Genomic DNA, 576,716 nt, shown 5'->3' with positions numbered 1-576,716 from the left:
TTGCATCTTTGAAGTTCTTGATGGTGGCATTAATCTCTGAAATCCCTTGAGGAACATGATATTGCCTTTGGTTTACTATTTTCCTAGGTAGATGCCATTCTGGTGGCTTCCACTTGGCCTTTCCTACCATAAAAGCCCTCAGTCCACAAGTGAGAGGACCAATATTAAAGATTCTGCTAGCTACTGAGTATATCTATTCCAATTATGCATTCTGACACTGGCGAAATAACCACCACATGGGTTCATGCAACCCACTGTGAAATGGACCTCAATTAAAACTCCATTGATCACCAGACCTCTGTAAGCCCCTACTCTGACTGGTAGGCCACATTATGTTTTGGGTCTCCTAGAAGTAGTGTCAGTTCAGAACCAGTACCGGTTCAGAACCAGAGTCCAGTAGGCCCCCAAATTCTGATTATTTCCTTTTCCCCAATATAAAGTTACCCTGGTAAAAGGCTGCAGGTCCCTTTAGGGAAGGCTGGGAGCAAAATTAATAGTATAAATTTTTGGTAGTGTACTGGGGTTCTTCCTTGAGGCAATCCAACATCCCCTTCATTAAAAAAGTACTGGGTCTATAAACTGGCTCAAGTCTGGAAATTGATTGAGGTGCTATGACTTTCTATTTTTATGATTTGAGTTAGGCTTTTGTTCCCTTGTCCTAGAAATTTTCTGCTTATAACAGATCAAGTAGATTTCCTGTCTATTTCACTTCTAGGAAATGAAGCTTCATGACTAACTAACCAATGCCATAGGTCTGCATGAGTCAGACTATCTTGATTGCTGCTTTGACTCTGCTGTCCATTATGATAACTATGCTCACCTTGCCTCTGGTTGAGCACTCAGCACTTGGTTGAGTGCTGCCACTTGGTCTTTTCCACTCCATGATCCAATTACTCCCATTGCATTTAGGTTTACCAATTCAGTAACTGCAATTCCCAGTGTGAGGTTTGGTCTACAGAGAAGAGAGAATACAGAGCACTTCAAGGATCCTGGAGTTGCCCTCATACATTTATTTCTCATGGTATTGGCAATAGGTATGTCTTCTGAACCCTCCCAGTGTGGATGAGTAGATCCTAAATGACAAATCCACTCTAATGTTCCAATCTCCTTAAGCATTTGAATCTGTTCCTCTGCATTAAACCAAGGCATATTCAGCATTTCTAATTTGCCCAGTGTGGGCCACCTTTTGGCCCACGCATCAGCCAACCAATAAAACAAACTTTTAGAGCCCTTTCTGATTCCCCAAGCTGTAACATTAAATGCAGAATCTGTGCTTAGTGAACCTGTATCAATAAATTCAGCCTGATTCAACTTTATATTCCTTCCACCATTACCCCAATGCCTTACAATCCATTTCCATACATGCTTCTTGGATTTCTGTCTGTATAAATTAGAAAACTCTAGTAGTTCTTTTGTAATGTAGTGGACCTGCTCATGGGTCACACATTGTATCTCACTTTTAGGGAACTTCTGAGACTTGAGTCTAGTTATAGGTCTAGAAGCAAAGAAGGGTGGTGGGGGTGGGTCCTGGGCAGGCTCAGCATGGTCTTTTATGGCAACTGCTTCAGGGGAGGGCTTAACAATGTCTTAAGGCAATGCAGGGTTAATCCTCTCAGAGGAAGGTGGTAAGACCAAGACTACTATCGGTGGAGAGGCTGACAGCACCAAGGATATGGATGCAGCTGCCACTCGCAGGGGGAGGCCACTTACACTAAAGTTAGGGAGACCACTTTTGGTTGGGGTGAGGTATTCTCTTCCACAGGCAAAGAAGACTCAGAATTTAGGAGCTCACTTTCCCCAGCTTCTTCGGGGTCTTCCTACACATCTCCATTCTGATTTACAAGATCCCATTCTTTCCCAATTGATGTCCTCCCTTTAACAGGAGACACCCTGCAAGGTTGAGAGTTTAACTTGTACTGTAATCCAGCCAATCACAGGATGAGGTTCTGTGTTTGATTTGCAGCAATTTTAGCCCTACCACTAGAGGAGACAGAGGACTCCTTCAGGACACACATAGAAGCTCTTAGGTCATTTATGCAGCACTTGAGCTTGGAATTTGAATCCCTGAGCTCATCCTTTTCTTTCATCAATTTGTCCAGCAACAGTAGGAGTAACCAACCATTGTCTTTATATTTCCTAGTTTTAAAGAATTTTGAAAAGGATTATATACAGAGTCACTCTGCTCCTTGCTTCTTACAAGTGGTTGATTAAATCGGAGTATCCAATGCAGATATTTTGCATATCTCTATGAACAGTTCATGCTATGTTATGCTATGCTATGCACTATCTGTACTCTCTTTACTACTTGAAAGAGAGTCATTAGTATCTTTAATTCTAACTATATGTTCCATGAAAGGGCCATATGTGCAAAGTGACCCTCAAATCCGGAAGGAGCCAAGATGAGGCAGACAAATCCAGTTTGTCAGTACAGGGTGATGTATTAGCGGAATTTATAGACAGAGTATGGTCTTGGGTGGCTGCAAGATAGATCTCTGCACCGCAATCCTCCAGACCCAGGGCTTATATCTCGGGGGAAATGTATAAATGCTGTGGAAGAAATGTGTAGGTGGCTACAGGTGTCACAGCCTATGATATATGCAATTATCCTTCATAAAATAAGAAGACATTAAGACATTCTTGGCCAGGCGCGGTGGTTCACACCTGTAATCCCAGCACTTTGGGAGGCTGAGGCAGGCGGATTACCTGAGGTCAGGAGTTCAAGACCAGCCTGACCAACGTGGAGAAACCCCATCTCTACGAAAAAATACAAAATTAGCTGGGCATGGTGGTGCATGCCTGTAATCCCAGCTACTAGGGAGGCTGAGGCAGGAGAATCACTTGGATCCGGGTGGTGGAGGTTGTGGTGAGCGGAGATCGTGCTATTGCACTCTAGCCTGGGCAACAAGAGCAAAACTCCATCTAAAAAAAAAAAAAAAAAAGACATTCTTAGATGAATAAAAACAAACAAATACTTCATCCCTAGCAGAATTGCCCTCCAAGTATTATTAAAGGGAGTCCTTCAGGCTGAAATAAAAGGACACTAGACACTAGACAGGACACTCGAATCCACATGAAGAAATAAAGAGCACCAGTAAAGGTAGCTACATAAAAGACAGTATGGATGTATTTTTTGTTTGTAACTTGTTTGTTCTCCTGTCTGATTTAAAAGACAACTGCATAAAGCAATAATTATTTCCATGTTCATGGGCATACAATGTATAAGGATGTAAAGCATAAAGGAAGGGAGAAGAAATGGAGTTTTATGGGAACAACATATTTGTGTGCTATTGAAATTAAGTTGATATTAATTCAGACTGGATTGTTATAAATTAGGGTGCTAATTATAATCACCAGGGCAATCACTGAGACTATAGCTTCACGTCATTATGCCAAGCAAACAATGCTGGATTTCTCTCTTTACCCTGCTGTCCACCTGTGGCGTGGTTTACTCTCTCCTTTACGCAGTTCCTTGTGTTTTCCTACAGTGCGGCAAAGTTAGAGCGTTTACAGGGCTGGGGGTGTGGAGTGAGGGAAATGATGTTTAATTTTTCTTATGCACATCTAAGGTAAAGGAACTCATTATGCTCAATCCTGTATTAGTCACAGGCTATCTTCATCAGAAGTGAATTGAAGTAACAAGATAATTCTTTTGTAGAATTATCTTTGATTGGCAAGGCACTTCCAGCTGAAGGAGTCACCTTCCGGGCCCTTCTTCCCACCTTGGTCAGGCTGGCCACACGCAAGACACCTGCAAACTATGAGTCTATCATTTATATACAAAGTTTATAGCACATCTGTGAACGTAAGCATTCACTTGAAGGAGCCTGGGGTTAAAGAGGGATTTTTCAGAAACAGCATCTGTGTAAGGTATCCACTGAGTCACAGTACAGCTTAGGAGGACAAAATGAGTTGATGAAAAGATAGGAATCAAGATTTTTCACACCAGCTTCTTCACACACCTTAGTTGATTTGTGCCTACAACGTTTGTTAATTTCTCCCCATTCTATGTTTTTCCCCCTTACTTTCCTGTGCCCTCTCCTCAAAATGCTGTGATAGGCCAGGCACAGTGGCTCAAGCCCGTAATCGCAGCATTTGGGGAGGCCAAGGCAGGCGGATTGCTTGAGTCCAGGAGTTCAAGACTGGCCTGGACAACATGGCGAAACTGTCTCTGCAAAAACAAAAATTAGCTGGGCATGGTGGTGTGCGCCTGCAGTCCCAGCTACTTGGCTGGCTGAGGTAGGAAGATCACTCAAGCCAAGGAAGTCCAGGCTGCAGGGAACTGTGATAGCACCACTGCACTCCAGCCTGGGCTACAAAGGAAGACCCTGTCTTGAAAAAACAAACAAACAAACAACAACACGCACACACAAAAACTGGGTTAGTGATTTTGGAGATTTGTTCCTCCTAAAATTAAATGCACTTTCTACCCTAAGTCTGCAGTATTTACATGCTGCCCTACAGTTTGAAGGGAAAGGGAAAAAAATTGTGTTCCTTCCCTCTCATCTCTCCCTGTCATCCTTCCTTTCTTTTCAAACTTGTGAGATTGTCTCAGCCTTTAGAAAAACAGGGTGTAGCTCAAATTTAGGTAGTCTGGCACCTTTCCAGGGATATGAGGGTCTGAGGAGCACCAGGAAGAAATCACACCGGGATCAGATAGGGCCAGAGACAACTAGGCAGCAGGTAATACTTGTAAGTGTTTGATGTGAAGATGTCTCCTTTTCTTTAATTCAGATCTGGTGCAAAGACCAGAACAGCAGCACAAGTGTAATAATAATTGGCAGTCAGTGTGGGTAAAGGGATGGTCAGTACGTGTACCCAAAGAAATGGGAGGCAACATCAAATAGGTGGGTAAATGTTGCAACGACAAATCTGGTTAGATATGTGAGAAATCAAGGTAGGCTGACAGTAGGAATCTGTTAACAGGTATCAAAGTCTGGAGGTGAATAAGATTTCAGTTCCTAGGAGGGGAGCCAGCAAGGCTAGTGTTGTGAGATCAGAACCAGGCACAAGGAAGGGCTGGACTTTGGGATACAGTGTGTGAAGAGTGATAAAGAACACAGCTTTGCAACCGTTCATTCACCCTGAACTTTCACAATATGCCTGGAGCAGGCATTGGGCTAGGTGCTGGATATAAAATGTGGTATAGTTTAGATGTTTGTCCCCTCCAAATCTCATGTTGAAATGTAATTGCCAGTGTTGGAGATGGAGCCTACTGGGGGGTGTTTGGGCCATGGGGTGTATCCTTCATGAATGGCTTGATGCTATTCTCACGATAATGAGTGGGTTCTGACTCTTAGTTCACATGAAATCTGGTTGTTTAAAAGAATGTGGCACCTCCTCCCCCTTCTGGCTCCCTCTCTCACCATGTAACCTGCCTGCTCCTGCTTCACCTTCCACAGTGAGTAAAAGCTCCCTGAGGCCTCATCAGAAGCCAAGCAGATGCCAACACCATGATTCCTATACAGCCTGCAGAACCAGGAGCCAATTAAACTTCTTTTCTTTATAAATTACCCAGTCTCGGGTAGTTCTTTATAGCGAAACAAAAATACACAAATACACAATGAAACTTAACACCGGATGATCCCAGCATTTGCAAAATTTGGGAATAAAAGTGGCTGCAGCACTACTGCTAGCTGTGTGACTTTCAGCAAGTTGCTCAACCACCCTGTGACTCCATTTTCTCAACTGTAAAATTTTTTATTTCTTATTTTGTTTTAGATTTGGGGGCACATGTGCAGGTTTGTTACATGGGTATATTGTGTGATGCTAAAGTTTGAGCTTCTAATGATCACATCGCCCAAGAAGTGGACAGAGCACTCAATAGGTAGTTTTTCAACCCCTGCCTCCTCCTTCCTTCCTCCCTTTTGTAATCACTGGTGTTTATTGTTCCCATTTCTGTGTCATTGTGTAATCAATGCTTAGCTTCTGCTTATAAGTGAGAACATGGTATTTCATTTGGTTTCTACACTGACTTGCTTAGGATAATGGTCTCCAGCTGCATCCACGCTGCTGCAAAGAACTTAGTTTCCTTCATTTTTATGGCTGCTTAGTATTTCATGGTGTATATGTACCACATTTTCTTTATCCAGTCTTCCATTTATGGGCACCTAGGCTGATTGCATGTATTTGCTATTGTGAATAGTGCTTCAATAAACATATGAGTACTGGTATCTTTTTGGTAGAATGATTTATTTTTCTTTGGGCATATACCTAGTAATGGTTCAGATGGTAATTCTATTTTTAGTTTTTTGAGAAATCTCCAAACTGTTTTCCACAGGGGGTGAACTAAATTCCATTCCAACCAAGTGTGTATAAGCATTCCCTTTTCTCTACAACCTCACCAACATCTGTTATTTTTTGACTTTTTAATCATCACCATTCTGACTGGTGTGAGACGGTATCTTATTGTGGATTTCATTTGCATTTCTCTGATGATTAGTGATATCGAGCATTTTTCATATGCTTGTTGGCCACTTGTATGTCTTCTTTTGAGAAGTATCTGCTCATGTCCTTTGCCCACTTTTAGGGCTATTTATTTTATCTTGTTGATTTGTTTCAGTTTCTTTGAGATTCCGGATATTAGTCCTTTGGTGGGTGCAGTTTGGAAATATTTTCTCCCATTCTGTAGGTTGCATGATTTCCAGGTTGATAATTTCTTTCGCTGTGCAGGAGCTTCTAGTTTAATTAGGTCCCAATTGTCAATTTTTGTTTTTATGCATTTGCTTTTGAAGACTTAGTCATAAATTCTTTGCCTAGGCTAATGTTTAGAAGAGTATTTCCTAGATTTTCTTCTAGGATTTTTATAGTTTCAGTTCTTACATTTAAGTCTTTAATCCATGTTGAGTTAAATTTTGTATGTGGTGAGAGATACGGGTCCAGTTTCATTCTTCTGCATATTTTCTCAACACCATTTATTGAATAGGGTATTCTTTCCCCATTATTTATTTTTGTAAACTTTGTCAAAAATCAGTTGGTTGTAAATGTGTGGTTTTATTTCAGGAGTCTCCATTCTGTCCCATTGATCTATGTTTCTATTTTTGTACCAATAGCGTGCTATTTTGGTTACTGTAGCCTTGTAGCATAGACTGAAGTTGGGTATTGTGATGCCTCCAGCTTTGTTCTTATTGCTTAGGATTGCTTTGGGTATTTGGGCTCTTTTTGGGTTCCATATGAATTTTAGAATAATTTTTCTAATTCTGTGAAAAATGGCATTGATAATTTGATAGGAATAGTGTTGAATCTGTAGATTGCTTTGGGCAGTATGGACATTTTAATATTGTTTCTTCCAATCCATGAGCATGGAATGTTTCTCTATTTGTTTGCATCATCTATGATTTCTTTCAGCAGTGCTTTTTAGTTCTCCTTGTAGAGCTCTTTGACCTCCTTAGTTAGATGTATTCCTAGGTATTTTATTCTTTGTGGCTATTGTAAATGGGATTTCATTCTTGATTTGGTTCTTAGCTTGAACGTTATTGGTGTATAGAAACACTACTGATGTTTGTACATCAATTTTGTATCCTGAGACTTTGCTGAAGTTGTTTATCAGGTCTAGGAGTCTTTTGGCAGAATATTTAGGGCTTTTTAGGTATAGAATTATGTCACCAGCAAAAGACAGGTAATTTGACTTCCTAAGTGGACACCTTTTATTTCTTTCTCTTGCGTGATTGCTCTGGCTAGGACTTCCAGTATTATGTTGAATAAGAGTGGTGAAAGTGGACATCCTTGTCCTCTTCCAGTTCTTAGTGGAAATGCTTCCAGTTTTTGCCCATTCAGTATGATGTTGGCTGTGGGTTTGTCATAGATGGCTCTTATTATTTTGAGGTATGGTCCTTAATGCCTACATTGTTGAGGGTTTTTTTATTTCATGAAGGGATGTTGGATTTTATAAGATGCTTTTTCTGCATCTATTGAGATGATTGTATGGTTTTTGTTTTTAATTCTGTTTATATGGTGAATCATATTTATTGATTTGTGTATGTTTAACTATCCTTACATCCCAGGAATAAAGCCCACTTGATTGTGGTGAATTAACTTTTTGATGTGCTGCTGGATTCGACTTGCTAGTATTTTGTTGAGGATTTTTGCTGAGGATCCAAGATATTGGCCTGTAGTTTTCTTTTCTTGTTGTGTCTTTGCTAGATTTTGATATTAGGGTGATACTGGTTTTATAAAATGAGTTAGAGAGGAGACCCTCCTTGAATTTTTTGAGTGGTTTTAGGAGCTAGCTAGTAGGATTGATACTAGTTCTTCTTATATCTGATAGAATTGGGCTGTGAATCCATCTGACTGAGGGTTTTTGTTGTTGTTGTTGTTGTTGTTTTGTTTTGTTTTTGTTTTTGCCTGGTAGGTTGTTTTTTTTTTTTTCCAACTACTGATTCAATTTTATTACTTGTTATTGATCTATTCAGGGTTTCTTTTTTTTTTTTTTTTTGTGGTTCAATCTTGGGAGGTTGTGTGTTTCCAGGAATATATCAATTTCCTCTGGATTTTCTAGTTTATGTGTTCAGAGATGTTCATAGTAGTCTCCAAAGATCTTTTGCACTTCTGTGGGATTGATTGTGACGTTACCTTTGTCATTTCTGATTGTGTGTCATTGAATCTTCCCTCTTTTTCTTTGTTAATCTACTTAATGGATTGTCAATCTTGTTTATCCTCTCAAATAATCAATTTTTAATTTCTTTTGTTTTTGAAAAATGAAATGTATGGTTTTTTGTGTCTCAGTTTCATTTAGTTCTGCTCTTATTTTTGTTATTTCTTTTCTTCTGCTAACTTTGAGTTTAGTTTGTTCTTGTTTTTCTAGTTTCATTAGGTACAAGGTTAGGTTGTTAGTTGGAGATCTTTCTATCTTCTCAGTGTAGGCATTTAGCACTATAAAGTTTCCTCTCAACACTGCTTTTGCTATATTCCAGAAGTTTTTGTATTTTGTGTTTCCATTTCCATTTGTTTCAAATACTTTTTAAATTTCTGCCTTAATTTTGTTGTTTACCCAAAAGTCATTCTAGAGCAAGTTGTTAGGTTTCCATATATTTCTGTGGTTTTGAGAGTTCCTCTTGGTATTGATTTGTTTTTATTCCACTGTAGTCTGAGAAGATGCTTGGTATGATTTCAGTTTTTAAAATGTATTAGAGACTAGCTTTGTGTTCAAGCATGTGGTCAATCTTACAGTATGTTCTGTGTGAAGATGAGAAGAATGTATATTCTATGGCTGTTGGGTGGAATATTCTGTAGATGTCTGTTAGGTCTAATTGGTCAAGTGTTGAATTTAAGTCTAGAATTTCTTTGTGAGTTTTCTGCCTTGATGATCTGTCTAATGCTATCAATGGGGTGTTGAAGTCCTTTAGTATCATTGTGTGATAGTAGAGGCTGTGAAAGTCTTTTCTTAACTCTAAGAAGTAATCGTTTTATGAATCTGGGTGCTCCAATGTTGGATGCATATATATTTAGGATAGTTAAATTTTCTTAGTGAATTGAACACTTTATCATTATATACTGCACTGCTTTGTTCTTTTTTACTGTTGCTGGTTTAAAGACTATTTTATCTGATATTAGAATAGCGACCCCTGCTCTTTTTTGTTTTCCATTTGCATGATAGATCTTTCTCCATCCCTTTAATTTGAGCTTATGGGCATCATTATATGTGACATAGGTCTCTTGAAGACAGCAGGAGGATGGGTCTGTTTTTCTTTTTTTCTTTTCTTTTATTATTATACTTTAAGTTCTAGGGTACATGTACACAACGGGCAGATTTGTTACATATGTATACAAGTGCCATGTTAGTGTGCTGCACCTGTTAACTTATGATTTACATTAGGTATATCTCCAAATGCTATCCCTCCCCCTACCCCCGACCCCACGACAGGCCGCGGTGTGTGATGTTCCCCACCCCATGTCCAAGTGTTCATATTGTTCAATTCCCATCTATGAGTGAGAACATGCGGTGTGTTTGGTTTTCTGTTCTTGTGATGGTTTGCTAAGAATGATGGTTTATAGCTTCATCTATGTCCCTACAAAAGACATGAACTCATCTATTTTTATGGCTGCATACTATTCCATGGTGTATATGTGCCACATTTTCTTAATCCAATCTATCATTGATGGACATTTGGGTTGGTTCCAAGTCTTTGCTATTGTGAATAGTGCCGCAATAAACATATGTGTGCATGTGTCTTTATAGCAGCATGATTTATAATCCTTTGGGTATCTGCCCAGTAATGGGATGGCTGGGTCAAATGGTATTTCTAGTTCTAGATCCTTGAGGAATCGCCACACTGTCTTCCACAATGGTTGAACTAGTTTACAGTCCCACCAACAGTGTAAGAGTGTTCCTATTTCTCCACATCCTCTCCAGCACCAGTTGTTTCCTGACTTTTTAATGATCACCATTCTAACTGGTGTGAGATGGTATCTCATTGCGGTTTTCTTTCTTTCTTTCTTTTTTTTTTTTTTGAGACGGAGTCTCGCTCTGTCGCCCAGGCTGGAGTGCAGTGGCCGGATCTCAGCTCACTGCAAGCTCCGCCTCCCTGGTTTACGCCATTCTCCTGCCTCAGCCTCCTGAGCAGCTGGGACTACAGGCGCCCGCTACCTCGCCCAGCTAGTTTTTTGTATTTTTTAGTAGAGACGGGGTTTCACCATGTTAGCCAGGATGGTCTCGATCACCTGACCTCGTGATCCACCCGTCTTGGCCTCCCAAAGTGCTGGGATTACAGGCTTGAGCCACCACGCCCGGCCGCATCACATTTTTTTAAAAAATCATTTCTCAGGCTCTAGAGCAGTTATCCCAGGGACAGTTATGTCCCTAAAACCCAGTATTTTATGTTCTCAAATACTCTAAGTTTCCTGAGTAAGAAGTAGAAAAAGGAAACCTTCTTTGTTTTAATGTCTCTAAAACACAAGAAGGTCAATGTCAAGCTTCCAGAATCCTCTTAACAATGCATGCTGTGAGCCAAAGCCGAGCAGGGAGAAATCTCCAAGAGAAACTATTATGACCTTGTGTATCTACCATATCTTGGAGGAATATCCACCTATACATCCGTTCTCCTTTCCAACAGAATATTATTTGAGGCCTGGCATGGTGGCTCATGCCTGTAAACCGAACAATTTGGTAGGCCGAGGTGGGCAGATAATGAGGTCAAGAGATTGAGACCATCCTGGTCAATGTGGTGAAACACTGTCTCTAATAAAAATACGAAAATTAGCTGGACACAGGTCACACACGGGTCACAGAGGGGTCAGTCATGGGTCAGTCATGGGTCACACACAGCTCACACATGTCACTCACGTGTCAGTCATGTGCCACACACATGCCAGCCAAGTGTCACCCACGTATCAGTCATGTGTCAGTCACTTGTCAGTCACGTGTCACACACGTGTCAATCATGTCAGTCATCTGTCACGCATGTCAGTCACATGTAAAGCATGTGTCAGTCATGTCACATAGGTATCACTTGCCACACACCTGCCAAACAAGTGCCACACATGTGTCACACATGGGCCAGTCATGTGTCACACATGTGTCACACGTGTCAGTCACATGTCAGTCACAGCCAAACACGTGTCAGTCACCTGTCAGTAATGTGCCACACACACGTGTCAGTCACAGGCCAGTCACGTGTCAGTCACACACCACATACATGTCATTCACACGCCACACACATGCCACACACATGTGCCACACACCACACACGTGTCAGTCATGTGTCAGACACCTGTCAGTCACAGCCAAACATGTGTCAGTCACCTGTCATTCACCTGTCACACATGAGTGACATGTGTGTGACCCGTGTCTGACAAGTGACTGGCACGTGTGTGACATGTGACTGACACATCACTAACACGTTTCTGACACGTGTGATATGGGTGTGACACGTGGATGATGTGCATGACATGTGACTGACACATGTCTGACATGTGTGGCACATGAGTTACACATGACTGACACGTGTGTGACATGTCTGTGACACTTAAGTGACAAGATGACACGTGTGTGACATGTCTGACTCATAACTGATGTTTTTTGCACATGACTGACATGTGACTGATGTGTGTGACTCATGACTGACACCTGTGTGACATGTGTCCCACACGTGTGTGACATGACTTTTTTGACAAGCTCTTTTTCTGTCTCTCAGGCTGGAGTGCAATGGTGCTCAAACCTCACTGCAGCCTCAATCTCCCAGGCTAAATCTATCCTCCCACCTCAGCCTCCCTAGTAGGTGGGAGTACAGGCATGTGCTACCACACCTGGGTAAGTTTTTTAAAACTTACTTTTAGTAGAAACAAGGTCTTGCTATTTTGCCCTGGCTGGTCCCCAACTCCTGGGTTCAATTGATTCTCCTGTTCTGGCCTCCCAAAGTGCTGGGATGACAGGCGTGAGCCACGGTGCCTGACCTGAGGCATGCTTTTTAAAATAGTGATGAATATCTCCACAAAACACAGACATGTGAGAAAATCGCAAAAATTAGATAAATTTTAAGGAAAAGCAAAGTATGTTCAGAGATATTTATCTTTTCAAATCTGATTTGAACTATACCTGTAACTAGTCTGCCAATAAGAGTCCTTTTCTTAGGGTAGTTTGGAGGAAATTTTTGAGAAGCATTGGGTGAACGGGAAGTACTCAAGAGGTAACCTGATAGGAATGTTCTAAAGAGGATTTCTATACTGAGAGGAGAGGGAATGATGAGCTCTGAGCTCCCTTTCGGGTCTAAGGTTTTCCAAAGGCCTTTATGAAGGCAGAGCCTTTATAAAAAAGCAGGGAGGAATCTTAGATTTCTAGTTTGGAGGTGGTTCTACTTCAAGAGAGGTTGTTTGTGTTAACTAGCATTTATTTATACAGCAACTTTCTCTCCTTCTGTACAAGATCAGATCATAAATTGAATGATGCTTTTCAAGGGCAAAATACCCCTTCTCGAATTGCTACAAGAAATTCACCGGCCAGGTGTAGTGGCTCACGCCTGTAATCCCAGCACTTTGGGAGGCTGAGGTGGGCAGATCACCAGGTCAGGAGATCGAGACCATTCTGGCTAACACGGTGAAACTCCGTCTCTACTGAAAAAAAAAAAGACAATAAATTAGCCGGGCGTGGTGGTGGGCACCTGTAGTCCCAGCTACTCAGGAGGCTGAAGCAGGAGAATGGCATGAACCCAGGAGGTGGAGCTTGCAGTGAGCCGCGATTGCGCCACTGCACTCCAGCCTGGGCAACAGAGCGAGACTCCGTCTCAAAAAAAAAAAAAAAGAAAGAAAGAAAGAAAGAAATTCACCATGTTTCCCCACTTGTCCAAGACATAGATCAGCTCTCTAGTTGGTGATTATGGAGTTCAAACTTTATAGTTAAATTTCATATTTTTAGCTCAATTTTTGTTTGTTTTCTGGCCATGACCCATCTATTTATATTCCCAGCACACAGAAAAGCAAAAGTGCTTGTGTCAGTGGATTCCCCTGGTCTGCTCCTGGTTCCACGATCCCCTGGAGGGACTCACAGGACTCAATGTATAGTCCTACTCACAGCGATTATTTATTACAGTGAAAGGATTCCGATAAAAATCAGCAAAGGGAACAGGTGCATGTCCAGGGTAAGGTGCAAATTTCCAGGGGTCCTTTCCTAATGTCACAGAGGACACTCTTAAATTTCCCAGCAATGAATTGTGACAACACGTGTGAAATGTTGCTCATCATGAAAGCCCATTAGAGACTCAGTGCCCAGGTTTTTTATTGGGGCCTGAGGGTATGCCCTCTCTACCTGCCTCTGCCTGGCATGTACCCAAATTCCAGACTCACAGAAGGAAAGCAGGTGTTCAGCATAAACCATATTTGCACAGTTTAGGTACAGTGAGTCATTCTTGCCGGTGAATGGTGAGAATCTTCTGAAATCTAAGTTTCCAGATGCCAGCCCAAAGGCCAACCTTGTAAGCAGGGCTTTCTAAGAATAGCAGTTTTCAAGTCTGCTATGTTAACTCTTTTCTGAACTGTGATAGATGTTTTCTGAAAAAGGGATCTAGTCTTGCCAGAAGAGGAAGGGCCTCTGACTCTTCTCTTGTAGATTTTGGAGAGATCCTAACCACTGAACAAACCTCCCTCCCTTTTAACGACAGAAAGAATAGGAATAATTATAGAGGGAGAATCAGTAGGAAAAAAAAATTTTTTTAATACTTCAAATGAGACCAAATAAGTAGAGGCTTGTCTGCATGGGCATAACAACTTGGCCCAAGTAAATAGCCACAAAAGAGATCCCTTACCACAACCCAGTGTCTGCCTTAAGTATGTGTTGGAGCAGGAAAATATATATATGCAAGAGCCCCAGTAAGTACTTAGAGGCATCCTGCTGGCTTACCGACAGGGGCTAACTGCTGACTTCAGGTTTAGTACACAGTCATCACATTAAACAATGTTTACTTGCCAGGATCCTATTGTGTCTGGCTGTTACAGCTCCTTGATGTTTTTCTACTCTCCTTGCCTGGACGTACTATCTAGCACATCATCTGTCAGCCCTTTTAATTGCCTTCTTGATAGCCCTAGGTTCCCTGTGTGTCTCCTAAGGTGCCACCATTGCAGAATCAAGAGAGTTGCCAGTCTCCTTCCTTGCTTACTTACTAGTGTCTCTTGGTAAAATATCACTCTCCTGGTTATCCAGTAAAGGAATGGTGGTAGGAGGAAGAAGAGTTAATGGGGCATCATCTCTGAAAAGTTGAGTGGATTGGACTAGACAAAGAATGGCAAATATGTGGCCAATCCCCTTACTCCAGCCTCCTGGGCCTATGGTGCACAGACAGCATGGTGTTATTTCTTGTTGTGTCCAACACAGTCTTTATTCTGGGCAGCCATTGTCAATTCCTCAAAATTGGCAAAAAAATTGAAGCCTACTGATTCCTGGCATAGATTGCTTTTAAAGTCCTTTTAATTTATAAGTTAAGTGATTACTTTATTCTTGTGAAATGCATATAAGTAAAAACAAGCTAAGCAAATGTGGCTCAGTACCATGTACTGTGGAGTATGTAATATTTTTACTAATTACTGTGGAATATCTGATATTTTTAGGTGAAATATGGACAAACATTTAACAGTTGTAAACTTATTTTAATGTGAATAAGGAGAATTAGTGAACACATCAAACTTACTTGTGAAAATGAAATGAAGTTTAGATTTATTAATATATTTATTTAAAGGGAAAGGAGCCAAATTAAAGGCTATTTAGTAAATAATAGTACAGGTATGGCAAAAACCACATAAGTAGATTCAAATCCTTGCTTCAAAATGTCCTGACGATGTGAATTTGAGACAGGTACTTAATCTCTATGGGCTTCAGCCCTTTCATTGGTTGAAGGAAGAAAGTACTGCCCGCTTCCAGTGTTGTAAAGATTAGAAGTAATGATACGGAAGGGGGGAAGGGAAGTGCTGGGAAGGGAAGGGCATGGTCCCTGGCGAGGGCTCCACCCTTGGCCTATGCCCACTGACCTAGGTGAGGACAGACACTCCTGCCTTCCCGCCCTAATGTTGCATTTCCCAAGACCACCCTGGCCTACCACGCCCCCATCCTGTGCCTATAAAACCCCCCGAGGCCCTAGCAGGCAGACACGCAAGCGGCTGGAAGTTGAGAGAAATACATCGGTGGAAGAAGACACGAATGGCTGGACATTGAGAGGACACTGAGGGGAGCATACCGGGGAAGGAACATATGACAGATGCTGGCAGGCCGGCAGGCCATCGACAGGTGGAACAAGGCAACAGTTGGAGGAGAGCCTAGGCCACCAAGCGGCCCAACTCCAGGGGAAAACCCTCTCTCTTCTGGCTCCCCCATCTGCTGAGAGCTACTTCCACTCAATAAAACCTTGCACTCATTCTCCAAGCCCACAAGTTATCTGATTCTTCTGGTACACCAAGGCAAGAACTCTGGGATACAGAAAGCCCTCTGTCCTTGTGATAAGGCAGGGGTCTAATTGCGCTAACACAAGCTGCCTACAGATGGCTAAACTAAAAGAGCACCCTGTAACACACGCCCACTGGGACTTCAGCTGTAAACATTCAACCCTAGACACTGCTGTGGGGTCAGAGCCCCACAGCCTGCCCATCTGCATGTTCTCCCTAGAGGTTTGAGCAGCAGGGCACTGAAGAAGCGAGCCACTCCTCCACTGCACGTTCTGTGAGGAGGACAAAGGAACTTTTCCCATTTCAGTAATATATGTCAAGTTTGTAGCATTGTGGTTGACATATAGCAGACACTCAATAATAATCAGAATTAACTAAATGCTTACTATGTGACAAGGTTGTTCCGGAGCTTTATCTATATCAATCTAACCCTCCAAAAAACCTTTATGAGATAGGTACTATTATTGGCACCTTTTTTTGCCAGGGAAGAAACTAAGACATGGAGAGGTTAGGGTGATATAATTTCCCAAGTCACAGTTAGTAAGTGTAGAAGGGAGATCGAACTAGGTGGCCTGACTCTAGACCCTCCAGTTAACTATATTCTAACACCTAACATTTTAAGTACTATCTGCCATCATGTACTAAACGCTACCATTTAGAGGCCTTTCTCCAGGACCCTTTAGGTGTTCCCAGACATGTGCTAACAGGGGCACCGAGGGGCACTCAGCTTGGATGGGAGTGGATGGGACATATGGGGGACTGATGAAGGGACATGCTGGGGACTGTTAATGACAGAGCAAGAGGCTCAGATTGTTTTTGATAGGTAATAAGAACCAACTATAGGTATTGGTATGCTGATGAAAGTCAGGTACTTTTTAAGGTACTGGACATAAAAAATGACATGATCCAACCCTCAAGGCCTGCTAGTCTAGAGGTGAAGCAGCTGGCTAACAATTCACTGCAGTAAAGAGGAAAAGATGGTATGAGATGAGTCTACATGAAGCACAGCAGAGACACAAGGGGGAGAGGGTCAATTCTGCTCTGACAGGCAGGGGGCAAGGAAGGCTTCATAAGGAGATGACATATGCTGGTTTTACAGGGTCCTTGGAAGGTTTTGAGCAGAATGTCATTGCCAGAAATGTGCATTTCATTAAATAACCTATTTCTCATCCAACAACTCAGGAAAAGGAGGGCCTGACCCTGGGTGGCAGCACTGAGAAAGGGAAAGAGGAACACAGAGGCAGGCTTGAGGTAAGATTATCAGGGGATGATGATTACATATGGGGCCCAATGGGAGTACTGATCTGAAGTCCAGGGACTGGGGTGCCCCTCTTAGGGACAGTTTATGGAAGGAGAGACTGCATTTACTTCCATCTGAAGCACCAACGAGACCTAAAGGTGTAGATAGAAGACAACAGGAAAGATATGCTAGGTTTTGGGAACAGCTTTCTCTCCAGAAGGACTCTATGAAAAGGCATGTCATTGATAAGGAAAGAAAGGGGTCACTCTTGACTTTTACCCATCATCTCAGGCTAGTTTATTGTCACTGAAGGCCCCAAGAATATAGGAGATAAGATGTGATTTCCAGAGGTGGGGAGTGGGGAGCCACCTGAAACTTCAGCTCTGCATCAGCAGGACATACACCGTCTCTTGTTCACTTGCAAGAGAAGATGTGGGGAGAGTGGGCCACTTGAGTCTCAGTCTCACAGTAGCCTACAGCAGGGCATTGGGTATTGTTCTGGGTATACATAGAAGAGTCTGGTTTCCCTGTCCCTCCTTGGCTAGGCAGTGGCTACAGTTGTGTCAGCCCAAACTCAGGCTGAGGGTAGGATACAGCTCAGCATTAAACTCTCAAATGACACCTTAGGCCTGTGACCAAGGAGGGCAGGGTATTGCCCAGGCAAGCAGCATGGGCAAAGAGCTGTTGGGAGTGTGGTTCACTCGCATCTCAGTCTCACAGCAGCCTGTTGCAGAGCTGTGGGTATTGTTCCAGATATTCATAGGATAAGCTGTAGCATAGGATATTCATAGGATGAAAAATTAATTTTTTAATTTGGTGAATATGGCCAGTACTGACAAATGTGTGCAGCATATTAAGATGAAACACCAAAGTTGTTGCTTTAGAACAATTCTGGAGTCCCTGAAGGACCCATACTCCTGCCAGCGAGAGGAATCCCAAGCTATAGCATAGGATATTCATAGGATGACCTAGTCTCCCTATCCCTCCTTGCCCAGGCAGCAGCTACAGCTGCATCAGCCTGAACTCAGGCCTTAACTGTAAAATGTTTTGAGGCAGTGGCAGCTTCTGAATTTCTTGCCTGGTTGGAAGGAGCAGAAGTGTGGTGGGATAAGGAACTTGTCTTGAAGATGCTTTCACATAGCAAATAGTTTGTGTTTTTCTGTAACATTTTATTAGAAAAACTTTCAAATACATAAAAAGTTGAAAGACGTGTATAGCAAACACCATACACCCATCACCTAGATTCTACAGTGGTTAATATCTTTCTGTATTTGCTTTGTGACATATCTATTCGTCCCTCCATCCATCAATCAAACTAAGTTGCAGACATCAGTCACTTCACCCCTAAACACTTCAGCCTGCATAGTGTTAAATAGAACTCAATATTTATTTATGGAGCTTTCTCTTTTTGAGATAAACATACATACAGTGACATGCATAAACTTGTGTACTATTAGATAAGTTGAGACAAATGCATACATTCATATAACTCAAACCCCTATCAAGATATAGAATATTTCCTTTACCCCAGAAAGTTCTGTAATGCTCCTTCTCAGCCATCCCTAACCCACCCATCCTGTGTTAGTTTCCTAGGGCTACAGTAACTAATTACCACAAACTGGGGTCTTAAAACAACAGAAATTTATTCTCTCACAGTTTTGAAGGCTAGAAGCCCCAAATCAAAGTGTCATCATGGCCATGCTGTCTCTGAAGGCTCCAGGGAAGAATATGTTCCATGCCTTTCTCTTAGCTTCTGGTGTTGCTGGCAATCTCTGGTGCTCCTTGGGTTGCAGACACACCATTCCAAGCTGTCTCTGTCATCAATGGCATTCTTCTCGTATGTGCCTTTCTCTGTGTCTCTTCCCTTCTTACAAGGACTTCAGTCATATTGAATTAGGGCCCACCCTAATGACATCCTCTAAACTTGATTACATGTACAAAGATCCTATTTGCAAATAGGGTCACATTCACAGATACTGAGGGTTAAGGCTTCAACGTATCTTTAGAGGGGACATAATTCAACCCATAACACACCCCTAGATGCAGCTGCTGTTCTGATTTTTTTCCACCACTTATGTTTGCATGTCCTAGAATTTTATGTAAATAGAATAATGTTGTTTACTTTTACTTACGTATTTATTTTTGAGGCAAGATCTTACTCAGTTGCCCAGGCTGGAGTGCAGTGGTGCAGTCATGGCTCACTGCAGCCTCAAACTCCTGGGCTCAAGTGATCCTCCTGCCTAAGCCTTCCTAAAGACTACAGGCATGCACCACCACACCTGGCTAATTTGATTTTTATTTTTGTAGAGACAGAGTCTTGCTGTGTTTCCCAGACTGGTCTTGAACTCCTAGCCTCCAGTGATCCTCCTGCCTTGGCCTTCAAATGTGCTGGGATTACAGGCGTGAGCCACAGCACCTGGCCTATCATAGAGTCTATACCGTTTTGTGTCTAGCTTCTCTCACTTAGCATGTTTTGAGATTCATTTATGTTGTTGCATGTATCCATTCTTATTTACCTTTTTATATTCTTTTTTTTTTTTTTGAGACAGAGTCTCGCTCTGTTGCCCAGGCTGGAGTGCAGTGGTGCGATCTCAGCTCACTGCAAGCTCCACCTCCTGGGTTCACGCCAGCTAGTTTTTTGTATTTTTTAGTAGAGATGGGGTTTCACTGTGTTAGCCAGCATGGTCTCGATCTCCTGATCTTGTGATCTGCCCGCCTTGGCCTCCCAAAGTGCTGGGATTACAGGCTGAGCCACTGCGCCTGGCCCCTTTTAAAATTCTTTAAGGCTAGTCAAGTGAAGCGGTTGGAGTAGAAAAGGAACAAAGAGATTGTAACTGGTTGTGATTATTTCCTGTTAGTTGCTGACAAGTATTCCATTGTATGATGTACCACAGGTTGTTTATCCAATCTTCTGTTGATTGATACTTGGACTGTTTCTAGGTTTTAGCTATTACAAATAAAGCGGCTATGAACATTGATATACAAGTCTTTTTATGAAGATATTTCTCTTGGGTAAAAACCTGGGAGTTAAATTGCTGGGTGATGGGGAGGAAGAAAAGGAGGGAGAGAGAGAGAGAGGAGTTCCTTTTAAAAAACTGGGCCACAAGGATAGGACTTGTAACAAGTTGATGTTGAGTCTTAGAGTGTTGGAATGGAGTTTCTTAAAATTCTGTTGACAAAGTTGTGTCTGAGACTAGCACTGAGCTTGCAATTGAGATCAAATTGTTGTCTCAGCTGTGGGTAGAGAGGAGACCTACAGAGACTGGAATCAGGCCCTTGTAAATTATTTTAGAGCCAAGTTAAAAATTGGGCTTCATTTGTCTCAGGCTGTACCTATTCTATCAGCCCTCTCCTAATTTTTATGGATACTGCCTGTAGTGACTGGAGTCCATGTGTTTCAGTTTTTAAAAACAAAACAAAACAAAATACTATTACTGTTTCTGTGTCATACATTTTTTTAACCCAAGGTCCTTGGGGCTTAAAATAAGTCATATTCTGATTTCCAGATTTCATATTAGTGGCCCTATTGTGGCCATATTCTTACAGAAGAAAAAAGCAGATAAAATTAAGCAGAATTAGAGAGCCCAGTTCTCCAGCAATCACTTCTTGGTACTGTCTGGCCACACTGGAGTTGAGTGATCTCTATAGATGATTTGGATGGCTGGCCTATGCAACTGGCTGGGATCCAGTTGTTTGGCTGCAGCCAGCCCTTGCTGCAGACCATGTTTAGTTCATCCATATGTCTGGGTAGCATTCCTCTGACTCTATTCCTGGATTTATTCTGAGCGGGCATCTCTCTTGTTCTTAATGAGTTCCAGGAAAAGATATTCCACAGCCTCCTTTGACAGTTTATATTACAGTGCTTTATGATATTTTCAAGAAATGCCTTTCCATTTCTACTACAACTCATTCCCTCTTTCTCTGAATTAGTGAAAATAGAGGTGAGGCTGCCACTGCCTTTTCCCATGTCCTATGAAGGCAGTTTAGTGTATTATCTTTCAAACTTCTTTCTAGAAAGAGTAGATAATATATCTTATCATGCTCCTAATCTGAGGCACCACTAAGGATGAGTGAATCAACTCCCTTGAGGGCTGAAATGACTCTTCTGGGTACTTGTCCCAACTGAACTGTTATCACACAAATAACTTTTTTCTTCCCTTTGTTCACATTCAATTAACACTTTTGCACAAAACTGAGGAGGGCAGCTAATTTATTTCTCTGATGACTGGTTAAAGCACATTGTTTTGACACTAATCTGTCTGTTCCTGCTTAATCCAGTTCTCTGGACCCATGTCCGATCCCTAATTCTGAAACCCTGCCTGCTGTCTACAGTATAGTCACCTCAATGTCTGTGGCTTATACTGTCAATGGCTTTTACTTTGTCTTTCATTTTTCTGTGAAAGGATCTTTTAGATTATTAGAAGAGAAGGACCATGATCAGCCTCCAAGGCTAGACTATGACAAGAACTAATATGTTGTTGGCCATGAAGGAAAAACATATTTGGTTTAGACTACAGCTAGGTCTTTTCAGTTTGGAAAGACAGTGTAGCATAATGGTTAAGAATATTGATTCTAGCACCGCACAGACCTGGATTTGAGCCAGTGCTATCACTTACTTGCCCGTGATTTCAAACAAGTAAGTTAACTTTTCCCCATATTTCACTTTTTCTTATTTGTAAAATGAGTGTGACTATAGTATTACCTGTCTGAATGGATAAACAAATTGTGGTATCAATGGAATACTATATATCAATAAAGAGGAAGGGACTAGAATAGCAAATTTTATGTTATATACATTTTACTGCAATTCAAAAAAATGTAATATATCAAAAACCTTTGAATTGTACATTTTAAATGGGTGAATGCCATGGTATGTGAGTTATCTCTTAATGAAGGTATTTTAAAAATGGACTGTTCATACGTGCAACCACTCGGATGAATCCCAAAATAATTATGCTGAGTGAAATAAGCCAGGCAAAAAAGAATATATACCATATGATTCCATTTATATAAAACTCTAGAAAGTGCATACTAATCTATAGTGACAGTAGGCAGATCAGTGGTTGCTTTGAGAGGCAGTGTTGGAAGGGGTAGCATGGGAAGGGTCAGGAATGAGGGGTTGCAAAGAGGGGCAAGGAAACTTTTAGGGACGATGGACATGTTAATTATCTTGAATGTGGTGAAAACGTGCTTACATATGTCAAAGATCATCAAATTTACACTTTAAATATGTCTGGTTTATTATATGTCAATGATATCTTTCAAATGTTGTTTGAAAATAGTATTTTTTTCAAATGGTTGGTAAGAGCCATTTGAAACAATGAATGAAAAATGCTCTGTTATATGGTAAATGCTTAATAAATTGTAACTTAAAAACACAATTGGCAGGGAAGAGTTGCAAGGAGTAAAGTTATCTGAAAATCATTCAGGCACTCATCCAGGTTTTTCTGAATAATGATTTATCTGGCACTTGCTTTCCCCATTTCCCAGAGGGAGAACTACACCTAAGCTCAGTTACCCACCAGATTGATGAAGTTCTTCCCCCATCAGGGAAAACTGCACCTTCTCATGATTCTCAAGGTCACAGGCTCATGTTAGCTGGCTTTCTCAGACCAGTACCCTAAACTGGTGCCACACCAATTCTAGGCAACCTAGTGCCAAGTAGCCCTGTATGTTCCCCACAGACAAGGCCTATCCTAAAAATGAAGGAGATATAAATAGGAAGGGGTTTGTCTTAGTCCATTTTGTGCTGCTATTACAGAATACCTGAGACTGGATACTTTATAAAGAACAGAAATTGATTCCTCACAGTTCTGGAGGCTTTAAAGTCCAAGATTGGCTGGGCACAGTGGCCCACACCTGTAATCCCTGCACTTTGGGAGGCCAAGGCAGGCGTATCATGAGGTCAGGAGATGGAGACCATCCTGGCTAACACGGTGAAACCCCGTCTCTACTAAAAATACAAAAAATTAGCTGGGCCTGGTGGCGGGTGCCTGTAGTCCCAGCTACTCGGGAGGCTGAGGCAGGAGAATGGCGTGAACCCGGGAGGCAGAGCTTGCAGTGAGCCGAGATCGCGCCACAGCACTCCAGCCTGGGTGACAGAGCGAGACTCTGACTCAAAATAAATAAATAAATTAATTAATTAAAAAAAAAAAAGTCCAAGATCAGGGTACCGGTGGGTTTGGTGTCTGATGAGGGCAGCTTTCTGCTTCCAAGACAGAGCCTTTTTGCTGTATTCTCCAGAGGTGCGGAAACATTGCTACTTACATGGCAGAAGAGAGGAAGAACCAAGAGAGAGAACTCACTCCTGAAAGCTCCTTTTAAAAGGCATTAACCACACCCATGAAAGCAGAGCTTCCATAGTATAATCACATCTTAAAAGTTCCAACTTTTACTACTGTTAAAATGGTAATTACATTTCAACAGGAGTTTTGGATGGCAAACATTCAAACCATAGCAGGGTTTCACTATAGGAATTCAGCCCTACATTGACCCAATGAAAACCTGAATTCATCATTCTTGTATTTGTTTTCTGTGTTGCATAGATTCACAAACTTAATGGCTTAAAACAATACCCATTTATTATTTCATCATTTACATTTGTCAAAAGACAGCACAGCTTACCTTTATTCTCTGCTTGAGGTCTCACAAAGCTGACACCAAGGTGCTGACTAGATAGCATTCTCATTTTGAGGCTTGAGAAAGGGAAAGATCACTTCTAATCTCCCTGGAGTTGTTGAAAACATTAATTTCTTTGTGCCTCCACTCCTAGGGACTACCCTTTCCATAGGCAATTCACAGTATGCTACAATATGCTATTTGCTTCTTTGAGATAGGTAATTAAGTGCTTTTCTTCCTTTTCTATTTCAATTTTATTTATTTATTTATTTATTTGTTTGTTTATTTTTAGTGAGACAATGTCTTGCTATTTTGCCCAGGCTGGTCTCAAACTTCTGGGCTCAAGTGATCCTGTCACCTCGGCCTCCCAAAGGGCTGGGATTATAGATATGAACCACCATACCCAGCCATTAAGTGCTTTTCACCTCAGGTAGAGTCCATGCCATCTGATTAAGTCAGGCCCACTCTCAAATTACCTTTTTGATTAACTGAAAAATCAACTGATTTGGGACATTAATTACATTTGAAAATCCCCTCACCTTTTCCCTGTAACATACCTAATCACTGAAGCAACACTGCATTGCAATTACAGCCTTTCACCTATACACAAATGGAGGTTGTAAAACAAGAGGCAGGCATCTCAGAGGCCATCTTAAAAGTAGGCCTAGTTCAATGCTTTTCTGTGGTAGAATGGGCAGATTGGGAGCACTCATGCCTTCTTTCTCTTGCTGTCTTTTGACTTATGTGTCTCCTTTCTGCAATAGACCTACTTATTAATCTATTCATTGTGAAATTCAAACAGGATCCTGATAGAGAACCATGTGGGCCCCATATTGTATGGTAAATTGACACCTTGCCCAACTAGGAGGTTCATAGAATCTTCTCACTTTGTTTCAAGAGGGGTATGTACTAACAAAAATAATGTTTACAATATTTTTCTCAACTGCATCTGCCTTATAGATAGGAGAGATTAAAGTATAGCAATATAGATTGTAAGGAAAACTAATTAGATAGGCAAATGGCCAAAGCACATGAAAAGATGCTAAACATTATTAGCTATCAGAGAATGCTAATCAAAATCACAAATGAGATACCACTTCACACCCACTAGGATGGTTATAATGAAAAACAACAAATAGTAACAAGTGTTGACCAGGGTGTTGACAAATTGGAACCTTTGTCCATTGCTGGTGGGGATATAAAATGGTGCAGGCAGTCTAGAAAACAAGTGGTTTCTCAAAAAGTTAAACATAGAGTTAACATACAATCCAGCAATTCCACTCCTAGCTATATACTTCAAAGAATTAAAAAACATACATCTATCAAAAAACGTATACAGAAATGTTCGTAGTAGGATTATTCCTAATGGCCAAATGTAGAAACAACTCAATGTCCATCACCTAATGAATGGATAAACAAATTGTATATATCTATACAATGAAATATAATTGGCCATAAAAAGGAAGGAAGTACTGATACATGCTGCAATATAGGTGAACCTTGAAAGCTTTATGTGATGTGAAAGAAGCCAGTCACAAAAGACTACATGTTAAACAGTTATATCCTTAGGGACAGAAAACTGATTGGTGGTTGCTGAGAGCTGGAGGGCTTAGGGGGAAATGGGAAGTGACTAGTAACGAGTATTAGATTTCTTTTTGGAATAATGAATATGTTCTAAAATTAGAGAGTGGTGATGGTTGCACAAATTTGAATATACTAAAAACCACTGGATTGTATACTTTAAAAGGGTGAATTTTATGGTATATTAATTATATTTTAGTATATCTGTTATTTTAAGGAATCAGCCAACAAGTGTTTATTATCCTCTCTGTGTTTGATATGGGGTTAGCATTCCTAAAGTCAGTATCTAATATGCAGCAATGTGAATGAAGAATATTTCCACCTAGAAGGAATACTTTTCATTTTTGTTGAAATTGTTGGAATTATGAATGAAAAAAGTAGAGTCAAAAACATATTTGTTATAAAAATTTCTTGCAGAATAAAGTTTCTTATAGTTTAAAGCCTTGCTACTCAAATTGTGGTCCAGTAGCATTAGCACCACTTGGGATCTTGTTGCAAATGCAGAATCACAGGTCTCATTGAGACTTACTGAATCAGAATGGGCATTTTAATAAGATTCACAGGTGTTTGGCATGCACATTGCAGTCTGAGAAGCACTAGCCTGAAGGTTAGCAGTATGACTTCATGACACTTTAATTTGCCCTTTAATCAGTCTGAGAGTGAGGTGGTGGCAGCATATTTAATATTGTATTATGTTGACTGTTCTCTATATAGACTCATCATAGATGTAATCACAATCCTAAAAAGTGAAAGTCAGTCCATTTTAATATAATTTCTTCCCTTACTTATAATCTATTACTTTCCATAGCCCTTTGTAAAATCCTATGATACATGTCTTTTCAGTGATATTTTAATGTTAATTTGCATTATTATGAACAGTTTTATATATTTCAAGGAGACAAACCTGCTTAGTGCACTTTTTTAAAAGTATTGAAGTTTTAATTAAAAGTATGGGTACAAAGATAACTTGTAATTTTTAAGTTAAATTCAGTAGTAAGGAAAACTATTTAGTGTATTATTTGATTAATGTGCCAAGTGGGTAAGTTATGCTACTTAGTTAAAAGCTGTTTGTTTTCAAAGGATTGTTATGTCCTTGTTAGAATGCTAAATTACATTTTCAATTTTATGGAACTGCTCTTTCATTTATGTAAAAATTAAGATAACACAACACACCAGTTTCATAAAACAAAACTGTTATGTACATTAATTTCAGCAATATTTAATAATTGTATATTGCATGTATTTTGGGATTATCGTATGATAAACTTTGAAAGCATTTTGTGGAAATAATTATATATATGAATTTAGTAAAACCCAAATAACTCTATTCTTGCCTTTCTAAAGTAATATTATGTCCTTCGAATATCCATTTTGATGATAAAATGGTTTTCTTGATCTTCCTATATAGCTAGGGATTTTATTTTGCAGTTCAGTTTCAGATTCTCTCAAGTATGGGTTTCTGGCCATTAATAATCACCAAGTTAGCCAGAACCCGTGTTCATTTTCTTCCTAAGTCATTGTGGCATAAGTAAAATGTAGTTTATTTGTGGTTTATTTAGGCATCCTTCATTAACATGACTTGATAGTATATATGGTTCCATTTCTTCTTCCTGCCTTTTTTTCTCTTCTGGCCTATCACTTTTCAAATGAAATAATTTAAAAAACCGGACGACTTACTCTTTATAAATTTTTATAAATTACTCATACTCAGGAATAGAGAAAGCAATCTCATTTACCATAGCTACCAAAACCACAAAATACCTAGGAATAAATTGAACCAAGGAGGTGAAAGATCTCTACAGTGAAAATTGCAAAATGCAGATGAAGGAAATTGAAGAGACCATTAAAAAATGGAAAGGCATTCCATCCTCATGGACCACAGGATTTAATATTGTTAAAATGACCATACTAACTAAACCAATCTAGATTCAACACAATCCCTATCAAAATACCAATGACACTCTTCACAAAAATAGAAAAAAAAAAAAAAAAAAAAAAAAAAGGCCAGGTGCGGTGGCTCACGCCTGTAATCCCAGCACTTTGGGAGGCCCAGGTGGGCGGATCACGAGGTCAGGCGATCGAGGCCATCCTGGCTAACACAGTGAAACCCCGTCTCTACTAAAAATACAAAAAAATTAGCCGGTCGTGGTGGCGGGCACCTGTAGTCCCAGCTACTGGGAGGCTGAGGCAGGAGAGTGGCATGAACCCAGGGGTGGAGCTTGCAGTGAGCGGAGATCGCCCCACTGCACTCCAGCCTGGGTGACAGAGTGAGACTCTGTCTCAAAAAAAAAAAAAAAAGAAAAAAAGAAAAAAAGAAAAATGTGTATGGAACCAAAAAGGACCCTGAAGAGTCAAAGCAATACTGAGCAAAAAGAACAAAGTTGGAGGTACCACACTACCTGGCTTCAAAATATACTACAAAGCTATATAGTAACTGAAATAGCATGTTATTGGCATATAAACAGACATGTAGACCAATGGAACAGAATAAAGAACCCAGAAATAAATCCATGTATTTACAGATAACCAGTTTTCAACAAAAGCACCAAGAACATATATTGGAGAAAGAACAGTATCCTCAGTGAATGGTGCCCGGAAAAGTGAATATCCATATGCAGAAAAATGAAGCTAGATTCCCTATCTGTCACTGCATACGAAAATTAACTCATGCAGATAACATGATTATATATTTAGAAAACCCCATTGTCTCAGCCCAAAAAGTCCTTAAGCTGATAAGCAACTTCAGCAAAGTCTCAGGATACACAATCAATGTGCAAAAATCACAAGCATTCCTATGCACCAATAATAGACAAGCAGAGAACCAAATCATAAGTTAACTCCCATTCACAATTGCTACAGAGAATAAAATATCTAGAAATACAACTTACAAGGGATGTGAAGAACCTCTTCACAAAGAATTGCAAACCACTGCTCAAGGAAATAAGAGAGGACACAAACAAATGGGAAAAAAATTCATGCTCATGGATAGGAAGAATCAATATAGTGAAAATGGCTATACTGCCCAAAGTAATTTATAGATTCAATGCTATTCCCATCAAGCTACCATTGACTTTCTTTGCAGAATTAAAAAAAAACAAAAACAAACAAAAAAACTAAATTTCACGTGGAACCATAAAAGAGCCTGTATAGCCAAAACAATCCTAAGCAAAAAGCACAAAGCTGGAGACATCATGCTGCCTGATTTCAAACTATACTATAAGGCTACAGTAACCAAAACAGCATGGTACTTGTATGAAAACAGATATATAGACCAATGGAACAGAACAGAGACCTCAGAAATAACATCATACATCTACAACCATCTGATCTTCGGCAAACGTGACAAAAACAAGCAATGGGGAAAGGATTCCCTATATAATAAATGGTGCTGGGAAAACTGGCTAGCCATATGCAGAAAACAGAAACTGGACCCCTTCCTTACACCTTATACAAAAATTAACTCAAGATGGATTAAAGACTAAAATGTAAAACCCAAAGCCGTAAAAACCCTGGAAGAAAACCTAGGCAATACCATTCAGGACATAGGCATGGGCAAAGACTTCATGACTAAAACACCAAAAGCAACTGCAACAAAAGCCAAAATTGACAAATGGGATCTAATCAAACTAAAGAGCTTCTGCACAGCAAAAGAAACTATCGTCAGAGTGAACAAGCAACCTACAGAATGGGAGAAAATTTTTGCAATCTACCCATCTGACAAAGGTCTAATATCCGGAATCTACAAGGAACTTAAACAAATTTACAAGGAAAAAAAAAGAATCCCATCAAAAAGTGGGTGAAGGATATGAACAGACACTTCTCAAAAGAAGATATTTATGCAGCCAACAAAAATATGAAAAAAAAAAAAGGCTCATCATCACTGGTCATTAGAGAAATGCAAATGAAAACCACAATGAGATACCATCTCATGCCAGTTAGAATGGCGATCGTTAAAAAGTCAGGAAACAACAGATGCTGGCGAGGCTGTGGAGAAATAGGAACGCTTTTACACTGTTGGTGGGAGTGTAAATTAGTTCAACCATTGTGGAAGACAGTGTAGCAATTCCTCAAGGATCTAGAATCAGAAATATCATTTGACCCAGCAATCCCATTACTGGGTATATACCTAAAGGAATTTAATCATTCTACTATAAAGACACATGTACATGTATGTTTATTGCAGCACTATTTACAATACTGAAGACTTGGAACCAACCCAAATGCCTATCGATGATAGACTGGAATAAGGAAATGTGGCACATATGCACCATAGAATACTATGCAGCCATAAAAAATAATGAGTTCATGTCCTTTGCAGGGACATGGATGAAGCTGGAAGCCATCATTCTCAGCAAACTAACACAGGAACAGAAAACCAAACACCACATGTTCTCACTAATAAGTGGGAGTTGAACAATGAGAACACATGGACACAGGGAGGGGAACATCACACCAAGGCCTGTCAGGGGGTGGAGGGCAAGAGGAGGGAGAGCATTAAGGACAAATACCTAATGCATGTGGGGCTTAAAACCTAGATGACGGGTTGATAGGTGCAGCAAACCACCATGGCACATGTATATCTATGCAAAAAACCTACACGTTCTGCACATATATCCCAGAACTTAAAGTAAAATTAATAATAATAATAATAAAAGAACTGCTCAGTTTGGGCCTTAATAAGATCAATTAAACTTTCATGGAAAAGGCAGAACTTAACCTTGTCTTCATCTATGAGTAAAATTTGTAGGCAAAGTATAAAGAAAGGGGAGGTATTTTTCGATATAAGATTGAGGGTAGAATGAGCAAGTGTGTCGTGATGCCCATGAAACCTTTCTAGCCATAAGAGAAGTTCTATCTTGGAGAGTTGAGGAGAAGACTTTGGATAAATAGGATGAGATTTCTGTGCAAGGGCCTGAATTCTAGGTTTAGAATATAAAATTTATTCATCATGCATGAAAATCTCCAGAGGTTTATGAGAAGGAAGTACATAGAAAACCATCGGATTTTTTTTTTTTTTGAGATGGAGTCTCGCTCTGTTGCCCAGGCTGGAGTGTAGTGGTGCCATCTCAGCTCACTACAACCTCCACCTCCTGGGTTCAAGCAATTCTCTGTCTCAGTCTACCGAGTAGCTGAGATTATAGGTGCCCGCCACCATGCCTGGCTAATTTTTGTATTTTTACTGGAGACAGGGTTTCACCATGTTGGCCAGGCTGGTCTTGAACTCCTGACCTCGTGATCCACCTGCCTCAGCCTCCCAAAGTGCTGGGATTACAGGCGCGAGCCACCGCACCCGGTCAACCATTAGAAATTTTCAAGTAGGAGGTAAACTGAGTTTAAAGATCAGTTCAAAATATCAAAGACTACACTTTCTAAAATAAACTATTTGTAGCGTATATTGGGTTGTCTCAGTTTAAATAAAGACCAATTACATTTTCAAACCAATATTTCAAGCAATTTTACAACACACACACATATTTAGAATTAAAAGTATTATGTACAAGAGGGTAAACTCTTTTCTGGTAAGAATTGATACAAATTAGTTTAGTTTTTAACTATCGCTTTTGAACTGAAAAAGACAATTCCAACAGCTGTTAGTCCATTTTCAGACTGAACCTCTATGATGACTGCTTAGTCACTCAGAAAAAAAAAAAAAGAAGTATTTTGTGTGCTTATATGCACAGCATACACACATATAACAATGTTTATACTTGATTCTACATTTTGATGGAACTTATGCCACTGTTGTCAATTATCATGTCTTGCAGAGACTGCATAAGCATAATTATATTTTAAAATAAACTCTTGAATTATCTGGCTAGAAACACAAATAGCAGTCGTGAAATATATTGGTGAAGGTTTGAAGTCAAAAAATACCTGTGGATCAGAAAGCACAAAACAGAATAATTTAACCACTGAGTTTCTAAGTGATATGCATAGGCTTAATTAAGTAACTTCTATTAAGATAAATGGGAGCCATGCAGCTAAAGCTAGTTTAGAGAGAAAAAGAGAGGGAGAGAAACAGGGGGTGCTGGGGGAGAGTGGGAGGAAGGGGCTCTCTTTGATCAGAAAGAAACCAAACCAGTATTGAAACCTTATAGTGACTTGGGAGGTCAAAAATCATTATAAAGTTACTCTTTCTTGCAACTATTCATTGATTCCCTATTGTTAACATGGAGTGTTATTTGTGTTTGTGATATTTTAAGAATATGGTAAAATCTAGCTATAAAGAAACTCATTTGTACATACAGTGGGGAAATGACAAGCCTAATCACAATTCCTTTAATATAATTTTCTATGACAGAACTTGTTATACAGATATTTATTCTGTCAACAACATAATAAAAGGATTCAAATTTAAAAATAATTAACTCAAATTGTATTAAAGACCTAAGTGTAAGACCTAAAACTATAAAACTGCTAGGAATAAACATAGGGGAAACTGCTCCAGAACATTGGTCAAGGAAAAAGTTTTATGGGCAAGACTTCAAAAACACAGGCAACAAAAACAAAAAGAGACAAGTGGGACTATATCAAACTTAAAAGCTCTGCACAGCAAAGGAAGTAACATAGTGAAGCAATAACCTGCAGAATGGGAGAAAATATTTGCAAACTCATCTGACAAGGGACTAGTATTTTCAGAATATACACGGAACACAACTCAACAGCAAAATACTACTACTACTACTAATAATAATTCAATTAAAAGATGGGCAAAGGATCCGAATAGACATTTCTCAGAAGAAGACATACAAATGGCCAACAAGTATATGAAAAAATGTTCAACAACACTAATAATCAGGGAAACGCGAATCAAAATCACAATTAGATATCATCTCACCCCAGTTAGAACAGCTATTATCAAAAAGACAAAAGATAACAAACGCTGGTGAGGATGCAGAGAAAAAGGAACTCTTATACACCGTCAGTGGAAATGTAAATTAGTGCAGCCATTATGAAAAACAGTATGGAGGATTCTCAAAACACTAAAAATAGAATTAACATAGGATCTAACAATCCCACTTCTGGGTATCTATCTAAAGGAAAGGAAATTGGTATGTTGAAGAGATACCTGCACCCCCATGTTTACTGCAGCACTATTCACAAGAGCCAAGATATGGAAGCAGCCTATATGTCCATCAGTAGATGAATGAATAAAGAAAATGTATATATACACAATGGAATACTATTCAGCCCATAAAAAGAATAAATTCCTGTCATTTGTAGTGACATGGATGATCCTGGAGGACACTGTGTTGTTTAAAATAAGTCAAGCACGGAAAGATAAATAACCACCTTCTCACTCATCTGTGGGAGCTAAGAAAAGCTGAGCTCATAAAGGTAAAGAGTAGACTTGTGGGGCCGGGCGTGCTGGCTCACACCTGTAATCCCAGCACCTTGGGAGGCTGAGGTGGGCGGATCACAAGGTCAGGAGATGGAGACCATCCTGGCTAACACAGTGAAACCCGTCTCTACTAAAAAAATACAAAAAATTTAGCTGAGCGTCGTGACGGGCGCCTGTAGTCCCAGCTACTCGGGAGGCAGAGGCCAGAGAATGGCGTGATCCCGGGAGGCGGAGCTTACAGTGAGCCGAGATCGTGCCACTGCGCTCCAGCCTGGGCGACACAGCGAGACTCCGTCTCAAAAAAAATAAATAAATAAAAAGAGTACACTTGTGATCATTAGAGATGAGGAACAGAACAGGGAGGAGAAAATAAGGAGAGATTGGCTAATGCACACAAAATAACAGCTAGATAGGAGGAATAATTTCTAGTGTTCTCTAACACTGTAGAGTGAATGTATTTAACAATGATTTATTGCATACGTTCAAAAAGCTAGAAGAGGGGATTTTGAATGCTCCCAACACAAAGAAATGATAAATATTTGATGTGATGGATATGCTAATTGCCCTGATTTGATCATCACACACTGTATACATGTATCAAAATATCACTCTGGGCTGGTCGTAGTGGCTCACGCCTATAATCCCAGCACATTGGGAGGCTGAGGTGGGTGGATAACCTGAGGTCAGGAGTTCGAGACCAGCCTGGCAAACATGGTGAAACCCCGTTCCTACTAAAAATACAAAAATTAGCCAAGACTGGCGGTGGGCGCCTGTAATCCCAGCTATTTGTGAGGCTGAGGCAGGAGAATTGCTTGAACCTGGGAGGCAGAGGTTGCAGTGAGCCAAGATCATGCCATTGCACTCTAGCCCATGACAAGAGCAAAACTCCATCTCAAAAAACCAAAACAAAACAAAACAAAAATAAAAAAAAAAACACTGTGTATCCCATATATATGCACAATTATTACATGTCAACTAAAAATTTAAACACGGAATTATGGCCATGAGTGGTGGCTCATGCCTGTAATCCCAGCACTTTGGGAGGCTGAGGTGGGCGGATAACAAGGTCAGGAGATCGAGACCATCCTGGCTAACATGGTGAAACTTCGTCTCTACTAAAAATACAAAAAATTAGCTGGGCGTGGTGGTGGGTGCCTGTAGTCCCAGCTACTGGGGAGGCTGAGGCAGGAGAATGATGTGAACCCAGGAGGTGGAGCTTGCAGTGAGCCAAGATTGCGCCGCTGCACTCCAGCCTGGGTGACAGAGTGAGACTCCGTCTCAAAATAAATAAATAAATAAAATAAAAAAATAAAGACGGAATTACTCTGTTGGGGTAATCTATGGAGATTGTGAGGTAAGAGTTCAAGTGTGAAAGAGAATGGCCATCCCAGCCGAAGCAAAATTAGAGTTATCCACTAGTGTTTGATTGTTGTAAACATTTCTCTGCATTGGGAAGACCAAAATTCTTAATATGCCCTACAAAGCCCTGCATCATGTGGTCCCTTCCTAACTCATTGTACTTCTAGCCACATTGGCCTATTTTTATTCAAGTACCTTTCCACCTTAAGCTGTTTGCATGTGCTATCCCCTCTAAATGGAAAACTCATTCCCATCTTTTAAACTGATCAACTCCAAGTCATCCTTCAAACCTACCTTAAATGTCGCCTTCTTAGGAAAATCTTCCTTCCTTTGAAACTAAGTTAGACTCACCTATTATGTCATCTCATAGTAAAGAAAAACTTGTGTTTTCCTTTTATAGCATTCATCACAATTCTAATGCATTTTTATATAATAATTTGAAGGGAAGGACCATATTTGCCCTTTTCACTGCTGTTCCTCAAGTTCCTAGCATTGAGTTTAGTACATAGTCATTAGCAAATATTCATTAAATGATTGGAGGGATAAATAGGATTCTTAGAAAAATGGTGAAAGCTGCATGTTCAAAAGACTGCATAACAAGTGAAATAATAACCTACATGCCTCTAAATATTTGAATGCTCAGGTATATAGAGGGAAACACCCATATTTCAGGTCAGGGAGATGGGTCTTCCCTTGCCCTTCTATTCACAACATAGGCTATGGTCTACTCTGCCTCTGATGGGCCTTACAGCTCACTGCATGGTTATTTCACCTCACTCAGCAGAAATCCACATCACTCCTGCCTTCCTGGGACCTCTATTCTTTTGTGAACAAACTTCCCTTAATAATGAATGTTTTCCTGGAGTCTTCACTGTCATAACTAAAATCTGGCCTTCTCTTGCAACTCTCAAAATAGAAACCACTTTTTCTCTCGCCTCTAAACTCAGAGTAAGGATTTGGGGTTGACTTCCTTTTTACTCTCATTTGGCATGTTTTCCACTGTCTCTCATGAGCCCTTCCTCTTTTGAAGTCCACACTATCCACTTATACCTTACTCTTCCCATTTTGTAGCTGTTATCTATAATCCCCTGGGATACACTGATTAATGACATTAGCACAGAATCCTAATTTTCTTTTTCACTGCATACCTTGTCCTTGGGGATTTTAACATTTAACACAGCTAACTCTTAAAACAGGATGGGCTCACAGTTACTTGTTCTCCTCTTGATGATCTTTATTTCCTACTCACTATATTTACTCATACACTATACTTCATGCCCGGTTCTGGCCATCTCTCTAAAGTTTTTCCACCTTCGCCAGGCACGGTGGCTTATGCCTGTAATTCCAGCACTTTGGGAGGCCATAGCAAGAGGATCACTTTAACCCAGGAGTTTGAGACCAGCCTGGGCAACAAAGTGAGACCCCCATCTCTATTTAAAAATTTTTTTTTAATTAGCCAGGCGTGGTGATGTGCACCTGTGGCCCCAGCTACTCAGGAGGCTGAGGCGAGAGGATTGCTTGAGCCTGGGACGTCGAGGATGCAGTGAGCCGAGATTGCACCACCACACTCCAGCCTGGGCGACAGAGCAAGACCTTGTCTCAAAAAAAGAGCTTTTCCATCTTTAAGATCTCACATTTTTACTAGAACCCCTTACCCTTTAACCTCTTTCATTCCCTTACTTCTATTCTTCTTCCTTACCATGACTTCTATTATACTTGGGAGGAAATATAATTTTTTTCCCTTAAACTGGAATACTTTTGAAGGCGAGAGGCAGATTATATTAACAATTACACTAAGAAAATAAAATAAACTGGGACTATATTAGGAATATCAGAATGTATGTTCGCTTTACTTTTAGTCTCTCAACTCTTCCTGTTTTGACTGTCAGCACTTTCTGGTCCTACTTGCTTCCCTCCCCAAGCAATTTTTAATAAAACTTTAACCCTGTTATATGATTTTTAATTATTTTATATACACACAAGATACAAAAGAGTATGTAGCATGCATATATTCAATTTATGTTGTATTTATACATAATACAACAATACATGTTGTATAAACACAAAAATAAAACAATAATGTACTATACATTAACATGTAATGTTATTAACATGTAATTAACATGTATATGTTTAATTTTTAAACTAATAAAGAGAATAATTGTGTACCCATCATTTTGCATGTTCTATGCAGATAATCGTATCTTTTTAATACGTATCTTTTAAAAATTCTTGAGACAGAGTCTCGCTCTGTCACCCAGGCTGGAGTACAATGGCGTAATCATGATTCATTGCAGCCTAAACTTCCCTTGGCTCAGGTGATCCTCCCTCCCCAGCCTCCTGAGTACCTGGGACTACAGGTGTGCACCACCATGCCTGGCTAATATGTTTTGTATTTTTGTAGAGTTAGGGTTTTGCCTAGGCTGGTCTCCAACTCCTAGGCTCAAGTGATCCACCCACCTCGGCCTCCCAAAGTGTTATGTTTACAGGCGTAAGCCACTGTGCCTGGCCAATAATCACATCTTTGAATAATGACAATTTTATTTATTTCTTTCTAATCCTTATAACTTAAATTTCTGAAATTACTGTGCTAGCTAGGACCTTCAGTACATGTTGAGAAAAACTGTTAACAGTTTTTTTCCCCGTGATGATTTTAAAGGGAATGCTTCTAAAACTTTCCCATTAGGAATATTGTTGCAGGTGTTTTGTAGTTACCCTTTCCCACATTAAGGAAGTTCCATTATTGACATAATCATGTTTTTCTCATCTAATCTGTTAATGTGGTGAATGATATTTATAGATTTTTCTAATGTTGAACTAAACTTGCATTTCTGGGATAAACACATTTAGTCATAGCATATTCTTCTACACTGTCTTAGTCCATTTCTGCTGCTATAACAAAATACCTTAGACTGGGTAATTTATAAGCAGAAATTTCTTGCTCACAATCCTGGAAGCTGGGAAGTCCAGGATCAAGGTATGGGCAGAATTAGTGTCTAGTGAAAGCTATTCTCTGCTTACAAGATGGTACCTTCTTGCTGCATTCTCCTATGCGGAAGGGCAAAAGGGATGAATGCTGTGTCTTGACATGGCAGAAGAAATGGAAGGTCCAGGCAGCTCTCTAATGCTTCTTTTGATAAGAACATTAATCTCATTCATGAGAGTGGAGGCCTATGGCCTAATCACTTCCCAAAGACCCCAGTTCTTAATACCACCATGTTGGGGTTTAAGTTCCAACAACTGGATTTTGGAGAGACACATACCTTCAAATCATTGCATGCACTTTTACTGATTTTCTTTCTGCTTGTCTTATCAGTTGAAACAAGTATGTTAAAATATTTCATTATTTTGTTGAATGTATAAATTCCTCGCCATAGTTTTATAATTTTTGCTGAATTTGTAAACTCCTCCTTTTCATTCTGTAATTTTTGCTTTATGTAGCTTGAGGTCACTGTTTTATGTGCATGCAAGTTAGGAAAGTTATATCTTCCTGGTGAATTAAACATTTTCTTGTTATATAAAGACTCTAAGGATGCTTTTTGTCTTAAAGTATATTTTAATAGTAATTCACTGCTTCTTAGCTGGTATATCCTTTTCCATCCTTTTACTTTCAACTCTTTGGTCTCTTGTAAATAGCATATAGCTAGCTTTTGTTTATAAATCCTCCCTGCCAATCTTTTAGATAGTTTAGTTTATTTATATTTACTGTGATAATACTTTGCATTTGTCTCTTCTATCTTACATATAATTTCTGCTCATCTCACTTTCTCTGTGTGTCTTTTTTATTGTAAGCTTTTGGATTGTTGTTCTTTGGGTTTTATTTCCTATTTCCTGTTTTTCTATCTGTGGGTTTAGAATTTATACAGATTACCCTTGAAATTTTACTATGCATATTAATCTTATGTGAATAAGTATAATGTTTTTTCTAAACAGTACAAGGGCTTTAGAGTGCTTTAAATACAATCACCCTTTTTTTTTGACTTGCATACTATTTTTGCCCCATATTTTAGTTCTGTCCTTTTTGTAACCCCACAAATTAGACATCATTATTTTTATTTTATACAACCAGTATTTATTTATGTTTACATGTGATTGCCATTTTATATACTTATCACTTCTTGCATCTCAGAAAGACCATTAAAGCACCTATTCTAATAAGTTTTTATTTAGTTATTTATTTTTGTAGAGACAGGGTCTCTCTATGTTGCCCAGGCTGGTGTCGAATCCTGAGTTTTGTGTGTGTTTTTTTAAAATTTAGCTTTCATTTTAAGAAATTCTATTTTTCCAAAATCTACCTGTTTATTCCTAGTAGCACCTTATTGCTTGTTCAGCTTCATTATCATCCTTTGTTCTATAATCTGTATCTAACAATTTCAGTATCTTTTTTCTTAGGTAGCTAGAACTCTTTTGTATTTCCTTGTTCCTAGTTGACCCTCCCTTATAATGTCTTACCTTCTTGTGTAATTTTAATTGTGAGCTCATTGATTGATCTTAAACTGTGGGGGTCCAATGGATTTAAATTTGGAAAAGTTTTCTCTGGAGTGGATATGATTATCCTTCTGCATGTGGTCATTGGGCACTATTCTCCCAGAACAATTCAGCCCATTGGATCTCAGCTCAGTTAAAGAATTTCAGGCTCAAACTTTTCTACTTGCGCTGGCCAAGGCTTAGTATCCTAATCACAGTTCTGCTGTAGCTATCTTCTCTACCAGGAATGCCATAAATCCTGGATGTCCATCACTCAGGTCCAAGTTCCCAGTTCCTTTGAATAATCTATTGGCTAATCTACCAATTATGTTTAGTTTTGATTCTATTGTGTTTTTCATTTCTATGTGCTTCTTTTTCAAATCTGTTTATTTCCTTTCTTTTTTTTTTTTTTTTTTTTTTTTTTTTTTTTTTTTTTTTTTGAGACGGAGTCTCGCTCTGTCGCCCAGGCTGGAGTGCAGTGGCCGGATCTCAGCTCACTGCAAGCTCCGCCTCCCGGGTTTACACCATTCTCCTGCCTCAGTCTCCCGAGTAGCTGGGACTACAGGCGCCCGCCACCTCACCCGGCTAATTTTTTGTATTTTTTAGTAGAGACGGGGTTTCACCGTGTTAGCCAGGATGGTCTCAATCTCCTGACCTCGTGATCCGCCCGTCTCGGCCTCCCAAAGTGCTGGGATTACAGGCTTGAGCCACCCACGCCTGGCCCCTGTTTATTTCCTTTCAAACTTCTCTTTTTAAAAATAAATAAAACATTTTCAATTGTCCCCCTTTTCCTTTCTTTCCCCAGGTCCCTCACATTTATTATGACAGTTTTTTAAACCAGTCTCCCTATTTATATGTTCAAGGAATGACTAATGGAAAATAAGTTAGGTAAGATAAGTTGTGGTTAGATGTTTTAGGAAGTTTTAGAAATATCATAATAAGTTTATTTTGCTTTGTCTATGTCTAAAGTCTAAAAGAACTCTTTCAATAAATATAGAATAAAAATTCTGAGTGAATAGAAAGCATTGAGTTGCTGTTTAATTGGCAATCTTTATCTTTTCTTGTGTTACATAAAGTAGCAATGTGTCTTATAATCATGGATGTCTTAGATTATCTGAAATTTAGTACTTGCTATTCTTGTATACACCTCAGTGAATTTTCCATGCAATTGCCCTTGCCTGGAACCCTGATTCCCTTTCTATACATACTAAAACCTTTCTTATCTTTCAAGCTCTAGAAGTACTATCACCTTCTTCATGAAGCCTCTCCTAATATCAACAGCTAAAAATAATATTCTGTTTTTTATTTTCCATATCATTTAATCCCATTCATGGTACTTATTTTCATCATTTTATTATAGTTGTTTGCATACATGGCTTACCTTTTTTAAGTCTGTAATTTTTACTCGTATTTATATCTATCACAATGCTTTGAATTTAGTAATTAAATACATTTTTAGATATTAATAGACACATGACAGATACTGTCTCTTTTCTTCTCTTCCATTTCCAAACTGGCCTGTCGTTTTCCAGCCCTGAGATTGAACTGGATCAAAATATCTATTCTCATCTATTTATTTCTTTGGGTTAAAATTTGCCACCCCTACCTGACTTCTCTCTCTAAGTTCTCGTACCAAGGAAGTTCAGTGTAAGCGAGTTTCTAAGATCTTTCTCATAATGACTGGAGGTTCTAATAAGCATGGAGATCAGTGGAGGAGGAGATGTCAAAGTGGGAAAAGAAAACCAAGAAGGAAATGGAAGCTTTGGTGATGATGAGAGGCAGGCATGTTGAAAGCCAGCTTTGCCCAGGGCTTTACAGAACTGTTGGTTTAGCCTGAAATCTAATTTTTTTAAAGTGGAGACAAGGTTTTACCATTTTGACCAGGCTTGTCTCGAACTCCTAACCTCAAGTGATCTGCCCACGTCGGCCTCCAAAAGTGCTGGGATTACAGGTGTGAGCCACCGCACTGAGCCCTGAGAATTTGATTTTATTCTTAGAGCACACATACTTCTCAGAAATTTCTCAGTTGTCTTTGGATTGTAACCCTTTGATTTTAAAATTTATTGTAAATACTGTAAAAGATTAAAGTCAATTTTAGAAAGGAAAGTAATGACTCTTCATTCTCCTGCCTAAATATGACAGTTTTCATCTCTTCAAGTTCCATTCCAGGATTAGTATACCAGAATTTTATATGATTACAGATTATATTATGATTACTATATATCATAATATAAAATATAATATATATATATCCTCTTGTCATTATATATATATTTTTATTATTACTCTTAATAGTTACATCATAATCCATGGAATGTTGATTTACATAACATACTTTAAAAATATTTCTCAGTATTTGTGCATTTAAGTTTTTACAATGTTTATTGTTATAGGTAATAAAATTATTCATATAATGCAGAGATAAAGTAAAAATTGATGCATGTAGCATTACTTCATTTGAATCTGTTCCTTAGGATAAATTCTCAGAGGGTAATTACTAGGTTAAAGGCTCTTGATAGGTATATCCAAATTGCTTTCTGCAGTGGACATATCTCCCAAGCAGCCTGTATTAGTCCATTTTCACCCTGTTAATAAAGATATACCCGAGACTGGGTAATTTATAAAGGAAAGAAGTTTAATGGACTCACAGTTCCACATGGCTGGGGAGGCCTCACAATCATGGCAGAAGGCAAATAAGGAGCAAAGTCACATCTTACATGGTGGCAGGCAAGAGAATGAGAGCCAAGTGAAAGGGGGAAACCCCTTATAAAACTATCAGATCTTGTGAGACTTATTCACTACCACGAGAATAGTATGGCAGAAACTGCCCCCCCATGATTTAATTATCTTCTCCCACCGTGTCCCTCCTACAACATGTGGGAATTATGGGAGTTACAATTCAAGATGAGATTTAGATGGGGACACAGCCAAACCATATCACAGCCATTTGATGGGTGGAATTGATTCCACCACTGCCACCTCCAATCATGAGCCCTCATTAGTCTTAGCAAATCTGGGCAGTCTATTCCTTTGCCATAGTATTTGGTTGAGGTAACCCAGGCTTAAGCTGTTCAGCATATAGTATTCCCCTGGTCAAAGAAATTTGTTTAGTGGTGGCCTAATCAGTGTGGAGCCCAGAGCTTCTTTCCTGGTTTTAGAAGGCAGCATAATCTTTTCCCCAGGATGTTCAAGAGGAAGAGAAAAGTTGCTTTAGCAGCCCTTTTGCAACAATGAGGGTGGCAATGTGAGGATGAAGGGAACACAAAGAGGCAGGCAGAGCTGAAGGAGTTACAAGGAAACAGAGCTAGAACCAGGATTAAATTGTGCCTTGAATCCTCCTTACTCAAATCCCTTAGTTATATGATTCAATAAATCCCCTTTGTTTGAGTCAATTTAAATTGGACATCCTGTTACTTCTAAGCAGAAGCATACTGACATATTTTTTAAAGAATTCTATGAATTTATATTGCTATTAGTTGAATTGAAACTTCTTCATTAAGTATTTTAAATTGCTAATTCAATAAATACCTTATTATTGCCTTAATCTTGTTTTAGTTGAATACTTGCCCATATGTTTGCTTCCTATTTTTATTTTCTCATATGAATTGACTGTTCATGTCCTTTATCCATTTATATGCTCATTTATTTGTTCATTTATTCATTGAACAAATTTTTCTTGAATGTCTACTATGAGCCTAGTCTTGATGACATTTTAAAAATAAATTCAAATAAACTCTTTATACAGACTAGCCATTAAAACTTTGCCTATCATAGTTGATGCAATTTTTTTGTAGGGCAGAGTTTCCCACTTATTTCAGCCTTTTTGTTCATTCATTAACTTAGCAAATATCTATTGAGCTCATGCCAGGTTTAGTTTCAGGTCCCAGGCATATAGCAATAAAAAAAAAATGCCCTGCCTTTATTGTGCTTAAATTCTAGTAAGGTCAACATATAAAAAATAAATAAACAAGTAAATTTATGGTAGGTTAGATGATGATAGATGCTATAGTTCAAGAAAAATAGTTGTCAAAATGAGGTCAGGGAGTACTGGGTAGAGGTGTTGCTATTGCAAATAGGCTGGTAAGGAACATTTGAGCATGTAGCTACCTGGATGAAGAGCATTTGGGGCAGAGGAAAATAGCAAGTGCAAAGGCCCAGAAGAAAGAGCTTGCATGATATGTTGAAGGAACAGCAAGGAGGCCAGCATGGTTGCAGCAGAGTGAGTAGAGAAAGACAAGGTCAGAGGAACCAGGAAACCAAATTATACAGATCTTTGTAGGCCATTACAGGATTTTAGATTTTATTATACAGAGGTTTGCTTATGTCAATAGTGTAATTTAGAATAGCTAATCAGCCTAGGTGTGGTGGCTCATGCCTGTGATCCCAGCTACTTGGCGAGGCTAAGGCAGGAAGATTGCTTGAGCCCAGGAGCTAAAGACAAGCCTGGGCAACAGAGTAATACCCTGTATCTTTAAAAAAAAAAAAAAAAAGATAACAGTTAATCATGTCCTTTGAAATTTCTTTTCCTGGGCTGGGTGCAATGGATCATACCTGTAATTCCAGCACTTTGTGAGGCCAAGGTGGGAGGATTGCTTGAGCCTAGGATTTAGAGACTAACCTCGGCAACATAGTGACACTCAATCTCTACCAAAAAAAAAAAAAAAAGCCACAAAAACTAGCTGGGCATGGTGGCATGCACCTGTGGTCCTAGCTACTCAGGAGGCTGAGGTGGGAGGATAGCCTGAGCCTAGCAGGTCGAGGCTGCAGTGAGCTATGATGGTGCCACTGCACTCCAGCCTGGGGGACACAGCATTTAACTAAATACATTTCCCTGATATACATCACCTTTTCAAAGACATAATGCACATGTATTCTCTTTGTTTCCGTCTTTTAATTTTCAATTTTTTTTGAAACAAAGTTTCGCTCTTGTTAATCAGGCTGGAGTGTAATGGCACAATCTTGGCTCACTGCAACCTCCACCTCCTGGGTTAAAGGGATTCTTCTACCTCAGCCTCCTAAGTAGCTGGGACTATTGGTGTGTGCCACCGTGCCTGGCTAATTTTTGTGTTTTTAGTAGAGCCAGGGTTTCACCATGTTGGCCAGGCTGGTCTCAAACTCCTGACCTCAGGTGGTGAGCCCACCTCTGCCTCCCAAAGTGCTGGGATTACAGGCATGAGCCACCATGCCCAGATGAATTCTCAATTTTATATTTATTTATTTATTTATTTGAAATGGAGTTTCACTCTTGTTGCCCGGGCTGGAGTGCAATGGTGTAATCTCAGCTCACTGCAACCTCTACCTCCTGGGTTCAAGTGATTCTCTTGCCTCAGACTCCCAAGTAGCTGGGATTACTGGCGCCTGCCACCATGCCTGGCTAATTTTTTTGTATTTTTAGTAGAGACAGGGTTTCAACACGTTGACCAGGATGGTCTTGGACTCCTGACCTCAGATGATCTGCCCGCCTCGGCCTCCCAAAGTGCTGGGATTACAGGCGTGAGCCACCGTGCCTGGCCAGAAAGAACATTTTATTTTAATTTCTGTGTTAGTTAGTGGCAGGGGAAGATGTAGCACCCCAAAGTGTAAAATTGAGGAGGCTGTCATTCTTTCACTCAACAAATATTTGTTGAATGCCTCCTATGTGTGCTAGGTCCTAGGAGCACAACAGTGAACAAAACAGACAAAAATCCTTGCTATCTTGAAACTCATAGTCTAATAATGTTCATAAGATGCAGCAGATTTTACTGAAAAATGCTAGATGATTGCTTGTCCATAATTTAGTGTGCTTTCTGCTTCTTTTATTTGGATCTTATTCTGAAGTTTTGCCAATGATGGCTGGGAATGACTTGTAATGATACTGGGTAGTATTCAGAATGTAATGTGAACATGGAAGTGTCATTGAAATATGCAGCCCCTGTACCTGTATTGCAGCTGTACCCATGAATCTATTTTGAGAGGAATGGGTATCTTGTTTGGCCTTAGAAGAATTTGTGATCTCATGCTCATTGACCTAGGCAATATTGCGAAGGTTGTATTAAGTTTATGGAACTTGTTTAACCTGAACTGCTTGATATATATTTTCCCTAACTGTTTTTGATATTTGATTTAGTTCTTTAGTCTGAAAGTCTTGACTGGCTATTTTTAACTGCTTAGGGACTTGGGGGTAGTTGAAAACAAAGGACAAAATCTGAAGGCAAATATTAGAAGTCTTTATGGAAGGGATTTGAAGAACAGATGGCATCCTTATGTAGTGATAGCTGGTATGAGGACATAGGAAGGTTGGGAGAAGACAGCAAAGAAGTATAAAGTAAGATAAATGAAGATTTCCTAAACCTCCAGATCACTGATGAAGTTAGACCCAGTCTAGAAATTAATTAGGGCATACTCAGTGGTCTGAAAGAATTCCTTTTGGCATGAGTCTAGTCTGAACAGTTTGAATTTCTCAAAAACAACAGTTGTGGTAGAACAGCTGTTATTTTACATCTGAAAATCTCTGCAGCACACACCCTGTGCCCTGGATTTGGCTATTTTTCATTAATAAAGCTGGAGCTCCTGGAAAAGAAAGCAATCTTGGATCTTGGGATGGGGAAAAGCACTGAGACGACACTCTGGTGCTTTAATAGCAGCTTGCAAAAGGGCATTTTGCAGGGAGGGGAAGTTTGAAGAGGCTATAAGAAGAGTCAAAGAAGAAGGAAAGGAGGGAGGGAATCAGCAGTGAAACGGCCTGTGACAAAAGGACAAGTAATCAAATCAGTGCAGGAAAGAATGAAAGAAGCAACCATAGGATTTCTGGTAGGGGAGGCTGGGTTTGACGAGTAATTATTGTTAACAGTGTATCTACCATCTAATACATATTATCTTATTTAATCTTCACAGCAACTCTATGATATAGTTTCTATTATTACCTCATTTTACAAATAAGAAAGCCAAGGTATAGTGAACCTGAAGTAATTTATCCAGTTACCCAGTTAGTTAAGTGGCAGAGCCCATACTCAAGTCCTTGCTCTCAACCATTACATTACATAGTCTTTTACAAGCCACGTAAAAAGAGCTAAAGCAGGATTTTGACATCATCCCAAGGCTAAAATTTTTCTTTTGTTGTAGTTCTTATTATTCCGCGTTTAGTGTATGGGGATTTATTTTGTAGTATGAAGTGCTTTAAACCGTTTGGGGCTCCTCCATGAGTGAGGGCTAATTTTGCTCTTTTTTTCAGGTTATCCAGTGGAGAATGGTTGAATCTATATATTCCTGAGCCAATTCCAGGATTAAATCCATGATCACTCAGCTAGCCCATGCTTTTAATGCTCTGTGTTTTATTTGTGAACCCCCTCCAATCTCGCAGAAGCCCAGCCTGTGTGGGGGGAATGACTGTCTTGGGGTGATTTAGTCAGTTTCAGTGACCTCCATCAGCAAAAAAAAAAAAAAAAAAAAAAAAAAAAAAAAAAAAGACAGGCTTATAAAGCAAATAAAAAGGGTAGGAATATTAAAAGTGATTAGAAAAAGGAGAAAATTCATCCTGAGAAGAGAAAGCCTTGAGAAAAGATGGAGAAAGCAGACTCAAAACTTACCAAGGCCTTTGGATTACATTCTTGTCTCTTAAGGAAAAGGGAGTTGAGATATGAGTGACGGGGCCTAACTGAGCCAAGTACAAGGATCTTGCTATATTCTGATGAGCTCTGGCAGGATGTTATCAGGGGAGAAACTAGAGCCTTGCAACTCTCTATGTTTTGGGCAGAGTTTAGAGGAGACAGCATCCCTACTGTACTTTGAAGTGTCCCTTTTAAGAATGTCAAGTAAAATATACAATATTAATAATAATAGACTGGGTAAAGAAAATGTGGCACATATAAACCATGGAATACTATGCAGCCATAAAAAAGGATGACTTCATATCCTTTGCAGGGACATGAATGAAGCTGGAAACCATCATTCTCAGCAAACTATCACAAGAACAGAAAACCAAACACCACATGTTCTCATGCATAAGTGGGACTTAAACAATGAGAACACATGGACATAGGGAGGGGAACATCACACACTGGGGTCTGTTGGGGGCTGGGGGGCTAGGGGAGGGATAGCATTAGAAGAAACACCTAATGTAGATGACAGGTTGGTGGGTGCAGCAAACCACCATGGCACATGTATACCTATGTAACAAAACTGCACGTTCTGCACAGGTACCCCAGAACTTAAAGTATAATAAAAAAAATTACCTAAGGATTTTCTTTTCATAAGTAACCTAGATTTTCTGCCTCTCTGGAGTTATTTTTACCCTGGGATATGGTGCTGAAAAAAATGATAAATTGACTCAAGGAAAATTGATATCTTTAATATTTAGCATTCCATCTATGAACATGGCATGAATTTTATTTATTGAATGTGTCTTTTATATCTCCTGAAAGGAAAACTTCTACCTTTGGTAAGTAAATTACATCTAGAACCCTTAACTCCTGTCCCCTAGAATTTTCTCCCCCTGGGGTCTCTTGGAGTCGCTAGTGGTTAAGAACACGGAGTTCGGAGTTGAACAGAGCTGCATTTCTACTCAACTTCTGCCATTTTCCTTGCTGTGTAATGTTGGATAAACCAGTACACCTCTTTTAGCTTCAAGTTTCTCACTTGTAAGTGGAGGTGAGAAATAAAAGTGCCTACCTCACCAGGTTGTTGAGAGGGTTGAATGAGATAATGTGTGTAAAGCAATGCTGTGCCTGGCTCAGGCACTCAATTATTAATAATTACTGACAACCCCACTTATGCCTACCAGTGAAGAAAGAGGTCTCACCCTCCCTTCAGCACTTTGGCCTAAATGTAGACACAGTAACCTTTCCTGAGTACCTTTTAGTATAGTTGAGGTAAGACTGGAACATTGGACAATATTGTTCTAGAGACTAGGGAATAACAGTAAATAAATAAACACAGAAAAATATGAAACCAGAAAACTGCTTTATAATGTAAGTCTTGCTTTTCGGAACCCCATCTTATCTAGGTCTCTACTTATTTCCACCAGGTGGATATCATCTTAGCGACCCACCACCACCCAGGAGCCTAAGGTGAGAATTTATGAATCCCCCGATGTCTGAATCCAAGACAGCTAGACTTAGAGAAAGACAAGCAATTCATTTCTTGCCAACTTAAGATCCTGTCTTTTTTGTTCAAAATGATTGATAATCTGGAATAATTATGTTTTCCAGGGAAACTCCATCCATGCTTCACCCACATACGTGTGGCCTTTCCCTACAGTTATAATTTGACAAGGATTTCAGAAAATCACACACTATATCAATAGTTACACAAAACACACATATATGGGTGAGAGTGGAGGCTTTTTGTTACATCTTCCAATAGTTTTGTAGTTTTCTTTATATGGATACCATACCTCTATTGACACATTCATTCTTAAATTTTTTTTGTATTTTCCGTGGTAACTTATTTAATACTTATATCTTATTTCTTTTTCATATCTTATTGAATTGACCAGAAGTTCAAAATGATATTAAAAATGATAGAAGATGCCTATTTTGCTTCCTTTTTTAAAGAAAGAAATGTTTTTCTTTCTTTCTTTTTTCTTTCCTTCTTTCCTTCTTTCTTTCTTTCTTTTTTTTTTTTTTTTGTTGAGATGGAGTCTCACTCTGTCACCTAGGCTGGAGTGCAGTGGTGCAATCTCGGCTCACTGCAACCTCCACTTCCGGGGTTCAAGCGATTCTCCTGCCTCAGCCTCCTGAGTAGCTGGGGTTACAGGCACACACCACCACGCCTGGCTAATTTTTGTATTTTTAGTAGAGACGGGGTTTCACTATGTTGGTCAGGCTGGTCTTGAACTCCTGACCTCGTGATCCGCCCACCTCGGCCTCCCAAAGTGCTGGGATTAGAGGCATGAGCCACCGCGCCTAGCCTTTCTTCTTTCCTTTTCTTTTCTCTTCTTTCTTTCTTTTTTTGATACAGGGTCTCACTCTGTTGCCCAGGCTGGAGTGCAATGGTGGGAACATTGCTCACTGCAGCCTTGATCTGGGCTCAGGCGATCCTCCCACCTCAGCCTCCTGGGCACACTGAGTGCCCTCTCACTGACCCAGCTATTCCCTGGGACACACTCCCAGAATCCACCAACTAAAGTGATAACACCTAGCACAGCAGGAGACCATCAGGACCCTGGGACTTCAGGCATGCACCACCATGCCCAGCTAATTTTTTTTTTTTTTTTTTTTTTGAGAGATGAGGTTTCACCATGTTGCCCATGCTTGTCTTGAACTCCTGAGTTCAGGTGATCCTCCTACCTTGGCCTCCAAAAATGCTAGGATTACATGTGTGAGCCACCAAGCCTGGTCATTAATATTTCTTTAGTTACATAGAATTTTGCCTTGTGTTTTAAATCAATGTTCTTAATCATGTTATCCTTATTATTTTCATGGATATCCTTATCATGCTTATCCTTCCATCCCTAATTTTACAGAGTGTATATTCAATGTTATGATTTGCTCTTTTGGATATCTCTTGGAAATGATTCTTGATACATCGGGCAAACATTTATTAAGCTTCTACAGTGTGTCAGATACTGCGTGAGAGTGCTGGAGAGATGAGGATGAATAGTGTCACAGGCTAGTCAAAAGAAGGACAAGATGGCAACCATGACAATACAGCATGACAAATGCTAAAACAGACAGAATGCAGTTTAACCAAGAGCTTCCTAACTGATCCCACTGACAGATTGAGTCGGGGTTGCAGGCATTGCTGATATTCAGCAGGTACACACCAGAACAGCTACACCCTTAAAATACTGAAATACTTCCATAGTAAATCACTATTGCCCTGAGCGTGCCCTCTCACTGACCCAGCTATTCCCTGGGACACACTCCCAGAATCCACCAGCTAAAGTGATAACACCTGGCACTGCAGGAGACCATCAGGACCCTGATGTAATGCTGCTGCCCAGCGTCTTTGGTCCATCCCTGTGCTTTGCCACTTGGTAAACACTGTGAATAGCATACCTGGTTATAGATCTGCCAATATATCCATCCCCTCAACTATTAGGGTGGCCAGTGGGCTTGGGACAGCCAGAAACCCTTCTTTCCACCTCCAGCTAAGAACAGCCTCGTTTTCATACCTCAGTGGCCCTTACAAATATTTTTATTTTATTTCTTTCTTTTTTTTTTTCCTCTTGAGGCAGGATCTCGATCTGTCTCCCAGGCTGGAGTGCAATGGCAGAGTCATGGCTCACTGCAGCCTTGACCTCCTGGGCTTAAGTGATCCTCCCACCTTAGTGCCCCTGAGTAGCTAGGACGATGGGCACAAGCCACTACTCTCAGCTAATTTGTATATTTTTTGCAGAGACAGGGTTTCACCATGTCGCCCAGGCTGGTATCAAACACCTGGACTCAAGCCATCTGCCCGTCTCGGCCTTCCTAATTGCTGGGGATTGCAGGCGTGTGCCACCGAACCCAGTCTCATTTTCTATGTATGCCACAAAAATGTTGAGAAGGACTGATTTAACCTATGGTTAGCATTATACTAGTAGACTGCTTTAGGCTGAACCATTGTTGCTTTCCGAGGATTAATTCTTTTTGATTGTGATGTTTTGCTCTATTCAAGCTTTGCTAAACTATGTTTGCTTGTATTTAGGCTAAATTTTTTGGACCTGTCAACTATAATATAGTCTACATTTGGTCTCCAGTTTTCATGTTTTATGTTTATCAGGTTTGGGGATCAGAACCATATTTGTTTCGTGGGATGAAAGGCACATGCTTAACTTTTTCTATGTTTTCTCCTTTGAAGGTTTAAAACTACTTATCATTAGGTTTAGGAACTTTGTGTGACAGTTTCTGAATTTATTCTTCAGTTATTAATTTATCAGCTTTTCTACTTGTGGTATGAATTTTAGTATTTTACATTTTTGTAGACAAAAAGGATCTATTGCACTATATTTTAAAAATTTATTAGCATACAATTGTGCATAGCATTTTCTTACAATTAAAAAATATTGTTTATACTGGTTGTTATATCCCCTTTCTCATTTCTAATTTTATGTGTTTTTCTTACATAGATTTGCCAGAGTTTTATCTACTTTATTAGCCCTTTCAAGCAGCCAGCTCTTGAATTTATTTATTAATTCTATTGTTTTTACAACCTCTAATTTATTTATTTTTGCTTTTATCTTTATTATTTCCTTCCTCCTATTTTCCTGCGCGACTTTTTGCCATTTTTGGAAAAGGTTAAGCTCAATGTTTAGTTTATTTTATTGGCCTTAAATTTTAATAAGGAGAGGTAAAGACCACGTCGTTGTATGTGTGTCAAAAGCCTCTTTCTCTGAGCTTGATAGATGCTGGAGGAAAAAGGGAATGAGAACTGCCAGGAGTCCAAAGTCGAAAGAGTATGGCAGTGACTGCTCCTCCACAAGTCGCTCATGTCAACATTTTCCCAAAGCATTTCTCCACAGTGGGGCAGTAGGGAGTAAGAAGTGTTGCAACTAGCTTTCCAGAGAGGCAAAGGTATTCTGCGGTGCTCTGAAACCTGTGCGTATGTTACGTTGGGAGTCCTCCACCCAGCCTGTCTGCTGCGGGTGCCGATGCGTGCTTGTAATTCTTGTTCTCTGGTATTGGCTTTTTCTGAGTCTTGTTTTCCTTTCTGTTTGTCACAGTAGTTAGGTAGCTCAGCTCTCCAGACTGCTTGTATTAACTAAGCCAAAATCGCCTGACTCCCTTCAGGGGTCAGACAGAAGAAGCCTTTGAGCTTTGAGCTCAAGCTGGGACGACATGGCTGCTGCCACTATCACCACGGCTCCCTCCTCTTATCTGGCTCAAAGGTTTTGGCGTTAGAGGCTTAAGGCATAGATTGGCTGTCTCATGGTCCCAGGAGGAGTTGATGGGAAATGGCCTGTGTGCTTAAATTGTTTTAGAGATGTGGGGGTTGGGGAGGAAGAAAAGGAGGAGGAGGAGAAGGGGGAGGAGGAAAAAGAAGAAGGGTTTAAAAAAAAAAAAAAAAAAGGGAGTAGCCTACAAAGGAAGGGATTCCCAGGGGAAGAGGAAGCAGGTGCAAGAAAGGCCCATGCTTTTCTTCCCAAAGCTCAGGCATCCTGCCTCTGAGTCTCCCCCTTCAAAAACATATTTCTCCCACCCTGGCTCTTGTTATGAATCAATAGGGGGCAGCAGTCCCAGTTTTAAGTGTAATTATAATAGGAGGTACCCATGTCCTACAAGGCCCTGTAAGATCTGATACCTCCCATAGGCCCCTTCACTTCCTATGCCCCACCTACATTCGTCTTCTTTTTGATCCTTAAGCCTGCCAAACCCTTTCCCACCTTTGTACTTTCTAGTACCTCTGCTTGAAACTTGCTTCCTCTGACTTTCTCATGGTTGGTTGTTTCTCATAGTTTAAGTCTCAGCTCAAATGAATTGTCACCTACTTGCAGAAGCCTTCCCTGAGCACCTTAGCCTAACAAAGCACTGCCCCCAACCCCAAGCTACTCTCAATCCCATTCTTTTTGCTTTTTTTTCTTCATAGAAATTCTTGTTTTCTTCTCTCTTTTTTTAGCAACCAGGTCTTGCTCTGTCACCCAGGTTGGAGTGCAATGCCACAATCGTGGCTCACCACAGCCTTTAACTCCGAGACTCAAGCAATCCTCCTACCTCAACTTCCCAAGTAGCTGAGACCACAGGTGTGAGCCACCGCACCTGGCTAATTTTTGTACTTTTTGTAGAGACAGGGTTTCACCATGCTCCCAAGGCTGGTCTGGAACTCCTGACTGCAAGCAATCACCCCATCTCGGCCTCCCAAAGTGTTAGGATTATAGGCATGAGCTACTGCACCTGGCCTTGTCTGTCTCTTTCACCTAGTTGTAAGCTTTACTAGGCCAGGGAATCTTAACTGCCTTGTTCACTGCTGTATGCCCAGGTGCTCACAACCAGTGGTTAGCACATGGTATACATTGGATAAATCTGTTTTGAAGGGATGAATGAATCAATGTGCCAAGCATTAGGCTAGGTGCTGGTGGCACAAACCCAAAAGGAGTTCATAGAACAGCGGGACAGAAATATATATAAGTGAATAATTGTTAAATAATGGGAGGCATGTATACTGTACCAATATAGGCTTCACCTCTGTATTCAGACCTGACTGGTTTAAATCCTGGCTCTACTATTTACTAGTCACATGACCGTGGGTGATTGCTCAATCTCTCTGTGGCTCACTTTCCTTATTTATAAAATGAAAATAATAATACCCCATGGAATTGTTAGGAACATTATATGAGATGATATAAAGGGTCAATACAGTGTTTGATAAATGGGAGTTACTGTTACTGAATCCCTAGAGTGGTATACATAGAGTATATTGAGATTCTTTTTTTTTTTTTTTTTTTTTGCTTCTGCCTATCTTTGGTTCCGGCTTCTCTAATGGAGAGCAGTCCAGATCTAGAGCTGGAAAGTGCTACTCTGAGAGGGAATGGTGCCTCCTACTTTCCGTTCCATCTTACAAAGACAGTCCAGTGTAGGGAAATTAATTCAGGCCTTTAAAAACTGATAAATGAAGAGGCACCTACTGCTAATATTTCAATCAAGTGTCAAGATTGAACTGATTAAAAGAGGATTCAAAAGCTTCTAGTTGATGGAAAGTGTATTCCTTTACTATTGTCATGTAAGACATCATATTTTTTTGTTTGTTTGACCCCAGCTAGTCCACATTGCTAATACTTTAAGGGAAAAAAGTCCTATATTGTACACAGTTATTATGCATTAATTTCAGAGAAATGTATTTCAATGCACTTGGCATCCTTTTGACTCTCCTTCATAATTATGGGACTAATTAAACATATACTTGTAAGCAATCAGTGTTGGGGCTGAAAAGGGATTATAGGGATTATTCAGGTGGATCCTTCATTTTTTAGAGGAGAAACAGGCCCAGCATCTCGCTTGAAGACATATGGCTTGAAGAAAGCAGTGTTTTAGAAAGTTTAGTCTGGTAGCACAGCAGAAAACCTCCATTGGCCTGCTACCAATTGAGCCTCCTCTTTTCTGTGCTGGCCCTGCTCCTTCTGTTCCTGTTTCATAATTCAGCAAAGTAATTGAGTGCCTAGTGGTTGCCACATCCTCTGCTAGGTACTGGATATGAGCAGTATATAAATATGGCTGCAGTTGTTGTTCAGCCAGCAGTTGAGGAGAAAGACAGATAAATAAATAAGCAATAGGGGACATACAGGATACTGGGGGGAGCACCTAGAAAGCTTACTTAAACAGTTCTAGGTGGGGTGGGGATGGGAGAAGGTGATCATCAAAGGCTTCCAGGAGGAAGTCTTGTCATTCCATCTAAACTACAGGGCTGAAGTTTGAATGAGACTTAATCATGTGAGTAGGGGGTGGAGAAAAGGGATGGATTACTGACAGAAGGATTCCCTGTACAAAGGCTGGGCGATGAAAGAGAAGTGGTGCGGCCATAAAAAGGATGAAGCACTGATCCATGCTACAACATGGATAAACCTTGAAAACATTATGCCAAGTGAAGGGAAGTCAGACACAAAAGACCACATATTGTATGATTCCAGGTATATGAAAAGTCCAGAATAGGCAAATCCTTGGAGACAGAAAGTAGATTAATGGTTGCCTAAGGCTAAGGGGTGTGAGGCTTCTTTTTGGGGTAATGAAAATGTTCTAAAATTGATTGTGGTGATGAATGCACAATTCTGTAAATATACTAAAAGCCATTGAATTTTACAGTTAAATAAGAGAATATGGCATGCTGTAGAAATTTAAAAAAAAAACATATTATGTGGCTAGAGAAGGGGGGGACAGAGAGAGAGAAGCAAGAGATAAAGTTAAAGAGAGAATACTACTACTAAAAGCTAATATTGGCAGGGCGCCGTGGCTCAGACCTGTAATCTCAACACTTTGGGAGGCCGGGGTGGGTGGACCACTTGAGGTCAGGAGTTCAAGACCAGCCTGGCCAACATGGTGAAACCCTGACTCTACTGAAAATACAAAAATTAGCCAGGCATAGTGGTGGGTGCTTGTAATCCCAGCTATGTGGGAGGCTAAGGCAGGAGAATCGCGTGAACCTGGTAGGCGGAGGTTGCAGTGAGTCAAGAGTGAGTCACTGCACTGCAGCCTGGGTGACAGAGTGAGACTCTATAAAGAAAAAAAACAAAAACAAACAAAAAACAACAACCCCGGAAGGTAGGCATTGTAATTACTTCATTTTATAGATCAGAAAACTCAAGTACAGGGAGGTTAACTTGCTCAAAGATACACAGCTACTAAAAGCGTTAAAGCTGAGATTTGAACCCAGCCAGTCTTGCTCAAGTCTAATCATTACACAGAACTGTCAAAGCAAGATCTGATTATGAAGGGCCTTGAAAACCATGTTAAAGAGTTTAATTTTTTTCTTGAAGGACTTTGAAGTGTTTTAAACAAAGGTGATAAGATCAGATCTGTGTGGAAAAAAATCAATGGCATTCTTTTGCAATGTGACCAATTGAATTGGAGATGAGAGAGGGTGGCAAGATTAGAGGCAGGGAGTTCAGTAAGTTGGTCTGAACTTGGGGGCCTGAAGTGAGAATGGCATTTGCAATGAGGATGGAGAGCAGTGAATGGATTTTAAAAATTTTTAGGAGAATTAATTGGCAGGACTTGATGACTGACTGAATGTGAAGTGGGAGAAAGAAGGAATAGAGGTTGACTCCCAGAATTTTCACTTGGGCAGCTGGGTTGATGATGGTGATATCTTCTGAGATCAAAGAAGGAGGATGAGTTCAGCTTCAGGCATGTTGGTACCCATGGGACATTCAAGTCTAGATGTTGAATAGAAAGTTGGATATAGTGATCTGAAAAAGAGAAAAGGCCATGCTATAAATACAGATTTTGGGGAGTTATCAGTCTATACATGGCATTTAGAAACTGTGGAAGTAGATGACAGTGTTCAGGATGATGTGTCAGGTGAGAAGAGATTGGGGCCTAGGACATAGACCCAGTGAACACCCCAGTGAACACCTTAAGGATTGGCAGATATGAGGAGACAGAGCTAGAGGAGCCAGAGAAGTAAGACAAAAAACAGGAGGGTATGGTCTTATTGAAGCCCAATGAGAGAGTTTTTCAAGAATGAGGAAGGGGGCCGGACACGGTGGCTCACACCTGTAATTTCAGAACTTTGGGAGGCCGAGGCGGGTGGATCACCTGAGGTCAGGAGTTAAAAACCAGCCTGGCCAACATGGTGAAACCCCGTCTCTAAAAATACAAAAATTAGCCGGGTGTGGTGGTGGGTGCCTGTAATCCTAGCTGCTTGGGAGGCTGAGCCAGGAGAATTGCTTGAACCCGGGAGGTGGAGGTTGCAGTGAGCCAAGATCACACCATTGCACTCCAGCCTGGGCAACAAAAAGAGAACAGTGCATCAGATACATCTGAGAGCTAAGGACTGAAAAAATGCCCATTGGGTTTTGCAATAAGGAGTCCATTGGTGAGTGCAATTTCAGTGGAGTGTGGGAAGAAAAAGACTGATTATAGTCATTGAAAGGATGATTCATAAGAAGCTTGATTTTTTCCTTTTCTCATAGATCCCACTACCTGATTTTTCTCCTTGAGTTTCTCTTTGCCTGAGCCCATCTCTCAAGTCTTTTACCCAACCCCAATTTTAGTACCTCCCTCAGGGCACTCAAGCTCTTTGCCCTTAAAGCTCTATTTTGTTTTAAAGATTTTGCTGGCAATGACTAAAAGGAAGTAGGCAAAAGGAAAGTAATTTCTAAAAAAAAAAAAAAAAAAAAAAAAAAAAAAAAAAAAAAAAAATTCTGGGGAAGTGATTTCAAGCTTTTAGAAATCTGATAACATTCTCATCATGGTTATGTCCTAGACTAGTATTTTCTAAAATATTTACAGCAGGTATTATATGATAACAGGGTTCCGTAATTAAACTAGTTTCTTTACTATCTGACATCCCAGAGCCTTTAATATGCTAATATACACTGCAAATCTTTGTGTGCACTGAGTGTGGAGTTAATCATGCAGTGTTTCTCAAACTTACTTGACCACAGAACCCTTTTATTGAAAAGTATTTGTAGGATTAGCTTTCCACAGAAAACACTGGGAAAGTCTACTCATGTTTTATCACTTCTAATATACTTTTAAAGATGGTTCTAGACATTTTAAGACCTCTCACTATTACTCTTCCACTCCTGTGGGTGGAGCTCATGCCCCTTCACCACCTTTTCAAAGTCTATATCCCCTTACTCTTCCTACTACCCAGGTAAAGCTTGATAGGAGGGTGCATACAGGATTGGAGAGACTGGGGGATGGAATCTAAGCAAGGAAGCCGCTATAGATGTTCACCAATGCATTCATTTATTCATCCATCCATTCATTAAGAGATTTACTGAATGCCTGCTACGTGTCATACATGACGAAAAGTACTGGAAATATATTAATGAATTTAACAGTCAAAAATAAAAAAACCCAAACCAAAAAAAAAAAAAAATCTGTTCTCATGGAGCTTACATTTATAATATGGGTGACAGACAGTAAACAAGTAGACAAAAATATAGAGACTGATTTTAGCCCTAAAGGGGTGAACATCTAAGCCAGGTAAAGTAGGGGAAATAAGAATAGAGTAGCTAAACCTCAGAAGTGGGTTTAGGAAATAGGAAGATAAATTTAAGTTTTGCAAAGCTGAATGAGAAACCCAGTTCAGAGCTTGGCTTCACCAGCCCTTTTTTGCTTATCTTTTTTTTTTTTTTTTTTTTTTTTTTTGAGCTCTTGATCTGTCGCCTAGGCTGGAGTGCAATGGTGTGATCTCAGCTCACTGCAACCTTCACCTCCTGGGTTCAAGCGATTCTCCTGCCTCAGCCTCCCAAGTAGCTGGGATTGCAGGCGCCCACCACCACACCCAGCTAATTTTTGTATTGTTAGTAGAAACGGGGTTTCACCATGTTGACCAGGCTGGTCTCGAACTCCTGACCTCAGGTGATCTGCCCACCTCAGCCTCCCAAAGTGCTGGGATTACAGACATGAGCCACCGCACCCGGCCTGCCTGTTCTTTTGTTTTGTTTTACTCAGAGAAGCTTTGGGCAGCTGTTTCTCTGCCTATGTATAAGACCAGTTCAATTGCTTCACATCTGTTGTCTGGGCAAGGGTATCAGGGAGTGCATAGAACACTCTGAAAGGCATCAGAGAGGTAGTTTTAGACTCCTTTAATGACACAAGTTGAATAATAATAACTGGTCAAATGTTTTGTAGTTTTCAAAATGCTTTCTCACCCAGGGCATGATTTCTTGCCCCCATTATATAGAACAGAAAATTGAGGTCTAGAGGCTGACTTGCCTAAGATTGCGTAGCCCTTCAATGGTGGAGCTGAGATTTGAATTCAGGTCTTTAGCTGGCACAACATCCACACATCGGTCACATTATCGCTTGATTTTCAATTCTCATGCTCAAGGGCATGATGATTCTTGCATGTGTGTGCTGGGGGGAGGGGAGAGCACAGAGTAGGAGGTTGGAGTAATGATTAACTCTCCTTAGGGAAAAAAGTGGTCCCTGTTAATGTTTTTGGATTGAATGAAAGAGTTTTCAGGGCAAGGGCCAAGTAGCGATTAGATCTTTTTCCCTCCAAGTAATCCCCATTCAAGGCTGCATAAATTGGAATCCTGAGGGGAGGAACTGTGAAGCAACAAGCCCGTTAGTCTCTCTCCAAACTAGTCAGTCCCATTCGAATTAGAGGATTTGGATGGCTTTTGTGTGAAGGTTTGGGTTTTCAGCTTAAAGGCAGATGTAGCGAAGTTGAAGAAGGCTCAAAGGAGATGATAAAAGGATAGAATAATATAACTTGCATTCAACAAAGGTAGAAGGGGGGCAAGCACAGTGGCTCACACCTGTAATCCCAGCACTTTGGGAGGCTGAGGTGAGGTAGGTGGATCACCTGAGGTCACAAGTTCAAGACCAGCCTGGCCAACATGGTAAAACCCGTCTCTACCAAAAATACAAAAATTAGCCAGGTGTGGTGGCAGGCACCTATAATCCCAGCTACTCGGGAAGCTGAGGCAGGAGAATTGCTTGAACCCAGGAGGCAGAGGTTGCAATGAGCCGAGATTGCGCCACTGCACCCCAACCTGGGTGACAGAGGGTTAGACTCTGTCTCAAAAAAAAAAAAAAAAAAAAAAAAAAAAGAAGAAGGAAAAGAAAAAAAAGAAAAAAAAGTTTGAAGTGGTTGGAATTGTTCAGTTTGGGACCTGCCTACCTCTCATATGATTTCTCATCACTTCCTGCTTTGCACTTTGTTCCAGCAATACCAAAATGTTTGTAACATTTTACATTCCTTCCAATCTTTCTATGGTATTTCTCACATCATGCCTGTGTATCATGGTATCACTCTACTCATAGCACCTCTTTCCCCACATATCCATCCTTTACTAAGAGTTGGAACTTCCTGAGCTCTTACTTGCTATCCAGCACCACGCTAAATATCTTAAATCCAGTAGTTCATTTAATGCTCATAACAACCTTCTAAGGTGGATGCCATTACCCTCATTTTACATATGAGTGAACTGAGGCTTAGAGAAGTATGGTAACTTGCTTAAGGCTGCACAGCTAATAAGGGGAACCAGGATTTAAATTCTGATGTTTCTGATTTCAGATTCTAACCTCTAATGTTAGTTTGGGTCCTCTGAGAAGCAGAAAGCAAAAAGGAATTAAATGTTCAAGGATTTCAGTAAAGGAAATATCAGTATGAGAGCAAATGGTTGGGGGAGCCAGAGAAGGCGGAGACAGCCATCAGACTGATGTAAGTCTGACCCTTGGTGAAGGAGGAAGAAAGAAATGGTGGGTGGGGGCATCCTAGCCTGTCATGCAGTCAAAGAAAGGTTTGGTAAGGTTAAGTCCTTAAGCTAAACTCTGCATCTCCCCACAATAGTACTGCCTTAGTGTCCCTGCTGTGCTCAGTCCCTTGGCTAGAAATAGCCCATGGAAATTGTGGCATTGTACAAAAACGGTGATGAATTTCAGATCACAGCAGTTGGGGCTCTTGATCAATGATGATCCTGTAATTTAGTGGTTCTCAACCAGCTGATTTTGTCCCCCCAGGGGACAGTTGGCAACAGCCAGAGACACTTTTGCTTGTCCCAAGTAGGGAGAGGATGGCACCTGGCATCCAATGAGTAGAGGCCAGGGATACCGCTCAGTATCCTACAATGCACAGGCCAGCTCCCCACATCAAAGAATAATCAAGAATAATCTGGTCCAAAGTGTCAATAGTGACAAGGTTGAGAAACCCTGCCATAGTTGGAGGCTTGCATGGTGTTCTCAGGGCCACTGTAGTTCTCCACCTCTCTGTCATATTGCTCCTACCAGTAAGCTTTCCCTTCCTTTCTCCTTTACACTCATTCCATTAGATGTCCTTCCTCTCTTGTCTTCATAGCACTGTACATACATCCACCATAACACTTGTCAAACTGCATTATTGCATATTGACTTGTCTGTCTCCCTCTGTGGATTGTGAGAACCTTAAAGGCAGGAGCTTTGTCTTACTTTGTATCCCTTGCACCCAGCCTAGGCGCTGGCACCTAGTAAATGCTTATTAAATGAATGAAAGCGAGAGAAGGCTCTGAAGCAGTTTAATACCTTTCTACCCTACTGGCTCCAATGACCCTCTGCTTAATCCCCACGAGTAGAGAAAATTCCCTACTGACATTTTCACTCGAAAGTCCCATAGTAGCTCAAACTCACCATGTTCCTTACAAAATATGTGGTTCTCCTCAAATCTGTGGAGACTTGTCATGTTCTCTTTATCTGTGAATGGTCCCATAATTTATGCTATTATTGATACTAGAGGCCAGGCACAGTGGCTCATGTCTATAATCCCAGCACTTTGGGAGGCTGAGGTGGGAGGGTCACTCAAGCTCAGGCATTCAAGACCAGCCTGGCCAACATAGTGAGACCCCAAGTTTTTTCAAAAAAATGTTAAATAAATTAGCTGGGGTAGTAGTGCACACTTGCGGTCCTAGCTACTCAGGAGGTTGAGGTGGGAGGATTGCTTGAGCCCAGGAGTTCAAGGCTGCAGGGAGCCATGATTACACTTTTGCACTCCAGCCTGGGTGACAGAGTGACACCCTGTCTCAAAAAAAAAAAAAAAAAAAAAAAGAGAGAGAGAAAAGAAAAAGAGGCTGGGCATGGTGGCTCATGCCTGTAATCCCAGCACTTTGGAAGGCCAAGGCGGGTGGATCACCTGAGGTCAGGAGTTTGAAACCAGACTGGCCAACATGGTGAAACCCCATCTCTACTAAAAATACAAAAAAAAAAAAAAAAAAAAAATAGCTGGGCATGGTGGTGCATGCCTGTAGTTCCAGTTGCTTGGGAGGCTGAGACAGGAGAATTGCTTGAACCCAGGAGGTGGAGGTTGCAGTGAGCCAAGATCGCACCACTGCACGCCAGCCTGGGCAACAAAAGCGAAACTCCATCAAAAAAAAAAAATAAAGAAAGGAAGGAAGAAAGGAAGGAAGGAAGGAAGGAAGGAAGGAAAGAAGGAAGGAAGAAAGGAAGAAATTACAAATCTGAGAGTCACACTTTTTTCCTTATTCCCTAACATCCTTAAATCACTAACTCCTAAGCATTTGGCTTTTCCTAATATCTCTTAAACCTTCTTCCTTTGCTCCATTCCCACTGCTATTGCCTTAACACTGCCTCTCATCTTCTTTTATAGATGATTCCAAGAGTCTCCTAACTCAGCACCCTGTTTCTAGTCTTGCCACACAACCCCTTCAAACTTATACTCTATACTGCTGCTAGAGTGATATTCCTAACACACATCTGAGTACATTATCCTCTTGTTTGAAATCCTTCAAGGGGGCCTTGTGATCTTTAGGATAAAGTCCAAAATTCTTATCACAGCACACATGACTCCCATGACCTGGACCCTGACTGGCTTTCCAACCTTGTTTTTCATCACTTTCTCACACATACCTTTGGCTCTATTTCTCAACTGGGGGCAATTTTGTCTCCTAGAGAACATCTCGCAATGCTGGTGATATTTTTGGTTGTCACAACTCAGAGAAGTAAGGTGCTACTGACATTTAGTGGGTAGAATTCAGGGATACTGCTGGTAAACATGCTACAATACACAGCCTCCCACAACAAAGAATTATCCAGCCCCAAATATCAGCAATAAACTGTATTAACTACTTTGGAAGCATCATGCTGGTTTTACTTGTATGCATCCAAAATGTGTTTGGAATGCCTTTCTCCCCCTTTTTCATCAGACTCATACCCACTTGCCCTTCAAAACACCATTAAATTCTCACCTCTTTTGGGAAGCATTCCCTGACCTCCCAGTGTAAATTAGATGTCCCTCCTCTGTCTCTCATGGTCCTCAGTGCCTGCCCTCTCATAATAATTATTAGATAGCATTGTAATTATTTTATTGTCTGTTCCCTGGAGAGACTGAATTCCTTGACAGCAGATATCAGTTTATTCACCATTGTATCCCCCGTATGTGGCACATGGTACGTGTTTCAATAAATGTTTTTTAAATGAATGGCCACAGAACCCATACAAATTACTGTTTAGATCCCAAAGAGTAGAATTTGTTGCTTGTCATCACCGTCACCACTGGTCTTCCTTTAAGATGGTGCCTCAATAGCAAAGACTTGGAACCAACCCAAATGTCCATCAGTGATAGACTGGATTAAGAAAATGTAGCACATATATACCATGGAATACTATGCAGCCATAAAAACGGATAAGTTCATGTCCTTTGCAGGGACATGGTTGAAGCTGGAAACCATCATTCTCAGCAAACTATCACAAGGACAGAAAACCAAACACCGCATGTTCTCACTCATAAGTGGGAATTGAACAATAAGATCACTTGGACACAGGGCAGAGAACATCACACACCCAGGTCTGCTGGGGGCTGGGGGGCTGGGGGAGGGCTAGCATTAGGAGAAATACCTAATGTAAATGATGAGTTGATGGGTGCAGCAAACCAACATGGCACATGTATACCTGTGTATCAAACCTGCACATTGTGCACATGTACCCTAGAACTTGAAGTATATTAAAAAAAAAAAAAAAAAAGATGGTGCCTAAAATATTTACTGTGTTGCTGGGTGTGGTGGCTCATGCCACCAGCACTTTGGGAGGCTGAGACAGGCAGACTGCTTAAGGTCAGGAGCTGGGGCAACAGTGGAATAATGAAAAGCTCACTAGTGCGAAACAGTTAATGTTCACAGAAACAGTTAACATTAACTTTGGCACTGTGTGTCAAGCGAGGCCTAGGCCTGTTATCTCGTTCCCAAGAATCTTTCAAACTCAACTGTAACACTAAGATATCCAAATGCAAAGAGGTAAATCTCTACATTTTAAAAAGTGTTCTGTTTTATTTTATTTTTATTTTTCGGAGTTTCACTCTTGTTGCCTAGGCTAGAGTGCAATGGCCTGATCTCGGCTCACTGCAATCTCTGTCCCTCAGGTTCAAGAGATTCTCCTGCCTCAGCCTGCCAAGTAGCTGGGATTACAGGCACCCACCACCAAGCCTGGCTAATTTTTGTACTTTTAGTAGAGCTGGGGTTTCACCATATTGACCAGGCTGGTCTCGAACTCCAGTCCTCAGGTGATCCACCTGCCTCAGCTTCCCAAAGTGCTGGGATTACAGGCGTGAGCCACTGCGCCTGGCCAAAAGTGTTCTAAAGATATTTATTCTACCTAACTGAATAGCTTTAGTCTGAACCCATGCTAGGAAAAGACTCATTTCAACTACGATTGGAAAAAATGCTAGGAGAAAGATAAACTTCTAAACTCCAGTATGAGAGACAATGGAAGGACAGTATCCTCTGGAGGCCCAGAGAAATATCCAATTGAGATAACATCAGGAGGCCAGGCACAGTGGCTCACGCCTGTAATCCCAACACTTTGGGAGGTCGAGGCGGGTGGATTATCTGAGGTCAGGAGTTTGAGACCAGCCTGGCCAACATGGTGAAGCCCTGCCTCTACTAAAAATACAAAAATTAGCCAGGCGTGGTGGCACGTGCCTGTAATCCCAGCTACTCAGGAGGCTGAGGCAGGAGAATCGCTTGAACCCGGGAGGTGGAGGTTGCAGTGAGCCAAGATCGCACCACTGCACTCCAACCTGGACAACTGAGTGAGATTCCATATCAAAAAAAAAAAAAAAAAAAAGAGAGAGATAACATCAGGAGTTTTTACGGAGTCTCTGGGCAGCAGAGGAGACCTCCCACTTCATTGATCTATTCATTTAACAAGTATTTATTGAGCACCAACTAAACACCAAGCACCTGGGTACTAGAAATGCAGTACCGGAGATGAGAGGAGCAGACAAAAATCTCTAATCTAATGGAGATTACATACTGTTAGGTACGCATTTGGTGAACAAAGGTAAACTGCTCTGCATATGTGTGGGAGTGCCTACTCTGCTTATGTTCAGCTCCCCAAGGAAGGTCTGGCAAGTAGAGACGCTGGGTTCCTTCCAGATTCTGTAATTTTTGTGGGGAGCTGTGCTAGATGGATATATCAAATCACTGATGAAACGGCTTTGACCCTTAGGAGCAGTTTGAGTTTTCCCCCAAACACCTACCTTGCCTTTCAGGACTTAATGGCTGTAAATGGAATCATTCTAGTTCTCAGGAACCATAATTAAGCTCCTCTGGTTGCATGTTCAAATCTTGAGGGTGCCCCTTGGGCATTTGGAGAGCATTTAGCACACTCAGCAGCCTCTGCAACAGAAGCCAAAGTGGCAGCAGGAGGGCGTTCCATAAAAGCAGCTCTCTTCCTACAGCCCATTATTAGAATGTGTTAACTACATCCTCTTTGCATCTGGTACATGGCAATTCAAGGGTGACAGAGGCAGAATGGAAATGGGACCCATAAAAATGTTCTGCTATCTGTTAAGTTAAGAAGTTGGTCTTTATTCTCACTTCACCCCTGGAAATCAGGTTTTTTCCTGCCTGAGTATTAGACACTTGAGGAAGCCACACTATTCTCAGAGTGAGGCATTATATGCAAAACACTTACTACAGTTTCTGGCGAATCATAAGAATTCAACAGATGACAGCTATCATCATCATCATCAGCCTTATACTAGCACTTCACCACCTTACAGAGAATAAGGCACTATAGGAGAAAACACTTTGGATTGAGATTTAGAAGTTCAGATCTGTAATCTGGTTTTGTGAGTAATTAGTCATGGGATCTATGGGGAGCTCACTTAATTTTAAGACTGGGATGACTCATGTGGCATGATAACAAGCTGAGTCTTTGGCAGTATGAGTTAAGGAGGAGGGGGGAAGTAGAAAGAATCATGAGTGGGGCAGATTGGGGCTAGGAAGTAAATCATCCCATTGCATAGTGTTACTGGATATTCAGAACCACTCTTCAGCCTGCCCTGTGCCACTGCAGGCTGACCTGTATGGATTACATTAATGGGCTCCCTTGCTTTCTGCCCCCTGATTATGTTTGGCACCAAATGGAGATTGGTAGGTAGGAAGAGAATGCAGTTGGACTGTTTATTCCCCAGGCTCTTTCTTGATGGCCAAGTATTGGCAGTGGCTGTGTCCCTCTACTGAAGACCACAGCTCTTATAAAGCCACTCTCTTCATACTGTTCCCTCTTCTTGGCCCTTCAGGCCTAGAGGGGTAATGGCTCCCTGCTGTTACTATCTCTAGGGTGCGACCCCATCTCTTGTTCCTATACTCTACCCACACTTTTCTAAATAGGCTCTTTATGAAATGCTCCCCAGATTACTCAGTTTGAGTGTGCCATCTGTTTCCCGTCCAGACCTTGATGGATAAACCTTGGTGTTTTTAAACTATATCCTAAGCCCCTAGCGCAGAGATTGGAACATTCTAGGTACCCAGTAAAGGTTAGTTAGATCAATACATTAATGAACTTTGATTAGGATAGTGGAGTGGTCCAAAGGACATAGGTAACTCAGGTATAAGTCTGAGTATCATTAGTTCTAGGAGGACCAGTCTGGTAGATGGAACACCCTAGGGCAATGGGGTAGGATTTTGGGAGAACAGGATTCAGCTTTCAGAAAAGAGCTGGCAAAAACTGAGTAAGGATAGTATTTAAGATCCTAGTCACAGACTAGGGTTCAAGCAGGGCCCAATTATGTGTATTTAAGGCCAGAAAAAGCAGCAACCCAGAGTTCAACTTAACCATTGGGGTTTTGAGGGGGAAAGAGTATCCTGACTGGTCAACTTAATGTCTGGGATCTATGGTGAAGGGATGAAGGAGTCTAATTCACTAGGCTAGCATAGTTTGAGGACTCTAAAGTATTCATTCATGTATGATATTTATTGAGCTCTTTGTTCTGATTTTGGCACTCATTAAGCAATCTTCAGGATCTCACTCAGTTTCCATCATCTTCCTTCTTGGGGAAAGAATACACAAAGTAGCCAACAGCTCTGTTTTTCAGTATAAAGCAATGAGGGGCTGTGAGTGTGGGTGTTAAGGACACTGGTATTAGAATCAGACATACTTTATATAAGAATCCCAACTTGACCAGCTTGGGCAAGTCATAACCTTTCAGAGCCTCTGTTTATTTAAAAAATGAAGGTGATGATACTACTTTACTCACAGTGTTGCCATGAATGTCAGATAATTCATGTAAAGTACTTAGAATGTCTCTTGGCATATAGTAAATATATAGTAAATCATTTTTAGTTTGTTTGTTTGTTTATTTATTTATTTATTTATTTATTTAAGACAAGGTCTTGCTCTGTCACCCAGGCTGGAGTGCAGTGGTGCCATCACGGTTCACTGCAGCCTCGACCTCCCGGGCTCAAGCGATCTTCCCGCCTCAGCCTTTCAGGTAGCTGAACTACAGGTGTGTGCCACCAGGCCTCACTAATTTTTGTGTTTTTGGTAGAGACGGGGTTTCAGTATGTTGCTTTGACTGGTCTCAAACTTCTGGGCTCAAGTGATCTGCCTGTCTCTGCCTCCCAAAGTGCTGGGATTACAGGCATGAGCCATGGCACCCAGCCCCTAGTTTATCATTTATATGAACGTATATCTTTTTGATTTATCATGGGTCAATCCCTTGGAGTCTGATTAGTCCTACAGCAACACATAAAATTAAGTTTCTAAACGTGCAGAACTGAGAAGGAGCCCCACGACCTGTGGCAGCATCTTCATGGTGCTACCGCAGTCTTTCCTTGCCACATTTCTGGGCCAATCACTAGCACTGGCCAGTGGAGAACAGTTATCTATCCCCTGGGCTTCCCCAGCCTTTGTGTCTGTAACAGTGCTTATCACTTTTTACGTGTCTGTTTTCCCTACTGGACAGTGAATTATGTGGAGGCAGGGCTAGGCATAAGAGTAAGGGCTCAGAAATACTTGATAGTTTTTTAAAATAAAATTTCATTTGCACACATCTTCCTAGGACCTCAGCTTCTTATGAAGAATAAGCTGGGCACTTCATTCAGGATGTTGGGGCACCTGCTTTTCTCCTCTTATTCCAGTCTCTATTTCTTCCATTCCCAGACACCTGCCCCCTGCTCTGAACAAGTGTTGGAAAGCAAATATGGCAGAAATAAATACCATTCAAGCAGTGCCTACACTGCAGGGAGCCCATAAAAGGAGAAGTCCCCTCTAAACTGGAGATCTGTTTATTCTGCAATTAGCAAAAGGTCAGTAGGCCTGGTATAGAATCCAAGTGTTACTCTGCTGTGTTAGCAAGAATTGTGGGGTTGAGACGTTATTGCTGGGGATTTGGAACTTTTATTATGAATTCCAGGAAACCAGAGGTTTCTGGGTAATACGTGAATCACAGGAAAGTACTCTGCCATCCTTTGACCAAAAGTTAGCTCCTTTTTGGCGATATAACAAGGTCAAGAGGTCATGGGAGCTCTACTGGGTTACCTTAAAATGACCTCTTTTGAGGATGTAACAGATTATTAATCGGGAGCCATATCAAGGAGCTATGGCTAGGGTGGGGCAAGCCTTCAACCTTTGATTTAGGAGCTGGGAATTTACAGTTCTCTTTTGTCTGCAGAGCCCTAAATTTGCTTAACATAACTCTAATAGGAACATTTGTTTAGCTGTTGCTCTTTTTATCATAAGGAATCATGGGATATCATCCATTCCAGAAAGTTTATTGAACACCTACTATGTACCAGGTATTGAGCTAGGGTGCATACACACAAATAAACAAGACTCTGTCCTCAAGGTACTTAAAGTCTAGTGGGGCACACAGACATGAAAACAAAAAGATACAATCAATTGTCACAGGTGACATGATGGAGTATGTTTGGGGCATAGTGAGACCTAAAGATAGGAGTAGCCCACTGTAGCCAGGTAAAGAGTGAGGAACAGGAAAGGCTTCATAAAGGAGGTGGCCCATTTCAACTGTACAAATAAAAAGAACCATTTCAATAAGAAAAGTGCCTCCCTAAGATTCACTCACACTTGTTTTGGCCACAGCATCTTTGATTCTGCATTTATTTGAGCCCTCTTCTACTGACTTAGATCTATCTACTTGTACTTTGAAAATTTGTTTTGAAGTCTTAGTTGTAAGATTGTGCATCTCAAATTCATTGAATTTGCCTTTGAAGCTAAAATGCTGATGCTCTTCTATTCCTCAGTTAATGCACATATTTGGTTGCTTGACAACGGAACATTTCTGTACTACCTGTGTCATCCCAGACCGGAAACTTCTTGGAAGAGGAATCCCTTTGTTTTTACAAACTGCCTGATAAGCTTTGAAAGCTTATTTCAAGAGATGCATGCTGGGAGGTGAGGGATGAGAAAGTATTTGGGCTGCAAAGCCCAGTTCAGAATATCTTCCTCCTAGCACCAAACTGCCTCAGACTCTCAGTTGCATTTCTTACCTGCTGCAAGCCAGGGAAGTTCATATTACCATAGCCTTGACATTCCCTCTCTATTGATGAGAATGAAAACCAGAGCTGCATCTCTGTTTCTATTTTTATTCCTGGGTCTCTCAAAATGTTTTCTCAACAGCAAGTCACAATTCCTGTGATGAAGAAAGCAAATGCAACTGTCTGTCTATCTATCTATCTATCTATCTATCTATCTATCTATCTATCTATCTATCTGTCTTTCCATCTGAAGTCAAAGACCTTTTATAGTTTCTGAACCTAGCTTGATATCTTCCTTAGAAACTAACCATTCCACACAAGCTGGAACCCTCGGTGTGATGGACTTCTACAGGCCTTTACAGCTGAAGCGCTCTTTGTCTGATTTGAAAAACTAGATTATCATTTAAATATTCTCTTTACACATGTCCCTCAAATAGATCATAGCTATATTTTCTTTAGCATGTGGCTTATAGCTTGATGATCTTGGAAAATATTCAAAAGTAGCACATAACAGGTATTGCAACCGAGGGATGTTTCCAAGAGAGTGACTGGCCAGAGCATCTTCTAGGATACTTCCTTTTTAAAAAAAGTTTTAGAAAAAAACTTAATTGACAAATAAAAAAAAATGTATGTATTCAAGGTGTACAACGTGAGGATTTGATATACATTTACATTGTGTACTGATTACTGCAGTCAAATTAACACATCCATCACTACCTGTAATTGCCATTCTGTGTGGGGAGGTAGGGTGAGGACACTTAAAATCTGCCCTTTTACCAAATTTCAAGTAAACAATCCAGTGTATTATTAACTATAGGTACCAGGCTGTACATTAGATTCCCAGAGCTTGTTCATTTTATAACTGAAGGTTTGTACCCTTTGAACAACATCTCCCCATTTCCCCAACCCCCAACCTCTGGCAATCATTGTTCTATTCTCTGCTTCCATGAGTTCAACTGTTTTAGATTCCACATATAAATGCCATCATATAATATTTGTCTTTCTGTGTCTGGCTTATTTCACTTGACATAATGTTCTCCAGGTTCATCCATGCCGTGGCAAATGGCAGGATCTCCTTTTTTAAGGCTGAATAATATTTCATTGTGTGTGTGTGTGTGTGTGTGTGTATGTATATATATATACACACACATATATATGTATACAATCTCATATATATATGACATTTTCTTTATCCATTCATCCTTCAATGCATGCTTAGGTTGTTTTCGCTGTTGTGTATAATGCTGCACAAACATGGGTGTGCTGATATCTCTTTGAGATACTGATTTCATTTCTAGGATCCTTCTAAGCCATCCCACTGATGAATATTTGTGCTTCCTGTACATGTTGAATGTAAGCTAATTTAATTTTACATTAGCCTAATAATGACTTTCGTGATAACAAAAGAGAGTCAGTGTAAGGAAAACAAAGCCGTTGAGCACTAAGCAAGAAAGTCAGCGTCCATTCTTGTTGTAATCTAACTTTGTAGTGAGTAACAAGGTAAATAATAAATCGAGAGAAATTGTCACCGATTGATCCTAATAGTAAGATGTCAAGTGATATGTTTCAGAGAGAGAGAGAGAGAGAGAGAGAGAGAGAGAGAGAGAGAGAGGCAGAGAGAGAAAGAGATCCCCTCTTTGTGTTTACCATTTGCAAACTACTTGAAAATCTGCCTCAGCAAAATCTCATCTATTTGGACTAATGGGGGTGGGGGCAGGCAGACCAATCTGAATTAGTGACAGGTTGGAATTCTGGAATGTTTTAAAACATGCCCTTTTATTAGTTGAAGTCTATGTGTACCATAACTCAAACTAACTGCTCACAGTGGTTCCCAAGAGAGATACTCAGAGACTTGCTTTCATGAATAGATAAGACCCATTTGTTATTAGCAGTATTCACTGACTCATAAACAACGTGCTAAAGTCCTTAGAAACAGTTTGTTCCTTTAAGATGAAAAGACATTTGTGATGTGATTTAAAGAATCCTGCCCAGCAAACTTTACCCTCATGGAGAATGCAAAGATCTTTCTCTCTAGAATCTCACACACACAGTTGGTGGCACCTGAGGGACTGAGGTATGACTACTGATGGGGTAAGGTAAAGGCGGTTCACCCTGATGTCTCTATTAAGAGATGCATAGAATGTAAAGTTGGGAGAAACATCCTATCCCCACCCCAGCCTCTACTGGTGTACTTCTGGCAGCAGGAATGGAGACCACTACCTCTGGAGGCTTGTCAGTACTAATATTTGGAAATGGTTTTCCTTGACTCTCCATTACTTAATGGGCAGACAGCTCCTCTAAGTCTGTGAGTGTGGACTTGCTACATCAATATGTGTTGTCTCCCCAGCCTCCTCTACTTGGGTGTGAAAGGGGGAAGTTGATCTTTGTTACCCACCCATCTCCTTTCTTCTCCCACTGCTTCCTCTCTCATCTTGGACCCCCATAATAAAAAAAAAAATGCGAGGCTAACTGTTAGCTAGAAAACAATCTTGTCTGTTTCTGGGTTCTTTGTCTATTCATAAGGAATTGCGGAAGTTCCTAATCCTTAAAGAACCAAAAGAAAGAGCTAAAATTTCAGAACATATGACAAGCAATGGAGTTGATATATTTTTGAGAAATGAATCACCAACAATATTTAGTCAAATCACACCGTGTGGACAGCCTGCCCTCCGTCTATCCCAAAATGCACTCACCTTTGCTCTGTTGGGTAATGTAAATATTCAGCTGCCTCTCCATATCTAGGCTGAATGTTTGTCTTCTCTTGTCTGTATGGCCTTGACATGCCTGGCCACATCATGAAGGGTCTGTATTACAATGTAAACTCCAGCAAAGGGTTCGCGTTTGTTAATCTTTGTACAATTCTCGAAAAAAGAGAATGTTTAATAAGTGGCTTTAAAAATTTTCTAATTGTGGCAAAATACACATAACATAAAATGTATCATCACAACCATTTCTAAGTATACGGTTTAGTAATGATAAGTATATTCACATTATTGTGCAACCAATGTCCAAAACTGTTTCATCTTGCAAAACTGAAACTATACTCATTACACAGTAACTCCCCATTCCTCCCTCCCCTCAGTCCTTGGCAACCCCCATTCTACTTTCTATCTCTATGAATTTGACTACTCTAGATAACTCATACAAGTGGAGTCATATAGAATTTGTCTTTCTGTGACTGGCTTATTTCACTTAGCGTAATGTTCTCCAGGTTCATCCATGTTGTAGCATGTGTCAGAATTTCCTTCCTTTTCAAGGCTGGATAATATTTCATTGTATGTATATACCATATTTTGTTTCTCCATTCATCTGTTGATGGACACTTGGGTTGCTTCCACCTCCTGGCTACTGTGGTTAATGCTGCTATGAACATTGACATACAAATATCTATCTGTTTGAGTTTTTGCTTTCAATTCTTTTGGTAATATACCTATGAGTGAAATGGCTGGATTATATGTTAATTCTGTTTTTATTTTTGTTAGAGACGAGGTCTTGCTATGTTGCCCAGACTGGTCTTGAACTCATGGGCTCATAACTCTATTTTTTAATTATTTGAGGATAATGATGTTTTTCAATGAGACTGAGAAGGAGAAACATAAACTGTATGCATTATTATATTACAGTGTCTCCCATTTCCTCACGTATCTATTGAGTACCTATCATGTACTTAGTGCTGTTTCTAGCAGGACTTGGGACCCTACGGTTCCTTCTTTTCTGTCACTAGACTCTGACCTCCATGGGGGTAGATTTATTTCTATTTATTTCTTCTTTACTGTTGCCTGTCCAGGACCTAGGATAGTGCCCAGCATTCAGTCATTCCTTTGTTCAGCAAATAATTACTGAGTATCTAGTATGTACCACATACAAAGTGATCATGAAAGTGATTATGAAAGTCAATTAAGAAACCAATGTTTCTTTTCTGCTTGGCTAATGGGCAGAGTTGATGAAAGGAGGCAACAAGGTCTTTTCTGATCACTTTGTGCCCCATCAGCTAAATGTTAACAACCCCTTTACTTGCAAAGGAGGATGGGGGTAAATTTAGGACTGGAAGAGAGCAACTCAGCTAGAAGAGAAGATCAATGGAGGCAGAAGCCTTTTCCAACTGATCCTGGATGGACAATTGCTTATTCACCAATACTGAAGACATTTTTTAATTTGGAGGAGAGCAGAAAGTAGCGCCTGGTTATTCACATCAACTGTTTATTTTAACAGGCCACAATCAACTCCTGCCTGAATTTTTTCTTTTTTTTTTTTTTTTTTGCTTTTTCACTTTTGCCTCAAATTTGGGTGCAAAGGTGGGGAACCACTATTGTCTAAGCAGCAACTTCAAATTAGAAGACTGAACAAACTCACCCAAATGTTACCTGGTACCCAGTTAATCCCACTTAGTTCAATAAGGTGGTATTTACAGAATACTCTCAGGACTCTCTGGAGTTCACAAAATGGTGCATTCAGTTAACAATGTCCATTTAAGTCTCCTCCTTTAAACTGGCATGAGATATGCTATTGGAGAAATTCAGCAGGTTAAGGGGCTGGCAGGAACTATCTAGGATTCCTTCCAGTTAAGCCCTCAAAGGCATTTTGCAGTCCCACGCTGGCCCCCAATATGCCAGTGTGGGACTGCATGCTGTGAACATATGACAAGCCCTTCTGTGAGCCCCAGAGATTGTTTTTTTCTCCCTTCTCCCTTCTGAGCCCCAGAGATTGTTCATGTCTATCTTTCTACTTTAAAACCACTGCCACTTACCATTTCTTAGGGTCCTTTTCATCTCCAGACTGGCCTATGTGGTAGGATGTAATCTTGCCAGCTATCCTCTTCTTGCTGTCCTCCCAAATAACACTGATACGATGGAGATAATAAAGTTACAAATATGGGAAATAGTTATACACACTTGAGACATTTCACAAAAGTTCCTGTAATCAATGTCTGTGCTTCTTTTGATTGAAGGTACTCTGAAGCTGGAGTAGTCTGCTCTCTTTTATCAGTCTTCTAAGGAGAGTGGTGCTTCTTATTGCTTATAGGCTAAGGCTACACTAATTAGCCTAGCATTCAAGGCCCTCTACAAGCAGACTATGGTCTACCATTCCATTATTATCTCCTACTCATCTTCCAGTCCACACAAACTGTCTGCTCCCATCAAATGGTCTACTAATTATTTTCCCCCAAACTATTTTCATTCCTATTTCCTGGTCTTTGTTCACATTAATTCCCTCAAGCTCTCTACCCTTTCTTTGGGGCCTGGAGCCCTACCTTTTGTGACCACCCCAGCCCTTGGAACAGAATGGCTCCCTCCTTGGAATTCCAATAATCCTTCTAGTCTGCACCACTTCTCTAGATTTAACACATGGGAGTATATGTGTGTGCATGTGAGCCTAAAAGCAGGCACAGTTTTATATATCTAGGGCTAACACGTGCCACACACTGAGTAGGGACTCAGTAAACATTTATTTTTTAATGATAATGTCATGTTCTTGAGGCCTGTTCTTTCTTTTCCTAGGTAATGTTTACTAACGTGAATGAAATGCTGCTGAGACTTGCTCATGTTTTTTAAAAAGATGAAGATGGTGATGACTCAGTGGCAAGACCTTTTGGCAGAAAATTCATCTTGAAAATACTTGTACTATCCTAGCAACACACGTGTAACAAGGGGAAACTGCCAGAACAGTCCTAATATAAAATCAGGGCAGATTGTAGGATTTTAATAGGCAGGATTCTCTTTTCTCCTTTCTCTCTCTTTCTTTCTTTCTTTCTTTCTTTCTTTCTTTCTTTCTTTCTTTCTTTCTTTCTTTCTTTCTTTCTTTCTTTTTTTCTTTCTTTCTTTCTTTCTCTTTCTTTCTTTCTTTCTTTCTTTCTTTCTTTCTTTCTTTCTTTCTTTCTTTCTTTCTTTTGTTCTTCTTTCCTCTCTTTTTCTTTTTCTTTCCTTCCTTCTTTTCCATCCTCCCCCCTTCCCTCCCTCCTTTCCTTCCATTCTTCCTTCCTTCTTCCCTTCCTTCCTCCCTTCCTTCTGTCAAAGTAATTAAACACTGGAATGAGCTACAGAGGGAGATTATTGAGAAAATTTGAACAATTTACTCATTCATTCGAAAGAAAACTGGGAGGCAAAGTAAAGGAAGGGGGAAAAGTTTAAGTATGAGGGATTTGGCATTTATCCATAGAAAACAAAGGAAGGCAGATAAAACCTTCCTTCTTTCCTTTCTACCTTCCTTCCTTCCATACGTTTTGGTCTCAACTCTGTGTGGCTTCCCCAGCAGGATGAAGAACCTTGTGGTAGGTGGGGCTCCTTCTTCATTGTGTTGTGGAGCTGTCAAGCAGGCCAATAAAAATTTAAAAAGGCACAGATGTTTTTCTCTGTGAAGAAGTGGTTGAAATAGTTACTGAGTAACTGTTTCTCTTAATGTGGATATACCTTCAGTCCCCAATAGACCCAAACAGGCCAACAAATTTAGCTCTTAAATACTTTACCCAAAGGAGTGCTGGGGTGACCGGTGGGAAAAGACCTGCTATTGCCTCAGGAGTTGGAAAAAGACAGACTCACACAAGTGGCAGGACAAGACATAACAGAACAACCAAAAAAAAAAAAAAAAAGCATAAAAAGTTACTGAAGGGAAAACAAGGAAACAAAAATTGAAATAGTAAAGAAACACTAACTACAGAGGAAGCAAGTATGGAAATTTGTCTGTGATTACGTTCTTGGAGAAAAGTATAGAAAATGTGGTATAAAATACTTTAGTCCCAGAAACACCTATTCTAGAGCTATTCACTTATAAAATAATTTTAGGTGTTTAAGACTAGAAATCTGGGCTGGGCGTGGTGGCTCACACCTGTGATCCCAGCACTGTTGGGGTGCCGAGGTGGGTAGATCACGAGGTCAGGAGTTCGAGACCAGTCTGGCCAACATGGTGAAACCCCATCTGTTCTAAAAAAACACAAAAATTAGCCTGGCATGGTGACAGGCGCCTGTAATCCCAGCTACTTGGGAGGCTGAGGCAGGAGAATCACTTGAACCCAGGAGGGTGGAGTTTGCAGTGAGCCGAGACTCTGCCATTGCACTCCAGCCTGGGTGAAAGGGCAAGACACTGTCTCAACAACAACAAAAAGACTAGAATTTTTTTTTTTTTTTTTTTAGACTGTGGCCCAGGCTGGAGTGCAGTGGTGCTATCTCTGCTCACTGCAAGTTCTGCCTCCCGGGTTCACGCCATTCTCCTGCCTCAGCCTCCCAATGTAGCTGGGACTACAGGCACCCGCCACCACGCCTGGCTAATTTTTTGTATTTTTAGTAGGGGCGGGGTTTTACCATGTTAGCCAGGATGGTCTTGATCTCTTGACCTCGTGATCCACCCACCTCGGCCTCCCAAAGTGCTTGGATTACAGGCGTGAGCCACCGTGCCCAGCCAGAAATCTGTATTTTTTTAAAAAATAGAGACAGGGTTTCATGTTGTCCAGGCTGGTCTCAACTACTGGCCTTAAGCAATCCTCCCACCTCAGCCTCCCAAAGTGCTAGGATTACAGGCGTGAGCCACCGCACCCAATTGAAATTTGTATTTTTAGTAAGTGCTTCTGCTGATTCTTAAGATCTAGTAAGTTTGGGAAACACTAGCCTGTAACATAGTAGAAGGAGTTTCATTAAAGTGCAGAAACAGCAGCAAATAATTTGCTTGAAAGGCAATTCATGCAACAGGAAAAATAAGAGGGGAGATAAAGATTGAACATTTGAAATAGGAGAATAAATAATTATATTCTCTTTTGCACCTCTTGCTCCTGAAATAATTTAAGGCAGCAATGTTATAATATTAATAATGAACATATCTTGAGTGCTTACTGTTGGCTTGACACTACACGTGTATTTTCTCATTTAACCCTCACAACAACCCCATGACTACTATTGTTTTCTCCATTTTACAGATGAGGAAAATGAAAGGTTAAGATAGGAAAGGGTAGAGCAGGAAGCCAAGCGTTAAGTATATTAGTCCCCAGAGTCTCTGCTCTTGCTTCACTATATTGCTTCCAAACATCAAAACAAACCAGAAAACCAGAAAGCCCAGAAACAACATGAAAGCCAAAAAGCACAACTAAGTGTAGAAATTTGGATGATGGAAAAATAAAGGAAGACAAACAGGTGAAGCTGGGGTGAGGTCCTGTGCATTGATTAGAAGGGAGGGGACACGCATTTGGCTGTGGGCTTTCCAACAGCCAAAGCAAAAAAGGAAGCGTGTCTTGATTCAGGGTATCTGCAAGATAAAAGCAAACCCGCTTTTTAGAAGAAACATAGGAATTTCTGGCAGAATTTTCTGGGAGAAATGACCCTTGTAGTACTTCAAAAAGAGGAGAAATGATTCTATTGAAAGGATTTGAAAGGATTTTTTTTCAAAGAACTTTACTGTTCATTAATTTTTTTAAAAATTGGGCAAGCAAATGTTTTGAAAAGGAAATCATTTAAATATGGATGATAATATTATTCCCTTGTAAATATGTTTTACAGTTCACACTTTTATAATAAAATAACTGCATGTGGAGTTTTTGTCCTTGGAGATCTTAAAGAAAAGAGTGGCTATTCCTCTGGCTTAGATGCCTGAAGGCAAGGACGGGCTTAAGGGGGCCCCTTCCAACTCCGGGGCTGCGATTCTATACTTCTGTAGCTGTGCAAACACTTCTACCTGGGGCAGCTTAACTAGTCTTAAACCTAAAGACTCAGCCACAGCGATGGCAATGAATGCTTCCATTGTGGAAATCCTTTCTGATAAAATAAATGTTTAAAAAACACACACACAGACAATAAAACAAAACCTCCTCAACACTTGGGATTAAGACACACCCAAGTAAGACATTCGCAGAAACAAAAGTTGTACTTAGTAAATGCTTGTCACTGGGGATGGAGAGTCAGCACTTAGGCACCACTCATTTAACTCTGAGCGCGTTTGCTGAAGTCCTTTGTGTCTTAGATGTCAAAGAAATCTTTTCTAAGGGCGCCATCAGCACCACCTCAGGGGTGATGTTTTAAGCCTAATGTGAAAAAGAGAACTTCGCTAAAACTTCTTATATGATTAACACGGCTGAATGCCCTTTATGACAAAGCATGAGGAGTGCAAATAAAATTCTCTTCAGGAGGAGACCTTCTCCCCCACTTTTTTTTTTTTTTTTTTCTGAAATCATTTCTTAGTAATGTAGCACAAGAAAAGAACGTTCACATTTAGGGTTGGGGGAGGAATCCCAGGGAGGTATAACTGTGCAGTTGAAACTGACCAAACTCATTACCAATTGGGTCAAATGGCTCAGAGGAAGCTCCCTTGCTGAATGTTGTCAGACTGCAACCCATAAAAGGTGAGAATCAAGTTAACATCATTGTGTGCATTAGGAAATGTGGTGCGGCAATAGGTAATACAAGCACATTGGTCCTTTATAGACTCTGTTGGGATCTTTGGCCTTCTGGCTAGCATAGGGCGTCCAGGAAGAAGGCATACAGGCGGCTTCTCTAAAAAAGAACTGGCCGGGTGTGGTGGCTCACACCTGTAACCCCAGCACTTTGGGAGGATGACCTGGGTGGATCACCTGAGGACAGGAGTTCAAGACCACCTTGGCCAACATGGTGAAACCTCGTCTCTACTAAAAATACAAAAATCAGCCAGGCATGATGTTGGGTGCCTGTAATCCCAGCCACTCAGGAGGCTGAGGCAGGAGAATCACTTGAACCCGGGAGGCAGAGGTTTCAGTGAGCCGAGATCCTGCCACTGCACTCCATTCTAGGTAACAGAGCGAGACCCTGTCTTAAAAAAAAAAAAAAAGTAAAACAATTAAAAGAAAAAAGAACCGAGGTGCTTGCCTCTGCAAAGAGGGGCATGGTTATGTCACTGTCAAGTGAAAGACTTCATCCTTGCCACAGAAGGCGTCACCCTCTAGAGGGCTTGATGGACTGCTACCCGACCAGGTTTCCCCTTTATAAACAGAGTCCAGCCTTGGCCTTATCTCCTTGATTCTAAAATAGCTCGTCAATTTAATAGCATTCAGGTTGTTTATGCACACACAAGACCCTTTGAAAATAACCCTTTTCATGTCGCCAAACAGGCATTTTGAAATCAACTAATTGGATGGTTGTCTGAATTCAACTCGTTGTTTTAAAAATAACCAGTTGTTCCACTGAATTACATTTTTTTACCCCCAAGCCAATTGGTGTGTGTAGACAGAGTTTGAGTCAATCCAGATGGCTGGCTGCATTTTTGACTTGAACTGACTGACTGGATGTTTTGTGGTCAGATATATACAGCTCTTGATAGCCACTGGGGAAATGGAGTAGAAGGGAAGGAAGGTGTAGGAAAGTTAGGAGAAATTATATCAACAAAAGTTTCCATCTTGAGTGCTGTGGATCAAGACATTTTCTGCAATCAATCCTCCCCCCTCCTCAAAACACACGCACGCGCACGCACACACACACACATGCACGCACACACACACACATAGTTAAGAAAACAGAAATAAAGTAATAACATCCCTCCCAGCTGGCTCTGCTCACGGCTGTGGGTCTTTTCTTTCTTTCTCTCCATGAATTTCTTCGCTGCTTGGGTGGCCTGTGGAGGGATTCTGGCAACTCAGCTTCATGGATTTCGCTCCCTCTTAGGCTGACTTTTCCTTCCTGTGGGGAGCTCTCCTTTGAGGGGCTCAGTGTTCCTCTCAGTCTGCTAAAGGCAAAGCAGGAATGAGGGCTTCGGTCAGACCTGTACTCCATAATTCCAAGCATAAGGCCTGACGCTCACCCATGTAACCACTTTTCCTAAGGGAAGCTGGGAGTTTCCCATTATGTGTGTCACCAGTTCTCTCTACACAGACAATTACTGGTACATTTTGAGAAATTCAGAGTTTTGTACTATCTATAGTTCTCATAATTAGCTGTCAAATTCCACTGGCCTGAGGAAGTGCAATTCAGATGCTTTCAAAGGCTACTTCTTTCAGACTTACATTTTGATTTCTTCATTTACCTTACTGATAACATGATGAAAGTAGAACAGAGACAGACTTTCCTTAAATGACTTATCCTCAGGTTTTTCACTTGTGAGCAAGAAAAGATTCCCTGAACATTTAAAATTGAACTGTAAGGGTGATCTTGAAAATGTCTTCCACTTTTATTTTCACAAATTCTGAATGAACCGTATGACACAAACTCATTTTTCTGCTGCCCACATTGTACCTTTTCTATCTGTGCAAAGGTCACTGTTTGCAGTGAAGAGAAGAGCACAAGAAATATTCCGAAGTTTGGCCTGTTTATATTGTTCTCAACTTTTCTCTCTCATCCAGTAAATCTCAAATTGGCATGTTTTTCATAACGTGTCATTTTTCCTGCCTAGCTTTTTAAGGTGAGTATTGATTCCCATGAGCCTTCCATAGACATCTGGATAACATTCAAAGTTTTTGCCTATGACATTTACGTTTTAAAGCACTGCCACATGGCTTGTTGGGATTTTTTCTTTTCTTTTAGATTTGGGGCATGGTCCTGTCTTCATTGCTGACCTGCTATGCGACCTTGGGATCATCACTTCATCTCTCTCAATCTCAGAGGCTTTCCCATCAATATTATGGGGGTAATAATACTTGCTTGCCTGGTCTATCTGATAGGGCTGTTGGAAAGAACAATCTGATAAGGTATGAGGAAGTCCTCTGTGAGAAATAGGAAGTTTTAAACAAATACAAGAGGTTCTGAAAGGAGACAATTTAACTGGGATTATTAGGTAGTCCTGGAAATTTGGTTCTTCCTTCTCAGATTAAGAGGTTTGTTATCAGGTCCCCAGATTTGACTATGTGTACTCATTACTGTAATCCCTGTTTGCTGAATTGAAACACCCCAAAAGATCAAATTCTAAGGAAAAAATGGTATGAGTAGATATACTGCCTAAGATTTGAGAATCAATAATATTAATATAGGGATAAGGACACTTGGCAGGCTTGATTTTTTTAGAGTTAGGGATACTATGAATATGTTAAAGTGCATCAGTATAATGCATTCTATTTGCAGCAAAACTAGGGTGAGAAATAGAGATCTCTGGATTTTAGAATTATGGCTGCTTCAGGTGTGAATACAATACTGCTCATAGGCTGGGTGAGGTGGCTCACACCTGTAATCCTAGAACTTTTGGAGTCCGAGGTGGTCGGATCACTTGAGGTCAGAGTTCGAAACCAGCCTGACCAACATGGTGAAACCTGGTCTCTGCTAAAAAAAAAAAAAAAAAAAACAACAACATAAAAAAAAATTAAAAATATTGCTGGGCATGGTGGCAGGTGCCTGTAATCCCAGCAATCCCAGCCACTCAGGAGGCTGAGGCAGGAGAATCGCTTGAATCCAGGAGGTGGAGGTTGCAGTGAACTGAGGTCACGCCATTGCACTCTGACCTGGGCAACAAGAGCAAACTCTGTCTCAAAAAACAAACAAACAAACAAAAACAAAACAAAACAAAACTGAACTGCTCATAGAACGATATTCTGATCTTTTTATCTTAATGAGAACTAAACCTTTTTTTGTGTGAAAATACACAGAAGAACAGTAGGTGATTCCATCCTTCATTCTTTGATGTTTCTCTTTAACTGACTCATCCTTGAGTGGTGTAGGGCATTTGATAAACCCCAGATGGTTTAGAAGCACACAGATAATATATTTGCTTTATATTATCATCTTGTCTAGCTGCTTGCATGTGACTAAATGACCTCTTTGCCATAGGAGAAGTTACACCAAGGAAGATGAACTTTCCCTTCCATATGCGAGATAATTGTTTTCCCTCCACGCCATAGAGTATTAGCTGAGAGACTGACATTGTTTCTTTTTACTGGGAAATCATTAGCCTTTTGCCTCTGAAGAAGAGTCACTTCATTACCTAGTACCAAGCAGAAGAAAAGAAAGTAAATATGGCATGATATTTCCGTAAGGTGGTAAATTAGAAAAGGTATGAATATATGAGTTTGATGGTAAAGTTGAAAACTGGGGTAGATCTGGCTGTAAGCTCAAGTTTGAAAACGTTTTTTCAGAGGTGAATTTGAGCCCCTGTAGTTACGTCCAGGAAATATGAGCCATTACTAAGATCTGGGAATTGAGGGTAAGGCCAAAAGAAAAAAAAAAGTCTGGAAATGTAATTGTAATTGGGGAGGCCAAATGACAGAGGTTAAGCCCTGGGAAATGGAAAGGCAAATTGGTGTCTGAGAATTCCTGGGCCCGTGGCAGGTCTCTTGCTGGACCCAGGCCATCACTGAACACTGCTTAGCTCCCGTAATCTCCACATGGACCTGTTTTAAGGAGAAGCTGGAGGAAGACTAAGCAGGAGTCAAGAGTGTGAAGTTAAAGGAGACCCTTTGAGGGCGTATGCCTGCCTTCAGACTTACAACTCTGCAAACCTTTGGTAATCTGGAACTCCCAAAAGCTGGCATTGTGGCAAACCTGGCAATGAACTCACAACTAAAACCTCAAGATCTCAGTCATGTCTGATCACTCTGGAGGTTAAAATCAAACTTGGCTAAGGACCATGAGGAGGAGAATTTTGCCCTCATCACTGTATCACCAGTGCTTAGAACACAGTGACTGCTGAGTAAATGTTAGTAATAAATGACAAAGAAAGAAACAAGTAAATAATGTTTGTTAAAACAAACAAAAACCAAACCTGGCTTTGACGGCCTTTAAAAGAAGTAGCCTTAAGGTTCACACAATAATGTGAATACCTGCAATGTGCCAGACACTTTACCTATATGATCTCTAGTTCCCTCAAAGATGTTGCAAAGTTGTATTTTTCTTAGCATACAGAGAAGCTGTACAATGCATTGTAATATATGTGTATTATCACATGGATATATATATATATATATCCATCCATTCATTGACCAAGATTAAGTTTAAAAAAATTGTGGTAGGAACACTTAACATGAGATCCCCCCTCTTAACAAAATTTAAGCATATTATACACTATTGTTAACTATGGGTACAATGTTGTACAGCAGATTTCTAGAGCCTATTCATCTTGCTTGACTGATACTTTATGTCCTATTCTTCCTTACCCCCAGTCCTTGGTAAACACTATTCTACTCTATGTATCTATGTATTTGACCATTTTAGATACTTTATATAAGTGGAATTGTGCAGTATTTGTCCTTCTGTGCCTGGCTTTTTTCACTTAGCATAATGTCCTCCAGGTTCATCCATGTTGTCACAAATGGCAAGATTTCTTTTCTTTTGAAGGCCAAATAGTATTCCATTGCATGTATATATCTCATTGTCTTTTTTTTTTACAACTTCTATCATAACTTCAGGGTTACATGTGCAGGATGTGCAGGTTTGTTACATAGGTAAACGTGTGCCATGGGGGGTTGTTGTACAGATGATTTCATCCTGTAGGTATGAAGCCTAGTATCCATTAGTTATTTTTCCTGATCCTCTCCCCCCTCCCATCTTTCATCCTCCAATAGGCCCCAGTGTGTGTTGTTCCCCTCTATGTGTCCGTGTGTTCTCATCATTTAGCTCCCACTTACAAGTGAGAACATGAGGTATTTGGTTTTCTGTCACATTGTCTTTATTCATCTGTCCATTGTCATTTAGGTTGTTTTCACATGTTGGCTATTGCGAAGAACTGCAGCAATGAACAGGGGGGTGTTAGTATCTGTTTAGGATCCCGATTTCAATTCTTTTAATGAATACCCAGAAGTGGGATTGCTGGATCATATGACAGTTCCATTTTTAATTTTTTGAAGAGCCTCCATACTGTTTTCCATAGCAGCTGCACCATTTTATATTCCCACCAACAGTATGCAAGGTTTCCAATTTCCACATCCTCACTAATACTTGTGGTCTTTTTGAAGGTTAAGTTTTTAATCCTCATTTTCTAAGTGAAGGCTTAGACCGATAAGGCTGCTTGCCCAAGGTTATCTAGCTGGTAAGTAATAGAGTTGGAATTTGGACCCAGGACTATCTGACTGTGGAACTTATGTCCATTCCACAACACTGTGCTGGCTCTTGTGATCACTGTGTTGCAACATAAGTTAAAGCAAGTCAACTGGAGAGTGAGTTGAAATAGCTGTTATTGAAAATGATTGCTGTTTAACTGAGGTTAAACCAAAGGATCGACCTAGGAAGGGCTACTTTGGCCTTTGATTCCAGAATTACAGTTTTTAAAAAGCAGATTAATGCAGGAGAGCATGCATCTGTATATGCTGAATCATACATTAAAGAGGAAGAGAAAACTCATTTCAGAGGATTTGTTGTTATTTTTTAAAAATCAAATTTCATGATGTATAGTAGGCCCAATACAGACTCAGCTCATTGTCTCACCATTTTTGTATATTTACAACATTGCACAAAAATTGAATATGATAAAACAGAGCATCAAGGATAGGTTATATTAGATTTCATATGTATGCTTTGTTTACTAAGGCAGAGAAATAGGCAATACATTTCAGAAGGCTTTCCATAGAAGGGATTGACACAGGTTTTCCAATAGGAAAAAGTTAATAATAAATCTTCCTAAAACATTACTATAATCATTTCCAAACAATAAAATAATCAATTAGACCCCTCATACAGTGAGATTTAGATAAATATAGTATCTTACCTTTAGTATTTTATAATCTTAAAAAATCAATATCAAAGCCTTGGTTATTTAAAAATGTTAATGAATTAATTTTAAAAATATTTGACTTAGATTTCTAGAGATAAATAAAATATGATAGAGGTATGTCTGTTTATATCTCCACTCTTGCAAAACTGCTCACAACAAAATTACTATCTTGCTTATTAGGAGAAAATTTATTTATTTATTTATTTATTTATTTATTTATTTATTTATTTTGAGATGTCTTGCTCTGTCGCCCAGGCTGGAGTGCAGTGGCATGATCTTGGCTCACTGCAACCTCCTCCTCTTGGGTTCAAGCGATTCTTGGGCCTAAGCCTCCTAAGTAGCTGGGATTACAGGCACACGCCACCATGCCCAGATAATTTTTGTATTTTTGTAGATACGGGACTTCACCATGTTGGCCAGGTTGGTCTCGAACTCCTGACCTCAAGTAATCCACCCGCCTCAGCCTCCCAAAGTGCTGGGATTACAGGCATGAGCCACCACGCCCAACCAGGAGAAAAATTAAAATTTTAATGTTATTATACGGTACTTTGATTAAGAAGAGCACTGATCAACAACTAATATTTCTTGAGCATCTCCTATGGAGCCATTACTGGGGTCTGTGTCATGAGGAATACATTTTGTCATGTCTTCAACAATGTGTACTGGGGGCCTACTGCATTCTAGGCAAGGTTCTGGAGGCTATATACAGAAATGGAAGATTCCTTCCCTCAAGGAATTCACTAACATAGAAACACAGATGGTCAAAGGTAGAAGGAATTTTAGAAAGCATGTAGTCCACCGTTCTCAATTTATAGTTAAGGAGGCTGTAGTTCAGAAATGTTAAGTTACTGATTTAGAGTCGCAATGCTCAGAGTGGCAAAACAAGAACTAGAAATGAGCTCTTTGACTGCTGGTCTGCCGTTCTTTTCATTATTCCAATCTACTTGGGAAGATGGGATACTCCCACATGAAACAACTGCTAACTTCAAAACAATACCAGACAAAAAACTGCTAACAAAACATATGGTATTAACCATACGTTTAACAGGAGTTAGGGAAGAACTGGAGACATCCAAGAGAGCGTAAATCTTCTGAGTAATGACATGCAATTTATTTACGGCAGGGGAGACTTGCTATGCTTCTGACATGTTGTAAGGATGAATGAGATGAAGGCATTCCAAGGAAGCAGTACTTCCCTCTGGATCTTATCATCTTGCTCTTAAAAAGATATGTTTTGGTACTCAGGCTAGTATCTCTTTCATTTACAACAGAAAACATGATATAAATTAGGAAGGAAATAATTGATAAAATAAAATACAAAGGTTATGGAGTTCAACCTCTGTTTGTAATTTATACTAAGATCTTCTGAGATGCACAACCTCATGTAAGCCACATTTACTCTCTTCTGAGTGTTTCTTGAATAAAAGTGAGCTGAAGAAGAAAAGCATTCTTATGTGATAATTTTTATAGCAGGAATATTTTAGCTAGAAATTTATCTTTAAATAAGTCACTTATTATTGGAAAGTTTTTATATGTTATGATCTTAATAGGAACTCTCCATGAATCGGGATGTGTGGACTTATTTTTGTAAAGAAAAGCATCACAGGGCTTCACTGAAAAACATTTACTAAGGGACTACTATGGACCAAAGTACTGTGCATATACTAGGGCGATGCTTCTCAAACCATCTGTAGTAAAATCAGCTTATTTTATATTATTTTTATTTTCTGACATGGACAAATACTTTGGGAAAACATCATGAAAATGATTTACTGGAAAAACTGAAAAAGAAATACAAAATATAAGGCCATTTTAAAACAATTATTTGACTCAACAGTGTGACCAACTCTTCATGTGCTTACAAGTGGCAGCAATATAAAAATGCTATAAAAGTTTCTAGGGGCCAGGTGCAGTAGTTCATGCCTGTAATCTCAGAAATTTGGGAGGCTGAGGTGGAAGGATCCCTTGAGTTCAGGAGTTCGAGATCAGCCTGGGCAACATTGTGAGACCCTCATCTCTGCACAAAATTAAAAAAAAATTAGCCAGGCATGGTGGTACGTGTCTGTGGTCCCAGCTAGTTTGGGAAGGGTGCTGAGGTGGAAGGATAGCTTGAGTTCAGGAGGTCAAGGCTGCAGCAAGCCAGGATCATACCACTCCAGTACAGTCTGGGCAAGACCCTGTCTCAAAAAAAAAAAAAAAAAAAAAAAAAGTTTCTAAATGTTTACTTGGTAGCAGTCACAGATTCACAGACTGGTAGGAAACAGGGCACTGACCAGCACAGGTACACGGACTGCACTCTGAATAGCACTGTACTACAGGGAGTACAGAAAAGAAGCATATGAATCCCTACTCTTTTAAAGCTCTCAAGTTATTGTGGAGATACATAGGAAAACATACATTTGCTGCACAATTTGGCAAGTGTAGTGGTCACCCCAATGTTGGTACCGCAAGTCAGGCAGCCCCTGGGCCTGGTTGGTAGGGTATGGAATGGCTTGGACCTGCTCTCTCCCTCTCCTTTAACTGCAGGTCTCAACCATACTGCCTCTCAAGAACACAGTTCTTGCCAGGCGCAGTGGCTCACGCCTGTAATTCCAGCACTCTGGGAGGCTGAGGTGGGCGGATCATAAGGTCAGGAGTTCGAGACCAGCCTGACCAACATGGTGAAACCCATCTCTACTAAAAATACAAAAATTTGCCAGGCGTGGCGGTGTGCACCTGTAATCCCAGCTACTCAAGAGGCTGTGGCAGGAGAATCACTTGAACCTGGGAGGTGGAGGTGGCAGTGAGCCGAGATCGTGCTACTGCACTCCAGCCTGGGCGACAAAGCGAGACTCTGTCTCAAAACAAACAAACAAACAAAACAAAACAAAACAAAACACACAGTTCCTAAGGGATAATCTTTATGGTGACTATAGAGTTACAGGTGGTGCTGGGGATGGGGTTTTCTTATGATATGCTACTTTTGAAATTCCACAAGACTTAGGAGTGTGGATAGGGTTTGAGAAGGGGAAGGGAGAAGTTATCAAAAATATGAGTTGTTATCTGTGATGGTGGCTGTTGATTTCCCATGATAAGTTGCTTGAAATTCATGGAGCTCTGGTGAGAGGAAAGGACCTTAATGGAAGCAAACACGTGAGATGTCAACTGTTGAATGCCAGTTGGCTTACTGGGGACCCAGGCTCCAGAGCATAAAGACCCAGAAAAAATCTTAGTGAAATTATTAGAGGTTCTACACATCGTACATCAAAACAGATATATTACATTACCTGAACCACTGTGTTTTTTGGTCCAAAATGATTCAAAGCAAAACAAAGTACGTGTGAATTGCCATGTGGCACATAAAGCCATGCCTCAGGCATCACCAGCATTTGGATTTAAAGCTACTGTGCTCTCAATCACCAAACTAAAACCCCTTAAATTTTTATAGAAAACCAAATATCCTATGCAAGAGACACAAAATGTTAGATTTACATACAGTGCATCTGCCCAATCAAAAAGAAAATCAATGGACTGGGATATGAAGAAATATGTTAGAAATCTAGGTCAATATCCCTTATACAAATAAACACAGAATAGAATAATTTTTTATTTGTGGTAATCAACATGATGGTACAAATAAAATTTTCAGTAGTTTTTTTCAAGACTTGGACTCTGACTTACAAGAAGCTCAGTATATTTTGTGGATTTAGTGAGGGCAAAGCATAGTCCCTGGTCTGAGGAGAGGCTATCCACCCACAACTCACAATGCAAGCATCTCAGCAGGGTCTATTAATTTTCCATACACATGGAGCCAAATTCTGCTTGGGATTATTATGCAATTTTCAAAATGGCTCTAAGTCTTTCAACTTACAAAGTTACCATTTACATTGCACTGGCCTGCTGGCTGGGATGGATGAATGAACACTCTTTCCCAAAGGACCATAATTCATTCTCTGATCATAGCTTATACATTTGGGAGCATTGGGATCAGTGTGCCTGGCGCCTCCCCTCCCCTCTGCCCCACAAAGGAGTCATACACTGCAAGAGAAGGGGAGACAAAGTGGCTGTGTGCCATAGAGTGCAGAGGTGTGGCCAGGGAGGTGTTGACTGTGAGCAGCACCAGTCTAACATATAAGTAACTGTCTACATGATGTGATTTCAGGTGCACCAAAAAAGGCCTCATTGCCCCTCAGTTTAAACACTCCCTTCCCACTGGCGGATGCCTGGAATTCCACTGTTTTTAGAGCTCTGTTCCTTTGGTTTAAAGCTTTGATCCTGTTAAAATACTTGTACCCCTGGGTGGGCAGGCCCATTATAACCTATCAACCATATACACTGTAAACGGATGAGTTTTAAAGTTTCTTTTCTGAAAGCAGGTTTTGAGAGTGGAGTTCAGGGCAGAAGATACTGTGTACCTGAGGGATATGGGGAAAGGAGAACATCACCTGGGGGGCAAAGGAAACTGGGCCCAAGACAAACAATGTGTGCGTGTGTGGCCGCATGCACGGCTGTGTATGAGCTCCTCCCATGGCGGCAGCTGTTGAACACCCTTTCTTAACCCTCTCCCAGAAAACTTGATTTATGCTGCTTTTGGAGCCATGGAACCAGACTCTCCTCCCAGCTACAGCAAGATAATAGCTGCTGGCTACAGCTGGGAATTCTCGAATTCTTTCAAACTGGAGACTAGGAGCGAAAGGTGAAGAAAAGTTCTTCTGGGCCTGCTGTGCTAGGTAGCCTTCCTCTGGGGTCCAAAGAGAAAGATGGGGCCCAACGATGTTATCTAAATGCTTCCAACTGGGCCTGAAAGCACAGAATCATGAATTGTCAAAAGTGAACACTGGCTCAATCAGCACATCCTTTTGTGTTTCTAGACTGATTGTTTCTCTTTGTCTCTACTAGCTGAAGAGTAAGGATGAATCACTGGCTTTACTTCTAACACAAGGAAGGGAACCTTGAAAGATAAGACAGTTGTTTATGTAAAAGAGGAAAAGACAACCCAGTCTTAATTCACAGTCGCCCATTTGGGCAGTATATAGTATGTGATGTAACAGATTGTATGCTTTGGTTAAGGAACTGGATTTTCATCAGTAAAATTCCAAGTTACTGGGTAGGCAGGGCGGACAGCTGCTCATAGCTTTCCTGCAAGCTTTCCTCCATGTCAGTTTCAGTGCCTGAAATTCTGCTATTAGAGTCATCGCTTAGGGAGTAGAAGGTTAGAAAGTCTTTGAGAGGCACTTATAAAAATGGAACCACTCCTTAAACCTAGCAAGTTTTATTAACTCTTACCTTAGGTTGGCTAAAAGCTCTGAAGTAGCCACTTGGAGGGGCAGCAGAAGCTTTTAGGCCAAAGAAATATTTTCCAAAACCTCAGGGCCAGCTTGCCTATGACAGCCCAAAGCCTAGTCATTCACATATCACCCCACACATTTTGTTATATCTTCATATTCCCATTACAATTAAATATTTTTCTTCAAACCAGTTCACATTTTTATTGAAATAAATGTATCATGGCACCAGCTACTTAGTTTTGTTCTAACAAAATCATGGGTTGGATGTACTAGTTACATATATTTTTTCTAATCCACCATTAAAATAAATATTTATTAAAATGAAAAGCAAAAACTTCATTGGTCCACTTCAGTTAACCCAGGGATTCACACACTTCACTTTGGAAAGCACTGACCTAGCTCATATAAAGTATATTAAATATAAAGGCATGTATTAAAAATAAGTCACATTCCCCTTTTTCCAGGTACTCAATACCCAGTAGTTGAAAACAACTGTTGCCTTTGTAGTTAGTTGCATGAGCTCTGGAAGATCATGAATTTATGGGAGGTCATGTCTTCCTCTGCAAGGTCATGAAATTCAATCAATGCTTGCCTTCCAATCTGCCCTTTGGTCACAGGGCTCCACAGGTGGAACATATCAAACTCACCAGCCAAATTATGACTCTTAATTGGTGTTTCTTTTAAAGTGGATATGTCATTTGTCAAATGTTCAATGCAGGCGCAGGCCTAGCCCCAGGCAAAATTATGAAGTAGGAGAAGAATGCCAGATACATTGGCCGCACTCAAATGTTTGTTGAAAAAAGAGTGAATGGGCCCTCCGTCCTTGACTCCTTCTCTCCCATCCCCCATATCCACTAGGTCATTATACCCTTTTAACGCTATATGCTAAATATCTCCAGTAATTTTTTTCCATTTCCAAATCTTCTCTGCTACAGGACTTTATCATTTCTTGTCTGAATTATTTTCACAGCCTCTGAACTGGTCTCCTTGCTTCCAATCTTTTTCCTTCTCCAAGCCATTCTCCACAGTGCTGCTGGAGAGATCTTTTAATCAGGCAAATGTGATCATGGCGCCCCCCTCCCCCACCGTGCTGAAAATTTCCTTAAGTGGTTCCCCAGGCTCCTCCACATGGCTTCAAGACTGCATAATCTGGCCCTTGCTTACCTCTCTCACCTTAGCTCTTCCAACTCCCCAACATGAAATCATTACTTGCACCTCCCACCTTCCAAATGGGCCATGCCAAGCCCTCTCCCCTCAGTGTCTTTGTTTACACTGCTTTCTTTGCCTCAGCACCCTTCTCCCCATCTGCTTGTCTCACCTAAACTCCTACTGGTCTGAGTTTAGGTCATCATCTCCCGCACGCTTTCTCCGATTCCCCCTCTTAGTAACCCTTAGAACTTTCTTATCTTAGCATTCACACAGTGGGTTAACATTCGACTTGGTTGTTTTCCCCATTAGTTTGCAGTTCTTTGAGGTCAGGTACCACGGGTTGGTTAATCTTTGTATCCTCATTGTCTGTTTGTAATCTACAGTGCCTGGAACACAGTAGGAGTTCAAATATTTGTTACCGAATGAATAAATGGATAAATGAACTTCCACCGTGACCTTCCTCTCTCTTTGTCTCCCTTCTCAGCCCATGGGTCCTGGAACACAACCTCCTCTCCCCTGACCTTGCACACCCCAGACAATTTCCTGGTGCTGAGGTTATCCCTCAAAACCTACTTTCACCTAGGTCGGAAACAAAACCTCAGATGACAAACTAATTCATGCAGAGGTGTTAAGTAATTTCATCATACAAATACTTATTGAGTTCTCTAGTGGAGTAGGGTGTGGAGGATCATGAAAAGAATCCATGCTAAAGATCCCTCCTTACCAGCATATAGGTAATGACCAAAATGTATTCCTCCTTGGCGAGATATTTGATTCTCAAAGAACTGGATTTCTAATGGTGAAATCTAAGCAGGAGAGGTGGGATTTGGGTGTAGAAGATCTTTCAAATAGCCTTCTACTCCATCTATGAAATAGGCTAGCTTTGGCTCAATAAATTTGCTGTGTAATGATTTTCTAATGAGTTAGGCTAGCTTTAAGCCCCTGGTTATTTCGTTGTAACTAGTTAGGCTTTGCCTCTTGAAGGGCCACCTGGGACTCTCGTGCAGTAGATTTTCTTTTAACGCCCCAGAATCAGGTGCTTTCTCTGACTTTGTGTGGCTCTATTGAATCAAATCTAGCAAGCCACAGGGGCTTTCAGACTTTTAAGCTACAGTATTCAAAGGTGAGGCAGGCTGTGAAAAGCCCAGTGGTCCCTGGCTGTCCCTGAACGTGACTATTTGCGGGTTGGCTTTGAGAACCTGGTCAGAGCTGCGTTAGGAAAACTGTTCGCGGGAAGCTCCTCAGAGAGTAGAATGAGGAGGTGGATTTTGTGTGAAGGAATACCTTGTGTGGCTCTGGTGGCCAGGAAAGAGCTGGCACAGGCTGAAAGAAGGCCTGTGGCGAAGCGGAGGGTCACCTAAGCCAGGGACCCCCACCTGCCCCCAGGAAGGATGAAAAGGAGGCAAAAATCCTAAAGGGAAAAGCCCTCCAGGCTGTAGGCCAATGAGCGGCGGGAAGGAGGAGTGAGGCTGGGGAACTTCTCCCAGAGCCAGTCAGAGGGGACGGCTGCTGGGAAGCCAATCAGCGCGCTCGAGCCTGCAGCCCCTCTGCAGTAGTTATGCCAGAGCGCCCTGTGTAGAGCGGCGGCGAACGAGCAGCTTGGCTCGGCTGCCGGGAGCCACCGCGCGCGCTCCGCACCCTCCTCTCGCACTGCCTCCGCCCGGTCCCCGCACGCGGTGCCCTAGTGGCCCCCGCCGCCCTCCACGCCGCGCCCCCGCACCCCGCAGGCTACCGGCTGCACAACCGCCGCCGCCCCCTGGCCGCGCGGCTCGCCTCGCCCCGCCCCGTCTCTCCTCGCTCCGCCCCACCCCAGTCAGCCCCGCCCTGCCCCGCGCCGCCAAGCGGTTCCCGCCCTCGCCCAGCGCCCAGGTAGCTGCGAGGAAACTTTTGCAGCGGCTGGGTAGCAGCACGTCTCTTGCTCCACAGGGCCACTGCCAGGCTTGCCGAGTCCTGGGACTGCTCTCGCTCCGGCTGCCACTCTCCCGCGCTCTCCTAGCTCCCTGCGAAGCAGGATGGCCGGGACCGTGCGCACCGCGTGCTTGGTGGTGGCGATGCTGCTCAGCTTGGACTTCCCGGGACAGGCGCAGCCCCCGCCGCCGCCGCCGGACGCCACCTGTCACCAAGTCCGCTCCTTCTTCCAGAGACTGCAGCCCGGACTCAAGTGGGTGCCCGAAACTCCCGTGCCAGGTGAGGAGGGGTCCCTTGAGCGTTCCCCGCACTCAGCGGGGAGCAAGGGGCGCGTGGTGGCCCCGCCGGGCTGTAGTCGTGCGCCCTGCAGCTGGGCACTTGGGAGTGGTCGGTGTGCCTGGGGCCTGGCTGGATCTACTGAGGGAGGGAGAGAGGGTGTGTGTGGACGGAGCCCACATACCCCAGTTTCACGCTGCTGTCAGGGAAGGTGTGAGCGGGAGGAACCGTGGGGATCGCCCTCTCGTGAGCGCCTGTTTTTTTGGAAGGGCGAGAAGGTGGGAGCTATTTTCCCGGGTCTTTGCGAACTGGCGCCCCGCAGCCGAGCTGGTGCCTCGGGAATTTGCCATCCTTGCTCGCACATACGTGTCAGAATTTCAGCCTTAGCTGGACCACAGCTCCAGCTGTCCCTTCCCCAGCGTGCCCCCCATGCCCTCCTTTACCCAGCCTGGGTTTCCTAAGCCTGGGCCCAAGTGCAAGCAAAGTTGAGGACAGATTTCTGAATTTGCAGTGGCGGGTGAAGACACACCGGGGCAAACTTTTGAATAAGAGGGTCCCCAAAATGAGGAGGACTGAACCTTTTCCTTCAAAACAGCATCCCTTATATAGGTTAGCGAAATCGCTTTAAAACCGGTGCTGCTGGCCCAGGGAGCCGGAGTCCAAAGAAATTTAACTCCTCCCCCTCCCAAATTCATCTGCCTTCTTGACAGGCTGGATCCTAAAGGGGAGATGATTTTAGGTGGAGGAAAGTTTCTGAACGCCTGCCTTTTGTTCTGCACAATCAGATCGTGCCGTAACGACGTATTTTAACATTAGCGGAGGGCTGCCGCTGTCAACAGATGAATATTAATGGCCCTGCGTGATTGACTGTCCAGCGGTTGGGCTCCTAACGCCCGCCTTAGAATCCAATTAGACCAAGTTGCTACACTGACAATGCGGACAAGAAGAGTCGGTTTCAAACAGGTTAATTTGTCAGGGGTGCACTGAGAAGAAACGGCCAGTTGTATTCCGTAACCGTGAGACGTTTGTGGCCTCCGGGGTCTCTTCTCAACTCAGGCATCCAGTGAGGCGCGCGTCCCGCGCTTCCGAGGGATCGGGGAGCAGCCCTAGCCAAAACTTGGCTGGTGGCTCTCAACAAGTCATGGAGGCGGGCCCGATGGTTGGACCAAGTTGTGAATGCGGATGCGCGCCCCGTGGGCGCTACCAGCCAGCGTTCACTGGTAGGAGGTTACCTAGGCAGCCAGCGCGCCCTCAGCCTTTTCTTTAGGTTGATGAAAAGAGCCGAGTGAGCCTGCTGTTTAGTTGCAAAGGTAATTGGTCACCCTTTTTGGTGACTGAAATGCATTTGCGCATATGTTAAATATTGCATTGCAGGATTTCGCTCTAAGGGAGGGTCGAACTACCTCATCCACTGTTAAGTGTTAATAATGTACCACGTGGGCATGTGCAGGAGCTGTAAGGGGCAACCTATGAATCAGTTCCACAGAACTGAAACAACTGGCGAATCTCTCTCCCCTGGAAGTGCCATGGTAATTAGATTGTTAAGGCTAGAGAACATGCTTTTGTTGGTAATGTAAAAATTGGTCCTCACAGGCTGAGCCCCCACAAGACGAATGGGTCCAGGGTTGGGGTTGGGGCCACATTTGGCTGATTCAAAGCCAGGAGGTAAAGATGGTGCCCAAAAGAAGAAAAAGGCCAGAGGAAAGCACAGATAGTCATTTAGCAACCCCCCTCTCCACACACACTCCTGCAGGCAATCGCCCTCCCTCGCTCTCCCCCAGCTCTCTGGCTGCCTGCCTCTTTGCAGCATCTGTATAAAAGTATTGGGAGGGCCCACACACTGTGTGTATGAGATTTGGCCTGGGCTCCTTCCCTCCCTTTAGGCCTAGGGATAGCCATACACTTATAGAGAAGAGGGATTTGTAATAAAGGTTTTTCATTTTCCTCTGCTATTTCACAAACTCTATAGGAGAAATCACTTTTCAAGGGTTTTCATCATATAAACCCAACATTCCCTGCTTCAGTTCTATTTAACAAACACAAACACTGTTGAGCACCTTCTACATGGCAGGCACTGTCCTGACTTGCACTGGCCAAGCCAAACTTCAAATATGGTGATACCCATACAGCTACCATTATATATCCTGGATTTTCCAGGGGCAGTGCAGGTTTCTAATACTCTGCCCTGGCATGAAACCATGTGTCCTGAATTTTAGTGGGACAAATATGGTCACTGTAGATATGGAAAATGTGAAAATCCTAATGTTCGTGTGTGGAAAGAGCGCATCAGTATTTTAGGGAAGAGACAATAATGGCAGACTAAATACAATGGTAAGTGCATAATTTTGAAGTGAATGAATGTATAATTTGCTGCTGTCGTTCAGTGGTTGGAAATTGAAAGAGAGCTGAAAATTATTTGATAATTATGAACCATCACGATGACCGCTTGACTTTCCCCCTCCACATCCATATTTTAAGCCACGTTCAGTTTGCCTGCTGTACTATATTAACTGCATTAAAAGCTTTCTTTGTCCCAGATCAAATGAGATTCAGTCACAGTAAGGAGAAATCCTCAAGAATGTCCTGTTTCACTTAGGGGGAGCATTTGGGATTGACGGCTAACTTTGGCCATTAGCAGAATTGGGTTAGCCTGAATAAGGTACATTTCTTGTGTGGATATGGATGAGACTAAATGGCATTTGAGACAAGCCAGCCTAAAAAATAAATCACTGGTGCTGAAGGACTACACTAGACTTCCACAAAGCTGATCTAAAGCCTTAAAATCTCATGTTCCCATTTCTTTTGGAGTGTTCAAGTCACAGGATAGCAGTTCTAAATAGCATGTCCCCAAAATCCATAGATCTCTTCATACCCCACTTATTTTTTTAAGGATTTGTAACTTGGAAAGCACCACAGATGGAAACCAGGCGCACAGAGTTAGCATTTGGCAGAAAAATCCATATAACTGACTTTCAGTACAGCTCTTTTGCCCTTATTTAATTTAGAAAAATTCAGAAAAAAGCCAATGAGCTCATAAGTCTAGATGTTTATTTTGTTTTGCTTAACCTACCCACAGGCGCAATCAAGAATGGATACAATTTTAGGCAAGGAAAGTGAGCTAGTAATCAGACAATGATGTTTCCAATTGTCTCAAGGGAATGTTACAGAAGTCTAGAAAAAAATTCCTCTAAACAAAAATCAAGTGTAATTCACTTTATGAATGCCATACACCACTTTTGTCAGGGGAGGGGGGTAGCGTAAGGGATGGATGGAAATGAGAAAATCAAACAAACCGTGGTAGTGTTGCAACTCCCAAAAGATTGAGGGATCTTGCCTTGGAAGGCCTTGGAAAGTGCGAGAACCAATCCAGAAGGCCAAATGCCTGTATGGGTAAAAGGCAGTCTTGAACAGCCAAAATTGACTTGCAGTTTCTTGAAATAGATGAAACAACATAAAAATAAAAAGCAACGTGCTTGAAACAAAGAGAGAGTTTGGTATTTGTTGTTGTTGTTTTTACTGTGAGAACTAGCCTCCGTATCTGGGTTGCCAGCTGCGGTTCCCCAATTAGTTTGAAGCAGTTAGCGGTCCTAATATCGAGAGAGAATAATAAGTGAGGTGTGGAAAGGTTTTCTCTCTTCTGAGATTGCACTAGACATTTGGGTGACCAGGTGATTTGTTAAAACTTTGAACAATACAAAAAACTTTGTATTGTGTGCTAACTTGGAACAGTTAGAGAATTCTTTCAAATGTGGTCTGAATAGTACGCGAATCCTGATACTGATACCAAGCTGTGCTTAGAGGGAGCCATCAATCTGATGGAGGACATGGCTGATGATTGGTGGGGCACCTTGGGCTGAAAGGAGTCTAACACTGCCAACTCCTTGGCAGCCTCTGTAATAGGTGCTGGGGGTGCAGAGAGGAGTGAGACACAATCCCTTTTGTCAAGGAGCTCACAGTCTAGTGGGGGAGCATACAAGTAAACAGGCTTCCCAGGAAACTTGTAGGATTAAAAAGGGTGAAAAGGGCTAGAAAATACCTCCAGGAAATTGGCTGAAATGGTCACAATAGCCAGCCTGGGCAAGGGAAAAGAACTGAAGAGATGAAGTGGGAGATAGGGAGAAGTCTCTTAATAGGGCCGCCATCTTAAAGAGTTTCTTAATTCTTGGAGCAAATTCCATTTTGGAAGCATTAGGAAATACAGACATAAGAATTTTGATGGATGCTAAATGACACAGATGGTGTCAGTTTTGCAATGTGTTTTTTCCTTATAGACTGGTAGGTTGTATCCAATATTTTGATGCAATATTTTTGAGCATTCTGCTACTTCCATCTTTAGAGTTGCAATGTTTGCTGTTCACTGTAGCCTAGAAAAAGGCGGCTTATTACCGATCTGGGATAAAAGAGTCCTGGATTTGTCTGGTATGAGAAAAGACAGAAAATATGTTTTCTCCCTAAATGACAGCTATCAATGACCACGCCAACTTCAGTGTTTGATGCATATACAAAAGCATGGGTCTTAAGAGGTATCTTATTACTCATTTCTAAGAAAATTGAAGATAATCACTTATAACTTGTGCACACGATACATCATTTGGAAAGAATTTCACTGGGGATCATGTTGCTCAACTGAAAAGTTCTGGCATGCTGAATTTGTACATTTTTTTGTGAATGCTTCCTTTTACTCTGATCTCTAGCTTTTTTTCTGCATATGGTTATTTGTATGTTTTAGATTATAAGCCTCTTAAAGGGAAAGCACTACATTTGAGCAGTGTTGAGCACAAGGCCATACAGCATTTAGTAAATAATTGACAAAAATAGAGTTTCTAGATCATTATGTATTCCCTATAAACTCTCACATACTTTCCTAAGCCATATGTCATCTTACATATTTTAAAAGTCTAAGCCCAAATTGTTACGATACATTATTGGGGCATGTGGACAAACTTTTCAGCCTACATATATTTTGGCTGGAGACAGATGCAGGCTTACCTCAGTTAGCTGGCAACTTTTACCATCAGCGGGGCTTATTAAATTGTTGAGCACCCAAATAACAAATTGAAATTAGCAGAATTGTTATGACTGGCTTAGTATCATTAACGATCAACAATTATTACAGCACATAAATTGTAGGACATCTCTTAAATCAAGCCCTCTTTGATTTAATGTCAGCTAGACCTTTCTTGCTAAGGTTGATATTACCATATTTGGGAGTTGAGCTATATAACACATGCATGGACCTGTTGAAGTATCTCACAGGTTTTTGTAACCTGGAATCAGAATTCATGTGCAGGCTCAATTCAAGAGCCAGGAGCCAATATCTATTCAGTCCTAGCCAATCTTGTAAATGGGTTAGATGTTTTTGGTAATCTAGGATCTAATGGAAAGTGTGGGCAGAAAAATCTCCCACTCATCTGCCCATATTTAGCAAATTGTCTGGCTTGAAACAGGATCCCTGGCACTCCATTAGGAAATGAGCGTCAGAAAATAGAATCCAAGTTACAGGCCCCAGACTGGCTTTAGAGACAGCATAAAGTAATGGGAATTTACCTTCTGAGACATAATGACAGGGAGAATGCTGTTCAAAAATCAAGGTAAAGGTGGGTATATTAGCAGAGAAAGTGTGTGTTTTGAAATGCTATGTGTATGGGGGTGGGGGTGGTGAGAATGCTCATTGGAACATTGTAGCCTTACTTGAATATCTTGTTGAATATACAAAGTAAAGAAGATTTAGTTCTGTACTTCTAATTAGGGCAATTCAAGATCAATTAACCAAGTGTTAATTATTAGAAATACTTGTTTGCAATTAAAAAAAATGAATCAAGATTGATTACTAGGAGAGGCATTTTCACTTTTCCCTCTTTTTGTGTGTAGCTGGACAAAGCCTAATTTGAGGGTTTGTATTCTTCCTCATGAATAAAAGGAAGTCAATGTTATGACCAAAATGCATTGCTAGTGTTCCGAACAGTTAATTACTTCTAGTAGCTGAAATTGTATTTATATGCTAGATTAGTAAATCTACTAAGCTCTTTGAAGCGTACTTAATAGGCTTATATTGATAAATAATTGATAGGAAGGGAGATAAAATACAAGTGGGAGTGGCAATAAGAAGAGAAGTCAAAAGCTATTATAAAAGAAACTTCCACCGTCCGGCCACCTGAAAGCTGAAAAATGTACATGTCTCAGTAGAAGTGATGTTTTTGAAAATATTCTGTATTTTTCAAAATTTCCACAGTGAAACATGTATTTATTCCTTATAAATCCAGAAGAAAGCACAACTTTAGAGTAAAATTTTAAATGGCCTTTTTGTCTGCCTTTTGCAACTAAATTTATTACTGGAAAATTAGAAGTCCCCGATTATGGCAACTTTGAAGTTCATGTTTCTAATGATGTCTTCCCTACTAGACTGTGATCATCTTGAGGTTAGGGGCTACATCTTATTCATCCTTGTATCCCAGTGTCTAGCACAGCACAGGGTACAAATAATAGGTAGTAAATATATATTTATAGACTGAATGGAGTTAGAAATGTATTACAAACATAAAATTTCCATAAAGCCAATATTTAAGTAGTTGATTTATTTTTACCAATATACTAAGCCTTCTAAAAAAGTAACCAGTTTTTTTTTTAGGTCAAAAATCCATTTGTTTTCTATAGGTAAATGATAAAGGATATTAGTTTAATTCATTTGGCTATACTATAACTCTCTGGAAGAAATAGACTAGTCAAATCTTATAAGAGGTAAGTACTTTGTGCTTGTTTATAAGGATATTATAAGTAATTTCAAGATAAATTGAAGATATATTATACATGTATATATAAATGCATATGTTTATCTTCACCTTACAGATCTGTGGTATTTAGGTTTGTGAAAATAATGCAACTTGGTGCCAGTTATGGAAACATACACTGAATGTATGTAAGTTTTTCCTCAGTGTTTGGTGTTTCTTACCTAAGGTATCAAGCTTCATAAATGTACATTTAAAAGGACATAATCCAGACTGGCCATGGTGTCTCACACCTGTAATCCCAACACTTTTGTAGGCCAAGGCAGGTGGATTGCTTGAGGCCAGGAGTTCCAGATCAGCCTGGCCAACATGGCAAAACCCCATCTCTACTAAAAAATACAAAAATTAGCTGGACATGATGGTACATACCTGTAATCCTAACTATTCAGGAGGCTGAGGCAGGAGAATCGCTTGAACCCGGGAGGCAGAGGTTGCAGTGAGCTGAGATCATACCACTGCACTCCAGCCTGGGCGATAGAGGAAGACTCTGTCAAATAAATAAATAAATAAATAAATAAATAAAATTTAAAAAAGAACATAATACAGAGTGGATTTTCAGCCGTGGAAATTTCATTTGGGTAGGATAAAGGGCCTCATTAGAGTTCTCTTAATTTCTGTCTGCATTAGGCCAAACTTTCAATTAGTTGCCTAGGTAAACTAATTGAAAGTTGATGGGAAGTTCTTTCAAATATTCAAATAGAGGCCCAAGTAGGAAAAAGGATAAAAAACAAAGGGATGATGTTCATTTGAAAACAAAAATCAGAATTCTATTTGCATATTCTTCTTAATCTCAGCTCACTGCAACCTCTGCCTCCCAGGTTCAAGAGATTCTACTGCCTCAGCTACCCGAGTAGCTGGGATTACAGGTGCCCACCACCACACCTGGCTAATTTTTGTATTTTTAGTAAAGATGGCATTTCACCACATTGGCCAGACTGGTTTTGAACTCCTGACCTCAGATGATCCACCTGCCTCGGCCTCCCAAAGTGCTGGGATTTCAAGTGTGAGCCAATTTTGTTCCTGGCGAGTTGCCCCTCTTTTAAAACTTAAGATTGAAGAGGAGGTGACAAGTAAAGAAATATTTTTTAGCTATAGCTTTACCTAAGTGTAGTGTTTGGATATGTTTTATATATTTGTATTCATAGATTTTATGTATGTATAGAATGATTTCCGTTATTTAGACAGCAATAATTAATAAATATTTCTGTTACTTAAACTGTTTGAAAGTTAATTGTTACTCTAAGCAGTAGGTGGTCTTTCACAGTCATACCTTACATTTGTCTCATGAAAGCCTTGCTTTCATATTATCTCATGTACACACAAGGCAACCACTCATAAAGTATCTGTCACTTCCGACTTCCAACAACTTGCCTGGTTCCAGCACTCATACACACACATATTTGTACACTCATACATACACACATATAATATGCCTAATTTATGCTGGGGGAGATCTAATGGGTATAGCTTTCAGACATTGAGTAAACCCTTTTCAGTTGGATTGGCCTGAAATTGTAGCAGAGCTAATCGTCACTGATATCATAGAGGTACCACTCTTAAAATCAAGTTCCATCATTTCCCCAAGTACACAGATGTTATCCTTGTTAAGCAGTGACAGTCACCAATAATATGAGTTTGGCCCACTTTGGAGAACTACTTCTAGCACTGGCAGCTTTGCATGTTGAGCACCATAGAAATGAGAATATGACTCAAGAAGCAGTTTCCAGGTTAGGTTTCATGGAGTGATTGCACCGAGGACCACAGTTATCTGATTTGGAAAACAGATGGAAATTTGCAGAATAGGAACTCACTTAATAATGAACTTTATATGCCATTTCTGCATAAATATTTAAAAGTTTAAAATGTATTCTTTACTTCAACCAACATTTATTGAGCACTGATACTATGCCAGGTACTGAGCTAGGAGCTGATGAACAAGATAAAATCACTGCCAGCAAGGAACTCGCTGCCTAGCAAGGGATCCAGGCAAGGAAAAACATAGATGTCAAGGCAGCATGACTATGGCCTGCCATTGAGCTGGGCACCATGTGGAGGCCTGAGGGCTCTTGAGCTATGGAGGAAGTTGCCTAGTTGTCTTAAGAGGGCTGAGTTCAAGGCTGCATTGAGCTACCATCATACCACTGCACTCCAGCCTGGGTGGCAGAGAGAGACCTTGTCTCAATAAAAAAGTGGGGGGGTGGGGTAGGTGGCTATCATATAAGGCATGTACAAAGGTACAAAGTTAAGAGACAAAATGACACATTTGTTGGACTGGAGTAGTTGGGATTTCTTGGAGCACAGATGAAGAAGATGAATTAGAAAAAAAGGAAATGATGAGGAGTTTGGGTTATATCCAAGGACGATGAGGAGCCTTAAAAACATTTTAAGAAGGGAAACATTATTCAGTTGGAAGATGACTGGAGAGTGAGCAGTGGCAGGGAGTTTTAGTAACACAGGTGATAGGGCAGGGGACCATAAATAGGAGAATAAAATCTAAACTTGAGAGAATAGAGGGAATAGAATAGACATGACTTAGTGACTGGATATGAGGACAGAAGGGAGAATCTAGAACTTTTGGTTTTTCTGGGTGGTGGTGCTGTGGCACATAATAGGTGCCTGGTAAATATTTGTTGAACAAATGAGTGTGCTTGAAATATAGGAGGAACATGTTTTTAAGGGCTGAAATAGTCAGTTTGGTTTCAAACAGATTGAGTTTGAAAGGTCCTTTGATGATGGAGGTAGAAAATGTCTGCTAAGTAGTTCAAGTTGCGTTTTGGATTACAAAAGAGGGAGAAATCAGGGATGGAGATGTATACTTGGAAATTATCAGCATATAGATGGTAATTGAAGCCTTGGGAACAGATGAGATCACTGGGAAAGAGTGTATATATTCTTCTGGAGTTAAGGAGAAGCACATAGTTGGGACTCATCAGCATATAGGCTTAAGTTGGAAGTCATGAGTGTGGATGATATTTTCCAGGCTTTTGCATGTGACATGTATTAAAATGTATTTTGCCAACATCTGATGATTAAAAAAAAAAAAAAACCTGCCAAAGACTTCAAGAACCCTCTTGATTAAGAGAAAGTATGAGTATATGTTGTCATTATCCAAGAGTCTGCAAATGAAATAATGTACTACCAAACACATACACGTGCATGTGCACATGTGCATACACATACATCTCCATGTAGAGGAATATATTAGAATCAAAGAGTCAGACTTCTATTATTCTTAAAGTAATAATGAATAATTATGCATGTTATTTAAACAGAAAGGCTGGACATGGTGGCTCACACCTGTAATCCCAGCGCTTTTGAAGGCTAAGGTTGGAGAACTGCTTGAGCCCAAGAGTTCAAGACCAGCCTGGGCAACATAGTGAAACCCTACCTCTACAAAAAAATACAAAAATCACCCAGGCATGGTGGCATGTACCTGTAGTCTCTGTGACTCAGGAGGCTGAGGTTGGAGGATTGCCTGAGCCCAGGAGGCAGAGGTTGCAGTGAGCTGAGATCACGCCACCATACTCCAGCCTGGGTGACAGAGCGAGACTCTGTCTCAAAAAAAGAAAAAAAACACACACACAAAACAAAGAAAAACAAAAACAAAACAAAACAAAACAAAACAAAAAATCCCTCACAGTTGTTAGCTGTTACTCTTAGCAGTAGGTGGTCTTTCACAATCGCACATTACATTTGTCTTGTGAAAGCCTTGTCCTCATATATCTCATGTGCACACAATGCAACTACTCATAAAGTGTCTGTAGCTTCTGAGTTCTAGCAACTTTAGTGCTTCCAACATGGTGGCTCCTCTGTCCCTTCCCCAGGGGAGTACTCTCCCAATGTAAAGAATGAAAACTGTAACAATGTGTAGCTTTTGGAGCTGTAGTCTGTATTCTGTTTCAGACTTGGCCCTGATGGCTGGTCTCTGAAACATGTGGTTCCAAGTAAACGCTAGGAATACTTGTGTAATTGGGCTGATCTTTCATAAGTGTCTATGGAGATGTATTATTTTTTGGTTTGGGGGTTGGAGAGGGTTGTATAATTTTCTGTTCCTCTGGCATAAATGGTTTCTTTAATTTGTCCATTGTTTACGAGATTGCCTTCATCAGTGTTTCTTTCCACATAAGCTTGAAACTCCTTGTATTCCAGTCGATTTTTTGACACCACTTTCAGGTTGGTGGAATAGTTTAGAAGGACCATGAGGGAAGATTATGGAAAATAACCTTTACTGAGTGCCTACTATATGTCAATTACTTTATATGTAACCTCTCATTTAATCAACACAGGAAACCTGAAAGGTAGGTGGTATCAACTCCATTTTACAGATGAAGAAACTGAGGCTCAGAAAAGTTTACTTTCCCAAAGGTTGTGTAAGTGGTGGAGCCGGAATTTTCACCCAGGTTTGTCTTACTCCATAGCTCATGCTGTTTCCAGAATACCTACTGGAATATGAGAGGAAGGGATATAGTCTGGATATAAAGTATTTGACTTAAATTCTCATACTCTATCAACTTCTGTGACACTGTGTACTCTGGGTTCCCTTCCTACTCACTTCAATCTTTGCTTGTTTGCCCTCTTCCTCCTACATTTTAGATGTAAGTGTCCCAGTAGTGTTTGTCTTTTGCCCTTTCTGTTCTCTCTTTGCTTATTCCCAAATCCATTCCCATGACTTCATTATCTTTGCTCTTTGAATGATTCCCATATCTCTTTTCAACCTGACCTCTTCCTTGCTCTTCAGTTCAGTATTTCCCAGTTGTCTGCTGGACATGTCCATCTGGAAGTCCTGCCAGTGTTTCATTTTCAGCCGAGCCAAAAATTAGTCCATTATCTTCTTTTCCCATCCACACAAACCTGCCTCTCCTTAACGTTCTATATTTCTGGTGATGGTATCTCTGCCTGGCACAACTCGAAACCTTGAAATTGTCTTTGATTTCTCTTTTTACACATCCCACACCCAAATTAAGTGACTAAATCTTGCAAGTCTACCTCTGTCTATTATGTCTCTCACTCTTATGGCCTTGGCATGCATGGCCTCTATTTAAGCATAACAGACTGAGCCAATGAATGAGAATGTGATATTGAATGGGCTAGGGAGAGCCAGTAGGATCTCTACTCAGTGGCTAATAATTTGTAACTAGTTGGAAAGTACTGCCTTTGCTGCCTTAGATGGGTAGAACGTCTAGTCTTGGTCTTGGCTTAATTTAGTGTGGCCAGAGGCAGCTATCTCCTGAGATCATTTGGCTCTTCCCATAGGGAACCAATGGTTTCCCACTTTTTCTTTTGCTGGCATTCTCGGGTATATCTTACTTGGCCATCTCCAGAAGTCAGAGTGGAACTGTTGAAGAGTTTCAAAGAGCTGTAGAAGAACTACGCTCAGTGTTTCCCATAGTCCTTTCTGTTTCAGAAACAGGTTTTCTGCTTTGTTTTCAAACTTCAAAGTTTATTTCTGAAATAAAGGTTTATTTTCTCCATGGTATTCTGAAGGTATTATACAAGTGTTAATTTCTAAAACCTAAGTCATTTCTTGGCTTTAAAACTTCAGTGCTCTGGGTCAATTTAAGAACGTTGCCTGAAGGGTTTTTTGGCCTTCAAAAGCTGTCAGATTGCTTTTTCTTTGTTCTTTGAGAGTGTAAGGTTGCCTCATTTAGGAAGCTTGAAGGAGATGTTGGAACCAGCATTTATTCAGTCATTCAGAGTCTTTTCCCAACAATATCCAGTTTTATCTTCAAATTAGATCCTAGTGGCAATGAAATTTACTACCAACTAATAATTCTAGGTAAAATGGGTAAGATTCTTGAAAAGCCCCTCAACATTTCATAGAGTAGTGATAAGAAGTAGCCTAGGTTACTCTAACACCCACAGTTAAGGGGAACAATGGATGTTCTGTGCGTTCTCATCACAGCCCTCCTGGGGCTCAGTATACCTCTGAAGCTACTGAGGGCCCTCCTTCATCTGTCTGTTTGACTGTTCTCCACATCTTCCCTTTTCCCCTTCCTCCTACCCTCACGCCCTCTCTCAACTGGTTATAATTTAGAACAGAAGGTGCTTTATGGTTTATTTATTAAATGGTTTTGTGTTTCTTGTTCTCTCTTAAAAAAAAAAAAGATGAGTGAAATGTTTTATATTTTCCTCTGCATTTTAGTTTGAAGCTGTGTTTCCTTTCCCTGTAGCTTCTAATCCATCTCTCCTCTCTCTTCCTCCGTTTTCCTCTGCCTCCTCGGCTTCTGTCTGTCCTCACTGGAGAGAAAACAGGCTTTCCATTTCTGCCCACGTATTTTGTTTGGGTACCTGGTTTACTTATCTTGGGATATTGTAAAATTCCATTCTTTAGTTTGAAAATGAAGAGCTCTAAAAAAATACACCAATGAATTTACATTCCATTTTCTAAGAACTGAGTATTTAAAAAGCTTTCTATACAGATAAAGACTAGATGACCTGACTTGTGTACCTCAGATCATTGCTATGTAGTTTACATTCTCTCTCACCTTGTCATAACTCTAAATACATGAAAATTGCATCTTTGTTCTTAGAAATCTCTTTTCTTACATTTAATGCTTTCCTTTTTTCTAAAGATAAGGGAGTCCCTTTGAAACAGCGCTAGTGTGGGTTAGAACTGACACCTACCTTGTAAGCTAACCAAATTATAACCTGCTGTTCCCTGATGAAGTTATCACACTTCAGGGACATTGTTTTGCTTGTGGGGTCTTATTGTCCCAGTTTCAATTTTGACTGCAGGTTAGAGATTGTATTCCAATTGGACTATTCCTTGGTATTTTTTCTCTTTGTCTTTATACTTATGGGGCTCTGTTGTTTGTCCTGTATCTATTATCTCTTCCAAGCTTGGCCAAGGTTGTTAGGTTATGCACTTATGTATAAATATTTAACAAGATAAGTTAGACAAAATGTGCTTAAAGACATTTTAGCCCTGCCCCCGACCTTTCCACACCCCCCAACCCCAGCTCATTTTTTTGCATAGAGTCGCAGATGGTTGCTTTATCTCAGATGTTTAGATTTGGAGGACATTCCTTTGCACTTTGCTTGATGGACACAATTAAATGGAAGTCTTTGAGTCAATCTTGACTACCAAAATAGTAGCACCACGTAACAGATAACATTAGGTTCTTCTTCCCGTTTTTTTTTTTCTAACTGGTTATCCAAACTCCCTTAAGCCAGAGAGTTTTAGGTATGAGATTGTGTGTTTTTTAAGAAAATATTATGGATAAAGACTAATGTTCTCAAGTCAGGAATAACAATTAGTACCATTCATTAATCAGGGGGCATGTTTTGACTTTGGGTCCTGGCTAGGAAATATAAACTGTGAAAGTCACACATATATATGAACCTCAAGCAAATTTATGACTTGTCAGCCTTTTAAGGTTAAATTCTTAACCCCAAATCGGAGCTGGCTTTATATGTGGAGCCTGGCACATTCCTTTGGGCCACTGAGCACGCCCCTCCCCAGCCCTTTGCTTAACAGCAGCTAGTGGCCTAATGAGCAAGAAGGATTTCTGTCTCTTATCAGCTGCCTAAACAGCAACAGGAAGGCTGATATACGGAGTACAGGTCAAAACCTGAGTTCTTGAACCAAAAAGCTACAAGGTCAGTTTAAAACTCTAGATATGTGGTATCGCTATAGTCATTGATACCTGTCGGTAAAGGAGTTAGACACTTGAGTTCAAACAAATAGTAATAGTTGTCAAAAGTATGAATCGTCTAATTAATTTTGTTAATAGTTCTTTCCTTCTTTGTTTAGTTCTTCTATAAATAGCCTTCATATACTCTTTTAATGAGCTTTTAGTTTGTGCCTGGAGGTTGTTATGGTCATGTAGGAGTGTTTGATTGTCATCTAGTGATGATGATGGAGGTGAGGATATTTATATTTTGGCCCAGATTTTGGAAGGGGCTGCCAAATTAAGGTAAATAGATATCTACTACTATTTTTATTTCTTTTTAAACTGAGGTTTTTTTTGCATATGCATTCAACTTGCCATGGAGTCAGAGAAACCTTTGTGCCTCCTCATATTGCACTCAGATGTTTTTTTAAAGGAGAAATCCTCGTTGCCTGTTTCTTAGATCCACTTGGAATCCAGGCTCAGATTCACGTAGAATAAATATTTTAGGGTATTCAGTGCCCATCATAGTGAAAGCCCCTTGACTTTCATCTTCTGCATTTGCATGTTTTCAGAGACAATAATGAAAACATTTTTTTCAGATTCCGTTGTGTTATTGAAAATCCTATTTACATAAACAGGCATTGTTGTGGCTTAGGGAAGAATGTGGGGTCCCATTCTTTAGCTCCTTGTATGTCTTTGCTAAGGCTCTTCTAAATAGAAGTAATGACGCTTTAGTCTAAGCAGCTTTTCTCATTTAGGTAGGCAGGGTGGTTTGAAATTTCAGTTTACTAGATAATTGAGCCTCTTCTTCTTAATTATGTCAGGCATGCAGGTTGCTCTCTTTATAGTAAAGACCCTAAAAATCTAGTAATCTCCTCAGACATCCATTTGGTAATAAAGTCCTGTGCATTTTCAGGGGTTAATTTTCATGACAATTGTGTGTTGCCTCTCCACCCCCACCCCTGAAGAAATTCTGCTGTTTTAGAGCGTTGGTCTCCTCACATTTGCAGAAACACACTTAAAAATATATTAGGATGTTGCTGGAATTACTGGCTCTAGAGGACATTTAAATGTATTCAGATTCATGCTCATTATACAACTTTAATTTAGGATTTTTAATAGCCTTGTCATATTTCTTGGAAAATCATGTGCCTGACTTTGCCGGACTTGGTTTTCTGCCCTGAATGAAAAATGGGTATCAGTGCAAAAGTGTAGCCTAAGTATCCCCTATTCTATCCGTTTTCTATTTCAAAAAAAAAAAAAAAATTCACAGAGGTCATCTGGTGCAGTGAGTGCAGTGAGGAGGGAAAAACTAAAAAGCAAAAAAAAACAAAAAAACAAACAAAAAAAAACCCAGGTCGACTTCACATCTGCTAGTCATTCCCACTAGTGTGACTTCAATTCAGCAAGTTTTTATTGAGCACCTGTGGTGGGGGCGGTGCTAATAATCGTTAACATTTATTGAGCCAGGCGCTGTGCTAAGCCCTTTATGGGCAACATCCCACTTAATCCTCACAACAGCACTACCAGGTGGGTAGCATTATTTTCCCCATTTTACAGATGAGGAAACTGATGCTTAGAGAGGTTTAATGACTTGTTCAAGGTCAAATAGCTATGAAATTAATCAAGCCCAGTTAGTCTGGTTCCAGAGCCATGTTCCTAATGATTACTCTTGTGATGGGTTCAGCATTTGTAGGAATTACTCGTTAAATCAGTTTTGAGAACCCAGTATGTGTGAGATGCTAGGGATTCAAATTCAAATACTCCCCTCTCCCTGCTCTTGGTGGGAGAAGCAGACATGTAGACAGACGATGGCCATTTATGGAGTGGTCCCCACGGTGGTTGAGGGGGAAAGAGGAAGAAATGGGAAGACCAGTACAGTGGCTTGAACCTGTGGGAATGCTACATCACGAAGGCAGCCCAGCAGCCAGGGGTTACAGGTATTTCTTTTCCTGTTTGGTGAAGGTCATCCTTTGAATTGAATTGTCTCAATGATTGTATTGACCTGTTTCCATCATTGCCTCAACCCAGTGTAGCATCAGCTACCTTGAACCCAGCACTCCTAAGACATGCACGGTCAGCACAGTTTGGGGCAATTGGCCTCATAGTGTCACCATTTCCCTTTCAGTTTTCCCTTAAAAAAAAAAAAAAAAAAGTAAAACGTAGGCTGGACACAGTGGTTCACCCCACGCAGTACTTTGGGAGGCTGAAGTGGGCAGATGGCTTGAGCTCAGGAGTTCAAGACCAGCCTGGGAAACATGGCAAAATCCCCCATCTCTACAAAAAAAAATTAGCTGGGCAGGGTGCTGTGCACCTGTAATCCCAGTTACTTGGGAGGCTGAGGTGAGGATCGCTTGAGCCTGAGAGGTGGAGGTTGTAGTGAGCCAAGATTGCACCATTGCACTCCAGCCTGGGCAATGGGAGTAAAACCCTGTCTCAAAAAAAAAAAAAAAAAAAGTAAAAAATAAATGAGGCATATTCCTGAACCAAACTGCTGTCCTCTCAAGAGCTGGTGGTTTTCTGAAGACAAGTTATATAAGACTGGCAAGCCACAGGGAGACTCTGGATCCAGGCTTGCTTCATTCAGCTTGATCTAGAGCCCTCCTGGTGCTACCTCTTGGAGCCCACACTGGGATCTGGAGATCTCTGTATCTGGGTCACCCACGATTTGATGGGAGAATGAAGTTACTCTTACCGTTTTTGAGTTTTTCAGTATAACTATAGGAATGGAAGGGAAATCTCCAAATCACCTGTTTGGATAATTTGTGTTTTTCATAGTTCCTAAAGAAAGCAAGAAGTAAAAAAGTTATTACTGAGCATCACTTAAAAGTCTTTTATGTGTTACATTCATAACCTAAGATTTCCCTCAATTTTAGGAAACATTTGGTTCAGAGAAAAGTGAATTCACTAATGTACGTGTGGGTGTTTTTGAAACAATATCCTCTAGCTTCCAGCGTCAGCTTTCCAAGAACTCTTGTGTCTCCAAGTTTCTTATAGTTGCTCTGCAGTGCTTTGCTTGCCAACTCCCCTCCTGTGCACTTTCTCCTCCATTAAATCTCTTCCATAGAAAAGGGTTGCCACCAAGTCTAGACTTTAGTAACATGCAGAAGGAGGGCGAATTAGTGAGGATTCGCATTACATGAGGGTAGGAGGAGGAGGAGGAAAATCTGTCCTTCCCAGTCCTTCAGATACTCAAGTTATAACACAACAGTATGTTGAAGATGTGTAAAATTACTGGAGCATTTACACAGCTATTCCCCAAGATGGCATAAATGCCACAGCACTAGAGCACGTTCGTGTAGACACTCAGATAAGCTGAAGAATGGGAAAAAGGAGAAGATCAATAACAGCGCTTCTCACTTGGGGATCAAGAGTGAGTGATTTTCTTTTGGTTGCATTTTGCTCAGGTGCAGTGTGTATGTTGTACTAACAAGGCAACTGACTCCTTTTTCCACAGGTTCCTATCATAGGGAAAGGGGAGAGATATAATAGAGGGCACGGATTATTTACAGTGGCTGAGAATGTAATTACAAGGTGCAATGGCTTGAAACTGAAATTTAAGTTAGCCATTAGAGCTAGGAGAAGCATCTTAACAGTAAGGGCAATTGGGCATCGGAAAGATTTGCCTGGGAGCTTGTTAAACAACATCTCCAGGAATGCTGAAGACCAGGACGGGGGAATGTGAAGAGAAGCTCATACCAAATTCAGAGTTGTGCTGGAGGCCCAGACTGATCTTCATCTTTCATTATTGCCTAGCTCCCTTTGTGATTATTCAATTGCTAATAGCTTGAAACAGTTTTTTTTCATGTATTCAAAATATGCCTAATTTGGTAAGCGTAACAAAAGAAATGCCTTTGAGCAGTGAGAATGAGGCTTTTAGATTGGCCTGAGCATTCTTCTAACAGACTTTCTGGAATATGGGCCAACGAAGACAATATTATTAGTATTTTTTGCTTCTACAAGACTTTTTCCTTCTTATTATATGGGACTATGGCTGTTAAAGTAATATTCGGCCTCTGTTAATATTACTTCCTCAGAGCTGACCTTACAGAAAATTTGGTTTTGGCCCCTGTTTATCTTTTTCTTGATCTTTCCCTCCTTTTTAATACTTCGCCAGTACTATCCAGGTGTTCTGGATTGCCTCTCCGGCCCGCCGCCCCACCCCCTCCTTCTGTCCTGTGCTAGAGGAAGATTCCTAGTAAAGTCTTTAGCCTGAGGTATGAGGGCATTACTCACCGAGTATAATACATGAAGACAACACCTGACGAAATGGCTTAACCAAAGTAGTAACTCAGCAATGATGAAACATTTAGGTTGGGTAGAGGAAGAAAGAGAGTGTATTAATTTCCTAGGGTTGCCATATCAAATTACCTCAAATTGGGTGGCTTAAAACAACTGAAATTTATTCTCTCACAGCTCTCGTGGTCAGAAGTCCAAAATCAAGGGGTCAGCAGGGCTGTGCTCTCTCCACAGATTCTCAGAATCATTCCTCGCCTCTTCCAGCTTCTGGTGGCTCCGGGCATTTTTTGGTTTCTGGTTGTATCATTCCAATCTCTGCCTCCATCCTCACATGGCCTTTTACTCTTCCTGTATCTCTCCTATGTGTGTCTCTTATAAGGGCACTTGTCTTTGGATTTAGGATCCACCTAGATAATCCAGGAGGATTGACACCTCTCCAGCCCAGTCCTATCCAGGTGTTCTGGGTTGCCTCCCTCCCCTCTACTCCTTCTGTCCTGTGCTGGAGGAAGATCTCTAGCCTGATCCTTAATTACATCTGCAAAGACCGCTTTTTCCAAATAAGGTCACATTTACAGGTTCCAGGGATTAGGACATGGACATATATTGGGGGAGCAGGGGTGGGGTGGACACCATTCAACCCACCATATAGAGAAGAGCTTTCTGGGGCTTTCTGAATCATACCAGTTTACCAGAACTCTCTACTGTAAGGAGGAACTTGTTTGAAGAAATCTTAAAGTTAGTTGTAAAGTGTCAAAAATGTCAGTGTGCTTCCTGAGGGGGATGTGGGTGGCAACTACTGTTAACTCATTTTTTAAATGGTTAAATTGAGGACCTGGGAAATAAAATGACTTACCCAAGTCACTGGATCAGAAGAAGAGTTCTGAGACAGAAGAGTTCTGAACAAGATCAGAAGAAGAGGTCTGAAACAATGACTCTTACCCAAGTCCCTGGATCAGAAGAAGAGGTCTGAAACAAGACAACTTTACTTCTGGCCACCAGAGCTGTGAGAGAATAAATTTCAGTTGTTTTAAGCCACCCAATTTGAGGTAATTTGATATGGAAGCCCTAGGAAACTAATACACTCTTTCCCCCTCTACCTGACCTAAATGTTTCTGCCTATTAATGTCTAAATATGTCATCATTGGTGAGTTACTACTTTGGTTAAGCCATTTCACCATGGGCTTTAGGTCTTACCTCATCATTCTTGTTGGACTTTTTTTCTGAAAAAATATAATATTTTTTCTAAGCACTTTTGCCATGGGAAGGCAATTGTTGCTTATTATGCACCTGAAAAATCTTTTTGCGGGATCTGTAGGATCAAGGCGGTGGTGCACTTGCAATCTACTGCAGCTTTTCACCTGGTCTTTGTGGTTTGCTGAAATATCAGCTACAGGGAATTTTAGAAGTCAGAAACATCTGTGAGGCAAAAGTCTTTTTAGATTCAGGAATACTGAGTTTTAGGTACAACTTGCATGTAAAGTGGTAAATATAGAGTTTTCACAGATGAAATATTCTCTGAAGAAATGCTGTCACACTTGTTTATGACCAAAAGACCAGTTCTAACATTTATGGCTGTGGGGCATCTCTCTTCCGATTCATTATCAGAGCATACCAGTGACAACTGTGGTGTGTCAAGAGATTAGTGAGTTAGAGTGTGGCCTTCAGGGAAACAGAGAGAAAGGAACCCTGGGGGTCATCAGATTCAGCCTCCTACCTAGTGTAGGAGTCCATTCTGTGGTATATGATATTGCTACCCAAATTATGCCTGAAAGCCTCAAGAGACAGGGAGATTACTATGTATAGGAAGTAGGCTGTCATTGTTGACTAATATTTGTTCATTAATTTAACAACCATTTATTGAGTGTGTACTATGTACTGAACCACTATGCCATGTCAGGGAATACAGAGATGGCCAAAATATAGCTCTTGCCCACAGAAACTTACAACTTAATAGTAGGGATAAGAAAGGTACACCAATGACTACAAAACCTAGATTGCAAAACACATTTTTAGAGAAGTACAAAGTGTACTGAAAATTCTGAGAGATAGCAGCTCAAAGAGTTCGTTTGGAAGGGAGGGGGAAAAAACGTGAAAAACACTTGAGAGAGACCTTACGGATGAGAAGATTTTAATAGCTGAAGCTAGGGAAAGAGCACTCCAGAGACAGGAAAAGCATGAGCAAAACGGGGAAGCAGGAAATGGAGGCATGTGTTTGGAAAACATTAAATAAGAGTTTAATTTAATTCTCACAACCACCTTGAGAGTAGGTGTTATTGTCTCCATTTCATAGGTAAGGAAGCTGAGGCTCAGAGATTAAGTAACTTGCCTAAGATCACACGGCTAAGTGGGTGGCCAAGTTGAGGTTCACATTCTGGTCTGATTTCAGAGTTTTTCCCTTTGCCACTGCATGCCATCCATCAGGAGGATATCTGCCATTGGTTGGCCTCTGGAGATACAGGGGCATATATACAAAAGGACATGTGGTTATTACTCGGGATACAGTGCTATAAAGGCCATCTTGTTGGTCTTTGCCTTAGCCCCACATCCGTATTCATGTGTATTCAAGTGATATTGACAAAACCTTCCTAAAAGGGCAAAAGCAAGTCCTTTGCTTCTTTTGTGTCCTCCCAATGCCCAGTTGAGAATGGGCTCAGTGAATATTGATTACCCTACAGTTGGGAAACTTAGACTTGCTAGTCCAATCCCTTTGAGGAAAACAGGCCCAGATTTGGGAACACACTTGATTAAGTCACACAGCTGATTTGGTAGCAGAGCAGATAATAACATTTTAGCTTTGATAGGGAAGAGCTCTTTTCTCTCTGATGTGATTTCATACATGGCGGGGAGGGACCTTGCACTTAGATTGGACCTAAGGTGTTGAAATTCTCAACTATGCCTCAGGTCTGCATATTTAAAGATTGTATCTGAAAAATAAAAATTATACATCTTCTGAAAGACAGGATCTCAGCTACTTATCTGAGTAGAATAACAATTAGTGAAGAAGTGACTAGGGGAGGCAGGAAAATTGCCTTAGCTTAGTCCCTCTGGCAGAATTCTAAACTAAAAGATTCTGCATCCCAACTCCAGCATAGCTGGCATTGTTCTCCAACCCAGTTTTCTTTTTATTAGGGTGTTTCCCCTCATCTAAATAATCAATGATGTGTGTGTATGTGTGTGAATACTTTCGCTTTTCTAAAAGTTGCTCTAGTAGCATCAATTAATCTGATCCAGCTCCTTTTAAACTGAACTCTCTTGAAGTTGTGACATTACCTCCAAGTGAAAGGAGAGAACATCAAGCCCAAATTACAATGGGCCCCTTGAGATTCAAAGATGAATCAGTCAAGGGTCCTTCCCTCAAGGAACTTAAATCTAGTGGAAATAAGGCATGCATATATAACTTCGTTGCAATTTACAGAGTGTGAGAAGTGTCTTTATAAAGACTGGAGAGTTCCATGGGAATTCAATGGATAGAAAGTTTTTGGAGTTCATCTCCTTCTGCTCCCATAAACATTCTTTCCCGTGGGAATCCAATCCAAAGATAACAAGTAGTCATCTTGTAGCAGGGTTCACATAGCTCCTTGTCATCTGGCTTCTGCCACTCTCCATCACTTCAGTTTTCCCTCTAGCCTTGCCAGGTTTCTTGGCAGTGCCTGAAGATGCCACCCACTTTCACACCCCTGTGCCCTTACTCCATTTTCTTGGAGGTTTTAAAAGAAATAGAATGACATAATCAGATATGTACTTTAGAAATATCTCTCTGGGAGTTGGGTGGAGGAGGGTATAGAGGCAGGCAGGCCAGTTTGGAGGCTGTTGTTAGTTGTCCAAGTGAAAGAAGGTGAGGTGATGAGGCAGCAATGGAAAGGAGGGGAATGATGACATTTAGAAAGCAAAATCAGTAGCATTTGGTGACATTTGGCTATAGCAGATGAGGGTGTGAGTGAGGTATCCAGAATGAGTGAAAGGTTTCTAGTTAATTTGAGAGTCCATTTTCTACACCAATTCATGAACTCTGGGGCAGGGACCATGTCCTGTTCATTATTATATTCCTTGGGCTGGGCGTAGTCCTTGGCACAAAGTAGGCATTCAGTAAATGTTGGATGAATGAATTGTTCACCACTTTGGCAAGCTGGATATAATCAGTGAATTTGTATTCTCAGAGCACATGTTGACCACTGGTTGGGAATGTGGTCCAGAAAGAACCTCTTTATGGGAGAGTGTAGTGATCTGGGGATTCAACCTTTACTGGGCATGAAATGATAGGCAGTTAATTGACAGTTGGCAGTAGAGATAAAGGTAATTCATTCTTTAATTCTCGGGCTTTAGAGAATGGCTTATCTCCAGGGCTGCTTTAAACTCCCAGTACTCCAGTGTGGTAGCGACATTTTGGCCTGCCTTTTACAGAGGCAGAGTCCATAGTGGCCCCAGGCATGATCTTTGATTTAAAGTCTGAGCTCCTGATACCCAGGTGCACCTTCTGCAAGGTCATGTTCTTTCAGGCTAAATAACAGAAGGGTAACCTTCAGCTGGGTTCCCTAAGATGATTTCTTTCACCAGCAATCATCACTTTCCCCACCGGTTTTTAATGCAACCATTTCTTTCATCTGTATTCCTATTTGATTAGTGAGAAATTAAATGAGCGTGTAAGATTTGATTTAGATAATGATTAATTAGGGGAAAAGACGTCATTCTAATAGCATGTCACTATTATATGCTAAGGAAATTAGTTCATATTTTTGGATGGCAAATTGACTTGTCCTGCGTTTAAAAAAATACCTTTTAAAAAATGCCTGTTATGGCTTTTTTTGGTTCATTAGTAGAGCAATCTGCACTTAATCCTTTGAATGATTTTATTAGGCATCTATTATTTTCCCTATAAGTCATGAAGCAACCAGTTTGGGATATCATTAATTCCTTTGTTTAATATTAATTTAATGATAACATTGCATTATTATTTTCAGCACAAAGTACCTTTGTTAGCAAATAATATAATCTGCCATTCGTAAAGCAGACCTTGGCAATGAAATGTGTCAAATCATCATATATATATAGAAAAGATTTCAATTTTCATTGTTACTGAGCCCTGACGATTCATTCTCTTCTGTTGCTGTTTGAATATGCTTTATCTGCTCTTAGAAAAGTGTAAGGATCAAGGTCTACATTAATATTTCTTCTGTTCTTTAATGTGATTTTTGACAATTTGTAGTCATTAACTAAAATTGCAGTCTAGTAAAATAACCAACATATAGAACATAATAAAGGTAATTAGAGAATCAGAGACCTGGAAGTGACCTTGAGGGATTATTTAGTCCATTTCCCAATTTCAAGCTATATGACTAATCTTCCTAAACAGCACTCTTCATCATATTATGTCTCTGCTTGAGAACCTCCAGTGGTCCATTACTGCCTAGGAGTCAAGCCCACAGGCCTCTGCCTGCATTCAAGGCCCTTCAAATTTGAGCCTGTCTTACCTGATAAGCTATTACGCCCTAGGGTCTAGCCTGTCTCCAGTTATGTTAGCTTTGCCCCATTATTCCACTGTTTCCAAACACATTTCACCCACTGGCCTTTCCACATATTTTCCATTCTTTGTGGTCTACCTCAAGCCTCACCTTCTCCTGGAAGTCTTCTTTGACCCCTAGAGCCTCTGGTAAGCATTCCCTTATCCGCAAATGTTGTCTATATCACGTATTTTAAAAGTCAACTTTATTGAGATATAATTTACAAACAATAACATGCACTCATTTTAAGTGAAGAGTTCAATGAGTTTTGACAAATGTGTACACCCATGTAACCACTAACCTAATTAGAATGTAGACTATTTCTTCTACCTCAGAACATATACTGCATATTTTGTCACATAACCATATACCAACTTTTACTGTTCTCTAGCTATTATTTTGTGTGAAAGTCTAGTCTCTCAGCATGAATTTATCTTTGGTTTACTTTTAATACATATCGAATATTTACTTTGTATCAAAAAGACAAAGAGCTTCACATGCATAATCTCACTTTTTGTAATAACTCTATAAGGTTAAGTACTATTGATGATCCCATGTTATAGATAAGGGTAAAAAGTCAGGTAGAGGTTGAATAACCTACCCTTGCTTGTGCAGCTAGCAAGTGATAGGGCTAGGATTAAATTGTAAACAACTTGACCTGAGGAGTCATAAGTGTTTTGTTATTTGCTGCCTACTAGTGCCTGTGATGATGCTAACCTTGGAGCCATTAATGCTGACTTGGAATAAAATCCAATAGAACTGACACATTTAAACAGCCCCATACACACTGTTGGCTTTCCTCTTCCAAGTATGGATGGGGATTAAGCCTGGAATGGGGTCTACAAGTGAATGTGGTAAGCATAGGACTTCATGGCAAAGAGCAGCTGAAGTCCCACTCCTGGGGGAGGTGGCTAAAGAAAACCAGGAGCAGTCTAAAAGGTCAGATATTTAAATGGAGCCAACAAAGAGCAAGAAGTAGGCCCAAAGGAAAGAGCCTGTGATGGAGGTCAAGAAGGCCAAGCCACAGGTAGTCAGGCTTGAAAAGATCTTCTGTCACAAGAGTATGCCTCAGGAGAGAGCCTTCTGTGGACCATCTGTGGTTGGCCTCTAGGAGTGGAGTAATCCCCCAGAGAAAAAGCTTCCATAGCTCAAATATCTCCTTTTACTTATATGACCCAAAACTGGACCCAATGTGTGTGAGAAGTTGTCTTAAAATAATTAGTAATAAATTACATCATAGTTCATTCAAGTGAAACATCTATTTATTGTATCTTCAAGATGTTCGGATTTTTTTTTTTTTTTGAGACAAAGTCTCACTCTGTCTCCCAGGCTGGAGTACAGTGGCTTGATCTTGGCTCACTGCAACCTCCGCCTCTTGGGTTCAAGCAATTCTCGTGCCTCAGCCTCCCGAGTAGCTGGGATTACAGGCGCATGCCACCATGCCTGGCTAATTTTTTTTTTTTTTTTTTTTTTTTTAGTAGAGATGGGGTTTTGCCATGTTGGCCAGGCTATTGGTAGTTTACTTTTTTGGTATTTTAAAATATTTTTCCAAGATTGAAGTTAAGTGTACAGGTGCCTCCACTTGATATTTTTTCTTTTTTTTCTTTTCTTTTTTTCTTTTTTTTTTTTTTTTTGAGACTGGGTCTTAACTCTGTTGCCCAGGCTGGAGTGCAGTGGTGCCATCATGGCTTACTACAGTGTCGACCTCTGAGCTCAAGTGATCCTCCCTCCTCAGCCTCCCGAATAACTGTGACCACAGGCATGCACTACCGTGCCTGGCTACATTTAAAAACTATATATTTTATAGAGATGGAGTCTCACTGTGTTGCCCAGGCTGGTCTCAAACTCCTGGGCTCAAGGGGTCCTCCCACTTCAGCCTCCCAAAGTGCTGGGATTACAGGTGTGAGCCACCACACCCAGCCTCTACTCGCTCTTCTTAGATACAGACAGACACAAAGTTCTTTGTTAGTATTCTCAATCTGCAGCCCTCATTAATTCAACACTGTGTGCACAGGGCTGAATGGGAGCGAAGGAGTATCCCAAAGGAGATGGGAGTCATTCTCTGCTCTTCAGGAACTTACAGTCTAGGAGAGGAGATTATAGTATGAAGGTACTTTTTAATCCTTCAATGTAAATGGGAACTGGCAGCCATGTAATGACTTCAGTTAATTTTTTTTAGCGTCTGGGAATGCAAGTTATTAAGCCCTAAAGAGCTGAACATTTCTGGCTCATTTGAATAGTCAATTGCTAAGTCTTCTCCTTATCTCCATCCCAGGCTATATTGCTTGCCTCTATTCCCTTTTCCCAGCTGAATTCCATTTTTACAATAATAATAATAATAATAATCATCATCATCATCATCATCATAGAACCCCTCTTTGATAGCTGGGCTCCACGATTACTTGTCCCTTATATCTAATAAAGGGGTTATTTTCTTTTAACTTTCCTTTGTCCCTCGTATATTTAAAGAGTGCTTTTGTATTTAGTATGTCTTTTGTAGGTGGCATCTTATTTCTTGAATTTACCTTTCTGCTTTTACTCATGCAAGTACGTACCAGTTCTTGGCTTATCTCCTTAGTCATCTGCTTTTGGTTTTACTTTTTTTCATTCCATTTGGGATTCAGTTCTCAGGCTAATTCTTTGTTTACTTGATGAGGATTCCCTCTAAATTCTTTTTCTGTTTCTTTCTGTTTTCTGTGTTCTTTCTGTTTTATTTCTTTCATGCACATGTCCATACATTGAAATAGTTATATTTCATTATTGTCATTTCGTTTAGGCATGTCTAGCTCGCCTAGGCTTCTTTGTTCCTCATGCTGTCTTGCGATGGGGCTTTTCTTAAAAGCTGGGCTGTGAAATTTACTGAAATTTATATGAAATTTACTTAATACAAAATATCTTTTCCTTTGGCATGTATTTCTCTTCTTCCTGGTTTGGAAATTCTGAATTCTTAATCAGTTTATGGGTGTTTTATTTCCTTAAATATATGGCTGACTTTTAGCCCATAGATCAATTGTACCAGTTCACTGATTAACCAAGCAGTAATAACTGGGAAGGAGGGTAAATATTGCAACATATCCACTTATATTTGGATATAACATATACCTTTCTTCATGACATCTGACATGTTTTCCCAAAAGTTCTCATTTGAAGTTTTATTCTTTTAAAGATTTTTGACTTAACTGATTCTTCAGGTGGTGGGAGTTTATAAAATGATGAGACTTGCCCAACTCAGGGAAGAGACATACTATATGCAAGCTCTAAATTACTATATGAATTATCATATCAAAGGCAAACCAAACTGGTGTCATGGTAATTCAAAGAGTCATTCCCCGACCCATGTAGGTACATCAAGCAACAACTTGTTACCTTCTAAAATCTGAACCACTCATAGCACTTCACTGAGAAAAGAGCTGAGCCCTTTTATTTGACCTAGAACTGGTGGAAATAGGACCAGTACTAACAGTTACCCTGCCAAATAAACTCAACCATTCCTGAAAACTGGAAGTCATTGTCAATGCAGATTTAGAAACACAAAGGATTTTATCTATAACAATTAATTTTATGAACTTATTTAAATATGATATTTTGCACATGTACTACTTAGGCATTGGTTTACCAAGAAAGTAAATAAAGCCCTGCTAGATGAACAGGAACTTTGTATGTGAAAGTACCTGCCGCATAGGATTTTTCATTCTACATATTTGTCCCAACCAGCATTGTTTAAATTTAGATTAGCCACTCTTACACAAGGGGACTCTTTCCCTTCTTGGTCCAGTAAACCGTATCAGTTCCTGTTCCTAGAATAGCATTACATTTTGTAACTTCATGTAGTAAGAACACAGTGAGCAAGAACTAGCTGTTTCTGTACTTTTTCTGAAGATAATCATAAAGTTTTAAGCTTAGACCGTATTGAAAATCAGTCTAAGGCTTGTATATGAGATTGACATTTATAGGAGATAAATCTGAACTCTATGTCTCCAGACCCCAAATTGTATTTTGACATTAAATATCACCTTTCCATCTAGTACTATAAATTACAGTGCTGTGTTCGGTTTGGTGATATGTATTATCTGTGATCTCCTTTACTGCTTTTGTTAGCAGATCCCTTGAGAAGGGTGAAGTGGAGAGCTTGGAGTCAATACCCTAGACCCCAGCAGTGATGTCATGTGAGGCAAAACTTGATGAATTTTGTTCCTAAATTAAGAAAATCTGGACACATAAATTAAGGACATGATCAACTGAAATTCCTAGGGAAATAAGATGTTGTAATAAAAATAAATTTTCTGGTGACTTAGGGCTAACTAGTCTCCCCTCCTTTTTTAAAGAAATAAAACCTCCAGTTATTGAAAAGCTGTCTAAAATGTCTGAATATGTTTTCTAGTATGACTTCAGTAAGATTTATTGAAACTTGCTTTTCTGAGAACCTTGTAAAACTTTAGGGGAGTCATCCTTATATCCCATATACAGATTTTTTTTTTTTCATTCTACCTTGTTAGTTTGCTTTATTGCACTCATTTACTATGTACTAGCTATTTATCTCTGCTAGTCCCTTTAGACAGTGAGCTTCTTTGGAGAAGGGATTAAATTTCTCTTGTTCAAAGTTGTACCTCCAGCATGTAGCACAGTGCCTGGCATATAGAAGGTATGTTAGATTGGGTACTCTGAGAAGCAGATGCCAGTTGGATTCATATCTAATCCAATATGGAATAGATGTGCAAGGGATTTATCGGGGTAAAACACTTATGAAGGAAAATGAGGAGGGAGCTGAAGGAGGCCAGAAAAGCCATCAGACCATGGTGCAGGTCTGACCCTTGTGGAAGAGAGAGGAAAGAACGGAAGTTTGAGTAGGAGGAATCTTAGACTGCAGTGCTGTTTTAAGAAAGTTTGGCAGGGTCAACAGGGAGTCTTTAAGTCAAAGTTCCCTGTGAGCAAAGTCCTGTGTTACGTGACTTTGTCATGCTCAGTATCTTTGCCATGCTCAGTCATTGGCTGGGAGCAGCCCCCAGGGAATGTGGCTTAGGCACAATGTGGTGGTGAATTCAAAGGGCAGCAGCTGGGACCCTTAGTCAATTACATTCCCCACAGTAGAAGATCTGAGATGCCCATATTCACAGCCACCACAGAAGGAGATCAACAAATGCTAATTGGAGAAAGAGTTTGGCAGTGGCTCATGCCTGTAATCCCAGCACTTGGGAGGCCGAGGTGGGTGGATCACCTGAGGGCAGGAGTTTGAGACCAGCCTGCCCAACATGGTGAAACCCCATCTCTACTAAAAGTACAAAAAATTAGCCGTGCGTGGTGGCAGACACCTGTAATCCCAGCTACTCGGGAGGCTGAGCAGGATAATTGCTTGAACCCAGGAGGTGGAGGTTGCAGTGAGCGGCGATAGCACCACTGCACTCCAGCCTGGGCGACAAGAGCGAAACTCCATCTGAAAGAAAGAGAGAAAGAGAGAAAGAGAGAAAGAGAGAAAGAAAGAGTTTGAATAAGACAGGAGTTGAAGAGAGGAAGGAGATTGGTCTTAATATTCACCGAGCCCTAATATTTGCTAGTATTGGTGGAGGATATAAAATCGTGGGATTCACACTCACCTCCCTCATCTCTCCTCAAACGTTACCTTATGGAAGAAGCCTTCCCTGACTACCATATACAAAACAGAATAGTCTCCGCAATCATTGCATTCTGTGTCTCCCTTACTTTACTTTTTAAAAATTAAAAACAAGCCAGGAGAATCGCTTGAACCCAGGAGGCAGAGGTTGCAGTGAGCTGAGATCGTGCCACTGCACTCCAGCCTGGGCAACAAGAGTGAGACTCCATCTCAAGAAAAATAAAAAATAAAAATAAATAAATAAATAAATAAAACAATTGACACCTTTATTGAGGCATAATGGATATATAATAAGCCGTACATATTTTGAGGGTACAAGTTGATAATTTTGACACGCATATACACCCATGAAACCATTACCACAATCAAAATAATGAACATATCTATCACTCCCTGGAGTTTCCCCACTACTCTTTATAAACCCTTTCTCCTACCCCTCCTGCCCACCATCCCCCCTTAACAACCACTGAACTGCTTTCTGTCACTCTAGATTAGTTTCCATTTTTTAGACTTTTATATAAATGGAACCATAGAGTGTGTGCTGCTTTTTGATCTGGCTTCTTTCACATAGCATATTGTTTTTGAGTTTTGTCCCTAAAGTAGTATGCATTAATGGTTCATTCCTTTTTATGGCTAAATAGAATTCCATTTTATAGATATACCACAGTTCGTTTTCCTTTCCTTACTTTGTTTTACTTTCTCTATAGTATTTGTCACCTTTTGACATTATGTTTCTATTTTTGTTTGTTTGCTGTCTCCCAGAATGTAAGTTCCATGAGGGCAGGGACTTTGCTTTGTATACTGTTACAACCACAGTGCTTGGCATATAGTAGGCACCTAATAAATATTTGTTGAACACCTGTATCTTACTTCAGACCTTTAGTTAACACAGCAACAACACAGCTTTGATATGATATTGATGTTTTGATCATTTATCCTGAAAAGCAGTATTGGGTTGGAAATCATAACTGGAATTTTGAAAATTGTTTCTTGGTTGTCTTCTCATTCATATATTATAATGAGGAAAAATAAATTATAGGAGTGAAGATTGATCTTTTAAAAGACAAATTAAATATCGGTGTTCAATGATGTGTTTTTGGTGCTATAAATTAGTTTATGCAGAATTTATGAGTCAAACCTAGGCAATTCTGATGGTTATTCAAAAAGAGTCAGCCATAAGGACAATTGGGAGAAAGCAGGGATTAGTTAAGATGAAATACAATTTTGAATAATCAAAATTTTACTGTGTCTCAAAAGAAATGCATTGTTTGCCCTGTTTGCCATGTGTGAGTGTGTGTGTGTGTGTGTGTGTGTGTGTGTATGGCGGGGGGTGGTGTGGGTGTGGGTGTGAGAGAGATCCTGCTTACTGAAACATGAAAACCTTGTTTGTTTCAGGATCAGATTTGCAAGTATGTCTCCCTAAGGGCCCAACATGCTGCTCAAGAAAGATGGAAGAAAAATACCAACTAACAGCACGATTGAACATGGAACAGCTGCTTCAGTCTGCAAGTATGGAGCTCAAGTTCTTAATTATTCAGAATGCTGCAGTTTTCCAAGGTGAGTTCTGGGGATTATTTTAGATGTGCTGCTCAATGGCATCATTATTTGGGCACTGGGCTTTCAAATGCTAAGTATAATTTATAAATTACCATTCCAGCATTAATGCTTGATATTAAAAACCTCCTAGTGAGAAATTCTGGTTTAAAAAATCACATTTTCAGAGAAGCTTCATTTCAATCTTTGGAAAGGTGAGTATTGTCAAAAAATCATTGTTCAAGGACATTCTATTTATCTGTATATAAAGGTTATAAATCTCTACAGAAAGAATAAATAATATTTTATCTCAGCTGGGTTCAAAAGCAAAAAAGTTTCCTTAAATACTGAGCCTGATTTTCTCCAGGAATGAGTCAGATGCTTGTGGGACACATGTGAACTCCTTCTGACCACTAGGACCATTTCCATTTAAGAGGCAGACACTGGCTTATTGGCCCAGCATTTTCCCATGTGTGTGAGTGGTGACCTCTCCTCTCTTTGTGATTCTCACTTCTTACCATGCCTGTGAATGATTGCGAAAGAAGCTGTTGTGGCATTGCCAGAATGGGTAGGAAATGACACTTCTCCTTGCTAACTTGTAGGACTATCATAGCAGGATGGGGAGTACCTCCCTCAATTCTAACACCCAGCTAGGAAGATGATGATGATGATGGAGGTGGTGGTGGTGGTGATGATAGCAAACACTTATATGGCACCATGTACTAGGTACTCTTTTAAGTGGTTTACATGTATTCATTCTTTTAATCCTCACAATGTAATTATGAGTACATATTAGTATCCTTATTTTGTCGATGGAAATCTAAGGCACAGAATGATTAAGTAACTTGCTCAAGGCCCCAAAATTAATAAATAAATGGCAAAGGCAGGATTTGAACCCAGGTGGCATGGCTCTTAGAGTCTATTCTTTTAACTATCCCCATAGGCTGTCTCCTGTGACTGGGAAAATTAATTATGGATATCCACAATTAATTAGTAATTAATTAATTATCGAGCTTTCTTCTATCGTTCTTCAAGCAGAGGAAATCAGCCACCTTTTTCTTGCCTCACCAAGAGAGTATCGAGGTCAGATAGAAAAATAACACTCTGACTGCCTGACATAGCAAAGCTTGAGATTTATGACACTGTTACAAGAATTAACCTCTTTGAATTATAAGGTGGGTTGATTATAGCTTATTTTTGTATTAGAATGAAATCTTTAGAATTAGCTAAGAAAATTGTTTAGATTAGTGAATAAAGCCTACATTCACAACAGTTTCTTGGGTCAAAGCCTCAGGGGATGTTAGGTTGATTATATGAAATATATAAGCTTGAAGTATTTGTTAACCTATTTATGCAGTCAAACTCTTGTGAAGAGTTCGTTGAGACTAACAATTTGGTGATAGAATGAATAATTTAGGCAGATTTTAAAAATACATGTAGCATTCATGAACTTCTTAGATTGGTTTTGGAGTTGATCTGTTGGATGAAAGTGGGGTGAGAAGAAATGATGTGACATGAGAATTGAGTTGAAGCAGAGAGCTGAGTCTTACTCTTTGGGGAATCAAGGTCCCTTTTTAGAACAGAGTATTAGTGATTTGTTTAATTCCCAGAATATCCAAGCTCACAGATGTTACCTTATAATCCTTGTCTGATTGGAGCGGAGTGGTAGAGTGATCATACTGGTATTTTAACATGCATAGTAGCTGACATGGTTATCTATCTGAGGGCCTGGGCTGTCAGTATTTACACCTCTGTCCAGTTCTGCACTTTGCATACTGTGTTTTCTAGATCTGCAAAAATGTGAGACTAGGAGAGAAAAGAAGTTCTGACAAGATTTTAGTTGGATTAGCTTCCAGATAAGCCTGCTGTAGCTTGGAGGCTGAATACTAGTACTGCGAACAGAGGGTAGAAAATGGAGCAGCATCTACTAATTGTATCTCTCTCTCCCTTTCTCTCTGTCTCTCTTTCACTTACACACACATACACTTTCTTGAATTGTGGGGATAGACAGAAGGACAACCCTAGCAAAGGAACTTGGAGACAATGAAATGATGTCTGAGCTCATTATTGCTAGTGCCCTTTACCTTGTCACCATCTGTACTCATTCTTTATCTTGTTTCACTCCCTCTTCTCATTCTTTTCCTGCCTCACTTTTAGAAAAAATAAACCTCACAAAGATAAATAAACCATGATCCCAGACCTCAAGGCACTTGTACAGTGTTGCAGAAGACATTGCACCTAAATCCTTTTGTAACAAACATTTGTAGAGACAGGACTTCAAACTGGGGACCACTACAAGATAATGTATTATTAATTGCTAAGAAAAAGAGAGCATCCACTTTTTTCTTTCTTATGACCGTTTATTATTCCAATGAATTGAAATTAAGAGACACAATTGTTTTTCCCCTAAAATACATCCCCTCCCCAATATTCTGGTAGACCAAATTAGTGAGAAAACCATCCCAGTACTTCACTCATATGAAATTTGATATGACAGCTTTTGCTAGCTATTTTCTTCATCACATGAAGTTGAAGAAAGCTCATCTTGATCTTGGCCTAGATCCACAATCTCTTTAGTATTCCTTCACTAGTCCACATTGAGGGTATTTAAGCAGTGAGTGCTTTCTGCAAATATGTGCACAGTTGCACGAGCAGTCCTTACTGCCTCGATTTGGATTTGATGTCTTCATTTGCAGGAAGCCTTTGCCCTTATAAATGTGCCTGGGGCCCTTTGCTACAGTGGTTGGAGTGCTCTATTGCTAATGTTGTTTTGATAATGATTGAAGCATTTTAAAAAGTTGTTCTTTATTTTCAATCTTTGCATTGCCTCGTTTCCTAAATTTAATTTACTTAGATGTGCTTAGTAAAATGAGGCAGCACAATCACTTTTTGTTTCTGCTTAATTAATTCTTTCTGAAAAACTCCACTAAAAGTAGATTTTCCTTTCTCTTTTTCTTTTTCTTCTCCCCACCTTATAATAATGATGATGATAATAATAGTGAAGATTTATTAAGTGCCTACTATATGATGCTTACTTTTACATAATTATCTCATTTAATTTTACCAGTAGCCCTACGAGGTCTGTACTGTAATTATCTCCATTTTACAGACGAGGAAACTCATTGATGCCACAGCTTCTTCTGAGCCATCATATGACATGGCTTTGCTTGTTCTGAATGTACTTGAGGTAAAACAAAATTGAGAAGTTGAATTTGTGGTTCTTGTGAAGAAAAATGGAATAGAATTCTGAATTTTTCATCATCTCACTACCACCTCTATACCTTCAAACCTTGAGTTCTATTTTCTTTGTAGAATTTTATTATGATTTTCAGCCTTGTACTATCAAGAAATATTTGGGGTATATCCAGGTCTTTTCCAGATGTTGGATAATTCTAGTCTTCCCCAAGGTACCACTGACTTTGAGTGATAATAGACTCTTTTATATGCAGCAATACCTTGCTTTTTTTGGAAGTTGCCTATCCCACAACTTGAACTCTCTTCATCAGAAAGGAAAAATAGTGGTTAAGCAGGAAATCACCTCATCTGAAAGGTTTTTGGGTCCTTGCTTAGAGCCTACTACTGTTCCATGTTTATGTGTAGTCTTCACACACTTGATTTTCTGGCTTTCTAGTGGGGGATCCAAGAACTCACTAAATGTGGCACTTGGGGACATTTAATAGAGGACCATACTCCTGCAGGCCACAGTGGCTCTTGTATTACATTAGGTCCAATGTTCACAGTGTGGTTACAAGTAAATAAGGAAAGTTCAACTTACATTCACTGTCCTTTTCTTAATATTTCCATTTTAAATGGCTAAAATGAATTTCCTCAGTGCTTAAGATCAGTGAAAGAAACACTGGACTTGGAGTCAGAAAATCTAAATTCAAATTCTAGATCTGCATTTATGAGCTTTATGATTTGGGGCAGTTATTTAGATTCCAATAGCCTCAGTTTTCTTATCTGCAAAATGGACATAAAAATTGCAGTCCTGCTTACTTTTGTAAAGTAGAAATAATGAATGTGAAAGTATCTTGAAAACTGTAAAACACTATATGCATGCATTATCTAGACAGCTCATTTATGTGGACCGCTTCACCCCAGGTGGTGCCAAATAAATGATGCATTATCATTACAGACATTAACCTCGACAAGGCTGGAGTTCATGATGTACTTCAACAACTTTTGCCACTTATAGATGATATATATGCAAACAGCTCCAGTGTACAGACGAAAGAGTACTTAGGCAAAACACTCTTTGAGAAAAGGGTTTATTTTATGCACTCTTGGATGTGAAGCTGTACTGTTTGAAGTGTCAATACTGCCAGGAGTAATCCTTTTTTCAGCTTCCTGAAGCTTCTCTTCTGGCTAGTATCTGGTGTATTTCATATACGAATAAGCGGCTAGATCAGGAAGGGTTTGTCGGTTCAGGCCATATTTTAATTGCATTTTTTGGTCCACACTGTTATGGCAGAGAGGAGGAAAAGGTTGGTATAAGTCTGGAGATCTTCAGTTGATCCTCACTCAGTATTGGCAAGCTTGCTTTCTTCTACCTGCTTTCTGTGGAGATGAAAAAGACATCTCTGAATGCGGGGGAGGGCAATGTTTCTGTGCTGCTTCTGTTGTTTCTCTCCCTTATTTTCTGTTTCCATCAGCTCTTGGCAGTTTTTAGACTCTCTTCTGTCAGATTCCTGTCTCTCCCACTCCCCCTAAATAAAATTGACCTTGGTTAGAATACCCTTTTCTGTCAGCTCATAGCAATTTCTCCAGTCATTTCTGCTTGAAATAACTGTTTAGGGACATTATTCAAGCAAAGCTTTTTTCTTTCATAGTTAATATGTGACTCAATAATTGCTTGAATGTTGATAAACATGTTTTTGAGATTCAATCATTTGCTAATTTAGTTTTTATTATGTAGTGGGGATTTTAAGTGAGTACTGAGCCGTTTTTCTCCATTTCACAATTCTTTCCCCCTGACTAGCCTGACAGTTCTGCCCACACTCCAGCTCTGTGCAGGCTGAGCCCCATTGCATCCCCAACTCTAACTGCCCGCCAGTCTGTCACAACCCTTTCTTGGTTAAAAATAATGTATGGGAGAGAATAATTACATTGATGTCTAATCAAAACTTAATTCATTTGCCGGAGCTAAATATAATAGCATTAAACTAAATAGAATAATTTTAGGAACTCAAACCACGGCCATGAGTGAAGTTATATATCCTCAAAAATGTAAATTATTAATCAAACCGCTCATCTGTACAGCAAAGCTCTAGTAATCCCGTTATAAAAGAGTGAATTTCTCATCAGAGCCCAGAAGATGCTGGCTTTAATTAGTGGACTTTTATGGCACCAACTCAAAGGCATATTTTGGTTACAAAGTTTTTAAAAATGCAATTCTTTAATTATTAGGGTTATTGGAAAACCAACTGGAAACTGAGTGTTTAAAGCCATTTCAGTTTTAAAGTAAAAACTTTTGGATTAAATTCGGTCTCAAAATTCTGTGGCTTTAGTAGAGCCAGAGGCTGGGGGAGTTATAAACCTTTCCTGGGCCCTCTATTGATTTAGAAGTCAGTCATTAGGCTGAAAACTGTTTAATGAAAAGAGCTTAGAAAAACGACTCAATGTGCAGCCGGAGACCATTGGAGACCATTCTGGGGCCAACCATGAGGTGAGGAGATTATGCAGATGAACTCTTTTACCCCAGCCCATCGCCCTTGATTGAACAAGGTCCTGAACTCATGCCCTTGATTTAACAGGGCTCTGAACTCACCTCCTCTTGCTGTCATCATCACTGCCCACCTTTCTCACTAGTGGGATCAACAAAGCACATTAAAGGACAGTGTCCCTGCCCTCTAGAAGCTTCCAGGAAAAACACCACTTTTGCCTAGAGTGCTTACTCTCTACCTCCCCACCAGCCCCCAAAGTGGGATTTGTTTGCTTTCTGAAAACATATGTTCCTCCTCTTCTTTCTGTCTCACTGAGTTGAAGTACCTGATATTGGAGTAATGAAGCATATGTTTGAGAGATTTGAATTCTCTTGTCAGTAGAGTGGAGGTAGAAACAATTTCCCTCTAAGCTGGAAGTGGTAACATAGAAATTAAAAGCCTCTTTCCTTCTATTGACTTGAGATGCTTCCAGGGGCTGAGGCACCTGTATTGCTCCTTTTCCTTCATTGTACTTTTTAGTCACCAGGTCTCATTTCTTCCTGCATCCTTCCCACGTCATTTTCCTACATTCCAACTGAGACCCCCTATGGGTCTCAGTTATCTCATTTATCATATGCAGATGCCTTTTGACTTTAGTTCCTCTCTGATTTCAGTTCCAGGCTCCATCAGCTAACATCTAGACTACCAGCAAATGTATACCTGGGTTACATGCCTTTAGCCTCCCTTGCTTCCCAGTTCAGCAATGGAGTGTAATGATTAAGAATGCAGGCTCTAGGGGGCATTTTGACAGGGTTTGAATGAGTCTGGGTGGGGGTAGGCAGGCTGGTATGGAGAGAAGAAAGCTGAGGGCTTGGGTGAGGATTAGAAACCTCCTTTCTGGGTCCAGGCGCGGTGGCTCAAGCCTGTAATCCCAGCACTTTGGGAGGCCGAGACGGGCAGATCACGAGGTCAGGAGATCGAGACCATCCTGGCTAACATGGTGAAACCCCGTCTCCACTAAAAAAAACTAGCCGGGCGAGGTGGCGGCGCCTGTAGTCCCAGCTACTCGGGAGGCTGAGGCAGGAGAATGGCGTAAACCCGGGAGGCGGAGCTTGCAGTGAGCTGAGATCCGGCCACTGCACTCCAGCCTGGGCGAGACTCCGTCTCAAAAAAAAAAAAAAAAAAAAAAAAGAAACCTCCTTTCTGAACATGTACTGTATTGGAGAGAGATGAATGAGAAGTTTTCTGTTCTCAAGTGTTTTACTTATCTCATTTAAACCTCACAACAACCCTAGGAGGTGGGTACTTTCATTAGTCTCATTTTATCACTGACAAAATGGAGGCTTAAAGAGATTAGGTGACTTGTTTAAAGTAGCACCCAGTAGATGGCAGAGACAAGAACTGAATGCAGGAAGTACAACTCCATAGCCTGTGCCCTTAAAACAGTGCTGTATGTGTTATACAGCCTCTGTGTATTTTATCTCATGGTCATAAGCAGTCTCCTCAATTCTAGCTGTCCTCCTTGCAAGGGAACTCTATTGTATTTAATTAAAAAAACATTGGCTGAGCATGTCTAAAGGCAGGTACCGTGGGGGATTCAAAGAGAAAACTACCTCATGCCTATCTTCAAGTAGATCAAAATTCAGAAACCCAGACATTTGTATACAAATAACTTGGGTACAAGACATCCTAAGAGAAATGTAAGAGAAAACCTTAGCAGTTTTCTAAGGGGAGTACAGGTGGATCCAGGTTTTGTAGTGCTCAAAACTTATATAATTGGGGGACCTTCTTTAAGAAAAAGAAGACAATAAAAAATACAAAATGCTCATGGCTCTTCTGTGACAGACTGTACAAGTTCAGGGTCCCTATAGCTGAAGTTTCATTGTTTAACAGAAAAGTAACTTTTTTTTTTCTTTTTTTTCTTTTTTTTTTTTTTGAGACGGAGTCTCGCTCTGTCACCCAGGCTGGAGTACAATGGCCTGATCTCAGCTCACTGCAACCTCCGCCTCCTGGGTTCAAGCGATTCTCCTGCTTCAGCCTCCTGAGTAGCTGGGAGTACAGGCGCCCGCTATCACACCTGGCTAATTTTTGTATGAAAATTCACATAAAGATGGTAGTGTGGGGTTGGAAGACATTAACTCCAACCAGAGGGTAGAGGTTCTTGGAGGAGACTGGCTGTATGAATTCTCCAGATAGACATGCTGTTGATCAAGGAGAAGAATGGAGGAGGGAGTTGGGTAAATCAGTGCACATCTTTTTCTCAATTAAACTCAAACTCAAATTATTATTATTATTATTATTATTATTATTATTAGAGACAGGTTCTCTCTCTGTTGCCCAGGCTGGAGTGCCGTGGCACTATCTTGACTCACTGCAACCTTCGCCTCCCGGGCTCAAGGGATCCTCCCACCTCAGCCTCCTGAATAGCTAGGACTACAGGAACGTGCCATCACACAGGGCTAATTTTTGCATTTTTTTGTAGAGATGGGGTTTCGCCATGTTGCCCTGACTGGTCTCAAACTTCTGGGCTCAAGCAATCTGCCCGCCTCGGCCTCCCAAAGTGTTAAAATTACAGGTGTGAGCCACCATGCCTGGCTGGCCAAATTCAAATTATTAATTGCCTATTAGATACCAGCCTTTCTGGACTCCTTGTCTACACCTGTAGTCTCTCACTTAGACTTCTCTCTTGAAAGGGCCAAACACCTAGGAGGCAGCAAGGGGCATAGTGTGATGGCCATGTGATCTGGCTTCAGGCAGGCTGGTGTCTAAGTCCCAACTCTGCCCTTTCCTCTCTTTGTGACCAAGGGCAGGCCACTTCTCTCTGAGCCATTCATTAAAGAAAATTAAATCAGATGAGTGCTGTGAAGAACTCAGCTCTATGCTGGCCCATAGGAATCAAACGCATGGTAGCCATTGTTTTTATTATTCCCTCTTGTGTATTTATAAGCATACTTATGTATGAAATATAATATCTTTTTTTTTTTTTGAGACGGAGTCTCGCTTTGTCGCCCAGGCTGGAGTGCAGTGGCCGGATCTCAGCTCACTGCTGCAAGCTCCACCTCCCGGGTTTACGCCATTCTCCTGCCTCAGCCTCCCGAGTAGCTGGGACTCAGGCGCCCGCCACCTCGCCGGGCTAGTTTTTTGTATTTTTTTAGTAGAGACGGAGTTTCACCGGGTTAGCCAGGATGGTCTCGATCTCCTGACCTCGTGATCTGCCCGTCTCGGCCTCCCAAAGTGCTGGGATTACAGGCTTGAGCCACTGCGCCCGGCGAAATATAATATCTTTGCTTTACAGTAATGAATGTCACATATCTGGCATATATACATTTTAAAATAATTTTTTATGTTTTATTATAATTAATGTCAAAATGTGCTAAATACCCACTCATGATCCTATCATTCAGAGATAACCACTTGTAACATTTTTGTGTGTTTTCTTTTCTCTCTCTGTGTGCATGTGTATATTTAAAACCGTACAGTATACAGTTTCTAAATGGTCCCCTAGTGGTCTGAATGAGTTAATGTAGCCTTTAGATCTAACCAGCAAAGGGAGACTGATTCCACTGGATTACATCAAGAGAGGAAGGAGAACAAAAATGTTGAAAGGAAATTGTTATGCTTATGACACTCCTCTCCTTTGGTAAAAGTTCTTTAGCATATAGTTCTGAACCCAATTAACTGAAATGTCATTATTGGATTGCATTTCTTCCCTCTCCTGGGAACCTGTGCTTTTCCTTTCTAGCACTCATCAGGTTGCAGTGGTACATGAGCATGTATGCTTATTTGATTAACATGGGTATCCTTTACTAAAGAATGAGCTTTCTGTGGATAGGCCTTGTGTCTATTCTACCATATCCCTCTGTTCCCAGGTGAGACAGTAAACTCTCAGTAAATGTTTGAATGAACACATATATATATATACATACACTCTCACACAAAATTAGAATAAGTAGTATTGATAGAAATAGATTCCTAACTGTTCCCCTTCCCCTGCAACAACTGCCAGTATGACCAAACAGAGAAGAAAAGATAGGTCCTGTTGCCTGCAGCATTTACTTCTAGGTTTTAAAAGCTGCTCATACATAAGATCTTAAAAGTCTGGATAATGGGGGTTTTCTTGCCCATTGAGATGGAACATCTGTTTCTCTAAGCCTCTGCCTCAGCTTCTGGCCTCATAACTCCGAGGCTTGCTGGTTGTCTTTTCTTCCAGCATGACCTAGGCTCTTCCCAGAACACTGTGAACAAGATTCAGTGCCACAGATTTGCACCTTGTGAATAAGAACCTGTCAGCTTGTCCAAATACATTCTTGTGTGTCCTACCACCCTTTCACAAGAACCTGAAGGGAAGAGAAGCTCGCTTTTCTTGAAAGCCTTGTAGCAAGCAGACATACTTGTATTTACTTGGATCTTGACAGCTTCCCTTCAAAAAGGTGGTATTAATCCCATAAGGAAACTAAAACTAAGAGAGTTTAGTAATGTAGGCAACTTAACCCAATGCTAAATAGTTGAGTTGCTAGATCCAAGACTGCTGAAATTAAATTGTGCTATTCTCCTATAGTGCTATGTGTTCTCTCTCAATATTGTTGCTAGTGCATCAAATTTGGAGACTAGTCACATAACCTTACCTTTCCTTAGAGTTTTATATTTGATATTTTAGTGGAAGGCACAATGTCAGAATAGATAGTCTTTTGAGTCAAATAGTCCTGTATTCAAATACTCTTGTTACTCACTAGTTATGTAACCCCCTTTTACAAAATGAGGATAATAATTACAACCTTACAGCACTGCTGTGAAAGTGAGCTATAAATTGTGTCAAACATTTACCATATTGCTTGGTATAGAATAGGTGCTTAATAAATGGCAACTATTGCTACTCTTCAAAGTTAAAAGTTAAGGTACTCATTCTTATATCTGTTTATAGTTGTTCTTCCTTTATCGACTCTAATAAATTGGGATTTGACATGGGTGTAGGAATTTGATCAGACACAGGTGGGACTAAGGTTGACTCAAGTTTAAAAAAGGACTTGTCAAATCAATGAATAGTTTAAACAAAATTGTAGAGAGGAGTCATTAACCAATTTAAAAGAATAAGTTTTTAAATAAAATTTTTAGTGTGCATTAAAAAAATCAATAATCATAGGTTCATTAGAAAGTATTGTTATCTATTTGTTAAGGCAGGTTTCTAGAGACCAATGGATTGTTTATTTATTCCTGATTATGTGAGACCTTGAAAGTAATACAGCAGTATTTATTTCAGGATAATCTTTTTTTAAAATAAGTTTTTACTACACAAATAAGTATTTCTTTTTTAATTAGAGAAAATGAAGAAACCACAAAGAAATAAAAAAAGTGGAAAATAAAATGACCCTGATTCTACCCACTAGAGGATAACTACTGTTAACATTTTGACATATCATCTTGCATACTTTTTATTCATACATATGTGTACGTATAGTTTTTAAAAAATTGACTATACTGCTTTTTCATGTAGCCATCTTTCCATGTCAATAATATGCTTCTGTAACACAATATAAATATAGTATCTAGGGGCTACCCTTTACTTAGTACTGTGGATATTTCATATGTTATTAATCTAACCCTCTCTATTGTTGGAAATGTAGGTTGCTTTCCGTAAGCCACAGTGAACTAAATAATGTCCATGTAATTAAATATTTATGCACATCCTTAATGATTTCCTCAGGATAAATTCCTGGAAGTGGAATCACTGGGTCAGAGGCTATGCAGTTTTTAAGATTTCTCACATTTATTGCCTATTTGATTTCCATAAAGTTTGTATGTGCTTTCACTTTACTTCTTTTTAAAAACTTTTTAAGTTTTAATTTTTGTGGGTACATTAGTAGGTGTAAATATTCATGGGGTACGTTACATGTTTTGATACAGGCATACAATGTGAAATGGAGATTAGCAGTGTAAGAATGTCCATTTTCCTATTTGCCCCTTGCCATTTTATCATAATCCCAGTTTGGGTGAAAAAAATAGTACTCTTTGGTTGCCAGTGAGATTTGTTGATCATTTGTACCTTTTATTTTGTGATTTTTCTCACTAATATTCTTTCATTTGGAAAAATTTAAGTATACCGTGTCCCTTACTAGTTGTCCTTTTCTTACTGATTTGTAACAAACAGTTCTTTGTATATTCAGAATGCTAGCCCATTTTGTATAAGTTGCTTTAACTGATTTGTTAATTCAAGTTTTTGGTTTTTTGTGGGGTTTTAAAAATACTTTCAGTCAAATGTATCAATATCTTAATTTGGTTTCCAATATATTCTTTGATTCTTTACTAATTGATATTGGCCTTAGCATGAGTCAAAGATGTGTTCTATTTCCTATTCTGACACCAGCTGTGTGGAAATAGGTAGGTAATTCAGTCTCTAAGTTTGTTTTCTTATATGCAAGATGGTAACACCTGACCTGCCAACCTGCTGGAGTTCTTGAGGATCAAAAGAGGTAATATATATGAAAATACTTTGAAAGTTTTAATGACTATTGTAGTTGTTATTCAGTTGTCCCTTGAGACTTATCAGTCTGTACTATATCAGCATTGCCTTTCTTCCTCTGGATCTGAAACCTTTCTGGCCTTTTAGTAGGAAGTAATTTGGTCTAGAAATGCACTGGAGCCTGTGCCCTGGTAGCTGGAAAAGTGCTCTAGAGGGTGGTGAAATGTAGCCTGCCACCAGTCTCTTTGCCTGGAGTGTGGATTCTGGGCATCCTTCCCAGCTGGGGAAATGGGCCCTGGAACTATTCTTTGATGTAATGTGTGTGTTTACTCCTACATGCCCCAGTCCTTGAAGGGTAGCTTAAGAAACCCAGTCAGTGAGGCCAAAGTGCTTGTTCTACCAACAGAGTAGTAGGTGGGGGAAAACCCCAAAGATTGCTATCCACGCTCCTCTTCTTTGGTGCCTGGAAAAACAGTACTCTTTCTAGCAATTAACATTTGAAACAGATATACTGGCCTGTCAGATAAATCAGTGGCTTAGCATTGTTTTGTGGTACAATTTCTGGAAAGAGTTGTTTATTAGGAAAATCTTTTTAAAAATTGTGAGATGACCATAGTTCTCCCTCTCTAAATGCCAGATTAAAAAAAAAAAAAACAGAGAGACAGGAAAAACAATTAAAGTATCTCATGCATCAAAGTAATCATTAGTGGAAAACAAAGTATGTTCTTTCTGGCAATCTCTGCCAGATGGTTGAGATGGCTTATAGTGGAAGAAGAGGCTTAAATGACGCACATATTATTTCAAATATAACCTTGAGGTTTTTTGTTTTTGTTTTGATGGGAGAAGATAGTGTAAACTTGCAAAAAATTAAGCCTTCTTGAAGGTCAGAGACCTCTGGAAGTTTGGTGAGGTTAGACATTTTAACTTACCCGGATTACTTCAGTGAAGGAGAAATAAAGTTAACTAATCTTACTAAAAGTGTACTATGTGCTAGACTTGAGTAATCTTTGTAATGGTAATAACACAATTAGGTATTATTATCCCCATTTTACAGATGTGGAAACTGGGGTTAAGAGCTATTAAGCGGCCGGGCGCGGTGGCTCAAGCCTGTAATCCCAGCACTTTGGGAGGCCGAGACGGGCGGATCACTAGGTCAGGAGATTGAGACCATCCTGGCTAACACAGCGAAACCCCGTCTCTACTAAAAACACAAAAAATTAGCCGCGCGAGGTGGCGGCGCCTGTGGTCCCAGCTACTCGGGAGGCTGAGGCAGGAGAATGGCGGGAACCCGGGAGGCGGAGCTTGCAGTGAGCTGAGATCTGGCCACTGCACTCCAGCCTGGGTGACAGAGCGAGACTCCGTCTCAAAAAAAAAAAAAAAAAAAAAAAAAAGAGCTATTAAGCAATTTGTCCAAGGCCCATGTAACCAGCAAGTGGCAGCATTAAGTTTCTAACTTCAAAGTCATTGCCCTTTTCATTGAGCCACATGGTCTCCCTTGGAGTTAGAAGATAAAAATAAGCTTTAAAACTCCTTAAAATGATCATAGATGGTTTTGAAAAATAGAAAGTGCTGTTAGGAATCTGTACAGTAATGGAGAAATAAACAAAACACCCCAAGAATGGCCCCAAACTTTTATTTGGCAGAAGGCTTCAAATTCCATTGATATGAAACAATTCTCTGTAGGGACATACTAGGGTGAGTTAATTGTACCCTGAGTATTCTATGGCAGGGTGGCAGCCTTTCCTATTGCCTCATAAAGAATCGCACACACACCCTTCAGAGTTCATTTTAGTACTTTTCAGCCTGACATCTAAAGGGGCTGCTACCCTGACAAACACAATCTGGCCAGATGTTATTATTTTGCACTACATTTAATTTCTTCCTGCCAAAGATTTAGGCTTCTTTTCCCTGATAAAGATCAGGGGAAATTGTCTGGTATTTACAAAATCCCATCCAGGCGTATCTGTTACAATGTTCACTTAGCAAAGTTTATTAGATTATTAGGGCTTTAAACCCTTGGGCTCTTTCATTATTGAAATTAAAAAAAGAAAAACCCAAACATCTTCAACAAATTTAAGTGGTATAATTAGACCCTGGACTTGTCTTACAGGCATTTTAGAATTATGAAAATGATTTAAATAGTATTTGCTTCCTGAGAAACTTGCAGCATTCGACAGGGATGAAAGGAAAGCAGTTATGCTCCTTTGGTCTCCTGAGTTAATGGGGAAAGTGATATCTGGAACTGAAATAAATTTACTATAGTCGTATGGAGAAATTACTCCCATAAGTAGTTAGCCATACCACACAGGGCCTCTCTTTCTTGGCCTAGTTAAAATGTAGCCACTGTAATGTTAGAGGAACATGTGGGTCTGTCATTTCCTTGCTCATGAAGTCTACTTAGAGTAAACACTGAACTAGACTCCTGAAGCTCTAATTTTTGCTTATATACACTATACTAGACATGTAAAGAAGACAGTAATAGAAATATTCAATATTTTCAAGGTATAATCAATTATAATTTATATACACTGCAGTTTTCCTTAAAGGATTTCAATGTGCCTCGCATGCAATAATTGTATTTTCAATCATTTCCAGTTGAAAATTGGTGGCACGATTGTTATTTTCTCTACTGTCTGAATGTAGACATGGAAGAATTTAGACAGTGACCTGACCTAATCAACATAAGGAGCCAGTAGCTGGTCTGGAACTTGAGCTAGTAGGATGTACATGAGAGAGGTGACCTAGTAGAAAGCAATGTAATTATGCTTATTTGTTTTGGGGAGTGAGGTGGGGGTAGCTACTAATTCAGGCACCCAAATCCTGTAACATTAAACTTTGCTTAAGAAAGGAGAATTATTTAAGAAAATTGAATGGAAGTTTTTGTTACATACGCCAACTTGAGTATTTTCCTCTATTGTACATTTACTTGGTGCCAGACGAGATTTTCAACAAATTGTGAAAGCCCAGATCTTTAGAGACTATGTTAGAAATGTCTCACAATTAAGCAGGACCATAGTTGGGCTTTTTCTTCTTCTTTTGAAGGCGGTCAGAAGTCTTTTATGTGAAAACTGTAACAATGCAAACATATGTTTGTACATTAACTATACAGGCAATAAATGCTGAAATGGCAGAAGTGAACTCAAGGCAGGAGGTAAATATTTTGTAAAAATTAATGATCTAGAGTGAACTCTCATTAACTTGGGCTCTGTTAATTTGAATATTGTGATAGTTTGACTTGGGCTGAAGTTTACTTTCATCCCATTTATGAAGAAAGAATCTGCTAACAATAGTGTATATAAGATTGCAGGAAGTCATGTTTAACTTGCTTGAAGGACTTGAGCAAGCCCATTAATTGAGGCTGCTAATTACAATGAGCTTTGCTTATTAAAGCAAACCTGATAGAACCTCTACTTGCAAACACTTTATTAGCAGTGAGTTTAAGTTACTCTAGGTATGGAAAAATAATAAAAGGCAGTGTAGTGTTTAAGAGAACAGATTCTGGAATAAATTGACTTGGGTCTGAATCTTGTTACCTGGGGGAGTCTACCAAACCTCTCTAACTCCCAATTTGTTCATCTCTAAAACAATAATAGGACCTAACCTTACATGGTTTTTTTGTGAGGAATAAATGATATGATGCATATAAAACTGAATTTAGGGTGGTGCCTAGTATATAGTGAGTGCTCAATGAATGTTAGCTTGTATTTGTTATTTTTGGAAAGTAGTTATAAATCCCACTTCACCATCCTTCCCTTCATCAATTTGGCTTAGTGAAGATCCAGGAAAACATCCTGTTTGTTGAGCTAGTTGTTCCTGAATTTGAATGAGCAGCCATCTGGGGACAGTAACTTCATAAAATGGTCTACCTGTTCTGTGGGCCAAATATGCACATGGAAAGAGATGATCGTTGGGTCTATAAGTCTTTTCAGTTTCCCAGGAGGGAAATTTGTATTGGACATGTTTTATGTTATAAGCTTAGTTGACCATGAGTTGATATTGTGAAGTTATTATAGAGCCTGAAAAATACCAAGAGTTTATATGTCTAAATATTTTATTACAACATTTCTAATATTGTTCCTCTTCTGCTGTCCTGCTGATAAGGACACTTTACTACATAAATAATAGGTGTTTGTTTTAGAAGAGAAGTTACTAAGTTCTGATAAATATAAAATAGAACATAAAAATCACCCAGAATCCTAACATCCAGAGATCACTATGGTGAGCGTAGGCTTTCTCATTTTTTTCCTGCATATTTCATACATGTAGGTTTTTTTTTACAACAATAAAATTGTACTGTACACATTCAAAGCAATGCTGATGATAAACCAAAGAGTGTGTGCATACTCTCTACAGTTATTTTCAGATGTGGTTTAAAATAGGGGTATTAATTTGTAATCACAAGATGGACTTGAAGTTGAAAAAATGCATATAATTTTCTATCTGAGAGTCTGCCTCAAATCTATTTCTATTGACACCAATAGAAATTTAGCCCAGAGAATATAGCTTCAATTATCTTTGTAGGTTTATTATAATTAAGAATGGATGCGTGTGTGTGTGTCTTTGTGTGTGCACATGTGCTGTGTGTGTCAGGTGGAGACTTTTCCCTGTTGTGGGGTCTGGTGACAAGAATATTAGACTGGGAGTAAGAGGACATGGATTGTGGCTCCGATGCCATCATGACTCACTGGATGACCTTGGACAATCAATTTCATTTCTCTGAGCTTTGGTTTTCCCATATATAAGATGTGGGGTTAGACCAGATAATTTCTACAGCCCCTTGCAGCTCAAAGAGTCTGAGTGTTTAAAAAAAAAAAAATCAAACCTGTCTGTCTGTCTGCCTGGAAGAACCCGAGGCTCTGTGGATATCTTCCTAAAGAGAGGAGGGGTGATGAATTTCAGCAGTTTCTTTGGCGCCAGATAGACCAAAGGCTGTAATTTTTAGCCTATCAGGCGTTTGACTTTTGAAAGTACTAAATTCTCCATTAGGAGTAAATGTGGAAGCTCCAGGTTATTTATTGTTATTTACACTTTCCATTCATAACTGTCAGTGTCAGAGGCTCTGTCAACATCACTGCGTCAATCAGGTTAGCTTTAATCAGTTTAGTGGTGGCTAAGTCACAAATATATCAAATAGCCAATCAAAATGCAGGAGCCCTCTAAAGCCCGACTGAATTATTTATTTTGTTATGATGAAAATGTCTGGGCTTTATTGGGTTTTCTTTGAAGAACTTGATTCAGCTTGAAGTCTAGAAGATAAAAGATCAGTGATTGTCTCTCAGATTTTTATTCTGCCTTCCTTCAAGGCTTTTCATTTTTCACAAGCCGTTGTTAGTACTTTTAAGTCAAGGTGAGAGAGCTGTGATATTTTTTATCCTAGGGGTTTAGGCACGTGTGGAAAACTTTTACCTTTGATTTCTTGTCCTGTTTATGTCATGTGCAAGGTGTGTGACCTTGAGCTAACCACTTAACCTGTCTGGGCCTCATTTTCTTCATCTATAAAATGGAGATAATTCTAATCTTACCTAAATCTCAAATTGTTATGAGACTCAGGCCAGGCATGATGGCTCATGCCTGTAATCCCAGCATTTTCTGAGGCTGACGCAGGCGGACTGCTTGAGCTCAGAAGTTCAAGAACAGCCTGGGCAACATGGTGAAATGCCATCTCTACCAATAATAATAATAATTAGCTGAGCACGGTGGCATATTCCTGTAGTCCCAGCTACTTGGGAGACTGAGGTGGGAGGATCACTTCAATCTGGGAGGCAGAGGTTGCAGTGAGTCGAGATCATGCCCCTGTACTCCAGCCTGGGTGACAGAGCGAGACCCCATCTCGAAAAAAAATTGTTATGAAACTCAAATAAGATAATGCTTTAGTTGTCATATAAACATGAGGTTTTATTATTATCATTAGCACTGTTATTTAGGCCTTCTGTAGGTAGGTCTGACATAGTATAACATATATAGTCCTGAAAAGTTACTTGGAAGTCAATTTTGTAAATCAAAACTCTTCTGTGCCTTACATGATACTCTCATATATTATCACAGAAAATTACATCCTGCAGACGTCATGAAAAATTAAAGCATTCAACAAACTTTAAAAAATCATATTGAACTGAAAACCGAATGATTTTCAAATATAATGTGAGCACTGCAAATCATTAAATACAATGCTTTAAAAAATAGCTCTAGAGACTCTGAAAAGGGAAATAATTCATCTTGCTTCCAAAATGCTCAGGGCCTTTTGGGGGGTAGAATGGATGGGGGAGTGGGCGGTTGGCAGTGGGAGGTCAGAGAGAGAAGAAGACAGAAGAAAAAGACATTTAAAATATAGCTGTCCTGCACAATTCTTTCTGTGTCAGTCCAAGTAGCTGTTTCCAACCCCCACCACACACTTATTATTCCTTTCCCAGACATCTTTAATACAGATGGTGAAACTGTAGTAGAAATGTGCCTTTGTACTTACAAGAAAGTTGTATGCCCCCTCTAAGAATCACTTTTGTTTTCTTTATTCTGCCGAGCCATTCAGAGGCCCTGATTACCAGCATAGCAGGAAAGAAAAGAGATAAATACCTAGCTCCAAAGCAAAACACAAAGGAAGCAAGATTAGAAAATTGAGAAGTGTGGAGGGGGAACATGTGAGTATAGTAACATGATCACTAGTAGGAAGGAAGTGTTTCAGATTTACCTACTGAATTATCTCATGTTTAAGTTGAGTCGTGGCTAATTAACTTTCATGTGCTAAAGCAAATTTGTACGTACTGAGCATGTTCTGAGAGTGACTTTTATTAAAAATGGAAGAGCTAGACATTTTCTATATTCCTGATGTGATTGAAGCTGTCTCCAGGAGTGATTTTTCAGCCCTGTCTAGTTGCAAGGCTGTATTAGGTCATTCTTGCATTACTATAAAGAAATACCTGAGACTGGATAGTTTATAAAGAAGGCCAGGCATGATGGCCCATGCCTGTAATCCCAGCACTTTGGGAGGCTGAGGAGGAGGATCACTTGAACCCAGGAGTTCGAAGACCAGCCTGGGAAATGTGGTGAAACCCCGTCTCTATTAAAAAAAAAAATTAGCTGGGTGTGGTGGCACACGCCTAAAGTCCCAGCTACTGGAGAGGCTGAGGTAGGAGGATCTCCTGAGCCTGGGAGGTCAAGACTGCAGTGAGCTGTGATCGCCCCACTGCACTCTAGCCTGGGCAACAAAGTGAAATCCTGTCTCAAAAAATGTATGTGTGTGTGTGTGTGTGTGTGTGTGTGTGTGTGTGTGTGTGTGTATATATATATATATATATATATATATATATATATATATATATAAAGTTTGGCTGGGCTCGGTGGCTCACACCTGTAATCCCAGCACTTTGGGAGGCTGAGGCGGGTAGATCACCTGAGGCCAGGAGTTCGAGACCAGCCTGACCAACATGATGAAACCCCATCTCTACTAAAAATACAACATTAACCAGGTGTGGTGGTGCATGCCTGTAATCCCAGCTACTTGGGAAGCTGAGGCAGGAGAATCGCTTGAACCCAGGAGGCAGAGGTTGCAGTGAGCCAAGCTTGCACCACTGCACTCCAGCCTTGGCAACAAGAGTGAAACTCCATCTGAAAAAAGAACAATAATAATAATAATAAATAAAAATAAAATTTATAAAGAAAATAGGTTTATGCTGGGTGCAGTGGCTCACGCCTGTAATCTCAGCACTTTGGGAGGCCAAGGTGGGTGTATCAGGAGTTCAAGACCAGCCTGGCCAAGGTGGTAAAACCCCATCTCTGCTAAAAAGAAAAAAATACAAAAATTTAGCTGGGCATGGCGGCACATACCTGTAATCCCAGCTACTCAGAAGGCTGAGGCAGGAGAACTTCTTGAACCCGGGAGGTGGAGGTTGCAGTGAGCTGAGATCTCATCAGTGCACTACAGCCTGGGCAACAGAGTGAGACTCCATCTAAAAAAAAAAAAAAGAAGAGGTTTAATTGGCTCACAGTTCTGCAGACTGTACAGGAAGCATAGTACTGACATCAGTTTCTGGGGAGGCCTCAGGAAGCTTTTACTCATGGTGGAAGGTGAAGCAGGAGCTTGCAACATCACGTGGCGAAAGCAGGAGCAGGAGAGAGAGAGTGAGCGGGAGAGGGGCCACACACTTTTAAGTTATCAGATCTCCAGAGAACTCGCTATTGTGAAGATAGCACAAAGCCACGAGGGATCTGCCCTCAAGATCCAAACACCTCCCACCAGGCCCCACCTCCAGCATTGAGGATTACAGTTCAACATGAGATTTGGTCCGGGACAAATATCCAAACTATAGCAAAGGCCTTTGGGAAGCTCAGCCCATAGAGAAGTCTTAGAATACTTAGATTCCGGTTCCTAGTTGGTCATTTTCAGGCTCTGGGTCCTGCAACAAGCTATCTGAACACCTTGGGGATCCTCTTCTAAACCCGCAGGTGAGGCTAGGTCTCCTTGCCACCCTGCCTAGTCCCCATCCCACCTGCCCCACACCATGTTCCCTTGCTCTATGTTGGCATCTCTAGGTTTCTAGTAACCTAGAAATGATGTGATTTGGATGGGGTGGAGAATGTCTGTCCCCTTCACAGGACTGAAAGCAACTCAAGGGTCTGTTTTGAGTTCATCTCTGTATCTCCGCCCCCTTACTCAGTGTTGGTAGGTAGATATATATAGTAGATTTTCTAAATGTTTGTTGAGCTTTAATTTCCCAAAACCTTGGATTTCTAACCTATAAAATGGAGTTATTACATGTCTAGTCCATATTCTTATATTAGTTATAAGAATATGAAGATGTATATGTAAAATTGCATATTAAACCAAATAGTGCTATATGCACACTTGTATAAGGGGCTCTTATTAATTAGGGTTATTATGCATAATTCACATTTTAAAATATAAGGCTGTTTTCCAACAGGAAATCAGGCAAATTAATTTTCTTTGTCTGTCCAGCACATTGGTTCTTAACTTGGGTCCATTAATAGGTTACAGTGGTTCTTTGAAGCCCCTGAAATTTTATGTAAAATTTTTTTGTATATGTGACTTTTTTCCTGGAGAGAAAGCACATAGTTTCATTCAGATTCATAAAGGGGTCTATGCCTCCCAAACAGTTAAGAACCACAGGGCTAGCTAATCTCTAAAACTCCATTCTACTCTAATTTGGTTTTATGAAAAATCCCAGTCTGAACAAATAGATTCAAATTATTATTATTTAATGGACTCAAATAAGCAGTCTCAGTTATTTTAACAGCAGTAAACTCAGGATTCTTAGATTTAATAATATCCATTTGGGTACTGATTGCTGGCATATTCTGCTACCATTCAGATTTCTACTTGGCTTAAGGGAAGAACTGTTATTTTACATGTTGCCTCCCATGTTCTTTCTCAAGCATAGTTATTTTGACCTCACCTATGTTGCTTTTAAGAGGGGCTGGTTTGGGGCCTGCAGAATTAGAAGCTTTACCCTTGTGTTTGTCAACTGAGTATAATAAACATCTTTTAAAGAAACCCAACAACAATAGCAAAGGTATAGCCCAGTGGAGGCATTAAGGGAGTTGCACCATTTAGAAATCCAGCTGTGTTTGTTCTGATTATAATCAGGCTACTGTCTACCATTTAGTTCTCTTGGGAAGTGATACAGTTAAAATACCAGCATCTGTAGAAATAGCAAGTTTATTCACTCAGTTATGTACACTGAGCTTTCTGTTTTAATAAAGAGAGGTGGGGTACAATGATCAGATTAAGGAATATGGGCAATTTTTACATTGAGCAGAAGGAAGCAGTCCTCCAGTGTGTTTTAGAATCCTATTCATTGCTGACACTGGGAGAAGACTGCTGACAATATGGGTAAGCTAACCTTGATCTTTTGGAGGGGAGCCTCTTCCAACCATTTAGAACAGTACGGTGGGAGGAAAACAAAACAAAACAAAAAAACATACCACAGAGTAGGAGGTGGAAAATAGAGTTTATATTCCCGGCTCTGCTATGAAGCCAATAGTGTGACACCAGGCATGTCTTCTCCTGATGCTGAGCCTTGTGGGCTAGCTGTCGTTTAGGGCTTAGTCCTTAGTCCTTAGTCCTTCCAGGGCTATTGTAATTGTTGTTAATAATTAGGAATAATAGTGAGAGTTTCCATATATTGTCTACTATGTGCCACTATGCTAGAGGGTTTTAATACATTTATTTAATCCCTGCGGTAATCCTGTTAAATAGGTAACATTGTCTTCATTTGATGTATGAGGGAAATGGAAGCTCAGAGAGGGTGAGCAACTTGTTCATGTCCTATCTTCTGCCCGCTCCTTCCTGGGTCCTTCTACTCCCATAGCCAGTGGTCACCAAGTCCTGTTGGTTATCACTGCCCTGGTTTCAGCCCTCAGCTCTATCCTGAGGATTTAATTGCTTACTAACCAGCCTCCCTGCCTCAAGTTTTATACCCTTCCTTTAACATCTGTCAGGTTTTAAGACGTAACTGAAGTACAACGTTCTCCAGGACACCTTCCCTGACTACCCCATTCACTGGATTAGGTTACCCTCCTTTGTGTCTCATAATACCTTGTATATCTCTTGTGTGCTTCATTAAAAATAACAATAGCAAATATTTAATGAGTATGTACTATGTACTGAGTATCATTAGAAGCTCATTATATGCATTAACACATCGAATCCTCACAACAACCCTATATAGTAGGTACTGTTAGTACCATGTTTTACAGATGTTCAGTAACTTGCCATGAGTTGAACCCCAGACACTCTTATTTGAGTACCTGGTCTCTCAGTCTCTGCTTGATACTATCTGTTGCCTCAAGTACTGCTTTCACCAGGAAGATGTCTATGGTTCATTTCTAAATTACTTTAAAAAATAATTTGTGGTCGGGCACCGTGGCTCATGCCTGTAATGCCAGCACTTTGGGAGGCTGAGGCAGGTGGATCATGAGGTCAGGAGATCAAGACCATCCTGGCCAACATAGTGAAACCCCGTCTCTACTAAAAATACACAAAAATTAGCCAGGCGTGGTGGCATGCACCTATAGTCCCAGCTACTTGGGAGGCTGAGGCAGGAGAATCGCTTGAACCCAGGAGGTGGAGGTTGCAGTAAGCCGAGATCGCACCACTGCACTCCAGCCTGGTGACACAGCGAGACTCCATCTCAAAAAAGAAAGAGAAAATTGTATTTGTAAAACTCTACATTAAAGTTTGAAGCTGAAAATGATCAGTTCTCAGGCATTTCTTATAGACTTGAAGTACTAAAAAATAATGGTAAGATCAGATCATTCCACACTTACATAAAACTAAATATTTTAAAACATTTCTGCTTCCATGAGACACATAGTCCCTATTTTCCAAGTAGGAAAACCAAGGATAGAAGATGAGAAGTGATTTGTCTAAAGCGGGGTTTTCCAGTATTGGCATTATGAACATTTGAACATTTGGGACAAGGTAATTCTTTGTCATGGAGGTTGTCCTGTGCATTGTAGAATGTTTAGCAGCATCCCTGGCCTTGACCCACAAGATGCCAGGAGTATCTCCCTCCAGTTGTGACAACCAAAAATGTCACCAGACAGTGTGGCATTCGAGGCAAACAGTCTCTGGGGCTGGGGCAGTTGGGGGGGTGCTGAAATTCATCTTCCATTGAGAACCACCAGCATAAAATCTTGTGTTGGCAAGTCACAGTTTGAAAACTGGCCTTCTAGCTCTAAATCTAATTCTCTTTAATTTTTCTGAGTTGGTTCACATTCTAATTCTGATGGGGAAAACTGTGGTCCATGAGGCATGTTTGTACATGAACCTTTTTTTCATGGAATGCTCTTTGTAAAGTGTGGAAATTATTTGGTGACTAACCAAAGAGGAGTTCAGAAGTGGTTTATAGGAGTATTTTGTTGATTGAATCTAGTTATTCAGTGTTGCCCAATTTTGTTTTCCTAAACAACTTTCATGTGTGCATGGTATCTGAATGGATTTGATAGAAAAGAACATGTGTGTCAAGGTTTTTATTGTCTTTACGCTTATGTGAATCACCACTTTTATTTTACTAAGTTTCTGTTTGCCTCGAATGCCATATTTTCTCCATCAGAAGTATTTGGCACATAGATTGTATAATTTTACCAGTGGGCACTGCTGCTGTTTCTTATGAGAAGGCTTTGAAAAGGTTGTTGCTTCTCCCATAGTTTTGAACTTCCGAGAGAATTGCTTATTAAGAAATTTTCTCTCCATTTAGGGCAGTGTACTACCCTAAGAACTAGTCTCCTTGCAACCTGTGACCACCTGCCACCAAAAAGAAAGAGTAGGAATGTCTTAGATGGAGCAAGGAAAGCAGGGAAGCTAAGCAGGCCTGGCTGGACTCCTTCACCAAGTCCCTCTGTGGATTCCCAGAAGGCTGGGTGAAAGGGTAGGGGTTTCTTCTTTTTCCATTTTTGATATTTTTTCAAATTACAAAGGTAATTTTCTAAGATGGAGAAATGCATACAGTGTTTAGACATGCTTAATGAAAAAAAAGAAACAATACAGAACTATATGGAAACCCAGTGGAACAGAATCGAAAACCCAGAAATGAACCCAAACATATATGGTCAACTAATTTTCCACAAGGGCACCAAAAAAGACACAATGGAGAAAGAATAGTCTTTTCAATAAATGGTGCTGAGAGAACAGGATTTCCACATGCAAAAGAATTAAATTGGACCCTTATCTTATACTGTACATAAAAATCAACTTAAAATGGATGAAGACCTAAAAGTAAGACCTGAAACCACAAACCTTTTAGAAGAAAACACAGAGGAAAAGCTCCTTGGCATTGACCTTGGCAATGATTTTATGGATATCACACCAGAAGCTCAGGCTACAAAAGCAAAAATAAGTAAATGGGACTACATCAAACTAAAAAGCTTCTGCACAGCAAAGGAAACAATCAGCAAAATGAAAAGGCAACCTACAGATTGGGAAAATGGTTGCAAATATTTGCAAACCTTATATCTGATAAGGGGTTAATATCCAAGATTTATAAAGAACTCATACAACTCAATAGCAAGAAAACATATAACTTGGTTTAAAATGGGCAAAGGACTTGAATAGGCATTTCTCCAAAGATGACATAAAAATAGCCAACAGGTACATGAAAAAAATGCTCAAAATCACTAATCATCAGGGAAATACAAATCAAAACCACCATGAGATATCACCTCACACCTGTTAAGATAGCTATTATCAAAAAGACAAGAGATAACAAGTGTTGACAAGGGTGTAGGGAAAAGGGAACCCTTGCACACTGTTGATGGAAATGTAGATTGGTGCAACCATTATGGAAAACAGTATGGAGGTTCCTAAGGAAATTAAAATTAAAACTACCATATGACCCATATGACCTAGCAATCCCAGCAACTTTTAGCAGGTACGTACCCCTCAAAATGAAATCAGTCTGTCTAAGAGATAACTGCACTCCCAATGTTCATTGCTGCATAATAGCCAAGATATGGAAACAACCTGGTTGTCCATTAATGGATGAATTGGTAAAGAAAATGTTTCATGAATAGAAACATGAATAGAAAATGTTTCATGAAACATTATTAAGCCTTTAAGAAAAGGAGGAGATCCTTCCTTTTGCCACAACATGGATGGACCTGGAGGACATTAAAGGGGAAAAAGGTCAAATATACAGAGATATACAGAGATATAGAATAAAACAGTGGTTACCAAGATTGGGGCAGGGGAAAGGAAATGGGGAGATACAGGTCAGAGGATACAAAATAGCAGATATTTAGGTTAAACAAGTCCAACTAATATATAATACATGAATATGTGAGGACTATAGTTGATAATAGTATATTATATGCAGGATTTTTGCTAAATGAGTAGATTATAGCTGTTCTTGCCACAAGGAAAGTGGGGAATGTGTACGTGAGATGATGGAGATGTTCATTTGTTCCACTATAGTAAATATATATATATATACACGCACACACACACACACACATATATATACACACATATATATATTCATTACATCATATTGTATACCTTAAATATACACAGTAAAATTTATTTTATAAAAGAAATATAGAGAGTAAAAAGTAAAAGTAACCAGGCATGGTGGCTCACACCTGTAATCCCAGCACTTTGGGAGGCTGTGGCAGATGAATCGCTTGAGGTCAGAAGTTCGAGACCAGCCTGGGCAACATGGCGAGACCCTGTCTCTACAAAAAATACAAAAATTAGCCATGTTTGGTGGTGCACACCTGTAGTCCCAGCTACTTGGGAGGCTGAAGCAGGAGGATTATGTGAGCCCAGGGAGGGTGAGGCTGCAGTGAGCCATGATTGCACCAAGGCACTCCAGCCTGGGTGACAGAGGGAGACTGTCTAGAAAAAAAAAGTGAAAGTCCCCCCTTTATCCCTCACTCTATCTTATTGATATTGTCAGCTGGATACACTGTAAAGAGTTTGATGTGTGTATCCTTCTGAACTTTTCCCCATGTATTTGTGTATATGTATGCACACACTCACTACTCACACAGTTTTTTTCCCTACATAAATGAGGTCATGCCATATATACTGCTTGGTAACATACCTTTTCACTTTATATATCTCTGGCATCTTTTGAAGCAAGTACTTAAATACTTTGTACTTAAAAAAAAATCTGCTGCATAATATTCCCATCTATCTGCTTCCCTACTGGCAAACATTTAGATATGTTCTTTATTTTTTCTTTTCTCTTACAATGCCAAAGGGAATATTTAATTCCTATGTTTCATGTACTAGAGCTGAACCCCTTAGGGTTTCCAGGGACAACGGGCCAGAATTATACTCTCTGCTGCCTCCCAATGTGCAGAAAGAGCCAGTCCTTTCCATAGTTCACTAGGGAAGTGAGTGTAATTGGTGGTTCCAGAGGAGTGACCCTGAGCAGTCTGCCTAGGAAATTGTGTTCTCCCTTTCATCGTTCCAGAGGCCAAGGAACACCAAGCTCCAGGCCCAGTCTAGTTAAGCTACCTCGAACAAAAGACCTGAATCCTGCTGTCGTATTGCAGGCTTGAATTTGCCGCGGCAGTGGGTTGCGGGGGGGTGTATTTTTGGTTAGATGCCTCAAACACTTTAATTTTTCTGTTACTGTCAGCCAACTATTTAGTGAACACTTACTGTGTGTCAGGCACTGCTGGGTAGTTTCAGACATGCACATGGTAGTCTATTCAGCTAAATTCCTCAAACATTTAGGTTAGTCTGTTATGGACATGATATCCATGTTATTTTTATATCTCAAATAAGGGCTCATAGAGGAAATGCTTTGCTTTAGATTCTGTTTCAATTATATTTCACAAATAATCCACATTTGGAGTGTGGTTTAGTTCGTTGTTTTGTTTTTGTCTCTATCCATATAAATCACTCTATAGAAAAACATCAGATTCTGTTTTCACAGAAGTCAGGGAAATAAGTTGTTTACACATCACCATTTGACTCCCTTCACCCATGTCCTCATTACAAACATCTCAGCCACCCAGTGAAGTTTATTTAAACTCCCAAGCCATCCATGCAAATAAGACCCCCACAGCTACGGAGTTTGGAGGAAGAAAGGACTAGGATTGTCTGTCACTTCCTTATTCTATCTACTGGGTTCAGAACATTTCTTTTCATGAGTTAATTTACTACCCAGAGGCTTGGCTTTAGTTGTGTGTCGTTTTTCAGTTTTGTAAATTAGGAAGGTGGTTCCATAGAATCATAGCATATCAGAGTTGTCAGGGAGCTTTAGAAACACCATCAAATGCAACCCTCCTACCTCTGTGTGACTCTTCTGTACAACATATTTTGGGTGAGTGGTCATTTGGTTTTGGAATAAAAACCTCTTCTGAGCAAGAACTCCCTCCCCTAAGAGGCAGCCATTTAATTTTTGGTTAGCTTTAGTTGCTAGTTCTTACGTTTGTTGGCGCACAATCCATCTCCATGTAACTCTTTTACCGTATCAGTTGCTCTCATGTGGCTTCTACTCAAGTAGGTTTCTACTTGGTTATTATCCTTCTAAATTGTGGTATTCAGAATTGCCCAGTGTGATGCACAGGGTAGCAATTACCTCCTATTATCTATATAGTGTTACTTTTATTGAGGCAGCCAATTTAACAGTCACTCATGGTTGAGTCAGCAAGTGTTGTATTTATAATCAAGCAACATTCTCCAAACTTTTGTCACTGGCCTTCATCTCACCTTTGGGGATTTGGTCCTGTATTGATATGACATCTTACTAAATTTGAGCCCAGATTTTAGGGTTTCAAAATTAGTTAACGGTTCTTCCAGCTTTAGTAATTTGTAAATATGATCAGTGCATCATTTATGCCATCACACCAGTCATTGATTAAAAATACTGAGCAGAGAAGATACCTTAGGATCCTGATTAGAGACTTCCTTTTCAATTGACATTAATCTATTAACTAGTACCTTTAGTACTGCCATTAAATTAATGAGGGAACCAACCAGTGGTATCCTTTGCAGTCCAGAGCAGTCTCTCTTGGACATTACTGTTCACTTTGTCCAAGGCCCTCTTGAAATCCAGAATCAGTATATCCACTGGATTTCTCTGGTTTTCAGCCCAGTACCCCCATCATAAAAGGAAATGAGGTTACTCTGGCATGACTTGTTCTTATAAAACTGTGCCAGTTTCTTTTGAATGTCTCTTCCTTCTTGAAATGCTCACACATCTTCTGCTTGATGACATGTTCTGAAATCCTGTTTGGGATTGATGTTAGACTGGTGGGATTATTATTTGTGACAGCCACCTTCTTTCTCTTTGAGACAGGGTCTCACTCTGTCACCCAGGCTGGAGTGCAGTGGTGCAATCCTGGCTCATTGCAACCTCTGCCTGCTGGGCTCAAATGATGACAGCCACATTCTTTTCCTCTTTAAGGAATATGGAAACTAGATGGGCTTTGTTTTCAGTCACCTTACCCACCTCTTCTAAACCTCTGTTTCCACGAATACTTTTTTCTTTGTCACCTTTCCCAGAACTGGACTGACTCTCTCCTCCTTCTCATTCACTCAGAACACTGCCCTCAGTTTTCCTAGGTGAGAGCTACTTAGTGTGGTAATAGGTCCTAATGGGCTAACGTGTTTTTGACAATGAGTTTCTTTTTCCTATTCACTTTTTGAGCAGGGCCTAAGTCCCAATGTGTGATTAGAATGGTGGTAATTTGGGACACCATGGCAGGTTATTAATGTAGTGTGGGTGGTGAAAACGTTTCTCTCAAATAGGTGGCTGCCCATTTCGATTTCATGTATGGCTTTCTGCCAATTGTGTTGGGGGCGATTTCAAGTCAAATTGATTGGCTAATTGCTTGTGATCATCTGGCTTTTTAGCTGCTTGTGTAGCATCCCTGGAGGTAATTAGCACTTCCAGAATTGGGGGTGAATTGGAGTTATTCATGGTCACTGCTTTTGGAGTGTGAGCAGGGGCTGCACTCGCTTCTAGTTATGAGTGAATCATTTTTACTTTAAAATGATTACTGAGGATTGATGAGTTTCTTTAACAATTTAAAAAATCCATTATGGAGGAGTTTGATATACAATTGCCTTCTATAGTCATTTAAAGTGGCCAGTTGGGTTCTATATATTGTGCGATAAACTCATTGGTAGGAAATAGCTTCAAAAGTGTTGAGCATTTTCTAAAAGCGATTGGAATTTCAATTGCAGCCCTGTACCAGCAAACATAGTGGAATATTTTTCAGCCAAGTGTTAATGTTAAAGAATATATAATACATTTTTCATTTAAACATTTCTTCATATGTAAATATTGTGTAAAAGCCACTGGTATCTGATAGTGATTCCCAAATTTACAATCATCAGAATGTCAAGGTGATTTCTCCCTTTTAAAAACAATGTCCCTGGGCGATTTATAGGACAGAGAACAACCAAGCAGAACATCTCAGGACTCTGCCATTTCCTCACGTACCTGGAATTTGTCAGTGTCAATCAGCACTGAAATTCAACCTGTGGCAGTAAAGCAAGGCTGAGAGTCATCTGCTTATTTTGACTTTTCCTTTTTCATAGTTAAATGGGAGCTGATGTTATCATCTTTGGAAGATCCAGCTTGAGGGTGACTTGCTTTTGCAATGCAAATAAACAGTAGGCCTGGGCCACTGCCGAGCCTAGGGCTGAGAAGCCTCGGCCCAACCAGCTGTTGTATTCCAGTTGTTCCCGTGCTGTTCAGGGTGGTCCTCCAATCCTTTGACCTGCTGGCTGGGTTGTACAGCCCTCATCTTAGAGGTTCTTCCAGTTTTCCCTCTTTCTGTGTTAGGTTCTCAGCCTTGACTAATGACTGGAATTTATGGAAGGCTAGAAGGGAAAGGCAATAATTTCTCTCCTCTGTCTTCCCAGTGATCAGGCAAGATCTACCCTCCAGTTCAGGATGGGGGTGGGGTGGGGATTTAGAGAGGACATGTTTTAGATTATTCTCTCTTGAATTCTTGCTTTAGGGCATCTCATAAATGAGGGAGCAGTGTCTGAGACCTACCACGTCCTATCTGTCTGATCAGAGCTTCCAGCCTGCCTCCTCCACTTCCTGTGTTTAGCAAGTTTGGTTTTTACTTTCACTTGCTTTTCTCTTCTCAGCCTGTCTCCTCTCCCTGACTAAATGGGTCAGATTTTGTTTCCTAAAAGGAGATTAAATTGCTCTTTGCTGGAAAAGAGAAACAAACAGTCGCTTGGGATGCTGTGTGTGTGTGTACACGCGTGTATCTGTTGGTAAAGTGTGCTCAGATGGGGAATGTAAGGCTTCTTGTCAGAAATCTGTTTTCAATCCTAATGGCTCTTTTCATCCTAAAACTGGGTTCAAATTCTGGCTCTGCCTTTATGTGACCTTGTGCAAGAGCCTTATCCTCTTAGACCGTTATGTTCCCCATCTTTAAAATGGGGCTAATAGAAGACTCTACCTCATATAGTTGTAGTCAGGATCAAGTAAATAAGTTGGAAAAAGGTGGGATGGAGGAGATGGTGGCTGTGGTACCTTTATTGTCACCCCCTATCATCCTCACCAGCAGACAGAACTGAGGAAAGTTGTTGTTTTTTTTTTTTTTTTCTCTCCTGAGGATCCAGTATTTGATCCAGAGGAGGTTGCACAACCTATCTAACTCCAAACTGGTTCTGTCCCTGGAGACCAAGCTAGATCTTCTGGGGGCAAGGGGCAAGGGGGCAGTTGGTGGTGAATCAATCAAAGAGCTGTCTTCAGCAGTGGGAAGTGTCATGAGAATAAACAGCTGCTCCTTCCACCCTGCACCCGCTCCTGCTGCTAAATGACTCTAGGGAAGAGGAAACCAGTCATCAAAGACTTCTGCCACCTGTGCACAGCTGGTAGTTCCTGAGGTCACCCCTATAGTGGCTAGAGGAGTTTAGAAAGTATCCACTGGGTCAAGACACTGATATATCCATTTCCCAAAGGCCCAAGGACTTGCTGCCCCCTCTGTCCTCCATTCTCAGAGCTGCAAAGCTCCTTTGTAAGCTGGGACCACAACTAGTACAAACACACTTTGTAAGTGTGACACACAAGGTCTTCCACAGTGCCATTTTGGGAACAGCATCCCTTGAGAGATTCTCAGTGGGAAAGGCGTAGGACCAGGCTTTCTTCCTCCTTTCTGTCTAGCCTTCTCTTAAAAAGGAAGAAGAGAAAGTCATTATTCTTGAGCTACTTGCTGCCAAGTGTCATTCTCCCAGGGGATCCAGGCTGTTTCAGCCGGACTTCCCTTTTCCTGGCTTTAAGGTTACCACGCCAAGTGGATGGAAGTGCACAGAGCCCAAATGTAAAGTTCCTGTTCCAGATGGGGCAGAGTAGCTGGTGACTGCTAGAGGGCAGCAGAGGGCCAGGAGCAGGTCTAGAACTGCTTAATGGCCAGGTGACAACCAGACTGCTGCCAGAGCAAAGGACATCAGAGGTCCCTCATTGTTGTGGGGAGAAAGAAGTAGGATGGTCTCTAACTAGGAGAGACAGGCACATCCAGGAAATGTTAACAGAACATGGCGGAGACATATCACAGAGCAGGCAACTGGGTTGGTATACAGTGCAACATATCAGGGTAGGCAGGGCCAATGTTTTTGTAGAAGAAGAAAGAAAGCATATTTGCCATAAAGATCAAGTCAGAACCAGTGCTATGGTCAGTGTTCAATTCAAGGTTGGAAAAATCAAGGCTCAAAAGCTAGAATTGGACTGATTCAGCTCAGTTATTTATTGAGTATATTTCAAGAAAGGCACAATAATGGAATAGTTAAAGATCATAGACTTTGGAATCACATAGGAACTGGGGTTTGAATCACTGCTCTGCCATCTATTAGCTAAATGACTTTTTGTCAAGTTACTCAGCCTGTCTGCACCACTTTGAAATCATATGTACAGATGCTAAAGAAATGTTTGTTGAGCAAATCACTTTTATCCAGAGGTGTTTCTAGAAGGATTGGGGTTACTGATTGTAGCTTCCCACCTCAAAATTCTATTCCATTTGGTTTAGTACTCATTTTTGTCCCTTGTTTAAGATGAGTGGAGCGGCTACCGGTGCTGCCTTGGTTCCCAGCCAGCAAAGACCTGATTGGTAGTGGGGCATGAATAGAGCTAAGAGGGGCTCAGAGACCAGAGGAGAGAAACAATACCAAAGTTTCTGGGAAGAATTCTGAGATCAGTTAATTCGTGTGCAAATCAGGAAAACAGAATATTCTGACTTATTCTAAAATGGTGTTTTCTCTATATTTTCATAACCTTGTAATAGAAAAGCTAAGCTAAAAGAAAACCTGATTAAATGAAATGGCATTTTATGAGTCTTGAGTGAGGCAAAAATTTGGATTATCTTGTTAAACTTAAGTGAGCAAGTAAATGCAATGTGGTATTCTGAATTAGAGCCTGGGACAGATAAAGGACATTAGTGGAAAATCTGGGGAAATCCAAATAAAGGTGGTGTTTAGTTAATCATATTATACCCATGTTGATTTTTAAATTTTGACAAATAGTCCTTGGTTATGTAAGGTGTTAATATTAGGGAGAGCTGGATGAAACTAATTTTGCAACCCTTCTGTAAATTTAAAATTATTTTAAAATTTAAAGTTTTAAAAATTAAGTGGCTGAATTTCTTACTATCAACATTGACGAGCTCTGTTTTGGTTTTTATTTAATTGCACTGTGTCTGAAGACGTTTCAAAAATACATAGGATTGGGATAGGAATTAGCATATTTCTACTATATACTCAGTTTTGAACTCTGCCCTTTTCCCTCTTAACAATATGTGTATTTTCATATTCCAATAAAAGCTCACCTAAATGTGATTGTTAATATGTATAATGTATTTAACCAGCCCCTTATTGATATATGCGTAGGTTGTTCCCAATTTTATGCTAGTGTAAATAATGCTGCAGTTACTACCTGTGTACACATACTTTTATGCTCATTTCTAATGTTTCCTTGAGGGTAAAGACCTAAAAGTAAAATAATTGTGGAATATGAACTTTTAAAAAGATTTTGATGCTTAATGTTAAATCATCCTCCAGAAGAATTTGACCAATTTATATACCTGTGAGCAGTGTGTGGTGACTGTGCCACTACCTCTTTTTCCTAATTGAGTCTATTAGGAAAAGGCATCTTTTTGCTTCATGTACTTACTTTTAACTTAGTTCCCTTCTGGGAATCTCAGTCTCTCTCTCTCTCTCTCTTTTTTTTTTTTTTTTTTTTTTTTTTTTGAGACAGGATCTTACTCTGTTGCCCAGACTGGGGTGTAGTGGTGTGATCAAGCTCATTGCAACCTCGATCTCCTGAGCTCAAGTGATCCCCCTGATTCAGTGTCCTAAGTATCTGGGACTACAGGCATGTGCCACCATGTCTGGCTAATTTTTTTTTTTTTTTAATTTTTAGTAGAGATGAGGTTTTGCTGTGTTGCTCAGGCTGGTCTCGAACTCCTGAGCTCAAGCAGTCCTCCCACCTCAGCTTCCAAAAGTGCTGAGATTACAGGTGTGAGCCACTGTACCTGGCAGAATCTCAGTTTCAACTCAGATTTTTTTCTTTTTTCTTTTTTCTTTTTTTTTTTTTTGAGACAGGATCTTGCTCTGTCGTTCTGGCTGAAATGCAGTGGCGTGAACACACACATCGAGGTCGAGGCTCACTGCAGTCTCGACCTCTTGAGCTCAAACAGTCCTCCTGCATCAACCTCCTGAGTAGCTGGGACCACAGGGGCAAGCCACCTATGCTTGGCTAATATTTTTTTTTTTTTTTTTTTTTGAGACAGAGTCTCGCTCTGTCGCCCAGGCTGGAGTGCAGTGGTGCGATCTCGGCTCACTGCAACCTCTACCTACCGGGTTCACGCCATTCTTCTGCCTCAGCCTCCTGAGGAGCTGGGACTACAGGCGCCCGCCACCAGGCCCAGCTAATTTTTTGTATTTTTAGTAGAGACAGGGTTTCACCGTGTTAACCAGGATGGTCTCCATCTCCTGACCTCGTGATCCACCCGCCTTGGCCTCCCAAAGTGCTGGGATTATAGGTGTGAGCCACCGTGCCCAGCCACTTGGCTAATATTTTTAAAAAATTTTTATAGAGATGGGATCTCCCTGTGTTACCCCAGGCTGGTCTTGAACTCCTTGGCTCAGGCAATCCTCCCACCTCAACCTCGCAAAGTCCTGGGATTACAGGTGTGAACCACCATGTCTGGCCAACCCAGACTCAGTCCTCTCTTCCTTTAACCTTTTACCATTTTTATCTGTAGTTCCTTAACGTGGTAGTTGTGTGGGATATTATCTTTTTAAAGACTATAGCTTACTGACATGTAACAGGAGATTCTCTTTGTCTTTTACATTATTTCTGGTAATATTATGAAATTCACAGACAATGTTTTTGTATTTACATACACACACTTTAATGTCACCGAAGGCAAGGGGTTGTGCAAACAAGTGAAAGTTGAAGTTTAGGGAACCACTACCTACTGGAGTTGGAGAGCACTAACTTGGCATGACTTGGATTTACTAAATGTACCATTGCCTAGCACTGTGTGCTACTCACAGGTAGTAAGTACCTTCTCAATAAACAGGATGAACAACTGAAATCTGCCGTGGTGTAATGGAGGCAAAAGGGTCTAGAATGTTCTTGGTGGTGGGAATGCCGTTTCTGCTCCTAGTTCACTGTGTTGGGTCTCATTTGAATTCAGGGACCTCGCTTAGCACCTGTGCTTCTGGAGGAGAGTATTCTAGCCGGGATGCTGGCCTCTTCTGCAGCAGGGGCTGCTCTGTCAGAAAATGAGCTGCCACCACAAGGGAGGTGGTTCCTTCCACTTCTGTTGCCCTTCACAGTCTCAGCTCCTCTCGTATTTATAAGACTGCTTTAATAGTCTTGTCTTGTAATTACATCTGGAGACAGGAGACAGCATCTTTTGATAGTTCAAGTCCTAACACATTTAAATTGCCCTCCTAATGCTATAAAAGAGTCAAATTATATATTCTGGTTTGCACTAGACAGCAATAAATGTCAAGGTGCCATCCGCTCTGGTATTTAACTCCTTGCTGCCATCTGTTTTGGTGCTCCTCACATGGACCATACACTAGTGTTTTCCTGTCTCCTGGCACGAATGGATCAAGTTGGGAGATAAATCTCACTATTCAAAATATATTAAAAGGCAGAGGCAGTTTGTAAACATTGCTTTGGAAAGCTAGGCGTAGCAATAAAGTCAAGGACAGGAACCTGATTTAGTAAAGGAAACATTTCACTAGATTGTCATCTACTTTATTTTTAAAGCTGCAATAAGATGTAACGATAAAAAGGCCAATGATGCATTTCAGCCCAGTGATACGAACTCTTGCTAAACCAATTAAACTGTCAGTATACTATGGTTTCACAGTTTCTATAACATACTAGGTCACCTTAGAACACTTAGTCAAGTATGACTTTTTACCATTGATGCAAAATCAATTTGGCAATTTATAATCTTACATTTCATTATGAAAGTATATTATTCTGCAGGAATGCTGCTGGAAAAATGAGATATTTCTGAAGCCCATTCACTCCTCTCCTGCTTAAGTAGTCATAAAAGAATAAAACCAATCATGTTATCTGATGTTTTGAGACTTCTAGGTAGTTTTTTATTTATATGATTTATAAAAAAAAGATGTATGAAGTATACAGTTTCTAACCCTGGATACAATTTTGAATGTTGGATAAAATTATGGACATTAAAAAGTAAAAATTTTGATTAAAGAGCTCACTTTTTCATCTACCTTTTTAAATTTTGTAGTTTGTGGACAGAAAGAAAACTTTGCTTAAGTATGCCGGAGGATAGGCTTTTTTAGTGTCCTATATTTGAGGTTTTGAGCTCCAGCTCTCCTCAAAGAGATAAAGCAGATGGTTATTCATATTTAATACCATCACATTTTTCAATTTGGTGTTTGGAAATTGTGTGTTATAGAATGATGAACCAGCAGTATTGGAGAGGTGGTGGGGAAACAGAAAAAGGAAGAGTTGGAGACTTTTACTGTGATTACTGTAACTTTTTTAAAAAATATCTTCCCTTTTTCTCTCTAGGACAAATATAACACTGCTTTTTGAAAAACCAATGACAGTCATAAAATACACATGACAGATCCTTAGTTTTCAGTGCTTATTAGTACAGTAGGAGACAGATCTGTTCTTATACTCTCATATAGCAAACAAGAACATAACTAACATTGACTGTATAGCCCTTTACTTCTGTTACGAACTCAATGAGGATTTTCTTTAACCCTCCCTTATGACTATTAATCATATTTGCAAATACATTTCCCACCAAAGCTTAAATCAGATCTGTGCCTCTGGCAAGCATGGCTGCATTAACACTGGACTATTTAAACTTGAGGTTTTCTTCTTTTTTGGTTTAAGTCATGGTTACAGAATTGGTAAGGTATCTACTATATTAATTTAGATTCAGTTTGGGATCAAGCATGTCTAATTTACATATGGTACAAGGACTGTGGGCCACTCAGGCATTTGCCTGCCTCCATTGTCTCAGGTAATTCCACTCTCATTGGTATATCTCCTATTTGTATATTCTTTCTCAGACTCCAGTCCGAACACATTGAACAAAAAGAGAAACACAGAGCAGGAATTGACTAATTAAAATGAGACTCATTTCACACTTACTTTCTTCCTGAGAAAGCAATAGAATGACTTTCCATGTGTTAAGTATGGAGATAGGCAGTTGCACCTGCACTGTCTCATTTAAACTCACAACAACCCTGTAGGGTAGGTAATATTATTCTCTACTTTAGAGATGAGGACTGAGGCTCAGGGAGATTAAAGAATTTGCCATAGACATAATGCTAGGAAATGGTAGAATTTAGTTTCCAATTCAGGACTTTCACTCTAATTTCAGTGTTCTATTGGCTCCATTGGGGTTATTTATTATTATTATTATCATTATCATCATCATCATTGAGACAGGATCTCACTTTGTCACCCAGGTTGGAGTACAGTGGTGTGACCACTGCTTATTGCAGCTTTGATTTCCTGGGCTCAAGTGATCCTCCTACCTCAGCCTCCTGAGTAGCTGGGACTACAGGCATGTGCCACCACACCTGGCTATTTTATTATTTGTAGAAATTGGGTCTTCCTGTGTTACCCAGGCTGGTCTTGAACTTCTGGGCTCCAATGATCTCCCTGCTTTTGCCTCCCAAAGTCCTGGGATTATGGATGTGAGCAACCATGCCCAGTCTATTTATTATTCTTGATACAATGAAGTCTTGATAAGCCAGACTACTTAGGGAATGGTAATATACCCTATGCGGAGAGGTTAGACAGTGGGAAAATTAACAATGTTGGCTGTTTTTTAAAAAATTAATAATGTATTGGTATAATACCTGTTAACTTTAGAAAATTGAAAAACACAGATACGAAAATTATTCATCCATAATACTAAGACCTAGAGATAACTACTCTTGACAGCTTAGTTAACAGACTTTTTAATAGAAAAAAGTGTATATATACTTTTTAAAAAGGCTTGTAGTATACATACCATTTTATACCCTGCTTTGTAAACAACCTAACAATATATTGTGAAAATTTTTCCATATTATGTTGATGCCAATGCCATTGTAATGGCTATGCAATATTGTTTGAGTGTACTGTAAAAACAATCCTTGTTTTTTTTTTTGTTTTTGTTTTTTTTTTTGAGACAGAGTCTCACTTTGCCACCCAGGCTGGGGTACAATGGTGTGATCTTGGCTTACTGCAACCTTCACCTCCCAGGTTCAATCGATTCTCCTGCCTCAGCCTCCCAAGTAGCTGGGATTACAGGTGCATGCTACCACGCTGGCAGTTTTTTTGTGTTTTTAGTAGAGATGGGGTTTCACTGTGTTGGCTAGGCTGGTCTTGAACTCCTGGCCTCAAGTGATCCACCCACCTTGACCTCCCAAAGTGCTGGAATTACAGGCTTGAGCCACTATGCCTGGTCAACTAATCCATCTTAGCCATCTTAATGAGAATCTGTCTGCTGGCTTGAGAGTATCCCTCTGATGTCACAATGTCTGGCAAAGTAGTGGCTTCTTAAAATGTTCAGAATATGCATTTCATTATTAGGTAGCTATGATTGAATGTACATAATGTTGCAGACTTCTTTTTCAAGATGGTGGTTTCCTAGGACATGACCCAAAAGCCTAACTTCTGAAACTTTTGCTTAGACATCCACAGGTAACACTAAGCCAGAAACCTCTGACAGAGGGAGTTAAATGCATGATGACCAAACATGATGTATGTATTAGGGGAAACAGAAACACTTTTTTCTCTTGAATTTTCATTGGAAGTGTCCTCTGGGTTGAAGTACTAAAGATTCAGGTTAAAAGACAAGTATGACCAGGCACCGTGGCTCATGCCTGTAATCCCAGCACTTTGGGAGGCTGAGGTGGGTAGATCGCCTGAGGTCAGGAGTTTAAGACCAGCCTGGCCAACATAGTGAAACCCCGTCTCTACTAAAAATATAAAAAATTAGCCGGGTGTGGTGGTGGGTGCCTGTAATCCTAGCTACTTGGGAGGCTGAGGCAGGAGAATTGCTTGAACCCAGGAGGCGGAGGTTGCAGTGAGCTGAGATTGTGCCATTGCACTCCAGCCTGGGCAACAAGAGTGAAACTCCATCTCAAAAAAAAAAAAAAAAAAGACAATTATTTTTGTTAAATTGGTGTAATGACTATTAATCAATTATGGTACATCCATACAATGGAATATTATTATGCTGTTAACAATTATGCTTTCAAAGAACACTTTATGATAAGAAAAATAATCTTTTATGAGCCAGATGATGATACTTGTTAAAATTTTATAAAGAATACAAAATTATATATATGTTATATGTATTTATATTTCCAGTTTGATGAAAGAAACGCATGCTGCAGTATCTGGTTGTGTTTTTTTGGACATGGTGGACTAAGAGTTAATTTTTGTTTCTCTTTATTATTTTCTGAACTTTTCAAAAAATTACAGTGATATATATCTTTTGCTATAAAAAAGATAATCATATTTGAGTGAGGGAAATATGGAATCATTAATGCTAAAACATTTAAAAAGTAACATTTTTGATTGTTAACTAAGTGCTAACTATACTGTACTAGCATATTAGTCTTTACAACACCTCGAGGAAGGTACCATTATTATCCATTTGAGGAAGTCATTTGCCCAAGACCACACAAATTGGATGGGGCAGAGTCAGGATTTCAACTTGGGTCTGTTTATTTCCAAAGACTGTGTGAGATAAAATATAGTGGGGTCAAGAGACAGGAGGCTTATTTTTTCTTAACCAGTTGCAGACCAAGCAGTCTAAGCAGTACTGGGACAAGAAAGTACAAATTGAGAGCCAGGGTATAGGTATAGGGCATTTATGCTGGTGAAACCTGGGAGGTCCTTTGGCGCCAGAGGTTAGCCCAGGGGCTCTGAATCCCTGGGGCTGATAATATCTAGCCTCATAGCTCTATTGTGAGGATTAAATGAGACAATTCATTTAAAGGGCACATGGTACAGGCTTGCTCAATAAATAGTAGCTAGTATTATTATTTCTCTTATTTAGGACCTTGCTTGTTATAGGGATTAGAGGCTCCCAGAAGCCTGAGGCAAGACATGTTTACCCTAGTGAATCCTGTCACATCTTAATAGTCCTCAAACATTCCTCACCATTGAAATGCCTTTTATTTGAACCTTTCAAATAAACAAGCCCTAATCAGCTTTGTGGGCCCTACCAGCTTTTTTAGAAAACCTCTCTGCTTTTGGGGTGGGGTGGTATTTATTTACTCACTGAAAATAGGGACTTTGTGTAATACAAGGGAAGCAGGAGGTGATTGGTTTGGAGTTAATAGGCAAGTTTTTTTTTTTTTTTTTTTTTTTCCTTTAACTTGAGGAGGCTTGATTGGGTTATGCTCCCTAAAGACTCTTGGAGAGTCTGGGAATTTTGAGAACAAAGGCTCTGCAGGGAGGCCACCAAAGAGAGCAGGCTCTCCACCAATCTTTGTATGTTCTTAAATTTTTCATTCTATTTCTTTCTTCTCTTCAGTCCCTAGAATAGAGTGGCATTATCTTGAAGCCATGGAGATTTACGAAACAACCAAAGTTGGCCTCCCTTTGTTGAGCTTATGAAAGCCATATTTAGATTGAGGAGGAATGTGTTTTTCCCTTGGGAGGCCCCTCTATACCTGCAGTCATCAGAAATTCCATATTAAAATCCCACATTTAAGTCTTTACAGCTAAAGTCTGTTCTTGCATGTCTGGACCAGGTCCAGCTGTCAGACTGAGATATTACTGACTTTTTCTTCTCGAGTGGTTTACATCTGTTGGCTCCATTTCTTTACCACTAATTCTGAAACACCTTGTAATCTGACTTCTGCCACTGCCTCTCTGCTAAAATTGTGCCCTTGCAGGTTACCAGCAACTGACTTTTTGCTAAATTCATTGGGACTTATTTTTCCTCATCCCTTTCTTCTCCATGGATGTTTCTCTTCCCTTGGTTCCAGACACTACATGAATTTAACTCTCCTCCTACCTTTCTGAGTATTCCTTCTCTCCTTTGTGATGGAAAGTCTTCTTCCTCTGCCTCTCCTATGCAAGTGTGATTGTTCCCCAAAGGGGTGCAGTGCTCCCTTGTCCCTCTACTCTGCATTCATTCCCAGAGCTTCAACTGCTACCTCAATGCAGTTAACTCTCCAGTTCTGACTTCTTACCCATGCCTAGTCCAATTTTTTTTGTTTGTTTTTTTGAGATGGAGTCTCCCTCTGTTGCCCAGGCTGGAGTGCAGTGGCATGATCTTGGCTTATTGCAACCTCTACCTCCAGGGTTCAAGCGATTCTCCTGCCTCAGACTCCTGAGTAGCTGGGACTACAGGCATGCACCAACACGCCCGGCCTAGTCCTGTATTTCTTACGGCCTAATAGTAATTAAAAGTATCTTTTATAAGCCAGACGTTGTGCTATGTGCTTTATATACATTGTCTGTAATCCTCACAACAGTCTTCAAAGCAGATAGTCTTAAGTCCATGTTACAGACAAGGCAGCCAGTTCAAATAAGTTATATATGCTTTTATTTTTCCATTTCAGTCTCCTGACATTAATTGAAACTCAGCAAGTCCAAAAGAGAATTCCTCCCTCTGTGGGTCCTAACTAGCTGTCCTTCTCACTTTAAGGCAGTGTCATTCTCCCACCTTCTGTTGTGTCACTCACAGGCTGAGAGGATTGAAAATCAGTCAGGCGATTGCTTTGGAATAACACGCACCCCCCACCAAAACAAAAACAAAAACAAAAAAAAAACCAATTCCTTCAAAATCCCCCAAGCCCAATACATTGCAACCCCAAATCTTGAAAATTAAAGTTTAAGCTATCATACAGATGAGCAATCCTCAACCATTATGAGAGCTAAATCTGATAGCTTTCATAAACTGCATACTCTGGGCTGCCTAGGGTTAAGCATAATTCTCAGGATTTAGCTGTGCTTTCTTTAATTCTCAGGACTTGCTCTTCCCAAGCAGGACCTTCCCATAGGCAGGACTGCCCTAGATTCTGTGTAGTTCCCCTTGCACAGGCAGTAATCCCACCCCTCCTGTGTAGAAGCTAGAAAGCCTATTGGAATGTGAGTGATTTAGCAATGGTATTTCTATATATAGGTGTGACTTTCAATTCACTTTTTTTCTTGTAAAGAAAATTACTTACAAATGATGGTAGTTAGTATTCATAATAGCTGATGCAGAATACATATTCACAGCTGATCTGGACATACCAATGTGTTGAGACAATGATTTTGAAAACCACTTTCACAGATTATTAGGGAAGGCCCAAATGCCCATCATTGAGGGTCAGCTTTCATTTCTGTGTGGTATATTTGCCTAATGCTACAAAATTTTAAACTCGATACTACTCAAGAATCAGAGAATTGAGAAACTGAACATTTTTTTGAAGACTATGACAGGATCACCAGGTGACAACATCTCATTGAGATGTTGCACATGCCAAACCAAATGCTTTACTTGGGCTGTTTTTACTCCACTAACATTTCTGTGACTACTTCATTTTTTAAAGCGGAAATCTACCATAGCTGCCATCATTTTCAATGGGAGGAGTACAGAAGGTCAAAAGTTCAGTTATATACTGTTCTTGTGAAGTCAAGCTACAAGGAAGTATAGCCCCATTGAGAAATTTTGGTTATCTATTTGGTATGTCAGTTTCTTCTATTAGTAAGGTATCCGTGCCCCAAATTGTAGTGACACTACTATTTAATTAGACTTGACTTGGATGGCAGCATGGAGTTGAAAGAGAAACTCAGATTAGCCTTTGGTGACTTGTCTTCTTAATAAGGAAATTAGAACATACCTTTTTAAGAAAATCTGAGTGCCTGGATATTTAATCACTGTCATGAAAGGAAGATAAAAGGCTGATGTGTTTCCCAGGATGTTAACCTGTATCTAGTTGAACAAATGTGTAAATTCGTCCTATATGTACTGCATATAGATGTGATTTGTTCACAACTAGCACAGTGCCTAACATGTATTTGAGGCTCAATGAAAATATATAGAATATAAATTTGTAACTTTAGCAAAACAAAGATTAAAAAGTACTGAATTATTAAGAAATGGCTCCCATAGTAGTTAGCATAAATAAAAGTTTGATCAGAGCAAAATCTAATTTGCAAAGAAGATCACAGAAATGCTTAGGTTTTAAGGAAAGCTTTATGCTAAAATGTAAAATATTAACAATATCTTACAACAGGCCACTTTTTTTCTTCCTGAACATAGTACAGAGAGTGTTTTCACATTTAGCACGTACCAATTGGATGAAAGACAGTGGGGAGGAGGTGAGGTTGAACACAGGGTTGCTTGGAAGCATGACTTCATCTGGACACAGATCATGGAGGACCCTGCATCAGATTCATTTGGGGACTCAATATTCTCTTGGACTGTTCCTGAAATTCTTGTCCTTCAAGCAAAGAGTTAGGCCTGATGCTAGTTAGAATCTGATCAGCAACCAGGGTTACATGTGATGTTCTACGCTTCTCAGAGAGAAGTAATTGAATAGAAGCCTACTAACAACTAGCTTTCCCCATAAATTGGTAGTCAGTGCAATTGACAAATGATTGTAAGTGCCTACTTTGTGCTTAGATTGTGTGATGCCTTCTGTGAAAGTTTGAGATGCGGTCCTTGTCGCAGAGATGCTTAAAGGCAAGATACTCACAAATGAAATAGTTAAATGACAGTACAAGGTAGTGTGAAAATCATAGTTTGAGAAGGAACTATGAAGATCATTTAGTCCAAAATTTCCATTTTCAAAAAGGTTAAGCTCAGATTAGGAAGTAGAATTTCCCAAGGTCTGGAAGACAACTGGTAGAAGTTGGAACTAGCACTCAAGTCTGCCCCCCCCCTTTTTTTTCCATTCTGTTATATAGGTGGTTATATGATGTTTTCACATGCTTATATTGATCCACCATTTTGATGCTGGGAACTTTCTGATGAGACTGTTTTGATATGGGGGTGCTTCTACAACAGCTGCAAAACAAACCAATAAAACATTCCACTATTTTTTTTTATTACCAAGTAATGTGCAAAACAGACAGATATGCCCCATCCCTCAGTTTCACCTCATCCCCCAGCCATGAGGATGGAGATCAGGGATAAGGTGGGAGTAGGGGTCAAAAATGGAATGGGTGTCATGGATGGGGTGAATCTCAGAGAAGAGATGAGGGATGGAGTAGGAGGTCAGGCACCATCTGGCAAGCAAAGCACACATCTCCTGGAGCCATATGTTTCCCACACTTGCTCATCTTTGAAAGGCCATTAATCATTTTGGGCATAGTATCTGCTCATTCTCTGAGAATTCTCTTATTTCTTGAATAGTCTGTGTCTTAAAATTTCTGATTCCAAACCTTCAAGAGACAAGAGTCTAGAGTAGGGGAGAATGTTTGCGTCATAATATGGTCTCATAGACTCAGATCCAGGCTTTACTGGGAGTCCTTGAGTCAATGTCTGTCAGTTCTATCATTAATATTCCTTGTAAAATCCCATGAAAAAGTAATATGCATCTGCTATTTTTAAAATCATAAAACTTAGATTTTCTGATGGTTTGAGGGAATAGGTTTATTAGGCTCTTTAGAGGTTTATCTTTTTTTTCAATACCAAACAAACTTAAAAATACATCGGTTTCCTGATTATACATATATGAATTTTTCACTTTCTCAAGGCAGTTTTTCATACGAAATTATTCTTTAAAGTTTACTTCTGAAATATGGAGAATCTAAAGGCAAAAAGGAATGTGTAATCCAAAAAGTTCATATTGAAAGTAAAAAGTGAGAGTTCCCCATAATTTGGATAAGGGTTGAGGAAAAAATGTCAGATAAATGATAAACAGCTCCTAGTAGTCTGTTTTTGTCATGGCTGCATCATGATGGCTGAATCAGAACAACCATGCCAGAATGTCAAATATAAATATAAGATGTCTTGATTTTAGCAGAACATTTGAGAGTCTTCTGTAATATCCTTATGCATAAATTGTGAAATTTGACTGCATAACTAGTAATTAGGCAGATTCACAGCTGGTTGATCAGTGGATTCAATGTCAACCTGGAAGATGTTTTTAATGAAGGGCCACAGGAACTGTTTTTTTGGCTCTGTCCAAGTATTCGTTTATTTAACAAATACCAGACACCTACTATATAGAGGGCACCCTACTAAGCACTGTGAGGAATACACAGCTGTCCAGATCAGGGCCCCTGCCCTAAAGAAGCAGATTGTTGGTCATAATTGATCACAAAGACAGCCTTTTTGCATTGCAGATAACACAAAGCTGGGTGGTGTAGTTTAATATATAGGATGACAGACTCCAGATTTAAAATGATCTCAACTTGTAGGAACTCTAGGTCAAAACTTACAAGACAAAAGTTAACAGTGATAGATGTAAAGTCTTGAATTTAGGTTAAGAAAATTGCATATGTACAGGATATGAGAGATGTGACTTGGCAGCAGTTTATGTAAAAAGTTCTTGGGGATTTAGTTGATCACAAGTTTAATATGAGCCAACAATGTGGTGTAGCTTATTTTTTTTAAGCAAAAACAATTTTAGGCTGTATTAGAAGCATGTGTGCTGCTCAGACCACATCTGGAGTATTATGTTCAAGTATAGTCACCACATTTTACGAACATTGACAAAGTTGAATGTATCCTGAAGACAGTGACCAGGACGGGTCTGAAAATCATGTCATATGAGAAATGGTTGAAAGAAATAACTGGGGATAATTAGCTTTTACTTTAAGCCTTGGTTTAGACCCTTCAAGTCTTGGTTAGGTTCCCTTGCTATGTGTTCCACAGTCCTCTGAACAAGCCTCGTGCCTTCCCCACTAGACCGGGGACTTTATTAAAGCAGGGTAGGGGCTCTGTGTTCACTATGATATCCATAGGACCTAGCATGGGACAGGATGTGTCCTCAGCAATGTTCAGAGAATGAGTGAGTGAAATTTCCAATTGTGAGGGCCTTATGTAAAAATGATGTAAAAATGATAAAGAACAGTAGTGCCTGGCATCTATAGTCATTAAATTAAAAAACGAACAAGGAACTTAAAGGAGTTCCTAAAAGTTTTTGAATGGTGCTTTTGTTTTTCTTTTTAAAGGCCTCTCTGACTTTCTTTTGACCTTTGATAGTACTTGATACTAGACTTGCATGTCTGGTTTGACAGGAATCTTAAAAAGTCATCTCTCCAAAAGGAGCATTTTTTAAAATGGGAGAAAGTTCTGGCACTAGTATCAAGGAGATGCAAAAACAATGGGATACCATTTTTTACAAGAAAATTAGCAAAGGAATATATATGTATGTATAAATTACATATATAAATATATAAGTATCTGCTATCAGTAAGGATTTAGTCAAATGGACACATTTGTACATTTCTGGTACAATCCTTTTGGAACAGCAATTTGGCAATATGTGTTATCAAGGGCCTAAAAATATTCATTGGTTGATCCAAGAATTTTACTTCTGGGACCTTCTCCTAAGAAAAGTCATCCTGAAAACAGGGAGGAAAAAGGCTTTATGAACAGAGGTGTTTTATGACAACAGAAAATTGGAAACAATCAAAATGTTCCATAGTAGAGGAGTGAACGGTTATATAAACTATGATATGTCCATTTGATAGAATGTTATAAAGCTTTGCCGTTTATAGTTTCGGAAGCGTATAAAGCTGTGTATATAGTATGATACAATGGGTGAAAACAAACAAACTGAAATCTGTACATAGACAAAAATCTGTGAAGTCTTATACCACAATGTGAATAGAAGCTATTTTTTAGTGGTGAGATGATCAATTAGTTTTGCTTTTTTTTTTCTATTTTCTAAATTTTTCATATAAAAGATTTTATATTGAAGACAAATTTTATAGTGTGCTCTATTGTGGCTAGAAATGAACTTTTGAATTTCTAGTTCAGGTCTTCAACATCCCTGTATATTTCCAGTTTATATCAAGGGCCTTATGAAATTGTGAGAAAAAAACAAACCCAAACATCTTCAGAGCAAAATTGATTTTAATTCTAAAGTTAATTGAAATTAATTTTAATTCACTTTAATTTAAAACATATATGTAAACATATGTTATGAACACTTTTAGATCAGGGGTATATTAAGGAATCTCACAAATAAGATACAACTTTTTTTTTTTTTTTTTTTTTTTTTGAGATGGAGTCTCACTCTGTCGCCCAGGCTGGAGTGCTGTGGCACGATCTTGGCTCACTGCAAGCTCCACCTCCCGGGTTCAAGAGATTCTCCTGACTCAGCCTCCTGAGTAGCTGGAACTACAGGCGCCCGCCACCACACCCGGCTAATTTTTTTGTATTTTTAGTAGAGACGGGGTTTCACCGTGTGTTAGCCAGGATGGTCTCGATCTCCTGACCTCGTGATCTGCCCGCCTTGGCCTCCCAAAGTGCTGGGATTACAGGCGTCAGCCGCCGCACCCGGCCAACTTTTAAAAATAAAAAATTAATCATCCCAGCTTCTAGAGAGCCAGGCACCTTCTGCAGATGGAAATGAAAAAGTGTCTTGCAGGTAGCAGGCACTTAATACAGTTTTGAATGGCTAACTCCTGAAGGTGAGTAGGGAAGAATGAGAGCTTGATTGTAAATGGATACAACTGAGTGGCTGGATGTATACTGGAAGAATCTGGAAATCAGGTGTTACCTTATTACATCAAATCTGTTTTAATGGATATTTATATATTGCTCAGATGTATCAAAGTTCTAGCTGTCAGACCTCTGTAGACTGTGAAAATGCATCCATTACAAGTAATTTGCGCTAACCTGTGACTCTGGACATTCAATTGAGTTCAGTTGACCTCTTATCAAAATTACTAGTTGCCCTTTCAATATTTACATTTTAATTTAATACACAGTTTATCTCCTACATGTAGAAGGCATGTTCACAGGCACATTTGATGCAAACTTAATTTCTTATGTTTTTAAGTCAATTTTGGGCTGCATATTAATGCAGCCTGTCCTCCCTCCTTTCCCTAATAATGGCAGAGATGTCTTGGTTCTTGAGTCACTTGCATTTTTTTTTCTTCTTTACCACTTAGAAAAAGAACACTGCAGACTTTAGGAAATGGAATGGTTTTGAGTTTTGTCCGTAATGTTGTGGGTATCAGCATTCTAGTAGGGATACGGCCAGAATAGATCTGGTTTCATTAAGAATGTGTGAGGTCCATCTAGGTTTGAAGAATGTAGAGTTTTTATACATGTTCTTATTGCATGTCCCTGGTCTTTGTGACTTGCAGTTCTGCTTAGCATGTAGCTCTATCTCTACGAAATTAATTTTCTCCTCTGTTTTCATGTTTATGACATATTAAGGTTATTGCGGACAGTACTATTAAGAAGATGAATTTAACAAGAACGATTTCTGTTTCTTACCTACTTTTTGCCTTTTTTCTCTCCTCCTCCTTGTCCACCCTCCATTTTGTTTTAAATATATTCATTCATCTTTTCTTGTATCACCTTGTTTCTGTCTCAACAGGAAGCAAACTATTCTTCAGAACTGGTCAAGTCCTTTTTTTTTTTTTTTTTTTAACCCCAAATCCCCACTAAATGAAACGTTTCATACCGTATTAGATTGACATTTCAACAAAGCCAAAGAAAGGAGAATCTTTGGGAACAGATTTGACATCTATTTTCTTTTAAGATGTCCTGGACTAGCGTTCTGCAGATTCAATTGACTGAGAGATTTTTCCATATGATAACCTGAAGGTGTGATCTCCCGGGGATGGGTATTCTTAAATGGGGGATCTGGACAACTTGAAAGAAAGCTGTGAACTTCAAAGCTCCTTACACCTCAACCACAGTTAACTTTATAGTGTCACTGGTCTGGCAAGTGTTAATAGCTTCATCATTTGCCTGCAGATAACTCCATTGGAAATTGTAGAGTATTTCAGTGGGGAATAGCCAGTGGGTCTTTGATCTCCATATAGATAGAGATAGAATAATTCAGAAAGAATTCTTTTGGAGTGATTTATGGCAGAGCCAGCACAATTTTATGAATGTTTCCCTCCAGTATGTCCAAAATATCTTGGCAAATATCAGTACAAGATGTACGCTTTCCACGGTTTCAACTTCTCTTATGAAATGGGGGTCTTGATTATATGGTTTTCCAACCTCTCTTTTTTCTTTAATACAATGATTTTAAGAATAAGTACTGACAGTTAAACATGTAAACTGTTGGTGCTTGGTGAGGGGAGACTTACTTTGAAAAGAGCAGATGGTATCCTGTGGGGTGGAGATGATGTGGTACATTTGCTTCCTTTGCTGTGTGCATAGGTCATGTACAAATGGCCAGAAAGCAAATGAAGGTACCCTTAAAGCCGTTTGCACTTAGATGTCAACTTTCTTTCAGGAAAGACTATTTTTCTTTATTTTTGCTTTTATATAGGTCTAGGCCTCAATGTTGTTTGTTGGTTTCTCTTTTTTATTGCTACTTATTTAGTGCTGCCTCATCAATGACTTAGGTTTCTCTTTGAAGTGGCTGAGTCCCACCACTATAATTCAGTTTCTTAAAGACTCCAGTGATAAACTAGGCTTGAACCAGTAACCTAGTCAGCATATTTTTCCTAAATGCCTTCTCATCAACAGTTTAATCTGTGAGAGGACACATGCTAGAATGACTATTGATGGGGATGTATTTTCTCCTAAGTGGCTTTGTTGGTTTTGGGAATCTTTCCCGTCTCTCTGGGTAACTAAAGGCTACCCATCTTCACAACTAAGTCCTACCTCCTCTTCTCCATTTCAAACTGGCCTCAGTCCCATTTCTGACCTCTCAGAGCACTTGCCAGCCTGATAATAGTTTTAGCACTCCACTTTATTATTCTTTGGTTCTTTCTGGCGTTTTCCTTTTTACTTCCCAATTTGTTTGCAGGGCTCTGAAGGGAGAGACCATGTTTCACAGAATTATTCCTTTATTAACAAGAGGTATATGGTCCAGTGACCACTTTGTTGTCACACAGTTTGTGACCAGAGGAAGAAATGATGTAAGAAACACAGGGCTTCCAGATTTCAAAGAAAAATAATGGTGAGAGAGTGAAGGGGTTGGCACTAAGCTCTCTCATTACATATGAATTAAAATCATGTCAGATATATCAAAACATCAACTGGATATTGATGAGAATGTTAATATACACTGAGTTATTTGAAACATTTCAGCTATCCTTCTACACTGTCCTCTAGATTGCACTGAGGATCTGTACCTCGGTACTGGCACAGATGTTGCTCAGGGCTCAGCAACTACCTGGATGAAGCTCCTGTGGCCCCATTGCTACCTTGAGCCAGGGTACCTGTGGGCCAGGTATTTGGTGACTTTCCTGCTCCTCCAGTCACAGTCTTGTGTGCCTTTGCCCGTCTCCTCAGCTATTTCTGCTCAGTACATCACGGTCAGGGTCGATCAGAAACCAGAACCAGATTTAGGTCAGTAAGGGAGAGGAAGACTGAGTGCCATAAAGGCAAGCAAGAAAGGGGAGGAGTGGGAATGATACAAGTCAAGTCCTACTTGGCTCCTAACAGTATTCCCCATTCCTTCTCTGCCAGTGGCTTGCTGCAAAGGAAATACAAGTCTCTGTTCAGTCATAGAGATGTACATAAAAATGTATTTATTTATTTACATTTTTTTAATTTATTTATTTTCAGACAGAGTTTCGCTCTTGTCGCCCAGGCTGGAGTGCAGTGACAGGTCTTGCTGACTGCCACTTCTGCCTCCCGGGTTCAAGCAATTCTCCTACCTCAGCCTCCTGAGTAGCTGGGACTACAGGTGCACGTCACTGTGCCTGGCTAATTTTTGCATTTTTTTTTTTTTTTTTTTTTTTTTTTTAGTAGAGACAGAGTCTCACCATGTTGGCCAGGCTGATCTCAAACTCCCAGCCTCAGGTGATCCAGGTACCTCGGCCTCCCAAATTGCTGGGATTACAGGCATGAACCACCACGCTCGGCTGTAAAATCATATTTATAAGGGGGTTAACTGCAGCATTGTTTATGCAGTAAGAGCAAACAATTGGAAAACAATCTAAATGTCTGAACATAGAGGAATGGTTGTGTAGAGGACACTATGATAAAGCCATTAAAATGGGGGATTTTTTTTTTTTTTTTGAGACAGAGTCTCACTCTGTTGCCCAGGCTGGACTGCAGTGGCACAATCTCGGCTCACTGCAACCTCCATCTCCCGGGTTCAAGCGATTCTCCGGCCAGGTTGGTCTAGAACTCCTGACCTCAAGTGATCTGCTCGCCTCGGCCTCCCAAAGTGCTGGGATTACAGGCATGGGCTCCTACACCCGGCCTAAAGTGGTGTTTTTAAAGACTTTTAATGACAGTGGAAAATATTCACAAAATAATACATGGGAAGAAGCAAACCATCAGGCAATATAATGAATCTCAGTTGACTATAGTATGCAGGTAGAAAATGCTGTGAGGAAATATGCTAGAATATTAATGGAGATTGTTTTTGTGTGGTGGAATCATGGATAGTTTCTTTTTTGTTTTACATATCTTAAAATTTCTTTTTTTCTTTTTCTTTTTGAGACAGGATCTTGCTCTGTCACCCAGATTGGGGTGCAGTGGTGCAATCTCGGCTCACTGCAACCTCTGCCTCCGTGGTTCAAGTGATTCTTGTGCCTTAGCCTCCCAAGTAGCTGGGATTACAGGTGTGTGCCCCCATGCCTGGCTAGTTTTTGTATTTTTAGTAGAGACGAGGTTTCGCCATATCGACCAGGCTAATGTCAAAATCCTGGCCTCAAGTGATTCCCGCACCTTGGCCTCCCAAAGTTCTGGAATTACAGGTGTACATCCTAAAATTTCTATAATGCAGAATTTTAAAATTCTATGATTTTTATAATCAGAAAAATGAGAAGAAAATGTTCTTTGCCATAATCTTCAGCCTCCAACCCAAGCCATCTCACATGCCTAGATGTAGAGAATTATTTTTTCTGAGAACAAAAGTAATATATTTGAATTATTAAAACTTTTTTAAAATATACAAAAATATGAAGGAAAAATAGCAATGAATTGTCTTAAAGTGTCCTTCTTTAAATAAAACTGATTTCTTTTTCAGAAAAGCTTATTTGAAGTATCACCGTACTTTCTGTTACCTAATAAAATAGCAAAGGCTCAAATATTTGGTTAATACAAAATATTTTAAAGCAGATTCTTTTATTTAGATGGCATCTTCATCCATGACTTTTAGAAATGGAAAGGACATTATATATCATCTGGCCCAACCCCTGGGTAAAGTTCAAGAGTAGGTTTTGACGGTATTCTATGTCAGGCACTGTTCTAACGTCCCTTAGACTCAGCGAGTCTAAGTGACCTGCTTCAGGTCACACAGCCAGCTCTAGAAATCTGGAGATAGTCAGTACTTTGCTCCATCAGTTGTAATTCCAACGGGGAAAGATGTTTTTGACATTCTGTAAATGGTAGCATTCTTAAAAACACAAACCTCAAACCTCTTTTCTGAAATAAGAAATTACCTTTTCCACCCTCTTCAGGTATATAACTTTAACTCAGAAATATCCAGAGGTTGCCAGGTGCAGTGGCTCACACTTGTAATCCCAGCACTTTGGGAGGCCGAGGCGGGCAGATCGCAAAGTCAAGAGATTGAGACCATCCTGGTCAACGTGGTGAAACCCCATCTCTACTAAAAATATAAAAATTTACTGGGTGTGGTGGCACGGGCCTGTAGTCCCAGCTACTCGGGAGGCTAAAACAGGAGAATCACTTGAACCCGGGAGGCGGAGGTTGCAGTGAGCCGAGACCACGCCACTGACACCTGGTGTCAGACTGAGATTCCCTCTCAAAAATAAATGAAATGAAATGAAATGAAATGAAATGAAATGAAATGAAATAAAATAAAATAAAATAAAATAAAATAAAAATCCAGAGACAAGTTAAAAAGAAATATGTGTCTGTGTATATGTACGTGATATGAAATGAGAAAAGTTTTCGCTTTCATGAAAAAAAGGTACTTGTGTTTGAGAATGTTTTCAAATTAAAGAAAATGTTTGTTTGTTTGTTTATTTTGGGATGGAGTCTCGCTCTGTCTCCCAGGCTGGGGTGCAATGGCGCGATCTCGGCTCACTGCAACCTCTGCCTCCCAGGTTCAAGCCATTCCTGCCTCAGCCTTCCGAGTAGCTGGGATTACAGGCGCCGCCACCATGCCCAGCTAATTTTTTTTGTATTTTTAGTAGAGATGGGGTTTCACTATGTTGGCCAGGCTGGTCTTGAACTCCTGACCTTGTGATCTGCCCTCCTCGGCCTCCCAAAGTGCTGGGATTACAGGCGTGAGCCATCATGCCCGGCAAGAAAAAGTTTAATATTAAGTAAATATTTGGTATAAAAATTCACCTCAGTTAATGTCTTTTAAGCTTTTTTGGTCTACCCTCTTGCAAAGAAATAATATTTGATTTACAGTTAACTTCTGAATCAAATGTTAACATTTCAGATGCCATTAAGTATGTCTATTATAGAAATGGTTCTTTTGATAAACTTTTATAGTGGCATGTTGTCGTATTAACCAGAAATACAACATTATTTTTATTATATCTGCTTCAGAAACAGAAGTAGTTAGATTCAAGCAGAAATTCCTGGAAAACCCATGTGGTTTTCTTTATGAACAATTTAAGGACACATTCTTCCAAAGAGAGAGAGATGGACAATATAAAACCTAATCCACTTCTAAAAATAAATACTACTTTGTGAAAAAGTTCCCTCTGGGTGGTGCTCAGTAAACCCTTTGGTATCGGTAGTCTGTCAGCTCTGGCACAATTGGAGTTTGTGTGGGAAGCCATTTCATTCAGTGGTGGTTGCTCTGCCACCACCAAGAAGCCAGAGAACATGGGCTGTAACTGAGGAGAAGGATAACCATGAGAGAAGTTTTCAGCAAAGTAATAAGCAGACCTTAGAAAATCTTTGAAATGGTCCTAGGTAAGATCTCTTATCCTGTAATCAGATTCCCCTTCCTCCTTATTTTGTTGGAGGAACGTTTGAGAAAGAAATTGATTTTCAGTTGACTAGGAAAATATAAATGGATTTTTTTTAAAAAGTTAAAGAAGATGAACCCTTGTATTGCTGTTTTGTTTAATCCTCAAATCTTCCACATGGAGTAAGAAATAAGTACCTGGTATTTTCTCAGGGACCATGGCTATTCAGTCTGGATGAGCTCTGACTTAAGATAAAAAGTGTGCAGAGTTGCTGCTATGTTCTTGCTACCACCACTTGATTGTACTTCTTTATTGAAAACATCCATTTTCTCATGGACTTTTTGCACAGGGCCGTCTATGTGCCAGGTAATCAATAAATATTTGATTGATTGTTATCTTCTAAATGCAAATTCAACATTTAACATTCAAATATTGAAGTTTCCCGATGCCGAAAAACAAGGGGATCTCTGCTAGGGGGATGCCTACTTGAATACTTTGGGCCTGCTCCTATAGGCCAGTTGTCATGTGTGTGTTCTCCTTCTGTGCTTTAGTTTAAGTTGAATTTAAAAACCGTTAGACCAGCCGGGCGTGGTGGCTCATGCCTGTAATCCTAGCACTTTGGGAGGCTGAGGCGGGTGGATCACCTAAGCTCAGAAGTTCGAGACCAACCGGACCAACATGGTGAATCCCCGTCTCTACTAAAAGACAAAAATTAGCCAGGTGTGGTGGCGGGCGCCTGTAATCCCAGCTACTCAGGAGGCTGAGGCAGGAGAATCGCTTGAACCCAGGAGGTGGAGGTTGCAGTGAGCCCAGATCATGCCACTGCACTCCAGACTGGGTGACAGAGTGAGACTCTTGTCTCAAAAAACAAACAAACAAACAAACAAATAAATACATAAATAAAATAAAAATAAAAACAACTAGACCATTGGTCAAATCACTTACCAATCACCTAGAGATTCAGAATTTTCCAGTAGCTGGTAGGAAATTTGGAATCCTGGAATTCAGTTAAACTGTATATTGAGCATTCCTTGAACTGTAGGCTTCTGGGTTGGGCGGTGGTGGAGTGTGGGAGGCAGGGTTTACATACAATAATGATTCAGACTTAGTCCCTGTTCTCTGGGATCTTACAGTCTAGTAGAATGGGATTCATCGAAGAAGATTGATGATATGCAGTTTGAGGAACAGACACTTTGACCACCTGAAGAAATGTGTACTGGAATTTGTTGGTAATGGCTGTGAATTCAGGATCCTGTGATGCTAGAACAAGGTAGATGTGTGAGTGGAGGGAGTACCAATAAATGGTGGAGCAATAAATGAAAGGAGATGTCTGGAGGAAGGTAAATGTGGCCTCTCAGAGAAGCAGGGCTCTGTTCTGTAGTATGTGCCAATGTTGGTCAGGGATATCATGATGTAAATATACACCCAGCTCTGTGTCCCACACCATATGAGACTGATGTTCCTTATAATGAACCAGAGCCATTAAATGGTTATGTTTCATATACCGTACTTCATTTACAGAGACAAACAAATGAAAGAAATATCCATACAGTAATGTGAAGTATTTTAAAAGTTACTTTTTATCCAGATCTCAATCTGCAAATACTTAACAAGGTCAGACATCATGGGGGATATTTAAAAAACATGTGTGTACCTTTGCGCGGTTTACTTAGTTGAGACGAGGCATATACAAATGGGAAGTTGACTCTCAGTACCAGGCAGTACAGGCCCATTGCTTATAGACAGTAACTGCTGTGGACTTCAGGGATGGCCAGCTTCCTGGGATCTTAGGTAGTCCAGAAATCTTTTCAGGTTCTTGAGCTGGCCTAAGTGGTTGAACAGGATTTAGGTGGGCTCAACATAATGTGGGATCTGCAGAAACATTGTCTTTTGCCCTCTGGGAAGTTGCAGTGTCTGACCTGCTCTCATAAACTCCTCCCTAAAACAGGCTTGTGCACTTAGCAGTAATAGATTGAACCATCAGCTCCTTAAAGCACACCTGGTTGATAATTAGCTCAATCACATTGTGTTTCGGTCATTACCCTTGGATTTCCCAAGGATGAGTTTAATTCATCTCCCACATTAAAGTGAGTGCCTGCATGACCAAAAGTCAACAGAATAGAATTTCTGTCTCTATTATGTCAGTTTAATGCTGTGGTAATTTTATTGCAAAATAGGTATCGGTTTACAATTTGCCACCCAAATATCTGCACAGAAATTGTTAGTGTATGCTGTAAAAAGATCTTTGATGGCAAAAGGCTCCCATTTTTCCTAAACAGTACTTCATCTGAAGGAAGACAGAGGAAATGAGCTGAAACTCTGATTTGAGGAATTTGGGGTTGATAAGATCTAATATTGCTTATTCAGAGATGACTTACTCTGGTTTTATAGCTTATAAATGTATTGATGATAGATACGACCCCTTGCTTCCAAGATTTTACAGAGTTTATTTGTGTTTTAACCACACTCCCTTTGCCTCTGACCTGCTGCTGGATGTGAAGGGATAAACTGGTGGTGCATATGCTATATTACCAAAGTGGGAAGAGAGAGGGGCACCTTTATTATATCAGATTACTGCCAGATGCCTGGAATGCTCAAATCTACTCACTGGTTGCTGTTTAAAAGGGAAAAATACAAATCTAACCACTTCTAGGAATGGTGCCAGATGTCTGTACTAAGGCAACCCAACTCCAGAAGGCTATAAAAATAGCCCCCAAGTAGTAGGTTCTGATTTCCCACTGAGCTGACCAATAAATCCAACAACCAGTTAATTAAAAATGCTGGGAGGGAATGTTCATCCTCCATTACCCACCTGTCCTTGTGAATACTCATCGGTTACAAATGGGAGGCTACCACTTAGTGTTTCAGTGTCTGGATTAGGAAACTCTGTCCTTCTTTCTCACAGCAACACAGAGATATAAATGGCCTATGTGGATTGCCTGATACCCCTACTTGGGTGTCAAGGTTTATTTGAGGCTAAAGTGATTTGAGGCTTTCAAAGAAGCACCCAGTTATTTTACTTGCCTAGGGGCTTCCTGGCACCATCCACATGAGCATGTTTGGAGAGACTACCACATCTCTCCCATTTTCAGGCTTTGAGTTTTATTACAGTCTGCCGAAATCTGATAGAAAAGAAAACATCTTGCTGCCCTGACTGCTGATATAGGCAGAATAGTACGGTATCCTTATATACAAGGGGGTTGCTTGAAGTTGGATCTTTTGTTCCTTTTAACAAGAAATTTCAACTTGATGAAACTAAAAAGAAAAAAAAATCAGTTTGTGATGCAAGCAAAAACGTGGATAGAATATACCGTCAATATCATCCTCATTGTTAAAGTCATTAAAAGGTGCACAAAGAGGCTGGGCTTGGTGGCTCATGCCTATAATTCCAGCACTTTGCGAGGCCAAGGTGGGTGGACAGCTTGAGCCCAGGAGTTCAAGACCAGCCTGGGCAACATAGTGAGACCCTGTCTCTATTTGGAAAAAAAAAAAGCCCGGGCGTGGTGGCTCACGCCTGTAATCCCAGCACTTTGGGAGGCCGAGGCAGGCAGATCACCAGGTCAGGAGATCGAGACCATCCTGGCTAACACGGTGAAACCCTGTCTCTACTAAAAATACAAAAAATTAGCCGGACGTGGTTGTGGGTGCCTGTAGTCCAGCTGCTTGGGAGGCTGAGGCAGGAGAATGGCATGAACCCGGGAGGTGGAGCTTGCAGTGAGCCAAGATTGCGCCACTGCACTCCAGCCTGGGCGACAGAGCGAGACTCCGTTCCCCCCCCCCCCAAAAAAAAAAAAGAGCTCAAAGGCAAGGGAGGCCCAAATTCACTGAGTACAAATTTGATTACCAGGAACCTATTTTCCCAAGATACCACTACTAATGAATTATATTTCTCTTGATGCTTTTTGCTGACTTTTAAAAGAGAACTTGGAGAGATTTTGATGGAGAACAAAGAAAAGAGATGGAACTTGAGTTTTAGTTGGGTCTGCCACCTAAAATGGACGTTTTGTTTCTTTTTCTTTTTCTTTTTTCTTGAGACAGTCTGCCACTCTGTTGCCTAGGCTGGAGTGCGATGGCACGATCTTGGCTCACTGCAACCTCCACCTCCCGAGTTCAAGCAATTCTCCTGCCTCAGCCTCCCAAGTAGCTGGGATTACAGGCATGTGCCACCATGCCTGGCTAATTTTTTGTATTTTTAGTAGACAGAGTTTCACTGTGTTGGCCAGCCTGGTCTCGAACTCCTGACCTCTGGTGATCCACCCACCTCGGCCTCCCAAAGTGCTGGGATTACAGGAGTGAGCCACCATGCCCAGCCTTGACATTTCCTTTCTAGGGCCGTTTCCTCTATCCAATAAAAACTGGACTAGAGAAGCACTGTGATTCTTTGCCAACACCCTAAATTCATGGGGACAGTTGGATTTTGAGTCTGTATTAATTGGGAATGAAAGTTTTTATGTAGAGTGAAAAGTTTGGGGAGAGGCTGCTGAGTCCAAGGATGGAAAAGCTTAGCAAAGACAGAAACTTTTCTTGCCAGCGAGGGAACTCTCTTCAGTAATCAGAGGGCCTTCAGTAATCATGATTGATTGGGCTGGATATATAGATTGCTTTTATTCATGCTTTTGAGATGTGTGTGTGCCTGTGTCTGTGTGTGTGTGCGCGCATGGTTTAAAGACTTTTCTAAAGCTGAAGCTCTTACATGATTTGCTGTGCATTAGCAGGATATGAATTATTAATTCTGCTTATACTTGGTAATGAAGGCCACAAACTGGGACCCTGTTATCTGAGGACCTAATGCATTCCTTTTTCTTCATCAAAATAGGTTTGTAAATTGTCATCAGGGCCCTGCTACCAGCCCCCTAAATAACTGCTCTATCTGCTGCTACCTGTGATTTCTTTAATAAGGAATGGCAGGGATACTCAGAATCGCATTCTATGAGGAAACGTTGATGGAACTGAATCTCTTTAATTTGGGGCGGGGGGTGGAGATTCGGGGTACGTTGGTGGCTGTTATCAAAAACATGAAGGGCTCTCAAGTCAAAGTAACAATAAACTAGTTTTGGTGGCTTTGGGGTGGGAGGAGGCAGACTCGGATCAGTAGAGGAGAGATATAGGAAGACATCTTTTTCTCAGTCCAGGCAATAACTTTCCAACAACATAAGCTGACCAAAGAGAGAATAGGCTACCCCAAGGAGGCAGTGAAATTCTCATCATCAGTCCCCATTCACAGTTGTAGCTGGAGTGAAAAATTAGTCTATTTGAATGGAATCTGGACTCACTTTCCTGGAATAGACCTATAGGGATCCAGTGGTCTGGTGATCCCTTCACTATACTATGAACACTTCTAGCAAACTATATCTTATTTGTATCCTTAACACTTAGCATACAGCCTGATCATAGTAGGATCTCAGAAAATGTTTGTTGATAGACCAATTAGCTAAAAATGCACTTGAAAGTAAACAAATAGATGCTTTTGGTCCCAAGATCAAGTGTATTAAATTGGCTTCCATGTAACTGCAGTGTCCCACTTTTTCTTCATGTGTTTCTTTTTTCTTTTTTTGAGGTAGAGTCTTGATCTGTGGCCCAGGCTGGAGTGCTGTGGTGCAATCTGGGTTCACTGCAACCTCCACCTCCTGGATTCAAGCAGTTCCCTGCCTCAGCCTCCCAAGTAGCTGGGATTACAGGCACGCACCACAATGCCTGGCTAATTTTTGTATTTTTAGTAGAGATGGGGTTTCACCATGTTGGCCAGGCTGGTTTCAAACTCCTGACCTCAAGTGATGTGCCTGCCTTGGCCTCCCAAAGTGCTGGGATTACAGGCATGAGCCACCACGCCTGGCCTCTTCGGGTGTTTCTGTGCATCTTCAGTCACACCAAACTGCTCATTAACAGTGACCTTGTCATTGTTAGAGAACTTAAACAGTTCTGTTACCAAAAGACCCGGGAAGGGGAACATCACACACCGGGGCCTATCATGGGGAGGGGGGAGGGGGGAAGGATTGCATTGGGAGTTATACCTGATGTAAATGACGAGTTGATGGGTGCTGACGAGTTGATGGGTGCAGCACACCAACATGGCACAAGTATACATATGTAACAAACCTGCACGTTATGCACATGTACCCTAGAACTTAAAGTATAATAATAATAATAATAAAAGACCCTTCCATATTAATATATATAGAGAAAACATGATTTTAATATTGGATAAGCATTATCAGAGTTACATGCGTGTAAAGTAGCACAAAAACAACTACAAAATCTGGAAATAATTTCACACACATTCATACAAAAAAAAGTAGAAGAGAGAACAATTTAAAACTTCTCATTTTCTTGAGATACGAGAGGATGCACATTGTGCCTGTCTCGCTTATACCTTAGGAGAGACCCCTGAGCGAATTCTAGAGGTAAGTATTTGCAGTTCCAAGAGTCAGAGGCCCATGAACTTGCATTGTAAAATCAAAAGGTCAAGACATTTGATCAGGCTGGGCACGGTGGCTCACTCCTGTAATCCCAGGACTTTGGTAGGCCGAGGTGGGCACACCACCTGAGTTCAGGAGTTCGAGACCAGCCTGGCCAACATGGTGAAACCCTGTCTCTACTAAAAATACAAAAATTAGCCAGGCGTGGTGGCGGGCGCCTATAATCTCAGCTACTTGGGAGGCTGAAGCACTTGAACCTGGGAGGCAGAGAGGTTGCAGTGAGCCGAGATTGTATCACTGCACTCCAGTCTGGGCAACAGAGTAAGACCCTGTCTCAAAAAAGAAAAAAAGGAAAGAAAGAAAAAGAGAAAACTTTTGATCAGGCATATTATGTTCTGGAAACATGCTAAAGAAGGGAGGATGAGTAGGCAGGGGCTTCCCTCCCCGTCAAAAATTTAATCATTGCACATTTACATCATCTGACATGATTAGATTAGATGGTGTGTGTCCTTCACAGGATCCTTAAGCTTCCTGAGGGTTAGTTCGTTTGTACAGTGAAACATCTTCCCTATAAGAATTCTACTACCTAGGAGCTGGAAACCTTCATATCATCACTTTATTGGTTGACTCTACCATTATTATTTTTTTAAATGAAACACTTTGAATGAGGCCTTATTAAAAACAGAATTAAGTATTAGTAAATCATAAATATAATTATGTAAGTTAAATTTTAACAAAATAAAGAATAAATAAAAGACAAAAATTTAAAAATAAAAAAATAAAAATAAAGTGAAGATGCTGTCAAAGGATGAAATAGGCTAAACCTAATGGGAAAATTGAATCTCTTTCCCCAAATACCTCACAGCGCAATGGCTTTAGAAACCATTGAGAAAGGATAGGCACTTCAACAATATAACTTCACTGAGAGCTTATTTATTTATTTATTTATTTTGAAACGGAGTTTTGCTCTTGTTGCCCAAGCTGGAGTACAGTGGTGTGATCTTAGCTCACTGCAACCTCTGCCTCCCAGGTTCAAGCGATTCTCCTGTCTCAGCCTCCTGAGTAGCCGGGATTACAGGTGCCCGCCACTACGCCCGGCTAATATTTTGTATTTTTAGTAGAGACAGCGCTTCACCATGTTGGCCAGGCTGGTCTCGAACTCCTGACCTCAGGTGATCCACCCGCCTTGGCCTCCCAAAGTTCTGGGATTACAAGCATGAGCCACCGTGCCCAGCCCGACTGAGAGCTTAAAAAGGTGCAATGACTGTCCGAAAGACTGAGGCTCTGAGAGATATTTAGGCTAGTACCTAATAAAGTAATTCAAGATGCATACAAATCTCTGGTTTCTTCCAATTGGTGTCTATGATTGTGGCTTTTACTTAACGTAACCTGCACCCTGATTGCAAAGGTTTTCCTGACTAACTGGTTGTGTGGACACTGCCTGTTCACCTTCCTTTAGTCCTCTCCAAGGTATGTAAAGTTCCTCACAGGAACTTCCGAAGTATATCTCCCCCCTTCCAGCTTGACCTTCTTTCCCTTTTGGTGTGGGGTGGCTTGAGGGTGTCACCATAGGAATATTGTTTTTGAGCCACCCTGATCACTATTTAGTTTAAAAAAAAAAAAAAAGTCCGAGCATCCTGTTTGGACAGGTTGTAAGCTGTGACATTAGACCTTCCTGGTATGCAGAATGGCTTTCATCACTCTCCCACCCCATTCAGCAAGGTTAAAGGTCTCAGGAAGGTATTTGACTTGTGGCTGTAACTTGCCCTGACTGCTGAGCAATGATGGGTCTTTTGCTTGAACCACTTAGGAGGTGCCCATGGGAGCAGCATACCAGAAAGGAGTAGTGAAGGAGCAAAACTGAGCTCATTACAGCATTTGAAACGAAGAGGTCACCAAGAGGAAAGTAGAATGTACAATGAAGGGTTTGTCGATAGTTTTGGTTTTTTGAAAGCTCTGCTCCAGAAATAAAATGGTTTTCATGGTGTTTTATTCAAAGACAGCAGAAGGAAGCTGGAAAAAAATGTAGCATGTCTTAGATGAGAAGACCCTCAGAGGCAAGGACTACATCTGATGCAGCTCTTAAGAAGGGCTTTGTGCACAGAGACACTGGGCTAGGAAATACTCTGCATGCATTTGTTTATCTAACACTTATGGAGTTTCTATGTGTCAGGCACTTGTAATTATACAATCTCATTTAATTCTCATAACCTGATGAAGTGGGGGCCCATTTTCCAGGTGAAAAATCTAAAGTGCCTAATGTTCAAAGTCCCTACACAGATTCCCTTCTTAAAGGAAAATCTTTAAAATTAATTTAAAAATTAATTTTAGTTTACTTAAAAAATTTTTTTTACTTCAAAAGCTTAAAATTTTTAGCATGCCTCAGAATTTTTTTTTTTTTTTTTTTTTTTTTTTTTTTTTTTGAGATAGGGTCTTAGCTCTGTCGCCTAGGCTGGAGTGTAGTGGCATTATCACGGCTCACTGCAGCCTCCACCTCCTGAACTTAGGCAATCTTCCCCCTTGGCCTCCCAAGCAGCTAGAACTGCAGGCATGCGTGACTATGCCTGACTATTCTTTTTTTTTTTTTTTTTTTTTTAACTTTTTGTAGAAACAGGGTCTCTCTAAGTTGCCCAGGCTGGTCTTGAACTCCTGGCTCAGGCAGTCCTCCTGCCTTGACCTTCCAAAGTGTTGAGATTATAGGTGTAAGCTCCCATGCCTGGCCCAGAATTTTTTAAATGACAACTTTTATTGAGATATAATTCACATACTACAAAATTCACCCTTTTAAAATGTATATACTATTCAATGGTTGTTAGGATATTCACAAAATTTTGTAGCTATCACCACAGTCAGTTTTGGGATATTTTTATTACCTCAAAAAGAAACTATACACTTTAGCTAATCACCCTCATATCCCCCTATCTCCTTCAACCCTAGCCCTGAGCAACCATTTATCAAGCTGCGGTCTCTATATATTTCTGTATTCTAGACATCTCATGTAAATGGAATCATACAACATGGAGGCCTTTTGTGTCTAGCTTCTTTTACTTAGCATAATGTTTTCAAGGTGCTCCCATGTTGTAGCATGTATCAGAACTTCTTTCCTTTTTATGGCTATATAATATTTCATTGTATGGATACCTGTATATACATTTTATTTATTTTTCTTTATTATTTTTTTAAGAGACGAGGTCTCTCTGTGTCACCAAGATTGGACTGCAGTGGTGCCATCATGGCTCACTGTAACCTTGAGCTCTTGGGCTCAAGTGATCCTCCCATCTCAGCCTCCCAAGTGACTGGAACTACACGTGCTGGTAACCACGCCCAACTAATTTTTTTTTTTTTTTTTAGATAGAGTTTCGCTGTTGTTGTCCAGGCTGGAGTGCAGTGGGATGATCTCGGCTCACTGCAACCTTCGTCTCCTGGGTTCGAGCAATTATCCTACCTCAGCCTCCTGAGTACCTGGGACTATAGGTGTGTGCTACTACATCCAGTTAATTTTTTTGTATTTTTAGTAGATACAGGGTTTCACCATTTTGGGCAGTCTGGTCTCAAACTCCTGACCTCAGGTGATCCACCTGCCTCGGCCTCCCAAAGTGCTAGGATTACAGGAATAAGCCACCACACCCGACCCTTTTTTTGTTGTTGTTATTTTTATTTTTGATAGAGACAGAGTCTCTCTATGTTGCCCAGGCTGGTCTTGAGGTCCTAGGCTGCCTTGGTCTCCCAAAGTGCTGTGATTACAGGTGTGAGCCACCATGCCTGGCCTATATATTTTATTTATTTATTCATCAACTGATGGACATTTGGGTTGTTTGCATTTTTTTGCACACCCAGGAATTTATCCTGAGGAAATAATCAAGATGATATATAAAGAATGGATTATAAGGATCTTTATTGTGCTATCAAGAAAGTGAAAAACTAGAAATAACCAACAATCTCCAACATTAAGAGATTAGTTTCATTATGGGACACCTATATGATAGAATACTGTACAGCTCTTAAAATAGTATTACGAAATAATTCATAATGACATTGAAAAATGCTGACAACTTATTATTAAGTGATGAAACAGTACATAAAGTGTGATTCCATTTTTATGAAAATGTATTTATATACATTAAAGGAAGGTTAGAGGCCAGGTGCATTGGCTCATGCCTGTAATCCCAGCACTTTGGGAGACCAAGGCAGGTGGATCAGAAGGTCAGGAGATCGAGACCATCCTGGCTAACATGATGAAACCCCATCTCTCCTAAAAACACACAAAAAATTAGCCAGGCATGGTGGCTGGCACCTGTAGTCCCCGCTACTCAGGAGGCTGAGGCAGGAGAATAGTGTGAACCCGGGAGGCGGAGCTTGTAGTGAGCCGAGATTGCACCATTGCACTCTAGCCTGGGTGACAGAGTGAGACTCTGTCTCAAAAAAAAAAAAAAAAAAAAAAAGAAGAAGAAGAAGAAGAAGAAGAAGAAGAAAACGAACGAAGGCTAGAATCATAGGTAATAGGAAACCGTGGTCCTCTCTAGATGGTGGAGTTATGGGGGGAGGGGTTATTTTATTCTTTTTTATCTATATTTTCTAATTTCTCTAGAAAGTATTCCATAATTACTTACTGAGCACATAGTATATGCCAGACATTGTTTAGAATATATGTATTGTGTAGTAAAAAATATAGAAAAAATAATGTTATTGTTAAAACAATCCAAAAATGGAATGTATGGAATTATGTATTGTATACACACGTACACATGCACCAACTTCTGAGGATGTAACAGGATCTTGCAAGCAGCACTGGGGTGTTATGTTTTAACTCCAAATAGGTTAAGATTTACAGATGACATATTTATCGGATAAGAAAGACATTGAATCACTTTTTTGGAGTGATTCTGTGCATTTCTCCCTTCTCAATGGAATGTCTAGCTATTCTTTCCCTGCAGTAAGTGATTGGAAGTGTAATGCAGAGTTTATTTCCACTTACATGGTCTGACATTTTGACATTTCCTAAACTGCAGGATGTTTGAGAGCAAACAACTTGGCTTTTACTGAAAAATTAATTATACTGCCACTTTCACATAGTGATGGGCCTTTGTAAGAGGACAAAGCTATTCAAGTGGGGAAAAATGAGATGCTTAACAGGATGACAGTAACATAAAGGTCTTGAGTCTGGAGAAAAGGACCTCATTAAGCATTGATTATCAGCATGGTGTAAACTCTTTCAGAAAGTGTTACTACATTCCATGCCTTTATTGTGTGGGGGAAATTTAAATCTGTGTTCCATTTACATCATAAGTGAGATTTGTGTATTCTAATAATAGGCTAGCCTTGCCTTCGGCTACATCAGTACACACAAATTCAGTTCATTGCTTTCACTGGCTTGTCACATCAGGCCATCCAGCCAGTCACCAAAAGTCAGTCACGAAGAGTGAAACTAGTTTGTGTGTTGACATACAGCCATTCTGACTGCCTGTTTGGAGATCAAGTCAGCTTGGCCCAACATGAGCATGTATAGTTCCTTATGAACATACTTGAGTTACTTTTGGGGCTGGATATAGTGTTGGATTGAAGCTAAGAATTCTGTCTGGAGATATTTATGCAGCCAACAGACATATAAAAAAATGCTCATCATCACTGGTCATTAGAGAAATGCAAATCAAAACCACAATGAGATACCGTCTCACGCCAGTTAGAATGGCAATCATTAAAAAGTCAAGAAACAACAGATGCTGGAGAGATTGTGGAAAAATAGGAACACTTTTACATTGTTGATGGGAGTGTAAATTAGTTCAATCATTGTGGAAGACAGTGTGGTGATTCTTCAAGGATCTAGAACTGGAAATACAATTTGACAAAGCAATCCCATTACTGGGCATATACCCAAAGGATTATAAATCATTCTATGATAGACACATGCACATATATGTTTATTGTGGCACTATTCACAATAGCAAAGACTTAGAACCAACTCAAATGTCCATCAATGATAGACTGGATAAAGAAAATGTGGCACATATACACCATGGAATACTATGCAGCCATAAAAAAGGATGAGTTCATGTCCTTTGCAGGGACATGGATGAAGCTAGAAACCATCATTCTCAGCAAAGTATCACAAGATCAGAAAACCAAACACCATATGTTCTCACTAATAAGTGGGAGTTGAACAATGAGAACACATGGACACAGGGAGGGGAATATCACATGCTGGGGCCTGTCAGGGGGTGGGGGGCTAGGGGAGGGATAACATGAGGAGAAATGCCTACTGTAGATGACAGGTTGATGGGTGCAGCAAACCACCAGAGCATGTGTATACCTATGTAACAAAACTGCATGTTCTGCACATGTAACCCAGAACTTAAAGTATTAAAAAAAACAAAACAAAAAGAATTCTGTCTGGAGAAAAAGTATATGACATCGGTCTGGGCAATGAGTGTTTGGATTTGACCTCAAAAGCTCAGGCAACAAAAACGAAAACAGACAAATAAAATTAAATCAAACTGAAAAGCTTTTGCAGAAAGAGGAACCAATCAACAAAGTGAAAAAGCAGCCTACAGATTGAGAGAAAATATTTGCAAGTTACACATCTGGTAAGAGGTTAACCTATATATTTGCCAGAGGTCACAAATTTTTTTCTGTGAAAAATCAGACCCTGGCGATGACCTTGAACAGTAGGATATAAATAACTCCCACAAGCTCAGTGTTACAATAATGGAACACTAGGCATAAATGGGTTTTAATATTCAGAGTATATGAGGAACTCAAACAACTCAATAACAAGAAAGCAGATTGTCCAATTAATTCATAAATGGGCAAAGAACCTGAATAGATCTTTCTCCAAAAAGACATACAAATGGCCAACAGGTATATGAAAAAAATGCTCAACATCACTAATCATTAGGGAAACACAAATTAGAATCACAATGAGATTTCACCTCACATCTGTCAGAATGGCTGTTATCAAAAAGATGAAAGATTAGTGTTCGTGAGGATGTAGAGGAAATAGAACTTTTATATACTGTTGGTGGGAATATAAATTAGTATAGCCATTATGGAGAACACTATGGAGATTCCTCAAAAAACTGAAAATAAGCCTGGGCAACATGGTAAAACCCTGTTCCTACAAAAAATACACAAATTAGCCAGGACTGGTGGCAGGCACCTGTAGTCCCATCTGCTCAGGAGGCTGAGATGGGAGAATCATCTGAGCCTGGGAGGTAGAGGCTACAGTGAGCCATGGTTGTACCACTGCACTCCAGCCTGGGTAACAGAACTGAGATCCTGTTTCAAAAAGAAACAAAACAAAACAAACCTGAAGGTAAAATTACCATATGATCCACCAATCCCACTTCTGAGTATATATTCAAAATATTTGATATTAGTATGTTGAAGAGATATCTGTACCCACATGTCCACTGCAGCATTATTCACAAAAGCCAGGATATGGAATCGACCTAAATATCCATCAGCAGATTAACAGATTAAGAAAATGTGGAACATATAGAAAATGAAATAATATGCTGCCACACAAAAGAGGGAAATTATATCATTTGCAACAACATGGATGAAACCGAAGGTCATTATGCTAAGTGAAATAAGTCAGATACAGCAAGACAAAAATACCACATGATCTCACTTATATATGGAATCGGAACTCATAGAAGGAGAGAGCAGAATGCTGGTTACCAGACGCTGCGGGGTGGGACTCGGAATGGGGAGATGATAATCAAAGGGTACAATGTTTCAGTTAGACAGGAGGAATAAATGATAAGTATTTGAGGTGATGGATATGTTAATTAGCTTGACTCAATCATTCTACAGTATATGCATATATCATAACATGCTTTGTACCCCATAAATATATGCAATTATAATTTGTGAATATCTAATGAATTTTTTAAAAAAGAATTCTACCTTGTGTCAGACCAACCTGAGTTCTTTCCTACCCCTCCCCCACCTTTAGAGACAGGAGTCTCACTATGTTGCCCAGGCTGGTCTTGAACTCCTGGCCTCAAGCAGCCTTCCCACCTCGGCTTCCCAAATTGCTGGGATTACAAGTGTGAGCTGCTACACCCAGCCCCCAATCTGAGTTCTAATCTCTGATTAGATTGAGACTGTCTGAACCTCAATTTTCTATCAATAAAATGGGGATGATAATATCTATCTCACAGAGTTGATTGAATGAAGTAATACTTCAATTAGATGATTGAATGAAGACTGAAAAAAGTAATCCTTTCCATATGCTTAGCATATTTCATGGTATATTGTAAGAGCTGAATAAAATTTGGTGCTTTTAATGGGTATGCAAGGGAATTTAAAGGGGAAAATGGAGACAATTTCTATTCTTTTTTCTTCTCTTCAGTACATTTCAAATTTCCTTGCCCTGATTTTTTGTCTAAAATGCATTGTTAAAATTGCTAAAACTCGAAATTTTAAATCTAGACTTTAAGGATATTTTATATTACAATAATGAAATACTGACATAGGAGCTACTGGTGTGTGACAAAATAAAATGCACAAATGCAACATTTAAACCCAACGAATCCTGTAGCAATCATGAAACCATACCTACTTATGGTCATCTGATTTTTCTGTTTTTTCTTCCCAGCCTTTGGACTTTTATAATGATAAACACATATCTAGATCTTAATATATTTGGCCTCTTCAAATATAAGGCATTTGTGGCTTTTTCTGTAATTCTTATCAGAATACTGTAAGTCTATTAATAACACCCCACTCTCCCTCTAACTTGCTGCTTTTAATCTGTTGGGGGCTTGAAAACTAGTTTACAAAATTTGTTTGAATTCTATTGGTAATACAAAAGTATTCAGTTATGAATAAGGCGTTGAGCTGGGGGGAGAGAGGTCCCCGTTTTTGCTGCTGAGATACCTTTTCCTTTATTATATTCTGATTGTTCTGTACATTCTGGACACTTGAGGATCATGTATAAGAGAAATCCAAATAATATTTTAAAGTTTAAATGTGTGACCCTGATAGCATATGAAAAGAATGTTCTTTTACTCATTAAAAGGAACTAGCCAGTAAACTACATGTAATAATCCTATGACAAGTAACCCAGTGCTGCAGTAAATTGTTTCATTGGGTTAGGCATTACCAAAATCACCAGAAACTAGCTGACCAATAGTGATAGATAGGTGATATGGAGTCAAATGTCTTGGAGAGGGGTATCTTTTCAAATTAGGTTAAATGACATGTGTTTGCATGAGCAAAATATTTAGTGCCATGGTCACAATGTCATCCTGATAGACAAAGGAGAAATATTTCTGTCTAAAATGTCTAGTTAATATTTGACAATAGAACCAATGTGCAATAGTCAAGAGTGGTGGACTAATGTTTTGAGAGTAAACAAAAAATACCAGAGATTAATCAATGTAGGTTTGAACAAGGTTTTGACCTTGTGATTAGTCGTGTGACTTTCCTAATTTGACATGATCAATGAATAGTTCATATCTGGTAGACTTTCTGGTGAATTTTCTGGTAGTATGTTTTATGTTGAACATTGATTGGACTGTCAAGTGAATGCCAGATGCTAACTTTGACATTTGTATGTTTAAATACAGATAACATCATTTTCATTCAGGAAAATTCTGGTCTATTAATATTCCTGAAGTTCTCTCTACAGATACACAGTTACAACATTGAAACTAGGGCCCTACAGCTTGTGATTTGGGGCAAGTTACTTAATCTCAATGTCCTAATTTCCTAGTATGTATAGTAGAAGGAGTAATAACTATCTCAAAGGGTTGCTATGAGTATTAAATAAGATTAATATGTGCAAAGCTTCTAGTATACTGCTTGTCCATCATATTAATTCAATGACAGGTTAATATTACCACCTAAAGCTAGACCTGGCTTTGATGACTGGGTAAGGAGACATCCAGTATTTGAGCTAGCTATCTTTTTCTTGCAATTTGATAAATCTCTTGAAGGCCCAGGGGCTTGTTGCAGTCTGTGGGAATGAGACTCTGGAAGTAGAGACAACTTGCTCACAGAAAACTGATAGATAATCATAACGGATAATTCTTGACTCACCAAAGTGAAAACTTCTTAGGGCAATTGGTAAATGCAGTTAAGTGGCTGCACATCTTTTGCTCATGAAACTTTGAAATTTGGTTCTCTTTGTCTCTGTCTCATCCTTTAAATGAGCACCCTTAGAAACTTCTCTTGACTCTGGGATCTCAATGAGATCTGGACTATAGACTTAATAAACTTCATCTATGAATGAGCCATCATAACCATTATAAAAGCTCACTAATTACTGTTGAAAGCCACATGTTAATCATTGCATAAGGATTATATAATATAATTTCAGGACTAAATAATTAAAGAAATTTAAAAGACCATTTAACATATCTTTGACAACAATGAGCCAGAAAAAAAAGACAGCTTTACTTTAATAGTTTAAAGGGATTTAACAATTCATGCAACACATATCTAAAGCAGTTAGTATATTATGGTTGCAGTGTTGAAGAATAACATTTCTTCTGGACAAATGGAATTCAGTAATGAAAGCTAAAAAAGAACACAAATAAAAGAAGGGTAGAGTGCTGGGGAGAAAATATCAGTAATGAGTACTTTATAGTAGACTTGATAGTATTCAGAATTTGAGGGTCTAGATTCTAGAACATATCCTGGTCTGCTTTTAATTTCTACCCCAATAGACTTGCTTAAAGGATTTCTTCAGCTTAATTGCCTTCTTTCATGCTGTTATCCTGCAACTTAAGTTCCCATATTCTATAAAACTTGACTTTAAATTACCCTACTTTATTCTGTGTCCTTCAGTACATATGCATTCAGTATATATTGCAAATAAAATTCTATTTAATGGCAGGATGGCAAAAATGACTATGTTGTATTAAGAATCTTATTTAAATAAATGTCTACCACAAAGCCTACAGAATTTTGGTTTGGCCATGCTAAGCTGGAAACTGTAAATGCTCATGGAAAAGGTATAGAAAAGATTGTACAAAGGGGGTTATTTTGCTGATTCCAGAGCAGTGGTGTTTCTGAGTAAATACCTCTGTAACCTTCTGCTGTACTTGTATTGGAAAGCAATAGAAGCAGAATCTGTAAGTATTGAAAGGCCCAGAATAAAGGCATAGTAAGAATAAAGGTATTTTTAACCTTTTGCAGGTTTTTAAATTTGTTAAAAAGGTGGTTAGGGAAAAGCTCTATATACACATATAAGCATTCACACACACAGACACACACAAATATATTTCTAAATTTAGAGTGAAGGATTGTGAAGGCATTTTGGGCAAATTTCAGAATCTATCTTTAAGTAAATGATGCTCAGTTTGAAGTATGTTGCTGGGGTTGCAGGACCTATTTGAGCACAAGATGGATATGATCTTAGGCCATCTGGGGAAGAGAAAGTGGGAGCAGCTGTGGGCCAATTTATTTGGAATTCTCTGACCTACTGAGAGTCAGATTGGAAATAAGATTCTCAAGGGATCGGATAGATCTTCCTCCACCGTGCCTCCTGCCTCTGACCAGGATATCTTTCCATTTTGAACCCTGTTCTCTGCATCGTTCCCTTCCTGTTTGCAGAAGTTGTTCAAAGTCACAGGACAAGTTAATGGCAGAGCCAGATTTTAAATTGCCTGTAGGCATAGAGTTGGTCAGTAACTTTTCTCTTGATTTGGGGCACAGTTGCAAGGGCATGCTTCAGGTTTCCAGTAAACTCTCTGCGACTGGCACCACAAGGGCAATTCCTTGTTAATTCAACCTACAGTTAAGCCACAAAAAAACTGTAGAAAATATCTGGTGACCATTTAAATAGAAATCAAGCCAAAATTATGTGTTTTTCATGCTAGGGGGAAAGAACGATGATATATCTAAACAGTTGTTTCTAAAGAGCTTATCCATGGTCCAGTGTCTTTCAGAAGCAAAAGTAGGCAAATTCAAGCAGGACCTAAGGGCCATTTTGCTCAGCAGCACCTAGAAACAATTTTGGTCAGGGTCCAGATTTAAAGAGTTTCATATTCAGGTCAAGCTAGAGATTAGGAAAGGTGGCAGATGAAAATCAACTCAGGGTCTGACACCGGTTACAAAAGGAAGCAGGTCACTGGGTTGTGTTTATAGAGGAAAGAGAATGGATTGCAAGATTGTTATCGCTGGAATCATTGTGGGGGAGGGGAAGACCCTCATTTGAAGCCTTGGTCCTCAGACTAAAGGAGCCCAGAGTGCTTTAAGGACTTACACATAATTAGCCATACATTCCACAGGAAGAAGTTCTGCCTCTGGCTACATCCCTCTGCCTTGAAGCAACGGAAAAGGAGGAGGGATAAGGGTGGGAGCAGGAGGCACCGTGGGAAGGGCCCTTCTGGCCTTCCGTGAAGACCTTTCTAAAGCAACTCCAGATTTTCTAGCCTGTTTCAGCCTTTATATTGAAAACCAGCAGATGTTTAGAAGCCTCAGCTAGCAACTTGGGGAAGAGGTTTTTACTAGTATATTAGTAAACAGTGGCATATGAAGTTTGTGTAGTCCTGGTTTGTTGGAGCTGGGTGATCTCCTTGCTCTTTGACAAAAATATTTTGTTCTGCTTTATAGTTTGCAGCAGATATTGTCCCTGACCCTAGAAGGAGGGGAAAAAAAGGACTTAGTTCTTCACTTCACCCTTTAAGAATTCAGGTAACAGAGTGACAAATAAAAAGCATGGTTTCACCAACCAAAAGTGTGGGGTGTAGTTCACCCAGTTGAAACATACATGATGATCAACATGAAAACAAACTGCTAAGTAGTTTTCATTAGTATCCAATTAGTAGGTGATTTGGTTGCTAAATGCATTTGCTAATTCATTAACAATTAGGTAAATTAAATTTAACGAAAATGATTTAAATTTGAACATAAAACGCCACATGTATTAATTTTTACTTTATAAATTGAAATCCATTTTCTGCCTCCCCCCACACCCCTTCAAATTGTGTACAGTGCGCAGTCAATTAGAGCACGCAGGGTAGATTGTTTTTCTCATTTAAAGTATCTCTCCTCTCTGGAAATCGGTCTTCCAGTGGAGCATGTCTGTCTGTGTCTCTAGATGAGTGTCAGCGACAAATGGTGCATGTGCACATAATACTGATGGGGATTGTGGGTACTCAGTGAGAGCAGGAAAAGCCCTTTGCAATACCATAAGGGATTCAGGAAGGTATTTTAGAATTTGGAGGGGTTTAAGGCTTCATTCCGCTGCTGATATTGAATTGCAGCATGACCAAATGATTAACAAACTTGGCCTTCTGGAAATATCTCAGGGCAGAGAGGTTCTCAAATGATTGCAAATTGGTTAATTACTTTAAGAAGCATGTTACTTGCTGTAAACAAGTAACTTTGCTGGGTTTTTCTAAACAACTGGCTATGTTTAGAAGATAGCAATATAGACCAAGTAAAGAGATACAGAGCTGGAAAGCTGATATTATTATTATTATTTGGTAAATATTAGAATAAGCTTTGTAGTTTAGGATGATGTTTTGAAGACTACTCCCTCATCTTATTTTAAATAACATCATTTCAGCATTATGGTCAATGATTTTAAAAGCTGAAACACATTCCTGTTGTTACAATTTGTGTTATTTTTATTGTCTTTCTTTTTTCCTAATCTTTGGATAAATCTCATTCACAATTTCCTGGAGAAGCAACCAGTCTTTTACATTGGTGGATCACATTATATGATTTTTCCTTGTGATCAAATAGAAGATTGAATGAGCAAAGCTAAATAGGTGGGCAAGACAAACATCAATGTGGAATGGTCTTTTTGAAAATCAGTATTCAAATAGGCAAGGTGGTTGTTGTAATCTCTTCAGTGTATGCAGCTGAAAGCAGTAAGATGCTGCCTCTAGATCTTTGATCTTTACTATGAAACGGTGGGAGAGAATATGTGGCCCATTGTGTTTGGTAACTTGCCAGGGTAGGTTCACATTTCTGAGGAAGTAGCTGCGGTCATATAGCAACATCAGTTTTTCGCTTTCAACTCATATTAATAGGTTGATGAAAGTTCAAGTGAATGTTGTTGAGGTTGAGTGAGTGAAAAATTATTTAATAGCATCTGTTAAGTATAAGACATCATTCATTGCTGGCTTCCTTCAGGATATCTAATTTCTCCACGAGGACCTGACCTGATTTTTTATCACATGAGGGTTGGATTACCGTTTACCTCAAAGTCAGCTACTGTGCTCATAAAAGTTGTGTTTATTTTTTCTCTCTCAGATAGGTGGTCATAAACACTGGGATACAAGAATCATTGGATTTTTGTCTTCCTTTTACAGTGCTGTCTCCTAGTGGACTTCTGTTTTCTGCCTTCCCATTATATTCAGTTTTAGGGAGTTGTATAGAAAAATCCTCTTAAAAGGAAATGGTTGATGATGTCTTTTAAACAGTTTAAACTATGTAAAAAGAAAAAGCCTTTCAGTGAAGCAAGGTAGCAATAGCTGTTTCAAAAACTAATAAGGGTTTTAATAAGAATTGCATCTTTTTTTTTTTTTTGAGATGGAGCCTTACTGTGTTGCCCAGGCTGTAGTGCAGTGGCACAATCTTAGCTCACTGCAGCCTCCACCTCCCGGGTTCAAACGATTCTCCTGCCTCAGCCTCCTGAGTAGCTGGGATTACAGGCACCCACCACCACGCCTGGCTAATTTTTGTACTTTTAGTAGAGATGGGGTTTCACCATGTTGGCCAAGGCTGGTCTTGAACTCCTGACCTCAAGTGATCTACCTGCCTCAGCCTTCTTAAGTGCTGGGATTACAGGTGTGAGCCACCATGCCCAGCCAAGGATTGCATTCTTGGTTTTTTGTATATATTGATTGGATTGTCCCTATCATTTCCATTCATCAACTTTCTCAGTTGAGCATTTGACAGACACACCTCTTAATATCACTAGTTTTAGAATTTGCATTTAGATGTTACAGAGTTAGTCACCGAGTTGTTTGAGTTTTGCACTTGGAGTATGTTAGGTAACATCAAGCACCCTAACTGTGCTCTGTGGAAACCTGGTCTCTATACATAGAATGAAACCTTAAAAGCTTAGGATGGAAATTTGGGTAAATTTTGTTATCTCCCAGGTTACGGAGGTGGTGGGGAGGTAAGGGAATTAATCCTATGTAAATAATTTACTGATGTACCCTGGTTTCCTCAGTTTTAAAAATCCCTCCCTGGATGTACTATGATACTTTCTCTCTGAGGCTGATGTAGTCCAACAAAGCCACAGTAATCCAGCAAACACATTTTTAAATTCTGTGTTTTATATCTCGCTTCCCTGTATTTGTCATATATGCCACCATGTTCCTGTATTTTCCCAAGCAGACATTCGACTTGTACAGTTTTCCAGCATTACTCTCTTCTTTAGTAGTTTATAAATTCCAAGCTTGTTTGATGAACTGGAAGCCTTGCCAAGGATGAGAGATAGATACATGCACTGCATCCTCATTTATTATACTTACTAAACAGATGCTTTGTGACTTGACCATGTCTTCCTGGCTTTTCTTTTAGCCCTTATTTGACTCCCAAGACAACGGGACATTTTAGCTGTGTATCTAACTGGGCAGAGTAGTGGCACATCGTTTCTCACCTTTTAAAACCAAGATGTGGTTCAGCTGAAATAGCTAAGAAGTTTGCAGCAGGCTCTGACCCCTACTATCAGTTACTGAAGTGTATGTAAAAAAACAAAAAAGAAGAAAACAGCAGAAGCAGGTTTTGGGTGTGGAAAAGTCAATTAAGGCCAAAAGAATTGAACTAATTCAGCACAGTTCTTTTCAGAAACACATTTTTTGGTCTTTGCTCCACACTTGGATTATTTAATTTTTGTCTAGTGACAGTGAGGATTTCGACCTCTTTAACAAAGATAGTATGAGTTTTTTTTTTTTTCAAGACGTAGTCTTACTCTTGTCGCCCAGGCTGGAGTGCAATGGCGTGATCTCAGCTCACTGCAACTTCTGCCTCCCAGGTTCAAGCGATTCTCCTGCCTCAGCCTCCCGAGTAGCTGTGATTACAGGCGTCTTCAACCATGTCTGGCTAATTTATGTATTTACGTAGAGACGAGGTTTCACCATGTTGGCCAGGCTGGTCTCGAACTCCTGACCTCAGGTGATCCACCTGCCTCAGCCTCCCAAAGTGCTGGGATTACAGGCGTGAGCCACCACGCCTGGTCTCAAAGATAGTATGATTTTAACTCTCATAATATTATCTTAGCGTTTACAAATACACATTTCCAGATATCTCATATAATTTTCAAAATAGAGTTAGAGAAAAAAAAGTTAATTAAAATTCTTTTTTTCTGATTATAAATTCAATATATGCTTTAAAAGAAAATTTGAAAATGCAGAATATTAAAAAAAACATAGAAGTCACTTATAATTCTCCCCAAAGATAACAGTGGTTCAATGGTTAATATGTTGGTGTATTTCTCTCCAGTCTTTTTTTCTGTGTATGTGTGTGTGTGTGTGTGTATTATAGTTTGCATTATGTAATATGTACTGCCTTGAAACTCGCTTTTCCCACTATTTACTGTCAACACTATTTATTGTGAACATTGTAGTTCAATAAATTTTTTATAAAACCTATTTTTTATGGCTGTATACCCTTCATTATATGAATATAGAGTAATTTGTTTTGAGTTAATCATCTTAGATTGTTTCTGACTTTTGCAATTAGAGCTCATGCTATAATTAGCATTCTGGTGCATAAATATTTGGGTGCATTTCTGATTCTTTTATTAGAATAAATTCTTAGAATTTCAGCACTACTAGGCCAAAGAAACATTTATAAAGATGTAAAAATTCTTTGATGCATTTCCAAATTGCACTTTGAGAAGTGTTTCTGTTTAGTCCCAATAGCAGGGTGTAAGTAGAGAACGGTTGGCATTATCCTTGTTTTATAGATGCAAAGGTTCAGGTCTAGAGAGATTTAGGACTTATCTAAGGTCACATAATGGTATTACTTATCCTCTGGTTTTCTGAGCCAGTTCTGTATTCTTTCCACTCTACCACTGTTGTAGTGAAACTTGGTGACAGATCTACAGTGATATAACTGTGAGGGAAAACTTAATGCAACCATGGCCTTAAAATAAATTTACTTCTATTATTATTATTACAAACTCTAATGTGTAGAATGTGATATATAGTGAGGACTCACTTCCCAAAGGCATTCTTTTATATCTTCAATATGTTTTCTGACTCACATCTAAAATATCCACTATAGAGGTTATGTTTAACTGAGAAATAATAGCCTAAAGTGATTTTGTTGTAACTTTTTGGTCACCAAATCTGGTTTAAAGTATTATTCCTTATTAAGTAATAGTCTTTCCAGTACAGCATCAAGACCTTGAAAAGATTAGTTCTATCAGGATTAAATTGCTCTCAAACCATCATAAGTAACCCTTAATGTCTACAAAATGGACTGAAACTTTTGTTGATTCTCATTTTTTGGAAGAAGATGAAGGTAAAAATATAATTTTAATGTCAAGACTCCAGAATGAGATGGGATATAACAATTATGGATGATTTCATCCAATAAAACATAATCAAACCAAGTGTGGGAAGTAAAGCAAACATCTACCCCATTCCCTCAAATAAAAACAAAACAATACTGTCAAAAGGACTAACCACATTAGTAGTTTTCATTTCTTTCACGTAGCACTTACTTAATTCTTAGAATAACTAGGCATCTTGGCCTTTTTTGTTTGAGAATAGCCCATTCACAACTTCCAGGTCACCAGGGAGCCCTGTCTGGACTCTGCTAAAGGTCTCTTGCTCTTTGCCTTAGAGAATAAATGTGATAACATTGTTTTGCTCTTGATTCCCAGGTAGATAGGACATAAATTGGAATTAAAACATTCAGATTCTGAAAGCCAAGATAACACTTTATCTTATTTGAAGCTGTGTTTTCTTTAGTATCACCTTACCCTGGGAGCCCTCCTAAGTGTTTAATAGGTACCATTACTTCTGGGGTTAGAAGTGCATTGCTGGAAGGCTTCTTATTGTATCCTGATATGCCTTTGGGAAAAACAAAGCCCTTCAAGTGTTAACAGGGTCTGTATTCTGTTTTAGGCCAATGCCATTGTTATTTCAAATCACATTATCTTAATGAAATAGGAGTCTATGTAATATGAATTTTGTTGTGTTTTGACAAAAAATTAAAGCTGCCTAAGAAATATGATCATGTTACAATAATTGCCTAAACTGTGGTGTTAAAGTTCCTCACTTCAATTGTTTTGTGTTGATTGAACCACCTTTGGGGTAGATGATAAATCTCAATGGCTTTAGTAATAAAGATCTAAATAGCCTAATAATATTTCTAAATGAATCAGTTTTTCAGTGTTTCAGGAAATGACAATTTTTTTAATCAAGGTACTTATACTGAAATCAAATACTGATAATAGTGTAAGTTCTTATTGCTTAACTGTTTTCAGACAGCAGGGACTGTATTTTGAATGAGTGCATCTGCTGAAGTTAGAGTCTCAAGAATGTTCATGCTATGGTAGGCATCTTGAAACAGATGATTGATGGGTTCAGTCAATCCACAAGTATTTATTGAGCATCTACAAAGTACCATGCACTATGTTAGGTACTGTAGGGCTAATATATAAGATCTAATTTTTACTCACAAGAGAGTGTATAGACTGAGTAACAAAGAGACCATGAACATACTATCCCTTTTTGAGCTGATCCTTGATGGTGGGGAGGCTATTGATAAAAGAATATGAGAGACTGGGATATCCATTGTGAGTAGATATAATAGCCTAAGCAAAATCTTAAAGACAGGAAAAATGAACTTGGTGAATGCCAAAAAACTATTTAAGCTTGAATAAAAAGATTCCTTAAAGGAAATAGTGTAGTGGAAGAGAAAGTTGAAAAGGCAGGCGGGGCATACAATACTCTCATTTCCATTTGCCAGCTGTGTTCTAGGGCTGTCTGCCTAGAACTAAATAAATATTAATAAATTTAAAAATGTGTCCAATTTAAAGCAACACCCAAAGAACAAAATCTCAAATTAATTTGTACAACATGTGGCATTGTAAAATAATCCTTCAGGGTGTCCAATTTAAACCACCTCCTCTTTCGTCTCTGTGTATATCATGTGGGCCACCCAGTGATGCCAGTTGGAAATGAGACACTAGGATTAGAAAATTTTGCCAGAGTGATTCAGATCTTGTTGGATCAAGCTAACCAGCTTTGTGATTTCAAACTCACTACTCTCTAGTTAAATGATGTAGTGTGCATTTCTAGATGTTTGGAAGTAAAAGTCGTTGATCAAATGATCTCATGTATGAGCCCTTCATATGAGACACTCCACCAGCCAGTGAGAGCCCAGAATCTGTCCTTGACGCATTATCTTGTTTTCTCTTGTTCTGTCTTGGCCACCACCTTCATCTGTCATGTTCTTTTAAAAGCAAGACCCTAAAATTTTACCTTCTAAATCAATATTCTAAGGTGAATTTTATGATGCTTTGAATTAATGGCAGAGAACCAGAAGTATAGGCAATTGCAAATGGAAGATGATGAATAACTCATTTATATGTGAGTTGGAAAACCTGTTTATATTTACATTTGACTATGGGTGAGTCTGTTTTTCAGCAATTCATTTTCAAACTAAATAATGAAGTCATACGTAAAGGTCTGACTTGAGCTGCTGAGAGGCTGGCCCAATTTCCTGCAACTTGCTGCATGCTGGGGAGAAAGTAAAAACATCGTCTGTTGTCCAACCTATTACTGACATAGCATCATCCTAAGTACTACTGACATGTGTAACTGAAATATTTTATTCTGTGGCTTACAGCTGTTTCTTCTTAGCTTGTCCTCAATAAATATGGAAGGGATAATCATGGTCAAAGGACTTAAAAAGGAAAAGTAGAATGGTTGTGTACAGGAAACTATAACAAAAAATATATATATGTGCATAAAATGGAAGGATTGGGGTTCAGTGACATAGACAAATCTTTAAAGATTACATGAAATAAATGAGTTGAAGTAAAACCAAGATAACATCACAATTAATGCTAAAGAAATTTTTGATCAAACCAAACAGAAAAGTTCACACAAAATGAAAAAAATACTTTATCTGAGATGAAGAAATGAGATGGTTTATGCATTTCAAAAATGGAACTGCAAAATGTTTGGGAGACCAGGTGGCTAAAGAACACGGAATGGGAGAATTGTAAAGTTAAAGCAGGTGAGAATAATCTTGTTCCTTAACTGACTTAGACTTACAAGGAGGAAGATAGGATTTGGTGATTTTTTTTTTTTTTTTTTGGTGCAAATTGGATCCCAGATAAACCTTGGGAGCTCTTGGGAGCTCTTCGTGGGTGCCAAATTAGAACTGTGTTGTTTCTGTGATTTTCAGTAATCTACTCTTGAAGAGCAGAGTATGGTTTGAAATTGTTCTCATTCAATAAGCCATCGTGGATTTAAATCTTATCAACATATTGAACCCTGTTTTGGTGAAACTATGTATTTTCAACTATTAGCACCTCTTGTTTTGAGTAATATAGAGTTCCATATATTTAAACCAGCTGTTTCCCATATCACTACCCATTTTAATCTGTTTTAAGCTTATCTTTGTTTAGTTTTAAGAAGTCCTTATCTTTACTGTATTAGGATTTGGTGAATAAATTCAGTTCACCCTGCCAATATCCATTCTTGTTCAACAAACTGATTGCATCCCTTTTCAAACTTCCTCTGTTTAACCTGGAGTGCCTGACATCTATAATATGCCCTTATATAGCAGTATTTCCACCCCCAACAGTTGACTTTTTCAAGCTTTGTTCTCTCACCCATGGGGCCTAGAATAGTATGTTGTAACCCAGGAGGAAAAGCACCTTGCTTAAACTCCTGGACACCACTTTGTTTATTTTAATAATTTGTGGATTATTTACATCTCAGCAACATTCTTGGGGTTTGGAGGATGTGGAATATATATATATTGGGACTGGCATAGTACTCTGCATTTTTTGTTGGCTGGCCTGCCTGGGAGCCTGCAGAGTTGTCTGTGATAATCGTTCATTGGCAATAGAATGCCAAAGGATAGTGTTTGTGCCTGGCACCATTTTTAATTCATTTGCCTTGTATTTAACTTTTGTAGTAAACTTTTGGAATGGCAGCCTTCTAGGGCCCATTAACCAGAGTTTAGAAGACTGTATGGTAGAGGTCCTAGCCGTCTGTTACCTGTACAGTTCCTGCCAGTTAGATGACTTTCACTAGGGCTACTTTATGAGGGTATAAAAGCTTCTTAGTAAATTCAGCCTTTTATTAGGCACTGCACAGCCCCTATTTCAGGAAAACAGTCTGTACCAGGAAATATAAGGGAAAGGAAAGACTTTTAAGCTTTCTTTGTAGGTGCCTTTTAAACATGTTAGTCATCTTGGCACTTGCCACTAAGTGAGGGAGGCAGCCATCATTCAGAAGAGATGGTTTTAACATCTGTGGTTTGGGGACACAAAATGAGACAGCATAGTAATAAATGTCCTAACCCCAGGGCATTTGGGTCAGGCATGTTTCTTCTAGCATTGGTGCTGGTCCTGCCTGAGATTGCAGAAATCAGTGGCATCAGGAGCTTCTTCAGCCCCTACAGAAAAATACAACTAAAGGGAAAAAAAGAGGCAGACTTTGAAGCCAGTAGACAAATGTTCAGTCTAAGTAATTGTGAAAACAGAAACAATATCTGTACGTTCCTTCCTTCCTCCTTTCCTTTTATTTCTGTTTTCCCTCCATCCCCATTCCTCTCAAGGTTCCACCAAAGGCCCAAAGCAATACAGGAGTGAGAAAAAGATGGTCGGGTGGAAGAAAAAATCATTTTATTATTTGAGTTGCTTTCTCCCTTACCCAGACTCCAGCACTGTTTATTGCATGAACAGTTTGAGCTCCACAGGACTGTAGGTTACACTTACAAAAACAGGAATGTGTCTTTAAATAATATTAAATGTTTTAGTGACATCAAGATGCTTACAGGGCTAGTCAGACAGGTAATCATATAACTAGCTTTCTTCTACAAGAAGTTATATTTGCATCTTTTAACATCCCCTTGACATTTATATACCAAGGTAGAAAGCCCGAACCTCAGAGAAAAAAAAAATACATGGGGTTTATGGGTACTTGAAATAAAAAATTGCACTTTTTCTTCCTGTCATGTTCTTTAAAAGCCTTTGAGGAAAAATGTTGTTATGATGTGCCCAAAGACATTTAACATAAAAGGTAAATGGTGCTAAGTATGATGGTGCGTGCCTATAGTCCTAGCTACTTGGGAGGCTGAGGTGGGAGGATCAGTTGAGCCCAGGAGTTCAAGGCTGCAGTGAGCTAAGATTGTGCCACTCCACTCCAGCTTGAGTGACAGAGGGAAACCCTATCTCTTAAAAAGGTGGGGAAGGTGGCCGTGGTTACCTGCCATCATCTTTAAGTTTCTTGGGTATTAAGCAAGCTGGAAACCAGTTTAATAGCTATCCTTATGTCTTATGTCTTACTTTGCATCCTTGTGGATCCCTTTGGAAGGAACAAAATGTGTTGGCACCATTTTCACTATCATATAGTTTTCTTTCTGAATGTGAGGTGGTAGGATTCTACTTATCATGTACTATACGGTTGCACTACTTGAGGATGATGAACTGCCACTATATTGTCACCTAATCACTTCTTCCATCCTACTTTGTATGTGGTTTAAAGTGTATAATCTCTTGCCTGGTATTTTTAAATAATGGCTTTTACATTTTTAAAGGGAAATTCTTTTGGGGGTACTAGTTTGTAGTGATGGTTGATAATATCTGTCTAGCATCATTTGTAGGAAAAGGATAGTATAATGAACAAATATTTATTGTGCACCTGCTATGTGAGATACATTATGTAAAGCACTGAGCACGATGTCTCACATAGAAGGTAAGGCATGAAGATCTTAACTAGGGCTATAGCAGTGGAGATAGGGAAAAGCTGGAGGTGGATGTAAGAAACATTGAGGAAAAGAGAACTGATAGAATTTGTGACTATATGGATGAGGGTGAGCAAGAGGAAGGAGGGAAATAGTTTTTACTTTCAGAGCTGTTAGTAACTGGGAAGGAGCAGAGTGATGTCAGGAGTAGAAATAAGAAAGTTGGTTGAAGCAATAAGGATTGTGGGATGATCAAGAGGCAAAATGAATTGGATTTTGGTCATGTTGAGTTTGTAATACAAGTGACCTGCTTACAGGGAGCTGTCCAAGAGGGAGTCAGAAATATAGGCCTGTAGCTCTGGAGAGAAATTGAGACTTACAGTGAAATACAGTGTTATCCACATAACACATCACAATGGAAATCATGAAAGTAGGAAAATTTGCCGAAGAAGATATTTTAGAAAAAATATCCAGCAAAGAAATAGAGCATGAGAATGAAAGCCTTGAGGGTATGTTAGTGTATAAGACAGAGAGATTGAAGAAGAAGCAGTGTAAAATACTCCATAGGGGTGGAAAAGGATGGAGGTTAGAAGTGACCATCACATTTAGCAACTCTGAAGTCATTGGTGACATTTGAGTACCAAATTTCATTAGAGTGATGGGCATGAAAGTCACATTGATTGGAGTTGAGGAAGGGAATGTTGATTCCTCTTTTAATATATTTGGGGGTAGAGTGGAGAAGAGTGTGGTAATTTGAGACAGGAGGGAAGGAGAGATCAGGTGAAGAGAAAGAGGCAGGACATCGTAGGAAATCATGTTTAATATCTTCATTTTATCAGAGAAATAATCATTTGCTAAGAGTGAAAAGGATAGGATTGGGTTTAGGACTTGGGAAATGTGGGACAAATGGAAAGTGGGAAAGGTTTAGATTGGCTGCCCTGGGAAATGACAAGTAGTCAGCAAAGTGTAAATAAAAAGTCTTGTTAAACATTAACCAGGGCTCAGCTAAAGTTAAGCTATACTGTAAGTTTATACCATCAAAATGGCAAAATTACATTACTTTCTCCAGTAACACTTGGCACTTACTAAAGAAAAAAGTCATGAAATTGGGAATGGGAGCCGAGAAAGTACATGATTTGGTATTTGTCATATTGAGAATGAAGTCACACAGTGAGGAACTTTAGGAGACTAATGAGAGCATTGAATATTTGGAATAAGAAAAGTGATAATTTAAATCATCAATTTTTTGACCGTTCATTCCCTTTGCGGCAAATAAGCTCAGTTATCCTTCCAAATGTGTCTTGATTAACAACAGCAACAAAAGATTCGCTCCACCCCCTATCTTATTGCTGTTCGAGTGATGATTGGTATATCATCACTAAAAAATCAGAGTTGAATTCTTGTGTGTGAGAATTCATTGAAGCCATATGAAACATAAAGTGGTGATTTCTGTAGTTGCCCAGTACTTTTTTTTTTTTTTTTTTTTTGAGACGAGACTGGGCTAGAGTGCAGTGGTGTGATCTTGGCTCACTGCAAGCTCTGCCTCCCGGGTGATCTTGGCTCACTGCAAGCTCTGCCTCCCGGGTTCATGCCATTCTCCTGCCTCAGCCTCTTGAGTAGCTGGGTGCCTGCCACCACACCCGGCTAATTTTTTTTGTATTTTTATTAGAGATGTGGTTTCACCGTGTTAGCCAGGATGGTCTCGGTCTCCATCTCCTGACCTCATGATCCACCCACCTCAGCCTCCCAAAGTGCTGGGATTACAGGCATGAGCCACTGCACCTGGCCGCCCAGTACTCTTAGAAGCAAAATAAAAAAAGTTACCCTCCTTTCCCATCCTTGGAAATTTCATATTACTATTCTGTACTCATTGTTAAAGCAGGCTATGCCACTCAAGCTTGAAATGTGTTTGTGTTGCCATGGTTTGTGTCAATAGTCCTTCCTCATCATGCCTATAGTTGCTTGTGCTCACTGAACCCCAACAGGTTTGTAACTTAATGTAGATGCTAAAGAAAGATACAGGAAAATATCTGTTAGCACTAGATTCTGGGTGCGCTTTCGGTGAAATTATACTTGTGATATTTGCTATTACTTACTAGGGTTGATTTTGCAAGTATTATGTCCAAAAACACTGTGTTCTTCCTAGGCACGATGTATCTGATCTAAGATGACTCTTTTTTTGTGAGCAACATAAGAAGATATTAAATGTAGCCTGTATTTTCTGAAGTGTAGAGTACTGTCATGTTTACCTCTAGAGACACCCAATTTCCTACGGTGACTTTTCCTCTACAAGTTTTAAGTGCAGAAAGAAAAGGAGGGGAACAAGGAAAGAAAGAAAAGTAGGTACTGCTGAATATTGGAGGAAGACTTGAGCTCAGAGAAAGAAACTAGGAAAATCAGGCCTAACTTCATCTTCATTCCACTGAAAATCTGTGAAAACTATTTCTAGAGACTTTTTCAGTTTCTTACCACTTTTCTCTGTGTGTTATTAAACCTTGTCTGTTCCCCTTTAGTTATTAGCCCTAAAACCCCTTACAAAACCTCAAAAGGGTTTCTGGGCTTAAGTAGATACAGATGGGGAGGAGGGGAAACTATATAGCTGTGTTCTACTTGGCAGTGGCCCAAGAGAAAGCAGAGTCAAAGAGTAAGTGTTGTCAGCAGAGAAGGGGAGGGAGGAGGCCTGCCCATTGAGGAGAAAGTGAGGGTTGACTTGAGGGATTCTGGAAAGGGCCCAGGGGAGGATGCCTTTTTCAAATGGCACATTATCATGAGGTCTTATCCTTTTCCTCTGGCTAGAAGTCATCCTCCCTTGCTCTGGACTTTACCTGTACCCCTTTAAAAAAAAGCCTATTATTTAGTATTATCTTGTATTTGTTGTTGTTATCTTGTATTTTAGCAGCTAATTGCAAACATGCCTTATCTCCCCAAGTAGACTGTGAGCTCCTTGAGGGGAGATATCCTCTGTCCTGCAGCTTTTGTTCCAGTGCCTTGCCCATAGTAATGACTTATTTCATTTTAACTGAAAGAACAAGTGAATGTAGCCTATGGTCTACCATTTTCTGCATTGATTCCACAAGTATTATTTGAGCTCTGCTGATGAAACGGAAGAGTTCCCTGATCCCCCTCACGGGACCTGCGACAGTGGTTTGGCTCACCACTGCTCTAACCCCTGACAGGAGGGGGAACATACAGACGGGAAGGAGCAGGAGCTGGGGTGAGTGCTTTGGGCTCTGGCCCCGTGGTAGTGTCTAGGGGTGGGTGCCTGCAGCCTCAGTGTTACAGTGTTCTTTTAACCTTGCCATCCATAGATGGCTTAAGTGTTAACCAGCTCAGTGGACCTTCTGCATTTTCACAGACAGAGGGCCAGTGTGACAGCTTTTTGTATCCAAGCTTTTGCCTAGCATCCCGGAAGAATTGGGTCACACATGGGCTTGAAGGATGAATATGGGGTTTTATTGAGTGGTGGAGGTGCCTCTCAGTGGGATGGATGGGGAGCTGGAAAGGGGATGGGGTGGGAAGATGATCTTCCCTGGGAGTTTGACTGTCCAGCAGCCAAACTACCCTCCCACTGCCCCTAGTTGAACACTTCTCGGCGTTTAGATGTTCCTTCCCTTCTCTCTTTCTCTGCTGCACCATTCTGCCATTCATCTGCTTGTCTACTCATCTCATCTCCTCATCTGTTGTCTGCTCCTGGAACCTGGGGTTCAGGATTTGTATGGGTACAAGATGGGGGCATGGTGGGCCAAAAGGCAACTTTTTGGGCACAAAAGCAGGAATGCCTGTCCCCATTCAGGGCCATGTGTCTTCAGGCTTGAAGATGGGGCCTTTGCCAGGGAACCGGCCTCTCCAACCTAGTATTTCCCTGTCTTCTGTCTGCATCAATATTATGGGGATAGAGAGGATTTTTGAGATTGAAGCCTGCCCTCCAGCAGCTGCATATCTAGGTGGGATGCATAGATGCCAAAGACTGCTCTGCTTGTGATTCCATAGGTCCCACTGGATTCCGCTAGCGGATGATTTGTTCGCATATCTTTCTCATTTCCCCGGTTGCAATTTTAGCAAATACTCTCTTTGCTCTGAAAATTGTTATCAATTCTTCAGCCATTTATTTTCTGGGACTAGTAACCCAATAATTCAATATTCAGTTCAGTGAAGAGTCACTGCTAGACCTGATAGTGATGGTAACGAACTTCTTCCTGGGAGCCACTGAGCCATTTCAAGGCACAAGGAAATCTTAGAATAAACAATTTTTTTTTTTTTTTTTTTTTTGAGACAGAGTCTGGCGCTATCACCCAGGCTGGAATGCAGTGGCATGATCTCAGCTCACTGCAACCTCTACCTCCTGAGTTCAAGTGATTCTCCTGCCTCAGCCTCCTAAGTAGCTGGGATTACAGGCATGCACCACCATGCCCAGCTAATTTTTGTATTTTTAATAGAGACAGGGTTTCACCATGTTGGTCAGACTGGTCTCGAACTCCTGGCCTCAAATGACCCACCTGCCTCAGCCTCCCAAAGTGCTGGGATTACAGGTGTGAGCCATTGCACTTGGCTGTAAATGATCTTATTCAGGGGCTAAATGGTGGGCTAGGAGCCTGAGAGAGAATAATTGGTTCTTTTCTCGGTATGGTTGGTCCCATAGGGCCACTTCCATCTCTTATTTACCTATGTCTTTTTCTAGTCTTGATGATTGACTGGAGAAGTTTTGGGGCCATTGCTTGATCTCCAAAAATAAAAAAAAGAAAGAAGCCAGAAGTTTTTTGAAAATGACTTTAGTTTTTTCTTAAAGAAGCATAAAATATTAGGTTAGTTGGGATAGTTTCTAAGCAGGGAAGCTATATTTCCTGTATTTGCTGAGAATATTATGAATGAGTTAACATGTTACTGTAGGTTAAGATAATCTAGAAATGTATCTGGAAAATCTATTTCAATTACCTTCTGGGTGCTTTTAGCAAAAATAATAAATTTCAAAGAATTAAGAGAGTCATAAAAAGAAGTGTTATGAGGGGAGTATGCCTCATTTTTCACCTTCAAAATTAAATATTCACTGTGGAATTATGTACTGCCAGGGTCACTGCATTGCTTATAGGCATTAATAGCTGCCATAGGTAACTGCTGAAGGAGGTGAAGGGAACCATTTCCCATAACACAGAGATTAAAGCATGCAATTTACTGAAAATCCCCTAAATAAATAGCAACCTAATGCTCAGTTGTGCACTAAAAGGGATGCTGCTTCATATTTACAATTTGCATGTGGATACCCTGTTGAAACTTGCATTTGCATATATAAGGTATTGATTTTGGCTAATGGAACATGAGGTCATTTCTCTTTAGTTTCCCTCAGTTTAAGTATCATTTTCTTTCTCTCCTTATTGCTCACATAGAGGAAGGCAGAAAAATAGCTTCAGATGATTGTGTCTGGAAATACTAGATATTGTGGTTATTTTTATTTCAATTTTTTCGTATTAAAATTGTCTGTATACCTTAGTAATGTCAGTAGCTGGCTACTGCTTAAAACTAGAAATTTGCATGACAAGTAATAGTTACTTTAAAGAGCTACTTAAGCTGTTGGAAAATGCCTCCAGATATCGCTGTAGCATTGTCTACTAAAACCAGTGAGGCCCAGCATTCTTGGTCGACATGAAGTGACTTGGTTGAACTTGTTGGTATACAATACAGTGAATTGCCTGACCCTCCTAATTGTGCTTCAGATTTAATGCCAAAATGGTGCATTAATTGGATGTGGGCTTCAGGTTTTTGTTAACTATCAGCTTCGTTGCTGACCGATTACCACATGTAGGAAAAGATTAGAAAGCACTCTATTTTACTGAGACAACAACATCAACTGATTTACATCTACCCATACATTTTAAAGTAAGCAAACTTTGTATAGATTTTTGTTGCAGCAACCAAAATCCAGGCAGATTTCCCCTCCTAACTGTGTATTTTCCTGTGTGAAATGTTTCTTGTCATTATTTTCCTCCCATTTCATTTAATAAGAACATACATAGCTCATTATGAAGTAGGTACCCTATGGAGAAGATTGCCTGTGACATTCCAATATGAAATCACAATATTTTGTTTGCATCTATTTTATAAAAATTGCAAAAGTAATATATTTGGCAAAATACCACCTGCAATAATGTAATCTTAATTAAATTGTTTTGTTGCTTATATGTAAAGAAAGGACTCTTGTTGCTTCCCAGTACCAAAATCACACAATGTAACAGTTATTCCCTTTTAGAAACTATGGTTGCAATGATAGGTTTGAATTTTTAATGACGGAGAAAACATAAATATTAAAATATCTTTATTTTTTGTGTGGGATACAAATAAAAGAACATCCCACAGATAACTGTAATTGCATTTTATTGAAGGAAGAGAACTTGTAAATAGGGCAACAGCTGGACACACTAAATTTAAAGACAACAATATCACATTTAAAGTACAAGTGTCTAAGAGGAAGTTTATACTGCATGCCTCACATTTTAAATTCAGCAAGAAAGAACAGGGACATCCTTTTTCTTACTGGCAAGTTGTAATCTGTGTAAAACATTAGGTATGTTTCCATAAGCTATTTAAATGCAAGCGACATTCAGAAAGAAGATCCAGAATGAACACTTGTCATATGAGTTTCATTTTATTTACACTTTGAGAATTGTGTTTCACACTCATATTTGAATAAGAAACCTCCTTGCATCATGAATAAAATGTTTTCAACAACAAAAAAGTCAAATGTTGGTAAATTGTAACACATTTTTCCGTAAATTTTCACCACAACTTTAGAATTGTACTCCCAAGAAAAAATACTGTTAAATCGGGAAACACAGTCAATCTGTCACTTACACTTGAGTTCAGGACAGACAAGGCTGCTGGGACATGTGAGCATTGGGTATTCATAGAGATTAGGCATGGGGCTGAACAGTGATGGGGCCAGGTGGAAAGGAGAGGTGATGGGAGTTGCAGCTGTTTGTTTCTACCCACCATCATGATATGCCAACAGCTGGAGAACCAATTTGGTATAAATTCCCAGGACCTTACTGTCAGTTAATGTGAGCCTTCCAGGAACACATACCAAATAATAGCTTACTTTCCTAATTCTATGATGGGAAATTTCTTCAGAGTCAATCCCTGTGAAATGGGATCAGGAACGGTTTTAGTCAAAACCGTGAAGTGTGCAAAGTTTGGGTTTCATGCCCTTTAACCTTCCCTTCATCTGTCATCCTTTCTTCCTCTTCCCAAGGTGCTCAGTATCCTATGCCTTTAAAATATTATCCCAACTGTTCTTATTGCTTCCTATCCCCTCTCTTCCCCCATGCCACCACCTTCCTGCACCCTTTCCAGAAAATACCCTGTGAGCAAGGTTTTGAATCTACTACTTGACCCGCTTCTTCCTCTATGTAAAGTTAACTGAGTATTCTTATTTTTCTAGACACTATCTATGGGAAGGGAAATTTGCCAGTAATCAAAAAGGCTTAATGTGTTATCTCTCTCAGGAATATTTTTATGTTAACTAGGGGTGTGTGTGTGTGTGTGTGTGTGTGTGTGTGTGTGTGTGTTGATGGTGGTGGTGGTTGCATAGTGCCCTTAATACAAAGGAATGAAACATAAATGATAGCATTTATTAGTTCTGTGGCCTTCTCAGCACTCTTCAAATCCCATCACTTGGGTCCCCCTTTCTCTGCCTGCTGAGACTATCTCTGAATAGGTGATGTTTACATCCATTTATTTACTGCCTGCCGAAACCACAATTTAAAAATGTTCCTGTTGCCCAGTGAAGCCAAGAAGAAACTTTCAAGATTATCAAAATGTTCATTCTTAGAGAGAGATGACATCGTTCTTCAAAATGTTTCTGTTACTATGCTTAAAGAAAATATTTTTTTCCTTAGAGAATTAGTTGGAGTATTGAGACTCAGATTTATGGCTATTCTATTGACAAGGGGTTATTGCACAGATGTTTTATTTGCTGTTTCTAGGGGCTTATCAAAAATAATTGACTAGCTGTCATTTTCTACATGAGACCAATTACTATTGACCCAGCTTTGCTTATTGTTTTCATTAATGTCTAACAAAGAATGAAAATGTTGTTGAATGTTCTTAGAACTGACAAGAGAAAAGTAGTGCTAAGAAGTGAGTATGTATCTCTTGGCTTTCCTAGTGCTGCTAAGCAGAGCCAAAGCTGGATGCCAAGATGTTGTATGAGCAAAGGCGTCTACAGTATGCAAACTCAAAACTACCCTATGTGATGTTTGGGAGAATGGAGGATATGGAGAGGTAGTAGCCTGCTATGTGTAGTTGTGCAGGTTGTGCTCTGCACGTTCACATTGTGGTTCTTGTGAAAGGTATTCTCTAGAGTTGTGCAAGGTGCAACCATATGTGGAAGCCTGGGAGGCAGTAGGATAACTTCTGTGTCTTCTGTGATAAATGTAATCAGTATTATTATTATTATTATTTTGAGATGGAGTCTTGCTCTGTCACCCAGGCTGGAGTGCAGTGGCGCAATCTCAGCTCACTGCAACCTCCGCCTCTTAGGTTCAAGTGATTCTCCCTTCTCAGCCTCCCGAATAGCTGGGACTATAGGCACCCACCACCACGCCCAGCTGATTTTTTTTTTTTTTTTTTTTTTTTTTGTAGAGATGGGGTTTCACCGTATTGGCCAGGCTGGTCTCAAACTCCTGACCTTGTTATCCACCCACCTCGGCCTCCCAAAGTGCTGGGATTACAGGCGTGAGGCACCACGCCTGGCTACTATTTTTTTTTTTTTTAAAGGAAGCAATACAGCCATGAGATGGCTGACGTTTATGACTTGGCACCTTATAAAGGTAAAGGTGGCCTGTTTTACCTTTGTTATGTGGTCTATTGACCGCATTAACCACATATTTATGTATCTTTGTGTTGGCATGTATAAATGATTGCATTTCTGTAGTGGGAAGAGTCTGGTAAATGATTTTTTTTTTGGCATATGCGGATTAGACAGGAAGACAGGTATGACTTAGTAAATGTGTTCCATTCTTCAAGAGTAGAGTTGAAAGTAACATTCCTCAATTATTGAGTTGCCAAAAAAAAATCCCTTTTTCTAAAATACCAAGATCGTACTCCTCAGTAAAGAGGAAATGGAAATGCAAGCACCATAATCACATGCAAAACTAATTTATGATTTTGGTTTAAGGAGCTTATATTAGGCTGTTCTTGCATTGCTATAAAGAAATACTCGAGACTGGGTAATTTATAAGAAAAGAGGTTTGTTTGGCTCATAGTTCTGCAGGCTGTACAGGAAGCATTGTGCTAGCATCTGCTTCTGGGGAGGCCTCAGGAAGTTTACGATCATGGTGGAAGGTGAAGAGGGAGCAGGCACATCACATGATCACATGGCTGGAGCAGGAGCAAGAGAGAGGGAGAGGAGGTGCCACACACTTTTAAACAGCCAGATCTTGTGAGAACTCAGTATCAACTAGGACAGCACCAAGCCATTGAGGGATCTGCCCTCATAACCCAAACACCTCCCACCAGGCTCCACTTCCAGCACTAGGGATTACATTTCAACAGGAGATTTGGGTAGGCACAAATATCCAAACTATATCAGAGCTAAAAACTCCCTGTATGAATTTGGGCTTTCCAAACCCTTCAGTTTCTTGAAGCATCTCCAAATATATTTAGTATCATTTATGATCCAGTCCCCATTTAAACTAACACAGAAGAGGTAACCAAATTCTAGTTCATCAAACTTTAGGATTGTTAATCTTGGGGAAACAATAACCCAAAGTTGAAACTTTACATAAAATATGGCCAGATTCTAGCTCCTAGAATCTAAATTCCAGATACTGCTGAGTCAGTTTCATTCTTGTGACTTAAATGGTCCCTGCCATAGCTCCTCTCCTTTTGAGAGCCCAGCAGCCCCAAGTTACCATAAATTAAGAGTAACCAAACTAGATGCAGATAGATCATTTACTGGGATGAGATTATCTATAAGTAAAATTTTAAGCCTGTGCAGTTTTATATGTATGCTGATAATACCCCTTCCCAATTGGGTTAAAATGGATATTCAATTCAATCAATTTTTTTTTGAGACAGGATCTCACTTCGTCACCCAGGCTGGAGTGCAGTGGCGTGACCACTGCAGATTCAACCTCCCAGGCTCAAGCAATCCTTTCGCCTCAGCCTCCCAAGTGGCTGGAACTACAGGCACATATCACAATACCTGGCTAATTTTTCTATTTTTTGTAGAGACAGAGTTTTGCCATGTTGTCCAGGCTGGTCTCAGGCGATCCACCTGCCTCAGCCTCTGAAAGTGCTAGGATTACAGGCATGAGCCACCGTGCCTGGCCAATCAATTTTTAAATGATGACTTACCATATATGCTAGAATATGATGATGGTTAAGATATTCCTCACCATTGATTCCATAGGACCTTCTACAGTGAACTTTGTAATTAACAACAGATCTACTGTCAAAGAGATTTGAGTTAGAATCCCAGCTCCACTCTCTCCTAGCTGACCAACTCTAGAGTATTCAGTTCATCTGTCTCAGGCTTAGTTTATTCATTTTTAGAATGAGAATAATGATAGAGTCTTCCTCATAGAAATGTTGTTAGGATTAAATAATGTAATGCGTTCAAAGCACTTAGCACAGAGCCTGGACATAAGCACTCATTAAATGCTAACTGTTAACAAATTTTTAGTGGTCATAGTTTATCATTCGGTGTTCCCCGAGTGCTGTTCAGTTGCTGTTCTCCCTCAAGAGGGCTGTGAATACTTTGAGGAAAGGATTTTTTTTTTTAATTTTTCTGCCTGGTTCCCCTTTGTATTCTTACCTTAGCCCAGTGAGTGTTACAAAGTGGGAATACTGAGCCTCAGTTTCAAAATCTTGGTGGGAAAAAACAGTACTAATAATGGCACTTAACCGCACAGGGTTGTTATGAGGATTTAAAGTATTTGCTATGATAACACATGAATGAAAGCCTCAGTGGTTCACATATCCTACGATGCAGTGGTTTGGATATGATTTGTTTGGTGCCTGCCAAGTCTCATGTTGAAATCTGATCCCCAGTGTTAGAGTTGGGCCTGGTGGGAGGTGTTTGGGCCATGGGGAAGGATCCCTCATGAACAGGCTTGGTGCTGTCCTCAAGATAATGAGTGAGTTTCATTCTGTTAGTTTCCAGAACTGATTGCTAAAAAGAGCCTGGCACCACCCTCCTCCTCTCTTGATTCTGCTCTTGCCATGTGATCTCTCCTCCCCTTCACCTTCCACTGTGGCTGGAAGCAGCCCAAGTCCCCCTCCAGAAGCAGATACTGATACCATGCTTCTTGTACAGCCTGCAGAACCACTATCCAAGTAAACCTCTTTTCTTTACAAATTACCCAGCCTTTATAATAGTACAAAAGGACTAACACACATAAGTGTTTACTTCCCTTTCTTAATTCACAGAATTGCCAAGGATCCAATGAGATGACACTGATGATGCTTCGCAAACTCAAACTCCTGACATAGATTTGTGTGATGAGTGAGGAGAGTATCTGTAAATGTCTCTCAAAATTTTCTTTGTCAGAAACCTGAAACCTGCCCAGACTCGCGCTGTCTCTTCTCTCCCAAGCCCCAGTCCTTATTTGTTTACGTCATTCACCACCATCTATAGTGGCTGGAACTTTCCCCTTCATCTCTCCCTACTCACACACGCCCAAAGTGGGCCCTGGGGTCCCTGCAGAGCAGATTTCCTTGGCAATAGTGCCCCCACCCTCCGCCCCAGGTACACACATGGGCCTTCTGAGGGAATTCCCAGGGAGACCCCAAGCCTGGGAATTTTAGTCTGGAATTGCTGCACTCCAGGAATTCTTCCCTCAGGTCCTAATAGCTCTGCCTTGGGAAGTCCTCTCCAGGAAGACTGGCTCAGCACCCCTGTATGGTAGGGAAAGTTCCTAGAAATGGAGCCTTGAATAGAGGATGAGGGCTTCTGGGTAGGATTCCATGGTTAATACATTTGGGAACTGGTGGGTCAGACAGCCTTAATTCACTACTGTGTGATTCTAATCTCTGAGAGAGATAATATATAGGGTTTGCTAAACTTATTGGATGAAAGGACTGTTATTTTTCTAAGAAGTATTCATAGGACAAAATGCTACATGGAACTTGCTTTTGAAAATATGATTCCCACCCCCCAACCCAAACCAAATGAGACTAATTCTGGTTTCTGTCTTCTAAAATGATATCCTTTTCATTAAGATGAATCTGGTCCCAATCCAAACTGCAATGATAACTGACAGTAGTGTCTAGTATAATTGGAGCAGTGATGGAGGTGGGGCAGGTAAATGCAAGAGTGGCAGAAATTAATCTGCAGTCAGAAATTAATCTGACCCCAGACTAATGCTGGGGCAGGAGAGAGGGATATATGAGAGTGCCAGAATATGGTAGATATGGTAGGTGCCATGGCAGGGTGAAGGCATCCAGGTGGGAGCTGAAATCCAGCCAGGATACTGCTAGACAAGCTGTTTTTCTAATTACTCCAGCCACAGAAAGTACCTTTGACAAGCCCTCTCTCTCTTTTCTAGCTGGATGGCCCGGAGTGGGTACCTTTTAGCGCCAGAGAGGACACTTTTCCTAGTTTGCACAGTAGTGCCCTATGTTTTAGTAGTGACCTCAAGGGTGGTTACAGGAGATGGTGCAAAGACAAGAGTGTCTATTTGGTATAGGCGTAGGGAAGATTAGTGATAGTTGGGAAATTTCTCCAGATAATGGCAAGGCACTTCTGTAGCAGCCCCCCTTTCCTGAGTTTCCCATTGTTCCACTTATTAAACTCTGACGTATGTCATGTCCTGTGTACCCGGATATCCATTCATCCTGATCACAACCTGATTTCCCACTCACCACACCATCTCAGAAAACTGTCTGGAAGATTAAAATATCTCCCCAGCTCTGCTAACCCACTCTTATAACATGACTAGCTCCTCCTTCCTCTTTTTAATCCCTTTATCTATAAGTACTTTTTAAAACAAGGGCTGACAGCTTTATTGTTCAGGAATAATTGTCAAAAGGCTTAGTGGACTGTACTTGCCAGTGAAAGGTTATTTGCTGGCTTGGGATGTGTGCCCCTCAGCTGTCCTGTGTCATTCCAATTATATTGTCATATGGTGAGATTTGTGCCTGATGTCATTGTAGGCGAGGATATAGTAGAGGCAGCTCATTTGTTTGATGGTGCTTCCCAGTTCTCCATTTGTTGAGATACTTTTATCATTCAGACCTTTGAGACAATTCAACCTGCTTCCTTCATCTTAAAGGTGAGGAAATGGGTCCAGAAAGGGAATGTGATTTACCCCAAATCATACTATGTGTTGGTGATGGGGCCAAGATGAAACCCAGCTCCCGAGGACTCTGACCAGGACTCCTGAACTCATAGCTTTGGGCACTGACCTCATGGGGTGAAAGGGAAGATTATATTTCTATTTGAGTGTTTTCTAACACATGAAATTTATATAGATAGCTATACCTAGCAGGAGCCAAAGAACAATAATTTAAAAATAGTTCTATAAACGTCATATCCAAGTTAATTAAAAAACTTTTATTGATTTAAGAGAAACTGGTTAATCAAGTTCATGATTCATTAATAATCAATTTAAGTTGATATGAAAATATTTGTGGTTTGAGCAAGAGATGGAGAAAAAAGGATCCAGAGAACAAGAAGAATAGGGCAGGAGAAGGGGGATTTAGAGAGAAGTGTTACTTATGTGTTGGAGAGGGGTAGATAGAAATTTGGGAGTCGTCTGTAGAGAGATGATAGTTGAAGAAATGAGAATGGGTGAAATTGCTGGGGATAATCTAAACAGAAACATTACATGGTAGATAATTAAAATATCCATTACCACTTGCTGTATATCTTTCTTTCCTGAGTTCAAAGCCTTTCACCAATGCTATCACATTTACCATCACAGTATCCGTTAGAAGCACGCACTAATTATTGATTCCCTAAAGCACACACGAGTTAAGTGACCTGACCCAAACCATAAGTAGTGGAGATAGGACCTAAAAGTATTGCAAAGCTCTGTGGCAGTACAACAGACTCATTTAAATAATATATGCTTGTTCACGTTAGTCTTTGATAATTCATGTGATTGTCCAGTTTTTCTTAATCAAGTTTTAGTTTGTAGCTATAAAGTTAGCACATATCACTCTACAAAATTGTAAAAATATGGAAACCATAACATAAAACTCATACCATCATCCTGCTATTTGAGGAAAATTGCTATTAACATTTTAGTGTAGATTCCTTTTTCTATGCATTTTAATACCTTTTTATAATTAGAAAGATATACAGTATTGTAGCAGAGAATGTGGAAAATCCAAAAATATATTAAAAAGAACAGTAAAATCACCTGCAATTTTGATTACAGGTGATTTTGATTACATCTGGATGCTTAATGTTAGTACATTCACCTGTAATTTTACTATTCTTTTAAGTGTTTTTATTTTTTTTTTAATTTTGGTCAACAGGTATATGAAAGGTACTCAACATCACTAATCATTAGGGGAATGCAAATAAAAGTCACTGTGAGATACCACCTCATACCTGGTTAGGGTAACTATGATAAAAAAGACAAGAGATAATAAGTGTTGTCAAGGGTATAGAGGAAGAGAAACTATTGTATACTGTTGGTGGGAATGTAAATTAGTACAGCCATTATGGAAAACAGTATGGAGATTCCACAAAAAACTGAAGATAGAATTACCATATGACTCAGCAGTTGCTCTTCTGGGTATATGCCCAAAGGAAATGAAATCAGGAGGTTGAAGAGATATCTGTACTCTCATGTTCATTGAAACATTATTCACAATAGCCAAGATATGGAAATATTGACAGACAAATGGATAAAGAAAATGTGCTGTGTTTGTGTGTGTATGATGGAATACTATTAATATTCAGCCTTAAGAAAGGAAGAGATCCTGCCATTTGCCACAGTATGGATGGACCTGGAGGACATTACATGAAGTGCAATAAGCCAGGCACAGAAAGCCAAACATTTTATGATCCTATTTATATGTGGAATCTAAAGTCTAAAGGTAGAATATATAGAGATAGAGAATAAAACAGTGGTTACCAGAATTGGAGTAGTGGGGAGAAAATGGGGAGATGTAGGTCAGAGGATACAAAGTAGCAAACCTGTAGGATGAAAAAGTCAAAAGATCCAATGTACAACATAAGGACTATAGTTAATAATAGTGTATTGTACTTAGGACTTTTGCTGAATGAGTAGATTATAACTGTTCTTGCCACAGAGAAAGAAGGTAACTATGTGAGATGATAAAGATGTTAATTTTTTCCACTATAGGAACCATTTTACCATATATATATATATATCTTGTAGCAGCATGTTGCATAACTTACATATACACGATATTACTTATTTTAAAAAAGGAAAATCTGGCTGGATACGGTGGCTCATGCCTGTAATCTCAGCACTTTGGGAGGCTGAGGTGGACAGATCGCTTGAGCTCAGGAGTGCAAGAGCAGCCTGGACAACATGTAAGACTTCGTCTCTGCAAAAAATAATTTTAAAAATTAGTCGGGTGTAGGAACGCACACTTGTAGTCCCAGCTATTCAGGAAGCTGAAACAAGAGGATCACTTCAGCCCGGAAAGTTGAGGCTGCAGTGAGCCATGATCGTGCCTCTGCTCTCCAGCCTGGGTGACAGAACTGGACCCTGTCTCAAAAAAGAAAAGAAAAGAAAGGAAAAGGACATCTGAAATATCCACCAAAATTAAAAGGAAAAGTAAAACTACCTATAGCTACTCCATCAAGTAATAATTACTGTTAACATTCTGGTATATTTCCTTTTAGTATATTTTCCTATGTATTCACAAAGAAAAATGTTTTATTAAAATGTGATTATGCTGTATATATAGTTTGATACTTGCTATTTTCACTTAATATTGCATCATGAGTATTTCACCATATCATTATATATAGTTAAAAACATTATCTTGAATGGTTGCCTAGAATTCACTTGTGTGAATATACCATAATTTCTTATGGATGCACTATAGTTTATTTTTTATTTTCACTAACAGTATATAAGAGGACCTGTGTCACTACATTCTCATTATCATTGCATTTTAACTTCTTCTGTCTCTGCCAGTTTGCTAGAAGAATGATGAAATCTCATCCTTTGAACTTTCATTTCTTTGCTAATGAGATTGAACTTTTTTTTGGAACAACTCGGTTTTTGACATGTGGCTTTCAACGCCTACTGAATGCACAACTTCTAGTCAAAACCACATATACATGTTTAGGACTCATGGCTCCAGTTGTGACAGAACAATGATTGCCTTGCTAATATGTTTTATATAGCACTGGGCTCAGTGCCACAGCCGCTAAATAAATCATAAGCTCCTTGACAACTAGGCCCATATCTGAATCATTTCTGCATCCCCCATAACCCCCAGCCTATTGCCTAACACAGAGTAAGCTTTAATAAATGTTTGTTAAATGGATATGGAGGTGGAGCTTTTGTGAGGGTCAATGTTAAGTTACTGAAATAGCTTTTGAAATCTCTTCATGTGAAAAAATAATCCCTGGAGTCAAAATTTAAAACCATTGCTCAGGCCTCAACCTATCATCTCATGTGACCAGGAACAATGAAGAAACAGATTTTTCCATAAAAGGGGACTTCTTTTTGCCAAAGGATCCTTTTTCTAGCCATGGTATCAAATCCACAAACACAGCACCATTATGATAGAGGAGAGTCAAAAGTAAAGCTACTAGAAATGAGCAAATGGCTACAAAGGAAAATAAATGGATGAGAAGAAATAAGGGGGAAAAAAAGAAAATATATGCAATTTAGAGCTGTTTTTCCTTCACTTTTCTACTTGGTAAATAGAGCATGAAAGCTGCAAAGACTAGTGGAAACTTTTTGCATAAGGAAACTGAGGCTTAAAGAGGTGAACTGACTTGTCTAAGGTGATGTAGCTTCTATAAGAGCATAGCTAAGACTGAGAGGAGTGTCTTTCAATGAGATCCTACTCCTATCCTCCACACCTCACAGCAGTGCATCAAAGCAGTTTATATTTCTCCATTCTCCTTGTCAGCTCTATACTTTAAATAGCTATCTCTTCTTGCACTTCTTATACTCTCTTCTTGCACTTCTTATACTCTACTACAATTGTTTGTTTTTATTTTTGCCTCCCTCAGTAGATTCTGTTCTTCAAGGGCAGGAACTGAGTCCTGATCTCTGTAACTTCAATATCTAACATAACGCTTGATTCATCTGGATGCTTAATGTTAGTTCATGAAAGATATCATGTTAATTACCAAATCTGTGTTGTTATGTTTTGGCATTCAAACCCTGAGTGTCTGGAAAGCTTTCTAGTTGAATAAATTTGCCAAGTATATAATAACTCCCAATAATTTCTGTTAATTATTAGGGTTTTTCCATAAGTAAGGCTGTACTTGGAGAGGAGAGAAATGACTATTGTAGAGAAATGACGACAGGCTAGGGAAGGGGAATATGAGGGAAACAGAGCAGATAGGGAAAACTGAGTAGACTAGAGGAGGGAGATACTGGATAGAAGAAGAAGATCTTATGGGAAATTAGCCATTAGTGTTAACCATGTGCTTTTGTGGTACGTGTTCTCATATGCATACATACCTCACAGTAATTCTTTGTGTAGTGTCACACCCACTTGACAGATGGGACAACTGAGACATGTTAACTGACTTTCCCAGAGTCACGCAGCTAGGAAGTGGCAGAGATGAAATCTAAATTCATGTCTGTCTAATTTCTTTTTTTTTTTAATTATTATTATTGTACTTTAAGTTCTAGGGTACATGTGCATAACGTGCAGGTTTGTTACATATGTATACTTGTGCCATGTTGGTGTGCTGCACCCATCAACTCGTCAGCACCTATCAACTCGTCATTTACATCAGGTGTAACTCCCAGTGCAATCCCTCCCTCCTCCCCCCTCCCCATGATAGGCCCCGGTGTGTGATGTTCCCCTTCCCGAGTCCAAGTGATCTCATTGTTCAGTTCCCACCTATGAGTGAGAACATGCGGTGTTTGGTTTTCTGTTCTTGTGATAGTTTGCTAAGAATGATGGTTTCCAGCTGCATCCATGTCCCTACAAAGTACAAAAACTCATCCTTTTTTATGGCTGCATAGTATTCCATGGTGTATATGTGCCACATTTTCTTAATCCAGTCTGTCACTGATGGACATTTGGGTTGATTCCAAGTCTTTGCTATTGTAAATAGTGCCACAATAAACATACATGTTCATGTGTCTTTATAGCAGCATGATTTATAATCCTCTGGGTATATACCCAGTAATGGGATGGCTGGGTCATATCATCACTGGCCATCAGAGAAATGCAAATCAAAACCACAATGAGATACCATCTCACACCAGTTAGAATGGCGATCATTAAAAAGTCAGGAAACAACAGGTGCTGGAGAGGATGTGGAGAAATAGGAACACTTTTACACTGTTGGTAGGATTGTAAACTAGTTCAACCATTATGGAAAACAGTATGGCGATTCCTCAAAGATCTAGAACTAGATGTACCATATGTCTAATTTCAAAACCTGTATTTTTCCTTGTATCTTTCTAATACTCCATGCTGCCTCTTACTGGCATTGAAAGGAATAAAACAAAAGAAAGCTTTTTTTTTTTAATTTAAAAATTGCATATCAAATTAACCAAATATTAATGATATACCATGTCTTCTTTTGAGACTTTCCCCTAAACTTCCCTAACAGTTCTTTAGCCTACTTTATTTATATAACATTACCTGTGAAGTACTCTACAAGATAGAGTCAAGGAGAAGTTATTGGTGGCAATGGTGCTAATGAAAGAGAACAGCAGTCTTTGAAAGCACCAAAATTATACATACATCATCTTGCCTCATCATTGAGGGGATAAAATGCCAGCTTGTGTGCTGCTGTTGGAAGCCTGGCCACCTTCAGTTCACCTCCTGCACTTTTGCCACTCTCTTGGCTTTATTGAACTTCCCACAAGCTCCATGATTCCTACTTCAGCATGCTGCTTATCTTGTGATTGGCAAAATTCCTATTGTTTAGTTTCCCACAAGCAATTGGCAGCTCATTAGAAGTGATTAGTTGCTTTCCAGGATTTTAAAAGTTTAGAATGTGTTAAGTTCTCCAAGAAAGAGGAAATCTTGACTGGATCCTCAAAGAAACCCATTTTAGCTGCGTGTTCTCAAAAGTAAAGTTAATATCCAAGCAGTTGATTGCACCTAGTTGTCTAAACAATGCTCCAGATCCAATAAAGATTTTCTAATTATTCTCATCCTCCTTTCTGGAGGCAGCCTGGCACCAGCTTTGAGAGAAGGCAGGAAGATGGGTCTGTCTCACCGCTCTACCCCTCAAAGGCCTTATGAAGTTACAAATTCCACCTGTTCTGGAGAGGAACTCAGACTGAATAAAATATTAGGTCATTTGGTAGAATATCTTGACTTGGTTTTGCCTTAATGCATTTTATCATTATTCTACAAGAATCTAAAGCTTTCTTAGAAAAGTTTGTGAAATACTGTTAGGTTGACCATGTGAGATCTAAGACCTGGAAGGGATATACATAAGCCGTTTAATTCATCCCTCTGCTTAGGTACATCAATACCCAAATCATAAATGAGTGATAGTTTTTATTCTTTTGAAAATATTTCTCAATGTAGGTATTTTGTGTCTTTTTAGTCAGTAGTATGTTCTGGTGTTTAAGTCTCTGGCATGGTCAAGAAGTTCTCCCTAATGTTTGAATTCTTTTCTAGCTGTGCTTTTATGCCCAATTGATATAAGCAATTTAGAAGTCCTAGGGAAATGCATGACATTGAAATTTGCTGAAAAGTACTCAGAGTTGGATTACAGTAGAAACAATGAAGAATCGTGCCAGCCTGCAGAGATGTAAGGAGAATAGGAAAATGTATAACTGATTTCATCATGAATTTGCATGCAAATAAGGATGAAGCAGTCTATGGGAGGGGGAAAAGAACAGGTAGAGAAAGTAGAACTTATACTAATGCCATTGGAAATGAATCAGTAGAGGAGAAAAATTTTAGGGCAATAATGTGAAATAATTGGAAGAGATAGGGCCCACTTCAGAGAGATTTGAGGGGATAGATTTTAAATTGAGAGAACAAGATTGATTGTATAACCCATGCAATCTACACTATAATGAGTATACTGGGAAGTAGGGAAGGGAAATAGATATAGGAAAATACTGACTGGTTTATCAGGAGGGTAAGATGGTGGTATAATATTTAGAGAGCTAAGTAATCCACTGATTTTGAAGCACAAGTAAAGAACAACTCTGGTGATAGTGTAATTGGAACGATGTGCCTTTATAAGGCCTTGGCACAATGAGAAGTTACATTTGAGAAGTATCCATTTTGAATGGGTATTCATGTAGGCCAGGATAAAGATTTTCCTAGAGAACACCTGAATATAAATGAGTAAATCTTTGAGGAGTAAATTTTGGAACAGTTCATTTAGACAAATGAAAGTTCATGTTTTTTATTATTATTATTATTATTATTTGTTTGTTTGTTTGTTTGTTTTGGAGACGGAGTCTTGCTCTGTCACCCAGGCTGGAATGCAGTGGCACGATCTCAGCTCACTGTACCTCCAACTCCCAGGTTTAAGTGATTTTCCTACCTCAGCCTCCCGAGTAGCTGGGACGATAGGCACCCACCACCACGCCCATCTAATTTTTTTTTTTTTGGTATTTTTAATAGAGACGGGGTTTCATCGTGGTAGCCAGGATGATCTCCATCTCCTGACCTCGTGATCCACCCGCCTCGGCCTCCCAAAGTGCTGGGATTACAGGCGTGAGCCACCGGAAAGTTCATGTTTAATCCTGAATATGATCACTGTTTCACTTCTAATTGGAGATTCTGCCTAAGGAAAGAGGAAGTTAGAGTAGGTAAAGACTATTGTCACCCAGAGTACATTCTTGGGACCCTAAACGGAGAAGTTGCCATTAATGAGGAAGGATGAACTCACCAAATAGATATGCCTTGTACATACTTAAAATTGAATGATCATTCTGATAGTTATGAAATGGAGCTTGCATGATTCCGAGCCCACTGCCTCAGCTAGCATTCCTTTGTACTGGTGTTGGAAGTACAAGGCTGACAGCTGTTGTAGCAAGGATTACCAAGTAAACACTATTTCTGTGTTTGGTAGTGATATTAGCTATTGATCTTCACCTCCCTCAGAAATTTGGCAGTAGTGATCTCTTCTCATTCATCATGATACTTCCCAGGCTTCAGAGATTCTGATAATTGTGTGACGTTCTGAACCTTTACTCTTCAAAATATTTTACCAGTGACTGTGGAGAAGCTAATGAGAAACCTGTGAATTTGCTGGGTTTGAACAGTAAAGTTGGAATTTTTCTTTTTCATCTTAAACTGTAAGGAAGAGCTCAGCTAGCTTTATTTACAAAACAAACAAACAAACAAACAGCCCACAAAGTCAGATCATAAAGATGAACATATCTAATGAACAGAATTGTAGTATCTTGGGCCTTAAAGTTATAATCTCATGGTTTAAAGTGAAGGTTATTGATTTCATCCATCATAATATTTTGCATAATAATCCAGACTTTAAATGAAAGAAATAGAGAATTAGGTAAGTTCTGATCAGTGAACTACTGATAAGGTAATAGTTTCTTTAAACCCAGAAGATGACTGTAGTTCAACTCATTAAGCATTAGCACTCAGGCAGTTTCCTTGGAGTCAAAGGGATCCAGAGATGAGTCAGCCATGATCTCTGCCCTCAAGGGACTTCTTGTCTGATAGGAAGGAGAAGCCCAATAATAATCTAAAGTGGAATATGTTGAAGGTGGTTAAGAGGGGTAAAGACAGCACTCTGGAATTTAGGCTTGGTAAAGATTACAGTTGAGTTGGGGTAGGGAGATCAGGTAAGGACTGGACCAAAGGATCAGGTGACAGTTAAGTGGGTCCTGTCTCCAGCAGGATCAGGCAGGCTGGGCACAGGAAATGAGATTTTTCTGTTACTTTTTTACCAGATGGAAAAGATTTGAAAGTGGTTGAAGGGAAGCTTACCAAAAAAAAAAAAAAAAAAAGGAGGCTGATGAAATAGAAATGGTTACCTCTTCAGCTGAATACTGATATTATGGTGAATTATGGACATATTATTGTTATATCTTGACAGGTCAGTACAGGGGTACCTCCATAGTCTATAAAATTTGCATTTGAATTTCAGAGTTCTTACTAGAATTGATCAGGAAGTTATTATAGCATTATGGAACTTCAGTGAACTCATTTAATCTGTTGTCCAGCCTCGTTTATTATGGTTAGGTGAGAATAAGTTTTATTTTTAAAACGTCTTTAGTTAATTAGCCGGGCGTGTTGGCAGGCGCCTGTAGTCCCAGCTACTTGGGAGGCTGAGGCAGGAGAGTGGCCTGAACGTGGGAGGCAGAGCTTGCAGTGAGCTGAGGTAGCACCACTGCACTCCTGCCTGGGGGACAGAGCAACACTCCGTCTCAAAACAAACAAACAAACAAAAAACATATTTAGTTTTCCTTAGTAATCTGTTCAAGCATTTGCTGTCTGTTTAACCAAACTCTTGTGAAGGGTATTTTATCTTGTTCTGTCTTCAGTGCAGATGGAGATCAGCTATGTGTATAATATCCTGCAAGACTTATTAAATGTTTTTCCCATTTTATCTAGGCTTACATAATCCCACTGTTATTGCCTGTACTCACAACCCCTTACTCTCCATTGCTTTGATGATCTTTCTTTTTCTCTAAGCCTCTATGTTCTATGCATCTTTCCTTCCTCCCTTCCTCCCAGACATATTTAGAGAGTGAGTGAGCCACAGTGCTTAGTGCTGCAACATTATCAGCCCTCCTTCTCTCACAACACTGATTTGTACCTTGCTGGTACTGTGCTCATGTGACTGCATGGCCCTTATAGAGACTATATAACATAAACGAAGGATGTGCCTTTGAACCTCATGCTTTTAATGACTTTCATGAAAAAAAATTCATCAGTGTCACTAGAAATGCTAGATTCATTGTCTATTTCCAATTGATTTCAGTTTCCTATGGGAATGTGACCAGCATTGATATTCTTGCAGTCTATCAGCTTGCATGCTTCAATGCTGCTTTTGTTTGGTATGGCCACTTCAGTTGGTTTATGTGAAGATTGTGTATCTCTTAGTTCATCTTCCAGTCCATTACCCTTCTCTATCTTTGTGCTCTATGGGATGAATACCATAGAATGTTTTAGGAAGCAGGGCTATGATGGATTTATTTTAAGGTAAAAAATTATTTCTCTGTTTTTTCCTTGAACCGCTTCCCCCACTCCAATCTCTTTTCTCAATCCCATTCTATATTTCTTTACCCCCCAAAACAAGCATAGAGTCAGTAACCATAAAGTGTCATTAGTCTCTGATTTAGGTTTGAGTCTGAACTAATTTTGAATTCTTGGCTCTAATGGATGCTTTCATAATAATTATTGGCAGCACCTCTTTCCACCTTAGTTTTTATTAATACTGACTGACCTTGTATAAGAAATATGAAAAATATTTCCCTTTCCTCTATCACCTCATGTATTTGAAATGACATCCCTTCTCTCTTCCTTCCTTGAAGTGGCAGCATTGATTTTCTTTTGTTAATCTCTGCTTCTGTTTTCAGAAACAACAGTCAGACACACATCCCTGCAAATAGCTGTTCTTTTGTCTCTTCTAAATAGTGTTTTTAATAGAAATTTATTTTCTTATGGTCAACTTCTCTTGTACATTAATAGAAGCAGGCACCAGTTCTCTTGTACATTGTTAGAAGCAGGAACCAGAGAAATAACTCAAAATATTAGTCATGGTTCTGATTCCCACCCAACAAGTCAGGCACTCTGCATTGCACTTATTTTCTGTAAGTAGGCAAAACCCTGAAGATTAACTAGTTCTAGTTTGGAAAACAGTTCATTCATATATTTGAGCATGACTTATGAAAAATTTCCTGTTTGTAGATATGTGCATGTGCTCACTGTTATAAAAGACCTTTCTTTCAAATTTGAAAGCCCTGAGCTGGAGAGCTGTCATGGAAAACAGGCAATGGAAAAGTCTCCTAAAATTGTTCCAATTTAAGCCAACTTGCTCCATTTATAAAACTTTTATATAGGCAGTCAGATGTCTTCTTTCAGCAAGTGAATGCGCAGTGGGACCTGAAATTGAGAGCATGTGAAATCCACAATTCATATGATAAGATATTCTTCCTAAAAAATGAAAATTGCGGTAGGGAAACAAACCTTCAAGCAAGAATCAGCTTCTTAAGCATTTGTTTTTTTTAAAAAAGATATCTGTGCCCATTATGAAGTACCTTTTGGCAAGAGAAATAAAAATACTCCTTACTCCATGGTGTATATGTGCCACATTTTCTTAATCCAATCTGTCACTGATGGACATTTGGGTTGATTCCAAGTCTTTGCTATTGTGAATAGTGCCGCAATAAACATACGTGTGCATGTGTCTTTATAGCAGCATAATTTATAATCCTTTGGGTATATACCCAGTAATGGGATGGCTGGGTCATATGGTACATCTAGTTCTAGATCCTTGAGGAATCGCCATACTGTTTTCCATAATGGTTGAACTAGTTTACAATCCCACCAACAGTGTAAAAGCGTTCCTATTTCTCCACATCCTCTCCAGCACCTGTTGTTTCCTGACTTTTTAATGCTCGCCATTCTAACTGGTGTGAGATGGTATCTCATTGTGGTTTTGATTTGCATTTCTCTGATGGCCAGTGATGATGAGCATTTTTTCATGTGTCTGTTGGCTGTATGAATGTCTTCTTTTGAGAAATGTCTGTTCATATCCTTTGCCCACTTTTTGATGGGGTTGTTTGTTTTTTTCTTGTAAATTTGTTTGAGTTCTTTGTAGGTTCTGGATATTAGCCCTTTGTCAGATGAGTAGATTGCAAAAATTTTCTCCCATTCTGTAGGTTGCCTGTTCACTCTGATGGTAGTTTCTTTTGCTGTGCAGAAGCTCTTTAGTTTAATGAGATCCCATTTGTCAATTTTGGACATTCATACAGCCAACAGACACATGAAAAAATGCTCATCATCACTGGCCATCAGAGAAATGCAAATCAAAACCACAATGAGATACCATCTCACACCAGTTAGAATGGCGATCATTAAAAAGTCAGGAAACAACAGGTGCTGGAGAGGATGTGGAGAAATAGGAACGCTTTTACACTGTTGGTGGGATTGTAAACTAGTTCAACCATTATGGAAAACAGTATGGCGATTCCTCAAGGATCTAGAACTAGATGTACCATATGACCCAGCCATCCCATTACTGGGTATATACCCAAAGGATTATAAATTATGCTGCTATAAAGACACATGCACACGTATGTTTATTGCAGCACTATTCACAATAGCAAAGACTTGGAATCAACCCAAATGTCCATCAGTGACAGATTGGATTAAGAAAATGTGGCACATATACACCATGGAATACTATGCAGCCATAAAAAAGGATGAGTTTGTGTCCTTTGTAGGGACATGGATGCAGCTGGAAACCATCATTCTTAGCAAACTATCACAAGAACAGAAAACCAAACACCGCATGTTCTCACTCATAGGTGGGAACTGAACAATGAGATCACTTGGACTCAGGAAGGGGAACATCACACACCGGGGCCTATCATGGGGAGGGGGGAGGGGGGAGGGATTGCACTGGGAGTTACACCTGATGTAAATGACGAGTTGATGGGTGCAGCACAGCAACATGGCACAAGTATACATATGTAACAAACCTGCACGTTATACACATGTACCCTACAACTTAAAGTATAATAATAATAAATAAATTAAAAAATAATAATAAAATAAAATAAAGAAAGAGTTAAACTCTAGATTATTTTAATACCATTTAGTAAGTTTAAAAGCTGTGATGCATTAAATAGCAAACCTACCTCTGAAAACTTCCAATAAAGATCACTCATTGACAAATTTTGCATAATGCTTTGCTATATTTACGTATATATAAAACTGTTCCTGCTAAGATTCTCTCACCTAACTAGACTGCTTAGATAACAACTGATGGCTGAAAGCATAACCCATAATTAATTTTCCTTAAACAAACAAACAAACAAACTATTGTGAGGATCTTTATGTGGTTTAATTTGCTAAAGGAATAAATTGGTTTTCTGGCAAAAAAATAAAAATAAAAAAAAATACTCCTTACTACAGATGGCAAACTGTAGACAAATGCCCTGTATGTGGTATCACGTGTAATTATATCATTTCATCTTGAAACATTTTATGGGTTTGCCTTGCTGGATGTCTGTTGTCTTTATCTTGTCTCATATGCGTATACTCAGTTATATGTATGTATACATATAATTTGATTGGATAAATCCACCTAAATTAACTACTCTTGGCTTTTTCTTTACCATGTGGCTAGAGGGGTCACATATTTGAGATTTCGAAATAAAGAACATTTAAGGTATCAGTGGAAAAAACTTAGGAAAAAAATCTGTTATCTGTTAGTTCTTATAAGGAGAAGTTCAGGTAATGGAAGAATTCAGAATGAATTCTACGAGCAAAGCTGGTTTAGGTGATGAAGTTTCAATTGATATAACTATATCAAAGCTTGTGGTAGCAAATCTTAGAATTCTTCATCTATAACTTACAGGCACAAAGACAATATAGTATGCATTTATTAGTACTGATTAAACTACAAATATAAGCTATTCTGGTGGCAATTAGAAAGCACAACGTGTAAAGAAAATAAAAGAAACTACTTTTTTTTTTTTCAGGATTTCAGAAGAAAGGCAGTTTTACAGAACTGAGTGAATTCTGCCTTTTCATGTTGGATATCGTTCTGGTTCTCATCCAGACTAGTTCACAAGTTCAGTATAATAAATTTATGATGACTGCGAAACCAAACTATTTCTTCAGGTCTTTGGAGAGAAATATGGAAAGAGTAGTGGGGAATACTAATATGTACTTTCATTAGCTATGTCATGTATAAAGGAGGTAAATATTAGAGTATTTGTCTTTCACTTCAGAAGGATGCCATTAGAAAATGAAACTGGCAAGAAGTCTTCAGCAGCTCCCAAAAGAAAAGTTATGTTTTCGAGGTCCAGTGTATCATTGGAGTGGGAGGAGGATTATTTCCATATGTGTCAGGGTTAGTTTGTATTTGAAGTTATTTAAAAAGAAAGCAGTTGAACCTCATTAATTCAGTATTCTGTTAATTTGTAAACAAGATTGCCTGAGGGAGCTTTTAAACTGCTTAAAAGAGCAAACTTTTCAAACACTTTAGAGGTAGTGCCTGGTATACTAATTTCAAACAGTTATTTGCATGTGAGGCAAACATCCTTGCTGGGCAACATTTTGTTCATTTCACTCTTGCTATGGTATGCACAGTAATCCTTTCCTAAGCCTGAATTCCCTTAATCAAAATTATATCCTAGGCAGACTTGCATCTATGTACTTCTTTCCCACCATCATCTCAAGAATTTTGGATAGAGATTTAAACAAATATCCATTCACTCCAAGTTTTGAATTTGGGAGCATTATCAAGGTACCCCAAATCAAACACCTGGATGGAGGATTGGTCAATGAAAAAATGTTTCTTAATATTTTATTTGTAACATGGAAAAGTGAACTTACAAGGATCTCATTAAAACTGTGAGAGAGGAAGACCCTGGAAAGTTTGTAATCAGCAGATTAAGTGAAAAGTTAATTGTACAGCATCCTTTAGTGCTCATTTACCCAACAATTGATATTCTTTTTACTTAATGTGCTGTTTCTGTTGTTTTATTTTGATGAGCATTAACAAATATTTCTAAGAGTTCTCTTAGGGTCACTTGTAACCACAGTCTCCTAAACTCTAGGGAATGTGGCATTGTTCAGCTCAAGAGAGAATTCTGAGGGAGCCCAAGGCCTTAGGTACTTATGTTTAGCTACTGGGACTCACTTTGATCCCAGAACACTGAGACCTTTTTCTGAGTGTCTGAGAAGTAGACTTTCTCTTTCTAGTTGTATTCTATTATTCTTGCTCGAAGGCTAAATTTTTCCTAAACTCCCCTCATCTTTGATGAAAGAAAAGCTTTCACTCAAACCCCCATTTTCTATCCTCAGCCAGCCACATTGTTACCTCAAGCCTAATTCTCATTATTTTGAGTCAGCAGGACTCAACTAGTTTGCAGCTACACACTCTCCATACTTTATTTTACACTTTTGTCTGATTCCTCACAGTTTTCACTCCTTTCAGGCCAGACTTCCCCTTTCATTTCATCTGATCTATTTTAAGTGTCATTTTTGCTACTCCTGACCAACACCTTATCTATTCCAAATTAGCATATACAAGAAAGTTGTTTGTCTAAACTTTGAAGGTGGCTTCCTACTCCCACCAAGGAGGCTGTGAGGGGAGTGCAAAAAGGGAAGTTTGTATTTCTGTTCCTTCCGCTGTTACCTACAACATCCCTGTCTTCTGAACTAGGACCCTCAAGCTTTCGCCCTCGATTAGGTATTTTTTCTACAGCTCCCACCAGCTGAGGACCACTGAGTTATTTACTCTTTATCTACAGTGAAGATATTTTTGAACTAAACATGGTAGGGGCATGTGGTCTAAAACTGGGACCAAATATTAAAAATCAGAATTTTTCCTTATATGCTGTTATTCTTGTAACTCAACTATATCTTTACTCCACTTTCTAGAATCTCCACTGTAGGTAACAGCAGAGGGTGAGGGGATGTGTGAAGAGTGAGAGTGTTTTGTGAAACAAGGTCTTGCCTCCCTTAGAATGTGAAGAATAAGTCCTGGTTTATTCTTTTCTTTTCTTTACCTTTCTTCTTTTTTCTGGAAAGCAAAATGGATTTACCAAATAAGGTTTCACAAATAACTATACTCAGTCTCCCATTGATCTAGGGCCCCTATACAAACAGCCCTGGAGTTGTATGGCTGGTGACCTCCTCATGCTTTTTCTTACGAAGAATAAGTACAATCTACCTCACTAGGGAGTGTCCAGTCATGTGTTTCCAGCTTTGTTAAAGTGTGACTGAATGTATATGTTTAAAGTGTACAGTGTGATCATTTGATATACATTGTGAAATGATGATCACAATCATGCTAATTAACACAACAATCACCTCACCTAGTTACTGTTTGTGTGTGTGTAGTGGGAACACTTAAGATCCACTCTCTTAGCAAATTTCAAGTATACAGTTTTATTAACTTAGTTTCCATGCTGTACATTAGATCCCCAGAACTTATTCATCTTATAACTACAAGTTTGTACCCTTTGACTAGCTATTCCTCATTCCTCCTGTCTCACACCTCCCTTTCTCCTTTCACGGAGTCATTTTGTGAAGGCTCTACTGGCCGTGGTTAACTTGTCTTTCTTCACAGGTATATTTTGCTAGCCATATTCTGTCTTTCAGAAGACATGTTGATTACTCTTTTCGCTTTCTGGTGATGATTGTCTTCTGTGAGATCTATTATGTAAGACTTTATCTCTTGCTAAAAGGATGTATAAGCTAAGGAAAGATTCCTGGCAACAGCTATGTAATAAAGGACAGGGAAAAACTACAATGAAATGTGTTAAAAATGACTTTGTGGAAGACATTTTTTTGTATCAGGAAATACATAGTTACATAGTTGCCACAGAAACTTTCCAGATTTTTAAATTATTGTCTAGATTCATGAGAGGTAGCCATTTGTATGGTTATCTATTGCTGCATAACACATCACCCCAAAACTCATTGCTTAAAACAACAATAATAATTTATTATCTCTCATGATCTCTGTGGGTTATGAATTTGGGAATGGCTAGGTTGGATGATTCCTGCTGGAGGTCTCTAATGGGCTCGTGCATTAGGCCATTCTTGCATTGCTATAAAGAAATATCTAAGACTGGGAAATTTATAAAGAAAAGAGGTTTGATTGGCCCATGGTTCCACTGGCTGTACAGGAAGTGTGGTTCTGGGATCTGCTTCTGGTGAGGGCCTCAGGATGCTTCCAATCATGGCAGAAGGTGAAGGGGGAACAATTGCATCACATGGCAAAAGTGGGAGCGAGAGAGGTAGAGGTGTCAGGCTCTTTTAAACATCCATATCTCATCGGAACTGAGTGGGAACTCACTTATAACCAAGGAGATGGTGCTAAACCATTCATGAGGGATCTGTCCCCATGACCCAATCACCTCCTACCAGGCCCCACTCCAACATTGGGAATCAAATTTCAACATGAGATTTGGAGGGGACACACTTCCAAACCATATCAGCTTGCAATCTAATGTTGGCTGGGGCTGCAGTCATCTGAAGGCTTGTCTGGGGCGGGAAGACCTGTTTCCGAGTGACTCAATAACATGGCTGGCAAGTTGGAACTGACTGTAGGTGATGAGTCTCAGTTCCTCTCCTTGTGGGCTTCTACATAGGTCTTCTGTAATATCCTTATAACCTGGCAACTGATTTTTCCCAGAACAAGTAATCCAAGAGACCAAGATGGAAGCTACAATGCCTTTTTTGGCCTATACTTGGAAGTCACACATCATCACTACTGCTGTGTTCTATTGGTCATGCAGGGCCAAGCCTGATTCATTGTGGGAGGAGACTATCCAAGGTCAAGAATACCAGAAGGTGTGCATCATTGGGGAACATCTTGGAAGCTGGTTATCATGCCATCCATATGAATGAAGAAAAAACCTTCTGAGTATCTAATAATAATAACAACAACAACAACAACAACAACAATAACAGAAGCTCCTACTTTTCTGTCTTAATAATTTCTGTATAGAAACTCCTAGTGTAATTTCTGGGCTGGCATGCACTCCTGGTTCTCTTCTTTCCTCCTTGCCTTTGTTTTGTCTATCACTTTCATGGAACTCTTTCTTCAGTCTCCCCTTTTAACATGTTTCCTTAGGGGCTTATTCTCACTGTACATGCTTTACCTGGGTGACATCAAGGGTGCTGTATTAGTCAGGGTTCTCTTAGAGGGACAGAACTAACATGTATGTAATATATGTATTACTGTATACATATATAATATACATATAACCTGTATACAGTAATACATATATTACATACATGTTATACAAAATATATACATATGTATATACATTATCTATACATAGAGGAATTTTTAAAAATTAAAAAAATTTTTTTTAAAATTTAATTATTATTATTATTATTTTTTTGAGACAGAGTCTCACTCTGTGGCCCAGGCTGGAGTGCAATGGCACAATCTCGGCTCACTGCAACCTCTGCTTCCCGGGTTCAAGCGATTCTCCTTGCCTCAGCCTCCCGAGTAGCTGGGACTACAGGTGCCTGTCACCACGCCCAGCTAATTTTTGTATTTTTAGTAGAGATGGGGTTTCGCCATGTTGTCCAGGCTGTTCCTGAACTCCTAACCTCAGGTGATCTGCCCACCTCTGCCTCCCAAAGTGCTGAGATTACAGGTGTGAGCCACCTGCCCAGCAGGGAGTTTATTAAGTAATAATGTAGAATAGAACACAGCAGTAGTGATGATGTACATGGTCACAGGTTCCCACAATAGGCTGTCTGCAAGCTTGAAGAGCAAGGAGAGCCAGTCTGAGTCCCAAAACTGAAGAACTTGGAGTCTGATGTTTGAGGACAAGAAGCATCCAGCAGGGGAGAAAGATGTAGGCTGAGAGGCTAGGCCCATCTCTCTTTTCGCGCTTCTCTGCCTGCTTTATATTAGCTGGAAGCTGATTAGATTGTGCCCACCAATTAAAGGTGGATCTGCCTTCCCCAGCCCACTGATTCAAATGTTAATCTCTTTTGGCAACACCCACACAGACACACCTAAGATTAATATTTTGTATCCCTCAATCCATTCAAGTTGGCACTCAGTATTAACCATCACAGGTGCCCACTACTGAGGTCTCACGTTCATATTTTCTGCCTAAACTTCTTTTATTTCAGGTTCCTATCTCTAAAATAATTGCAAATTGACCATTTTCAAATTCTAACTGATCACTTTTCTCTCTAAGCCTACTCTTCCTGTACCCTCTTTCTGGTATCTGACATGAAGTTGACATTGGAGTGTTTACTGAATGAATATATTTATGCATCATGACATCTCTAATTGTAGGCATCTTTATGCTTTTCAGTGTGGGCAAATATCACACTGGCAAAAATAAATTATTAGACAACTTTAGGGCTGGGCATGGTGGCTCACACCTGTAATCCTAGCACTTTGGGAGGCTGAGGCAGGAGAATTGCTTGATCCAAGGAGTTCGAGACCAAGCCTGGGCAACGTAGGGAGACCCCATCTCTACAAAAAAATTAAAAGATTAGCCAGGCATGGTGGTGCTATTAGGTCCCAGCTACTCAAGACACTGCTGTGGGAATATTGCTTGGGCCTGGGAGGTTGAGCATGCAGTGAGCCACTGTGCTCCAGACTAGGTGACAGAACAAGATGCTTTCTCAAAAAAGAAAAAATAAAACTTTGATAGAATAATTTTTTTAAAATATAGGCAATTCATTAGGGATAAATGGGTAAAAGTAAACATACACATAGATATAATATTTATGGTTCATTTCAAACATTTATGAACCAGAAAAGATGTCTGAGAGTCATTGTCAACTATTACTTGAAGTCTCAATACCCAATACTGCCATAAGGGATTCATAATCCTAGGTATCATCAGGATGGAAACAAAGCTCTACCTTTTCAAAAATTCTTTGATTGGGTGTTCTTCAAATGTGGCCTTTTACAACCACCTCTTGCCCCAACCCCAGCATAACTTCAGCTTTCTCCTTTGACCTACTCTGTCTATATAATGCACTGGTTCTGAGAAGCTTAGACTAAAACTTGTCAAAGGACAGGAAAAGAGACTGGTGATGATGGTGATGATGATGATGATGATGATGATGATGATGATGAAGAGGAGAATGATGATAGTTAACATATAGGAATTTTCTTGTATGTACCAAATGATGTGCTAAGTGGTCTGTATGCATTATCTCATTTAACCATCACAACAACCCCACAGGATAGCTACTACTATCTTTAACCCCATTTTAGAGATGAAGCAACTGAACCTCCCAAGATCACACAGTGAATAAGAGATGCATTCAGGTTGAGAATGACACCTGTCTTACTCAAAATATCTTTGTAATCCCTTCCAAACCCCCTCCCCTAACCTCAATCACCTTAATAGGTGCTGTATACCTTCTTAAAGGATATAATACTGCCTAAAGTCACGGAGTTAGAGGAAACTCCAAAGGTCATATATATAGCCTATAAACCTCCATATGTGAAATATAAGACACTATAGCTTCTGCTGTTACTTTAGTGTCCTCTCTAAGTTGAAACTCTCAATGGCTCAGTGAAGTATCTATAAAGGATATTATCACCACTTAGGGGATATGTGACTTGCCAAAAATCACCCAGTAAGCTTGTGATAGAGCTGGAACTAGAATCTAGGCCTCCTCATACCTAGTTCCTTTTTTCTTCTATTTTAGTGTTCAAGGGTATGAGTGTGGAGCCACATTTCTGATTATCATTAGCCAGAAGATACACATGACTGTTCTGAGATTTTTTTTTTTAAATGGAGTCTTGCTCTATTGCCCAGGCGGGAGTGCAGTGACATGATCTCGGCTCACTGCAAGCTCCGCCTCCCGGGTTCATGCCATTCTCCTGCCTCAACCTCCTGAGTAGCTGGGACTACAGGCACCTGCCACCACGCCTGGCTAATTTTTTTGTATTTTTAGAGAGACGGGGTTTCACCATGTTAGCCAGGATGGTCTTGATCTCCTGACCTTGTGATCCGCCCGCCTCTGCCTCCCAAAGTGCTGGGATTACAGGCATAAGCCACTGCAGCAGGCCTGTTCTGAGATATCTTAAATGATATAGATTTTTATAATTGGGGAGAACAAAGGACCAATACCAGTCATGTGCTTGAGAATTACTGTATCAGTGTTGATGACTCATTTGGTTTCACCCAAGCGCCCTCTTGAGTCCTTTAAACATGTTTCCCTTCAGCTTTATTGAGGTATAATTGACCCCAAAAATTGTATATATTTAACATATACAGCATGGTGATTTGATATATGTATACACTGTGAAATTATTACTACAATCAAGCTAATGAACACACCCAACTTGTTTAAAATAAGTCTATTATCCCAGGATTCCCACACCCCCCTGATAAAAGTCCTGCGTCTTCCTGCAAGGCATGCTTTAATACAGCTTCTTCCCACAAGGGGGAGCCAAAAATGCTTTGGGGGCTAGGAGATGAAAAACACTAAGAGGTTCTGAAAATCCTGCTTCCTTTCTGGTTTCTTTTGCCGGTAAGGCCCTCCCAGCAGTCTCCAGAAAGGAAAAGTAGATGGTGTTGATGCTGATGGTAGTGTTTTTGTATATGGGCATGGGATGGGGGTAGGGGACTTTCATCTGAAGAAACTTGATCCTGAGAGATAAAGTTCTTCTGAGCAACCAGTCAGCACTGTGTTCTCATCACCTATTTCTTTCTCCTCCTGGAACTTTGTCCTGCAAAGCTGCATTCTTTTGCCACTGTCGGGGGGAATTGGATCAGCTGCCTGTTGAAGTCTGCTCCCTTAACACTGGGTCAGTAATCTTGCCCCATCAGCCCATTGGAGCTGCTTCTGCCACTTCCCACTAAGGGTGTTAAAGAGGACCTGGTAAAAAGACTTCTACTGCTTTCTTTGCAGAAGGTGGGTAGATATTGGGGGAGAAAATCCCATGTGATTACGGCCTTTAGCACTGCTTTAACTTTGGTAGTACCAATATTTCAGTTAAGCCAGGAGCAAAAAGGGTTGCTCTGGCTTTGACAGATAAAGCAAATTTCTGAATCCACATTTGAAGAAGAAATTTGGCCCCAAACCAGGAGTACGTATAAAGGATGGAGAAATTCAGGCTTATTCAGAATGTAAAAATTAATTAAACTGTTGTTTCCATTGATACCCTGCAGATCTTTTTTTCTATCAGAAATATTTAAGAAATTTACATGTGATAATAACTTTCAAACACGATATTTCCAAATGTCAAGTTAATGTGTTCAGGGACCAAAAAGACTCAAGTACCCAGTATGAAGCTCACATCACATCTGTTTCCGCAAGTACTTTTGGGACCCTTTGAGGCAAAGACAGTGGGGGACCTTGACTTATTTTTAAGACATGGAAGTGAACATGGGAACATCCCTTTCATCTCCTTTCATCTTTAAAAAGGGAGATGAGGATTGGTTGGCATAGTCTAGTATTTCAGGAAAAAAATAAATTACAAGTGATTTTAATTGCAGAAATAACAATATTCATAAGTGAAAAATGGGGTTACTTTTTAGGATAGAGAGAAGTAGGCTATTAAAATGACATATTTTGAAAATATAACTTCCCAGCAAGATGTAATTGCTGATTTTTTAAAAGAGTAAAGCAATAATCTAGTAATTCTAAAATTCCATTCAGTTTTCTGTAGACATTTAAGAATTACTGTTTGTTTTTTGGAGTGGAAGTAACATCTTTTGCAGTTAGTTTTTGGAACATGGCCACTGCTGAATAAAGAATTCCAGTCGTGCATTATATTCCTTTTGTATAATTGCACTAAGAGAATACGTTGGCATATTGTATGGTTTATAATGAGCTGCAAATAAAAATGAAAAAGGTACCACAAACCCTCAACAATGAATTAGTTATTCTGAATATTTTATTTTATTTATTTTTATTTATTTATTTATTTTTTTTTTTTGAGACGGAGTCTCGCTCTGTGGCCCAGGCTGGAGTGCAGTGGCCGGATCTCAGCTCACTGCAAGCTCCGCCTCCCGGGTTCACGCCATTCTCCTGCCTCAGCCTCCCGAGTAGCTGGGACTACAGGCGCCCGCCACCTCGCCCGGCTAGTTTTTTTGTATTTTTGTAGTAGAGATGGGGTTTCACCGTGTTAGCCAGGATGGTCTCAATCTCCTGACCTCGTGATCCGCCCGTCTCGGCCTCCCAAAGTGCTGGGATTACAGGCTTGAGCCACCGCACCCGGCCGAATATTTTATTTTTGTAACAGTGATGCTGTGTAAATTGAACAAAATGTCAAAAATACTTCTTGGTATTTGGTGTGAGAGTTAAACTAAAGTGAGGTATAGAACCGATCAGTGACTAGATTTCTTGGTTCTTCTAAGGAGTTCCTTCACAGGGCAGTTTAGTTTCTGTCTAAACCTGCCTTTGAAGACATGTTGGGTTAGGTCTAAACCTGTTCTTTTATCACTGTTACTCCAAATCAGGCACTGAGGAGGTTCTGTGACCCTGAGGCCCCAGTTACAATTAAAGTACTTAATAATAATTGTCAAAAACATATGCAGTTATTATATAAGAATGATTATCTTGAGCTACTAGCAATCCTTTAACCTTTAGGCTGTAGGTTCCTTACTTTCTTTCTAATTCCTCCCACATATTTCATGAGAGTCCAGTCAGAAACTATAGACTGTTAAAAACTGTGAAGCCTCTGGGATTTTTTTACCTTACTTGCAAGCCAGCAAGTTAGCTAAGACAGTTTCTTAGTTGCTGGCAGGAGGCACAAGACTCTTGTATCAGAGATGAAGAACATTTTATTACTCACAACAGTAGCAGTAGCCAAAGTCTCAGCATTTTCTCTGAGCCCTGGTACCCACAAGATGGTGTGAAGAGGGCCACATGATGTCTGCTGACTCAGTGGGTTGCATTACAGAAGAGAACCCCAAGCTTAGGGGACTCAAATATTTTATAACAGGCAGTAAGCATGCCAGCCCTTTGCTCCAGAGAGTGACATTATATTTATTATACTGCACTGTAGTCATCTGTATCTTCAAGGGCTGTAAGCAAATCTGCTGTTTTTCCCCCCAGAGTAAGACACTATCTCTCTCTAAACAGTCTTGAAAAGATTATTCCAGAACAAAGGCACTCAGTGCATCTGCTCACAAGATGTGCAAAAACACAAGAGATCCACTGGGAATTGTCTCCCAACACAGACTAGGGCCAAGATGGCCTCTGAAGAACTGTTGGCCTAGTCCATCCTTGGGAGTTCTGCTGACAGGACAAAGCACCATAGTCATCACCATCATTACTATTACTCTTGCCTGGAAGAATTTTGTCTTCATCTTCCTGAAACAGGAAGTCTGTACTCTGTACCTGACTCTGGTTTAGCCAGGAGATTTGGGAGGATGTAACTTGGTCACCATAATTTGACTTGTGACTTGAGATTGGGGGCCAGTAGTTAAAAAGTTAACATGCTAATTTGGTTTACTCCTATCCCTCACTTATAAAAAAAATAACTAACTTGATTGAAGCTTTATGTAGCTTCAGCCCAGTGGTTCAAAGCTTTGAAGGGAAAAACCATTCTGTTGGAAGGAAAGATGTGGAATTTGGACGCTCAGGCCAACTCCCAGTCCCTGAAGAAAAATAGGTCTCCTGACATAGCCTTTAATAAGCTTCTGGGCAAAGGGGCCACAAAGCCAGCCAAAAGATCTCTGTTTATCTGCCACATTTTCTTCACATAGGTAGAAATATTATGTTTAAATCAGCAAGCTGTACAATCTGAAATTAACAAAAAATATTGAATTATAGAGCTGTGTTGTCATGAAAATCCAAAAATTATTGTCTTCAAAATTTTGCCTTAAAAAATCCTTTTGTTTTCTTGCCTGATTCTAGGAAGTTCAACATGAGAGAAGGCTGTATTGCCGGATTGTATTTCATAGACTCTTAAAGTTGCAAGGAACCTTAGAGCTCTGCAGGCCAGCCTGGCCCCCAGGGCTAAGTCCGTACTGTAACTTCTTGACAGAGGATCATTAATTCCTCTCAGAGAGGTAGCTGGACTAGGCAAAGCTCTGGATCTGTTCTAGACTCCGCCACTGATGGGCTGTGAGACTTTGTGGGTATCACTTGTCTTCTCCAGCCTAGGTGTACTCAGACCTAAAGAAGAGAGAAGCCAGATGATCTTTTAGTGTTCTACTAGCTCTGACATACCTCTGGTGGTCTCTAAATTCTGGAATGTGTGAATATTTGAACATTTTGAAAGGATGATTTTTTTTCCTGATAATAGAAGTAACATGTTTATTTTAGAAAAATAAGAAATTATAGATTTTAAAAGTAATTTCTAATCTTATTACCAATTTCAGTGCATATTTTAGACTATTTTGCGTGCGTAATAAAATTGGAGTCATATTGTTCTGTAATTTGCCCCTTTTACTTATCAAAATAGTATGTGCATCTTACTATAGCAATTGTACTGCATCCTGAAGGAAGTAGGGAGCCAGTGAAGGGTTTTAAGTAATTTTCCCTGTAAGTCATCCCTCTCCAGGTCAGTGGTAGAGAAGGGAGAAGATAATTTTTATGCAATTTTGGGATTAATTCATTCCATTGTTTATTGCTTCCCGTGCAGAGAAAGGATAGCTCATGGTTCTCTTCATTGAATATGGGGGTTATAGATTATTTTAGAAGTTTAGACATCATAAGATGCTATATTATTGGCACTGTCTGTGTACATTTGTCTGCTGTGAAAACAAATTAGAATGGCACATTTCAAGACACTCATGATATGGAGACTATTTAATTATACCAAAATCAAAACTATCAACTATGAATATCAAATCTCACAGCTCCCAAGGCAGATACAACCATCAAGCCAATTTTTAGTAGCATGTGGGCCAATTGTTACAAAACAGCTTTTAGTGACCACATTTATTTAAGATTCTTTCATTCCTTACACATTCAAAAGAGTCAGAGGTACTGTACGAAATTAAACATTGTAAAATATAGGGCCTTTACATTTTAAAAACCAAGGATACCAACTAAGGAACCAAAAAGCATGGATGTCATGAAGTATCTAGATATGTCAATCCAAGTCTGTTTCCTAGCAGCAAAAGTAAACAGGAAAATATATTGGCTTGCATGTTTTTATTGTTGCAGCGGAAAAATATGTATTCTTTTCCCCAGACAAATTTTATCCTGATATTTATTATATGGTCCCTCATGTGAAAGATAATAGGTAATAGTAGACACCTTCAACTATAGTTTTGCAATGGAACAATAACCCTGTTAAAATGGATAATTCCTGTATTGACCTTCTACATAAGGGGTGAGTGTGTAATATTAAATTGTAATTCAGTTTAGACATTTCTTTGGAGGCTGAAATAATACAGTCCTGATACATGGCTTTCTGATTATTTAAAATATGGAAATAGAACTTGGAGAATGTGGTTGATCATCTAGCTATCATGCCCACTTTATTCTTTCTTTCTCAAGGGTCAGATGCCTCAAGGGGACCATTGCCTGACTATAGCTTGCATAGGAATCATGTTGGAAATCTTGGTCAGGTAACTCTAGGACCCAGGGTCTAGGTTTATCCATACACTTTGAGTAGGTGTTCAATAAAATTTTGTTGAATGAATAACTTACCAAGGTCCACAGCCTGGACAGACACTTTTCTCCCACTTAGTACTCTCTCTCTACTAGGGAACACCTTACGTGAATCTGCTTTTTTCTCCATGTACTGTCTGACTACTCTCTTAATTCATTTCTCAGTGATCTCCTCTTCTTCCTTCTCTTTTTCACCATTTCCACCCTTGTGCAGTCTGCATCTGCCATGTTTTGGACAACAGCTGCCACAAATACAATTTGGATACAAATACAATTACATTTCAAAAATTACTCCTACCATATTGAAAAAACTAGAAAACAACAATCAAGAAAAGACTGGTTAAATTATGAAACAGCAATATGATGGAATACTATGCAGCCATTGAAAAGATGTTGAAAAGATTTAATGACATGAATAAATATCCATGATATATATTTAAGTGGAAAAACTGTGTGTGAATATACATGAATTTCTTTTGATACCTATTTTTCTACCCACCTATCATTTATTGAGAGAGTGAGACATAGAGACACAAAGACACACACGCCCAGAGACAGACAGACAGACACAGATACACACAGAGAATGTACAGCTTTAGGTGGTAAAATTAAAGGTGATTGCATTTCTTTGCATTTTGCTTCTTTGTACTTTAAAAATTTTCTATAGTAAACATGGATTATTTGTGGTTAAACAAATAATATAAAGCTCCTTAGCATGACATGCAAAGCCTTTTAATAGGTGGTCACTGCATATTCCTCTAGCTTCTGTTTTGATAGTCCCCCATCCTTTGTTATATGTGTTACAAACTCCAGTCACATGGGTCCACTTGAATTTCCCCCAGATGCTCTGGGATCTCCCATATTAGATTGCGGGCTCCTAGTAGCAGTTGGTAGCTGGGTTATGGCCCTATGTATATCTTTTCCACTTAGTGCAGTGCCTGGCGCTTAGCAAGTGCTCAGCGTCGGTTTGTTGAATGAATAGCCAATGTATCATATACTTGTCTCTCGATTTTAATCAGACCCTCTCTCCTCTTTCCTTGTCACTGATGCACTTCTGCTGTTCAGTTATCAAATTATGGACCTTATATGGTATGTTAACATGGGTTTGGATAGTCAGTGAACATGTCCAGAGTTGTTTAACTATGAACCTTATATATATGTTCCTGCCCTTATACATCTTTAGCCTCTAATCAAGCTCATTCCCTATCTATTTCATGAAAGCACACCTTCATTTTAGGACTTATTTTGAACACATAAAAATAGATGATCCTAAGACATCCTAACTATAAAAACCTGCAGGATCCATTTCCCTCCTGAAAAAACATATCTGGCTCTGTTTTCTTCTAAAAGTAAAATTAGACCTTGCAGAGACAGTACAATTTAAACAGCACCTCCCAATTAATTTTTCTGGCCAATTTTATTTTTAAAACAATAATTAAACATGGTCTTCTGTAACATCTTTCTTTTCCCCAAGGAGAGATTTTGTATTATTTTCCTTTTGTCTTTGCTCAGCACTTTGGAGTGTGTGAGTTTTCATTAACTATTCTGAATGCAGGCAAAGGCAATGTGGTAGGAACAAACACAAATCAAGACCACATAAATTAATAATCTTTTTAGTACCATTGTCCTGCATGCCTTTAGAAATTAATTTTAATACCAGCAAACAAGTTCAAAAATTCCTCCTTCTTTAGCTACTGTAAGAAACTCAAACTTCCTTTGGCAATTTTGTGAATGATAAAAGCTCACTTTTGCCTATATTTTTGTAGCAAGTATCATATGGATTTATGCAAGGGGAACAAAAAATGAGTGGAGAGAGACCAGTCACCTGTGTTAATCAGTACAGTATGTAGGAAAGTGTGTTATAAATTATGACATGTGGACCTTTCACTTTCTCTTTTTGTCTCTTTCTGACTAATCGGGTATGTGAATTTATCTTCCTGAATTGTAAGGGATTTCTCCATAAAATATCAGTTAATAAGTACCTCAGGTAGGTTCATTCATGGGTACAGTGTCTTCTAAAGATCTAGTAGCCATAGAATAGAGTGCAGTGTAGTTTCATGGTTAACAGCAGAGATTGATGTTAGACTGAAGCTAACTTTAACCCCAGCCTCACTGGTAGAAGCTCTGTCATTTTATTTTATTATTTATTTATTTATTTATTTATTTATTTATTTATTTATGAGACGGAGGCTCACTCCATCACCCAGGCTGGAGTGCAGTGGTGCGATCTCAGCTCACTTCAACGTCTGCCTCCCAGGTTCAAATGATTCTCCTGCTTCAGCCTCCTGAGTAGCTGGGACCACAGGCACGTACTACTACACCTGGCTAATTTTTGTATTTTTAGTAGAAATGGGGTTTTGCCATGTTGGCCAGGCTGGTCTTGAACTGACTTCAGGTGATCCACCTGCCTCGGCCTCCCAAAGTGCTGGGATTATAGGCGTGAGCCTCCCTGCCCAGCCAGCTCTGTCATTTTAGATAAATTGCTTAACCTCAGTGTATATCACTTGTGTGTAAAAAGGGGAAAATGGTGGTATTTACTTCATAAGATTATTGTGAAAATTAAATGAGTTAATAGATGTTTAATTTGTACTCCCCTAATGGCTAGTGATGTTGAACATCTTCTCAAGTGTGTTGGCCATCTGTATATCCTCTTTGGCAAAGTGTCAGTTCAAATCTTTTGCCCAGTTTTAAATTGGATTGTTTATTTTTTTACAGTTGAGTTTTTTTTTTGTGTGTGTGTGTGTGTTTTTTTTTTTTTTTTTTTTTGAGACGGAGAACAATGACGTGATCTCAGCTCACCGCAACCTCTGCCTCCTGGGTCCAAGCAATTCTCCTGCCTCAGCCTCCCGAGTAGCTGGGATTACAGGCATGCACCACCACACCCGGTTAATTTTGTATTTTTAGTAGAGATGGAGTTTCTCCATGTTGGTCAGGCTGATCTTGAACTCCCAACCTCAGGTGATTCACCTGCCTCGGCCTCCCAAAGTGCTGGGATTACAGGTGTGAGCTACCACACCCAGCCTACAGTTGAGTTTTTAAATATAACTTTTTATTTTGAAATAGTTTGTGACTCACAAGAAATTGCAAAAATAGTGCTGAGAATTCTCAAGTGTCCTTTGCCTAGCTTCCCCCAGTGATAATATCTCACAAAGCCATATATATTGTTAAAACCAGGAAATTGACATTGGCACAATACTACTAAATCAGGTAAAGACCTAGATTTTACATGCACTTTAAAAATGTATTTTGTAAGTACACATCATGATAATCAGGATATAGAACTGTTTCATCACCACAAATAAACTCCCTCATGTTACCCCTTAACAGTCACACTATTCTGTATCACTATAATCTTTTTTAACTTTGAGAACATTGTATAAATGGAATTATACAGTAACCTTTAGAGATTGCCTTTTTTTTCACTCAGTATGCCCTTGGAGATCCATCACATGATACTTCTTTATATATTATGGATATAAGTCCTTTGTGGAATGTATGATTTGCAAATATTTTCTTCCAGTCTGTAGCTTATCTTTTCATTGTCCTATAAATGTCTTTCTCAGAGCAAAAGTTTTTAATTGTGATGAAGTCTTCCAAATTATAATTGTTGTTATGGATTGTGTTCTTGGTGTCATGTAAAATCACTCTTTGCCTAACTCCAGGTCAAAAAACGTCTCCTATGTTTTCTTTCAAAAACTGTATAGTTTCTTTTTGAGATGGAGTCTCGCTCTTGTTGCCCAGGCTAGAATGTAGTGGCACAGTCTCAGCTCACTGTAACTTCCGTCTCCCAGGTTCAAGTGATTCTCCTGCCTCAGCCTCCTGAGTAGCTGGGATTACAGGCATGTGCCACCATGCCCAACTAATTTTTGTACTTTTAGTAGAGATGGAGTTTCACATGTTGGCCAGGCTGGTCTGGAACTCCTGACCGAAGGTGATCTGCCCGCCTCAGCCTCCTAAAATGCTGGGATTACAGGTGTGAGCCACCACGCCCAGCCCCCAAAATTGTAGTTTTACATTTTACATTTGAGTTAATTTCTGAAAAAGGTTTGATTTTAGGGAGAGATTTATTATTTTTTCACAAGTAATTTTTCAACACTATTGTCAAATCTTTGCTCCATTGAATTGCCTTTAAGCCTTTATTAAACTCATTTTCCCTTATTTATGTGGGTATATTTCTGGACTCTCAGTTGTATTTTGGGGATGTATATATCTATCCCTTTAGCAATACTATTCTGTCTAATCTTTACAGTACTGGAGCTTTCCAGTAAGACTTAAAATTGTGCAATAGGATTCCTCCAATTTTATTCTTCTTTTTCAAAATTGTTTTGGTTATTCTGGGTCTTTCAGATTACCATAGGAATTTGAGGATCAGTTTTCTGTATATGCAAAAATATCTTGCAGGGATTTTGATAGGAATTGTGTTAATTAGATCAGTTGTGTTAATGTAGATCAATTTGGGGAGATTACATCTTTACTATGTAAACTCTATATGAATTTTGAAGCTCTGTTGTTAGGTGCATACACATTTAGGATTGCTTTACTTTCTTTGTGGATTGACTCTTTTGTCATTATGTAATGTCCTTCTCTATCCTTGATAATTCTTTTTGCTCTGTAGTCTACTTTGTCTGATTTTAATATAGCTAGCCCAGCTTTCTTTTGATTAGTATTTGCATAGTGTATTATTTTTTCTTTTTGCTTTTAATTTCCATGTTTGTGATTTTATTAAATTCCCTTGTGTTATTGATTTCTAATCTCATTTTACCATAGTTAGAAAACATCTTGTGTGTCATTTTAATCCTTTAAAATTTATTTAAAATTGTTTTGTGGCCTGACTTTTGGTCTGTCATGGGGAATGCTTGATGTTCACTTGAGAATATGCGTTCTGCTCTTGTTGAAAGAAGTGTTCTATAGATTTTTGCTAGGTCTGTTTGGTTTATAGTGTTGTTCAAGTTTTCTGTTTCCTTGCTGATCTTTGTCTGGTTATACTGTGTGTTATTGAAAGTGAAGTGTTGAAGTCTCTAACTATTACTGTTGAATTGTCTATTTCTTGCTTCAATTCTGTCAACTTTTGCTTCATGTATTTTGGGGCTCTGTTATCAAATTCATATATGCTTATAATTGTTCTGTCTTTTTGATGGAATAACTCTTTACCATTATAAATTTTTTTTTTTGTCTCTAGTAACATTTTGGTCTGATATTAGTATAGCCACTTTAGCTCTCCTTTTGGTTACTGTTTTCATGGTATATCTGTATGTTTTCTTCCAACCTTTTATTTTCAACCTATTTGTGTCTTTGAATCTAAAGTGTGTCTCTTGTTGACAGCAGATAGTTAGATCATTTTAGTTGGACATGGGTTTTTATTGTTGTTGTTTCCCTATCCAATTTAATTCAGTTACTTTATTTATTTGTATTTTTAATTGACAAATGTATATATTTATGGAATACAACATAATGTTTCAATATATGTACACATTGTGGAATGATTAAATGAAGCCAATTAACATATCTATCACCTCGTCTGCTTATGTAATTTTTTTTTCTGATAAGAACATTTAAAATCTATTCTTAAAGCAATTTTGAAAAATACAATACTTAATTATTAACTGTAGACACCATGCTGTGCAATAGATCTCAAAAACTTATTTCTCCTATCTAACTGAATCTTTATACGCTTTGACAGACATCTCCCTTTTCCCCACTCCCCCACCCCAGGCTCTCATAACTGTCACTTGATTTCACTTCTATGAGTTCATCCTTTTCAGATTCCACATATAAGTAAGATTAATTGGAGGCTTTAATAAATTCCCATTTAATGTAATTACTGATAAAGTAGGATTTCCATCTGCCATTTTTGGTTTGTTTTCTATATGTTTTATGTTTTTTCTTGTTCCACTACTCCTGCATTGTTCATTTTAAAAAAGATCGTATCAGGCCAGGCGCAGTGGCTCACACCTATAATCCCAACACTTTGGGAGGCCGAGGCAGGTGGATTACCTGAGGTCAGGAGTTCAAGATCAGCCTGGTCAACATGGTGAAACCCCATCTCTACTAAAAATACAAAAATTAGCTGGGTGTGGTGGCGCTCGCCTGTAGTCCCAGCTACTCTGGAGGCTGAGGCAGAAGAATCGCGTGAACCCAGGAGGTGGAGGTTGCAGTGAGCCTAGATTGCGCCACTGTACTCCAGACTGAGCAACAGAGTGAGACTCTATTTTGAAACAAAATTTAAAAAATAAATAAATAAATAAAAATTAAAAATAAATAGATAATTTCTACTGTGCCATTTTAATTTTCTTGTCATCATTTTTAACTATATATTTTTATGTTATTTTTTAATGCTTGCTGTCAGCACTATAATTAAGTTCTCAGCTTATGACAATTTAGTTCAGGTTAATACCAAGTAAATTTAAATAAATATAAAAACTTTGGTTCTTTTATTTATTTATTTATTTAGACAAAGTTTTGCTCTTGTTGCCCAGGCTGGAGTGCAGTGGCACGATCTCGGCTCACTGCAACCTCCGCCTCCCGGGTTCAAGGGATCCTCCCTTTTCAACATCCCAAGTAGCTGGGATTACAGGTATGCACCACCATGCCCAGATAATTTTTTTTTTTTTTCCCGGGATGGAGTCTCACTCTGTTGCCTAGGCTGGAGTGCAGTGGATTGATCTCAGCTAACTGCAACCTCCGCTTCCCAGGTTTAAGTAATTCTCCTGCCTCAGCCTCCTGAGTATCTGGGACAACAGTTGTGTGCCACCATGCCCAGCTAATTTTTGTATTTTTGGTAGAGACAGGGTTTCACCAGGTTGGCCAGGCTGTTCTCGAGCTCCTGACCTTAAGTGATCCGTCTGCCTTGGCCTCCCAAAGTGCTGGGAATACAGGTGTGAGCCACCATGCCCGGCCTAAAAACTTTGGTTCTATATAGCACTGTTACTCCCTCTCCTTTATGCTGTTATTGTCACAAATTACATCTGTATATAACGTGTGCCCATAAACACAGATTTATAAATTTTGCTGTATGTAATTGTTTTTAAATCAGGAGAAAGAAAAAAGGGGTTACATGCAAAAACTACATTTATATTGTCTTTTATATTTACCTATATAAGACTGTTACCTGTGTTCTTTATTTCTTCATGTGAATTAGAGTCACTATCTAATATCCTTATATTTCAGCCTGAAGGGCTTCCTTTAATTTTTCTTGTAGCGCAAGTCAGCTAGTAACAAATTCTCTCAGTTTTTGTTTATCTGGGAATGTCTTGATTTTCCCTTCATCTTTTTACCCAGGTGAAATTCATATGCAATAAAACCCATTTTAAAGTGAACAATTCGGTGACATTTAGTACATTCACAGTGTTGTTCAACCACCCCCTCTATCTACTCCCAAAACATTTTCATCACCCCAAGATGAAATCTTGTATCCATAAAGCAGTTATTCTACATTTCCCCTTCATTAGAGGCATAGTTTTGATAGATATAGACTCTTTGTTTAACAGGTATTCTCAGAAATTTGAACATACTAATCCACCATCTTCTGGACTTCATGGTTTCTGATAAGAAATCAGCTGTTAATTTTATTGAGGATTCCTGGTGCATGAATCAGTTCTTTCTTGCTGCTTTCAAGGTTTTCTGTTTGTCTTTGTTTTTCAAAGGTTTCATTATGATGTGTCTAGGTGTGGATATCTTTGAGTTTTTCCCAAGAATTTGTTGAGTTTCTTGGATGTGTAGATTGATTTTTTTTTTTTAATCAAATTTGGGACGTTTTTGGCCATTATTTCTTCAGATATTCTTTCTGCCCGCTTTTCTCTCTCTTCTTCTGGGACAACAATTATGTTTTTGTTGGTATGCTTGATGATATTCTACAGGTCTCTGAAGCTGTTTGTTTTTCTTCATTCTTTTTTCTTTCCTTTCCCCAACCAAATGATCTCAATTGATGTATCTTCAAATTCAGTGATTCTTTATTCTACCTTCTCAAATCTGCTCTTGAGCCCCTCTAGGGAATTTTTACATTCTAGTTATTTCACTTTTAAGCTCCAGAATTTCTATTTAGTTTTTCTTTTAAAAAATTGTATTGCTTTATATTTTTGACATGCTGAAACATTATTCTGATACTTACCTTTATTTAGTTCTTTAGATGTGGTTTTCTTTAGCTCTTTGAATATATTTAAAATAGCTGATTCAGTCTTTATCCAGTATGTCTAATGTCTGTGCATACTCAGGAACAGTTTCTATTGATTACTTTTCCCTTCTGTGTATGGGCTGTACTTTCTTGTTTCTTTGCATGTCTTTTGTGGGTTTTTGGTTAAAACTTGGGCATTTTAAATAATATAATATGGTAACTCTGGAAATCAGATTCTTTCCCTTCCCCAGTGTTTGTTGCTGCTGTTGCTACTTGTTTTAATTGTATTTATTTGTTTAGTGAGTTTTCTGAGTGAACTCTGTAATCTCTGTGTGTGGCCACTGAAGTCTGGTTAGCTTAGTGGTCAGCGAATGATTGGACAGAGATTTTCCTCAAATGCTTGGAATGAACAAATTTTCCAATGTTTGCTGAGGGGCTCTGTGTGTATATTGGGGCATCTTTTCAACAGTTAGGCAGTTGACAACTCTGCCTTAGCCATCACTTCTTACTTGTGCAGAGTCTCAAGGTCAACCATAAGTAAGACCTTAGTGCCTTCTCAGGTCTTTCCCGAGGATGAGCACAGCCCTACATGTGTACATGACCTTCTGTATTTCCATGAATATGTCCAAGATTTCCAAAGCCCCTGTGGATATCTTCTTTCCCAGTTTTTCCTGTTAAGCTTTTTGTTTATTCTTTGCCCCAGCTGTATCCACCACCTCAGACAGTCACGGAGCCTTGTCAGTAATACTCTTTGACTAATTCCCCACCCTCCCTCCTCCCTGAGAAAATGCTTTTTATAGTGGATACATTCCAAATCAGGTCAAATGCAAACAGCCTTTTAAGTTGAATCTTCCAGATAACCTCCCAATGGGTAACATAATGACAATTATTTGAGAATGACACTTTGTGAGAGCTCCACTTCCATTTTGCTCCTTAAGGTGGCTGTCAGGCTGCACCAGGAATGTAGGCTGTTATTTTTCAAGGCTACTACAGAGCTGGAGAGCAGGAGATGGACCTAGAGCAAGTTAAAATTTCACAAAATTCACTATTCTTACAAATATTCATTCATTTTACTTGAATAACTGTTCCCTGAGTTGCTCCAAGCCTTCCATTAATTTTCAGAATTCATAAAAATGTAATTTTTGCCCAGCACAGTGGCTCATGCCTGTAATCCCAACACTTTGGGAGGCTGAGGCGGTCAGATCATGAGGTCAGGAGATCAAGACCATCCTGGCTAACACGGTGAAACCCCGTCTCTACTGAAAATACAAAAAAAGTAGCTGGGCATGGTGGCACGCATCTAAGTCCCAGCTACTTGGGAGGCTGAGGCAGGAGAATCACTTTAACCTAGCAGGCAGAGGTTGCAGTGAGCCGAGATCGCGCCACTGCACCCCAGCCCGGGCGACAGAGTGAGATTCCGCCTCAAAAAAAAAAAAAAAAAAAAAAAAAAGAATAAAACAAAAGTAATTCTTGCAATTTTTTGCCAGTATTTCATTGCTTGCTTTTATGGAGAGAAATTTTTTGGTATTAACTTGTTTTTTTTAATTTTAAATTTTTGTGAACACATACTAGGTGTATAGAGCAATTTTTAAAATTGATGCATTATAATTATACATATTTATGGGGTACAATTTAATGTTTCACTACAGATATATGTTATGTAGTGATCAAACCAGGCTATTTAGCATAGCCATCACATCATGCACTTACTATTTCTTTGTGGTAAGAACATTCAAAAGCTGTCTTTTAGCTGTTTTGTAATACACCATATCTTACTGTTAACCATCATCATCCTGCTGTGCAATAGAACATTGGAATTTATTCCTCCTATGTAATCATAACTTTATACCTGTTGATTAACCTCTCCCACTTTGTCTCCTCCCTTTTCCCGTCCTCAGTGTCTGGTAACAACTATTCTGCTCTCTGCTTCTATGATTTCAATTCTTTACTCTGCCAGTTTCACTGATGTCATTCTATATCTTTGTGTTTTAAACATACCTATATCAGTACATAGGAAATAGATCTCTTATAGACACCCTGTAGTTTATAATATCTATCTTTTAATTGGATTGTTAGACCATTTACATTTAATGTCATTATTGATATGTTTGGATCTAAATCTATCATTTTATGATTTGTTTTCTGTTTTTTCCCTTCTGTTTCTCTTTTTCTCCTTTCCTGTTTTCCTTTGGGTTATTTGAACATTTTTTATTATTCCATTTTATTTTTTTGGCTGTATCTCTTTGTTTTTTTTTTTGTTTGTTTGTTTTTTAGTGTTTTTGGTTTTTAGTGCTCTACGGGATTACCATATACACACTTTACTTTTTACAGTCTTCTTACAATTTTTTTTTTTTTTGAGATGGAATCTCATTCTGTCACCCAGGCTGGAGTGCAGTGGCATGATCTTGGCTCACTACAACCTCTGCCTCCCAGGTTCCAGCAATTCTCCTGTCTCAGCCTCCCAAGTAACTGGGATTACAGGCATGTGCCACCATGCCTGGCTAATTTTTTTGTATTTTTTTAGTACAGATGGGGTGTCACTATGTTGGCCAGGCTGCTCTTGAGCTCCTGACCTCATGAGATCTGCCCGCCTCATTCTCCCAAAGTGCTGAGGTTACAGGTGTGAGCCACTCTGCCCGGACAGTCTTCTTACAATTTGTATTTAACCTGAATGCAGAAATCTTCTATTATGTAAGTCCCCTTTCCATCCCCCTTTTGTATTGTATAATGGTTGTTTTATATGAATATATTGCAAAATCACATCAGAAATTATTGTGTTTGTATTTAATGTTAAAACATTTTAAAGACCTCAAGACCATAAGTATAGACTATTATATTTATTTGGATATTTATCTTTTCTGTTGCTCTTTCTTTAGTTCTTATTTTCAGATTTTCCTTCTGATATCATTTTCCTACTACATGACGAACTTCCTTTAGAGCATTTCAGTGGCTATCAATTCTCTTAGTTTTCGATTATATGGGAATATTTTTCTTTTTAATTTCATTTTCATTTCTGAAAGATATTTCACTGGATACAGAATTCTGGGTTAATAGTTTTTTGTCATACTTTAAAAATGTGCCACTTCTTTCTTGCCTCTGTGGTTTCTTATGAAAAATCCACAGTCGTTCAAATTGTTATTCTCCTATAAGCAATATGACATTTTTCCAGCCAGTTTTTTTTTTTTTTTTTTTTTTTTTTTTTTTTTTTTTTGGAGACGGAGTCTTGCTCTGTCACCCAGGCTGGAGTGCAGTGGCATGATCTTGGCTCATTGCAACCTCTGCCTCCTGAGTTCAAGCGAATCTCCTGCCTCAGCCTCCTGAGTAGCTGAGATTACAGGCGCCCGCCACCACACCTGGCTAATTTTTGTATTTTTAGTAGAGACGGGGTTTCACCATGTCAGCCAGGCTGATCTCGAACTCCTGGCCTCAGGTGATCTGCCTGCCTCAGCCTCCCAAAGTGCTGGGATTATAGACATGAGCCACCGTGCCAGGCCATTTAGTTCCTTTTATGCCAAGTAATTTTATATGTGTTCTGGACATTTTGTACATTATGTTATGAGGCTCTGGGTCTTGTTTCTAGTCTGTGGTAATTAGTTTAATTTCATCTTTTAAACATGTATAAATGTTTGGCATATGATATAGTAGTCCCTCCTTATTCATGGGCATGCATTCAAGACCCCTAGTGGATGCCTGAAATCTCAAGTCTTAGTTCAGTCAAATAGTACTGAACCCTGTATATACTACATTTTTCCTATACATGCACATCTATGGTCAGTTTTAATTTATATGCAGGGCACAGTAAGAGATTATCAACAACAATCTAATAATAAAATAGAATACAATGATATACTTTTTAGTTTCACAGATAGATTTGTCCTTACCATAGATCTTAGCAACCTCAGCATATGATTTTTTCTCTTTCCTTATTAAGAACTTTCACCTTTTCACTTAAAGGAAGCACCTTCTGACTCTTCTTTGGCATATGTGAATTGCCAGCACCTCTACTCTTGCACTTTAGAGCCATTGGTAAGTAAAATAAGGGTTACATGAATACAAGGCACTGTGATACTATGACAGTAGATCTGATAACTGAGAGACTAAGTGATTAACGGGTGAGCAGTATATACAGTGTGGATATGCTAGGCAAAAGAATAATTCATATCCCAGGTGGGATGCAGCAAGACAGTGTGAGATTTCATCATGTTACTCAGAACAGTGTGCAATTTAAAACTTATGAATTGTTTATTTCTGGAATTTTTTGTTTAATATTTTCAGATTGTGGTTGACCACAGGAAACAGACCACAGATAGCAAAACTGCACATAAGGGGGGGACTACTGTATTTATGCATGGCCTTTAGAACAAACCACAGATAGCAAAACTACACATAAGGAGGGGACTACTGTATTTATGCATGCCCTTTAGAAAGGTAAAAATGCATAGACTCTGTAGTATACCATTATCTATTTTCTGGGTCAAGTGATGCCAATTCAAAGATGACTCTTCAATCAGGCCAAAGCAATCTATTTCAACAAAATGATTTTGACTGTGAGTGACAATTATAGGATTATTAATACTTTATTTGTAATATGTTTCCCTAGCAATGCAAAATTCCAGGGTCAAAAATACTATATTTTCCTGAAAGTCTTATCACCAAGCAACAAATGTTTCTTTGGCATCTGCTCACTATTTGTCTACCACGATTTTCAGGCCCATGATGAATATAAAGGTGAATAACGCCTACACTAGGTATTATTACCTTTTGTTATGTTGATGAGGGAGTTGAGGCCCAGTCAGACATTTCTCACCTAGTAAGTGGTAGAACCAGGCCTCCATTTCAAGTGTTCTGACTATATATGTATCTCTATGGCCCCAGCTTACCTCTATCAAGTACATAATCTGAGACAAAAGGAAATAAGTATTTCAAGTTTGAACAGAACTATTAGTGTGCTAGTAGTATTCCCAAACGATAGATAAAATTGACTGTGTAAAGATTGTGACACTGTTGCTCCTTACTTTTATGGACCACTTAAGAATGTGCCAGGATTATACAGAAAGTCAAAGTATTAATAATTGGCTATAGTATTTACCAAAGTTCTTGTTCCTTCTGATGGCATCCAAAAGCTTATTAGTCACTAGAGCGCATATGTCATTGGCTGGTGACTTTTGTAATAATTAGTGTACATTTATGCTTCCAAAATAAGCTATTTTGAGGTTACCTTTGATCATTAATTTATCTTCATTGTTCATTCACCAGGTGTTGAAAATAATGATTCTGTTGAAAATGTTGCTATACAGGTGTGTGGCTAGAAAGATCACTTTGTATACACTTGAAGACTTTCATCCTTTGGCTTTTCAGCACAACCTCTTTTGTGGGACTTTAAGAAAGGCCTGGAGCTCTTGCTATGTGCCGGCCATTGGACTAAATTTCTGGCATATGTTTCCTCAGTCATACCTTTGAACACAGTCAGTTTGAGATCCTAGTACTAGATGGCCAAATCACATTCTTGTACTATCTTCCATCTACCAGCTAGTTGCTCCTCTGACTTTTTTGCTTATCACTTTTCAGGCTGCCCAGCACCTTTGAGAGCCCTTGCTAGCCAGACATCATTACTCTTTTGCTGCTAGCTTAGGATAGTTAGTGTATTCTTTCTGTGAGAGAAAGTATGTGAGAGTATCAGGTTCAAGCTAGGTGCCCTGATTCATAATTTTTGTATGGACTTCCTCCCATTTGTTCTATCCAAACTTATGACCCAACTGGCTGCCCTGATTTGTGGTTTTTGTATATTTCTTTATCTCAGTCTTACCTCTTCAGCTTCCTGAGCTCCTAATTGTGCTAACTGTAACTACTAGGACGGTCTTACCAAACCTCCTAGTCCCCAAATCATCTGGTAACTCAAATTTTACTGCCACTCAAAGTCCCAGCATGACATTTTCTTGAAAACAAAGCATCCCATTTCTGATTGCTCCACACCATGCTGAACTGCCTCCTTCTGTTGCCCACAGCTAAACTGCATCATCTAATGTTATGATCAGTAATATTGCACTAATTTGCAAGAAAAAATGCATTAGCAGCACTAGTAGAAAAATCAAGTCAAAATTGACTATATAAGATAATACGTCTTATGCTGCCCTTTGCATTCTTGTTACAACTTTCATTCTTGTCCTTAGGGTTGGAACATTTATTTCTCTTCAGTTACATAAATTATCATGGTGACACTGTTAACAAACGTGGCATGAAAAAGTGAGGTTTCCATGTTTGGTTTCTAAGCATTTCCTGACCAGGCATCTAAGTTGTTATTGGCTTCCTCTTTGTCAATGGGATTATACAGTTCTGTTATGGTTAGCTATGTGGCCCAAACTTTATTTCTTAGTGACCAGAGAGACAATGAAGACAATAGCTCAGGCTTAGGTTAAACTGAAAGGACTGTAGTGTAATGGAGTAATGGTAAGAATAGATTTTGGAACCATATAGATTATGGTTTGAATCTAGATTCTACCATTAACCATGTATAACCTTGAGCAAGTTTACTTAAACTCACTGAACCTCAGTTTCATTATCTTTAAAATGGAGATAACAAACTCACAGGGTTGTTGTCAGGATCAAATGTGATATTGTTTATAGCACACTTGTCACTTAGCCTGCTATTGATTTACAGAGAGGCTAAGTAACTTGCCCAAGGTTATATTGCTGGTAAATGGCAGAGTTCAGTCTGAAATCCAAGTGTGCTTGATTTCAAAGATGCATGTTTATTCTACTGTGTTTTGTTTTGTTTTCCCATTTATAGGGCATTTGATGTGTTATTACTTAGAAATATAGATGCTTAGTACTGGAAGGAACTCAAATGTCATCTATTATACCACTGATCCAGTTGCCTTCACAGCATATCTCACAAAGCCCTGCCAAGATTCAAGCTATTCTTGAACACCTTAGTTTGTCTATACTTTGCATAATTTTTGCTGATATTGTACTCTATGTCAAATATTGCTGTCATTTATAGTGTCTAACCATGTTTATGTTATGTTGGAGAGGACACCAATAGAAGGGAAGGGACTGTCAGGAAGTATGCAAATAGAATGGGAGTCTAGTTTAATGAGAAGCCCCTGATGCCAGAAGTGTTGGTAGCAGGTTAAAAGAAAAAAAAAAAAAAAAAAAACAGTCAATAGAGAAAAATCACCAAAAGGGTCTCCAGTCTAGGATTCTCCTGAACTGATTTCATCCCAACTTTCCATGTTATGATAAACATGGTGGATGGTTTGTGGTCATGGCATACCAGTTTCAGAAAGAACTGCTTTGACCTGCACCCACTTTTATTTTTACTGTAATAGGGAATCTTCTCAGATTCCCACAGGGACTGGGCAGCCGTTCATTGCCATAGTGCAGATAGTTATAACTTTACAACTTGCTCAGAGTTTATATGGTCTACCACCCTATTGGGCTTGTTAAACTGTTTGAGTAATTTGCTTTTTAGCTTATTATAACACATATTCTATTCTAGGGGGCAACCAATCTATTACACTCTTCATTACCTGTTGTTCAATAACAACACCTAAGGAATTCAGGGTGTTTGGTGCTGGAGTCCTGGTTTAAATCCTTATCATTTGGATTACACAGCTGATCAGTGCTCTGACTTCTAATAGTTAGACTAACTCTGGAAACACCTAGCTGCTTTTAGACCAAGGTGCAAGGGTGGGTGGCTCTCCATTCTCAGCTCATTTCAATTCCTTATCTCAGGGAGAGGGCCATGCAGTCTTGTTGGATGTCATAATTTTAAACCACTTGGAATAATATTCTCCTTTACCTTAATGTTATACATCCCTGTGCATGTTCTTCAGTAATTGAAAGGGATATCGGGCAAATTTGATCTGTCTAGCTTTGACTTATGCTGTCCTTATCTTGGCCTTTGTGTCATTAAGAAAAAAATTGGTATTGATCTTGGACCATACCACTACATTGTGCTGCAATTTTTCTTCCTTGCTAGTGGAATATAAATCGATAAAAGGCAGCTGCTTTAGACAAAGGCCAGATATGGTGCTGTCATTTATATATTGTAAATCCAATGATAGCTGATCAAATCAGTGCCTCTTCTGTTCCAAACTTGACATGATTGAATTGTCAATAAAAAAGATTTTACAGTAAGAGAAGGAAAGCTGACAGTGTAAATGTCTGAAAACCCAATGAAGCTCAATATAAAATAAAACAATGAGCTAGGATATCATTTTATAATTTCCAATGGGAAAAAAAGTGTTTAGTGAATCACAGCTGAAATTGGGGGTGATCACAGGGAGGGGGAAGCAGGAATGAAAAGCCTGCTAACTTGCATTATAATTTTTGAGAAATCTGAAATGCAAATTTGCAGATGCAAATTTTGGGAATTATGCATCGTAGTCACTGAGTTGTTTATTTACAGAAATGGTTCAAATACTCTCCACCTCTTTCCTCCTCCACACACATATTTTTTAGTGATAATACCCAGTTGCTGAGGAGAAATAAGCATCTTTCCCCAGGAGTCCTGCTGCCTTCTAATAAGTGGCTTGGGAACAGATCTTGTAGAACTTATCCTTGCATTCTTAAAGTTGATCTGCAGAGCACTAGTTTCACTTAAAAGATCCCTAGAAGGAGTCAGGTTTGTTTTTGTTTTGTTTTGTTTTGAAAGGAAAAGCTATAAATAAGAAGCTGCAGAACTTTCTCAGATATATACATCTGGCTTCACACGTGGCCAACCAAACTTCCCTTAGGAAAACTAAAAAACTAAAAAAGCTGTACCCCTTAAAACTTGAAGAACTCCTGCCAGTTTTTCACGAGACCTGATTTGTCTGGCATCATTGTAATACAAAGAGGGTTAGCAAGCAAGGATGCTGGCTAAAAGCAACCTCAAAAGTCTACACACTAGAAGAAAAGGTCGCAAGAGAAGGTGGTGAAAAAAGTAAGAAGAGAGGAGGGATACATCCTAGAGGCAATGGTCATGTACTAGATATATGGGGAAAATAGGATGGCTTGGAGGAGAATAATGGTATTACACTAGCAAAAAGTGGGTGGAGGTGAGATCAGTAACCAGTTTGCAGTGAGGTGACACAAAAAGAGATGTTACATGAGGTTTTAGACATGTTAACTTTTGGGGTACAATGGAAACTGTGCAATGGAAAACTGAAGGCACGAGCCTGAAGATATACCTTTGTTTTGTTTATGGGTCCCTAATTAAACCTGTGAACTCATTCCCCAGAAAATGTATACATGTAGATGCATGAAATTTTGCATCACATTTCAGAGGGTCAATGATGCCCCAAACCCACCCACAGCACCTCTAGTACAGTGCATGTGCAATAAGCTGAGGATGGAGATATACAGATTGGAGAGTGTAATTCATGGTGGGTGTCACATGAACTTCTCTTGACTTCCAGGATCTTGCTCTTCCTGGTTCCCCTCCTTCCTCTCTGTTCACTGCTTTTCCATTTCTTTTGTTGGCTCCTACTCTTTTCCCTGTCCAGTAAAATTGGGTGTTAACCAAGAATCTAGAGTGTTCTTTGGCCCTGTTTCTCTTCTCTCTGATTTTTGTAGAGATTCTGTGAGCATTAAATGAAATAATAGATGTAATTTGAACAGCACAGTCTTTGGCTTGTAAAAAGCACTTAGTAAAGGGCAGTCATGATAATAAATTGAGAGCAACTGATTGAACTTTATAAGAACTCCACTGTCAGAACAAGAGATTAAAGAAGTGGTTGAATGAGACAAAGAACAAGCCATCAAGAACAATTTTGAGAAGCTTCAAAAAAAGAGTAATATTAGGTCAGGTTCAGTTGCTCACACCTGTCACCTCAGCACTTTGGGAGGCCAAGGCAGGAAGATCCCTTGAGGCCAGGAGTTTGAGACCAGCCTGGGTGACAAAGTGAGACCTGGTCTCTATAAAAAAGTTTTTTTCATTAACTAGGCATGGTGGCATGTTCAGCTGTAGTCCCAGCTATTTGGAAGGCTGAGGTGGGAGAACTGCTTGAGCCCAAGAGGTAAAGGCTGCAGTGAGCTATGATTGCACCAATGCCCTGCAGCCTGGGTGACAGAAGGAGATCCCATTTCAAAAAATAAATATAATAAAAAGTGCAATATTGGAGAAGTTTCCTGGGAGAAGAGCACATCACAGAAGGAGAGAGAGGATGGTCAGTGGTGTAATGTGCCACCTCCAGAAGGAGGAGAATAATGCTGAATTTCATTTATATTTAAAGATGTCTCCAAAAATATGCTCCAACAACCTCAGCATATAATTTTCAAGATGAAAACTCAGAAACCAAGCATCTCTCAGAAGCTAATTCTCCCTTAATCAGGTCCCATGCATTTAGAGCAACTACTGAGGCAAGAATATCATGCAAACAAGGCTCTGTCTGCTTTTAAATGAAACAGCATTCTCTTATCAGTTCACAACCTGGTCTCTCCCTATGGGATGTCATATGCTTCTCAACATACAAATAAGTACCATGCTCTTATATTTGCAAACAGACAAATCAGGTCTCTTGAAAAATTGGCAGGAGTTCTTCAAGTTTTAAGGGGTACAGCTTTTTTAGTTTTTTAGTTTTCCTAAGGGAAGTTTGGTTGGCCACGTGTGAAGCCAGATGTATATATCTGAGAAAGTTCTGCAGCTTCTTATTTATAGCTTTTCCTTTCAAAACAAAACAAAACAAAAACAAACCTGACTCCTTCTAGGGATCTTTTAAGTGAAACTAGTGCTCTGCAGATCAACTTTAAGAATGCAAGGATAAGTTCTACAAGATCTGTTCCCAAGCCACTTATTAGAAGTCAACAGGACTCCTGGGGAAAGATGCTCATTTCTCCCCAGCAACTAGGTATTATCACTAAAAAATATGTGTGTGGAGGAGGAAAGAGGTGGAGAGTATTTGAACCATTTCTGTAAATAAACAACTCAGTGACTACGACGCATAATTCCCAAAATTTGCATCTGCAAATTTGCATTTCAGATTTCTCAAAAATTATAATGCAAGTTAGCAGGCTTTTCATTCCTGCTTCCCCCTCCCTGTGATCACCCCCAATTTCAGCTGTGATTCACTAAACACTTTTTTTCCCATTGGAAATTATAAAATGATATCCTAGCTCATTGTTTTATTTTATATTGAGCTTCATTGGGTTTTCAGACATTTACACTGTCAGCTTTCCTTTTCTTACTGTAAAATCTTTTTTATTGACAATTCAATCATGTCAAATTTGGAACAGAAGAGGCACTGATTTGGTCAGCTATCATTGGATTTACAATATATAATGCCACAAGAGTGGGCCAGGCGTGGTGGCTTATGCCTGTAATCCCAGCACTTTGGGAGGCTGAGGCAGGTGGATCACCTGAGGTCAGGAGTTCAAGACCAGCCTGACCAACATGGTGAAACCCCATCTGTATTAAAAATACAAAAATTAGCTGGGCGTGGTGGTGTATGTCTGTAATCCCAGCTACTTGGGAGGCTGAGGCAGGAAAATCGCTTAGTCCTGGGAGGTGGAGGTTGCAGTGAGCCAAGATCGCACTATTGCACTCCAGCCTAGGCAATTGAGTAAGACTCCATCTCAGTAATAATAATAATAATAACAATAGTAAAGCGTGAACTCTCTAAGTCCCTTCCAACACTGACATCCTAGTATTTTGATCTCTGATTTTGACAAAATGTAGTGTCTCAAACAAGGCTTACAAGGGTTACGTGCTGTCCTTAATTGAAACTGTTTGTCTCTCCTAGCGACAGACAAGCCTCAGTTTTCGGAAACCACATCAGCAGATTTCATTCCAGGGTGGGGAACTATTTCTGACAAGGAGCCCCGCAAAGTATGTGTGCTTCAGAAAAAAGGCAAAACTGAGTAAACAAATACTCCCTTTGCTGAAGGAGGATGTGGGTTAAAATCATATTATAGAGGAGTATCCTGGAGTGTCCTGGATAACTAGCCAAAAATTTGATCTGGTTTCTCTTAGCATGGGGTAACTCACCATGCCAACTGACATATTTCTCCAGTGACCTCGACATCCGAAAATGTTCCCTGAAAGCACAGCTGTCTGTTCTCCATGCTTCAAACCTCACTGTTTGCCCTAATAGCCTGCAAGATGCCATTCTGCAGATGTTTCTTCAGCATTTCTTAACACAAGGGCATATTAGGCTCCTTTACATTTCTGACATTTGTATGATTGAATCCCCTCCTGGAAATCCGGGATTGCTTTTGTATGACGCAGGCCATCCATGCTTGAGAAGTCGGGGCCTTGCGGAGCAGCATCTTAATGCCGTTCACCCACCATTTCCATCAACTGCCCAAATCTGGGTCGACATTAAGTTGCAATTTTCTTTCTCAGGATATTGTAGTGAGCAGAGTGGAAAGAAGAAACATTGGCATGTCCTCCAGAATTTTAACTAACCAGAGGGCTCTCTGCTGATGGGTGCTCCATGCACCACTAGCTCCAAACCTTTACTAATTATGCAAACTCATTGGGAGTGTCACCTGATGTTCTATTTAATGAGTGGCTGTGCACCACATTTCTTTCATTCTGCATCAGAATTACTGACATGATACTGACATTCAAGGGCAGGCTGGTTTCCTAATGCTTGCCAGAGAATCAAAGTTTTTTTATTTCCTAACTTTACCTATCCTTTCAGAAAACCTGAGAATGTCATTAATACTTAATGCTGCATATAGTGTTTCCACCAATAATACTTTCCCCAGAGGTTAGTCTTCGGAGTACATAGGACAGGGTAATTAGGTCTATTGATCTTTGCTACAGCCAGTGTTATCGGAATGGTGATCAACTTTATAAGTAAGATGTGGATATTCATTTTAGCTAAGGAGCTACGACAGCTCTTGTTTCTTGGACATTCTTTGCCCTAACAGAAGCATAGCTAAGCAGCTACCAGGACATCCTGAAGAGCTGAAAGCCCTCTTTTGTAGGCCTAGTATTAGGGGCCAGAATAAGTAGGCACTTGCTGTGCCAAGAAGGGGAAAACCTTAAACTTAAATAGATTTGGCCCATGGGGCAAGATTTGTAAAGTCAAAAACTCTGTCAGGAGCTCCCACCCCTGCCATTTAAATTGCCAAGTGAATTCTCTAAAAGAGAGTTTCTCAGGTAAAATGTTCAGTATAGAACCCTCTCAGGAGGCTTTTCTTTCACTTCACCAAGGTGTAGAGTAGGGCAAGTAATAGCTTGCAGCTGGAGAAAAGCCTTAAACAGGTAGCATCAACAATTGTACTGGAACCTAGATGGACATCTACCTAGACCTAGAGAGTCTGGGGCACTGGGAAGGATTGTTTTCTGGACTGTCTGGTATATAATTCCTAGAGTCAAAGGATTTGAGCTTTGCTGAGCCAGAGAGAGGCTCACAGGGAGCCAGGACACCTTGTGTTTATCACATTTAGTAGCCACCCTGAGCTCTTTCCTATTTGGGTTCCCAAAGAGGGCTCCTTTTAAGAAAACTGAGGCTCACATATTCAAACTTCATAGATTTAGTTCTTTGGCTGGCCGGAATAGGGTGGGTGGAGGGGTTGGAGATTAAACTCTCAGGCAGGCATACAGCCAAGGAAGCAAGAGTCCAGTTACAAGAGAAACCTGAGTAAGGCCCTAGGCAGAAAGATCAATTCACAGTGAAGCCAGGAAGATCTGGACTGAGGTCTCCTTATTCCTCCTCACCTGTTCTCCTTCCCAGTTTTCTATAGGGCTTATGGAAATCATGGCTACTGCTTTCAGAACACATCTGTATATCTGTATACATAGCCTGAGTCAACTACAGTGACATCCAAACACATTCGAGTTTAAATATTAACGGCAATTTGTTTCTCATGTGGCTTTGGAATTTTAAAAGTAGATCCTTCTGACTAGAATGGTAAATGGTTTTGAGATTAGATCTGTCTGTCAGGCACCTCTTCACCAGAGTATTTAAATATTTTTATATGATGAAGTCCTTTAGACCCATTTATATCAGTCTCCAGCTTGAAAAATAATTAAAGCACTTAGGTTTTGATAACGGTTCAATAAAATTTTGTCCAAATAATAAGAATGTTTATTGAAGTTTGGGACTACTTTATTAGGTTTAAATACGGCCTTGGGTCTTCACAATAGTTTGCTGTAGCCTTTATCAGTCCCAGAAAAAGAGGATATCAATTTTGCATCACTGTTTGCAACAAAATCTCCTTTCCTTATTTGGTTTTTAACTAATACTTTTTGTAGGACTTCTATATTTTAACTAGGTCTAAATACTTGTCTAAGAATTTCTTTTAAGTACCCCCAAGTTAAAGAAGTTATTTAAGCCTGAGATTTTCAAGACAAGTTTAAACTAGCACCCTAAATTCTGTGATTAGTCTGGTGGGAATTGTCTGTGGAGACGTGAGGGCAGATTTTGACCTACATGAGCAGCTTTGTTTATGTAGCTTTAAAATGGCTAGTTTTCAGAATTAGACATTTTTCTCTCAGTTTAATTTATGCAAGTTGACCTACTGTGTGCAAATGATGTTTGATGACAAAAGAGAGTGAGTCACACTTAGGCAGCAACATCAATGCCCATTAAGCAGAATATAAATAACTGTCTCTAGATATGCAACAGAGATTTAAAATGGTCCCATGGGAGCTGAATTACATAGGAGAGTTTCCTGTGCAATTATTCTGAAACAAACAGAAAACAAGGGGAAAAAAAAGAAAACCAAAAACGAAAAACCAAAAAACAAAACAAAACAAAACAAAAAGACAAAAAACAACCCCCACCAATTTCAGTTGGGATAGTCCTTATATCTCTTTAGCCAAACAGTTAAATCTCAACTGTGCGCTCCCCTACTCAACCTTGTTTCTTATTTCACTGTTTGTACAGTTCCTTCCTCCCACCTTCCCTCCTCCTTTTCTTCCTTCCTTAAGGAAGGAAGCTCTGTAATTTTAAGTATGTTAGCTAGAGAGATGTAATTAACTAGAGCTGTATACCAAAGTACAAAACTTACATTTAGAAATGACTCACAGATAGAGTGACAATAAAAATTATTGTCCAAACAAGGACACTTTTGAGAGTGAAAGGAAGTGCTAAAAATAACTAACAGGTTAGTTGCTCTACAAGGTATAAACCAAGCCTGTAGCAGGCTAATCAGGATATATGGTCACCCTCTTCACACAGATGATTAGGATGCTAAGGTGGAAGAGGCTTTAGAAAGCATCTAGTGTTCCCTCCTTTGGAAGAGGAAACGGAGACTGAACCAGTAATGCCTGGTTCTGATTTAGGTCTTCTATCTTCTAGGCCAGGCCCCTTCCTTCCTTCCTTCCTTCCTTCCTTCCTTCCTTCCTTCCTCCCTCCCTCCCTCCCTCCCTCCCTCCCTCCCTTCTTCCCTCTCTCCCTCCCTCCCTCCCTCCCTTCCTTCCTCAGAGTCTTGCTCTGTCACCCAGGCTGGGGTACAGTGGCATGATCTCGGCTCACTGCAAGCTCCACCTCCCGGGTTCATGCCATTCTCCTGCCTCAGCATCCCGAGTAGCTGGGACTACAGGTGCCCACTACTACACCCAGCTAATTTTTTGTATTTTTAGTAGAGATGGGGTTTCACTGTGTTAGCCAGGATGGTCTCGATCTCCTGACCTCGTGATCCGCCCACCTTGGCCTCCCAAAGTGCTGGGATTACAGGCGTGAGCCACTGCACCCAGCTGCCAGGACTCTTTCAACTACTTCCCGTGCCTCATTTCTCTACCCAGATGGAAGTACATATAGCGTAGACTAGCTTCATTTTTGTAGTTTATTCCTCACTCTCCAATGAATAGCTTTTAGACATGAAACATTTCGGATGTCAGAATCCCAGACTCCTCTTCCCTCCAAATCAGTGCTTCACAATTAAGCAACTACACTGATACTTGCTGAACTCTCACTGCTAACTCACTTTTGGTCTTTCCCCCACTTTTCGGTAATTTAGGAAGGATGATGAATTCACAAAACCCAAGCCAATTAGATATTATAGAAAGATTCAGATAATTTGGATTCAAAAATATTTTTCCTTTTAAAATTCAAAACCAGTGAATCCTTAATTGATTTCAAGGCAGACTTTTCAGACTAGCCATACTTATGTGGTCATCTGCTAACCAACAAGGTTACACAATGGAGTAAAGTTTCTCCTTTGATAATGAACTTGAGCTTGTACTTCTGGGTGAGAGATGAGAATGAGTAAAACTCTCAGCTGTGACTGACTTATGTTTTGAAACTGAACAGAATGTAGCTGAAATAAAATGGGCCAGAAACTGGGATTAAGTTTATAAATATGATGCTCACTGTCTCATATTTTTATTATCCTGTATGTCTTCTTTCATCTCTGTTCACACACTAGGTTTGCTTGCCCTGGTGGTAGACAGGCAGCATGATGATTCCCTCATTAATGAAAAGGATGGGTTCTGAAAACACACTTTGTTGTTACAAACTTTATTACCAGTAGTAGAGATGACAGAGAAAACATACAGATGAGTTTTAGGACACAGGAAAACAAGGACTCATAGAATAAAAATCCTGTCAGATCCTAATGGAAATATGGATGTGACTAATACAGGGCCCTTAATGTTGAGGTCAATATCTCACTCCCCTTTTATGTATAGCTCAATAATCATTTGTTGACTGAATAGCATTGCTGGATGCCGCCATTGATTCTGCAGGCCAATGTGAGTTCTTCCTTTCATTTGTCTAATGACTCCAGAGTAGGAGGATGTTCTGTGGCCAGCAGTAACACTGTTGGTAGTTGTTTTACCAGAGACTGGAAATTGGATTACAAGGATCAACTAGGAGTCTGGGAAGCTGCAACAAGGTTCAACTAGGAGTCTGGGAAGGATGAGAGGTGGAAGTGTCTCTAGCTCTTTCTCACTGTCCTCCCTGCTTTTCTTCTTCCTAGTGGGTCCTTATAGTGAATTGATCACCCTGATACTTTTCCCCTTCCCTCCAAATAAACCTGGATGTCTAGGCAAACTAGACATTTGGCTTAACAAGTTATAAATTTTAACAAATGATTTAAAAGGAACACCAACATGACTAACTTCATTGTAAGTGAACCTCCTAGAAAGTTTATTAACTTCCTAGAAAGAAGGCATATAAAATTGCATAAATATAGCTGTGGGTTGGTCAATTATTTTTTTCCCTGAGTCATTTCTTTCTGCACTCCTCATATTCCTCTTGCACACTTTGTATAGTTGATGTTTTACTATTTGGCCCTTATTTTGGTTCACTTCTTCTCCTTATTCACATATGCTTAACAGTTTTTCTCCATTGTCTGTCTCTTCTCCACACCATTGACCTTGTAACAAGGATATGAATAGGAAAAAGAGAATAACTTGAAAGATGGATTAAAAACAACTTTTCTAATGCATTTGGAACGTGGCTATATCTATATATGTGTCTTGTCTTTGTATTTGAGAATACCTGAAGCCAAAACTGTCTTTTTATTATGTATGAAATTTCATTTTGTGCATTATGCATTTTTCGTTGGGGAGGATGTACAAGAAACTGTACGTAGTGGGATTATACATTTTCAAAGTTAGAACAGGTATTTGTTTTCTGGTTTTTTTTTTTTAATACTCATGTCCTGGGTACTTTAAATACATTATCTCATTTAATTCTCACAAAAATCTCATGAAGATGTGGCATCTTGCTCATAGTCTCACAGCTAGTAAGTAATGGAAGTGGAATTGGAATGCAGATTTGTCTGGCTCCAAAACTCCAGACTTTTTCCATGATGCCATACTGCTTCAAAATGTGAATAATTCTGGGTCTTCCTACTTCCTGATATTATAGCATATATGGACCAGGCATATTTCCCCACTGAGCTTAGTGTTCTTATATTGAATTTCTTTATATCCCAAAGTCTGTTGAGTAGTTTTTCTATTTACAAAGCGTTCTAAGCTTTGAGTTGTATTTTGGGATGGGATAACCCCCCATTTTCTTTCCCCAAGACATATGGAGTTCTTTGAAAAAATCAAACTGTCATTTGAGACTAAGAAGGAAAGGAAAGCCAGAGTGTGTTAAATTTCCCTTTGTCTCAAGGGCATGGTTTTCATTAAGTTCTTTGCCTTTTTTTGTGGGGAGCAACCCTGTGGGCCTGGGCGTATGGTTAATGTTTGCTTTTATGCGGACATGGTCTTCTTCCTATTCTCAGGGTCCTGTCATGATTGCTTCATAATAGTGTACCCAAGTCGTGGTGGTGTCATTGTAGTGCCTTAGCCTTTGGCATTTGGCCAGTAGTGTTAACAGAGTTGTCTTATGTTTATTCTGATGTTGCTTTGGTCCAGCAGAAATGCATGGGAGGCAGGGAAGCTGGAGATGACAGTGCACTAGAACAGTGGTTCTTCAACTTGATCTTCCTTCCGAATCCTCTGGAAGGCTTGGTAAAACACAGATTTCTAAGGCCTACCCCATATTTTCTGATTTGGTAGGTCTAGGCTGAGGCTGAGCAATGTACATTTCTAACAGGCTTCCAGGTGATGCTGATGCTGCTGATCCGGAGACTGCTCTTTGAGGATCATGGCAGTAGAGAATGAAGGGAAATTAGCTTTACCGCTTGATATTATTTTTTGCAGATTTGTACATCTCTTGAACACAGTCCCTGGCCACGTAATAAGTGCTCAATGCATGTCAATGCTGCTTATTTTGGTGTGTATACAGTGATACTTACTCACTGTACTTTTCCCTTTGCCAGCCTTTTCTAGTCTAGAAAAAGTTACCTGTGCAAGAGCACTTAACAGCACTTGCCTCGTTTGGCAAACTCACCCTCTAGAGACTCATATTTCTTTCTTTGTCTTATGCCTGTGAGTCAGGCAGCTGTGTCAGGTTCATACCATTTTGTTCCCCCTGGAGTCTTAGTCCATTTGTGTTACTATAAAGGAATACCTGAGACTGAGTAATTTATAAAGAAAAGAAGTTTGTTGGGCTCGTCATTCTGCGGGTTATACAAGAAACATGGTGCCAGCATCTGCTTCTGGTGAGGGCCTCAGGAAGCTTCCACTGGTGGAAGGTGAAGGAGAACAGGCATCATATGGTGAGAGGGGAAGGAAGAGAAGGCAGAGGGTGGTGCCAGGCTCTTTTCAACAATCAGCTTTCTCAGAAATGAATAGAGTGAGAACTCACTCATTACTGTGAGGATGGGATCAAGCCATTCATGAGAGATCTACCCCCCATGACTCAAACACCTCCCACCAGGCCCCACCTCTAACACTGGGGATCCAATTTCAACATGAGATTTAGAGGGGATAAATATCCAAACTGTATCACCTGATCTTGGTGATCCGAGAACATGCAGTAGGATGCTTTTTTCACTCATTTATCCTTTCCTGTAAGTGAACCCTCAGAATTCCTTTAAAATAGGTGATCTCAATTTCAACAAATTGCCTATGATCTTGTTTTTCTAAATCTGCATAATTTACTGACATATAAACAAAAGCATAGATCAGGATGCTAAATCAAGACCACTTTTTTCTTCAGGCTTGTGCAGCATACAACTTTCTAACTTAATTTGAAGGCTGACTTAGAGTAACACATCAAATGAAGAGTGTTCTGCTCTGGTCACTGTTCTGTTAGCTTGGCTTTATCTTCACTCCCAAGATAGGCCCAAAGAATTCTAACTTAGAGATAAAATTTTAAGTTTTTTTGTGATCTTATCACTTCCAATTATATCTGACAATAGTCTCTGTGTCTCTTTTCTGTTTGTGTCTTATTGCAAAAGCAGAGAGGGAAATGACATTATTATGGGTCTTGGTTTAACCACAAAAATAACAATGAAAACAAAGTAGAAAATCTTGTACATTCTGCTCTTGTTTCATATAACATAGAGCACCATAGGTATTTTGCTAAGTTGTACTAAGTGCCAGATAATTGCTCTTCAATGGCATGAAGTAATTTACTTTCCTTGATTCCAGAGGATCAGGTTTTGTATTTTCCACATGTAACTGGCTACTAAATATAGTGTACTCTTTCCCTGGGATATACTTCTTAAAATATTAGGTTGCACCACATAAAATTGTTAATTTTCCTTTTTTCATCAGTAAAAATGGCTATTTGTTATGGTTCGATCAAATACTTTTTTAAATTATTATTATACTTTAAGTTCTAGGGTACATGTGCACAACGTGCAGGTTTGTTACATATGGATACTTGTGCCATGTTGGTGTGCTGCACCCATCAACTCGTCAGCACCCATCAACTCATCATTTACATCAGGTATAACTCCCAATGCCATCCCTTCCCCCTCCCCCTTCCCCATAATAGGTCCCGGTGTGTGATGTTCCCCTTCCAGAGTCCGAGTGATCTCATTGTTCAATTCCCACCTATGAGTGAGAACATGCAGTGTTTGATTTTCTGTTCTTGTGATAGTTTGCTGAGAATGATGGTTTCCAGCTGCGTCCATGTCCCTACAAAGGACACGAACTCATCCTTTTTTATGGCTGCATAGTATTCCATGGTGTATATGTGCCACATTTTCTTAATCCAGTCTGTCACTGATGGACATTTGGGTTGATTCCAAGTCTTTGCTATTGTAAATAGTGCCACAATAAACATACGTGTGCATGTGTCTTTATAGCAGCATGATTTATAATCCTCTGGGTATATACCCAGTAATGGGATGGCTGGGTCATATGGTATTTCTAGTTCTAGATCCTTGAGGAATCGCCATACTGTTTTCCACAAAATACTTTTAAATAATACAGTTTTAAAATGGAAATATAAACTGATTCTTTAAGGTACTTGATGATAATGATGATAATCATGATCATGATAAGGATAATAGCTAGCATTTATACAGGGCCTACTATGTGCCATGTACTTTATATGTGATCCCTCATGAACTCATCTCAACAACCTTAGGAGGTAGGTACTGTCAATACTATTCATAGCCTTTCTTTATAAAGGAAAACACTGAATCTCAGAGAGGTTAAGGAACTTGGTCAAAGTCATACACATTAATCAGCAAAGCTGAGATTCTAACCTAAGTCTAGCTGATTCCAAAGCTTGGGCTTTTTTCAACTGTATTACCATCGTTATGTTGTAATTGAGTATAGGGAATTGTGTATGATAAGACATAGGAGGCAGCATTCACTGGTGACCACATTCAAAGGTAAGCTCCCTTCCATTCAGCTCTAACTTTGGCATAGAACTTGACCTTATATTCCACAGTCCTCCAGTCCTAGGCTGCCCCTGCTCCCTTTTACTGGTTCAGTTCCTTTTCCGAGGCATTCTGGGAGAGGGAGTTCCAGGACACAACCTTTGTTTTCTACCTAGTGTGAGATGAAGAGGAGGATAATTAGAGGGGTGGGGAGTGGGCTAGTATAAATCCCTGTAGATGGTCCAGTTTGTGGCATTGTCATAACTTTGTTTGATTTTTGCCCACTTTATGTATTTCTTTTTTATTTGCAAGACAAAATAATCAGATAATTAAACAAAGTCTACTGCTTCACTTCTGTTCTCATCTACTCAACACAACTCCAGGACCATTTTTGACCCAGATATGCCTGCTTCTGTGTAACCTTGTGAATAAGAAGTTTCTCTGAAAAACTGATGGTGGAATTTGCCTCTCATAGTACCACTGATGCTTTAATCAGGACCTATTTTAAATGGATGCCATATAGTATCTAATGGTAGTATTCCATCTCTGCATAGAGATAATATAGTATACCTATTAGATTTTTGTAAATAGAGCACGTATTTGCTAGGGCTCATTACTTTTATTTTTATTTATTTTTACTATTTTTTTTTACCTCCACCACCACAACCTAGGATTCATTACTTATAAAAAACATATGTAGTGTGAAGAAAAATGGCAAATGCAGAGTGGTTAAGTTTTATAACACATTTTTGGGTCAATTTTTGGAAATTATTTTTAAAAGAAGAGGCATAAGGCAGGGATGTTAGAATTCTAGTTCATGGAAATGCAAGGGATCTTGACATGCCTCTTTTTGAAATATTGTGTTAAGAAAATCAACTTGAAATTTACACTTAAAGAAGGAACAGGTTGGAGAGTAAAAGAGATGAATTTAGTGTTTTGGCCTTCGTATATTTGAGATCCTTCTGAGACACCCTATGGGCTTGTCTGGAGCTCAAAAAAAAAAAAAAAAAAAAAAAAAAAAAAAAAAAAGGTCAGGGCTGGGGAGAGATTGAGGAATCTTCAGAAGAGAGCAGAGATGATACCCTAGGATGGGATGACTTAGTACAGATGTTTTGAAACGGTTAAAAATACAGATTCCTTGGGTCCTGCCTTTGGAGATTCTGATTCAGCACATCTGGAATGGGGCTCATTCCCCCCCCACCCCCACTTCCTTAACAAGCTCCCCAGGCCATTCCGATTTGCAGCCAGGTTAGCGCATTGGCTCATCTATCACCTCAGGTCTTGGCTGTTGCTTTGTTGCCTCTAAGGGGGATCATAAAATGTGAAAGATTCTTCTCCTGTTCTTTCAAAAGAGGGTAGTTTCCAAAACAAAGCAAGTTTGAGAGATATAGTTTGAGGAAATATTTGTGAAAACACCAGAAATAGTGGAGCCACTTGCATTTCAACCCTCTGGATTTGGTTTGTTTAAAAAAAAGGGGGGGGGGGAATTTTGTGTGTGTGTGTGTGTGTATGTGTGTGTGTGTGTGTGTGTGTGTATTTATTCCAGACACTGAATGAGTCATTTTTACATATTTTCCAAAGTCACATAAATAATAATAATTTTAAAAATTCAGAGTGCTGAAGCTAATTTTACTACATATATAGAATATACTTAGCAGCTATTAGTGGCTTCTACACTGAAATAGAACCCTGCAGATATGAAAATCATACTTGAAATTTGAGAAAAGTTGTTTTTGCACAGTAATATAGGGTAAATGATAACTCTGGTAGAAATAACCTAAATGAAGTTCAATAAATGCTGGGTACTATTTGAGGTTGACTTTTGGATTTTCTTGTAAGGGTTATCTCCAGATCTAAGTGTAAATTCAGATCACTCCAGGCTTCCTGAATCAGACCTATTTTTCATTTGAGACAGATGGAACCATCAAGAATTTTTCCCCTTTGACAATGTTTTGGAAGAACAGGATGCCATTCTTTTCAGGTACATTTAAACCCAATCCAAGTAGTCAAATTGAAGAATGGAGAGAGCAGTGGCTATTATAGATCTCAAAGAGTCCGAATCCTTTGCAATGGCCATGAACCAGTCTTGCCTTTTCAGATGATCTATAAGCCTGGAATAGGACAGTTTTGGACCATGGTGGGGAACTTGGAAATGTTAGTTGGTCTAAATTCCTGATTATGGAATTAAAACAAACTGTATCTACTTTGGTTATACTACTTGATACAGTATTTTTGTTTTGGCTTAATCCTATTAGTGTCACATTTTACTTTTAGAATATCTTCCACTGATGCTGGACGCAGTGGCTCACGCCTGTAATCCCAGCACTTTAGGAGGCTGAGGTGGGTGGATCACGAGGTCAGGAGTTCAAGACCATCCTGGCCAACATGGTGAAACCCCGTCTCTACTAAAAATACAAAAATTAGCTGGGTGTGGTGGCGCGTGCCTGTAATCCCAGCTACTCAGGAGGCTGAGGCAGGAGAACTGCTTGAACTGGGACCTGGGAGGCGGAGGTTGCAGTGAGCTGAGATCACACCATTGCACTCCAGCCTGGGCAACAAGAGTGAAACTCTGTCTCAAAAATAATAATAATAATAATATCTTCCACTGTAACCTTGTATTTTATACACATCTCCAAGTCTTTTACTCATTCTCTCATTCTCTCTGCTGATGTAGACAGATATTTCTATATCTGGAGCTGGACACAGTCCCTATTTTCTAGGCAAGAATTCTCATTAGATGGGAAAACTGGGAAGACTTTGGAATGATCAGTCACTAGTGTCTGATGTATAGATTGTTTATATTGATAAAATGTTATTTAGCATCATTTAGGGGGAAGTTCTCAGAACAGTTTTATATGTGTTATTCACTTCTAACTATAGCCCTGTGAGATAGGGAGGATAGGGCTGGCTTAATACCACCATTTTATAGATAAGACATCTGTGCTTGGAATGATCTCAGTCCAGGGTCCTTGACATTCAGCCTTCCTGTGGAATCAGGAAGAGGAGGAGTGATGGACAAGACAATATGTGTATATGGCTATGAAACAGTTTTGCAAATCTGCAGGCAGGTGATCATCATTATGAGTTTTCCCATAGGGGCAAAAATATTAAGCACAGTCTTGAGAACCACACAGTTTATACAAAACAGTTTGCAGACTGGACTGAGTCACAGAATTAGCTCTTAATATGTTGTTGTTTTTTTAAATATAATATCTCCTCCTAAAATGCTATTATTTTTTATGAACTGATGGGGGAGTGTGTGTGAATGTGTATACAAATTGCAGTTCCTTGACTTTTCTCTCATGATAGAGGGCTTTTGCACTTAATACTGTGCTCATTTTATGTACGATGTGTAAGATTAGAGTACGTGATCCCATGAAATGATGCTTATGTCTAGACCTTCAAAAAGGTTAATTATTAATCTGCATGTTCTATTTGTATTGACTCTGATGTTGGGGAAGGAGTTATAAGGCTTGGAATTTATGATTAAGACTGTTAGAGATTGTAATTAAGTGTGTTGGGAATGGCAAACAGAAATGAAGAGGGCAGTAAGGTTTTTTTTTTTTTCTTCCTCAGGCCCATTTTCTGTTTCTCAGTTGCATTTTCTCACTGTCTTTAAACACACACACGTGTGCATGTGCACACACACACACCACTAGATGGTTAGTTCATTCATGTGCAGTTAAACTTAGAATGCAGACTTCGTGGAGACAACACATAAAAAAACAAAAGCTTAAGAGACCTATTAGTGAAGTTCATTTGAGTGCCTGAGGTATAAAGAATCTTTATAGCCTTGACAAAATGTATCTCTAAGTGTTCTTTGTTTAACTGAGATGTGCTAATACATGTCGTGTTGTATTTTAGTGTTCTTGACCTTTTAATTAAAATCCCTTGAAATGAAACCTTCAAGAGATGACATAGATTTAGTTGAATTTACCAAAGATTGGCATTTGTTAAGGGTAATGGCAGTTAGATTAACAGTTTTTTAAAAACACACTTGCTATTTCTTTCCATAGAAGAAGGGGAAGAAGTGATTTTTTCCTGCATGATTTTATAAAATGCGTTAGACTACATAAGGCCTTATTGGATTCATATACAGGAAGATGCATGTATAAACACATGTTAGCAAGCATATCCTAATGAAAAATAGGACTGTGAACCTCCATTTACCAAGGTAGGGAAGGAAGGAAGCAACAGCGCCATTGCTTAAAATACTTTCCACTGAACCTGACCAAAAGTAGAAATGTATTTCAAAGAGCATCTCTGGCTGAGACCACCTGTCTCTCTAATTTCTATGGCTGTTTCAGATGGAAAGTTATTGGTGGTAGACATTTCTCATTGCCTTTGTGAACTGTGTTGCCACGATTAATTTTCTTATAAGGTGTTCCTTACCAGATTCAGAATTCATAGATCAATCCTGTGTTTCCTACTAACTGATTACTAGTGCTTGGATATCCTAGTTCATTTACTGGGGGTGGGATTTCTGTTTATTCTGTTAGTTGCTTGTGAAGGAAGATGTCTTACATGAGTAGACTTCAAATCAAAGCAGCAGAGATAGTATCATTGCAGCTTAGAGTATTTGAAATGGACTAGATGTGCTTGAGCAAAAGACTTGCCTGTCTCATTAAATGGCTGTTTGATACTTTCTCTGGTGAAAGAGGTGGACCTCAATTTGATTGGTAGTCTTCCTCACAGACATTGGTGGTCTTCTTCCATGATGCATTTCAATCTAGTTGAACTCCAAACAGACTACTGGCACTGTTTTTTCCTCAAATTGGACTTTCCTACTGTACGCAGCTCTAATGGCTCTCTCTAAACAGTCTTTCCAGAATGTACTTAGGAACTTTTCTATTTTTGCTTTTTGAATTTGTAGCCTGCTGTATTACTTGTAAAGCCATTCACATGTGCTTTGTTTCTTTCGTTCTTTTAAAAATGACAACCAAAAGTGATTTCAGAAAAAAATGAGCCCAAACAGACTAGATTGACAGTACTCATCAAGTTACTACCTGTCTCCTGACACCATAATAACCATATTTCAGAGTTGTGCATGCTTGAGCATTACAACACAGTAGATGAAATCAGATTTAGAGTGGGGCTTGGAATTCTCTGCTCAAGTCCACAGAAATCTGAAAGCCCTGATTTGTAATCTCCAATATCTGGTCTAGTCTGGAATTCATAAAATATTGCTTGTTCTCTGTTGAAGAAATGGACATTTCTGTGATACATTTAGTAAAGCCCTTTGGCTCTGGGGAATAAGTGGATGGTGGAGGAGGTCAGGTAAAGCCAAAATAGTCTTCCAATCACATGACAACATAATCATTTTTATCTGATCCAAATGCTGAATTTGGCTATTTGGGCATGTTTTAGTTATTGGTTTTTGCACCGTGTCAGTTTCCCCAAAGGAATCAATCTTTGGGAAGCCAAAGAAAGAATGGATTGAAGGCAGCACAGATCAAATAAAGTGCAAGGTTAATCAGCCATCTCTGTTCAAAAGGGTGCTGTAACTTTAGGTAACTTTTTATATCAGTCAGAAAGCAGGGGCTTCCTTCCAAAGTCATTCATGTTCCTTTTTGTTGACACATTGACTCATTAGGACACCTGGAAAGGTGTAGAGCTTATCCTTCTAGACAGGTGGCTAAATGAAGGTCTAGAAGAGAATTCTGTCTTTCCATCTGTAGTCTCAGACTTTGACCTTTTAGACTCCAGAGAGGTTACAGCTATCTGGAGCCCCTCTTGAGTATACCATATATTCCCAAGCAAGAAGAATGAGAGTCACAATCTTATTAGAGAGAACTATGCTGGGCTTGTATGTGAGTGAGGAAAGAAGTATCAAGGAGAGCTTCTGGGACAAGGAATGCCTAAACTGTAGCTTTAAGGGTCAACAAAAATTTGGCATATAAAAAACAGGCAGGGAGTGCAAAAAAGGGGAAATTTCAGGCACAGAGAATAAACAGCACATAGAAAAGCTATGTAGCACTGTATACCAGACTTAGAAAGATGAATATGATACAAGCTCTGCCCTTGTAGAGCTCACAGTCAATAGGCTACCTATTCTGACTTCCTTTCCCAGTAATTAAGATGGCTTTGTCCTGATGGTGGATTCAACTTCAAGCCTTAGGCCCAGAGGTAGCTTCAGGACTTTTTTTGAGACAGGGTCTGACTCTGTCACCCAGCCTGGAGTGCTGTGGTACAATAATGGCTCACTGCAACCTCTGCCTCCTGGGCTCAGAGGATTCTCCCATCTCAGCCTCCCAAGTAACTGGGACTACAGGCATGCATTACCACTTCCAGCTAATTTTTGTATTTTTTATAGAGACAATGTTTCACCATGTTGCCCAGGCTGGTTTCAAACACATGGCCTCAAGTGATCCTGCTGCCTTGGCTTCCCAAAGTGCTGGGATTACAGGTGTGAGCCACCGTGCCCAGCCCAACTTCAGGATCGTGCAACCTGTGCAGTCACACAAAGCCCTGCACTCAGAAGGGCCCAGTGCTTGGTTTAACATTCTGCCATTGCCATCTTTTAAAATTCTAAATATTTTTTGAATAAGGGGACCACATTTTTATTTTGTACAGGACCCTACAAGTAATGAAGGTGGTCCTGCTGGTGTCCCATGCTACTTTAATGTGCTGACATGAGGCAAAACACAAATGTCCACTGCCCTTTCTAGTACCCTTTTGTCTTCTACATACCACCCCAGCTGTTTCCCAGTGAGCGAAACTTCAGATAGACTTACTCCTACCCAAGTTTACAGGACTTAATAGCTTTCCCTTCCAAGGACTATTTGCCTTCTAAAAGAAGACAGCAGGCAAAGGGTGTAGTGCTCAAAGGAATGCATTTAAGGGTGGATATTGAAAAACATAAAGTGTTTATCACAATTATAGCAGCAACAGCAGCAACAACATTTGAACTGAGTGCTTGCAAAGCTGCTTCTCATATATTATTCCATTGACAAAGCACAAGCAGTCTGATGGTTTACGTGTTGTATTCATAAAAGGTAAATCAACAAGTTAGATGGATGGGGTAAGCTCCCTAAAACAAGCACATTTATCCTGTGACCCATGGGAGACAAATGCTTGTACTCAATATCTAGCAGTGTCGGTATCTAGCGGTGTTGGCAGTGGCTGTACCCTATTCCCTCTTTCCTTGCTAGCATCAATTCAGGGGAACATTTTGAGTACTAAAGCATAAAAAGAAGGGGAGATTATGTCAGGCTGAGGGGTCCCATTCATCATGTGGGAATTTACTACATGGACCCATCTAAGACAGTTGACAGGGTCTGTCTCTCATGAACACCATCATCACACCATCTGCCTGACCAGGTCCTCTTTTAATTATTTACCCTCTGATCTTTTGGGGGAAGGAAAACTGGTTTGCTCTTTTATTTTAGACAGATAAGCTTAAAATGAAACATAAAATCTTAATGTGTTACTGAGCCCTAGTTGAATTTAAAATTGACCTTTTTTTTCACGTGTGTTAAAGAAGCATTATAAGAAGCAATGTCTTGAAGTTTTGACAAACGTGCACTATTGAGAAAAGAGTTATCAACTTGAGACTTCAGGAAACTTATTATAATTTTTCTTCAGAAAGAGATTTTTTTTTCTTAACAGCTTTGGGGGGATATTGAAAGAAGACTGAAGAGAAAGAGAAGAAATTAGATTTAACAATCATTTATGCATTTTATTTTTTATTTTCTAATTTTTTTGAGACAGAATCTCACCCTGTCACTCAGTCTGGAGTGCAGTGGCACGATCTTGGCTCATTGCAGCTTTTGCCTCCTGGGTTCAAGTGATTCTCCTGCCTTAGCCTCCCAAGTAGCTGGGACTACAGGCATGTACCACCATGCTCAGCTAATTTTTTGTATTTTTAGTACAGACGGAGTTTCAACATGTTGGCCAGGCTGGTCTCAAACTCCTGGCCTCAAGTGATCTGCCTGCCTTGGCCTTCCAAATTGCTGCAATTACCAGTGGAGCCACCGCACTTGGCCCATTTATGCACTTTAGAACAAAACCTAATAATACACTTGTCCCCTAGTCTTTAAGGAATCTCAGGGGGGTAGAGCTGGTGATCAGGGAGAATTCCAGAGGTGGATAATGGGAAGAAGTTTTAGTTTTGTGGGCACAACACCATGTTCAAGCAAGCATGGCAGCATGTGATAAATATGGCAGAAGTCTAGTCATCCAGTCACCTCTAGTCTTTCTATATACTGGGCATTGTGTTCTGTTCTATAGAATAAAGATGAATAAAATAAGATCTTTGCTCTTGAGTTCAAAGTCTAGGTGGGGAGATAGACATGTACCCAGTCAGTATGTCTGATTGCGGCTGAGACCACCAGACTGTGGTTAAGAGCCTGGATTCCTAATCCAAGGTTTGGGGGTAGGACTCTTAACAGCAGCAGCAAGGCAGTCCACAAGAGCCAGGGTTCTGGCCAAGAAACCAAGACAGGGACTCAGGCGAGATATAGTATCAAGCCAGAGGCAGAACTGCTGGAACTGACTAAAGTATATAAATCACAAGGAATTACCAAAGGCCCAGTTATTGCAACTGGGTAAAATGTCAGAGCAGGACTGGAAGACTTGATGCTGAGGGGTGACTTGATGTTGAGCACTGTGTGTCTTAGGAGCTTCCTCAGGTTGGGAGATCACTGTGAGCCTAGGTAGCGCTGGCGTACTATGGGGAGCAATAAGTAGGCTTCATCTGTAGTCATTCAAGAAAATAGTGGCAGTGAAGTTGAGTTAGTTTAACTGTAAAGGCAAAGCTAAAAAGTTCTATGATTTCTAGGAGACTAAAAAAAAAAAGGTTATTTCTGACACTTTATAAATTGCACCACTTAAGCTGTTGGTTAGTTTGGACCAATGTGTCCTCTAAAATCCTTATTTGAGTGGTGAGTCTCCAAGTAATTGAGGCAGAGGATGCTACAGAAACCTCATCTGAATAAGCACAGAGCTGATCTATGGGAGCAGAGAATGTTCCAGACTTAGAGAAGGCTGCCTTTTAAATAGTTTCTGTTTTGAGTCTCAGATAAGGTATACCCAATTTCTAATTACTGCGCTTTAACTGAAAGCCATTTGTCTTCTCCCAGTTCCTCCTTTCTTAGTGTTGCTGTAGCCAAGGTCTAACTTGTCAGTACATTTCTCTTCAGGCACATTTAGGGATTTGTCATACATGGTAGAAAGTCATATTTTTCAACTGTGGTACTTTTAACTGTATCAGCATAGGGTTGATTTTGTACTTATACTTCAGCATACAGAAATGAAATTCGTTGATGTGTGTTGAAAATGGCTCTTATAGCCTTTTAAATTTAAAAAAGAAACATCTAAATTAGTAAAATATTAAACTGTGAAAAATGACCGTAGTCACTGCCCATGAGGACTTTTGCTCCATGGAATATACTATATTGATGATGATTGTTTACTTGGAGACTCTTATGAGAGGGCCAGTCCACCATTTTTCATATTGTAGCAGTTCAGGGAAATAGAGAGGATTCTGGTACGTAATATGCTTTTCAAAAGCCTCAAGATAATTTATATTACTTGTAACATAACCTTTAAAAAACAGATTTTGAGTCCATAGGTATTTAGATACATACACAAGATAGTAAAGTTGTTTTACTGGTTTTTTTTTTCTTTTGAAGATTTCAATGAAAAATTACACTTCACTGGGTGGTTTTCATGACAATCTATCTTATCGGACCTAAGCCAGGTTGTTGAGAATAGAAGCTGGAAATTTTCTCTTGTCTCACCCCACCTTGACCAGGCACTGCAACATGAATTTGGAATTGGGACCATGTGTGACCCTTATCCATTTATTTAATATCTAATCCTAGCAAAGCATAAGCAGACTCTCTGCATTTGTAGTTTTTCATGGCTATGACCACTTTATGTGAATTACCACAAGGGGAGGACATGGTCCCTGACAGGCAGATAAAGGATAGTCTTTCCAAAAGACATTGTTCCTGAAAAATAGAACGGCTTTTTAAATGTTCCTTGTTTCTTTCGATTATATCAGTTGTTTCTGGTTGGAATAGCCATCTGTGTCTTAGCAATTTAGTTTCCAAAAACATTCCATGATCCACACATCAGATTCTTTTCAGTTGGCGTATCTTAGGCTGAGACCACCATTTTTGTTGATTGTTGTTACATAGCTTGGTTCTGTCAAACAAATGCTTCTAAAGAGCCCCTTCTGTGTCACGCTCTAAGGTAAATACAGAGACAGAAAGATGAGAAAGACACAGTCCCAACCCTCTAGTGGTTCGCAGACCAGTGGGGAAGACAAATGGACAGGTATTTTCAATATATTTTGATAGACTCAAATAGAAGCATACAGAATGTGCCATTGGAGCCAATACAAAAACATGGTCTATGACTCATAGAATCTGTTTTTCCCCTTGCTACTTACTAAATAGATTTTTAAAAAATTCTCCCTTCAACTAGCATAGGAAGCCACTGACATCTTCAGCCACTTAGTAGCCGACCTGTTATCATAAGGAAGTGCATTTACAGGGGGGATTCTGTTGAGATCACGTGAGGCGGTTGTGAAGGCACATTTACAACCCCAATTGATGGTACTTACTTTTGGTCTTTCTCTTCCTCCCCATGGGGAAGAAACAGACAATGAGTGGAGACCAGAGGAAGAAAAAGAAGCACTGCAAAAAAGGAATAGAGAACCTAAAAAGGCACAGATGATGCCCCCCGACCCAAAGCCAAATGTGTGCCTTTGAGGCTAAAAAGGTGACTGACCCTGGTGTTAACGTTGTATATTTTCAATAAGCTATATTCAGCTGTCTACTCCTTGAATTTCTTCTTAGCAACTTAAACACAAACGAGGCCTCCTTTGTGCTCAGGGACATTCTCAAGCACTTACGTTTTTTCCCTGGAATTCACAGGCCCTGCTCTGTTCTGTGTTTTATTGCTCTCAGCTTATTTCCTGTTCTCTTGATTAAAAACTAAAGCCTCTGTAGACATGATAAGTTAAAAATGGAACAGACACCAAGCATTGCTTACTGGTGTCCACACCCTGGACCAGGTGAAGTGAATCCAGGGCAATTGGGATAAAAACACTATATGGGATCAGCCTTTTACACGCCTTGTTCAAAGGAAAAAGAAGTGCTTTAAAAATCTTGCTTTTTCGAATTCTCTGTGGAATTATTTCGATAAGTTTGGAGCTGTTTATTTTTTCTTTCATTCTGTTGTCTCTTGTGCAGATGGAAGAGAAGCCTCCTATATTAGCTTGGTTTAAGTGATGCTAAAAGGGATACATTTGCCAGCACTATCATGGGGCCCAACTGAAAATGATCACCTCTGACAGCACAAGATGGACCAGCTCTTTCTTTTCACCTCCTGAGGGTTTAAACACTCTCAACTTTTTTATTAACAGGAACTTGCAGGGACAAGCCTGCTAAGCTTATCTCATTCCAAATGAACACTTTAATTCATCAAAAGCTTACAGTGAGGCTATGCAGGTTTATAGAAGAAATACCATACAAAAGGCTCTCAGAGGTCCAAGGCAGTGATCTGGTTCTGAAGCTAGAGATTGTTGGTTTTACACACAAATATATAGGCTATTTGAATTGTGAGCAGCCGTGCAGTTGTGGCTTGAGGGGTTGTGTACAAGATTGGAGTTCATAAAAGGATGTCACCCAGGGTGCAGAGTTAGGATATTTCTGGGTTTGGTGACTTAGGAAAAAATATGAGGAAAATCTGTTTTGTTTTAAGGGTTGGAGTACACTTACTAAGAGCATCAGACCATTTATTTCACAAGGGGGTATTGTCAAACTTAAATGCATACATCACAGTAGCCAAAACCTATGCCATCACAATAAAAATTCATATTAAATGTTTTTGGATATTCATTAAGCCCTTAAATTTCTTAATACAAATTATATGCATATGCCCATACACATTAACTGTAATGGGTTTTTCTTTATATATTTTCTTGCACACCTTTAATACTATAGCAAGGTGTTCAATTTTTGGATTTAATTATACTCTTTTGAAAAACTCCCCAACTTGTAATGTATATAGTATTTTAATTAAAATGCATTTCCACCAAGTCACAATGATAAATTTCTTGGAGCGGCAAATAAGCAACTTGTAATGTCAGCCTACTTTGATGCCAGGAGTTGGCTTTTATTTTTATTTTTATTTTTTTTTTGGTGTTAATTCAGGATAATCATAAACCAAAAGATTATCATTATCATTTTATTACATTACTCTAGTTAAAGAGAATACATCAAAAGGACGATTTCATTAGGCAGCCCTTTGCATAATGGCCTTTTGTTAGAAGGAAACGTGGCTCCCTCCCCTAATGTGTATAGAACAACCCAGGACAATTCTGGCAGCTGGCCATGGAGTCCGTCTTGGCTCTGACAAGAACAGATGGTTTTGGGGTCTGTTGTTCACATTTGATTTCCATGTTACAAATTTTGAATGAAGTCTTTACTGAACCCTTTGTCCTGCAGTCTGCAGCTCCTCACATCAGGGGTCAGTTAGGCGCCGGTCCTGACATGCCAATTTGACACCCGAGTACTGCCATTTATCCAGAACTTGGATTCCCCTTACTTCTGGCCCTCTACTGGATGGAAGCAGTAAGTGTGCGTATACCGCCCTCTGGTGTCTAGCTCGGAGAGGTGCCAAAAGCTGGAGTTCTGAACTCCAGGAACTCAGGGGGAGACAAACGCCTGAGCCCTCTCTCTGGTACTTGGGAGCAGCTATGGAGGTGCCTGTTTGAATGCCAAATCCTTATCAGAAAAGGACCCTACGGTGTGAATGCCGTAGTCCATAGACTTTCAACTCAGGGAAGGACCTTGGGGCTTATCCATTTCACCACCTTCCTTGTCTCATTCTATACCCATTTATTGAGCATCTACTATGTTTGTAATTTTTAATTCAGCAGATATTTATTCACACCTAGTATGTGCTAGGCACTGTGTCCTGAAGCAAAGAATGTAACAGTGAACAAGGTGTACAAAAATCCTCGTCTTAAAGGAACTTCCATTCATTTTTGGTGGGGGGGTGGGTGGGTGAAAGGTGAGGGAATAGCAAACAAGAAAATAAATGAATAAGGCAAATTTAAATTTATGGTAAGTACTCTGAAGAAAAAGCAACAGCACTTTGGGAGTCTGAGGTGGGCGGATCCCTTGAGGCCAGGAGTTTGAGACCAGCCTGGCCAACATGACAAAACTCTGTCTACTAAAAATACAAAAATTAGCCTGACATGGTGGCACATGTCTGTAGTCCCAGCTACTCAGGAGGCTAAGTTGGGAGAATCACTTGAACATGGCAGGCAGAGGTTGCAGTGGGCCGAGATTGTGCCACTGCATTCCAGTCTGGGTAACAGAACCAGACTATGTCAAAAAAAAAAAAAAGAGAGAGAGAGAGAGAAGAAGGGAGGGAGGGAGGAAGGAAAGAAGGAAGGAAGGAAGGAAGGAAGGAAGGAAGGAAGGAAAAGAAAAAGGAAAAAGGAAAGCAGGGTGGAGTTAGAGAGAGATGCAGGTGGGGTGACATTTTAGATAGGGTGGTGAGGATAAGCTTCTGAGTGAGGTGAAGGAACAGCCATTTAGAATGTGTTTAGGTCAGGAAAACTGAGGTCAGGAAAAGGGGAGAGCCATACCTCAAGTCTGATAGCTCTTTTGATAGTAGAAGTAGGACTAGAATGCATACTCCCTGATTCCAAAGCCAATGTTCTTACCTCTGAGTTGCATCTAAGTAAGATAACAGAAAAAAATAATTATTGAGCTGCTTCTATGTATCAGGAGACAGCTAGACCCTGGGTCAGCAGAGGCCACACAAACATGAATGATGGTGAGTTCCCTGTTTTAAAGGAACTTAATGTCTAAATCATGTGCCTGGCAGGTATCTTTTGCCTAGAAAGTCGGCATCTACCTGCACTAATGGCACTCTGTTGCTCAAATATGACATTGCAGACCTGTGGTGTCTGGGACTAGCCAGTTGAGTGTTAGGTACCCTGTGTGCTAAAGGATGAGTTTCCGGGGAAGCTGCAGCATCAGGCCGCTTGCTGTCCCCTCAACCACTGCCCCAGCAGAGTCGCTGCTCCTTATATTCTCCTGGACTCTGTATTGGCCATGGGGAGAGGCTATCTTGGCTTGCTTTGAAAGAAGTCAAGTCAGGAGAACTCTGTGGTGAGAAGGTCTCTTTTATTCACAAAGTGGTGGTGGTGATGCTCAAAGGGAATCAGATTCAGAGACAGGGTCAAAGCACTAATGAACTGGAACCCTCATCCACATGGTAGACCAGTCATTTAGGACAGGCTGAGGAGATGCTGCCTTTGTTGAACCCTGCCACACCCACACCGTCTGTCATGCCTTTGGTTCCCCCAGCTTTGAGTACCCAACTCCTATTGCTTTCATGGGGTGATTTATACTGTGCCCAGGATCTTTCTTCAGAAGAAATAGCTGTCTGTCCTCATTTTTTAAAACATAATGGTTCAGAGATTGGATGGGAGAATTTCTCTAGTTGATCTTTACAGCCTGATTTTCATCTTTCTGAAATCTATTATATGTAGATATGGTGTTATATCTGACATCCTTATTGTGGACAGGCTTTTAAACAAACACACCAGTAGGCTGCATAGGGGTAGAGTGGGTAACTGGTTTAGCATTTATTACCTCTGATTTTTCTACAACTAAAGAGAATTTTTTAAGTCAGCATTTTTGGAGTAAGGAACTTCGCAACAGAAAATATATTCCTTTGAAAGATATGTATATTTCATCTGCTACAATAAATACCCTTTTCGGTCTCCCCCAACACAGAAAATGATGCATGTGACAATCAAAAAATGAAATATGGTGAATATAATCTGAGGTCAACTTTTAGGATGGTCTGTGTGAATGTCATCAATCTCCAGAGGAAATGATCACCTCCTCTTCCCAGAGAGAGAAATGTTCCAAGGGGTGGGTGGGAGGGGAAGAAATTCTTCCTTTACCTCTGGTGCTTGCCAATTGCCAGAACCTCTTTGCTACATATTCGTCTTTCTCTGGGACTTCAAATTGTTTCTCATTCTCTCTCTCCTTGTCCTCTGACTCTTTCCCTTTCTTGCTCGTAAATCAGCCAGTCTGTCTGTCTTTTTTTTTTTTTCTTTTTTGGCTGATATTCATTTCTTCCATGTCATCCAGCCAATTGACTCCTCGTTTATCAGTTAACAACTAATTGTGCACTGATTACCTTAGCCTTCTCCCAGCTTTGGCTGGGGAGGAACCTGCGATTCACTGACCTCATTTCATTGCGTATCTGGCATCAGCACTGTTTTAGAAATAAGTGATAGCCTTGGGGAGCTAAAGGAAAGAAAAAAAAACAGTAGTTAAGTAGGAGTTCCCCAAGTTTTTAGCTGACTGAGAATTTTGCCCTTTTGGAAATCCTTCCACTAAGTGCTCTCTGCTCTCGTTTACCACTTTATTTGGCAAAGTTGAAGGACAGCAAAATGATCCATTTGTGAGGATTTTAAATTGATAATAGATAATAGCTTATATTTGCACAGTACTTTAAAAGCATTTTTGTATTTATCTCCTTTTTCCCTGTAACAACCCTGGGAGGGATGTGGGATCATCCCTGTTTGATGGCAAGGCAGCAAAATGTAGTTGAAAGCATTGCAGACTCAGAATCAGAAAACCTGGTCTCTTTAAGCCATCCATAGAGGTGGCAGGTGTCCCCTGGAGATCCTGGAAGTAGGTTGTTCCATGACAATTAAACTTAAGCAAGAAGCAATAGATCAACGCAGAGAGCTGTCTCTGGAAGGTATTAATGTAAGTTAAAGCAGTGATGTGTCAATGAGAATGGAGACTGGAGAGAGTAAAAGAGCTCACATTGAAGGGCCTGTCCAGTTCTGTCTGAGGGCGTGGGTGTCTAATAGTTCATTACATTGCAAAGACTTGATGCCATTGCACATGTAGATGATTTAAGTAACTCACTGGGTAATACTTCCAGGTTTGCCAACCAACCTTCTGATTATAATTCATCTTTTCATGTAACTTGTCTATTGGAGAGAGAGTGTGGCCAGAGAATGTGTGAATCTAGTCCTCTTGGTAGTAATATTTGATACCTCAAATGAATACTTTGGTATTCTGGTTGCATATGACCGTCTCTTGAGAACTTACTTAGCATGAGTCAGATGAATACTGGGACACTGTCAAAATCAAATTTCCTCGTGGGCAAAACTGAGGACCAAATTTCAGACTATAGAAAATTTATCAAAGGGAAGACTCCCCTGTGAAGCCTCATAGTGGCTGCCTGGTCTGTCAGCCTTCCTTGGTGACATCCTTCATTATCATCACATATATGTCCTTTTGAACCTCCAAGGATTCCTGCTTTCATAGGCTATGTAACCTTGGGCAACCCAGTTCTCCTCTCTGAGCCTCAGTGTCTGCATGCTTAGAGTGCTTTGGAAACTATCCAAAAGTAAGGTGGTAATATTCTGAAGAAAGAGAAGAAGAAAGAAGAAGAGGAAAAGGAGGAGGAGGAGAAGGAGGAGGGGGAGGAGAAGAAGGAAGAGGAGGGAGAGATGTGAAGGAGAGGTTTGGCATCAAAAACAATTTGCCTAACACCATATATATAGCTGTTGGTAGCCAAAAGTAGCATGGCAACCATCACTGTTTTCTTTTCTACCAATGGAGATATGGAGGGCTGAGAAGTGGTGATCTTGTGAGATGTGAATAGGAAGGCAAGAAAGGGACAACCTCTTGAATAGGTAAGGGGCATGTGGCTCTCATGTCAGAGGTGAAACAGTGAGACTGAACTCTACCTGGGAAGAAAGGATTGATCATAGATCAATGGAAAATTCATAATAGTGAGAAAGCATCTAATCCCACAACTGGATCTTTTGGTGCTGTCTTAAGGGATCCCAGGCATAGCTCTTTAAGCTCAAATTTTTACATCTCTCCACCTTCTAGGTCTTTTCCTAAAGCCCAGGAGCAGAGTTTTCACCTGAAATTTTTGTTATGTCCTCTGTCTGGTGGCTAGGTCTCTTTACCTAGGAAGCTGGATAAGGGGAGTTTATTATGAAGCTAATGACATTTGCTTTGTACCACTGCAGATATTTCTGTATCATATATATACACAATCATATGATATATTTATATTATGTACTATATATATGTATATATCATAAAATATCTTTGAAGGTACACACATATTCATCTTTAATCCCCAGGGGCTAACACAGTGCCTGGAAATAATGTTAAGGAAAGCCTAAATCACTGACCTATTATTGAATGAAGGTTTCTTTGAGAGTGGTTGTGTCCCATCTTCTTCATTCCAAGTCCTGATGATGATGAGAGTAGAAGAGAGAGTAGACAAGTGCATTGTAATTGAACTATGGGTTGCTCAGAAAAGTAGATCATGTAGGTCCACTTTCACATTTTACAGGTGTGGACACGAAAGACCAGGGGATTGAAGCCACATCCCAAGGTTGTACAGTTAATGGCAGAGGTGGGGCCAGAAGCTAGATCAGTTGATGAATAATTAGAATAGAACAGAACAGAGCAGAACAGAACAGAATAGAAGGAAGTGAGCAGATGACTGACTTCACCTCTAATTGGTAACAGCCTTGGGCCCCTGGGGGACCTGCCACTCCCTGTTTAGTCCATTCTATTCAAAACTTCTTTGTGTTGGAGGGAAAGGGCTAGTTGAATTCCTAGGGGTTCTTCACTACTTGTTCAGTGTTCCTCCTGTCTAGAACCAATGCCTGATTGCTAGAAGAAGTAAAGACCTCCTACAACAGTGGAGGAAAAAATCCTAAAAGTTAATCATTACTTCATACAATTATGGACCTTGGCATAGGCCCCCCAGAACCTAACTAGCATCCAGGACTGTTTCCTTTAGATGGCTGTTGCTAATGAGCGAGAGGGAAAAAATATACCTTCCAATATCAGGTTAATGATAAGCAATTGTGTCAGACTCCTCATTCCTTTGCCATTGATAAATGTTAGAGGCTCTAATCTACTCTTTCTGGATATGATTTCTTGAGGCTTGAATAGTGTCATGGACCAGGGACTAGAATGACCCAAGTTTTTTAACATTATAGGAAATCCTATAGAAATAGAATTGTGTTGAGAACCTACTGCTTTGTGATTATTTTCTATTACTATAAATAGTATTAAGTGTCATGTTATTATCCATCAAACCTGAGAAAGGAGTGAAATGCCCACAGAGACCTGTAATAATTTCCTTGTTTTTGTTCACCTACCAGACCAACTATGTGTGCAGTTATAAAATACTTGACTTTGAACTTTTTATTATGGAAGATAGATGTTTGATTGTTACAGAATTTTGCTCCTTAGTTCAGTTAAAAATCCGGGTTCTCGTCACATGACCAGGAAAATTTAGGCATGCAGACACAGTGAAGGGTGAGTAGAGCAGGATTTTATTGGGCGAAAAGGAAAAAAAGAAAAAAAAATACTCAGCAAAACGAGATGGAGTCCTGCTAACAGGCCCCCGACCTCAGAGCTAATCCCAGGCCACCACACAGGAACTGAAGAGGCCAGGCTCTTCCCCTGCATAAGCTGCAATTCCCCATGGCTCCACTGACTTCTCCCAGTGCATTTGTTCGGCTCCAGTCTGCTGTGGGCATGCCCAGACAAGCCCTGGGCAGGTTCCCTCATCTGCACAAAAGCATCTAATATATACTTGTGGGGCAGGTCGGAGATTCTCCGAGGACCCCTTTTTATCTGCCTAGGCATTTGGCTGTCTCAATTGTGTTTAAACACCCTATCTGGGTTCTTTCTTTCTTCCTTTCTTCTTTTCTTTTCTTTTCTTTTGACAGACTTTCACTCTTGTCACCCAGGCTGGAGTGCAATGGTGCTATCTCGGCTCACTGCAACCTCCACCTCCTGGATTCAAGCGCTTCTCCTGCCTCGGCCTCCCGAGTAACTGGGATTACAGGCGCCTGCCACCACACCCAGCTAATTTTTTAAAATATTTTTAGTGGAGATAGGTTTCGCCATGTTGGCCAGGCTGGTCTCGAACTCCTGACCTCAGGCGATCCACCCACCTCGGTCTCCCAAAGTGTTGGCATTACAGGCGTAAGCCACTGCACCCAGCGTCACTTTATAAAATATGTATTCTTTATTTTGGCAGGATTATGTTTAAGGTAGCTTTTGGTGAGAGACATTTATCTTTTCTAGATCTTTTTGTCCCTGGTGATTTGTTGTAAATTTTTGTAAATCAAAGGTCTTATTGATCTATAGGTTTTATATTATACTGTGCATGAATAGCTATTGCTATATTACTGAAGAAACTGCCATATAGTCAGGGTAAAACATTGATTTTCACGGACTATAGTATTCTTTGCAGAAACAATATGTTGAACTTTAATTTCCTGAGAATGTCAACTTGCCTTGCCTGTCAAGAAATTAATCTGTGGCTAGAGCTTACTGATATAGCAGTCTCACCTACTTGATTAGACATCATATCATTTTATTACATCGATATCTTTTGGAGGCATTGCCAATACTTGTATTCAGAATCCCATCTTTCCTTTTGATGAGGTGCACTTAGCTCCAATAAGTAAGCAATGAGTAAGTGCAAAAACCAGTACTTGGCACACAATAGGCATTTAAGTTTAGATATAATTTGTTGAGGTCTTACTAATGCCTGGCACAGTACCAAGCTATTTGTCTGTATCTATATTTTTATTGGTACCTGTCTGTCTATCTATCTACCTACTTATCTATCTATCATTTAGTCCTCAAAATAAATCCTGTGAGATAGGTACTATCATTTCCCTTTTACAGGTGAGAAACTGAGGCTGAGAGGTCATGTAACTTCCCCATAGTCGCATAACCTGCAAAAAGTAGTAGAGCTATGGCTTGGAACCTAGTTTACCTGACACTCTAGTCTACTGCTTTTCACAAACAGGCTGGAACTGGCTTTGAGATATTCAGATCTGCCCTGCCTCTGACAAACAGCAAAGAAGACCCCCACTTCCCCAACCGAAAGAGAAAGAGAGAATCAGACCTGGGGTAAAAGTCTGCGCCCAAGCACTGCTATCTGTCAGCAGCTATATACATCTACAAGTAAAGCCCCCTAAGGGAAGTTTCTTCCAAGAAAGTTCCCATCCTGGTTTATTCAAAGACCTGAATTTTAAGTGGGACCACCTCAACATTTCCACTGATCTGTTTCCTTCAGGGGGTAAAAAAACACACACACAAATAAATAAAAAACAAAACCCTATGCAAAAAGAAGTGACTGTTCAGAATAGGCAAATCCATAGAGAAAGAAAGTAGAGTAGTGGTTGCCTAGGGCCGGGGGGAGGAAAGAGAGGAAATGGAGAGTGACTGTTACTGTACACAGGCCTCATTTTGGGAGTGATGAAAATGTTCTGGAATCAGATAGTGGTGATGGTTGCACATCTTTGTGAATATGTCAAAACCAATGAATTGTACATTTTAAAGGAGTGAATTTTATGATATGCAAATTACATGTTGGTTTTTAAAGAATTGAATGATCATGCCCCTCTCCTTTTCTAAAAATGGCAATTTCCTTACATTCTCTGTGTTACAAACAGTCTGCTGTTAAGGGGGAGCAGTCCTAGAAATGGAATGTCTGTTTAAAGCGTCCATGTCCTTGGGGGTTCACAGTGCTCTGGGATGCCATTTGTGGCCTATGACCTTTGACTAAAGAACAGTGGTAACTTTGAAATCAGCTCTGCCGAGGAGCTGGCCAGTATGGGCTCCTAGATTCCAGTGGGGATTTTCAATTCCCCGATTACAAACTTCCTATGAAAGTAGGAGATTCAGTTTGGGTTTCTGCCTCTCTGCATGATACTCAGGTAAAGGCTGGGGTTTTTCCCCCTTAGGAGAAATGTGAATAGTTAAAGTGTAACTTCTGCAAATAACTTGATTTATCTTGAAGTGCAGCAATTTGCTACACGTGCGTTTTTCAGAAAGCACTAATCAATTCCAGGTCAGAATCATTTAAAGCGCCCCACAAATTGATAGTGAGGTCTTAAAAAGGCTCAGCAGCTTTGGAACGTTAAATTTACTTGCTGTAAATTTGGAATAAGAACATAAAGAATCACTTTCCAGCAAGATGATGAAAATTCATCATGTTCATTATGTGTTTCTTTAGAAGCACACTACATTAATTTTCCAGCTCAACTAAGTGGAGGAAGTAAGGTTTCTCGTTACTAAAGAGTTGCTCTGATGTTTAGAGAGGCGGTCCAGTTTCATTAATGAATCCAATCTGGTCTGACTTGAGATACTGTTTAATGTGTCCCCAAAACCCGAATATGGATAAGTGTCATAAAAACCAACATCAGGTTTTCTCCTTTTAAAACAATGGCCAGAAGGTATTTATAAAACTTAGTTTTGTTTTCCAAGGATTCAAATGCAATAGCTTGCAGTCAGCTCTTGATTTTTCATGGTAATGAGGGAGAGCAATGGTATGGCTCCTCTGAAAATAGTATCTCTTTGCATTTGACTCCGAAGAATGTGTCAGAATGAAAGAAAGGAAAATAAAGAAGTCCCACTGGTCAGCACCTCCTCTTGGAAGCCCTCTTCAGACTTTTGTCCCACTCTAGGGCATGCTGGAGAATGATAGCATCACCTCTCAGCCCAAAGGGGCCTTTTGCTAGCTAGGGAGAAAGCAAAAATTGTCTTCTTTTTTAAAAGCCTTCTTGCTCAGCTGCAGGCCAGCATGGAGAAGTGAAAGGAGAAACCAGGCAATCAAGTGCATCAACATAAAGTGTCCTGTCACGTACTTTGTTTAACTTGGCTAATAAGAACATGAAAGCAAGCTCATTTGCCTGAGGATACCTGAGATATACAGGCTCATCTTTCTAGGCCCTGTAAAACACACTTTCCATCTCATCTTAAAGAACCTCAAAAAGCTTTGCAAACTACACAGTGGTCTAGAATTGCTTGACACCTCCTGAAATGCAACCCATGTTGTGAGTGGTAGCGGCTGTTAACTCCTAGAAATTCTGCCCAGAAGTTCAGATCAGGGATGGGGAGGTAGTACTTTGGGTTGCTGTGGTTCCAGCCCCTCCAGGCCTTGGATTCCTAGCTCTCTGGCCTCTATCTGCTTGGGCTCTCCTGACCAAGCTAAGTCCTAGGACACCTGAACCTTGGACATCTTTTTTGGCCTGATATCCATTGTGATCACACATCCCTCTCTGTCCACCCCCTGCCTACTGACCCCTTGACATCTACCCAACTCTGCTGGCCTAATGAGCTCTCAGAATTGGCCCCTGCTAACCTGTCTCCTTGCTGCCTGAGTCAAAAGCTTTGGCAGCCTGTTTGCATAGATGTAATACCTATTCTTGTGGCAGATCTCTATCTGTAACCATGGGAACTAGGCACAGATGTTTATATGATAAGCATCCAGTCTAAATCTCTATGGTCATCTCTTGTTTGTCAATGCTAGTGGACAGGAGCAGAGACATAGGTAATCTGATAGAGTGAGTGATCCAAAATTAATTTGTATTTGAAGTTGAAATGGACATACTTCATCGGGCAGCCATATATAAAGAGACTGCTCTGAGTCTGGTTCTGACTTCTGTTTTATAGTAAGGTGCTAGGAACAGGGAAGGAAGGGTACATGAGAAAAATGAAAAGAACAAGAGGAAGGGAAAAAGGACAGAAAGGGGATGGAAATATAGAATAGGAAATGTGAAGAGACGCACTGAGAGGTGAGTGCTTCCTTGAGTTAAAACAGGTGGAGTGCTGAGTGCTTCCAAAGGTAACTGGCTTGCTCTGCTGGCCTTGTCTTTTCCTTGTGTTCCGTAAATGCTAACCTCAGATTTACATTTCTATCACAGAGTTTCAGGCTTGATTACTCTAACAAGTGCTTCTCAGATAGTCACCTTTCTATTACATTTTCTGTAAAGATGAAATTTAGCAGCTGGTAATAATTACGGTGAAGGTCTCCATCCCCAGCAGAGAATGTGAGTTTGCAGGGTAGTCACAAGTGATGTTGCTTTGGTGCTGGGCCAGGGGTTTAGGGTTAGCACTCTGTCTCCCACAGAGGAGATGGAAGGGAATGCCTGGGATCTTCAATAAGTAGATTCCCTCTGGTAGCATTCAGAGCTGTTACTTCTCAGAGGAATTGCTAGTTTGGGAATGGGCTCTCTGATGAGTCACTGTGGTCTGCACGATTTGTAGAGGTCTTTGCAAATGGCAGTGCTTCCAATCCAAAAGAAGTTATGAATTTCTGTCCTCAGAAGTGCTGGGAAGAATAAAGCCCCAGGAACCCAAAATAAGCTGTTAAGGGCATAATAGACATTGGATTTCACGCCGGACAGTAAGTTTCTTCAGGAAAGGAATCATGCCTGATTCTCTTTCAGGTTCCTGGCACCCTTAGTATGGTGTCTGGCACAGAGTGGGCACTCACCAAACACAGGAGTGGAGGCTTAACAAGGAAGGGTAGGAGTGGAGACTAAAGGGTAGCTTCGGCCATTGCAACTGCAGGCCTTGTGCAGTTCCCTGACTTCCAATTTGCCTCTTCCCTACCTTCCCACTAGGCATGCTTACACCTAGTTTCTGCTTCATCAGCCTTGTCCAACGCTTTCAGAATAAAGTCTGCTCTAACGTACCCCTTCTGCCAAACTATCTGGAGTTCACCTTTGCAAATGTAAGTCAGTCTGTGAAGATAGTGTTGCAGGTTGTTTTCTCAGTTTGTGGAAAAAGTGCTTTATTGGTCTCCTGAGAGACTGGCCTTAAAGTCATTTCATGGAGTTCCCAGTTGCTGCATTTTGAGCGCCGACACCTGGCTCAGCTCTAGCCTCTGTGATCCTGGCAGTGTAGCCTGCCAGCTGTGACAGTCACCATATGGCCTGGTCTCTCACTCTTCCTGCCTCAGGATTGACTAATGTGGCAGAAAAACACTCCCATTACATTTTTGTAGATGAGGCAGACAAGTGGATTTACTTTTGAAGTGAAGGAAATGAGACTGAGATTTCCTTCTAGCCTGTGTTGCCAAAGAACTCTTCATCAGTGAGGCAGTTGGGAAAGAAAATATAGAGCTACCTTTGTAGATACAGAGGATCGACTCAGAGAGAAAAATAATAAAATAAATACAGAATTTAAAACAAACAAAATGTAAGGCTGTAATGGGGGAGGAAATACAATATCTTACATACTGAGAACATCATTTCTGAAATAATTTTCAATAAGTCAGTGAAAGCAGTGCAATTCCACAGGGCTTGGGATATGAGAAAAATAAAGTAAATATTTGGAATAAGCTGTTATGGAGAAAGGTCTCTGATGAGTTGCTATTCACTATGACTAGACTATAATGATACTAAACAGAAATCCTTTGGTGCCTCCTATTTGCAAGCTTTCATTGAGGTACTCAAGATCATCGTTCTCTTTCCCTTTGGGATGACAGCATCCCAAGCAGACTGTACAGGGTTTGATCGAGGTGGTGATGTTGCCCATTGATCTCCTTTTACACTACTAGCAATAGGGCCTGCTTCATTCCTAAGCTAGGCACCACATTTCTGAAGGGTGGCTGTCACTGAGACTACAGGTCCAGCCCTGTGAAAGAGTTGATAGGTAATTATATGTTCCCATGAATTACTTTCAGAGCTGGGTAATTATCGTGAAACTGACCAGCTGGAACTCACAATTAGCTCAGGTCCAGGCTTCCCAGGCCACCAGCCATTACCTTTGAGTCAGGGTAATCTGGGACACAAATCGTTTCTTTTAAATGTTGTAAGACAGGAAAACATTTAAAATGAGGAATGGCTAGGCCCTCTCGAAAACTAAAATCTGTTATTAAAACAAAGTATAAAAGAAAATATTATACCTTTAAAGAAGCCTCTTTGTGAGAGGCACAAGGAAGAAAAGAGATACTCTGACATCGTTTTGGCAGGAGAAATTTCAAAATTTAATATAACTTAAAAATATTCCTTAGAATTAAAGAGAAACGAGCTATAATATTGAATGGTTAGGAAGCTATAACCATTTTTTCTAGCTTCCAAATAGCTTTCTGTCTAATCCCACATTCATAAGAACAAAAAAAATTTGTGACTCTTCATAGCTTACAAGATCAAACCTAAACCTCCTGGCATGGTGTCTAGGTCATTTCCCAGCCTGACCCCAGCCTGCTTTCAGCCTCTTCTTCCATATGGACCCCATAGCCATTTCATTTCATCCATCCATATGGCATTTATAGAAAGGTGCCATGTGCAAGATACTTCTAGGTGTTTTGTGATCTAATGCCACATTACTCCACCTTGGTGGGGACTTTATTAGTTCACCATGCTCCTATTTGGGCCCCATTTAAAAAAATTATGAGGTGCATTCATACATTCATATAGCCAACAGACACATGAAAAAATGCTCATCATCACTGGCCATCAGAGAAATGCAAATCAAAACCACAATGAGACAGCATCTCACACCAGTTAGAATGGCGATCATTAAAAAGTCAGGAAACAACAGGTGCTAGAGAGGATGTTGAGAAATAGGAACACTTTTACACTGTTGGTGGGATTGTAAACTAGTTAAACCATTATGGAAAACAGTATGGTGATTCCTCAAGGATCTAGAACTAGATGTACCATATGACCCAGCCATCCCATTACTGGGTATATACCCAAAGGATTATAAATCATGCTGCTATAAAGACACATGCACACGTATGTTTATTGCGGCACTATTCACAATAGCAAAGACTTGGAATCAACCCAAATGTCCATCAGTGACAGACTGGATTAAGAAAATGTGGCACATATACACCATGGAATACTATGCAGCTATAAAAAAGGATGAGTTTGTGTCCTTTGTAGGGACATGGATGCAGCTGGAAACCATCATTCTTAGCAAACTATCACAAGAACAGAAAACCAAACACCGCATGTTCTCACTCATAGGTGGGAACTGAACAATGAGATCACTTGGACTCGGGAAGGGGAATATCACACACCGGGGCCTATCATGGGGAGGGGGGAGGGGGGAGGGATTGCATTGGGAGTTATACCTGATGTAAATGACGAGTTGATGGGTGCTGACGAGTTGATGGGTGCAGCACAGCAACATGGCACAAGTATACATATGTAACAAACCTGCACGTTATGCACATGTACCCTAGAACTTAAGGTATGATAATAATAAAAAATAAATTTAAAAAAAAATTATGAGGTGGTGGGTGCCTGGGCAAGGATTGTAGCCATGGCTTGGGGGTGGGGATAGTCAGGGAGGACCAGGGTGTGGTAGGAGAGGGGAGAAAAACTTTGAATAACAAAAATGATGGATATGATCCACCCTCTGTTTTTTTTTTTTTTAAATTTCAGTGATTTTCCAAACTCCTATGAATCATCTAAACCCATGCAAGATAAAATTGGCTAAGCAAGGTGTTATATATTAACACAGTGGAATGAACATCTCATAGCTACATGAAAATGTGGATATGAAATAATGCTATTAATAAAAATGAACACTGATTGAGCTTATTATGTGTCAGGCACTGTTCTAATCATTTTGTATATATCTTATCATGTAACCCTGACAACAGCCCTCTTAGGGCAGGTACTATTATTATCCCAATTTTACAGGTAGAGAACTCAAAGTACAGGAAGGTTAAGTGACTGGTCCAAGGTCACACAACTAGTACGTGGAGGAACCAGGATTGGAAAGGTTGTATTCTGGTTCCAGAGTTCATGTTCTTAACTACTATAGTATAACTGTCTCTGCACAGGAAAAAGAACATCAAAAGTATATAAACATAGCTACCCACATATAAATACCTTGTTAAAGACAATTTGCAGTGATGCAAATGATTGGATTTAATGTTAGATTCATTCTTCTGTAAAGAAGCTTAAATTCATAAGAAGAGAAAAAAAGTGACAATAGTTTAGAGTCATGGGGGTCAAGGGAAAGCAATTTAGGAAGGAAAGTGTCAACGGTGTCAAATGTTAACTGAGCCAGGAATTAAGTTAATAACTTCAAGCAAGTCACTTAGCCTCCTTAGTAATTGTTTCCTCATCAGTAAAATTTTCTATTGCCTTACAGCTACCTTTTGAAGATTAATGAGATGATGTTAATAAAGTCCTTGTGATTTCCTTTGATAATACTTTCTCAAAATTGTAGACCATATTTTTAGAGGGTAAAAAAAAAAAAAAACACTAAAGGCAGAAAATATGTAAATTTTTCAAGTGTTGTGTGATAATCTAAAGTGCTTCATGTCCTTCAACTCTGGTTGGCGTAGCAACATAACCCCAACTGTCTTGGTATTTGAAGGGAGGAATCAGCCACGGGCCCTGCACTGTTATTATATTCAAACCAAGCTCTCAGAGTCATCCAGGCAGTCCCAGGTCAAGAAGACAACCTGATATTCCCAGTTGAGTGTCTCTTGCATGTCTTTGGCTATCATGTTTAACTAAATCTAAAGTGACCTTTTACATTTTTTGCCAAGAGGGAGATCATGATAATGCTATAATAGACTTTATGTTCATCTTGGCCAGACCTAACAGTACTTGAAAACTATATCAAATTCTCAGTTGTTTATAATGTCTAATAATCACATTGCTGTTTCAATTCGTGTCAGTTGCTCAGTGGGTCCATTACTAATTTTGTTTCCAAAATATTTATATATAATGGAAAAAATTCTTTGTGAGAATCTATTCTGATGGTTACATATAAGTAACAACTCAACTATAAACAACTAAAGAAGGGGGCTGTCTGAGGGGCCAGGTTCTTTCTCTTTTATTGCTTCTTTTCCATTCTGCTTTTGACATTTTGGTTTGCCTTCTACAATCTTCATAAAGAAAGGGTAACAAACAGTTCAGATAGCTCAAGTAACCATCTCAATATAATTCTCTCAAGCTCCAATGCATTGCTGAAATGTTCGAGTCTCTCCTGCTTTTGACCCATGTAATTTTGGAGGGAAAAATCATAAATCTTTAGTGGCTAATATGTGTCACCACAAGATGACTGTCTTCAGTAGTGTGCAACCCTTTTTAAAACAGGGGTTTGAGCAGTTCAACAGATGGGCCACTGTGTTCTTTATAAAACAAGGTTTTATTGCTAATTGACTTTATAACTTGTTCTTATTTAAGGCAGTTCTAACATATTTCTTCCAGGAGGAGAGAAAGTTTGATGATGGAAAGAACAAAAGACTGGGGCTCATGAGGCTTGGGTTTTAGTTCCTGCCCTGTCAGTTTCCTCATCTGTGAATTGACGGGCTTTGATCATCAGAGTGCCCAGACTTGGCTCTGCATCAGATTTGCCTGGGGAGCTTGTTAAAATAAAGATTCTTGCGACCAATGCCTAGAAACTCTGAATTGACAGGTCTATGGTAGGGCCTAAGAATCTGTATATTTAACAAGCACCCCAGGAGATTCTGACATAATAGGTTTGCAGACCAACAATAGTTAGAAAGTCATTGACTTAGATTACTTCTAAGGTTCCTTTCAGGTTTCAACATATGTAATTCTAGTATCAAAGATTTCTAATCTAAACAATAGATGAAAATAAACAGAACTGATATAAGAAGAAATGTATATAAATAGTTTCATGCTGGGCTTTTGTATTCTGAAACCTGAATTTGGGGTATCGGGCACAACTAGAAGATGTTTGCAAGGTTGTGGGTCCAGCAAGTGTGCTGGAGTCAGAGGTCAGAGTTCTAACTTAAGAAAAGGAGGTGGGCACCGCAAAGTCATAATTTCACATCAAGAATTTGGGCTCCAGAGGTCCAGGGAAGCTAAGCAGGCATAAATAGGAACAGAAGCCTACCATACAGGAATTGCTTGAGATTTAGAATTAAAGTAAAAAGAGAATAAAGAGGGGGTGGAGACCAAGAGAGGAGTGGAGAAAGAGGGGTTGAAACCAGGAGAATGAGAATAAGATCTCTGTTCTTGGAATAGCTGTGGTCCATGCATTAAGAAAGAAAGGATGTCTTTGGGAGGTCGAGGCAGGCAGATCATGAGGTCAGGAGTTTGAGACCAGCCTGGCCAACATAGCGAAATCCCATCTCTACTAAAAATATAAAAAATTAGCTGGGCGTGGTGGTGGGCACCTGTAATCCCAGCTACTTGGGAGGCTGAGGCAGGAGAATCGCTTGAACCCGGGAGGCAGAGGTTGCAGTGAGCTGAGATTGCGCCACTGCACTCCAGTGCGGGTGACAGTGTGAGACTCCGTCTCAAAAAAAAAAAAAAAAGAAAATTAGTACTTGCTGTACTAATTTTTGAGTACACTCATTGCTGTAAGAGAATGAGAGCAAGTTCATGGACTGTGATTGGAACAGAAGTGTCTCTTAGGTCATAAGGTATTGGGGATGCACCTGACCTAGTACTCTTCTGACCTTTGGATTATCACTGTCAAGGCTATGGGAAATGGCCATGACTGGAAAGGAATAATAGCCAATGTGGGCAAAGATAGGAAGATGGAGGCTGATCTCAAGGAACCTGAGATGTCCAGCTCAAATGACTCAGAAAATTGATAACAAGGAATAATAAATAATAGTGAAGGATCTTGTCATCAGGAGCTGCATTTAATGGAGAGGCTCTTCACTTGCTTTTCCACATACAGCCATGACCTGTATAGATAGGTACATTTTGCCACTCCAGTTGAAAGTCAATAAAAATATGAGCATCACAGTTTGATGGTCTCGAATACTAGCAGCAGGCCTCACTGTGGATCTATGCATAGACAGATAGACCAAGTAGTGCCGGAAAAGCGGTCTGTGAAGGGCTGAGACATGGGGATTGTTTTGTCATTCTTGGGAAGGCCAGGAGGGGGCGCCAGTCATTTGGTTGATACCCTATAATCTGTGTAATGAGATTCTTTGAGAATGTGTTTTGATCAGAAATAGCAATGAATTTAGTTAACAATATCTCCTCAGTTTTCTGCTATATATATTATTAGAAAGATATATTTAGAGTAGATAAACTATAAAAATAACTCTATAATTACAACCCTAGAAGTTTAACATGTCACAGACTGGAAAAGGCTTCTTTGATTTGGTAGAAAAGATGTCTTTGACCATTGTTCACTGTGCTCGCGTGTTGATATTTGCTATGCACACCACAGTTTTTCCTTTCTGGGAGGCTTTTTATTTTCCATTAACTTTCCAGTCTTTACCTTTTCCACTGATAACCTTTTAAAATAGTTTTGGGTATGCACCTTTCTTTAAACTCATGCCCCTTTTAATTTTTTATTTTGAAATAAACGTAGACTTAATGTTGTAGTTATTAGATATCATGAATTATGCTTATGATTCTCAGAGATGGCCAGAGGTGTCTTCTTCATGGGTTACATTTTTGTTTCCAAGGTATCTCTTTTTCAAAGTGATGCTCTCAATTCTGCCAAAGTCCCTCGTGTAGTGAATTGTTTATGTCCAATCCTGTAATCTTCTTGTCAATATACACATCCTTTTGCTGTGTTGGGGAAAGACTATGTAATTACTGACCCCAGCATGATACCAATTTTTACAATCTTATGCTGAAATAGATTTTTCTGACAATTAGGGCAGTCAGACAGGCTAGACAGAGTGCATGATCTTGGGCCCTAAATTTAATAAGATGGCCAGGCTATCTGCCTGTCTGTTCATATCAATCTCAACATATCTTTGAATGTATAGTTGAGACATGGAAGCAACTTACAGGGGTCTCCCCAAGACCCTGAAAATAAGGAAAATGAAATCGCTACCTAAAAGTTAAGGTAGAACATCAACAAGCTTTGGATGAGAACAGAACTATGCAAATTCACTTTGAAGAGACTGAATTACAAAAGAACAATGGAGTCGCGTATTCGTTGTCTAATTTCGTAAAGTATAAATGAAGAAAAAATTAAGGAAAAAAACAATGCTGGCAGCAAATTGCCAAAAGTTAACTCATGTTGATAACAGTTGGTGGGACTATGGGTGACTATTACTTTACTTCTTTGAACTTTATTGTTTTAATTTCAAATAAAAAGAGAACAAACAAGACTGAGACAGAGACAGACAGACTTAACGGCTGCTAGGAAAAAAGACCAGACAGTAGCCTGATTGACAGTGTTAACACAGTCGAAGAAAGAATGTGTCAATCAGGGAGTGGGGGCCATGGGCTGTCAGTTATGAAAGCAGATGAAAAGGAGAAAGTCACAGAGAAAGATAGTAACACTGATCAGTGCCCTTCTACCAAGAAAGAAACTGCCTTCTTGGACTCTGAGCTAGGCACAGAGGCAACACAGCAAAGTGGTTATAAGTGAGATCCCAGATCCAGACTGATTTGAGCTCATATCTCATGCCCACCACTCCCCAGCTTCATGACCCTGGGCAAGTGGTTATACCTTTCTGAGCCTCAGTTTCTGTCTATAACATGGGAATTTTAATAACGGTACTTACCATATAGGGCCATTGTGAGAATAAAAGGAGATAATCTATATATTCAGTATGGTGCCTGGCACACAGTAATCTCTCAATAAATGTTAGCTATTATTATAATATTTTATTTATAATACCCTTTTTATAGAGATATATTTTAACATGATGCCATAATTAGATATTCAAAGCTTATACCTTGGGTTGACATTGCTTCCATGGTCACTAAGTGAGCTTTGGATTATATTTTGTCTTCCTATATTATTTATCAGTAGGGAGATTATATGAGGATCTGTCACCTCATGAATTATATGTATCATTATAAATGGGTTACATATATTATATATGTCATTATAAATGGGTACACTGGCGTTCAGCTTTATTCCAGCAGTCTTTGGAGGGTTTGATAGTGTGGGTTCAATCAGTCTGGAACCTTATCAAATTGAGTTTTGAGCCTCCAAATCCTGGGCATCTAAATACTTTAAACACGGCCCTCTGTGAGCTTGGTTGAAGTGAATCCACCTCTGAGGGCCAGAATCCAGACCTAATGAGGTTTCCTAGCAGCCAGTCTGCCAGCATCCTCTCGCCAATTAACTCCCTCTGTTTCTACACAAAATTGTATGGGATAAAACCAGAAACTCATTTCATATTTTCTGTGTATGTTTGCTGGAGTCCGATGCTTTGCGTGTGTTCTATATGAGTTTATACAGGGCCTTAGTAAGATACTACATTATATTGTTACTGGAGTTGATGTGTAATATCAGCCAACTAGTAACTATGGAGAAATAGCACAGAATTATGGAATTACAATGCTTGAAGGGAACTTAACACTCAGGTAGTCCTATCTTCCTAAAGGCCAGAGAGGAAAAATGACCTATCCAGGATGACAGGTAGTTTATTTGAGACATCTCTATACTCATATAAAAGCAATTCTCATCAAAGCAGAGATAAAGGACTGAAAGAATGTATCAGAAACCCAAAACAGAACCCAAAGATGAAGGGTCCACCTCATTATTATTCTGCCACATGGAAAATATTCCGTAGCTGGAGTCCTTCACTCTGCTCTTTTATGTTCACTTTATTGGCTTTTTCCTTCGTTCTGATATTTTTCCTGGAGAAATAAACGTCACTAGTGTTCGAGAGCTTACTCTTCGTGAACTAGGTCAAATTAAAACGATTCTGCTCATTTTCCAAGACATTTTGTTCATCATAAAATGCTTTTCTTTCTTCTTTTTCCTTAAAAGGGGACTTCCTTCTACATAGTGCTCCCATTTTATTTGCATTTGCCTCTCAATTTTCAGTTAGTTCAATTACTTATTTATTTAGTCTTTTTCTTTGTCTAGTTTTGTGCTTCTTTGTCAATTGGTACTGTTCTTCACATTTGGTATGCAGGCCGCCTGGACTCTGCCTTCATGACTAACTGATGCACTCTTTTAATAAAAATAAAAATTTTCATAGTGAAACCCCATCTCTACTAAAAATGCAATAATTAGCTGGGCATGGTGGCGGGCACCTGTAATCCCAGTGGGAGGCTGAGGCAGGAGAATCTCTTGAACCCAGGAGGTAGAGGTTGCAGTGAGCTGAGATTGCGCCTTTGCACTCCAGCCTGGGCAACAAGAGTGAAACTCCATCTCAAAATAATAAAAATAAAGATTTTCTACTCCCTTTTTGTTGTGTGGAATTCCAGGAACAGTGAATATGCCACTTAAAACTGCCTTCCTCTTTCCTTCTCCAAGGACAATGTCTAGTCTTCCATATCAGGCATTAGAAAGGAGTGCCTCAGAGCTCATTTTGAATTCCAGCTCTGCACGACTTACTAGTTGTGTGGCTTTGAGGAAGTTGATTCTACTCCCTGAGCCTCAGTTTTCTCACCTATGAAGTGGGAATAATCATAATAATTAAATAATAATTTAATTACTTAATAAAATGTAAGGGGCACTTGGTATAGTGTCTGGCCCCAACGAATGTGCTATGCTGATATTAGTTCTTGTTACTATTGTCATCATTGTTCTTGTTACTGTTATTTAGTCATCATTATAAAACTGGTCTGCTGAAATCACGTTAACTATGATACTCAACCCAGATTGTCAATATCGGCACTGTCTCCAGTAATGCCATGGCATTCTTAGGACAAAAAAACCTTTCATTTTAATTTAATGAAAAAGGAGTATATAACATTTTTAGGGGGTGGGGTATGATGATACCATCAACCCAAATGAGCTGATGAAAGAGACATGATTCCAGGGAGGTTGGGACCTATCATGGTGAATGTATTCACCTGGTTGCTTGTCGGGAGCAGACCTTTCTCTGTGTTGGTATGTGCTGGCATGATGCACCACACCAGCACCTTTGTTTATGATCAGTAGTGACATATGTCTGCTCAAATAAATTAACATTCTTGTCTGGCCCAACTCATTTTGAGAAAACAGATTTGCAAGCTAGTATGTAAGCTGACCCATATAACCCCTTGGCTTAAAAAAATGTACTGTATATCATTGTAATTTTACTCTAACAAGGATTGAGCGATGGCAAGCAAACTTTAGTTTTTTTCTTTTTATGGCTACATCGACTGACTTCTACCTGTTGTTCTTTGAGAGGCATGTGGAAAGGAGACTGAAAACTAAATACAGGAGAAGGAAAGGAACACAGGGAAAAGAGGCATAATGGAATTTGTCAGAGTCTCTGAATACTGGTGTCCTGTTCTATAGTAAAACCTAAGATCTGAGCAATTCTAAAGAGCTTAAACACAGCATAGGAATGGGGCAAGCTAATTATGGGTCTATTACAGGGGCAATTTGAACATCATTGACATTAGTATTCCAATGACACATTGACATAATGGCATGCCAAGACCACACAGCACTAATATTTCTTTCTTCCCTCTCTGCCCAGAGAATTTATAGCCTAAGGAGAATACAATAGAAAACAATTTACTTCTCTAGTTTGGTTTTGGTCATTCCGGGCCAGAGGCATAGACTGTAGTGACTTCCACATGCAGATTTGGGAAAGTGACAAACTTGAAATTTAATTCATCTCTTTGTGATGCGTTTCAAACCTAAGCAATACCATTTTGAGGGATTTGGCCTCATCTTTCTTTCCTTAAACAAATAATATTTTCAGTGATGTCAACTTCACTATTCTAGACCTCATGAGATGGAATTTAGTGTTTGGTTAAGGCTAGTGAGGTCAGCTGAGGAGACACAGTGCAATTGTGCCATGTCTTCCTTTGCACTGGAATTGTGGATGCCTCCAGGCCCACACAGAGGGGCCCCCAGGCATGTTTAAGGAAAGTGCTAAGCAGCAGGATCAGACGACCTCATTAGGGAAAGTGACTGTACCTTGTATTTTACAGATTTTGTTTAAAATGCCCAATCTCAAATTCAGCCTTTTCCAGGCACATTGCCAAATTACAGCAACGGACCATTTTTCAAATGCCAATTTAAAATAAGCCGTCTTGAATGTAGCACTGTGACAAAGGATCCTTTTGGCAGAAAGCCACTTTAGATATCAGATTACTCCAAGCATTATTTTAAAATAGTACCCAGGCCTTTAAGTAATTCAGGTGCTGTTTCCTTTGAACCCAGAAAATGTCAGTGTACCAAGAGCAGACGTAAATGGGGCAGGCCTGGCCAAGAGCTGGATTTCCTTTTCCACAGATGGATTGAGCCCTCATAGTATATAACTGTCCCTTGTCCATCTGTCCGAATGGAGCTATCTTCCTCTGATTCACTCCTTCCCCCGATTCCCTCCCAGATTTAAATATTAAATTGAGTTTGTGGGGGTGAGAGATGGGGTAGTTACGAGGAAAGAAATTCATTGTGAGATATTGAGGGTGAAACTCCTAGAAGAAAATAGAAGAACAATCCTTCTACGAGGTGGATTCTGTGCTTGCTCTTCCCTTTTTATCTGGAATAGCAATTGGGAGGTAGTGACAAGGGCTGCCAGAGGTTTGCTCAAGAGAGTTCTGAAATAATAGGTTTTGGTCTTGTGCAAACAAAGACCTGTAGTTTGTTAGGAGCTTGGGGACAAATGGTAGCAAATGGACAAATGGCCCTGTCTCTGAGCCTGCAAGTCACCGAGGTAGCAGTGGGTGACTTGCTTTCTGTTTCTAGCTCAGGACTTGGGACTTTCTAAGAGATTCTAATATTGCATATGAACCTTGCCAGGGGTGTTTGGACAACACAAAATAGAGAAGCTGAATCAAGCATTTATACTTGTGGGAGTGGTTGCTTGTCTTTCTGACCATACCCTCTCTTCTTCCAGGTTAATTCTAGGATTACTTTCATTGCTGGCTCTCCATTTTTATAACTTCTTATTAAACTGGTTTCCACATTTTGTTAAAATAATCAAGTGTTCAAGAATGTTCAGAAGGTCCAATTTCATTAGGTCATCTGGTCCTTAATCATGAACCTCATATGTGATTTTTTTTTTTTTTTTGACAGGGTCTCCCTCTGTTACCTAGGCTGGAGTACAATGGTGGGAACATGACTCACTGCAGCCTCGACCTCCTGGGCTCAAGCAGTCCCCCTGCCTCAGCCTCCTGTGTAACTGGGACCCCAGGCATGCGCCACCAAGCCTGGCAAATTTTTTGATGTTTTGTAGAAACAGAGTCTCACTATGTTGTCCAGAGGCTGAACTCCCAGGCTCAAGCAATCCTCCCACATTGGCCTTCCAAAGTGCTGGGATTACGGGCATGTGGCACTGCACCCAGCTGTGATTGTTTTATAGTACAATACAGGCAGCTCTTGTGGCTAAGTCACTGCTCTATGGAGAAAGGTTTCTTAAGCCAGGCACCCTGCATGTATGCTCTTACATGCAGGGTATCTGGCATTTCGTATACAGAACTGTTATTTGTATGTCCTTTATATATTTGAATCTTAATAAATCTTGTCCCATTTAAAAACAAATCCAGTTAAGCTTTGAATAAAAAAGGTGTTTCTCTAACTCATTTCTTTGAATTTGCACTAGGCTTTTAGGCTCTTCAGATAGTTGCTAAAGTCCCTAGCAATTGCTGCAGACCAGAACTAAGGTGGTGGCTAAGCCTCAGAATTTAGCTGGTTTGGTGCAAATAGGTACCAAGTAATATTTTATTTAGGCCTACATAGATTAGATGACCTGCCTCCTAGATAACACTGGTATTATAGTATTTTTTCTGGTTTATTGAGGTGTAATTGACATACAAAAAGCTGTAAATATTTAATGTGTGCAATTTGATGAATTTTGAGATAAGTATATACCCTTGAAGCCTTCATCATAATCAGTGCCATAAACATATCCATCTTCTCCAAGAGTTTCCTCCCATCCTCTTAATTTATTATTTTCTTTGTGATAAGAGCACTTGACATAAGATCTATGCTCTTGGCAAAATTTTAAATATATGCAGTATCATTGACTATAGACACTATTCTGTATGGTAAATCTCTAGGACTTCATCTTGTGTAACTGAAACTTTGTACCCATTGAATGATGATACCTCTCTGTTTTGGCCTCACCCCAGGCTCTGAAAACCACCATTCCTCTCTCTGCTTTGATGAGTTTGACTATTTAGGATTCTTCAGATAAGTAGTATCATATAGTATTTGTCCTTCTGTGTCTAGCTTATTTCATTTAGCATAATGTTCTCCAGGTTTATCCATGTTTTTGCCATCAGCAGAATGTTCTTCTTTTAAGGCTGAATAATATTCCATTGTGTGTATATGTGAGCGTGCATGTGCGTGTGCATATGTGCGTGTAACATTTTCTTTTCTTTCTTTCTTTTTCTTTTCTTTTCTTTTTTTTTTTTTTTTTTTTTTTTTGAGACAGTGTCTTGCTCTGTCACCCAGGCTGGAGTGCAGTGGCATGATCTTGGCTCACTGCAGCCTCTGCCTCCCGGGTTCCAGCGATTCTCCCTCAACATCCTGGGTAGCTGGGATTACAGGCATGTGCCACCACACCCGGCTAGTTGTTGTATTTTTAGTAGAGACGGGGTTTCACCATGTTGGTCAGGCCGGTCTCGAACTCCTGACCTCAGGTGATGCACCCACCTCAGCCTCCCAAAGTGTTGGGATTACAAGTGTGAGCCACTGCGCCCAGCTGTAACATTTTCTTTGTCCGTTCATCCATCAAGGGACACTTAGGTTGTTATCTGTGTCTTGGCTATTGTCAATAATGCTGCAATGAACATGGGAGTGTGGGTATCTCTTTTTCTACTGCCTCCCTCCATTCTAGATGTCAGTAGAACTGGCTCTTTGTCCAAAAATTAAGGAGGGGAGAAGCGGGTATAGTGGGATATGAAGGAGGAGAGACATCATAGGTAGTGTTCAGGTATGTATATACTCTGGCTTTGGATACATGACAATAATTTTCTTTTTAAGCAAAGGCGATGTCAAAAAGAGGTTACAAAGACCTGCTGGAAAAAGGAGAAAAGTTTTGCTTCATGAAAAGTCCATGGAGTCAATCTTTACTTACTCTCAAGTTATTCCTGGAGAGTGAATTCTTTACTTTAGGTGCTTGATGCTCAGTAAATTGTGAAACTCTTCCCCCTCTGCATGTAGGCATTAGAGACTTTTGGAGATGCATCCAGAATTTATGAAACTCCTCAGCAATCAAATAATAATGATAAATTACATGGTTGCTTTAGTGCCTTGATGACCTTGTAAGACAACCGGGGGAAACAGAAACTAACATGCCCAGCTAGACCAGGAACTTCATTAGAGCAACATGGCTACTTTCCTACCAGCTGACTTATTTTGTCAGGTTATAACCTTAATTCTGGAGATTTACCCGCGCCCCATCCCCCGCCACCCTATTCTCTCACACAGACTCCCTAAGACACACATACATACAACTCAGTTCTAATGTGGATGCAAAAATCATTTTATAATGTTTATAGAATATAAGGGCAGTTGACTGAAGGTGAAACATTCCTTCTTTTGGACAGACTCAGGGGAAAGCTGCATGGTTGAACTTTGCTTGTGTGCCACCCCTGCCCACGTGCCATTGAATTTGACTGGAGTCCCTGTGGTGGTGGTTACCTTCCTGCTAAGTCTTCACCTGCTTCCAGAGTCCACTGAGTGCACCTGAATAGCTCTCTTCACCCGATTTAATTATGCCAGCCTTCAAGAGTCCCCTGGCCTTCATCTTCCCTGTGTTTCATGTGTTGGAATACCCTGCAGGAAACTGAGTCCTAAGAAACTGTCAAGATCTTGGCCCTTGAGCCTTGTTTCTGCCAGTAGCCCTTTGAATGAACTGCGACTCAGGGGATAGCCTGGCCTTTTTGCAAAGGCTAGCTTTCCAATTAAATAGCAGAGTTTTGTGGTTAGAGTTGAGAGCTCTGAGATTTCATATCTGTATCAGTAATCCCTAGGAAATGCACAATATTGACCTCTTTCACTTATTTTCTTATAATTTCCATTTCATCATGACTCGAAGGCAACACAGGTAATGCATTTCTGGGGAATTATTGTTGTTGTTAAGTAGTTGGAATCATTCAGATTTTTGCATTGTTCATCGCATCTTGCCCAAGTTGTAGAGTTATTTTCCTGAAATATTTAGTAGACCCAGTGTAGCCAAACAGCTGAGGTATTAAGTTTACTTAGAGTCAAACCAAAAGGAAAAGAAAACTACCTATATCTGGAAGCATTGTTACATAGTAATTTAGTAGGTAAGCTCTGGATTCAAACTGCTTGTATTCAAATCTTGGCTGTTCTACTTACTGTCTGTATAAGCTTTCTAAGTTACTTAACTTCTCTGTGCCTCAGTTTTCTTATCTGTAAAATGAAAAGAATACTATACTCACCTCATAGGGTGGTTCTGATAATTACATAAATTAATTCATATAAAACGCTTGAAACACTGCCTGGCAGATGGTAAATGCTCCAAGGATGCTAGTTCTTATTATACCTAAAGCTAATCTTGAAGTGCTCTGCAATATTTGCCCCTGAAGAAGATGGACATAATGGAAAAAATATTGGACAAATAGGAGTTCTGTGTTTCATTGCTGCCACCATCTACTACATAGCTATATGATTTGGAGACAGTCTTAGTTTCGGTTACCTCATCTGTGAAATTGGGATAATAATGTTTCCCTTAGCAACTGTTCAAACACATGCATTCACGAGTACATATACACACATGCTCACATTCAATGATAGAGAAAGAGATAATTAAGTTAGAACACAGACTTTAAAAAATCTGAAATGACATGAGGCATTTTGCAGATATGGTGATCTGTTGCCATGTAAAAGAGTCCCAGAACAAAATAGATTAATATTTTTATATCTATATGGTATTTTATGGTTTTCAAATGAGATAGGCCATCTTGTATTTATCACAGCTGGCTATATCTGGCTATTGCAAGCCTTTAGGATCTAGGGACAAGTTGTTTGCATATTTTATTCACAGTCTAGCAGAGAGTATACACTCGGTAAATATTAAATGGAAAAAATGTATTTTACACAAGTGCAATCAATCTAATGAGACAGCAAAGATGCCTCAAAAACGGTCTTTAAATAGTTTTTTAGCAAGTGGTTAATGTTGCTGACTTTACATAATGTCAGGGGCCTATGATAATTTAGGTCCCAAACAAGTTGAAATTCGTACTGGACACATCTTTAGAGACTGTGATATGAGTCACCAAGGGAAGCAATAGCCCAAACCTTTGGGGCTTGGGATTGCTTATCTCAGATATACCTTATCATTAACAAGAGAGTAGGCAGTGAGTCTTATGGCTCTCCATCTGTAAAGAGTCAAAAGAAAATTGTTACATTGAGTGCCCGGTTAGTACTTGTTAAGTATATGAATGATTAAGGCCTTGGAAGGGGGTATGTGTTTAAATGTTAAGCCAATTCAGATATGATACTTCTCATTAATGATGGAAAGGAGGGCTAGAATGCACCTTCCAATAACAATGGGGAAGAGGAGTCTGTTGCTTTTGTAATCACTGAAGCTTTGGCTGTAAAGCACTTGCAGAAATAAAAAGTGCCATGGAAATCTTTAATAACTGTTACAGACACAATGCTCTCAATAACAATTGTTGCATACACTACTGGCAATTGACCTTTCTTAGGATATTAATTTAGTGTCTAAGTGGTTTAAGAGGGAAAGAAGAGCATATAAGAGCAAGACTATGTAAAATGCACACACTAATTGTCCTAACAATAACACAAAAGGTCCCCTAGATGTTTGGCTCTTTCTTTTCAATGACTACAGGATATTGAAAAGAAATACAGGTTTTTTATTAGATAAAGGTACTACCAGAATGTTTGCATTTAAACCTTTAAGTGCAGCTATTCCTTCTTTATGGTACAGAATCTTTCATTCAATACTTATTCAAAAGCCTATTTTTATTTTCCTAAGCTATGGTTAGTAATAGTAAGTGCTTGAGAGAAGAAACTCCTTAGCCTTGATTTGTGGAATTATGGTCATACACTATTTAAAAATTCACAAGTTGAGAAAACAATAGCCAGATGTAGAATATATGTTAGTGATTTTTTTTTTTTGGTCTAGCTAAGATATAATCCACTCTCAGCATGGCTGTTTGGAGTAATCCATGTCCTCTCCTCATAAACTCTTTGGAGAATGACCTTTTTTAAAAAAAGAAAAGTTTTTAATTAAATAGAATGATTTGGTGAGTCCTGGGGGCCTTTTAACTACTCACTATGTGGATTATTGGAAGAACTGTAGTAGAACTTTACTTCTTTGGGTACCATCAGTCTTTCTTTTGTAAAGAATGAACTAAAAAATTTAAGAATGTGATCCTGATACTTCTTTGTAGGTGTCATTTCTTAGCCAGGAGAATGTCAAATAAGTAAGACTATTTTCCAATCAACCAAGAATTAGCTGGTCCAAATGAAATCCTGGGAGACAGAGAAGAATGAAAAAAGGCTAAGGATCATGACTTATAACAGAAATAACTCATCGAGATGATAGCACAAAAATTACTGACCCCCAAGCTTCTCTTACAAGAACCCGAGTTATTCTTGGTGTGTCCACAGTAAAATGGGTTTCTAAACCCCAGTGGCTTTTACAAGACAAACTGTTCTTAAAGTTTTATCTATTTAAGAAACAAGTTTTCATGTGGGATTCTCCTACACTGTTCTGTTTAGCTACTTTCCCGGATTTTCAAGGGTGTCTTTTCCCTGAACCCAGTGTGAAAACAGACACATTCTGAGCCACGATGAAGGTAGCCTTATTAGCAACTCCCTAATTTTAACATTGTTACATTTGACCCACATTTTCAAGATATGGAAAAAGGTAAAAAGATGGAAGATTTTGGAAGGATCATATACATAGATTCAACCGAGGGCATTTTTTCTACTTTCAACTTCTGTTTTAGATTCAGGGGATACATGTGCAGGCTTGTTATATAGATACATTGTGTGATGCTGAGGTTTGGGATATGATTGATCCCATCATCTGAGTACTAAGCATAGTGCCCAGTAGTTAGTTTTTAAACCCCCACCCCTGTAGTTCCCAGTTTCTATTCTTGCCATCTTTATGTCCATGAGTACCCAGTGTTTAGCTCCCACTTATAATTGAGAACATGTGGTATTTGGTTTTCTGTTCCTGCATTAGTTTGCTTAGGATAATGGCCTTCAGTTGCATCCATGTTGCTGCAAAGGAAATTATTTCATTATTTTCTATGGCTGTGTAGTATTCCATGGTGTATATGTACCACGTTTTCTTTATCCAGTTCACCATTGATGGGCACCTAGGTTGGTTCCATGTCTTTGCTATTGTGAATAGCGCTGTGATGAACATGTGAGTGTATGTGTCTTTTTGGTAGAATGATTTATTTTCCTTTGGGTATATACCCAGCAATGCGATTACTAGGTTGAATGGCAGTTCAACTCTTAGTTCTTTGAGAAATCTCCAAACTGCTTTCCACAGTGTCTGAACTAATTTACATTGCCACCAACAGTGCATAGGCATTCCCTTTTCTCTGCATCCTCAGCAACATCTGTTGTTTTTTGACTTGTTTTTTCTTTTTTTTTGGAAACTGATGTTTATTTTTTGCCAAGCTTGCTTCCATGTTGCTTAAGAGCTGATATAAGAACAGCTTAAGACCAACCAGTGGTTGCACCTACCCATTCAGTGGCCTGAGCAGTGGAAGCTGCAGACCAGTTTTCTGTGGCAGGCTAAGCACTCCAGTCTTCAGTAGGGAACTGCTGAATAGGCACAGAGGGCACCTGCATGGCTTCAGACCAGTCTGCCACCTCAGGTTGAGTAGCAGTGAACTCAGGAGCTGGAGCAGTCTATTCACTTTGAAATTCCTCCTTTGTCACAGCCTTTTCAGCAGCAGTCTGCTATTCTTTTTCAATCTCTTCAGGATCTCTGTAGAAGTAGAGATCAGGCATGACCTCCCATGGGCATTCACAGGAAATGGTACCACGCATGTGCAGAACTTCCTGAGCCAGCATCCACCATATCAAACCCACTGAGTGAGCTCCCTTGTTGTTGCATGGGATGGCAATGTTCACATAGAACAGAGGAGAATCTGTGTGACACAGAGCAATGGTGGGAAGATTAACATAAGATGCCTCTGTGAGAGGCTGGTGGTCAGCCCTGGGGTCAGTAACCATAAGAAGCCATGGCTCCTGAAAGGCTGCCTGGATCTGGTTAGTGAAGGTTCCAGGAGTGAAGCGGCCAGCAATTGGAGTGGCTCCCGTGGCAGCAGCCAACTTCAGCACAGCCCTCTGGCCAGTATTCCTGGAGGATATGACACTGACATCAGCAGGGTTTTCAATGGCAACAATGGCACGAGCCGCCAGCAGAAGCTTCTCCCAGGTCCTCTTCAGATTTAGAATGTAGATACCATCACTTTTCTTTTAGAGATGTACTGTTTCATTTGGAAGTCAAGGTTGGTGCCACCTAAGTGGGTCCCTGCTGCAAGGAACTTAAGGACACCCTCCTATTTCATTTGCAGGACATCAAGGGCTCCGGACGTTGTGAAAGTTTTCCTCTAAGTTAGGACAGGAATCCCAAACAATGCTGTATGGACCCCTCTGTGGGTAGTGTGGAAAGGCTGTTGTTTTTTTGACTTTTTAATAATACTCATTCTGACTGGTATGAGATGGTATCTCATCGAAGTTTTGATTTGCATTTATCTGATGATTAGTGATGTGGAGCATTTTTTTTCATATGTTTGTTGGCTACTTTTATGTCTTCTTTTGAGAAGTGTGTGTTCATGTATTTTGCCCATGTTTTAATGGGGTTGTCTTTTGCTTGTTCAAATGTTTAAGGTCCTAATAGATGATGGATATTAGACCTTTGTCGATGCATAGTTTGTGAATATTTTCTCCTACTCTGTAGGTTATCTGTTTACTCTGCTGATAGTTTCTTTTGCTTTGCAGAAGCTCTTTAGTTTAATTAGGTCCCACTTGTCAATTTTTGTTTTTGTTGCAATGGCTTTTGAGGACTTACTCATAAATTCTTTCCCAAGGCCAGTGTCCAGAATGTCAACCAAGGGCTTTGACCACTGCTAGGGAAGACAGTGTTGAACTGCTAATGAGTCCCTGACAAGGTGTTTGCCATTTATAAACATAAACATTTCTATAGTTGCTACTCATACTTGTGAGAAAACATTGTTGAAATGGTATTTTTTCTTTAAGTGATAGGTATAACTTCTCTCTCTCCTTCTCCTTATTTACTTACCTACCTATTTGTTTTTATCCTACTTTGTTCCCAGAGGAATTTAAAGTGCTCTACAAATATGTGCATAATAAATGTAAGATGCAATGCAACTGAAATACATAGGAACTATCCGGCAAAGGGGAAAGTAAGATGGAGCCAAGTGTAAGGTTATGACACAAAGTGCATGGTATGAAGTTTATTATGCTTGATAGAAGCAGACCATAAATCTGGCCCTAAGCCTTCCAGTAATAAATTTGAAGAGGGAAAAATGATGAGTTACCCGAATTATGGTGTCCAGAACATTTAAATAAACTAGTTGTTCAGGAAAGCTAATGGTGGGTAAACGATAAGAAGTAGTTGGGCTAATGAGTTGGTCAACTGTTGCAGACTCATACATTTTCTAGTAGTTAGAGATATTCACTTCTCATTTCTGAGGACCCTTTGAGTGAATTATTTTAATTGTTCTCTCTGATCTATAATAGCCTTTAGGGAAATATCTGTATCTATCTATCTCTCCATCTATCAAATGATATACGTAATAGCCTGTGAAAAGCATATGTTTCTTCTTTCTTTCTTTCACTCATTCCTCTATTCCTCATTGATGTACGTTGTATTTAGAAGCCTAGTGTGTGAAATATAAAAAGCAAGACTGTATATATTTACAGGCTGGTCATGGACCTGCACAAATAAATTGCTTATATTTAATAGCAACTTATTTCTAAGCTTTGTCCATTCTAGTTAAGTTAATGTGAAACATAAAATGCAAGAAAAATCTGACAGAAATTGGAGCAACACTTTTAGTGTCTTCTCTATTATTTAGTTTTTAAAATGTGATGCTTTCCTTACAACCTTAACTTGCAGTTTCTATGTGACTGATTTCTAAAAAATCATTTAGTATTTAAAAATAACATTGAAATGTGTTACCTATTTGGCTGTTTTGGTCCATTAACCTTTTCCAGTGGTTTTTTCAATTAAAATTACATTGATGCCATATGGCATCTATTGTATGTGAAAACTCCCTAACTCATGAAAGAAATGTCAAAGCAGATTGAGGGGGAAAAAGAGGGAGTGATTTAATACTCTTCAGTGGTTCTAGTCACTAGTTCCATCAAGGGCTAATTTCCAAGGTCCAGTCTTTTAAAAAAAATTTAAAAGATTAATAGACCTTATTTGTTTAGAACAGTTTTGGATTTAAAGAAAAATCGAGCAGGTAGTACAGAGTTTCTGTGTGCTCCTTATTCCCTGCACAGGACTTATTCTATTATTAACATTACTAGCATTAGTGTGGTACATTTGTTATGATTAATGAACCAATATTGATACATCATTATTAACCAAAGCCCATAAGTTTACATTAAGGTTCATTCTTTGTATTGCATGGTTCTATAATTTTTTACAAATGTATAATATCTTGTATATTTCATTAGAATATCATACAGTATAGTTTCACCACCCTAAAATCCCATGCTTCACTTACTTCCCCATGTTCTCCTCTCCCCTCTCAAATCCCTGACAACCATTGATTTTTTAAATGTCTCTATAGTTTTGTCTTTTCCAGAATGTCATATGGTTGGAATCATATAGTATGTAGCCTTTCAGACTAGCTTCTTTCACTTAGCAATACACATTTAAAGTTCCTTCATGTCTGTTTGTGTCTTAATCTCTCATTTCTTTTTATTACTGAATAGTATTCCAGTGTATGGATGTACCACAGCTTATTTATCCTATTGAAGGACATCTTGCTTGCTTCCAGTTTTGGTGATTATAAATAAAACTGCTATAAACTCTAGGTTTTGTTGTAGACATGAGTTTTCAAATAAATTGGGTAACCACCAAGGGGCACAACTGCTGGATCACATGGTAAGAGTATGTTTACTTTTATAAGAAACTGCCAAACTGCTTTATAAAGTAGCTGTACCATTTGTATTAATATTCCCTCCAGCAATGCATAAGAGTGCCTGTTGCTCTGCCTCTTTGCCATCATTTGGTGTTGTCAGTGTTATGAATTTTAGCCATTCTAATGGCTTTGTGATGGTATCTCATTGTTATTTTAATTTGCAGTTCCCTAGTAACATATGATATTGAATATCTTTTTCCCATCTGTATATCTTCTTTGGTGAGATGTCTGTTCAGATCTTCTGCCCATTTTTTAATTGAGTTGTTTTCTTACTGTTGAATTGCAAGTGTTCTTTGAGTGTTTTGGATACAAGACCTTTATCAGATATGTGTTTTGCAAATTTTTCTCTTAGTCTATGGCTTGTCTTTTCATTTTCTTGACATATGCTTTACTCTTCATTCTCTTAACATTGCAGAATGGATGTTTTTCTGCTTAGTGCCTGATAAATCTGACTAATCAATTTTCAACTTCATGGATTGTGCTTTTACTGTTATATCTAAAAACTTAGTGCTAAACTTAAGGTCAGTCACCAAGAACTCCCAATTTACTTTCTATAAGTTTATAGTTTTGCATTTTATATTTATGTCTATGATATATTTGACTTAATTTTATGAAAGGTGAAAAGTCTATATCTAGATTCAGTTTTTGCATGTGGATGTCCAATTGTTTCAACACTATTTGTTGCAAAGATTATTCTTTCTTCATGGAATTGTCTCTGCTCTTTTGTCAAAGTTCAGTTGATTATTGTATTTGTGTAGGTCTATTTCTGGGCTCTGTATTTTGCTCCATTTATCTGTTTTTCAGTTCTTTCACCAATACCAAGCTGTCTTTATTACTGTTCCTTGATGGGAATTCTTGAATTCAGGTCATGCCAGTCCTCCAATTTTGTTTTTTTGCAGTGTTGTTACAGCTATTCTGAGTCTTTTGTCTTTCCTTATAAATTTTAGTATTGATGTCCACAAAATAAGTTGCAGGGATTTTGATTGGGATTCATTGAATTTATTGATCATGTTGGAAAGAATTGAAAACTTAATAATATTGAGTCTTTCTATCTATAAACATGGAGTATCTTTTCATTTATTAAGATTTTTAAAATTTCTTTTACCAGAGTTCTGTAGTTTTCCCAATCTGTACACCTTTTATTTCCTTTTATTGTCTCATTGCCGTAGCTAGTACTTTAAGTATAATGTTGAATAGGAGTGCTGAAACAGGGACATTCTTGCCTCATTCCTGATCTTAAGGGGAAAGCATGCAGTTTCTCACCATTAAGCATGATGCTAGCTATAAAATTTTTTTGTGGACGTTCTTTATCAGGTAAAGAAAGTTATCCTATGTTTCTGGTTTGCTGAGAGTTTTGATCATGAATGATGTAGGATGTTGGCGGGAAAAACAGCAAATATTATTGGCAGGAAAAATAGCAAATGTTTTTCCTGCATTTATTGATATGATCAGATGATTTTTCTTATTTAGGCTGTTGATGTGATGGACTACATTAACTGATTTTTTCCCTAGTTTTCTTTATTTTTTTATTTCATTTTAAGTTTCAGGGTACATGTGAAGGATGTGTAGGTTTGTTATATAGGTAAATGTGTGCCATGGTGATTTACTGTGCTTAGCAACCCATCACCTAGGTATTAAGCGCAGCATGCATTAGCTATTTTTCCTAATGTTCTCTCTCCCTCCCCATCTCAACAAGCCCCAGTGTGTATTGTTTACCCCCATGTGCCCATGTGTTCTCATTGTTCAATTCCCACTTATAAATGAGAACATGCGGTATTAGGTTTTCTGTTCCTGCATTAATTTACTGAGGATAACAGCTTCCAGCTCCATTCATGTTCCTGGAAAGGACATGATCTTGTTCATTTTTGTGGCTGCATGGTATTCCAAGATGTGTATGTACCACATTTTCTTTATGCAGTCTACCACTGATGGCCATTTGGGTTGATTCCATGTCCTTGCTCTTGTGAATAGTGCTGCAGTGAACATACACGTGCGTGTATCTTTATAATAGAATGATTTATATTCCTTTGGGTGTATACCAAGTAATAGGATTGCTGGGTCAAATAGTATTTCTGCCTCTAGGTCTTTGAGGAATCACCACACTGTCGTCCACAATGGTTGAACTAATTTACATTCCCACCAACAGTGTAAATGCCTTCCCATTTCTCCACAGCCTCACCAGAAACTGTTGTTTCTTGACTTTTTAATAATTGCCATTCTGACTAGTGTGAGATGATATCTCATTGTGGTTTTGATTTGCATTTCTCTAATGATCAGTTATCTTGAGCTTTTTTTTTTTCATACATGTATTGGCTGCATAAAAGTTTGCAAAGGACATGAACAGAAACTTCATGTGATATGACCAATTTTACCACAGATCCTGGCATGTACCTTGCAGTTACTTCATAAATACTACTTATCTTTCTTCTGTTAAGGTACCTAAGCTTGAAAACAAGGACCATTTTTATTCTAACCCATTGTGAGGCATTTATACCAGGAACATAAAAAGTTCTTAAGTATTTGCCATTCTTACAGTGCTGAAAAAACTGCCTTGGAAAAAAATAACCTGCTTCTATAAGGACTGCCTTACCCTAAAGGGCTTGAAAGAGATTCCATGGTTCATTTATTCCTCTCTTCTTCCAAACACAAGTATACTCTCCTTTTTTTAAATACCCAGCTTACTACTGAAAAGGCCCATAAAAACTCATTTCTTCCTGTCTGGGTCTGAATACAAGAACATCAGTATCAAATACTAAGGACAGTCATTTTGCTCCGGTGATAGGCTATATGTCCTGGGGGGTAGTAGAAGTTATTGAACCATTTAAAGAGAGGTAATAGCCTGATTGTACACTTCACCATCAAAGCACATCTGGAGAATTGTATCCCTTTTTGAACACCATAACTTAAGGAGGACATTGACAACATTAGAACATGTCCAAAGGGTGATGACCAGAATGATAATGGGGCATCTAGATGTCTAGAAACCTTGCTATATTAGGACATGTGTTAACCCAAATTTATTAAATCTATTTGCCTGCACCACTTATTTTTCTTTATGTTGTAAAAAGTTAGAATATTTTCTATTCAATGCCAAAATGTTCATGATAGCTTTGATTTTACATTGTTTGTTCAAAGTTTTCCTGGATATAACCCTTGATTTCTTCCCAGGAAAGAGGCAGAGGAAAACCTCCCCTAGTTGAAGTGTACATTATTATCTGACCAAAAAAAAAATCAATGAGCTGAACTTTGCAGTAATTCTAGCCCTTGATTTCATTTCATGAAACCTCAAGTTGCCAAGAAAAGCTGAGCATCACTTTTCACCTAGTGTTGCTTTCTGTAAGTCTCCCAGGAGCCTTTAGTTGACCAGTTATGGTTTGGTTTGTTGTTCTGTGATACAGAAGTAAGTGGGTTGGGGAAAGCCCAGAGATGTGCTAAGTGGATTCTGAGCTGTGGAAGTCGGAGCAGGGAGCACATATGAGCTTGAGGTTCAAAGTAAACCCCTAGACCTTTTCCCCTGCAACATGCATTGTGATTGTTCTTTCTGCAGAAGAGTTCATGATCTTTTATAATTTTCTTTTTCTATAGATTTAAGAGTGCTAGTAGCAGAAACTTTTTAAAAATGTTATGACGGTACAGTCAATGGAATCTTGCTGTTGTACATCTTGCACTTTAGAGAATGAATGCACTGTACTTGAGATAGAGCTTTCCTTGTATAAAATTCATTTTAGGGATGCTTGGATGATTGAGATCTACAGGAGTGGCATATCCACAGCTGTCTTTTCCCTCCTCTTCATTCTGCACAAAGGCAAAGGTGAAAGGTGTGCTTCTGCTTTGTTGGTCTTTGGGTTGCAATTCCTTCTAGTATGTTTCCATTTGAAGATGGGAAGCCAATGGGAAAATAATGAGTTTAAAATAGAACTTTACTTTCTGCAAAGGTTTTTGAGAATATGTGTATTGGCTGTAGGTCGAGGGCAGCAAGAGTGTAACTGTTACGGAAGACACTAGTTTGTGTTGATTGCTTCTACTTTCCTGTGTAACCACGGGAAAATGCTTTAACTCTACTGAGCCTCAATTTTGTTATCTATAAAATGGGAGTTGTAATACCAAACTTAAAAGATTGTTGTAAAAAGTAGATGCCATAATATACTTGAGAATGTTTTGTAAACTCTAAACCATATAGCTTGTGAATACTTCTAAGACAAGGATGGTCTATCATTTATCTCCATCTACCCAGCACTTACGTGCCTCTAGCACCTGCCACAGAGCCTGATATATAACAAGTGATTGCCGGCTGAAATTAAAATGAATGAATAGTTTCAAATCTCCAAATTTCTGATGATTTTAATGAATTTGTTGACTGGTCCTCTGTATTGGGCTAATCTCTTGGCCTCATCCAGCTTTTAGAAAACAAGGATTGAGACTAAAGGAGCATGTGGAGTTTGGAGAGTTGTTACAAGATAGACCAACTTTCTAGGAATTGCTTAATGTTCTAAACAAACAAAAAACCAAATGAACATTCAACAACTTATGGAAAGGCAGATTTTTCCCCCCAGGGACACACAGCTGCAAAGTAGAAGTAATCAATGCAAGCTAGTGTCCCTCAGAGACTGTTACACTCTCACTGCCCTCAGACCTGCAGCCAACACACATATACTCAAAACCTTTGTAGGAAGTTAAGTTCTGTTTTAAACTTATTATTTTCTCAAGTGAGCTTGGAAGCCCAATCGAATTGTCCTGGCAATTGTTCAACATTGCTGGCCATGTCATAAGCCCAAGGGAAGAATCTAGGGAGCATGTTCTACCCTGGGAGGGATCTGGGGCAGATGGTGGTAGCACAACCTAGAGCTCAGTTCTGCCACAGATGACTGAAATGTTGGACTAAGTGATCCCAAGGAACTGTTAGAGTATGGTCTCTCTAGTAGTCTAGAAGTGGTAATAATTTGATTTTTCAAGGCTCATGAACTGGCATCATTTGGAGTACATCTGTCATGGACCTTTGCACTTTGGAAGGAAATGGAAGGAAGGACTAAGTTAATTTTAAGTGTCTCAGGAAACTTGGCTGTTTTTGTTTTTAAACTGTCTTACTTCTTCAAAAGCCTATTGTGGTTGTTTTTCCTTCCCTCATATAAATGTAGAACTCTGATTATATGAAATAATTTGGGTCTGGGATGTTTCAGTTTGGAGAAAATGAGATGGTGACATTACTACTTTCTTTTTCAAACCAATGACACTGATTAGGTTTTATGCAAAGGGATTGGGGCAGCAGATGTAACCATGAATTTGTGGTCTCTGTAGAGCAGATAAGTCTTCCAAGCCACGTGAAAGCTGAACTTAGCAAGGAAGCTTAGTAGTTATCCCTCCGGATGTTCAGCTTGCAAATACCAGAGGTATTGTTTTCAATACCAAATGATAGATAAGTACATGGATTGTTTTTCCACCCAGATACAAATGCATTGGATAAATTCCATTTCCAGGTCTGGCAGTCTGTCAGAAAGCTCTCTTTAAAGTTATCAGGAGAAAATCTACCAAAATGATTAAATTTGTGATAGCTTTTATTCTTGGCTAGGAACTTGCCTCCCCTCCAGGGCTAAACAGGCTTAAATTGTTGTGTGAGTTTATACAATATATGGTTTGTTGTCAAATATTTATCTCTGTCTAAAAATGAAATGTCCTGAAATACAATTTCTTTTTAACTGAATAAATCAATGTGAGAAAGAGAAATAACTTCTCATTTAGCCAATTTTTAATCAATGTTTTCATGAAAGGCCGAAATGTTAACCGAATCCTGGCTTTTGTCATTTGAAATATAATTTGTGTGTTAAGAATTTATGTGCACATCAGAATCTGGACTTCATGTTCAGAAAGGAAAATTGATTTATAGGAGCAAACAACTGCAAGAGTAGAGGCAATGCCAGAAGTGAATGAGAGTCAATTATTTAACGCAAATGGGACCTTAATCACCACAGCAATAGAGAACTCTCAAATTCATTTACACCCTGGATTTTCATGCTTTAATTTGTACACATTTTTGTGTCTCTCTTTTTTTTTTTTTTACAGAGGCCTTTGAAATTGTTGTTCGCCATGCCAAGAACTACACCAATGCCATGTTCAAGAACAACTACCCAAGCCTGACTCCACAAGCTTTTGAGTTTGTGGGTGAATTTTTCACAGATGTGTCTCTCTATATCTTGGGTTCTGACATCAATGTGGATGACATGGTCAATGAATTGTTTGATAGCCTGTTTCCAGTCATCTATACCCAACTAATGAACCCAGGTCTGCCTGATTCAGCCTTGGACATCAATGAGTGCCTCCGAGGAGCAAGACGTGACCTGAAAGTATTTGGGAACTTCCCCAAGCTTATTATGACCCAGGTTTCTAAGTCACTGCAAGTCACTAGGATCTTCCTTCAGGCTCTGAATCTTGGAATTGAAGTGATCAACACAACCGATCACCTGAAGTTCAGTAAGGACTGTGGCCGAATGCTCACCAGAATGTGGTACTGCTCTTACTGCCAGGGACTGATGATGGTTAAACCTTGTGGTGGTTACTGCAATGTGGTCATGCAAGGCTGTATGGCAGGTGTGGTGGAGATTGACAAGTACTGGAGAGAATACATTCTGTCTCTTGAAGAGCTTGTGAATGGCATGTACAGAATCTATGACATGGAAAACGTACTGCTTGGTCTCTTTTCAACAATCCACGATTCTATCCAGTATGTCCAGAAGAATGCAGGAAAGCTGACCACCACTGTGAGTACCAGTCTACAGTTTTCAGAGGATTTGGGCCTTATTGGGGTGAGGTGGCCAGTAGCAGGTGCTGATAGAGAGAAATGATAACAAAATTGGAAGCAGGGGAAGGGATGATGATAGACTGAATGACCTCACAGAGTTAGGCAGCATATTAAGACCACAGGCTATTATGGTCCACCCACTTCCTTACTGTGTGACGTTGGGAAGTCATTTTATCTTTATGGGTTCATTTTTCTGATTCATGAAATGGAAATAAAAAGAATATCTTCTTCATAGGGAATGGCGTTTGTTAAAGCACTTAGCACGTGTCTGGTACGTGGTAAGTCTTCAATAAATGTTGGCTATTATTAGCATTATTGTCAGTTATCATAATCCTCATTTTTGATACATAATAGATGACAAGCCTGTGAAGTGGGAGCTATTATCTTCATTTTATAAATGAGGAAACTGAAGCTTAATGAAATTGCAGCTTGCCTAAGAGCACCCACCTAAAGTTAGTGGAAGAGCCATGCTTCAGAAATTGACCAGATCTCCCTTTAATTTGGTTATCACCAATTTTTCTGATTCTAATTTCCTCTTGGTGTTTTCAGTCATGTATATCACATTAGCATTTTGAGTAGTAACTTCAAACACAGAAGACCCAGCTAGAGTTCACTAACTAAACCTCACAAGCACATAAGCAAGGCAAACAATCCATGTTCTCCAGTGGTTTTGTTTATAGCCTTGATTCTATCAGTCTAAGCCTGATGAAATTCGTGATGGAGGAAGGGAAGTTCTGTGAGTGAGGCAGCAGTTTGCTTGGTTTCAGTCAGATATTGTTAGTAACGGAACCACAGGAGACACCAACTTCCAATATATAGCAGAACATGTAGCCAAGAGCTACCAGTCAGTTCCCCTAAAGTAGTATCTGATTCCTGAATGCTGCCAGCTTTGTAGAATGAGGTGGCAGAATAGTATATTACACTACCATTGTTGAGCTTCCACTACATCTCAAGTGCTATGCTGGCTAGTTTACATAATATCATTTCATAGTAACCCATGAAATCAGTCCTAATAAACCTAAAAGCTGGGTTTTGCCTTGTTTTTCTGTTTTAGAAATATTCTATTTCTCCTTTCTGCTAATTATTTTTCATTGATATACAATAGATGTACATATTTTCAGGGGACATGTGATAGTTTAATACATTCATATAATTTGTAAAGGTCAAATCAATATGATTGGGATATCCATCACCTAAATATTTGTCTTTATGCTAGAAACATTCAAATTCTTCTTTTCTAGCTACTTTGAAATATATGTGGCCAGGTGCTGTGGCTTATGCTTGTAATCCCAACACTTTGGGAGGCCGAGGTGAGAGGATTGTTTGAGGCTGGGAGTTCAAGACCAGTCTGGGCAACATAGAGACCCCATCTCTACCAAAAAAAAAAAAAAAAAAAAAAAATTACAAAAAACTAGCTGGGCATGGTGGCATGCTACTGGGGAGACTGGAGTGGGAGGGTGACGGGCTCAGGAGGTCAACTCTGCAGTGAGCCATGATCACGCCACTGCACCTCAGCCTGGGCGAAAGAATGAGAAATGAGACCCGTTCTCAAAAAAAAAAAAAAAAAAAAAAAAGAGAAAGAAATATATGATAGATTACTATACACTGTAGACACCCTACTGATCTATCAAACACTGAGTCTTATTTCTTCCTCAAAGCTAGTTAAGTCAGAGGAGCTGGGATTCAAACCCAGACCTTGTTGGCTTGGTTGATCCACACCCTTAGCATCTATACAGTGCAACTGCTATGCACTCTGAACCATTGCTTATCCAAAATGTGGAGGATGGATTAGGCTATTTCAGCTTGTCTTTAAACTCTAGGGGTAGTTAGTTTCTTTGGTGAATTAAACTAGGAAAGAGGACAAAAATGATGCAACCCTCGGCCTGGTTACTTATGGAGTTGCTGTAATTGCCCCATTCACAATGTTAGTCATTTAAAACACATTTCCTGTGAAAATATTTTATAGTAAAATGAACAAAAATGTCCTATCTAATTACAGTGTTCTTCAGTGGCTAATTATTCCCTTGACTGCTTCACAATTTGAGGCCAGATTCTGGGGCCTTCTGCAAAAGTAAATTTTACCAAACTAGAGAAAGTAAATGCATTCATATGTTCATTCACCTAATACTAATTCAGGGCCTACCATGTGTAAGACACAAAGCAAGCATGCCAGGGGCGTGGAAATGCTTTCAGTAAGAGGAAAATAAAGAGACAACATTAAAGACAGGGTGTAGGAGTGTTTAAAGGTTGCCTCTGATATTGGTCACGTCACAGCAACACAATTGATCTTGAAAACAAGTATCCTCCTTTGGTGCATTTATTTATTTATTTATTTATTTATTTCTGAGACAGAGTCTCGCTCTGTTGCTCAGGCTGGAGTGCAGTGGCATAATCTCTGCTCACTACAACCTCCGCCTCCTAGTTCTAAGCGATTCTCTTGCCTCAGCCTCCCAAGAAGCTGGAATTAGAGGCACACGCCACCATGCCTGGCTAATTCTGTACTTTTAGTAGAGACGAGATTTCACCACATTGGTCAGGCTAGTCTCGAACTCCTGACCTCAGGTGATCTACTCACCTAGACCGCCCAAAGTGCTGGGATTACAGGCGTGAGCCGCTGTACCCGGCCATGTGGTGCTTTTAAACACATAAAAAAATGAAGTGAGGAGCTTATAAAGAATTAAGTGCACTGTTTTGATCAGACACTAGACATGAAGGTTCATTTAGGAAACATTTATTAAACATCTGCTTTGCGTATGGCACTTTGCTAGGTGCTGGATATTCAAAACTACCCAAGACATAGTTCTTAAGTCTTGAAAAGGTCACAGTCTGGTTGGTAGACAGACATGTAACAGAATACATTTCACCATAGTGAACATTTCACCATAATGTGAATGTTGAAAGGACTGTGAGAGATTAGCTAGTCCAATCCCATTGATTTACAAAGGAAGAAATAAAGTTCAGGGAGGCTTACCCAAAGTTATATAATTAATGGAGGAGCCAGAAGTAGAATCCAAGGTCTTCTGCTGCTACAATCTAGTACTTTTTCCATCATACCAGTCTGTCCCCCCTTTGGCCCCCCCTAGACTTTTACTCTAAGAGCTCCATTAGGATTTTGCAAACACATAGTGAACCTAAATTGGATAGCTATTTCTGGCTGCCAAACCTGCTACATTTTAGGTGCATGCACATGAGTGCAGGGGGAGTGCATTTCATGTCATTATCATTCAGGAAGAAAGGCTTTGGCTGTCAAGAGGTGCTCAGTGATGCAGGCCCTTTCTGTTTTGGCCATTAAGGGCCTGATTGCTCCCAGCTCCCAGCTGGTTATGAGAGTGTGAATTCTGCCATCCCCAGGGAATGCCTGAACTAAACCAGAAAACATATGTAAACTCTGCCTTGTTCGTGTTTTATGATCACCAACTCTAAGTAATATGTACCAAATGGTGGGGGTAGGGGAATCACTGGCCAGGTGTGATCCAGCCCATACTCAGTACGGGTCAAAAAGGGACTGGGCATTTATGAGGGCGAAGGGAAGTCGGAGCTGCAGAACTCTATTCACATTAACAAACCCACAGAATGCCCCAAAGCAAAAGCTGGTTTAAAACTAAAGCTTTAATGAGATTCTCCAGTAGCACCCTCACCTTCCTGTTGCGATAAAATGTAAAAACCTGCCATTCAGTCCTGCTTGAGGTTCAGTTGTGGTGAGAGACTTCTTTAAAAATATCCTCTTCCTGAGCTCTGCTGGGATATCCTTTCGAGACGGTTTTAAGCCATGACCTGAGGTCTGCCACACAGAGACTTTGCCTAGTTGTTTTTGTGGCTGTCATCTACCCAGATTATGAAGATTGCTTCGGTCTTCTAAGTGAGTGTGGTACTGTTCAGTTTTTTAAGTGTGGCTGGTTGGTGCTTTAGTTTTCTCTAGCATAGTTCTCAATACTTCAGACTACCAAGTGAAGGCAGGCAGACAAATACTGGGGTATTGTCTCTGGCAGCACCACTGGAGGTGGTAAAGGATCCTGTTCTCAAACTCGGCTCATCATCACAATCACCTGGGTTACTTGTTAGACACATTCCTGGAGTCCACCCCTGCAGAGATTCTGATACCAAAGGTGTGTGAAGAGGTCAGATGATTTTCTTTCGTTTTGTTCTGTTTTGTTTTTTGAGACAGGGTTTCACTCTGTCACCCAGGCTGGAGTGCAGTGGCTCGATCTTGGCTCACTGCAACCTCCGTCTCCCGGGCCCAAGGGATTCTCATGCCTTGGCCTCCTGAGTAGCTAGGATTACAGGTGCGTGCCAAGACACCTGGCTAATTTTTTGTATTTTTAGTAGAGATGGGGTTTCGCTATGTTGGCCAGGCTGGTCTCGAACTCCTGGTCTCAAGCAATCCACCTCCCTCAACCTCCCAAAGTGCTAGGATTACAGGCTTGAGCCACCGTGCCCAAATGATTTTTCATTTAAGAAATGTCCCAGTTGATTCTGATGCTCCCTTGGGAGCATATCCAGCCACCTCGTTTGGAAGATAAAGAAAATAAGCCCCAGAGGTTGGAAGTGAATGGCCTATGTTCCACAGGCAATTAGTGGCAAAGCTAGGACCTTTAATTCTTCATCTATAAAATGGGGTTGAGATATGGCAATTAAATGCAATGTTAGGTTCAGGAACATGGCAAATACTCACTAAGTCCCAGTCCAGTACTCTTTCTTACTACAGTGATCTAAGTGCCAAACGAAAAATGAGTTTTTCTTAAACTTATTTTTAGGTGCCAAGATCTCTTAATGTTATTTTAGTCTAAATGAAGTAAATAAAAATAGTAAGTGTGTGAGAATGTGTGTGTAAATACATGTGTGGGGGGGAGGGGAGAGAGGGAGGGAGGGAGGGGGAAAGAGAAGATTTGTGCTGATAATCCAAGAAAGTATTAATGATGAGACTATAAATAGATCCGTTTTGCAAACTGAGGTAAATATCTGTACAAACTAGGATAAATGTCTTGGCCCCAAGTGAGAATTGAATAGATCTTTAACAGTATTTGGGTGAAAGTATCACTATTAAATTTATCAGTGCATTATTGAATTCTATATCTTATACCTTAAAGCAACTACAAATATGTACCATTTTGCAATACATATATTTTCAGTATTGTTACACCCAAACTGCTGAATGCCACAGCTTCTTTTTAAAATACAACTGTTTTTATCCTGAAAACCATTTTGATTGCTGTTACCATATACCATGTGTGGACTATATGCATAACCATTGTATATTTCATGTATAATTTATCCATTTACTAAATGATTAATAATTAGCATGTTGGATGTTTATCCCTCTCCCAGAAACTTTCCCAAAACTTTCTGTAATTTTGTTCACTTCCTTTAATCCCCAAAGTAACTACTCACATGTCTTCACATGGCGATTTGCACTTTTATTTTTCTGCGTGTACACACATACATACTATCTTTATTGATTCATTTCAGCATTTCTCAGAGTTAGTGCTTCCTCTCCCACAATTTCATTACCTTGGCTTGTTCTATTCTTCCTTGAACATTGTGTAGAATTGCAACCTTTTCTACCACCATTATTTCTCCCTTTCTTTTTTCTTTTGATATTCATTTTAGCACTATCTGAAATAGTATTCATTGCAGGAAGCATTTATTGAGCATCTAATAATGGAAACACTATGGTAGCCACTGGGGATCAGAGAGAATAGCTGGAAAGATGCACATGACTCTGTTGTGTTGCCCTCAGTGGTCACTTGGCTAGTAGGTGGCAGAAGTGGTATTCAAAGCTGAATCTGTCTGACTCCAAAGCTCATGCTCTTAACCATTACTCTATATTGCTCTCTCAAGTAGTTCTATTCTCTTCAGCAGAATCTTTATTCCCCAAACACAGGCTAAGTAGGTTTTTATTATATTATTTAATATCCTGTATTACTCCCTACTGTTTTTCCAGCTGCACAATCAGTTTTTGAATTCATTCTCCCTCCTTGGAGACTTTTGCTCTAGTATTTCCCAATGAAGTACTAAAAGGCATGAGATTTTTCATCTTCCTAACACTTAAAGGAACAGAGTAGTTTCAAGGAGAAGAAGGAATGTTTGTGCAGGTGATGGAAGGTCCAGTCACACAGTCAGATGACTTGGCCTGGAATCTATGTGAGCAGTACCGGTGGTGAGAAAGAGATTCTCTTCTACTTGCAAAGTTGGAAATCTGCCAATTGGACCAACAGATAGTTTTTAATGCATCTGCCTTTGATTCCGGACATTAGAAGAACATCAGATCTCCGGTATGGAGTGTCCTTGGCATTTAATAATAGTAACATGGCCTACTGAGAACCTAACGTATCCAAGTACATCCATTTCCTTTGCTAGGATTTCTGAAGTCAGTATTTATTTTTGTGTGCCAGGAAGCTCTGGGGAAGATTCTCTGTTGATCCTCAATAATAATTAACTCCATCAAACTCTTATATTTTGCTGTCAGTGTGAGTGACTGTAAGTCATCAGAATTTCCAAGATTAGCCTTACCTTCCTCTCCACTGTTGAAGGCTGAGGTTATTTCTCAGGTATCAGAATGTCAGTGTTTTTCTCCTCATGCTATCACTTTGGACTTTCATTTTTCAGTCTCAGATAGAGATACCTTGTCTGAATTCATACAAACTGTTTTCAGTATCAAGTGATTTGAAAGTGATAAAAACAAGTAAATGGCTCACTACCTAATTGGTGTCTGCAGGTCAGCATCTAGAACAATGGTAAGGAACTTTACTTACACGAGGTTTATTTCTGGAAAGACAAAAACTGTTTACAGGCTGCCATCATTTTTTCATTCACAATCAAAATAGCTTCAGTGATTTCCATGGAGAAAATATATAGTTTTAAAACACACATTACCTATTTATTGCAAGAATACAAATGAAAAAATTGGCACCATGTTTTAGGCAATAAATGTTAACTTTATGGTAGGTTTCAAAAAGTGGTTACATAAAGGGAGCCTTTTTAAATGTTTCATCCTGAAATTATACATATATTACAGGTCATGTTAAGAAATTAGATAAGTTCTTCATAAATCTAGAATTGCTTGCCTTTGCCTGGGCATAATTGCCAGTTGCTTATATGTTCTGAATTTTTAGAGAGAAATTTTACATCCTTTCTGTGGTCAGTGGACTGATGTGGCAGGAACACATCCTCAAGAGCTGTGAAAGATCTGAGATTTTTACCCTGATTGCAAGCAAACAAGTTAGCCTGCTGAAGTTTCATCGATGTTAGTTAATGGCATAAGACTCCTGAGTCAGAGATGAAGGACAGTTTATTGCTTACAGCAATAGCAGCAGCCAGAGTATTAGCATTTGTGCCAGATCCCTGAGTCCCAATTCCCACAGGGTAAGGCAAAGAGAACTGAATGACTCCTGTACACATAGTAAGTTGTATTATAGAAGAGAAACTTTGAACTTAGGGAACTCAAATCTTTTATAATAGATGGTAAGCCCACCTGCTCTTTATTCTAAAGGGAAATATCATCTCTATCTTCCAAGGCTACAAAGATACTTGAAAAGGATAGTCTGGAACAAAGGGTAGTCAGTTCGTCTGTTCCTAAGACATGCCAAAACACAAGAGATCCATGGAGAATTGTCTTCCAACACATGATCCCCCACCCTTGGATGGCTCCAAGAACCTTTCAAGTTCTCAATGCTTTTGGAGGATCTGGCAAGGAAATTAGAAGTTAGTAAAAGACAGTTAGCTCAACCCTGACTGATTGGCCGAAAAGCAGGCCCGTGTGCCACCTGTTGGAGGGTAGCAGAAGGCACATCCAAATACTGAGAACAGTGGCAGTTTTCTCAGCTCTTCAGAGAATACTTTAAAAAGAAAATATCAAAGAGGCACCTGTTTGTTGCTTTTCATTAGCAGTAAACTCTGCTATTGTGAGCCTCCAGCTACTCCACTGCTCTCTTTTCAGTCTCTAAGCTGTCATTTCCTTTCTTGCTCTGTTCAGGCTGTACGGTTGGGAGTTTTGTGTTGCTAAGTGACTTGGCTGAATTAAGTTTTCTGTTTTATTGCACTTCTAGGGTGAAGCACTGTGATGACCACAGAGTGGTAAGCACATGCTTATCCATGCCTGCTGGCAGTGACAGAGGACGGATTCGTCCTCAGAGTGTATCCAGAAAGGTTAGAAAGCCAGAGATATTTGCCCAGGTAGGCAGAAGTCCAAGAAGATCTCACCATGACCTGATATTCTCAGTACCCCTGTGGTCGTGAGACAACAGTGAGGGAGCCAACAATGCCTTTTTAAAAATAAACTTTAAGTTCTGGGATACATGTGCAGAACATGCAGGTTTGTTGCATAGGTATACATGTGCCATTGTGGTTTGCTGCACCCATCAACCTGTCATCTACATTAAGTATTTCTTCTAATGCTATCCCTCCCTAACCCTCCACCCCCCGACAGGCCCCAGTGTATCATGATATGTTCCCCTCCCTGTGTCCATGTGTTCTCATTGTTCAACTGCTACTTATGAATGAGAACATATGGTGTTTGGTTTTCTATTCCTGTGTTAGTTTGCTGAGAATGATGGTTTCCAGCTTCATCCATGTCCCTGCAAACGACATGAACTCATCCTTTTTTATGGCTGCATAGTATTCCATGGTGTATATGTGCCACATTTTCTTTATCCAGTCTAACATTGATGGGCATTTAGGTTGGTTCCAAGTCTTTGCTATTGTGAACAGTGCTGCAGTAAACCTACATGTGCATGTGTCTTTATAGTAGAATGATTTATAATTCTTTAGGTATATACCCAGTAATGGGATTGCTGGGTCAAATGGTATTTCTGGTTCTAGATCTTTGAAGAATCGCCACACTGTCTTCCACAATGGTTGAACTAATTTACACCCGCACCAACAGTGTAAAAGCGTTTCTATTTCTCCACATCCTCTCCAGCATCTGTTGTTTCCTGACTTTTTAATGATCGCCATTCTAACTGACGTGAGATGGTATCTCATTGTAGTTTTGATTTGCATTTCTCTAATGACCAGTGATGATGAGCTTTTTTTCATATGTTTTTTGGCCACATAAATGTCTTCTTTTGAGAAGTGTCTGTTCATATGCTTTGCTCACTTTTTGATGAGGTTGTTTTTTTCTTGTAAATTTGTTTAAGTTCCTTGTAGATTCTGGATATTAGCCCTTTGTCGGATGGATAGATTGCAAAAATTGTCTCCCATTCGGTAGGTTGCCTGTTCACCCTGATGATAGTTTCTTTTGCTGTGCAGAAGCTCTTTAGTTTAATTAGATCCCACATGTCAATTTTGACTTTTGTGGCCATTGCTTTTGGTGTTTTAGTTATGAAGTCTTTGCCCATGCTTGTGTCCTGAATGGTATTGCCTAGGTTTTCTTCTAGGGTTTTTATGGTTTTAGGTTTTACATTTAAGTCTTTAATCTATCTTGAGTTAATTTTTGTATAAGGTGTAAGGAAGGGATCCAGTTTCTGTTTTCTGCATATGGCTAGCCAGTTTTCCCAGCACCATTTATTAAATAGGGAATCCTTTCCCCATTGCTTCTTGTTGTCAGGTTTGTCAAAGATCAGATGGTTGTAGATGTGTGGTGTTATTTCTGAGGCCTCTGTTCTGATCCATTGGTCTATATCTCTGTTTTGACATCACGCTGCCTGACTTCAAACTATACTACAAGGTTACAGTAACCACAATGCCTTTTTAAAAAGATATTGAGTGGCTAGGGAATCAGAGTACAGTAAAAGTAGCCTCCTACCTTGTGGGGGCAAAAAAGCCCCTGGATACTTGCTCCCTTCATTAGAAAAGCTGAAATGCTGCACAAAACAGAGTCATATACGCTGTGATTTCCCTGTGATTCAATTTCCCCTACTTGGCACAAGGTTCCTCTTGGCGAGTGTAGTTCTGCATTATCTACTCACAATGGCACCACAAGTAACCTTGGCTCACTGACCTCTTATGCCTATGCATTTTACTGTCTGGCTCAAGTATCTGGCAGAAAAATGTTTTCTAACTTGACTGTTTCTTAAAAGGACCAATCCTCCTGCCCCTACCTTAAAAATGGAAAACGTATTTGAATGTCACAGAAGCATTTTTTAATGAAGTTGCACTGTCCTATAGTAATTTCCTCAAGGTAGGGGGCAATTTTAATACTTGCTGTAATAAAGAATTTTACAAAAGGCGAAGATAAGGGAATTCTGAGCAGATGTCTTCCAGCATGTTGCAGCCTTTGGAAGATAAAATACAAATTTCATCATTACCAGCAACCACAATTTTCTGAGTGCTGAGTGCTGAGCACTGTTCTAGGTCTTACAGTTTACTTTTCCCTTCCTTGTTGGGGGGAATGTTAATGGGGTAAAACAAATAGCCTTTGTTTTGGTGAAATTACAGATTTCTTAATGTCCTTTTAAAATGCCCCTTTGGGAAGTACATAATCCGGCAAGGCTGCTTTCTTATTTCATATGGGGGTGAGGGGAGGGTTGTTGCTGCCTCCTTATTACCCAATTCAAATTCATTCTGAAGAATATTCAGAAAGTGAATTAATTTTTCCCTTTTTCATTCCACTCAGAATGCCTAAAACAGATAAAGTAGGAAGCAGAGTCATTATATTTGGGTGCTGTCTATTATCATTTACTGACTGTGAGTCTAGCTAAGCCTTTCTGCTTTTTGCAGATAATTAATTTTGTTCCTAAATGTAGGGAAGAGTGATTGTAATCAGTGTGTTTGTACTTTCAGCCACAAATAGAGCCCATCAAAGATATGCAGTACAAATAAACCTCATAAAATATGCAGCCCAAGTACTGCTCACAGTTAATGTTCTACCTTTTTTTTCCAAAGAAAAAATTTTATACACATTATATGATTTTTAAAAGTTATTCTGTATTTTCATATAGTTAATAGATGGACCCCTCTTTTTCAAACTCAAACCTATGCTGTGAATTATTTTTTATCATTAAATCTCATGTAGTAGAGCTGAAGGAGACTGATTTGGCTTAGAAATCATCTCAGCAACATATACACGTTACTGAGTTCTGGGTGTGGGTTTCTCTTATGCTTCCAGAAAATAATGATCAGCTCTAAGTTACAGGCTCAGTTTCATGGATGAAACCCCACACTAAGAGCATGGTGTTTGTGAAGGAATTCCTCTCAACTCTTTTGGAAAGCTTTTGCCCTTCTATCCCAGCTGCCTGTCCCCGACCTCTGGCCAATGCCTACACTAAACCCATTCCTTTTCCTTCTGCTTCAAATTTGTACCTTGCTCTGTTCTGTTCATTCAAACCCTGTACTTTATTTAGAGTGGTGATGTGTGATTATGGTTTAGTCATCACAGGAAACCCATTTCTGCTTCTACTAGTTCTCTAATGCATTCCCTCTCATGAGAAGCAAACTTCATTAGCAAAGTTATCGCTAGAAAATTCTTAAAAAGGATTATCAAAAAAGCTAGATCTCAGTCACTGTGATGCAGTTGTAGGGAGAAATATTTAAGTGTATGTGGGACCTTATGAAATTACCTGCTATATATTGTAAGTTATAAAGAACATTCGTTCAGAATTTTAACACAGGATCTTTGCCCCGTGCTGCCACAGGCAAGTGGCCTGTGAAAAGCAACTTCGTTGTGTCTGTTCCTTAATCTATACAATGAGGAAGATGATGACAAGAGTGATTATTTAGTAAGCACTTGCTGTGTGCCTCACAGCTCTCTACATGGATCAACTCATTTAATGTTTACAATACTAATGAAAAGGGAATTATCAGTACCATTTTCCTAGTTAAGGAACTGAGACGGAGAGACTTGGAAGCAGGTGCCAGCAACAAGGCAGCTTCAGCTAATTGCTCTCTACTGCAGCAACTTTTGAGGTGCATCTCTTGCCCAGGGCCAGACCCAGTCTTAGAATATATGGGCGTGGCTTGGCCTTGTCTGCAGATGGATATAAGCTGACTCAGTTGTCTGGAATGAGGCAGGATGGGGAGCCAGAAGTTACTAAGGGTCTTTCATTCTTGCCTACTCTTTTAGTTATTATTCATCCTGTTTTCTACGTGTGGCCTTGAGAATTGCATGGAAACTTCCAATGGGCTTAGCTTTTCTTCTCTGCTTTTCCTCATATTTGTATTAATTAATCTTAATTAAAGTTTTCTTTCTTTTTCTTTTCTTCTTCTTTTTTTTTTTTGGCTTAAACAACAGAAGTTTATTTTCCCACAGATCCGGGGGTTAAAACTCCAAGATTAAGGTCCTGGCAGATTCAGTCTCTAGTAAGGGCTTTCTTCTTGGCTTGCAGATGGCTGCCATCTCATTCTGTTTTAACATGGCTTTCCCTTGGTGCATGTGCACCCTGCGGGAAAAGAGGAGGACATAGAGAGAGACAGAGAGAGAAAACACAACCTCTCTGGTATCACTTCTTATGAAGACACTAATCCTATTGGATCAGGGCCCCACACTTATTCAGAGATGAGGCCTCTAATGAAGTGATTAAGATTAAATGAGCTAATTGAATTTTTCTAAATTTTCTTGGAGCTCAGGCCTCCTCCAGAATCAGGGCCTATTTCATTTACCTAAAAACAAAACAAAACAAAACAAAACACACGCGCACACGCACACACACACACACATACACACACACATTCATTCTTGATGAGCTTTTTGAAAAAATACTTTAAAAAGTATTTTTAAAAGTATTTGAAAGTATTTTAAAAGTATTTTTAAAATACTTTAAAACATATAGGGCTTCAACATTTTCTCTCTTTCAGATCAGAAATCCAAAGAATTGTGAAATACCAAGCTCTGTGTCTTTCTTATTCTGTTTTAAACCCTGTAATGATCTCTTTCCATACATGGAAGGAGTTCCCTATTAAATAAGTTTCTGATTTACTCAACTGCTCATTCCTCTTAACAAATTCTTAATGCAAAATGAATGAGTTTCTTGACTGTAGCAACCTGCTAGCATATTTTTTAAAAAATGGTGAGCACTTTAATCTTTGAGCGGTTTCTTCACAAGTTTTCTAAACATAAAGTATTCTAGTCAAAAAAGCAGGGAACTAAACTAGTGTCCCTACTCTGATTAAAAATAAAGCAATAATTGTGACAAATCGGTATAATCAGACTTGACAGATAGAAGCTATAGAATTCGTGTTAGATTTCTATCATTCTGAAAAGGATGTTAACAATTCCCAGATCACAGAGAATGAAAGAATACACACTGGTGGAAACATTTTCCTCACACATCTGTGTTTATAAAGTTTTAAAGTCTGTTTCCTCCCCTACCATTCTCCTGAATCTGTAATACATTGATTTAAAAACAATTAATGCATGACTCAAACTGCTCTGCTCTGAAAGGCCCCATTCAGAATTGTCTCAGTTCTGGTTAGCATTGACCGAAAACTCTATGAGATACCAGGAATAATAAATTACAACAAACATTCATTTTTAATGGCACCATAGAGATTTTTAAGAGCAAAGCTTTCTAGATGGAAAGTTGAGTCAATACCCTGCACAAGAATGGATCAGCTTGGCATTGCAAGGAGCAGAAGAAGAAAAGGTTGTGTGATGCAGTGAAAAGAACATGGGCTTCAGGAGTTAGAATGTGACTTTCTCTCCCTCTCTTTTTTAATTTATTGAGACAAAGTCTCACTCTGTTGCCCAGGCTGGAGTGCAGTGGCGCCATCTTGGCTCACTGCAACCTCTTCCTCCTGGGCTCAAGTGATCCTTCCACCTCACCCCTTGCCCCACGCCATAACTGGGACTACAGGTGTGCACCACCATGCCTGGCTAATTTTTGTATTTTTTTTTTTTTTGAGAGACAGGGTCTCGCTATGTTGCCCAGACTGGTCTCCAACTCCTGGGCTCAAGTGATCCTCCCACCTCAGCTGCCCAAAGTGCTGGGATTACAGGCATGAGCCACTGCATCTGGCCAGAATGTGAATTTCTATTCAACCGTTCTTTATCTTAGTGACATGAGCATGTAGTATAATCTCTGAGCCTTGGTTGCTTCAACTATAGAATGGGGATAAAAATACCAACCTCACAGAACTACTATGAAAATTTGCAACAATGCCTAGCATATGGCAGCACTATAAAATCTGACATGTAACATGATCTATTTAATCTGCTGTGAGGCAAAATAGCCTTTTCTTCCTAGACCTTCTCTCACATGGAGGCACTCATCTTTGGGGTACTCTCATTAACAGCACCATCATTGATAAATATTTACCCCACTCCTGTGACAAAGGCCCTATGTCAGGAGCTGATAACCCAAATACACTAATATCCCCATATCCACAGAGAGATATGTTCCAAGACATCCAGTGGATGCCTGACTCTCGGTGGATGCCTGAAACCACAGATAGTTCCAAACCCTATATATACTGTGTTTTTTCCCCTATACATACACACCTGTGATAAAGTTTAATTTATAAATTAGGCACACTTAGAGAGTAATGACAATAACTAATGATGATAAATAGGACAACTCTACCTTTTCCTATTGAAGTTCCTGCTAGTCTTTGCATTCAGAAATTGCTGTGTCTCTGAACAAGTTTATTCAGCATGTACGACTGTAGTCCTCTGCTTCTATTTGCCCAACCTTTGCCACTAATAACCAGGAGAATCAATCATATCCCCCAGATGTTCGGAGAGATTGATTCACAGCCAAGCAGACCAAGTTGAACTCACAAGTTTTGTAACTACTCACAGTGGTCTTCACAGAGACTCATGAATAAAGGGCAGTGTGATATATCTGGATTCCCTATGGGGATTTTTAGCATTCATCTTCTTTTGCTCAGATTTAGTGCTGAAATCCCTGAGAGTAGAGGGAAGACTCAAGCTGTGTTTATGGCTCCTTTGTTTTGGAGTGTGAATTGTGTAGTATAATGCTAAATTGTTTTTCTGGGTACCACTGTTAAATGATGATTAAATTTAGGTTGAGTATAAAAATGAATAGATGTCTATTACAAATCTTTGGGATAATTTAATGATATCCCCTTGTTTTAGATATTTTCCTTTTATTGGGTCCTTAAATTTACTTGTCTCTTCTTATCTATCCTGCCTACTCAGAGTCTTTCCTCTTTTATAATGAATTACAACTACTTTTCTGATTCTTGGGATTTGGGTTATCACTGTTTCTTTGATGGAAGGAAAGGGAAAAGCAATGACAGTGGGAGTGAAGGGAGTTTAACAGAAGTACAAGGAAGATGAAAGGTGAATCAGAGACCTGGTGCAATGGCTCACGCCTGTAATCCCAGCACTTTGGGAGGCTGAGGCGGGAGGATCCCTTGAACCCAGGAGTTCGAGACTAGTGGCAACATAATGAGACCTTGTCTCTACAAATAACAACAACAAAAAATAGCTGGTGTTCTGGTGCATGCCTGTGGTCCCAGCTACTCGGGAGCCTGAGGTGGGAGGATTGCTTGAGCCTGGGAGGTTGAGACTGTAGTGAACATTGATCATGCCACTGTACTCCAGCCTGGGCAACAGAGCAAGACCCTGTCTGAAAAAAACAAAAAGTGAATCAGATCATTTTGAAAATGATTTTTTTTCCAGACATATGTCTTCTGCAGTATTTACTTAATATAATCATTGCCCCACTCATGCTGCCACAATACAAATGTCACAAATTCTAGATTTTAAAAATGTAGAAGCATATTATCTCAACTATGATATATTTGCCATTTTCTTAAATCAAACAGCAGTTTTAGTATGTGAGACTACTATTCTTTCTTCGTCCCCTAGTATACATCATCTTATACATAACAGGTATTTAATTTTTCTGTTAAATCAAGAAATCAAGCTAAAGGGGTGTGGAGTTCATATAGCAAAATTGAGCAGAAATTACGGAGCGTTCGTTTATACCTCCTACCTCCTCCATGTACACACCCTCCCTCACTAGCAACATCCTTCAACAGAGTGTTACATTTGTTACAATGGATGGACCTACATTGAAACATCATCATCACCCAAAGCCTGTCATTTACATTAGGTTTCATTCTTGGTGGGTTTTGACAAATGTAATGCCATGTATCCACCATTCTAGTATCATGCAGAATTGGTTCACTATTATAAAAATGTTCTGTGCTTCACCTGTTCATCCCTCCCTCTCCACTAACCTCTGATAACCACCGACCTTTTTACTGTCTCCATGCTTTTGCCTTTTCCAGAATGTCACATAGTTGGAATTATACTATTTTCACATTAGCTTCTTTCACTTAGTAATATGCTTTTAAGTTTCCTCCATGTCTTTTCGTGGCTAGATAGTTCATTTCTTTTTAGTGTTGAATAATATTTCTTTGTCTGGAGCATCTTTTACTTTTATATTAATTTAATTTCAAGTCCAAATCATTATTCCCGTTGCATTAGTGGTAAATTATACCACATTACTTCTTTTTTAAAACAGCTTTATTGAAATATAATTCATATAGAATACAATTCATCAATTCAACTATTTCAAATGTGCAATTCACTGGTTTTTAGTATATTCATGGAGTTGTGCAACCATTACCATAATCAGTATTAGAAGATTTGTATCACCCCAAAAGGAACTCAGTACCAGTTAGCTATTACTTCCCTATTACTCCCCATCTCTGCTGTCCCCCATACCTGGCAAAGACTAATCTGGCTTTCTGTCTCTATCGATTAGTCTGTTCTGAATATTTTACATAAATGGAATCATAAAATATATGGCCTTTTGCATCTGCCTCTTTCAGTTAGCATGTTTTCAAGGTTCAGTCACATTGTAGCATGGATCACTACATTACTTTTTGTGGATGAATAATATTCGATTGTATGTATATACCACATTTTGTCTGTCTCTTATCAGTTGATGGACATTTGGTTTTCTTCCACTTCTTGGTTATTATGAATAGTGTTGCTATGAACATTTGTGCACAGATCTTTGTGTAGATGTATGTTTCATCTCTCTTGGGAATATACCTAGCAGTGGAATCATGAGCCATGTGGTAACTCTTTATTTACTTGTTTGAAGAACTGCCAAACTGTTTTCCAATGAAGCTGAGCCATTTTACTTTCCCACCAACAATGTGAGGATTCCAATTTATCCACATCCACACCAACAATTGTTATTATCTACCTTTTTCTATTACAACCATCGTAGTGGATTTTAAGTGGTATCTCATTGTGGTTTTCATTTGAATTTCCCTTATGATTAATGATGTTGAGTGATTTTCATGTGCTTACTGGCCAGACCTTTTCTGGTAAAATGTCTATTGAAATCTTAATTTTTAAACTGGGCTATTTGTCATTTCATTGTTCAATTGTAAGGATTATTTACATATTCTGGCTACTAGACCCTTATCACATACATGATTTACTTTTTTTTTTTGGAACAGGATCTCACTCTGTCATGCAGGCTGGAATACAGTGGTGTGATCACATCTCTCTGCAGCCTCAAATTCCTGGGCTCAAGTAATCCTCTCACCTCAGTCTCCCAAGTAGCTGGGACTACAGGCACACACCACCACACCAGGCTAATTTTTGTATTTTTTGTAGAGACGAGGTTTTGCCGTGTTGTCCAGGCTGGTCTTGAACTTGTGGGTTCAAGCGATCCACCCGCCTCAGCCTCCCAAAGTGTTGGGATTACAGACGTGAGCCACTGCCTCCAGCCTATAATTATTTTCTCCTATATTCTGGGATGTCCTTTCACTTTCCTGATAATGTCTTTTTAACTCAAAAATTGTGATTTTGGTGAAGTTCAATTTATATATTTATTTATGTGTCATATCTAAGAAATCACTGCCTAATCCAAGGGCATAAAGATTTATACCTATGATTTCTTCTAAGAATTTTATAGAATCAGCCCTTAAATATAGGTCTACAGTTCATTTGAGCTAATTTTTGTATGTGGTATGAGGTAGTGGTACAACTTCATTCTTCTGTATGTGGATATCCTTTTGTCCCAAGTTCCATTTGTTGAAAAGACTGTTCTTTCCTCCATGAATTGTCTTGGCACTATCATCAAAATTCAATTGACCATAAATGTATGTAGGTTTTTTTTTTTTTTTTTTTTGGCTCTCAATTCTATTTCATTGATCTCTATGTCTATCATTGAGCCAGTGCCATGCTGCTTTGAATACTTTGTAGCAAGTTTTGAAAATGGGAAGTGTGAGTTCTCGAACTTTGCTCTTCTTTTCAAGATTGTTTTGGCTATTTGGGGCCCCTTGCAATTCCATATGAATTTTATGAGCAACTTGTCAATTTATGCAAATAAGTCAGCTGAGATTTTGATAGCGATTGTGTTAAATCTGTAGATAATTTAGGAGGTATTGCCATCTTGACATTAAGTCTTCTAATATATCAATGTCTTTTCACTTATTTAGATACTTAATTTCTTTCAATGATATTTTGTAGTTTTCAGTGTAAAAGCCTTGTACTTCTTTTGCTACATTTATTCCTAAATATTATCATCTTCGAGTTATTGTAAATGGAATTGTTTTATTAATTTCATTTTGGGTTATTTATTATTAGAGTACATAAATTGATTTTTGTATACTGATCTTGTACCCACTACCATTGCTGAACTTGTTTATTAGTTTTAATTGTGTGTGTGTGTGTGTGTGTGTGTGTGTAAGTGAGTGAGCGAGAGAGAGATTGTCAGTCTTTGGTGTTTTCTATATACAAGATAACATTATCTGCAAATACAGATGCATATACAGTTTCATTTCTACCTTTCTAACCTGCATGCCTTTTCTTTCTTTTTCCTTCCTTCCCTTTCTTCCTTCCTTCCTTCTCTCTTTTTACTTCTTGCCTTTTCCTTTCCTCATTGCTCTGGCTTGAACCTCCAGTATAATGTCAAATAGAACTAGCAACAATGGATATCCCTGTCTTTTTCCTGATTTTAGGTGAAAAGCCTCAGTCTTTTCCCATTAAGTATAGTATTAGCTGTGACTTTTTTATAAATACTCTTTTTCAAGTTGAGGAAGTTCCTTTGTATTCCCAGTTTGTTGATTGTTTTTATTATCATCAAAGCATGTTGGATTTTATTAAATTCCTCTTTAGAAACTGATGAGATAATCATGGGGATGTATCCTTTATTCTATTCATATGATATATTACATTGATTACCAGATGTTAAATCAACCTTGCATTTCTGGGATAAATCTCGCCTGGTCATGGTATATGATGCTGTTTATATTTTGTTGGATTCAATTTGCTAGGATTTTGTTGAAGATTTTTATATCTGTCCTTAAGAGATATATTGGTCTATAGTTTTCTTGTAATTTTTGTCTACTTTTGTTATCAGGGTAATATTGGCTTCATAGAATGACTTGCGATGTATTCCTTCCTCTTCTAAAGATCTTCTGTTTGGAAGAATTTCAGAAGGATTGGTATTAACTGTTCTTTAAATGTTTTGTAGAATCTGCCAGTAAGGCCATCTGATCCTATGCTTTTTTTTTTTTTTTTTTTTTTTTTTTTGTAGAAAGTTTTAAAAGCATTAATTCAAACTTTTTATTATAGGATTATTCTAATTTTTATTTCTTCTTGAGTCAGTTTTGATAGTTTTTAAGAATCATTTTGGAACTTGTACATTTCATATCTGCTATCTAATTTGTTGGCATACAGTTTTTTAAAGTATTCTCGTATAATTCTTTTTATGTATATAAGGCCAGTAGTAATGTCCCTTCTCTTTCATTCCTGATTATAGTAATTTGAGTATTTTCTACTTTTTTTGTTGGTCAGTCTAGCTAAAGGTTTATCGAACCTGTTGATCTATTCATAGAACCAACTTTTGATTTTGTCAATTTTTCCCTATTGTTTTTCTATTCTAGTTTTCACAGATTTTCACTCTAATTTATTATTTCCTTCCTACTGCTTGATTTATGTTTAATGTGCTCTTCTTTCTAGTGTCTTTAGGCAACAATTTAGATTTTTTTTTAATTTTATTTCAGTAGCTTTTGGGGTGCAAGTAGTTTTTTGTTCCATGGATGAACTATATAGTGGTGAATTCTGAGATTTTAGTCCGTGAATCACCAAAGTAGTGTACATGGTACCTAATGTGTAGTTTTCTTTTTTGTCTCTGGCTCCCCTTTCACCCTCCCCCTTTTGAATCTCTAAAGTCCATTATATCACTCTGTATGCCTTTGTATATACTCATAGCTTAGCTCCCACTTATAAGTGAGAACATACGGTTTTTGGTTTTCTACTCCTTTGTTACTTCACTTAGAATAATGGCCTCCAACTCCATACAAGTTGCTGCAAAAGATATTATTTCATTCCTTTTAATGGCTGAGTAGTAGGTCAACTCAGGTTGAGGCCAACTTGGGCAACATGGTCAAAACCTGTCTCTACAAAAATACAAAAATTAGCCAGGTGTGGTCGTGTGCACCTGTGGTCGTAGCTATTCATGAGGCTGAGGTGGGAGTATCACTTGAGGCTGGGGTGTCAAGGCTGCAGTGAGCCGTGATTGTGCCACTGCACTGCAGCCTGGGTGACAGAGTGAGATCATGTCTCCAAAAAAAAAAAAAAAAAAAAAAAAAAAAAAAAAAAAAAAGAAGAAGAAGAAGAAGAAAGAAATGTGAACTCTTGATACCAAGGATCTTTAGTGGATTGCCTCCAAAGAACTGAACTAGAGGCCCAAGCAAGGGGAAAGCTGCACAGGGAATGGAGGAATCCAATCATTTCAGATGCCACTTTGGGTGATTTAGATCCTCTACAGATCTCTTTCTCCTGAACTGTGTATTTGTTTCTCTTTTTCTTTTTGGCTGGAAATTAGGAGGTGGTAAGATGAGTGAAGCCATCTGTACATCTGCCCTAATCTCTCCATCATTTTGCTTGACTAGACTCATCATAAGGATGATTAAAGGCTTCTCAGCACTTGAAAATTGGTTATTTTTTTTTACCTCACCTTTGCCTTTTAAAGAAGAGCTAGAGTTATCATTTACTTTCCCATCCAACTCTTCAGTTTCCTCTGTCAATTAATTCCATGCCTACCCTATTTGTTTAAAGTTTGGGGCAGCCCAGATGAACTAACCTAGACCTCTGATTTTTTTCAGGTTATAAATGCTCTGTGTTCCCTCATCCATTCTCCCAACTTTGATTTCCACCTATTACTCTGGCTTTGTCAGTAAGTGGCTTAAGATTCAAGTTCCCTTTTTGCTACTTTCATGAGCCTGCCAATCAGACTCTGTGTGGATGCTGCTTTCTTCTTTCCCAGATTTTGTGATTGGGTCCCTGGTCTCTTGTTTCATAGATCCTTATCTGAGTCTCTGAACCTTGCATCCTGATTGTACAGGCCATCAGTCTTCCCAGGATCTAAATTACTTACCTGTTTCTCCTTTATTTCCTTCATACACTTCTCTTAATACAGCATCTAGACTTCCCAGCTTAGGTAATAGCTGGAAACCCTATCTCACATCCACCACAGCCAACTATCCTGGACCCTGGCCTTGGATTTCAAAGTGACAGCAAAAGAGGAAGAACAAAATACTCATTGAATGCAATGTGTAAGGCAATGCATAGTTTTCAGGAAGCAGCAAGTGAAGACATCTATTGGGGGAGCTCTACTCTACAGAATGAAAGAGGCTATTGGATTAAAAAGGAAACAAATCTATCAGCCTAGCAGCTAGGAAGGCTTAACATAGAGACAGGGCAGACTTTTCCTTGTTTTATCTTTTCAAGGCAGAATAGGGATATTTAGTTGGTTGGGTGTAGTAGACAAACCAGCAAAGTAGAAAAGTGAGGGTTAGAAATATGACAAAGTAAGTAAGTGAGATATGGCTGCCTTTTGTGAAGACAAGAAAAACAAACACTAAGTGGTTACTTTTGTAGCATCTACAAGTTCTATGATCAAAGAAAAAAATCTGTAAATACTTCAAGAAGTTTGCTTTTGTACTATATGGTTAATTTAAAAATCAACTTACAGGGGAAAGTGAAATGCTTAAGTCTAGAAATATGGATAAATAGTCCAACGTCGCCCATGCATACATGTCCAAGAAAGGCCATACGACCTGGAAATTTTTTTTTGCTTAGTCCCACGGCATTTATGTAAACCAGGATTCTTCTCTGTTAGGGGTTCCATGGGAGGTATCCTCTGAAATTACAAGCTTCCCTTAATGGTCTGTTCTTCAAAACATCCTAGAGAAATACTGTCCTTGGGTTAGGACCTTTGTTTCTGTTATCAAAATTTTCTCCTCATCTCTAATCCTGTAAAGTATCCTCACTTATCCTTGTCCCTCCTTCCTCTTACCTAAAGTTTGTGGTTTTTAAAAAATCATTTCTTCTTTACTTTCCATTTAGAGGTAGAGAATGACATTTTGAATGGCCTTCAAATGTCCAGTTTTGTTTCTTCATTTTGAAGACAAGAAAACTGAGGCATATGATTAGAGGCAAAGGAATTGCCAAAGATCAACCAGTTAATGTCAAACTAGGACCAAAACATGGCTTCTGACAATAACACCAGTATTCTTTCTGCCATACCTTCCTTTTTTTTTTTTTTTTTTTTGATATGACATTGTATGCTTCTAAGGCTTATTTTTAGAATTATTGTATCTTCTGCTACCTAAAAATATTCAAATTAGCATCTAAGATGCTTCTTGATTTTCTCTGCTTTTTGATTGTAGGATTCCTAGAAATCACAATAGATGCAACATTAGTATGGATTTCAATGCACAGACTATTATGAGCATTTTTATGTGAAAAAGAGAAATAAAATAAGCAGAAGATGAAATTTCTTGCCAAGATATTTTCGGATCTGTGTTTTTACAAGTTACCTGAGAAATTCTTTATGAGGAAGGAATCAAATATAAATACGCAATTGAGACTAGGAGAACCTCTGAAATATGGCTCACTATAGAAACAGTGAATAAAAACTGTCAGTCTTGTTTCTCCCAGCTTTGACTGTTGCACAAGTCTAAGCAAATCGATATAAAAGTGTTGCTCAAAATGTGCTTCAGTTATAGCCAATTAAAGGTCAACGTATATAATTTATACAAAATGGATGGGCAGGAACAAAAGGTATCTGTTGGGCCATGAGGAATGATTCTATTTAATTTGCAGATGAGTACTATAAAGGTCATTGAAAATGTAAGATGCAAATCATTGTTTTTTTTAATAAAGCATTTTTTCAAGGTTTGGTCTCTCAGCCTGTTTTATTCTGTTGTTTGCATGCATGACAGAGTCATTAGTACAATTGAATTATAGAATGACCTACACTATTAGACTGTTAGACTGCTTGATTGAAATTATCTTTATAATGGAAATCAGAGAACACTTTTAACCTTGTTAGAGCACCACTGTACTGTTGATTAATATATAAAGCAAGTCATAAATTTTACAGTGAGCTATTTATTTCCAGACAGTCTTGTGAAAGCAGTTTAGTCTATATTACAGAAACTTTCCTTATACCATTGTCAGGCTGACATTAATGATTCTGATTATTTCTAGGACTTTCAAAGTGTCAGTGTTAATTAAACTAATGCTTAAAAATATGCATATGAAAGAACTTTTGAATGTTACATTTAAATGTTTGACAATGTGTGTGAAGATTCTTTTGTTACCTGGTTAATTTTAGAGAACTGACTTCATTTGATAAGGTTTCTCCCCAGGAGCAAATGCTTAGCTAAGTGGCAGTAGCCAATATTGCCAAAGTCACAGCTTCATCTATATACTCAATATGTATTTATTGAGTACTTTTGATATGTTCTTCACTAGATATGTAATACAGATAGAGAGATGAAAAAGCCAGCACCTGCCCTCAAGAGAGTTCATAGTCTAGTGAGAGATAGAGTCATAGAAACAGAGATCAGCCTATGCCCAGGCATTATGATTGCACACATTAAGGGAGTATTATTTAATCCAGCCTGGGTAGGACAGGGAACTTGTCCTAGAGGAATTCCCCCTGAATGAAAACTCTTCTAACCACTAAAGGGATGAGGGAAGGGTCTGTGAGAAATAGATGACTGCTGGGTAGGAACAAAGGAAACTTAGGGCTTGGGTAGAGACTGAGGAATAATGGAGGGAATAGGGTCCTTTTTACTCCAGTCCAGAACTCATTTGATGGCCCAGATACATGTTCTGAGCAGTACCAAACCACCCAAATCCTGAGACCTAACATTGACCCTGGGAGCAAGGGTGCTCTTATACTGCCTTCCCTGAAGCCCCACTAAAGATGGCCCTGGCAGCAAGAGGGTAATATAGTGGCTGGAGAAGTCAGGCCTCCCACACTGGACCAGCCACCTGCATATATGGGAGGTTTGGACACAGGAGCTTATAAATCTGGGAGGCCCTGGAGTAGTTCCAGAAAAGAAAATAAAAGGTTTGGGAGTGAAAAAACTGGTCCTGTTTCTAAAGAAACAGTTTTCTATAAAAGTGTACCTTTGCTTTTAGACTATTAGGGGGATGTAGAACTAATTAAAAGACCTGAACATCATCAATATTTTTCTACTTAACTTTTATGAGTAGTTAATTTTAAAACAGCCTTCGTGAAGTCACTGGTGCAAAAGCTAATGCACAGCTTTTCAGCATATTGCCCGTCAAGACTCAGGTTATATTTAATCATGAATTGCATACAAATAACTAATTGCTAGCTGCTGCAGTAAAATGTATTTGTTGTCTCAAATTGGATTCATAACCACAAAAGTCAAGCCATAGCCAATCTTTGTAGAGAACATTGCTAAAGGAGATACTAAGCCAAATGACCTGCATGGGTACGGTGCTGAGAGACCACTAGGCTGGATTGGTGGACTTTAAGTTAGCGGGAATAGAGTTGGGTAAGCATATTGAGTAGGGGGTGTTACAAATCAACACTTTGTGACAGCAGAGATTCATATGATGACTTCTGGTTCATATTTGAGAATTATATATCCTAGAAGGTAACTGTGTTTCCTATCTAAATTCTCCTCCTTCATCTTCTCCTTCTTTCCTTTACTCCTTCTTTCCTTCCCTTCTCCTCCTTTCTCCTTCTCCTTCTCATTCTTCTTCAAGAAAAATGCATTGGTAAGAGCAGATTGCAATGTCCTTTTAAGGGAAAACCTGCTACAGGGTGTTTTGTCTCCAGAGGCAGATCTTTAGCTGATCCAAAAAGTGAAGCCAAAAGGGTCTTTATTGACACATAGGCCACTGGCATGGGTGTGTAGCTGTTTGCATGTGGGGAGAACTGAAGTCAGCCTTGCACCTTTCCCTTGCCTTTAAGATAGGTTGCAGGACTCAAAGTGGAAACTCAATAAAACTTTCAGAAGCAAATAAATGGAACCTAGAAGGCTTGTTTCCTTGGGCATGGGGAGGCACCATATGTCAGTTTCACATTTTTAATCAAAAGGCCAAGGCTTCATCTAGATTGTAGTAATAAGTATTTGCTTTCCAGAGATTTTCATTGAAATGACAAATGCCTTTCCTTTAACTATTTCTCATGCTCTTTCCCCTGATCAGAGACAAATTCAGAGCAAAAAAATGCCTTTCAGAATTTTCTATAATTTCCTTTATGTTGTGCTATCATTATCTAACCTATTTATGAGGAAGTAGTTATAACATTTGGTTGCCTAAGAAACATTGGAACCCAGGCTATGGCCACAGTGGTACTACTTTCAAGATCCTTAGAGATTATATAGTCCAATCCCATTCTTTTACCAGTGAAGAAAGAGATAACCAGATGGGGAGATGCATGTAGAGGAGAATAGGGATCTGGAAATAACCATGACAAAGGAGTCAAAAGGAAGAATATGAAGTATGTTAAAAGTTGCCATGTATCACTTTTTTTCTTTTTTTTTTTTCTTTTTCTTTTTTTTTTTTTTTTTGAGATAGTGTTTCGTTCTTCTTGCCCATGCTGGAGTGCAATGGTGCGATCTCGGCTCACTGCAACCTCTACCTCCCGGGTTCAAGTGATTCTCCTGCCTCAGCCTCATGAGTAGCTTGGATTACAGGCACCTTGCCACCACGCCCGGCTTATTTTTATATATATATGTTTTTAGTACAGGTGGGGTTTCACCATGTTGGCCAGGCTGGTTTCGAACTCCTGACCTCAAGTGATCCGCCCACCTCAGCCTCCCAAAGTGCTAGGATTACAGTCGTGAGCCACCGCACACAGCTCACATATCACTTTTTAAAATTGTAGAAGATGGTGTGAGAAGGTTGGCATGTCGTAAAGATGGGGGAAAAGGGAACTGCAGCTTATTAAGTGCCTTTCATGTACCAAGCTTTGTGCTAGACACTTCATATATATTCATTAATTTAACCCTCACCACAAACACATAAAGTGGAACTTCTTATTTCCCCCATTTTACAGATGAGGAAACTGAGGCTTAGAGGAGTGAAATATTGCCTTTCCCTTTGAGAAAAAGCAGGAGACCTGGAAACAGATATCCATGTTTCAGGGGCTCAAGTCAAACATCTTGCTTCCTGGCCCATATTGCTGAGTCTGTAACCTAGGAGCAAATACAAGGAACATACATGTGTCAGTCATGAAGTCAATATGCAGACAGGACCAAATCAGAAATTAGGAAATCTAGGTGTGGAGGAAGTTTCCTGATAGGAAGAGCACATGGGTGCTCCAGCTTTCACAGTGGCCAGTGTGGCCACTTGGTTTTTTGTTTGTTTGTTTGTTTTTTGAGAAATGACAGCCAACAGAAAGATTTGTGAACCTGGAAGCAGGTGGGAAGAAGAGGAGAAGGAATATTTGAGCACATGGGATCAAGAGTAGGAAGGTGGAGTGATAAGAGAGTGACTGTCTGCTGAGAGGGACCCCATGAGAAGAGGTTGGGAGAGTTGGTACATCGGGCAGATGAGTGATTAGGGAAGTGAATAATTGGGGGACAGCAAAAAGACTCCAGGGAATTCCTAACAGGCTGGTTTGCTCTTTAGACATTTGTACAAGGAGTATTTTTATGGAGTGATTGAGGCAACTGAATGTTAACTTCATGTAGTCATTGCTACTTCCTGTGTCTTTATTATCATTATTTGCTTTTTCAGTGTTTATGATGACTCATTAATCTGGATTTCCTGTCTTACAGTTGATATTTGAGACAATGTCCCAAGGGAGCTCTACCCAGCAGACTTTTGCAGAGGAGTTGTAACCTGAATGCTAGGTTCTTTTGTTACCCAGCTGCCAATGTTTGGATCAAAACAATCCATTTCTGATTCATGTATGTTATTAGCTCTGGCAGGATGGCAAGACATGAGGCAGATACTGTTTTGTATATTACAGAAACCTAGATAAGCAAACAGAGAATGAAGAGATTGTCTTTATTAGAAAAACAATCTTTTGTGATATTTCTTAGCACCAAGCAATGAGTTTTTAATAAAACCTAGGAGATAGAGGATTCATGTGTCTGGTCTCGCTCCCCCTCTTTGAATCTAGATATATGTGATTTCATGATGCTAGCAAGAGGCCTGCTGATTTGTCAGTTCATCAAAAGTTGCTGAAGAAAAGTCAACACAAATGAAGCTAATCATCATCTTGTCTTTTCCCAGTGACTCGATTGGACTTCTAGTGTCTGAGCTGCCTGTTCTCCATGGCAGTGTTGCCAACAGTAGTACCTGTGCCTAGTTGTGAAGGGTGAGAATCTCATTTTGTCTGTCTTCCTCTTGATAATAGGCTAGGAGCCGATTCCTTGGAAGAGCTGGAAGAATTATTAACACAAGTTATGTGTAGCCAAGTGTTGCTTTTCCTCCCTTGTTTGGTCATATTCACAGTAACTCATTTCTTTATCACACTTGCCCTCCTCTAGATCTATGTCTTTGAGGCTCTACTCACTCCCTGTAAGTCAACTCCAGAATGAAGTAATTTGATTTTCTTCAGGTGGAACAATATGTTTCAGGTGTCCCTGGTCCAAATGGAATTGTGCAGCTGCCATGCAACCTGTGGGACCAGCATAATTGTGTCTACCAACATTTTGTAATAGGAATCACTGATATCGTTCAGGCAATACCCACATGGGAAGAATCTGATGTTACAACAGGAAGTTTTTCTTTTTTTATAATAATAGACAGGGTCTCCCTGTGTTGTCCAGACTGGTCTCGAACTCCTGGGCTCAAACGATCTTCCTATCTTGGCCTCCCCAAAGTGCTGGGATTATAGGCATGAGCCACCGTGCCTGGCCAGAATTTTTGCTGAAAGCACCTTTCCTTCTTCGTATCAACTTGCTTTGAGAATTCTCTTGTGGTGTGTGATTTGTCCACATTGAATCAGTAGCAGAACTGAGATTATTTCTATTAACAATATTCTGGGCATCATAAAAGGGCATCTGAAATCAATGGAAGACTCTCTGTTGCTTGACCCCTCAAATCTGTTCTGGACCCCAACTGCCTGAGGTAATGTGCTGTCCTAACAGACTGCAGCCTTTCTGATCTGGTAGTACCTATTAGGAGCCCCATGTATGACCTCCAAACTGCTATTTCTTTATTTTTTCATTTGTCTTATTACTATGCTCAATTATGAAGACTGTTAAAAGATTGTGGCGCCGGGCGCGGTGGCTCAAGCCTGTAATCCCAGCACTTTGGGAGGCCGAGACAGGCGGATCACGAGGTCAGGAGATCGAGACCATCCTGGCAAACACGGTGAAACCCCGTCTCTACTAAAAAATACAAAAAACTAGCTGGGCGAGGTGGCGGGCACCTGTAGTCCCAGCTACTCGGGAGGCTGAGGCAGGAGAATGGCGTAAACCCGGGAGGTGGAGCTTGTAGTGAGCTAAGATCCGGCCACTGCACTCCAGCCTGGGAGACAGAGTGAGACTCCGTCTCAAAAAAAAAAAAAAAAAGATTGTGGCACAAAGAACAAAGCTCTTGTCCAAGTCTTACTCACCTTTATTATGGCTACTGCAAATTCTTCAGGAACAAAATGGCAGGGTGATGGGAAAAGGAGACATCCTCTATTTTCAAAGGGAAATTACTTCCCATTCCTTTCACTAGTCCTCTTAGATCCATAGAATTATAAGATTCCAGAGTTGAGAGTGATTATTTAATTCAATCCCTTTCATTCTATAATTGAGGGAACTGAGACCCAGAGAAGAGAAGGGACCTTACCAATGGCATGCAATCTCAGTAGCAGGCTAGCACCGTAGACTTTGTTATTCACATTCCAAATTCAGTGTCCCAGAAAGAATGATTAGTGGCTTTTAAATTTCAAATTGGGGCTCCTAAGATACATTTCAAGCAAAGTCTTCATTATTCTTCAGAATAAATAAAAATAGACCCTACTCTTTAGCCCCCATGTCCAGCTGGAGATTCTTATAATGTAGGTATCACTTGAGACCATTCATTCTTAAGGTAGGAATAGAGAAAACACTTGGTCAGGTCTGTTTCTTTTTCTGTTAATCATTATTTCCATCTTCCTGAAGACCATAGTTTCTTAAGTAATTACCTTCAGCTAGTTGAATCTTTGATCCTTAGTTATTCCCAAAGGGTTTCCTCAAGTAAAGACTGCAAGCAAACGCATTGGGCTTTGAAGTTGTAGATCCTGGTTTCAGGACCCTGTTTTGTCCATTACTAGTTGTGTGGCCTTGGGCAATCACTTAACCTCTTGAAACCTGAACTGATAAAACTAGGCATGATATCTTACCTCACAGGGCTGGTTACAGATCTCCATGTGATAACGTAATGTGGACAAGTGATTTGTAAAGAATAAAGGGCTTTGCCCAACCTAAGTGTTGGTTATGAGAATATCTACTGTATGTATTTCACGAAAGTAGTCTGGGATGCCCTCAGTTCCTTCTGCACAGCAATAAAACTCTTGACTATCTCTTGATTATTCACACTAATGCTAAGGGCAATCTGTTAGGCCATTTGCATTACTATAAAGGAATACCTGAATCTGAGTAATTTATAAAGAAAAGAGGTTTAATTGGCTCATGGTTCTGCAGACTGTACAAGAAGCATGACACTGGCATCTGCTTCTGACAAGGGCCTCAGGAAGCTTCCACTCATGGCAGAAGGCAAAGAGATAGCAGGAGATTTCACATAGCAAGAGAGGGAGTAAGAGAGAGAGGGAGAAGGTGACATGCTCTTTTAAACAACCAGATCTTGCATGAACTCAGAACAAGAACTCACTCATTACCTCGAGGAGGGCACCGAGACATTTATGAAAGATCTGCCCTCATGACCCAAACACCTCCTACCTGGCTTCACTTTCAACATGGGAGATCACATTTCAGCATGAGATTTGGAGGGGACAAACATCCAAACCATATCAGGCGAGGAACACAAATAATACAAAACAGAAACTCATTCTACTGTTTGTGTTTATGTTTAAAATACATTTAGTTTGGGGGAGCCTCTGAACTCTGTTTGCTGAAAGTGAAATTCAACTGAGGAAGAATTCCAGAAGCAGGCCATATGCAAGTCCCTGACGTTTTCAGGGCCTCAGTTCCCTACCTGTTAAAGGGAGAAGTGCCCTAAGTAGTCACACAGTCTCTGCCAGCTCTGATGTCCATGTGTCTGTGAGTCTAGATATATGGAAGGCAACAGGGGAAAGCCAGTTTTAGATGATGCACAAAGTTTTATTGGGCAGCTGAAGTTGTGCAAATACTAGGGGAAAAATCACAAGCTGCCAAAACAGTATCACCTCATTAATAGAATGGGCAGAGAGGGAAGTCAATTCTGAGTATAAGAAACCATGACTGACATTTTAGGAACTGATCAAAAGAAGCGATTGGAGGAAAGTGAAAATAACATCTGTAGACAGGAAGGCCCAGGATGATAGCAATGTGTAATGCTGCTGTCACAGAGGGAAATGCGCAAGATGAGTCTCTCTGTGCTGTTTTTGTTCAAGAGTCACACTCTTCTCAATTCACCTGATTTTTTTCCTCTCCTTTCAATCATACCCTTTTCAAAATTCATCTCAGAAGTGTTTCTGAGCCATTCTGATTACAACTTTTGCTAAAACCAATCAGCAGAGGTCTGCTTACAGTGCAAAGCAATCAACAGAGACCCAAGGTATTGGTCAGATATGATATCTTCATTTAGATGGACTGTGGCTAATCGGATTGGCTGAAGTTACAATCAGAGCAATTTTGCAACGGCACTGCTGCCTACCAGGTACAAAGCTTCCTGTACAATTTTAGGAATGATGCCTGGTTAAATATAGTGTTTTGTACTATTTGCATGAGAAATGAATTATGAAAACAACATATGTTGCACTTTAATATTTTCCTCTATTAACTCATACAGTACTCCTTTAGCCTGTAATAATTGAATGACAGTGAGAAAATAAGATCCAACTTTGGCCTCTTCTAACATACTGTGCTATGTGGTGGTATCCTGTACTCTGAACCTTATAAATTGGAAAGGCAGTGGCATTGTAGTGTGTGATTTGGGGTTCTGTGGTATGTAGTGTTCCATGATAGTCAATCCTGGTTTTATATGCCATTCCCATGCATTCCCAGAAAAAAACATTTTAAATCAGACTCAAGTCTTAATTGTATATAATAAATAGGAACAGACACATGAATAGTAACAAACTTTGAAAAATGAAGTACAGGTACATATTAGTCAATATCAGATAAGTTACAGACTATAAAGGGGCTCATCAGACTGTATCCATATGCATAATATTATGATTTCATTGTTGAGGTGTAAGAGTTCCTTTTGTATTTAGAGTACTAGATCTTTATTAGATATATGATTTGAGAACATTATCTCTCATTCTGTAGGTTGTCTTTTCATTTTCTTAATAGTGTCCTTTGAAACCCCAAAGTGCTTTAATTTTTATGAAGCACTATTTCATCTATTTTTTTGCTTTGGTTATTTGTGCTTTCATTGTCGTATCTAAGAGAACATTGTCAAATACAGGGTTACAAAAATGTACAGAATTTTTATTTAAGAGTTTTACAGATTTAGGACTTAATTTTTATTTAATTTTTGTATATGGTGTGAAGTAGGGGTCCAAATTCAGGGTATGTTACTGGAATAGGCTTGCTAGGATTCTGTTGAGGATTTTTAAGCCTATCTTCATAAATGATATGGGTCTGTGGTTTTCTTTTCTTAGGATGTCTTTGTCTAATTTTGTTATCAGGGTAATACTGGCCTCAGAGAATGGGTTGGGAAGTATTCTACCTTTTCTATTTTGGGATTGGTGGGTTTTTTTTGTTTTTGTTTTTGTTTTTGTTTTTTTGTTTTTGAGACGGAATCTCGCTCTGTCACCCAGGCTGTAGTGCAGTGGTGCGACCTCGGCTGACTGCAAGCTCTGCCTTCTGGGTTCACGCCATTCTCCTGCCTCAGCCTCCCGAGTAGCTGGGACTATAGGCACCTGCCACCACGCTGGCTAATTTTTTGTATTTTTAGTAGAGACAGGGTTTCACCATGTTAGCCAGGATGGTCTCGATCTCCTGACCTCGTGATCCACCCGCCTCGGCCTCCCAAAGTGCTGGGATTAAAGCCGTGAGCCACCGTACCTGGCAGATTGGTGTTAATTCTTTGAATGTTTGGTAAAACTCACCAGTCAAGCCTCTGGACCTGGGCTTTTTAAATTAATAATTCAGCCTCTTTATTTATGGATCTATTCATTTTCTATTTCTTCTTGAGTCTTTCTAGGAATTTGTCCATTTCATTAAAGTTATCTACTTTTTGGTGTAAAGTTGTTCATAGTATTCTCTTATGGTCATTTTTTTTTTTTTAAATTTCTGCGAGGTTACTAGTAGTGTCCTCTCATTCCTGATTTTAGTGATTTCTTTTTTCTTTATCAATCTAGCTAAAGGTTTATCATTTTTGTTGATCTTTTCAAAGAACCAGCTTTTAGTTTTATTCATTTTCTCTAATGTTTTTCTATTCTCTATTTCAGTTATTTCCATTTTAGTATTTATATTTCTGTCTGCTTGGTTTGGGTGTTTACTTTGCTGTTCTTTTTCTAGTTTCTTAAGGTAGAAAAGTTACTGATTTGGGATCTTCCTTCTCATTATTAAAATTTTTTTTATTTCAATAGTTTCTGGGGAACAGATGGTTTTTGGTTACATGGAGAAGTTCTTTAGTGGTGATTTGTGAGATTTTGGTGCATCCATCACCTGAGCAGTGTACACTGTACCCAATGTGTAGTATTTTATTCCTCACCCTCCTCTCACCCTTCCCCCTGAGTCCCCAAAGTCCATTATATCATTCTTATCTTTGCATCCTCATAGCTTAGCTCCCACTTATAAGTGAGAACATATGATGTTTGGTTTTCCATTCCTGAGTTACTTCACTTAGAATAATGGTCTTTACTTCCATCCAACTTGCTGCAAATGTCATTATTTTGTTTCTTTATATGGCTGAATAGTATTCCATGGTGTATATATATCATATTTTCTTTATCCACTTGTTAGTTGATGAGCATTGTATTAGTTTGTTTTCACGCTGCTGATAAAGACATACCCAAGACTGGGCAATTTACAAAAGAAAGAGGTTTAATGGACTTACAGTTCCATGTGGCTGGAGAAGCCTCACAATCATGGCAGAAGGAAAGGAGGAGCAAGTCACATCTTACATGGATGATAGCAGGCAAAGAGAGAGAACTTGTACAGAAGAACTCCTCTTTATAAAACCATCAGATCTCATGAGACTTATTCACTATCGAGAGAACGGCATGGGAAAGACTTGCCACCATGATTCGATTACCTCCCACCAGGGCTCTCCCACAACATGTGGGAATTCAAGATAAGATTTCGGTGGGGACACAGCCAAACCATATCAGACATTTAGGTTGGTTCCATTTTTTTGCAATTGCAAATTATGCTGCTATAAACATGTGTGTGCAAGTGTTCTTTTTATATATTGGGTAGATACCCAGTAGTGGGATTGCTGGATCAAATGGTAGTTCTACTTTTAGTTCTGTAAGGAATCTCCATACTGTTTTCCATAGTGGCTGTACTAGTTTACATTCCCACCAGCAGCGTAGAAGTGTTCCCTTTTCACCACATCCACACCAACATCTATTATTTTTTTTTATTTTTAAATTATGGCCATTCTTGCAGGAGTAAGGTGGTATCTCATTGTGGTTTTAATTTGCATTTCTCTGATGTAATGTTGAACATTTTTTTCATATGTTTGTCAGCCATTTGTTTGTCTTCTTTTGAGAATTGTCTATTCATGTCCTTTGCCCACCTTTTGATGGGACTATTTGTTTTTTCTTTCTGATTCGAGTTCCTTGTAGATTCGGATGTTAGTCCTTTGTTGAATGCAGAGTTTGCAAATATTTTCTCCCACTCTGTGGGTTGTCTATTTATTCTGCCAATTATTTATTTTGCTATACAGAAGCTTTTTAGTTTAATTAGGTCCCATTTATTTATTTTGTTTAAAGTCCTTTTCTTTAATATAGGCATTTACAGCTATAAATTTCTAAGCACTGCCTTCTCTACCTATGGTAATTTTTGTTAAGTTGTGTTTTTATTTTCATTTATCTCATATGGTTTTCTAATTTCCCTGATCATTTCATCTTTGGCCCATTGGTTATTTAGGAGTGTGTATGTTTAATTTCCACATATTCGTGAATTTACCAAATTTCCTTCTGTTATTGTTTTCTAATTTTATTCAATTGTGATCAGAAAATATATGATTTCAAACATTTTAAATTTATTGAGACTTGTTTTGTGGCCCAACATGTATCCTGTACTGAAGAACGTTCCACGTGTAGTAGAGAATTGTGTTTTACCACTGTTGTATTGAGTGTTGTATAGATGTCTGTTTGATCTAGTTGGCTTATAGTGTTGTTCAAATCTTCCATTTCCTTTATATTCTGCCTAGTTGTATGAACTATCCATTATTGAAAGTGGGGAATTGGAGACTCCAAGTATTGTTTTTGTATGATCTATTTCTCCCTTCAATTCTGGTAGCTTTACTTCACATATTTTGGGCTCATATACATATGTGTTTATAATTATTCTGTCTTCCTGATCGATTGACACATTTATCATTATAAAATGTCTTTCTTTGTCTCTAGTAACAATTTTTGTCTCAAAGTCTGGTATTTTCCCCAACATTAGTAGAACCACTCTCAGTGTCTATTGATTCTAGTTTGTATATCTTTTTCTATCCTTTACTTTCAACATATTTGTGTCTTTGAATCTAAAGTGTGTCGCTTGCAGACAGCATAGACTTGCACCATGTTGGTTTAAATCTATTTTGCCTATCCCTGCCTTCTGATTATAGTGTTCAATCCATTTGTATTTAATGTAATAAAACAAGTAATAATGAATAAGTAATGAAATAAGGTAAGATTTATATCTGTCATTTTCTACTTGATTTCTAAATGCCTTACGTCTTGTTTCTTGGTTTGTCCAGTATTGCCTTCTTTTGTGTTAAACAATTATTTTCTAGTGTAATGGTTTTATTCTCCTGTCATTTTTAACCATATTTTTAAAGTTATTTTCTTAGGGGTTGCCCTGGAAATTGCAACTAACATTTTGTAACAATCTAATTTGGATTAATACCAACTTGATTTTAATAGCATGTAAATCCCTTTTTTTCTATAAAGCTTAATTCCCGTCCCCCTTCTTGTGCTGTTACTGTCGTTCAAATTACATTTTCAAACATTGTACTCTGATCAACACAGATTTATAATTATTGCTTATGCAGTTGCGTTTTAAATCAGATAGGTGGAAAAAAGAGTTATAACCAAAAATATGTTTACACTGTTTTCCATATAAACCTATATAGTAAACTCTGTGGATGTTTCTTCTTTCTTTTTCTTATTTTCTAGAGACAGGGTCTCACTCTGTTGCCCAGGCTGGAGGACAGTGGCACAATCATGGCTCACTGCAGCCTCCACCTCCTGGGATCAAGCAATCCTACCACCTCAGCCTTATTTCTTTATGTGAATTAAGTTACAGGATGCATATTGAAGGACTCCTTCTAGTGTTCCTTGTGGTATATATTTGCTAGTGATAAGCTCTCTCAATTTTTCTTTATCTGGGAATGCCTTATTTTCACTTTCATTTTTCATGTATACTTCTGATGATCATAGAGTTCTTGGGTGATGGTTTTTTCCTTTCAGTGCTTTGAATATATCATCCTGTAGCAGGACAAGCCACAGACGAAATCCCTCAGACACCAGGTTAAAGAAGGAAGGGCTTTATTCAGCTGGGAGCTTCGGCAAGACTCACGTCTCCAACAACCAAGCTCCCTGAGTGAGCAATTCCTGTCCCTTTTAAGGGCTCACAACTCTAAGGGGGTCCACGTGAGAGGGTCGTGATCAATTGAGGAAGGAGAGGGTACGTGACTGGGGGCTGCATGCACCAGTAATTAGAATGGAACAGAACAGGATAGGGATTTTCACAGTGCTTTTCTATACAATGTCTGTAATCTATAGATAACATAACCAGTTAGGTCAGCAGTCGATCTTTGTCTGTAATCTATAGATAACATAACCAGTTAGGTCAGCAGTCTCTTTGTCTGTAATCTATAGATAACATAACCAGTTAGGTCAGCAGTCGATCTTTAACTACCAGGCTCAGGGTGTGGCACTGGGTTATCTGCTTGTGTATTTCATTTCTGCCTTTTAGTATTTACTTCTTCTTTCTTTGGAGGCAGAAATTGGTCATAAGACAATATGAGGGGTGGTCTCCTCCCTTAATCCCATTGCCTTCTTGTATTTCTACTTTCCAAAGAGAAAGCAACTATAGCCAGGTGCGGTGGCTCACATTTATAATCCCAGCATTTTGGGAGGCTGAGGTGGGTGGATCACTTGATGCCAGGAGTTTGAGACCAGCCTGGCCAACATGGTGAAACCCTGTCTCTACCAAAAATACAAAAATTAGCCAATCTTGGTGGTGTGTGCCTTGTAATTTCAGCTACTCGTGAGGCTGAGGCACAAGAATCGCTTCAACCCTGGAGGGAGAGGTTGCAGTGAGTTGAGATCACACCACTGCCCTCTAGCCTGGGTGACAGAGCAAGGTATTGTCTCAAAAAGTTAAAAAACAAGAAAAACAAAGCAACTGTTAATCTTATTGAGGGCCTTTTGAATGCAATGAATTACTTCTCTCTTGTTGCTTTCAGGATTATCTTTGTCTTTTGACATTTTGATTATTATGTATCTACTTGGAATTCACTGAGTTTCTTGGATGTGTGGATTAGTGTTTTGCATCAAATTTGGGAAGCTTTTAGCCATTATTTCTTGAAGTACTCTTTCTGCTCTTTTCTTTCTTCTCTCTCTGAAACTTCCATTATATGTGTGTTGGTACACTTACTGGTGTTCCACGGGATTCTGAGGTGCTACTTATTTTTCTTAATTCTTTTTTCTTTGTCTTCCTCAGATAGGAAAATTTAAATTGATCTATCTTCAATTGTGATTATTTTTTTCTTTTGCATGCTCAAATTTCCTGCTAAGCCCCATTAATGAACTTTTAATTTCAGTTATTACACTTCTCAATTCCAGAATTTCTGTTTGGTTCTTAAAGAAAAAGAAAAGTAATTTCTATCTTTTTGCCTATCAAGGTATCATTCTCCTACCATCTTTTAGTTCTTTAGGCATTGTTTCTTTTAAGTGTTTGAACATATTTAAAATGGCTAATTTAAAGTTTTTTGTCTAATAAAGCCCATATCTGGGCTTTCTGAGAGATAGTGTCTGTTGATTGATTTTTTTTTCCTGTGGATGGGCCATGCTTTCTTATTTCTTTACATCTCTTGTAATTTTTTTGTCAAAAACTAGATATTTAAAGAACATAATGTAGTGTCTCTGGAAATCAGATTCTCCCCTATCCTCAGGTGTTGTTGTTAGTGTTTGTTATTGTGGTGGTAGTTCTTATTTCTTTGTAACTTTTCTCAACCAATTCTGTAAAGTCTGTATTCTTTGTCATGTATAGCCGTTGAAGTATTTGTTCCGTTAGCTTAGTGGTAGTGAGTTAATGATTGAACAGTGTTTTTCTTAACTTTCTGGAACCAGTAAATCTCTCAGTCTTTGCTGAAGTACTCTTTGTGTATGCTGGGCACATCTTTAACATTCAGCCTAGCAGTTGAAGACCCTGCCTTAGCCTTCATTTCCTTGCACAGAACCTCAAGGTCAGTCAAAGGTAGGGAATAGGGCCTTCTCAGATCTTTCTTGAGTATGAGTATAGACTTGGGCATGCACACAGCCTTATGCTTGAGTGCAACCTACTAGATCCCCAGGAATATGCAGCTTTTATAGCACTTATGGACATCTCATTACCCAGATTTTCCTGTAAATTTTTTGGTTAGCCTATTATTTGCTTTAACTATTGTCCCCTTGCTTCAGGCAGCTACAAAGTTAAATAATTACCTCTAATTGAGTTCAGTAAATGTCCCCAGGGAACAGGCTTTTGCACAGGTGAGCTCAATATCAGTTCAACTAAAAACAGCCTTGCAAATGGGGTATTTTAGGTAACCATCAGACAAGTCAAATAATTACAGTTTACTGAGTGTAGCTTTGAAAGAACTCCAACCTGTCAGGGTTCTCTAGAGGGACAGAACTAATAGGATAGATGTATATATGAAAGGGAGTTTATTAAGGAGTATTGACTCACACAATCACAAGGTAAAGTCCAACAATAGGCTATCTGCAAGCTGAGGAGCAAGGAAGCCAGTCCAAGTCCCAAAACCTCAAAAGTAGGGAAGCTGACAGTGCAGCCTTCAGTCTGTGGCCAAAGGCTTAAGAGCCCCTGGCAAACCACTGGTGTTAAGTCCAAGAGTCCAAAAGCTGAAGAACTTGGAGTCTGATGTTCGAGGGCAGGAAGCATCCAGCACAGGAGAAAGATGAAGGCCAGAAGACTCAGCTAGTCTAGTCCTTCCACATTCTTCTGCCTGCTTTATTCTAGTCACACTGACAACTGATTAAATGGTGCCCACCGAGATTGAGGTTGTGTCTGCCTCTCCCAGTCCACTGACTCAAATGTTAATCTCCCTTGGCAACACCCTCACAGACACACCCAGGAACAATACTTTGCACCCTTCAATCTAATCAAGTTGACACTCAATATTAACCATCACAAACCCCATTCTGCTCCCTCCGGTGGCACCAGGATGCTAGATTTCACCATGAATGTGGGCTGCTAGTTTTCAAAAGTACTTCAGAGCTGGAGAAGAGGAATGAGAATAGGAAAGTTAAAATGCTACAGTGCTCACTGTTCCTACCGACATTCAGCCATTTTCTTGAATAAATGCTTCTCAGATTGCTGAAAATACTTTTATTAAATTCTAAAGCCCCAAAGAAGTTGGTCCTGAACGTTTTTGCCAATTTTCTCATTGCTTTTATGGAGGAGCGCTTAAAATACTGTCCAGCACATAGTAGGTGATGAATTAATATGTTATTCATAAATGCCATTTTATTTATTTATACATAATTTAATTTATAGTTTACTTATAAATTATTATTTTCAGATTATTTTGGATGTTAACGTAGAGCAGAGATTGTGGTACCAGGACTCTTTACATTCTTAAAAGCTATACAGGACCCCAAAGAGATGTCGATGGAGTTATATCTATTGTTATTTGCTGTATTAGACATTAAAACTGGGAATATTAAAAGTATTTACTTACTAATTCATTTAAAGTTAATAATAAAGGAATCAGACACTCATATATTTTTTCAAGATATGCTTTCCAAAATAAAATACTTTAGTGGGAAGAATAGCATTGTTTTACATTTTTGCAAATCTCTTTAATTTTTTCCTTAATGGTAGACAGCTGAATTCTCGTATCTTCTTCTGCACTCAATCTGGTTTGACTGAGGAAAATTTGGTCTCGCAAATATATACAGTTGGAAGAAGAACTGTGTCCTAATACCCTTTTTTGACAATTAGGGATATTTTCTCTGATACTATACAAGAAGTTGGCAAGTGATAGTTTCTTAAAGGTTAGTTACAATATGGAAGCTGCAAACATATCAATTGACTTTTCATTTTCTGTTATGTTAAAATCTATCTTACACTTTGGGTGAATTATTAGTCATTGTGTGATTTTTGCATCATGATGCCTTGGTCATTTGAAAACTTTTGGCTCACTGACTTATGCAGATTTTCCAAATATTAACACACTTCGTTGTATAACATCAAAACTCATATTCATTAGTGTCACCACTGTTCTCATCAGAAAAGCCTTTAGGTATTGGGAAGCTGTCAAGTTTCATAGTGGAAGATAACAAGTTTTCCCAAATTCTAATTTTTGCCTGAAAGTGTAAATTCTGTCATTGGCTATGCACACTGTCAGTTGTTTCCCTTGAAGTAACAGGCTTGTTTTGTTCATTTCCAAGAAAATGCCTACAAAATACTTGAGTTTGAATAAGAGTTTGTCTGTCAGTTTTTCTTTCAAGTAAAAATAGTGTTGCATTTAAAAAGTGTTTAGTTCATCTCACAAGTCAATCACACTTGTGCTTTTCCTCTAGATGACCATCGTACTTTAGTATATACCAGAAGTACTTTATGTATACTTCCCATTTCATCACACATAATATCAAAAAAGACATGTAGTCAAGGGTCAAGATTTGATAAAATTAACTTTTACTGCCTCTTCAAGTACATTCTTAAGTGAAACTAGCTTTTTAAAAAATGTGTGTGCTTGGCAGTGAAAACTACAATGACTACTATTGCAGTTTGGTGTCACTACCCTGACTCATGATAAGGTGCAAGCAGTTTTACCCACCATAGCTTTTGCATCAGTGCAAATGTCATCACATTTGTTTAAGGTAAAACCATTAATTTTAACAATGTTATTTAACACTTTGAATATTTCAACACCACTCATGTTTTTTTTTTTTTTTTCCCCCAAAGCTTTCACATAATAGATCTTCTTCAATGATTAGTTAGTGCTTAATACTGGATGAATATAAGCAAAACAGCAATTCCACCCCAAATCTGTAGATTTGTCCATTTATAAGGCAAAAACACATTCTGCAGAAGAGACATTAACTAAAGAGAGCTTTATGTTTGTGGGTAAACCTTTTATTTGATGAGTTTGTTTCTCCATCCTTGGAGAGTGGCATGATTTTTTCTATGACTTTTCACCCAGCAGGCATTCAGTAATGTCAACTCTACAGGGGTTTATTTTTATTTTTTATTTTTATTTTTTTTGAGAGGGCGTCTCACTCTTTTCCCCAGGCTGGAGTACAGTGGTGTGATCTCGGCTCACTGTAACCTCCGCCTCCTGGGTTCAAGCAATTCTCCTGCCTCAGCCTCCCAAGTAGCTGGGATTACAGGTGCCTGCCACCAAGCCTGGCTAATTTTTATTTTTATTTTTATTTTTTTTTTAGTAGAGACGGGGTTCACCATGTTGGCCAGGCTGGTTTCAAACTCCTGACCTCAAGTGATCCTCCCGTCTTGGCCTCCCAAAATGCTAGGATTACAAGTGTGAGCCATTGCGCCAGCCTCTACAGGGATTTATTAGTTTTTTCACAATTGTGTGTACTTCTACAGCTAATATAATGCAGTAACTTACCCTATAGTATGTTTCAGTGCATTTTTCATTTCTATTTGGAAAAGCCATAATAAACACTTTTGACTTTTAAAGAGCTCATAACATTTACTTTGAATGTTTAATTTCATTTTCTTTAAACTCCAAATAATTAATTTCAAGATGACTCTATAATTTAACTTACACTCTAATATCCTATTCCAAAATGTTCTTTTGCATCAGAAAAATAAAATAAATTATGCATGTCTATAAGGTCAAAGAAAAGACAGCTTTTGTTGCATTTTTGTTTCTTAATTACAATTGTAATCTACAGAGTAGATCCCTCTCTTCCATGAGCCAGAACCCTGTGATAAGTTGTTTTGACATGTTTTTATCAGTTTTAGATGTAGAAATTGCTGCTGTGGGTTGGTGAAGTAAGTCTTCTAATCTCCTTTTTCAAAGCCAGTCATCCATTCTTAAATATCAGAAAAACATGTTGCAAATAAATTGTATCTTATTGTATAATATGTCCAGTAAGTTGTAGAAAAAATTTAAAATTTATATTCTTCAAAAAATATTTTAAAGTGTTATTGCAAAATAAGACTACAAAGTATGTTCACTTCATATATTTTCACATAGATACAAAACTTCTAGATTTCCAAATAACAATTGATTAAATGATAAGAAGGTTACAAAGATTATGGTATGCATAACCTAAATAGCCAGTAAGAGCACTAAGTTCTGAGTATAAGTTAAACTCTGAAAATGCATGTATTTTTACTTGCTCCCTTAGAACATTCTAGAATGCACAAATACATATTTCAGAGCAGTGATATCATTTTACATCATGTTGCCTCTTGAAATTTCCTCTGTGTACTTGTGAGAGAATAAGAGTAAAAAGGACAAATAAAGTCTTAGTATTATTATGAAAATAGGTTTGCCTTTTAGGACCTCCCAAGAGGTCTCAGAGAACTGGAAGGAATGGATTGGAGGAGGTCAAAACTGGAGCTTTGGAGACCAATTAAGAGGCTGTTGGGATGGTCTATGTGGCAGTGGTTCTCCAACTTGTATGCATCAGAACCCCCTGGAGGGCTTGTTAAAAGCTGGGCTCTGCTCCCAGGATTTCTGATTCAGTAGGTCAAAGTCTGGCCCCAAAATGTGCATTTCTAACAAGTGCCCAGATGGTATTGATGCTGCTTGTTTTAGGACCACACTTTGAGAACCGCTATGCTAGGGCCTTGCTAATCATCTCAGACTTCACCCCAGATCTGTTGAAGATGAAACTCTGTGAATAAGATTTTCAGGTGATTTGTATACACATTAAAGTTTGAGAAGCACTGCTCTAAGAGACAGTTGATGGAATCCTAGACCTAAAGATAGAGAAAAGTTCACAAATTGAAAGGTTATTTATAAGAGGCAATAAACAAGACTTCGTGTCTGGATGTAGAGAAGTTAGAGAGAGGGAGAAATCACCAGAAATTTTTTGGTTTCTTCTGGCTTGAGCAATTGAATAGGAGGTAATTCCTTTTCACTGGGACAAAGGACACAAGGAGATGAGTATATTTGGGGGAGTGGTATTTGAAATCAGTATTGAGTTGATTTACTACACAAAGTTCTCTTTTAACCTGCACATTGATGGTTTCACGTGGTTAAATAATAATGTCATGGACTCCTGGTGCTGCAAAGGGATTGGTAATGCATAAGAAGTGTTAGGCACACATGCAGGATTCTGCTTTCAGCTCAGACTCCGTTTGTGGCAGATATAAATTAGCAAAATGTAAGTCTCTTCTACATAAGGAGCATTTAAAACCTGTCTCCCTTCCCTACAGCATTCAGCCCCTCAGACACAAGCATGTGGGTATGAGACACAGCATAAACAGCCAAACTCATGTACCACCTATTGGTAATTTGATATTAGAAGAAGAGAAGAGAATATTCCAGATATTCCAGATCAGACCGGACCCAATTGTGTGGCTGCCAGACTTGAGCAATTTCCATGTGCTTCCCTTTCAGGGACATATAGCTACCCATGTTCCTGACCAGCTGAGCCAGGATTATGACACAAAGCAGGCTGCAGAAGGAAGTAGTCCCCACTTAAGAATGAGTCAAATTTCTATCTGGTTGGGGGAGACATTACACTTTCAACCATTGTTTCATTTGATCTTCACATTACAGCCAGGTCTAGCAGGCATTTTAATTATCTCCATTTTGCAGATGAGGAGGCTGAGTTTCAAGGAAAGTAAATGACTTGTCTAGGGTTATTGAAATGGTAAGAGGATGAACTGACACTGGGCCCCAGGTATCCTGACTCCAAATTGTGTGTTCCTTTCACGATAATACCGTGCTGTAGTTCAACTTAGCAGCAGGCTGATCTGTAGGACATTTGTCCCTTTTTTGGATTCCAATTTACTTCAAGAACTAACTTGTATGAAATGTTCAAATAATAGCACTTGATTTCTTAAAATTGCTTGATTCTTAATACATTACAGATTATTAGTGAGCTTTTATCTTAATGGTCAAGAAATTAACAATGAGTCACAGCAAAATGTCTGAAAGGTGAGGAAAGAAAAAAACGCTTACATTGTCACCAGGTCTGTTCATTATCCTCTGTGCTCTATATCAGATCAATCAATAGTTAATTAATAATGATGTTCTTTCTGAAGTACAAGGTTATAAATTAATTTAATGCTCATATGCATATTTTCTGTAGGAAAAGTGAGAGGAAAATGCCTGCCATGCCCATCTCATTGTAAGAAAATGTATGTAATGATTACAAGCCTATAATAAGAATGGTTTGCTTAGCCAAATGTTTGTTCATTTCTGTTAATCAGTATTCATTTGAGCTACCTCCATGCAGTTTGTGGAAGCAGTGCAATCAGTTGAGTAGTGTGGCAGATTTAAATCAGTAATAAAAGCCCTGGGGAAATTAACAAGACAAAACATTAACCACAGACTAAACATTAACATATATTAGCATTTTTATTATACCTGTAGAATTGTTAAATGGGCACGGTTGCTACTATTAAAAAGTTTATGTTGTATATCACATAATTTCAATGTATATATTGTTTTTAAACTTTGAAGATTTAATTAAATGAAATTGTATAGTGGTATGATAGATGATTCAAGAGAATGAACTGAAATTCATCATTTTATTTTAACTGGAAAACTATGAAATTCCCACCCAACTCCACCTTCAGCCCCAAGGTACCACAAAGCAAATGCCACAGGTAATATTCATCCAAACTAGACAACTAGATCAGAGTTGATATTTAAATTGCATAACTCCCAGAGGAAGTTTTAGTTTAATTCTTTAGGGTTCTGATGAATCCATCAATGATCCAAGACTAAATTTAAACGGTATTTGGCAACATTTCTCAGAAAAGCACTTTTTTTTCTAAGTTGAATGAACTTTCATTAACTGAATTCAAGACATTATAATAACACTTCAATTAAGAGAATGATATATTTGCATAAGCACAAACATTTAAATAAACAGAATGGAGTTCAGAAATAGATCCAAAATATGGCCAATTAAATTTAAAGAAATAAAAAATTGAAGTAACTAAATGAGGAATGATCTTAACAAATTGTACTGAAATAATCTGGTAAATATTTGGAAAAACATAATCATTATTTCTTGAGTGTTAAATAATTTGGAAAGTTTGACAAGTTAATCAGATAAACAAATGGATAGCATTCATGACAGATAAACAGAGCATACACATTATTTTTAAATACCAGAGAAAAATATTTAAAGGAAAAGCATTAGGCCTAAACATGTCATTAACTTTGTGAAAGTAGAAATCCAACAGGTCATATGATTTAAGCACTGTGAAATGAAGTAGAAATGTCAGTGAAAGGGAAATCAACAGGTAATATCTAGCCATGTACAAATTTTATTTAAGATCAATTTATTTTATTTCTTTTTTAAATATTTTCAGCTTTTATTACAGATCAGAGGGTACACTTGCAGATTTGTTACATGGGTATATTGTACGACACTGAAGCTTCGGGTCCCAATGATCCCATCAACTAGGCCGTGAAAACAGCAATCTTTACATCACACAATATACAAAAATTAACACAGAATGGGTTAAATACCTCATCATAAATGTACAAACGGTAACAGTTCTGAAGAAAATATGTCTGTGACATTGCCATATGGAAAGACTTCTTTGGATGGAAAACAGCATCAATCATAAAGCTGCAAAAATAGATAAAATCAAGTTCATCAAAATTTTTAAAAAAGTGTTCTGTGCAAAAGGCATCACTAAGAAAAGGGAAAAACCAGATACTGGGAGGGAGTATTTACAAAACATATTTGAAAATGAAACGACAAGATTTGAGTAAACAGTGCAGCTTTATTCACAAAAGCAAAAATGTGGAAACTACCCAAATGTGTAAACATATTTGGTATATTTATTCAACAATTAAAAGAACAAACTATGGTAAACCACCAACATAGAGTTCCTCAAAGAAAAAATTATCCTGAGCAAAAAAGCAGAAACAAATATGTAAATACTGAATCTATCCATATTTATTTTCTATATTTCTGTTCTTTCTTTCTGTTATCAATCTAATCCTAAAAAAGACAAATCTCATCTGTAGTGATTAAAATGTCAGTCACTATAAAATTATGACAATATTTTATGCATTATGAGGTAGTGTTTACACATGTGTATACATTTACAAATCTCATCAAACCACAATTCAGGGATGCATTTTATTTTATGTATATTGGGTCTTAAAACATTCAATTAAAAAAAAGAGTACGTCAACCAAAAGAGCTAATGTGCTGCAGCATAAACTCTGCCCCCCTCCATTAAAATTATCTCTGAAAATTACTAACACACGATTAATTATATTAATTATACTTAATAAGACACATGACATAACCTTTATGTAAAACAACTGTCTATGCTTTCCATGTATTTGCTTAATCTCCATATATTCTACATCTTATGATTCTTATTTTCAGAACTTCTCCACTGAAGTGACTCATGTCATCATTATCAATCATTTAAATTTACTAAACACAGTGCATACTAGGTCCTCACCTTGCTGAATCTCTCCAGGTTGTTAAACCCAGAATATTGATCTGGGTTTTCTCCCTTTGGATATTTTAATTACACTGGTGTTACATAAGGACAGGATTCTCCTATAAAATATTAAATATATGTTTCAGAAACATAAAAACATCACAGTTTCAAATAACCTTTTTTTTTTTGGATTCAGGGAGTACATGTGCAGGTTTGTCATATGGGCATATTGCATGATGCTGAGGTTTGGGGTATGGATGGTCCCATCACCCAGGTAGTGAGCATAGTACCCAATAGATAGTTTTTTAGCCCATGTCCCTTTTCCTCCTTCTCCCCTCTTGTAGTTCCCAGTGTCTGTGATTCCCATCTTTATGTCCATGTGTATTTAACATTAAGCTCCCACTAATAAGTGAGAACATGTGGTATTTGATTTTCTGTCCCGGCATTACTTTGCTTAAGAAAATAGTCTCCAACTGCATCCATGTTGCTGCAAGGAGCAATATTTCATGCTTGTTTGTGGCTGAGTAGTATTCCATAGTGTATATGTACAACATTTTTTTTAGCCAGTCTGCTGTTGATGAGCACCTGGGTTGATTGCATGTCTTTGCTATTGTGAATAGTGCTGTGATGAACATATGGGTGCAGGTGTCTTTTTGGTAGAATGATTTGTTTTCCTTTGGCTATATACCCAGTAATGGTATTGTTGAATCAAATGGTAGTTCACCTCTTAGTTCTTTGAGGAATCTCCAAACTCCCCTCCGCAGTGGCTGGACTAATTTACACTCCCACCAGCAATGTGTAAATGTTCCCTTCTCTCTGCATCCTCACCAGCATCTGTTGTTTTGAGACTATTTAACAAAAGCCATTCTAAATTCTGTGAGATGATATCTCATTGTGATTTTGATTTGCATTTCTCTGATGATTAGTGATGATAAGCATTTTTTTCATATCTTTATTGGCCACTTGTATGTCTTTTTTTTTTTTTTTTTTTTTGAGACGGAGTCTCCCTCTGTCGCCCAGGCTGGAGTGCAGTGGCCGGATCTCAGCTCACTGTAAGCTCCGCCTCCCGGGAGGCTTGAGCTTACAGGCTTGAGCCACCGCGCCGCGCCAATTGGCCACTTGTATGTCTTCTTTTAAGGAGTGTCCGTTCATGTCCTTTGCCCACTTTTTAATGGGGCTATTTGTTTTTTCTTGTTGATTTATTTAAGTTCCTTATAGATTCTGGATATTAGGCTTTTGTCAGATGCATAGTTTGCAAATATTTTCTCCCATTCTGTAGGTTGTCTGTTTACTCCCTTAATAGTTTCTCTTACTGTGCAGAAGCTCTTTAGTTTAATTAGGTTCCACTTGTCAATTTTTGTTTTTGTTGCAATTGCTTTTGAGGATTTAGCCATAAATGCTTTGCCAAGGGTGATATCAAGAAGTGTATTTCCAGGCCGGGTGCGGTGGCTCACGCCTGTAATCCCAGCACTTTGGGAGGCCGAGGCGGGCGAATCACAAAGTCAGGAGATCAAGACCATCCTGGCTAACACGGTGAAACCCTGTCTCTACTAAAAATACAAAAAATTAGCTGGGCATGGTGGCAGGCACCTGTAGTCCCAGCTACTCGGGAGGCTGAGGCAGGAGAATGGCATGAACCCAGGAGGCGGAGCTTGCTGTGAGCTGAGATTGTGCCACTGCACTCCAGCCTGGGCGACAGAGTGAGACTCTGTCTCAAAAAAAAAAAAAAAAAAAAAAAGTGTATTTCCTTGGTTTTCTTCTAGGATTTTTATAGTTTGAAGTCTAACATTTAAGTCTTTAATCTATCCATCTTGAGTTAATTTTTATATATGGTGAAAGATAGGTGTCCAGTTTCAATCTTTTGCATATGGCTAGCCATTTATCCTAGCACTGTTTATTGAATAGGGAGTCAACTTTGCCAAAGATCAGATGGTTAAACATCAGAATATTTTTAAATGTAGGAATTACCAAAGATTTTGTAGTTGACCCAATAATCTGAATTCTGGAGCCAGGGTCAAGGGACATCCTGCAGGCAGCAAGTGGCAGGCTAGACCTACTTGGGAGCCTCCTCTTCCATAGAATTTGACATGCAGTGCTTTCGTATGGTTACTAATTGACTCTTACTTGGCAGACCAAAGAATTTAAATCATCCCACTATTGGCTTACTGCCACTTGAAATACTACCTGAAACCTAAGTTAAAATTGAATGTCAGTTTTCTGTTGAACAACTTTAGCCATTTCTTGGAATATGTTTAGAGGATTTTTCATCATTATTACTATCCTCTAATTATAGGTAAGGTGTCCACATAACCACAGACCTGGGCCACACCCGATACTGGGAAGCCCCAGAGCCTATGCCAGTGACAGAAATCCATGACACGGGAAAATCAAAAACAGAAACATAGGTTTTAGAGTCAGACAGACCAGCATTCAAATCCCAGCTCTACCATTTACTAACATTGTGACCTTGCTTTTAAGTTCCCCAATTTTTGTGAGCTTCAGTTTCCTTATATCTAAAAATGGGGCTAATAATACCCATTCTGTGTAATCCTAGCGCTTTGGGAGACCAAGGTGGGCAGATCACTTGAGTCCAGGAGTTCAAGACCAGTCTGGGCAACATGGTGAGAGCCCGTGTCTAGCTACATTATCTAGGCATGGTGGTGTGTGCCTGTAGTCCCAGCTGCTCAGGAGGCTTAAATGGGAGGATTACCTGAGCCTGGGGAGATCAAGGCTGCAGTGAGCCATGACCACACCATGGCACTCCAGCCTGGGCAACAGAGCAAGACCCTGTCCCAAAAAAATAAATAAATAAGTAATACCTGCTCTGTATACCTCACAGCATTGTTGGTAGGACTGAGTGAAGAGAATGGAGAATGGATGTAGAAGTTATCTATGAAGCACTAGGTTGGAATAGGGTATTGTGTAAGAAACGTGAAGTGTTGGTATTGTTGAGAAGCTTTCGATATAGGCTTTCTTTCTCTGTTCAGTCATCTGGAGTAAAAGATCAAGTCTGAATTTTTTTGTCACTTGAGAGTTCCCAGAACCAACAGTGAATAGGGGCCTGAGAATGACAGATTTTAACCAATGGAGTAGCTGCATTTCTTGACATGTTCATTATAAGGTATAGGAGTGAATTATATCAGACCAAATTTTTGCATGATTTCAGAGTCTTTGGTAATAATGGGATTCAGGACACACCACCCCAAAATATGGCGCCTTTGCATTTAAGAAAACCCCCAAAACAAGAAAGTCACTCTCACGTTCCCCTCACCCTTCTCCCCTGAAGCAGGTCATAAAACCTAACTGACCCTCTTCTGAAGTATGTCATAAGACCGTCATGTGAGAGGTACCCACCCTATACCCAGAAGAAAGAAACATCTTTACCTCCAAAGTTACAGGGACACAAAGAAAAATCTGAAGAAACTGCCCTGGCTAAGTTTCCCCCAGTTTATTACCATTCAGTTATAACCTCTTTGTCCAATCACAATTCACTACTCTCCATTTCCTTAACAAACTTAGCATAAAAATCCACAGCTTTCACCATTTCTTTGGGTCTTCCTTTCTAAAGGATCTTGTGTGACGTAAAACTTATATTAAACATATTTGTATGGATTTCCCTTTTTAATTTGTCTTTTATTAGAGGTGCCTCAGGCATAGGTCAAGAAAATAAAATTTTCCCTGCCCTGCAATAACATACTCCATTCAGAAAGTAATTTTCACCTTTTTTTTTTTCAAGGAAACTGAGAAGAAAATACGGCACTTCAAATATCCTATCTTCCTCATGTGTATAGGGCTAGAGTTACAGGTAGAGTGAAGCTATGGGACCAGGTCACAGTGAAGTCCTGGTGTGGGTGAGAGGTGAAAGTGGGGTGGTAGGCCAGGTTTCTTGATGCCCAGCCTACTGGGCTTTGCATGATCTAGACCATGCTTGTCCAACCTGCAGCTTGCAGGCTGCATGCAGCCCAAGATGGCTTTGAATGTGGCCCAACATAAATTCATAAACTTTCTTAAAACATTATGATATTTTTTGGTGATTTTTTTTTCTAGCTCATCAGCTATCGTTAGTGTTAGTTTATTTTATGTGTGGCCCAAGACAATTCTTCTTCTTCCATTGTGGCCCAGGGAAGCCAAAAGATTGGACACCCCTGATCTATACCTTGCTGGGTCCCAGCAGTGTATTTTCCTTATGTAGGTGCAAGGATGGTGCTTCTGGATCCTGGCAGAAAAGAATGATGCTAAGGTTACTAAAATGTCTTCCTGGCCGGGCATGGTGGCTCACGCCTGTAATCCCAACACTTTGGGAGGCCCAGGCAGGTGGATCACGAGATCAGGAAATCGAGACCATCCTGGCTAACACAGTGAACCCCATCTCTACTAAAAATACAAAAAATTAGCTGGGCACGGTGGTGGGTGCCTATAGTCCCAGCTACTCGGGAGGCTGAGGCAGGAGAATGGCGTGAACCCGGGAGGTGGAGCTTGCAGTGAGCTGAGGTCGCACCACTGCACTCCAGCATGGACGACAGAGCGAGACTCTGTTTCAAAAAAAAAAAAAAAAAAAAATTATCTTCCTGGCCTGGATATGGTCAGAGGCCCTGCCTTCTTCTTATGTTTCAGGACTTGTAACCCTGCAGAACACTATTGCTTTCCTTGTCATAAGTCTGGCACATAAATAAAAAACACCTTTAGGAATCACGGTCTATGGAAAACAAAAAGGTTTTATACTCCAGTCTTTTGATAGAGACACTCACCTATCCAATAAATTCCCTCCAACTAACCAAATTTAAAGGTAGCAGCATCCTTGACTAGATACATTAGTCAGTGAAAGGAAATTGGATTGCACTTCTTATTTAAGAGCCTAAAATTTTTGGGCAGGATACTGATTTCTAAAATGCCACTTGAGAGGCTGACTTCTTCAGTAGGGGCTGCTGAAGAATAAGACTCAAGTCTCCCAGCATAGCCTGACATTTCCCTAGTGTGAAGCTGAAAGGACTTCTTTAATGTGAATGCTGCATCTCTTTGTAAGTTATGTTTTCTTTTAGTGTCCACTTCTCAAAATAAGCTCATAATATTCACCTATAGCTCACATAGTGTGGAGGTGAAAGATGTAGGGAGAAGGGCCCAAAGGAGGGAATATATTTGACAAATGCTTTGTATATGAGAAGAATTTGCTTCATGGTAGATTTGTGGAAGAAAATGCAGCCTGTCTGATAAGATATGGCACATTTCAGATGGAGGAGTAGGGTTATTGGCAGGACACCATTGTTTGCCCCTTACCCCACACAGAGCCTTGGAAAGCTGGCTTGATAATACCACATTGGGTGGCTTGGGAAGAAAGGTCAGATTGCAGAGTGGCAACATTATCATTTATTCTTAACCTTCCTACTTTTGCCTCAGCTGCACCCCTTTCCAGTAGGTTGGAGCTGGCGAGTGGGGGGAGGGGGTCAAAAACTTTAAAGTCTTGCTGTGGACCAGATACTATTCACTGATACAAAGGGCTGACTTTCAATGGGGAAGGAGATTTCACAGCTGTGGGTTGCAAGTAGACAAGTTACTGTGAAAGATGTGTGAAAGATTTGATTTTGGTGCTGGATTGGGAACAGGTGTAGGTCAAGAGAAAGTGTACTGTGCTCCTGAATGTGCCAAGAATACTTTGATCCTAGTGAAATAAGTTCTCACATGAATGTTTGTTCACAGAATAATAGACATTAATGGAACAAACATCAAGGTTTTGTTCCATGAAATTTCACCTGCATTTTCACAAAGTAAACATGTATATGTCTTCAGATAGAAAGTGGTAATACATAGTCTGCCCTCATTTATTTGGCATCTGCATTATATGCTTTGAAAATGAATGGAACTTAACTCTCCAGTCCAGCTAGGTAGGCCCTGACCTAAAGCACCCTACCAGACTGCTACTAGTTAAGGCATATTCATGGAATGCACACACTTTGTTTGAAATTAATATTAGCCCAAGTCACATAGCATTATATAAGCACATCTGAAAAATTCAGTATCATGCATTCCAAAGCTAAATTGAATGTCTTTAAGTGTCTTCGGCTTTTGTTTTATTCCCATTAAGATAAACCATTGAGTATAGCTCATCTGAATATCAAACTATAGATGCTATCTTTTATAAATGAAGGTGATGCTACTCTGATTCTAGATTTTTTTTCTAATTCAATAATGTATTTATATGAAAAGCCTTCCAAAGCTGTATAAATAGATAACTTAGTAAATGCTGTCAGGACCATCTTGAGAAATCCAGAAGCTGGGATTACCACACAGAGCCCATGGCTTATAAGTAGAGTGCTGAGCTGAGGCTGATAATAGAAGATTCTTTCAATTCGCTTCAATTAATTCACCTAACAGTGCACAAAATCCAGTCTGAATAGCGTGGAAATACAAAAGTGACAAACATACAACCCTTCTCCTTGCCAAATATTTCTAATATTTTTCCTGAAGTTTACAGTCTATATATTTACCTTGGCTACGTTGGGTGGCTATGTTTTTGAGCACCGGTAATTCTTTATATTTTTCTACAATGTACAATGTAAGCCACTGGAAGGTCAAGCATTATCTGCTAGGAAGGCAATACTGCATAAACTTTGAAATCAGACAAATGGGTTCTAAGTCAGACAAATCAGTCCGCTGTTTATTTGCCTCATGCAAGTCACCTAACTCCCTAAGCCTCAATTTCTTCATCTCTAAAATGGGGATGATAATCGTTGGCATAGTGTCTGGCACAAGGGAGATATATAAGAATGTTAATATTCATATTTCTTTATATGGAAGTTCATTTAGGCTTTTGCTTGAACGTGAAAAAAGTAGCAAATCTAGTAATAATTAAACCAAAAAAATCAAGTAGAATGGAGCTAAGTAAGAAAGATTATACCATTTTTTAAAAAGTATTGCTATATGAGTATAAAAGAGGTCAGCTTTAGAGAGAGATATCCAATAAATATTTTTGAATGAATGAATGAGAAAAGATGGAAGGAAGAAAGGGAGGGAAGAAGGGAGGAAAGAAGGAGACAGGGAGGAAGGAAGAAAGGGAGACTCTTGAGCAATTATGTTTTTAAAATACTTTTAATCCTGAGCTTATTTAATGATATATGATTCATAGGTGATTACGCTTGCTTATTTATTTATTTATTTATTAGAAACAGGATCTCCTTCTATTACTCAGGCTGGAGTGCAGTGGCACAATCATGGCTCACTGCAGCCTTGACCTCCTGGGCTCAAACGATCCTCCTACCTCAGCCTCCTGAGTAGCTGGGACTACAGGTGTACACCACCATGCCTGGCTAAGTTTTTACTTTTTGCAGAGACTGGGTCTTGCTGTGTTGCCCAGGCTGGCCTTGAACTCCTGACCACAAGTGATCCTCTTGCCTCAGCCTCCCAAAGTGTTGGAATTACAGGTGTGAGCTGCCTGTCACTGGCTACTGATTGGTTGACTTGCCTTCTTCCCTTGGGCATTTTTAGGAAAGCCAGATGAGCAACCACACTTTTTATCAGAGTACCTTAGCTTGGGTCTTATATCAAAATACTCATAGAAATTGGGAGCACTCTGTGCTTGGGAGGCAGCTCTTCTATTAACTGGCTACACAACCCTCATCTTCTGCACCAGTTCTTCCTAAATTTTGCAATTCCCTTTTGTGAACTTCTTCATATGTATTAATACCAAATGCCATTAAAAGGTATGAATAGCATGAGGCCTGTGTTGGCGGTCCTCTCAAATGTATACTTCACTATAGAAAAAAAAGCCATTTTTATATCTTAGGAAATCTCTGAATAGGCTGTATTCAGAATGGGGTCCCCATTCTCAGTCTCCAGCCTTCTTTCCACCAATGGTTCGTTGCCTTACAAGCTTATCACCTTTTTTGACTCTAGTCATAGCTTTGTTCTGCTATTTAAAATTGGGGGAAGAAATTGAAGTGCCTTTCAGAATTTGTTTCTACTATCATATCTGCACAAGTATCATATAATTATATTGCATTTCTTTTTTCAGATTGGCAAGTTATGTGCCCATTCTCAACAACGCCAATATAGATCTGCTTATTATCCTGAAGATCTGTTTATTGACAAGAAAGTATTAAAAGTTGCTCATGTAGAACATGAAGAAACCTTATCCAGCCGAAGAAGGTGAGAGGTTTCTTTTTTCTTTATTCCAGCATACAATTAGCAATTGTATTTTAAGGTCAAAAACCACTAGAGTGAAACTTCTTAAATACATGTTATTTAGTTCTTCTGAGTAGAGTGCTTGATTAATTAAATTTTATCATCTGTCAATGTTTTAAAAAAGATATAGTATTATATCCAAGCCATAGTTAAATGTAAATTTACTGTTCATAAATATCTAGTACAGCAATATGTGTGGAAAGGACTTCCCTATTCAAGATCTTTAATTGATTAAGCAAAATAGTTTCTGCTTACAATCTTGTCTCACAATTTCTTGGCTTGCTTTGTAGCTTTTCCCATTATTAACAGTGAGTCAGAGGTAAATTCACCAGAGAGAAGCTGGTGAGACACATTCATGTGTATACACACACACACACACACAGACACTGCACACTTTACGCACTCTTTTAAAAATGATAAAATGAAGGATCTGGTTCCTGGTTCTTAAAACAACAGTCAAGGGACAAAATCCAGGTTTGTTTCTTGTTCTCTTCATCCATTCTCCCCTGATCCAGGTTCCCTCTATCCCCATTCTATTTTTTTGATTACAATAAAGGGGTAGAAATTGGATCAAAAGCCCAATACAACTCTAGAAGAACTGCCCTACCTGAAAAGACTGCACATATAGCCAGCCCTACCACTGGCTCAAGAATAGCTAGACATGAGTTGTTCCTATTAACCTTGAGGGGGTTAGGTGAGATTGGCCTGTAGATAGAAAATAAAGAAAGGAATTATGTAACATCCCAGATTTGGGTTAAACTATTCCATTCCTCTCATTTTCCTATAGGGGTTTCTGAGATGGTAATTCTTAGCGTGATCTGATACAATTTAGGATGAAAGAAGGCAGTAATGCAACTTAACAGAGTTCCCCTACTGAAGCATTTTGGAAAGTCCTCATTTCTTCTCTTTTGTTGACTTCCAATCTGATGGATTCCTAGTTTCCCTGTAGCAGCTATTTTAAAATGTGATTCCAGGACTTCTGGGAGTCCCAGTGACACTTTCAGGGCACCTATGAGATGTTCCTTTTGCTAATTACATATTTGTGTGAAACTGGATATTGTTCATATACTTCAACCAAAACAATTTATTACAACATATTAAATGCAGAAGTCAATAGGAGAATCTACCTATCCCCTATCAAGCCAGACAGTAGAGACAGCTTGCAAAAATGAAAAATGATACCATTTTTCTCACTATTATCATAAAATGTTATTAATATTTATGTTAACATGTAATGGGCCCATAATTGCTAGTTTCAAATTAATAAATTTTAAATTTAAAAAAAATTCTAAAACAGTAAATATCAATAAATATATATAATATAAACAAAAGCTCTTTGGGATCCTGAGGCTGCAGTCATTCAAAATGTCGATGGAGTCTAGAGGACCAACTTCCAAAGTGGCTCACTTACAAGTGTAACAAGTTAGTGCTGGTTGTTGGAAGGAGGTCTCAGTTCCTCACCATATGGACCACGTGAATGGCCTTAGGACATGGCAGCTGGCTACACCACAATAAGTGATCCATGGAAGACAGCAAGGAGAAAGTTATAGTGTCTTTTATGGCCTAGTCTTTGAAGTGACACATCATCAATTTTGGCATATTTGATTTGTTAGAAGTGAGCCACTAATTCTTTGTGGTTTTTTGTTTTGTTTTGTTTTTTGAGACAGAGTCTTGCTGTGTCACCCAGGCTGGAATGCAATGGTGCCATTTCAGCTCACCACAACCTCTGCCTCCTGGGTTCAAGCAATTCTCCTGCCTCAGCCTCCTGAGTAGCTGGGATTACAGGCGCCCACCACCACGCCTGGCTAATTTTTATATTTTTAGTAGAGACAGGGTTTCACCATGCTGGCCAGGCTGGTCTCAAACTCCTGACCTCAGGTGATCCACCTGCCTCAGCCTCCCAAAGTGCTGGGATTACAGGCGTGAGCCACTGCACCCAGTCAGTGAGCCACTAGTTCTAATCCATGCTCAAGGAGAGGGAGGAAATTAAGCTCCACCTCTTGAAGGGAGGAGAATCAAGGAGTTTGTGGACGTATTTTAAAACTACTTCAGGGCTCCCAACATCAAAATGTTTGAGAGCCATTTTCCTATAGCTTAGGGGTTCTTTGGAAAATTTTTGTCTTTTAGGCCATATATTAAGGCCCTCTTTTGCACCTGCCTGTCCTTTGTCCATTTTTCTCCATTGCATTTACTCTTGGACTGAACCACCTGAGGAATAAACTTCAGTTCATCTAAGGCATTGACCTTTAACTAGTGGCAACCCCTTCCATATTTGACTGAAGTGAAGATGATAGATAGGTAGATAGATACATAGCTAGATAGATAGATACATAGAAAATCCTCACTTAACTATGTCTGTAAGTTCTTGGAAACTGCAATTTTAAGCGAAACGGCATATAACAAAACCAATTTTTTCCTCATCACCACTATAACAAAACGATGTTGAATGAAACCACGTTATTCAAAAACCTGCTGTACATTGTTTCACCAAGAACCTATAAATGACATTAAGTGAGGACTTACTCTATATGTGTGTGTGGGTGGGGGGTATCTTTATTCAATTCAGCAAAAATTTAGTAAACACTTGTTAATACCAAAATGTATACTAGGCACTGAAAATACAAAGACACAATCTATGCTCTCCAGCTCAGTTTAATGGGAAATAGACTTAAATACAAATAATTCCAAAACAGCTTTGTAAGTGCTAAAGCAAAAGAATGTCCAGAGTACAGAGGCAGCCTACAGGGAAAGACAGAACCTTGAGGCTTCATGGAGGAAGTGGTATATGAATTTGTAGCCGAATCACATGCGGAGCTTTTTCAAAATTAACACACCCACTCAGTCCCATTTTGAGATTACTCTGCCAACCTAGACACATTTATAAGTAGGAGGTTTATCCAGGCCTGTTGCTATGACTTCTGTCTTGGGCTCTGGGGAACTCATTCCCTTTCGCCTTAGTGGGGACAGCTGTATGTGTGTTGATTCCTCCAGGGAAAGAAGAAATTGATAAATGAGGTTTTGGCTGGCCACCGGATTTGGTACTTTGTTTAGATTCATATACATATATTTCTTTCTTTTTTTTTTTTTTTGAGATGGAGTCTCGCTCTGTCGCCCAGGCTGGAGTGCAGTGGCCGGATCTCAGCTCACTGCAAGCTCCACCTCCCGGGTTTACGCCATTCTCCTGCCTCAGCCTCCTGAGTAGCTGGGACTACAGGGGCCCGCCACCTCGCCCGGCTAGTTTTTTTGTATTTTTTAGTAGAGACGGGGTTTCATCATGTTAGCCAGGATGGTCTCGATCTCCTGACCTCGTGATCCGCCTGTCTCGGCCTCCCAAAGTGCTGGGATTACAGGCTTGAGCCACCGCGCCCGGCCTCATATACATATATTTCTGAGACTGAGTCTCGCTCTGTCACCCAGGCTGGAGTGCAGTGGCACGATCTCAGTTTACTGTGACCTATGCCTCCCAGGTTAAAGCCATTCTCGTGAGCCACCACACGTGGCCTAGATTCATCCTCCAAGGAAAAGAAAGGATAGTAAGAAAAATTGACAAAGCCTGTAGAGTTGAGTAAATGATGGTCAGGCAGAGCTTCTTTGGGTGTGGGGAGCTTGAGCATGCCTAACGATGTTACTCACTTGTATTGAAACTGAAGCATTAGAATCTGAGATGGAGCCTTTCTTTGTGAATTCTCTGGCAGAAGAAGAAAACAAAACAACAAGAGAGTATCTGATTTTATTTAACTCCCTCAAATAGGCATTGTAACCCCTCTTAGGGAGAGAGGAGAAGTGGGAATTAAGATGATCTCTTGCTAAATGCACTGCCCCCTGCAATCTGATGTTATTAAGAGGGTTTGTTTTTGCAGTGTTAGCACCTCTATAAATCTCTCAGTATGTTTTCTGCACAGCATTTCACACTGTCCAGAAAAATATATGTGCCTCTAGCACTCCTCATGCCCATGCCCAAGCTCCGTCCTCTGTTGTTAAAAATATGATAATTGCAAAGGAACCCTATTGTAGTATTCAGTCTGTGGAGGTTGTGAGCAAGCTGTCTGAATCTGATTATGAGTTGAAAAGCCCTTTGCCTTATTAAAATAACAACACACAATGAAATGCAGGATTCCTTTGGTAACATTCAGAAGTCATCTGTTTGTTTTGTCTGCCCCCAACTGGGTAGTTTGCAACACACAACTAATCTTAGAAATAGCTTAGTTCAATTTCAAGGCGATTTGATACTCAACTGGTGGTCTATGTGTGGGACTCAGTGTTCCTTTAAGGGATAAGTATTGAAAATATCTGTCATCAGATTTAAAACAGTGAGTGGAGAACAAGATGCACAACTAGTACAATCAGAAGAGAAGAAATCAGATCTTCACAGCCCCTTCTAACTTTCATATTTTCGGCACATCTCAGTTGTCAGCTTCTCCCTTCTTTGCCCTTCCAAATGTCTACTTCACTGCTTCCCTTATGATACTGTTTCCCTTGCCATGTTTATGCAATATACTGTTTGGTTGAGTACATGGACAATATTTTTCCATTGTTCAAATGCTGAATCTATGGTTGAATAGTTCATCTTGCATCTACATATAACAAGCTTTTGGCCCAACTGCTAACCTGTGAGAAAGTCACACGGTCCTTCCACCCTTGTGAAATTATATCTACATATTCCAGCCCTCTCCTTCCTATGCTCCCCCTCCTCTACTTCCCCTCTGACTTGGTCTAAAGGGGCAATGGATCAGGTAACACTAGTAAATGACCTAGAAAGCAAAGAACAAAAGCTGATCTCAGCTCCCCTAGTCCAAAATCAATACCTACTCCCACCCACTCTGAACAAAACAACAAAGTATGTCCTGAGTGAATCAATGAGTTCTGGATCTAGTACAAGTCATTCTGCCCTAAATAGGCCTCTACTTCTTTCAACATTTGTCAACACCATCTCTATGCTTCACATTGTGTAAGGGTTAGGCTCTGAGGAATGAAGGAGCACCTAGCTTAGTTAGGGAGGGAGACATGCAAATGAATAATTTCCATACACTGGGGGTGAGTGCCAAATCAGAGCTATGTGCAAAAGAGTGGCAGTGTCACAGATGGGGAAGATAGCCCTTCTCCTGGGAGCATTAAGAAAGACTTCTTGGAAAAGGTAACTTTTGAGCTCAGCCTGAAGGATAAGTTCAAACAAACTCAGCAGATTGAGGAAGGAAAGGAGGGCATTCTGGGCAAAGGGAACACTGAGAAAAAGTATGGGCAAGTCTTTAGAACGGTAGAAAGCTCTAGTTTGGGATTAAACTGTGAAAGGCTCTCTCCAGCAGAATTAGGCATGATCTTATGTCATTCCTATTTTCGTTATTTTAGTTTAGGTACTTTTCTTGCATTGTCAACTTTTAAAAATAATAAGCTCATATTACTTTACATGAAGATAAAAAAATGAGCCTTAATAATAAAGGAAAAAAGTTCCAGGTCTGCAGTCAGGGATGAAAAACTGTTTTTACTTGCAGTGATTTCCAATTAGTGCTGCTTTGATGCCTGCCGAAGCAAATCATTGCAAGAAAGCAAAGACAGTCCCCTCCCCTGCAACCAAAGAAGGGGAGGGATGATCCTCTTCAGGATGATGGAAGCCCTCCAGGGAAGATCACGTGCACTCAGCTGCCATATTTGAAAATGGCTTGTGCATGCAAAGGGGCCCTATCCTTTAGTTCCACATTTAACACATTGAATGGAAACCTCTAGGAAGAGACTTTTTCCTGAGCAGGCTGTCGTAAGCAAATGTTGGATCTGTCTGAGAGCCGTAGGTGTCAGAATTTGTATGTCAATGCTATGTTTGACATGTATGTATTGGAATAAAGTGGAATTACAGTCAAAGAACATTCCCTTCAATCAAATTGTTTTTCCCATCCCAGGCAACTAATTGTCCAAACTTTCTATCCTCTTTTTTTTCCCCTGGAACAATTCAGTTGAGCAGACTGTCTTAGTTCACAGGTGGAGATTCTTTTGTTGTCTGTCATGGGCTACTAGCACAAAGGAAAAAAATCTGGACTGTGTCATACATGGGTAGTTAACATGTCAGTTTAGTTTCATGTGTCTTTCTTTAAAGACAAAAGAGAAAATTAGAAATATTCAACTCCTCTTTTAAAACTATAAGCAGAGGAATATAAATCTTTATTTAAGAAAATATTAAAATACACTTAATTCTTGTGCTGGAACAAGTTTAGAAAGGAATGACAGGAAGAGACAAAGAAGAGGAGAGATGAGAGCGGCCCAGTAAACTTGGTGGGAGGTAAACTACTTTTGTCACACTGCTGCTGTAGTGTCAGAGAACATTATCCCTTGTTGTTGCTGTCCTTTGAAAAGCTCATTAACTCTCCAACAGTTTGTAAAGTCTTCTTCCCTACTCTCCAAAACAGTATGTCTACACTTATTTTCAATAATCAGTTTCTTTTAGAGACCAAGATTTATTTTCTCACAGTAATTCAGAAGGTTTTCCATAAAGGAATGGTAACACTGTCCTTTGGGACTCTAAGATATTTGCCAGTTTGCGAACTGTGCTGGAGACCTACTCTTTGTTCTTCAAAAGGCAGGTACTGTCTCATCCCACAGGGCCTGGGAATTAGTTGAGAACCAGGATTTACTTAATTCTGAGGTCCTTCTAGTCAAATCTACCTTGGATTCTAAGTGGATTCTAATGGAGATCATACACAGTAAGAACCAAAAAGAACTCAGAGAACAAGCCTATCAAGAAGAATAGGTGTTAAAGAAATAAATGTAAAACTTTACTCAAGAGAAAAATCTAGAGCAAAATACATTGAAATATTAACAGTGATTATCTGTGTCTGGTGGGACAATGAATTTTTTCTCTTTCTATCTTTCTTTATTTTCTAAATTCTCCATAGTGAACATGTATTTCTTTTACAATGAGAAAGAAAACAAAATATTTTAGAAGATGGAGGAAGAAATATATTTGAACTGTTTACAGCTGTTGCAGCACTGAAGCGGCAGCTTTTACAAATTTCTCTTTTCTTCCCGCACCACCTATATGTTTATTTTATTTGCATCCAACCTGGCTTTTCCCAACTTTCCTCCATGTCTCTTTCATTCTTCCAAGGGGCATCCCTCCCCATAATAGAGAACCCTCTCTTTCTCTAAGACATATTTCTCACCTCTTCTCTACCCTTTCTTTTGAGGGGCAGGGGTAACAGCTTTATTGAGATTTAATCCACATACCATATAATCTATCCACTTAAAGTGTGTAATTCAATTGTTCTTAGTATATCCAGAGTTATGCAATCATCATCACAATAGATTTGGGAACATTTTCATCACCTCAGGAAGAAACTCTGTACCCTTTAGCTATCATTCCTCAACCTTCATCTCCCCAGTCCTAACCAACCACTAATCTACTGTATATCTGTATATATTTGCCTATTCTGAACGTTTAACAAAAGTGGAATTATAGAATACATGGTCTTTCATGACTGGCTTCTTTCACTTAGCATAGCGTTTTCAAAGTTTACCCATATTGTAGCACATTCAGAATTTCATTCCTTTTTAAGACTGAATAATACTTCATTGTATTTCATTATATATATATATATAAAAAATCATCTTTTGTTTATTCGTCAGTAGATGGTCATCTGTCTTGTTCCACCTTTTGGCTATTGTTAATAATGCCGCCATGAACAGAAACTTATTTGAGTACCTACTTTCAATCCTTTTGGATATATGCCTAGGAGTAGAATTGCTGGGTCATGTGGTAATTCTGTGCTTAATTTTCTGAGGAACTGCTAGATTGTTTTCCACAGTGGCAGTACCATTTTGCATTGCCACCAGCAATGTGTGAGGGTTCCAATTTATTCATCTCCTCACTGGACTTGTTGTTGTCTATCATAACCATTCTAGTGGGTGTAAAGTAGTATCTCATGGTTTTGATTTGCATTTCTCTGATGACTAATCTATCTTTTTCTTTTTCTTTTTTTTCTTTTTTTCTTTTTTTTGAGGCAGAGTCTCACTCTGTCACCCAAGATGGAGTGCAGTGGTGTGATCTCCACTCACTGCAACATCTGCCTCCCAGGTCCAAGCAATTCTTGTGCCTCAGCCTCCCTAGTAGCTGGAGTTACAGGTGCACACCACTGTGCCTGGCTAAATTGTTTGTATTTTTAGTAGAGATGGGGTTTTGCCATGCTGGCCAGGCTGATCTCAAACTCTTATTCTCAAAAGATCCACCTGCCTTGGCCTCCCAAAGTACTGGGATTACAGGTGTGAGCCACTGCACCCAGCCCATAATCTATCTTTTTCTAACTTGACTTCATTTTAGCCCTCCACATCCAGTGCTTAAATTCTTAGACACAAATCCCTGTCAGGGTCACCACCACCTTCCTACCAGGCTCAGAGAAAAAGACCATTCAAACTGCTGTACCAAATAAGTCAAGAGGTTTACCCAGCCCAGTAGCTAACTGGTTTGGGAAGAATACCAGGAAAAATCTGTTGGGAGAGAATATGGTTGTACTTATTAATATCTACCTCAAAAAAGTGAGGAATTTTAATTATCTTATTGTACATAAAATTATGTAGCACTTGAAAAACTTTTAATTGTCCTGCATACATGAATTTATCTGGAATATAATATGTGTATTTCATATATATGTGATTGTATTAGTCCATTTTCACACTGCTGATAAAGACATAACTGAGACTGGGTAATTTATAAAGAAAAAGAAGTTTAATGGACTCATAGTTCCATGTGGCTGGGGAGGCCTCACAATCATGGCGGAAGGCAAAAGGCACATCTTACATGGTGGCAGGCAAGAGGGAATGAGAGCCAAGCAAAAGGGGAAACCCCTTATAAAACCATCAGATCTCGTGATACTTATTCACTACCACAGGAACAGTATGGGGCAAACCACCCACATGATTCAGTTATCTCCAATCTGTTCCCTCCCATAAAACATGGGAATTATGGGAGCTGCAATTCAAGATGAGATTTGGGTGGGGACACAGCCAAACAATATCAATGATATATTTCTATTCTACAGATTCATGATAATGTTGTAATATTGGCAATGGCTAACATTGTAGAGTGATTACTGTGTGCTTACTTGTGTGGGTACTATGCTAAACACTTTACATGCATTGTCTCATTTAATAATTACAGTAAACTTGCAAGATAGGTATCATCATTATCTTCATTTTACAAATAAGGAAACTAAAGTTCAGAGAAGCTTAGAATTTGCCTAAGATTTCACTGCTCAGTAAGTGAGGGCATAGCTGACATCTGAAACTCAGCTGAGTCATACTCCATAATCAGTGCTCTCAGCTACTACTCACAACAGGTTTGAAGGGGCTGTTCTGAGAACCCAATCATTCTAACATGGTTGCAAAATAAAACTGTGTTCAAAATAACTAATTCAAAATAACAAATTCAAAATAACTAATTCAGAAGTAAATTTTTAAAGCACAGTCTCTTTCTGTCTCCATCCTATATGCCCTGTGGAGTTAATAAAGTAGGATAACCTTTTATTTTTCCAAGTTAACTTGTTCAACTTTCAAAGAGATTCCCTGAGTTCTAGAACATGATAACTCAGACTATGTTCACATTATTCACTGATACGATTTGGCCGTGTCACCACTCAAATCTCATCTTCAATTGTAGTTCCCATAATCTCCACATGTCATGGGAGGGACCAGATGGAGATAATTGAATCATGGAGGTGGTTCCCCCATCCTGTTCTAATGATAGTAAGTTAGTTCTCACAAGATCTGATGGATTTATAAGGGGCTTCCCCCTTTGCTTGGCACTCATTTTTCTCCTTCCTGCCACCATGTGAAGAAGGATATGTTTGCTTCCACTTCTGCCATAATTGTGAATTTCCTGAGGCCTCCCCAGCCATGCAGCACTGGCTTTTCTTTATAAATTACCCAGTCTTGGGTATTTCTTCATAGCAGTGTGAGACGAGAGTAATATATTCACTGTCTTTGTGGTTTTCTTAGATTTTTATCTTAACCCTTCCAGGTAATATCTTTCTATACTAAAGTGGGAGGTCTTATGTTTATTGCAGACCCTCATTCCCTTGACATTTAGATCAAACCTCATCTAGATCTTCTTCAAGTTGTCAATAATCTTTATGATCCACCAAGAAAACTGCAAGGGTTGGGAGAAGTTCAGGGTGTTTTTGTTTTTTTTTTAACTTCTATGGAAATCAAAATGGAAGGCCTTGCCATGGGTTCAATTTTTCTTGCCATGTGCTATGTTAGTGAGAGGGGGTTTGGAGGTAGGGAAAGGCCTAAGGGAAACACTTTCCTTTAAGAGAGGGCCATTATTTCCCGTAGACTAATGGCCGTATTCAGTTTCCTTATGGAGTGGGGGGAATTACTTAGACTCAGCCTTTACTCTTTCAGCATCCACTCTTGGGAACTGCATTATTACCTTGTAAAACAGAGCATCTCTCCTATTAGCCGTTAATTGAGCCCATCTTTTTCCTCTATGAGAAACTATAATGTTGACTTTTATTTTCAGAGCTCTGTATTGAGCCTCTTCTTTTTGGAGATTGATGGTGCTCAGACACCAGGGGTAGGCTGTGGGGTGGGGGGTACAGGCATAACAGGAAGCAACTTGTGGGGTATCAGAAGTTAAATATGTCCCAAAAACCTTTCTTGAGTTGTTCTGTCCATCATCTTGACTTTGCAGTGACCCAAGCCTTTGTGAATCTATGCTGAGAACCCTTTCTCTCCCTCCCCAACCTCTTAAATCATTAGTTGAAATGAATAGTTTTATGGTAATTGTCCTAGTTTGTTTTATGTTGCTGTAAATTCTGTAACAGAATTCCTAAGACTGGGTAATTTATCAAGAAAAGAGGTTTATTTATTAGACTGGGAAGTTCAAGATTGGGCGGCCTCATCTTGTGAGGCCTTCTAAGTGAAGGCCGCATACCATGTGAAAACATGGTGGAGAAAAGGAAAGGGAACTGAGCACAAGTGAAAAGGACAAATATGAGAGGCAGTCTCACTTTATAACAACCACTCTCCTGGTAACTAATCCATTCCCAGGAGAACCAACCCAGGCTTACAAAGCAGACATAAGTCCATTTTCACCTCTAAAAGGCACCAGCTCCCAACACTGCCACCTTGGGGACCACGCCTCAACATGAGTTTTGGTGAGGACAAGCCATCTTAAACCATAGCAGTAATAAAATGAAGAATCAAATTAAGTACAAGAGGATATTTTCACCAGTCTTCCTCATTTGGCCAGATCTGAGAACAACTCCCAGAAGGCATTTCTGGGCTAAGGACTTCCACCAGTGACCAAATGATATTCAGGCCTCTGGTTCCTATAGAGGCCTATACATCAGGCCAGTCCATTCTTAGCCTGGAGACAATATTGAATAATTACTCCACTGCCAGAAAATTCCCTGAATAGAGTCTCCAAAAACTTAGTATAGACATGAGATACATTTGGATGTGAAGGATGCTTTAATTTTCTATCAGTAACATTGCTTTAGAAAATAAAGTGTGTTTTATTTTTGTCTGTTTACCACTGTACCTCTATTACATATTTTAATATTTCTTTTTAAACATACCCACTTCTCTCCAGTCTAAGGAGTATTACTTTGTGTATCCATGTACATCTGAAATGAGATAACAGACCTGAAATTTTTCTGGTATTTATGTGTGTGTGTTTACATACAATTGCAGACATAATATATTCTCTCTCTCTGTCACTCTCTCTCTCTCTCTCTCTCTCACACACACACACACACGCACACACTTGTCTTATTATATGTAGCACAAAAGCAAAAGCAAATAAATAATAAAATATACTAGAATCATCCCCCACCCTGCTCCCTCTCCCTCACAGGAGCCACAATATACAAAGAACAAAGAAACCTTTCTTTTCTGGCAGATGTGAGTTGCTCTGACTATATTGCCAGGAGAATTTCATAGAGCTTATACTGTTCTGAGCACCCTGCAATTCTGATCTGCAACCATTAGCCAGAGCCTATATGGAAACGGGCCACCTCTAGGGTAATAGCATTGTAAATTACAATCAATGCACCCAATTACACTCAGAAACCAAAAGATATGTAGTGCTCCAGTGTGCCTTGTAATCAGCACCTTTGAAAATGTAGGTAACAGCATTCTGAATAAAAAAAATGGAAGTGGAACATCTTAGAAAATGAATGTTGGAATTAAATCATCCTTCTGATAGAAACAGCACCTTATATGACAGGCAACTTTTTTTCTAATATCATTTTATTGATTTTTTTTAAAAAAACTAAACTGTGGCCTTGTAGCCAAGAATGTCTTTAAAAATCATTTATTGCTCTAATCAGCCTGGCAGAGCCTTTCTGTCATGCTGATAAGGAAATTAAACTTTTCTCATACTGAGTTTACTTGCCTCTTATGCGCAGATGTTTTGTTTTTCTTTTAGGGAACTAATTCAGAAGTTGAAGTCTTTCATCAGCTTCTATAGTGCTTTGCCTGGCTACATCTGCAGCCATAGCCCTGTGGCGGAAAACGACACCCTTTGCTGGAATGGACAAGAACTCGTGGAGAGGTGATCTTTTTTGAAAGTTACATATAGCAATATTTGAGGAATAATTGTCATATGTTTATATAAAGGTTAATTATGTCTTCTGTCTCCATTAATTTCACAAGAAAAATTCTAGAAAAATCTATGAGGCTGAGTGCGGTGGCTCATGCCTGTAATCCCAGCAGTTTGGGAGGCTGAGGTGGGCAGATCACCTGAGGTCAGGAGTTCGAGACCAGTCTGACCAACACGGTAAAACCCCATCTCTACTAAAAATGCAAAAGTTAGCCGGGCATGATGGCGCAAGCCTGTAGTCCCAGCTACTCGGGAGGCTGAGGCAGAAGGATCATTTGAACCTGGGAGGTGGAGGTTGCAGTGAGCCAAGATTGTACCACTGCACTCCAGCCTGGGTGACAGAGCGAGACTCTCCAAGAAAAAGAGAAAACATCTATGATATTTTAGATGATGTCTATAATTTATAGCCCTCCTAGAAATTGCAAAGTTTGACGCACATAGAGAACTGTGTCTGAAGGCAATTTTACAGAGTTTAAAGCATAAAACAACTTTCTTTTGTCTTCGATTCTTCCATCTCCTCATTATGTGGGTCCTTATGTATTTGATTTGAAGAAATCACATTCATCTTGATAACTATCATTTATTGAGAGTTAATTGTATATTAAGTACCATGCTAAGTGCTTTATATGTATTATTTATCTTTATAACAATCCTATGAAATGAATACTGTTATTTTCCCCCATTTTACAGATGAAGATAGAGAAAGAAAGAAAAGGGAGGGAAAGAGGAATACTATTTCACTGAGCAATTTTATTGAAATATTTTATTGAGCATTTGTTTTGGTGTTTTTTTGTTTTGTTTTGTCTTTTTGGCTTTGTTTTGTTTTGTTTTGAGACGGAGTCTCACTTTGTTGCCCAGGCTAGAGTACAATGGCGCGATCTTGGCTCACTGCAACCTCCGCCTCCCAGGATCAAGTGATTCTCCCACCTCAGCCTCCCAAGTAGCTGTGATTACAGGCACCCGCCATCATGCCTGGCTAACTTTTGTATTTTTAGTAGAGATGGGGTTTCACCATGTTGGCCAGGCTGGTCTCGAACTCCTGACCTTGGGTGATCCGCCTGCCTCAGCCTCCCAAAGTGCTGAAATTACAGGCATGAGCCACTCCGCCCGGCCTAATATTCATTCATATAATCTATGCTATCATTATCTATGAAGAATTTGCTCATCACTGAAAAGGAAATCATATATATTCATTATATTCATTTATTCAGCAAGTATTTACTGAGCACCTTCTAAGTGCCAAGCCTGTTGAAATGAACAAAACAGACATAATTTCCTGTCCTCACAGAGTTTTCATTCTGGTGCGCTAGTGGTATTCCTAACCTCCATTGCTTTCCATGTGGGAAGAATGCTTGCGATTAAAAAATTAAATCAAGAGGATACAATGCTTAGGAAACCACAAGGAGTTGATGAACATGCTTTAGAAAATGTTTGTACAAGTAGTAGCATGTTGTAGAGGAGAATACAGAAGAGACCCGAAATCGAGTTCTGAATCTTTCACTAATTAGTTGCTTAACCAAAGGCAAGTGACTTAATCTCTCTAGGCCTTGCTTTCCCCCATCTAAAAAAGGAGATGGTTGGATTAGAGCCCCTCCAGGTCTGACAGTCTGTGTGTATTTTTTCTTATTAATTTATTCACTCATTCATACCTTCAACATTTATGTTTTGAGATATTATGTGTTAGGCACCAAGCTAGGTGCTAGGGATGCAAGTGCGAAAAAGGCAAGTTAGCTGCTTTGAAGAGTTTACATTCTAGTGGGACCCAATACCAGGACATGGAATGCTGAATGGAATTTATTAGCAGTATAATGAAGTGTAAAGAGGAAGGCTTTGGAGCCAGATGAATTTGGGTTTGCCTCTCAGTTCTGCTACTAACTGTGGCCTTGGGTGAGTCACTTAACCTAAAAAGTCTCAACATCCTCTTCCTCTGTAAGGGAAGAACATCTCACAGAATTGTTGTAACTATTAGGAGAGGTCATAAATGAAAAGCCCCTAGCAGACTGGCACATACTGGAAGCTCAATTTATATTACGTCTCTATTTTTCCCCCTTTCCCCTTCACTTCTCCTCTTTCCAACGCAAAACAAAAGATATGTCAGAAAATAGCTTATTCCTCATCTATGCTATTTTACTGACATGGGACAATGCAAATAAGGTTGCATGCCACCCTGGAAGAGGCATTGAAGTTGTATGGAGATACACTTCCCTCTAGCAAATGTAAATCAGCCTGGAAGGATTAATGGCTCCATGCACTAGAGAAATAATGTGTATTTGTTATCGTAAAAGCTCATCAGGTACTAAGAAGAATCATGAACATGTTTTTTGTTTTTTTTTTTAATTTTCAGAGAAAAGCAGTTGGTATTTGGCTTTATAAAAAGCTGATGCTTTAAAACTGATACAAACAATAACTATTTGAAAAAGAATATATCCACAGGTCAAATATGTGCTTCTTACATAAACTTGATGAGAAACCATTCCAGTACCTTGTCCAATGTTATGTTACTATAGCGAAAAATGAACAACTCGTGAATATTTGTTTTAAGCAGCTTATCTTCTAACCAGGGTTTCTTATTAAAAAGGAAATTTTACTTTACAAATATATTTATTTACTGATGTGTTCATTCATTCATGTATTTATTCTAACAAATATTTGAGCACTTATCCAATATCAAGCACTAATATTTGTTTCTTCATTGTGATTGTTTGAAGCAAATATTATAACCCTGCTGGATTTATCTTCTGTTGTTTATGGTGAAAAATCAGATTGATCCAGTTTTAGTTAATTTTAAAATAATTTATTCCCAGGCCTATGTATTTTGAATTATTGGAATTTTTATTGAATTTTGCTCATACTAACTACTTCATGTTTGGTACACTTTAGTGAAGGATGATGCCCTGGAACCAAGAAATTTCTCTTCTATCAAATGGTGGAATCCAAAGCCTGCTAAATTTGAATGAGTCCAAAAGTTAGCCGAATGTACTTTTATATCATTAAAATAACTGGTAACTGAAATATTTTTGTTACATTTGCTAGCTTTAAGCCTTAAGGTATTGAACAAAATAATAAAATAAATACTGTAGTAGGAGAAAAGCTATTATTCCAAACTTCTATTCATATTTCTGATTTCTGAAAAATCTTTATTTTCAAAATGACTTTTATTGTTAATATATACTATCCAGGAAGGAAAGAAAGGAAAGGAGGGAGGTAAGAAGGAAGGAAGGATGAAGGGAAGGAAGGGAGGAAGAAAATAAATCAAACATATTTTCAGACAGAATAAGGGTAGTGTAATCCAGGAAGTGACTCCTTCTTGGTTAGTAACCTCAGGTTATAATTAACTTGTACTTGTATTGCTGACCTAATGCAATGATAAAACTAGGGAATAATGTCAAACTAATTTTTTTAAATTACTCAGGAATATACCTTTAATAATATGAAGTTCTTTAGCCTGAAGACACGTGTGGCCTGTATTTGTAACATTTATAAAGATTAGCTTTGCACTTGTGTCTCATCTATAGTGGAAACCTCTTTCCAGAGCTTTACAATAAATTTCTCATTTAATTTAGTCTTAAGTAACAGTTACCACTTCCTATTGTCCAATGGGTTGTAACTTTGTTATCTTTCTAGGTCAAATTTGTGTGCCTGTAAAAAATTTTACTTTTAGTCAAGAAAAATTACGAAAATCAAGGATCCTGATAGGGAATGAGACTTGTCAGTGGAGACACTTGATCAAAAGGAAAATATTGATGTTGAGAGAAATACTGAGCAATATTCATGTCAGCTGGGTTATTAGAGCTGTTTGTAGCCTACTATGGATGTATAGATCACTCAACTTTTAAAGAGTTAATTCCTTGTCTCTCTAAATAAGGTCATATTTTCCATCATTTGAATTTTTATCTCTTATGAATGCAGTCGATTGAAATATGAATGAAGAAAATGTTTACACCGATTCAGTCTTAGGGAGTACCACCACATAAGCCTATCATTCATCCTTCTCAGCTTCCCACCACCACCCCATCTGGACTTGAGATAAACATTGGTTTGTCTACCAGGACTTAGCCGAGAAACCTTCAAATTAGCAAACTGGGTGCATGTGAGATATCCTCTTTTATGTGAGCCACCAGCATATCCTACAGGCAAAGATTTCCTACAAATGCCAAAGGCAGAAAGATCCTCCAGCTTCTGCCTTTGTCAAACTACAGAGAATTTCAATTAGAGAGTCCTTGGGACCAAGAGAAAGATAAAGGAACCCAGACTGCTGAGTTAACACTGGGCTTCCCAATAGGTAAATGCCATTTTTGCCCTGATAACACCCAAATGAAGAGCGAACGTTTTTGTAAGTCATTCTCAAACACCCTTTTTGCTAGGCCAAATATCTGGATAATTGACTGAATTTTCATTCATCTTCTGGATAGTTTGATACTTTATAAATTAGTATAACAGAGCAACTATACATTAGTTTTAGTTTCTATAAATTAGTTTAGAATCTATAAATTGGTAAACAGAGTTTGACGCTTGTTTAGATTAGTATAACACAGAAACTGGTTAAAGTATATATGTTCAAAAACCCCTAGTTTCTGAGGGAAAAAAAGGTGTTTTGTCTTTACATTTAATATCTGATAGGCCAGGCATGGTGGCTCACATCTGTAATCCCAGCACTCTGGGAGGCAGAGGCAGGCGGATCACGAGGTCAGGAGCTCGAGACCAGCCTGGCCAATGTAGTGAAACCCCATCTCTACTAAAAATACAAAAATATATATGTGTGTGTGTGTATATATATATATATATACAGGCGTGGTGGCACGTACCTGTAGTCCCAACTGCTGGGAGACTGAGGCAGGAGAATCGCTTTCCAGGAGGTGGAGGTTGCAGTGAGCCAAGAACCCAGGAGGCAGAGGTTGCAGTGAGCTGAGATCATGCCACTGCACTCCAGCCTGGGTGACAGAGTAAGACTCCATCTCAAAAAAAAAAAAAAAAATCTGATAATTCAGGCTCATTCCACACAGATTGAGCACTTAGTATATAATAGGGCATACCTTGATAAGTATAATCCAGCTCCTGCCCCTGCTAAGGAGTTGACAACCTAATGAGAAGGATGAGGAAGGAAAATCACCCCCATCTCTGCCGGGCGCGGTGGCTCACGCCTGTAATTGCAGCTACTTGGGAGGCTGAGGCAGGAGAATGGGGTGAACCCGGGAGGCGGAGCTTGCAGTGAGCCGAAATCGCACCACTGCACTCCAGCCTGGGTGACAAAGCGAGACTCTGTCTCAAAAAAAAAAAACAAAAACAAAAACAAAAAAAGAAAATCAACCCATCTCTTCCCCAGCAATCCAGGGAGAGCTCCTCTTAGAGGTATCACAACAGAGGCCCCATCCATGTGTATTGTGTGTGTGTGTGCAGACGCAATTGTGTGTGTGTGTGTGTGTGTGTGTGTGTGTGTTGAGGTAAAATTTGCATGACAAAATTACCATTTTAAGGTGTACCATTCAGTGGCATTTAGTCCATTAACAATGTTATACAACCACCATCTCTCTCTAGTTCCAAGACATTTCATCACTCCAAAAGGAAACATTGTTGTACATTAATGGGCACGCCCCATTTCCCCTTTCCTCCAGCCCCTGGCAAGCAACTATCTGCTTTCTGTCACAACAGATTTACTTATTCTAAGGGTTTCATATAAATTGAATCATTCACTTAGCATTATGTTCTTGAGGTTTATCCAAGTTGTAGCACATATCAGTACTTTATCATTTTATGGCCAAATAATATTTCAATTGCATGTATATAGCGTATTTTGTTTATCCATTCATCAGTTTTTATCCATTTTTATATAAACTCTGAGCAACTACTTCTCTGTCAGATCTCTCTCACTACCTCTGCACTCAGCTTAGCTCACCCTTATCCTTGAAGACAGGTCAGCCAAACCTATAGGCCTCCCATCCCCATCATCTTTGAGCACAACCTAAATGCTAGCCTATCACCAGACCTCATCTCTGTAATCCTTTGCAATGATTCTCCCCTGAGTCTTTGTCTCAGCCTTCTGTTTGTAGTCAGCTGGCCTCTCCTACAATTAGCACACCTCCCACAGGGGTTTATATTTCCCTAGTGACTTTGAGACTTATCAACTCTGCATAGACAGCTACTTGTACTTTACTTTGTGGCATGATACCTTAGTTCCCTTTGTGATTCACCTGGAGCTGCTCATGCTACCCCTTTATCATGTTGCTGGGCCAGATAGGCCTGGCTCCAGATGTCAGCTCCAGGATATTGCTGTTCTCTGACTGACAGTTTCTACATAGCCACTTCTGTTCATTATGAATCGGAGCTGGGCGTAGTGACACGTGCTTGTTGTCCCAGCTACTCAGAAGGCTAAGGCAGGAGGACTGTTTGAGCCCAGGAGTTTCAGTCCAGCCTGGGCATACAGCAAGACCCCATTTCTTAAAAAAAAAAAACTATGTTATAAATGCATGTTCATCTTTAATTCTCTCATGATGACTCTGACACTCTTACATGGGGCAGCTGGCATTACTAAATAAACTCCCTAAGATCTGCAGGGGTAAGTTGTGGTGAATCTGCCTCCTCTTTATCTTATGCAATCTTACCTCTCATTTCACCTGAGAAATTATACACACACACACACACACACACACACACACACACACACACACACACACACACACTCTGAATTCTCTTATTTCCACTGACCAGACAAGTCTTCCAATGTTTCTAATGCCTCTTCAGGATTTCTCTGCTTAATTGAGAAGGCAGAATTGGGAATATGCAAAGCAATTGTGTTAATTCTCAGAGTTTTGTCCGTTGTCTCAAAACCTTCTGGATGTTTCAGAAAAGCACAGTAAGGAAACATTTTTCTTTCCTTTCTGCTGGGTTGGAAGGATAGACTGTGGCATGTCAGCAAGTTGAAGTGAATATGAGAGAACCATCAACACCCAATTCATGAGATGTGTAAAATCATACAAACAATTAAATGACCGAAATAGCTTCTTTTCTCCCCTATGATCTAGGAAAGACAAGGGAGAATAGTTGATTCTGCTTTTATAATGCAATTATTTTAACAACACAGTATGTTTTGAAGAATTTGGTTGGGGGCACAGTTCTTTCTTTTCTTTAATTTTTATTTCTATAGCTTTTGGAGTACAAATGGGTTTTTGTTACATGGATCAATTATGTAGTGGTGAATTCTGAGATTTTAGTGCATCTATCACCCAAGTAGTGTATGTTGTACCTAAAAATTTCTAATACGAAAAAGTCTTTCACTGGTTTACATGGAAACAAGGAAAGACCTTCAGAATCTTCAATCTGGTAATAAAGAGATTAAGTAAAAAAAAGACCTATATTCTAAAGTGCATATATACTCACGCATACATATAAAACATGCACATCTCATTCTAGTCATGTCAGAACAGGCCAGTGGTATGCAGCACTTGCTATACATCGTCCCCATGCTCTCATGCTAAAATAAGTTATTATTATTATTATTATTTGTTATTGTTGTTGTTGTTTTAATTTATAGTGTGGCTTTTCTCCAAAAGGACCAAGGCAGTATCCACACAATTTTAAATATAGGATAGCCAATGCAAACATCAATGAGGAAATAAATAAATAACATACAGAGCCAAGAGGAAGAGGGTACAGAAAAACATAAACAATGGAGAATGGAAATAATATTCAGTAGCACTGAGTCAGGTCCTAAAGTCCATTGATTCAGGCATAAGCCAGACTAAAGTCATGCTGAAGGTGAGACTCAGTAGCTCTTCTCGGCCACTGTCATGATGATTTGAGAGTTAGAAGCTGAGACATAGTCTTCAACCTCCCAGCTCTCTCTTCTCATGGCTAGTTCTTCCTTTACCCCTATATTGGAGGAGGCTCTGCTTATGAAACGCTGGTGGGAAGGAGAGAGGGACAAATAGGGCTTCAGTATTTGATTTATCACTATCTACCTCCACAGTTCCTGGTCCCCCTAAGACATTTTTGGATTTCATTTCTACTTTAGTTTTCCCAGGAGCAGAAACATGACACTTCATTTTTTCCAATTTGGGGAACTGCTAGTTAGCCTGAGTGTGTGCCCAAGAATGAACACACTGAAGTATAACGATGCTTTGCTAGTATGGCAGTTTACATATTCTACCTTGCCTTAGATAAGTCAAGATTGTTCTTGGAAAGCCTTTGAAGGAGAAATGGATTATGCAGAAAATGACTTAATTTGATATAGCATGAAATATTTATGGCAGCTATGATTTTTTTTAAATCCTGGTAAGGCAGAACAGATCAGTTTGGAGAGTACCCCCATGTAATAATCTCACTATGGACTTAGATTGGAATATTTTTCAGCAGCGATTTATCTTAGATGTGGTCTTTAGTGACAGCTATTTATCAGGACATACTCTCATGGCAATACAGTAACATTTATCCCTTAAGATTATGGTGTCATACACAGTAGCTTTACCTTCAGAATTGAGTGAGAGAAACACAGCTTATCCTGTTGACAGATGGCTTAATACAGTGTGCTCCATTCAGGATGCGTTAGACTTGGTTGACTGTCATGTCTTAAGTAGCAGGAAGAGACATTTTCATGGCTCAACACTGATATGTCTATAGACAACCTGTTGAATACTGGATAGCTTATTACTTTAAGCAGATTGTGTCCTATTAGTATACAATGCCAGCCTCTGTTGAGCTCAGTTGGATCATTTTGTGATACAAAGAGCATTTGGGGGCCTCCAAAACAGGTCCCAGCATATCCACACCCTCAACAAATAAACATCACCTCCTAATTTCCTCTTGGAAATGTGATTCTGGTGGTTGGATAAGGCCTGTCTCCTTTTACTGTCACTGCTCCATGAATCAGAAGTCTTCTATTTTAGCCTGGAAGGCTTAGGAGATGGAACCAGGAAGAAATATATCTGCTTTTAAGAAATGAGTAAATTGACATACTAGAGCTTCTCTGCCCCTTAAGTATTATTGCCTCCTTCAAAGGTAGTGCCTTGGTAAGTGACAGATGAACTCCACTGATGCTGCCAGTCTTCCAAATAATTTTTCTACCTCCTCTTTGGAAAAAGCCTTGTGGGTTTATGGCTGATCCCTGCCGTCTACAAGTTGTTGATTCTCAGCCAGTTGATCATCAGTGGTGCGGGCTGAGGTCTTCAGTGAGAAGACCCTGAAATGTTAGGAAGCATACACTTGGTGATTAATATATATTGGGAAGAGTGCAGTCTTTAGAATGATCCAGAAGGATTTTTTTTTTTTTTTTTTGAGTCAGAGTCTAGCTCTGTCATCCAGGCTGGAGTGCAGTGGCACGATGTTGGCTCACCACAACCTCAGCCTCCCGGATTCAAGCGATTCTCCTGCCTCAGCCTCCCGAGTAGCTGGGATTATAGGCACGTGCCACCATGCCTGGATAATTTTTGTATTTTTAGTAGAGACAGGGTTTCACCATGTTGGTCAGGCTGGTCTCAAACTCCTGACCTCAAGTGATCTGCCCTCCTCAGCCTCCCAAAGTGCTGGGATTATAGGCATGAGCCACCGCGCCCAGCCCCAGATGGATATTTTAATCCTGGTTCAGACACCAGCTGTGTGCTTTGGGCAGAACATTTAATATGAGATTCTGTTACCTTATTTATAAGATGGGAGTAGTGATACCTACTCTGCAGGGCCGTTGTGAAGATAAATTCTGGCACATAGGCACTTAAATAATTGATAGCTGGTGTTGATGTTGTCATTACCATTATACCATGGTTGAGCAGCCCATGTAAATGTCCAGAGTAAGGGTGAAGAGGTGTGGGCCATGTTTCTTCCCATAAAGGTAAACTGGATTTTTTTGGGGGAAATACTGTGAGTCTTTGGGAACCAAACTGCTAAATGAGGTAGCTGATTAAGCAGGCTTATACCATTTGGGGTTCATTTGGAGGAGAGGATAAAATAATACGGCTGTTTACTTCTTCTGACATTTATATTGGCTTTAAATGGGGTTTCCAAAGAGGAGTTCCAGGAATTTTTTTGTAGAGACTGGGTCTTGCTATGTTGCTCAGGCTGGTCTGGAACTCCTGGGTTTAAGCGATCCTCCTGCCTCAGGCTCCTAGGTAACTGAGATTATGGGCATGTACCACCATGCCCAGCAAGAATTGTTTTGAGTGATGTCAGCATAATTGTTGCAAAAACCTTTGGGCTGCATACATTCTGGTAGATTTATACAAATTTGAAATCTGTCATGACTTTATATTCACCCCTCAGAGAGCATGTAAGTTGAATAATGATTGAAACAAGGCTGCTGAGTATGATAAGTGTCCTGATGTTTCCCTGGTAAGTTTCTTTTAGTGTTATCAATGTCACTTCATCAGAATACCTCTGACCTCCACAAACAGTAACACTCCCCTGAAACATTTTTGTCCAATTTCTCTGACTCAGAAAGTTTATTTCTGATAGTCAATCACTGAGCATCAGTGAAAGTGGACTCTTGGGACTTGGAGTGTGAAGCACAGGGAAAGGTATGTTAGGGAAGCCTCTTTTCTTGGGAGCTTCCTGCTAGTGGCCCTGCTCTTAGAACACCTCTGGCAGTTGTCATTGTTGTGATTGTGATCGTTGGATTGTGGTGGTGGTTTTTCTGTTCCACAGGCCACAGGAAATGACTGGCAGGTGTCACTTTCTTTGCTGCTACTGGCACAGTTCTTTCCCTAGGGTACAAGCTCTTGGTGGCTTCTTTGAAAGAAATTTAGCTCTCCTATTTTTTGCTCTTTCTTCCTATACTTCAGCAAGTACAAAATCTTGTTTGAGTTTCTCTGATGATTTTTTACTGATAGAAATGTAGCCGAACAGTTGAGGGATTAACAAAAAGCACATAGAGTTATGTGGCAACGTAAGGCAGTGTATTAAAGTGTTTAAACTTACAACTTTAGAGTCAGCAAAGCCTGGGTTTGAATGCCTGCTCTATTACCTATTAGCTCCTCTTCTCTGATCCTCAGCTTTCCCACATATAAAATGGAGTTAATAGTTTCTCCCTTAACAGTTTGTTGAAAAGATTCCAGGAGATTGTGAAGTACGGAGTATAGTACCTGGAACACAGTTAGGTTCTCAAAAATGGTAGCTATTATTGCTGTTCTTCCAAAAAAAAAAAAAAAACTATTAAAAAGCCCTTGAAGATCTTTACTGGGAGATAGGCCTGATATTGGCTCCCTTCAATAACCCATTCTTAACTTTTCAGGAACAGCCTCACCTACCCCCCTCTGATTTTTATGTTATTTCCTCTCTTTTCTGCAAAAGCAAAAATCCCAATCCTTGGTCCTGGTTGGTGCAAATGGTGGGCATTTGAGTCCACTGAGGATCAAGTGAGAGTTATTTGCATCTAAGGGTATGCACTAGGCTGACCTTCTTACCTTCAGCATCTTGTTTCACAGCAAAAACATCTTAAACCATTTCTCCTACTACTGCTTTATAGAGATTAACTCAGGCAATCTTCCTAAATTACATTAAAAACCATGATGAGTCTAGTTGCAGGTCAAAACTAGTTGTTCAGTGCTCTAAAGTCCTTTCTGTCACCCTTGAGTTAGCCTTTGTAGAAAAGGAGAAAGATCATTAAAATGAGTCATGATTTCCCAATTTCTCAAGCCAATGAATTTTATTCTTTTACGTGAGTATGGCTTTGATCCATGGGTTTGTCTCCTTTATAATGTAGTTTCATTTCCCTGTGAAAGGAAATTTGTTTTAATTTGTAACTCCAGTGTCACAGGAGCTTCCTATTTTTTGCCCCCTCAGATCTTAGTGATCCACATGGTCAGATGAATCTTAAAAACTACCCAAATGAACTTTTTCTTGGTTTGAGCCACTTGTTGGCCCATTTTGTCATTGTTCTCTTTGCTTCTAGTCACAGCTTCGGGCCTAGAGCTGGGATGAGTACCTGTTCAGCAGGAGCCAAAGTAAGGTGTTCCCACCTGAGGTAGGGATACAGCAGTTTGGGGTTGGAGGGATGCATAGAGGATTGCACTATGTAAGAACTCATGCTGAAAAGCTAATTTCCAAATACTATTAGGGAGCACTAAGACAAGGACCATCTTAGAATGGGCTAGAAAAAATCCATTGGCTAGCTTACCCCTACTTATCCTTAACATCATCTCTTCTGAGGACCCTGAATCCTCCTGTCCACAACTTTGTCTGGGTTAAGGCTTGCTGGCACCTCATCTTCTCTCTAGCATGTCCCCAGTGACACTATATTGAGAGCTTTTACATGTCTGTCTGTAATCTTCTAGTAGCTCCTTAGTGACTAGTACTGTGGGCCAGGCGCAGTGGCTCATGCCTGTAATCCCAGCACTTTGGGAGGCCGAGGTGGGTGGATTGCCTGAGCTCAGGAGTTTGAGACCAGCCTGGGCAATATGGCAAAACCCCGTCTCTACCAAAAATACAAAAAATTAGCCAGGCATGGTAGCATGTGCCTGTAGTTCCAATTACCCGGGAGGCTGATGCAGGAAGATCGCTTGAACCCGAGAGGTCGAGGCTGCAGTGAGCTATGATCGCACCACTGCACTCTAACCTGGGTGACATAGTGAGACCCTGTCTCAAAAAAAAAAAAAAAAAAAAGAGTAGTACTGTGTCTTCCGTCTATAAAACCTCATTGCTTAGCTGTGCCTGCTGTAGAGTAAACTCTCTATACATGTATATTGAATTCGTTGGATGAACCAACAGACATAGTTGCGGGTAACAGACCTTAGTACTAGGCCTAGCTTCCCATGGTATCACTGTACCATTAGGCAGATTACTTAAACTCTATTTTGTTTTCTCCTTCTGTAAAATTAATACCTCCCCTGCCTACCTCAAAGAGTTGCTGTGAGGCTCCAATAAGAAAATGCATATGAGATGTTTTTGAAAATTATAAATTACCCTCCGTTTACTAGATGTTAGTGTAGAAGAGTAGATCAGATGTAGGGGGAGGTTTATCCCGAATAAATGGAACACTGGGTAATCAACACAGCATTAGTGGGCTCTCTTTACAAACATGGACCCTTTAGCAGCTTCCTGAGTATCTCTCTCTGTACGTCTCTCAAGGACTTGAGGAATATTATTTTAAATTTTTTTTTTTTTTTTTTTTTTTTTTTGAGACAGAGTCTTGCTCTGTCGCCCAGGCTGGAGTGCAGTGGCCGGATCTCAGCTCACTGCAAGCTCCGCCTCCCAGGTTTACGCCATTCTCCTGCCTCAGCCTCCCAAGTAGCTGGGACTACAGGCGCCTGCCACCTCGCCCGGCTAGGTTTTTGTATTTTTTTAGTAGAGACGGGGTTTCACCACATTAGTCAGGATGGTCTCAATCTCCTGACCTCATGATCTGCCCATCTCAGCCTCCCAAAGTGCTGGGATTACAGGCTTGAGCCACAGCACCCGGCCTAAAAAAGTTTTAAGCAAATCCACCTATCCCCACGAATTTTATTTTTAAACAAATCAGCCCATGATGCTGAATTAAACCAGTTGGCCCTGGATAAGGAAATACTTTGAGAGATTGGTGGCATCAGTTTAAATTAATGAAAAGTCTGAGTGACAGATCATTTTAAAGTAAATGCAGTTTTATTACTTTCAAGCACATATAATAACAATGCTGGGAATTGAACTTGGAGAAAGATAGCATGTGTCAGAGAATCAAAGCATACAAATAGGAATCATTGATAATGAGGCTATTGCAGTGTGACTGTCCTGCTAAAGACCATCCTCCTCAAATTGGCTAATGTTCCCCTGGAGAAACTTATCTATTTAAGAAACTCCTATTTTTTTTTTTTCATTTATAGGCATGAAGAAAATACCATTAAAAAATCCTATACATGGCTTCTGGATAACCCAGCTTTTTCAAACCCCAGTGGATAGCATCTAGCAGCAGTGCCCTGCTCTCTGGTTAAAACAAATAACAGCAACAAGCAAACACCCTCTGGCCCCTACAGTGATCAACTTTTTCCAGGTTGCCTAGGACTTTCCAGGTTTAGACTTTTGCCAAGTCCTAGGAAACCCCTCAGTCCCAGCAAGCTGGGGTGGTTGGTTACCTATTGGTACCTATGACTCTTACAGCTACAAAATATAGGGAAAAGATGCAGTCATGGGGGTTTACATACATTGAAGGGGTGGAGGAGAGCTGGGAGAGCTGCAGCTCACACATTCTGTTGGTTTCTCTGTCTTCGCTTTTTAACTCCTCTTACCTTTTCCTCCCTGATGCATTTTGATCACTGTCGTCTTCCCTTTGCTCTCTTAAATTCTGTCTAAGGGTACAGTGGGACTTCAGAAAGCAGGACTCAAACAGTAGAGTGGCTAATAATAGTAGTAACTAACCATTCTGTGGAACTTCCCAAGTGCCACACAATATGCTAGGCAGTTTGTATGCATTGACTAATTCTCAACAACAGCCTTTTGAAGCGGACAATATTATTACCCACACTTTACTGATTCTACTGATGACATTGAGCAAATTACCAAAGGCCACAGCAAGATGGGCTTCAAACCCATCCAATCCATCCCTTACCCACAGCACTGTCCTGCCTGTCAAATGCCTGGCTTCTCTCCTGCAAGGTTTAAAGCCTTCTCACCTTCTTCCTATTCTTGGTGGAAATCCTGACCTCAGCTTGGTTTAATCTCTTCATCCAGCAGACCTGGAATGAGTGTTCTGTCCAGCTTTTCTCTGGCCTATAATGCTATACCCTATCCTTCCCTTGTTCCCTGCCCAGTCTTGGTCCATGAGAGTAGACGTACATTTCCTGCCTCTTATACCATGCTTCTCTGCTCTCATGTCCTCTCAAGTCTGTAAGGCGGCATCCCCTGGAAGAAGGAGTTCTTCTTAGAGATATTTCAACCCCTTGCTAGAAAATGGCGTTCACCTGCCTCTGAGGCTAATTCTCCATTTAATCTCCCGTACTCACATGCCCCTGATAATAAAGTCATTGCCTGTGCATCCCCTGTGGCGCTTTGGAGTCCTTGCAAACAAACAAACAAACAAACAAAAAACCTTTGCCCTAGGCTGAGAGTCCAACCTGAGTCCTAGCTCTACTGTGAACTTGTTGTGTGACCTTGCACAAGTCACTGCACTTCTGTTTTTTCTTTTACTTGCAAAATAAAGGAATTTGACAAAATCACCTTTAAAGCACTTTCCACCTCTAACGGGCTATGAGATCCTATAACAAAGATATTTGATGGGGGAGGGAATGTGAAAGGAAAGGGAACACCATAAAGCCACCTTAATGACTTTGAATTTGATGCCTTCCTAAGTAGACCAAAGTGAAAGTGATTCAAAAGGAGCCCCAGGGTATAATCATTCTCATGAGGACCGCAGTGAGCTCTTCATTTTACTCCTCCAGGTATTATTGGAGCTACAGGGGAGCAGGTAGGTTGGCTGTTTGAGATGTCAGAGTTGTTGTTCTCAATTTCTAATGTTGGAGAGTTTTGGGTGAAACTCACATAATTAAACCTTAAAGAAAATGTTTCCCCCATAGCACTGCATAACTCCGATGGGGCTTCTGAACAGAAAAAAAGTATGGAATTCAGTGTCTGTTGCTCCCAATAATATTTGACACAACTGTCCAGAATGAAAATTAGAAGCCCTCTAACCACAGAGATATATCAGTGACAGGAGAGAGACATCAGGGGAGTGCCAAGGGCTGAAGGGCAGGTAAGAGCAAAGTAATACAAAGTGGTTAAGAAAACCAAAGGGAGAGAGACAACTTTCACCCTTTCCAACACCCTCCAGGCTAGAGAGCTTGGGTAAATTTTGACCTAGTTGTCCTTGTGTACATGGCTGTGAGCTTTTATTAAGTATTTATGCAGCAGTTTATATTTTACCAAGTGCTTTACAATCACTTTTATTTGGCTTAGTAACGTTTTCCTGGAATCCCATCTACTTTATGGTCAGAAGAGTCATTTCTTGTTTGCTTAGCACCTCCATGTGTACAGCCTCACACAATAGGCCACTTGTTCTAGCAGGAAAGCAGGTGCAAAGAGTTGAGCAGTGAAGGGCACCTGCAGCTAGCAGGGCAGTTGGAGTGGGGGTAGTTTACACTTCAGTTCACCTTTTCTCCCCCTTTGTTATTCTTTCGTGTTATGTTATTGCTGGCAACTTGAGAGTGGTGGGGCAAGGCTTGGGCCTGCCAAGTGCAGAGCTGTCCTGACATATGGACACTGGCAGAGATAGGCTCTTTCCCCTGTGCCAGTGTCTCTGCCCATGCCCACCATGGCCACGTGCTTCCACCAGGCAAAGACTTGGTGAATATGTTTCTTTCTGCTGCTTCAGGGCTCTTGCTGCAGCCTTGGTTCTCAAACTCTGGACATGAGTTTAGGAAGACTATAGAAAGAGGAGTTCTACTCTCTGCAGACAAGACCAGCCAGTGTTCTTGGACAAATCTAACACTTAGCTACCTTATTCTTGGTAGTCTCTTTTCCCTCCCACCAACCACGGCAGCCCCCTTGTGCCAGCACTCTGGATTTTGTGATGTAGGATGGTGTGGCTGTATAGATGTCTCATGAAGCAATACGGCCACACACTCTCAATCACCAGTTTGCAGTGGGAATCCAACACAGTCATCAGTTGCATGTTTCCTTTTCTGAAGACCAGATTTGCCAAGGCAGAAACTAAATTCTGGTTCATGAAGTCCAGGCTGGAATTAGTGGGCCAGAACATTGGAAAATTCAGGACCTCCAACTACTAATGTTCTGTGGCTGAGAACAGGGCTATGTAGATGCTTAATAGGTAAGTGTAGAATAGATGATGACACTCAGTGGAGTATAGAAAAGGAACTCTGCTGTTCTCTAGGTTACCCCTGGTTTCTAAAATGGTGTGATCTGGCAGGTGGGACACATTGACAGATTTACATCGAAGGGCCCAGTGTAACGTAGGTCCTCAGTCAGTGGCTGCAGATTTGGGGGAAAGGCCTCAGGGACAACAGGTTGACAAGGATTAGGCAGAATAGTTTAGAGTCTCCATCACACAAACTGAGCATTGGATGAGGCCTTTTATCTCAGGTCAGTTCAGTAGACATTTATTGAGTGCATACTGGGTGCCAGGTACTGGGTAAGGGAGTGGGCCTAGAAATGAATACAGACAAGAGCCCCAGGACAGAGTTTTGCCCAGGAAAACACAGCTGGCAAGAGGAAGTCATACCTGAACACCAGGGGCTCACTCAAAAAAACATGAAATACTGGCTTGGAGGAACAAAACTAATTCTAGAGCCTGGGGCCTGACAGGTGAGTCAGTTAAACTAACACCTTCCTGCCCTTGTCACTACTGGCTCGGGATCTGGGTAGGGCTAATTCCGCAGGTTGAAGGTTTGAGGCCTGGAAGTGACTGTGGCTAAGGCCAGAGGAGCTGACAGAAAACAGTGGCAGGAATGTTTAGCTTTCTTTTCAAGTGTATCGGTAGTACCTATTTGCATGAAAACAGTTTGTTTTTTGAGGCTGATAGTTGGCAATTTATTAACCACAGTTCAGCCAGACATCCAAAAGAACACTGAGGAGTCTTTTCTCTGTTTACTGCATATTCTAGAAATGCCACACAAGAAAAAAACCCACCAGGCGCACTTTTTCTGGTTTCAGACTTGCCTCTCTCCCAAACGTGTCTGGAGTCAGTTAAGAGTGATTGTTTAGGTGGACTTTGAGAGTCCTGTTCTTCAATGTGAAGATCACCACATTAAAGAATGGATGTTTGTTGTGGGCCCTGCAGGGACCGGAGACAAACAAAGCAGCATTCTGAACAGACAGATTTGAAAAAGCATGTGGGCATTTTCAAGAGTCATCTAATTCGTTACTTGTGACAGTTATCCAAAGTGGAAGCAGAATATTTTCTATCACTGAGAGGAGGAATATGAACTGTGGGAGAAGGAGGGAGGGGAACAGGCTTCTGACGCCCAAAACTGGTCACTCGGGAAACTTTGGAGGGCTGCCCTGGGCCACAGGTGAATGATTAGTTCTTCTGTGAACTAAAATTAATTTCGAACCATTTGAAGTCCTTTCTGATCATTTCCCCTTCAGATGATGCCCTGTCTCCTGGAAGGTTTGGGAGGGCACCTCTGCTAAAAACTTCCTCTCAGCTAGGCTTAAATGCTTAGTGCCAGCCATTCACACATCATTGCTCAATCGCAATGGCAAAGAAAGTTCCAGTGCTTTTTCCCTTGCCCATTTTCCCTGATGATAAACCATTCCTACTCATGCCTTGACCCATACTTTACTGAGGACAAAAATAAGAGAACTGATACTCTTCCGTTTCTTAAGTTCTTAATGTGGGGATGAAGGGATTTGAAGCTTCCCTTGGCTATTCGTTGCAAGGTTTATTTCTTCTCTCTCAGGAAGCTCTTTTTTTATTTTTTATTTTGATTTTTTTAGAGACTGATTTTCCTGTACTCCACCCAGGCTGGAGTACAGTGGCACCAACATAACTAACTGCAGCCTCAACCTCCTGGGCTCAAGTGCTCCTCTTGCCTCAACCTCCCAAGTAGCTGGGACCACAGGCATGGGCCACCATGCCTGGCTAATTTGTTTTTAAGTTATGTAGAAACGAGGTCACCCTATGTTGCCCAGGCTGGTCTCGAACTCCCGGACTCAAGCAATCCGCCCACCTCTGCCTCCCAAAGTGCTGGGATTACAGGTGTGAGCCACCATGCCTAGCAGGGGATTCTTCTCAAATAACATTTATTGAACATCTACTGCATTTGAGATTCTGTGTGTGGTGATTTCATGTGATAAAAATAATAACAGCAGCCCTCATATAGAACTTTCTATGTGCCTGGCATTGTTTTAAGCACATGTTATCTCAATTTGCTAAAATTCATTATATCAAGTCTCAAAACAGTGCAGGTGGCATTATTCCTATTTTATAGATGAGGAAACTCTAGTTCAGCAAGGTTTAATTATTTGTCAAAAGTCACACAGCAGGTGGGGGCACCAGCTTTGAACCCATGTCTCTGACTCCAAGGCCAGTGCTCTTTCCATCACATAACTCTGTCTCTCTAAAATGTATTATGTACTTGCTGCCTCAGTAAACTATGACTGCCTAACTGAACTTAATGTCTTACAACAATTATTGGTCATTATTTTGAACTTCAGTGACCTTCATACAATGCCCTCATGTTGCTGAGGTATGTGACTAGTTCCTTGCCCCCTTGTTCTTTGCTATTCTGTTTGGGGGAGGTAACAGCTTCATTCCTGTCTCCCTAGCAGTGATGCCAATAATAACTTCAGTTGCTGTTGTTTGGCCTCTGGGCCTCGGTTTGCCCCTCTGTAAGAGGAGAACATTGGGCTGAATGACTTCAAAGGTCCTTTCCAACCCTGATATTTTCATCAATTAAAATATAACTTAAAAATGGGTAAAGAGGCCGGGTGCGGTGGCTCACGCCTGTAATCCCAGCACTTTGGGAGGCCGAGGCAGGTGGGTCATGAGGTCAGGAGTTCAAGACCAGCCTGGCCAAGATGGTGAAACCCTGTCTCTACTAAAAATACAAAAATTAGCCAGGCATGGTGGTATGTGCCTGTAATCCCAGCTACTTGGGAGGTTGGGGCAGAGAATTGCTTGAACCTGGGAGGCAGAGGTTGCAGTGAGCTGACATCGCGCCATTGCACCTCCAGCCTGGGAGACAGAGTGAGACTCCATCTTAAAAACAAACAACCAAACAAACACCAGGTAAAGATCATGTCCTTTTGGTTTAACTTGAGTAGAACAAGAAAATGTCTGGTCCTAGCTCTCTGGACTAGAAGGACTTGGTAAATGAGTTTGGGGTGATTGAATAAGAAGTCTCTACCACACCTCCTTGTTCTGTTATTCCCCACCCCCGATTATTGAGCTTTGAATTACACCTTTTTCTTTCTCTGTTTTTAAACACAGTTGGAGTCCTCTCCTCATTTGTATGTTCCCCTCAAGGACAGCCATCAGAGAGACACTGCTCTGGCCTAGTGTCCTGACCGCCACGTTTAGTTCTCACCAGCTTGCATACACTTTGGGCTCTGCCTAGCTTGCAATTCTCACAAGAATCACTTTTGCTGTGCTTATTTACTTTTCCCTCTCTTTATCTCTAGCCTCTTCTGCAAAGTTGGTTTCTTCAGAGTAACATTCAGGTGACCTCATCTCAAGCATTTTCTCATTACCTTCCCCTTTCTGCTGGAGGACTGTTCCCCACAGCCACAGACTCTTCTCCTTGTAGTGGGTGATACTAACTTCTCACTCTTTCCTCACCATCTGAAAAATATTATTTGCTTCTCTGGGTTTCAGTGGCTTCCTGATTATGTACTGAGACAAATCTTTTAGTCCCTCCTCAAAGTAAGGTTGGAGACTGCGCTGTAAATGAATTCTAATGCAGTTATTCTCATATAGCTAATGGCTACTAACTGAGATACAGAAATAGATTTACATCACCAAACACCGCATGCTCTCACTCGTAGGTGGGAATTGAACAATGAGAACACTTGGACACAGGGCGGGGAACATCACACACCGGGGCCTGACATGGGATGGGGGGATGGGGGAGGGATAGCATTAGGAGAAATACCTAATGTAAATGATGAGTTAACAGGTGCAGCAAACCAATATGGCCATGTATACATATGTAATAAACCGGCACACTTAAAGTATAATAAAAAAAAAAAAGAAAAAGAAGGAAATAGGCTTACATCCCCTGGGTTTCTTTCCTAGATTTTGCTTCCTTTCTACTGAAATCTACTTGTAATTTCTGAAAGGCTGTTGTTGGAGAACACAGGTACTTCTTGGAGTAAAGTGGATATATCTGTTTCTAGCACCCTCCTAGCTTAACATTGGCTCTGAAGTAGTACTGCTATGCAAACAATTATGAAAGACATTTTTTTCACATGAAAATTTTTAGTTTATAAATGCTTTCATGAAAAATCCACAACGGCCGCAGATAACATCATTGCAGCCCTTTACTCCTTCAGCTTTTTGCCAGCACCAACATTGGCCTTTGCAGTCCCCCTGACTTTCTTTATTGGGTTCTTGCGTTCCTTTCCTTGCTTTCCTGAGTCTTTTTCTTCTCATACAGGCCATGTCTTGAAAGTCTATGTTTGGGTTCATTTTTCTTTGCATAATCCAGGGAATCATAAATCATGCCAAAGCCAGTTGTCTTGCCACCACCAAAATGAGTTCTGAATCCAAATACAAAGATGACATCTGGTGTGGTCTTGTATATTTTGGCTAGTTTTTCCTGTCTTAGGCACTCTTAAATTTCTGTCTTAGGCACTGTTACCTTCCTGGGGTGAAGGACACCAATGACCATTTGTTTCCCCTGAAGTAGTCGGTTGGTCATGAACTTTGTAGTTCAGATAGTTACCGTGTTGTTCATGATGGCTGTCTATCCTCGGACAGCCGGGAAGGAGAAAGACATTTTTATTTAGATATGTGCATAAATAAAGAGAAGTTAATTGTTTCTGTCTTTATTAAGCACATTTACAAATCTCAGCTCTTTTCACCTTTGCTTTATTTTACCATGCATTTATGTAAATTAACACTGTATCATGGATAAAGAAAAGGACATTTTCTTAGGCCTCTTAATAGGATGGTTTTTCTACCCTGTTTTATGGTTTGTCTTTAAAGCTATTTATGCTCTTTAAATTATCCAGTTTTTCCCACAGTGATTGTTGTGACTAGAATGGGTTCCAAAGAAACAGGTCAAGTTAGGGATTATGTGCAATACTGAAGCTTGTCCATAAGATGGCGCTCTGAGAATGTGAGATCTCTAACTTATTTTTAGCCATGTATAGCTGGGCAGCGTATTAAACTTTTGTGAAATCAAATTTTTTTTGGTGGGGACCTAGTCCTTCTGATTGGCTCTCAAGCACTTGGAACCATTCTGATACTTAAGGGAAGAAGGAAAGTGACTTTTCTAGCAGTTTCCTTGTCCTAAATCAGTACTAGCAAGTGTCAAAAATCAGCAAGATCTGCTTGAGGGACCTTTTAAGGAAAGGGATTTCTTCTAAATGTGGGACTTGTGATACTAAATGTATGTGTTGTTACAAAACCCTGTCTGGGTATCAGATTCTTCATCTACACAGTGAGTGGATTGGATCAGATGATCTCTGACAGTGCTTCCATTTCAAATGATCTACATTTGAATTTGTTGATTTCCTTCCACTACGCCATTGCTGCCTCAGCCAGAACAGAAATGAGAAGAAAAGATCGCCTATTTTACGCTTGTTTGACTCTATTCCTCTTCTACAAGTGCTCTCTTTGCTTCAACTGTCCCAAGACAAGCATGCCCAGATGTCCTGTTTTAATGAGGTTCCTTTTCTCTTTATGGCTTTTGCGCAGGTTTTTTCCCTCTCTCTCCAACCCCCTCCCCAATCCCTAACAATCTTCCTGAACAGAAGCATGTCCCCCTTTTCACTTCACAAATAGGATTTTCTTAGTATTATGACAGTCATTTTTGTGCTAAACAGATACCAAACTGGATAAAGAAGATGCCGCATGTAAGGTAACACTTCTAACATGCTACATAGCATGTCCAGTTAAGAAAATATTAGATTTGGGAGGTAGGAACATCTCTCAGTTTATTTTTCCTCCTCCACTTGCTAGTATTCATTGCCAGAACCATGTCAAAGCTTCAGTAGAGAAGCAGCATTTTGCAGAGGAGGACAATTAATTTAATTACAGATGAGTATTACTAAGTAGCTAACCCATCATTACAATCCCCCATGGCCAACAGTGTCCCCATTCCTGACACACTCTGAGCAGTCTGTGGATAAGAAGAATTGGGGCCACGCTGGCTCCTCCTCATTCAAGGCCTGTCATGAACCACGTGCTCCAGTGGCACAGAGCTAGCCTGAGAAAATGAAATGCTGAATTAATGAATTAATGCAAAGCTGCCGAGGCACCCTTCACCGATTGACTTCCCTCTGGGCTTGAAGCTCAGAGCACGCATGTTACATGAAATTCCCCAGGGGCACATCACACATGTTTCCTTGCTGTAGCCAAGGTGACAAAGGTAGGGATGCACTAAGACATTGTTATCCTGTATTTGTTTTCCTGTTGTCCTTAGGCATTTGAAATCTTTAAATAGTCTTTGGTATGTGTCTAGTGGCATGGATGGTGATGGTGGTGGATTATTTATTTCTCTAACTTCAACACCTTGTCTCCCAAGAACACAAATATGTCACTGAATAGCCTTGGCCTGCCCACCATGGCCTCCCAAAGTATGGCTATTAAATAGCCATACTGTCAGATCTCTGTGTAAGAGAAGAAACCCCACACACAGGGCTCTCTCCAGGGGCTCTTAAAGGGCAAGTCCAGTAATCTTGCTGAGTAGGCCAAGAGAGCTTTGTGGCGATGCTGCTGGGAGCCTTGAAGACCATTATAAGCAGCTCATCCATTGTTTCCTACAAGGAAGCAATGGAGCGGGGTGGTGAGGAAATGTCAAATATTTAGTCGACATTGTTTCTCTCTAAGGAAGCAAGACCAGCATAGTGGTTAAGAACCCACACAACTGGAGATGGACTCTTAAAGTTCACACTCCAGCTCTGCTGCAGACAAGCTGTGTGACTTTAGGCAAGTGACTTACCTTCTCTGTGCCTCAGCAGCAGCAAAAACAGCTGCCAATAGTGTAGTCAGGAGGATTAAGTACATGTTTTCTTTTTCTTCAGTGCTTCGAACAGTATCTGGCACAGAGAAAGCACTCAGTAACTGACAGTATAAGTACCATGAGGTGCTTTGGGTGATTTAAAAAAACAAAAACAAAAACAACTAACCAAACCTCTGCCTTCAAAGACCTCACAGAGTACATGGAGTGGCAAATGGAATATACATAAAAGGAGCACTAGCAACTCAGGGCAGTGCCCACAATACATTTCAATGCGAGGGCAGTGAGGTCAGCATGACTCAGGGTGGTTCAGGGAGGCCCTCAATTCTCATCAGGTGAGGACTTCAGGCATCTACAGGAAAAGGTAGTGAGAACTTGGATAACTTCTTTGCCTCTGTTTTGAGAGAGGATACAACTGATAATTTACATTCATGTTCACATCCTCACTGATATACTGTCTTTTTGAAATAGGTAGGTTGGAGTTACCTCACTGAAGAGTAGAAAATAGGGCCCGGCATGGTGGCTCATGCCTATAATCCCAGCACTTTGGGAGGCCGAGGTGGGCGGGCAGATCATGAAGTTGGGAGATCAAGACCATCCTGGCTAACACAGTGAAAACCCCGTCTCTACTAAAAAATACAAAAAACTAGCCGGGCGTGGTGGTGGGCGCCTGTAGTTCCAGCTACTCGGGAGGCTGAGGCAGGAGAATGGCGTAAACCTGGGAGGCGGAGCTTGCAGTGAGCTGAGATCCAGCCACTGCACTCCAGCCTGGGCAACAGAGCGAGACTCCATCTCAAAAATAAAAAAAATAAAATAAAATATATGGGATATATATATATAGAGAGAGAGAACAAGAGAGACAAGGTTTCACTCTGTCTTCCAGGCTGGAGTGCAGTGGTTTGATCTTGGCTCACTGCAACCCCCACCTCCCAGGCTTAAGTGATCCTCCCAGCTGAGCCTCCTGGGTAGCTTGGACTGGGACTACATGCACACGCCACCATGCGTGGCTCATTTTTGTGTCTTTTGTGAAGATGGGGCTTCACCATGTTGCCCAGGTAAGTCTCAACCTCCTGGACTCAAACGATCTGCCCACCCTGACCTCCCAAAGTGCTGGAATTATAGGCATGAGCCACCACACCCAGCCAATGTGGGCTATGTTTAACCTAGCAAAGTTGAGTTCGTGACCTGATGTCAACCACCTAAGGTCTGAAGAAACTCAAGGGTGACATTGTGAACATTGCCCCAAATATGTGTTCTGTCATAAGAAAGCACCTTTGAGGAAGGACATTGGTGATGGCCAACATAACTCTTATTAACAGGAAGGATTTCCCAGAGGCCCTGAGATGTGCATGTGAGTCGGGCCCACTTTTTGTTTTTCTATTGTTTTGTTCTCTTTTGCCTTTAAAACAACTAATGCCTGTTAATATAATGTATAATATGGTGACTATATTAAAGAATATTATATTGTATATTTGAGATTCATTAAGAGAGTAGTTCTTAAATGTTCTTACCACAAAAATAAAGATAATTATGTGAAGTGATGAATAGGTTAATTAGCTGGTTTGGCATAATTGTTTCATAATGAGTACATATGTCAAAACATCATATTGGAAGTGTACATGTATTTAACTTTTATCAATTCTACCTCAAGAAAGCTGGAAAAACATTTTAATTAACAACTATATAAAATCTCATTCATTATATATTAAACTATTATAAAGATTAAAAACGGTCATGGTAAAAAATATTTTAAAATATAGAAGGATATAAAAAAATAAGATTTCACTAACATCTCCCTATTCTCACTCACTGAAAGTGACTGCTCTTATCATTTTCTTATGTATCCATCTAAAATTTTTCTGGGCATATTTGAACATGTATAGAGTGTATAAGAGTAATGCAAATGTAGACCCATTTTCATCGCGGATGCTGCTACTTATATCTGTTATAATGTATCTCGTACTTGATGCCATATCAACACATACAGATCTACTTTGCCCTATTAATGTGCTCATAGTATTTCATTCTAACACTCATTACTTTTAAAATTTGGTTCAATATTTTGTCTGGCTAAGGAGCAAAGGATAGAGACATGAGAAGCAAAAAAGTATTGAGAGCTGTGGGAGAAGTATCAAGATACCTAAAGGATAGTGCAAGAACACAGAGTTTTTAAATAGTGCCACTAAACTTAAGCAACTATAAGCATCAGTTGGACCAGGACTTTTGGTTACTGCCTTGTGAAGTAGATGCAATAATGGCAAGTTTTAGGCCTAAGACACAGGGCAGCTATTCCCAACACTTCTGTAACCAGAATCCATGCTTAATTTGCGAGAGTCCTTTGAGAATTTAAATAGCACATGGATAGAGCAGAACAGTAGATGCTATTTCAACTTTCAAAAAGTTTGGCAAGCTTTTGAACCCAAAACTGTCTTTTAAAAATGGAGTCACTGTGGGATCAGGGAGCAGTGTTTAGTCCTGGCTCTTTATCCATGGCTGGGAGATAAGAAATTTTAAAAAATACATAGCTAAAGGGGCACTTTTCTGAATGGCAGAAATTAATACAGTAGGACCACAAAGAATCAGCTGTGGGACTAATTTGATTTAATATTTATAATAGTTTTGGAAGCTGGAGTACGGGGCAAAATCGCTAAGTTGGCAGATGTCTTTACACTATTCCAATGAGAATAAGTAGCTTCAGGAAGACGCTTGTTTTATAGGAGTGGACATAAAAGTGGCTGGCAATTTTGATATAAAAAAGACCAAGGATATGTCTCTAGGGACACATTCCTGAAGTTCATTTCAGAAGATTTATAATGAACCTTACATCTTTATCTGCAAATAGGGTCTCTGCTTCAGGCATCAGTAGGAGTTAAAGAAGAGAAGATGGAGTTGGTAGTATCATCAGAAGGTGGATGATATTTAAACAGACCGCATTATATGAACATAAAAGAGGAGGCTAGTAGTGAGCTGATTCCCAACAGATAAAGAATGTTCCTTTATGTCTCTTTAAAACAGCCCCCAAAGGCAATTGGTATTTGATGATTGGTGATCTGTGTATTCACGAATTAACTTTTAAAGTTAAATAATCTGAATGTGTTAAGCTATCATTTTAGAAGAAATGCAATCAAATGTACTCTTCAGCATCTTTGCTACAAAATATTTTCCTTCTCAGAGGATGACATTTAATTATGAATGTCAGAACTAGATTTCCTGACCTCCTCTGTTAGCATGCATGTTTTTCAAAGTATGTCCTTAATATTGGCAGATACATTGTATCATGGACGGGGACATCTAATAGAACGAGATTAGTATCTTCTGAAGTTGTGCAATTTTCAGTAATAAAGAGATAATGCCCTATCTACCTCTCAACTTCACAGTGTGGTTGAGAAGTTCAAATGAGCTGAGTGATATGAAACTGCTTTGTAAAGTGCTGTGCAAAAATATGGTAGTGTTCATTATTCTTTGTACTTCATAATTTGGGATTAGAAATATAAATTGACTCAAATCTATGAATTTATCCTTTATAGATGTAAATGCAAATGTGTGAAAATCAGTATACGAGGATGTTCTCTGCAGCATTGTTTATATTAACAAAATATTACAAATTATTGTTAATCAGTAAGGTATTGGATAAATAAGTTATTATTGAGCCATACAGAGAAATAAGAACAAGACAGTTCCATGTGTCCTAACATGAAAATATGTCCAAAGTATATATTTAGTTTTAGTTTTTGTTTTGAAACAGGGTCTCACTCTGTCACCCAGGCTAGAGCACAGTGGTGTGATCACAGCTCACTGCAGCCTTGATCTCCTGGGCTCAACACTTCAGCCTCCAAAGTTGTGCACCACCACGCCCAGCAATTTTTTTTTTTTTTTTTTTTTTTTTTTAGTGGTTCGGTTTCTTAATTGTTTTATTTTAAGCAGTTCTGTTTTTTGTATTAAAATACTACAACTCAATATTTTTGTCAAAGTTTCCACTTTCTTATCAGAGACAAAAGCCAGAAAAATACAAAAAGTGTTCCTTTCCCCCATTCCTCAAGCATAACATCCAACAACTTGGCAGCTGGTAGTTGTTGTTGACAGTTGTGACTTGTATTTGGTGATATAAACAAGATTATAGAGGCACTAAACCATAAATGTAGTTTCATTTTTTGGGGCATTACTATCATTTTACAAAATATTTAGCTTCTACTTTGAGCATTAAAATGTAGTCCAGCTTTTTAAAGCCACAATTAACCACCATATTTTTTATAGGACCAAAACAGTTTGATTGTGCTTTTAAAAAGTGATCATTTAGAATCAATTAATTAGAATTAGAAATGCTTAATGCCTACCTTAAGTGGATACCTAATTAATTCCTAAAATAAAATTGTGGTCTCTTTAAAGACGTTCAAGTTGCAACATTGAAGCTGCTTTGGTGGTGCCATCTAAATGATAATCTGTTTGCAAATGCCAAATGAAAACTCTTTGTTGGTAGATTGAGCTATGTGGAGAATTAAACACAAATCAGTTTAGGCATCTTCACTTTTCATTATCTTATCTCATTGGAAATTATACATAATGTAAACAGTAGAACACAATTCACTGATGTTTTTCCTTAGTTTAATACAAGTGTACCTCACTTTAAGCAAAATATACTAAATGATTTGTGAAGCAGGACTTTCCTTACTTTTTCAGTTAAAAAGATGTGCTTACAGAATTTCTTTAAATAACAAGGCTTCTTCGACCTGTTTAGAGTATTTAGATCACAGAAATTCATTTCACACACAACTTCTTTGAAATACCTACATTGCATAAAATGAGGCACACAGGTAAATGTGCCCATTCCATCAAGACTGCCTCATTATTTTGTGGTTATTTTATATTTTTCAGTTTGTCATTATTAACAGTTTAATATGCCAGGTTCATTCACTCCCTGTTTTAGTTGAGATGAGTTAGTGTTTCTAAGGAGTGTTTTGTAATCTCTTGTCCCAAACTAGGCTGGTTTGGGAATCCAGTGCGAGTGACTGAAAATTGAAATTCAATCCTGAACATCCTTCCAGAACACAGCCTGTCACCCTGTGGAGATAACACACAAACTACCTCAGAGGACCCCCACCTGTGGCAGTGAAAATCATGTGAGAGTCATAGTTCAAAAGAAAAAAGTGCTGAGCACTATGGCTCATGCCTGTAATCTCAGCACTTTGGGAGGCTGAGGCGGGAGGATCACTTGAGCCCGGGTGTTTGAGACCAGTCTGGGCAACATAGGGAGACCCCGTCTCTACAAAAAGTTGGCCAGGCATGGTGGCTCACACCTGTAATCCCAGCACTTTAGGAGGCCGAGGTGGATGGATCACCTGAAGTCAGGAGTTCGAGACCAGCCTGGTCAACATGGCGAAACCCCCGTCTCTACTAAAACGCCTGGCTAATTTTTTGTATTTTTTATAGAGATGGGGTTTCACCATGTTGTCCAGGCTGTACTCAAACTCCTGGGCTCAAGTAATCCTCCTGCCTTGGCCTCCCAAAGTGCTGAGATTACAAGTCCAGTCCAAAGTATATATATTAAGTGATGCAAAGTTGCAAATCAGTATGAGTAACATCATTCCAATTTTGGTTAAAATTACCCATTAGTATATGTAGGTGAAAACCTCTACATGTATATCAAACTGTTGACCATGGTCCACTCTTGGAAAAACAGATTGATGGGGCAACTTTTACTTTATGCCTTGTTTATTTCTGTACTTCTTGAATTGTTTATAATGAACATTATTATTTCATAATTTAAAATATGAATTATAGATATCAATTTACCCTTATAACCCTGGCTACCCTATTGTAATTGAAAAAAAAAGTATATAAAGAGAGAGCAAAAGCCCTGGGAATCTTTTCATTTCTTTAAGAAAGCATTCCATTATCAGGATCAGGGGCAAGTAAAAAAGAGCTCAAAACCTTTTTCTCTCTTTGGCAGTGGTGTTCTGGTATTCCCACATGATGAAAGCAGAAGGAATAAATGACATCTGTTTCTTGTTTTCTTTGTTTCGCAAAATGAGGAATAATTCTATGTAGAGGTCTGGAACTATGGGTGCAATAAGGAAACCACCTCATCTGTGCATCACTGTCCCAGTTGAAGTTGGCAAAACCCCACACTGGAAAGCAGAATTGCCTAGTACTTTAAGTAGTTACCCTTCTCATGATGGTGAGGATGTCCATTGCTACCCTGAAACTTCAATTCTGGAGTAAAGCCTATGGTTTATCCTACAGGAGCACGTTAAAATCTTCCCTCAGGCTAGTGTTCTCTCCTCTCATGGAGAACGCAGAGGGAAGCTGACAGGTGTAATTTATGGTGCAAGTGATTTGAGAAAGTCTCCTGAATAGATACCCAGCTCCATAGCCTACAGGAAACAGTGGGAGGAGGAAGAAGAGGGGAAGGAAGAGGTAAAGAATATGGAAGAATCTTTCTCCTTCAAATGAGTAGAAGGCTTACACACAGTGAAGGTTCATTCTGTGTACTTCACTGTCATGACCTTGAACCTCCCCCAGCACAGCTCTAATCACTCTGCCTTGTCATTGGCCCTTACTCTTCTAGACTCCCCACTAGACTGAGAGCACAATAAGCGCACACAGACCTTGTCTGTCTTGTTCATTGTTGTATCCCCAACATCTAGGGAAGAAAAGGGATATTGAATATAATTGCTGATTGTTGAATGAATGTTTTCTTACTGTAAATAGACACTATGTGGAATGGTCTACTTTTGCACCATGAGGTCGTCTCATGAGCTTGTGTCAGCCTGACTGTTGATGCCAAATAAAGTCAGCTTTTCCTTTGTTTGGGACTTTCTTTGACAAACCTTTTCTTTACCTTCACCTTTACAGATACAGCCAAAAGGCGGCAAGGAATGGAATGAAAAACCAGTTCAATCTCCATGAGCTGAAAATGAAGGGCCCTGAGCCAGTAGTCAGTCAAATTATTGACAAATTGAAGCACATTAACCAGGTATGTGGAATGTCAAAAAAAATAATAATAAAAAGTAGAAATGACAGAGAGAAAGAGAGAGAGAGACAGCTTCCACTGTTCAAACTATATTCTTGGGTTTTTAGAAAAGACACTGTTATTTTCTTCAAATAGTCTGTCTGCTAAAAAGGACTTCTGGCCTTCATTTTTCACCCGACTTTTAAATTATAAAGACAATATTGCAATATGAGGGGTATCTTAGAAAATAGAGGGAAAAATATTTCTCACAATCGCACTATTCTATCCCGTCTGTTTTCATTTTTACATGTTCTCATCTAACATTTGTCCAGAAAGGCACACTCACACAGACTTTTTCCATAATCAGAAATCCACAAGTGATTTGTAGTTCTGAAAATTAACACTATCTTGGCAACACTTTTCCATATTGTCACAAATTTTTTTGTTATTGTTGTTTTGTTTTGTTTTGTATTGTATTGTTTTGAGACACGGTCTTGCTCTGTTGCCCAGGCTGGAGCACAGTGGCACAATCGTGACTTACTGCAGTCTTGACCTCCTGGGCTCAAGATATTCTCATGTCTCAGCCTCCCAAGTAGCTGGTACTATAGGCATGCACCATCACACCTGGCTAATTTTTAATTTTTTTGTAGAGATGAGGTCTCACTATGTTGCCCAGGCTGGTCTCGAACTCCTGGGCTCAAGCGATCCTACTGCATTGGCCCCGCAAAGTGCTAGGACTACAGGTGTGAGCCACCATGCCTGGTCCCCACAAATCTTTATATTAATTATTTGTTATGGCTGCATAATATTCTGTTGAGTATTCATCATAATTAATCTGCATGCTTTTGCTGGATATACAGGTCGCTTCAAATTTTTTGCCATCATAAATAAAGGTACCTCCTCATATATAATGCTTTATCCTGATCTTAGCTTATTTTCTTAACATGCTAAAGTTATTGGGTCAAAGGATATGAGCAATTTAAATGCATGTATCCAAATTGCTTTTCAATGAGAATGTATCAGTTTTCACTGTCACCAGCAAGACAGGAGAAGTCCAATTTCACTGCATCCCTGCCAGCTTCTGACTCACTGCCATGCACAGAGACACCCACAGATTCCCTTGACCTGTACACATAGTTTTTCCTCTCATAAGAAGTTTAGTAACAAGACACAAATAGAAGTTAGTTGTACCATCTGCTTGTGATTGCTTTGTGGCCACAATAAAAATGCCACCAAAAAGGCATATACCAGAGTGACAGTGTTCCTGCCCCATGATCCATGGGTGGGAGGACTCCGGCATCACTGACTTCTATTTATAGTTTAGGAAGAACTTAATGGAACTGAAATCCTTATGCAAGAACAGAGGTTTTATACAAAGACATTGGCATGAGTTTTTAAAATATGGATTTTAGCAGTGAAATTTTTGTGGGTCTTTAAAATATGGATTTTAGCAGTGAAATTTTTGTGGGTCTTAGAAAATACTTAGAAGGGCTTTCTAAGAGTAGTATTTTTTTCACTGCAATTGCATTGTGAAAGTATTGATGACATGCTTGAGTGTAAACTCCTCTGGTGCCTAATAAAGTACTCTGTACTCAGTGAGCACTTAATAAATAGCTGATAGTGCTGCTGAGCAAATGATAATGGCAGCGTCTACCTAACTGAGCCTTTTTGTGTGTGTGTGTGAAAGTACAACTTCACTAAGTTCTATGAAGCCTTGCTAGATATAGTGTGATAATTTCAAAATGCATCTCTGAGGGGATCAGAGCACAAACGATGTAAAACACTTACTACTGAGTTGAGGGCATGATATACTTCACTTGGGGACAGTGGTACAAATTATCTCAAACCAAATGTGTCTAGGTGGCTATGTTCAACTGGTTAGACCCCAATACTGGTGAGGCCAAAATCTCAGTTTCCATCACTGTGTCCCTAATCCTAAATGAGGAGTATTGTCAACAGGTCCCTTGTGTCAACAGACCTTAAGGATTACCTACTATTTACTCAGCCAGGTGCCAGGGATTTTGGGGATTCAAAGGAAGTCTAGTCCTCTGTCCTCACAGCATCCTTGGGAGAGGAAGCACAAGCATAGGAAGTGGTTAAATAAAGATAAAGGGCAGCCTGTGATGCAGAGCCTGAAGAGGAGTGCTGCTCATTGGTTTTGGGTGGCATGATTAGGCTAGTGGGAAGATTGCAGAGAGGGGCAAGTGTTAAGATCTGCCATAAGCGATGAGTAGGGTTTGAGTAGGTAAAGACAAGCAAGGGAGGGGCAGTCATAAGAAAGATAGAGTGAAGACCTGTGCGCGGACCCCACCCTAGAAAATGGGAAAGCTGCATCAGACGTGGGCTTCTATATGATCAGGCAGTCACTAAAAAGTATTTATAGCAAGCCCTTTCAGCAAAGGCTTTGGGCACAGTAGAAAGAATATGGGCTTTGAATCCAAATGGATCTGAATTCAGTTATAGATTTTACTAGGTATATAACCTTGGGTAAATCAGTTAACCTCTCTGAGCTTTAGTTCTCTCATTGGTATTATGGTAAAGGTATCAAAAACTCCAGTGTGTATATATATTATATACATATATATATATATAAAATATACACACAGATATATGTAATTGCATGTGCATGACAGGCACTTAATATATGGCAGTTAGTTGTGAGGACTGTGTTTAGGATTTTCTCTATGGGCAGGACTTGAGTTTGAAAGGGAGTTCCAGTACTTTCTGCCAGTCTAATTCTTCTCCCCCAGTTTTGTATGTTTATAGATCCCTTTAATGCATCTCTTCTCTCTCTTTCTCTCCCATGTTGTCTCCTTGTTTCCCTCTCCTCTAACTTTCAGCCACGAAAAGCTGAAACCGGCTGACAGGTAGGGTGATGTACATAGAGAGAAAGGTCGCTATTACAATTCCTTTTTCCTACCTCTGGCCATGAATAAGTGTGTGAACATTGTCAGTTTCTATACAAATACCATTGAGCAACCAATTAATTCTCATTGATAAACCAGTTTTACCTGTTTCAGTTGAGCTGTTAAAATTGTTGGACTCCAAATACCCACATTGATTTTTTTTTTCTCATCTGTGTTGCTTTATATAGCTGAAACACATTTTTTCAGTCCTTAAATAAAATCCATATTTTGGCCATGATTCGATCTGAAAGTGAGACACTTTAGGGAAGTCATAAAGAAGAAAGTCATGATGATGTCGATGATGTTGATGATAATGATAATGTGTAGTCTTTGTATAGCATTTACCCATATTTCAAAGTGATGTCATGTTCTAAGGTCTAACTGCTTAGAAAAAAAATCCAACCTGGAATTATATAAGATATAAAACTGTGACAGAATCTTTTCAAGAACTCATTATTACTCTTAAACCTTATCTCATTTTCACTGTTTTTTGGGGAGGTAAGTGATAAATAATGTTTGTCCTTTTTATAGTTAGAGAAACTGAGGCAGAAAGCCATCAGTGGCTGTGTAGACGTAGACATGCTGCCAAAAGATTCAGTGAGTTCAGTTGAAAACTCAGTCAATTATCCAGATGTTTCCTATATACTGCCAAACATCTGGATTCACTGAATGCCTGACTAAATCGGCCTAAAGCTTTGGTGATAGGGAGGTAGAATTAAGTTAACTTTCCAAGTTCACATGTAATTGAGTGGTGAATCTGAGAATGTGATGTTATTTTCCTAAGCCCCTTGCTCGGTGCTGCATCTATTAAAACTATAATAGCGTGCTAATACAGAGATACTGTCTCTCTCTCTCTCTCTCTCTCTCACACACTCTCTCTCTCTCTCTCTCTCTCTCTCTCTCTCTCTCTCTCTCTCTGCATGTATGCCCCATGTTTGTCCATCCAGATGAACTATGGCTAGGCCATTTATGAGCACATCCCAAAATAGCTTTTCACTTTGTTTCCTGGGAATTCTCAGCTGCCTCCTTGCAGGTTATGGTTACTGTTGATAGCTCTGGAAATAATATACCCACTAAGAGAATAAAGTAACATTATTTTCATACTGATAGTCCCATGGTATAACTTTGAGGGGATGGGTTCAGGGCCAGGCTCAGGCGCCTTTCCTGGGAAGGCCTACAGGTGTGGAATGTTCTCCCCTCCTCCTTCCAAGCCAGAGTTCCTGTGTAACATTCCCACGATCAGAAATGAGGACCTTTTTATTTCCTTTTCAGTTTCTAATTTGTGTGAGAATTTATTGTCTTGTGTTAGGAGAGGAATTGCACTATTTTACGTCCTCAGTGTCAGTCCTGGAATTTGCTAGGCCATATTGCTTTAAAACAACAACAACAACAACAACAACAACAACAACAACAACAACTAAGTTTTGTTTTTGTTAGTGTCATTCTGCTCCAGGCTCCTACATGGAGAGAAGACTCCACAATTACCAAAAATGATCACAACACACCGTTACTCATATAATACTGTGGGTCATTTATCCCCTAACCTAGTTTTGTTGTTAACTTTTCTCTCTCTTTAAGAGTAGTCATGTAGTTAGTGCTAATTTAGCAGTCCCTAAACTGCCACAGGAGTTATTGTTCCCAAGAAAAATCTATCCATTTATTGTTTCCCCATTTCAGTTCAGGTTCAAATGAAATACCAGAAATTGTTTTCCTGCCCGTTGTAAACAGTTGAAGCCAGAGTAGTCAATACCTGCCCATTTGGTGTCAGAGCTTTTCATTCAAAGTTAGATAAAGTCTCATCTGTTTGGGATGGTTGAAATGTCCTGCTGAATGGTGGGGGAGTGGACGAGATGGCCTCTTAAGATTCCTTCCAGCCGTGTGATTCCATGATTTGTGGCTCAAGGTCAGGCTTTAACCCAGCACCCTCTTGTGAACAAGTCTTGTGACTTTATTCTCCACTCTGCCACTCTTTTTAAAACACCCTGTTCCCAGGTCACCCCTTTCCACTTTGTAACCTCTCATCTTTTCAGAGGTTGTTCCCTTCCCACCAGCCTTCCAGCCTGGGCAGATGGAACTTAAACTTGCCCTTCCCCCCACCCAATTCTTCTGTTCTGCCTTGTTCTCATTAGGCTATGAAAACATTAAACTATAAAAACAGTTTTGCATTTATCACCCCTAAGTTTCCCTCCTCCAGGGCCAGATAGGTGACCTGTTTTCGAATCATGTTAACCATGTGATGCCATATGAATGATAATAATTCTGCCATATATTTACATAGCACAATTCAGTTTGCAAAGCTCTTTCCTATCCATTAGATAATGTGATCTTTATAGCCGCTCAGAGAGGAAAGCAAGGCAGGCATTGTTACTTACATTCCCAGATGAAGAAACCATGGGCATTAGAAGTCTACTGATTTCCATACAGTAAGTAGTAGAGCTAGACCTAGAATCCAGAGCTACTGATTTCATTCTCTGTGCACTTTCCTTTACTTGTACCAAGACATGGCACACCTATTAGGAAGATCTATATAGAAAAGATGTGCAGAATACAAATAACAAAAACTCCCTAATTTGTGGTCTGATAATTTTCAAGTGCCAAATATGGTCATTTCTATGGCCGAACTCTAAAATCAGCAGCAATGAAAGATTAAGCACATTGTTTACAAAATCTCAATTGGTGAGATTCTTGGAAAACTAACCACCACATTGTATGGAAACAGAGGAACTTTGTGGCATGAGTTTGAGTTATAAATAGCAGAAGAACTTTCTGCTAGTGAGTCCTAATTCATAGAATGATGTTAAATGGTCAAAGATAATTTAAAAATCTAGAACAGACACTGAAATGTCTCTACTTCCATCCCCCTCTGTAAACACCAGAAAAGTATTTTTAAGATGCCTAGCAGACTCTAGTGCGATGAAGACACTAACTTTTGAAATAGAAAGTTAAAATTTTTAATAAGTTAATTAGTAAAGCTGTTAAGTGCCAAAGGAGCACTCAGGACATTCCTTAGCATGTGATTTTAGAAAAATGTTTGAAATGAATCTCAGACATGATGAAAAACACTCCAGGTAACTTGTTTTCATAGTCTTCTCACAATAACAGGAGTGAGAGTTGTAAAACACTGGCCTAGTGCAATGGTTGCTAGAAAAGCCAATATTGATATAAAATTTCTAAGTAAAAGGAGAAACCTTTTGAAAGTCAACGTTAAGTAAAAGACCTTCCCAAATGGAATTATGTCCCAGTGTCTGTCTTACTTGTTCACATACAAGTGACATGGCAGAACTCTAGTAATTGCCCTTTATTTCCATATGGAGCCAGAATGTGTGTGTGTGTGTGTGTGTGTGTGTGTGTGTGTGTGTGAAGGACAGAGTACCTACAATGGCATGTTAACAAGAGCCAATGAATGACTTCTGAGTCACAAAAGGACAATGTGAGTTAGTCTTTTAAATACCAGACTTAGACTCTGTGGAGTTAAACATTATTTCATGACACAAAAGGAAATTCTCTGATATACTCCGAAAGGGATTTATCATTAAAAAATCTTCTGTCACTTTGTCTAATAGCCTGAAAAATAATTACAATGTCTGGTGGCTTTGGGGAGCATGTGTTTTTAGTATCTTAATTATTATATACAGTTTAATAACACCGCACCAAGAAGAATTCCCAAGTATTTCATATTAAATTTCTTGAAAATGAACTATTTGCTATATTTAGAATACACAGGATTAAAGATACTTAAATTAGGTCATGTATTTTAGTCCTTGCATATTAAATTAAATTACTCAAAAATGGAAGATGAGTCGGGAATGGCGAGCCAAAATGTTGTTGGTATTAGTGTTGGGGTCATCTTGATTGAGCAATGGAGGGAAATACATGAACTTTTCTCATTACATTATTGTATTCTTTCATAGAATACTTTTAATTGGAAGTGTTAGCAATGGAAAGGCAAGTTCTACATATGAAAAGACAATTCTGTCAAACAATATAGACTACCAGGTTTATGAAGTTTAGAAATACATATCTAAATTATCTATGAAATTCATAGGGTCTCCTATTCTATTTACATTTACCCACTGGCCAAATGCAACACCTTTTTTTTTTTTTTTTTTTTTGAGATGGAGTCTCGCTCTGTCACTCAGGCTGGAATGCAGTGGTGCAATATTGGCTCACTGCAACCTCCACCTCCCGGGTTCAAGCAATTCTCCTGCCTCAGCCTCCTGAGTAGCTGGGATTACAGGTGCCCACCACCATGCCTGGCTAATTTTTGTATTTTTAGTAGAGACAGGGTTTCACCATGTTGGCCAGGCTGGTCTCCAACTCCTAATCTCAGGTGATGTGCCTGCCTCAGACTCCCAAAGTGCTGGGATTACAGGTGTGAGCCACCGTGCCTGGCTGATACTTTTTAATAAACAGTTACAAATACTCGTTCCCTAAAAGGTTTGCAGTTACAAACATTTGCTATATGAAGTATATCAGTGTGTGTGTATGTATGTGTGTGTATTCAAATACTATTTCAGAAATTAACTGAGATATATTTATGAATATGTATCTTGCTTCTAGACTGTAAGCTCCCTAAGTGTGGGATCGCACATTTAATTCTTTGTATCCCGTGGCACCTAACACAGTAGCATATACAAAGTAGACCCTCAATATATATAATTGATTGATTGATCAGTCAATTCAAAGGACTTAACCTTTGCTGCCCTTAACTTATTTCTGAATTTAGATTTCATTTAAGGTAATTTTCACATTCAATATTAGCCAGTGTCTGTGCTAAAGGACAGAATTACATAAGTGCAGGATCATAGGGTCTAACCCTTTGATTTTACAGAGGATGTTAAAGCCAAGAGAGAGAAATGACTTGTCCAAAGTCATACTACCAGTAAATGACAACACTGGGACTGGGAAATAAACAGGTTAATATTCTATACAGCCATTTGCTCTGCTTCCAAAGGCTCTTGATACAAACGTGCTTGCAAATATACAAACACATTTTCTTATACAGTAAGTACTCCAAATCATGGCAGAAGCCCATACTTAGGAAGTTCACCTTTGGAACAAAAGGCTGTACAGCAGGAACCATGAACTTCCTAATTATTTATCACTTATTTTGGATATTAAGTAGGTTTGGGCCTAACAAGTATACCTTAGTGCCCAACTGCCTCATTCAACTCATTGGGCAGTTGTTGCACCGGGTGGGGAGGTCTCTGCTGGGATCACTGAACCAAAGGAAGGCAGAATCAGCAAGACCTGTTGCTCATGGCCTTTTACCCACTCACAGAGTCTGACTCAGGCTCCTGTTCTCATTCAGGGTCAGTCATCCTTTCAGTCTCATCCCCTGGATCTCAACTCCTCCACCTTCCTGGACATCCTATAATAATTTATCTCGTGCCTCCTTCCTCCTTCCAGAATGACAAAATTAGCATTATATTAGTCAGTGGGCTTCTGTGCCAGATAGCTCAGTTGTTTAGGGCAGTGTATTCAGATTGTGTTCCATAGGGAATGTGGGAGAGGTGCTGTGGAGGTTGTTCTAAGTCCCCCATTCCTATTTTAACCAGAGCAGCTCCATTTTTAAAAATCTTCTTCACATATTGGTCTTCTAAGTAAGATTTCACTTAAAGGGGTCCAACTGCAAAAATAACAAAAATCTTAGATGCCCTTAAAGCTAACGTTAAAGGCTTAAATCCATGTGAGCCATTTCTTAATTTGAGTGGTCAATGGAGGTACTAAATGTCTATAATACACAAGGAAGTCACAGCATGCCCTCCAGTCCCCATCAGCTGCTTTCTAAAATGAACTGTGGGTCAGAATGGAGACCAAATGGGAGAATGTGAATGGCTTGGTGGTAACATTATTGAAGTGATAGCTAAAGGCCCATGCTGTAGTACTAGTGAACCAGAAGTGGCTTCTTTGAAGCTGATGACCAGCATATATGAGTTTTCTTTGCCCATGTCATTAGGATTCTAACAAAATCCAATGAGAACAAAGTACTGAGCTGAGCTCTTTTGTCTTAAACTAGCTTGTCTATATGGTGCAGTCTTGTGTTAACTGGCCCACACAAATGTTTGGTCTTGGTCCTTTAATCCCATGGCTATTTGAGATCTAGCGTTCAACTGTAAATTTATTTGACACATAGCAAGAAATGTTTCCAAATTCTGTATGGGCTCAGTGTTGATACACAGTTAAGGTAAAATGATAATAAGGAGATTAATTCTGTATTCCTAACTATGTGCTTTCATTAGATAGTGACCACAGTGATTTTACGTAGCAACTGTTAAGTGGAGTGTCTCCAACAGAGTTCTAATTAATATCCAAAATAAAGATTACATATTATTCATATACACTGGATCTTATTGGATAATTTCTTAAGTATGGTTTTCTTTTCCTTGTTTAATAAGTTGATCTAGATTTTTTTTTCATAGTCCCTACTTTGCTAAGTCATCACTTCTCAGTGTAATATCTGTTCTGTATTATGGGCAAGCAGCTGACGAAACCAAATAAAAGCTAAGAGAATTACTCTTCTGATATGCCACAAAAATGAAGTACAAGTTCAGGTTAGTTACATTCCCGGTCACTGAGGATTCTTATGGTTATTATCATGATATCACTGTTATTAAACTTTGAAGCATCACAAAGAATTGGTGAAGAGCCAAAAGACTGAAGACTGGCACAATTATTTACCCTCACCTTCAATAAGGGATGGAAATTGGATTCTGGAAGCCACAAACCAGAAAGTCTGGTGTCACATCCTAATGAAATTCTAGATTAGATTCTTGGAGAGCATGAGCTCTTGGAAGCAGCCATGGTGGTTACAAGTAGCCACTGTGGACTTACTCAGAACTAATCAGGCCATTTCTCCTTATACGAGCACGCATGCACATGCCTTATTGATCAGAGGATCGGCATAGACATGCTGGGTCTCAATTTCAGCAAGGTGTTTGACAGAGATTCCTATGATTTGTCTTAAAATAAGTAAGGAGAAATATTGGCTAACTGATCATCTAGTTGGATAAATGCGTAGCTAATTATTTATCAAATATGAAATGTATCAATATCAGCCCAGAGTGAGTCCTTTAGTTATTAACTTTGTGCCTAGCCCCTTATTGCCTAAAGTTTTTGCTAGTGACTTAACTGAAGATAGAGAAGGCATACTTCTAATATTTAGTGACTGCATGATGCTAGGTGGGGTTAGTGAATACATAGATAACACAATTGGGATGCAAAAATATCTCAGTAGGCTGCAATCACAGGAAAAAGCTAGCAGGGTAATATCCCCATGGGGTTAAATGTGAAGTATTACATGTAGATTCACAAACATGAGTGCCTAAGCATGATAGGGGAAACCCAACTTAGCACACATGTTAGTTTTTAGTTATGATGGAAATAGCTATGAAACCTTCACTGACCCAAAACAATATCCCCCAAATATTGTGGTAATTTAGTAACTCTCTTGATGTTGTTGCCATTTTTTGTGGGAAGAGAAAGATACAGATTTACATGTATGTTTAGGTGGGAGAGGGAGAGACATGGAAGTGACTAGAAAAATACTCTCCACCCTGTTTAAAGGTTAAAAAGGACTGTTTTGGGATTGTGATGTTCACTGCTCCACATGAGTTTTTGTTAACGCCAATACTACCTGTTTTAGTTGTAAAGCATCACTGGTATGTGACTGAGAGTCTCAGTGAGATGTTTGAGAGCCAAAACACTGGATTATTTAGTTTGAGGGAAAGAACAAAGGCTTTAGAGCCAAATAGATCTGTATTTAATTCTTAGATTTGTCATTTTGTAGTTACTTGGCTTTAGGTCAAATTACTTAACTTTCCTATACTCATGCTTCCTAATCTGTGAAATGGGTATACTATCATCTATCTTGAAAAGTTAAGACAAATATTAGGGATAATGTATGTGGTAGGCACTCAATATAATTCTAGGTACTGTTTTTCTTCATATTCTTACAATATGAAGGGTTAGCATAAGGGCAAGTCAAGAGTGACCTTTTTTTTTTTTTTTTTTTTTTTTTGAGACGGAGTCTCGCTCTGCCACCCAGGCTGGAGTGCAGTGGCCGGATCTCAGCTCACTGCAAGCTCCGCCTCCCGGGTTCACGCCATTCTCCTGCCTCAGCCTCCCGAGTAGCTGGGACTACAGGCGCCCGCCACCTCGCCCGGCTAGTTTTTTGTAGTTTTTAGTAGAGACGGGGTTTCACAGTGTCAGCCAGGATGGTCTCGATCTCCCGACCTCGTGATCCGCCTGTCTCGGCCTCCCAAAGTGCTGGGATTACAGGCTTGAGCCACCGCGCCCGGCCAAGAGTGACCTTTTAAGTGACTTGAGTATCTGTGCCTCAGTTTATCAATTTCTGGAATGGAGAGACTACAACTTTTCTAGTTTGGAGTGTTGTTTAAATGATTTAAAAATTCTAAATATAATAATCTAAATTCTAAAGATTCTTGGAAAAATATATCTAGCCAACCTTCAACAGATTTTTGAACTATTTAAAGATTAGTTTGGCTCAAAGTGACTGAATGGAAAATGAAGATGATTTTGCGTGTGTGCGTGTGTGTGTGTGTGTGTGTGTGTGTGTGTTTAAATTAAGTTCTTCAGATTTTCCCAAGTTTGAACTCTGCCCTAAAGTAGAGGCTCTATAAATAGGCAGGCTGCCCTTGGAGTACAGCTTAGAGATTTTACCACATGATCCAGAAGTCCCATTTTAATCTTCAGCCCCACCAGGACCTTTCATGGAAGGATGGTATCAAGTGGAGAGACTTCAGAGCTATAAAGTTCAGGGCAAGTTAATCTGCATTCCTTTTGCATTTTGCTCTCTGGTTGAAGATGGTGAGAGGTTCCTATATTTAAAACCCGGCTGACATGATATCCTTATTGGCAGATGTCTCACAGGAGGTATTTAGAATGATTTTAAGCAGCATATAATATGTTTGTGAGTGTGTGTGTATTTCACATGCCAACAGAGCAGAAAGAATTCACGGGGCTTGTGGCTACTGAGCTTTCTTGAGACACCATCACTCTCAGCTGTTGGGGTGATGTCACAGATACCAGTGGCACTGCCTAGGCCCAAATTCCCAAAGCTCTTTTTTTGCATTGCAGAGCCTAGGGCAGACCTACACCATAGGCTCTACCTTCAAAGAACTATGGAATTTGTTAGCCCCAGACTGGAACCAGTGACCACTTGTTGTCAGGCAAAAGGAAAGCTGCCCCCTGCCGCCTGAGCCTTTGTGCCTGCCTGGGATACCATGGAAAATGGGGAAGGAATCCAGACTCATTAATGAGCTAATACAAAAGATTAAGCCAAGCTAGAGGCAGTTTGTTATAGCTGCATATGGATGCTCGAAGGCGGTCAGAGCTGAAAGATCTCCAGACCAGAACCCAGTGGTGCTGCTGCCTTTGTTTGCCAGACACAAATATAGGATAAGGGTATCCCCGTGGGGAGCAATTTTCATATTGCCAATTTCTTTTTTCAGTTATGTCATTCCCTGAGCTATTGTGTGGCAAATTGATTGATCAGTAATTGCAATCTGATAACCCATGGTCCAAATTATTGTTAAAACTGCAGGTTTCATTAAAATATACTGAGATGGCGCTCAGATCTGAGCTTTTACTTGGTCGAATGGTCTTTGTTCTTGTTTGTTGTTCTTGGAAGTCACTGAAAACATGATTACTTCTATGACTCCTTTTCAAAATGAAATTCACAGGGAAAAATAAAAAGTAAAACACACACACACCCATATGTGTGTGTGTGTATATATATATCCATGTCATTTATTAGGAGTTATTTGTTGAATGCCCATTTTTTATGTAGTGCTGGATTTGATGGGGTCTGTTGATAAGGACATAGAGAATCCCCACACACACACACTCATCACGTATGCATATATCATCACCATTTGCATTCATTTATTCAATATTGAGCAGCTCTCTGTGCCAAGCACTGAGCATAGGGGCTGTAGACAAAGATACAGAGATAACTTAATTACTTTCAATGAGGGTGATGAAAACATGGCTACATTACTAGACTCCAAGGCACAGTGTGTCATAAAAGAAATATAAACCAAGTACTATGCTCGCCCGGAGAAGAGAAGGATTAATTCCTACTGAGGGAATTAGACAAGACTTTAAAAATAGGAGGTAGCCTTTAAGCCAGCCTTTGAAAGATGAGGAGAATTTTGACAGATCGAGATTGGAAGGAAGGATCTTCCTGGCAGAGGAATATGGCATGAGCAGTGGCTCAAAGACATGAAAGTACATCGATAGCCTTATGTGGCTGGGGAGCTGAGGCTACAAGCCAGATTGGAAGAGGACGTGGACAGTGAAAGATGAGACGGAAAAGGTGGTAAAAAATTTGGGAGGGCCATGAATAGCGTACTAAGGAATCTGAGCTTTACTCTGTGGCAGCACAGAGCACATGAAGGGCTTGAAGCATGAGAGTGACATGGTCAGATCAGTTAACATCAGTAATGTTAAGTGCCAGCAGCGCAAAGGGTGCTTTAGAGATCAGAAATTGGAGGCAAGGAGTCCAGTTAAGTGATAGTGTTTACAAGGCAAAGAAGGAAAGCTTGTTATTCAAATTCATTACCCTTCCTTCCCACTGCCTGATGGGAAAACGGAAGGGGTGTCCAACCTTTTGGCTTCCCCGGGCCATATTGGAAGAGGAAGAATTATCTTGGGCCACACATAAAATACACTAACACTAACGATAACTGACGAGCTACAAATAAAAATTGCCAAAAAAAAAAAAAAAAAAAAAAAAGAACCTCATGGTATTTTAAGAAAGCTTACAAATTGTGTTGGGCTTCATTCACTGCCATACCGGGCTGTGTGCAGCCCGTGGGCTGCGGGTTGGACAAGCTTGGTTTAGGAGATGAGAACCGCTTTGTCCCTGAAGTTGACTCAGTCATCTTTTGGCCATTAGCCAGGACATAGGAGAGGCTGGAGCAGGCAGTGGTTTGGGTCTCCGCAGAAAGTAGTAGGGTGTGGCCCTCCCACAGTAGACCAGTAGCTTCTCCAGGTCCCACAGTAGAAAATGAAAAGAAATTTCTAGTACCTGCAGAGATTTGTCCCTTATTGAATCTTTAGTAGAAGTTCTCACAATGAGGTATTTAGATTCCCTGATGAATGTGTTAACTATTACTTTTAATCAATTTGTTACACACTTTTTTTTAGTCAGAATTCCAATTAAATGTAGCTCCTTGGCTGTTGAATGTTGAGTGCCATCCATTCACTGAAGTCTCAAAAATTACCAAAACTGTGAGAAAGATCGAGAGAGATTATAGTGTTTTTCTTCAGCTGCCACTGTGGGTGCTTAGATGTGTTGGAGAGACTACTGTGTTTCGTGACAGCCTCACAAAGAAGAGTGGGGGCCCCAGAGGGAAGCAGTGACTGTTCGCCTTCTCCATACCTTCTCAGAACACATTTTCCTATTTGTTATCAACTCCTATGTCTTTCTAATTATGGCAGCTCCTTATAGCTGGTGCTGTTTCACTAGAACAGTCTCCAAGAACTTTACACATGTTATATATAAGACCTCGCTTGTTCATTTTACTCAAGCATGTGCTGACAAGGAGCTGACCTGACATTTCACCAAGATGCTCTGCCTTGTACTCGACACCGCCTCTTCTCTCCACCTTAGCACCCCGTGCCCTTGCTGGTCAGAGCAGATGCTGAGAAGACAGAACAGATGTCTCGGCTAGACTAAACTTGTCTGTCCCACTCACCACCGTATCTTCAGCTCTTTGAACAATGCCTGGTATATAATAAGTGACTGATAACTATTTATTGCATAAATAAGTGAAAAATTCTGTTCCTCTTTATCCCCAGTTTGGAGCTGTGTGGACAGGGTGAATATATTTTGCACATGGGACAGATATGAATTTTGGGGAGAAAATGTAGTGGCAGGTACAGAGAGAAGGCAAGAAAGTAGGGGGATTCTTTTTGCCATCAAAAAAGTTACAAAATGTTACATTGGGGTTTTGCTTTTCAGGTATGTACAGAATATTTTATTTCTTCAAGAAGTCATCTGGAATAGCCCTTCCTCTATTTTATTGAGAAATGCAGTGGAATAATACCACAGCTTCCCCATAAGTCTTCATTACATCAATTCAGAAGGTCCTCAACTTGCTAAGAACCTGGAAAATTCATGAACTCTCTTCCTGTTCAGTCACCCTTTTCTGACCTTCACTTGGGGGCTATGCTGTGGTTGTCATACAGTGGAATGATTTTTGACAGAGCCCCCAGGCTCTGGCCTACTCTCCACCTACTCTACCTATTCAGTCGCTATAAAATATAGTATTGAGCAAAGATGGGAAACCTACTTTATCTGTCAAAGCCTGAGTAATAGCAACTTTCATTTTCCTGTCCGCCTCCTTTCAACTCCAAGCTCAGCTTGTTGAGGCCTGAAGAGCAGAGCCAAAACAGCAATTCATGTGCGTATTTCTATCTAGACTCCAGTCTCCCTGGGTAGTGTAGTCCTGTGGTGATTCATGCCTCGAGTATAGATAGCTGGATATTGGGAAACTTCCTTATTTGCAGGATATAAAAGTGAATGAAGTGACTAAAATCTTTGGCATACCTGCCCCTATTGCATAGCTTTCTCGTGCTTTCCCTGAGGGAATCATTTCTGTGAGGAAGGACAGATGGGTCTGTGATCCTCTCTACTTTCAGCATATTCCCTGGACCTACTATGTCCTACTCTCACTTCTCTGTTGACATCACTAGGCCTGAACTCTCTTCTAGGTGGCCGATTACCAGTGCTTTCAGGTCATTCTTTGTACAATTCTGTCTGAGATCCTTTTCTGTCCCCATGTTGTTGCCCTAGTCCAGACCTGCCTTGCTTCACCATCAGTCCTGTGCTGGGCACAGGAACTAGAAAAATCAATGAGATAGTCACTGCCCTTGGCTTCTAGGGACCCACAATCTTTTTTTTTTTTGTCTTTGTTTTCTTATAGTACTATAGTCTTCAACTTACTTCTATTTATATTTTGCTTTATATATTTTCTTTTGTTGATCCAGAAACAATTTTTTGTGTAACTTTTTTCTCTGCCACAAAAAGACATGTTGCCTTCCTTTTATAAGTCCCATGTTTCCCTGACTCCCACTTCTGCCACCTTCTCTGAGAGAGAGGTACTTCTCTCCCCACAACTCCTCACTTTTTTTTCTTCCTATCCACCCACTCTCATCTTCCACATAATTTAAGAATTCCTCTTATAGGCTGATTTATTTTCTATGGTCTTAGTGACTCTATCTTAAAGGGAAAGTAATAGAAGAAATGATCTGGAAAAAGACAGTGATCAAGACCAAAGAGCATTTATCTGGGACTCACTTAGTGTTAGTCCTTGGCTGGGTGTCTCACAACCTCTAATGAAGAACACCATGCTTGCTATGTGCTCCTTTCTAGATGAAAAAAAAAAAAAGTCCATAATCGATAAATGCTTTTGGCTAGCAATGATGAGCAGCAGCAGCTTTTTTTTTTTTTTTTTTTTCAAAGCAAAAGCACCAGAAGTTTGGAAAGGAATTGCAAGTTGCGTTGTAATGCAACTGATCTCCTTCTTCCTGAGAAAGCTGGTTTCTCGCCAGAGTGTTCAATTCAGGCCCACGCAATCTGGGTGTATTTATAGAGGGCCCAACAAGGAAGAGAACACGATAAGCTTTCCTCCCCAGTATGGTAGACAATGGCAAACAATCGCCAGGTGAATGCTGTGGGGAGCCAAATGCCATTTAGGTATGTGAGAGCAGACATCTGCTAGACTGTGAGGCCTACCTGCCCCTCAAAGCAGTTGAATCCAGTCCGAAAAGTCAGAAATGTTATTCTGGATGATGGCAAGACCTCAGAGAGTTTTGGGGGCCCTGTCTGTGTGGGGGACATCTAGGAGATGAGACCTACTCTAAAGCTGTCTAATTCTTAACAACACAAAAATGTTAATAAGAAAATAAGAATGCAGCTGGGTGCTGTGACTCACACCTGTAATCCCAGCACTTTAGGAGTCCAAGGTGGGTGGATCACTTGAGGTCAGAAGTTTGAGACCAGCTTGGGCAACATGGCGAAACCCCGTCTCTACTAAAAATACAGAAATTTGCTGGGCATGGTGGCAGTCACCTGTAATCACAGCTACTTGGGAGGCTGAGGCACGAGAATCACTTGAACCTGGGAGGCAGAGGTTGCAGTGAGCCAATATCATGCCACTGCACTTCAGTCTGGGTGACAAATTGAGATTCTGTCTCAAAAAAAAAAAAAAAGAAACAAAGAATCCCTGCAGCATTTAAGTGTTTTAACACTTTTGAGACCCATAAATATAAATGTTTTATTTGCATTATCACATTTATTTCACACATATATTAAAAAATTAATGCATTATATGTATGTGGAATAAAGCCTGTAAGAATGATATCAAAACATTAGCAGCATTACAGTAATTTTCGTTTCCTTTTTATATCTCTGCCCAAATGCTTTTTAAAATTATTTTTTTAAATCAGAAAAAACAATAAATCTATAGGCTCATACATGTAAATGTTTTATTTACATTATCACATTTCTCACCACTATCCTTTGATTAATAATATCCACTATTAATTATAACTAGCTACCATTACAGGTGGGCACCTGTAATCCCAGCTACTCAGGAGGCTGAGGCACGAGAACTGCTTGAAACCAGAATGCGGAGGTTGCAGTGAGCCAAGATCATGCCACTGCCCTCCAGCCTGGGCGAAAGAGCAAAACCCTGTCTCAAAAAAAAAAAAAAAAAAAAAAACCATAAAAATAAAAGCAATCCAAATGTCCATCAATAGCAGATTTATTATGGGAACTATGCTGTTTCCATACAATGGAGTAATCTGCAGACGTTTAAAAATATTTTTTAAAACACATTGTGCATAGAAAGATACTTATCATATATTACTAAGTAAAAAGCAATGCAGACTATGAGACAGTAGTAAAGTACAATCCAATTTTTTAAAAAATTAGCGTGTATATATATATATGTATGTAGAATGAAGTCTGTAAGAATTATATCAAAACATTAGCAGTATTACAGTAGTTTTCATTTTTTCATTTCCTTTTTTACACCTCTCTGTACTCTGCCCAAATCCTTTTTTTTTTTTTTTTTTTGAGATGGAGTCTTGTTCTGTTGCCCAGGCTGGAGTGCAGTGGTGCGATCTCGGCTCACTGCAAGCTCCGCCACCCGGGTTCACACCATTCTCCAGCCTCAGCCTCCCCAGTAGCTGGGACCACAGGCGCCCCCAAATACTTTTTAAAAATTATTTTTTTAATCAGAAAAAATAAATCTATTTTCATTTAAAACAAATCAACTTTTTGAAATAGATAAAGACAGATGTAAGATTGAAGCCACGCTGGACCAAACCAAAGCTGTTCCTCCCTGTTCCCCAACTGAGCTGTATTCATCTCTATTGGCTGTCTCAGAAGCAGCCTAGCTTCTGTGAGGAGGCAACAGCAGTATCGCTCGGTCTGGTGGCCTGGTGACCTCCTGACCAGTGCATACTGACCCAGTGTTTCAGCCTCATAGCCTAGGAGTCATCCCCTTAATTCTGAGGGCAACACCAAGGACCTTTTAGAGACATGGTCCCAGGGGCAGCCCCCATGATCTACACCACCCAGGATTCGAGCTGACAGGCACACTCAGAGATGTGTGTACAGTGAGAGGTAGCCTCCATGCATCTGAACTTCTCAGAATAACCCAGTATGATTCTGTCATTCACAAATGGGCCCAAATATTTTAGAATCTATTTCTATTTTTGGCCTGCCCAACCCCTTAGGGAAATAAATTCCTTAGTATTTGATATGCAAAGTAGGGCCTCCCTTTATCTAACCCCAAACCATCTCTTTCAAGTTCAAGGGGATACCCCTCAAACTCTAGTATTCTAGACTTAAGTTTGTAGTAACTCTACCTATCACGTTGTATGCACTTCTTTTCTTTCTCTTTCCTTTCCTTTCTTTCCTTCCTTTCCTTCCTTTCCTTCCTTCCTTTCCTTCCTTTCCCTCCTTTCTTTTCTTTCTTTCCTTCTTTCTCTCTCTTCTTTCTTTCTTTCTTTCTTTTTCTTTCTTTCTTTTTTTTCTTTTCTTTTCTTTTCTTTTCTTTTCTTTTCCTTTCTTTCTTTTTGATGGAGTCTCACTCTTGTTGCCCAGGCTGGAGTGCAGTGGCGCAATCTAGACTCACTGCAACCTCCGCCTCCCAGGTTCAAGCGATTCTCCTGCCTCTGCCTCCCGAGTAGCTGGGATTATAGGCATGCGCCACCAAGTCCGGCTAATTTTTGTATTTTTAGTAGAGACGGGGTTTCTCCATGTTGGTCAGGTTGGTCTTGAACTCCCAACCTCAGGTAATCCGCCTGCCTCGGCCTCCCAAAGTGCTGGGATTACAGGCATGAGCCACCACGCCCAGCCTCTATGCACTTATTTTCTTTTCCCCTTCAGTCATCATATTTTCAGACTCAAGAAGCCAGTGATTTTAGTTTGTCCCTATATGGCTTTGCTTTGTTCTCCATCCTTCATTATTTTATTTCACCTTCTCTGGACATTTTCCTGTTCTATTTTGTCTTCTTTAATGTGCCACCAGCAGAACATAACCCCAAATATTCTGGGAATAAGGTACAGTAGCACATATATGGTAGTGCTAAAAACAGTTACTGCAGCTTGAAAGCAACTTCTTTCTTAGTGGGTTGCTAGGTGCAGACATTCACAAGTTCAGCTTTCAATGGGAGAACAGTGATCATGAAAGAGCTGTGAATGCTGGTCTGTTTTTCCTTACCTTAGAGATGTATATGTGGCCTCCATTTTATATTGTCTATACTAAGATCCAATGGAACCCCAAACTAAGTTTGATTGTGGGGCAAGGTGGGTAGGGTGCAGTGGGAAATCCCTCAAATCAGTGAAATAAACGCTGATTCCAAATGTAACATACAGGCTCTATGGAATAAGACAGCTCTAATCTCTGAAAGACCAAAGATAAGGCCATCTGACAGCTTTGCAACGTCAGAGACTTTCAGTCATTCCTTTACACACGTGTAAAACCTTCAGACGTTCTTGAGAAAATAACCTTTATTTCAAAAAATAGCTTTGAAGTTTGAAAATCAAAGCAGGCCAGCTGTTTCTCAGCACAGAAAGAATTTTTCCTAAACTGCTAGAAAGCTAATAAGGATTTCAAAGGGCAGTGATCACTTACTCTAATGCCCACGGTCCAGGGAGCACCAGGGGTAGAACAAGCTGTTTACTGCAACTAACACATGAACTAGGGAGTGTGCCAGACCTTCCTCTGTGTTTGTCCATCTTTTCCTGTGTCCCAGTATCTAGTTTCTCTCCTTTTTTCCTTACCATCCCCTGGCCTCTCTCTTTCTATTCCCTACCTTTTGTTTTCTTTTCCTAATCTCTCTGTCTCCTCCTTCCTGACGTTGTTTTTTTTTTTTTCTTTGAGACAAAGTCTTGCTCTGTCGCCCAGGCTGGAGTGCAGTGGCACCATCTTGGCTCACTGCAACCTCTGCCTCCCGGGTTCAAGCAATTCTCCCACTTCAGCCTCTCGAGTAGCTGGGATTACAGGTGTGCATCACCATGTCTGGTTAATTTCTGTATTTTTAGCAAACACAGGGTTTCACCATGTTGGCCAGGCTGGTCTCAAACTCCTGACCTCAAGTGATGCACCTGCCTCGGTCTCCCAAAGTGCTGCGATTAGAGGCATGAGCCACTGCACCTGACCTGGACATCTTTTTTTAACCTCCTCATTCCCCAAACTTGGTATAGCATACACCTGGAATTTTGTTTTAATTTACTATACCTATTCAATGGAGTTTTCCTTTCCCTGTCCTTATTTTTCTTAAAGAAAACAAGGTGAATGTTTTTTATTTCTTCCACAAACACAAGCAAAAAAAAAAGCTAAACTAAATCAAGCAGCTTCTTACTTGTGTGTGGCCCCAGTTGATTTTTTTCCCCTGTGGGTCAGTGGCCCTTGATAGAAAAAAAGGTCCCCACTCTTGCACTAAGGGGTCTTGCCAATTTAATTCTTCTTCAGAAAAGGAGATGAATAACAGTATGGACAATTAGTTACTGTGGGTGGGAGAAGGAATTTGGCTGCAGGCAATTTTCTTTGGAAAGAGATAGGATGGCACAAGAGGTTGAAATAGTTCTACTTGTGAAAAATAGAGGGTATGAAATAACTTGGTGGAAAGTTCAGCTGAGAACAGGAGCATCTGGGGCTTATTCATGGTTTTTCAGAAGTTTTTGAAGCTTTTTTATTAGCTGGGTTGACCTCAGATTGAGGAGGAGATTTTTCAAATGTTAAACAGTTTTTTCTTTTGCATTCCTAAAGTCATATTGTGTTCAGCTTGTTAATATCTGCACAGGGGGCCTTCGGCAGAGGCTGCCAGATCAGCGTGCTTTTGGGACATAGTTCCCTATAGCTGGTATTTCCCTTTCTTGTTGAGGATTTGCATGTGTCTCTTTCATCCATGCATACAGCAGATTCCTCCACAAATAATTGCATTTGACATCACAGTTGTTAGAGAAAATGCAGGGGAGGGGGAAAAGCCTCCCTTTCGTCCACACTGAGACAGCTGGAGGGAGGAAGCAGGTTAGACAGGGAAATACGTAAACATACCTGGAATGTAGCAGCAGGTAATTCTGTCTGTGTTAGTCATGATAATAACTTGCATGTTGGAATATCAATAGTGTAGATTCCAAGATGTCTAGGATTTAGAAAGGAACAAAGAAACTACCACATATCAACACCTAGCATATCACTGATTTACTGTGCCTAAGACAGGAAATATTGGCAAAGGTGTTTAGTTAGGATCAATGGAGTATGTTCCAAGGTGCCTTCCCCAAATATTTTTTACAGAAGAACTTTAGGCAATTTATTTCCAGCTTCTGGTGGCAGGGGCAAGTGCACCCTGCTGGGAAACTGAAATCTGGCTCCTGATAGACTGGCAGGAGTAGGGGGCCAGTGTCAGATTGCACTTGCACTCCCAGTAGAAGTTAGTGGAACCCTCAGAAAGGCACACTCTCCAAAAAGGAGTATTTGTTCAAGGCATGACGGTATTGAGAACAGCAAAAAATAATCGATCCACTAACACTGTGACCAGAAGTAACTTTCTATGTTAGAAATTAACCAGTACTGCCTAAACAGAAGCCCTCATTCTTAATGGTCTGCAAAATGTTCCGTGGCTAAAACTTTTGGAGGTAAGTCAGTGATTTGATTTTTTTTTTTTCCTATTAACTGCCAGGCCTACAAAGTTTTTGTGCAAGTAAAATAATTTAAACAAGTTTTCCAAAATTTGACAAATGTTTGGAGCTGTTCTGACACAGACGTTCTGTGTTCTGTATTTGGTTTATGGTCTATGCCAGGCTCCTTGATTAACAGGTAGAGGACATACCCACAGTTTAATAGATCAACGCATAGTATTTGAGTTCTTACTCTAAATGTTTATTGTTTATTCGGTCACTGAGTGTCAAGTACTTGGGTAGGCCCTGGGAGAGACACAAAGATGAATCAGACACAGTACCACCCTCAAAAAGCCTTTGGCCTCATAGAAGAGACAGATACAGACACAAATAATTACAATACAAGGCAGAATGTGATTGAGATTTTAAGACAAGTCCAAACAGAATGTTGTATGAGCACAGATGAAATGATTAGATTCACTTGCAGGAATTGGGGAAGAATTTATGGAAGAAATTACATATGAGATGGTTCCTGGAAGATAATCAGAATTTCAATAGGAGAGATCACTCAAGGCTAAGAGAATAGCGTGGACAAAGCACAAAGGTGTGAAACTGTGTGGCATATCTAGAGAATGTTGATTAGCGAAGATGTGTGCGGCGAATTCTGGGAGTTGAGGTTGGGATAGTCAAGTGGAAGTATACCGTGGGCAGTTATAAATTTGAGTTAGGAGCCTGAGGGAAAAGTCTAGACAGTAGAATTTTTACTTAAAACAAGCTTGTCCAACCCACGCCCCACGGGCCACATGTGGCCCAGGACAGCTTTGAATGTGGCCCAACATAAATTTGTAAACTTTCTTAAAACATTATGAGACTTCTTTGCGATTTTTATTTTTTTGCTCATCAACTACCGTTAGTGTTAGTGTATTTTATGTGTGGTCCAAGACAATTCTTTTTCTAGTGTGGCCCAGGGAAGCCAAAAGATTGTACACTCCTGATTTAAAAGTCTGAAAAGTATCATTCCCTGTGAACCACATGCCTTGAGGAACAATATTAGAACTCAGCATCTGTTCTTTGGGGATCCACAACTAAATTTGAAGCAAGGCATTCGTATACATCTACACTGGAAAACAGAACGACCTAAGTATCGTATGATGCAGTGTACATGGGCACCAGCCAAGAGTGGATGCAGGAGAGCACAATACATTATTGGTAACTTGTCATTTTTGAGGCCAACTTGGAGTTGGTCCAAGTTGCTATGCCCCCACTCCAACTCATGTGTCACTCCCTTCCTAGACAAATACTGACACAAACCACAAACAGACTTCATTCATCAGCACTAGTGTTTGGGAGGGAAGTAGACAGAGGAGAAAAGACTGGCAGGCAAGGGAACAAGCAATTCATTTTTAGGCTTGAGAATAAGAAAATTAACTGGTCATAAATTCTAGGTAATCAGTTTTTCTCTTGTTTTGTCGTGAATAAAGGAGGTGTTCACATTTTGAAAGTAACACCTCGTAGTACAAAATGGAATAAGCAGGCAAACCAAATTCATTCTTTGCTTTTGTAAAGTGTGAGAAAGGGAAGTTTTTCTGACCCATACATAGATTCCCTAAAGGACAAAAACCCTTCTCATTATGAACACATAGGTACCTGACACTTCATGCTGCATTGAAAATAGATTTAATTAAAATATTTAGTAATGACTCATTTTGAGGGCCAGGTATTTACATATCATGATTTTGCCTCTAAGAATTTCATAGATTTAAAAGATAATGTGACCAGGCACGGTGGCTCACACCTGTAATCCCAGCTTTCTGGGAGGCTGAGGTGGGAGGATCACTTGAGCCCAGGAGTTTGGGACCAGGCTAGGCAACATACCGAGACCCTGTCTCTACAAAAAATAAGAAACTTATCCAGCCTTGGTGGCATGCACCTGTGTTCCCAGCTACTTGAGAGGCTGAAGTGGGAAGATCGCTTCAGCCAAGGTCGAGGCTGCAGTGAGCCGTGATCATGCCACTGCACTCTAGCCTGGGTGACAGAGAGAAACCTATCTCTAAAAAAAATTTATTTTAACAAATAAATAATATAAAAGAGAATCTTTGGTGAATTAATGTTGTCCCCAAAAGAATTTTCTTCTGGACAACATTATGCAAGTCCCCATGGATGACTTTAGAGGGGAAGTCCTGGAGAAGAGTCTAATTTCCCACAAGTGAACTTCCTAGCCCTCCCTTTGAATCTGGTTGGCTAAGGCATCTGCTGCCTTTTTTAAAATTATTTTTTTTTTTTGTTTGTTTTTTTGAGACGGAGTCTCACTCTGTTGCCCAGGTTAGAGTGCAGTGGCACGATCTTGGCTCACTGCAACCTCCGCCACCCGGGTTCAAGCGATTTCCAGCTAATTTTTGTATTTTTAGTAGAGACAGGGTTTCACCATGTTGGCCAGGCTGGTATCAAACTCCTGACCTCTAGTGATCTGCCCGCCTCAGCCTCCCAAAGTTCTAGGATTACAGGCGTGAGCCACCACACCGTGCATCTGCTGCCTTTTAAAGCATCATTCTTCCCATTTGATTTTCATCACCCTATACTACAGGGACCAGTGCACCTGTCTTGTATTGGAAAGGAAATAAATGTCAAAGTGAGAACAAAATAAGGACAATTGGCTCATTCCAAGTTTGTGTGGGACTGGAGAACAATTGCTTTTCCCAGCGTGTTTGGCAGGGGATGGTGGGAAGGCAGCTGCATGGGGAAGAAGTGTTAAATTGTGGCTTGTGTTCATATCCACTGCAGCTATCATCCCTTTAAATCACCCCCAAATAATGCCAAGTTCTTATTTAGAAGTAAGTTTTTCAGAGAGTCTGCCATCTGAATAGTGAGGGGAGATCTGCTAGTGAGAAGCCATGCAAATCACCCTCCCCTACCACAAAACAGGATCAGTGCAACAGCAGAGGTTTGGGGCTCCAAAGGATTCCATTCTGAATAAAATGTAATTGCAATGACTTTTGGGCATGAAAGATCCTGTGGCCATTTATTTATTTAGTTTTTTAGAGACAGAGTCTCCCTCTGTTGCCCAGGCTGGAGTGCAGTGGCGTGATCTTGGCTCACTACAACCTCTGCCTCCCAGGTTCAAGCGATTCTCCTGCCTCAGTCTCCCGAGTACCTGGGACTACATGTGCATGCCACCATGCCCGGCTAATTTTTGTATTTCTAGTAGAGACAGGGTTTCACCATGTTGGCCAGGACTGGTCTCGAACTCCCGACCTCAGGTGATCCACCTGCCTTGGCCTCCCAAAGTGTTGGGATTACAGGCGTGAGCCATTGTGCCTAGCCCCTGTGGCACTTCTTAAAGGAGAGTTTGCCCTGACCTCCTTGGCCAAAGTTCACATCTGGTAATTGCATCTGTTGACACTGGCTTCCCTTGTTCTTTCAGCTGTGTACAATATTGGCTCTCTCGCATCCTGTCTTAGACTGTTCTATAGTGTTGCTATGTGCTATTAAATAGCAATTGCATTTCACCAAGCAGAGAATGCATGTGGAAATCCTTTGGGAGAAGTGTGCTATAGAAATGTTGGATTGACAATGTTTTTTTTCTTTTGTGAACCAGGAAGTGTAAGTGTAAGAAACAGATTTAAACACTGTTTGGAATAATTGTTAGTGTGTACAACAGAGTAAGCAATGACCATATGCAAGGCTAGGTATGTCAGGGCTCAACAGGACCCATTAGAGATAGGGAAATGAAAACAGAATATTTTTTAAAAGTAATTTTAGTGAGTGGGCTTATAGTTCAGAATAACATATAAAGAATTTTGGAGTTTTCTGGAAAGTAGACAGCCTCTATTTGAATGGGCCTTTGCAATTTACGAAGTGTTTTTTTATGTACACACACTGAATTCCCATAACCCTGTGAGATAGGTATAACTCTTACCCTGATTTCACAACATAGGAAACTAAGGATTCGTGAGGTTCAGGGATCTGCATAAGGTCTCACTTCTAGCAAGTAGAAGAAACAAAATAGATGGGAACCCAGGTTTTCTGACCTTAAATCCTTTGTCTGTTCAGCACACCATAACTAGATGAGTGTGTTGGCTGTGGTTTGATGAATGGAGTGTGAGTCTGGCATACTTTCTTAGGTATATTTTAAACTTTGAATGACTAGAATTCCTGGAGATTCTGGGAAGCTCAGTTGTTTTTTGACATCTGAAGGTTAGGACCAAAATTTCAAAATGTTAAACTTTTTTAAAATACAGTTTAACGGCCGGGCGCGGTGGCTCAAGCCTGTAATCCCAGCACTTTGGGAGGCCGAGACGGGCGGATCACGAGGTCAGGAGATCGAGACCATCCTGGCTAACATGGTGAAACCCCGTCTCTATGAAGAAATACAAAAAACTAGCTGGGCGAGGTGGCGGGCGCCTGTAGTCCCAGCTCCTCGGGAGGCTGAGGCAGGAGAATGGCGTAAACCCGGGAGGCGGAGCTTGCAGTGAGCTGAGATCCGGCCACTGCACTCCAGCCTGGGCGACAGAGCGAGACTCCGTCTCAAAAAAAAAAAAAAAAAAAAAAAATACAGTTTAACATTTCTAAAATAGACTTCCCTACCTTGTCACATGATTGCTTTCTCCTGTAGATGGGGGTGCTTTAAGTTGTCTTTTAAACTCTTTTAAACTGCTGCTGGGCTTGCCTATGTCCCAGAGACCTCCAGGCTTCACAGCATAACTCAAATAAGTGCGTCTATCTGGTCCATTTTCACTTTCTTGTCACTTTCGTGTCGTTGGATAAAAGGGTTTTGCATAGGTAAAGAGTTAGTATACCTTAGCAATGACTAATTTCTACAGAGCAAGGAGTTTACTCATCTGATAGGATGCTCTCGTAGAGATTTATTATTATTAAATATTGGCTGTGGGATGAAAAAGAGATATTTCAGAAGAGCAGAAATTTCATTTTAAAAAGTGTCAACTTGAACTTCATGGAGTTAATGTGTCTCCTGGCTGATGGCATGATTATAGGTGGTTGAATGCTAGGACAGGGGAGGAGTCTGGTATGGTATTGCTGGCTGAAAGATAGCTAGCTTCCTACTGGGTTTTGACTCCAAGGGCAGGTATTTTAATCCAAGCTTGAGTTCCTCACTTGTCACACAGACTAGCATAATCTCTTCATTTTGCAAATACATTTTTGGTTACTTTATTGAGGTATAATTTATATCTCATAAAATTTACCTATTGTAAATGTATAATGCAAAATGTTTTCCTGAATTTATACAATTGTGCAACCATCACCCCAACCCAATCTGGAACATTTCCATCACCCCAACAAGTTGCCCCATTCCTGTTTTCGGTCAATCCTCATTCCCACCCCAACCCCAGGCAACCGCTAAGGACTTTCTGTCCTTATAGATTTGCCTTTTCTGAATATTTCATGTAAATTGAATTCTACAAGATGTAATCTTTTGTGTCAGGCTTCTTTCATTTAGCATATTGTTTTTCAGGTTAATCTGTGCTGTAGCATGTATCTATACTTTGTTCCTTTTTATTGCTGAGTAGCATTCCATTGTACAGGTATACCACATTTTGTTAAAAATATTCATTCACCAGTTGATGGACATTTGGATTGTTTTCTGATTTGGACTGTATGAATAGTGTCACTGTGAACATATACATACAAATCTTTGTGTAGATGTAATATTTGCACTTCTTTGAAGTAGATACATAAGAGTGTAATGGCTTGGTCATATAATAAATATATGTTTAACTTTTTGAGAAACTGCTAAACTATTTTTGCAAAATGACTGTACCATTTTACATTCCCACTAACCATGCATGAGGGTTCTTTTTATCCATATTCTATTCTACATATGGTATTGTCATTCATTGATTATAGACTTTCTGGTGGGTGTGTAGTGGTATCTCACTGTGGTTTTAATTTGCATTTCCCTAGCAACTGATGATATTAAGTGTCTCTTTATAAGCTTATTATCCACTTGTACATATTCTTTCATGAAATGTCTATTCAAATGGTTTTTAATAGATATTTTATAGTTTCAATGGGGAGAAAAAAGTGGAAAGAATATGACTGTGCCAGGAGATTTTTTGCATTCTCCCCTCCTAAGTATTAATCAGTCTTTGTTTCTTTTTGTAGTTGGCTTTGGGGGTTTTGTTTGTACTGTTCTGAGCAAGTAAAGGACTGACATGGTCCATAGCAATTCACTGAACTAAACAGAATTTCTATATGGAGTAGGAATAGAGTTTCTCTTCTCTAGAGCAGAGGTAAAGTTACTTTAAACTGCTTTGGGTGAGATGTTACAAAGTGCTTTCATATGTATAATCTTATTGACTCTCTGTAGTTGTTTCATGAGGTACGTGCTTTTATGATCTGCTCTTTACGGGTGAGACTCTGATTGGATAAGTGACTTATACCAGGATCATCAGTTGGTAAATTGGTAGAGCTGACTCTTGACCCCAGGTCTTCAAATCCTCTACTCTTTCTGCTATAGCTGGCAATCACACTTAAGGTCCACTTTATTTTCATGTATTGGAACTCTGGCAAAGCCCAGACCGGCACCTTCAGGATATCACACGTGGGAATGGCTGCTGGGTAAACTTTCAGGAAGTGTTTCCTCCCATACCTGAGTAAATGGCTTTGCCCTTTTTCCTTGGCCCAGATGTCTGGATCTCTGTGTTATGGACAACCTGATTGTAATCTGGAAACAATGAGTACTCAGAACATCTGTTGAGAGAAGGAAATCTAATAGATGAGATGGCATATTCTGATTGGAGATTATTTTAGGAACAAATCAGTTTACATAAAACCAACTAAACAATGTTTAATTGACAAAATGCTAAGGCATAGGTCAAAATATTGTTTAAAAATTATTAAAGGTAGAAATGAGAATACTAATGTATTTATTACTGGAGAAATTACATTAAAATATATTATATTCAGTGCTCCCTAAGGTTTTAAGAAAGTTTTATTGGTGTGGGGAGTGTGTGAGTAATAGTTCTGTATCACTCAGGGGCTCATTTTAAAGCTTTTTATCTGTTTGGCCTCATAAATCATTGAACATGCATGATAATTTCAGTATTTAATATGCATATGAAAATTCCCATATTGCCTCACATACTCAAATATAGCATGCATGCACACACACAGACACACACCCATCGTTTGTTAGATGGTATTCTTTGGTTGGGTTGAAAATATGGTTATTATTACTGGGGCATATAAGAGAAATATAAAGCACAGTCCCTTCTCCTGTAAAGCTTACAAGTTATGGAGCACTGAATGTTCCCACAGAAAGAACAATTAGAAAATCGTATAAGGCAGAACCTAAGAAACTGCTAATTTGGGCACAAAAACAGTAAGAATTATGAAAAGGAAGAAATTACTGGAAGCTGCGTGCTGTGGCCAAAGCAACTAGCATAGTGTTGGACTATCTATCTATTTAGCTATCAACTAATCCATCATCATCTATCTTAAACTTTTAAAATTACATATGTTCATTGGAGAAATCTAGAAATTATATATAAGTAAAAATAAGTTAATCTACCCCTAATCCTACTACTCAGAGATAGCCACTCTTTGAGCACATATATTGTGTTGCTATTAAAGTAACAAGTGTTGGTGGGGTATGCTGGCTCACACCTGTAATCCCAGCACATTGGGAGGCCGAGGTGGAGGGATCACATTAGGTCAGGAGTTCGAGACCAACCTGGCCAACATGGCGAAACCCCGTTTTTACTAAAAATATAAAACCTAGCCAGGCATGGTAGTACACATCTATAATCCTAGCTACTTGGGAGGCTGAGGCACGAGAATCACTTGAACCCAGGAGTCAAAGGTTGCAGTGAGCTGAGATTGCACCACTGCATTCCAGCCTGGGCAACAGAGGGAGACTCTTGTCTCAAAAAAAATTTTTTTTTAAATTTTTTAAAGTGGTAAATGTTAATTGTTTTAAAAATAACCCAAAATTCCTGTATCCTGAAAAAAAAATCATTATCACTCATTCATTCTGGCAGTATGTCCTAAAGTATGTTCCACAGAACTTGTGTTGGTGTGTTTTTTTCTTTATAAGTGCTCCTTCAGCAAGAACATGAAAAATGCTCACATCATTGAACAATTGGTAAATATAAGTTAAAACCACAATGAGATATCACATCATACCCAATTAGAATGGCTACTATAAAAAGAAAAACAGAAAATAGGAAGTGTTGGGGAGGATGTGGAGAGACTGGAACCCTTGTGCACTGTTTGTGAGAAAGTAAAATGGTGCAGCTCCTATGAAAAATAGTATGGTGGTTCCTCAAAAAATTAAAAATAGAATTATCATATGATCCAGCAGTCCCACTTCTGGGTATATATAATATTCAAAACAATTGAGAGCAAGGTCTGCAAGAGATATTTGTACTCTCATGTTCATAGCAGCATTATTCATAAAAGCCAAAAGTTATTGGCTTATATAATAGCAGCCTAAGTGTTCATCAACAGATGAATGGATAAGAAAAAATTTGGTATATACATACAATGGAATATTATTCAGCCTTAAAAAGAAGGGAATCTTGTCACATTCTACAACATGGATGAACCTTAAAGACATCTTGCTAAGTTAAATAAGCACCACAAAAGGACAAATATTGTTTGACTTCACTTATATGAGATATCTAGAGTCGTCAAACTCACAGAAACAGGAAGCAGAGTTGGTGGTCGCCAGGGACTATGGGAAGAAGGAAATAGACAGTTAACAGGTACAGAGTTTTAGTTTTGCAAGATGAAAACATTCTGGAGATTGGTTGTACAGAAATGCAAATATACTTAACACTACTGAACTGTACACTGAAAAATGGTTAATATGGTACATTTTTGTGTGTTTTACTACAAGTAATGTTTTAAAAAATGTGTTCCATGTGCTCAAGTAAGGAAACAGTTGTCCAAACAAAATTAATTTCATTTGTTTATAGCAAGACTTCTCAGAACCTTTAATATACTAATGTGTATTGTGACTCTGCATGAGGAGATACAGTGTAATGTGTTTTCCCAACTATCTGACCATGGGTCTCTTTTTCCAATATATTATGGGACTAGCCGAGTATATTAAGGAACACACTTTGGGAAATACTACTACAAAATGTTGGTAATTTAAGGTCTTACCTCTCTAAGAAACATTTGATTTCAAGGAGACACCTGGGGTGATCAATGTTTATTCCAAAGGAATGTGTCTCTAGAGATAGAATGTCAAGCCTTGTAAATACCTAAGAAGGAAAAGGTTTGGGGCACAAGGCCACCCAGCACCTCTCAGATCTCTGCTTGTCGACAGCCAAATATTCGGCCTGCCAGGAAGGTCAGCCCAGCATTCTGGCAATTGAGAGGAAGCCATCAAATTTAGAAACTACTCTTAGGAGGCAACAATCTTCAGTGTCTGATTATAGAGTTTCATAATTTCATTAAGGCACCCAGTCATTCCAGTACAGACAGCAGCCATTTCCAAGCAAAAGCTTTAATGCTGTACTGGAAACTCTGGATGGACAGAATTCAGGTCAAGGGAAAGATAATTCTCTAGGTTGAATATCTTCATGTGTAATTCAAAACGAGAGGTTGCTAGTAGATTTAAATGTACTGTAGTTGAGTTAAAGGAGGATGTCATGGTTAAAAGCCAAGCATTTCCTCTACGAGCAGGTGAAAAAACAGCTGACATTCCTGATTGTTTTTCTAAGTGTTTAAAATGACTTTTCCAGACCTGAAGCCTGTAAGCATTTTATTAACATTTGATTAATAATTATTCCTTACTGTGTTGAACCTGAAATTAGGATCAGGTTTCCTTACATTACCACAAACACACATACACAAAACACAAGCCCCAAATAACTCAACTCTTTTTTCTTTTTCTTTTCCTTTTCTTTTTTTTTTTTTTTTTTTTTTTTTTTTTATTTGAGACAGAGTTTTGCTCTTGTTGCCTAGGCTGGAGTGCAATGGTACGATCTTGGCTCACCACAACCTCCACCTCCTGGGTTCAAGCAATTCTCCTGCCTCAACCTCCCAAGTAGCTGGGATTACAGGCATGCACCACCATGCCCGACTAATTTTGTATTTTTAGTAGAGGCGGGGTTTCTCCATGTTGGTCATGCTGGTCTTGAACTCCTGACTTCAGGTGATCTGCCCACCTTGGCCTCTGAAAGTGCTGGGAATACAAGCATGAACCATTGTGCCCAGCCAACTCTTTTTCGTAAAGGATCATTCCAAAATAATTTCCCCTTTCCCTTTCCTTAGCAATCTCAAAGAATCATAGACTGAGGCCAGGTATGGTGGCTCACGCCTGTAATCCCAGCACTTTGGGAGGCCGAGGAGGGCGGATCACGAGGTCAGGAGTTCTAGACCACCCTGGCCAACATAGTGAAACCCTGTGTCTACTGAAAATACAAAAATTAGCCGGGCATGGTGGCACGTGCCTGTAGTCCTAGCTACTCGGGAGGCCGAGTCAGGAGAATTGCTTGAACCTGGGAGGTGGAGGTTGTGGTGAGCTGAGATCATGCCACTGCACTCCAGCCTGGACAACAAAGCGAGACTCTGTCTCAAAAAAAAAAAAAAAGAATCATAGACTGTCAGAGCTGGGAAAGACTTGGAGTTCATGTAGTCCACTTCTCTTCTTGGACATATGGGGAAACCAAGGAGCAGAGAGGTGAAGAGATTTCCCCCAATACTCAAAAGAGTGACAGAGCTGAGAAAACTTGACTACCTGTCTAGTGCTCTTTCTAATATAGTTACTTCATTAGAAGATGATCTATGGAGGCCCAATATATCTATGACTACAGGTCAAATTTGTTTATAATTGACTGGACAAGCAAATAATAAGGGCTTTATTTGAATGTCAGAATGTGATTTCTCATAGGTAATACAATTTGTAAGCTGAGCATGAAATTTAAAACCTGAAATAAATCAGTGTTCACACCATGTAAGAATGTACATTACAAGTGTAATGTAACATTTTGTTTTATGCATAAATATATAGCAGTTAGGTCAAATACATCCACTGGAATTAGTTGGTGGCCTTGATTCATGTGGACATCCATAGCAGATTCTGAAGACAATTTTTACTGTGAATTATATGGCTTTGTAGGTACTCTGTATGACATATCCTATTTGTAAGTTGCAACCAGGAAATAGTTGATAGCAAAGGTCAGCTAGAGTATAATGGAGATAAAATGTTGGTTGCCTAAAATTTTTTAAAAAGAGGGCTCTTTAGTAATGTTTATAATCACTTGCTGATTAACACATTGGTAAGTTATGTATTTGAGGCCATATATCTTTTTTTTTTTTTGAGACAGAGTCTTTCTCTGTTGGCCAGGCTGGAGTGCAGTGGTGCAATCTCAGCTCACTGCAACAGCCACCTCCCAGGTTCAAGTGATTCTCCCAACTCACCCTCCTGAGCAGTTGGGGTTACAGGCATGTGCCACCATGCCTGGGTAATTTTTGTATGTTTAGTAGAGACAGGGTTTCCCCATGTTGGCCAGGTTGGTCTTGAACCCCTGACCTCAGGTGATCTGCCCGCCTCAGCCTCCCTTTGGGGATTACATGTGTGAGCCACCACTCCTGGCCAAGGCCACATGTCATTAAGCAGCTTTAAATCCATCAACCAGTTAGGATAACAATTCTGATGTCAACTAGTAGTTTATTTCATGGTTCTCTACAGGGATTCTTAGCACATTAGAATAATTAATGTCGGGACACACTGTTTTTGATGTTGCTTGGGAGAGGCCACAACTAAGTAAACAACCTCACTGGTTTGTGAATGTAAATATTGAGATAGGTGGAGTCTAGTTATTTTTTAGGATAGCTAAACAACCATCTCTAAATGGAGGAATTATAAAGAACAACAACAAATAGAAGAGTGGATTTAAAGATTGTTAAAACACTTACCATCGACACAAAAAGTCTTACTTCTTAATACATATTTTCCCACTGTTCTAGACTCCAGTATCCTCGTCTAGTAATGTCAAACAATAGTGCAAACAGGGAGACTTGTAGGCGGCTCTTTGTAAAGAGAATTAATGACTTGGTAAATGCAGTACTTGGCAGTAAACATTATATTCCTATAGCCTTTGCCCATAGGGCTCTGCCTTTACTCAGAGCCTAGGGAGGCAGATTTCCCCATAGAGAGACTGCCCACAGAATCATTTGTTTCATTGTGGATTTGGAATGGATTTGGAATTTGTACTTTTTCTCTTTTTGTAACAATAAGCCTCAAAACACTACATGTGCTGTCCTAAGATACCTGTGGATCAACACATATAAGCCTTTAAATTCACTTAGCCAGTTTTAGAAGTTGGCCTTTGTTGAATATGTACTTATCAGATAGAAAGCCAGCAACATTAGTTTAGAGGAAAGAGTGTAGCTATGTTTTGAAAGCATTTGATGGTTATATTTGATGAAGCTGGGAATATGATGGAAATTTCAGAAATATAACAACCTCCTATTCCATGTTTCTGGCTTGGTATCCAGTCATTCACACTGTGCCTGTTAATATTAATGGTAGGAATGAATTTAACTCTCCCAGGAAACTATAAACTTTCAATATTTTATTCATGGTTTAAGAATTTTGACCCTAAGAATTTAGCCAAGTAAGAACTATTTACTGAACTCTTTTTTTTATTATTATTATACTTTACATTCTAGGGTACATGTGCACAATGTACAGGTTTGTTACATATGTATACATGTGCATGTTGGTGTACTACACCCATTGACTCATCATTTATATCAGGTATATCTCCTAATGCTATCCCTCCCCCCTCCCCTCACCCCATGACAGGCCCCGGTGTGTGATGTTCCCCACCCTGTGTGCAAGTGTTTTCATTGTTCAGTTCCCACCTATGAGTGAGAACATGTGGTGTTTGGTTTTCTGTCCTTGTGATAGTTTGCTCAGAATGATGGTTTCCAGCTTCATCCATGTTCCTACGAAGGACATGAACTCATCCTTTTTTATGGCTGCATAGTATTCCATGGTGTATATGTGCCACATTTTCTTAATCCAGTCTATCACTGATGGACATTTGGGTTGATTCCAAGTCTTTGCTATTGTGAATAGTGCTGCAATAAACATACGTGTGCATGTGTCTTTATAGCAGCATGATTTATAATCCTTTGGGTATATACCCAGTAATGGGATGGCTGGGTCACATGGTATTTCTAGTTCTAGATCCTTGAGGAATCGCCACACTGTCTTCCACAATGGTTGAACTAGTTTACAGTCCCACCAACAGAGTAAAAGTGTTCCTATTTCTCCACATCCTCTCTAGCACCTATTGTTTCCTGACTTTTTAATTATTGCCATTCTAAGTGGTGTGAGATGGTATCTCATTGTGGTTTTTATTTGCATTTCTCTGATGGCCAGTGATGATGAGCATTTTCTCATGTGTCTGTTGGCTGCATAAATGTCTTCCTTTGAGAAGTGTCTGTTCATATCCTTCGCCTACTTTTTGATGGAGTTGTTTGATTTTTTTATATTAGTCCTTTGCCAGATGGGTAGATTGTAAAAATTTTCTCCCATTCTGTAGGTTGCCTCTTCACTCTGATGGTAGTTTCTTTTGTTATGCAGAAGCTCTTTAGTTTAATTAGATCCCACTTGTCAATTTTGGCTTGTGTTGCCATTGTTTTTGGTGTTTTAGTCATGAAGTCCTTGCCCATGCCTATGTCCTGAATGGTATTGCCTAGGTTTTCTTCTAGGGTTTTGATGGTTTTAGGTCTAACATCTAAGTCTATAATCCATCTTGAATTAATTTTTGTATAAGGTGTAAGGAAGGGATCCAGTTTCAGCTTTCTATGTATGGCTAGCCAGTTTTCCCAGCACCATTTATTCAATAGGGAATCATTTCCCCATTTCTTGTTTTTGTCAGGTTTGTCAAAGATCATATGGTTGTAGATGTGTGGTATTATTTCTAAGGGCTCTGATCTGTTCCATTGGTCTATATCTCTTTTGGTACCAGTACCATGCTGTTTTGATTGCTGTAGCCTTGTAGTATAGTTTGAAGTCAGGTAGCGTGATGCCTCCAGCTTTGTTCTTTTAGTTTAGGATTGTCTTGGCAATGTGGGCTCTTTTTTGGTTCCATATGAACGTTAAAGTAGTTTTTTCCAATTCTGTGAAGAAAGTCATTGGTAGCTTAATGGGGATGGCACTGAATCTATAAATTACCTTGGGCAGTATGGCCATTTTCACAATATTGATTCTTCCTATCCATGAGCATGGAATGTTCTTCCATTTGTTTGTGTCCTCTTTTGTTTTGTTGAGCAGTGGTTTGTAGTTCTCCTTGAAGAGGTCCTTTACATCCCTTGTAAGTTGGATTCCTAGGTATTTTATTCTCTTTGAAGCAATTGTGAATGGGAGTTCACTCATAATTTGGCTCTAGTTTGATTGCACTGTGGTCTGAGAGACAGTTTGTTATACTTTCTGTTGTTTTACATTTGCTGAGGAGTGCTTTACTTCCGACTATGTGGTCAGTTTTGGAATAAGTGCAATGTGGTGCTGAGAAGAATATATATTCTGTTGATTTGGGGTGGAGAGTTCTGTAGGTGTCTATTAGGTCTGCTTGGTGCAGAGCTGAGTTCAATTCCTGGATATCCTTGTTAACTTTCTGTCTCGTTAATCTGTCTAATGTTGACAGTGGGATGTTAAAGTCTCCCATTATTACTGTGTGGGAGTCTAAGTCTCTTTGTAGGTCTCTAAGAACTTGCTTTATGAATCTGGGTGCTCCTGTATTGGGTGCATATATATTTAGGATAGTTAGCTCTTGTTGTTAAACTGATCCCTTTACCATTATGTAATGGCCTTCTTTGTCTCTTTTGATCTTTGTTGGTTTAAAGTCTGTTTTATCAGAGACTAGGATTGCAACCCCTGCTTTTTTTTGTTTTCCATTTACTTGGTAGATCTTCCTCCATCCCTTTATTTTGAGCCTATGTGTGTCTCTGCACGTGAGATGGATCTCCTGAATACAGCACACTGATGGGTCTTGACTCTTTATCCAATTTGCCAGTCTGTGTCTTTTAATTGGAGCATTTAGCCCATTTCCATTTAAGGTTAATATTGTTATGTGTGAATTTGATGCTGTCATTATGATGTTAGCTGCTTATTTTGCTTGTTACTTGATGCAGTTTCTTCCTAGCATCGATGGTCTTTACAATTCGGCATGTTTTTGCAGTGGCTGGTAGCAGTTGTTCCTTTCCATGTTTAGTGCTTCCTTCAGGAGCTCTTGTAAGGCAGGCCTGGTGGTGACAAAATCTCTCAGCATTTGCTTGTCTGTAAAGGATTTTATTTCTCCTTCACTTATGAAGCTTAGTTTGGCTGGATATGAAATTTTGGGTTAAAAATTCTTTTCTTTAAGAATGTTGAATATTGGCCCCCACTCTCTTCTGGCTTGTAGAGTTTCTGCCGAGAGATCTGCTGTTAGCCTGATGGGCTTCCCTTTGTGGGTAACCCGACCTTTCTCTCTGGCTACCCTTAACATATTTTCCTTCATTTCAACTTTGTTGAATCTGACAATTATGTGTCTTGGAGTTGCTCTTCCCAAGGAGTATCTCTGTCACATTCTCTGTATTTCCTGAAGTTGAATGTTGGCCTGCCTTGCTACGTTGGAGAAGTTCTCCTGGATAATATCCTGAAGAGTGTTTTCCATCTTGGTTCCATTCTCCCCATCACTTTCAGGTGCACCAATCAGACGTAGATTTGGTCTTTTCACATAGTCCCATATTTCTTGGAGGCTTTGTTTGTTTCTTTTTACTCTTTTTTCTCTAAACTTCTCTTCTCGCTTCATTTCATTCATTTGATCTTCAGTCACTGATACCCTTTCTTCCACTTGATCAAATCAGCTACTGAAGCTTGTGCATGCATCACGTAGTTCTCATGCCATGGTTTTCAGCTCCATCAGGTCATTTAAGGTCTTCTCTACACTGTGTATTCTAGTTAGCCATTTGTCTAATCTTTTTTCAAGGTTTTTAGCTTCTTTGCGATGGTTTTGAACATCCTCTTTTAGCTCGGAGAAGTTTGTTATTACCAATCGTCTGAAACCTTCTTCTCTCAACTCGTCAAAGTCATTCTCCTTCCAGCTTTGTTCCGTTGCTGGCGAGGAACTGCATTCCTTTGGAGGAGAAGAGGCGCTCTGATTTTTAGAATTTTCAGCTTTTATGCTCTGGTTTCTCCCCATCTTTGTGGTTTTATCTACCTTTGGTGTTTGATGATGGTGACCTACAGATGGGGTTTTGGTATGGATGTCGTTTCTGTTTGTTAGTTTTCCCTCTAACAGGACCCTCAGCTGCATGTCTGTTGGAGTTTGCTGGAGGTCCACTCCAGACCCTGTTTGCCTGGGTATCACCAGTGGAGGCTGAAGAACAGCAAATGTTGCAGAACAGCAAATGTTGTTGCCTGATCCTTCCTCTGGAAGGTTCATCTTAGAGGGTCACCCTGCTGTATGAGGTGTCAGTCACCCCCTACTGGGAGGTGTCTCTCAGTTAGGCTACTCGGGGGTCAGGAACCCACTTGAGAAGGCAGTCTGTCTGTTCTTAGATCTCAAACTCTTGCTGGGAGGACCACTACTCTCTTCAAAGCTGTCAGAAAGGAATGTTTAAGTCTGTAGAAGTTTCTGTTGCCTTTTGTTCAGCTATGCTCTGCCCCCAGAGGTGGAGTCTGCAGAGGCAGGCAGGCCTTCTTGAGCTGCGGAGGGCTCCACCCAGTTCGAGCTTCCCGGCTGCTTTGTTTACCACCTCAAGACTCAGCAATGGTGGACGCCCCTCCCCCAGCCTCACTGCCGCCTTGCAGTTCGATCTCAGACTGCTTTGCTAGCAGTGAGCGAGGCTCCATGGGCGTGGGACCCTCCGAGCCTGGCACGGGATATAATCTCCTGGTGTGCCGTTTGCTAAGACCATCGGAAAAGCGCAGTGTTAGGGTGGGAGTGTCCCGATTTTCCAGGTACCATCTGTCACAGCTTCCTTTGGCTAGGAAAGGGAATTCCCCAACCCCTTGCACTTCCTGGGTGAGGCGATGCCCTGCCCTGCTTCAGCTCACACTCTGTGGGCTGCACCCACTGTCCGACAAGCCCCAGTGAGATGAATCCGGTACCTCAGTTGGAAATGCAAAAGTCACCTGTCTTCTGCATTGCTCATGCTGGGAGCTGTAGACTGGAGCTGTTCCTTTTCGGCCATCTTGGAACCTCTCCCCTGAACTCTTTTTTTTTTCCCAGTGCTTCTTCATGTGCTAAAACACTATAGGCCCTTGTCATATCAGAACTAGTTATACTGCTGCTTCTTGTTGAGGAAAAGAGTGAAACTCTGTAAAATATTTGAAGAGATTTATTCTGAGCCAAATATGAGTGACCAATGGCCCATGGCACAGCCCTCAGGAGATCCTGAGAATGTGTGCCCTAGGTGGTCACACATTGGTTTCATGTATTTTAGAGAGACATGTATCAATTAATACATGTAAGATGTACATTGGTTTGGCCCAGAAATGTAGGAAAACCGAAAGTGGGGCCTTCCAGGTCATAGATGGATTCAAAGATTTTTTGATTGGCAATTGGTTGAAAAACTTATAATCAATAGAAAGGAATGCCTGGGTTACAATAAGGGATTGTGGCGACCAAGGTTTTATTGTGCAGATGAAACCTCCAGGTAGCAGGCTTCAGAGATAATAGATTGCAAGTGTTTCCTGTCAGTCTATAGAGTCTGCTCTATCAGTATTTTGTGGAGGACTGGAGTTAATTATAGTTCGCCCTTTGGTAGTATTTACCAGTGAAGCCATCTGTTCCTGGGCATTTCTTTGCAGGAAGTTTTTGATTACTAATTCATTATTTTACTTGTTATAGATCTATTCAGATTTTCTGTTTTTTCTTGAGTCAGTTTTAGTCTTTGTAGTTTGTGTCTTTGTAGGAATTTGTCTATTTCATCTAAGCGATCTGATTTGTTGGAATGTGATGTCCATAGTATTCCAGTATAACCCTCTATAATTCTGTAAGATCAGTGGTTGTGTTCCCTCTTTCATTCTTGATTGTAGTAATTTGAGTCTTCTCTCTGTTTCTGGGTAGTCTAACTAATGGCATATCAATTTTGTTAATCTTTTCAAAAAATCAACTTTGGGTTTTATGAATTAGCTCTATTTTTAAATGTCATTAATTTATATTGTAGTACTTATTATTTATCTATGTAGTTACCTTTCCTAATATACTTTATTTCTTCCTACAGTGTAGGTTACTGTCTAGTGTCCTTTTACATCTGCCTGAAAGACTCTTTTTAACATTTCCCCTAGGGTATGTCTACTAATAGCAAACTCTCTCAGCTTCTATTTCTGTTTCTTTTAATTTCCCCTTTATTATTTATTTATTTATTTATTTATTTATTTATTTTTGAGATGGAGTCTCGCTCTGTCACCCAGGCTGGAGTGCAGTGGCACAATCTCAGCTCACTGCAAGCGCCGCCTTCTGGGTTCACACCATTCTCCTGCCTCAGCCTCCATAGCAGCTGGGACTACAGGCACCCACCACCATGCCCAGCTAATTTTTTGTCTTTTTAGTAGAGACGGGGTTTCACCATGTCAGCCAGGATGATCTCGATCTCCTGACTTTGTGATCCACCCTCCTTCACCTCCCAACGTGCTGGGATTACAGGCGTGAGCCACCACGCCCGGCTGTACCCCTTTATTTTTGAAGGACATGTTTGCTGGTTATAAAATTATTGGATGACAGGTTTTTTCTTTCTTTCAGCGTTTTGAACGTCATCTCACTGCCTTCTGGCTTCCATACTTTCTGATGAGAAATTAGTTATTAATCTTATTGAAGATTGCTTGTACATGATGAATCTCTTCTTTCACTGCTTTCATGATTTTTTCATTGTCTTTGACTTCAACAGTTTGATTGATATAAATAGGTGTGGATCTCTTTGAGTTTATACTAGTTGGTACTTGCTGAATTTCTTAGACACATAAATTTATGTTTTTCATGAAATTTAGGAAGTTTTCAGCCATTATGTCTTTAAATATTCTTTCTTCCTATTTCTTTCTCCTGCTTCTGGGATATCCATTATATATACGTTGATATGCTTGATGGTATCCCACATGACTCTGCAGATTTGTTCATTTTTGTTCCTTCTTTTTTTTCTTTTCCTCATACTGAATTTTCTCAATTGATGTAGCTTCATATTCCATGATTTTTTATTCTGCCTGCTCAGATTTGCTGTTGAGTTCTTCTAGTGAACTTTCATTTGTTATTTTACTTTTCAACTCCGGAATTTCTATTTTGGTTCTTAAATAATTTTTGTCTCTGTTAGTATTGTCTATTTCATGGGATATCATTATAAAACACTTCTTTAATTCTTTTTTTTTTTTTTTTTTTTTTGAGACGGAGTCTCCCTCTGTCACCCAGGCTGGAGTGCAGTGGCCAGATCTCAGCTCACTGCAAGCTCCGCCTCCCGGGTTCCCACCATTCTCCTGCCTCAGCCTCCCGAGTAGCTGGGACCACAGGCGCCGCCACCTCGCCCGGCTAATTTTTTGTGTTTTTAGTAGAGACGGGGTTTCGCCATGTTAGCCAGGATGGTCTCGATCTCCTGACCTTGTGATCCGCCCGTCTCGGCCTCCCAAAGTGCTGGGATTACAGGCTTGAGCCACCGCGCCCGGCCTCTTTAATTCTTTAGACATGATTTCTTTTAGTTCTTTGAATGTGTTTTAAATAGCTGATTTAAAGTTTTTGTCTAGTAAGTCCAATGTCTGTGCTTCCTCAGGGGCAGTTTCTATTGGCTGGTTTTTTCCCCTGTGTATGAGCTGTATTTTCTTTTCGTTCAATTTTTTAAATCTCCATTTGTTCATGAGGAAGTAACATGAATGCTTGGAAATTACTTTATACTTGTGGATCCATTGTATTTACAAAAACCACTCTCTTATGTTTTATAGTTTCCAAAATACTTATTTAAGTTTACTACATTCGATCTTAAAGGCAGCCCTGTGCTTTTTCCAGGGCAGAGATTATTTTTATTACTGTTTTACAGATGAGAAAACTGAAACTCGTATGACAAGCCTCTTTCCATGATACTGTATATTTTATGTATCCCTCTGTCTTTTACATTTAGCCTGCTGCCATTCATAATTCCACTATGTTGTTTTATGTACAAGCTCAGTTTGGTTTCTTTCATTCTTTGGGCTTGATATTATTCCAGATTGTTACAAAAATAGGTTTAAAATTGTTGTAAAAGCTCTTGGAACATTCTTATTAAATTCTTTTTGTGAAGCAAACTACATAGAAGAACAGCCACATTCACCAAAAGCCATAAATACTTAGATTTACTTCTGGCTCCTAAGAGAATTCTTCATTTGGGAGAAGTTCATTTGTATTCAGGTTTATTTTACATGTTCCCTTATTTCAGTTGCTTTTTTTTCTCCTGATATTTTGATTTTTAAGGTACCAATTAAAATTCTTTAATACAAAGAATTTGAGTTAAAGTTTGAAGATAGGAGAACTAGACAACTGTCAATGTGGAGTGAATGCAAGGATATCCAGAAACATTCCACCTACACCAAAATATCTGTTTCACCGGTGTTCCCCAGTCTCTATAATTTCCACTGCCAATCATTACTTTGGGATGAGCCGTTCTTCCCAGAAGGCCCTGTTTAAAGGCACAGTTTACCAAAGCGGAGTCATATCTTAAACCATTATTATTTTCTGTTAACAGACAAAGGAATCTGACATTTATTCTCAGTCTATTGTGTGCCCAGGCACTGTGCTAAATTATTTCCTCATGATAGTTCATATAAGGTAGGTGATATTATCTTGATTTGACAAATATGGAAAACTTAAACCACCAAGAACAAGATCCTAAGTGACTGACAGGTAGATTTTGCCAGGGTGGAGGACATGAAGCATGGAAGAGGTCCCCCGGTTAGACGAGTGAATAGGCAGACACTGAACATTCAAGGGTCATTTTAAAAGACTGGGTCATCTAGGCAGAAGCAAATAGAGAAGATCAACCTTGTCCAATTGAAGGTACTGTTTCTTTGTTTCCCTGTCAGCTAGACTGAGTGGTGAGAAGTGCTATAAATTACAAGGAAGGAGAGAGAGAGGGAGAGAGAGGTGGGAGAAATAGCAGACTTTGAGAATTATTTACCATAGGGTTAGAAAGTGAAATTTTACAAAGCAATACAGTGAAGGAGTGTGCTTTTCTAAAAGCAAGATAATATTTCTAAGGGTAAAGTTTTGACCTACATAAAGGAGTGAATGTTTTCATGCCAGAAATAAAGGAACTGTTTTGCCAGTTGAGTTCATGGAAAATAAATCTTATTTCTGGCGGGCATACCTAGAAACAGAAGTCAAGCTGGGATGGGGTGGGGCAAGGCCATGTTTTGGGAAGAAGTACTTGATTAGCAGCAGCAGCAACCTCCTCCAAATTCCCGTGGTCCTTCATGTTTTATATTACTTGTTAGGGAAGTTATGTATTTCCTTTCCATTAATTAAGGTATCTGCTTAAGTGTGAGTGCCTAAGCATGTTAATTTGTTGGGCACTCTGTCTCTGATGTTGTGGGTGGTGCATTTATGGCAAAAGGTCTCTTCATTGCCAGCTCACAGATGGTGATGCTAGAATTTAGTTCAAACTTGTGGAATCACTACATACAACTTCAGTGATTATTGCACTGTATATGTTCCTGCCTCTTTCCAGAAACATGAAAACACAAGATGTCGACCATCTGAAATGTCAGGGTAGTCCTTAAATATAGTTGCTATTTAAAGATGTATAAATTATAACCATCCCACCAAATTTCATCTCTGGGGCAGCAACATATTTGAAGTTTTGATTTAGTTGAAAGGCATGACAATTTAGGAGTTTACCATTTATATTAACAAAATTTATCAAATGCTTAAATGTGTATAAGAGACTGGGAAACAAAATGGAATTATGTGTAATTGAATGCAAATGCAATGATTTTAGTATAATTAAGCCTCTCTAAGATGCTTTCAACTGGAATTGCTTGGGAATAGATAGAAATAAATGAATAGGAAAAAATAATAAAGGGCATTTGATTTATCCACTTAATCAGGAGTGGATCAGAATGAGAACTTTGAAAGGTTGTCGGAGTTGATTATTTGAATGTAGGAACCAAGCCTTTTCCTCTTCTTGCACTGAGCTGGTATTATTCCAGTACATTTCCGCACCTTGCAGAAAGGAACTCCTTGTGGACTATATGAGGGTAGGCTCTATGTTCTGTAACTACCACTTACTCACACCAACCTGGAAATTGGCTGCTACATGCTCCACCCCCCACCCACACCCCAACGTACACCCCACCCACACCTAGGGGCTGTGTTGCTCTCCCTCTAGCCTGAGATTTGGCAAGGTTTGGCTAAGGATTCAGGGGGAAGAACCTCATTTTCCCCTACTGGAACTTAAACTCATTTTGCAGCTCTTACATTCTTTTGCTTCTTTTTCACTTTACCTGCCCTCAACTGATTCTTCTGTGTTATCCCCAAGGATTAGGCAGAAATCTAGCATTATTTATAGCACTGGTGTGGTTGAAAGGCTTTACTATCTATTGTCTTCGTAGACTTTCTGTCTTCCCCTGTAAATTGGGGGGCGGGATTTTACCATATGCTCTATTAGGTGCTTTCTAACTCACTTACCATTCCAGTCTATGACTTTCTTCGCAACCCTTTTCTAATTCCCTTGTAAGATGTTGAATATAATGATGAGCACTTCTGGGTGATCGATACATCTAATATCTCCATTTCTCATACTAGATGCCATCCTCTGGGAGGCAAGTGCCCCATTTCCCAGCCATCCCCTTTCCTGTTGCATCCACCTAGGCCATTCAGGTTGATTTCTTCAAAGACGGAAATTACCATAGCTGTATCCAGAAGAATTATATTGAACGAACATGATATTAAGACTGTGCGTATATTACCTGGTATATTAAAAGGGGGTTAAATGTTATGGGGGAGGGTAACAGCTGTTTATTTAACAAAATGTTAATTGAATATGACTACAAGGAATCTCAGAGGATGATGGAGAAGCCCATGTTAGAACTAGTCAAGACATTGTTACCTACTGAGCTCAGTGAAGAGAAAGAAAGGTGGAACTGTAAGTGTGTTGACTATAGCTTGTTATAAGCTGTCCTTTTCCCTTCCCACACTTACCTTCTGCTGTTCCTACCACTCTATCACCACCATCATCACCAAACAATTTTGTGGGATAGGGAAGGATTACAAGTAAGAAGCCCAGCCAAACACTTCAGTCCCAGGAGCAAGCAAAATGTGCACACCCTATCCACCAAAGAGGGCCAATAGAGAAAATAATTCACCAGAATCTCTACCAAACTATACCTAGCCAAAATAGGAAGAGTTCAAGCACTGCCCAACACTGAGTACAGATTAGCTGGACTTGGTTACATGATGCTCTTCCCAGACCTTGTGGTTAAATTCTAATAACCTTCTTAGGAAAAACAAGAGTCCTGTCTTGGGAATGCTTGATGAGGTTTAGAATTCAAGAATAAGAGGCAATGATGAGAGAGACCCAGATGAGCATGAAAATGATTGTATCCGAACTAAGTTCCAACTGTATTCTTATTTCAGAGAAATGAAATTAACCTAAGTTGTGCTACCCCAAGACAAGCATATAGATACACTAAATCAGCTAGTGTTTTAGGGGATGAAAGGTCGATGTGAATGTTAGTTTAGGCAAATGCCAAGTAGCAATTATTTTGTGAAGGTTAGTTTAGGCCAATATTAAGTAGAAATTATTTTGTAAGCCTGTACAGTCAACCCAACAGAAAATTTTACAACTGTGGAAAAAACATGTAAGGATATGATAGAATTAACTAGCTAAAATTGAGAGAATGTTCACCAATATCAATAATAAGTACATGTTAAATAACTATGAATTTTGTTAAAAGACTATCTGACCTAATATGGGATGCCAACAAGGTAGTAAATGTATTCAAATTGCAAATGGCTAAGCTTAAGTTGAACTACAGTGTTCAGTGATATCCTTTCAAATAATGTCCTAAATAATTACCAAAGGCAGGGCTCAAATTCCTTTCCTATTGGAGAATACCATCAGTTCCGTTCAATTTCACATTCCTTCATCCACTGTTTGACCATGCCAGTCAAACCACTTGAGGTACAGAAAAGAGAACTACACTACAACAAGGAAGTACTTAATCATTTGGTAGCTGCAGCATATAACTTGGCTTGCCAATGGCCCATGTAAGAGTCTAGTGCTCTAGTGGTCTTCTGTGACCAACATGTTACAAAAGCTATACATGCTGAATTCAGAGAGACCCAATCATTTTAGCATCTTTAATGCTGTATTTACCAAACAAAGCACTGTTTTAGGACATGTCCCAGTTTTTTATATTTAAAAGAATGACCTGAGCATTTCTTAAGTTAATGTTTACTTAAGGAGTGAAGCTAAAAAAAAATATACAAGGGCACCATTCCTTTGCTGCTATTGCTTCAGCCTGTAAAGGTGTATGATTAAATAGGAATATTGTAATGATTTTTTTCATGTTTACTGAGAGAGAGCCCATTTCCCCCTTAGGATTCGGTGACCTAAAATTTGGGAAGGGAAAGGCTTGAAAATCTCTGACCTCCAAGGAAACTAGAAACTCAAAATAGAGTTTTTCAAGTCCCAGTCTCAATTATCTGAAACATATTTAAAAATTCATATTCTTCAAATAGTATACCAGAACAGGAAAACTGCTCTCACCGAAAACCTATTTATAAACCCTGATCTAGACATAGTCTTTAAAGGGAGGAAGCTTTGTCAGTAACTAGAGGCATCTCATTAATCCTCAGTGGGCTAGAGGCCTTCTGGAAGAATAGTGAACTGATGTCCCCCAGTCATTGAGGTTGACTCTTCAAGCCCAATGCTTGATGACATGGCTGCTGTGGTTCATACACAGATGTTATTTTTAGAGGCAAGAATTCTCATTTCCCAAAAGTATTACCACAAGATGTCTATTTGGAATGAATCACATTATGCATTTGGACAATAGTAAATGTTCAGATCATGTCTGCGTAACCTCAGTTCCCTGAAGAAATATGTAATATCTTGGTATCTCACCCCAGGACCCTTGCCCTCTGTCAGTGGCCCTCATCTAACTGAGGTTATTTATTTGGAAATGGAGCAGGGCTGTGGGGTTCCATAGATGTCTTTGAAGCAGGTTTTTCTTCCAGAGAAAAAGTTATATTTTGTCCTTGTGGCTTTTCACAATAACTGGTATAGGGACAAAAATGTCACCAATCTTCCACAAAGCGAGTAGCAAGGCTTAGAGACCTTCAGGGAGAATTTGAACTTGGTGGCCTGCAAGGGTGCCTTGCTGTGTTTGCACTTTGCTGCCACAGCTGGCAAATCAGCCTGATCTGGCTAAACTTTTTGGGCCTAGGCCAGTCTCATGTCCAGCCTTTATAACTGTGACTGGACTGTGTGGGGCTTTTGGTCCCTTAAACTGAGCTTTATTCTAGTAGGGCTGGAGACCCTCAAGGAGGGCATTACAGAGCCCAGAGTTAACACACACAGGCAGACTACTCTAGCCAAGAGAGTACTTATCTGGGAACTGGCAGAGGCTCCCTGGGTGGGTCCGGTAACCCTGTTTAGCCACTTAGTGCTTTGCCCCACATCCCTTTGGGTTAGCCGGTTCATTTGTTTCAAAAGATCGAATGACTGCCTTCCTCTTTGACTTTACCCTACTCCCTCCTGGGAGGAGTCTCCCTCATCTGTGGGGAAAGATGGTACCTGCCTTTCATGGTAGCCCAATAAAGTAAATGCTAGTAGTCAATCACTCAGTCCGTCTGTTCAGCTGTCTTGATGTCTAACTGTGGAGTCAGGGCTCCCTGGCAGGAATCAGCTATTACCATACCAGGAAAACAGCAATGGCATATCAGACTCAGTCAAAGAGACAGAGGTTGGAAAAAAGTCAAGTCAATGAAGAGGGTTGGCACAGTGGCTCACGCCTGTAATTCCAGCACTTTGTAAGGTCAAGGCAGGAGGATTGCTTGAACCCAGGAGTCCCAGACCAGCCTGGGCAACATAGCGAGACCCCCATCTCTATTAAAAAGAAAGAAAGAAAAAAATTCAGTGAATAAACTACTTATTAATTTCTTAACCCATTGTTCATTCATTCTTTTAGTTACCAAACATGTCCTAAGCACCCACTATGTGTCAGGCATTGTGCTAGTCTCAGGGCTATACCCTTTCTACACTGAAGAAAGTTTTCAGGTTGAAAATGGACATGTTGCCCCACATCTCTCTTGGCTCTAATTTCCTCATTTGTAAAATGAGGCTAATAATACCTGCCCTGCTGCCTCACAGGGGTCCCATATAGATCAACTAAGAGAACAGATACAGAAGCTTTTAATTATAAAAATCATAAAATGCTAGTAGTTGTGACTCAATATTGAAGATTTATTGAGGGCTTAACATGTTCTCCAGATTTAGCCTTACCCAGGCCATAACTGAATGTTAACCTATACCAAAAATTCTGAATTCATCCTGCTTGGAAATTCAGGTTTTATAAATATGTAGTTTTTCATGTATAAAATTAATATTTTGTGAGTGCTGTGCACCAGATACTAAGCTCAGTGCTTTACACAAATTACCTCATTTAATCCCCATAATTACACAATGTGGGAGATGGATACAAGTATTATTATACTCATAGAGAAGAAATATGGAACTCAGAGAGGTTAAAGAATAACTTATTGGCTGGGCACAGTGACTCACACCTGTAATCCAAGCACTTTGTGAGGCCAAGGTGAGAGGATCACTTGAGCCCAGGAGTTCAAAACTAGCCTGGGCAATGTAGGGGGACCCTATCTCTACAAAACAAATTTCAAAACTATTCAGGTGTGGTGGCATGCACCTGTAGTCCTAGCTACTCAGAAGGCTGAAGCAGGAGGATTGCTTTAGCCCAAGAGGTCAAGGCTGCAGTAAGCTGTGATCACTCCACCACACTCCAGCCTGGGCAACAGAGCAAGACCCTGTTTCAAAAAAGCAAATAAAACAATAGCTTATTTATAGTAACAAGGCTAGTAAATGATAGAGTCAATTTGAATCCAAGTTTTCTGACTCCAGAATATGAACCTTTAACCACCATGCTATACCTCCTCTTGGAAAAGAATCAAACTCTATATACTTCTAAACTATTGGTAATATTATTGGTAGAATTATTGGAAATTTTCCACTTTGAGGTAGTGGACAGTTTCTTAGAACTACAGAGAACATTTCTACCACTGGGGAAGGAGCCCCACTGAAATGGATTTAATTCCATCCTGGGTCAGCTTCTTCACATCCTGGTGTTTTGTTTGTTTGTTTGTTTCTCATCCATTTAACAGGGGGACATATTTTCATAAGTTTCACTGCTGCATTCACAAACCATAAAGTAAGAATTGGGAAAGCTGGAAGTGGTAGAGAAAGTGTGTTAAGTGGATCAGAGACAGATGTGGAAGCAAGGCCCAGGCAAGAACATATGTGGGTATGGGTAGCTTTGCTGATACCATATGGAAGCACAGCCTCTAGCAGGTCTCTCTTCTTTGTCATTAAACATCTCTGTGCGCATCCTTGGTACACAGACTCTTATCTTACTGGGAGCATCCAGAAGGGATTTCCCAGACCCACAAAAATTTCACCCAGCCTTCTTTCTAGTGCTTCAGTGTGTGGCCATGGAGTATTACTATTTTTACCTTAGGAGGTATTCGTAACAAGCTCTTATGTCTGCTGCTATGGCTGCTGCTACTACCCCTCCTCCCCCTCTTTTCCTCTTTAATATCATCATCATTATTCTTAGCAGAAGAGTTAAAATGTCCAAGAACTTATTACCTTTCCAGGCAATGTGCTAAGCACTTTACATGCATTATTCTATTTATTTGTTCATTCATCCACTTAATATTTACTGAATATTACTTTGTACCAAACACTGTGCTAGATACTGGGAATCGAACATACTTTTATCCCTTCTGTTAGTCTAGTGGGGATGCAACAGAGAATATATAATTACAAACCATGAAAAGTTCTAGAAAAGAATACATGGAACTATATGAAAGGTGAATGGTGCTATTTTATTTAATTCTTCAACAGCCCTGTGAAGAGAATAAATAGTATTATCCCCCATTTTACAGGTGAGGAAAGTGAAGCTCAGAGAGTTTAAGTTACTTGCCCAAAGTTACACAGCTAGTAAGTAGGCTGAGTAGGGATTCACATCCATGCTGGTCAGATTCCAAAGCTCATGCCCTTAACTGCTATACTTTATTGTCCCCCAATGTGTGAAGTGCATATATAGCCATTAATTCTAGGCCTATACATTTGGGTTCTGGCTTTATCTCAAATGTATGGAGTTGCAATTGTTTCCAATTAGTTGTGGCTGTGGTTTGGTGCATTCATTCAAAGAGAGTGTGCACGCAAAGCACAGGTCACGTGCTAGGCCTTGTGGATGTGCACAACGTATAAATAATAATGGCATTCCAAAAAAACGGCTTCACTAGAGTCACTACATTTGTTTTCCATTAGTTTATGCTACTCAAATACAAACAGTAAAACATGTGTTTACTTTGCTGTGGATATGGAAAGCCAGGACCCCAAAGCACATTTTGCAGGTCGTATAAAGCTGAGCATCCAAATAGTTCAAAATCAGTTTTATAAGCCCAGCTTAATAGCTTTAAAATGTAACCTGGATTCCAGATATTAAAAAATGCCTACAGAAGGTATATGAGTAGCCAAAAGAGACAAAACCAGCTAAATCCTTAAAATATGTACCAAGTCCCATATTTGCAGTATCTATTTTGTTACTTATCCCTTTATTTTTTTTTAAATGCTAAAGAGCTTAAAGTCAAGCAAACTCTTAGCCATGTAGCAGCAGTAATGGAATTTTTCATTCTGTACTAACCAGCTGTCTGAAGCTTTTCAAAACAAACCTCTTCATAATGAGATAGTTTGGTTATTTAAAACACAGTAGATGACAAGCCTGGGGAAAGCAAGCAGGAGGCATCCAATGTTGTTCAATGACCAGTGCTTCTCTCCCCCTTCTGGTCCTCCCACCCAATAGTGAAAAGCTTTCCCATCAAGTTACAGTTAATGCCCAGCATCTGAGAAAATGGAATTGAAATGTAAATTATCTGAGCTAAAGGCAGTAAAGATGGCAAAAAATGTACAATGAAGGCCCCATTCATTGATGTCTTTACCTAAGACACATGTTTCTTTTGAAGAGTTCTGGACCGGGGTGGGGGTCCAAATATATTATTGTTAATGAGATCTCTATTACTCAGTAACTTAGTCAAGTTATGTCCCCTCTCTGAGCTTCAATGTCCTCCCTTAATGTGAGAAATGGGGATGGCAGTCTTTCCTGTTATACAAACTCGTGGAGATGATTGAGGATTATGTGAGAGAACATATGTTAAACCCCAGCACAGTGTGTGACTGATAAGGTTCATATCTTTGCAATCAAGACAATTCCAAGAGGCATATTATTTATACCATATAGGCAGATCAAGACTTGCTGCTCTCACTGGTCTAATTTCAACATATTTGATCACTCTCAGAACAAGTATGTCCTTTGATCTCCCATGGACCAAGCACAAAAAGAGCTTCAGCCAAATCTCATTGTCCCGTGCTGCCGTACCCTTTTGTTATCTTGGTTATGGCTTTAAAAATATAAAATTGCTGTGTTTCACAAAGCCCTTTTTTCTCTTACACTGTGTTTCTAATTTTCTTAGGTAATTATTCCAGGCTTGTTGTTTCCTTTTATCACACAACCCTGAGTACCTGTTCCAAGGCTAACTTTAAATGTTTCCCTGTCTAATCAAATGAAGTCAATCACCTTTATACAAGGGTATTTTCCTTAACTACAAAGACAAAAGATCATGATATCCATACCTAACTGAAAAGGAAATCATCATATTGCATTTACTTTTAAACACATGGTTTGAAGAGCATTTACTAAGGATTCTAACACGCATGGTACTCTGGTGGCTCTTGTCAGAAGATGGTTTCAGTGGGATTCTGGGAAGCAGAGTAACATTGGAACAGCCTTTCTAAAAGAGTAAGGAGTGGTCTGTGGTTCACTCAACAGTAAGATGAGGGGGACAGATCTAATTAGGCATGTGCCTGTAGTACCAGCTACTCAGGAAGCTGAGGCAAGAGGATTGCTTGAGCCCAGGAGTTCGAGACAAGCCTAGGCAACATAGTGAGACCCCAGCTCAAAAAAAAATAAATGCAGATCTGTGTGCTCCATCCCAGATTCACCAAATCAGAAACTATGTGAGTGAATTGGGCCAGGGAGCATGTCTTTTTTTTTTCTTTAACTTTTACCTTTTTATTTTTTTGAAAATCACAATTTATTTTTATTTTATCAAAATTGCTGACCTGAATATTATAGGGAAAGAAAAGATTGAATGATTGCCAAGAGCTCAATATCAACACAAAAATGTAAACCATCAAGACTGTTTGTACACTAAAAAACTTATGTTTCTGTTAGGTGTTTGGGGGAATTATGGCTACACATTGAATTACTTGTTATTTAAATATTACTTCTACAATACGTATTATCTTAGATATTTTTCTTTTTCCTACAAAATGTCTTTCAACTTAAAAAATGTTTAATTCTTTATTTTTTCTTTTTATTTTTGGTTGACACATAATTGTATGAATTTATGGGACACAGTGATATTTCAATACATGTATACAATGTGCAATGATTAAATCAGAGTAATTAGCATATCACCTCAAACATTTATTATTTGTGTTGTGGACATTCAAATACTCTCTTCTAGCTTTTAGAAAATATACAATAAATTATTATTAACCATATGCATCTTACAGTAGTATAGAACAGTGGTCCCCAACCTTTTTGGCACCAGGGACCAGTTTCATAGAAGACAATTTTGCCACGGACCAGGGGTGTGATGGTTTCGGAATGAAACTGTTCCACCTCAGATCATCAGGCATTAGATTCTCATAAGGAGTGCCACCTAGATCCTTTGCATATGTAGTTCACAATAGGGCTCCCATTCCTATGAGAATCTAATGCTGCTGCTGATCTGATAGATGGTAGAAGTCAGGGGCTCACTTGCTACTCACCTCCTGCAGTGTGGGGACCCTGTTATAGAACACTAGAACGAATTCCTCCTATCTAGCTGTAATTTTGTATCTATTGACCAATTTCTCCCTATTCTACCCTTCCCAGACTCTAGTAACCACTATTCTCTACTTCTATTAGCACAACTTTTTTTTTTTAATTTATTTATTATTATTATACTTTAAGTTGTAGGGTACATGTGCATAACGTAGCACAACTTTTTTTTAGCTCCTACATACGAGCGAGAATGTGGGGTGCTTATCTTTCTACGCCTGACTTATTTCACTTAACATAATGTCCTCCAGGCTCATCCATCTGGCCTCAAATGACAGGATTTCATTATTTATTATGGCCAAATATTATTCCATTGTGTATATGTACCACATTTTCTTCATCCATTCATCTGTTGATGGACATTACAGATTGATTCCAAATCTTGGCTATTGTGACTAGTGCTGCAATAAACATGGGGGTGCTGATATCTCTTCAATATGCTCATTTCTTTTCCTTTGAATAAATACCCAGTAGTGGGATTACTGGACCATAGAGTAGTTCTATTTTTAGTTTTTTGAGAAACCTCCATATTGTTTTCCATAATGCTTGTGCTAATTTACATTACTATCAACATGTATAAGAGTTTAGCATGGCTAAGTTTTTAATAAGCATCCTGGTGATTCTTATGGAATTTAGAGAATCACTCCCTTAATGTGTAAGTATGTACATACCCTTTGACCCAGTATCCTTACTAAGGAAATAATCCAAAATATGGAAAGAGTTATGTGAATGTTCCTGATGATTACATTTTTGTTTATAAAATCAGAATAACAGGAAACAATGCAAATATCAATATTAGGAAAATGGTTAAGTAAATGTTGATAGATCCCTTAATGGATAGATGCATTATCCCATGTAAAGTATGACGTTTATCACATTTACTTATTATAACAATTCTGTGAGGCAGGCATTATTTCCCTCATTTTATAGATGAGGACACTGAGGTTTAGGGAGATTAAGCAGCTTGTCTGAAAATACAATTTTAATAAGTAGAAAAAGTAGTATTCTAGCTCAAGTCAATCTGCTTCCCAAATACAAGTTCAATTGAAAAACAAGCATTAAAAAGTGCTGACCTTTGAAAACACAAACATTGTTTATTTAAGTTTGGGAATTAGGGGTTTTCTTCCTTGTTTCTTTTTCCTTTCACTTTTCTATATTTGATACTTGCATATTTAAAATATTAGATTCTAAAAGAAAGTTGATTGTATGCTTAGGCAACTTTGGTAGTCTCAGTGGCTAAAACAGAGTTGCACAGACAGTAGTGGCTGTAGAAAAAGCTGGAATGTGAAGGGCCTTGTGCACTTCCACTAAGGTGTCCTCTGTATGCAAAGTAATGCACAGCAGAAGTGTCAGGTTAACAGAATGTCTATGGGGATAGTGGAATGAAATACTCAGATGTAAGTTTTAATATGATAGTTTACATTGATAATCATTATTGTATGCCCTGGCTTTTAAAAACCTAACAGGACAGTGTCCTTTGAAAATGGCAGTTAATAAAAAGCATTAGGCCCCTAAAGTTACCTCCTTTTGTGTGCAAGTCCCTCATAATTTTCTTTTCATAAAGTGAATGTTCAGTCTGAAAGACTGAGAGAGGGAACAAAAAGGTCAATATTGTGAATTGTAATTAGGCAATTGGATTTCTGGGCCAAATTCCAGGCTGTGCTAAATCCACTCCTTGCTGGCAATTCCTCCTCTCTGACCCATTACCCTTCTTTCAACACTCTGGAGTTTCAGTCTCTTCTTTAAGATTTTTGCATTAACAATAGATTTCTAGGTTTGGGTTTGTTTTGTTAATGTGTGACGGTTAGGTTTATCAGCGGCTGTCTGTGTAAAATGGCTTAAAAGTCTACTGTAATCCTTCTTCCACGCTGAATTTGTCACCAGAATGGGAATGATTTAATACCTAAAGAAGTAACTTCACTGACAAAGTTTTAAAGGGTTTTTGTTTAATTGCACTTTGTTTTAAACTGAGCTACTCAATAATAGTGGGGGGATTGCACACAGGTTGGAAATGGCCTCTCAAAGATTAGCTACAGGTCTTAGCCAAGGTCCTCCAAAAATGTTTAGCTATTCATTCACAAATTATTCTTCTATAATTAATCTGGACCTTGACTTTCTCCTTTTTCATAAGGTTGTGGAAATAGCTTTTAAAGAATTAAAGATACCGTAACACTTAATTTTGCTTCAGTTCAATAGCACATATATTGAGTGCCTACTATGTGCTAGACACTGCCTTAAATGCTCTGGGGTTCAAAGATATATAAGATTAAACCCCTGGGCAGCTCATGGAATGGTGGTAGAGAGAAGTCATATGTACAAATAATACCAGATTGCATACAGAAAGTGGCATTTAGGAGGTACAGATAAAGGGAACAGTGGTAGAAGAGGGAGAGGGAGAGCTATAATGACTGTCTACCAGGAAAACTTTATTAATGACATGGCATTAGAACTTGGCTTGAAAGTATGGAGGGCTTTGAACAGACACAAATGAAGAACAGCTCATAGTACATTCTCAATGAATGTGTACTGAAGGTGTTAATGAAAGGGACAGATGCAAGACGTGCTTGAGAAATAGCAAGTTCACTAATCTATATCTAAACATAAATTCTGCTATGTGAAAAATTATCATTCAGGTATTCCATGATGTACACAAAGGATGCATTCTTGAAAATTAACATAAAAATGCTTATGTTGAAAGCAAATTTCTCATAAGACATAATGGTAAAGGAGGGCGTTGGGGGTTTTGGTGAAACTGAAGTTATGTTATAGGCTGGATAAGCAGTTCTCAAACAATGGTTTATGGATCCTGGGAATCCAAGAAATCCAGGGATCCACAAGGTTAAAACTACTTGCACAACAGTACTAAGATATTATTTGTCTTTCCCCCTGTGTTGATATTTGCACCAATGGTTCAAAAGCAGTGGCAAGTACAACTCTTCAATGCCACAATATGAATCAAGACACCACAGGATGAATTAAGCCAATAGCACCGAAATGTACTAGTAGTCATTGTATTCTTCACTGGTGTGTACTTGCAGAAAAATAAAGGGCAGTTTCACTTAAGGATATCGTTGCTGAATCTGTAAAAATTTACCAATTTTATTAAACCTCATCTCTTGCACTTTTAAAAGATTCTGTGTTTTAAAATGGGAAGTACACTTAAAGTATTTACACAGTAAACCATGTCAGTGTGCATCTCAAGAAAAGGCACTTGTGAGAAATTTGAGCTGTGAGCTTTCTGTTTCATTTTTACTTGAGAGAATGACTGACAAACTATAGTTATGCAGACTTGAATACTTGCTAGACATTTTCTTGGAAAGGAACAAAGAGAGCCTGTCAGTTCAGGGAAAACAACTGGCAGTATTTATTGCCAATAATAAAATTCAGGCTTTCAATAGAACACCAAAAGTTGTTTTAAAGTTTTACCTGCCACTGTGAGCTTGAGAGCTTCCCAAAACTTAAAAGACTTTTCAGATGAGATTGGCGATAATATTAACGAATGTGATTTTTTATATCATATAATGAAAGGTGTTGACATTGGGAAGATCCGCATTGCTTAGTGAGCCAGTATTTTCCAGATGACCCATGGATGATGACACAAAATGAGTAAAATGCATGTTCAAAGTTCAAAACATACCAATGGATTTAAATGTAACAGGACATGAAATATTTATTTATATAGTTTCATATTCTACATTGCAACTACTTGTTGAGTTTTTATGTAGTATCAAAGAAAAATCTCCACAATTATCTGAAAAGTCTGCTAAAATACTTCTCTCTTTTCCCACGACATATCTGTGGGAGGTTGCATTAACTGCAGATGTTTCAACCAAAACCATATATCACAGCAGATTGAGTGGAGAAGCAGATTTGATAATCCAGCTATCTTATATTAAGCTAGACATCAAAGAGATTTATAAAACTGTTAAATAGTGCCACTCTTCCTGCGAATTATCTTATGTCTGGGAAAATATGTTTGTCATTCAAAAATGTTTATGTTCTAGACAGGGCAACGTAGTGAGACCTCGCCTCTACAAAAAGTAAAAAAAAAAAAAAATTGGGAATGGTGTCACACACCTGCAGTCCCAGCTACTTAGGAAACTGAGGTGGGAGGATTGCTTAAGCCTGGGAGGTCGAGGCTGCAGTGAGCCATGATCATGCCACCGCACTCCCACCTGGATGATGGATCCAGACCCTGTGTCAAAAAAAAAAAACCCATGTCACATCATGGGTTCATTCTTGTTATGTTTACAGAAGCTATCAAATAAATATTTTTTAAATTTCTCAGTTATAATTTCTAAGATGGCAAATGTTGATAGATATAACTTGTATAAACAAAAGTTCTCTATGGTTCTCAGTAAGTATAAAGGAGTCCTGAGACCAAGAAGTTTGAGAACCACTAATCTAGTTAATCTTAGCCTGTATTTATATATAATAAATGTAGTTGTGTATGATGAGCAGCAGAGGAAGTGTCAGGGTGAACGTGGTGCTGGAGTGGGAAACAGTTGGTAGATTGGCTTCTCCAATACCATTAGAGGTTGTTGGCCAGAGAAAAACAAAAACAAAAACAAAAACCTCTTTGGGGCTTTCCTTTCTTTGCTAAAAAATAAAAATAAAAACGTAAAAACCACCTGCAGAATCACATTTCTCTGTAGTATGTAGCTCTTTCCAAGTAGATCTCAGGGTGGCAGCTAAATCACAGGTGGAGAGCATAAAAGTATACTTAGCCGTGACATAAACATAGGGACGATGGAAACCACAGAAACCCCAGCTTATGTTTGCAGCAGTTTTTCTTTCTGGATACCTCTTCCACAATCACAAAAATCTCAGTTTCTGTATATCCAGAATGTTTTGTTGGCTGTCTTTTAAAAGTAGGGGTTGGGTCTAAGATTTAGGATGAGAAATGGGTGATGGGGAAGAAGCCAGGATAAAAATAGAATATGAGAATGAAGCCTTGGAGAGAGATGGCGAGGAAAAATAAGATGGAATCTGACAACGGCCCTTGGGGACCCTTCGTGCGGTACGCTGGGTCTTTGGGTCAGTCAGTGTAGAGACTTTTGAAAGGTAGGAGTCCCGTTAAATTAGTAATGCATTGGCCATGTGACTGAAAAGCCAGACACTGCAGAGTGAAACAAACATGTCTCTTAGTGTGCATATTATCTACAAAAAAGCAAACTAAATTTAAAAGCATCTTACTGGAATTGTGGGAGAGGAGAATATTGAACAATTTTTCTAGTGATCAAGGCATATATATTCATGATGATTGATTATAAGTAGTTATTGTACATGTGTGTAAAATGGCACTGCTATTCTCCTCATTCGGTAGGAAGCACTTTGTGGTTTTAATTTAGCGACTGTAAATTTGGTTATTGGGGGCTTCCATCGGGATCTTTCCTGGTCTTGGTGTCCTCTTAGCTTTGCCTTATCATGTCTTAAGTTCCTCATGAGTGAGTTGTATCATGGAGACTTTCAGGAGCTTAAATACCGTGGTATGAGAAGATCTAATGCAATATACACTCTGGCTACTGCATGATGTAAGTAGAGTCAAGGAGTAGACCATCACATCAAATACTGTGGAAAGGTTCAGAAGTATGAATCTCTAAAGAGTATAAGCAGTTTATACCTACTTAAATTTGAAAGTGATTTTTTAAAGCTTCTGTGTAATTCCTTGAACATTTTTAATGCCTCCTGTTAATAACACATTGTGCAGACTTACCTGAGAAATATGAAGAGCTGATGCATTCCTGGTTGTTTTCTTTCAGCTCCTGAGAACCATGTCTGTGCCCAAAGGTAGAGTTCTGGATAAAAACCTGGATGAGGAAGGGTTTGAAAGTGGAGACTGTGGTGATGATGAAGATGAGTGCATTGGAGGCTCTGGTGATGGAATGATGAAAGTGAAGAATCAGCTCCGCTTCCTTGCAGGTAACTGATTAGTGCTGACCCAAATGTAATCTAAAAATGGTGATGCTCAGGAATTAAAAATAAATTGAACCTGCTTTCTGCAATTCCCTTACATTCCCTGTAACACGCATCTCATCAACTCTTCAAGGAAAGACTATACAAGCTCTAGAAAGTGAAGTTTTCAAGTAGCCTCTTTCTTTTCCTCCCACCATTTCCAACCTTTGGTAGATTAAAAGGGTAACTTCCTGTTTTTCATTATTTAAAATGAACTGACCTAATCACTTGGCTCTGTTTCTCATTGGAGTTTTCCTTGGTTCTCATTTATAAAAAGAAATGTATAATAAGAAATGCAAATGCATGATGAAATAACCTGTACAATAAACCCCCATGACACAAGTTTACCTATATAACAAACCTAGACATGTACCCCTGAACTTAAAACAAAAGTTAAAAACAAACAAACAAACAAACAAAAAGAAATGCAACCTTGGAAGTCTTCTGAAAACCAATGGTGGGATAACTTTCAAAGGAAGAGCCATTAGCTGAGCCTCTTTTCTTAGGACGTTATGTCTATTTTGTTTTCTCACAAGTAGTCTAACATAGATAGGCTATGGCACATAACTGAAGACCTACATAAAGACAAGAGTGGTAGGGCACGGTGGTTCATGCCTGTAATCCCAGCAATTTAGGAGGCTGAGGTGAGAGAATCGCTTGAGCCCAGCAGTTCCAGACCAACCTGGGCAACATGATGAAATCCCATCTCTACAAAAATACAAAACTTAGCGGAGTGTGGTGGTACGCCTATTGTCCCAGCTACTTGGGAGGATTGCTTGAGTCCAGGAGGCAGTGGTTGTAGTGATCTGAGATTGTGCCACTGTGCTCCAGCCTGGGAGACAGAGCCAGAGTCTGTCTCAATTTAAAAAAAAATAATAATAACTAAACAACAAAAGCAATAGAAAAAAGTAATATAGTACTGCTGGGGTCAAGGAGGCAAAACAACAACAAAAATTCCTAACATTTGTATCCCATATCACAGTTTAGAGTACTTTCATGTGGATAGGTGTTCTTCGATTTTACAGATAATAAAACCAGGTCTCAGAGAAGAAATGAGATTGCTCTATATGGAAGAACTAGAAATCTACCTCGGGTCTTGAGACTTCCAGTGCCATTCTCTTTCTTCTGCGGTGCACAGCCTTCTCCTTAAAACCGTATCACCCATGGCCTCTGAGATGCTAAATGTTCCTATTTCTCTGGCAGCCTCTTTCGTTCTTAGTTCTTCTTCCTAATCCTACCTGAAACTGGCTATTATCCGGATGTCCCTTCTTAAGCCTCCATCTTTTCTCTCTTCTCCAGAGAGAATGCAGATCTTATCTCCTCTCCCTCTTTCAACTTTTTCTTCTTTTTCGAGATAGGGTCTCCCTCTGTCCCCCAGGCTGGAGTGCAATGGCACGTTCACACCTCACTGTAGCCTCGAACTCTTGGACTCAAGTGATTCTCTTACCTCAGCTTCCCAAAGTGCTGGGATTTATAGGTGTGAGCCACCATGGCTGGCCTCAACTTTTTTTTATGATTTGTGTATTTATTTTTTATTAGGGTAAACAAAAATCTAACATGGTATCTGCCCTCTTAACAAACTTTTACATGTACAGTACAATATTGTTAATTATATGCACATTGTTGTTCAACAGATCTCTAGAACATTTTCATCTTGTGTGACTAAAACTCTATGTCCATTGAACAGCAACTCCTTATTTTTCCCTCCCCCAGCCCTTAGCAACAATCATTTTACTTTCTGCTTCTGTGACTACTTTAGATAACTCATATATGGTGGAATCATGCAGTATTTGTCCTTCTGTGACTGGTTTATTTCACTTAGCATAATTTTCTCAAGGTTCATCCATGTTGTAGCATCTAACAAGATTTCCTTCTTTTTAAGGCTGAGTAATATTCCATTGTATGTATGTACTACAATTTCTTTATCCATTCATCCATCAATGGACATGTAGATTGCTTCCACCTCTTGGCTGTTGTCGATAATCCTACAATGAACATTCTTTAACTATTATAACACTGTGGGAAATAACTTACATAAAGTCATTACCACGAGTCTCAACTGATCTCCTGAGCTACCATCCCACATCTCCAGCTGCTTATTAATCATTTCTGACTTCACCACCACCACCCCCAACGTGATGTGTCACAAGTCAGATTTATCAACTGACCATCATTCTCCTGATCACTGAGGCTTAAACCTAAAGCCATCTTTGCTCTTTCTTCTCCCTTGCCCTTATATGCAGTTAGGCCCCCAGTCCCTGTTGATTCTTTCTTTGTAATTTATAATTTATTCTGCTTCTGTTGATACTTCTTTTTTTTTTTTTTGAGATGGAGTTTGGCCCTTGTTGCCCAGGCTGGAGTGCAATGGTGCAGTCTCAGCTCACTGCAACCTCCACCTCCCGGGCTCAAGCAATTTTCTTGCCTCAGCCTCCCAAGTAGCTGGGATTACAGGTGTGCACCACCACACCCAACTAGTTTTTTGTATTTTTAGTAGAGACGGGGTTTCTCCATGTTGGTCAGGCTGGTCTCAAACCCCTGACCTCAGGTGATCCACCCACCTCAGCCTCCCAAATCTCAGCCTGCTGGGATTACAGGCGTGAGTTACCGTGCCCAGCCCAATCCTTCCTTTCTATTCCGCCTTCACACCCTCCTGCACATACTATTGCAAACACATCCTAGGTGGTCTCCAGGCTTCTAGGCTCAGGCAGGAGTATTGAGAGCCTTAGGCTAGTAGATTAGAGGACAAAGAATTTGAGACCCAAGCAGAAGATTCCATCAAATTCATCTTGCATAGCTACCTGGTTAATCTTTTGAAGGCAACTTATACTTTCTCCGCAGCTCAGCTGCCTTCATGCCTTGAGGATAAAGCTAAGACTCCTTAGCAGAGTTCTGAGGGCCTTCTGGTCTAGCCTCAACTACCCTTCTGGCTTCATTCCCCACCACTAGCCCCCATAAGTTCCCTCCACTTTGGTAAGAACAGCCATATTCATGCTCCATGAACCCCATAAACATACTGTTCTTGTTTCTATTTTCACACCACTGCCCATGTTTCTTTCTTTCTTTTTTTTTTTTTTTAACTTTTTTGAGACAGAGCTCACTCACTGTGTTGCCCAGGCTGGAGTGCAGTGACACAATCTTGGCTCACTGAAACCTCTGTCTCCCGGGTTCAAGCAATTTTCCTGCCTCAGCCTCCTGAGTAGCTGGGATTACAGGTGCACACAACCATGCCCAGCTAACTTTTGTATTTTCAGTAGAGACAGGGTTTTGCCATGTTGGCCAGGCTGGTCTCGAACTCCTGACCTCGTGTGATCCCTGCCTGCCTCGGCCTCCCAAAGTGCTGAGATTACAGGCATAAACCCCAGTGCCAGGCCTGCCCATTTTATTTCTATATAGATATACCTTTTTTTCTTTCATCTTAAATTTTACCCATCCTTCAAGGTGCAATTCAAGTGTGATGCAGTGAAAAGAAAATAGGTCTTGGGGTAGGACAAATGTTTATTTAAATTCTTGCTCTACTTATGAGCAAGCATGCCCTGGGACAAGTTTCTTAGCCTCCTCTCTATGTCTCCATTCTGTCATCCATTAAATGGGGATCATAACGCCAGCTTCATAGGACTATTAAATCAAGGGGGAACATTTATAAAGCATCTAGGCAAGTATCTGGCATATACTAGGTGTTCCATAATTGTTAGTTTCTCTCCATGAAATCTTTCATAGCCATCTCAGTCCATAGTTACCTCTGTCCTCTGAATTCATTACTAAAATGAATTCTGCCGGTGCTTTCATGAAACAGTCTACAATAGCTCCAAGGTTCCATAGGACATAAAGTGACCACTCAGAGCCTGGCAACCTATTAGAAGAATGTTGAATAAACATGAAAAGTAAAAATAAGAGAAGCTAATGTTCATTGGACACTTATTATGCTCTAAACACTGTGCCAGGGCTTGGCATGCATTGTCTCATATCATTTTCACAATACCACTATGAGGTAGGGGTCATTACTATTCTCACTTTACAGATGACAAAATTTATGCTGGAGGTGTTCTCACTCATAGGTAGGAATTGAACAATGAGAACACTTAGACACAGGATGGGGAATATCACACACTGGGGCCTGTCGTGGGGTGGTGGTAGGGGGGAGGGATAGCGTTAGGAGATATACCTAATGTAAATGACAAGTTAACGGGTACAGCACACCAACATGGCACGTGTATACATATGTAATAAACCTGCATGTTGTGCACATGTACCCTAGAACTTAAAGTATAATAATTAAAAAATTATGCTGGAGGAGGTGGAGTGACTTGCTTAAAGTCACATTCACAAAGGGCAGAGTCAGGATTCAGAGCCAAGAAGTCTGGTTTCAGAGGCCACTCCTTAAACAAGCCTACTCTGACTCTTTTTTCTCTGATCATCAATACAACTATAAAAGGATCAAAGTCAGCTTTGCATTTTGTTACCTGTAAAAGTTGTGGTCATCTAAAGGTTGCCCAGACAACTTACCAAAACGTTGACTGGTCCCAGCACTGATCCCTGAGATATACCACTGTTCATACTTCTCCAGAAAAGTCTATGCTTATTCCTACTTGTGCTTCCCTGACTATAAGCCACTTTCCTATCCATTTCAAAGCACTACTCCACAATTCCATGGTGACTTAACTTGTTAAAACAGTGTTTGGCGTGGGATCTTGTCAAGGGCCTTTTCAAAATCTAAATAGATTACATCCATGGTTTCCCTTTGTCCACATACACATTTATCCTGTAAAAGAATTCTAGTCAATTTGTTAGGCATGATTAACACTAAGTTCTTTATAAACTGTAAAACATTAGACAAATGGTGGTTAATTTAATTGAGAGGAAAAGTGATGCCTTGTCCCCAATGCTTTACACTTGCCTAACATGTTCAGTGATCCTACCAGCCTGAAGTTCCTTGGGCCCCCTTTACAAATTCTTCTCATGGAGAGGAGACTCATTGCCAATCTGCCAGGCTCATGGTACAATAGCTATTTGGCATAATAGCTATTTGGAATGACAGGCTATATACTTTGGTCAACTGTTACACAATTTTACCTAAAATTTGGATAGATGCCATCTGGTCCTGATGATTCATCAGCATCCATTTGTTTAGTCAGCTAGACTTGGAACACCATGCACATTCACCACCATTTCATTTAGCCCTCCAAATTGCCTCCTCCAAAAGACAACTTGGGAATAAAGAGCATGGCTCGGAATATGTTAAGACTCTCTTGTATCTCCCTTTTGTCCCTGAACAGACCTTTTGCAACATGACCAGCAAGTAGTTCTATTGGCTGGCTTCCCTGGCTTACTTCTTCCCTTCTTTTGAGGCACTGAATGAAGTGCAGGACACCCAGGTTCTATTCCTGGCTTTGCTTCTCCCATGTGTCCTAAAGCGAGCCCCTTCCACTTTTGAAAAGTCAGTTTCTCCATTTGTGAAATAGAGGGAGTGCACACACAAGTCTTGCAGGGCATTCCAGTGCCAGCAGTCTGTGATTATGTTCATTTCTTTGGCTTTGATCCCTGGCAAGGTGCTTATCAGAGTCTTTTGAGGACATCTTCTTGTAAGTTTTCATCTGACCTTGCAGGTTCTCTGTTCTCTTCTCTTGAGCTATAGTTCCATATAGAAAAGATCTCATTTTCCCCACTCTAACCCCCTTGACTTTTCCACCAATTTGGCAAGCTGGGCTTCTTACCAAGGGCTCCCCACATGTGGTCTTCAACACACTTGTGCATTAGGATGCTATTAAAAGTAATGGCAAAAACCACAATTACTTTTGCGCCAACCTAATAATAAGGTTTTAGTCGTTTCCAGGCTTTCTGGGGTATATTCATTTATAAAACTATTCATCTCAAAGTTCCCTAAGTGTTTTCCTTACTTCTTATTTATAAATTTTACATAGAATCCTTAGAGTCTTCTTCTTTCTGATTGTCGAATTTAATTGTTGGTGGGATGACCATTGCATGATGTCTTACCCATGGTTACATCTTCACCTGTTCCTTGCACTTCTCAGAACCAAGGGTAATGTATTTCCCTTTCCATGCATATCCTAGTCCATTCGCACTGCTATAACAAAATGCCGTAGACTGAATAATATATACATACTAGGAAGTTATACTTACAGTTCTGGTGGCCAGGAAGTCCAAGATGAAGGTGCCAGCATTTGGTGTCTGGTGAATGCCTTCTTCCTGCGTCCTCATGTTGCAGAAGAAACAAATGCTGTGTCCTCACCTGGGGAAAGGCAGAAGGGCAAAAAAGGGACAGATGCTGTGTCCTCACATGGCAGAAGAGATGGAAAGGTAGAAAGGAGCCTACCTAGTTCTCTCCAGCGCTTTTATAAGGGGCTAATTCCCTCCATGAGGGCAGAGCCCTATGGCCTAATCACCTCCTAAAAGCCCCACCTCTTCATACTGTTACATTGCCGGGAGCATTAAGTTTCAACATGAATTTTGGATGGGGCACAACCATTCATCAAACTGTAGCAGTGGGATACTTCATCTCTCTCAGCCTGCTTCTGTTTCTAAAAAGTGGATATACAGCAAACTAGCACAGGAACAGAAAACCAAACACCGCATGTTCTCACTCATAAGTGGGATTGAACAATTAGAACACATGGACACAGGGAGGGGAACAACACACACCGGGCCCTGTTGGGTGGGGGATCGGGGGAGGGAGAGCATCAGGATCAATAGCTAATGCATGCTGGGCTTAATACCTAGGTGATGGGTTGATAGGTGCAGCAAACCACCATAGCACACATTTACCTATGGAACAAATCTGCATGTCTGTCACATGTATCCCAGAACTTAAAATATATATATGTGTGTGTGTGTGTGTGTGTGTGTGTGTGTGTGTGTGTGTATGTATGTTTAAATGGAGATAGTAATAGTTTCTATTTCATAGAGTTGTGGGGATTAAATAAAATCATCCTTGCAAAGCATTTGGCACAGTGCCTGGTATCTAGTAAGCACTCAAAAATGATATTAAAGCTACTGTTCTGTTGTTGCTGACCTATGAGAGCTCAGAGTGCCTGTAGATGTAGATTACAATTGTCTTATGTTTGTTTGTTTGCTTGTTTGTTTGTTTAAGACCCATGAAAGACAATTACAACCAGGTAACCAACATTCAGCAACAATATCCTCTTAACCGTTGCTACTCCAAGTGGGGTCCATGAACCAGAAGCATTTGTATTATCTGGGAGCTTATTAGAAATGCAGAATCTCAGGGGCCACCTCAAGACCTACTGAATCAGAAAGCCATTTTAACAAGACCTTGGGTGATTTGTTTGCAGCCTTTTTTTTTTCCCCGACAGGATCTCACTTTGTTGCTCAGGCTGGAGTACAATGGTGCAATCAGAACTCATTGCAGTCTCGAACTCCTAGGCTCAAGCAATCATCTTGCCTCAGCCTCCTGAGTAGTCGGGACTACAGCCACATGCCACCATGCCCAGCTAATTATCTTATGTTTTATAGAGATAGTGCTTTGCTTTCTTGCCCAGGCTGGTCTTGAACTCCTGGGCTCAAGCCATCCTCTCACCTCAGCCTCCCAAAGTGCTGGGATTACAGGCATGAGTCATTGTGCCCAGCCCCTTACTACATTCAAATTGGGAACTTCTGTCCTTTTAGGTTTAATACTTCAAGCATGTAAGAAGTCACTAAACTGCCCAACAATGAGTTAAGTATTCTAAGTGTAAGAGAACTTCAAGGCCCAGTCATCCATGTAATTGATTAGGACACTTGGGTCCTTGAGCAAGTTATTTAGCTGCTCTGAGCCTCAGTTTCCCCAGTTGTAAAATGGGCATAATCACCCTTGCCTTGCCTACTTCAATGAGTTATTGTGAAAATCAAATATAATAATGACTAGAAAAGTGCTTTTTAACCTGCTAAGCTTTACAAATATTTAAAGCAACCATAGATGATGATTATTATTAGTCTAAAATCTTGGGAAGTCCTTTAGCTTTCTCAGCATCTCTAGCTCATGTATTTTCTGCAAAGATTATATTTTGCCCATGAGTCTGAACACCCATGTACAGACTCCCCTCCAGAAACAGATCTTCATCCATGATGGATCTGGTGTAATAAGCTCTCTTTTTGCCAGGCTGACATCTGCAGTGTTCCTAGTTAATGACTTTCTCAAAGCCCTTCTTGTAAGCTGTTTGGGAAGCTGGCCACTCCCAGTGTTTCGGCTGGGGCAGATCCCTGAGAAGCTTTGCAAACTCTGGCCAGGTGTCCCAGGTTAATATGTGATGACTAAGCATCTTGACCATCTGCCCCCTCTCCACCGTGTTCCCACTCTTACCTGCACAGAAACACACATGCACACACACGCGCATATGCTATTGGAAACACAATTGGAACATAGAAAAAGCAACTCCCAGCAAGAAACAGCCATCTCAGAGACACCTGCATTAACATTCCTCATCCTTCCTTGTCCTCCCTGGACCTGTTCTTGCTCCAGCTTACCCTGCTCTGTGGGTGCAGCCAGGACATTCTAGTGATCCTAATGTCTTTATAACTGCAAGTCTCAGAACAAAAAGATGATCTTGTCTCAAGCTGGGCTGAAGACAGGGCAAAATGATGAATGAATAAAGTGGAAACCTACTATAGAAGACAGAAACATTCCTTGTTACTACATGGGAGTAAGAGGGGTGTGGGCTGGGGAGTACAGTTCAGGAAACACATCCTGGGCTTAGGGCTTAAACCAATTGTATTAGTCTGTTCTCATGCTGCTGATAAAGACATATGAGAGATTGGGTAATTTATAAAGGAAACAGGTTTAATGGACTCACAGTTCCACATGGCTGGGGAGGACTCACAACCATGGCAGAAGATGAAGGGAGAGCAAAGGCACACCTTATATGGCAGTGGGCAAGAGAGAATGAGAGCCATGCAAAAGGGGAAACCCTTTATAAAACCATCAGATCAGCCGGGTGTGGTGGCTCATGCCTGTAATCCCAGTACTTTGGGAGGGCAAAGCGGGCAGATAACCTGAGGGTTGGGTCTTCAAGACCAGCTTGATCAACATGGAGAAACCCTACCTCTACTAAAAATACAAAATTAGCCGGGTGTGGTGGTGCATGCCTGTAATCCCAGCTACTCGGGAGGCTGAGGGAGGAGAATGGCTTGAACCTGGGAGGCGGAGGTCACAGTGAGCTGAGATCACACCATTGCACTCCAGCCTGGACAACAAGAGCGAAACTCCATCTCAAAAAAATAAAATAAGTAACTGCATAAATAAAACCATCAGATCTCATGAGACTTATTCACTACCACAAGAATGGTATGGGAGAAACTGCCCCCATGATTCAATTACCTCCCACAGGGTCCCTCTCACAACATGTGGGAATTATGGGACCTACAATTCTAGATGAGATTTGGGTGGGGACACAGTCAAACAGTATCACCAATATTAAAAGCAAATGACTGTTTATTGCCCTTGGTACACAGATATTTCTCATAGAAATGCTTGCCTTCAAGAAACTTTCAGTCTCTCAGATGTCAGTGTGGGGACTGCAAAAAGAAAACCTGCCACTTGTTGCTTGACAGGGGGTGACTGGTCCCTTTTGCCATTCTTCTGTTGTCATCTCCAAGTGCTATGGGGGAAAGCAGTGGTCTGCCTCTGGCTAGTCACTTCTTCCCAGCAGTACTGTGGAGGAAGCCTTTATGATTTCACAGCTGTGAGCCCCATTTAAGGTAATATCATTAGTATTATTTGATATCATTGGATTATAACTTATTATTTAAGCTGTCTGTAGCATATATTCCCTTTTTGTAGTCACCTTATAATCTGAAAGCAAAATAAAAATGACCTCAAGTAAAACAGCAATTAGGAAACATTTTCATAAGCCAATTATCTTTATTCTTTTTTTTTTTTTTAACTGGATCAAGTGTAACCTTACACTTCTACTCCTAATAAGCCTATGCACATAGGAAAGGTGAAGGACACTTCAATGGCTTAAGTGTTCTTCTAAAGTGTCAAGTCAAACCTTCATAAACGTAGGCTGGTAGTCATTTTGTATTAATAAACTCATTAATTTTAATAGAGTGGTCTGGTGAAAAGGGCCATTGGAACTTTATGATAGGCCTTTTATCATGAGTGACAACTGCAAAATATTAATGATTTAGAACAAATTATGTTGCCTGCTGAAAAATGAGTAGGAAGCTTGTAGGGAAATGAAATGTCCTGGGTTTTGTTTGTTTGTTTGTTTTTTGTTTTTTAAATGGGAAAGTTGTTAGGTCCTATGCAGAGCTCGGAATACATTAGATACAGCAATATATCTATTTATACTACCCTGTTGGTAACAAGTCCAGGAATAAATTGTGGCAGTTTTACCAAAATGTATTTTATAGTGCGAGTAACCCAATTCTACTTCCTTTGTGCTCTTTGGAAATGCACCGTTCAGATCTTTGTCACATAAGTTGTAGATTGCTTCCTGCTAAGTAAGCCACCTCTGGAACTCTCAGGCAAGATCTTGTAGTGACTCCTTCCAAACTTATTTCTTTGGATATCAGCCCCTCCAACATGTGACCTCAGTGCAAGGGACCCCATGTCATCCACTGGGAGGGAGATCCCATCTGTTGGGCAAATGAGACACCTTCTTACCCTTAGACTGTTGAAGTTCGAGATGTGAAGGGAAAGGCGCACTTCTACAGAGTCAAACAAACTGGGTCCCAATTCTGTGTCTGCCACTTCCCAATGTTGTGACTTTGGACAAAGTCACTCAGTTCCTCTGAGCCTCAGTTTCCTTACTTGCAAAAATGGTGATAAAATATTTCCTGACCTACCCACCTCATAAGTTGCTGAGTGAAACACATGAGATAATGAATGTAACATATTTTATAAACTTTAAAGCATCATATCCATTTAGGATAATATTATTAATATTGTTCAGGGTTAGAACTTAAATTATAATTTTAGCTAAAGGCTTTTGGTGAATAAAACTAAACTAAGTTCCAAATGTCTAAGTCAATATTTTCATTATAAATGTGCTACTCTTATACACTGTTGGTGGCAATATATACTAGTACAGCCACTATAAAGAACAGTGTGGAGATTCCTCAAAAAACTACAAATAGAACTACCATATGATCCAGCAATCCCACTACTGGGCATTTACTCAAAGGAAAGGAAACCAATATATTGAAGAGACATCTGCACCCCCATGTTTAGTGCAACAGTATTCACAATGGCCAAAATATGGACTCAACCTTGGTTTCCAACAACAGATGAATGCATAAAGAAAATACAGTGTATATACACTGTGGAATACTATTCATCCATAAAAAAAGAAGGAAATCCTGTCATTCCAGGCAATGTGAATGGAACTGGAGGACATTGTGTTAATTGAAATAAGCTGGTAACAAAAAGTTAAACACCACATGTTCTCATTCATATATGAAAACTAAAAAAAGTTTACTCATAGAAGTAAAAAGTAGAACAGAGGTGGGGTAGGGAGAGATATGTTGAAGGATACAAAATTGCAGCTAGATAAGAGGAATAAGTTCTGGTGTTCTAGAACCACTGTAGGATGACTATAGTTAACAATAATATATAGTTTCAAATAGTCGAAGAAGGATATTGAATGTTCCCAGCACAAAGAAATGATAAGTGTTTGAGATGATGGATATGCTAATGACCCTTGATGGATAATGACCCTGATCTGATCAGTATATATTAAATGAAACAAAACATCACCATGTACCCCATAAATATATACAATTATTACCTGTCAGTTAAAAATAAAAAAAGAAGGAATCTCTGAAAAAAAGATGTTCTCCATCATCTCCATCCCCAAAGGTGGCATTTTAAATTACTCATTGACTTGTTTTTAGCCCAGGGTGATTTGAAGTGAGAACCTATTTGAACAATGACAAATATGTCTGCTGAGTTGTACAAATAACCACATAGTCACAACAGTAGTAGTCACTTACACCTTGAAAGAATCACAGCTAATTATGTTTTGTTTTCTTTGGTGCTAGTGGGGCGGTAAGGGCATGGGTGGACAACGAGTTGGGGAGAAAGGGCCTCTGATTTTTTTCTATTCTATCTCGCTCTGAGCTACAAGCAATCTGCTTTCATGTTTTGATCTTTTCTTTTAGAGATCAATGTCATAGGGAAGCTGAAGGAAGCAAAGCTCACCATAATAGCACTTTTCACACAGATACAGACCAGGTGGTACTCGCTAATCAATTGACAAGACAGCCAATCCCAGCTTACCCTAGAGCTTTGCGAAGCTCCCAGGGCTCACAAAGGGGACTTAGATGTGAGCTTTAGCAGTGATACTACCTGCCAATTGAGTAGGTATACCAAGAAAGAGGCCTTCCCCATGCTTTAGTGTTGGCTAGGGAATTACTATAGGTAATCTGGTGATAGATGAGAATGAGCAAAGGTTAAAACTTCCCATAAAGTTATCGTAACTCAGGATACCTTAGGGAGTTTGTTTCTTATTATTTGGAAGGAGATATTCTGAGATTTGCTTTTCTAGGTATGCTGCACTGTGATACTTTCCGATCTGAACCAGTAGGCTGTAAGGCTTTTATCAGGAGTAATACTGTAAAAGTTGTACTTGCTGGTAGGCCTTACACATAACTCTCTAAGAATTGGGTAAGTATATTAGGGATATTGTGAGCAATTTAGTGCCATTGTATTATATTTTCTAATCAATTTTCAAATTAAGAGGAAACCGTTGAACAGATGAATTTGACTAAGTGGTGTAATTGATTTTCTTTGGACAGAAGCCATGTTGGCCAGTTTCATGACAGCTTCAACTAAAATGTGGTAATTTAGCCAAGTATTGGTAGAAAGGAAAGGGATGGAGAGGTTCCGCATTCATCTGGTGGGAAAGTAGAGAAGGATCCAGCAAGAAAGTGGCAAGCCCGAAGCCTCTCGCTGAGCTGCCAAACAGAAGTGAAGCAGTCCCTGTAGGGTAACATCCCCGAGGGATCTGGGAGTGCAGACTTACATGCCAGCAAAAGGAAAGTGCTCCCCTGCAAGAAGAAATAACATAGCAGAAAGAGAGAAATGTAGAGATGTCTAATTAAACCTGTGCTGTCATCCAAAGTTTCCATGATAAACAATGATCTCCTAGGGGGTTCAAATCAGAAACAAGGAATCATGAGCGTGCAGAGTGAGACAGAAGCTGAAAAGATCTAGTGTGGATAGTCCTGGTGGCTGCAGGTAGAGATCAGGAATAAAGTGAGGGCTGAGGTCCTACTCAGAGAGGGGGAGGGATGTGGAGCCATCCGATGCCCTGCAATCATTGACTTTCCATAAGGCCCCTTAAACTGTACACACGTGCACATAGGTGCTGTCAAATCTCTCCAATTCAGACAGTGCAGTCCTCTAGGTTTTTCTAACATGGCAAAAAGAACAAAGATGTAGCCATCACCTCCCCTCTTTCCTTTATTCGTCTGTGCCAGTTACAAGGAGATTTCCCATTCGCACTGGTAGGAACGAAATTACTGGCAAGTTTTTGTGTGGTTACTTTTTCTGAAAGGAAACCTTGTTATAGATCTTGCCTGTGTACACACCTGCCTAAAAGACGTTTAATGATTCTTATCATTTCCAAATATACTTTCTGAGTTTTTAAAAAAGTGCATTTTAGTCTGTTTTTGTTTTTTACAATTCTAATGTGAATGTCTGATGGTAAATAAGCTTTTAAGGTGAGAACACGAGCACCAGCACAAATAGAATCTTTTAATTTGTAGCTCATTGGTGGACTGAAGCAGTAATATAATTACCAAGTAAATAAAAATGGAGTAGAAGCCAGGCACAGTGGCTCACACCTGTAATCCCAGCAGTTTGGGAGGCCAAGGTAGATGGATTGCTTGAGCCTAGGAGTTCGAGATCAGCCTGAGCAACATGGTGAAACCCCGTCTCTACCACAAATCCAAAAATATCCAGGCATGGTGGTGAGCACCTGTCATGCCAGCTACTCGGGAGGGTGAGGCATGAGAATCGCTTGAACTTGGGAGGTGGAGGTTGCAGTGAGCCGAGATCTAGCCACTGCACTTCAGCCTGGGTGACAGAGTGAGAATCTGTTTTAAAAAGAAAAAACAAAAATGGAGTAGAGGCTATTCTACAAATTCAGGTATCCGAGGGCAGTCTAGGTTAGAGCAGGAGGAAATCTCATGAGCACCTTCAGGATGAGCTTCAGAGGAGAGTGGTTTCTCCAATTAACAGTGAACTCCTTGGAGGGTTGAAAGCAAGTATTTTTCATCCTGTGTATACACTTCACAGTTCTCAATCACCTATTCTTCTTCCCTCCATGCTGCTCAGTGACTCTCACTTAGTACGTACGTAGTAAATATTCAGTTATGGATGTGTAATGTTTACTTTTCACATTTGCTTCCTTTGGTCCCATATTTGATAGGCAACAGTGTGCTTCACCTTCACTGCATCTTAAACTAGCTTCCTCAAAGTGTCCTCAACTTTTAGCAGCTGTATTTGTGAGCAAAGAAATCTGAGATCCCTGTTCCAGTCAACACAGGAGTAAGGACTCAGCTGAGTGGGGGAAGGCACGGCATGTGAAACATAGGGTGTTTGTAGCCTCCTGTGCATCTTGAAAAGAGAGAGACAGATGGGAAAGATTCTGCACACAGGGACAGTGGGAGAGTGGTGAAAAGAAGTAACAGTGTTCAGTCTACATGAGAGAAGAATTAGGAAGATATGAATGTTGTCTTCTAATAGTAAGAGGTCTTGCATATGGAAGAGGAGAGTAGATCTGGAGCCAATGCATGACATTTACAAGGAGACATATTTTGGCTAACAGAAAGATGAACTATCTCTTTGAGCTATTCCTCAATTGAATGGATTGCTGTGAGAAACAATCAGCTTCCTGACTTTGAAGGTATTTGACTAGAGAATAAATAAGCATATCAGGCCAAGTGCAGTGGCTCACGCGTGTAATCCCAGCACTTTGGGAGGCCGAGGCAGGCAGATCACTTGAGGCCAGGAATTCGAGACCAGCCTAGCTAACATGGCAACATCCTGTCTCTACTAAAAATACAAAAATTAGCCAGGCATGGTGGCGCACACCTGTAATCCCAGCTACTCAGGAGGCTGAGATGGGAGAATTGCTTGAACCCAGGAGGTGGAGGTTGCAGTGAGCTGAGATCGCACCACTTCACTCCAGCCTGGGCAACAGAGTGAGACTGCATCTCAAAACAAAACAAAACAAAAGAATAAGAAATAGTGGCTGGATGGGGCTCAGGTGTCAGAGAGTGGATAGATACCTACATCATGATGGACTTTTGACTTCCAGGGTCCTGAATAGCTCTGAGGGGCTAAAATTTTATGACGTAAACATGTAAATAGAACAAAAGAGAATCAATATGGTGGAGCAAACCAATGAGGCCATTTTTCAGGCTGGGGGAAAGAAAGAGGAGTGGAGAAAAGAATCTCTGTCGTTGTTCGTCTATGAGCATATGTCACCAATTATGATTTTCTGTAACTATTTTCCTAAGAAAACAGATCCTTACAAATGGCAGAGACTTTTCCAGGGAGCAATTCTTCTCAACATCTTCTGTCATTCACAGCCTCCAGATTTGTTTTGCCACTACAAGAATCCAGTTCTCATTTCTCCCCAATTATTTCCAGGCTTGTGGCCGTCCTGCCCCATGTTAGAAAAGCAAACCTGGGATAGAGCCCTTCCCCTGGCTACAAGCAGTAAGTGCTGATGGCTGTATTGTCAATATCAAGGTTGTCCGGTTTACACTCATCCCCTGTACCACTCTCTCCCTTCTGATTCTGCCCACACAGAATAGACCAGTGCATCTCAAGTTATCTATGATGAAGGGTCCAGGGTTTGTTTGGTTGTTTGTTTTTTTCGTTCCTCCCAATTCTGTCGTGGACCAATATCTTTGTAGAAAATAATAAAACTAAATTACCAGAAGGAGAAAATGACCAAAACAAAACAAAACAAAACAAAACAAAAACCCTATAAAATACAAGCCACACTTTTTAATTATGAGATTCAACAGACCTAAAAATCTCTGTCAAATTGCTATAAAAGTTTCCAAGTGTTTACTTTCAATGTCTGTACTTATCTTCTTGCAGATTAGCAATAAATAGCAGAGCAGTAGCCGACACATTGAGTAGGGAGATGTAGCCTGCTCTGTGTGTCTCTGCCTTGTATTCCTCCTCACCTTGGATTTCATGGTGGGAAACACTCAAAAGCAGTCTAAAAGGAGTGAGGGCAGTGGTGTACTAGAACTGGCTTGCACTGGTTCACAAGAACCAATTGTTAAATTTTCAGAATTCCTGTGAGCCAGTTGTTAAACATGGTCATTACTAAAAATTAAATTGTATAAATTTATAATGAAATAAATTCTATTAAACAAAAAAACACTGAAGACTCATCACATCCTAATTATTTTATTGCATTTTTAATTATCTCTGCTCTTGAGGTTATATGTCTATTGTGTATGTATGTGTGGTGGAAATAATATATACTCTTGCAATTCTGTATTCAGTGTGGTCACATTGGTAGCTTGAAGCTGGCCAGGATAGAAATATTTACACCACAGAAATCAGGAAGAAGCTACAAATCAGGGCTTGATTTATTGTTTTGTTGATTGTCTAGACTCTAGACTTAAGAAAGTGATAGGAGAAAATGTTAATAGCACAAAATAAACTTAAAATCGTGTTGTCTCTATAGCTATTACATTGTGAATGGCACACACAAAAAAATGAAGAAATATTCTTCCAGTATTTGAAAACTATTATCCAATTCAGTAAAGAAGTTGCTCCTATCACTGATGGAGTGAAGTTCTGACTCCATTGGAGCTGGAGCACTAATAATAATAGTGTTATTTCACTTTTGTGTTGCCTCTTGGTGTATTCCAATATATCAACCAGTATTCTTGTAGGAACTACATGTGCTCATCAGTCACAACCCTAGTTTGACTCCAGTTGCAAGAGCCTGAACAAAAGTCAATGAAAGCATTCTGTGAGAACTAATTGGCTAAATAAAATTTGTAATGAAGAGCATTTTATATTTTTATCTGTAAATTGTAAGATGCTGCACATCCTTTATTCCAATAAAATTAAAAATAACCTGACATGCATACTTCCTTTTTTGAGAGCTAGTTGTTCAATATTTACCAGCTCACCCCTGGGTAAGACAAGATATTTAGAGGATTTATTTTCCTTCATTTATCCTTAAAGGTTCTAAGCTTAAATCAATAGCTCTTGCCACCATGAGTGAGAGAAAATTTCTGTCTCCCAAAGTCATGCTGGCAAAATAAAGAGCCCCTCATTTTCAGTTATACTGACTTCTAGGAATCCCAAACTTGGAAACTTTCTTAACTTGGATCTGTAAGATCCATAAACTTTTTTCCTCAAAACTTCTTATTCCCTGTTGAGGTTCGGGAGCTCCCTCTGAAATTTCTCTGCTAACCAGTGGAAATCTCATCAGTCCCATCCCAAATCTGGATAGTATTCTTGCAGGTCAGTTCACTGGAGCACCCAGGTGAGGACCACTTTTAGAGTTCAGCCTCACTGTAGAAGATGGCATTAAGACAAATGTATACCATGTGCCAGTATTAGCCTTGGTTTCATAGAGTTCAAGTGGAACTCCTAATATCAGGTTACATTTTGTTGGCTCGGTAATCATTTTTTGAACCACCGACCATATGGGCAGAGGTTGGGAGGAAAGCTAAATTTGGAACACACTCCCACTCTCCTGTTCAACATTTCTTTCTTGTTTGTGCAGGGAGGCAACATATTACTCATACTCACATACAGTACCAACTGCTAGAGGACTAAGAAATGAGATTCTCCCAAAATGTGGTCAGATCACTGGAGATTTTCTATACAAATATGCAGCAGTTCAGTAAGAACATCTGTGCTCTGCTTCTGCAGATGTCAGAACCTGTCTGTGACACACAGCACTAGAAGACTAAATTGATAAGGAAAAGGAACCCAGGGATTTCATGCCTGTGGGTTCATAAATTCTTTATCATTTTTAGTCCACATGCAGAGATAGCACCTTTCTGCACTGATATCCTTTTGATTCAGGCATTTTTAGAGTGTGGAGCCACGAATGTCTCTCCATTTAGTTTTTCTTCTTCTGGCTTTCCTTCTCCCCACACACCACTTCATATGGAATGATAGTTGGAACAAAGAAGATGGATGTTTTGGGAGAAAAACAATAATGATTTGGGCGGTATCTGTGGAAATAATGCACATTTCTTTCAGCTCTAGGGCTTTCTAAACCTAAGTACACAAGTTGTACTTTAGCCTAAAGCAGCTAAAGGTCAGTGCCTCCAAGGGGTTTAGAAACATGTTCAACTTAAGGAATGAAAGTTAGTCTGCCTTCCTTCAAGGAGAGGTTGTAGTCTTCTCACCAATAGCCAGCTTGGAGTCATAAGGGCATTCTCCTTGCTGTCCCTAAATTCTAGGCATGAATGAGGAGTAGTGAAACCAAATCCCTTAGCTCAGTCTTTCCTAATCTGGCCCCAACCTACATCTCCAATCTTTTCTCTCTCTAACCCCTACTCCATCCTATGCTCCAACTACCTTAAAGTTTTCACTGTTGCCAAATTTGCTATTCTGTTCCTTCAGGCCTGCCGGGCCTTTGTAAAATCTTGTATCTGTAATATACATAAAGCAGTTAGCCCAGTGCCCATGCCTTGGTAGGTTCCCATAAATAGTGGCTGTTAATATTCTGCACATGCTGACCTGTTAGCCGATAGTTGTTTCCCCTTTTGTACCTTTAAAACTCAGTTCAGGCTGGGCATGGTGGCTTACTTCTGTAATCCCAGCACTGTGGGAGGCCGAAGTGGAAGGATCACTTGAGCCCAGGAGTTTGAGACCAGCCTGGGCAACATGGTGAAACCCTGTCTCTACAAAAAATTAGCTGGGTGTGATGGTGTGAACCTGTAGTCCCAGCTACTCCAGAGGTCAAGGTGAGAGGATCGCTTGAGCTCAGGAGGTTAAGGCTGCAGTGAGCTATGATGGTGTCACTGCACTCCAGCCAGCCTGGACGACAGGGTGAGAATGTCTCAAAACAAAAAAATAAAATTAAAATAAAAAACTCAGTTCAGATACATCTCCTTCCTCAGTGACACCTAGCCTTAGGCAGAGTGCTCCGTTAATACGCTTCAAGCATTTACCAACATGATGGTCAGGTAATTCTCAGTGCCTGGGACCTAATTGGTGCTCAATAAGTGTTTGTTGCATGGCCCTGGCCATACAAAAATGAATAAGCAAAGTACCTGCCCATAAAAGTTCCTAGTGTAGTTGGGGATCTTTGGGGGTGGTGGGCAATGGGAAGGGCACAGACACTTAACTGGATCATTGTAATGTAAAGCGGTTAAAACACTGATTGCAGTATGTACAGGGAGTTGTGGAAACACAAAGGTAAAGCTTCACACCCAGTCTTGGGTGGTCAGAAACTGAGCTGAGTCTGAAACAATGTGTAGGGGTCAGGTGGAAAGGGAAGAAAATTGCAGGCTGGCGGGATAGTGTGAGCAATGACTTGGAGATGAGAAAGAGCACCGTAGTTCTGAAAATGACATGCACTTTGGTGTGACTAGAGTAGAGAAGCAAGAGGCAAGGCTGGAAGATTTGTTAGGGGTCACATCATGAGGGCCTTCTCTGCCTTGTTAAGGAGCTTGGTCTTGATCCTGTAGCAGGGTCTATAAATTCACAACATATGGGCCATTAGATTCCCCAACCCCCATCCCTCTCCACAGCTGACATTCATAATCATAGCACCCCACTCCACTGAGCCCAGATGTGACATCCTAATCCTTCTGAACATAGCACTATAGGGAAATATCACCAAAAGATTGAAGGCTTGAAGGCAGCACTCTGGTTTGCTACCTTCAAACCTTTGGTTTGGTTTGGTGTTTTGTTTTGTTTTGTTTTTTGTTTTGAGACAGGACAGGCTGGAGTGCAGTGGCTCACTTCAGCCTCAAACTCTGGTGCTCAAACAATTCTCTCACCTCAGCCTCCTGAGTACCTGGGACTACAGGCATGTGCCACCATGCCTGGTTAATTTTTTTTATTTGTAGAGATGAGATTTTGCCATGTTGCCCAGGCTGGTCTTAAACTCCTGGGCTCAAGCAATCCATCCACTTCAGTCTCCCAAAGTGCTGGGATTACAGGCATGAGCCACCATGCCCGGCCAGAGAAAGGTTGTAAGCATGTTGGGAGTTTGAGGCGGCAAGTGAGTGCAAGTGAAGGGAGAAGGCTGACATGGTCAGAATTGCATTTTGGAAATCTCTTTCTGGGGGAGTGGATGAAGATGCAGATTTAAGAAGAAGAATCAGCAAGACCCGTCTATTTAGATGTGGCAGAGTGAGGGAGAAAGAGTTGTCGAGGATGAGGTCATTGTTTCCACCTTGGGCAAATGGGCAGATGCCAGTGCCATTCAGAAAGAAAGCATGGAGGAGGTAATGATAGGGTTGGCACAATAATAATAGCTCATATTTTTTGAGTGCTTACTATGTGCCAGGCATGGTTTTAAGCATTTTATGTGTATAAACTCGTTATATCCTCCTAGCAACCCTGTGGCATGGGTACCATTATTATTTGTTTTGTAGAAGAAGAAGATACACAGAGGGGTATAGAATACTGAAGAGCTAACACAATCAAGGGCACTAAGGGAGAATGTTAGAATGAGAAAAGCTGAAAACCCACACTTGAGTCATTTGGAGGAATATGGATAGAGCCAGCCAGGTCGCTAGGCACCCATGCTAGGGTTTATCAGTTCATCTTTAATGTTTTGGAAACCAAAGGATTTATCATTCTTGGAAGAGGCCCACTTCGATGTGTATAAATCCTTCCTGCCCTTACCACATCTGTTCTACTCACAGGGGCAAACATCAGTAGGAATACGAATTAAAACAAGCCTGTCCAAATGATGACCTAAATGATTTCCAAATGAATCTTCAAATATAAACTACATCCAGCATTCTTAAAATTAAAATAGTTTGAGGGGTGGCTAGTTTCCCAGACTCCCCCAGAGCACCTCATTTGACGAACGCTATAATAAAAACACTTCCACCCACTCCACCCTGAATATTAAAAGGGCAAGGTTAGGAAGGGTATTGAATTTTAAGAGAATACATCACATTAAATTGTGCTGTTTTTTTCTAATGATTAACCCTTTCTTGTTTTAATAATTACACTGTATACATATATGGGTATGTATGTGTATGTAAATGTATATATTTATGCAATTTGTTTAATAACTTTGCACTTTGCAAAGCACTTTCTCATGCCATGTTTATTTGAGTGTTACAGGAGCTTGATTACTTTAAGGAACAGGCTATTTCAATGACTAATAGACGTGTTGCCATTTTCATCTTAGCTTCATGTCTGACTGTTGCTATCTGGGCTGTGTCAGTATTGCAGTGTGAGCACTACCAAGAGTCAAGGTACTTTAGCCAGGAAGGGATGAATGTCCATGCCCCATGGCCTGAACATGTAGCTCAACATTAGAGTCAAGGTGAACTGAGGACTGAACAGCTGAGGGTTTCAGACCTGTCCGCCATATTTGCTGTTAATCCTGAACTCAGATTGTGAGACCATGGATTTGCTAATGATTCCATAGTGTCCTCTGGAACAGCTATAAATAAACTACAAATATGCAATTTTTGCCTGAACATGTCATGCCCATAAACACGTCTTTACCCCAACTCAGGCCATTACATCTGCTTGTGATGTCTTCAGTTCTTCTGTCCTGAAGCCTGCCAGTAATTCAAGACCCTCCTCCACAAAACGTATTCTTGATGACTTCAGCTATCCATGACATCTCGTTCTTTTCTGAAACCCTTATCTCCACCATTCTATACATAACAATAACAATAACCAACTAGCAGATTGTTATTTACTAATAATTTGAAATTCATCATCTGATCAAATCTTCATTACAACCCTGTAAGGTAGACTTTAATATTAGCTCTTAGGAGACAACTGAGGTTCAGAGAGTTAAATTAAATAACTTGCCCAAAGTCAATTGATATTAAGAGCTAGGATTGGGCTGGACACAGTGGCTCATGCCTGTAATTTCAGCACTTTGGGAGGCTGAGGCGGGTGGATCACTTGAGGTCAGGAGCTCGAGACCAGCCTGGCCAACATGGCGAAACCCTGTCTCTGCTAAAAATACAAAAATTAAATGTGGTGGCACACACCTGTAATCCCAGCTACTCAGGAGGATGAGGCACGAGAATCGCTTGAACCCAGGAGGAGGAGGTTGCTGTGAGCCGATATTGCACCACTGCACTCCAGCCTAGGTGACAGAGCGAGACTCCATCTCAGGGAAAAAACAAACAAACAACAACAACAAAAAAAACCGAGCTAGGATTGGAGCTCAGATCTTTCTGATGTCAAATTCATTTCCCTCTCCACCATGCTGCATGACCCAGCACACATAGCTGAAAAGTATTTGTTGATGATGATGACAACAATCCTCTTGTGATAGTAAATAGCTTCTGACTTTTTCCATGGAGTTGATGCTCAGAATCAGAATAGCTTGAGCAAAAAGAGTTCTGCACCTCTGTAGCCTTTTAGGGTTAAGTGCTATAGAGAGGAGCTGAAAGTACATTGCTCCACTCAGTTGGGTGGGACTAGTCTGGATTCCCAGAAGATCTTTCTCCCTCTCTTTATATACATTTCCCCATATCTCTCCCATGAATCGTAGTTCTTCAGGGTACCTGAGCCTGGGCCCAAAAAGGAGAGATTGAAGAGCATGTGGTATTCAAGTAAGTCACTATATGTGCTTGGGAGATCTAGGTCTACTCCTCTGTGCTGTACTTGAGAGCTATAATTATTGATCCACAGTACATTCTTGTGCCCCATGACCATCCGGCCTCAGTACATCCTAGACTATCATTTGCTGGGCAGCAGTTGGTTTGGACAGCTTATTCTGAAGGTAGCTTTGGAAACTTGCATAATCTCGGTACTGAGAGACTCAGCAAGCAGCCAGGCTAGAGGCCCCATGTGCTGTTCTTGGGTCCAATGCCCCAGCTAAAATAACACATTTAGAATTATTCAGTATCCCTTCCGCTTATCCCTAAATTTGAAAATGCATACTCATGAGGAAGCCTGGCTTTTAGTAGGTCTTTGGTATGTTAGAGAATTGCATGTTATGGGAAGTCAAAATGAATGTTGGAGTGAATCTCATTCTGGCTGCAATAATAATCTTCACATAGTAGCAGTATTGTAGCCAATGAGGTTTATCCACAGCATGATTATTGCTGATTAAAATAATGATAATAATAATAGTCAGAAACATAATAGCACTTACTGCTAATTGTTTTCTCTATGCTGACATTGGTCTAAGTGAGTATTACTTCAGTTAATCTCTACAAGGCCCTATGAAACATTGGTAATATAACTCCCATTTTATAGATAAGGGAAATAAAGCTCAGAGAGATTAAGTAAATGGTTTAAGGTCACACAACTAATAAATGGTCCAGCCAAAATTCAAACCCACGCCTTTTTGGCTCCAAAGGCTATGAAACTATTAATACTAGCCTCTGCTCTGCCACCTCCCTTTCTGCTGCTTCTTGGTATTCCTGTCTATGCCTTGTAAGCCTTCAGTCGGCACCCAGCTGAGACCCACAGGAAGTGCTTCAGCCAGTGTTGAGGTCAACTAAAGAGTAGTGACCAGCATGCAGCAGAAAGGGTCCCAAACTGTTCATTCTAACCATGCCGTTGTGCTCCACTGGCCAACCCTTAAGCCTCATTACATTTCATTCTCCCAGCAAAGACAGTAAAGATAAGAATGCAGATGGAGTGTGTGGGATGCGATATGACTAAATTCATTTGGTCTTCTGAAACTTTTGTAAAAATATAAACAGATCTGATCTAGTTAAATACTCCTCTTCTCCTTAGGCCCAGACATAATCACATAATTCACAGTCAGCCTTGCTGGCAAGACAAAGATTGGAGATGTTCCATAAAGAAGATATCAGTTTGAAAAACCTACAACCTTAGCTGAAAAATATAATTTTGTTCATAAAGATGTCTAGTAGGAAATAACCACAATGACTGAAATAACTTTGAACCAGTCGTTATCTTTGGTCAATATCATGTGGCCAATGAGAATTTATAATCTCCCCTTTATACAGAATGTAACTTATATTAATATGGCTTTCTATAAAATATAATTTTAAATGTGGATTGGTGAACTGGTCTCTCTCTCTCTCTTTTTCTCAACAGCTTCATTGGGATATAATTCACATAACCATACAGTTCAACCATTTTTAAATGTAGAATTCAGTGGTTTTTAGTACATTCACAGAATTGTGCAGTGTACAATCAATTTTAGAACACGTTCATCACCTCCAGAAAAACCTTTTACCCCTTAGCCATCACTCTCCAACCCTCCTAACCACCCCACCCCCAGCTCTAGATAAGCATTAATCTACTTTCTGTCTCTTTGGATTTGCCTATTCTTGAAATTTCATATAAGTGGAATCATACTATATGTAGTCTTTGTGACTTCTTTCACTTAGCATAACATTTTCAAGATTCACCCATGTTGAAATATGTATCAGTAGTTCATTGTGGGTTTTTGCTTAATGATACTCCATTGTATGGCTGTGTTATTTTACTTAACTATTCATCAGTTGATGGAAATGTGTTTTGTTCCCACTTTTTGGCTGTTATAAATAAGGCTACTTGTTTATAGCCAAAAAGTAGAAGCAAAGAGTAGGAACAAAACAAGCAGCCTTATTTATCATAGCCAAAAAGTGGGAACAAAACACATTTCCATCAACATTTATTTAGTTCTTGTTTAATTTCCTTTAACAATGTTTTTGTATTAATCAGAGTATAGGTTTTCTACTTTTTTGTTAAACTTATTCCTATGTATTTTATTCTTTTTGATACTATTGTAAATGGAATCACTTTCCTAATTTAATTTTCAGATAGTTTATTGCAAGTCCATAGAAATACAATTGATTTTTGTATACTAATCTTCTATCCTACTACCTTGATGGATTCATTTATTAGTTCTAATAGACTTTGTAATTTCTTTAGGTTTTTCTACATGCAGGATCATGTTGTCTTCAAATAAAGACAGTTCTACTTCTTGCTTTCCAATCTGGATGCCTTTGATTTGTTTTCCTGGCCTGCTTACACTGGCTAGAACCTTCAGTACCATGTTGAACAGAAGAGGCAAGAACTGATATCTTTGTCTTGCTCATGATCTTAAAGGGAATGCTTTCATTCACTCACTCTTAAGTAAATTATTAATAGCTCTGGGGTTTTTATAGATGCTCATTGGGCTGAGGGAGTTTCCTTCTATTTCTAGTTTGTTAAGTGTTTTCACCATGAAAAGATGCTGAATTTTGCCAATTGCTATTTCTGTTTCTATCAAGATAATCATGTAGGGTTTTTTTTTTCTTTATTCTATTAATATGGTATATCACATTGTTCACATTTTATATATTAAACCAACCTTGCATTCCTGGGATAAATCCCACTTGGTCATGGTATAATCTTTTCAACCTGTTGCTGGATTTGCTTTGTTCATGTTTTGTTGAGAACATTTGTGTTTATATTTATAACATATATTGGTCTGTAGTTTTCTCTTCTTGTGATATCTCTGCCTAGCTTTGGTATCACAGTAATGCTGGCCCCATCAAATAAGTAAAAAGTATTTCTTCCTCTTCTATTTCAGGAAGAGTTGTGAATGATTGTTGTTGATTCTTCTTTCAGCATTTGATGGACTGAAGCCATCTGGGCCTGGGCTTTGTATATTCAGATTTTCTATTTCTTCTTAAGTCAGTTTTGGTAGTTCATGGAATTCTAGGAAATTTGTCTATTTCATCCAGGTTATCTAATTTTTGGTTTACAGTTATTTATAATATTCCCTTATAATCCTTCTTTATTTCTTTACAGTCAGTTGTAATGTCCCTTTTTTATCTCTGCTTTTGGTAATTTAGGTCTTCTTGTAATTTCATTTTTTTCTTATGTAGTCTTGCTATAGGTTGGTCAATTTTGTAGATCTTTTCAAATAACAAACTTTTGGTTTTGTTGATTTTCCCTGCTGTTTTTCTGTTCTCTATTTTATTATCTTTACCTCTAATCCTTATTATTTTCTTCCTTCTGGTTGTTTTGGGTTTAGTTTGCTTGAGTTATTGATTTGAAATCTTCCTTCTTGTTTAATGTAGGTGATCATAGCCATAAATTTTCCTCTGAGGACTACTTCCCTGCATTCCAAAAGCCTTGGTCTGTTGTATGTTCATTTTCACTTATATCAGAGTATTTTCTAATTTTCCTTGTGATTTCTTCTTTGACTGAAATTTATGTGGGATTGTATTCTGTAATTTCCACATATTAGTGAATTTCTCAAATAGTTTTCTTTATTGATGTCTAATTTCACTCCATTGTGATTGAAGAATATACTTGACATGATTTCCATCATTTTTAATTTATTGAGGCTTGTTTTATGGCTTAGTTTAAGGTCTATATTGGGGAATGTTCCATGTGCACTTGAGAAGAATGTGTATTCTGCTGTAAACCGGTTAATTTTATCTACAGGATTAATATGAAGCTATAGTAAAGTACTTCTTCAGCTTATACTTCATATTTTAAAATAAGATTCAGTCAGTAATCCCTTCCTCCATGTCCTTCAGAAAAGAACATATGATTCATAATCACCATTCAGATCTCAGGATTAAAAACAGAACTACAGAAAGTCCTCCTCTTGACATTCCAATTCCTCTGCCCTTTAGAACCATAGAGGCAGCACTTAATTATCCACAAGGAGATTTTTTATCTTGTGGCTTATCTGAAGTGACCTATAGTTTTTAGTCTTTCTGCCACCTCTCCCAAGCTCAGGCCACTGATGTAAGCCAGCACAGATGAGGGGCATTTAAGTATCAGACCAGGGTGGTTTGTTAGACTGTCACTGAAGCCATAGGGACTGGATATATTCAATACAAAAAGCCCATCTGACTAGTGTTCTAAGCCTCTTTGGTAACCTAATCAAATTAGCTATTAGAAAATGGCTGTCAGGACACCCCAAAAAAAGTGGCCAACCTAAATGCACAGAACACAATGGCTGAGTGTGAGTGGTTGGCTGAAGTAAATGTAATGCTTAACTGTATGTTGGTATCATTTATGCCATTTTTGAAAGCTAGCCATGCCTCAAAAAATACGTTCTGGAACTAATTTCCTATTTTAAATGGTGTTCAATATTGCCTTTTGTCAGAGAAACCATTCTCACTTGTAGATTTATAAGGTAATACAAATAAACATCAAAGAAATAAAAATATTATGATCAACCAAGATGTGAGTTTAAAGACAAAAATAAAAATTTTGATCTCTTTTTATGCTTCTAAATTCTCATGATACTTATGCCATACACATATGTATAAGTTTATAAAGCTATGTGATAATAAAATCACAGACTTTCACAGTAGGTAGGTTTAAGATTGAAACACAGGAGAACCATTTCTCCTGTGAGACTTTTTTTCAGTGCTTATATGAGCACTCTTAAAATCCAACCACAGAATATCCTGTCTCTGAGTAATAAAATTGGGTACACTGGCTATAACAATATAAAGATGGCCAAGAACTAACGTGGAATAGTGAATCACTTTAAGCATTTGGTCATGGGGCCAAAGACCAGGCTCTTGGACCTAGACTGTGTATCTAATTCTACTTCAGTAAATCAAGCTAGTGAAGGCAGTGGATCTCATGCTGAGAAAAGAAGGAAGCCCAGACTCAAAGGGGTCTAATTCTGCTGGGAGATTAAAGAATGGATGCCTTTCATGGAATTATTTTGTTCAACTTAGAATGAGTCGTCCATAGATGGGACCATTTCATCTCATATTTGTTAATACCTCTGTTTTAAAACATTCTTTTTCTGCTGGGCACAGTGGCTCACGCCTGTAATCCCAGCACTTTGGGAGGCCAAGGCGGGCAGATCACCTGAGGTTGGGACTTTGAGACCAGCCTGACCAACATAGAGATACCCCGTCTCTGCTAAAAATACAAAATTAGGCGGGCATGGTGGCACATGTCTGTAATCTCAGCTGCTCGGGAGGCCGAGGCAGGAGACTCCCTTGAACCTGAGAGGCAGAGGTTGCCATGAGCCAAGATCGCGCCATTGCACTCCAGCCTGGGCAACAAGAATGAAACTCTATCTCAAAAAAACAAAAACAAAAACAAACAAAAAACCATTCTTTTTCTATATAAATGTATTAAGGCTGATGTTTCTAGCGTAACCAAAATTTGTATAATCTAGAGATAACTTCCATCTGCTAATACTCATTGTGCAAGATGGAAATTGCTCTTAAGAGCTTATGTTTTGTATTTATAGGGGCACTACATGGACAGGTGCCTGTGGCCACATGTGTCTCACGTTTAACTGTAAAACAGATACCAACATCCATCCATTATAGGGTGATTTAAAATACAACATTTAATTTCCAAATGTAAGTTTTGCTCAGAAAAATATAAAGCCTGTCTGGTTAGAGAAGAATTTATGGAATGATGCTTCAGGGCTGTTTTAATTGAAGTTGTGTCTTTACTTCAGTTAAAGCTCTCAGGGACAGTAATGATAAACAGGGTTCACAGCAGTGGACTTCCTCTAAGGAAAGGCAGCTCTTGTCCCCAGCTTCCAGGAACTGGAACCATGGTTTCCAAATCAGTCACACACAGACCCACCCCCTGCCCTCAGTATCCCATAGTTGGTCTTGAAATCTTCCTGGCATTTGGCTGGAGACAAAAAGAGGGCAGGGACACAGCAGCTTCTAAAGGATTGTGGTTCCAAAGTGGAAAGCTCATCTGCAGTGTGCAACTGCTTTATGCTTGTTCATTCACTTCTTCATTTTTGATTCACATATTCATGGCCCTCTTCAGGTTCATCCTCGTCTGCCTTTTCCGTCTAATCTTTGTGTTTTTTTTTGTTTTTTGTTTTTGTTTTTTGTTTTTTGTTTTTTTTTTAGAGTTAGGGTCTGGTAATTTTATTTTTTTATTTTTTATTTTTAAATTATACTTTAAGTTCTAGGGTACATGTGCACAATGTGCAGGTTTGTTACATGTGTATACATGTGCCATGTTGGTGTGCTGCACCCATCAACTCGTCAGCACCCATCAGCTCATCATTTACATCAGGTATAACTGATACCTGACAGTGTCTCCCTTTGTCCCCCAGTCTGGCGTGCAGTGGCGTGATCATGGTTCACTGCAGCCTCAAGCTCCTGGGTTCAAGTGATCCTCTTGCTTCAGCCCCACCAAGTAGCTGGGACTACAGGGATCGCCACCACGCCCGTGCTAAGGTTTTCATTTTTTGTAGATACAGGGTTTTGCCATGTTGCCCAGGCTGGTCTTGAACTCCTGGGCTCAAGCAGTCCACCCGCCTGCACCTCTCAAAGTGCTAGGATTGCAGGTGTAAGCCACCTTGCCCGGCCTTTAGTCTAATCTCTTGCTTCTTCTCACATAGTCCAGCTGAACTATTTCCTGAGCATTTTCCATTTTTCCATGCCTCTGTGCCTCTATATATACCATTTTTTTTCTATCTAGAATACTTTTGCCTCTCCTTCCACTTACTCCTCCTCTCAGTCTCTACATATCCCAATCCTACCCATGCTTTCCAGCCTCAGTTTTAATGCTTCTTCCTCCATAATGTCTTTTCTGATCCTAAAACACTCCTACCTAATCCAGAGGTGATTACTATCTCCTCTAAACTTCCTCTCTTTCTCTGTACCTTGTTGAGACACTGTAACACAATAGATAACAGCATAGCCACTTATGAATTGTGTGGCTTTGGGCAAAATTCTTCTCCGAATCTGAGACCTTAAATTTGTAAAATGGAGGCAATGATACCTGTCTCATAGGATTCTTGTAGGAATTAAATGAGATTAGGTATGCTAAGAACCTACACAGCTCTCAATTATAGCTGTCCTTTAGGACAGGGACCACATCTTGTTCAACTTTGTACTCTCAGCACTTAGCATTGCACCTGGCCCAGGGTGGTACTATGTGAATGTTTGTGGAGTAAATAGGTACCCCTTTAGTAATGGGAATATGGTGGAGATGTGCGAAGTGTTTCCAGCTATTTAGGAGGTGATCTTTTGTGTCTGTCACTTGCCTTCCTATGGCTCCCTTGTCAGCCTACAAAATGGAGCTGTCCTTCTCTGTTTCTAAATTAAGAGTCAGGTCAAGCAATGCAAATTTTGTGCTTGGTGCTTCATTCCAGTTCTCTGATTATTCCCTGAGGATTTTGCTCTCCTTTGTAGAGTCTGGAGCTCATCCTTTGCTGAGGACTGAATCCATTCAGAATTTTGCATTGTTAAGTTTTCAGCCAAGTTCAGGTAGTCTGGTAGTTTGTTTGTTTATCCTTGGCCAAAATATGACTTTCTCTTTTTTCAAAGTGTCTTTGAAAGGTTTCATAAAGATTTTGGTACATTCAAAAGATCATTAAATGTTTTATGTGTATATAAATGAGAAATTTTTTGTTTTCTCCTAAACTGCCCCTCTGGTAAAGTCAAGAGGAAAGCATGTGTTATAAGTGGGCCTTAGTTTTTATTTGTTGGATTTGGGCCTCTCTCCATTCTCTTTTTGGCAGACACATGAAGTATATTGAATTCCAAGTTGACTTTCAATCAAATGGCGTTTCTGTATTTCCTTAAGAAAAATACTCCTAGGGTAAAGAAAAAATGTCTTGAGTGCCAAGAGGGACTGGTCGATAGGTTTTGACCACATTTTCAGGAGCTAAGGCAAGGATAAATTCAAACCTGGATCAGGGAACTCAAATGGAAGAAAAACAACCTACTAAAAGGGCTCTGCCACAGGCCATTGATTTCATTGCCAAGGGGGATATGAGTTTTGTCCTTCACAGGCAAAATATGCAGCTCTTTACCATTCTATCAGAACCAGAGGATGCTGCTCATGGGGTGTGATTTGACCACACTCAGAAGTTTAGCCATAATTTTAAAACATGTGGGGCATTAGTCTGTGTTGTTGTTGCTGTTTTCTTAGAGCCATGGTAAGGGCCTAGTGGGTGAGACAGATTGGATATGCAACACTATGTCATAGTTAGATATACATCGTTCTTAACCTTGAGCACCCTAGGATGGGAGCAAGACAGGGCTCACCTGGGAAACTCAGCATTCAACCCATGGTCTGTTACTCAGGAGGCACCCTGTAAGTATTTGAATGAATGGAAAGTACTTATCTATGAGAATGCCTTTTTTAGAGCTTTTAGAGCACTGGTATCAGTGCAGGAGGAACATTGGAGAAATACTCATCAGCCTTTCCTCTGCCTTCTGACTTTTATGGCAATTCCTGCTTGAGGGTCGATGCAGTTTGGAAGCTGGTAGAGGGAAAGGGAAAGATTCCTTTTAAATTTTTATTTAATCTTCCCTATCTACTTGAGATCTGTTGATGTCTGCACAGATGTTAAGGCTTTTGTTTTTGTTAATTGTTCATCACTTTGAACAAATCTCTTTCTCTAGCCTAGAAGCCAGGCTTGAGCTAAATGACAGGGCTCATTAGTATTAGCCTCCTTGTGCTCTGTGTATCTGGTGATGAAAAGTAGGGTGAAGCTGAGGGGATGAGGTCCTGTCTGTAAGAGGAAGATACCTGGGGCCATACTTTATCCTGGATTCTGCTCACCTTCCCCAATTCAAACCAATTGCTGAGTATTTTTTTTACATAGTACACCTGCAAGTATACATGTATGTTGTGTTCAACGTGATACTCTGTGTGATCTTGGTAGATTTTTCAGGCTTGGTAACAGTACAGCTAAAGATTTTGGAAGGGTGGAAAAGCAAATATTAATGCCAGTACATTTGACTTCTCTATCACCACCATGTGAGTAGAGCTTTTATTTAAAAAAAGAAAAGAAAAGAAAAGTCAAACAAGCCCTAGTGCCTCATGCTATGAACAGAAGTGCCTGCAATATAGGTCAGGCCTTACATGTCCTCTCCAGAGGAGGACCACCCTACTGGAGTCTGGAAGTAGATGACATTTCTGGAGCTGCATGTCTGAATCCATCATTCCCTCCCCTGGCTCCTGTTCTCTAGACAAATGGTCTAGCCATCTTGCTGGAATAGGCAATATCATCCAAACATATGGCAGTCTTTGGAGGTATCTAATGGGCCAGCAGTGCATATTATGGTGATGTCATGTTGGAGCCTGACAGGTTCTATGTGTAAAGCTCAATTGTGCTTAAAAGGAAGTTCCATGACCAATCTGGTCGTGGACCTGACTGCTTTATTTAGAAAAATTAAAGTCACACTTCCAATTTGATCAACAAATACTTACTGAGGTCCCATTAAATACCAAGCCTTATGTGCAGAACTTTACATAAACACTGTCATTTAATTCTCTTGGCAACTTTGTTGGGGAGGTAATTTTGACAACTTTGGAAATGTTAAAATTAGGGCTTAAAGAAGTGAAGTCTTACTGCTGGTAAGGGGTAGAGCTTGGATTTGAATTGAGGTCTGTCTCTTCCTCAGACTCTCCCTATTCTGCCCTGTGGCATCCCAGGAATTCTTTGTCCTTCTTCCAATTATTTCGTAGCCCAGTTGTACCAAAAAGCATAACTCTGTTAAGGGTTCCACAGTTACAAAAGTACTTTGGGGATGAGCCCTTTAACCATTGTTCATGAGGACCTTCAAAGTTTCCTAAGGTCCTCCTTAGTTAGTTGCATGCATATAGTAAAAGTGTTCTTGTTTATGGCACAGGAAACTACTTTCATCACCATTAACTTGGGAAGGCACAAGGAGTGAAGAGAAGGTGATGAGAGAGAGAGAGAAAGAGAGAGAGAGAGAGAGGGAGAGAGAGAGAGAGAGAGAGAGAGAAAGAGAGAGAGAGAGAGAGGGAGAGAGAGAGAGAGAGAGAGAGAGAGAGAGAGAGAGAGAGAATTCAATGAAGCCAGTTATTTCAGTTCAACTCACAGATATTTACTGAGCATCTCCTTCATGCCTAGCACAGTGTTAGGCACAGTGAGAATAAAGAGGCTATATATACAGCACCTGCTCTGTAGGGGAAAGGAAGACACAGAAGAACCAAAGAGTTTGGGCTGAATTCTGTGAACAGTCGTGAGGCATTGGTGGCTTTTGAGCAGAGATGTGACAACTGCTCCCAAGGTATGCTTTTATTCATTCCTTCTGGGCTATTGTGGGGGTCAGGAGAGAGTAGCTGTTGAGTAGGGATGGGGCAGTGGGCGTTGAAAAAGCCAGACTGTACTATGCTGGGGTATTAAAGATGCAACAGTTTCTGCATCTTTGCCTAGCACCTCCCATACATGTGAAATCCCACAGTTTAATGGAAAGGATATAAACCATCTGCAGCAACATATTTGTTTAAAAAGGAGACACCAGCATGAAGACTTAGCAACTTTGAACCAGTTGAAAGAAGAGCATCTGCCTGATATTTTCGTAGTGGATCTATTGATTGTTCATCTTCATTCTTCTTGTGATTTTTATTACTAACATATTTGTATTGATTGTGCCAGAAAAATCCTTGAAAGAAAGAAGAATTTGTAAATTGTTACTTTAGAGAGATTAAAATCTATATAAGAGTTAAAGTTTCTGTAGGTTTGGTCCATTGGCATGCACAATTAAAGTACATTAGATTTTGGAAGTCATTTTATATCATGAGGGCCAATGGAGGTCAGGAATTTTCCATCCCTGTTCACCTTTTCATGGAATGCTTACACTTAATCAGCACCTACTGTGTGCCAGACACCATGCTAATGCTTTCACATATCCTCACAGCAATTTTGTTTTATAGGTGAGGAAACTATGGCCCAGAGAAGTTAAATAACTTACCCCAAATCAAAATTGGTGTGCAGTAGAGTCAGAGTTGATGGCTTTTACTGGTTCCAAATCTAAAACTTTTACCACCACACCATCCACCTCCCTCACTGATCTGTTTCATACTCCTAGAGTGTGTGTACACAGGGTGCATCACTAGAAGGGGATGAGACTCTCTGACTTGCTCATGACCACCCATTGTCATTTAAACAAAGCACAGGGCCATGCAGAAATGGGGTTCAAACCTCACATTTTGATGAGGGAAAGGAACATGTTGGGAGGACTGGGTACTGACAGAACACTGCTAGCCCAAGAAGGTTGCCCTGATCAGCTATAAGAAAGCATGAAGTCAACAAATCTCTTCTGAAGATATGGAAGGACTATAATGAAAATGACATCAAGAGGGGAACAAAAACACACTTGTCCTGATTCTCAATTTGTGTCCTAGATAGAAGCATAACAATGCTATCACATCTCTTGGTGAGTACAGATCCATATCACTTCTGTGCATCCATCTCTCCTCTCTCCTAAAAGACCAATGGGCTGGTGGCAGAGCTAAAGACTGGTAAATAGGCCCAGACCAAACTAACAGTGGCGTATCACTCTAGTTTGTGTCTGAATCCCAGACTTGATCCTGGGATCCCTTTCAGTACCCTAACTCCCCTGCTTGGTTATGATTTCATAATCTGGAGTTGGCCTAAGCTCTCCAGCACACTCTTTCCAAAATACTTCTAGATGAAGGCTGGGAGTGGGAAATACAGCCTTGTGAAATAGTTGGCTAGGGCCCCACCCCTTCTCACAACTGGAAATGGGAAGTAGGGCTGAGCTTGGTTAAAGAAAACATTCATTAATACCTGGGACTGGGGTCCTGGTTATGGAGGATTAAAATTTGGGGAAATCTTTTCAGAAAATGAGGAGCCAAGTGTCTGAAAAAGCAAGTATTGGAACTTTGTTATCTCAGAAATGCTCCATGTGCTGCCTTGTTCTTCATCAGTAATAAAGCTATGAGGAGCAACAATTTGATTTATATCTGAAAATCTAGGATCTGGCATTGAAAAAGAGTTGATGGAACTTAATACAAGAAAATATTTCATATCTTTAGATTTAGCTATTACCTATAATCATCTTTTATTTTCTCTTTTGAGCAAAATGTATAAATTTGATTGTTTCTAATGTTTTTATCGCTAAGTACAACTATGTATATTAAAGCTCAGTATAACTATCTTGACACAAATCAGTTGAACTGCCTTTCTAAAATAGAAAGTTGAATTCAACAAAACAGCTCTAAGGCCTAGTCCCAGCTACTCAGGAAGATTGCCTGAGCCCAGGAGTTTGAGGCGTCAGTGAGCCATGATCAATGCCACTACACTCCAGCCTGGGTGACAGAGGGAGATGCCTTCTCTAAAACAAACAAAATTCAGTTCTTTTGTATTCAATTCATAGCATTGGATAGCCAGCTTGCTTTTTTTTTTCCCCTTCAAGTGTTTTGGTATCATGTACCCCAGCTTCATTTATTGGTTCCTAAACGTGTTATTTTAAATACATCCAAACCCAGCCTTGCAGAATACTTCCCTACCCCTCTTCAGGGACAACAACATAGTTCAGTTGTCCTTTTTATCTCTCCCTGTTCCTGACCATTTCCCTCTCTTTGATCCACAAACTGGTACATATATAATATCTAATATAATTTATTCTACCATCCTGTGAAGGCAGTGATATTGTCCCTATTTTGCAGATTAGCAACAAAAGCTCAGATTTGAAGGCCTGTGGTCACATGGCTAGTAGTTGACCTGAGCTACTCAGTCTCTCATGTGGTCCCTCCAGATCCTAACACTCCCATAATGGTTCTATGGTGGTGATCCCCATTTCTAACGACTCCTGTGGAAACAGACTAGTGTCTATTCAGAATGGACCTGCCTATAGCAAATTTCATCTAAGTCCTACTTTACTATATTAACTATATCGCAGATGGAGACTAAGGTGCAGACATTAAGTCATTTATTCTTTTTTTTTTCTTTTCACACCAATTATCACTCTTTTGCCCAGGCTGGAGTGCAACCTCCACCTCCTGGGTTTAAGCAATTCTCGTGCCTCAGCCACCTGAGTACCTGGGATTACACGCGCCCACTACTGTGCCTGGCTAATTTTTGTACTTTTGCTAGAGACAGGGTCTTACTATGTTGGCCAGGCTGGTCTCAAACTCCTGAGCTCCAGCGATCCACCTTTCTCAGCCTCCCAAAGTGCTGGGATTACAGTTGTGTGCCACTGTGCCCAGCCAGGTCATTTATTCTTAATTTTGGGAAAAATCAGGAAAATCAGGATGAGAACCTAATACCTCTAAGGGGAACTGGACCAGGCTGCCTCCTTACTTTAATGCTGCTTGGAAAACTGCTCGTGACTCCTTTGCCTTTTTGATTTCACATAAATATTCCAAGGTACCCAAACATTTTTCAGGCACTATTTTCACTTTTAAAAATTCTCTCAAAGTTAAAACAGAATGCCTGCATGTCTGTGCATGCACATATTTTAGAACTGTGTGCTTTATGTACTGTGGCTTGAAAGCCTTCTATGTTATTTTGATTTTATAAATGTTTTCATAATCACCCAAATGGTGCAGTTCATGCTTTTGTCATTGGATATAAACTAAATTTCCTAATGGAAAATGCATTCATTCTGGAACAATGCCAGAAATTGTCCAAAGAAGATACTTGAAGTTTGCGTCATAAAATATCTGTGTAGATAAATTATCAGGTGTTCAATTAAAACTACAGAACTGATTTTTAAATTCCCATTGACATCATTGCAAGTGCTTCAAATTCTATCACTTGTGCACTTCACGTGCCTTCCTCATAATTAACATAAAGAAATTAATGTCCTACAAGCTTTGATATTTGATGCCATATGAATCCTGAGGATATTTAAAAGGAGAAAAAATGTAAATAGGATGAAATTCTTAAGCAAGATTACTGATATGACAGGACTAAAGAGCTTCGGAGTGTGTGAAAAGTGCCTCTTTTCTTCCCTTTAATAAGTCTATTACTTGCACTTGGGCATATTTTAAGGTCCTTTTCATGCTGAATCTGGAGTTGGGCATGCTTTGCATTTCAAGCTTTGTCTATGAACCAGTAAAAGCCAAAGTTATTTCTGCTTTAAAATAACAGGAGCCAGGAACAGCTAATCTCTTTTCATTCTGAGTTCCTTACATTATTTTAGTGGACAAAGTTTGTGTTGGCTACAAAACAGGCCATTCACAACATCTATGAGAAGGAATTTAGGTAAGAATGAAGAGAGATTGTAGGATGTATAAAGACTCCCTCTCCTGAGGCCATTAAGAAACTCTAAATTGGCACTGTTTTGAATAGTGACATTGCATTAGCCTTGCTAATTTCAGTAATTCAAGCTGATAGCTTCTGTTTACCAATCTTTTGGATAAAACCTTCCCATCACTACAGTACCAATGTGCTTCTCAGCTAAGGTAAGTTGGTATTTTAAAATAAGTGATGGAGGGGGAAGGTAGTGAAGCAAGTTGGAGGTTGCTGATGGGCAGCACGGTAGCACCTCTCTCTCTGTCAGAAATGCTTTGAAAAGAGGTATATGTCTTTTCTTCCTCAGTAAGACAGGCCTTTTGCTTTTCTTTCTTTAAGCAGGAATGCGAGAGAATATGAGACAGAGGATATGTCACTCCCTTACCTCATTGCATCTGACCTCTTCGATTATCTGTCTGGCTTTTAATTGTATTCATTTCAATAATTGGGACAAGCAAAGAAACCCATCCAAGATTTTTGAAATTTTATTTTTAATTGGCAAATAATAATTGTATATATTTGTGGAGTACAATGTGATGTTTCAATATATGTTTACAATGTGGAATGAAGAAATAGGGCCTTTTTTTTTTTTTTTTTTTTTTTTTTGAGACGGAGTCTCACTCTGTCACCCAGGTTGGAGTGCAGTGGCACGATCTCAGCTCACTGCAATCTCCACCTCCCCAGTTTAAGCAATTCTCCTGCCTCAGCCTCCCAAGTAACTGGGAGGCATGCACCATCATGCCCAGCTAATTTTTGTATTTTTAGTACAGACAGGGTTTTGCCATGTTGGCCAAGTTTGTCTCAATCTCCTGACCTCAGGTGATCTGCTCGCTTCAGCCTCCCAAAGTCTTGGGATTACAGGCGTGAGCCACTGTGCCTGGCCAAAATATGGACTTTTTATAGTAGGAATACATTTGCACTTACAAACAGTTAATGGCAAAAACTCCAGGGGGAGAGGGAACTCCTTTTTAAAGGCATTGTCCTAAGTCTCTCTTGAATAACTGGCATCTCACATCATGCTGGAAAAATGTACACAGGGAAATCTTCAGAGCCTCACGAGCTGAGAAAGTAGAAAGATTGCTGAGTGTTTGAAAGGGTTTGGGTTTCATTTGAAGAGCAGCTGCACCCCACCGTGCCTATGCTCTGATACACAGAATATGAGCGAGGTGGTCCATTGGAAATCACCCTGGGTAAGTTGACAGCGAACCTTGGGTGACAGGACACTGCCTGCAATCCATGCCTTCCGAACATCCAGCCCTGGGTTATTGACCTGGGATTCCTGTCCGTCAGTAACTAAGACCAAAGCACAGATCCTTCCCTGAGTACTTTGGCTCATCAAACAATAAAGGTTAGAGAGAGAGAGAGAGAGAAGCAGAGACACAGACAGAGAGAAAGGAAGGACATCAAAGGGTGGGAGGGTAGATTATGTGAAAACGCATGAGAGATTTTCTTAGGTTCCAGAGCAGTGTTTCTCCAGAAATGTTAATGGCTTTCTCAAATAAAAAATAACATCTTATGCTTGAAGAGCACGTTAAAGTTTACAAATAATATTTACATATCTCATTTGAGAAGTGAGCACAAGTATTTAGTATTATACAAGTTTGATGCCAAATAATCAAGTCCTCTCTGCTTATAGACACAGCAGGAAAGGTCTGTGGATCAGCTCCCAGGTTTCTCAGAACACTCCACAGGCTTTGCCCCTGCTCAGAATCCCCATGGCACTCTGTTCATGCCTCTCTTGTGGCACTCATCACATTCTACCTTGGCCTACAGGGGGTTTTGGTACTTGCCCCATCTTCCCCACAAGATAGAGAGTTCCTTGAGGCCAAGACTGAGTTTTCCTCAACTCCATACCCACTATGGCACCTGGCACAGTGTCTAGCAAACAACAGGTACCCAATTTATGTTCATCACTGCCCCTCCTAACACCTATGCTATGTGTCAATCTCCTGCTAGATGGAGAGCCCCTTGAGGGCAGGCTCCATGAGTTCTCCTGTCCCCAATGCCTGGCCCACTGGTTCCTCGAACATCCATAAATGTTCTCAGCACTCAAGAAATGTTACATAAATTGGCCGGGCACGGTGGCTCACACCTGTGAGGTGGAGGTTGCAATGAGCTGAGATCGCACCACTGCACTCCAGCCTGGGTGACAGAGTGAGACTTTGTCTCAAAAGAAAAAAAAAAAAAAGAAAGGAAGGAAGGAAGGAAGGTAGGTTATATAAATTAATGAATTAATTACATTATACTAAACATACTCAATATAAACCCTTCCTTTCACCTGTGGCTGCCACACCCGCCACTCATCCACTTTAAGGGCTTATTCATGATGACATGTATTTATTTGTTTGTTTGTTTGTTTGTTTGTTTTTTGAGACAGAGTCTTGCTCTGTCGCCCAGGCTGGAGTGCAGTGGTGTGATCTTTGGCTCACTGCAACCTCCGCCTCCCAGGTTCAAGCGATTCTCCTGCCTCAGCCTCCCAAGTAGCTGGGACTGCAGGCCCCGCCACCAGGCCTGGCTAATTTTTGTATTTTTGTATTTTTTTTTTTTGAGATGGAGTCTTGCTCTGTTGCCCAGGCTGGAGTGCAGTGGCCGGATCTCAGCTCACTGCAAGCTCTGCCTCCCAGGTTTACGCCATTCTCCTGCCTCAGCCTCCCGAGTAACTGGGACTACAGGCGCCCGCCACCACGCCCAGCTAGTTTTTTATATTTTTTAGTAGAGACGAGGTTTCACCGTGTTAGCCAGGATGGTCTCGATCTCCTGACCTCATGATCCACCCGTCTCAGCCTCCCAAAGTCCTGGGATTACAGGCTTGAGCCACCACGCCCGGCCAATTTTTGTATTTTTAGTACAAATAGGGTTTCACCATCTTGGCCAGGCTGGTCTTGAACTCTTGACCTCGTGATCCACCCACCTCGGCCTCCCAAAGTTCTGGGATTATAGGTGTGAGCCACCATACCTGGCCGATGACACGTTTAAACCAAACTGTTTTCATCAGGCCTCAGGTAATGGTGACAAAGATCAGCATCCAGAATTTGATACATTTTCAACTCTATCTTTCCCCAAAAAGGTACTCCAAAAAGCAAATTGTAAGGGTTAGAAGAGATTTTAGAGAAAGAAGCTATAGAGAAAGGAAAAGAAAAAGTAGTGAGGTAAAGAAGGTAGATGGGAGAGCCTGGAAGGCAAAGGATGCTGTCTGAGTCTGTTCTCAGGGCCCTGCACCCTCTAAATGCTGCCTGACCAAGGCATGAGAAAAATGAGACCAAAAAAAAAAAGCCCAAATTGAAAAGGGAGCCTCCTAAACTTGGTCTTGGGCTTCATACTGAGGAAAAAAAGAAGAGTTGCAGATTACTTACCTTGTTGTTAGTCAAAAGGGGGCTTCACATTTCTCCAATGGGTGACCTAAGCTATAATCTGTCTCCATAGCCCTCTGTAAATATTTCTTCCATTTGTGAGGAAATTACAGTGACTTGAGAGGCTCAACTTACTTTCTCTAATCTCTTGGCAAAGAAATAAAAAGACAACCAGAAATTGCTGTCCGACCGGAATTCTGCATGGCATAGGGAGAACCACTTGGGACAAATCAATTGAGAAAAAAAAAATTCTTTATTTAAGGGGAATGCATCTTTAATCATGGTAATCCCTTTAGTAAATTGCGTTCTCTGGTGACCTTGCATACCTAATTACAGTTTGCTTATTTTGATTTTCTCTTTATATTGTTGCCTGCTTCTTATGCAGTTGTGGATCTGCAGGCTGAGCAATGAACTTACTGCTGGCATTAAAAACTGTCGGTCAAGTGGGTCTCAGGTCCAAAATGTCACCACTTTGGGAAGTGAATCCAGGGTCACCAGATAATTATATTTCCTTTAGCACTTCCTCAAAATATGTATTCTCCACCCTCTTAAATCATTTGGGTTATTTTCTCCAAGAGGTATTCTCAACACCTTAAAATTGAAAATAAAAATGAAATATTGTAAATGGATTCAACCAAGGACCATAGTAGTGGTAGCTCAAGTACTAGGATTTGCTCCATAATCTAACTGATGTAGCCTCGTGTCATGCTGGGGTTTTTTTTGTTTGCTTTTTTGTTTTGTTTTGTTTTGTTTTTTATTTATTTATTTATTTATTTTTAATGAAAGCACTCTATTGCCAAGTCATATTCTGTGGTGAGTCACTGTGACTCCCAGGTCATCTTCTACAGCGTTATGCCCAGCCAGATTCATCAGATGTTGAAAATGCTGTTTGTTTCAAATGAATATTTTTTAATAGCAAGTGCATTAGGGTAATAGCATTATAAGATGATATTCAAAAAAAACTTTAATGTCATATTTCCTTGATAACCTCCTCTACATAATCTTTTTGACATCATTTTTAAGAAAAAAAAAAGTCTCCCTTCTCACAAAATATTTTTCTCCAACCAATCTGTACCACCTTCTATCTTATAACTTGTCCCCTATACAGCCTCCATTCCTACCTGGCAGGACCTTGGCATGTAGGAATCACCATGTACCCAAAGGTGGTATGTTCTAGGATGTTCACTACAGCATTGTTTATATGGGGAGAAATGAGAAACAACCTAAATGCCCATCAGTGGGAAAATGTTAATTGTGTTATATTAATACTATGAAATTCCTTGCAGTAATGAGAAAGAAAGAGGTAGTTCCACATGTATGAACAGGCAGAGATTTCTAACACATTGCATTACAGTCTGAGCCTATGTATGCATACTCATGGAAAATACACTTACCAGTAATTACTCTTGGATAGTGCTAGGAGGGGGAGGTGAAAGGGGACTTTCTTTTGTTACTCTATATACTTAGGCATTGTTTGAATCTTTAGCTTCAAGAATGTATTCACATGTTGAATAGTTTTAAAATTAACAAAATAAAAGAACTCTATCAAGAGTTCAGGGAGGATGATTTGAAAGGGGACAAAACAGGGGGGCTGTCACAATAGTCCAGATCAGAGATTATAAGAACATAATCTAAGCAGTAGCAAACAATGGTAATTGAAATAAGAGTTCACAAAATATCAAGGAAACAGAATTTACAGGATGGGGTAATTAATTAGAACTGGAGGATGAAAAAGGAGGAGGAATCTGGGGGTGGCTGGCAAGTTCTGGATTGGGCAACAGTAGAAGCATTTACTGAAAAAGGGGAACCTGGGAGGAGGGGCAGTTAAGGGAATAGAACTGCTGCATTGCTGCATTCATCATTTCAGTGGCTTTTTTTTTTTTTTTTTTTTGAGATGGAGTCTCACCCTGTCACCCAGGCTGGAGTGCAGTGGCACAATCTCGGCTCACTGCAGCCTCTGCCTCTCAGGTTCAAGCGATTTTCCTGCCTCAGCCTCCCAAGTAGCTGGGACTACAGGTGCATGCCACCACACCTGACTAATTTTTGTATTTTTATTAGAGACAGGGTTTCACCATGTTGGCCAGGCTGGTCTCGAACTTCTGGCCTCAAGGGATCCACCCATCTTGGCCTCCCAAAGTGCTGGGATTACAGGCGTGAGCCACCACACCTAGCCTTCAGTGGCATGTTGAGTCTGAAATGCCTGAGAGACATCCAAGTAGAAATGGCCAGTGGGCAGTTAGATCTTCAGAAAGATGTCTGAGCTAGAGATGGATTTGGAAATCCTAGGCAATAAACAGAATCAGAGACTTGGATGAGAGCATTTAGGAAGACTTGTAAAATGAGAAGAGTGGAAGGCCAGGGAAGAGATGAGCGAACACCCATCTTTAAGAAATGAGCAGAGGCAAAAGAGCCTGCAAAGGAATCTGAGAATGATCAGAGAAGTAGGAGGAGGATCCAGAAGGAAGTGGTGTAAGAGGGACACCAAGTTTCAAGACAGGGAGTGGCCAGCCTGGCCAGGTGGCATGTGCCCATAGTTCCAGCTACTTGGAAGCTGAGGTGGAAGGATTGCTTGAGCACAGGTTGTTCAAGGCTGCAGTGAGCTATGTTTGCATCACTGCACTCCACCTGGGTGATAGAGTAAGACTCTTTCTCAAAAAATGAAAAAAAAATACCTGGGTGTAGTGGCATGTCCCTGTAGATACAGCTACCCCAGAGGCTGAGGCAGGAGGATCATTTGCACCCAGGAGGTCAAGGCTATGTTAGAAACAAAATGCTTGTTCCTCAGTGCCACAAAGAAATAGCACTCGAACATAAATTTAATTTTCTCAGCAAGGCAATTTTTACTTCTATAGAAGGGTGAAACTCACGAATGGAGTAATGGCAAGAGCACACCTGAACAAGGGAGGGGAAGGGGTTCTTATTCCTGACACAGGTAACCCCTACTGCTGTGTCATTCCCCTATTGGCTAGGGTTGGACCACACAGTCTAAGCTAATTCCAATTGGCTATTTTAAAGAGAGCAGGGGTATGAGCCAGAGCAGCGGGGTGAGTAGTTTGGTGGGAAGGACAGTTAGAAACAGGTAACTAAAGGTGTCTTAGGTCAGAGCAGGTAATCAGGGGTGACTCAGGTCAAAGCAGGTGGCCATGGTGAGTCAGGACAGAGCAGGTGACCAGGGGAACAGATGTGAACTACTGATTAAAACTGGTGGAAAAGGTTGTTTACTGAAACGACAAGGAAGTTAAACTTTAAAATGCAGGACAAAGAATTGAACATACTGACCTACTGATTCTTTGATGAGAAATCTAGAACTCACTGTATCTAACAGCTGCAGTGAGCCATGATTGCATCACTGCACTCCAGCCTGGGCAGCAGAGTGAGACCCCATCTCAAAAAAAAAAAAAAAAGGCCAGGTACAGTGGCTCACACCTGTAATCCCAGCACTTTGGGAGGCCAAGGTGGGCGGATCACGAGGTTAAGAGATCAAGACCATCCTGGCCAGCATGGTGAAACCCCATCTCTACTAAAAATACAAAAAGTAGCTGGGTGTGGTAGTGTGCACCTGTAGTCCCAGCTACTCAGGGGCCTGAGGCAGGAGAATCACTTGAACCCGGGAGGTGGAGGTTGCAGTGAGCCGAGATTGCGCCACTGTACTCCAGCCTGGTGACAGAGTAAGACTCCGTCTCAAAAAAAAAAAAAAAGAGGGAGAGAAAGAGAATAGTCTGTAGTTTTGAATGCTGTAGAGAGCTCAGGATGGAAACCCTGAAAAGAATCCATTGAGGAATTAACTGTAAACTGGCATGAGGGATCTTATTGGGCTAATGAAAGTGACCTAAAATTGGATTATAGTGATAGTTGCACACCTCAGTAAATTAAAATATTATTGAATTCTGTGCTTGAAATGTACTTAAAATGGGTGAATTTTATGAATTTTGTTTTAAATTATGCCTTAATAAAGTTGTCAAAAATATAAATGGAAAAAAAGAATCCATTGAAAGTTAATTTAGGGCAAGCTATTATTCCAAGGGGCACTTCTAGTCTAATTTCTTCCTAAATGGTTTGGGAAAAGTCCTGTGAAGTAAAATGACAGGGAGTCTATGAGATTACTGATGCTACACCTCGACACCCCTATATTGCAATATCAATATTTAGCTTATTGTTTGATTTGCTTTTCACCAAGCTGATACTATCACCCTATGTCCTGTCCTCCTTTGGATAATTGCAGATTAGTTGTTTTACTTATTTTTATCATTTTCTATTTTTAGCACATATTTCCAGAAAAAAGTAGGATGCCAGGCTCTAAAGCCTCAATTTATACCTGTTTTGGTTGTTGTTGTTGATTGTATTTTAATGTGTTTAAACATGGATTCCTTATTGGCCCTACAATAAGAGATTTCATACTGAAATCTCATCATTCATTTTCTGACACTTCTATGATGCCTGTCCTTCTCAGCCATTTTCCTTCTTAATTTGACCTGGCCAATCACATGATGTATTTGTCTTGGTTAATGGGCACATGTGATGTATTCTATAGTTAGGTAAAAACAAAATGGAAAACTTCTGCCCCTTCTTAGTTGTAAGGAACCAGGGCTGCCAATGACCCTACTTAATTAAAGTGTTCGTTTCTTGCCAATTGCATCTTCTTTTTATTTTGGTTCAATATCTTCCTGCTGCTTATTATAGTCCTGCTTAGTGATCTGGCTGCCACTCTTTGTAGTAGAATTTTCCTTTTTCCCTTTCACATCTTTATAGCCGTGAGTTTGAGCCACTTAGCATCTTTTTCCTTTTCCTGGCCTCCTTTTGCACTTGCTTGCTTTGTTCTAATGCCCACAGAGCTATTTGTATGAGGATCATCCAGCTTTTTCTCCTCAGTTGCCTTTCTGTTGGTTCCTTCTAACTTATGTCCTAATCATGTTCCCAAATTGAATTTTCTTCACCTGATGCCTCTTCTTTTCTTCCTCTGGATCCTGAGTGATGCCATTGTGTAATTGCATTGAGCAAAATATCTACTACCTGTGAATTAGTTTCCTATTGGGAGGGAGAAAAATTCAATGTAAACGATTGCTGAGTTTGTTGCTCCATCTTCTCCATAGGCAGTGTCTTCATATGACCATCTTTACCATATAGGCACATTTCATATTGCTTGATAAGTATTCACACTATTCGTGAGATTAACGTCTAGTTTAATAAACTGGATAGATTATGTGGGTTTTTTCTCCCCACTCTAGGCAGATCCGTGGTTATTTCCCTACAATTATGTCTTGGTCAATAACTCCTTGACAGACTTAAAGCCCTCCTCCCTAAGCGAGTCATGGTCTCCAAAAGATGCCGGTCCCTTTCTTTGAAAAGGATGCGAAGCAGTCTCTTTAGATTTCTCTCCAGTGTCTGTGTCAAAGGGAGGAATGCAAAGGTCACTTTAACCCTTATGCCTTCACCCTTCTTCCTGCCATGAGACCTCTCAAGACCTGAATGAAATCTTAGACTCTTAGGGCTAGCAAGGGTCATCAGAAGCTATTTACCTTCACCCCCTCATTCCATGTTTGCATCCCTTCACCAACATTTCTACCTAATGGCTGTCCAAACCCTCATAGGCTGCCTCCCAGAGATAGATCTCACTGGGTAGGGCCAGCCTATGCAATTTACAGATTGCACTAATTATTAGAAAGTTATCTTTTAAGTCTAGTTTTCAGATTGTGTTATTAGAAAGTTCTTGATTTCTTTTAAATCCAAATCATTTTGCCCTTAGGGAAAAGACAAAGCCGTGAACCAGCATTAACTAAAATGGCATGACTATGGGGCAAGAAGAATCTAAGATGAAGAAAGAGAGAAGAGGAATGACAAAAAGGGTGCAGGCAGGTGCCGGAGTCAGGAGACAGGCAGGCAGTATCAGATAAATAGGTCTGTGGAGCTAGAGGGGCACAGGAGGAAAACTGAGGTGAGAGGCAGAAGTGGTGCTGAGAGGAGAATAGTAAGGGAATGGAAACTGGTAGAAAATTAAAGAAGGAGATACTGGAGTCTCTTCTAAAAGGAATGGAACCCAGACTAGAGGTTTAAATCAAAGTGGGGGAGGAACAGAAAATCATTTTTAAGATTCAAAACCTATCAGAGGGTTCCAACTTTGCCCTTTGCCTACAGCTATGGAAAAGAGCATTATGGAGACAGGAAAGAATGTTTACTAGAACAAGGACTAGACAGAAGAGAAGGGAATAATTGGACACAGGAAATTAGTTTAAAGAGCAATGGAAAGAGAAAAAGAAGTGAATAGAGAAATGGAAAGGAGGGGGAATGAAAACAGAACTTTTAGGTTAAGGAATTGCATTTATTCCTGTGCCAGCACGTAATTGTATTTTCCTGGCAAGCATCCTGCAGCCCTCTGCAGGGGGAAAGGGGTGCCGGCATGTGTGACTGCAGGGATTGAAGTCTTACTGCTTTGTACTATTACAGCCAAGCGAGGGACTTCATTAACGAGCCTGTGTTTTGATGTCACAGAGACAGGCACTGAAACTTCAATCACCAGCAGTCCATACACTTGAGAATCAGTGGTGATGGGAAGAGCAGGGTGTGGCCAAGGGTGAAGGGTGGGGGTGGGGGGTAGATTGTGAGGCTGGGACAGGGGTCAAAGGTATGGGAACACAATCATGAAGGTTCCAAGTAAGAAATGAATAGAACCTACTCATCAAAAACCCTGTTTCCTGCTCAGCATGGCACACAGAATGCCGGCATATGTCAGCTGCTCACATAGCAAAGCATCAAGTTCCAGGCAGCAAAAGGGAATAAGAACATAATCTTTGTGGATTCCATCCACATTGAGTGCGGTAAACTGATGCTGTGGGTAATGAGGACTGGGTGTTGCTCAGAAATGCCTTGGAATCTAGAGGTCAGGGCTTGAACCCTGCCATTTGCTTCCTGAGCCTCCCACCATTGGCCCTGCCTTTTTCTTGACTTCATGGATCAATGGTGGCTCCTTCTCCTAAGGAAATCATCAGTTAGTAGAGACCAATTCCTTGGGAAGGGTGTCTTGTAAGGAGGTAGCCCTTCACCTGCACATTCTCAGTAGGCTGGGGATGTGTGTTCATTCATGCAGCCATTGATTCCTGCATTCACTCAGTCAGTCAACTGAATGACTGATGTTTTTAGGTGTTTGTGTTAGCCAAGCACTGTGTGGGAGTGACAGAGGGGAATAAGGTGAATTTCTTCCTTCAATGAAGCACAGTCTAGTTGAGGAGAGGAACATAGAAATGACTAACTCTACTATGAGGGAGATGGAAATTAGTACTGTAATAGAAGTTCAATTCAATTAATACTCAGAGAGAGAAGTGATTAATTTGGGTTGAAGTGAGAAGGGAAGGCTTCCTGGAAGAGGCTATCATGTAATTTGAGGCTTGAAAGATACAATTGTGGGGCTGGGTATGGTGGCTCACTCCTGTAATCCCAGCACTTTGGGAGGCCCAGGCAGGCGGATCACCTGAGGTCAAGAGTTTGAAACCAGCCTGGCCAACATGGTGAAACCCCATCTCTATTAAAAATACAAAATTAGCCGGGCATGGTGGTGCATGCCTGTAATCCCAGCTACTTGGGAGGCTGAGGCAGGAGAATCACTTGAACCCGGGAGGCAGAGGTTGCAGTGAGCCAAGATCACACCATTGCACTCCAGCCTGGGCAACAAGAGCAAAACTTCGTCTAAAACAAAACAAAACAAACAAACAGAAAGATACAATTGTGGATAGAAAAGACAGGGTAGGTGGGAGACAGAAAGACAGAGGGGGAGGAAGGAGAGAAAGAGAAAGAGGGAGAGAGAGAAAAGGATAGAAAGAGAGAAGGAGGGAGGGAAGACAGGAAGAGAGAGGGAGGGAAGGAGAAAAAGAAGGATTGGGAGGGAGGGAGAGGGAGGGAGGAAGGTAAAGAGAGAGAGAGGGAGGACGGTAAAAAGAGAGAGAGGGAAGGAGAGACAGAAGAGAGGGAGGAGGGGAGAAGAAGAGAGAGGGAGATAAAGAGCGGGGAGGGAGGAAGAGAGAGAGAGAGAGGCCATTCGAGGCTAAGGGAATAGCATGAAGAAAGACATGGGAACTCCAGAGTGCTCGGCATTTTCAGCAAATGGTGAATGGGATGGTACGACTGCAGCATATGGCACTTGGAGAAATAAATGGGCAGTTGAAACTGGAAAGCAAGAAAAGATGAGCTGGAGAGGCTCATGAATGCCATGCTCAGGAATTAGGACTCTATCCCACATGCAGTAGGGAGCCATCAAAGGATTTTGAGGAAGAGAGAAATGTGTTCCAACGTATGTTTCAGGAAAAGAGTTTTCTCTGGTTCCAGCTATCACAGAATGGAATATTCTTTCTTCCTGGATGGCAATGGGCTGCTGGAGAGGAATGGCTCTTATGTGGCTAAGGCATTGAGGACTGGGTGGCGGTGGTGGGGAAGCTGAAGGAAAGAGGAGAAATGGACAGCATCAAAAGAGATGGCACCTGTGTGAATGTGAGAATGGGCACTCGTTGACATACAGGTCCAAAGGTGGGAAGAGAGGAGGATGGAGCCAGGATGACAGTGTGTGCTTCCAAGTAAATTGAGGGAAAATGAGTCTCAATTCTCAAAATCCCATTGATAATGAGTGTATTAGTCCATTTTTATGCTGCTGATAAATACATGCCCGAGCCTGGGCAATTTACAAAAGAAAGAGACTTAATGGACTTACAGTTCCATATGGCTGGGGAGGCCTCACAATAATGGTGGAAGGCAAGGAGGAGCAAGTCACATCTTATGTGGATGGCGGCAGGCAAAAAGAGAGCTTGTGCAGGGAGACTCCCATTTTTAAAACCACCAGATCTCGTGAGACTTATTCATTATCACAAGAACAGCACAGGAAAGACCTGCCTCCATGATTCAATTACCTCCTACCAGGTCCTTCCCACAACCCTTGGGAATTCAAGATGAGATTTGGGTGGGGACACAGCCAAACCATATCAATGAGGGAGAGATTTCATACTCAAAGAGTATTTATTTATTTATTTATTTTTTATTTTTTATTTATTTATTTTTTTTGAGACGGAGTCTCGCTCTGTCACCCAGGCTGGAGTGCAGTGGCCGGATCTCAGCTCACTGCAAGCTCCGCCTCCCGGGTTTACGCCATTCTCCTGCCTCAGCCTCCCGAGTAGCTGGGACTACAGGTGCCTGCCACCTCGCCTGGCTAAGTTTTTGTACTTTTAGTAGAGACGGGGTTTCATGGTGTTAGCCAGGATGGTCTCGATCTCCTGACCTCGTGATCCGCCCGTCTCGGCCTCCCAAAGTGCTGGGATTACAGGCTTAAGCCACCGCGCCCGGCCGAGAGTATTTAAAGAACAAATTCAAACAGAATAACTTAGGGAGACTGTTCATCTTTCATGTATAAGGATACCTGCCTGCTGTTGATTACTGGACAGGGCGTTTTCGGGGCCTTGAGCCATTTTGACCCCTTGGCTGTTGTATGAGTGTCTTTCTTGGCTGTTGGGCATTGCCAGGACTTTCATGCATTTTAGTTCTTTTGACTGCATTTTTTTTTTTTGTAAGATCCATCGTGGCTGATTAAAAATGTAAGGTTACCTGATTTGGGGTTTTCCCATCCAAATATATCTAAAACCCTGATACACTGATGAAGCCCTGATATACTTGGGCTCCGAGGGACTGCAAGGCCACTCCCTCACTCCCACAACCCCTCAACAGCAATTGGATTTGGCTACAATAAGTGACACTTTGTGTTTTTCTTCTGTGTGCTCAAAGCCCAATGATGCATACCTCTGTAGCTGCATCATGCCTGAAATGTATATTACAAACAGAGCTCTGTGAATCTAAATGACTAAATAATTTTTTAAAATGTTATGAGGACAGAGTGTATGCTTTCTTTTTTTTTTTTTTTTTTAACAGTTTCAGCGTAGCAGCCTTTGTATGAGTTACAAAAGCAAATGTAAGTTTCCTGAGAATGTGTAAAAGTGTCTCTTAAAAAATGCAGCCTCATGCCTGGGTGTGGTGGCTTACTCCGGTAATCCCAGCACTTTGGGAGGCTGAGGCAGGCCTATGGCTTGAGCTCAGGAGTTCAAGACCAGCCTGGACAACATGGTGAAACCATGTCTGTACTAAAAATACAAAAATTAGCCGAGTGTGGTGATGTGCATCTTAGTCCTATAGGCTGAGGAAGGAGGATGGCTTGAGCCTGGGAGGCAGAGGTTGCAGTGAGCTACGATCGCGCCACTGCATTCCAGCCTGGGCAACAGAGCCAGACCCTGTCTCAAAATAATAATAATAATAATAATGATGATGATGCAGCCTCAGATTAAAATCCTTGGTGAAAATTACCCTCTTCCCCATTCCCAATTGAGGAGCTATTTATATCTGCTATTCCAGGGTAGCACTCAAATATCCATTCATCTTCATTCTTTCGGACAACTTAAATTGACTTTCAAAGCACAGAAAGCATACCATTTGGCATGGATGCTTTGGTATCAGGTATATTCACACACAGACTCCTCTACAAGGTAAGATACCAGAGTAGTGGTGCACTCCCCTTAGGAACTAGGGAGCATCCCCAGATGCTGTTATCTCTTGGTTTCTAGTGTATGGTTTTTTTTTTTTCTTTTAATTATGGCAAAATATATAGGATGTAAACTTTGCCATTTTAACCAATTTTTATTTTTTATTGAAGTAAAATATACATATATATTTTGCCATCTTTATTAATTTTGAGTGTGCAGTTCAGTGGTAATGAATACATTTGTGTTCTTTTTTTTTTCTCCTTCATCCCTCCTGCTTCTCCCCTTCCCAGCCTCTGGTAACCACCAATCTACCTTCATGAGATCTATTTTTTAGCTCCCAAATATGAGTGAGAACATGCAATATTTGTCTTTCTATGCCTGGCTTATTTCACTTAACATAATGGCCTCCAATTCCATCCATGTTGTTGCAAATGATAGGATCCCGTTCTTTTTTATAGCTGAATAGTACTCCACTATGTGTACATACCACATTTTCTTTATCCATTCATCTATTGATGCACACTTAGGTTACTTCCAAATCTGGGCTATTGTGAATAGTGCTACAAGAAACCTGGAAGTATAGATATCTCTTCGATATACTGATTCCCTTTCTTTTGAGTATATACCTAGCAGTAGGATTGCTGGATCATATGGTAGTTTTATTTTTTGTTTTTTGAGGAACCTCCAAACTGTTCTCCATAGTGGTTGTTTACATTCCTACCAACAGTGTACAAGGTTCCCCTTTCTTCACATTTGAACCATTTTAAAGTGTACAATTCAGTAGTGTTAATTTCATTCACAATGTTGTGCAACCATCACCACTATTTCCAAATCATTTCATCACCCCAAAAAGAAACTCTGTAACCTTTAAGCTGTAACTCACCCTTTCCCTACCCCCAGGCCCTGGCAATCACTAATCTACTTTCTCTCTCTATCTATTTGTTTATGCTGGACATTTCATATAAATAGAATTATATACTATGTGGTATTTTGTGACTGGCTTCTTTCACTTACTGTAATGTTTTTTTTTAAGTTGTGTGTGTGTGTTTTTGTTGTTGTTGTTGTTGTTTTAATCTTGGCTATTCCACATCCTTCTTAATGTGTATATTAAGTTGTTCTTCAGCTAGGTAGAAGAGGTGTATACATATCATTATGTAAAATAATTCTTTTGGCTGACCTGGAATGACACAAAGAAAATAAAAGTGAGGAACATTTGAGTAATAATAACCTTAATGTCTCAGAACTTGTAAGGGCTGAAAATTGGACAAACTGAAGAATTCCAGCATAAGTTTCTGTGTTATTCTAGAATGCAGGCTAATTTCAATGTGTGTTTGGTGCAACTAAAAACTAACAGCAATAGGAGATAAGTTAGAGAAATGACTACCTTGTGGAGAATTTAGGGCCACCAACATATTAGAAGTAGTTAAAGTCCTATCAGTGTTTGTCAGTCTTTAGAAATCGACATCCCCATTTGTTTGTTTGTTTGTTTGTGTATTTATTTATTTATGAGATGGAGTCTCACTCAAGGCTCATTCATGTGGTGCCATTTATCGGTACATCATTTCTTTTTTTTTTTTTTGGCTAATATTCCATTGAATGGATGTACCATATTTTGTGTCTCCATTCATCTGTTGCTGGACACTTAGATTCTTTCCACCTTTTGGCTATTATGAATACAATGCAGTGAACATTGGCATACAAGTATCTGCTTGAGTATATGGTTACAGGTTGTTTATGCATCAACAACAGAAAGAATATAGTATTTTTAAAGGCCATTTTGCTTTGGAATTCTAGAAGCACCTTCTAACAAAACTTGGTTGTACAGACTGGTGAGGTGTTGTGGCACTAACAGCACTGCCATGCACCCCAGGCACAGTCAGGGTGGCAAATGCCTCATTTCACTCACTCTCAGACTTCTCAGAGAATCCACATTAGCTCCCCCTCTCTCCTTAACTCAGTACTCACTGTCTTTTTTAAAGAGTGGGTCTCGCTGTGTTGCCCAGACTGGAGTACAGTGGCTATTCATAGGTGCAATCACAGTGCACTATAATCTTGAACTCCTGGCCTCCCACCTCAGCAACCCAAGTAGCTGGGACTACAGACAGGCACCATGGCTACATCTGGTTTCTTACCCAATGATCCTACTGAAACATCTTTCAAAAATCACCCATAACCTTCTATTTAACATCTACAGTGGCTTCTTTTCAGTCTTTACTTTTCTTGACCCCTATGCAACATTTGACCGTGTTAACCCACCCCTCTTTAAAGTACTTCCCGTCCCTTGCCTTCTCTACATCAGTTCTCTTGATCTTCTTCCCTGGCCATTGTGTACAGTGTCTCTGTCCCCAGCTCCTCTTCTACTACTGACTGTTAGGACCATCATTTCCCATGGGAATGAGATAACCTTTTGCTGTGGGAAGTAAAGGTTTTGATGAGCTTTGATATCTGTGGAGCTGTTAAGCAGCCTCAGGCAAGAAGGACCTGTAGACATCAGAGGAGTGGTCATGACACTGCTGGGGAAGGTGGTGAGAATGCTGGGGCTGCTGGAGGAGAGCCACCACCCGCATTACCCACGCATACTGTCAGTGCTTCCAGGATGGGGTTGTTCTGTTCCTGGGAATATGATTTGACTCATGATATGCCTAAATAACTATGGTAGGCTGGGCACAGTGGCTCACGCCTGTAATCCTAGCACTTTGGAGGCTGAGGAAGGAGGCTCATTTGAGGCCAGGAGTTTAAGACCAGTCTGGACAACAGAGCAAGACCCTGTTTCTACAAAAAATAAAAATAAAATATTAGCCAGGCATGGTGGCACACACCTGTGGTCCCAGCTACTTGGGAGGCTGAGGTGGCAGGATTGCTTGAGCCCAGGTGCTCAAGGCTGCTGTGAGCCATGATCGTGCCACTGCACTGGGAAACAGAGTGAGACCCCATCTCTATAAATGGTAAGTATGTAAGTAAGTAAGTAAGTGGTGGCCCATATGACTTTTTTATTTCTTTCTTAATGGCTACACATAATAGTGAAGCATAGCTGGTGGTTGAAACCCCCTGGAAACATTTGTGTTAGAAAAAGAAAGCAGTCTGAGCCCTAGTTAAGGACAATCACCATGATGTTTCCCTCGTAACAAGGAAGTTGCCATAGAAAAGACCACATTAAGTCACTCATCAGAAATTTGTGAGTCAAAAGGTCCAGCATGGTAGTTGACAAAGCCCAGGTGACTCAAGTTGCCTAACAGTGCTGGAGTTGTTTTTGTTTGTTTGTTTGTTTGTTTGTTTGTTTGTTTGTTTGTGACAGGGTCTTACTCTATCACCCAGGCTGTAGTGCAGTGGCACAATCACAGCTCACTGCAGCCTCAGCCTCCTGGACTCAAGCTATCATCCCACGTCAGCCTCCTAAGTAGCTGGAACTACAAGCACATGCTACCATGCCCAGCTAACTTTTCTGTTTTTTGTAGAAACAGGGTTTCACCATGTTGCCAAGGCAGGTTTCAAACTCCTGGGCTAAAGTGATCCATCCCCCTTGGTCTTCCAGAATACTGGGATTACAAAGTGTAAGCCACTGTGCCCGATCTCTAACAGTGTTTTTAAGATTCTTCTACCTAAATACCCTGCTACGTCAGAGAAGAGTGAGTGAATCCCCACTCCTGAGGATTTGAGACATAACCTGCTAAACAGGAAATGTCTGATTAAGTCTTCAGTGAGCTTGCAACTAATATATTTCTGCTCCATCATTAGCCTTGCATATTTTAGTATAAAAAAGTGTGCTTTCCCCCTAATTCCCTAGGAAGAAGCATGCGATGGTTTCAGGTACCTACAACCCACTGCAGTGTAATCTGAAGATACACATATTCCAGATTGAGAAACAGAGGCCTATAATAAGAGAGGCCATGCCTCAGCTAATGGGAAAAATTCATTGTATTCTTTCAACATCCCATTGTTGTAACTAAAGATGTTTGCAAGCTGGAATGAGCCATAAGAAATGAAGCGGACATCTCATTGCCCAAACCCTCTTCTAGGAGAGGCCATTGGATTATTCCCAGGTGTTACTGTCATTTAGTGGGCAAAATTAGCAACTCATTTGTTTGTCAAAAAGGCAGATTGTGGGCTGGATGTGGTGGCTCACACCTGTAATCCAAGCACTTTAGGAGGCCAAGGCAGGCAGATCACCTGAGCTCAGGAGTTCGAGACCAGCCTGGACAACATGGTGAAACCCTGTCTCTATGAAATATACAAAAATAATCCTGGAGTGGTGGTGTGTATTTGTAATCCCAGCTACTCAGGAGGCTGAGGCACAAGAATCACTTGGATGCTGGAGGTGGAGGTTGCAGTGAGCCAAGGTCAGGCCACTGCACTCCAGCCTGGGTGACAGAGCGAGACTGTCTCAAAAAAAGGCAGATTGTTAAATGAGCCCATTCCCAAAAGGAGTCCCATTAGACCAATTAAAAACCAGAGGTCTCAAGTGTTCCTTGTCCTCCTTATCTGATCTATGAAGAAGAAAATCTAGACTCCCGGAGACCCAAGGGTCATTTGCAAAGTCATTTTCTTCTGCTTTAAAGTCTAGTCATTTCACATCTAAAAGTTCACAAAAGAGGAGGTATTGAGGTGGCAGGAAAGAGGGTTGTGCTGAAGGGAGAACAAGGAAACCAGGGTCTGTTTTGGATTCAAGAGCGAATGGCAGAGCCCAATGGCTCTTGTGGGAACAGGCAGCAGAGTGAGCGGTATTGCAATGAATGTGATTTCTCCAGAGATTTCCCCCAGCTTCAGCCTCTGGGGTTTGCCAAGCAATGTCCTGAGGTTTCACGTATTCATGTCTTGGAGGCCAACTGTACACAGCAAATGCAAAACACAGAGATAGCAGTATTGCTCTGTTGCTATATTAGGGCCAGATTGAAGCCATCTGCTGATGCAAGCTTGGCAAGAAAGAAATCCCTATGCTTGGCTCAGCAGCAGTGTTTTCTCTCCTGGCATTTTGATAGCAGCACTTCTTTCAGGCTGCCCTGTGAAGTCTTCCTGTTGGTATGGGTGAAGCCCCCATAGCAATGCATCATCCTCCTTGAAGCCCACGCCCTCAGAGGGTGAGCATTTGCTTCCTATTATGTGCTCAAGACTCCAGTAGCTTTGTAAGGGCCCAAAGGCTTGTATTCCTGGCTCCCAGATCCTCCTGTGCATGCCTGTCCATACCTGCTTGATGCACCCCAGGTCCAGCAACTTCTCCCCCAAAGCTCTGTGTGTACTGGCTTCAATGGAAGTTGTTATGCCAGAGTTTAAAAGCAAAACAGAAACAATCCAGCATGGATGTGTTTATTGCCAGGATCTCTCATCCAAGATTAAAAAATAGCTCAAGAAAAAAAGAGAATTCAGAATTTGGTAGTTGATGAATATTACCAGAGAAACATCCCAAGGGAAGCAACTGATTGACCTGGCTTGCTTATGGAGGCCCTGTCAGGGGTGGAAGAATGATTACAGCCTGCAGCAGGCTATATCCCTCACTGGGCTGCAAGAGCCTTGGAATCAAAGAGAAATAAAACTAGAAGGAAACTTAGAAGTCATCCAGTTCAACACTTTGATTTACCAGATGGGGCAACTGAGGCCCAGAAAAGAAGGAAATGACTTGTCTAAGGTGAGATAATAAGTCAGTAGCTAAAGTAGGCGTGGAACCCAGGGCTTCAGACTGCCAGGATGCGCAGGATCACTTGAGGCCAGGAATTTAAGACCAGCCTCCTAGGGACTCTGCTAGGAGATGCTGAATAACCAAAGATAGAGGGCTCTCCATTTTTTGCTTTTCCCAACAAAGAAAAACTTTTCAACACACAAAACATTGCAGACATTAATGACTGACCATTATTTTTAAAATAATTATCTAATCTGCAACACAAAGGACATGAAGGCAAAATGAGAGTCAGGGGCTGAGTGTGTAATTAGTACAGAGGTTGGGTCTACCCTCTGGGCATAGTTAAACTGATTACAAATAGAAACAGATTTTTGGATTTAGCATGAAAATCTCCTTGCTGGCCCAAAAGGTTCTTACTGATGATCAAGATAGAAACAATTTATGTGCATTTTATAATATGTACCTAATACAGCAAAAATATGTTCTGGAAAATCACTGATAAACATAAAGATATGAATGATTGAAAAGAGAATGGTTTGTGGTGATTCTCATAATACATCTGGTTTGTAGCAAACTGAGAAGTTTCTGGTTTGGTGTAGATTTAGCCACTTTGTAAGGTTTTTTTGTTTGTTTGTTTGTTTGTTTGTTTTTAACTTTGCTACTGGCTGATCCCCAGATACTATTCCCACAGGCTTCTTATTTATTTCAACACAAGATGTCTGACAAGTCTCTCCCTCTTAGAGCTGTCTTCCACAGTGTTAACAATGATCTTTCTAAAAAACACAAATCAGATTGTGTTGTTTGCTTACTTCAAAACCTTCAGTGGCTCCCTGTTGCTCACAGAATAGTTTTAGCTTTCCTAATCCACCGTAATTTGGCTCTTACTTGTCCCTCCGCCTTACCTTTCATCGCCACCACCTCTTCCCCCACAATACACACACACACACACACACACACACACACACACACACACCCCCCACAACAATATACATTCTGTGGCTCCTCCTACCATGGGGTCTATTTGCTGCTTCTGAATATGCCTCACAGACATTCTCTGAGCTTGGTGATTTGGGTCAGGCTGCACCCTCTGCCTGGAATAACCATTCATTCAGCCCATAATTCTGTCCATCCTTCATGGTGTAGATTATGTCCCAATTATTCTTAATTTTATTTTTTATTTTTATTTCAATAGTCTTTGGGGTACAGGTATTGTTTGGTTACATAGATGAATTCTTTAGTGGTGAATTTTCAGATTTTAGTGCACCCATCATCCGAGCAGTGTATACTGTATCCAATATGTAGTCTTTTATCCCTCACCCCACTCCTGCTCTTTCCCCCGAGTCCCCAGTGTCTGTTATATCATTCTTATGCCTTTGCGTCCTCATAGCTTAGCTCCCACTTATAAGTGAAAACATACAATATTTGGTTTTCCATTTCTGAGTTACTTCCCTTAGAATAATGGCCTCCGGCTCCATCCGAGTTGCTGCAAAAGACATTATTTCATTCATTTTTATTGCTGAGTAGTGTTACATGGTGTATATATACCACATTTTCTTTATCCACTTGTTGGTTGATGGGCACTTAGGCTGGATCCATATCTTTGCAGTGGCAAATTGAGCTGCTATAACCATGCTTGTTCATGTGTCTTTTTCATAGAATGACTTCTTTTCCTTTGGGTAGATACCCAGTAGTGGGATATCCCAATTGTTTTAAGAAGCCTTCCAAGATCTGTCTATTTGAAATTTTTATCTCTTTCTCTTTTATCCCCAAGATGTTTTGCTTGTGCCTTTAACTGAGCCCTTTCTACTTTCTGCCATGTAGCTAGTTGGATTGTCTCTTGATCAATTTCCCTTGCCAGTGAGGGGGCTCATGAAGGCAGACAGTAAGTCTTTCTCTAACCCTCTACTGTGATGCTTGAGACATCATAGGCTAGTTTTGTTTGTTGAATTAAATTGGATTACATTTCCCCTGTCCAGAAATGTCTGTATTTATCTTTCACCAAAAATCCTATTTCCTCTGTCTCCATAATGCTTCCTTACTATGCTGAGCTATTCCCTTTATCTCTAATTTTCATGATGGTGGCCCAAGCATACAGTGGCTTTATTGGGATTCCCATCAGTTATAAGCCACAGGTACCTGGCTATGGAATTGGGTGATAAACTTTTGCTACTGCTGAATGAAGCGCCTCAGGAAACCTGCAGCCACAGCTTAGGGAACACAGGGAGATAGCATTCTGAATATTCCTGGGGGCCTTTTAGAGGTAGAATACTTGGCCACCTTTGTGGTTGGGGTATCTAATGACTTTGGCCATCATTGTTGTTTTCTTCAGGGAAATAGAACTGATATGATAACTCCCATTCCCAACCCAGAGCTCTTTTCAGGATTTCAAAAAGTTTAACAAGGCTACTTAATCAAGTATGTCTTCAATTTTATGTGCAAACAGTGACTTTGCTCTCATGCTTTTTGGAAGTTCTCTTTGGCACTGTGTATTTCACCAATGGAGTTTGTTTTCAAGAAGAATCCATTACTACTTAATCACTGTAGTTTATTTGGTATATAGAATTTTTCAAGAGGCAGTATAGCTTCATTTGAGGTTTAGAGTCAGACCTGGACTCAAATAGCTCCTTTACTCCATACCAGCTGTGTAAATATGGGTAAAATAATTAATCTGAGCTTGAGCTTCCTCTCCAGTAAAATGGGAATTATAATACCTACCTTATAACATCGTGGAGATGGTTAAATTAAATGAAATAATGTACAGAAATAGTTTAACACAGTGTCTGGCCTACAGTGAGCACTCAGTAATTGGGCATCATTACTATAATTTCAAAATACAGGGCTGAAGAGATAGAAATAACAAAAGAAGACCAGGCGCGGTGGCTCATGCCTGTAATTCCAGCATTTTGGGAGGCCGAGGCAGTCAGATCACTTGAGCTCAGGAGTTTGAGACCAGCCTGGGCAACATGGCAAAACCCTGTCTCTAGAAAAAAAAATACAAATACAAATAATAGCCAAACAGGGTGGCACATGCCTGTGGCCCCAGCTACTTGGGAGGCCAATGTGGGAGGATTGCTTGAGCCCTGGAAATCGAGGCTGCATTGAGCCATGATCACACCACTATACTGCAGCCTGGGCAACACAGAAAGACCCTGTCTCAAAACAAAACAAAACAAAACAAAAAACAAACAAAATCAGAAGAGGTCTTTACTGGCAAAAAAAAAAAAAAAATTAGAAACAACTGGATTTAACAAAACTTCTGGGTTTGCCATAACTACTACAGTAAACAAAACTGTTGAAAGTTAGCAGATGATTTGAAAAAAGAAACAGTGCAGGAGCTGAGCAGTGGCATTAATAGATATTATTTCATCTTGATGTCGGGCAAGGGGCACTATCCAGAAAAGGAATCTGAAAGTAATGCTGAGAGTGCTGTCATTCAGGTCAACCCTAAAAATACTCCTCTTCATTTAAGTTGAGAAGTTGCTGTGAGAACCAAGGCTGGGCTTTCAACAGATCTAGCCATATGTGCTCTCCACTTTGGTGAAACCCGATCGTGACCTAAGCCTGTGCTATCCTTGCCGACTGACAGCTGACCTCGGCCTTCTCTGTGCACCCTGCATAGTTCACCTTTCAAAGAAAGAGGTCTGATTTCCAAGTAGAGCATTGCTCTTTGTTCTTTTTCTCTTTTATTTTGTTTGTACGTATTTATTTTGGAAGGGAGGGAATCTAGATTATAGTCTGCTCTGTTGCTTTTCCCTGGGTAAGAGGGTTTCCTGGAAAATTTGATTTGAATTATTATGAGTACTCAGGAAGAAAAGCTCTCTGCTTTTAAAGGAGTAAAATGTAACCAGATTCATATATCTTAAACATTAGGACATTATTTCTTTCTACAGCCATGAAAATAGTTAATAACAAAATGGAGAAAATATTTGTATAAAATGTAGGCAAAAGTTCAACAAAATATATATTATTAAAATGAATAGGAAAAATATCAATACCCACTAGATAAAAAGGCAAAAGGTATAAACTACTACGCGTTGAGAAATATAATTAGTAAACTAAAACATAGAAAAAGTTTATCTGCACTAGTAATCAAATCCCTGCAAAATAAAGAAACGTTGAGATGTCGCCTTATATTAACAAAAATTATCTTTTTTCAATGGAGGTGCTGTAAATTGGTTCTCTCATCATTGCTGGTGGCAGTATAGATTGCAATAGACCTTTTGGAAATTGGCATCTTAGTCTGTGAAATTAGACTCCCTGGCTTTGATCACTTTGACCTTGCTGCCTGCCCCAACCAGTGCCAGCCTTAGCGGAGCCCTGGTCCTGGGCCCTGCTCTATACTGGACCAGCTGAGTCCCCACACTTTTTTCCTGTGACTTATTGAGTGTTTCATCCCCTGTAAGAGAAGCTCTTCCTTCCTCTTCCTTCCTTCCCTCTGTAGAATCCCAGTCATTTCCTCTGTGCCTGTTGTTGGGCATCTCAGTGTCCCAAAGGATCTTTCCAGCTCCCTTGGCTACCAGACAGTTGGCTGGTGAAGTTGCTCACATCATATCACCTTCACAGGATATTGAAATAGCAACATTGACAATGGAGTCTAGAATCGCCAAGAGAGTAGATTTGATCTCTAAATCTGGAAAAGCAAATCTGAAACATATTGAGCCCTGGGACAGGGTCAGCAATCTTTAATTTCTTGATAAACCACTGTCTTCCTTAGATTTGCCTTCTGGGGCCACTTTTGCTTTAGGACAAGCTAAATAACACCGTGATTTTTTTTTCAGAATCATGAACATATATCATAAATGCTAGGCAGTCCAAGAATGAAAGGCCCTTGCCCATTAGCCTCTCCTTACTCCCATTCACTTGGTATCAGTTTAAATCTATGCTTTGGTCAATTTTGCTTTTTTGCGAGGATTGTTTTTAGGGGGAAATGAAAAGACCTTATAGATAAAAGGAGAATTATTTGGGAAAATAAAACAACTTTCAACAGGAAACTACCTATTCACAACCCTAATTAAAGGAAAGCTCCCAGGACAAGGAAATGTATATAAGGTGCAGGGCCTAAGAAAGGTACACTGGGAACCCACAGCACCCCCTCCCCACCAGCACACATACACACAAGAACACACCACAGGGTATAGTCACCCACATGGCATCTTATGTTTTGATAACCATAAGATCTGCTGAAAATGCCCTTCAAGCAAAACCTTGCCTGGGAGGAGATGTTGCAAAGGGCTAGCGTGCACCCTACAATGTGTATGCAGCCAAAGGGCAATGGGGTGCAGCCTGTTCACTCCACACTCCCGCTTGCTATGATCTCTGGAAGGAGCACTTCTGGCTGGCTCCTTCTACTGCCTCCCCTCTCCCCGCCCCCCACCCTCACATACCCTTCTTTTTCCCATCTCACAGTGGCCTTTTTCTCCCCCCTAAAAAGGAAATCAAAGCTGAGGCTTTCCAGCAGTCCAGACACATGCTCGAGCTGTGGATAGTGTTATACTGAGGCTATGGGTAGACTTGCATTTCAAATCCTTCTCTTTTGGTTGACAGAACTGGCCTATGATCTGGATGTGGATGATGTGCCTGGAAACAATCAGCAGGCGACTCCGAAGGACAATGAGATAAGCACCTTTCACAACCTTGGGAACGTTCATTCCCCGCTGAAGCTTCTCACCAGCATGGCCATCTCAGTGGTGTGCTTCTTCTTCCTGGTGCACTGACTGCCTGGTGCCCAGCACATGTGCTGCCCTACAGCACCCTGTGGTCTTCCTCGATAAAGGGAACCACTTTCTTATTTTTTTCTTTTTTTTTTTTTATCCTGTATACCTCCTCCAGCCATTAAGTAGAAGACTAACCATGTGTTATGTTTTTGAAAATCAAATGGTATCTTTTGGAGGAAGATAAATTTTAGTGGTAGTATATAGATTGTCCTTTTGCAAAGAAAAGAAAACCATCAAGTTGTGCCAAATTATTTTCCTATGTTTGGCTGCTAGAACATGGTTACCATGTCTTTCTCTCTGTCTTACTCCCTCCCTTTCTATCTTTCTTTCTCTCTCTCTTTGCATGGATTTCTTTGAAAAAAAAAATAAATTGCTCAAATAAAAATGTATTGGCTCTTTTTTTTTGCAAACCGTCATCTATGGTGACTGTGCAATGCTTTTTTTCCTTCTCACTAAACTTTCCATCCAATATATTCTTATCAGGCCCCGACAGGGTCCTTGAAACCCACCTCCCTGCCTTCCTTCTGGGTGGAAATCAATCCTGACTCCAAGAACCAATTAGAATCACTCCCTCACAATCCACAATCTTCATTTCGAAACCTTTGGTTGGAGTATCTTGTCAATGAAACTGAAGGTATCTCAAAAGGGTTACCTGATCTAGTCTCTCTTTACAACTTTTACTTTGCCAAAAATGCTTTGCCCAAATAGGAATCCTCTATGTAAATCAGGTACAGTTATACAATTCATCTTCTCCCTTCTCCCAAATCAAGACAGGTGAACCCAAACAGTACAAAGAAATCACTCCCCAGCTTCTTTGCTGCTGTCTCAGGCTTGCTGTGTTGCCTCTCTCCACAGGGGCTGCCACATGGCATGGGCAGCCATTGCTTTGGTTCAGGTTGCAGAAGTTGTCATCAGCAAACCCATGATTTATAGGGAGCAACTGTCACTCTTGGCCGCAGGTGAGCTTCTTCAACATTCATTTATTCAATGAGTAGGTTTTGCATACCTGTTGGGTTTCAGGTACTATACCAGATGCTGGAGACAGTGGAAAACCAAACAGAATTGAGCCCTGCTCTCATGGAACTGAAGGTCTGACACCAGTAGTAATTACAGCACTGGCTTTTCATCAACCATAGGCCCAGTATTACTACTCAAAATCTGTTTTTTGCAGGGTGCGGTGGCTCACGCCTGTAATCCCAACCCTTTGGGAGGCTAAGGCGGGTGGATCATTTGAGGTCAGGAGTTTGAGACCCGCCTGGCCAACATGGCAAAACCCCGTCTGTACTAAAAATACAAAAAAATTATCCAGGTGTGGTGGAGGGTACCTGTAATCCCAGCTACTCAGGAGGCTGAGGCGGCAGAATCGCTTGAACCTGGGACGCAGAGGTTGCAGTGAGCTGAGATCACGCCATTGCACTCCAGCCTGGATGACAGAGCAAGACTCTGTTTCAAAAAAAAAAAAAAAAAAGTCTGTTTTTTACACATACAACATTGCAATAATAATGGCACTTAGGTAATACTCAGACATTCTGCTGCTGAGGGATCCCAGGACTAACCACCCTGCCATTTTTGTAATGTGTATAATTCTTAGCACATTGCCTTGTTGCCAGGTCAGGTCAATAGAGAGATTGTTGATTCTTTCTAAAGGGGGAGGACTCAACTCCCACCTGATATATATAAGAAAGAGAGGGTGAGATGCACGGAAGGAGTGTGAGCAAAGGTCAAGGAATGGATGGGGAAGTCCCCTTTGATTCTACGAGGTGGTCCTAGTCAGGATCTCCGATTTCAGTCCCATGGCAGGAGGTCACCATGCGGGAAGCAGAATGTGTAATTTCTCACAACTTATTGCACCCCCTCTCCTGCTGTCACCAACATACTTCTGTCTCCTGCAGAGCACAATTTTCCAATATCCATCTTCTTCCTTTGCAGAAATGCTCACAAACGTAAACTGGAAATGTTTGGTTTGACGTTTCCTTTGGTTAGTTTTATTGAAGCTAAGACTACAATCAGTTGAATGTGTTAATGTGATCTCAATGATTTGTAATGGTGGGTAAGAGAGAGAGAAGAGAAAGAGAAAGAGAAAGAAGCCAGTTGTCTTTGTTTTTAAACCATCATTGTGTATTTGAATGGGGTTTGTAAGAAACTTTGGACTTTGGTTTATGAAACCTACACATTACAAAGGTTTGCTGCTTGGACTCAGAGTCTAATATAGCAACACCAACCCAGAAGAAGGATTTAAAGCCCAGTTATCATCTAATAACTGTCCCTGTCATTCCATGGAAATGTTGATATTTGATGCGGCAAAAAATAATTTGTGGCTCAGAGACCAAGGTTTGCTCCTGCAAGCAGGAGAGGACTGTCTTAAAGTCCATTTCTCCTCTCTGGGAGGCAAAGGAGATTGTCAGTTTTCGCACACCCTTCTCATCCACTTCCTCTCTCTAGACCTTAGTTTCCCTATTGTCAAATGGAGAATGAGGACAATATTTCTAACCTTTTTGTTACTCAGATTTTGTGGCACCATTCAACCCAAAAGGCAGTAAATGCCGGTCCCTCTGCCCAGCTGGTGGCATCAATGTGCTGTTCCTCCAGTGCCTCTCAGAACTTTTCCAGCCTAAGGTCATATTTGACTTGCTTCAGTTTCCAGAACATGACCCCAGGCAGCCTGTGTTTCTGCTGTCCTGGTACTCTGCCTGCAGCTACGGACCATCCAGCCTGAGGAGGACCAGAAGACAACTCCCCTGTCATGTCCAAGACCTGCTGGCTTCAGCTACGTAGATGGGATTCAACTGGATAACCACACACATGTTTAAAACATGGAAAATCCACCATATCCTGTTGGCATCAACTATGTATCAATGGCATGTCTCTCTTAGCTTTTTGCCTCTGTCTTTTCCTACCTCTCTATGTATTTTTTTTTTATTATTGTTCTACTTCAGAATCAAGTTTCATGGCTAGTTAGTGGTTTTTCATCTTTGACGTGTTGATTCTACCATTTTACCTTTTTTTTTAAACAGAGTCTCCCTCTGTTACCCAGGCTGGAGTATGATGGCACCGTCTCGGCTCGCTGCAGCCTCCACCTCCCGGGTTCCAGTGATTCTCCTGCCTCAGCCTTCCGAGTAGCTGGGACTACAGGCACACATCACTAGCCTTGGCTGATTTTTCTATTTTTTTGTAAAGATGGGATTTCACTATGTTGCCCAGGCTGGTTTCAAACTCCTGACCTCAAGTGATCCACCTGCCTTGGCCTCCCAAAGTGCTGGGATAACCATAGACATGTATAAAACATGGAAAATCCACCATATCCTTTTGGCATTAAGCTGGGATTACAGGTGTGAGCCACCGCACCTGGCCTGATTCTACCCTTTGATTTAAATTTTCTACACTTGAATTATGTTAAGATGACTATTTTTTCTTAGAAGAGACCTGGGAACTGGGAAGTTGTCCATTGTGTTGGAAGGCCTCTTCCTCATTGGATGCATGAGTGAACTTCCATCAACTCAACTCTGGTACTTGAATAAGGTTAATTCCTTAAATAACAGATACTGAGTCCCTAGGCTGCAAGGGACCTGATAGTTCATCCCACAATGTTTGCTTGATTACCTCCTAAGGCAGGGCTCTCACTAGGTCACAAAGTAGCCTGTTTGGTTGTTGGATACCTTGAATTTTTAGCAAATCCATTTCTTAAAGGAAAAGAGTTATTACAAATGAAATACAGGTAATAAAATCTAACAACACATAATTACGTAAAGTTTAGAAAATGATGTTTGCCCCATAATTCCATACCACATAGAAATCTACTATTAAATATTTATATTTTTCCATACAAAAAACATTAGCCAGGTGTGGTGCTGGGTGCCTGTAGTCCCAGCTACTCAGGAGGCTGAGGCAGGAGAATGGTGTGAACCTGGGAGGCGGAGCTTGCAGTGAGCTGAGATTGCGCCACTGCACTCCAGCCTGGGCGACAGAGTGAGACTCCATCTCAAAAAAAAAAAAAAAAAAAAAAAAAGAAAAAGAAAAAAAGAAAAAGAAAAATATTTATATTTTTCCATTCTTTCACCCCTTCTCTGTATATGCACATTCACATACATGAGATTGTATTAAACAGACAATTCTTTTTTTTTTTTTTTTTGCAGTTGCATACTGTTGCAGTATTTACAACCAATGCTTTATTGAGAAATATATATATATATATATATATATATATATATATATATATATATATATATATAATATGAATCAGTCTTTATTAGGGTGAGCCTAAATCTGCCTTCCTATTGTTTCCTCCTATGGTCTGGCTCTTCCATAAAGAGCATCCTGAGATTCAGATGGCCATGCTCACTTGGGCAGCACGTATACTAAAATCGGAACCATACAGAGATTAGCATGGCCCCTGCGCGTGAATGACATGCAAATTTGTGAAGCGTTCCATATTTTTAGCAATATTGATGGAACTAGAGGCCATTCCCTTAAGTAAAACAACTCAGAAATAGAAAGTTAAATACTGCACGTCCTCACTTATAAGTGGGAGCTAAATAACGTGTACACATGAACATTGAGAGTGGAATAATAAACACTGGAGACTGGGAAAGGTGAGAGGATGGGAAGGAATAAGGGGTAAGAAATTACTTAATGGGTACAATGTATACTATTTGGGTGATGGTTACACTGAAAACCTAGACTTCACCATTATGCGATACATCCATGAATCAAAACTACACTTGTGCCCCTTACATTTATACAAACAAAAAAAGAGACTAAGATGGCACTAGTTTTCACACAGCTCCCTTTTTGCAATAATTTTCAGTCACTGACTCTTGCCTCTGGGTTGTCTGCTTTTCTAAACACATTGGACAGTGTTGACAAGCTACTTCGTGAGCTGGGCTCCAGTGGGCCAGTGGTCCTCTTGTCCTGTCAGGCCAGTAGCTGAGCCCATGGCAGCCATTCAAGAATGGCTGCCCAGTCAGGTCTCTTCCATCCCATACTTGCACAATTGGTTTTTAAAAAATGTTCCAAGGGCTTTTGATTTCCTTGTCTATGGATTGAGTCAGATGCCATACACTCTGTGTGTGTGTGTGTGTGTGTGTGTGTGTGTGTGTGTGTGTATACTGGGGTGGAGAAATATTTTTTTCTTGCCAAGGCCACAGCATTTTTGGAAGTCCTCTTTTGGAATTGCTGTTGAGCTAGTTTATGTGCCATACGAGAAAATCAGCCTCATTTCTTTATAGTCACACCTTGTTTGGAACCAAAAATAATATTATCCAGTTTGATCACCCACCTCATTCACCACACTTGCTGCCAAGTAGCTTTTAGCTGTTTCCAAAAATCAAATCTGCCTTCAAGAAACAAAGCCCCTTCCCTCTGTCACCCCAGGAAGATTCCAAAGAATGTGCTATAGGCTATGGAGGTTTCTCTTTTTTTCCAAAGAAAAGTTCCAGAAAATTTGAGGACACTGTCCCTGGTGCAATGATTCCCTTCTAAGGGGGCCTTTTGGAAACTCACAGTACTAGTTTGGATGTAGAAGGTCTTCTAGGTTTGCCAAGGAACCAACCAAATAAGCTCATAGCTTTTTATTCACTTTTATATATTTAGAAATTACTGTATTGTGTTTGAAGGATTCACATTTAAAAAACAGAAAAATAAAGCATTGGGCTGGGCACAGTGGCTCATGCCTGTAATCCCAGCACTTTGGGAAGACAAGGCAAGCAGATCACTTGAGGTCAGGAGTTTGAGATCAGCCTGGCCAACATGGCAAAACCCATCTCTACTAAAAATACAAACATTAGCTGGGCGTGGTAGCACGCAACTGTAATCCCAGCATTTTGGGAGGCCGAGGCAGGCAGATCACTTGTGGCCAGGAGTTCTAGACCGGCCTGGGCAACATGGTGAAAACCCCATCTCTACTAAAACTACAAAAATTAGCTGGACATGGAGGTGCACACCTGTAATCCCAGCTACTCGGGAGGCTGAGGCAGGAGAATCGCTTGAACCCAGAAAGTGGAGGTTGCAGTGAGCCAAGATCGCGCCACTGCACTCCAGCCTGGGCAACAGAGCGAGACTCCGTCTCAAAAAACAAATAAAGACTAAGGGAGAAGAGTGTTTTAGGTAGAACAATATGACACAGGTCCATAATGGGCCATGTGCAAGGCAGGTTACTTTTGGAATACTTGCCATGGTGAAGCACTGCAGGATACCAGGTACCTCCCTGGGAGAGGGGAGAGGTACAACGTGAGGATGCACACCATGGAGTATCATGCAGCAGTGAAAAGCAACAGACCATATGTACCCCCAGCAGCATGGATGGATCTTAAAATCCTAGTATGGGTAAAAAAGAAAAAAAAAGGCAAGAATGGGCTATATAGCATCTCAAGAATTAATTAAAATATATGCACAGGCCGGGCGCTGTGGCTCACGCCTGTAATCCCAGCACTTTGGGAGGCTGAAGCAGGTGGATCACCTGAGGTCAGGAGTTCGAGACCAGCCTGGCCAACATAGTGAAACCCCGTATCTACTAAAAATACAAAAAGTAGCCAGGCATGGTGGTGCTAACCTGTAGTCCCAGCTACTTGGGAGGCTGAGGCAGGAGAGTCACCTGAACTCAGGAGGGGGAGGTTGCAGTGAGCTGAGATCGCACCACTGAACTCCAGCCTGGGCAACAGATTGAGACTGTCTCAAATATATATATATAACAATACATATTTTACAAAAATATAGCCATACTAAAAGGTCTACATTTACAGCATTAGAATGGGTACCTTTGCAGGGAGGGAAATGGCAGTGAGCTTTGGGAATAAAATAGAATGAATGAACGAAACAAATCAAGAGAAGGGCCTTATCTGGACCAACTATGGTGCCTACCATGAACCAAGCAGTAGCTTTCATTCAATCCTTTGCACCCAGGGTCACAAACAAAACCAAAAGCAAAGAAGAAAGGGAAAGGGGAAAGTCAGGGGTAGGAAGGGAGGAGAAGGCATAGGATTCCAGGAGAAACATCTTGCCTGCAGAGCCTGATACATAGTAGGTGTTCAATAGATATTTGAGGGGATGGACATTGAGGGAATGAACAAACAAGCATTCAAAATGTTCTGCCTCAGGCCACTTGAAACTACTGGCTTAACAAATGTACCTTCAATTATGTGACATACTTGCCACCTAGTTATACACTGACCTTAGAGTTTGAGAGGTGATTCGACTTAGAATTCTAGAGCAAGCCATCACTCAACTGCAGCTTCAGTTTAGAATGACATATTTAAGAACTACTTTGGATATGATGTTACAGCTTTCTTTTTGGGTGAAAGTCCCCAGTTGTCAGCACCATTAGGCAATGGGATTGTTACATTTATTTTGCTTTGTTAGAGTCTTCGACTCACAAAGATAGATTAGCAACCCCAACCCCCTCATTTTACATATGTAGAAATTGAGGCTCAGAGAGGTTAAGAGATTTGTTTAACGTCACACAGCACAGTGAGTGCAAGTCAGGACTGAGCCAACCAGAGCCTTTTCAATCACATTGCACACACCTTGTCACTTGGAAGGATTAACAAATGGGTTATATTGGTGAATGACAGTAAAGGCTGTTTTCTGAAATCTGTGCCCTTGCAGATGGAGTTAGTTATACTGATCTTCATTCTGATCCTAGTGGCAGTGAAAAAAAAAAATCCCTTATCTAACCAAACACACTGCTTTCAAAATTAATATGTTCAAGCCAGGGCCTGTTTTGAGACGTTTAATGTTGCCCTTACAAATTAGAACCTGGGGTGCAGGAATTCCATCATCCTCACGAAGACTTCCTGTCACAACAGAGGCATTGTTCTCCCCACTCATACTGTTTGGTTTCATGCCTTTTCTGTAAGATGTTAGGTATTTATTTTGTTTTGTTGGTGCTTTTGTAATCAGTCTAGACATAGACCTACACTGAACCATCCAGGAGGCAGATAAAACTCCCACAGTGGAATTAGGTAACCCCTTCTGTGCTGTTCTCTTAGGGAAGGCTGAGAGACTGCTCCTCCCCACCCAGCCCCCACACCTAAATGTTCATAAACACGACCACAGAATAGATTGAATTCACTAATTGAGGAGGTAGGAAATGTTCTGTCTCTGAAAATACTCTCCATCCCACAATAATCTTTGTTTGGTACTTGGGATGAATTTGTTGCCCACATTTTTGTCTTAGCCAGGGCACTAAATGCAGCCTATTTGGAAATGAAAAGGAGCTTTTTGCATGGATCCTAGAGACTGCTTACTTACAGGTTTCCACAATCAAGAACCTGTAGATTTTCCTTTATCCTGAACGAGCAAAGGCATAGCAAGAGAAAAAGTATGAGGAGAGAGCAGGGCATGGATTTCTTGGATTTAATTGCCGTTCACTTTCTGTGCTATCTTGATGCAAATGTTTTGGTTTTTTGGAGACAGGATCTCACTCTGTTGCCCTGGCTGGAGTGCAGTGGTGCGATCACAACTCACTGCAGCTTTGACTTCCCAGGCTCAGGGATCCTCCCACCTCAGCCTCCCAAGCAGCTGGAACTATGGGCACATGCCGCCACACCCGGCTAATTTTTTATTTTTTGTAGAGATGGGGTTTCATTATGTTGCCCAGGCTGGTCTCAAACTCCTGGCCTCAAGCAATCCTCCTGCCTTGGCCTCCCAAAGTGCTGAAATTACAGGCGTGAGCCACCATACCCAGCCTGTTTTGAACTTGTTTACTATCACAGAATAAATAGAAGCATGACTTGTGTTTCACCATGGCTAATTACATTTACTTTTACCATTACAATACATTGCCAATAGTAACCATGTTTTGCCCTTCTGGAAAATCTGAAGAGGTTTGTCCCGTCCTCAGAGCTTCCCAGACACCATCCATAACTGTGACAGGAGAAGCTTCTAGAAGATAGGGAATTCCAAATAAGAGTGTCTGCCTTAGGCTTGCAGTCAATGGGACCATTTAGCCTGGCATCTCCCACAGTACTCAGCTCCTCTTACACTTGGTCACACCACAGAAGATGTTTATGGAAGGAACGTCAATTTGAGTGTCCAAAGCCCTGGCAGATGGGGTGGAAACCACTCACTTTCTCTCAACCAGGACCAGAGACCTTCACATTTATACAGCAATGAGGCCTCTAAGCACTGGCCAAATGTGAAATGTAATCGTATCCCTCAACTCTGACCTGCTTCAGTTGCTACTGATGGAGCATTCATTAGTAACCTAGGGTTCATTTCACTTAGAATGATATCATATTGTTTTCTGCCATGTTACCAACGAGAAAGCTTTATTCTCTCCCAATTTTCTAGAACTTGTTTATGGCTACAGTTGCAAAAACCCAACAGGGCAAAAATATTGTCTAGGAACTATGGCAAAAATTGAGCTGTTTTCAAGTGGCCACATACTGTCTAAACTTCCGAATCAATTTCCTCCTTAACTTTCTATTTGGAGCATTCAAAGTCCTAAATCATTCAAGAAAGAGTCGATGTTTTCCCAGTGTGTGTGTTTTGTTTTTGTTCTTGTTTGTTTGTTTGTTTGTTTGAGACAGGGTCTCACTCTGTCACCCAGGCTGGAGTGCAGTGATGCGATCATGGCTCACTGCAGCCTCGACCTCCTGCGCTTAATTGAACCTCCCACCTCAGCCTCCTAAGTAGCTGGGACTACAGGCACATTTTTGTTCTGCGTATTTTACCATACTTGAATTCTATGAAAATCAATAAACAATGTATGTATATATAAAAAAGAAAACAGCATAGGCCAGGCACAGTGGTTCATGCCTGTAATCCCAGCACTTTGGGAGGCCAAGGTGGGAGGATTACTTGAGCCCCAAAGGTCAAGGCTGCAGTGAGCCATGTACGCCACTGCACTCTAGCATGGGTGACAAAGCGAGATCTTGTCTCAAAAGAAAAAAAAAAAAAAGAAAGAAAGAAAACAGTATATTTAGTTTGCCAAATCTGTTGGATTATAAAAAGTTTACTACATTACCATTATTTCAGTCCAGAAGCCTGTAGTTAGTGGTCGTCTTTCTAATATCATGAATATTTCAAACACAGCTTAGGGCTCCCAACAAATTAGAATCTATCCCAAACTGAGTGCCACAAATGCTCCTTTTCAAGGATAAGTTTACCATCTCCTTAGTTCTTTAAGTTCCTTTTAAACTTTGAGATTTTCTGTTGCATCAAAGGGTTAGTTCTAATGTTGATGGTCTCATTTCCTGTGATTTCAGACTCTCATTTAGTCCTATAGCAGTTGATAATATGAAATCTATGGTTCCTCAGCGTGGCTCCCCTATGTGAGTTTTGGTAAAACTCTAAAAAACTAGGGAAGTTTTTGTCAACATTCTCTCACCAGCATTGGGTCAGCCCCAGTATCACTAAGAACACTATCAATTACATTAAGTCCTGTACTGCCTGCTCCCGGCTGGTTCTAAGGCTCACACAGGGAAATGAATAGGAAGTTTTTTTTGTTTCATTTTGTTTTTGTTTATTTGTTTGTTTTTTTGAGACAAGGTCTCACTCTGTCGCCCAGGCTGGAGTGCAGTGGCACGATCTCAGCTCACAGCAACCTCTACCTCCTGGGTTCAAGCGATTCTCATGCCTTAGCCTCCAGAATAACTGGGATTACAGGCACACACCACCATGACCAGCTTTTTTTTTTTTTTTTTTTTGTATTTTTAGTAGACGTGGTTTTGCCATGTTGAACAGGCTGGTCTCAAACTCCTGGCACCAAATGATCCGCCCACCTCAGCCTCCCAAAGTGCTGGGATTACAGGTATGAGCCACTGTGACTGGCTAATTTTTGTCTTTTTAGTAGAGACAGGGTTTCCCATGTTGGTCAGGCTGGTCTCGAACTCCTGACCTCAAGCGATCCACCTACCTTGACCCCTAAAGTGTTGGGATTACATGTGTGAGCCACTGCACCTGGCTTTTTCCTTTAGACAGGGTCTCACTCTGTCACCCAGCCTGGAGTGCAGTGGTGCAATCTCAGCCTCAACCTCCCGGGCTCAAGTAATCATCCCACCTCAGCTTCTTGAGTAGCTGGGACTACAGGCATTCACCACCACACCCAGACTTTTTTTTTTTCTTTTGCAAAGGGGATCTCCCTATGTTACCCATGCTGGTCTCGAACTCCTGGCCTCAAGCAATCCATCCTCTTTGGCCGCCCAAAATGCTGGAGTTACAGGTATGAGGTACCTTGCCCAGGCCAGAAACTTGCTATTAATCTGTCTTACCTCATCCACTGATTATTAATAATTTCTCTTGAAATGGCATTTTTAAAGCCTCACCAGTGGTCTGATTTTGCCTAACAATGCAGTGGGACTCCAGTCCCCCATCTTTTGTATTTTGGGGCTTAAGGGTCTATCTCAGATATCTTCCAACATCTCTCTTATTGGTCATTGTTGCTTCATCCCTTATCTAGGGCAGGAGGCAAGGCCCCATGGGATGGCCATCCATTACAGGTCATCCCCAGGAGATATTGAAATCCCACTGAAGTCACCACTCAACTGTTAGGCAGAATCTAGGTCTGCAATGAGTGTGCTCATAGCAAAGCCATCAGTGATTTAGAGATGAGTATCGGTTACAGTTTAATGGGACACTGGGAGCAGAACGAGTGTCTAACACGAGATCAGGTTCTATATAGCCACACTATGAGGAAGGCTTAGGCCTCCCAAGAGTTGACTAGAACAGCTGAAGCCTGTGCTGTGAGCCGGCCACAGACTTAAGGAAAAAGGTCTTCATGTTCTCCAAGAGCTTGCCAGGCCCATCCGCTCAATTAATCCTGACAAGATCTTCAGTTACAGAATGACTTTCTCCAGCAGTGAGGCAGGAAACCTGCCCGCTCACGTACCCACATCCAACACCCGCTCCCAGTAAAAGCCTGCTGCTTACATAGAGAAGCTTTGCAGTGATTCCTTTCTCCTTGCGCCTGGGCTTGGCTGTGATGATCCACGACTCCCCCGCCTAGTCTGTGAGCCACAGGCATTGCCCCTGTTGCTTGAGAAAATACCTTCCACCCTGGTGTGTGCTCTGAAGCAAAGTGAGTCACAGGCCTTCTCACACGATCTGGCCTGGACGCTTCCAGAAGTTCATATTCCCAAATGAGATGGAAGCCAGCAAGCACATGGGACTCGGTTTTCTGAGATTCCCATTTTGCTTTTGGCCTTAAGTCCTGAACTGCAAGTCAGAGCAGCTGAACCCAACTTCCTCAGTTGCTGAGTGTCTCAGAGGTGCCATCCGTAATGTTACTGTGAGTCCACACGAAACCGTAGGCTTCAGAGAAGGCAGCCAGCCAGGACTGGTTTCAAGTGCCTTCCACATTCTTCCTCTTGAAGAGTTCTCCGGAAGCTGCAGAGCTTAGTGTTTCTTATCCAAAAATCTTCTGGCATTTTTTATTTGTAATAATTCCAAACCCACTCAACATTCTTATAACAACTGAGATTGGGGAGAGGGAGTGGGGGAAAAGGATTGGTTACACGAATAAGGGCAAACTCACTCCTAGGTGCTGATTTTCAAGGGGAAGTGAATTTGATGGCCCTTGTTTGAGTTCTCAGGGAGTGTTGATTTCTTGCCTAAAATCTCCATAGTTTTTCTTTCTTTCTTTTTTTTTTTTTTTTTTTTTTGAGACAGGGTCTCACTCTGTCACCCAGGCTGCAGTGCAGCAGCACGACCCAGGCTCATGTGATCCTCCCACCTTAACCTCCCGAGTCGCTGGAACTATAGGTGTGTGCCACCATGCCCAGCTAATTTTGTTTTTTTGTAGACACAGGGGTCTCACCATGTTGCCCAGGGTGGATTCAAGTGATTCACCCGCCTTGGACTCCCTAAGTGCTGGTATTACAGGTGTGAGCCACCACAACTGGCTGCTTTTCTATTGTTAATCAGGGTGGCTGATTTGGATGATGGGGAGGTGTAGGATTTGGGGTTGCCAGGGGCAGGGTAAGATGGTGCCAGGGTAAGGGGCAGGGTAAGTGCTGTGTTCCAGCAGGAGACTGGGAAGGGCCTGGCAGCAGCTAAGCTTATGCCTTTCAAACAAGGGCACTGCAGAGCTCCCTGCTGCAGCCAGTGCAAGGCCCAGAGGTGGGCTTCCACATTCTCCACATGTCCTACTCTCTATGCTGCAACCAGGAAGAGACAGAAATCACACAGGGGCAGAGCAGGCAGGCAGACCCTTGAGGTCAACTAGCCTAGTGCCTCAGCTAGCAGATGATGCAAGTAAGGCCCCAAGGTAAATGAGGGACATTGGGATGGTTCTAGAGCCTAGTGCCTCCTGTTTCCAACCCAAGGCTCTCTTGGTTTCCAGCTCCTGAGTAGGATGAGAAATAAGACAGCATCTGCCAGGCCAGAATCTAGAACTTTCTCCACCTCAGAGTCCCTGGGTTCTTATCACTAACTTCTGTCACCAGTGTTTGCAACAAGAATCAGACCAATAATACCAGGTAGAATCGAAATTGCCTGGGCACCAGGTGCTAGAGCAGTTGCTGGTGAGCCTGTTAGAATAGGCATTTCCTATGAGTCCTACGAGACATGAATTTTCCTTACAGAAACACATGGAGAGTTACTTCAAGGGTGATGTAGAAGAAAAAACACATTTGCACAAGGGCCATGGTCATTTTCTTCTGCAGTAACTTACACACAGGCCTCTCCCCTGGGGGTTTAGCAATGCAGTTATCCAGAGATCTGCCTCTCACAAATCTGTTCAGCCCTTCATTATAGGGAGGCAGAATTCAGCCACCAATTCCAGAAACCATTGTCCAAGAATAACAGCATATCTGGCCTAATATATTATTCTTTTCACTTTTCCTCCTTATGTTACTTGCTGGTAACATAAGGAGGCTGGGCATTGCCTTTTATCCATACCTATTAGGCCTGGCCAAGCCCCTTCTCTGGAAGTCTCAGCTCTAGGAGAAGTTCACACACTTAATTCTTAGAACCAAGGAGAAAGGTTGACAATGTCAGGGAAGTATGAATGAGGAGAAACTCACACGCTCCCTACAGTAGGAATGCAAACTATAACTCCAGCAATACCAAGGGGTGGGATCATAAAGACTTGGTCTAACCTGGGCCTCAGTACACCTTCTCCCAAGGCCCTGGTGGCTCCTCAAGTATAGAGAACCATGCCTGAGAGATTATAGAGAGAAATCTTGTGATTATTTCACTCAAGTATATATTGACAAGGTGGGCAGATCACCTGAGGTCAGGAGTTCGATACCAATCTGGCCAACATGGTAAAAACCCTGTCTCCACTAAAAATAAAAAATAATAAATAAATAAATAAATAAATTAGCCGAGCATACTGGCACATGCCTGTAATCCCAGCTACTTGGGAGGCTGAGGCAGGCCTGCACACCAGCTTGGGTGACAGAGCGAGATTCTGTCTCAAAAAAAAAATGTATACATTGAGTTTTTATCTTTATGGACCTCTTTCCATGTTTTTTTTTTTTTTGGAGATACTAAGTGATTCAATATTGTATATAGCACTGAAATTTTGCAAGAAAATCTCTTCCTTAGTCAAAACCACCATTTTAATTTCCTCCAAACCAGTTCTTAAACTTTTTTTTTTTTTTTTTTTTTTTTTTTTTTGGTTGAGAGATAGAGACTTCTTTGAGAATCAGATGAAAGCTTACGTCTCTCTAGAAAAAAATGCACACATACACTGTGGCCAGCAGCCTCTACGATGGCTTGCAATGGTCCCTTGGCATTCACATCCTCGTGTAATCCCTTCTCCTTAAATGTAGATTGTACCTAGTGACTTGTTTCTAATGAATGGGATGCAGCAAAAGTAATGAGATTGGTTTACAAAAAGACTCTGGCTTCCTTATGTGTGTTTTCCCACAGCTGAAAAAAAAAAAAAGAAAGAAAGAAAGAAAGAAAGAAAGAAAGAAAGACTGGCTGGGCACAATGGCTCACACCTGTAATTCCAGCACTTTGGAAGGCCAAGGTGGGTGGGGTGGATTGATTGAGCCCAGGAGTTTGAGACCAGCCTGGGCAACATGGTGAAACCCCATCTCTACAAAAAATTTAAAAATTAGCTGGGCATGGTGGCACACATCTGTAGTCCCAGCTACTTGGGAGGCTGAAGCAGGAGAATGGCTTGAACCCGGGAGGCAGAGGTTGCAGTGAGCCGAGATCATACCACTGTACTCCAGCTGGGCAACAGAGTGAGACTCCATTTCAAATAAAAAAATAAATAAATAAAAATAAAATAAAAGACTGGCTTCCATCTTGCTCACCCTCCCTGCTCTCTTGCTCACTCATTGTTGAGTGTCATTAGCTGCCATGTTGTGTGCTGCACTGTGGAGAAGCCCACATAGCAAAAAACGAATGTCTCTGTCTATTAGCTAGCAAGAAAGTGAAACTTGCCAATAGCCATGTGAGTGAGTGTAAAGGCAGAACCACCTTCAATCAAGCCCTGAGATAAATGCAACCCTACCAACTCTTGATTGCAACCAGTGAGACACCCTGACCTGAGGCACCTGTTAAGTGACACCCACATTCCTGACCTACAGATCTGTGTGATAATAAATATTTTTAAGCTGCTACATTTTGGGAGTAATTTGTTACACAGCAATAGATACCTTACACACACACACACACACACACACACACACAAATATTTGCCAAATGTTCACTGGATTCCAGGACATCCTAAATCTTATACCATTGCCCTTCTAGGTTGACTCCATGTTAAGAATCCCTAGACCAGTGATGACCAACAGAAATACAATACAAACCACATAGATATTTTGAATGTTCTAGTAGTCACTTACAAAAAAAACAAAACCAGGCACACTCCTGTAATTCCAACATTTGGGAGACCAAAGCAAGAGGATCGCTTGAGTCCAGGAGTTCAAGACCAGTTTGGGCAACATAATGAAACCCTCTCTCTACAAAAAAAAAAAAAAATTAGCCAGGCATTATGGCATGTGCCTGTGAGTCTCAGCTACTCAGGAGGCTGAGGTGGGAGGATCACTTGAGCCCAGAAGGTTGAGGCTGCAGTGAGCTATGATCATGCCACTGTACTCCATCCAGTCTGGGCAACAGAGAAAGACCTTGTCTCAAAAAAAAAAAAAAAGTAAAAGCAAAAAGAAATAGGTAAAATAATTTTTAAATACATTTTATTTAAACCAATATATCTAAAATATTATCATTTCAACGTATGGTTAAAATTATTGAGATATTTTGCATTTATATTTTTGTGTCAAATTTTTGAAATCCAGTGTGTCTTTTTTTTTTTTTTTTTTTTTTTTGAGACGGAGTTTCGCTCTTGTTGCCCAGGGTGGAGTGCAATGGCATGGCATGATCTTGGCTCACTGCAACCTCTGCCTCCCAAGTTCAAACAATTCTCCTGCCTCAGCCTCCTGAGTAGCTGGGATTGCAGGCATGTGCCACCAAGCCCGGCTAATTTTGTATATTTAATAGAGATGGGGTTTCTCCATGTTGGTCAGGCTGGTCTCAAACTCCTAACCTCAGGTGACCCACCCGCCTCGGCCTCCCAAAGTGCTGGGATTACAGGTGTGAATCACTGCGCCCGGCCTGAAATCAGGTGTGTCTTTCAATGCATAATCTCAGTTTGGACTAGCCACATTTCAAGTGCTCAGTAGTCATATATGGCCAGTAGCCTATGTACTGAACAGTGCAATCCAGGAGTAATGTGGAATTAAAGTAATGGACAAGTACTTGCCTTCTCTGGCTATTATAGCACCTGCTGCCTTAGATACCTGCCATTGATGGGGAAGTTAGCAGAGCCTGCTGCTTTTAAAAAAGCTTGAAGGGGGCCAGGCGCAGTGGCTTGTGCCTGTAATCCCAGCACTTTGGGAGGCCAAGGCGGGTGGATTACCTGAGGTAGGGTGTTTGAGACCAGCCTGGCCAACCTGGGGAAACCCCATCTCTACTAAAAATACAAATATCAGCCGGGCATGGTCACGGGCACCTGTAATCCCAGCTACTTGGGAGGCTGAGTAACGAGAATCACTTGAACCCGGGAGGCGGATGTTGTAGTGAGCTGCGATCGTGCCACTGCACTCCTACCTGGGCAACAAGAGTGAGACTCCATCTCAAAAAAAAAAAAAAAAAAAAAAAGCTTGAAGGGGTAAAGATGGTAATGCTCTCCAAATTTATCTGCAGATTCAACACAACTTCTATCAAAATCCCAGCTGGTTTCCTTTGTATAAATTGACAAACTGATCCTAAAATTCATATGGTAATGCAAAGGACACATAATAGCTCAAACAATATTGAAAGAAGAACAAAGTTGGAGGAATCAGATTTTCCCATTTCAAAGCTTAACTACAAAGCAAGAGTAATCAAGATAAAGATAGCATGGTATTGACATTGCATTGACATATAGATCAGTCGAACAGAACTGAGAGTCCAGAAATGAACCCCTACTCCTTGAGTCAGTTGATTTTTTTGTACAAGAGAGTCAAGATCATTCAATGGGGAAAGAATAGTCCCTTCAACAAATGATGCTGACACATCTGGATATCTACATGCAAAAGAAGAAAATTGTACCCCTACCTCACACCACACACAAAAAATTAACTCAAAATTGGTCAAAGACTTAAATGTGAGAGCTAAAACTATAACATCCTTAGAAAAAAAATAAGGGTGAATTTTTATGACATTGGATTTGGCAATGGGTACTTAGATATAACACCAAAAGTACAAGCAATTATAACAAAAATATAGATAAATTAGACATCACCAAAATTAAAGAGTTTGTGCTTCAAAGAATACCAGCAAGAAAATGAAAAGATAAATCACAGAATGCAAAAATATATTTTAAAATTATATGTCTGATAAGAAACATGTATCTGGAATATATAAATAATTCTTACAATGTGATAATGAAAAGAGAAATAAACCAACTATAATGGGTTAAGGATCTGAATAGTCATTTACCAAAGAATGAATATATATTCATTCATATATATATACACACACACATATACCCAATAAGCACATAAAAAGATGCTCAACACCACCATTAGCCATTAGGGAAACACAAATCAAAATCACAATGAGACACCACTTCACCCTCACTCAAATTGCTATAATAAAAATATTGGAAAATACATGATCATGTGGGTGTAAAGAAATTGGAACTCTCCTACATTGCTGCTGGGAATCTAAAATTGTGCAGCTGCTTTGGAAAACAATCTGGCTGTTCTCAAAATGTTAAACACAGAGATATCATTTGACCCAACAATTCAACTCCTAGGTATATACTCAAAAAAATTGAAAGCAAGGACTTGACCAGATACTTGTCCATCAGTGTGTTTGTTGCAGCATTATTCATAATAGCTGAAAGGCAGAAACAACCTGTGTCCATCAACAGATGAATAAACAAAATATAGTATATCCATACAATGAAATATTATTTAGTCATAAACAGGAAGTTTGGATACATGCTACAACATTGATGGACATTGAAAACACTATGCTAAGTGAAAGACAAGATTTTGAATGTTCACAACACAAAGAAATAATAAATGTTTGAGATGATGGATGTGCTAATTACCCTGATTTGCTAATTACACATTGTATACACATATCGAAACATCACTTTGTATGCCATTAAATATGTACAATTATTACATATCAACTAAAAATAAGAGGGGAAAAACTCAATAATTTAAAAACCCATTTTGCAAATGAAGGAAGCCAAATACGAAAGTGATTCCATTGTTATGAATATTCTGTGATTCCATTGTTATGAAATATCTTGAGTAGGCAAATTCATAGAGACAGAAAGTGGATTAGAGGTTACCAGGGGCTCCAGGGAGGGGAGAACAGGGAGCTATTTCTAAATGGGTTATAGAGTTTCTATTTCAGATGATGAAATAGTTTTGGAAACAGATAGTGGTGATGGTTGCACAACATTGTGTAATTAATGACACTAAATTTTGCATTTAGAAAGCGGTTAAAATGGCAAGTTTTATGGTATATGTATTTTCATACAATGTTTTAAAAATTAATAATGGAATATACTCCCAAACCACTGAATTGTACACTTTCAATGGGTGAATTGTATGATACGTGAACTATATCTAAGTAAAGCAGTTTAACAAAACCAATTAAATACCTAAAAAAACAAAAAGAAATCTTGTACACGAGTGTCCATTAAATTACACATAAGAGCCAAAAAGTACACTCCAGCCTGGGTAACAGAGTGAGACTCCGTCTCAAAACAAAAACAAAACAAAACACAACTATTCGGCCCAAATAAAACATTTGCATGATTATTCCACCTGAGGAACCACCAGTCCGCAAATCTGAACTAGGTGCTGTCTGATGTTCATTCTGTCTTTCACATTCCCTGAACCTCCATACTACAGACCTGACCCTGTCTGCCTCAGTGAGTGCAGGGTTCAAACTGATGTTCTGGGTGCCCTCTGCATTGTTCCTGTGGGAAAGCAGAACACAGAGGGCAGTTTCTGTAGGCCTGGGCTCCTAATCTGCAAAGGCAACTTCTAAATGTGGGACGCAGTTTTCCTTCCCAAAGTGGGCGTTACTTTTCCTCCTGTTCTGCCTGGGCAAATTGGGTGGTTGGGTAAATATGTGGGTGAGCTGCCAGCCACCACATGTATGGCAAGTGGCGTCGGTAACTTCAAGTTTTCAAAATAAGAAAGAGGCCTTCGTTCAATCTCTTACCAAGCCCCACCCAACACAGTAAGATGGCATTCTGAAATAACTCCTCTGCTTCATTTATCCAGAAGCAAGGCCAGAGCCAAGAATGTGTAAAAGCAGCTCTCTGAATTGTTAGGTTTGCATCTTGGATGTTATCATGAGTTTTGCAGTTTAGCCAAGGAATAGGTACTATCTTGTCCGTCTGGTGGTTTGGAAATGATAACAGGTTAAATGTGATATTAATGTTTGGCTTTTGAAAACATACATTCATGGCTATAAGGGAGCCAAAATTAAAGAAAAAATCATTTTGCAAAACAATTCCCCAGTGCACTATAGTGGTCACTGTATGCACTATAAAGTTAAAAAAAAAAAAAAAAAGTTAAAGTGTTTCCACAGAATGTTTGATACTGATCCCATCATTTTTGCTACAAAGAGAGAAACCTTTTGGTAAAAACCACAGAGTTGGCAGTCCCAGGAAATCCTGAATTTTCATGCCCAAAGTCTTGCCTCTCTCACTGGAGGCAAGACCCCCAAGGTCAGTCCATTGTGACTGACCTTGGGGAAGCTGAGTTAGATTTGGGCTTGCTTGGGAACAGGGGCCGTGGGTGTGAGTATTAGAAGGAATGGGCAGTGGGAATACTTAGGGGACAGAAAGGAACCCGTGAGCAGGTCTGTCTGTGGCATGAATAGTCAGTACCTCACAAGGTCAAAGGTAAAATGTAGGTGTGGGGTGAGCGCTTCCATCTACTCAGGGTGGAAGTGAACTCTTCGCTGCTGTCTCTCTACACATAAACAGACTTATCAAGCCTGTTCCCAAGAGGCTGATTCTCCTTAGGGTTCTTTACTGAGGACAATGGAAGCACATACCAGAAACAAACACCCACCCAGCCATGGGCATTGCCTCTTCCCCAAACCCTACATATCCTCATCACCACCTGCTTACAGAATTGTCCCGAACAAACATGTTGGTCTTCACTCATGACCTTTGCAGCCCTCAGCTCCCCATTTAGCACTGTACCCCAACTCCTCACCCAGGTTTTGACAACCTCTTGGGGGTACATGCTCCTTTGACAGCACTGGCTGACCCCTCACAATGACATTCATTCTTGCCTCAAGGAGGTATACTGTGCTGAAATATGTCCCACTCCAAAAGATATCCACCTCCTAATCCCCAGAACCTGTGACTATCACCTTATATTGAACTAGGAACTTTGCAGAGGTGATTAAATTAAGGATCTTGCAATGAGAAGATTATCCTGTATGATCTGGGTAGACCCTCAATGCAATTAAAAGTGTCGCTATAAAAGGAAGATTTGACACAGACAGAAGAGAAGGCAATGTGACCATAGAGGCAGACACTGGAGTGACATGACCACAAGTCAAGGCACGCTGGCAACCACCAGAGCTGGAAGAGGCAAGGAAGGGATGTGTACCTAGAGCTTCCAGAGGGAGGGCAGCCCTCCCAACACATTGATTTTGGATCAGTAATACTGATTTTGGATTTCTGGCCTCCAGCACTATAAGACAATAAATTCCAGTGGTTTTAAAGCCATGAAATTTGTAGTAATTTGTTACAGCAGCCACAGGAAACTAACACAAGGGGGATGCTCCTCAACTTCAGGCAAGGCCCCTCCTTAGTGGGGGACTTCACCTGGCCCCTAAGGTAAAGTTTATTCTCTTTGTGACAAACCAAAGAGGGGAGACCAATAGGGCCAACACAGGCTTTGCTTCCCTGGGTGAGACTTTGGGGCCCAGGAATCCTGGGGAGTCCCAGAGACAAAAGTGGATTACTTAATCTCAAGTCACAGAAATTCCAAACTTACAGATTATACCAAAGTGATGAAATGCTTTGTGACAGGATTGAGACTTCCCAGCGAACTCATTGGTAACTATGGATGGTGTGAGACTTGGGCCCTGATGCTTTCAAAATCTTCCTGGCAGGTGGTTCAGAAAATGCTAGCCTGAAAGTATTTTTCATAAACTTATTTATTAACTAAAAACTCTCCCTCTTGGCCTTGGGTGCAACTTACTATCACCTGGGGAGCTTTTAAAATTCCCCATAAGAAAGCTGCAACCAAGACCAATTAGGTCTGGGGATGGGATTCAGGTATCAGTTTGTTGTTACTGTTGTTGTTGCTCTTGTTGTTGTTGTTGTTGTTGTTGTTGTTGTTTTGGGACAGAGTCTCGTCCTGTTGCCCAGGCTGGAGTGCAGTGGCATCATCTCAACTCACTGCAACCTCAGCCTCACAGGTTCAAGTGATTCTCCCACCTCAACCTCTCAAGTAGCTGGGATTACAGGTGTCTGCTATGACGCCCGGCTAATTTTTGTATTTTTAGTAGAGACTGGGTTTCACCATGTTGCACAGGCTGGTCTCAAACTCCTGACCTCAAGGGATGTGCCCACCTCAGCCTGCCAAAGTGCTGGGATTACAGGATGAGCCACTGCGCCCAGTCAAGTATCAGTATTTTTTTTTTTTAATTGAGACGGAGTCTCGCTCTCTTGCCCAGGCTGGAGTGCAGTGGCCGGATCTCAGCTCACTGCAAGCTCCGCCTCCCGGGTTCATGCCATTTTCCTGCCTCAGCCTCCCGAGTAGCTGGGACTACAGGCGCCCGCCACCTCGCCCGGCTAGTTTTTTGTATTTTTTAGTAGAGACGGGGTTTCACCATGTTAGCCAGGATGGTCTCGATCTCCTGACCTCGTGATCCACCCATCTCGGCCTCCCAAAGTGCTGGGATTACAGGCTTGAGCCACCGCGCCCGGCCAAGTATCAGTATTTTTTAAAGCTCTCTGCCTAGATGATTGTAGTGTGCAGCCAAGGTGGAGGACTGCTGCGTAAGTTGTAGCACTCAGCCTGTTCCACCCCCTCATAGAATGCAACCCTGGGAGGTTGGGATGGAGGAAGACAAAGGATAAGGATTCTTCAAAATCTCACTTCCAACCCAGTCCCTGCCTCTAGCAGGAAAGAGGGAAGATGAGGCAAAAAGTAAGTGTGTGTAACAAGAAGCTCTTCTGAGACCCCTCTGAAGACCCCTAGATGAGGATCCAGGAGAACCCGCATATTTGACAGTGTCACTGTCTGGCAGACACTCCAGGACCACCTATTGACAGGCTCACTGGTCCCCTTGGATTAGAAGCAACCATGGGATCCTGGGACTACTTGATTTAAGGCAGCACAGGCCCTAGATCAGACAGGGGCATCCCTGGCCTCAGTTATCCTGATAGAAAACTGTTGTAGGATGTCATCAGGGCAATGACTGACGTCCTCCAGCAGAAAAGGATTAAGGATGACAATTCCTCCTTCCTCCTCCCCTTCTAGAGTTTTCTTCCTAGAATAACTGTGTTGACTATATATAAATCTGACTAGTCACCACCATTTCCATAACGATCCATCATTTATTCTTGGTTAGCATGCCCCATAGAAACAAGTATGCAAACCGTTACATGAGTCCAATGAACTCTGTTGTGAAATTCTATTTCAACACGAAACTCTATTTAGCAGTCTTCATAGCTGTTCACGCTCCTACTACTGTCATAGGCCCAGTGATCTTCAAACATGAGAAGCGAAAGTGCTTCCTGGCTCTTGGCTCTCTTGAGTAATGGAGGCTGTCCTATAAGTAACTGACACTGAGGGCAGAGTTCTAAGTCCTAGACATTGGTAACCTTGAAAAGCACCAGTCAGGCCTCAGAGAGGAGGAAAATGAGCCTTCGAGCAGACCTATTTGAATAAAACATGACCAAATTTGCACCTTCCTTGTGTGTTTTTACAGCTATCCAATTCACAGTACCAATGGTGCTAGTTTACCCTGGAAAGTATAACTGCAACAGAGCAGCTGCGAGCCAATATAATAAAAAGGTGGATTTGAGTTTTCTGTGGCCAGCCAAGAATAACAGAACTGAAGCAGTCCTGCGAGAGAAAGGGGGCTCAGCTGGGAATGTGTGGGAACACGACTCTGTCCCTCTCCTACCCAACTTGGGAGACAAGAAAGCACCAAGAAAAAAAAGAGTTTTGAGATTCTCTCAGGGAGCTCACTGTTGGGCAATGGATCAATAGGGTGGCTCTCAAGTCATTATCCAAGAGGGAACATCAGGACTTTAACAATCAAGAGAAGTAATAGGATCTGGCCTGGTTCCGTCCAACTCCTGCTGATATTGGCAGGTGGGGCCAACTTAGGCCAGCGCTGGGTTCTGGACAACATGGATTGGAGGTGGAGGGGGAACCAAGGAGGGTGGGGGCGGGCACCAGGCAAGAAAGCAGAGCCTAAGAAGTCTCAGATTTTTTTGGTTCCAACTTAATGGCATTCCCCTCAGCTGAGGTAACAGGGTTCCTGTTAGAAGCAGATGAACAGCTCCTGGCATGTTTATACAGCTAGTGATTTTGTTGTCTAAGAAAGTTTCTGTTAACCAAATAGAGTATATTTTGTTCAGAGTTAGATCCTCTTGAAAATAAACATCTGATCTTACTTCACTCGAAATCCACTGTTGCCATCTATGGGGAATCTATTGGTGTTTTTCTTTCTTTAAATGCCACATCATATAGATTTTCTTTGGTGATTTTTATCCCTCCAAAAAGCACTTCATTTAAAAAAAAAAAAAAAACCAAACCACAGTCCTAAACTTATCACACTGAAAATTGTGGCCCTCTGTGTCTTTGGTGGCAGCTGGTGGAGTTCATTGAAACTTCAGATACACATTATGATTGGTCACTATTATTTCTCCCCCTGAAACTTGAGGATTGGGGAGCCTGTAATACCACATGCTTTCTTTAAAATTCAAGGGTGTGTATAGGAATAATAAATCTTTCCTTATGGACATAACCAATTTTAACTGATTTTTCTGCATTCAGGCAGGAAAAATCAGTTAAGAGTTCCCAGAACCTAAATAAATAGAGAGAAATTGAGTTCATACGTGCACTTTTAAAATGTTTCAAATGTTTTGACTATTATGGAAATACCCCTGATACATTTCAAAATAATACTGATGGGGAAGAATACAAACTGAATATGTTTGTGCTTTAACTAACAGCCCAAATGCTACTCCAGAGAAACATTATAATGAAGTTCATTAAGAATTAATGAAGTTTACTAATTAGTAATTAATACAGTTCTCACAATGTGACACCTGACATTTAGTTCCATGACTTTTTTCTGGTTCCAAAAGTTTTTTAATTATAAAAAGATCACCCGTCCCATAAATTATGCTCCTGTGTCTTTTGAATAGATGTTATTGATCTGCGGGCAATTTTTTTCCCACTCTGTGACTCATAGCAAAGATCACTTTTCTTATCCCTTTGATGTTTCAGATACATTTACATTCAAATAAATCCACAAAATACCAGGAATGGCAACAGGAAGAGATACTTCTCTGGAAATGTATTTCAGATGGGGATGTTTTAGAAAACGCTAATATACAAATCAATGCAGTTGGAGAAGGAGCTTCATTCAGCCTCATCTCCAGTCTTAGACATAAACATGGAGGCAACAAAATGCCTGGCCTCACTGAAGCTATCCGAGTTCTAATACACAGCAAATGAGTTTCACACCAAGAGAAAGGTCATTTCTTTAATCCATGTCTTCTGGGAATGTACACAAATGTCATTCTTCCCAACCTACGTAATTAAACAGTTTAACTGGTGTGGCCATTCACTGTTTATTTTCCCATTGGGTAATGGCGGGACGTTAGCAGCAGATGACAAGGAGGAAATATAGGCAGTTGCAAATGTGTTGGTGATCTCTCTCTCCCTCTCCCTGCCTCTCTCTTTCTCTCTCTCTACCATTTCCCTGATAGGGAGGCCATTGGATTTAGTTCTATGACAACCTCCTTCCTCACAAAGTCAGGCAAGCAGCAGGCAGGCTTGCAGGGGGCATTATTCTGAGCTCAGCTGGGAGGTGTTGCACATAGTAGGATGAAAGGAGAAAGCACAGGATTGGACGTCAGATACACCAGGGTTATAATCCTGGCTTCCACATCACGTGACCTTGGACAAAGTTCCACACTTTTCTGAAGTTCAACTTCTGTATCTCTAAAATGGGGATAATACTACCGAATTCATTGGATTATTGTGAGGATTAAATGAAATAACACACATGAAGCATGCTTAGAACAGTCCTGGCAGAAAGTAATTGCTCAATAAATGAGAACTCTGTTTCCATCTGTATACAAAGGAAGACTCTGGTGGTTATGTTTAGAGGAGGGGAGGGCTATAATTGGAATGAGTGATGTGGAAGGACTTCTGGGGTGGCTGGCAAAGTTTTACTTCATGTCCTGGGTGGTAGTTAAAAGGGTATTTGTCTTGTAGTAACTCACTGAGCCATATGTTTTTAAATTTTATGTGGTTTTCTGAATCTGTGTTTTATTTTTTAATAAAAATATTACAGTGAATAAAGAAAATGAAACAAGTATTTGTTCTAGGAAGAAAGGAAAGGAAGAAGAAAAGAGAGAAGGAAGGGAGAAAGGAAAAGAAGTTAGGAAGGAGGGAAGGGAGAATGGAGGGAAAAAAGGAGGGAGGAAGGGAGGGAGGGAGGTAGAGAAGGAAGGAAGGAAGAAAGGAAGGAAGGAAAGAAGGAAGGGAGGGAGGAGCATAGGGCAAATACACAGCGATGGAAAGAAGTCCCACCACACTAAAGGACATCATAGAGGTCCAAGATATGCTCTATGGCTTCCAGTTCAGACCCCAGCAGGTAGCTGGTATCAGAGTGGCCCAGCCAGCTGTGAGCCAATATGGCAAAAGGCTCTCTGGGAGCCAGCGTTATGCACAGACCCCTCAGCAAGCAGTGAGTTAAAGACCAGGATTGCAAGAAGTCAGTGACTAGAGCCCAGTGTCAGGAGGAGATTGGGTCACAAGAATGATCCACAAGGACCTAGCAAGGAGCTACAGCTTCTTCAACTCCCTGTGAACATGGAGAGGAAGCAGACTCCCTCTCCTGACTCCTGCCCTCTAACCCAGGAACACAGATCACTTCCTGTACTGGCAATGGAAAGAGCTCTTTTATTTTCTTTCTCTCTCTCGCTCTCTCTCTTTTTTTTTTTTTTTTCCGAGACGGAGTCTCGCTCCATCGCCCAGGCTGGAGTGCAGTGGCGCGATCTCGGCTCACAGCAAGCTCCGCCTCCCGGGTTCACGCCATTCTCCTGCCTCAGCCTCCCGAGTAGCTAGGACTACAGGCGCCTGCCACCACACGCCGCTAATTTTTTGTATTTTTTAGTAAAGACGGGGTTACACCGTGTCAGCCAGGATGGTCTCGATCTCCTGACCTCGTGATCCACCTGCCTCGGCCTCCCAAAGTGCTGGGATTACAGGTGTGAGCCACCATGCCCAGCCAGAAAGGCCTCTTTTCATTCATCCTAGTCAACTTTGTCACTGCTGACACCTTGTCACTGTCCCTCCTCATTCCTCCTGCCACTCAGTCTCCTTTGCCTGCCGCATTTTCTCTGCCAGCCCCTTAAGTATCCAGGGTTCAGATGTAAGCCCTCTTAAAGTCTCCTCTGCCCACTCTCCCTGGTGAGCTCATCCACTCCCACAGCTTCTCCCTCCACTTCTGATCTGTACCTAGGGCCCTACACTCTGTCCCTAACCACTTCATTGGCCATTTGTACTAGGATGTCTACAAGCCCACAGACTGAATATGTTCGCATGCTTTTTAGACTTCATTTCAGGGAACTGCCTAGGGCCTCTGTCCCCACCTAATCGCATCAGGCACTTCCTGCATCACCTGGCTATGAACTTGTAAGCACACCAGCCAGCTCTTGTTCCACATTGCCAGTACCCAACACCAGTGAGCCCTGGGCCCTCCGCCACTGTACTCAGCCCAGATCTGGGGTTCCACCACTTTCTCCTATCACCACTTAATTTCCCAGATGGTCCCTACCCTCCTGAACTCCTGTCTGTCATCTTGATTCAGACCTCACACTTACCCTGTTGTGTTTAGGGCAGGTATTGCTCTGCTGGTACTGACCCCTTGATTTCGTTAAATAAGACCTACCCATTGCTACCTCATTGGTCCCATTCAATCCAAGTTCTAGCACCACTGATACACTTGGCATTCTTTTTTCATTTGCCCCAGCCTTGTGATTAAGGACTGGACAGGCATCCCATATACAGGTGCTCTTCCTGAGGTTGCAGGCCCTGCTGAGATGAACCACTACTACTGTCCTCCCAGAAAAGGTTATGGGTGGACACGAGTCAATGCCTTGGCTATTTCTTAGAGCTATCCACCTGGCAAAGAGACATAGACATAGACTCTAGTTCAGGTTATGCAGAAGGAAAGGAGATGGCTGCTGTGGTGGGGACATAGTCCTCATAGATATCAGCTGAAAGGGTGATCATTCAGGAAGACTAATAGCACTTATATTAAGGAAGACTCTGCATCCATTCCTGAGTGATGTCACTACTCACCAGCAATGTGTGACATGAAAAACAAGTCCTAGGTCCAACCCTCCCCATCTTACGTATCCTGAGTTCTATAAAGAACCAGAAGCTGTTTTTGAATGCCCATGGAATGACCATAGTACAAAACCTGTATGTAGACCCATGTGAAAATGGACTCTAGTCCAAGAGACCCAGTAAAGGACTCATCTCGAGGCCCTGTCCTTCATAACTGTGCAGCACCTATTTCATCTCCTCATGCCCCTCCTAACCACTTATGACTCCAGTTGCTCCAATAAATGCCAGCCCCATCAGCCTTCTGCCAGTCTCATGCTAAGCAGCCAGGGTCTCTCCAGGTTCTCCTAGCACTCCAGAAAAAAAACATCTTAGGCTCCTTTCTTCTTTTTTCCTCATTGACATCTCCACTAACAGGCACCTCAAACTTGACCTGATGAATGGATCTGTTCATTTCTGTTTATTTCCACCTTGCCTACCATCTGTACTGCCCCAGTAAATGGCACCCCCGTCCACTTCCTAACAAAACCCAATCAAGGCACCATTCTTTTATTTATGTATTTTTTTGCTAACAGCTTTATTGAGGTATAACTCACATGCCATACTATTACCTTTTAGTATATACAATTCAGTGTTTTTTCGTATATTGACCAAGTTGTAAAACCATCAGTATTAAGTCTAGAACCTTTTTGCCAACCCCTATGAGAAACTCTGTACCTGTTAATAGTTGCTCCCCATTGGCCCCTGACCTCCATCGCTTTGCCAACTATTAATCTGCTTTCTGTCTTTATGGATTTGACTATTCTGGATATTTCATGTTAATGGAGTCATATGACATATACCCTTTCGTGTCTGACTTCTTTCACTTAGGCATGTTTTCAAAGTTCATCCATGCTGGGCCAGGTGGGGTGGCTAATGCCTGTAATCCTAGCACTTTGGGAGGCCGAGGAGGGTGGATCACTTGAGACCAGGAGTTCGAGACGAGCCTGGCCAACATGGTGAAACCCACTCTCTACTAAAAATACAAAAATTAGCCAGGCATGGTGGTGGGCACCTGTAATCCCAGCTACTTGGGCAGCTGAAGCAGGAGAATTGCTTGAACCTGGGGGATGGAGGTGGCAGTGAGCTAACATTGTACCACTGCACTCCAGCCTAGGCAACAGAGTGAGGTTCTGGCTCATAAAAAATAAATAAAAACAAAGTTCGTTCATGCTGTAGGATGTATCAGTACTTCATTCTTTGTATGGCTGAATAATATTCTATTATATGGATATAAATGTTGTTTATCTATTAATCTGCTGATGAATACTTGGATTGCTTCCATCTTTTGGATATTGGGAATAGTGCTGCTATGAATATTTATATACACATTTTTGTTTGAACACCTGTTTTAAGCACTCTTGGGTATATGCCTAGGAGAAGAATTGCAAGGTCACTTGGTAATTCTATGTTTAACTTATTGAGGAACCACCAAATTGTTTTCTGTGGTGACTACACCATTTCACATTCCTACCAGCAATGTATGAGGGTTCCAGTTTCTCCACATCTTGGTCAACACTTGTTTATTTTGTTTGTTTGGTTGGTTTGGTTGTTTTGTTTTTTGAGACAGGGTCTCGCTCTGTCACCCAGGCTGGAGTGCAGTGGTGCAATCAAACTCACTGCAGCCTTGACTTCCCAGGCCCAAGTAATCCTCCCACCTCAGCCTCCTAGGTATCTGGGACTACAGGCATGCACCACCACACACAACTAGTTTTTGTATTTTTAGTAGAAATGGGGTTGTGCCATGTTGCCTAGGCTGATCTTGAACTCTTGGGCTCAAGTGATCCACCCGCCTCAGCCTCACAAAGTGCTGGGATTACAGGCATGTGTCATAGCATA

General features: G+C 39.9%; 1 protein-coding gene, 1 non-coding gene and 2 pseudogenes across 4 annotated transcripts; 2 read left to right on the top strand and 2 right to left on the bottom strand.

Annotated features, from left to right (window-relative positions):
- Positions 1-91,768: 91,768 nt before the first annotated feature.
- GPC3 (glypican 3) lies at positions 91,769-547,243 on the top strand. Of its 3 annotated transcripts, none has more exons than XM_015128213.3 (8): positions 91,769-92,417; positions 123,553-123,714; positions 327,259-327,953; positions 382,260-382,393; positions 394,842-394,967; positions 425,396-425,516; positions 484,434-484,593; positions 546,689-547,243. In XM_015128213.3, exons 1-8 carry the CDS (start codon positions 92,243-92,245, stop codon positions 546,856-546,858), a joined length of 1,743 nt encoding a protein of 580 aa, XP_014983699.1. In that variant the 5' UTR covers positions 91,769-92,242; the 3' UTR covers positions 546,859-547,243. The 3 variants fall into 3 exon arrangements, with proteins under 3 accessions (XP_014983699.1, XP_077844602.1, XP_077844601.1); XM_077988476.1 differs by lacking the exon at positions 91,769-92,417 and adding an exon at positions 97,901-98,005; XM_077988475.1 differs by lacking the exon at positions 91,769-92,417 and adding an exon at positions 97,927-98,011.
- Positions 317,732-319,701, bottom strand: LOC106995320 (small ribosomal subunit protein uS2 pseudogene; annotated as a pseudogene).
- Positions 415,899-416,314, bottom strand: LOC706959 (small ribosomal subunit protein eS24 pseudogene; annotated as a pseudogene).
- Positions 547,244-551,189: 3,946 nt separating the features above from the next.
- LOC114675176 (U6 spliceosomal RNA) lies at positions 551,190-551,293 on the top strand. The gene has a single exon (XR_003726271.2). It is a non-coding gene; the product is annotated as a U6 spliceosomal RNA (small nuclear RNA).
- Positions 551,294-576,716: the final 25,423 nt, after the last annotated feature.

Source organism: Macaca mulatta, chromosome X (genome assembly GCF_049350105.2).
Source record: "Macaca mulatta isolate MMU2019108-1 chromosome X, T2T-MMU8v2.0, whole genome shotgun sequence".
Lineage (NCBI taxonomy): Eukaryota > Metazoa > Chordata > Mammalia > Primates > Cercopithecidae > Macaca > Macaca mulatta.
The sequence above is the reverse complement of the archived record's forward strand: the minus strand, read 5'-3'. Positions and strand labels throughout refer to the sequence as shown.

Coding starts and splice junctions, on each gene's coding strand:
- GPC3 (XM_015128213.3), top strand. CDS start 92,243: ATGGCCGGGACCGTGCGCACCGCGTGCTTGGTGGTGGCGATGCTGCTC. Junction 382,394..394,841: donor ACCTTATCCAGCCGAAGAAG/GTGAGAGGTTTC, acceptor TTTTTCTTTTAG/GGAACTAATTCAGAAGTTGA. Junction 394,968..425,395: donor GGACAAGAACTCGTGGAGAG/GTGATCTTTTTT, acceptor TCACCTTTACAG/ATACAGCCAAAAGGCGGCAA.